Raw genomic sequence first — 576,716 nt, 5'->3', positions numbered from 1 at the left:
GAAAGAAACAAAAGAAGTACAGAAAAAAGTAACAGGTGCAGAAAGAGGCAAGAGGAATGCAGAAAGAGGGAAGAGGGGTGCAGAAACTGGTACGAGGGATGCAGAAAGAAGCAAGAGAGGTACATAAATAAGCAAGACAAGAGGAGAAAGGGGCAAGCAAAGTGCAGAAAGAAGCAACAGATGAAAAAAGGGGGAAGAGGGGTGGAGAAAGAGTCAAGAGGGGTGCCTAAAGAAACAAGAGAGGTGCAGAAAGAAATACAAGAAGTGCAGAAAGAAGCAACAGAGATGCAGAAAGGGGGAAGTTGGGTAGAGGAAAAGGCAAGAGGGATACAGAAAGAAACAAGAGAGGTGCAGAAAGAAATAAAAGAAGTGCAGAAAGATGGAACACAGGTGAAGAAAGAGGCAATAGGGGTGCAGAAAGAGGGAAGAGGGGTGTGAAAGGCATAAGGGGTGCAGAAAGAAGGGTACAGAAAGAAGCAAGAGAGTTGCAGAAAGAAACAAAAGAAGTGCAGAAAGAAGGACCAGAGGTACAGAAAGAGGCAAGAGGGGTACATAAAGAGGAAAGAGGGGTGCAGAAAGAGGCACAAGGGTTGCATAAAGAAGGGACAGAAGTGCAGAAAAAAGCAAAGCAAGTGCAGAAAGAAGCAACAGAGGTGCATAAAGAGGGATGAGGGGTAGAGAAAGAGGCAAGAGAAGTGTAGAAAGAAGCAACAGAGATGCAAAAAGGGGGAACAGGGGTGGAGAAAGTGGCAAGAGGGGTGCAGAAAGAAGCAAGAGAGATGCAGAAAGAAATAAAAGGAGAGCAGAAAGAAGCAAAGGAGGTGCAGAAAGACGGATAGGGCGGAGAAAGAGGCAAACGAAGTGCAGAAAGAAGCAGCAGAGATGAAAAAAGGGGGGAAGAGGGGTGGAGAAAGAGGCAAGTGGGGTATCTAAAGAAACAAGAGAGGTGCAGAAAGAAATAAAAGAAGTGCAGAAAGAAGCAACAGAGATGCAGAAAGGGGGAAGTTGGGTAGAGAAAAAGGCAAGAGGGATACAGAAAGAAACAAGAGAGGTGCAGAAAGAAACAAAAGAAGTGCAGAAAGATGGAACACAGGTACAGACAGAGGCAAGAAGAGTGCTGAAAGAGGGAAGAGGGGTGCAGATAGAAGAAAGAGAGGTGCAGAAAGAAGCAAGAGAAGTGCAGAAAGAAGCAACAGAGATGCAGAAAGGGGGAAGTTGGGTAGAGAAAAAGGCAAGAGGGATACAGAAAGAAACAAGAGAGGTGCAGAAAGAAACAAAAGAAGTGCAGAAAGATGGAACACAGGTGCAGAAAGAGGCAATGGGGTGCAGAAAGAGGGAAGAGGGGTATGAAAGAGGCACAAGGGGTGCAGAAAGAAGCAAGCGGGGTACAGAAAGAAGCAAGAGAGTTGCAAAAAGAAACAAAAGAAGTGTAGAAAGAAGGAACAGAGGTACAGAAAGAGCAAGAGGGGTACAGAAAGAGGAAAGAAGGGTGTAGAAAGAGGCACAAGGGTTGCAGAAAGAAGGGACAGAAGTGCAGAAAGAAGCAATAGAAGTGCAGAAAGAAGCAACAGAGGTGCATAAAGAGGGATGAGGGGTCGAGAAAGAGGCAAGAAAAGTGCAGAAAGAAGCAACAGAGATGCAAAAAGGGGGACCAGGGGTGAAGAAAGTGGCAAGAGGGGTGCAGAAAGAAGCAAGAGAGGCGCAGAAATAAATAAAAGGAGAGCAGAAAGAAGGAACAGAGGTGCAGAAAGAGGCAAGAGAGTGCAGAAAAAGGTAAGAGGGGTGCAGAAAGAAGCACGGGTGGTGCAGAAAGAAGCAAGAGAGGTGTAGAAAGAAGCGAAAGGAGTGCCGAAAGAAGCAACAGAGGTGCAGAAAGAGGGTGGATAGGTGGAGAAAGAGGCAAGAGAGCTGCAGAAAGAAACAGAAGAAGTGCAGAAAGAAGGAACCGAGGTGCAGGAAGAGGCAAGAGGAGTGCAGAAAGAGGGAAGAGGGGTGCAGAGAGAGGGAAGAGGGGTGAAGAAAGAGGCAAAAGGTGCTCAGAAGGAAACAAAAGAATTGTAGATAGAAAAAAAAGAAGTGCAGAAAGAGGAAAGAGGAGTGCAGGAAGAGGGGTGTGAAAGAGCACAAGGGGTGCAGAAAGAAGTCAAGCTTGTGATCGGAAGGGTTCGTGAAGCCTCCTCGGCACTAGATATCGATATTTTTTTATTTTTGAAATTCTCAGGAACTACTGAACGGATTTACACCTTTTAAAAAGAATGCTTTCTGAACCAAGAGGTTCCTTTTTGAGATATTTGGTGCAATTCCGTTCAGCAGTTCCGGATGTAGCTTTGTCTAAAGTTTCCTATGAAAATTAACATGGAGAAAACTAAATGTTTTTAATTTAACAGTATTCCTGGTGACATTTTATTTTTTACTTTAAGTCCTTGCCTCCACTATCTTCTATGTGAGAGTGTTGCAGTACCTGTGGGGGGCAATGTGTACTGCTAGAGGTACTGCAAGGCTGAGTTGGACTATATTCATGACTGTTAAAGTCTAAAATAATGTAAACAATTTAACATTATTGCTGATGGACTTTTTTTTTTTTTTAAAGTCACCACCTTCATTGTCTTCAATATCAGTGTGTTGCAGTACCTGCAAGTAGCAGTGGGTGATCTAGACACAATCCAGGGCTGGGTTGAAATATATTTATGACTGCTTTTTAGCCTTTTGAAGATTAGTAACTTTTGAAGTGTTGTTTGTCAATAGCAAGTGGCTTACTCTTTTGTGGGGTTGTGTTTGTATTAGGATGTCCCTCTCTAAACTTATCCTTGCCCGACATAAATACCCTTCTGAATTTGTATTAAGTGTTCCACATTTTCAAACAACTTCCCCAGGTCTTTTTTCCATTTACCACAAAAACATATGCTTAAGTCTGTAGCGATCTCTGCCACTTTTGCAGAAATCTATACATAGAAAAGATAGGTGAAGCAGAAGTCGCAACCCATAGTTTAGTGAACAGCATTTTGTTGATTCAAAAAGGCATGCAAGAGTACATAAAAGAGTACATTGAAGAAACATCTCAAATCTAATATTGTTATCTAATTTGGGAGAATTTGTGTGGGACATGCTAGTCATTTAAATCTTTTTGCCAGAAACTTACCTGACGATCGCCGTGAGGGGAACGGCCAGCAAGGGCAGCACCGGCAAATCAGACGGCAACAGCGGACCGCCGTGAGGGGAATGGCCACCAGGAAAGACTACAGCACCGAGCAGCCCACTGCCCACCCCTGGCGCTAGCCTTTGACGTCACCAGGCAGCGCCGGGGGAGCTTAAGACCGGCACACGCGCCCCGCAGCTCGTGGAAAAAGTTTGCAGATCGTTTCCTCTTACCCACAACTTCCAGAATGTACGGCAGGACTGATTGAGGTAACGTCCGGCAGAGGGACAGTTTGTGTTTGGGGTTGGGATTATTTATCTACATTACTGCATATATTGTATGCAGGGATACGCAAGTGGGGTGGCCCAAGCGAGTATCAGCGAGTGATAATAATCATCTAGCATGGGCAAAAGAAAAGCTTTGACAAGCGACCCACTGGAGGGGAAAGACCTCAAAAAGCCCAAAACACAGACGCTCCTAACTTACTTGACAGGGGCGATGGGAGCAATAGAAAAACAGATTACTTCAGTTGAACAGACACTAGCGGCCGGGACATTAAAAGTCGGAGAGACTGCTCAGCAAACTAACCTTGTACAAGACACTGTAAAAAATGTGGATCAATTATTTAGCAGACCCGTGAATGGTTGTATTCAAGAGGCATTAAGTGACGATATCATACATAGCATTCCAGAGGTAACTACCTCTTCTCCCACGAAAAGGAAGAAAAAGATAGTTAGGAAACCGACGGGCAAACATGGAAAGGGAGACCCAGGAAAAATAACAACTAATAGAGAAAGCACGGTGGGAAAACGCATTCATGTCAAGCAACAAGGTATAGTAAATCATGCTACACCACCAATATTTGATCCAATACAGAACAACTCAGAGCAAAGTAACAAGGGGGACGGACTAGAAAGTCTCGCTATAGTTATAAAAAACCTAGACTTATATGTAAGAGGAGCAATCGAGAACATTGGTGACAGATTAAATCAGGTAGAGTCACAGTTGGCAAAACTTTTGGACAATAAAGCTGACGAGGTCACTCCACACCTGAATGTTCAATACAACAACAGTGAAGTGAGTAACCATAAGGATACTGGAAGATTTCAGCAGCGAGTAGACAGGCCTGGAGGCTCTCAAAGCAACCAAAATATAGATTACCTTAGAATACCTATTGTAACAACAACGGTTCCATCAAAAAATGCTAATAACATAATTTCAAATCAACATAGATCAAAAACTCTGCCATCCGCTAATATATACTCGCTGACTCCCTCCCATCTGGATTTGCCACCAGCTTGTACCCCCTTTACAGTCATCCTAGCAAAGGTACCACAGCTAGGGCTGCATGACCAGGAGACGTGTGAATCACTTAGAAATAAGTCACTGCATTGGTTAAGGAAAAAAGTGGGACCCACGATGAGTCTGTTTGAAGAATTTAAGATGGCACGTAGGGTGGGTTGGGTTGGAAAAGCCAGGAAACCCTTTGCAGGCGACTGCGTGGTACTCACTTTCCGCTCGCCTTGGTTAGTGGAAAGGATTCTGGGGAATGCGGGCAGTAATAAGATGGAAGATGGGATTAATATTCTTCCCTTGGGCTATTTCTATCGTCCACTTTTCCAGATAGAGAATTTCTATAATAATATTGTCAAGGAAAAGGTGGAAGATAAAATGAACCAGTTAAGACATGCTCTGCATAATATCCAGATCCATAGCTCCGGAAATGCACAGATTGTATGGGGTGGAGATTTTAATGTTAACGTATGCCCATATAACAATGATCCGACATGTGGTCTGACGGACGAAGAAACATGCAATTTAACTCATTTTCCACATAACACTTATGGTAATGCCCTGAATGAGAACATATTTATGCTGGATATGGGCTTTGCAAATGAAATGGTATCGCCACCTATTCCTTTCTCACAAACGTTCAACGGGAGAGGTCTGAGTTCTATTATAGATTTTATTTTAGTCTCAAACCATCTCTCAAACAGTGTAACGGGATTTAAAGGGCATAATATAGCTATAAGTGACCACTTCCCACAAACAGTAACAATTTCAATCAAAAACTTTAAACAACACAATAAGAATAGGAATTAAAATCTGAATCATATTTGCATTAACCTGGATATTGACAGAATAAACGGATATTCACTGAAGTGGGAAATGATAGATCCCGATAAAATAACACCATTAGTGGTGGGTAAGGCCCTGGATCCAATTATGAAATGTCTAAACGCAAATACTCCTCATGAGTTGGTTCTAGAAAACTTCCTATATATCACTGCAACAATAAAAAACAGTTTGAAGGCAGAGATAAAAAGGGGGGATAATAAGAAAATTAGGTGGTTTGACACCAATTGCACAAAAGCCCACCGTGCACTTAAAAAAGCTATACATAACACTGAAATAGATAGATGCGAAATCCAACAAGCCAGGAAATCATATAACCAGGCCATAAAACTAAGAAAAAGGGCGATAAAAAATTCCCTGTGGGAAGATATGCACAGGGCTAGTATCCTAAAAGATAGTAGAGCATTTTGGAAAGTAGTTAGATCCCCTCTTCTCTGTCCCGAAGATAAACCATCATTGGAGGTGGCGATTGACGAACACCAGTGGGTGAGTCACTTTATTAAAATCTTTGGATATCCAGAGGCGACCATAATTAGAGAAGATTTAATATCCCCTCTCCCTAACGACAGGGTGATCTATCCGATTGAGGTGCTTTTCTCTTTAAAGGAAGTACAATTAGCACTAAAAGAAAGTAAAGGAAGCAAAGCCCCTGGACCCGATGGGGTCCCTGTCGATATTTATAAGCATAATAGTGACCTATGGGCTCCATTACTAACTCGTGTCCTCAACGCAGCCACCTCGAGGGGTTTAATTAAAAGTTGGACCGAGTCTATTATGGTTCCCATTTACAAAAAAGGTGATAGGCAGGATCCTTCCTGCTACAGACCAATCTCCCTATTAGAATCACTGGGAAAGGTAGCAGAAAGGATACTCCTATCTCGGTTACAAACATGGGCGAAAGAAAAGAACATACTCTCGGACCTACAATTTGGTTTTAGGGAAGGGTTGAGCACAATAGACCAAGGTCTCAACCTGGCCATTCTAATGGGTAAATACATGATGGCGGGGAGGGGGAAACTACATTTGGCATTTGTAGGCCTCTCTGCGGCCTTCGACTGTGTTTCCCACGATAAATTATGGAGCATATTAACAAAAATGGAGATAGAGGTATCCCTAATTGACTTTTTGAAAGCCCTCTATACCAACGCCACAGCATGTGTACGGTATGGGTCTAAAGGCGAATGTACTTCGCCATTTCAGGTGAGAAGAGGTGTAAGACAGGGGTGCGTGTTGGCTCCTTTTCTGTTTACTTTATACACAAACGGCCTTGAAAAGGCCTTGTTGGAGGGATGCCAGGATGTACCCCAACTGCATCGTGTTAGACCTGGCACCATTGGCGTGAGTCTCCCTTCCTTTTTTCGCTGTGTCTCCTCTGTAGCTCTGGGCGCTGTGCCACTGCCATTCAGTGCCACAGCGCGAATGCTCCCTTTGTAAAGATGACATATGAATTGGTACATCCATGATTGGCTTATTCAGTTTACCTGTTAGTCCCTAGTAGCGTGGCCGGTGTGTGCCCAGGGCTGGTAAACCGAATGCTGCTGGTGGGCCTGCAGCACTGGTTTGTGCCACCCACAGAAGCAGCTTGTAAAGTGTGTCTTAGACCTGCCACTGCAGTGTCTGCATGCAGTCCAGAACTGCCATCTTGGCTGTGAAGTGCACCCACTTCCCAGCCCTTAAACCTTCCCTTGGCATCATGTAAGCCCCCCTTATGATAGGGCGCATTGTATGTGTAAGGTAGGACATGCCCTGTTGTATGTAGCATGTCCTAGTAGTGAATTACACCCAATTTCGTTTTTCACTACTGTAAGGCTACCTGTTCTCCATAGGCCAGAATGGGAGGTCTGGGCTATTCCATCCTATAGTCTTAACTGACCCACAGAACATGGTAGAAAAACGAATCTAGTATGCCTGAGCTCAGAATATTAAAATACATCTTTTAGTGAAGGTTATTTTTATATTCTGTGTTTGAAACTACCACTTTTAGAGTATAGGTACTTTCTTGCCTAAGCCTTCCAGTTGCTCTGCTATTATGTGTATTGGCTGTCTGGTTTTGGAGGGACAGGGCAGGCTGAGTCAGACCTGGGTTGAATAGAGCGACCTGCATGGGTGTGAGGGGAGGGGTAGCTCCTGCACTTGAATAGGGCTGTGCCTGGCAAGGTGAATGCTGGCTCCACCTCCCACTGTGCGTCTGAGGCAGACCCCCTCTTTCTGAAAGGAAGGATGCAGCCTGATCAACAAAGTGCTCCAGGGCTGGGCAAAACTGGTTCTGGCTGGGTTCAGAGACTTGGGACCCCTAAGAACAAAGACTTTGGGGGTATAAATATTTGTGCACAAACCCCTACAATTTGTATTGCTCCTGGATAACAAGAAGAACCTCTGTCCGTGTGGCTACAGGAATCTGCAAGAGAAGGACTGTCCTTGTGCCTTGTGTGCTGTTTCTGGGACTGGCCTGCAGCTGCTACTACTGGACTTCAAGAAGAGGAAAAGAACTTTGATTGGACTTTTATTTTCTTTTGCTACAGCAATTACCCAAGGGCTAGAAGAGAGCTAGCCTCCTGCTGGAGTGTCAGGCACATCAGACTCCACCATCAGCCTCCTGTTTCCTCCCAGCGAGGATTACTATCTGCAGGTGAGGCCCCTGTGTGTTCCAGGGCCTCTATTTCTACTGCTGAGAAGAGAGCGCTGAAAATCGTCGCTAACCCCCGTTAGCGAGCCGCTGCAGCTGGTGAGCGTGAGGAAAATCGCCGCTCCGCTGTCGCCGAGTGCTCGCTATCCCCAAGAAGATCGCATCATTTGTCAGCGGGCCCGAAAACGCCCGCTATCTGAAAATCATCGTAACAGGATCATCGCAGCGCGGACGCAGAGCGTTCGCCATTTTCCCCGCATCGCATCCGGATCGTCGCTCCCTCGCGGAGCGTCATTTTCATCATCGCAGCACGATCGCACACGCAACAGGCCCGGTGCATCCTCCTCCCTTCGCGGCAAGGATTTCATCGCATCACCGGCTTAGCGTGAAGAAGTTTGTCACTTTGTCCTGCCCGCAACCCAGCGCATCATCCTCCCTTGCGGTAAGGATTCAACGCATCGCTGGTTAGCAGGAGGAAATCTATCGCTACAGCTCCTTAGCGACATTTTTGTTGCTTTGCTCCAGGAACCAGATACTTTGTGAGTAAAAGGGTCGCAGAGACCACTGCCTTGAACTAAACAACATTTTGTGCATCCTGAACTATTTTTCCTTGCAACATTTCTAAAGTAATTATATTTTTATAGTATTGTGGATTTTTACTGTTATTGGTCTTGTGATTAAGTCTATATAAAAATACCTATTTTTCATAACTACTTTAGTGGTGTCCATTTGTAGTGTTCCTCCTTATCTTACTGTGTATGGTCATAAATGCTTAACACACTGCCTCTGAGATAAGCCTAGCTGCTCGTGCTACGTTACCGCAGGGTTGAGCAGGGGTTGTCAAAGGGTGTAGGCTGCTTACTCTGACTTAGGAAGAAGGGTCCCTACTTGGACAGTGGCCAGCCATTGCCAACTAGAGACCCCCATTTCTAACACATCTGAATTTGGAAAATAGATGAATACCCGCATTGCTTTATGTGGATGATGCCGTAATCATGGCAAGGACCCCACTGGCATTGCAGAGGGCACTAGATTCTTACAATATTTTTATGGGAAACATTGATCTAAAGATAAATGCCACAAAAACATACGTGATGAATTGTGGAAGAGGCGGCAAGAAAAGGAAGGACTTATTTTTAAATGGGAGGAAGTTGACAAATACCTCTACCTATCCATATTTAGGGATATTAATAGTTGACAAGGGTACATGGGGTCAAGCGATTAACACCAGGAAACTCCTATTTATGAGATCCACATCAGCCCTTGTCAACTTCTCACAAAAACTAGGCAAGAGGCCTCCAACCGAATTAATAAAGATCTACAAGGCTAAGTGTACAAGTGTAGCACTGTATGGGGCAGGGGTATGGGGCCACCGCAACGTATCTGTGATACAGAAAGTGGAAAATGCATTTTTTAGATATTTATTAGCTGTGCCCTGTTCCACTTCTACCTATATTTGTCATGCTGAGCTAGGAGTTCCCTATATAACTGACATTATAAAAATCCAGCCAGTAATCCTATGGCACCGTATCTGGAAGTCACAAAATAACAAACTTAATCAGATGGTGTTGCAGGATGCTCTGAAGCTGGATCATTCTCTAGATATAGAATGGATAAGATATATAAGGGATTTCATGACAGATCTAGGAAAACCTGAATATTTTTACAACCCAGAGTCAATCTCCGGTATCCCAGGTAAAGAATTAAAAAAACAATGCATGCAACATATGGGGAAGTTAAGATTTGTGAACGAGGTGATAAAACCTACTGTCCTCTCAAACCTTATGATAACCTCCTGTTTTAGCATGCAACCATACCTTCAAAACACCATAAAGGGATACGACAGATTTGTCCTTACTCGTTTCAGGTTGAACATTTTTCACAGATTGGTTACCTTTCCAATGGTCAATGATTGGTCCAAAAACGTATCCACTTGCCCATGTGACAATATATCTTTACAATCAACGATGCATGTCACCTTGTTTTGTAAATTTTACAATGACCTGAGGAGAAAGTGGATAGTGCCAATCTTAAAAACATGGGGCCTTCGACAATGTCGCCCAGCCTATATTGCCCTTCAATTTCTAGATAATGAATGCTTAACTATAAATGTCGCCTCTTTTTTAAAGAAAATAATCAAACGTCGGAATCAACATGACTTGGCTCTTACTGTTGATAATGATAGAGCGTCCCTTTAAATACTATTTACATGTATTGAAAATCTGAAGACGAATATTAATGCTCTGTATTACAAATACAATTCATTGACTTAAGAGCTCCCAACAAAATAATGTATTGTATAACTGTTTTGTTTATTTTATTTTAAACATATTTTTAACCTTTTAATAACAGAAATGTTTTAAAATGTCCTTTTGTAATGGTGCCTGAAATATGGAAACCAAAAACTATGTGATATTTGTATAAATGAACATGTACGCTTTCATGATTTTTTATGCGACAAAAAATTGAATAAATCATATTCTTATCTTATCTACATAAGATTTCCGAGCTCAATAGGAAGATTTTAAGGGACTGTCTCTGCATGGACCACTGATTGCAGATACCATAGTTGAGGTAAACTAAGTCCATGTTAGGTGAGCTGAGTCAACCTCAACTGTAGAGTGACCCAAGGTTGATTTTCAATGCAGACATCCTCACGGGCAAGGGGGCCTTTTTGGCACACAATCAATGGGAAAGAGATAAAGGTGTACAGACTACAAGTAGCTGTATACACAACACAATGGTGTCCTCCCCAAATATTATAGAACCGTACCTCACGTTGGATATACTGGTTTCTCATAGAAGATTACTAAACTAAATATGTTCCCTCAACTTATAGGAGGATGGCGTAAGCACTATGACCCCCTGATCTGTACATTTGACATGATTACTGCACAAAACACTTTACATATTATTGCTATTTGTCCTGGATGGGTGAGTTTATGACACAAGTGCATCTATCCCCTTCTTTTGCCCTTGAATTTTAAGCAAGCTAAGCCAGCCTTACTGTACTTAGAGTTTTAAGAGAATTCCAATGTGTGCTGTTTTGTTTCGTGGTTTTTAGGGGGGTGCTTCATGCTCATTTACAATTCATGATTTTGAATGGCAATTATATTTAATGTTCTTATATTTTTCCCTTTTTTTATTGTACTTTTATAATTTGCTTTTTCAAATCGAATTAAGTTATCTGGCTGACTAACTGACTTAAGATTTTAAAATGTTATATTTAAAAAAAAAAAAAACAAGGTTCACATTTCTTACTTTGCTTTATTTTTTATTTTTGTTCTAATTAAGATTGCCTGTTGCTTTGGGGTTTAATTAACACTTAGAAAATGGTTTGTGTTGCGATTGGTGGCCTTCGAGAAGCAATATAATTTAAGATACAAAAAAAGGTCTAAAACATTTGTTTTTCCATCAAGGTAAGAATTGTTCACATAATACTATAATTCCAATGATAATTCATAAGTACTGCTCCTTTTTCGACAAGTTAAAACATGACTAGACTGTCGTTGAACTATTCAACATGGATAAGGTCAGAGGGTGAAACACTTTATTTGTAAGACCTTGCTGCTATGAGATGAACTAATTCCCCTCACATTGATTGCGGACGCTAACAAGGAAGCTCTTGGCCTCATAGCATCTTTGCATCCTTACTGAATTTTTTGTTTGATGGAAACCTATTGATGCCATCTGAAGAGGAGGCTCCTTAGATGCTGTCATTGAGTGTATTTTGTGGAGTGGATGAATAACAGTGATTGTCACTAGCTATGTTTTTAGAACAGTGAACATTTTCTAGATTCATGATTAACAATAATAGGCCTCTTTTTGCCTCTATCTGTTCTCTCCAGTGAAACTATACAGATACTACCTTATAATAGAAAGTTTTTGATTACACTTTGTGAACAATAGCAGAATGTTTATCCCGATTACATTGGAAGTTGTTATGAGGTGGAAGATGTCTCAGTAATAAATTGTAGGGTAAGCTGAGGTTATGTTGAGAATTAATTGGATTTGAGTGATTTTATAATCACTCTAGTTAAGGTCTTAAGTTGTTATTTTCTCATCTCATTGTCTCATCTTTGCAGTATACGGAGATGCAAAGTATTTCTGGATTGACAATGCTGAAATTAAATTAACTTTATAACCTTCGCCATTTTTATTCTAACTCACAATTCAACTGTTAATGTGCCCAATAACCATATCCTATACGTGTTTAAAAAAAACAAAATATAGTATGTCTGAGAAAACATTGTAAGAGTGAGCATTTACTTATTGATTAAGAAAGCCTAATGAATATTGTTATCTCTGCATAACAAATGTTTACACCACTATTATTTCTTTCAATAAACCTGCAGATTAGAAGTGGAATTTACATTGTTATTTTTATGGCTCTAGTGAAATGTTGACATTATTTATTGCCGCAAAATGCATAAATTGTTGTTTGAAAAACTGTTACATGGTAACAATGTTAACATGTAAATAAATGACAGAAGCATGGTGTTTTTATTTTTGTATTGAATAGAATCTCTTTTTTAATGGGTTTTTTTTCTGTGATTTTATCCTCATGTACAGCCTTGAGGAAGCTATGGACTTCCATGCAAAACACGTATTGGCTGTCTTTTGACAATTTTCTGTAAATCTAGTAGATATTGAATTGAATGCAATCGAAAAAGAAGTAACATTGTTTCATTATGTTGATTCTGTATAAAGAAAATGTTATGATTTTAATGCTTTTAAATGTCTTATCTGGAGAAATATAATTTTTTTCATATCTTTATGAATAATATTCAATGATCTGTTTTGTAGCATCTTTGTGGTGCATCTTTCCATATAATGAGACCAGACAAAATGTAAACTAATCCACATAATTTTGGGTTTGTTGCTTTACACTTTTTACAAGAAATTCCTGGAATTATGCCATTATGCCCCCTCTCATAATCATGCACTGGGTGTGAGTGTTTGATTGGTTCTGATGCTCCGTCCATCACCACCCACTTTTGTACCGCTTTGTTCGCCATAATTTGGCAGGGTATGCTCAGATGTGAGTCCCTTGCTCACTTTGCCACTGGATTCAAGCAAGCCTGGCTGAAGACGGCTGAAATGCCAGAAACCGGTCCTAGGAAGCTTGTTTCCGGTCCAGGGAAGGCATGGCTTGGCAGTTCGGGCTGGACTGTTCCCATGAGGCACAGGGTCAGACTGATTTGCATATGGCCATGTCTGAACTGGGGTGGCAGAGTGGGCTAAAAAACAGTGATGGATCAAACCCAGATCTGTTGACTGGGTGTGAGTGTTTGATTGGTTCTGATGCTCCGTCCATCACCACCCCCTTTTGTACCGCTTTGTTCGCCATAAGTTGGCAGGGTATGCTCAGACGTGAGTCCCTTGCTCACTTTGCCACTGGATTCAAGCAAGCCTGGCTGAAGACGGCTGAGATGCCAGAAACCGATCCTAGGAAGCTTGTTTCCGGTCCAGGGAAGGCATGGCTTGGCAGTTCGGGCTGGACTGTTCCCATGAGGCACAGGGTCAGACTGATTTGCATATGGCCATGTCTGAACTGGGGTGGCAGAGTGGGCTAAAGAACGGTGATGGATCAAACCCAGATCTGTTGACTGGGTGTGAGTGTTTGATTGGTTCTGATGCTCCGTCCATCACCACCCCCTTTTGTACCCTCTCATAATCATGCACCATTTGCCATAAAAAGTTACCACGAACCACAGTAACAGCACAACTCAAGCAGCTGCTGTTTGTGATGCTTTTGATTTTTACACAAATTGTTTAGTGTGAACCGCATCATTGTGTCAAAAGCTGACGCAGGGATACATTTCATACTAAAAAAAAGTATTCAAAGACAGATTTTGATTTCGCCTAGAAAGATTGCATTTGCCAGTTGTTTGGTCTGTCACAATCTGAGGGTTCATTTTTGTGTATTGTGCCCAAACTCTGCATTTGTGTACATTTTTGATACTGCTGTTCAATTCTAATTTATTGGGTAGTACAGCAAACTGTTTGTCATGATGTCTAGGTTTCACTACCAGACAGTGCAAGCTGTGAAAACACTATTGTAGGCTAAGTAAGAGCCTACAGCCTGCCTGTTGCTTACAATCGGTTGACTTTATTGTTGCTCTCATTTGCTTTAGTTCTTTTTATCTATACATAGATTGTTTTGGGAGGGCAAAGCATCAAATTGATGTCAAAGTATTTACTTTAAAAAAGCGATTTCTTTCTAATTACATTATTTCTGTTCCTATTTATTGATTCTTCTCGGACTAGTAAATAAAGAAAAAAGGGGGCGTGAATCATTTCATAGAAGTGCGCATGTGATGTGATGCATGCGATGCATGCTTGTGTGATAACACATGCGTACACAGATGTCATCATAAATGCGTGCTTATAAAATGTAGCAGCTAGTGGCTGCCTCATCACTCCTTTCTTTTTGTTTTTTAAAATCTTTTATTATCCTGCACAGCATCGAAAACAGCAATGGCAAAGCCAATAGACTCAAAAGGCAAGACCTATTGGCTTTGCCAGTGCTTGTTTCTTTTTTCTTTTTTTAAGCCTTTTATTGCTTTTCTCCCTTGGCAAACATCGTTTCACAGCCTTCAATTATCACGTTTCTCAGAACGAAATTCTACTCATGAATATTGCATCTCATCAGCACATTTTTTATTTGTCAGAGTTTTCATATTGTGCAGCCCATCACAATAATTTTCAATAAGCAAGCAACGCAAAAGCTGTCATTTTACTGCACATTAACTTTTTGAAAAAATACGATTTTATTTTTAAGGCTTCTCCTTGTCATCTGGTCCGGGCTGTATTCCAGAAGATGCTGTGAAGAGGATCTGCCGAGGGCTGAGGAAAGTCTACTTCAGATTGCAGCTGTGAACAACAGAATAGGAAATGTTGATTAAGGAGTGGAAACCCCAAGCGCACTTTATAGATAAGAGTTTTTCCCGCTGATTAGGTTCACCGTCATTTGACACGGTTGAACTCCCCACTCCACATTTGCATATCTTCTGATTAATATAAGACACAATATTGTATTCCCTGATTACTGTCCAGGCTAATTGGTTTTTGACTAATGGCATGTACTAATCAGAAGACAGGTTCCATCTCAGTCACTTTATGTGTCCAGGAATTGATGAACCTAGAGTCACTATGCCAACACCCTTGGTTACACACAATCTTAAGGCGCTCTTACATTTGTTTATTCACAATATGTCTCACAATTAAATAGAAGTGGGTTTATGCATTCAGAAATTCATATTATCGGATGTGACTCTTTGCTTTTCTTTTAAAATGCCTTCGAACTTGGAAATTTCAGTTGCAGGTGAGTTGTGCCTGATCTTTGTCATCTATTTTTATTTGAACTAACATTTACTCATATTTGATTAAATGTAGTCACAAACTGTCAGAAATGCATTGTTTCACGCCAAAGTTTGTTTTAAACATCTTGCCCTTTGGCAAACCATGATTCACGAACATGTCTATGCCACACACAGCGCTTAGTAATACATGTCTTTATTCTTCTGCATGTAATCATGAACTCAAGGTTCTAAACCAGCATTCAGTGCATTCTGCCCTAACACTTACGTGACAGTTCTGACGAGTCCATCTGGAGCCCAAAGGGTTCCATCATTTCTGATTTGCAAGATACTACACCCCGTTAAATAAAAACATTTTACAAATATTTATATAGACATGTACATTTAAACCTTTTGAATAAATCTTCTTGACACTTTAATTGTTAAACCTGATTTTGTTCTGTGTAACTGGGAGATCTCGTCACCGATGTCAAGGATTTGCTTCAATGGTGTAGAAGCAATAGTAGTAGCTGATGTTTCAGACCCAGTCTCTCTCTTAACCATTAGATCTGATGAACAATTGATTAAGTGCCTGAAATGAGAAGAGTCTCGGGTAATAGACTTCCCAGGGCGCAAGGCAGTCACCATGTGCCCCTTAGTAGACATCACTTGGATAAGTTCTGCATCAAAAGGAGTATCAGGTTTTTTTTTCTACATTTGTTGTACGAGCACTGGATCTCCTCTCCTAAAGATGAAGTTTTTTGCATGTCGTCTTTTGTCAGCATACACTTCCATTTGTTTGTTTGTTAACCAAGTCCTTCTCATGAGTTGTTGTCTCATTTTTCTTTCTCTGGTTGGTCCATTGTGTTAACTTGGTATTCATTGCTCTACCAAACATCATATTCACAGGACTTTCACCTGTGATCTAGTGGGGTGTTGAATGATAAGTTGTCAAGGTAGAATTCAATAGAGTTATCAAATTGAGCTGATCAAGAGTGGCATGATGCACTGTTTTCTTTAGCATATTCCTAAAACGCTCAAGAAGTCCGCTGGTTTGTGGCCACAACAGTGAGCTCTATTGTTGCTTTATTTTCAAATACTCCAAGAAAACGCTGAACTCCTGACTATTCAAAGACGGGCCATTGTCATGCTTCACTATCGATGGAACACCCCATGTTGCAAAGATGGTATCTAGTTTTTCAATAACTTATTCTTGAATTGTAGATGAAAGATCTTCAAATAGTGAAAATCATGGGTATTCATCCATAATCACCAATAGAATGTCCATTGTAATGTGGACTGAAAAAGACAATGGCTATTCTCTCCCTTGCATGCTGCAGGAGTTCTTACATGTTCAAGGGGTGGTGAGAGGTTTTTGTAGAAAGGCAATTGCATAAGTGAAAGGCCTTTAATTCCTATTCTACCCTGACATCAAGGTAAAGAAACCAAACTCGGTCTCAGAGAGTTCATTTTGTGTCAACAATTCCACAATATCCTTCATGGGGCACATCAATTATTTTTTGTCTCAGACTCTCCAGAATTATGATTTACAACCTTGGTAATATAACTATGGAGATTTCATCCTTGACATTTTTGTACTTTTGATATTCATCATCACTGGTGAGTGGTCGCATGTGCTGGTTCCATCACTGCCATGGCAATGATAATCAGGGCTAACGAAATGGCAGCTAGTGTGTTATATTTCACAATGAATTTGATATAGGCCTCAGTTGTTTTGGATGGAGTACCATGACCATGCATAGGCACTCTGGAAAAATAGTCACCCGTGTTTTGATTCTTTCCTGGATGATGCACAATGGCATAATCATACTCTTGCAACGGTAGTCCCCATCATTCAATGCAAAGAGGTACTTCGGCCTTTGGATTACCAAATATAGCAAAGCTTGATGATCAGTTACCATTACAAAAGGTTTTTCATACAGGAATACATGGAAATGTTCACAAGCTCATACCACAGCTAAGCTTTCTTTCTCAGGTTGTGAGTAAGCATGTTCTGTTTGGGACATACTTCTACTGGCATATACCACAATATGCCTTCGAGCATTTGGTTGTTCACTGTGCTATGCATGGATAACGCCTAACCGGACTGGGCTAGCATCAACAATAACCTTTGTATGAAGCTTCAAATTTAAATATACCATTTCAGTAGCATTCTCAATGGCTTTTTTAATTTGCTTGAAACTTTTCTCACATTAATGTGACCATTGGAATTAAGCATTTTTGTTGTCAAGTCTCTTAACGGAGCACTTACAGTGGCAAAGTCTTGTATGTATCTGGAACAGTAACTGGCCATACCAAGAAATGAACGCACTATGGAAACATCTTGCAGGGGATCAGCATTTGTCAGCGCTTGTACTTTACCAGGATCTGGTATCATACCCCCATCAGAAAAGATAAAACCAAAGAATTTTAGCTTTGGCTTATGGAACTCACACTTGTCTACATTCAAAGTCAATCCAGCTTTGGCAAGTAAACTACATACCTTTGGAATAGCTTTCTCGTGTTCTTTTGGTGTAACTCTGAAAAGCAATATGATATCCCTGTAATTGAATTAATTCATGGCAGGCTGTATGATAAACCAAATATTATCTCGAAACAGTTGTGCAGCAGATGACACATCAAAACTAAGGGGGTTGCTACAAGTTTGGCAGTCCAAGCGCCTTATTAAGACTAAGGCTGTTAGACCGCCTAAGGACTGCTGCAACTGCTGGAGATCCCTGTTCCCACAGTGGTGGCTTAGCAGTCTGAGGCTGCAATATGCTGGTGGTGCCACTCTGGCACCACCAAGCATATTATGAGTTTGCTTACCACCACGCCATGAAAAGTGTGGCATGGAGGAAACTAAGGGGGCCCTTACAGGGTCGCCTGTTGCCTCAGAGCCTGGGAATGCATGCGTTGGGACACGTGGTGTGCCCCCTGTCTTTATGCTCCCCATGTTCCTGCAAGGCATGGACTTCACAGTCCATGCCGTGATGGAACGTGCTTTGGCTCTCCCACGGCAGTGCCTTTCTAAGGCTCATTTAGGAGCCTTGAAAGGCACCACCATGGTACCACCAAAGCAGGACCACTCACCAGGATTGCAACTCATAACCGGGCTGGCGGTGAGCAGCCGGGTTTAGTGGTGTGGCATTGGGGCGCTGACATGACGGCCCACTGCCACACTGCCAAACTCGTAATTATGCCCTTAGTCTTTTGTATCGAAACTGACCGACATGTGTTGAAAAGTTTGTAGTATACCAGCAATCTTCTTCAAGTTCTAACTGATGATAACCTTGACTCAAATCAAGATGAGAGAAGACCTTTGCACCCTTTAATTTCATTATAATGTCAGTTATGTGTGGACCTGGAAGTGGTTCCAATTCCATTGTTTTGTTAGCTTGAATCATGTCAACGCATATGCACACAGCTCCTTCACTGTCCTTTTGGGCACTACTACTATGGGAGAAACCCACAATATCCTACTTAAGTAACGATTCAAGTTGTTTCTCAACCGCTTCTTGCAAATAAAAAGTGATTGATCTATGTCTTTGAGCACCAGGATGGACGTTCTCATTAATATGCAACTTCACTTTCATAGTCTTAAGTTTTACACAGTGAAATAACGATGGAAACTGACTTACTATTTTGTGGTGAGTATTCATGTTGTAATTCACAGGAATCAGTTCCACATCAGCGGCTATGCTTACACTGAGTAGACAGGCACTGGATTCTATGCATTAAAACACATGGGTGCTTGTACCTCCATTTTCTTGTGTTTCATTGTCACTACAAATGAACCTTGACTTTTTAAGGGCGTGAATGCAGCCCACCTATTCACTTTGGATTTCAAGGGCATAAGTTGCAGTGATGGAGCTAATTCCTTGTATTTCACCTCAGGTATAATTATCGATGCACCACTGTCGATAATGAAAGGTGTCAAATAACCATTTATTTTCAGTGTAATCTTTGGACAAAGTTTGAATGACTTTGGTCTTTTGGCATGTCAATCTTTCTTTGACTGACATATTTCCTCACAAGTGGCCAAACTAACATGCTCACACTTTAATGAGGGTAACATCAACATGGCACAATGATTTTCTTCACTTTCACTCAATACTGATATCGAAGAACTGTTTGATGATGATCTCGATGATGATCGACATCGCTCTGTGTCGATTTGTTTAACTGATGTTGTCACTTGTACTTGAGGGTGCACATCGAACGTTACTTCTGGAACATTCCAGTGGCCATTTTGTTTTCACTCCGTGGCACACTTGCATTTCTCGTGTCTTTGCAAACTGTCACAAAATGGTTCTGCTTCCCACAACCTCCACATAGCTGCCTTAGAGCGGGACATCCACCCTTGTGTGAAAACAAAAATCCACAGCTAAAAGACAACTACTTTTTATGAGCAGACATGACCTTGTGTCCTTCAGTTTTTGGCTTTAGCTTACTTTTTATACTCATGATTGAGTCATTTTGATCATCTCTGGCCTCCATGTCGACAGTTTGTCTATCAGCATGCTCTTCACCTCTGACAGCCATTAACACTTGCTCCAGACCAAGAGTTTCTGTCAGCATTTGTCATCAGAATGAATTTGACAAGCATCCATCAAACTCATTAATTCATTGAACCTACAATGTCTGATCAGTGTGTCGAGTCTCTCCACAAATTCATCCATGGTTTCACCAATGTTCTGTCATTCTTGGTTGAAGATGTATTGTTCATAATCAACATTTGCCACTGGAAGAAATTTAAGATTCAACACTTCGTTAATCTGACGATATCTAACCTCTTTTTTTTAAATATCATTTTATTGGCATTTAGTAACAATTCCAAGTCAACATTGCACACTCTTTATGTTGCTACGCACTTAGTATGTAAGTCTGTCTATTGATCCTGACTGTGAACTTCCATTACATGTATACTGGTAATGATCGTCGATTACTAGTTCTGTACTATTCTGAGATTACATTCACAGATATAGCCTCATAATGATACCTAAAGATTTCCGTCGATGAAACACAATAGTCAACCTCATTTTGAAAAAACATACAAAAAGGAAAGAAAGTACAAAGGAAACAGAACATAATAAAGTCATAATATACATGAAACCATGTGGGTTCCATTATATAGGCGTATAGTACAGTTGGGGGACGCACTGTAATCCTGAGACGATATGTAACCTCTTCATCAGTTTGCGACATTCTCTTTATGACTTCTTTTACACCAGCACCAGCAAAAGTTTTGAGAGACTTGATAATCTTTTTGTTATTAGTTTCTTCAAGTGCATCAATGAAATAATCAAATATTTCTATCCAAGCAGTATATCTATCACCAATATTTAGAGTGTTGGTGGTATCAAGTGGTGGTGGTGGTTTCAGGAAAGTGGCAGCACAGTAGCCATTTCTGGGAGTGGCTGACATTGAGGGTGGAGCTCCCTCTATCTCTCTCATCCGTTCATCTTGAACTTGTTCATGTGAGCCATCTCAAAGGCCTTGAGATGTGCTGGCCTATGCTACACAGAGCTTAGTAATACACTTTTTCTGCATGTAACGGCGATCTCAACATTCTAAACCAAACTTCAGTGCTTTTCACTCTAACACTTACGGCACTGTTCTACAGAGTCTATGTGAAGCAAAAGGCTTCCATCATTTATAATTTGCAAGACACTACAACCTGGACACATTAATAAATTAAAAGAGAGTTGTGGTGTCAATCAACTTACAGATGCAAAAGCTGTTTTATGACTGAAGTTAACCTTTTGTCATCCCGCTGATAATATATTGAAAAGGCATGTGTGCTCCATTCACAGTGATTTCAATGAAGAAGTCGTATAATGATTCTTCAGTAATGGACATATGGTTAGTGATAATATCAACCCTGATCACTTATTCAACCATAATATTAAATTACTACATTACCCCGTATTGCAATATATAATTTTATACACAATGCTGTCCTGTGGATGGAAAATTAATTTGGAATGTTTGCATAGTAGATGTAAGATTTTAAGATTACAAATAGAGAATGTTGACCAAGTAAGTAGTCACAGTGGCAGCGGAATGGTATGTTTACTGTGCACAAGCTATTTAAGCACTACATCTTCCATCTTTTGTATGAATTCACTCATTTCAGTCGACTCACTATTGCTTCAAGTTGGCAGATTTATTTTTCTTGCAAAAGCCCTTATGAAATCAGATCCTACATCTCATTCAGTCCTGAGTGCAAGATAATGTAGTGCCACAGAAATATTCATGAAAACACCCTAGATACAGTTAAAAAAACCTTGTGGAAAATGTAAAGAGGAAGACCAGCAGGGGGTATTTGTGAACCCCTGGTTATCTTATGCATGATAAATAAATAAACGAAGGTTGCTTAGAAAACCTTCGGAAAAAACTGGGAATCGAAATGATAGAAAGTGACCCATGAGACAATTAACGATTCTGTGACAGGGCAGTCTACATATTCCCATGATCAGTCTTTGTGATGGATGATTGATTAAAAGTAAAAGTTAGATGAGAGATGCATGAGAAGTGCTGAAAATGGAAAACATTTATTAAGCGTTGCGGCTAAATGTTTTCCTATCATCTTGCCAATGATATGTCATTGAATATTTAAGATATTATACTCACCATGAATGTTTCATTGATTAGCCTATAATGTAATCCTATTGCGTAAAATATGAGAATCATTTAAAATTCATAGTTGGTGGGAAATGTCATCAAAGTTGAAAAAGAGTGCTTTCTGCAGAAAATTGCAAAAGGCAAGAAATATAATGACCGAAATGTTGGTGTTGTACTATGACATTTTGAAGAGCCTTTGGGTCCAAACTAAAATTAGCACCCAGAAGCCTACTCCAGTCCTTCTTGGCAGCCTTGTCTATCCTGCCTCATTTGCATTACCTTGGCTAGATGATCTGGGGCACTCCCCCAATCTCTGTGGATAAAGCATGGACCTCAGGAATTTTCTTTATCCATTATTTACCCCCAAACATATTAAGGGGCATATTACAAGCCCCTTGAGCCGATGTTGTGTCACTTTCTGCTGGTTTAGTGGGTCAGTCCTCTTTAGAGGGAGTGACAGGTGATGGTGTTTGTGGTGTTATCCCTATTCATTGTAATATCTCAGCATACTCAAGTCATTCGAGGGCCGGTAGGAGTATGTTCTGTTATTACCTCAGCCCTTTGATGGTCAATAGATGGGGATTAAAATGATTCATCTTCCTTATGCAAGTGGCGCCAACCAAGGTATGAACCTTGCGCATGCACAGTAAGGCAGATAGGGTCCACGGATGTGCACTCTTTCATTTTAGGACAATGAGAAGCTCACATGCATTTCCTATTGAAATATGCATCCAGTTTGGCAGGTTAGGAATATTTGTGAACATGTATGATCCTAATGCTTTAATCTACCTTGCTATGTATTAACAACATTTTTTTGACTTCAGGTGCTTGTTGTGGTTATTTTTTGCTGCCAATATGAGGGAAACATTCAGAAAAAAGGAGACATGTCTCCCCAGCACCACCATATTATTCTTCCTCCTCACACTCTTCATTCTCAACCTCTCCCTCCCCAAAAAGGTATGAGAGGAGCAGAGAAAATGAGGACTTTGCGATCAGGAGAATAGTATTCGAAACTTTGTCAGTGTATAGAAAGGGCAGCTCCAAGCCAGAGGGAATCAGGAAGAGAATAGAAGAGAGTGTTTCTGACTGGCAGAGCTACATGTAGTTTGAGTATAGTCCTGGTATAGATCAAAAAGGAAGATATATTTCAAGGGATTTATTACTGGAATTTCTATCTCAGGCGAGGACAAACATGGGGTTTCCTGCCGATGAGAGGCCTGGCACTTCTTGTGAAGGCCTACCCATCAGTTTGTGCTGTAAATCATTAACAGGAATGGAACCTTACTGATAAGATTTCACTAACCGAAGTTTAGGCTGAAATTATATCTATTGAAGAATATGGAGTCATCCTTGCCTGACTCTTACTATGAGAGTTCTGTGGTCACTAACTTGGTGGGTTGGATGATTGGCCTACTTAATGACTGCAATAATAATTCGCCGAACAGGGCTGGGCAGAAAATACCCGCCTTTCTATTTGCAGATGATACCCTATAAATATCAAAGACACTCATGGGCTTGCAAATATTGCTCAGTACATTTCCCACCTTTTAGAAGCAATATGGGCTCGAACTCAATGCAATAAAACTAAATATATGGCCTTCAATCACCAGAGATCATGTAGGGTGGAGGTATATCTGAAGGACACTTCACTAGAGGGTGTGAAATAGTATGATTGATTTGGGGGTGAGGTTGTTGAATTTAGTGTCATGGGTTCCACAGATTACCAAAAGCCAGCTATGATTGCAGCATAGTGCATCTACGGTCATAATGGCCTAAAAACCTTCTACTTTCCATCCCATGTTACCAGTTCTAGAGGTATACCATGCAATAGCAGTGGGAGATGCTTTACATGGCTCAGAGGTCTGGGACACTTTTAATCTATCATAATAAGTCACAGTAGAAAATAGATCTATGAGATCTCGTCTTAGTTTGCCGCAAAGTGCTCTAGTGAGACCCCTGCACTTGGATTTGGCCCTAAAAAATATAGCATATGTTTCTAATCTTAAACCCTTAATGCATTGGGTAAGACTTTCATGTAGCTAGGTTCTACAACTTTACAAGAATGCCTTTTTGGAATTCAAAGGATGTGACCTGAGATGTAAATATCCTTGGCAGGTCTTGGTTTTACACACTTGACATGGGAGAGCCTGGTGACAAACCTAAATCTATCACTATGGGAACGATGGAACAGCTGAAATCAATTCATTGGCCATATGTCATTGAAAGGTGGCTCATGGAGCTCAAGAAGCTAGACGGTAAAATGTTTTGACTTTAGATAACATTGGACTTCAAACATTTTCTAGACAAGATAGAACCACAACAAGTTTGAATGTTTTTTTTAAATTCAGATAAGGGATTTTAGTGGTTAATTATTTTTGTAGGAAATTATGTCTAGTGAACAAAAGAGGAAATATTTGCCCAGCTTGTTAGGCGTGTTCAGAAACTTAGGCCCATTTGATGTTTTTCTATCCTGTATTCCAACTCATTAGAACATCTTGGATATTTCCTATTTACCACAAAATAGTGGTAAGGCAGTTTGAAGTAGCACTGAGGACTCTAATAACAAATAATAATGATTTGATTGTATTTGCTATGTCCAAAAACCTATATCATGCTTGGAGGATAATCCATAGATTTATTGTCAGGAACTAGACTTGTATGGTTACAATGGTGAATTGGCTGATTATTTTCTCAGGGGTGAATCTCATTTATTTGAATTTCTAAAGATGTATGCTTTTATGTTAAGAGGGTATTGTATTTTATTTATGTTTTATAGAAGATTCCCCTGAAATAAGCAATTATTAATAATATCATTGGCAAAAAAGATCCTAAGCGTAGTCTACTCAGACAAAAATAACTTTATGCCCAATCGAGGCATCAGGCACTGCCTTTGGTGACTTGGTGTAATCACAGACAGTTGTAAATAGATATTGAAAAGACCTTTGACATGGTTCACTGGCCCTTCTGTACCAAGTGTTGCATCGTATGAACTTTGGATCCTGTTTCCAGCGGTTCATGGGGACCCTGTATGAAACCTTTTATGCTCATCTTTGTTGCAATGGCTCCCTCTCAGACTCATTCCCAACTGAAAGAGGTATGTGCAAGGGTTGGCTGCTCTTGCCTTTGCAGCTTGCTTTAGTCATAGAATTTCTTGCTGAATGGTTGAGGACGAATGAAGAACCTCAAGGATTTCAATGGAGAGATGGTCCGCAAGATAGAGTGTCCATGTATGCAGATGACTTCTCCTCTTTGTCCAAAAAACAAATTCCTCCATTCAATGCATAATTGACATTCTACAAATTTATGGATACACTTCCGGTTTTGAGGTAAATTAAGAGAAAACCACCTACTCTAATGTTCCTTTCTAGCCCAACCCAATGAAAGTTGCAGACTATCACTTCATATACATGGGCATGGAAATGTAGAGCAATCATGCTCGTTGCTGGGGATTAATGTCACCCAAACATGCAACATTGAAGTCTGACTTTAAGATATGGGCCACTTTGCCATTTTCAATTCTGGGATAGGGAGCAATAGTTAAAATGATCTTGCTATCCTGCTTTTTTATGTTCCACAAAATTACTCATATATACTTCCTTTAACTTTTTGGGGTAGAACCTACACACTTAGATCAAGAGGTTTGTATGGGAAAACAAGAGCCCTTGTGTTTTGTTCACCATGGGATGGAAGAGTTTATGTGAGATTGGCCAAGGGTGGGCGGATATAAACTATATTATTGGGAATCACATTTGGTCCTGGTAAAGAACTGGATATTTCGTAACAGACAGGACGCAGCACTATGATTGGAGATCCACAAACTTAACCAATTGGATCCACTGGCATTGCTGTACTATGCACCACTTCCACACGCATTATCCCAGGTTTCTTGAGAATAACTTTTTATGCTGGCACTAAGCACTGCGCCATATCAAATTGTATGGAACTTTGACCGCAATTACCCCACTGGAGAAACGTAAATGGCTTACAGGGGTTTTACACTTGGGAATTAAAAGGTATAATGTGCTTGGAGAATGTGTGGTCCTAGATATATCAAATTCTAGGAGAAGTTGGTGACAAAGTTTGAGTTGCATAGAACCCACTTTTTCAGTACTTGCAGCACAAGCATGCTTTGGACTGCTACCGATCTCGGTTGGAAGGGCTCCCTTATTCTTTTCCCTTAGAAAGCAACTTAGTTGCAAAGCAATGCGGAATAAGGGAATATCTCTATTGTATTGTGAAAGCCAAATGAGCGGAGAATGTGGGCTCCCTAGACAAAGATGATTGGAATTAAGCCACGAGGGTGATTAAAACATTGGCTATGCTCTCTTGACTCCATTTAATACAGTTCAAGTATTTTCTCCTTAGGTTTTAATATTACCCAATGTGACTTTGGAAAATGGGTTGAGCACCAAACTGCCAATGTTCAGGATGCAAGATATCTCCAGGCACATACATTCATGTAATATGGGAATGTCTAGTAATAGTGCAGTATTTGCAAGTCATGGAAAAGATATTGGGAAAAGTGGTGGGTAGAAGTATATGCTGGGCCTCATGGATGAGTAGGGAGATCCATGTTGTATTTGGGTCCTTATCGGACTGGATTTGTTAATAGTTCAGAGGGACATCACTAGATATTGGCTACCAGAAAAGGCTCCCACGAATGAGGAATCGACCCAGGTCATGGACATCTGTGTTAAAACTGAAAAACTAGTCTACAGAGTCCTGACGGTCCTCAATAACATACTAAACTCTGGGACAGATGGTGAGATTATGTGCTTGATGCAGATGATCGAATTGAAGACTCCAAAATATTATGTTGTGCACAAATGTAGTTTATTTAACATATTTTGATTATAAGTTTACACAGGTGATTTTATTGATGATTTGTTAGAGAGTAATGGAAGTGGGGCACAGTGCTTGGACTGTGTTATTGGTGCTTTGTTATAATAACATTGTAAAACCAATGAAAATACAAAAATATATATATTTCAATAATAAATATGTTTTATTTTTAGATATTTGTTAGTATTACATTTTTATTTTTATTTTTTACTATTTTAAATAAATAAATGTAACATTATTTCCTATTGGTTTCTATTTTTAGTATCTGCCTCCATTATTTTCAGTACGAAGGTGTTGCAGTAGCAGTGGTTTGCCATGTATGGTTGTTTCTGTCAGTAGTAATTTGCACCGAAAAATTTGGCTCCACCCCCTTTTTCAGAATGTGGAGACTTTTAAGTTTACACTTTTGAGCAACTTTCCACTTGGTTTTGTGGAAAAACAAAAGTAGGAAAAATTAATTAAAAGTGAAATAGTAAACGTGCATGTGTAAGTTACTCACAAGTGTAAGTTACCTTTGTGAATAGCCCTCTTGTTGTCTTGCTCTTTCATTTGAAAGAGAGAATATGGTTGCAGATGTGAAGAATATAAGCAGAATCTGTAGTGAAAAATTAAACCCACCTAAAACAATGTAGTCATTTTTTGCAAAAAAAAGATGCTAGAATCAGCTTAATCTATATCAGATTTAATGCTGTAGCTCAGAATTTGCAGAAACATGTTGAGATCCTATGTTTCCTGTAATGACCTATAGCTTGCAGAAAATAAACATATTGGCGGTAATATCTCCTTTCTGCTGATCACGGTGCATTTTAAAAAACACAACAGAAAGAATTAAAAGCTCATTCTTGTTTTTATTGCTTAGGCTGATGTGTGACCTGCCTTCCTTCTTGGCTGCTGGCTCTCGCAGCAGTCGTTTTGGCAGCACAATTCAACTTAAGTAAGTTATTACATTTGAGAAGCTACTTCACTATGTTACTACAGGTGACTAAAGACACCTCATCTTGACTGTAATAAGGAAATTATATAAGGGCTTTTATGCAGTGATTGCAGACTCCCATATATTATATTATTAACGTATGCGGCTTTAGTAATACATACTGTCAAGCCCTAGGATTTTCAGTTCTAATGAGTACTTACTAAGGAATCAAAAACATCATAGGGGCCATGAAATTGGGTTTCCTTTGTTATTTCTCAAACATTTGTCTTTCCTTTACCTTAGACGTGTGGAGAGATGAAGTTCATTTTTTGCTATAATACTCTAACGCCATACAGTGCGCATGATCTGAACCACAGTGAGCTTCCAGGCTCTATTTTGGTAGTTCCAGGGTAGACAAGCCTTTTATTCCATCAGGTATTTCTCAGGTGGGCTAGAACCCTTGGAGGTTGATGTAGCATAAAATCAATGTTTTCACTGTAGGGAGGTATTACAATCACACATGTAGACTGCATCTGCATAAATCTTTTGTCATGTTAACTTAATGGTAGGATCTTGTAGTGTAATAAATGTGATGTGCTTAGGCCAAAATGTAGACTACGTGAAGAAGTAACATGGAAAATCAAATGTAACTAGCAGAAAACATTAACATAAACCACTTGTGTTTTGCAATTGACAACCATTTATTATTGAATGTGTTTATTAATTGTGTCATTTTATATGTAGGTTGGAATATTAAATAAATGTGCCTTATATTCTATGCAACGTCGTAAAGCTCATGTTCCATTTCTGTTAGGTTAGCTGAATTCGTAGGCCTGAAATGCATTTTCCCTGGAAGCTCTCTCAATGGAATTAATAGTTGAATTTTTTGTGCATGTTAGATTCTGTTCTTTCTCACGTTTGTGTTGCTGGTGGAAAAAGCGTCCTTGTTAGTTAGAATAATGTCTTTGTTTTAAGAGTTAGGCAAGGAGAGAAGAGGATACATTGGGAGCTACTGCTGATAAAGAGGACTGCTGTGTTTTCTCACTGGAGAGGGCCTAAGAATCAAGGTAATCGTGTTACTGTTTGGGAGTTATTGCCTTCCTGTGGAACATCACCTATGTGAACGCAGCTTGATCCGATGGCGTGACCTGAAAGGAATTATGGGAAGACACCTCTGATGTTGGAGTTTTGCAAGTAGGGAAGGAGCCCTACTTCTTCTCTGCCTTTGGAGAGAGAGCATCTTAGAACGAGCTTTGTCTCAGTAGCTTTATGTTACCCAACCCATTGAAGTGGTGAGACTTCTAAGTAAGACTCCACACACTGACACCTTAACCTATCCTGCCCCACAGGATGCCTAAATAGGGATACCACTACTGATTTTTAGCATTTTTGCCAGGGCTGCTTTTGGTTCCCCTGTCCAGCCCTGAGTAGGTCAACTGGTGATAATGCAGCTTCTTGGACCAAAGCATAAGGGACATCTTGTCACGACAAAGAAGTAATCACTCTAGTCCATCCACGTTAGTCTCACACAATTGGTAGGAGCCTGGTGCCCAAGGTTGTATATAAGGTTCTGTTTGGTATAGTTCATTGACATTTGCCACTAAACATTTTTCTCCACATGTACTTAAAAATGAACTTGGTTTGTGTCTTCCTTGGTGGTGATAATGCATAAGCAGGTACATAAGGTATCACTATGGGTGTGAAATCTTTTCATTACACAGGCTGGTTCTCGTACAGATCACAGTTATTGTGCTCCCCCTCTATCAACGAGTTACCCTCTTATCCTGCATTTTGGCATATGTGGAGAAGTTTGATAAACATGGGTGAAATAGGGGTGTGCAAAATTGCTGACGTTTTCACATATTTCACAAAATGTCATAAAAAGTGGACAAAATTATGGGAAATTATGCTTTTACACCACAAGTAATTTACTGGTATCTCCTATGATTTTTTTCATGTAAAACCCAGTGTATGAAAAAAAATCACAAAAAAACAGGAGACTCGTTTGAGCATAAAATGTCACTCGGAGAGGCTTTTTTTTTGCACAGGCAATTCTTTATGCAAAAATTATCAATTTCGCAGGCACATTTTAAAGTTTCGACCAAGCCTAGGAAATAGTCGCGTAATTTAAAAGAGTTAATAGAAGCATAAAGGAAACATAAATATCTAAATTTGCTCAACCCTAGGTATTACTTCAGTGAATGTACAGACTGGAATGAGGGGGGATTAGGGGGATACAATGCCTTATTTACTTACCATACACTGATTACCTTAAATCAGCTTCCTTTTATGAGTCTTTATTACTTTTCTTTCCTCCCGGTGGAGGCTTACTTCTCCAACAGATGACTTGATCAGTGCCCTCATTGGGTGATGAGTGAAGAGAAGACCTTTATATCTCACCGTCTTAGAAGCGGAGCTATGGTCCAGAGGATGAGATGTATTAGGGACCACAGGATGGTACCTGCTTCCTGTATGAGGATGCAATGACTGGGGCGAGGACGCTGAATCGATGTAATGAGATTACTGGTAAGTAAATGAGTCATTTCTTGATAGGAGGGTGAAAGGCTGAGATGCTCAGCTTGCTAAGTCTCTGGTAAGTCTGCAATCAAAGACTGCACCTCGTGCTATTTATCATGGTGCTTCCTTCAAGCTGAGTGGAGTACTGCCCATTAGGAATTGGACGATTAAACTATCTCCTTTCAATTTGGGGACTAAACAGGTCACAAGAAGGCAATAGATTTCATATATGATCATTGTAAATGTCCCTAACGAAAGAGGCGACTCGGATTATGAGAATGAAAGTTTATATAGAGTAATTTTTTTGCAGCTACATATATGGTGCGTTCTATTTAAAAGCATTAGACAAAGTTTCAAAACAATAAATTCTTATCTTTTGATGTAAAAAAAAACACAGACATATCAACCAAAAATGTAGCATGTCTGTGCAGAGCGTTTATGACTGCATGTCCTTATGCGTTTGAATAAATCATTTTTCCAACTTTGACAATTGTGCTTGTTCTTAGGAATCTTTGGACATTACACCGCCTCTAAGCCACTCTGATAAAGGTTATGTTTTATGCCTGTAGACAGACTGACACTTTCAGTGATGAATAACATGGCTGTATCATCCGTTTTATGCAAAGATTGCATAGCCTTGGTGGCATGCCAGCCCCGCGACTGATAACCGGCAGGTTCAGTGCATCACTGTCATATCTGCCGAGTTTGTAAGTTGAATTGCATTGCAAGTGAAAAATGTGTCAGCAGTCCCAAAAAATATCAGTTCAGCTTTCCTACAGCAGTATTTCAAGAGTTGTTTTTTGCTGGCTTCTGGCTTGAGCTTCCAGCCCATATAGTGTATGGGAGAAAAAATATAATGTCCAGTTTCTTTTAAGTTTTTAAATGGTATTTCTCTTTCCTCCAGCTCTTTTTCTGAAGATTATTGATATTTGCCCATCTGAAAGGTGCCCAGCTTTGTGGGGAGACTGTTGCCCTTTTTGATGTTTGAAGTAGCAGAGCATTTGCGCTAGTGAGGCAAAATGCTATATTAGGAGATGTTAGCCCAGATTCTCAAAGGTGTCACGGAACGTAGCGCAGGAGCCAAAAATGCTGCGTTGCGTGACAGGTAGCGAGCAGGAGGGCACTATATCAGTGCTTAATTTGAGCCGGTGGTTTCTGGTGCTCTGCACCGGTACTTAATTGGCAGCACTGGCACTGATGACACTCCGCCACATGGTGGGCTGTTTGTCTGATTTAGAGTGAGCATAATAACAGTTTGTTTACTAATTCAAGATATGTTAAAATTACTATTACCTGTCACCCATGCTGTTCTTATTGTGTTGGGGGCCTGCCTTTATAGCAGACAACACCTATGAATACCTATGAATGTACTGTTACATTAATCAGTTAGGAAAGCAAAAATAAAATACTTTTTTGTAATTATGAAGTGTAACGGAAACAAAGATTTTAAGGATCAGAACACATCAAGATACTTTACGTGGTGATGCACAAAAAATAAATATTCACTGAAACCCGATTTTCACAATTATAATTTATGAGCAATATAGTTTTATCAGTAAAACTACAAGCCTGTGTAAATTTAGGGGCCGTTAATCTACTGAATAAATTAATCCATTTATTCAGTATATTCAGTGAGCACAATAACAGTTTGTTTACTAATTCAAGATATGTTAAAATTACTATTACATGTCACCCATGCTATTCTTATAGTGTTGGGGGCCTGGAATAGTCTGAATTGGCACTCTTGTAGGAGTGTGATGGCTAGTAGCTGGTTTGGTACTGTCATAGGCAGCGCCGGCAGAGGCTATGGGTGGTGGAGGCTGCAGTGGCCTCCTGATACAAATTAAGCACTGCACTATATTCAAGAGATATGGCACTCTCCTCCCCTCTCCCTAGCTCCGGCACTGATTTCAACTGCCGTGGGCCAGGCACACACCTTGCATGCCTGAGTCTCCCATTTGTTTTGTACAGGAAGGGTACCCTTCTTTTTCAAAATACTATGGCTAGACAAGTTTAAAACCTTTTTATGCTTTGTATGTGTGCTGTACAGTGCAGCACACAAGCAAAGTCGGAAAACGAAAGGAAAAATGAAAATATTTTGCCTTTTAATGTCTGCTTTTCAGCTGTGGGTAATTGTAGGCACTAAATCCTGTCTACTAATGTTCATAACGCCCCATGACGCAAAGTAATGCAAAGCAGTGTTTCACACTCTTTCACGTTACTTTTCTGAACTTTCCAGTGCAAAACAAGTTTTGCACTAGAAAGTGAATCACGAAAAAACCTTTTGTGCTGTTTAGCTGCACTTTTATGACACTAACCCAGCGCAAAATGTTTGAGAATCTCCCCTTAGAGCAGTGTTTCCCAAACTATGAGATGCGACCTCGGTAGGTCACTAAAGTCCAAGCAATAAATAAAAATGCCTTTATTATCTGTATTCATCTTGTCAGTCAGTCAGTCAGTCATAAGCTTTTATTCGATATGCAAGATATCTTGTAAGCACATAAAAAATACAATAGACACATAAAAATCACAGTTACAAGAAGCCAGTATGAAATTCATAAGAATATAAAAAAGGACATAAATTTCCCATAATAAATTATCTAAAAAAAGAATTAAACAGCTACTGACAATCTCTTGCAGCGAATAAGCCAGGACCACTTTAAAAATTTCGCAATTCCACACACAAAGAGGGGGGAAGTGTCTGTAGTTAAAATACGCAGGGCTTCAAGGTGACTACGTGTGCCCATATTGCGACAGAGGGGTTTCAACCAGACACCCCTGGGCCTTGCATAGTCCGGGCAAACAAATAAGACATGTACAATAGTCTCAGCCTTGCTAGGGCAACACGCACAGTTGGGAGAAATGCGGGGCACAGGTGACCAACTCGATACCAATGCACCTAGGGGGAGGCATCCAACTCTAAATTTGAAAAAAAGGGCTCGGTCATAAGGGAGAGTTATCAAGTCCAGGTAGGGTTCAAAAGCCACAGTGTCTTTAATTTGCAAAAAGGCGACAGTCGACTTGCAGTGATTAGAGGTTGTATTTAACCGCTCCGCACACCAGTTCCAATAATGCGCCTTGACAACTTCTTTTGTAGGGGCTGAACGTGATGACCAGCAGCCTCCTAGACCGACATTCTCCAAAAGCTTTTTGGTATCTCTAAGCCACTTTATTTTAGCCCAGCCCCCCAAACTCATAATTTCTCCCAAGGCATCAGCATAAGATTTCAATTCTTCACCCCTCCAGATTCTTGTCCATAACAAAAGCGGGCGAAGCTGGGCCTGGTCTTTAATATTTTTGCAGCCCATGTCCAACCGGACAGGTACGGATGGAGTACTCAGGGGGACGGAGATAAGGGATTTCAATAACTTACTCTCTGCTGTCTCTAGGTCTTTCAAACAACAGTGGCCCCACAATTCTGCCCCATACAAGGCTGATGACACTACTTTAGCCTTGTAAATATCAACTACTGGGGTGAGTGATCTTCTTGGAGAGGCCCTGAACTCCCTCATAAGGGCACCTCCCACTCTCCTGTGACTGAGGACCATTTTATCAATATGACTAGCCCAGGACATCCTATCCGTAATCCGGATGCCAAGGTAGTCGAATTCGGCTACTTTCTCTAGGGGGATCGAATTTAAAGTCGGAGGGCGGCCCAGTTTCTTAGGAGGATTTAGGACTAGATATTTTGTTTTATCCACATTTATTGTTAATCCTCTTGCATCACAGAACTCCTGAAATCGTGTTAATAATTTCTGGAGACCTTGAGGGGTCTTCGAAATCAGGAGCGTGTCGTCCGCAAATAGCAGGGTGGGGATCCGGACTCCACCGAGACAGGGGGCGTCGGCTGGTTCTTGCTGGAGATGTTTTACCACCCCATTCACATAAAGTGAAAATAGGGTTGGTGCCAAGACGCAGCCCTGCCTTACGCCCCTAGAGACTGGAATCTTCTCAGTAAGTTCACCGTTTTTACCCCAACGGACCTGGGCAAAGGTATGGGCGTGAAGGCTGATAAGAAGTGACAAGATGTAAGGGGGTAAGCCCAGCTCGAGGAGTACCCTCCAAAGATCTTCTCGGGGACTAGGTCAAAGGCAGTCTTCAGGTCTATAAAGGCCAGATAAAGGCTGCCCTTGCCCAGTTCCACCACCTTCCACCCCAATAATACCAGCCTAAACACCTGCTCAATTGTCCCCATTCCAACCCGAAAACCTGCCTGAAAGTCTGAAAGAATTTTATTCTCCTCCACCCAATGGAGAATCCTTCCAAGGATAGCTTTACCTGCTATCTTTTGGGTGGAGTCGATCAGACTTATGGGTCGGTAATTACCTGGAGCTTCCCTGCACCCTTTTTTATAAATTGGGACCACCACCGCCCCTTTCCAGGATTCAGGTACTGCCCCTCCCATCATAATGTCATTAAGTAGCGCTGCTATGACCCGTGCCCATTCCGCTGGGTATGCCCTCATAAGGTCTCCCGGGAGGCCATCGGGACCCGCAGCCTTGCGTGGGGCTACCCACCCTATAACCCCCTCAAGTTCTAGCGGGGTAAAGAGATCGTAGGCATGAGGTTCAATTATATGCGTAAGAGCCATCCCCGCATTACAATCCCCATCTGGAGGGAGGTATAAAGACCCAAAGTGCTTTACCCAGCTTTGTGGCGAGATGTTACAGGGTCTCATAAGTGCATCAGGGTTTTTCCGTGCACTTATAAGTTTCCAAAATGCCCTTGGGTCTCTACTTTTGCTGGCCTGGAGCAGGTCATCCCAATATTTATCTTCCCACTCCCTCCTGGCTAGTTTAAGAGAGTTATTGTAGGCCCTCCTTGCTTCCTGTATCTCAAGACGGGACTTAGCTTTGATCGCCTCAACTAACTTAGCCTTTAGAACCCTACATGGTTGGGAATACCAACCGTCGGGGTTTTTTTTAGAGAGTTTATTACCCAATTTATTGTGGTGAAGAGTAAAGACATTAGTCAAGGCATCTGTCAGGGAGACAAAGAGCCCACTCGCTCTGCCCACACCTTCCGAGGATGTTCCAAGGTTTAGTACTGTATGGTTTAGGAGAGATTTTATTTCTTCTACCTTCCCCTCTGATAAAACCAGTTTGGCCCATTTAATTCGCCTACCACAAGGGGAGACTTCCGATACCTCAGGTGGTGCTGCTACCTGGTTTATAGAATCCTTACTTGAGTGACGCCACCACTGAGCCATACTTAAAGAAAGCAGGTTGTGGTCGCTTTCAACCGAGGGAACCACCTGCATGTCCTTTACATAGGGCCAAAGACACACGTCTACTAAAAGATAATCTAACCTAGAGGTATGTCCGGGCCTATTATACGTGTGTGCGCCCAGCCTATCCGAGGGTGTCCTCCCATTAGCAGCCCTTAGATTGAATTCAAGGCTCAGGGAGTATAACTGAAGCGCCACTTCTGACCACCTCTTGATCGGTGGGATTTCCAGAGCCGGAATCCCCCACCTAGTGTCCTCCTCCTCTTGGTCGAGGGAGACGTCCGAACCCAAAGGCTCGAACGTACAGTTCATATCACCTGCAACCAATGTACGAGACTTATATGGGGTGTTGTTTAACAAAGTCTCGAGTAAAGATATTACAGGAGACTTTCTCCCGCCCACGGTTCCCCGGGCATAAACATTATAAACGTTTAAAACAACTCTCCCCCTTTGGTCTATTAAGGTTATGTTTTGAATGTCAGGAGAACCTGTGGGGAAATCCATAATTCTGCAATCAAGAGATACCGCAGCCCAGATAAGGAGGCCACCGGCTGGGCGCCCCCTTCCTGAAGATGAGACATGCGCAGGGGAGAAATAGGAGGAAAAACCCACCCTGTGGACCGGCACACAACTCCATGTCTCTTGAAAGAGGCACAGAGAGTGCTCGTCAACCTGTGTAGTAAAGTCAGGCAGGGGCAGCTTTCCTGCAATCCCCGCGACATTCCAGCTGAAAACCTTAAAGGCAAGGTCCGTCACAGCCGGAGTGCTGCAGGGCACCGGAATGTCCCCGCCTGTAGAGCTCCTCGGGAAAACGTGAGGACAGCAAGGGTCATGCAAGGTGGGTATAAGGTCACCTATCCCACTTGTAGGATTACTTTTGCTAAGTGATAATATTTCCACTGAATCTACTCTCTGCCCAGCTTCCAGTCAAATCGGTCCCACTGACCACAAATGTTTCTCCCTGGTGTCCCCTGAAACCCCATTCCTATTCTGGTCAAATACAGGGGGACTTAAGCTTCGACCGGTAGAGTCAATGATATGCCTGGGGTAAAAGAAGGAAAGGTCTACCACTATTCATCTTGTCACATTTGTTGCGCTTCAAAGACAGAGGTGATATTTCAGGTTATGTATTCTGCTGCTTCCTGTTTTAATATGGGTACTGGTGTTTACAAACACCTCTCACTTTGCAAACTGGCAAAGAAATGTAAATTTAATTATGTGACAATCTTGTTGGGGTGCATACAGTGTGACTGGAAGGCTGTAGGATGTAATTTTCTTTATAGCAGACAACACCTATGAATACCTATGAATGTACTGTAAGATTAATCAGTTAGTAAAGCAAAAATTAAGTACTTTTTTGTAAGTATAGCTTAGGCCAGAATAGCTTGATTCCAGTGGCATGGAGATCACGGGACTCACGTCTGAGCATACCCGTCCCACTCGGGGTGACAAGTGCAAAAACAACAATTGATGGACAGAATGCAGAACAATGTCATACATTCACCCCAGTACAGAGATCTGGGCCTAAATCCATCGTTTTTTTGCTCACCATGCCATTCCAGTTTGAACCCAGCCATATGCAAATCAGTCTTGACCCTGTGCCTCATGGGAACAGTCCAGCCCGAACTGCCAAGCCAGGTCCTCCCTGGACTGGAAACAAGCATCCTAGGACCGGTTTCGGGGTTTCACCCCTCTTCAGCCAGGATAGCTTGATTACAGTGGCATAGAGAGCACGGGACTCACGTCTGAGCATACCCGTCCCACTCGGGGTGACAAATGCAAAAACAACAATTGATGGACAGAATGCAGAACAATGTCATACATTCACCCCAGTACAGAGATCTGGGCCTAAATCCATCGTCGGGAACACATGGCTTGGCAGTTCGGGCTGGACTGTTCCCATGAGGCACAGGGTCAGACAGATTTGCATATGGCCATGTCTGAACTGGGGTGGCAGAGTGGGCTAAAGAACGGTGATGGATCAAACCCAGATCTGTTGACTGGGTGTGAGTGTTTGATTGGTTCTGATGCTCCGTCCATCACCACCCCCTTTTGTACCGCTTTGTTCGCCATAAGTTGGCAGGGTATGCTCAGACGTGAGTCCCTTGCTCACTTTGACACTGGATTCAACCAAGCCTGGCTGAAGACAGCTGAAATGCCAGAAACCGGTCCTAGGAAGCTTGTTTCCGGTCCAGGGAAGACATGGCTTGGCAGTTCGGGCTGGACTGTTCCCATGAGGCACAGGGTTAAACTGATTTGCATATGGCCATGTCTGACCTGGGGTGGCAGAGTGGGCTAAAGAACGATGATGGATCAAACCCAGATCTGTTGACTGGGTGTGAGTGTTTGATTGGCTCTGATGCTCCGTCCATCACCACCCCCTTTTGTACTGCTTTGTTCACCATCATTTGGCAGGGTATGCTCAGACGTGAGTCCCTTGCTCACTTTGCCACTGGATTCAAGCAAGCCTGGCTGAAGACGGCTGAAATGCCAGAAACCGGTCCTAGGAAGCTTGTTTCCGGTCCAGGGAAAACATGGCTTGGCAGTTCGGGCTGGACTGTTCCCATGAGGCACAGGGTCAGACTGATTTGCATATGGCCATGTCTGAACTGGGGTGGCAGAGTGGGCTAAAGAACGGTGATGGATCAAACCCAGATCTGTTGACTGTGTGTGAGTGTTTGATTGGTTCTGATGCTCCGTCCAACACCACCCCCTTTTGTACCGCTTTGTTCGCCATAAGTTGGCAGGGTATGCTCAGACATGAGTCCCTTGCTCACTTTGCCACTGGACTCAAGCAAGCCTGGCTGAAGATGGCTGAAATGCCAGAAACCGGTCCTAGGAAGCTTGTTTCCGGTCCAGGGAAGACATGGTTTAGCAGTTCGGGCTGGACTGTTCCCATGAGGCACAGGGTCAGACTGATTTGCATATGGCCATGTCTGAACTGGGGTGGCAGAGTGGGCTAAAGAACGGTGATGGATCAAACCCAGATCTGTTGACTGGGTGTGAGTGTTTGATTGGTTCTGATGCTCCATCCATCACCACCCCCTTTTGTACCGAAAAATATCATATATAACATCAAACAATAGTAAGATCTTTTAATCTATCTTTCCGAAGATGAAGAGGAGTGGGTGTTTTTTTGTAGAGATCTTTGGACCTGATGTACAAAACATTATTTGGAAAATAAATGGTCACAAATTGTGACCTGCATTTTTGCAAACAGTGTGAAATTTAACAAACACATCTATGTACTAATAGGTCGGTTTCCAAATTTCTCATTTTTAGTTGGTCGTAATCCGACCTGCCTCATGAATATGAATAAGGAATGTTGCAAATTATGACTTACCTCCATTGGATGAACTCACGGGGATGGTGGCCTCAATGGAAATGGTGCTGTGATTAAAAAATAACTTTAAAAAAAGGGTTTTAGACAGATGGCTGTGGTCCCCTGGGCCACTCCTTGCTCCCCAATAAGCTTTTATTTCCACTCAGAAAACGATTTTGACAATTTCTTACCATTCTAGCTTTGCAATCGAATTCGGTTCAAAACCTTTGATACATCTCATAAAGAATCACTATTTGGAAGGAGCACCAACAAAATATTCCTTCCAAATAGCTATTCCTTATGGAGTTGCACACCTGTTTTAGGAGTCGGCAATTATTTACTACATGTAAAATAGGGCTTCTACATATAAAAACCTTTCTATGTTCACAAGCAGTCTGAATCCCTGTATCCAACTGTAAAAAAACGTTTTTTTGTACATCACACCCATTGACCTGTACAACATTATTTTCAGAAATGAGGAAATCTGACAATTCTTCATCATGCCATCATGGGTGAGCTTCAAATTGTCAAAGTTGGACAACATTTCCAAACTTTGCATCTCTTGCAGTTTTGAATTCCTGACTACATCTGCAGGAGAAGTGTAAGGCAAAAAATACTTTTTTACAAAATGATTATGCTTTAGAATTCTCCTGCTAAAAGTGGAATGTTTTCTGCCGAGTTTCTTTTATCTGCTACAGTCATTCTCTCAACAGAGGTGTTCTCTTGTTATTTACTTTATCCTAACCGTGCACTTTAGAAAGCAATGGAGGATTGTCATTTTTATACAAAAAGACTCACCAAATTGCAGAAGAAAAACTTTTCAACTTCATCCAACAATACTCCCAAAAGGCACGAACCACGGCATTTCTTCCCAAGGTGGAATAATGAATAACTACAGGCATGCTACCTCACTAGAGCACAGAGTAGTGGGACTTTGGAATGTCACCTGAGTTGGCAAATCCATATTTGAATTATGCTTGATTGTTTTGAAAGGGCCAGTGCTTTCCTTAGCCTGAAAAGGAACTATATTGTGGGCAATAGTTTATTGTGGGTTTAATTGCAATATTTTAGTTTGCAACTTACACTTCCTTACATTGTGAAAACAAAACTGCTGCAACGATTGTGAATATTTTAAATTCCCATTCTAACTAGATTAATTTTAGTAGTAGATAGAGATACAACCTGCATCCTAAATCAATAATCTCTATACCTCTTATGCTCCGTACCCCTGTTGGGTGTCTTTCATGTATTTGCAACTTGTGTGCTGTTGTAAAAGTCTGATATTTTGGCAAGGATAGACAAATGTTTATATTCTCCTTGTTTTTGCTGTTTCTATGTGTGCTGCATTGTGGAGCACACATAGAAACAGCAAATCACCATGAATGATTGTGTATGTGCAGGAAGATGTCCCTTCCTGCATATAAACAATCATTATAAAAAATGACGATTTGCAACTTCTGTGTATTCTGCACAATGCAGCACACATAGGAGTTTCAAATCGGCATTCTGCATTCTTTATGTGCAGGAAGAGACACCTTCCTGCACATACACTATAATTCCCTCCAATGCAGACACCTTTACACTATGGTGCAAGGGTGCCTGTGTTGGTGCTAGGTAGCTAGATTTAGCTAGGGGAAACGCAGGGTGCACCACATTCTTGCGATTACGGTTCATCCCTGCATTTTCAAAATGGCAAAGCGTGGCGTTAGCAATTTTTGTGTAACGCCACGCTTCGCCATTCTGTTGTAAATATCCTCCAAAGTGTTATCTAAACAATGTTTGACGTTTGAGTCAGACTTGCAGATATGTTTTGGACTGGGAGGTGATAAAAAGGTGGCATGGCAGATGCTACATTGTGACTTCTGGCAGACCGGCTCATTGGAACATACATTATAATGTAACAAGGGAGCAGTGAGTGTAAGTTATCTACTTAATAGAGAGTAGAACAGAAGAAGCCAGCATGGAGTCAGTGGAGGAGAACTTGTTTTGATAAATACGCCTTTCTCCTCGTTTTACTATGTTGAGACTCGGTTTTCTCAGGTCTAAATTTTGGTGCTTCTTCTATTTATGCCACCCTTGTAAATAGGGATCAGCGATAAATTCAATGGGTGTTGCGGTGGAACGCCCACTACAACACCCATTCCACGCCCTTTCATGCTTAGTGTAGCGTGAAGGGGGGCAGTGTTAAACCATGTTATGTGGCATAACACTGCCTTGTAAATAAGGCAAAGGGTTTATTGCCCCTGGAATGTCATGAAAAGCGACATTCCTGTGGCTATAGGTGCTTGTAAATATGCCCCTTTGACTCTCTATACAAATTTAGAAAGCTCCTTGAAATTGCTTTCTCTCTTGAAAATCACTCAGTTTCTCAGGAACCAGAACAAAACTAATGCAGCTACCAATTTCACTGTTTTCATCAGCATTTCTTTGTTTTGCACACCACTGTCATGTTACTGTTTAATTTGGTTGCAGTGCTAATGGCAGAGGCACATGTGTTTTAATTCCAAATGAAACTGAAATGTAAACACTTTAAATTACTAAGGGACCAGTTCGCAAAGGGACTCACGTGTAGTAAAGTTACGAGAGCGGAGTCTCTGATCTCGTGGCAGAATCTCCACACTTGGAGCAAAATCTCTACACAGCACACTCTCTGCAGCATGCCGTATTGAAGATTCTGCCCGGAGATGGAGATTCCACCACTATTTCGGAGACTCCACCATGAGTGCGGAGACTCCACTCTCGTAAGTTTACTACACATAATCCCCTTAATGAATCGGGCTCATCGTTCTTACTGCATTTCTTTTGCAAATGAGTTGTGCTGTGCATTTCTTTATCTCCCTCACCAAAATGGAAGATCTTCACTTAGTGTGATTCCAGTGTTTACAGCGGTATTCATTTACTATTCATTTACTATTAAAATATAGTATTTATTTAGTATGCATGAAGACTATGTAGTATGCCCACAAGCCGAAATATGCAAATGAGGGAATACTAGTTCTACTCAACTACCCTTCAAATACATGATGAACATTTCAATTGAATGCTAAAAGAAGACTAGTAGTATTCTAGAAGAATAGTATTTGAAGCTTAGTAGTATTCTGTTAGGGTTTATTTGCAGCTCCTTTGCTATTTCAAGAGCAAAATGAAGGCTAGTCTCATTGATTGTGACCACTGTGTGAAGACTAGTGGTATTCATTGTGAGCAATATCTGAATACTAACGGCAACACCATGTGAGGGGGTCTTAAGAAGGTTTGCAATTTAGACACACACGCCATGAAATGAATTGGTTACATATACATGTACCTGGGAAAGAATCCTACAGTTTCATCACAAAAGAAGGTAGATCAATTGTGCATAATTTACAATGAAAACAGCCAGTGTACCAATATTGTAGTCTGCACAGGGCGCACATTATTTATGCAACAGACAGACGTTCCACACGTGCACAACTTAATTAGCAATGCCAATCAAGTGAGCTATTTTTACAGGCTTCACATATGCATTCCAACCATCCATGTTTTACCTAGTCATCCGAAAAAAATGTTAAGGCACTGTAAATGTGCAACAAATTCATATGTTTTTCATATTTTATCTGAGTCAGCATTTCAAATTGCCTTCCTGCACAGAGCCTTCTTTAGCGCTGGTGGCGCCTGTTGCGACAATGTTTGTTGGCGACCTCCACCCCCCTCATCCGTGGTGGCAGTAGTGACCACCTCCACCACGGATTCCCTCACTACCACCCTTTAACAGTGCCCCTCCAATCTTCATACCACTCTCTTTCAGATGCATTTAATTTGTTATATAGCGCCACTCTTACCCGTGTAGTGTGTCAGAGCACTTTGCATCACACACACATTATACACAAAGCCAATCAATCATATGTGTGTAAATCAGTGTATAGGAAATGTTACATAAGCCAGAGATCTACAAGTGTAGGAGTGACATGTCATCCACACTGGTGGGCAGTATAGTTTGAGTGCTTGGTCTGGAGAAGCACAAACTCAGAATTGAAAATGGAACACCATATTTGGGGGTGGTCTTCAATAATAAGAATCGATTACTGCCCAAATGAACCCTTTTTGCAACATTCTATTCTCAAATTTATACTTTTCAGTGTGCATGCAGTTCTTTGATGTCAGTTAATAGCTCACTGTTATATTAGCATTTTATTTTATAAACTGCCAGTAACTAAAGGATGTCTCTTAGAAAAGCAGAAACCTACTGACCTATTCACATTATATGCACTTTGTGAACTGCAAGGTACACGTTCTTTGCAGCAGGGATATTAACATTCTGTGCTATATTTATGATCGGGCAAAGCATTAGCTAGACAATACTCCGATCTCTTTCCAGGAGAAACATTAATCACCAGAGTTATTTATAGTGTTGCCTGGAAATTGCTGGAGGCAAGGAGCACGGCATCTGATGCTTTCAAAACCAAAAAATAAACTTGCAAAAACTCCCTCAATACAAACTGAGATTTATTAATCTCTTGGAGGGCCGTTCATTGGCGAGAAACTTCCACAGCAAACCAACAGTTCACAAGCAAAGAGGCCCAATCGAGATGAGAGATAGAGATGAGATATTTGTGATCTTGAAAGCGAGATAACAGCACCATCTCAACGCATGACGCACGCTTTCATGATCACTAAATGCATTAAAAAGCCACACAAGCCCCCGTAGCCGTACTCCTATTACTGAAATAAATGCAACAAGTGGCATGTGCATGAAACACTTGCTACTTTCTGTGGAAGAGGAATCCTTCCTTTCGCTGCCACTCCCCCTCAACAAGCATATGACCTTTTTCAAGCCGCTCGCTTTTTAAAAGCACAGATGCGAAAACGGTCTATGATGTCCAGTGAAGTGTGTGCCTGCTTTACACAAACCACTGCGCGCTTGGTGTAGTGTGCGTGCGCACCTTACAGGAAATAATGCTTGGAAGTTAATATTACAGTCAAAGTGAAAAGCCCAGCTGTAGACTTGTTGTTCCAAAACAGCCTGTTCCTCAGCTGGACTGCCATTTGGCTCGCAGAGTGAAACTTGCCCTGCCATTGCGCGCATGCTTGGTAAAAAAAAAAACATGCATTTTGCGTTTCAAATGTCCTGCAGCGGCACACTTCCAAAGCCCATACATGACAGTAACCCGATTCAAGCAGGCCCCATTCTCCCGATTTTTTTTTTAACTTTGCACTTCTGAAATGCTGGCATGTATGCACTTAGGCCAGCAAGCTCACCACCCCAACCCTCCATGCCTGAACGTCCCCCTACTTTCGACTGGTGCCAGTGGATCAGGGGGAGTTTTAAGGGGCATTTCTGGTGATGGACACAGCAGTTCACGCGCCTCCACCAACTTCATTTTCAATTCAAAACACTGCGCAGGTGCAGCAGAGCAAAGGAAACTTTGCAGCCCAAGTTGGACAAAATAGAGCCCAAAAAGAGCCCAACTCAACTCTTCTCGACAGAACAAGCCCAACGCACATCAACAGAAGAACAAAAGAAGAAAGTCGAAAGCCTGAAAGAACTGGAGTTCCACATAATGATGAAAATAGGTTACAAAAGTGAACGAGCACATCGAGGAGAAACATTTATTATCCTTTGTAAAGCAAACAGCTTTATATGTAGTTCAATCAATAACGTATTGTAGCATGAAAATAAAAATATGAATGTAAAATATTTAAATTAAATTGTCTGAAAAACGCAGAAACAACTTTTAAAGCTCAAACCATTTACAGTAGTAATGTCAAAAGGCATGAGTTTCACAAGTTAGTTTGCATTTTTTTAGCTCCTAATTAAAATTGAAGTGCATTTGGGGGTTGTATAGTTCTAATTCACTTAACCAATTATTAAGCGTATTGTGATATATTATTAACCTAGCCACACCATTCAGTAAAGCTTTCAAAGTTTTGGACAAAAATGCTTTGCACATACATCTTTTAATATGTTAGTAGTAAACATATAATAGCTTATTCATACAGATCTCTGCATACACAATCATTCAATTCAGCAACACTTGAATAGAAGAATGTGATCAGTAGTCTGGTAATATTCATTACAGTCCTGTAGTATTCATATTCACTGATTTTTTTGCATGTAAAAGAAGACTATTTGATTAGCAAATAAGTATTTGAGAAGTATTCTGTTAGTGTTCAAGAAGTATCACTCACATTCCAGTAGTCTTCATACACTAGGCTTCACAAAAAGAATACTACTGAATACTAAAATTGACGTAAAATAGTCTTCGAATGCTATAAAAAGACAGGTTAACCACTAAATATAGTATTCAACTTCGGTAAGGGCTGACCCCTGGCTGCTTTGTAGAGCTTAAGACAACAAACCAAAAGTTTACAACTGCATACTGTATTTTAATTGACGTTGTAAGTAAACTTTGAGATAATTTGTGATTCATACTAAAATAGCACCGTATTCAACAGATTGCCTAAACTCGTTACCACGAAGACCATCGTCTAAAGAGACACAAACAGTAGATGTTAGAAAGCTCATCTTTATCAACACAAATGAGGTAGATGAAGGGTTGTATTAGTGGAAAGGCTGTGCATCAGCATGGTAGGGACGTCAATAAGATCTTACTGAATGTTGGCATTTCTTTATGGGTTTAGTAGTGGCCCACTATAGAGACACTCAAACATCTTTAAAAAAATGACATAATTAACCATCTCAGAAATAGTAGAACAAATGATGACAGCAGGTATCTTTTGGTAAATCTGCATTCGAAATTACTGATTTCATTTGATGTCACCTATGATTACTGCGCAAGCATGAGTTTCTAGTTTGGCTTGCGGAATAAGAGGTGTGTTCAGAATTAACCGCCCAGGTTTCTGCATGTTCCCCCCATAATCACATTATTTACTGGGCACATATTCCACCTAATTCTGGCCGGTGGTACTGTCTCTCTGTTTTATTGCACCTAGTAATTTCAGTGTCAGTAAAATCTATTTCTAGATCCATTCTAGTTGAAAACTGGAATTACCACCCAGCTCATGATTGGGCACATAGTATGACCGGAGAACACTTGCCACTTACCAAGAGGACTGTTTCATAAAACAACAAGCATTTGCAATGCTATAGGTCACGCATTTATGCGAGTTTGAGCTGTTCACATTGCAAATAACAATGCCTTTTATTTTTGTTTTTGTTTTTAAAACTTAAATAAAAGGCGCTCATTTACAATGCTTGTGCATTGTGAAGTGTGGCTCAATGATTAGAGCGGCAGACCCTGATGCAGAGGTCTAGCCCGGGACCAGGGTTCAATTCCCCGCCTCGGCGGGTCTTGGGCTCAAAAATTCCACGGACCTGATAATTCTCGCTTCGGTGCCATTCCAATCATGGAGTCCCACTCTGCAACTCTGGGCAATAGCTTGCTTAATCTCCACAACGGCCCCCACAACGCTAAGGATGCCTGGCCTCCACCTTGGGGGTGCCCAGGAGTGGATGCCTCACAGGGAAAGCCAGGATGGGTTCCACAGCGGTATTTGTACAAGCGCCTTGAGACCCTTGCGGGTGAGTAGTGCGCTATACAAGTATCAATTTACATTACATTACATTTACAATGCCAATAGCTTAAACTCGCGTAAATGCGAGACCTATTGCATTGCAAATGCTTGTTCTAGGTTGTGTGGAAGGATGTTTAATAAGCAGTGAATCTGTTTGGATTGTAACTAAAAGATAGCGCTTGTCTGCTTATACCACCCAATTTGATATTTTGCGTGCAATGCTGCGTAATTGAACATTATAATGTAATAAATTTGCACCTTTAAATTAGTATGTGTATAACTGTTTTTTTACCCAAATTTTTTTGTGTTTGAAGGTAGCATGTTATTTTTATTGGATTGTTGCGTTTAACCTTTGAAATGTTACCTACACACAATTCCTTTGTGACATATATGCCTCGTCAGGAGGCACTATATAATGCAATTACAATTACAATATGAAAAGAAAAACCCCGCCTTCTACACCTAAAAATAAAGCGTAATACTGATTGCAGTTCAAAACCCCAATCTGATAAAAGTGAAATATAGAGAAAACGTGTTTTAAAATCACTGTAGGGTTCCTTTCATCCTTTCCCCAACCATTAGCACTTTTGAAGAATGTGGCTGCCTCACACTTTTTTTATCAAAGGGGCACCAGGATGTGTTCACACGTGGCGTGGGAAAACAAAGTACTTGCTGCTATTATTTTGGGGCGTACTTGAAATATATGAGACACTACATTAGCATGCCAGTCACGATTGTTATCATGGTTACATGCTGCGTTTGTGTTGTGTTAAGGTACAGAGCCAGACCATAACTCACATGATGTTAAACCGCCAATAGATTCTCAAGAATGAAAGTCGGTCTCAATAGCAATAAATGGCAAGTCTGCTGTTTCTTTCTGTGATTTTTCTTTTCAAATAAGTCAAGTAAAAGTTCACAAAAGTGAACATTGGCAAGGCAGCATTTTGAGTAATTAAAGAGCGATTTCTTTATAAGGAATAAGCACAATGCTTTCTGCAAACAAAACCAAAACAGTTGTTTGTTTAAAATAAATATGTAAATCTTTCAGGGAGCAACCAATAATGACAACAGTAATCTCAGGCCAGTTGGTTAGGTGGGCTGATGGACAAGCGTTTGACCCCGAGGTACAAACCGGGGGATGTAGGGGAGAGAGAGAAGTGAGGGACAAAGGGGTAACCTGCCAGCACCTAAGAAGGGTTAGTGAAGATTAATATCTGGATGTTTATTAACTTGCCAGAAAATGAAGGACTGAGCCCGATAGAACAGAACTGAAGTGGTGCCCTTCGAGACTTATTTTTAAAGGGAAGAACGTGCCTCCATGGGAGGGGTAATGGGAAACAACCCACATGGCCTGTGATTACTGATAAATATCTTAGGCCAAGGAAATGAGAGGGCCCAGAAAGGGTAGAACCGCAAGCCCGTTCAATGCAGAACATGGGATTCCGCGTTGAATCTTCCTGAAAAGCAGTTAAAAAATATGCACCCAGCAGGAGAGATAACTGGTGCTGAAGTGCCGCGTCTGACCACCAATATGGGCGGCAAGGGCCAAGAGACCCGGGGCCACGGTGCTGACGTGAAATTGAAAGAAAATGAAGGTGAATAAAAAGACCCATCCTGAGTGTGGCGTGGGCCAGGGGACCTGGAGCTCGAATGCTGCCGGTCAAAAGGAGTCTTTAATAAGTGAGATGGAGCAGCTAGGACTGGAAATTTTGGCATGAGGCGAAGGAGAGCCCTGAGCAGGTAGCCAGACCCTGGAAGTCTCAGTAACGTGAGACGGCCACACTGGGACTGGGGGGTGGCATGAGGCGAAGGAGAGCCCCGAGCTGACAGCTGGAGCGTGGAAGTCTCAGTGACGTGTAACTGACACACTGGGACTGGGGGGTGGCATGAAGCAGAGGAGAGCCCCAAGCTGATAGCCGGAACGTGGGTACTCACGTGAGTAGGAGACCGTTGTCCCCGAGGCAGATGTCCGGACCGATAGATGCAAAGAAGCTCCCGGGTGCCGGTGTTTAAATTGTTTGGATGACCGGGAGGCCGCTGAGGATGTTGAGAAATGTGGTATCGTCCCAAAGAGTGCTGGGAGATGTAGTACCAATGCCCACAGCATGAAAAAGAGTTGGGCCACTGGGAAATGTAGTTAAATCCCAAGGTGTGCGAGGAAAGAAAGTTCCAACAGCTGCAGCATTGAAAAGAAACACAAGCATTGGCAAAGCCAATAGGTCTCGCCTACCTGATGTGAGCTATTACCCTTGCCAATGTTTAGCCATGTTGTACAACAGCATGGCTTAGAAATAAAGCATTGATAAAATCAGTAGATCTCGTCTGTAAGAGCTATTTGCTTTGTCGATATTTTTGACCATTTTCTACAACAGTGCAGTATTGCACAACCTGAGTAAACACTGACAAAACTAGTAGGTGTCATCTCGGAGTTGGGTGAAGGCAGTACTGTTCATCAGACCCTTGCTTTAAGAAATGTGTTCCACCTACTGTTGGGTGGCCTTCAGGCAGCAGGATAGGGTGGCTATAGAACCGTGACACAGATTAGCCTGTCGGACAGTGATGTGTGTGTTATTAGCGTAAGATAGAGCTTAGCATCCAAATGGCCTAGTGAGATTGGCTAATGACCGGATGTAGACATTGCAGAGCACGTACAGCAGAGGGGACCCCTGCAGCACCCCTAAGACACTTTCACATTCTTAGGTCCCCGTGTGTGGCTTTTGCTAGGGCTTGTTCTAAACTGTGTGCTCCGGAGGGTCTCTGCTTTCAGGGGGCTTGATAGGATTCCAGAAGACACTTGCGCCTACATGTTCAATCTACCCAACAGATGGATTGATTACCAGTGCAAACTGACGTTATCTCTTCAAAAAACGTGACTTTACATTCATAAATCCGTTTATTCACATGTAATATTAGACCACTCCGGTGTAATATTGTGTGGAAGCAAAGCCGCGCCCATGAGCGGTGAGTGGATTTTCCATGTCAGGGTGACCCGGAAAGATGGCGCACACCCGCACACCTCTTTTGTTCATATTGAACAACGTTTCCTCAGCCAATTCCCATCCTGGAAGTGGTTGTAGTTTTACTACCGTGAAGCGCAGGAGTAAATTATTGACTAGGGTTTGTAGTGGCCGAGTGCACACTCCACATTGGTGGGGGCGGGGTGTTAAGGACAGGGATTTCTCCGTGAGGATTAGTACATGCAAAGGCACTGTTGTTAAGCATTAACTCATTCATAACTGTGCACATTTAAGCATGTGAAACTGTTCAAAACAAAACTGTTGTAGACATTCAGTAATGCACCTGTAATGCTTTTAAAATTCCTGAACGAAAAAACTAAGGGTATAGAATAACTAGCAGCAATGAAGCCTTACTGAAAACGAGAAGGCAGAAGCAAGCGGCAGGGAAAGCAATTGCTTTCACTTTCGCGATCGCTTCAAAAACAAAGAAGCCAGCCAGTGGTGCGCGCGCGTGCGCCTCAGCGAGCCATATGGTTTCAATTATCACGCCCGTGTCTGGGCACGATAATTGAAACCCTATGGCAGGAATGCGCGTAATAGACACCAATTGGCCATGGGCGGAGCAATGCACCCACCTTTGGCCTATTGTATGCTATCTTTAAAACAAACACGCAGGCAAAGGCCAATAGCAGGCCACAAAAGTAAAAACACACGCACGAGCGTGTACAATTCCAGGGTCCGTTTCGGAACCCCGGACAAAAGGACTCTCGCTGCGCGAGCAATGCTACGCACTGCATCGCTAGGCGCGAGACCTAAAAAGGGAAGCCCATATAGGTAGGTGACTATTTTGTCTCATTCGCATAATATAAAAACCAATGCAAAACAATATCGTTATTCTCTAGTGCACGCGTGTTCGTTATATTGCAAGAAAACACAGATGTGTTCACTGTGTGGTTCTCCCCGTCTTCTTTTGAAGTAGGTCAGAAATGTGACATATGGGTCAGTTGCAAATATTTGAATATTTGCATATAGGATCAACTTGGAACTTGGACTTTTTACATTGGGATCTTTAGAATTATTTAGAAATAGTATAATTTGTTGCAATTAATGGAGGCTCGGAACATCAGGCTCAATAAAAAGGGTCAAAAGGCTGGGGATAATCGACAATCATGCATAGGTTTTTAAGCAATGGCTATGAAATTAGCAGTTTATTGATAGATATACCTTTTGGTAGAAAGAATATATATTAATGCTCCCCTGAAGACATTTCCCAGAATGAAATGGGACCTGATGAGCCTCTGACTTCATCCTAGAAGACATTGCTGCCCATTTCCAGTAATGAATTGGTAGTCCCATCACTGCCACAGGGTGATCAAATGCTGCAAAACATTGAAATACTAATTTCTAGGTCTTGTCCTGGGGACAAACAGCACTGATCAGTGTGTATAAATCGTACAGAATGAAGAATACAAAAGAGGTTATTTTTTAATTAGCAACATAAATGTTATAGATATATTTACAGCACAATCAAGGATTGCCAAAACATTCACTACAGACTTCTAGGTTTTGTCTTTTGGAAAAAACACAGTATTAAGGGAGTATTAATGGGACAGAAGAAAGAACACAAAAGAGGTTATTTCCTTTTATTAGAAAAAAAAACAGTTGATTCCTTCCGAACACTAAGGGTTAAGAAGAGGACACATTTTTAAATACTGTTGCAGTACTAGCATTATCTGTTGATGTTCTTTAAGCAATGGGATTAACTCTTTTCATGGAATGTTTGGCTAGGTACTTGATTTGTAACCGAAAGAATGCGGTCACATTTCTCTGCATACTCGTAAGTGTAAAGAATTGAGGTGAATGAAGATGTGTCCGGTTTAAGAAAATGTATCAGTGACTTTGAGTTTCTCTTTCTTTCTTTCTTGCTTTCTTGCTTTCTTTCTTTCTTACTTCATATAGTTTACAGAGTGCCACAAACACTAAAGTAATCTTCCTGGTTCTGACAACCTGCTAGACAACTGTAGATCTATAGCTTTGTAAGAAATCACATCTAATATGTATTTTTTTATAACTTAAAAAAGGCTGCTTCAAACGCATCTATTGTTTTCACTTTTTTCACTGAAGCTTTATCTTGTATCAAATTTTTTGACATTCCAGAGTTTGGACATGTGGGTGGCCCAATGATAAAATGGGAAACACCAAAAATACATGTTGATCTTTTCTACAAATTTCTCATCAAGAAGTTGATGTATCTCAGAGTCCACCTAGAGTTACCAGATGATATTTGTGTAACTAGTATCAGTAATTTTAAATTTGCTTTGAGTGGATAAATACAAACAGATTCTGAATTTGTGAGGCTGCATTAATATTCCATGTTATTCAAATTTATCAGTGAACATTCTGAGCTCCCAACTGCAGCAGTCTCTTTGTTTAACATGACTTGGTTACCCAGGAACCTCATTCCAACTCAGTGCAAATATTATTTGGATGCAAACTCACATTTGTGTCTGAATTGGTACTCATAATTCGTGCTAATTGAGCACTCCAACTGCTTGCATGTGTAATCCATCAATGAGACTTAAATGACATACCCCATTCTATGTGTATTTGCCTTGAGATGCATCCAAGTTGGAGATAGAGCCCAATATTTCAATAAATTAATCAAAACCTATTTTTTTTACAAATCCTAGCTTCATTTTACTGGAAGTGGAGTACAACATTAGTCTGGGTTTGATATTTCCTACCACTCCGTTCCAGATGCACTTACGGATTATATTAGCCTCTTCATATTCTCAAATCAGATCGTACATGTCTAGGAGAAAACTAAAATGCCTAGCAGTGTTCTCTGATATCACTTTCATCATTGTCATTAAAGAGTACAATTTCAAAGATAGTGGCGGCTCCTCCACTGCGGCGGTGTAAATGAAGAAAAAAGTAAAATGATAATAAATGGACATTATTAGCATTTTATTTGTTCCTGCGTCTTTGCAGGGCGGGCAGCTCTGCACTTAGAGATGGGGTAGGAGTGGTGGCACTCTGTAAAGTGCGCATGAATGCTTGATCAACCCTCTTGGGCTGGCCAAACTGTCATGCGCACTTTGCAAGTTCTCCATGCAGGCTGCGTTATAGCCTGCATGGAGAACATGCCCAGGCCCCCATTCCCCATCTGAGCGCTGAACCACAGTGCTCAGACCAATCACAACACTGCATTCCATGTCTAGAGAGCTCTGACAGGCAGGTTCTCTTTACTGCCTGATCTCTCAATATTCTACTGTGAGATGCCTGTAGTCCTCGAGTCGGATCTTTTGCCAGTTTCTGAGAGGTAAAGGAGCTAAGGTGAGTGGAAATTCTTTCATTTACTTGGCTACAAGTTTGTGAAATTCTCTCTCCCCCCTCCCACCAGGCTGCAGGCTGCCCTATGTACATGGGTTTTTCGCAGACTTCTGTTTTCATTATAAACGCTGCTTAGCGAGTGCTTTTGAGATAAGGCAGCACAGGTCTACTTTCCTGTAGTGCTGTGAAGCCCCGGTTAGTTAGTCAGGTGCTCTGTAAATTTTAAATTAATTCATTTATCCTCCACAATATTGCAAATCAACAAAATGTGCCTTTGTTTTGACGGGATTAGACACCTTAAAGTGAAAAGAAATGTCACTGAGGAAGGACAACAGCAAATATTTTGGAACTTACTAAATCTTGTAGAGACCCTGTGAAACACTTTTGCACAAAATGATATTGGACACAACACTTTAAACTGCTTCATTTAACATTTTTATCATACCCATCACACTAAATTTCTATCCAATGAGGGACATTTCCGTTGATTGTTATTCACACTCCTTCTTTACAAATTATCTAACTTGTCACTCCATTGTCATATGCATCAGTCATGTCGAGGAGCAAGGAAAAAAAAGTTTCTTTTAGTTTAAATATTTTTGATGCAACATTTGAAATGTACCTTTGTTTTTCCTATCTTTATTTGAAATGCGTATGCTTTGCGAGCAGCTTTTGTAAGATTACAGGAAAATTTGGATTAGCTAACTGCTGCTGTTGTCACGTGGAAGTATAGGCTTGTGACATTGGGTGCATTATTAATGCATATCACTTCTATAAAGTGGACAGGTTGTCCTTGGGAGGGGTCATTGCATGAGTCATCTGGTCTTTTTCATTTGGTTAGGGACCTCCTAACAAAGAGCTGACATGAACAGTTTGTGTTATAAGCATCAACTACCAAAGCATGGAATTTCTCTGTACCTTTTACATTGCTTTCATAAGCTTTTAATATCCCACCAAGAAAAACAATGAATTTTCATAATTCGAGATGCATAGCAGCTTGTGATTTCCTTACCGTGGCTATGTACCAAGATAGTAACATATGTAAACATTGTATGACTCATCAGTGATGGTCAATCGCTCCACCCTAATTGTCAATAAAGGGTGTCTCTTCTGTGTCTGACACATTTTCAGAAACATTGGGGCTCTCTGTGTTTATCTCATTGAGCACCGGTAATATCACCAGAGAGTCATCTGTGCCAGAGCTGGCTTTTGCTCAGATAGCCCTTGGGCAAAACACTATATGCCCCCCACCTGCCATTTGCCTTCTTTAATTGTCGGTGTGTTGAGAAAATTGGAGCCGTACTGGGAAGGTCAGGGGGACAAGAGAAAAAGTAAACACAGACTTCAGAGCAATGGTAAACACACTTTTCTTTAAAGCCAAGTTGAAGGGATACTGATCAGTGCTGGTGTGGGCCCAGTTTGGCCATGTATTTTTTTTTAAACTTACTTTATTGAGGATTTGGTGTAGTCATTGTACAATATATATTGTAATATTTTTGCACAGTTCAATAAGTATTAGCTTTTGCAATGAGTGTTACAACGTGTGTTACAATACATTTTATGTTTTGTCAATCAGTGCCGCAGTGTTGTTTGTGTAGCAGCAGCACCATCTGTAGGTGGTCATGTTGCATCCACTGTCCATAGCTGAAATCTAGCACACTGCATTCTCTCATAACATGTTTCACATGAAAGAAATGCAATCTTGCTAAATTATCCAGTCCAGTGGGTGTGCCATTATCTGACTGGTGTCCTAGTGACGGGCAAGCCTATCATGGACCATTAAATCTGTCCAGTGGGTGTGATTCTAGTGGTTGTCGCTTGTGGGCCATCAGGTCATCCTCCCCCTATTATTCTTCATTGTCCAGGAGGCTAGTCACCACCTCGGTCCACTGTTCCACAAGCGGTTGCTTACGGAGCCGTCGCCCTTCATCTTCCCTTAAGGCCACCCCATCAGCTTTCACACAGTTTTTGATGTCTGCCTTCCACTTACTGTATGGCAGGCCAGTTTAGGATTTCTAGTGGTGCGCAATATCTCTGTGGGCCAGTCCTAAAGCTAGGTCCAGAAATCTGTTGCCCGACATTCTCTCAGGATCCCTGCTTCATGGACAGAGAAGGCACATCTCCTCCCTGAACAGTTGATGTCTTCCCAGGGGCGCTCTAGGGCCGCCGCAAAACGCTGGCCGTGGTCTGTGGATTCACATCTCTTAGATGCGAGAGCTAATTACACGAAGTAGGGAGGATCCCTGGTAGCATAACGAGCTGGATAATGATTGGTAATCAGGCAGTTTGGAATTTGTGAGTCCCTGTGTTTGGCTGCAAACATGTATGGTGGCCAGCATGGGACCAAATGGGAAACTTTTTTTTAAGCAGCCATAGTTCCTTGAAGGAACTGGTGTTGCTTTTACAACAATACATGATTTGCAACTGGGAAAACGTTGGAAAGCGCACTACTTCCTGTAGGCTGCGAACCTGATACCAGAGGGGAATGAGTTCCCCAATGAACCCCTTCAACTTTGCAAATCAGTTACACCTAGGGTGACCAGGCGTCCCGGATTTACCAGGACGGTCCCCGTTTTTCACCAGCTGTCCGGGCAGATTTCGAGAAATTTAGCTCATGTCCCGGTTTTTGGAGAGGGTCGACTAATAACTGGGGGAGGGGTTTTTTAATGTTTACAAAGTAGGGATAGCTAGCAGTTGTTCCAAGAAAGTAATTTAATTCACAGGCAAGCTACTGGGTTTAAAAATTGCATCTTAAAAATGTTCTTACTGCCTGTTTTGTAATTCTCTGCTGAGGAGCGCTGTCATTCTGAGCGCTCGCTTGACGCAAAGTTATAGTCCTTCTTCTATTTTTGTGAAATGTCCAGGTTTTTTACTTTAAAATTCTGGTCATCCTAGTTACACCTCCTTTGAGGAGTTGGTAACTGGTCAATTTTGCCTACAAAATATTGACAGGTACCACCCCAAATCCCTTTCACTGTCCTTTACAATTTGGGGCTGCTGTGGAAAATGTTTTCTTACTCGTAAATTTGTGTTTTGCACATAACAAATATGGATTTTGCAGTCACAAACCCAGCTGAGTTTACCAATATTAGGATTTGCACCGAAGATTGTGTTTCCCTTTTAGCATCCTTCTTTTCTGTTTTTCGTACATTTCCTGACATATTTCTTCTATGATATTTGGAGAGTGAATAAATATATTTCTCCTTTGATAATGAATAACTTCACAAATTTGTTGGGCTCACAATTTACAGTAAGCTTCTGCTTAAATCAATCATGCTAAAGAGGGAGCATCATTTCAGGTACACCACCAATTCAAATTCAAATGAGAATTCTAAATCTAGGCGACCAACTTTTGAAGCAGTGTAAAGTAGCAGTGACTCACATGTTCTTAGCTTAAAATACGATGTACCTCCGTGTCATCTGCCCACGTTACGTTTTTTAAATTCTGACACTTCAGGAATGATCGGTTGTCACAGATAACCACACAACTGCCACCACAAAGGTTGATAAATTATTTAACGCTAAAATGCAGTACGCATATTTCCCTCCTTTTCTGTGCATAATTAACCACGATAACGCATTCAGCTATTAACCCTGACTCAAAGCCTGCCTGAGTCCGCTGTTAAAAGCCTTTTATGAAATGCAGAGAGATAATCTTTGCGCCTTTTAGAAATCAGCAAAATGCACATTTGAAAAGCCTTTTGTCAGCCATGTGCCATCAAGATTGTCAGAGAAAAGATTTGCTTAATCTCCTTATTGGTAGGCTAGGCACATTGAATGACTTGCCAAAATAGGTACACGCCTTGTCTAATTAAAAAATGAAAAACACGTAAGAGTGTTAGCAGGAGGGTGACATACTTTACAAAACAGTGACACTTTAGGAGACATGTAGGCATGATCAATGCTAATGAAATTAGTTCTTACGATTCATCACTCTCAGTAAACAGGTCCCACATAATGATACTGTCCCTAGCTGGTTCATTGTATAAAATTATTGATCACGAAGTTGACAAACTAATTGAGTGCTTTAAATTATTGAGCATCCTGGGCCCCATGACAAATCATGAGTTATTCTGGGTGGCAATACCACACCTGGTAAGTACAGATGCTGTGGAGTGCAGTATTTACCTTGTATAGTATTTGCACGATTCCAATTTCTTCACCCCATAAATGGGGAATAACGTGGTAATCCTGTTTGTTTTTCCCATTCCTATGTGAATAGATTCTTAATGCTGTGAATTTTGCTTGCACACATTCTAATAGGTTTTGATTGGCGACTTTTCTGTGTTCAAACACACAAAAGTGTAGCAATTATGCAAAACCGTGAAATTTGATTTCCGGACCAGTTCCTATTTCTACCTTGACTGAAATGGATGAGGGCCAGTATAATGCATTTATATTTAATAAATTCAATGGAACTGAACACCTTACAATGCGCTTTTCCTCCTGTCCAAAAACATAAGAAACAGGTTACCTGAACTAGCTTACTACTGTCAACTCTGATGAATGGCTTCAACCATTTAAATGATGTAATTGATTTCATCAGATGTTGCCAATGTCCAAAGTTATTGCTCTTAAATAGAGCAACCAGTTACTTGTTTGAAAAAGCAAATGGTACATACAATACATTCAACTAATAGTGTAGAATGTGTGTACAATGCGTAATGTAAATGTATTTGTAGAGTGCACAATTAGCTAGGAGCAAAGAAGTATCAGTGGCAAGAGACCAGAGTACTGTTCAAGATTGTTTACAAGATATAATTAGATTATATGCCTACATCATTTCCTGGTATCTGACAGCACATTTGGGCAATATATTAAAATCCAAGTCAGCTGTAGAAGGTTCTGCAAACCTTGTGGGATGTGCATTTAATGTATAACGATCATGCACCTATCCTGTCAATTCTGAACCTATATTTATCAAAGAGGAATTAGTGATTAGATTGAATTATAAACCAAGGTAGCGTTCATTACTGAACAAGGTACCCACGTCTGGGCATACCCATCAATTGCTAGCTGTACCACTGGATTCAAGCTAGCCTGGCTGATGAGGGGTGTTACCCCAAAACTGCTCCCAGGATGCTTGTTTCCGGTCCAGGGAGGACTTGGCTTGGCAGTTCGGGATGGACTGTTCCCATGAGGAGCAGGTTCTAGACTGATTTACATATAGCTGGGTCCAAACTGGGGTGGTGTAGTGAGCAGAAAAACAATGGATTTAACCCAGATCTTTTGACTGGAGGAGAATGGTTGAATCATTCAACATTCTGTCCATCCTTTGTTTCCACAGCACTTTACGCCCTAATTGGGCTGGGTATGCCTAGACGTAGGTCCCTTGCTCGCTGTGCCACTGGATATAAGCTAGCCTGGCTGATGATGGGTGCTCCCTGAAACTGGTCCCAGGATGCTTGTTTCGAGTCCAGAGAGTACCTAGCTTGGCAGTTTGGGTTGGACTGTTCCCATGAGAAGCAGGGTCAAGACTGATTTGCATATAGCTGATTCGGAACTGGGGCGGTGTAGTGAGCAAAAGAACAATGGATTTAACCCAGATCTCTTGACTGGGGGGGAATGTTTGATTCATTCAGCATTCCTTCCATCATTTGTTGCCACAGCGCTATTTTAATTTAAAGCACCTAAAGAATTAGCATAAAATGCATTTGAAAACTAGAAGTGCAGAAACTAGATTATCCTTCAGAAGGACAGAAGAAGAAAAAAATACTTTCTAACTGCTGCTTAGTAAGTTTTGCAGAAGTGGAATGTTTTTACACCCAATCTTTCTTTTAATATTAAACCTCATGGAAGGAAAAAGGCATGTGAAAATGAGCACACAAAATGAAACATTTTATTCTCCAAGCAAAGCAAAACTTGCTCTTAACACTCTTGTCAAGAACTAATAAGGGCGTATGTTCAAAACAAAACCATTGTTAAAGTCAAGTCAGGCTGCCATACAGTTGCATTGTGCAATTGCTTTTTGCAGGCAACATAACAGACAGCACAATCCTAAGTGCAGCACTGCTGACGGCTGGCCCAATATCCCCCAGTTATCATGCACCATCTTCTTTTGTCTCCCTGCCTTAGAACATCCAGTGGATCGAAGCGCAGAGACAGTGAACTCTTCCATGAGTTCATGAACCCTCAAAAGAGACATCCAAAAAGTAACATATGTATCCACCAATGCCCTAGATCATGGGTACTCACAAACTTTCTCTCGGGGGCCAAATTTACAGTGTGGTTTGTGGCCAAATTTACAGTGTGGTGGGGGCGGGGTCAGAGGGGGAGGGGTGGGGCTAAAGCAAAAAAAAAATTGGGACCATGAGGTTGAACACAGGTCCCTGCAGCAGAAGCCTTCGTCCACTGAGCCACTAGACCTGGCATACACACATCTCTCTCTCTCTCTCTCCCTCTCCCCCTTCCTCCCCCTTCCTCCCCCTCTCCCTCCCCCTCTCCCTCCCTCTCCCTCCCTCCCTCTCCTTCCCTCCTTCTCCCTCCCTCTCCCTCCCTGTCTCTCCCTCCCTGTCTCTCTCCCCCTGTCTCTCTCCCCCTGTCTCTCTCCCCCGTCGCCCTCCTCCCTCTGTCGCCCTCCTCCCTCTGTCGCCCTCCTCCCTCTGTCTCCCTCCTCCCTCTGTCTCTCTCCTCCCTCTCTGTCTCCCCCTCTGTCTCCCCCTCTGTCTCCCCTCTGTCTCCCCCTCTGTCGCCCTTCCTCTGTCGCCCTCCCTCTGTCTCCCTCCCTCTGTCGTCCTCCCTCTGTCGCCCTCCCTCCGTCTCTCTCCCTCCCTCTCTCCCTCCCTCTCTCCCTCCCTCTCTCCCTCCGTCTCCCTGTCTCCGTCTCCCTCCCTCCATCTCCCTCCGTCTCCCTCCCTCCGTCTCCCTCCCTCTGTCTCTCTCCCTCCCTGTCCCTCCCTCTCACTCTGTCTCTCTCCCTCTGTCTCTCTCCCTCTCACTCTGTCTCTAACTCTGTCTCCCTCCCTCCGGCTCTCTCTCTCCCTGTCTCTCTCCCTGTCTCCCTCCCTCCCTCTCCGTCTCCCTCCCTCTCCGTCTCCCTCCCTCTGTCTCCCTCCCTCTGTCTCCCTCCCTCTGTCTCCCTCCCTGTCTCTCTCCACTCCTTCTGTCGCCCTCCCTCTGTCGCCCTCCCTCTGTCTCCCTCCCTCTTTCGCCCTCCCTCTTTTACCCTCCCTCTGTCACCCTCCCTCCGTCTCCCTCCCTCCGTCTCCCTCCCTCCCCCTCCTTCCGTCTCCCTCCCTCCGTCTCCCTCCCTCCGTCTCCCTCCCTCCCCCTCCCTCCATCTCCTTACCTCCGTCTCCCTCCATCCGTCTCCCTCCGTCTTCCTCCGTCTCCCTCCCTCTGTCTCTCTCCCTCTGTCTCTCTTCCTCTGTCTCCCTCCCTGTCTCCGTCTCCCTGTCTCCGTCTCCCTCCCTCCATCTCCTTCCCTCCGTCTCCCTTTCTCCGTCTCCCTCCCTCTCCCTCCCTCCCTCTCCGTCTCCCTCCCTCTGTCTCCCTCCCTCTGTCTCTCTCCCTCTGTCTCCCTCCCTCTGTCTCTCTCCCTTTGTCTCTCTCTCCCTCTGTCTCTCTCTCCCTCTGTCTCCCTCCCTGTCTCCCTCTCTCCCTCCCTCTGTATCCCTCCCTCTGCCTCTCTCCCTCTGTCTCTCTCCCTCTGTCTCTCTTCCTCTGTCTCCCTCCCTGTCTCCCTCTCCCTCCCTCTGTCTCCCTCCCTCCGTCACCCTCCATCTCCCTCCCTGTCTCCCTCCCTCTCCCTCCCTCTGTCTCCCTCCGTCTCCCTCTGTCTCTCTCCGTATCTCTCCGTCTCCCTCCCCCCCTCCATCTCCCGCCGTCTCCCTCCCTCCGTCTCTCTCCCTCCGTCTCTCTCTCTGTCTCCCTCCCTCTATATCTCCGTCTCTCTCCCTGTCTCTCTCCCTGTCTCTCTCCCTGTCTCTCTCCCTCCTTCCGTCTCCCTCCCTCTCCCTCTCCCTCTCTATCTCTCTCCCTCTCTATCTCTCTCCCTCTCCCTCCTTCTGCCCCTCTCCCTCCGTCTCCCTCTCTGCCTCCCTCTCTGCCTCCCTCTCTCTGTCTCCCCTTATTCTCCCTCCCTCTGCCTCTCTCCCTCTGTCTCCCCCAGACTGCGCCTCTCTGTCTCCCTCTCTCTGTCACCCTCTGTCAACCTCTGTCTCCCTCCCTCTCCCTCTGTCTCCCTCTCCCTCCCTCCGTCACCCTCTGTCATCTCACCCCGTGTGTGTGTCAGCCCTCAGCCCGGGCTGAGACAGCTTCCTCGTGCGCACACACAGCCACACTGAGACAGCTTTCCAGCGCGCACACACAGCCACACCCCAGTACTTCACAGGTCTTTAAAAGACCATTTACATGTTAATAAAGCTTTGTTGTATTGCACCTCTTAGGCCCCTGCATCTCCACTTTGACAATCACTGGAATCCCCCGGCCCCCACAGAGCAGAGTCTCAGAGTCCGGGCTACTGCAACCGGCAGTGTTTGCAAACACTATTTTTTTTATTTTATGTTAAACACAGGTAGGATGTCTCCAAGGTCCGCGGGCCGCCAAGGAAGACTTGCCGGGCCGCTGGCGGCCCGTGGGCCGTACTATGAATAACCGTGTGCCTAGATAAAACGTTGTACTTGGCTAAATGTATGTTAAATTACTGTATATTAAATGTGGATTGAATTTGTTTATACTGCATGTAGGTTACATTTGTAAGTATTTTACAAGCCTGATTTCTCATTCAAATGCCCTTTGCTGCTATTTACTAAGACAAAGAAAAGAAAGCTGTATGACATAACATTTTCTAATGTTTCTGAACATGTTTGCTCAATAATAACAAAATACTGATTCCTTGTATATAAAAAAGACACTGCTTGAACAGTCTTTTTTTTCGATGTGCTACATTTGCCACCTCCCTAGACATCAATATCCACGAGTAAGCACTGGCTGTTCAATCCCTCTAAAATACCAAAAAAGATGGCCTTTCTAGGCAAAGAGTCATGCTTGCCACTGTCTACTCTTGAGCTGTGAAGGCATCGGAGAATGGGCCTGACAGCAGGCACAGATGAAACACTGAACTGAACTGTCCAACACACTAAAACCATTATCTCGTTGGTGATTCTGAAGGTCTACAGGATGCAGCTAAAAAACACACCAAAATAAAACTGAAAACCATGGCAGGGCCATCAGGAGCTCTTAAACATGAAATGAAATGTCTTAACGCCCAGCACACCTGCTAATATGATGTCAACAGCAGTCGCGGCTCCTCGTGGGAGTGCTGCAGGGTGGTGGGGTGGGCAGGGGGAGGGGCGGGGTGAGGGGTAGTAAACTCTGGCATAAGGCCAAACTGCAATGCAGCGCACGCAATTACATTCGTTTTATTTATTTATTTATTAACTGAACTCCGTTCGGCCTTATGCCTGATTTTACTACCTCCCACCCTGCCCCTCCCCCACCCCGCCGCCCCGCAGCACTCCCACAGGACCCGCGACTGGTCAACAGGTTCCAGGTACATCCTATTTTCAATGTCACACTAGATACATTATTTTTGCAACTCTCCCTTTCTCTTGTCATGCAGCAGCAGCAACATTATTTTTATAATAATTTCTGGTGTATAATAACAGAGGACTAACCCTTATGTCCGAAACAGAACCAAGGTGCGTTCAAATAACATTGCACAGCATTTCCGTGAGATTTCTTTTAACAGGAACAGTGTATATATAAAACATACAGGAATAAATAGGTCAGTTTAACACATACACTTAAATGTATACAAGAGCCTCTTTTTGTACTAAAAAAATATGATGTATTGTCATATCCCACTGAATCAACATTGAATAGACAATAGTGCAGACTGCACAGTGCTAAAAATAGTGTGTATGTGAATTTTTACAGAAAGAAAACAGGTGAATCATGGGGTATCAAACAATACCAAAATAAGAAATCCAACCTTATTTTTTAGATCTTCATTTAGAGTAATCGGCAGACAACTCAAGCTATGTTGCTGGTGTTTCCATCCAAGTGTGTCAAGGGTCTCACTAGGATATAAACCTTCTATCTGTCAGCCGAAGCCATGTGAGGAAATTTGATATTGGGACACTGTAGTCACAGATTCCAAATGATTGTTAGGTTTTTTCATAGGTTGTAAGGATGCTCTGTTTATTTCTTAGATTGATAGACAGATGAGGTCTTGATAAGACCCACAGTTCATACTTGGCTCAAGACAGATACAGAATACAGATGCACTGGGCTAAGGAAGACAAGAGTCTGCATCTGTGCATATATTACAGCACAACAATGCACTGGAGAAATGTGGAGAAGTGTTGTACAAAGGCTGCAAACTATAAGTGGAGATTTCTGCAATTAAATCGAAATTTACTGCAAGAGTCAAAAAACATCTCCAAAAATAACAAGACCTCATTAATAATTTTACATGAGCAAATTCAGTGTAAGGACAAAGGTCTGGCTGTTCAATCAAAGGCCTTTTATATTCTTCATGTGATGCTTTATAGTGCCCCAGAACCATCTTCATCTTCTCATCATGGACAGCCATAGGTGCCCTTCTCATTTACTCCGCCTAAGTCTACACTCACAGTTTATCCAACTATGAGTGCCACCTCTCTGTGGTGGGCTCTCATTCAGGATCACCACACCACCTTTCACTAATTTTGCCCTTCTGGCTGTGTGAATATTTCCTATCGCCATAAAGGGTAAAAATGCTGCAGCAGCCCCCATGCCCCTGTTGTGTTTTTTTACAGAAGACTCCTTCAAGCAATGTATTTGCACTACATATGAAGCATGCTTAGTTTAAGAAAATACTTGAAGCTGTAAGTCGCGAGACTTCGCGACCTTGCAAATATTTGTGCTCATGCCTCTAAATTACGTTTCGGAAAAGTATTTTGTTTTGCTCAAAATTTAAAATAATATTTCATGCTGCTGGTTTCATTTATTTCACATTCATTTTCGGTCCCCCATGACACCAAAAACATTTCCCCTGAAAAGTTCCAGCCAGGAACTGCTGTGACTTTACAACCTATTGTTTAGTAAATCTCCCACATATTTTACAAACCTAACCTCTTTTCAGCACAGCATATATTTTGAGGCAGTGTAGAATACCAGGGCCTCGTACAAGGCAGGACCTCAAAGGTTTTGATTGAGAGACTCGGTATTATACTTGTTTGTAGGACACGTCACAAACAGGTGTACATTGGTCTTTTAGGACAGGAGCCCGAACATCACATGTTCACATCGATAAAAAGGTACAAAAGTCCACAAATGCTGGAAAATCCATTTATACAGGACGACATTGTGGAGTACCAAGAAAATAGGGCAGGCAGGTAGCTGCAGCCTTTATTACAGGGATGTTCAGAATTAGTTCAAAAAGCTTGAAGAATACACATTCTTAGTTCTATCCAGTGACATGATTCACATTTAGGTTTTTTGTATGTTAATATATATTTCATGTGGATACCATAATGTATGAAAGGGCATGGCCACTGAGGACGAACACTCATTAATGATCACCGGCTACAGATGCTGCAGGTTAGTCACCTAAACTCCAAATCTGGGTGGGTTTTACTCTCCTACCACCCACCTCTGGTGTAACCCAGAGGGCGCACATTCACAATTTACACTTAGGCAAACAAATAATTCTGAAAGGAGAAATCAGAAGAAGAGAAAGAGTAGAAAGAGCATCAAACTTGTAACAAAATACATCATTATAAGTGGCCAGATAACTTACGTTATGTGCAGTAACTCCAGTTATGGCACATGTTGGAGTTATGAGTTTTGAAGTTTTATCGCACTCAGATATATACAAATGCTTTGAGTCTAGTTTATGTTATTATTCAAATGTTAATCTGACTTAAAGTGCTCAGGTGGTATTTACAATCCTGATTTTCGTTGGATAGTAACACAGTTGTGCAGCAGTATTGAATTGCCTTGCGTTACTTCGCCACTAGGAGGCATTCCATGGATGGTGCAAGGGCGTTTCCATGCAACCCCCCACAGTTATTGATGCAACGTCCTATCTGCAAGTGTGAGAAGCTGGCTTGATATATGGTGTACACCTATATAAGTGGGCAGCCTGCACCAATCCAGACAACCCTTATGGTAATTTTAGTGGTCTTAGACAACCTTAGAAAGCTCTCTAATTTTTTTTATTTTTTTATTTTACTGAGTTTTATATAGCGCAAACTTGACCCGAATCGGGTATCAGAGCGCTTTACATAGCACCAGTTGCATTACATGAGGACACATTAATTTCTTTTTTTTGTTAGGACCAGGGAGATTTAGTGATTTGCCCAGAATCACAGGATGTTCCCCCAAGGGAAGTAACAAGGAGACCCACGGAGGCTGTGTGCAGAGTGGGAACACGACAGCGGGATCAATGCAAGTCAATCAATAAGTCACGGTTGCAATTTTAAGGAAGTAGGACCCTTCCCAGTGGACCCTGAAGAAACCCCATGGAAGACAGAAGGTTGGAGAGCCACCCCACCCGTGGATACCTTAGGAACCAGGATACCTTCCCCAGGGCAGCCTGGTGCATAGTTGTGAAGTGGCGTTAGAAACCGCTGTCAAACCCAATGGCGGACTTCAGGAAGATGCTGCTGCTGGAGAAGGAGAAAGCGTCCGGTGGAACCCAAATGTGAATTCAAGTCAAGAAGTACCTGAAAACAGAGGGGACAGAGTCTTTGCCACTTGAAAGTGACCAGGAGGCACGTAAGACGAACGCCCACCAATGTCGGCTGCTTCAGCAGGGTTGACAGTGACCTTGGAGCTACAGCTGCAAGGACCAGGTGATGCTGTGGAAGACCAGGAGCCATTCTCAAGCTGTACCACGTCGGATGTCGCGAGTTGAGGGGTCGGTGTCTGTCGGGAGCACCAACAAGCCTTGGTAACTGCAACCAACGTGGAAAGTGAAGAAGGTACAGTGTCAGGACCAGCAAGGTCCAGGTGACTCACCAGAAGTAGGGGAGTCAGGGCAGGCCCAGAGCAATCAGGGGACCTCAAAGAACATGAAGATGACCCTCAAGAGGACCCACAGGCTGGAGGCACTGGAGTTGCAAGAGGACATCAAGCAGTTCACCAAAGAAGCAGGACCATGATGTAAGTGTTGTGGTGAGGACAAAGATCTTGGTCACTGGAGATGCGTGAAGTTGGGGCTACTTGTGGCCTGAAGATCTTGGTGGAAGGAAGCCAACAAGACTTTGCAACTGCAAGTCAATGATGTGCACAGTTGGTTCGGTTCCTGCGCCTTTGACGAGGGATACTGGCCTCAAAATTGGTCAGAGGACAGGTCAGGCCCTGAGGAATGTGAAGAACCACCACCTGTGTCGCTGAGCCTTTCGAAGGCCATGGGAGCCCAGGATCAGCAGATCGGTCTGCTTAGTTGCAGTGCCTGCAGATGCAGGGAAGTGGCTCCTTCACTTCAAGGGAGATTCCTTTAGATGTCTTGGATGTCCACAGGCCTTGGAAGGTTCCTGTATTGTGCACAGGCATGGAACTGCAGCAAAGGAGCAGGGCGAGGAGACCAGGAGCTGCAGAATTCTTCCCCGTTGCAGCCTTGATGCCCAGAGCAAAGTCCAGAGTGCCTAGACGGTCGAAGAAGAATGGCGTCTGAAATGAATCTTGTCCCACGACAAATCTAGGGACCCAACCACAGGTAAGCCCTTAAATACCCTAAGGAAAGGGTTGGGATGATTCAAGGGTCCCTCCCAAAGGAGGGGCTGGACAAGGAGGAGGATACTCCCCTGTTCTTTGTCCAGTTTCTCACCAGAGCGGGAGCCAATGGCTCCCTGAAGTACTTTGAGCTGGGCTATGCATGGAGGGCACCAAGTGTGCCCTGCACGCAGACTATGTGGCACTGGCAACCGCTCCCACCCTGCCCCAATACACTAAATTCTGTCTGTTAGGTGGTCACACCTCCCTGTGACAGGATACCTATTGTTCTGCCTTCATCTGCCCGAGCTTGGCTCAGCAGCAGGAGGGCAGAAATGAGTCTCTGGCCAGCAGCAGCCCTGGCTTGCTGTCCGGACCTGGAAGAATGGTACAGGGAGTACTGAGGGCCTAACGGAGGGCCTTTCCAGTGTGGGGGTATGATACCATCATGTTTGATACCAAACATGATAGGAATATTTGCAGCCAGTTTCGAGATGGACGCAACATGACGCGGTGCCCCTCTATATTTCCTTTGGTTGTCTCACTTACAACCCAGGAGAATGGACTCCATGGGCTGTAGGAGTGTCCTGCTCATGCAGGGGCACCCTCACACTTAGAACCAAGCACCTTGCCTTCAGGATTGTAAGGCCTGCTGTTAGGGGTGACTTATAGGTTTTAAGTGTAGTGACCTTAGATATAGGTAAACCTATATCTTTCGTAAGTGGTGCTAGCCCCAGCTTACACAGGCTGCAATTGCAGGCCTCTATTTAAGATTTGAGTGGTCTCTCACGGGTGACATAATACATGCTTCAGCCCCTGGGGACCCATGGTGTACTTATGCCCTGGGTACCTTAGTAAAATATACTAGGGATTGATAAGTGTACACCAGTATCCAATCTGGTATGTACCTAAGTACTTACCAAACCAATTTAGGGGAGAAAGCACAGAGACTGGAGGCCTGTTTAGCAGTATCCCAGTCAGACTAGTCTGAAACAGTATTACATCAAGCAAAAAGTGGGTGTAACCATAAAAGCAGATCCTACTTTTCTACAACAAGGAATTGAAGACACACCAAAAATATACTCCTCTTCGAGGCAGGTGCAAGGAGGAGAAATGTTTCCATTTCTCCTTGTTTTTCCCACATTCCATGTGTGCTGTATTGTACACCACACATACAAAGGGGAAAAAAACCTTAAATCCTAGGTTTCATACTGCAAAGGACCTCTGGATGCCAAAAGTGCACCAGCAAAGGGGGAGAGCATAACAGCTCCACATCTTTCATGCATTGCAAAGCAGCAATGTTACTTGCTGCCCTGTGCAACTTGATACATCTGGGCTTTAGCATATACTTAATCCAAATTCAACCATATCCCCTGGATACATTTTGGTGAGTCAGACTAACTGATATAATTTCTCAGGGGGAAAAAGCCTAATAAATATCAGAACTTGAGTATTTTGGTGCTTACAACACCAAAATCCCATTTTGTAGGGGAAAACTCCTAATAGGTAATACTTATAAATAAATACATTCTGTGCTCATAGTCGGTTTTTATCATGTCTGGTAATTATTGCACATAAACCAGGCCACTCATAATACAGACACACAGATATAAAGAAGACATTTAGCGTGATATGAGGCTACACCAGCACTTTTGAATCAACACCTTTTGTAGAGCACAGCATCAACTGTGAGTTTGGTGCACAGTACAACACATGGCTACGGTAATACTATTATTGTGATCCTAGTCAGTACAGATGATCTCCATACAAGTAGTGTAAAGAAACATGATGGGACCACCCCGTAGGGTGTGGTGATGGCCCACATAAATCTCCCATATCTCGCATATATTCATTCGCATTGGGCTTAATGTGGGTACCTTTTCTTAATTGTTCCTCTTTATGCAAAATAAAATATTTCAACACAGTTAACATGGTTATTCATTATCCACATGTTTTCAGGATGCTCAGCTTTAATCATTCCAAATGTTGAATGCTCAACACATTAAATCTCAGATCTCTGATTAAATACTGAGAGGCAATTTACAAGTATCATACCATAAGGTACAGTAAATACCATAAATTATACATTTCTGAAGGTTGTCTTGGATGCATAATGCATGGGATATAATTTCATGCGTTTTTGTGACTCGGGCCTTTTTTAGGTTTTTGGTTGAGGTGGCGAAATCCCTTCAATGTTTGCCGGTGTATTATCCGTCATTCTAATGAGGCTTATGTGTTGTACATGTATATATTGATAAGACAATGTATGCAGCTATTGCACACATCACAGTTCTGCTCAAGCTAGATTTATTCCAAGGGAGTTCACTATGAAATGTAAAATGGCTTTGGAATTATAAGCTTAAAACTCTTTGACTACTAAATTAATTTGTGATGGGCAAAAGATAACTGCTCTTGATTGCCCTTGACCAGACAACGATGAAATGTTTACATGCTGTAGAATATAGTAAAATTATTGTATTCTCATTTTTTATTTTAGATATGAGATACTTATAAATACCACATCAAATCTTAATATTGTGTATGTTTTATTAGAACAGAGGTACTTTGTATTGTCCTGAAAAAGCAGTTTATTTGCTTTTCACTAGGATAGGACCACCAAAATAACTGTGTTGTTGACAAAATACATATCTAATGTACATGATGGCATTTGTCTCTTGAAAACATACAACAAATTAGTGACTCTCTGATAATACTGAATGCTCTGGATACCCTATTCTAAAACCAATACTTACTAAATGAGGTGTCCCAGGCACCACGTGACACAACCTGAACCAATCAGAAAAACAAGAGCTTCAACTCTCCTTCTCTTTTCCTCCCAATTGCTCCTCTTTTACCAATAAATAGGTAAAGCACCCCTCATACTTCATATCCTGTTTTTTAAAAAAAATCAAGATGGTGAATGGGAATAGAAGGGATGGTCATAAGTATTGGAATTAGATTAGGGTATCATAGCAATGAGGACTACTGATAAGCAACCAATTCATTACCACCCTCAACCCCATTCTTGTACCAGTACTTACTATATGGTTATATATCAGAGCAACTCGATTCACAGAGCTGCATGACTCCTATATAGATGCAAACTATGGCCCACCTGTATGAATCTTTTTTGCATTCGCAAACAGTGGGATTCCGTAAAATCGTCTGTTTGCAAATGCAAAATAGCCTTTCATGATGTATGAAAGGCTTTGTATTCTCAATTTTAAATAAGTGCAATTACGATCGACTTCAAGTCGATGGTAACCATTTACAAGCTTTGAAAAATGCAAGAAACGACATGCTTCAAAGTGCCATGTAGCACACACATGCCCCTACATGCTTTACATATGCATATTTATTTATTGGGTTGTGCGTCAGGGGGACCATAGGCCCCGGGGACCCTTGGCTTTGCATTACCTAATTTGTGACTACCAATTAGGTAATAACAAATTAGCTGATGCAAAACAATTCACACCTATTGGCCTTTCATCCCATAGGAACGAATGGAGTAATTTTACCTAATAGTGATTTGCTATTTACTGAATTGCTATTAGGTAATATTAAGAAATCACCAAATCTTTGACGATTCCTTACATACATAGAATTTTGTGATTACCAAATAGTGAATCAAAACGGGAGTAGACAATCGTCTAGGACATAATATCCGCAAATAGTCTGGATCAAAACTACAAAGAGTCATTAGTGCCCACATTCAATTTATAGAAGGAAATAAAAGCAGATAAAGTCATCCAAGCAACTGCCCTACAAATATCCGCAGTTGAGGCTTCACATGATGTGAACAAGAGCTCATGTCCGGTGAATTGCATATTGCAGGAATCAAGTTCTTGATCCAACTGCTTAAGGTGGCCTTAGAGGTTTTTAGATCATGAAGAAACAAAAAAATTAACAAATTGTCACATTGCCTTAAGTTCTTAGTTGTTGAAAGATACATTTTGACTGCCTTTAAAACATCCAATGTATGTAATGATTCTTCATCAGAAAAGGGCGCAGGCAAGAAAGAAGACAACATTATTTCCTTTTCCCAATAAAAGGCAGACATAACTTTAGGGCGAAACCCAGATGCCAATTTAGGATTTTCCAATTAACTTATAACAAAACATTGTTAAATAAGGAGGAATATAGTTTACGGGCAGATATAATGACTGCCAGACAAAATACTTTGAAGCTTAGATGTTTCAAACCCACATCTGAAAGGGCTTCATATGGATGTGATTGAATAGCTCTTAGAATCAAAAGAAGGTCCTAAGAAGGAGTTGTTGATTTACCTAAAGGTCAAATCAATGAGAATCCTTTTAAAACCTACCGTTAAGTGCATCCATTTCAGGAACACCCCAGAGAGCTTTTACTGCCTTCATTGCTCACCATTCAACCTTAGGTAATGTGACTTGTCAAATCAGTCTTGTAGAGAATGAAGGCTCCACTTTGATACAGAACATGGATGGTCTAAAGCCTTTTTAGAAAACCAGGAAGAAAATAGAGCCCAGTGGTAAGCATGTGCTTTTCTAATGGATAATTGTTCTGCACTAATATAGCCACTAGAGAAGAAAGACCTAGGGCCTGATAAAGAGGTTGGCAGCAGAATAGTCTGGTACAAATTCGATTGATATTCCATCCACCATATTACAAGTGCATTATTTTCTATGACACTTGTAATAAGGCGGATGTCTTATTTGTGATGGAGTAACCTGTCCGCCAAACTCTACATCTGGCCCCTAGTCTCTTCAAAACCCACCTCTCAATAACCATGCCATTAATTTCATCTTGTTTACGGGAAGTGGGAGAAGAGGATATCAAAGAGGACATTGATCTAGAGGAAATGTCCACTGGAACAGTCTAATCATTATTCTGAGCAACGGGAATCAAACCATCATTGGCCCAAGGAGTGCCATCAGTATAAAATCTGCTTTCATCTTCTGAAGGTGTGCTAATAGCTTGTGTATTAACCCCTTCTGTGCCACGCCCTTTCCCCCTCCTGTGCCGGGCATTTCATTAGTGGGCGGGTTTCATAACGAGATAGTCTCGTCATGGGCACAGCGCGACTGTGCTCCATGACGAGACTATCTCGTCATGGGCACTGAAGAGGTTAAAGGAAAGGGTGGAAACACATACAGAAGAACTGCAGACCATGGGCAAACTAATACGTCTGTTCCTCCAAGATCCTTTCTCCTAAACCCTGGAGAGAAAACTTTGTAACAGGGTATTTTATGAGCTGGCAAAGGGATCTACCTATGAAGTACTGAGTATGTGATCGGCTAGACAAAAGGTGGAAATACTCTGCTTGGCCTGTCAGCCACAAAAATATCCTTCAAGCAAATATACATTGTAGAAAGAGAGACAAGGCGATCTTCTGGCCAGCCAACTGTTTATCTGGAAGGTCAGTAATGCTGGAGATAGAGAAGCCATCCCTGACTGCATGTTTATGTGAGAGTTTGTTAGACTTCTGTCTTTCCTGACTATAACATCTCAACTTTTAAGAAGAGGAGAGAAGTGAAGAAGAGTAAGAAACACTGCCCTCATCTCCCTCTAATTAAAGGAGTGTAGTTTCTCCTGTGGAAGCCATTTGCCTTGGACTGACATTTGATCCAATGTAGCAGTCAACCTCTTCTTGATGGCATCTGTAGTCACACTTGATCTGTAGTCCCATTGACCTCGGTTTCATCTGCTCCTGTCTCTGACACTAGGCCCAACCACAAAAGTGGTGCAGCATTTTTATTGTCACAAGACAGACAATGCTGGTTTGTAGGAATTTTGTAGATTGCTGCTGATTCTGGAAGTTTCCATCACAGAAATGTAGGGAAATGTGTGATTTTAGGTAAAGTTTGAGGTTTGAAGGGCATTGTGGGTAAGAAAACGTCATAGGATTCATATAAGGAACATCACCGTTCGATCCCCTGGTTGCCTGTGGCTGCTAGATTCCCCTAAGTGGTGCCTGAGCATGGCCCCAAAACCCACAGCTACTCCTATTGCTGATCTCTCCACATAGCACTTAGGGTCTTTTGTGTCAAGGTTTCTTGGTCCAGTCACACAAGTGAGGTACCATTTTTGGCAGAAGACTTGGTTGAATGCTGTGTGGTAGGAAATTCGTAGATCCCAGCAAATTCCAGAAGCTTTTCTCACAGAAATGTGGTGAAATTGTGTGCTTTTAGTCAACATTTGATGTTTGCAGAATATTGTAGGTAAGGAAATGGTGTGGGATGCATGCAAAGCACACCATCCTGGACGCAATAGATTGTGTGGCCCATGATAAGCATCTGAGCTTTAGGTTTCATGGTATTGAATCTGTATCCAGTGACATGAGGGGGCTATCGTGAATTGAGGTTGTGCCAGTGTGAAGTCCATTGGATTATGGAATTACATGCTGTGGAAAAGGGTCTAAACATTGACCATGAAATGCAATTTTTTCTGGGGACTTAGAATGCATGCGGTCAACTGAATTCAAGGTGGAGGGGGACAGAGTTTGGTTCTTCTCACATCTTCCCCTTACCTCTCATCATCTTCTTCTCCTATTTATGAGCGAAAAGGAAACATTAGAATCATTTTTTAATGATGGATTGGTGATGAGTAGAACGTGGTGGTTTATAAGTAATATGGATCCACAGTTCAACTGTGTCTGGAATGAGTTTTAATTATTTGGGATGTTCACATGATTTACTTTTAATTTTAATTTTTTATTTTTCTTGTAGAGGGTGTGTTTAGAACGTTCTCCTAATTACATATATCTGGGGGCGGAGGGATGTGTTCACTAAAATGGCTAAATAATCACATGTAATCTGTGGATTTCCTGAGTAAGCATGGATTGCCTACACTTATTGATCATCTATTTTGTGTAAGTTGTTATAATTGTTAAGAATACTAATGTTTATACGACCACTGTATTGACAGAGATATACACAGACTGATATTGTGGGCTGGAAAGTGAATAGGCACGTTATACAACAGGTTTAGCCTTTATTATTGCGATAGAATGGTGACTTTACCTTGCCATACTTTGTAAACATCACACCTTTAAGATGGCTGCCATACTGATGGGGATAACCTCAGATTGGGTTGGGCATCATTATTATAAGAAACATTACATAGCAAGATTAGGTGGCATCCAACCGCGGTCCGTGCAGGTAAGAGCGGTGGGGCTGTGGGGCCCGTGGAGGGTGGGGGGATTTCAACATACAACCACAAGGGAAAAATAATTATTTATTTAATTTTCCCTCACGGTCGTATGTTGAAATACCCCCCCACCCGGCACCATAGCTCTTACCTGCACGGACCGCGGCTGGTAGCATCGTTATCACCGGAGTACTTGTAATTTTTATGATAATATAATTGTTTATTACTGGTCTCAGAGTGGTTACACTGTACAGAATACACATGGTACATGGGGAGTTTTGTGAACTGGATATTTGCCGCCATGTTGGTAAAGTCACGTTATATACATATCTGACATAATGTGTTATTTACTTCGATGTTGCTATTAAGGTACAGGTACGGTTAGGATATATATTCCGTGAAATGAGTGTGTGATTCTTTGGTATTAGAGAGACTTGAATTTTACATGTAATACTGTTGTCCGTTTTGTATCCTGCATATTGAGGTATAAATACCGTAATCAAGATGACGCAGGAGTAATACACCAGGAGTTATACATGTCGTGGAGGACTCTCCTTTGATTAAGGTTAACTACAGGTAAGAGGCTATGAGACTGACCGGTTATTAATAGATAGTTTGGATATATGCACTTCAGAGTGTTTATGCCGCTCCTCAGTAATGTGTTTATGGGAATATGGAGGTAGGATTTAAATGTATTGCATACTGTGTCTACTTTGAATATATATAAACGTATTGCAAGTGCTGCGTTGTAGCACAGTTTTAGATATAAACTGAAACAAAATAGCGTATCAGTACTTGACGATAATATATGGGTGCATCGCCAAATAAATTATTGGATTACCTAAATATACGAGCGCTAGACGCCAAGGGCACGACTGTTGCTAGAGTATACATTTTTATATTGAAACACAGGATATGGTTTAGATGCAGACCGGTGAATCACTGTGATTTAGGGACACCATAAACTTGAAGTGGGTGATTTACTTATTCTTATACGCCACTAACTACATGATAGGATCTGGTGAGATATGGGTAGCGGCTCACTAGTTTTAAGAGAGTTGAGTTTTACGCTGGATTGTGGTTACATAATATGTTTAGGGCTCACAGTTTTATGGTATTTATATTTTTGTAATTTCAGTCTGTATTTATACATAATTATTTTTGCTAATTTTACCTGAATTTATCCATATATATTTTAGGTTTTGTGAAAAAATGAAGCTGAAATGTGTATATTTCTTCATTTATTTAACCGGTTAATTCACACTTGTGCCTGGACGCCTGACAGGTTTCAATAATATATACACACACTCAGATGATAAAATATGCACTTATAAGAAAACATGCACATTTTAGTATCATGGATGTGCAAATCTACTGCTGTTTAAGGCTCTTTACTAAAATTCCTTTATTTTTGTAATCCCCTTGCCTGTTAATCCGCACAGCTTTTGGCCTGGCAGTCATGATTGACAGCATTCAGAATCACTCAAAAACAACCCAATTTCTGTTCTTACTAACATTTAAAAATAAATACAGACAGGAAAATAAATAGTTTTCTGTCTGTATGTAGGTTCCTTTCATCTATTAGCAACCTCTATTAGATAACAAGTTTGGAACTTAGTGCCTTACTACAATGGAGTTCGGACTAGCATCGGACCGCTATCGTTGCGGGATGGTAACCGCCCGATTTGTAGTCAGCAGTTCCACTTGACATATTCCAATTAAACTGCCCTGTAGGTGGTCGAAAACATGCTTGCAAACATCCATGCACCGTGTGCCGTGAACAATGTGGTGCCTGGCACATGGTGCATGGATGTTGGGGGGGCACCACATGTGCCCCCACTGGCCAGATAGCTGAGACCCACAGGGGCCCTGATAGCGGCCCCCAAATTCCACTAACAGGCAGTCAGAAAGGGATATTGTAATCCCTACGGGGGCACCTGCACAGGCACCTCACCATTGTAGGGATTAGGAATCCGACCGTCATCCAGAAGGGCTCCTTGAACCTGTCAGAGGCGGCTGTCTTACCCCCTGCCTAACTCACTCCAGCAACCGGAATCATAATCCGGCAGTTGGACTGATGGAATAGATTGCTGCTAGTGAGTGGTGGTGTCACCGACATCGGAATGAGTCCCTTAGTGTTTAATTTTTGAGAAGTGAGTTGAATAGGTGTTACATCGAATTATCCTAACCCTTTGGGCATCTGGTGGCACTGTGGTGAGTTTTTTATAATAGAAAGCATGACTCATTATTATTACAAGATGGTGTTTCTCTTCTGGTTCTACTTTTACCAGCTACTAAATTATTATATTTTTTTACAATTTTTCTTCTGGCTCACATTTAACTGGGGTCATTGATATTAGAAATGAATGTACTCTGTACCAAAAGCAACGACTAGCTAACAAATATCTAAACATATATAGTTCTATGTTCTTTGCTTAATTATGTAGGTTTGGGAAACACCCTTTGGGGGTGTGTATGGACTCTGGTGAATCGTTCACCTTTACAGCTGAACTTGCCAATACTGGGATAATGTTTTGACAGTTTTATTGTGATTGAAATATGTGACTAAAGAGGGTCATAATTTGTTTTTGTAGCCCTGATGAAGTCAAAGGTTGACCAACCGTACGATGAAACACATGTTGACTACACGATCTGCTGGAGATGTATGAATTCTTATGAACAAGAAATGGGGGAGGGGGGACAAGGAGCTGAATCTAGGTCCAGTGACTCATGCTCCTGAAATGTAGTATTGTTGCTGAGGGGCTTCTCAGTTCCTAAGGAGGAGTAAAGGTTGTTGTTGAGGTGAGTCACAGTTCCTAAGGAGGAGTAAGGGAGAGAGAGATGTGAGTGCAGTTCTTTTAAGACAATGACAGGGGACAATGTTTCTTGATGCCCTCACACACCCCGAAGGATGTCATGCTTCATCATGGGGTGGTCCTCCTCTTTGGGCCGGCGCTGCAATGCCCTACGGGTCCCGCGAAGGGTAACTTTTTTGGAGATATTTTGAATGATCTAGCCGTATGGGTGTGTGCTGGTCTGAATTTTAAGTGGCGTAAAGTGCAGTATTAAAAGATGACTAGAGGGGAGTAAAGGTAGGTTTAATAGGAAAAAATCCCTCTGTCATCATTAAAAAACCAGAAGGTTGTGTGCTGTTCGAGGGTGGTAATGGCCCTCAGTAGCTAGACAAATGTGATGTTCGTTTAGGACAAGTAAGGGGTCGACATGTTTCACGCAGTGTTGTGGTCTCAGTAGGAGATCCTATGCGCTTCTTCAAGACCAGAAAGAGAGTAAATTGAGTGATAGTGCAGTGTAGTGGCCTAATAAAATGTTGTAGTGCCACGTATTGGAATTGTAAATGATTCTATCTAGAATTACAAAGAAATAAGGAGAAAAACATACAGTCAACGTTAAGAAACCCAATCATGGGGCATTAGCTCGCTGTGGAGCGGAGGTCCCCCAATGGTCAACCTTAAGCTCACAGTGCAGCCAACTACTCATCGCACCCAATCATTCTGTTACCGGGTGACAGGTAGGGCTTTTATGATAAAATTGTGAGGGAAGGACAAACTAACAGAAAGGAAAATCTCAATAAATATTGTAAATAGGTACTGGTATCATAGAAAGCATAATGCGGAATAATGAAGCACACTACTCCCAGAACATTGCATAGTAGGATAAGAAAGCGCGTCATAGTGCAGAAAAATGCAGTCTAGGGCTCTTAAAAGTATCGAGGGTGAAGTACGCATATGGTTAACCATTGATGGCAAGACCTCAGAACACACTGTGCTGACTAAGGTTGGTTGGATAGTTACTGCCTACCTAATCAATGTGAGCGTAATGTCCCATAAGGTTCAGCTGAGGATAAGCTGTCGCAATCTGTGCGAATAAGTCAGCATTAGTCAAGGCATACAAACCAAGATGTTACAGGAGCAAGCGGAGTAGGTACAAACACCTGCTAAAACTGACACAACTGTAAGTACCGCTTCCTTTTCTGTGCCCGCTTGCTCCTGTAACACCTCCAATAATGGGGTAACCCTATGTCCCTCAGAACCTAGGTATGTATCAGTTAAACAATAAGTGGTTCTGTCGGGTAGAAGGTACGTCACTTAATGGTGCTCACAATGCATTCATAAAATCCGGTAGCAACCTTTGTGTAGCGCCTGTGGGGTAAAACAATTCTCTTTGAAGAAATGGGAAACAGAAATCTAAATGCTTTGTACTGTTTCTTTTTATCAGAATTAATTCATTCATAGATAATCACAGTAAACAAAAGCTGTCAACATAAGATAATTAAATGGATATAGAGTGATATTGTGACATAAGTGCTCAGTGCTCTACAAGTGTACAATATATACAAGTTGGTTGCAGTTTTTATGTACAGGTGAGGGATAGGCAGATGATGCATTCACACCAAATACTCCTGTCTTTTGTTGTGTGGAGTCTTGGTTAGTCTGGGCCTTGAATAAGCGTCGATGTTTCAACCCTAAGTGTGCCCCAGTTGGTGGTCACGATGGGTCTTCATCAGGACAATGTGTCTGGAGGGGATGGGGACAGCCCTAGGTTGGCCGGATGTGTCTCAGCCAAGATTGGGGGATACTCGATGGAATTTCAAAGTCGGGTCCAAGCGGCTATTGCTCTCAGTGCTCACCTGCGTGTACGAAGAATTCTGTACAGGGGGTTGGGGAGACAGGCCGAAGTTCCGTCTGTCCGCTGCATACAGTCAGGACTGTAACCTTTTTGAGAACACTCATTGGGTGGCTTGTGTTATTCAAAATGGTCATCCTGTCTCGCTTACTATAATATACTCAAATCTTCCCATTGTTCTAATAAAGAAATTCTTTAACAAGGTGGATTAACTACTGCAAGATCTGATTTTACACACAGGTCAGCACATTTTGCCTGGGAGCTCCAATTTACAAACATTCTTTCTTAGCTGCCCAATTACAATGGCTGTGCTGCTGACTTTTGTGACTCTTGTTAGAGGAGATTTGCATGAGGTTGACCCCTGCGCCTTGAGAAACTGCATGGATTGCTGCTTCCATACACAAGCCTAAGTCCTGCTTAGTATTTATGGCTGTGAGCTGCTACATGCAAAGTTAATCAATTGCAAGGTCAGTTGGTCCCTATGCCCCACCCATTCTGCTACTCAGTATTCTGAAACACTGAGCACATGTTGGTACTGATGCCCTGAAGTTTTAGGGCTGATGCCAGAATAACCACCATAGGTGAACTGTTCCAAGATGGACATACAATTCAGCATCTTACGTAGAACATCCTTATCCCCAGACATAGAGAAGACCCCCCAAAAAAGAGTCGCTGGATTAGTAGACCTTGCGCTGCTCCTAGCCAATCATGCAATCACCCTACTCTGGAAAGCAACCCCCCTCACTTACATATCATGGAGATGTGGGATTTTTTAAAGCCTGTAGCCAAAGCAAGGCCCATCACAGAGAGGAAACAAGAGGCATGCGTAAACTCCCCATTGTTAAAGATAGGGACAGTCTGCTAGAAACCTTTAAGGAGGTGCTCAAAGGACATAATGTCTCCCGAGGTCCTCCTTATTCCTTCATCACTCTTCTACCATGATGATCATGGTCACACAGTGCAACTGACATCATTATTAATTATTTCCTATTGCGAATCCTAGCCGGATCCTACCGGCATAATAAATAGACTGGAATCTAATCCCCTTTATTCTCCCCCACACATCTGCACCTCTCTTCATTGCACTAACTCGCTGTGCAAATTTATCAAACATATAGACTCCTGCTGATTCAGAGGCCTACCTTACTCTTCAGTAGGTCAATAGGCACCCATCGGCAAACCATAGTTAGGTTTGCTGTTTGGAGTCTGAATCTATAACGGCAAAGACCTGGCCGTGACCACTGCACTAATTTTGGCGCACTACACTCCAATGCTGATCTACATTGTTTAATACAAGACATCATATAATTATTTTCTATTTAGGAAATTTGCATTACAAATAATGTACTTGGTGACTGTTGAACTGTTATGACACACCTTTAAAAGTATTGCAGTTGATTGCTGAAGTGTATTGTAAATGTAATTATCCTTTCTTATTTTCTTTTATTGTTTGGAACAAAACTTAAAAGAGAAAATCACATTAAAGAGGGTTAAAAAAAATGAAAAGGTCGTATTTCAGTCAGCATCAAAAAACACAATTTGCAAAGATTGGATTTCGTTTGGTTACTATTTTGCATTATAGAGTTTCGAACTTGTTTCATATTTTTTTCACCTTATCTTTATTTTGAAAACTACTTTCACCAAGCTGTAGAAGTATGAATGCTGGAACAACATAATGGGCTACTAAATTGCAATGACTGGAGAAATATGAAATAAGAGTACGTACTCTATGATCGCCCAGAATGTGTGCTCATTTCTCTGTTCAGGTAATATGGTTCCCTAAAATGTAATTAACTTTCTAATTTGCACTCTATCCAAGTTTACCGGAAGCAAACAAATACATTTTAGGAATACTACTTTTTTAAAGTTGTATCTTCAATAATATGGAGACTATGTAAAGTGCAAGCATAAAAGGTTTTTTCTCTTTATATTTTATTCCATTTATTTCCAATACTGTGTGATTAAGAATAGCAAACGTGACAGAACATTTGTTCGTGCTGAGTAGCAGTAACACACCCTGGGGCATATATACAAGAGTTTATCGCCACAGGAGCATCACTTTTAGTGACGTTCCTGTGGCGATAAACCCTTCGCCATATTTACAAGGCGACGTTAAGCCACTTAACCTGGCTTAACGCCACCTTGTAAATAAGGCACCATTTCACGCTACACTTAGCGTGAAATGGGTGAGCAATGGGTGTTTTGGTGGGCATTCAGCCACAACACCAATTGCATTTTGACGCTGCCCCCTATTTACAAAGGTGGCGTGAATATAGGGCAGCGCCAAACTTAGGACCAAACAAAACCCGGTCTTAACATGTTTGTACGTGTGCTGCATTGCGCAGCACACATAGAAATTGCAAAACGGAATGCATGATTGTTTATGTGCAGGGAGGTGTCCTTTCCTGCATATAAACAATCATAAAATTTTTTGATTTGCAACTTCTATGTGTGCTTCACAATGCAACATACGTAAGAGTTACAAATCACCATTAGTGATTGGTATGTGCAGGAAGGGACACCTTCCTGCACATAAATAATAATTCCCCTCAACACAGGCATCCTTGCACTATAGTGGAAGGGTGCCTGCGCTGGCGCTAGCCAGTTGAATTTAGCGCCAGCACTGGGGAAAACGCAGGGGTGCACCATATCACTGTAAATACGGTTTTCAGAATGGTGGATCGCATGTTAGCAACACTCCCCATTCTATTGCAAATATGCCCTCCTGTTATGCATGATGTAAAGATGAGCCTAGTGGATTCTGGGCCAGATGTATGACCATTGTGGCTTGCGACTTGCAAAATTGTGACAAATTGCGAGTCGCAAATCACAATGTACAACAGTTTCTCAGACACTGTTAGCGATTCCCCGTTCGGTCGCAAAATGCGAGGTTCATGAATATTAATGAGCCACTCGCAATTTGCGACCCCATTGGGAATGGCTGGCTCTCCCAGAGATGGTGGCCTGCTGGGCTCAAGGTTTTTTTAAAAAATGCATCCCGTTTTCCTTAAAGGAAAATAGGATGCATTTAAAAAAAAAAAAAAGAAACGTTTTTGTTTCATTTTTTAAGGGCAGGCAGGTGGTAATTTGCAAGTGTTTTGCGACTGCAATTGCGGTTGCAAAACATTCATGCATGGCTTTGGGGTCGCTATTAGGAAGGGAACGCCTCTTCCTAATAGAGACTCGCAATTCCTAAATAGTGAGTCACAATTAAATTCCGACTCGCTATTTAGGAGTTTGACATGGCCCTGTGAACATTTGCATGCGCAGACAGGTCACAAACCCGTTTGCTCATGAAATTTAGGGTCGTACATCTGGCCCTCTGCGCTTTGGAGGTTATTGACCATCTTTAGTGATGTCCACAATGATTTTGATGATGAAGTTGAATGGGATGTCACTACTGCAGATATCACTGTTCTCATTGCTGATGCTACCTGTGATATAACATATGCAGAGATGAGCGCTGCTTTGGGGTGTTAGACTTCCAGTGATCATCATAAACAGCAATTGTTTCAAATGTTTTCAGATTTTGCACGTGACTGTGGTGTCTCTTCAGTTTAATGAATCTATGTATATTTGTGCCATGTCTGTTCAAAGAAAAATGGTTCAATAAAGCATGATATTTGCAGAAGGGGGAACTAATAAACCCAGGAGCAGTCTTGTATTACTACAGTAAAGAAAGAATTTTCTGAGACTTTTCCGGATCCCACCTTCGTTATCTCGACACTGTGGACCTTTGCAATGGGATTTGTGTTCTGTATCTTTTTACAAACTTGTTTTCAACTGTTGTACATTAACCCGTTCCGTGCTCATGATGGAACCACTCTGTCATGAGCCACAAGTGCGCTGTGCTCATGACGGAGTGGTTGCGTCATGCTGCGGCCGTTGGCGGTCGCTTCGCCCACGCGGCGCTAATTCCCCGCCTGTGCGGGCGATTAGCGCAGTGGGCGGAGACGTGACGGAACCACTCCGTCATGAGCACAGCTCACCCATGACTCATGACGGAGTGGTTCCGTCACGAGCACCGCGGCACCGCAACTGCCCCCAAATCCCCCCAGCGCCGCGGCGGAATTCCTGCCGCGGCGAAGGGGTTAAAGAACATCATGGTATAAACCTATAAACCATATATACTTACATGGAGAGAGTAAAAAACGAATTATTAAAATTTCTAAGGAAGGGGACAGCAGCTTGACCCACTCAACCCTCACGAGAGTTATGGGCAAACCCCAGATATAGCAATGGAAATACATTTTTATATTACACACTGTCTATCTGAATATATTTTATCTTTACAGAAAGGAACCAAAAAGTATATCCCAGTATTTCACTTGCTTTCCGCCAGGCTTTGCACCAAACACTGCATAAAAAGATGACCTGCCACTTGGGGGGTTTGTGAACCTTGGGACTGGGTTCACCAACCCTAAGGGTTTTCCGGATTCCAAAGAATATCACTGGAGTTGGGTCTAAGGACCCAAACTTGGGCACGCATGATGACCGGAGGTTGGCAGATGCTGTCTTTGCTACCTTAAGTCTCATTCAATGTTTTTACCGAATGCAGGGTCTGACTCACACCTTCTTTTATGCTGGCCGAAAGAAATGTTTTCTTTTGCTGTCAGCCATTCAGAGCCTTTGCATCTGGGTATCCAACTTTAGGTTCATGAACCCAAAATATGAATATAAATATTTTCAAAAGCTAATATCTCAAAACACTGAATGGATTTATTCCAAACATTAAAAAGCACACTTTCTAAGTGAAGTTCTGATTTCATGCCAAGTTTGTTATAAATTTGTTAAACAGTTTCTCTGCAGTCAATAATCAAATTGGAACTAAATTGGAAATGCAATCTGCCTAACCCCAATTTAAATTATTTGATTACTTGCACAGATCTGCACAACACTTACCATGCAAAGCTATAGCCACTTTTAATGGGACGCGCAAAAGTTTGTGCAACGGTTGTGAAATGGCACCAATGTTACCATTGATATATAGATATATTGTAGATAGACAGTCAAAAGTCTGACAAAGGATGTCAAGCCAACACGTGTCATTAAATTAAATTGAGGTTAATTACATTATGGAGTGCTGGTGTGTTCTTTGGACCAAATTGTCTCTTGGAACTTTTGACTACATTACTGGATTCAGGTATCTGCTGCAAGGCACCAGCGCTGTGTGGGGCAGGCGGTAACGTGAGCTGCAGGTACCGCAGGAATAAAGTGGTACCTGAATTTCTTTTTTAATTTAAAAAAATAAAATATGGGTTGGGTGTTTGCGGGCAGTGATCAACACCCTAATGCGCTCGGTCTTGTTTTCAGGGTTGCAAGCATAGCTCTAATGTTGTATGCCACTGTGCCCATCTCAGGAATGTGTGTAGTGTATTTTACCAAACTACAGAGGGTTATCCACAGGGCCTGACAGAAAGTGCATTTTCAGTGGCAAATGCACACCTGTCACCTTCGTGACTAAAATTGCAGGACATCTGTAGTCTTTATAAATGTAATCCTGTTAAGGTGTGTTAGACCGGACAGCCTTAGAGTCGTCTTTCCCTAACTTTTAGCCTGCTTCCCTCCGTTTTTCTGACCTCATGTTTGCTGACTTTATCACTGCTAATCCGTGCTAAAGAGATTGCGCTTTCTCCCCTAAGCATTGTAACATTGGCTTAACCTCAATTGAAATATTTAATTTACTTATACATCCCTAGTAAACTGCACTACGTGTCCAGGGCCTGTAAATGAAATGCTCATAGTGGGCCTGCAGCACTCATTATGCTACCCACTTAAGTAGCCCTCTAATAATGGCTCAGGCCTGTCATTGCAGAGCCTGTATGGCCACTTCGACCTGGCAAGGTAAACCTCCTGTGTGAAGTGAATCAAGCAAGATAGCCTGAAGGTAACCATGTGCACAGCAATTAAAAGGTATACTGACTTTACAATATTTGTGTACAACCAGTTAACAATTTTCATGCGTGAAGCAAACAAAAACAACAGTATTCAAATGATTTTTCAATCGAATTTCATTAGAACCATGAAACATTGAAGTTAGTAATCAACTCATTCAATCATTGAAACAATAGTTGTATCATCATAGCTGATACTTCAATTGAATTATGCAACAGAAATAACAATACAATGGTTCGATTTAACATTGCGTTTGATGACTCCGTGCCCAATGCATTTTGGGACCTTAAGTCCCTTCTTCAGGGCCCACTGAAAATGTGAACATAAACACAATTTTAATTTTATGGTTGTTGAAACATAAGTTGAAATCACACAAAGCCATTAAATCCAGCAACACCCATAATCAGAGAGAGTGAAGGTAGCCATCCACGTATGAGAGGTACCTTATTAGATCTTTTGAGCGTAATTCCCAATTGTGAAGAACTGGACATTTTAAGCTTGGTGTCACTAGGCAATTTAAAATCACACCTTATGTGAAGTTGAATTTTAAATTACAGTTTGGCAAACAACATTTAGAGGTCTAAAGTTTGCTATCCGTTGTGGCCGGTAGGCAGAAGAATGTTCTCTGGGTGTCAGTGTGCAGCCCCGAATGAAGTATGGCTGGCAGAGGCTAGCCATAGGCAGCGCCTGTCCTGAAGTCCACGAGTTGTGACCCTATTCTGGGAGGAGGATCAAGAGCAGATGGTGGAAACATGTCACAGAGAGAAAAAAGAGGAGTCTGTCAGCCTAAATTATGAGATATGAAATTAAAAAATTAACCCCTTGTGCGCAATGAAGTCATCTTGAACACAAGCAACGATCTAATGAGCAACAGATAAACCAGGAACGGATCCAGTTTTTTTCCTGAGGAGAACCCCAATATTGCCTAGGGGGGTCTGAAACGCGTTGGCATGGGCTCTTTGGAAATATATCCGCAAGGACAAACCTTGGCAGTGGAAACATTGGTAGATTGTCTATTCCACAATACAGAATAGTTACAACCAGCGGCCCCCAATAGTTAATATCAGCAGGAGAGGACCTTTTAAAATGAGTGATTTATAATCTCCGCTGATTTAAATGTTTTGAACAAATGACTGGTCAAAAAAAAGCCTTATTTTGTATGTAGTGATTCTGTTTGTGCACTAAAAGGTATTGTTATTTGTTGTCTTTTTACTTTCAGTGAGCAAAAAATGTGGCCCTTTAATGACATGCCTAAAAATGGTGGTATATGTTGAAACAATTGAAGAAGAGTATGTGGACAAAACACAGGGCTAAGAAAATTAAATTACAGGTCCCTTTTGTTGAATTATCATAGTAATCAGACAGCTAAAGCCTTTGTTTGGTTTAAACAGTAGAGCGGCCCGCTCTAGTTGTCCAGAAGGGCCCAACCCCTTTAAATATGTAAAATGTTTAGAAAGATGGCATTTACTAACTTTAGTCATTTGGTGGCTGCTGCCTGTCTCTGTTTAGCCTGGGCTGGTTGACAGCCGGGCTTTGTGTATTCCCTTTAGACAGCCACACACAAAGGAAGCTGAGGTTTGTCTTGATGGGCCATCCTGGGTGATGGTAGGGAGGAGTTGGGTACAGCCTTACACTTACAAATGAACATTCTGTGTCATGTCCATACACAAAGGGCTGTCTATCCCCTGTAGTGAGTCTGGAGCCAGGGCAGGAAGGAAGGACCTCTGTGTACTTCAACTATTTCTTTGAAGTCCCCCCCACTTGAAAGGCACAACTGGGTAGACGAACTGAACCTCTGACAACAAAACTTCCGTACACTTCTGTATCTACTCTGTCAAGAAGAAGAGCGGCAATGCTGCTGAAAGGATGGCCATACTGCTGGTCTGCGGCTTTGCTGGACTTCTGCCTGGGTGAGAAGGACTGTACCTGCATCACATGAACCCAGAGTGACTCCAAGGGCTTGCTGGCTTACCTTCTGTTCTAGATCTCAGGGATATCAAAGATTCAACTACATGCATCTGCATCTGGAATCTACAAGCTGTGAGTCTGCCCTGCTAATTGGTGCTACCCCAGTCCTGGACCCTTGGAAGTGAGGTATAGGGTGCTACTACAGCCAGACCGCATGTATCCTCATCATCTTCTACTTTGTGTGGGTGGGAACCAGCCCATCTTTGCAATTGTGTGTATCAGAACCAGCGCGTCTTTGTCGAAGAGTGGAACAGAGCCGGTGCATCCCACTTTGAGCCAGCACATCACCTTTGGAATCGACATATCTGCTGCTGTGGGAGCAGTAGCCATGCATCACCTTTGGAAGTGGCACCCCGCAATCAGAACTGCCGCATCACTCTATTGTATGAAGAATCTCAATGCATCTCGCCCATTGAGTGGCTACACACTGACGCAATGCTTCAATTGCACCTCGCATCTTTTTGACATCGATGCAAGCCCGGATCAAGGTCCTTTGGTTCAGCCATCCCAAGACGATCCCTGCATCCGGTCCACGCTCCATCGTGGCTGTCCTGAACTTTTGACTTTGTCCTGGTCCAGTGCAACAAGATACCCCATGTAAACGCTTATTGCTCCTAAGTGCTATTTTACATGTATTTTTTAAAATTCATATTTTGACTTCTACTTGTTGGATTCTTCTTATTTTGGCTTATTTCCCTATCCTGGTGTGGAGTCTTTTTGTGGTGTTTTCATTGTGCTACTGTTTGAAGTGTTGCATAAATACTTTAAACATTGTGTTCTAAGTTAAGCCTGACTACTCTGTGCTAAGCTACCGGAGGGTGAGCACAGGATAATTTAGGGTGAGTTGTGACTTACCTTGACTATGACTGTAGTTCCTGCTTAGACAGAGTGCACCTCTGCCAACCAGAAACTCAATTTCTAACAAGGTGAATAGAGTACAAATTCTTTTTTGTTGGATGTTCAAGGTTTAAAGGTTTAAAAAGAGGTTGACACCATTAAAATGTATAGACATTTTATTTGTTAGGTGTGTGAGTACCAATAAAAAGAGAGTAACATCCACCAAATGTGGGTGACATGACAGACATGTTTTGTGTCCAGATTATCATCAAAGGTTATGTCCATGATCATGTGATAGAAAATTGGCTACAGGTGTAGCGTGTTAAAGTATATCAAGTGCATAACACCCAACAGGACACTGTCACAATTGCTGGATAAGGTTGTCAGTGATGTCATCAATTATGTCATTTCAGATGTTATCAGTGATTTCAGATGTTATCTGTGATGTCATCTATATTTGTAATTTAACATGTTATGAGGGATGTAATGTGTGAGGTTCTTATCAGTGCATGTCAAGTGTGCATGTTATAGTTAGCAGATTAAACTATTACTTGTGAATTTCAGTGGTTTATTGGTGTTTAAACATTAGCATTTATCTAATTTCAACAACTAGCTAAATCTGCCTTAGAGTAAACTATATTATAAACAATTTGCTTCAGAGCTCTGCTCCACAGACTGAACATACTTGCAGGCTGACTTTTAATGATCCTCTTTCTGAAGACAATTTCTTGAACACTGGAAGCAGGGCGGCAGGAGTGGTATTAAAAGTGGCCAATGGTAAAAGGAATAGTTAGATGGCGACATAAGGCGTCTCCATCTGTAGGAAGGATAGGGTCTTTTGGATGAGAGACTCTAAATTTGCATTCAATTTGAAAACTAAGTCAAGCAAAACAAGATGGGAATTCTATAAAAAAGGCTGCCAAAATGGGGTGTAGAGAAATCTTAATAGAACACTGTAAAAGATTGGTACATCACCACCACCACCTCAGAATACTCCTGGACCAGGGAGACTACACTTGAAGAAAGAAGACTTTGTCTGAAAGCTGGATTATAGCAAGATTATGTATTCCTGCAGGCACACAAAAACTGGAACTGCTCTTCAAGGGGCAAGTGATTGACCTCCTGGACACCAAATGTAGAAGGGCTTTTAAATTCAAGGACCTCAAGCTGGCCACTGTGGGCTGGACCCTGGATGGAGAGAGACCTGATACCTGGAAGCCTGCACTGAGGACCTAGGGCCTGTGAGAGTTTCTGGCAGTGCTTTTATCCAGCATCAAGAAAGAACTGTGTCATTTTGTCAACACAAGAGTTCCAGGGCAAGGTGTTGTTTCTTTACTAAATGAGTGAGTACCCACTGTTAGCTAGGTATCCAGGTTTATTCTGTTCAGAGCTTTTTACCGAGAAGGAGAAGATTTCAGCAGGAACTTGTGTGAAAGGCATCCAGCTTCAAGGAGTGTTGCCCAATCAAGGCTTCCTGCCATGCCACTCGGGAGAATTTTTAGAATAAAAAAATGACTAAATCCTAAGAGGGTGATTCTAAACCATCGGTGAAGCAACCTCATCATCTAGGAAATCCTGCTCCGTCTCACTTTGAGCTTTTTCCATAAATCTGAAGGCTTCATGGGAGAAGATGGCATATCTATTTTTAAGGGCGCCCTCCAGCATTAGCTTTTGCTGAAGGACTTGAAACGTCTGAAAAACCTCTAAGTCAGAAGGTAGAAATTTTGATTGGTGTGACCCACTTGGCTTCACCAACCTGAGCTCCATCTCAGTTGGCCTGAAATTGCACCAGGTCCTAGATGCCTATGACCTATGACTTTCAATTGCCACTTTCTGCATTCTTGTGTTTTTTCTCTTAAACATTTAAAACTCATACCTACTGTCCCCTTATGGACTTGACTGGTTTCCCAGCTTTTTGTTTATTCATTTTTTTACTTGGTTTGGAAATTTTATTTTGTTGTTTTCTTGACTTTAAAATTGTTTATTATTACTTGAAGTTACCACATTTATCCTGGGATTTTACTGCAGCTTGTGCCACAACTACTAAGGGTTGATCAGAGGGTATGCCCCCCCAATTTATTAACCCAATTTCTGACAAAAAGTAAACAGGATAAAATCCTTCTTAGGAATACAATATCAGTGGAAGATATATCCTAGGGCAGACTGAGAAGCAAGTCACTTTCACAGTGGAGGTTGGCTAAGGGGCTTTGACCAGAAACACTTTAGGCCAGATGAACTAATACACTGGTTGCAGTTTTTTTGTGACCAGTGTAGAATTTTGTTCACCAACTGATATACTAATAGGTCTGAGTTCCAATTTAAAATTTGTGTTAAATAGCATTGCGGCCTGTCTAATTAATATTTATTAGGTATGTCACAAATTGTGACATAATCTGTTGGCCACAAGAACAGAGGCCTAAAAGGGTCAGTAGAACATCATTGAAAGTGGGTAGGAATGCACTGCTTGCATGTAGCAGCGCCACTACCCCAATAGCGTCTTAGGAGGTGTAGTTCAGTTTTTCACGCAAAGTTCATATTCTTTTTCAGCTAATGCCGTCTTTCAAAATCGTATCTCTAGACACCAGTGTTTCGGGATTCCTTCCTTATCAGTAGAGGATATTTACGGGTTGCTGGACATACTGGCAATTCTCTCAGGTATAATCCCAATCATAGTGTGCAGGCGGTCCAAAGCTCGTAAAACATCATGTCTGTGAATACTTTAAAATAAAGTATTTTTTCCTTAAAAGTAGCCATTTTCCTTATAGGAACTAGGGACACATTTTTTTTTAAAACAAAAAGAAAGTTGTGATTTTAAAAACATTTATCTGAGAAACAATTTTTACAATTCACAAAGGGGAAAGGTGCTAAAGCAGACCACTCCATTTTTATAAATGTGTTACCACTCCACCTTGGGAGTCTGTAATGTTTTAATGGTTAGAGACTGCAATCTGCCCACAAACAATTCATAATTATATTGATTTCCAAATTCAGAAGGGACACCCACAACATTCTTCAATTTGCAAACCATGTTAACCATTCACAATCCCATTTCAGGAGTCTATAAGGATTTATATAAACGCCAAGGATCCCATACAGGCTGGTGAAATGTCAGGTTGTTAGTAAGCACAGAGATGTTCTAATACGTAGCGCAATCTGGTAGCTTTCTGATACACATCTTCTGAATTCATTGTGACTTGCCAACATGAGGCCTGGACAGAAATAATGGTGGAGCATGTTTCAAGAGTGTGCAAAAGTGCATTTAATTTGCTAGGAGATGTTTAACCAAAGTGTTTTTTACAGGCTACCCCTTTGTATGTTTTGTATGTGTATGTGGTGTGCTTTATGAATACTTCATTAAATAAACAAAATTAATGTGCCCTGTAAATGAAGCTTTCTATATGAGGAGACATTTTGGAAGCGCTATATTTTTAAGAACATCGGGCTAAGAATAAGCTAGTAATCCTGGCTCTTTGTAAGGAAAAATAAATGTATTATTATGAAATTAAAGTTACTAAATACATATAAATCATTTTTAAAACAATTTTATATTTCTGGCCTAGAGAGTTAATTTAACACAATATATTGCATACTCTTAATACATTGCGAGTTAGAGTCACTGACACTATTTTATTTTAATTAAGTTCCAGTTCATTCAGAAATGTAATTAAATACTTTCAGGCATCTCCTTTAAAATAACAATTTAATGAGATGGTACACAGCAATAAAACTGTGTCATCACACACTCAAACACCAAGCAAACCCATATTACTGAATTCCATGTTAAATTTGTTTTGCTATATAAATTACAATTTATTTTAATTGACGTTGAAAAATCTTGCAAACAATGCCAGTGTATTTCTATACCAATATCATCCACACATCCGCTGGCCAATGATTCATAATGGAGCAAAATTAATAAACTAAAGATAACACACTTTAAAAAAAATGATTTTATTGACCAAATTCATCAGTGCGTGCATCCTTATCAATATAGGAATGAAAACTGGATTTTTTACCCCTAAAGAATGCTCAGTAGTTTATGCGTGAACTACATTTGACTGGTTGCATTCTAGTTACAAGTATGTCTAGTAGAGGTATCAATGAAGTGGACCAACTTCCTATGATTCGAACACAATGGCTGAGGGAATTTTAATGAAGATTGCCTTTTATGTTGTTGTCATTCAGTGTGTCTTGGTTATCAATTATTGAACAGATCCAAAGGATTGCTGTGAATGTAGGTATTTGTAGGGTTGTGCCTATTACATCAACTGTATCTCAATTGAGAGGTCCATTGATGTAAAAACTGGCTAGAGCTGCTTATTGTCATTTGCCAATGGCATTTGGTCTTTCAAGTATAGGAAAGACATCTAAGGTTCCTCTGGGGGATGGATAAACTAATTGTATGTGAGTGTTCCACTTCTGAATTGGCAAGAGTGAGTAACTATTGACGGAAGTTTTAGCCGGAGGTATTCTCAGAGGGTTTTAACTTAGACGTTCTTGTCAGAGCATTACTGTCGGACACTGTGGAGTCTCTTTATATGAAATTGGGATGTCTAGACTTAAATCTCTTCCTCACCTTGCCTAGAGACTCAAAAATCATGTTCTTAAAGGGGTTGAAACAACACTACACATCTAGCACTCCTTGTTGCCACATGTAGATAGAATATGGCCAAGTATTGTGAGCCATTCTTTCCCTAGATAGTTAGATTAAGTTGATTATTGTTGCTGCTTCTATTAAAAGACAGAGACAAATTAACAAGAGAGAGAAAATCCTGTTAGTGCATTTAGTTGGCTTAATATATATTTTTGTGCCGTTAACATATCTTATGTATTTTAAGTCTCCTTATGTGCAGTGGTAATTGGAAGAAGGGCATACATTGCTTGCTGTTCCAACAATAGACTCAAATTACTTATAATTCATGTTGGTCATTGAGATCTAAATAATGAAGCGGCATCCAGCAAAGATGTCACTTAACAGGTTTGGCCTGACCCTCTCATCTGAAGTGAAGGTAGACTGATGTTTATATTGTTTAACCCCTTCAGTAGTGCCAGAGATGATGCAAAAATATACAATGCATTCTTCATTGGTATATCATTTTTTATTTGTTCTAGAATCTTTGTGGTTAATTAAGGATCGTTTTTTCAATGTTTGTTAAGATCCTGCTGCCCTGTCAATAGACTTTATTGATGGATCATTCTCTACCTGAGAAAGGGAAAAACCCAAACAGACCTATTACCCAAAATGCAGATTGCACTATATAATGTGTGTGTTTTAAAGAGTTACCCTTTCAACATGGTTTTAAAACAGTTATATTGGGCACAAAATACGCACCAAACTGCTCCAACTCTATAGTGTCTGGATTAAAATAGATAAACAAGTATTTAATGGTGGTAAGCAACTTTTCAACTGTATTGTTTGCTGTTCCACTTAAGGTGCTATTCATCTTTCCTCTCACTATACGAACTAAGGGCCTGATTCACAAAGGTGAGTTACACTTTTAAGTAACTTTACACTTCATAGTAAGTTTACTACTTTTGTTAATCACAAATTCTGAGTGTAAACATGTTTTTACCCCCAGAGTAAGGCAATTGGCTTACTCTTGTGCAGATGGGTGAGGATCATCCCTAAACCCCTCCCTGACCCTTCCTAAACACATCTTACTCTCCCAAATCCCATCCTGCATTTGTATGTTTGTACTTGTAGTGCACAGTATACCCAAAGGTGTCAAAGCGCTAGCTAATCAAAGAAGCACCTACATGAAAGAAAACAAGACCTATTCATCACAGCTGCAAAAGAGACAGGTATTCAAGTGGTTATGAAAGTCAGCATGAGAGGACAAACTAGCAATGTGAGTGGAAGGGAGGTCCACAGCCTGGCAGCGGCCATGCGAAAGGAGCACTTCTCCCACCTGGCTTTCCAAAATCACGGGACTTCTTCCTTCTTAAGAAAGGCATACCTAGGCTGTCTATTAGGCATGTAGCATTGTAAGGCTGTTCTCAAATGCTTCAGCCCCTGGCAGTGGAGAGTGGCGTGAACTATACAAAGAGCTTTAAACTTCACTTGTTTTACGACTGGCAGCCAGTGACGTTCAGGGACATTCAGGACCAGACGGGCAGCTGCATTCTGGATCATTTGGAGTCTGTTTAGAGTGCTTTTATTAATATTTATGTATGTATCAAATACCAATGTCTCAACAGGTAATGATAAAAGTCAATTTGGAAAACATGCACAATATTTGTAGGAAGGAAGAGGCAGGGAGGCAATATTGATTGTTTCAAGAAATGCACAAAGTGGTCTATATTTGAAATAGGTTCAACAAAATCAATGGTGCCACTATATTACAGTAGATGTACATGTAACCTGTACAAACTTGTGAACATGAGTGCTCCTGGAAAAACAAAGTGAGCAGCACAGGTGACAAGTGGGACAGTTAAAAATGGTGCAAAAGAATTAGAAAAGACAATATATACAAAGATTATGTATTAATATTGAGGTACAGGGCATTATAGTAGTCAATGCACAATGTAATGAGCACAATGACAACAGCAACTATAAGCTCAGTAGGGGTGAAAGGAAAAACCTACCTTAATATTTCAGTGGAGAGAAAACAGCCGCTGACAGGTCTAACAGCACCAAAATAGCGGATCCTCACTGGTCCACCTGATGACGAATAATGTCAGTGGCTGCCAGCAGAGTGGATTCAGTACTATGGATCCTCCAAAAGCCATTCTGAGAAGGAACCAAAGGATCCTGAGAATCTAAGAATGCTACTGACTCTTGATTCAAATATTTTTCTAATATCTTAGCTGGCACAGGAAGGAGAGATATAGGGCAGAGATTATTAACATCTTCAAGGTCTCCGGTAGGCTTCTTTTTAAGGGGGACCGCAATGGCCTCCTTCCAGGATTGTGCGAAGTTACCTGTGGAAAGGATTCGATCGTAAAAATTTTCAAGGAAACAGGAAATCTGATCAGAATTTATCTGCAAAATTCAGGGAGGGCAAGGGTCGTCCGGAGAACTGGAATTCAATTGAAGAAGAAACTGCTTCACTTGGGTACACGAAATCATGGGAAAGACAGGCATAGTGGAAGTAGGGGAGCTGCTGATGGCCTTCTCATCGATATCTCCAGGGGGCCAATCTTCCTCATAATTGAAGCAAGCAACCATCTACGGAATTTTGTCCCTAAGATAGGCAGCCATTTTGTTACATGGATTTTACAAAAATCCTGGGAATTTTTGGTGGCTTGCTGGACAGGGGGAGTGGAAAGATTTCTAATAACTTTGAAAAGTTCTCGAGGGGTGTCAGTGGCCAACTTCATTTTTGTGGTGAAGCAGGAGGACTTAGCTAGCTAGCTTAGCTAGTCTGATAGCAAATTTATAACAGAGCACATCATAAATGATTCCTTTGAAATGTACATTGAACCTGCTGAGGTCCATAAAATAGCAAAACTATTTGTGCAGCGGTAGATGGCTCTGAACTACAAATTACTCCAAGAACATGTTTTTGTGTTGCAGGCATACTGCACTCTATAAAATGTAAAAGCCACAAAGTAAGCCTCACATGCCACTTTAGCTTAAGATACAAGGATTCATCTCATTGCATGCCAATAAGTTAGGACTTTTGTGATTCTGGCACTGCTTGTTATGGGTATATGCAGTATTTTATATTACCGCCAAAAACTGAGATTGATGATATTTATTCGAGTTTGCATGATGATACAGTTTTGTTTCTATGAAAATTCTGCTTCCTGCTGGGTGGGGATTTTCTTTCTGTTAGTTTCAGAGGTTAGGGAAATAGAGCAGCAGGTGTATACTTTACTGTTAATCTGTGGTTGGGTTGCACGTGAACTTGGGCTGAAATGACTCAGTTATACACCTCTTCCTGTATTTTTTTGCACTGGCATTTTCCCAATGCTGAATGGTAAACATTGTACAATATGCTTTGCATAAGTCAGGGCATTCGTGCATTGGTTGAAATGTTTCTTTTTGATCTTTTCTCTTGTGAAAATAATTTTCCCCTATGAGAACCTGCTTCCTCTATACTCGCAAGAAATTTAGGGGTATTCCATTCGGTTCTCCTGCCCAACCCAGAAAGGGATTTACTCTCGCTCTTTACTTATAATGGAAATAATATTTCATGGAAAAAATTTGATTTATGAGTAAAGATCATAGGTAATGTTGCTGAAAAATTAGACTTATAAGCTAAATTAACTATGTGATTCGGGGCCTAAGATTATTGCAATTGTTTTGAGAAAATTAAGCTGCTATATCCTCCACTCCCCTATCTTGTTAGGATAACTAACCCTGCTATTTATTCCTTCACTGTGGTGCAGGGGGTACCAAACATTGCGTCTATTAATATTTGGACAAAGTTTAGTTGATTGCAGCTTTTCTACATTGTCACTACTCCAAATGTTGTAACTTGTGACAGAAATAGTAGAGTAAACCTATGATTCTTCTATTCCTAAATCGGCAAACAGCCATTTTATACATACTTTATACTGTTTCTTTTCTTCACAGGCAGTTTATGATATATTTACTGTCTCTATAAAATATAACCGATTAAATCATGTCCTTCGAAACGCCCCTTCGCCACATTCACTCAGACAATTTAAGTGAAACTTAACCTGTTTCAGTGCATACATGATTGTTCTTCACTTTTCAGTATGGAAGCTGATTTTGTGTCCAAACTCCTTTCCTTTATAGTCTGTTTTTATCTTTTCCAGGGTCCATGCATCCCATTAGAATAAGCTGATACCAGATTCCATCTCTGTTGGGGACAACATGCTTTTGGCAGCCGTTTATCTGTCTCAAAAGATCTTATTGAGCTGAGCTTTTTGTTTGAACAAAATATGTTTGGTAATTGTCAATGGCAATTTCCACATTACACAATATTGAAAGCAGTTTAATCCCTCCATATTGCTATTCTCTAGACAGCAATTTGGTTTCCATTTCATATCAGCACACCGCTGCATTTTAACAACACATTTGTAGTTCATTTTTTCTCCAAGAGATGTATTTGAAAGCATGCTAGCACTAGAATTTCATTTTATTTTTGTATATGCTTACAAATAAAATGATAGACTTTCAAGGTTTAAAAAAGAATCAGAAGCATTATAGTGAGCAATTGCATAAAATTCACTGTTTTTCATTTTAATTTCTCAGGGATACTGTTTTCTTGCTTGAAATCACTGCGATTGATTTCTAAAATACAAGGTATTAATGTTCACATAAAACAAATTGATTCATTTCATGGTATTCTTTTAAAACTTTCGTTAGGGATTATTTTAAAGAATTAAGTGCAGTTCCAAGGGATTAATGTTACATTTTTATTTAGGGATGTAGTAAATGATGAAATAGTTTCACAAAAAATGCAGCATGTGCTTCACATTCTCACAATTCATCAATGAAGTTGCTTAATCATCAAACAGGAAAGAATTAGATTAGAAAACGTTGACTACCATAGGCATCATGAAATGTGTGCCCAATGTAAATTTGTAAAAGCTCACAATGTGTACATTTAGCAAAACACATTTTTATTTGGGTTATTCGAATATTTTGCGCTCTACATGGACAAAAAAGAAATATTTATTTTATCAAATATTTCAGTGGCCGAGTCCATACCGCAGAGGGTACCAGAGTTCCTAACAATAAGACATCCCGATTATTGAAGGTACAACAAAAACAAACAGGGTACAACAGCTGCAGCAACAATGTCACAGCATGGAGAAGGAGGACAACAGCATATCTAAAGTGTTAAATCACTTCATACAGCATAAAAGAAGGCAAAATAGGATTGAAAATATCATCTTGAATGTGTGTCATTTCACAGAGAATTAGCTATATCAGAACTTTGTACATTTTCAATATGTTACAACCCTGTACAGTATTTACAACACTCTTCAGCAAACAACACCGATAGAGTGATCAAACCAGAGAGAATTCTGGAATATCATTTTCCAACACTGTTGTTCACACAATTAAAATATTTCACTTCAGACTTTCTATTCTAGGCTACACTATACGTTGTTCTAGTGTCAATGCATTTGTCTGTAAAGTTGACTTTTTTTGTTGGCCCAGGGAATCCATTGAGGTCTTCCTGTTCGGTCAGATCGTGATCAGGGCTGTCGTGAGAGCTGTCTTTCATAACACTGTAGTACACCGGGACATTGTACTTGGCCGCCTTGTCTGTTCTCTTCTGCTCACATTTACATAGCTTCTTGAAAGCAGCTCTGAACTTCTGAGACATCAGGTTGTAAATGATTGGATTAATTGCACTATTAAGATAGACACATAGTCTGCAGAATAAAAGGAACCAGACATTTAAGTAGGGCGGGTCCATGAAAGAATTTACCACCACCAAAGTTCGATAAGGCATCCAAAGTAGAGCAAACAGGATTACCACAACAGCCAACATTTTAGTGACCTATGGGAAATAAAAAAAAGACAATAATGTTTGAGGTGTTTAAAAAATAAGAACTAGAATTTGGAAATTTCAATACAACATTCTTTGTGACCAGAATTTCTAAAATTAAGTGTACATCAATGATGGTTTCTCGTGTTCAAATTTTAATACATCACTCAGAAAAAAAAGAAATCTTAATGAATATGTCTTTTTCCAGAAAACACACTTGTAGGTTTATTTAGATTCTGGTGTAAGCTGTAGAAGCAAGATCAGTACCAACTCAAAAACAGGCACATCATTGATTGCACCTATTTTTTGACCCACCTATACGATTTTAAATATCCCTGAATGTAATAGAAATTTGGGGTCATCTATCTTTCTGATCCCATACCTTAAATCAGCAAACATATTAATTGATTTCCATCAAACCTTCATTGAAGAATATGCCACGTTTCCTAACTAAGGGGGTCATTAGGATGGCACGCGGACTTGAGTCTGCCCGCCATCCTACCGGTGACGGGACCGCCCGCCTGTCATCAGGGGGTCCCGCATCCCTAATCATGATGCGACCACCACCACGGTGGTTGCATCTGGTAGTTTAACATTGCGGTGGGTGCTGCTGGCTGCAGCACCGGCCGCAATGTTGAATACCCATGTTGTGCATTTCCCTGCACAAGGTGGCAGGCACCGTGCTGTGCCTGCCACCTTGTGCATGGAAATGGAGGGGGGACCCATGGGTTCCCCCCAGTGCACCACTGCCCCTCCTGAGGGGGCGCGTAACGGGTCCCCCGAAGCCAGCCTCCACCAGCCTTTCCTTGGCGAAAGGCTGGCTGACACCAGCATCGTGATCAGGCGGGCACCGCCCCCATATCCACTGCCTTTTCCGTTACGATTGCCTGTGGTGGAAGCGTGGCGGAGGCTTTGCGCCCGCCACGCTTGCAGGTCTATTCCCCCCGCCATCCTGATCTGGCGGGGGAAATGGGCATGCAGATGACAAAGGGACCTCCAGGCCGGCGGTGGCAGTCCCTCCGCCACACTAATCACCCCCTAAGTTTCACATTGAGAAGGGTGTGAGATGTAATACTTTATCAAGGGATGGTTTGCATATGTTTCGAATTATGGGAATTTGTGATAGCCCTTGGATCATTCTTATCAAAGCAATGTATTTTTTTAAAGTTCTTCCTCTAGGCTAATCTGATTGATATAAAAGAAATTATAATTTTTGTGCAGAATTAAAGGACCAGATCTATGACCCGCCAATTTGAGAGTCACAAATTGTCTCGCATTTGCCACTCGCATTTTACTACTACCAAATTGAGATGCACAACAGTGTCTGAGACACTTTTTGTGATTCCCAATGGGGTCACAAATTGCATGCCTCATGCATATTGATGAGGCTGTCACAACTTGCGACCCCATTGGGAATGGCTAGCACTCCCAGGGATGGTGGCCTGCTGGGGTCAGCAGACCACCATGTCTGGGACTGCTTTTTAAATAAAGCAGTCTTTTTTTTTTTTTAAATACAGCCCGTTTTCCTTAAAGGAAAACGGAATGCATTTAAAAAAGAAAAATGAAACTTTTCAGATTCATTTTTTTAAGGACAGGCAGTAGTCCCTGGGACCACTTCCCATTTGCGAGTGGTTTACCACCTAGTTGAAATAGGTGGTAAACTGTGAATGTTTTCCAGCCGCAAATGCGGTCGCAAAACAATTGTAAATGGCATGGTGACTCGCTATTAGGAAAGGATGTCCCTTCCTAATAGCGGGATTTGCAAATGCTATTTTGTGAGTCAGACACTCGCAAAATAGTATTTGTACATGTCATCACCCTTTTTTGAGGTTGCAAACAGGGGGATCTCCCATTTGCGGCTGCAAAAAAGAGTCGTATATCTGGCCCAAAATCTCTAGGGTAAAGGCCTGTAAAATTAACACATTTTCCACTTTGAGATATTACAAAGTTTCTACTTCATGTAAAAACATGTTTCACAACAAAATATTTTCCTTCCATCCCATTTTTCTTTGGGGATTTCCACTAGCATTTTTTATGTTCATTGCCAACTTTGTGCTGAACGTGAAGTTACAGACATTAAAAAAAAGATTTCTAAAGTTAACAGAAACAAAGTTCACTAACTTTACACTTACCTAATGTTAATAGTATCACCTGGGACTGAAAGGCTAGGTCCTATAGCTATTTAAATACACGCAAATTGTGCATGGACAATTATTTTCCTCAAAACAAATCCATAATGAAATTATGGTATAAAAGTCTGTTTATATGGTTGGCATAAAAAAAACCTGCTTGGTGTGTTGTGCATCATTTAATGCTCATGTCAGCATGACAAGGGATCCTTTATATCATTTACCACGCAATGAATAAGGAACAGAAGTAATTATAATCTTCCTCCTAATGAGGGTACCAAGGTTCTGATTGAGTCAGATTGCACAAAGCTAATACATGTCTAATCTTGAGGTTCAGCAAAGCTGATATATCTATATTTATTATGGCAGACTATTTCCCTTCAACAAATTGAAATATTGTCATAGCAATATAATCTCCATGTAGAGTTTAGTACATAATACATTAAAATAAGAATAAAGGCAGTTGGATCTGCCTAGACGTTACATAATTAAAACAAACCTCTTTTAGTTGACTGCTAATACATTATCCACAGAAGCATTTCACTGAAACCGTAGGTCAATAACAGGCATGTTTAAATCAATGTGCTTCATTAGGATAGTCTTCCGTCTGCATAACAAGATAGGATACCATTAAATAATGGAGTAAGGTGCAGCATGATGATGCTGGGGAGAGGATATTAAACCTTTGCATATTGTCCACTTTCATCCTCTATGTTATTCTATGAAATAGTGCTGCTTTCCTTGATCATTACAGAAGGACACAATGAGTTAGTGCAAGATGGAGAGAGGGAGATAAAGAGAGCTGGAGAGGGAGAGAGAGTGAGAGTGAGTAAAGAGAGAGAGAAAGAGAGACAAAGAGACAGGGAGATGAATAAAGACAGAGAAAGTGAGAAAGAAAGTTGGGCAATTGTAAATATAATAGGACCCAATAGTTGAAAAACTAGATTTGGCACTAGAACTCACTACAGGTGTGTTTTTCTCAGTCATCAGAGAGACAAACAAGTTATATTATTGAGTTATTTCTTGGCATCAGTCCTGATGAAGCCTTGTGCATTTAGATTTTTATAGAAGTCAGATCTACTGCAGCAGACAAACCAGCAAGTTGAATCTGACTGGTGATTGAGTTAAACAGCTTTGGCTTGACAGCGTCCTCTGTCTCATGCAAGTTCTTTGGAAGAAATGTTAGCAAACAGCCTATACGTTTCAGATTTTGCAACAGCCAAGGGTCCAGGATCTGAAGTGCACCATTTGAGGGTTAGAACTCACTCCAGCAGTGGCCAGCAGTGAGGTCCCGGGCAGGTTTACTTAGGCCTGGTAAGCTTGGCAATTGTAGGGATATAGGACTCTGGAAGCTTGTTGTGTTCCTCTGGGTCAAACAGGAAGTCAGCCGCCTGACCCTTGAAGTCATCACTGGGATCCTGAGTTCAAAGCAATAGGCTAGGAGTTTTATGAGGTCTGCGGGGTCCACTCTTAGGCCCAGTGCAGTCTGCGGCTGGATAGAAAGCCTTTGTTGACCGGCTAAACCAATTCTGTTAATTTACTCTACCCCCACTGATTTTGATGCCAGCCTGATGTGAGAGACAAAGGGTAGTTTGGCCCAGGTATAAGCTGCATCCAACAGTGACAGGATAGGAACTATTTGAAGTCAAAATGAGGCTGAGTGCAGCCCCAGGGTATCCTTTGAAGTGCAGCCCCCGGGCCATCCTGCTCAGGACTGGAAGATCCCTCCCCACACCATAGGCCCTTTATCAACTTACTAGGAACAACACATATAACACTCCTGTGGAGCCATCAGGGAATAGGTGTCACTGGACATTGGCAGAAAGGCCACATTTTGTTAAGGCAGGAAAACAGCAATTTTCTAAATGTGTAATTTCCAAATTAGTAACTTAAAATCCAACTTTACCATTAAGCTGTTTTTTAAATTCCTTTTCAGATGTATCCTTGAATCATATTTCTAACTGCTCCCAAACTGATGTTACACATTATAAATTGTTTTAATATAACCTCGTGTTTTCTGTGGTAGAACCAGCCTTTCCACAGTGAAAAATTACTTTGGTTGATTTCTCACGGCCATCATATGTAACTTCGAAATATACATGTCCTAATTTTTAAGTACCATGTACCCTTCCCCTTGGACCTACCTTAGAGGTGACTGATAAGTAATAAAAAAAAAAGGTTTTGACCTGGTTTATTTTGCCTGGTCAAAGTGAGTACTGCAGCCCACTTGTTGCATTTCATTTACAGACCCTGGCTCATGTCGTACCATATACTAGGGACTTATAAATAACTTAAATGGGCCACTTAGTTGTAGGCCGTTTACCATGTTTAAAAGGAAGAACCCGAGCACTTTACCGCTGGTTAGTTGAAGTGTAGTGTGCAGAGTTCCCTTGCCAAAAAAAATGGGTTCAGCTAAAGAAGGTAAAATCTGGGTGAATGCCACAAAAAAAAATGGCAATTTTCAACACTAATGAAATTGTTCCTTCAACAATACCACTAGTAGTATCTTTATTCAACCAAACAATGACCATTCACAAAAATATACACAACAATCCTCCTTATAAAAATACATTATGGAGTAGTAAAAAATAGGTTTAGCATAAAAAGATCACAATTATATAATATAAATATGTTAAAAGGTATTTAAATATGTATAGTCATCAACCTTAAAAAAGACTGTGCCAGTGGAATCAAGATATCAATTGGCGTATAGACCCTTATCCTAATTAATCTGCTGTGTTTCCCTGTCTTAGGTAAATGCAACCCTAAGTTTAAGACCATATTACACAGATTTCAGCCTATCTAAAAAGTGCTGTGTATACTCAGGGTGAGAAAAAGTTAAATCTCTCCTGATAACATTCATATTGGGACCAAATTACTTAGTCTATTTAATGATTTCATCCTAGTGCGCCAGGCGTGAAGCAAATATCTTGTTAATGCGAACACTAGCCATTTTGTTGTGCCTGATCTTAGCACTCGCAGAGCTTCAGCTGGATGCATAAATGATAAGAGATGACAAACCGGTATTATCTACTTTTTCCTAATTTGTGCATAGGAGGGGCAAAAGAACATAAAATGGTCTACTGATTCAGGGCTAAGTAGGGTTACAATAGCCTGCTTCCATTTGCTTTTACTGTAATTCAGAGGCAATGTTCCGTACCTAAATTGTAGATAAAGTGCACGTGCATGAGGAGGTTCAATCTCATCCATAAGAGCTTCAAATAAAAAAATGCATTTACAATCTGGGAACCTTCCGGTTAAGGTGCCCAGTAATGCAGCATTAAAACAGGAATCCCGGGTGGACCCAAAACTTTGCCTTTAAAAAAGGGACTGCTTTTTTCCATCAGGGATTTGGGATCCTCCCACATATCCCTCAGCCCAATCTCAACAGCCATTGCCTAACCTCTCTGAACCACTTCACTCATCCGGCTGCTTGTTCAAGAGTTTGTTCTTTAGCTATGGTTTCTTTGACTGGGATCTGAGTTGTGTAAGTTCATAGTCTAACCCAGAACACTAAAGCCTTCAGTTCCGCTATGTGCTTAATGTTCTTTAGCCCATACTAAATACGTTCACACTATAAATTGCAGAGTCAGATATTATGGGCAAGAGCGACAGATATTCCACCCAAATAAAGGGAAAATAAAAAGGCAGAGAAGCGAATAATTGCAATAGTTACGATTCTGCATTAATAGCATCAATGAAATGTACCTCAGCACGTAACTGGACTCTGGGAACGTATGCATATATTGATGAAAGAATGGTTGTATCAATATATTCATTAAAATGTTTTAATTTCACTCGTTGTCATTAGCAACAGAAGAAGGCAAAGGGGCAAGGATATCTCCAGTGCAGGATCTGAGCTAGGAGATGAAGCTACAATCAAAAGAAATTGACATTTCATTTTCTTTGGTCCCACTTTATTGCAATTTCAGAAATAGAGATGCTTTAATTACAAATGTTTCAAGTCTTAGAAATATAAATATGTCTGTATTGAGTTGCATGAATCGCATGTGCCTGCGATCACTATTTTAGTTCCATTGCACGTCCCTGAGTAATAATCTGCTTTGGCTTAGACCTAATGAACATGAAAAATTACTCAATCTTAAAAAATAAATGACTGACACATAGAATTCTATTTAAGTACAGTACCCACAATGAGATAAGTATAGTAAATGAGTGAATGAACAAATTAATGAGAGTTTTTATATAGTGCACATTATAGAAACCATCCTTCAGTACAGTTTACAGAATACCTGGAGTATGCAGATGAATGCAAATTTTAAATAAATGCATTTTCACTGGAGTTCTGAGCTCTGCAATGGAAGAAACTCAGACTGATGTTTGCAGGAAGATCGTATCCCAGTTTCGCATAAGAAAGTGCCAGCCTCCTACAAAGATAGACCGGAAGGATTTGAGAGCATAGCTCTAGCCTTCACACTCTCATTGGAATTCTGCATTCACTTTGCTCCATAATTATACTTATTGATTATGCACAGGACTTTAAAATTAATGCATGCTTCTATGGCAAAACAGTATTTTTTTGTTTCCAAAGGCTCCGTAATATGGTCACTTCAAATAATGCCTCTCTTAACATCATGGCCCAGAATTAATAAGCCTTTGCATTGTCCTTGCATAGTGTAAGGTGACACAAGGTAACATAAAGTCTTAATTCAGATTTGCAAAGCCACAAATGGGGCCATGTGCACCACCTTGCTTGGTTTTGTAAAGTAATGTAACTCAATACAGCCGCTTGCTCTGTGTTGTGTTACATTTTGAGCTGAGAGGCTCCCTAGGGGTGAAGCATAGGCCTTCCCATACATCCGCCCTTGGATTTGATGCAATTCCAGATTTACAAAAGTTTGTAACCCTGGGATTGCATCAAATCTGTATGCCTCCCATATGATGATGTAACAAAGAGAATTATTTTTTCTTCCTGTATCAGTGGAGGTAGGGAAGCCAGCTAAAATGGTTTGCTCCCACCCGGTGGGAGTAGCCTTTTGCTCCCTGCCTGCAAGAGTGAGGGCAGAGAAACTTAAGTTCTCCCTGCCCGTGATCTTGCAGGCAGGGAACTGCAGTGTCCAGGCAGCTTTGGATCCCTGGGACACTGCTGTTATTAGTCCCAGGATAATGGGTTCAAAGGGCCACTGGATGGCTCGGGAGACAAATTGACTCCGGGAGCTGCGGTCCGTGTGGCCCTTAAGTGGCTCGTAGAGAGGCCTCAAGCACCCTCTCCAGAAAAGAAAAGAAATATCAGCCCAGTGGCTGTGACTCCAGGGGCCCTTAAGTGACTTGGGGAGAGGCCCCTTGCTGCCCTCCCCAAAAAGAAATATTAGCTCCAGGAGATTGAGTCCCCCGGGCCCTTAAGCTGCCCTGGGAGGGAGGCCTTAAGTCCCCTCCCTAAAAAATAAATGTCAGCGCCGGGTGATGGTGTTCTCGTTGCACTTTTGTAGCACTGGGATGGGACACGGGCACCCCTATAAAGAAAAGGAATCAGCCCCAGGGGATGGGGTTCCGGGGTCATGAAAAGGTTTAAAGGAGTACGCTTGCTACCATCCACAAATACATTTTTTTAATGAAAAGCAAAAGTGATTGTGAAATGACCTTAGTTTTCACATTGCTTCTGGGTAGAGCCCCATAATGTGCTGCAAGGATTTAAAAAAAAAAAAATCTTAGATCTTGATGGTGCCCAGAAAGGGGCAGGTGTACCATCAAGTTTGTCTTTTAGTATGACAGGGCTGTAGGGGCTGCAGCCCCCCAGCAACATAAAAAAAAACAGTAAGTCTCCTGTGTCATTGTATCCATGACCCCAAGAAAGCTTACCATATTTTTTAAAAGCACTCTGATCTGAAACTGTACGTTCTTTAGCTTGCATGCGGGGGCCTCTGGTGGTTGGTTCTATTGCTGCATTTTGTGGCCTGAAAAATGTATACAAAAAAACTCACAAATATGTAAAAGTTTTTTTTTTAAAGGCGATATTGAAAATAATTTCACAATCACTCTTAGTAAACATTCCTATATGTGAAGTTATAAAATATACATTAGGTTATGGTTATTGGTGACTATTTGACAAAGACCTGAAGTCTGCGCTATATTGATCCCTTAATATAGTCAACAGGCCCGCTTTTTATATTTCAGTGCTCTGATCCTTAGGCAAAGTCAGTAGATCTGTCTTACTTAAAATGACCCCTTGTATATTGTTATATCATATAGTCAGCCATGCGAGTCCAGCCCCATGCCACTCATGCCTGAAGGCCATGCATAGCAGGATAGGGCACCCTACCACAAGTAGCACATGTCCAAAGGCTGGGAGCAACAGAGGGTATGGTGCCTGAGGGGGAATGGGAACTGGGCCTGCCCACATACCAGGTTCTGCTGCATCCAACCCCAAGCCTCTGGCCATGTGAGGCAAGGTTTTGCTTAACCCCATACCACACATGGTGATGAACGTCTTACTTTATGTCAAAAAAGTCAATTGCTAAAAAAAAAAACAAAGGTTAAAGTGGAGGTGTAGATAGGAATTGTAAAAATATATCACTTTATTTAAAAAAACACACCTTAGAAAGTCTCTGAAAAATCCGAAAGTTAGAGGGACGTTATAGTTAGCTGAAAATGTCAGTCACATCATACCAATTTAAGCAAAGAAAATTATCAAATTTCAATAATTATAGTTATTTCAAGTAACTGTAATTCGTGCCCTAAAATAACTATAACTTGCTCTCTCCTTGCCATGGATGTGAGAAGTTGGCCTGGTATATGCTGTCCACTAGTTATAGTGGGCACCTTGCACCAGTCCAAACAACCCCTTATTAATGATAGGTTAAAGACAACCTTTATTGAAAGCTATCCTAGTGTTAGCTATGGAGAGCAGCCTTCAGGCTAAGTCTTGAAGGAATGTAAAGCAGCTTGTTTTACCAGTCTATAATTTCTTGAATGGCTAAATGAAAGGAAACCACACCAGGTATATATATAAAATATATGTATGTATTACTAAACACACCCTACTAGTCTCTTTATGAGGCTAGAGGTCAAAATACATGAGTTACACTTAACATATTACAGTAAAGTAGCACAAATACACGTTAGGCCCTAGGGGCGAGCCAAACCATATACTAAAATAGTGGTATAAGAACCACGACTTAACTAGACACAAGGCCTAGAGCCTGGAGAATCGCTGGGACCCCAAGGAACCACCCAAGGTAGTGACACAGGGGACCCACGGGGGCCGTGTGCAGTGTGAGAACACAGCCGCGAGCTCCCCTTAGCTTCTATGGGGAAGTCACGGTTAGATTTTTAAAGATTAGGGACACTTAGAGATGGACTAGGACCAAACCCTTTTGGACTTAGACAGTTCTAGGGTCAACACCCATGGGAGCACCAGAGTACTCGACTTACCCCACCCAGGGAAGCCGGGGGCATAGGTGTCAAATGGTGTCGGGTCGCATCGTCGTTTTCAATGGAAGCTGGCTGCTGCCGGGAAGATGCGAAGTGACCGAAGAGATCCAAGCCTGGATAGAAGATGTGAAGAACTTGAAAGCAGAGGGGGCAGAGTCTGGCTCACTTGCCAGTGACCAGGGTCACGATAGACAAATGCCCACCGATGTTGGGTGTTTCAGGTGAAGAAGGTGAAGCTTGACTCTTCAGCCACGAGGACCAGGAGGCGTTGAGGACAACCAGGAGCTGGATTCGAGCTGTACCATGAAGGATGCCGAGTGCTGCAGCATTGGTGCCTGGATTGGACACAACAAGCCTTGGCAACAGCAACCCACAGAGAAAGGAGAAAGATGCTTCGGTGTGGACCAGCAAGGTCCGAGGGACTCCCCCAGTGAGGAGGAGTGAGGGCACATCTGGAGCAAACAGGGAAGCCCAAAGGAAGTCAGAGTTACCTTCACAGGGACCCACCAGTTGACGGACCAGGGATCGCAAAGGGACCTCAAGAGGAATTACAACATGGCGGCCAACGGGTCACTTGTGGTGACTAGGCTGACAATCTTTGGTGGATTCCCTGCTCGGGGTCTGGGCTACAAGTAACCCAATGCACAGCCTCAAGAGATTTTGAGAAGCTGATGCACTTGCAAATGTGCATGGTGTCAAGGGGTTCCAGTTCCACGGTACCCACGAGGGCTACGGATCTCAGCTTTGCCGAGGACCTGCTTCGGCCTCTGGGAAGTCTGAAAATCTACCTCTGGTGTTGCAAAGTCTTCGGTGTCCGGCAGGAGCTTCGGAGATGCAGACCGGACAGATGCGTCTTTGGTGCCTGCCAAGCAGGGGAGTAACTCCTTTACTTCAAGTGAGATTCTTTGGTCATCTGGCATTGAACAGATTGTCGAAGCTCCAGGATTCAGTTTCAGGGCTTCGTCCAGGGATATCTAAAGTCCTGTTGCCAGGGGTTCCTCCTTATACCCAAGGAAGGGGCTGGACTAACTCAGGGGACCCAACTATGGGAGGGCTACACCCATTTCCATTGTCCAGTTTTGCGAAAAAGCAGGGTCTGGTAGCCCCAGAACCGGTTTGAGCTGGACTTTGCACAGGGACACCAAATATGCCCCCAGTGCAGGACTTCAAAGCACTCTCAGAGTGCACCCACCCAGCCGCAATACACTAAAGCCTGTCTGGGAAGTGGTGACACCTCCCTGTGACAGGAAAACTATTGGCCAGGCATCCCCAACCGGAGTTTTGGTCAGCAGCAGGAGGCCAGTCTCGTGTCTGTGGCTGCAGCATCCATTTTGTGATGTCAGGGCTCTTTTATTTTGGTGCCGGGTATACCAGTGCTGTCATGTCTCTCCCTCTAGAAGGGTGGGATCATACTCCCACACCAGTTACTGGTGTGGGGATAGGATGCCAAGGTGTTTGACAGCAAACACAACATGTTTCCGTGCAACCAGTCCAAAGTTAGCATTTACCATTGGGTTATGATGCACATAAGAATACATGGTCAGGCTGCATCACAGACAACCCCGGAGAAGAGATTACGAAGGCTGCAGAGGGGCTCTGCTCATACATGGGCACCCTCTCACACAAAACCAAGCACCCTGCCTTCAGGATTGATAAGGCCTGCCATAGGGGTGACTGATAGGTTTCTATGTGCAGTGATTAATGAGATATTGTGAACCTATATCTCTGTAAGGGGTGCATGCACCACCTTACCCAGGCTGCAGTAGCAGACCTGGGGTGTCATTTTGGAGGGCTTCCCAGGGGTGGCATAATACATGCTTCAGCCCCTGGTAGGACTCTGGCGTACCTATGCCCTGGGTACATAGTATACCATATACTAGGGACTTATAAATGCACCTCAGAATCCAATCTGTTATGTACCTAGGGTACATGGAATCAATTTAGAGAGGAAGCAGCTAGGTTGGGGTCCTGAATAGCAGGGCTCCAGCTAGACTAAAGTCAAAAAACAGTGTTACAGCAGCAAAAAGTGGGGGTAACCATAAGAAGCAGATCCTACTCTCCTACAATGGACTGCTAATTACCTTACATATTACATCAGTCAAGACATGTTCTATGACAACTTTAATAATAAAACTGCAACATCGAAATGACATTATTGATGTCAACACTGTGCATGGTGGGTACACAGTACTTTGGTACAACCTCCCCCTTGGCAACCAAGACCCCACAAGTAGCCATGTCCCTGCGAGCGACCAACCAGCTACAGAAACCCACATTTTCCTTCTTAAAGTTTTCAGTCCCATGGCACATTTATGGGAGCAGATGGGTCTGCGCTAGTACTGCGGGACTGTCATGGGCTCCCGCAAGAATACTGTAGGGCCATCAAGCCAAAAAGTAACTGCGGCGGAGCCAACTCCCTCCCCCCACTCGCCTCTGGTAGCCTCTGCTCCCGCCCTAAATGAGACCGACACCAGGGATACATCACCATGCGGATATCACACACCACACGAACGCTGCTGCCACGATTCGACGCTACACACACATCACCTGGCTGGGAACACAGACGAGAAGGCATAACCACCTCGCCCCACCTTGCCCTTCTCCCCCCAACGCAACAGAGCATCCTGCGCACCAAGAACATAAGTGAGGGCATCGACGCTTTGGGCTCCCAACCTGCCTGGGGGTTCCTCCCCCCCTCCCGTCCGCTGCTTCCGCGCACAGTGCACAGCCCCGCTGTGCCCCACTGGACAGCTGCTGACACCCCGCTACAGCACATGATGATCTCCCCCCCTCCCCCTTGCCCCACCTGAATTTACAACCCTAACCCCTACCCCCTCTATTGCCACACAAGCGTAGGGAACAGTTTGTTTACTGGTCACGTTCCCTGACCAGACTCCTATCTTATCTCGGATAACAGATGATGGACGCGTCGTCTGGACTCCCCGAAGCGATACCCTATTAAACACACACCGCTCTCTGGCAGCAGAGATGCGATGACATACGCGCCCTACCAGGGATGGGTACATCCAGAGCTCTCAGTGAGATCTTGACAAGGGTACATTGAGTTGAATACTGGACATAACCCCGATAACCAGCGGCTTCAGGGGCGTAGCGATGGGGGGACGGATGCGCGCCACGCAGCCCGCACATGGACCCTAATTATGAAGCTGTAGACTGGACTTGCCGAACTTAAGCGTTAGCTTTCATGCCTCAGTGAGCTATACCGAAACACTGCTGCCACGCTCCGGCCAGCATTGCGAACACGACGCTGACACTGTGCCGCCCGGGGACCCCCACGTTCATGATTACCCACGATGATTTGTGCAACTCTCAATAAGGGCCTGGGTGACGACCGCAATGGCCACAATGCGGGCTGGAATACTGCGTTATCTTTGTTACCGACACTAAGAATAAGGAAAAACATAGACCTGTCATTTATCAAGGTAATTACCTAATGATTGTAACAATACCACCATGTACAACGCCGCCGGACCCCCGGGTTACCGGCTGAATGGCTGTGTCATATTATCTGGAAGCATCTGCTTAATGTCTACTCGATTAGCCACCATGGCTGGAGAATGTATACTGTATGATGACACAGCTGTGAAAAATAAAGGTCTTACAAAAACAAAAAAAACAAAAAAAAATCAAGCCAAAATGTATTTTTTAAATTTAGCTTGACTGACTGTCCCTCTGCGACCATCCCCCCGAAAATGTCTTAGGTTCATGATACACATACCCTACCCCCTTATACATGTTTTAATTTGATTTTTGCAGAATACAAGTCTCCCTGTCCTGTAATAGTGGCCACAATTTTTTTTTCGTGTTGCAGCCAGCCAATCAAATTCCTTGGTACTGCAAGACCACTGGGTCCCATGGGACCGAGGAAACCTATGGGGGGAAAAACCTTTGCAACCATCAAATTGTTGTATATTTTGAATTTTTGGTCACATATGACTAGCTATATTTTTTGCCTAAATTTGCCAAAAAGGTCTGAATAGATTAACACCAAATCACAAAACACACCCTTTCTGGGTAAAGTTCTATGCCCATTTTTATCAAACCTTTGCGTTGCCCTTGTGCTGCACAATTCTATTCAAGGACATCACAAAGACTTAAGTAATATATTCAAAGTCCCACAAGGGGTTGTAGTACAGATTTTGTACAGTTACAGTTCATGAATGCTGATTGATTAGGGTTCAAAGTTCTATACCAAACTAGGTGACTCTGAAGTTAGCGCATGGCCACCTTTTTGAGGAGCTCGCTATCTTTTAATAACCAAGTGATGGGAACCCTAACTCTTAGCTTCATACAGATTCAAATTTTAGTAATGATGTGACAGATTCTGAAGTTATCACATGGGCATCTTTCTGGAAGCTCACTGGCAACTGATACCACATGATGTAACCATAACTACTGGGTTCATGCTGATTTGAATTTTAGTAAAGATGGGATACTAATGGTTTTTGAGAATCTGAGGGACTATTTCAATCATTCAAGCAGGATTAAAAAAGCACAGCTAATCAACCATTAGGGTATCCAAGCAAATGTATGCCCCATACTTCCATCTTGTCTGTGTTCATCTACTGGCGGGTGTTCTTTTTCTAGTTGGTGATGCTTGTCATGTATCTGTGGAAGTTGGTTCTGGTGGTGGGGTTGTCGGTGAGTGAGAGGATGAGCTAAGTGTCATTTGTGTAAGAAATTATGTTGAGATCATGGGATATGATGATGATGAGCAGCAGGGTCGTATATGTGCTGAAGAGCGTGGGGCTGAGTGATGAGCTTTGGGGGACACCGCAGGTGTTCTACATGGGTTCGGAGGTGAAAGGTGTGAGGTGGATCCTCTGGGTTTTTCCGGTGAGGAAGGAGGTAATCCATCTGAGCGAGTTACATGCTGATGTGGTTGAGTTGTTTGATCAGCACGTGGTGGGATAGGATGTTCAGGCTGCCGAGAGGTTGAGGAGGACCAGACCTGCTGTTTATCCTTGGTCGAGGAAGGGTCGGATGTCATCAGTGGCTCCAATCAGGGTGGTTTCGGTACTGTGAGTGCTGCTGAAGCTGGCCTGGAAAGTGTTGAGTGGCTGGTTCTTCTCCAGGTGTTTAATGGGTTTTATAGAATTTTAGAGATGCTTTCATGATTACTCCAATGTCTGGTACATAAAGACCAAGGGACGTACCTAGAAGCCGGTTTGAACTAGACCCTGTGGAGATTCCCATGTGTAAATTTTGTTAGCATAAGTAAGACATTTAAATTGAGGAGAAAATAAGTGGATGGGCTAGTCATGAAGGTTTTTCAGTCAGGTTTTCACTAGTAATGAAACATCCCTTTCCTGAAAAGTGTTCTAAACTTAAGCTACGCATATGAATTATCACTATGTGAAAAGTGGTTTTGGATTAAAAAAAATGAGTTGAAAATTTGAATTTAAGGTGGCACAAACTCGAAGTTAACGGCTTTATATTTTGCTACAACACAAGATTCTTAGAGGTTTTGCACACTGGAGATGACAGAGATGAGAAGGTGAGAGTACAGAAAGTGATAAATTAGATGATAGGTGTTGAACTACAGTGCAGGATCACCGTTATCCAGTGCCTGCCATGTTAGTGCTGGATGAGGATTATTTATTACATTCCATGTCTCCTCATACTCCTGGATCTCTCTGCAGCCTTCTATACTGTGAACCATGACACATCCTGCAGCATCAAGATGGGCATCAGTGGAACAGTCTTTGGTTCTCATCTTTCTATAAAATCCAAGTCAACAATCCTTTAGCTAGGTGCCCATCAACTATCAATTCTCTCACCATAACTTTTCAAGATATATTTGGAACCCTGCACTAACATCCTGAGATATTCAAACATCAACTATCCCTTTCACGTGGATGACATGCAACTCTACGTAAATTCCCTTTCCCAGAATACATAGAGATGATGGGCAAAATGAGATACAAACTTGGATGTCAGTGCATCATTTGAAGCTCAAGCAATCAGCAAGGGTATATCTCCACGTAACTGCATGCCATTTTTTGTTTTGATTTATATAGCACAAACTTAACTTGAAGGTATCAGAGCACTTTACATGAGCACGAGTTGTGTTAAAGACAGACACAATAATTTTGCTAGGCAAGAGGAGATTAAGTGATTTTCCCAGAATTACCGAACGTTGAGCATCCCTGCTGAGACTCGAACCCTGTTCCCCAGCTTCGAGGTCGACCACTGTAGCTGTTAGGTCACATCTTCTCCCACTGACCAAACATAGCTCAAAAAAGCTATTAAGTTCTGTCCTTTAACCGGCTTTACCCAAAACAAAAAAACTAATATACATTTATTAAAAAAAACTATTTCAACATTCAATTAAAAAAGACTGATCACAGAGCGTATGAAGCAAATCAGGAGGAAATTCAGTTTACTAAAGTTAGCAACGTTTTAATTATTGCAAGTGCAATCAAATCCCTAATTGTTCAATTCTACACAAATTCCAAAGTTATTTAGGAAGACACGTTTGAGGCAACACGTATGTTTATTTGAAACTGTACTTCTAAATGTTATATTGATATGCTAAAGATAAGCAGGTGGAATACAACTTCACCCTAGTCATTACCCATAATTAAATGTTGATTGCCATTTACTTAAGATTCAATTATCTTTTCTACCTTGTACGTGTGGTGCACTTAGTAAATTAATACCATAATCTAAATAAATTATGCGCCTTCTAGGCTTAAAATGAAAATGTTTCTAAATTGAAATAGATGTGTTATGAATGATAAGATTCAAAATTAAAGGAAGGCACCTTCTACAATATTCATGTAAATTGGTTTTTCTATGGCATGGTGAGTTTTCTCAGCATTTAAAAAAATATGGAGGAAACTTTCAAAAGTGTTTCCAATACTTCATTGTTTCTCGCTCTCACATCATATCGGAGCTTAAAGACAAAAGTAGCCAATGTCATTTGATAAAAAAGCAATAGATTGATTGGAGGGCTGTGAATATTTATTTTTCAATTGCAAAGTATCTCTTTGGAAGGATATACAGCAGGCAAAGAAGTAAAAATGTGTAGCTCTTTTCATTTTTTTATTTGTTCACTGAATGTATGCATAGGAAAGAAAACATTGATCTTTATAAAGAAATTAACCATAAAGTTGTGAAGCTTGTAATACTCAATTCATAATAATAGACCTTTGCTTTCCATGCTTTTGCAATGTGGTAGGCACCATCGGGTGCCCGCCACAGGGTACAAGGATTTTCCCAACCACCCCTTTTTTCAATGGGAACCTGTGTTCGCATTTAGAACACAGGCTCCAATTTAAGTCAATGCAAGTCAGACCGAACGTTGTTTGCAGGCTTCGTAATCAGTCATCCGGACTCACAGGACCTGATTCGTTTGGAAATTAGTCCAGAACCGATTTGTTCGGGACAATTTCCAAACAACATGGTAATCGCCCCTTTAGGTCAAACCTAATTGGAACGGCTGTCCGAATTGGTCCTCGTAATCGCTCGTTCGGAAACTGTGTCCATAGAGCTGTATAAATCGGCTATGAAAGACTTGGGCTGTCTGGATGCCTTTTGGAACCAATTTGGTCTGCTCGAAAGGGTTCAGGGAATCATAATCGGCGGTTCGAAAAACTTTATGATTCGGCAGGAATCAAGCGTTCTGAATCAGATTCAACAATACTGAATCTTATCGGGAGCCCTTACTAAGGACATTGTAATTGGCCCCTTAGTAGTAAATCTGGGAGAAAATAGAGAGAGTTGTGAGAAAATGGGGACTATCTACTACTAAATGGGAGCTGGTTGGAGCGGGATAAAGAGGCTTTTAGGTACGGGTATTGAAATGTTTAGGGAGGGAATACTAATACAATCACTGTGAGAAATAGAGGTATTAGTTGAGGGTGGCAGGTACACACCTCAAATATTAACCCTAATCACAGGTTTTATCTACATCTGCCTGTGATAGGGTAGGCTCCTTTGAAGTTATTTAAGTTCCTGTGTGCAGTCCAAATGGTCAGCCTACCAGAGAAACAGAACACCTCCCCACACCCGATGCCTTTGTCTCAGCTCTTGGAACAAGTTCACCTCTGATTAAATGGACTATTTAGCTTCTGGGTGACAGTTGGAAGCTCATTCAAATGGGCTTCTAGAGGCTTTAGGCAGGCAATAGGCCTTTTTTTAAAGTGCCTGTTCTAAAATATTTTTTATAATCTTTAACAATGAACTGGGTTTGTAATACGTATTTTCAAAAGTCCAATAATGAACTCTGCAGTAGTTTCCCAAGTGGAAATGGACATATTAAATTTAATATTTTATCCCTAAGCTTTCTTATTGAACAGTTAACCCTGCTACAGTGAAAATAGCCCTTTGGTCCTTTTCTCTGTAACAACATGTTTAACATTAAACGTTTACGTGCCCTGCTCTTAAATACCATGCATCCTGCCTTGGTGGGCAGTAAGACCTAATTGGGGGTGACTTATTTATATTAAAAAGGAAGGTTTAGGCCTGTCAAAAGGTATTATTTTGACAGGTTGAAATTGGAGTTAAAACCTGCACCACCGTGCTACACATAATAGGACTTCAGTCATTTTGTTCTGTCACTGGATTCAGCAGCACAACATGTTCTGCAGCACACTTGGGACATTTAACTTACATTCCCTGTGTACCTTTAGGTACCGTTTCCTAAGTCTTATAAGGAAGTTAAATATTCCAGTTAGGGATATGCCAGTCATGTTGAACATGGAGCACAGGCACTTTACCACTAGTGAGCAGAGTTTTGGGGTGCTATAGTGCCTAGCCCCAAGGTGGCTGCACTCAAGTGAGGATCCTTGAGCCAGGAACTCAATCTGCAACCATCTGTGGAAAACACTGCTACCTTAGAGCAGCAACAGTAGGAAGATCTGTCTGGGTGATATTGCATACTATCTGGGCTGCCACCGAGACTGGTTCATAGATGCTATGTCAAAAATATGCGGCCTGGGTTCTGCTGCCTGAGTCCTGTCAAGATGTCAGAAACCACAGTTTGATGGCATAGCGGAGGTTGCATGACTGTGCTGCTGAAGTTGCTGCTTGGACAGATTGACCCCAGAGGAGATGGGGTGAGTGGGGCCAACCAGGAGGCATTTGGGCTGTGACACAGCAGTGACTATCCAGGCAACTGGGGTTCCTGGCTCGGCACCTGTGTGAGCACTAGTGGTCTGGGTCTTCACTGCTGGTTCATGCTTCTGCCCGTCATGACTGCCCTGCAAGGTCCTCAACAGTCCAAAGGATAGAGGAGACCACAAATAGGCCAAACAACAGTTCTCAGCAAAGAAAAGTAAAGGTGATCCATTGGAATGCCTCGAAACCCCACAGTCAGCTGGGGGAGATGGGGAGGACCTGGATATCAAACTGCTACTGTTTCATATGCAAAAGAGCATCTCTTCTATTGATGGCAAACTCAATATGCAAACAACCAGGGTAGACAGGATTAAAGCCAAAATGGACAAGCAGGAGTGGTGAATATCAGCTGCTAAAGCAAGAATCTCGACCCAAGAGGACGACACAGCCAGAATAACAGTAAACTGCTTGACATGGTGACAGTACTGAAGGCAATTCAGGCCAAGAATGAAGTCTTTGAAGTCAGATCTCTCCAAAACAACTTCTGATTGGCCTACCGGAGTCCACCAATACTGCCAATCTGGTGCGCTACATAGAGACTCTTCTTATTATTGTTCGGTGCAGATTCTCTCTCCCCTCTCTTCCTGGGGGAGTGGGCACATCTATCTCTGGGACCGTGACCACCACCAGCTGCTCCCTCATGACCCATAATAGCAAGACTCCCCAATTTCAAGGATCATGACACTATCCAATGACTAACAAAGGAAAAAAGATACCTCATCCATGAGGGTATTACCATCTCCACCTACCCGGACCGCAGCCTGACCGTCTAGGTGGCGAGTCGGGAGTACTTGTCACTGAAGCGCAAACTGCAGCAAGCAGGCATCCCTTATGCAATACTATATCCTGCACAATAGAAGATTATGCACCGCAACTAGTCACACAAATCTCAGGGTCCAGCATCTCATGCACACGCAAGTAGATCAGACAATAACTTGAGTGATGTGGAATGAGACTTTCAAAAGAGATGGAAGATGTTCTCTTGTGGTCTATCCAACCAGCTGTTGATTAACATAGGACAAACTATAACACCCTCATTCCACAGACATTACTAAATACCCTTCCAAAATGTACTGAAAGATGCTGATGAGCCCCAGTTGAAGTTACATTTTGGAAACAGACTAGTAGGCGGACCACATAGCATATTTTGTTACCTCCTGCAAATGCCCGCACATGAGGCACTGGATCACCAGAGCTCTTGTTACCCCCTACTGCATTGTGCTAATTATTACTAGTGTGTTTGCTTAAGTTTGTGCTACATTGGTACAGGACAGGAGTGAGGTTGAGATGGGATTCACTGGCAGGTTTGCTTGCCTAGTGTGGAAGGAGGCTAATGGGGTTTACACTACACAACAGTTACATGCAGGGACTGCCACATTTCAGAGAGCACAGATATCATGACGGATTTGACGTCAAGAGGGCACATGATCAACTCATGCATCCACATGCCACAGCCAGGTTAACTCCGCTTTGAGTAAAGGTGAAGTGAAACAACCTGTAATGTCTGGGGACATAACACCGCCCAAAAGATTAAACAGGTACTTGCATTTTTAGACAGGCAGGTTATAGATATAGCCTTCCTTTAAGAGACACACATAGCAGCAGGGAGAAGGGCTGGTGAGTCTAAGTTCTAAACTGGACAAATTCCTGATGCTAGCCGATCAAGAACAGAAACAGGTTTACAAACATTTATAGGCCCGAGTATTTGGTGAAGGGGAACACCTGAGCAGAATGCTGGTGGCTCAATTGCGCAGTCACAGGCAACCTCAGTAGTCCCCCAACTACAAAGTGACATTGGGCAAACATTATATGATGTGGAGGAGATACTGTTAACTACTTCTCTGTATTGTATACCTCATGCACACAGAACACCCCTAACAATTACACTTAACCCCCTCGCTGCTAGTCCTTTCCCCCCCTGTGCTAAGCCTTTTTTTGGCTATTTGGGGAAGTACTAACTTAGACGCCTGCAACTTTTTGACCACATAAGGTATCCACGCTAAATTTGTGTCCTTTTCTTCCAAAATCATGTGGATTTTAAAGGTGGCCAGGACTTGTTGGTTCCCCTGGAGGGGACCCAGTAATGTGCCAAAATAGAGCAATTTGTTTAATGGGACAAAAGTGCTGCAGATGAAAGCGTCTGGTTTTTTCCCTGCAAATGGTATCAACAAAGAGTTTATGGTGATGAAATCACCATCTTCCCAGCTTTCAGGGACTGATAGAGTTTTGTCAGAAAACCAACTATTTTTACACAGTTTTGGCATTTTTCTGGGACATAGTTTATTTATGCTATTTTTTGTGCTTTCAACCTCCTACCAGTTAATGGTAGAAATGGGTACGAAAGCAAAAATGGATCCTGGAAAGCTATACATTTCAGAAAAGTAGACAAAATTCTGAATTCAGCAAAGGGTCATTTGTGTAGATCCTTCAAGGTTTTTCATACATAAACTAACAGTTGAAAATAGGAAACATTGAAAATGAGTTAAAAAAATAGCCATTTGTGCCAACGTTTTCACATGTAACTTCTTCTAAGTATGACAGATTTTTTAAAGCAAAATACCATTAAATCCGCTGTACCCTTTTGGATGTGGGGATATATAGGACTAGTAGGTTTACCAAGAACCCGACAAACCCAGAGCCAATAACTGAGCAGTGTCTTGCAATGGTTTTTTATTGTGTACAGGGTATATAGCAAGTTATTTGAGAAAATGTAAACAGTGATAAATTGGTATGAATGGCACCTATGAATTTCTGAAATGGGAACAAAATATAGAGTTTGGAAACAGTATCTATTTGCACACCTCCGAAATTGTGGTTACCCATACTAGCATGTGAATTATAGGACATTTTTCAAAGTGACTTTTTTATTACACATTGTCTTACATTTGGAAGGAAGCAACGCATCAAAAGTCAATAGGTAATAACAGTTCCTCTACAATTCTGTATTTCCATAAGTCTCCCAATAAAAATGGTACCTCACTTGTGTGGGTAGGCCTTGTGTCCGTGACAGGAAACGGCCCAAAACGCAACTTGGACACACCACATTTTTACAGTGAAAACTGGCCCTTTTTCTGCAAAGTGCATAGCTGTGGAATTTGAACCCCAGCTCTGACGGCACCTAGGGAAACCTAGCAAACCTATACATTTTTTTTTAAATATACACCCAGGGAAATCCAGGATGGGGTGACTTGTCTGGCTCTCACCAGCTTCTGTTACCCAGAATCCCTTGAAAACCTTAAACTTTGTAAAAAAAAACCATTTCCTCACATTTCTGGGATGGAAAGTTCTGGAATTTGCGTGGATCCACAAAATTCCACCCTCCCCGCATTTCCCAAAGTCTTCCACTAAAAATGATACCTCATTTGCGTGGGTAGGTCTAGGGCCTGTGACAGGAAATGGTCCAAAACACAACATGGCCACACCACATTTTTACAGTGAAAACTGACAATTTTTTTTGCAAAGTGCGTAGCTGTAGACCTTGAACCCTAGCTCTTCCGACACCAGGGAAAACCTAGCAAACCTTTACATTTTTGAAAACTATACACCCATGGGAATCTAGGATGGGGTGACTTATCTGGCTCTAACCAGGTTCTGTTGCCCAGAATCCCTTGCAAACCTCACACTTTGTAAAAAAAAGAATTCCTCACATTTCTGTGTTCAAAAATTTGGGAATCTGCGTAAATCCACAAATTTCCACACATGCCGCATTCCCCAAAGTCTTCCGATAAAAATTATACCTTACTTGTGTGCGTAGGCCTAGTACCCACAACAAAGTGCAATGTGAACACACCACATTTTTACTGTGAAAACTGACCCTCTTTTTACAAAGTGCCTAGCTGTACATTTTTAACCCTATCTCTGCCGGCACCTAGGGAAACCAAGCAAACCTATAATTTTTTTTAAACTAGACACACAGGGAATTCCAGGATGGGATGACTTGTCTGGATGTCACCAAGGTCTGTGACCTAGAAACCCTTGCAAACCTCAAACTTTGTTAAAGAAAACACATTTTCCTCACATTTCTGTGATGCAAAGTTCTGGAATCTGCATGGATCCACATAATTCCACCCACCCCATATTCCCCAAAGTCTCCCGATAAGAATGGTACCTCACTTGTGTGGGTAGGCCTTAGGCCTAGTGCCCGTGACAGGAAACGGCCCAAAACACAGTGTGGACACACCACATTTTACAGTGAAAACTGACCCTTTTTTGCAAAGTGCCTGGCCGTAGATTTTTATCCCTAGCTCTGCCGGCACCTAGAGAAACCTAGGAAACCTATGCATTTTTAAAAACTAGACACCCAGGGGAATCCAGGATGGGGTGACTTGTCTGGCTCTCACTAGGTTCTGCTGCCCAGAATCCCTTACAAACCTCATACTTTGTAAAAAAAAGAACACATTTTCCTCACATTTCTGTATTGGAAAGTTCTTGAATCTGTGTGGAGTTACAAAATTCCACCCACCCAGCATTCTCTAAAGACCCCTGATAAAAATGGTACCTCACGTGTGTGGATGAGCCAAGTGCCAGCGTCACGGAAGGGCCCAAAATGTATTGTGGAGACATCACAATTACCTATCACAAAATACGACCTGATTTTGCAAGGGGGGGTCACCTGTGTTTTTGGCCCCGGGCTTGGCGGCCATCTAGGGAAACCTACCAAAGCCACACATTTCTGAAAACTAGACACCCAGGGGAGTCCAGGGAGGTATGGTGTGAGTGGACCTCCCCAACATTTTCTACCAAGAATCCCCTGCAAATCTCAAATTTAGCTGAAAAATCACTTTTTTCTTAAATTTCTGTGTGGGAAAGTTGTGGGATCACTGGGCTGACACAAGTTTTCTACCACCCAGCATTCCCCCAGGTCTCCTGATAAAAATGGTACCTCACTCGTGTGGGTGGCCCAAGTACCCACGACAGGCAAGGGCCCAAAACGTTTTGAGGAGACATCAAAATTAACTAGCACAAAACAACCTGGTTTTGCAAAGGGGGTCGCCTGGGTTTTTGGCCCCGGGCTCGATGGCCATCTAGGGAAACATACCAAACCCATATATTTCTGAAAACTAGATACCCAGGGGAGTCCAGGGAGGTATGGTTTGCATTGACCCCCAATGTTTTCCTACCCGGAATCCCTTTCAAACCTCAAATTTAGCTAAAAAATCACTTTTTTCTCAAATTTCTGTGTGGTATAGTTGTGGGATCACCGGCCTGACACAAATTTCCTACCACCCAGCGTTCCCCCAGATCTCCCGATAAAAATGATACCTCACTCGTGTGGGTGGGCCAGGTATGGCTTGTGTGGACACCCCAATGTTTTCATACCCAGAATCCCCTGCAAACATCAAATTTAGCTGAAAAAAACAGATTTTCCACATAGTTTTGTGTGGGATCACCGTGCCGGCACAAATTTCCTACCACACAGTGTTCACTTCAGTCTTCAGTAAAATGATACCTCAGATAGCCCCACGAGCACCGAAACTGTGAAACTAAAACTAAGTTTCAGTTTTGTTTTCATTGTAATTACGACAGCGAGCCGTGCTATGATCGTGTTTGCAAGGAAAACCAAAACTATGCCTTGGGAGGTTGGGAAAGCTTGTCCCCACCTCCCAAGGCAAAATAGAAAAATGGGAAATCCCTCTGCTGTAAACAATGGTTCCGTCATGAGCACACTTGCACTTGTGCACGGAAGCGGTTAATACTTCCACCGCATTATGTTACCAAATCTAGAAGAAACCCTGACTTGCAAGTCTGCTGGTAGTGACTGATTTCCAGTGAAATTCTATAATTTCCCAAGCTCCCAAGCTTCTGAGGGTAAATAATGAGTCACTGGAGTAGGACCTTCTGCCTCCCTCCTTTTGGGAAGCCACTGTTATCATCCTAATGAAACTAGCCAAATCTACCAACAACTGTGACTACTATTGCCCCTTGTCCTCAATAGAATCTTGGTCAGTCGCCTGACACTTCAGCTCCCAGATGAGGTTGGATTTATCCCTGGCAGATCCACCTCTCACAACTTTGTACTTTTTGTTGCCATTATGCACCAGTTAAACCTGCAGCTAAATGCTATAGCAGTCTTCCTACATGCCACAAAGGTGTGTCACCCCTTGAATAGGTCATTTCTGTTTGTTGTCCACTGGGTAAACCTGCTATACACAGGCCTGAAGGCTAGGATGTGGCTAAACGGCCTCCTCTATGACCCCATACCACTGAGCAGTGGCTCTTGGCAGCGCTGCCTCCTCTCTCTACTGCTCTATGCCCTCGTTTCTAAAGCCCTGGTGTGTGCAGCAAGACAACTTCATGTACAGCAAGGATTACATTTTGCCCCTTGAAACCTTCTCATAACATTATACACCGATGTTATCACCCTATACCTGCGTGATCCATACAGGTGATCTGAGGCCAGTCATCAGTGAGTTCATGATATTCAGGACACTATCAGGTTTTGCGATGAATTGGAACAAACTTGTGATTTTCCCACCAACTCCTAATACCCCTATGGTGGCCCTGGATTATCCTTTTACCCCAGCGAACAACATTGGTGAAATACCTGGTTGTCTGGGTCAGCCTGGACAAAAACACCAATACATACAAAATTAGTTGAAAACGCCAATGTTCAAAATAGAGGACCAAATTCATAGATAGCTGCACTTACCTCTTTATTTGATTGGGCAACTGGCGTTCATTGAAAAGGGTCATACTACCTCGTTTATTATACATCTTTTAGAATGGTGTCATTCGCCTTGATAATAAATTCTTTAAAACATTACGTTCACATATAATATTCCCGGCCTGGGCAGCCAAACAGCAGCGAATTGGCTTGGAAATACTTACACTTCCCTACGACCTCAGCACCGGCTTTTGAACTCTACTACACCTGTGCCCAGGCCCTTTATGCTCAGTACTAAATATCACCCTATATATCATATGTAGCGATTGATTGCAATTCTGACAACCTCTTCCACTGAAGGCAATAGTTGGCCAGCGACCAGCAAACAGCAGTGCTGAGTTAGGCATGGTGGAATACACCCAAGCAGCCTAGGTCATTATTCAAAACAGATTCCAGCTCTCTATGCTCTCTACCCTGGCACATCAACTGATCCATCACCCGCTGATCCAGCTTACCCAGGAACCACAGGTCAGGCTCAGCAACCAGGGCCTACGTACGATGGGAGTTATTTACCTTGATGGGTGCTTTATTTTATATGATGCCATTGATGTCAGAGGAAAGTGCACTGTGCTTTACCAGCTTCTTTACCTCCAGTTTGAAGCACTCTGCAAAACTAACAACCCTACATTCCCGCAGGCTGCCCTAGCACGTACGGCTCTGGACGTACTTATCACCCGCCCATCCAAAAAGTGCCTAGGGACTGTTCTGTATTCTAACAAGCAGACTGAGACTCCTCTAATTGCTCACCATGCCAGACTGAACTGGGAGAAAGATATCAGAGGGACTCTAGCTGATAAGCAATAGAGACACTGCCATGAGTAAACCGGCAAATTATCTCCCAATGGCAGTTTATAACTATTATATTTTAAATTCCTACATTGGCTCTATCACTCTCTTCCATCTACGCGAGACACCAACTTCATCCAGACTCCCTCTTCCTGAAGTGCGGGCCCTAGATGCAGATTTCATGCATCTGACTTGGTTCTGCATATAACTAGGCATTGGACTGGCATTGTTGATACCCTCACTAGAATAACCAAACTCTTCCTGGAGCCCTCTTAAAAAGTAGCAGTCTTGGGATACATAGGTAATGTCCCCAGCAGTGTATGATGCTTTGCCACCATTGCTCTCCTGCTGGCTAAAAGGAGAGTGGCATGCACTTGGGGAAGGGATAAGCCAGGCTGCGGCTGTTAGACATGGGCCACTGTCAAGACATACTGGAGCTATATTACTGCACACTGCCCCACCTGGATAGACCGAAAGATGTCTGGGCCCCTTACAAACCTACCTACTAAACATTGATGTACCAGTGAAAGAAGGACAATTGGCGTCCTTGTAGGCCTGTAGGAGAATGGATAGATGGCCAGGAAAATCTCTCCCTTCCCCAAGCCTGGACTGTGCCTGTCTGATTGTGGACATTATGGAGGACTATGGCCGGACCAGATCTCAGTAGCACATATGCACTACCTGGATGTATACTGTTTATAGGTTGCTTATGGAATTATGTTGTTGAATGACTCCTGTACTTTAATGCTTGGACATTTAACATGTTATCTACTACCATGCATATGCCACATTGCTGAATATTATGTAATGGTGTGTTATTTGCTGTGTGATGTGCCACAAATCCTTAATAAATGGAATAAAAATGTAATTAAACAATTTACACAGAGTTCTACAGCCAACAAAAATAGGGTTCAGCAAAAAGTTGGCAAAATACACCTGCTGTGACGCTGCATAAAGGGCAGATCTCCAGTAACCATTCATCTACATAAGAGTAGGGCCATTGCTATTCACAAATTAAACTTCTACAGATACTACTACCCCAAATGTGACAAAACAGCACTGTCCATTCACCAGTACTGCAACACATTTCTAAAGAAAATAATGAACCTTGGCACTAATATAACACTCAATACGAAATAATGTTAAAAAAAAACAATTTGCATGTCAAAATTATGTGTGTTTACAAATAATTATTTGTCTTAAACAGTACGTAGAATTAACAACTAACCATTTCATTGCTTTAAAAATTAATAGTTATAACATTAAAAATGCAATTGTCAGGCTACTATAAAAAATTAAAACATAACTTACATTAATTAGACACATCTTTTAATTACATTTACTAAATATTCATTAAAAACTAAATTGCTAGGCAGGGTGATATTATTTTTTTTGTTTAAAATGTATATTTAGAAACTAAATTCATATATTAAACAGATTATTTTAACAGGAAATATGCTCCAACATATTATGAAATTAGCATTGGGGCAAAAATAATTATTTTATTTTACATTGATATTTTACTGTAAATTCTACTATTAATGAATAGTTCAATTATTTTCTCAATTTTTCCCATGTTGCGATATCCACCATGGTGGCAGAGAGCTCCATACCAGTGGTGGAGATCTCCGCCACAGTTGCATAGATCTCCAACAAGGTGTCTGACTTCTCTGCCTACATATGAAAAGTTACAAGTAGTAGCTTTATCCTTATAAATTTGGTTAGATCCCTGGTTTCAGCTGATGAAGATATTTAAGTCTACAGTTTGAAGTAAATTTACACTTGGAAATGGGGAATAGTCAAAAGTAGCACAGTTACTCCAAAATGTAAGAATACGTTTACATGCGTAGATCTACTCAAGTCTACATTTACCATTGTGAAGAGAACATTGGGCCTCATTACGATGCGGTTCAGACCACAACCGACGGCTTGTCGTTGCGGTCCGACTGACGCATTACGATGCATGGGGTCAGAGGCAGAGGTCAGAGGGACCAACTGACACAATCCGACGGGCTCATGGAGAACGTCTGTAGGTCGGAAAGGCCTCATAATCCCTTTAAAGACAGTGGTCAGATTAACAAGCCCCTTGCGACACTTTTGCGCTGCCATTGTAATTATTTTTTGTGACGCAGCGGCAACGTAAAGAATGTGCCACATTGTGGCCCATTTACAACGTGATGCCTCTAGAGAGATGCTTCACATTGTAAAGCCTTGTACCACATTATACCTGTGTCAGGTATAATGTGTGCAAGGTGGGTGTTCCCAGGAAAAGCCATGTAGAACTGACATGTGAAGTTTACAACATTTCACTGTGTCACTCAACGCCTTCACTATGTCAAAAACCCTACACCCGCTAAGAACAAGCATAAGGAATGATGCAGGGCTTTTTGAATGGGACTCACCTATCTGTTGTGGCGCAGTGCTGGAATTGTGTCACTTTCATGAGCAACTCCAGCAATGCGTCACTTTTGTGCCAACAGGTGCGTCAGATTTTCTGAGGCATCTGTTAATCCTTGTGCCATGGAGCACTGTATTGTAAATACAGCGCATCCATGGTGGTGCAAGGACAATTGGCACTGGCGCAAGGAAACTGACGTATCTATGCAGATGTGTCAGTTCCTTGTAAATGAAACCCAGCGTTTCTGCTGTTGGGCTTATTATGTCAGTTTACAACAGCCTTTCCATATCAGCCTTCCCAACATGGAAAGGCTGTCGGAAAGTGACTTTTGGGGGCCCTTGCAGGGCCCCCTGGCCCTACGCATCTGTACTTGGGGGGCACCTATGGTGCCCCTCTGAACATCCCTGCACCATGTGGCAGGCACCATGAGGTGCCTGCCACACGGTGCAGGGATGTTCACAAACTCCCATTTCTCAATGGAAGCTTGTGCTGCGGGCAGTTTCCGCCAGCCGCACAAGCTCCCATTGAGAAATGGAAGTTTGCGACCGCACCATGTGCAGTCACATCCAAATAATGTGGTCAGAACCGCCGACCTAAGGTCGGTCGGTTCCCAATCTGCAGCTGTGTCGGTCGGAGGCTACTCTGACCGAGATTGTAATAAGGGCCTTTGTGTTTTCCTTGCACATATTTCACAAGGTTTAGCCTGGTGAGATTTGTTTGGGGAAAGCTGCTGGGTCAGAGCGACACAAAATAAACCCAAGATTTGGACACAAATTCCCATATGAGTCAAATTGGAATTACTGATCTTATGAGCATGCAGGCTTAAATACTGACTAAAGAAAGTCAATGCTATGTTAAAGTCATGTTAGTTCAATAGATTTTCTACCTTGGTCTGCTTTAGATATGGTCAAATTTCTTTCTTTCAGGAATGTGCGTTGTTATATTCATTTTCATATGTCAATAATTAAAGTGACTAATATAACATAAGAATACATATATAAATTTTCATTGTAAAATACATTTTAATTAATTAATTGAGTCGATGCATTCATTGAATTCTGAGACTTGATGGCCAATCAACTTCCCTGGAATGCAACAAAAAGTACAGGCATTCGGCTACTGAACTAAAATCATGTAATTGATGTTGTTGAGTAGCCACAAAAGTGGTGGGGACAGTTAATGTGCTAACAGAAATCAGTTTACGTCTCCAATAAAAGATTTCTCCTTTAACCATGATGTGAATTTAAATATTGGTGAAATGTATATGCTTTAGTGAATTGATTAGCATATTACAATGTATCTAAATCATTTAACTGTGTGTTGTCATATGCATTGGATACGTCTTGATTTTGGCCCCAATAATATTTTCTTAGCCTGCCACAGTTTAATTTTATCTTTTGTCTTACCACCGCTGACAAGAGAGCTTACCTTGGTTTTCAACTGGGCTAGATGGCATTTAGTAGTCCTGTTCAGTTTCTTTGGCATGCAATAAAAAAATCCAAAATAGTGAATCCTCACCGAGCTGGCAGGGATCTCATCTGCTGCCCGGCTCCAGCACTTACCCCCTACCACACCATTGTTGGCTTCAAAGGAGATGTACTACTCTGGACCATCACTTAACATAGGCCTCTTCTAAAGTATGCATATGGCAATATCTCACATATCAAATGCATACCTTTGTGGGAATAGTGTGGCCAGTCCTGTGAAATGGCTGCTGCAGTGCTGACAAGGTCTAAGCAAGATGAAACTGGTGGGGGGCTTATTGTGTTCCCATCTAGAGTTCCAAGCCTGGCATGATAGTTCGGGCCGAATGTCTCTTTTTGAAGCAGGAAGCTGATATTTGTATGGAGGGGCATAGTAACTGAAAAATGGAGGACTGAAATGCAGCCCAAAGCCATTCCCAGTAGCTGAGACTAATTACAAGCATCCATTGATCATATTTTTCTTTTCGGTAATAGAACTGCAAAGTCAAGAAAGATGTGAATGATTGCATTTCCAGGCAGCAGTGTGTATGCCTTTGAAATGGACTGAGCTCACATGAACTTAGCTTCAACATTACTAATTTCAGCTTAGGCTACTTACTAATTGCAGATTTCGGTAGCACTTGCCAATGAATTCGAGATTCAGTACCACTTCCTAATCAAAAAGTACAAATTCAAGACTATGTGAAAATTTTGTTCAGCAGGAAATATCTGGGTGCATTCGTGGTTGCTAAGAAAGTGTGCAAACTCATGTGGACAAATATATCCTACTTACCATACCTGTACTCTGTTCAACTGTCTAGACTCCAGAACGGAAGGAAAATACCTCTTTTGGCATGATAGACCCTTTTGTCTTTCTGAACTGACTCTGCTGGTTTTTGAAATCTGCTAAAAAAGTCACTTTCCATTTGCTCTGATGCTAAAACATATTGAAATTGGCTACACTTCAAATTGGATTATTTAACTTACCTATCAGTACCTCCTATGTGGGCCTGTAAGGTAAATTTCACCAGTGGACTCTAGCACACATTGTACCACCACAAGAGTGACAGTGCAAAACGAGACTGCTGTTCTATCAGTATAGCATGTCTGTGCAGTTGTAAAACTACAAATTGACCTGCCAAAAGAAACCCTGTTAACAGGCCTAAACCCTCCTTTAAATAGTAACCTCACTCCTAAGTAGGCTTTCCTGCTCATTAAGGCCCAGTGCATGGTATTTAATAGTGGAACATGTAAAAGTTTAATGTTAATCATGACCTTACAGTGAAGAAACCTTTAAAGCAATTTTAAGTGTGGCAGGGTTAGGTGTGCCAGGTGCCATAGGAATTTATTAGGAGGCAATATTAAAATGAGATGCTGTTAACTCTACTTAGGAAACAGCTACAACCTCTTGTTTGCACTTTTTAAAATGTTTCGTAAAAGCACTTTTCACTGGTAAAGTCGGATTGCAATAAATATTTAACAAAAGGTACTTATGAAAAGTCATATTTTACCTCCCTAAAGCCTCTAGTAGTCCATATGCATGAACTTCAAACTGTCACCCGGGTGATGGCTTGCATCTTGATCACATGTGAACATAAGTGGAGACAAATATGTAGGGGATAGGGAGTTATTATGTACCTATGACAGGATGAGCATCTGGGTTGGGCACATCAATCTAAATTACCTTCAAAGAGGCCTATCTTGACACAGCCAAATGTTAGCTTCATCTGGGCATAGAACCTCTTTTTTCATTTTGTCAGCCAGGCACCAATCCCAGTGGGAGATGAGCAGCCCCCAGAACTGGTTTTGAGTGACCACATAGGATGAGTTGCTCATTTCCCTGGCCACACCTCTTGGGTACTCACAAGACCTCTGTACAAGAGAAGAAAGGCTCTGCCATGTTAGACTTAGGTAAACAAAGGCACTGTTGGATTGTTTTCAGTAGGGAAAAGAGATCCTGCAACAAGGGTGGCTAGGGTTACCCCTGGGAAACATTTTCCTTATCGGTTAGGGAGGTGTCAGGAGTTGCCCCCAATCACAGGCTAGTGTAGCACTCCTGGTCATCCTTTACAGATTACTACTGGGCCTGTGGAAGACAGAAGAAGGACTCCATCTGCTGTTGAAACCTGCAAGGAGAACCCTAAGGGCTGGGCCTGCTCCCACTCATCCACAGGTCAAATTTGTGAAATCCAAGAGTCAGTTGGCTGAGTTTATGTGAGGCTACACAGCCACAAAAGCTGACCCGTCTCCAATGGACCTGTCCTGGACCCTACTGGTGGCTTCTATTGGTGTGAGTCTTGATACCTAAGTGCTGTTTCTTAGCCCCTAGAGCTCTTAACTGATGTCAGGGTTTATTTCTTCTGCCTAACCCTAAAAGTTGGGACTTAGAATATTTCTACAAACTTTTTACCTCTAAAATCATTTGGAGACCACGACGAACCTGCCCAGGCGATCCAACTCGGGTGCATGGCCACATGGCCTGACTTTGCCATAGCTCACACTGTGTTCTTCTCTCTATCTTGGAATTTGTCGACATCAATAACTCTTCAGTTTCAGGCCTCAGCTTAATTGGCTCTAATGCTGAAGGAGTAATGTTTGGCATTGGTGACCTCCAGGGCATGAAAACTTGAATTTCTACCGCTGGAGCTTTTGCCCACCTAAAATCAATGGTTTCACTGAGGCTTCATCCTGATGCCAGAATTCATCACTGTTGAGTCCCAAGCTATCCTGGCTGATTAGAGCTAGAGCCCGAAACCAGTCCTAGGATGCTTGCTTCCTGTCCAGGGAGGACCTGGCCTGGCAGTTCGGGCTGGACTCTTCCCATTGGGCGCAGGGTCAAGACTGATTTGCATATTGCTGGGTCCAAACTGGAATGGCATGGTGAGCAAAAAACAATGGATTTAGGCCCAGATCTCTGTACTGGGGTGAATGTACGATAATGTTCTACATTCTTTCCATCAATTATTCTTTTTCCATTTCTTGAGCCAGCACACTGCCTGCTTCCATGAAGGCAGTTGACAATGAACCTGGTCCCTGTATTCATCCCACGATCCTTAACTTGTGCGTAGGTATAAGTAAAATGCAACCAGATGAACGTGGTTGGTGCTTAAAACTTTTTTGTGCTATTTTCATTTAAAGATTTAAATATTCATATCTCTGGTCCTCCTCATTGGTAATTGGATTTGTGACATTTTGGTGCTATTTTGTTCATTAAATTATTCTCTATTTTCATGAAATGGAGTGGAATTTTTATTGTGTTTGGCTTTCAGCTTTTTAACTGTTTAGGTATTTCTGAATGCTTTGCTGTTGTTATTGCTTTATTTCGCCAACTTTTGTCATAAAAGCTTCGTAAAATGTTTAACAAGAAGTTTACATAAGAGCAGAATTGACTTAAAATACATAGTGAGGCAGACAATGTAAACAGTCATTTTAAAAGGATGCTCAAATACCCCATTATGAATGGTACAGTTGTTGAAATTACAATTTAACATTGTTATAAAAAGATCATAATTAAAAAAAAATATGAATAGTTGCTTATAAAACATTTTAAAAACCATAAAAAATATGAACTCAACATTCTGCCTTGTGCGGTCGTCATAAGAAACATGATGTGATACCCCAAGAAACATGAACACTAATAACTATTTAAAGCCATATTTCTGATGTTGGGTAGTCTAATATAAAGTGTCAGTGCGTAAAATGGGATCTTATTGGTGGGTCAGACAATCATTGTTTGCTACGGAGATTACTTCACTGCATCGCTGTCTCATGCCCAGAGAAGTTAAGCCTCTCTTTTCAATGTTTTCTGCCTAATTAACCAGGCATGGCCAAAGAATTTGGCCACGCCACAAACAAAGAGTGCTCTGGAGTCCGACCTAAGAATACGCAGAGCTGCCCGATGGTCCAGTGTGCCCAATTAGTGGCAAATAGGTTTTAGCCATTTGGACCTTGGTGATTTGTATGCTGGACAAACAAACATGACACGGGCAACACACTCTATTGCGACTCTGCAACAAGGACAGTCTGTTGGTGTCTGTTTTGTGGGGAGCCACTTTGCAGTTACTGCTCAGACGGGAAGTGTGCCAAACCTAAAATGCATGTACAGCATCTTGTCCCTGGGTACCTGGATTAAATCTAGGTAAGGCTCAAGGCCTCTAGTCTGCTTGTGCTGAAGGAATTCTTCCGTCAGTCTGTCCACTTTGATCGTGCTAATTTCCTGGCTGGCAACCCTGTACCAGTACGACCGTTTAATTTCCTCTCTGTTTAGTGGGTCTTGTCTGTCCCAGTGTCCCTGAAAACACAGTACTGCCAAAGATTTCCTGATGTCCGAGATCCATTTAATTCTACAGTTGTTATCTAGTTGAATGACCTAAGTGAGTGCTTAGGCATATGTAGAACTTTCTGGGGTCAGCCTAATGCGAGCCCAAAAGAGCAATGGATGTAATTTTGCTATGTCTTTAAATGACTGTCTGCCCAAGTTGAGTTTTAAGGGTGTCAGGGGTGTGCTGCAAGGGAGCACACCAAATGGTCGTAACTCTCAGCCACAGTCAATGATCTATGGTTCAACCAGTCAAGATAAATGTTCTTTAGAAAATTTTTAAACAATTGTTGAATCAGGTCCCTTTGATTGATATATTCCATTTCGTTACAGATAGACAACAGCAGCAGCCAACGTATATCTCGTCCCCTTGGGCTTTCTCAAGGCTGCAAAAACATATATACACAAACTGTTTGTATGCTAAAATACATTATCCAATTCTTTATCCATCAAATTAGGCATACAAACACCAAATGCCCCTTCATTGTATTTAACCACAGATAGGTAAGGGAGAGAAAGAAGAGAGAAAAGATTGCTGAACACAGTCACCCATAACCAAGTGTCAGTGAAGAAATTCACACCTAATAGTGTCCTAAACCACTGCAGTGAAAAAACTAGATCCAAAGGGTTCCAACCTAAAAATCACAGATCATGTGTTTGCTAGTTTTGGAAAAAGAAAAGACACACCCTGCGTTAAAATATATAATCAAAGTGAATTGTGAGATGATGAGAAAAAGAAATGTATTTAAATGTAAAAGGTTTATTTAATTTTATCAAATATAAAACACCACCTATTGTGATACCAGGCCACTTGGCTATTGAGAAGAAAATAAATCCTCATGTGCCTGACCATTTAACTAAAAGTGGGCCAGATGAAGGAAACCTCACCTTAAATGTAATTTACTGAGTTTGAATCCTGTTTCTCGAATTTATGAAATGCAGTCAATTCCTAGGTGATCAATACAGAGTTTCAGTCAAATGCAATAGGTTGTAATTGGTCCTAAATAAGAACATGTAAAATAAGAAAAAAAAAATTAAAACCAAGATCGGGAGCTATGGGTGAATACCCCATAAAATCAACTATTGTTTGAAAACAAACCCAGAGCACAACCCTATATAGTTGGCCCCTGTCACAATAAGATAATGTTGCTTACCAGTATACCAGGTAAATTATAAGCCCGGTTAGCAGCCAAGTCAATGTTTATGGTATCCCTGTTACGCAGCTCTTGTCATGAACTTTGGAGGACTCTTATCGCCTCCCCTAAATTTGTAATTTACTGTATTAAGTGCATCTGTGAAAGAGTCTACATTGAGAGCACTACAAGACCGCTGAAAGAGAGAATTCAAGAGCACATTCGAGCGATACGGAATCGCAATGTACAGTATTCTCTGGCAGTCCTCTTTAACACAACACAGAAGTTAAATGAATTGATGAAATTGGGCTTTCATGGCATTGATGTGATTAATCCTGGTCGGAGGGGTGGAAACAGGATATCACATCTACGCTGAATGGAAAGTCAATGGATCATCAAATTGACGGCGGTGGAATGTGGTTTAAACATCCATAAAAAGAGATGTGTGAGTTTCTGAAAAAATGATGTGGGTATTCAGTGCTGACTTGAACTGAAATTCTGCTTCTTTCCTTTCCTTGATTACCATTTCCTGACTGATCGCTCTTTCTTCCTTTGGGCTCACAACCACCTACATAGTTAAAATAAATATGGGATTACTTCTCTGGATGATCTCCGCTCACCATGTGTAATTTCCAACCTCAATAGGTAAACCTTGAGAATATTTTTGACCAGTTTAATGTCAACTCTTTCCATATCAGATAATATTTTAAACCTCAATAGGTAAATCTTTGAGTATGTTTTTTGACTATTCGAATGTCAACTCTTTCCATAGTAGATAACATTTTAAAACTGGATTTAAGGTTAAACACAGACACTAACATTTGACCACATTAACATGGCCACGACCACTTAGCACTAGGCTTTTGTAAGCCTATAGCCAAAGGCCGTTATCAAGTTATCATTTTAAAATAGGAAGTAACATGGGTTCACTTCCTCACGCTTCACGTCAACGTCCTTCCTCACTGGACTAACCTGCGGTCTTTCTGTGATTTATTGTCTATCAGTGTTTTTAACTTCTGACAACTATTCAAAAAGTATTTAATGAACAATTTTGATTCCATTATCACACTATAGCAATATGGCTGCCATTATATACCATCACAACCAACCAAAGGCAGTTCGGGCTGGACTGTTCCCATGAGGCACAGGGTCAAGACTGATTTGCATATGGCCATGTCTAAACTGGGGTGGCGTAGTGGGCAAAAGAACGATGGATTTAACCCAGATCTCTTGACTGGGGGAGAATGTCTGCATTGTCAGCATTCCGTCCATCATTTGTTTGTTGTAACGCTTTTCGCCCTAAGTGGGATGGGTATTCCCAGACGTGGGACCCGTGCTCACTACGCCACTGGAGTCAAGCTATCCTGGCTGATGACGGCTGATAGCCAGAAACCGGTCCTAGGATGCTTGATTCCGGTCCAGGGAAGACATGGCTTGGCAGTTCGGGCTGGACTGTTCCCATGAGGCACAGGGTCAAGACTGATTTGCATATGGCCATGTCTAAACTGGGGTGGCGTAGTGGGCAAAAGAACGATAAATTTAACCCAGATCTCTTGACTGGGGGAGAATGTCTGCATTGTCAGCATTCCGTCCATCATTTGTTTGTTGTAACGCTTTTCGCCCTAAGTGGGATGGGTATTCCCAGACGTGGGACCCGTGCTCACTACGCCACTGGAGTCAAGCTATCCTGGCTGATGACGGCTGATAGCCAGAAACCGGTCCTAGGATGCTTGATTCCGGTCCAGGGAAGACATGGCTTGGCAGTTCGGGCTGGACTGTTCCCATGAGGCACAGGGTCAAGACTGATTTGCATATGGCCATGTCTAAACTGGGGTGGCATAGTGGGCAAAAGAACGATGGATTTAACCCAGATCTCTTGACTGGGGGAGAATGTCTGCATTGTCAGCATTCCGTCCATCATTTGTTTGTTGTAACGCTTTTCGCCCTAAGGGGGATGGGTATTCCCAGACGTGGGACCCGTGCTCACTACGCCACTGGAGTCAAGCTATCCTGGCTGATGACGGCTGATAGCCAGAAACCGGTCCTAGGATGCTTGATTCCGGTCCAGGGAAGACATGGCTTGGCAGTTCGGGCTGGACTGTTCCCATGAGGCACAGGGTCAAGACTGATTTGCATATGGCCATGTCCAAACTGGGGTGGCGTAGTGGGCAAAAGAACGATGGATTTAACCCAGATCTCTTGACTGGGGGAGAATGTCTGCATTGTCAGCATTCCGTCCATCATTTGTTTGTTGTAACGCATTATATACCATCAGGCATATGAGAGCCTGTAGACGAAGTCAGTTTTTTATCGCTATTACACTCTTTGACCCTTGGTTTTGAATCTACAGAAATTCACATCGGTATTTTTCTCACACTGTGAGACAGTTTTTTAGACGCGTATAAATATTGGAAGCTATAGGAGATAAGGAATGACTTGCAGAATAATTAGTTAAAACTCTGGCAATTCAGTATACAAATTATCATAAAGTAGTAGTATTATTTTTAGCACATAGAAAAAGCTCTTCACATCTCTCATGCTCTTAGAAATGTATAGGATTCATAATTAAACACCCGTAATCAGGAATAAGATTTTAACAATAAAGAACAGAATTCGGAATGGACGGGCCAAGAAACTTCAGTCCGCTCTCAACGTTCATTAACATTGGATGCCGAGACTTAAAAAGATGGCGTCCGCACGCCAAACGCTCGCGTTTGCCGATAAGAGGTTCACGGATTGCTTCTGAAATTAAGGTACTTGCTCTTGATAAAAAAGGCCGTATGTACATGGTTTGCATGTTGGCTACGTGCGGACCATTTGATGTGCTAAATACGATAAGGAGGACAATCAGTTAATAGATTTCCTGGGGTTTTCTCTTGTTTTATTTCATTTTTAGAGAGGACTTATCAGGGTCCCACACTCGTGGAGGAAATAAGAATCCTCCAGAGTTCATGACAAGAGCTGCGTAATGGGGATACCATAAACATTGACTTGGATGCTAACCGGGCTTATAGTTTACCCGGTATACTGGTAAGCAACATTATCTTATTGTGCAGGGGCCAACTACATAGGGTTGTGCTCTGGGTTTGTTTTCAAACAATAGTTGATTTTATGGGGTATTCAACCATAGCTCCTGATTTTGGTTTTAAATATTTTTTCTCGTTGTTTTACATATTCTTATTTAGGTCTAATTATAACCTATTGCATTTGACTGAAACTCTGTATTGATCACCTAAGAAGTGACTGCATTTCATAAATTCGAGAAACAGGATTCAAACTCACTAAATTAAATTTAAGGTGAGGTTTCCTTCATCTGGCCCACTTTTAATTAAATGGTAATGCACATGATGATTTATTTTCTCCTTAATAGCCATGTGGCCTGGTATCACAATAGGTGGTGTTTTATATTTGATAGAATTAAATAAACCTTTTAAATTTAAATACATTTATTTTTCTCGTCATCTCATAATTCACTGCAGTGGTTTAGGACACTATTAGGTGTGAATTTCTTCACTGACACTTGGTTATGGCTGACTGTGTTCAGCACTCTTTTCTCTCTTCTTTCTCTCCCTTACCTATCTGTGGTTAAATTCAATGAAGGGGCATTTTGTGTTTGAATGCCTAATTTGATGAATGAAAAATTGGATAATGTATTGCAGCATACAAACAGTTTGTATATATGTTTTTGCAGCCTTGATAAAGCCCAGGGGGTGAAACGTACGTCGGCTGCTGCTGTTCTCAAGCTGTAATTAAATGGAATAAATCAATCAGAGGGACCTGATTCAACAATTGTTTGAAATGTTTCTGAAGAACATTCATCTTGACTGGTTGAACCACAGATCATTGACTGTGGATGAGAGTTACGACCATTTGGTGTGCTTTAGTGTTTTGTTGGACATTGTTCTAGGTTGGTTTCCACCCTAGTGGATTTATACCCTGGTGGGTGGATATTGTGACACTATGAGAACACCATGAAGTATTGTGGTTTCATGGATATTGGTGAGATAAACTGAATACTGGTGTAAATAGATGTACAGGTCATGTAACATACCCACAGTTTTTGGAAGCAGTATGAAATTCCGCAGGAACTTATGTTCAGATCTGGAAATGTCCTCGACATTGTCAAACCCCCACAGCTCGGCTCCATAAAGAGCTGTGCTGACTGCCTTGGTATCGTAAACCTAGAGCGCCGGAGCAACTGGCCTACTTTGTGAGGAACGATGTTCTTTCCCTAGTGCTCGGGTCATACGTTTATGACCCAAAAGCATCTTGGCTAGGTGGGGCTTCCAAGACATTTTGTCAGAGAGTCTGACAACAAGATAATCAAAGGTTCTGACTCTCTCCAAATATGCCCCGCCGAGTGTAAATGCTTTGCACATTTTCTTAAGTTAAGCCTGTCTGCTCTCAACATAGCTACCAGGGGTTGAGCTCAGGTTTAAATTACTCAAACCTTTATTGGCTCTAACAAGAGCAGTGTCCATTATTATTAGTAGTGGGCTACTATCCACCTCAACTAATTATCCACTTTTACACTGGCACATAAATATTTGACTTAACAGTGTGATAGTTATAATAATATGAAAGTAAAAACTTCTATTCTTTCAAAAAGATCAATGCTTTTGGGATTGGAAGTCGTTTTAAAAAATGGGTACAAGCCCTACATGATAAGCCCAGTGCTAAATTAGCGTATTCAGGTTTACTATCATCTGTTTTCCCGGTGTCTTGTGGCACGCACCAGGGGTACCCTCTCTCACCCCTATTATTTGCTCTATATATAGAGCCATTCATCTGTGCTCCACAAAACAATCCCCAAATAAGTGCGTTTAGCAATGGAACAATTTCTTTAAAGGTCACCGCTTATGCGGATGACCTGGCAGTATTCTCCACAGACCCATTAGGGGAAATAACAGTGGCTGCTGCCAGGTTCGGGCAGATATCAGGGTATAAATTAAATATTAATAAGACCCAAATATTAATTAATCATAAACCGCCAGTTGTTATACAGGGGGTATGTCCAGTTGTCACTTATCTGGAGGTGCGGATATCTGCACAAATAGAGAAAATCAGTGTTCTGAATTATAAGGAGCTGCTGAAGGATACAATTAAATCATTTAAAAATTGACACAAGCTATCGATAGGCATTATAGGTCGTATAATTAAAATGAAAATCCTGCCCAAGTTTTTATATATTTTTCGCTCTATTCCACTACGGGTCCCCAACCCCTTTTTCAAATGATTAGAAGGGGCAATTGGTAGCTTTATATGGGGATACAAGAAATCTGGGCGAGCGATAGAAAGATTAAAACTACCATTTGGTCAAGGAGGCTTGGAGCTACCAGATTTTAAGATGTATTTCTGGTTAGCTTTCTTTGGCCGCTTCCGTAGTCTGATTAATCCTGCGAGTATTGTATTTTTTCATTCATTTATGTTGGGGAAGAAAGTATAATGTTTCTGTATAGAATAATGGACCCTAATTATTTTAAAAGGGTTAAATTCAAGACCGCTCGGTACAGCATATATATCTGGCGGGCGATCATGCATAAAGGCAATATATCTCCATATCATGATAAATTTCCTATGTATTCTAACCCTGCTTTGCCTAGTATATTTCACGATGCGGTGGGGAAAAATTGGATCAGATTGGGAGTAGGATGCTTGGGTGATCTTTTCGATTATAATGGTATTATTGCTTTCGAGAGACTACAACTCATGTATAAATTGCCAAATCATATGCTGTTAAAATATTATCAGATCCGAGACTACTTCTTAAAGCACCTGAAGTTGACTAATATAACTGGTTCTGAGGTTTGGAATTTCATATATGATGAAGTAAGGGAATCTATGATTAGCAAGGTTTATAAATGGCTGAGCAGCAACAGAGCAGATGATTGTGGAAGATTGGCTAATCAATGGAGTAAAATATTGGAGATTTCTGTAGGGGCTAGCGCTTTAATACAAGCATTGGGTACTATAAAAGAGGTGGTGCATTATACTAATATGAGATTGCATCAACATCAGACGATCTGTCTTCTCTCTTACACACAGCTGCGGTCGGTAGTGGGAGTAGCTGCTGGGGGGGGTGACTATGGATTACGGAGGTTTACAGGTAAGCAAACATATAAATATAAAAAACGAATTTTGTTGCACGCACTGCATCCCCAAATGCGATGCAGTGCACGCAACAAAAAATTAGTTTTTTTATTTATATGTTTACTTACCTGTAAACCTCCGCAATCCATAGTTTACTACCCCCCACCCTTCCCCTCCCCCTCCCCACATCACCGCCCGGCAGCTACGCCCACTACCGACTGTGGCTGATTACACACCTGAGAGGATAGCCAAGTGGGCGGTTAACAATATAATTACAGATAGGATGAAGTGCCCAAGGTGTTATATGTATAAGGCAGATATCAAACATATGTTTGTAATGTGCTTAGAGCTAAAAACATTGTGGCAGGATGTTCAGGATATAATCCATCAGAAATTAGAGTTAGAAATACCCCTGACAGTAGGGGAAATTATGCTGGGCAGTAGTAATATTGGATTTAAAAGTAGCGGTCTATTAACTATTTTGCTAGTCTCGGCAAGGCTGATCATTGCTCGAGAACGGGTATCGCCAAAGCCTCCAAATGTGATGGATTGGTGGCTTTTAGTCCGACAGACATATGATATGGAACAGGCATTGGCCAAGTCAAGAGGCATACGTTCAGTCGTTAAATGTAATAAAATATGGGGTCTTGGCTTTGGATAATCTCCTGGAAACTCTAGGATACTTAACGTGGTGTAAATAAGTGGGTGAGGTTCTAGAATGTATCTCGGTATTTATGTTTTTATGTGCTCCTTGTTTAATTACCTTATCTGTGATATAATGTTTTGATATTGGTGGTATGCGGCATTAATACTGCTTTGATGTATTTGACTGTACTATGCATTACCTAATCATTGACAAATAAAAATATATATATATATATTCTTTCAAAAAGAGGTCAGTAGGCTGAGCCTGTTTAACAGGGTACAGTCACTTAATAGGTCAAAACAACTAATAACCAGAGAAACAATTGGGCATAGCAATTTCTTTACGTTCACTAAAAAGGCTAAAAAGGTGAGATATAGCTGGCCACACTCAAAGAATTGTGCGTGCCCCATCATAAAAAATCTGACCTTTATAACTAACAAAATCAATGATAAGGTGTGGCAGATATGTCAGATAAAAATCACAATGTTGTGATCCACTGCATTGGGCACTGCAGATGGACCAGAGGTATCAATATTCATAGTTGTTTCTGTTTTAGCACGATAATTACACAAATAGTCCATTAGACAAATGTTTCAGACTGTCAGGGGTCTGTAATCAGATCTAAGTTTTTCAAGGCACTTCATCAACAGATGCTGCGACTGGCATTGGTTGACAGTAATATATTCCAAAGTTTTCGTTAGAAAAGAGAATTTTCATTAAACATTGCATGAACATGAAAAAGTGTGTTATTGCTAATAAAAAGAAAACAATATTGAACAAAACTATTTGGAGGAAACTCGCCAGCCATGTCATAACATTTAATCAATCAATCAATCACTGAATTTGTAAAGCGCACTACATACCTGTGAGGGTCTCAAGGCGCTAAGGGTGGGGCCGCTATTGCTTGAAAAGCCAGGTCTTGAGGTGTCTTCTGAAGGTGAGCAGGTCCTGGGTCTGCCGTAGGTGGGTGGGGAGTGTGTTCCAGGTCTTGGCGGCGAGGTAGGAGAATGATCTTCCGCCGGTGGTCTTTCGTTGGATGCGGGGGACAGCTGCGAGGGCGAGGTTTGCTGAGCGGAGCTGGCGTGTGGGGGTGTAGAAGTTGAGTCTGGTGTTCAGGTAGGCTGGTCTGGCGTTGTGGAGTGCTTTGTGTGCGTGGGTGAGGAGTTTGAAGGTGATCCTCTTTTCGACGGGGAGCCAGTGCAGGTCTTTCAGGTGGGGGGTGATGTGGCTGCGGTGGGGTACGTGGAGGATCAGTCATGCGGAGGCGTTTTGCATGCACTGAAGTCGACGCAGGTGCTTGGCTGGGATTCCTGCGTAGAGTGCGTTGCCGTAGTCCAGCCTTCTGTTGACGAGGGCCTGTGTAACAGTTCTCCCTGTTTCGGGAGGGATCCACTTGTAGATCCTTCGTAACATGCGGAGGTTGTTGAAGCAGGAGGAGGAGACGGCGTTGATCTGCTTCGACATGGAGAGGGAGGAGTTGAGGACGAATCCGAGGTTGCGTGTGTGGTCGGTGGGGGTGGGTGCCATTCCCAGCGTTGTCGGACACCATGAGTCGTCCCAGGCCGAGGGGGTGGGTCCAAGGATGAGGACCTCCGTCTTGTCTGAATTCAGTTTCAGACGGCTGCTCTGCATCCAGTCGGCGACAGCCTTCATTCCCTCGTGGAGATTCATTTTGGCGGTGTGTGGGTCCTTGGTGAGGGAAAGGATGAGCTGGGTGTCGTCGGCGTAGGAGATGATGTTGAGGTTGTGCAGACGGGCCACTTGTGCGAAGGAGGTCATGTAGATGTTGAACAGCGTCGGGCTGAGTGATGATCCCTGGGGGACGCCGCAGATGATGTCGGTGGCTTTGGATAGGAAGGGTGGGAGTCGGACTCTCTGGGTTCTGCCGGAGAGGAAGGATGTGGTCCAGCTGAGGGCTTTCCCGTGGATCCCGGCTTCTTGAAGGTGTGTTTTTAGGGCGCGATGGCAGACCGTGTCGAAGGCGGCTGAGAGGTCCAGGAGGATGAGGGCTGAGGTTTCGCCATTATCGAGTTGGCGCCTGATGTCATCTGTGGCGGCGATGAGGGCTATTTCAGTGCTGGGGTTTCGTCTGAACCCGGACTGGGAAGGGTCCAGGATGTTGTTGTCTTCGAGGTGGCGGGATAGTTGTGCGTTGACGATTTTCTCGATGACCTTCGTCGGGAAGGGGAGCAGGGAGATGGGTCGGAAGTTCTTGAGGTCGTTGGGGTCCGCCTTGGGCTTCTTGAGGAGGGCGTTGATTTCGGCATGCTTCCAGCTGTCCGGGAAAGTGGCTGTCTCGAAGGAGGCGTTGATGACCTTCCATAGTTGGGGTGCGATGGTTGCGTCGGCTTTGTTGAACACGTGGTGAGGTCATGGGTCTGACGGTGATCCCGAGTGGATGGAGTTCATGACCATGCGTGTTTCTTCGTTGTTGACGTTGGTCCAGGAGGTCACGTGGTTGATCCAGGTGGTGTTCGTGGGGGTGGATCTGGCGCGATCGGGTCGATCGGGGTGTTGAAGCTGTTGTGGATGTCTGTGATCTTCTGGTGGAAGAAGGTTGCCAGAGCGTTGCACAATTCTTGTGAAGGCGGGACGTCGTTGGCATTGGGGTTGTAGAGTTCCTTCACAATGCTGAAGAGCTCTTTGCTGTCGTGTGCGTTGTTGTCCAGTCGGTTTTTGAAGGAGGATCTTTTGGCCATTCTGATGAGGTGGTGGTGTCTACGAGTGGCGTCCTTGTGGGCTGCGTGACTGTCTGGTGTGCGTTTGTGGAGCCATTTTTTCTCCAGTTTACGGCAGGCGCGTTTGGAGGTCTGTAGCTCGTCGGTGAACCAGATGGCTTTCTTGCTGGCATGGTTGATGGGGGGTTTCCTGAGTGGAGCGAGGGTGTTGGTGCAGTCTTTGATCCACTGTCTGAGGTTGCAGGCTGCTGTGTTTGGGTTGGTGGAGGCCTCAGGTGGGTTCTGGGCGAGGGTGGAGGTCAGTTGGTCTTCGGTGACTTTGCTCCAGCAGCGACGGGGGAGTTGTTGGGTGCGGTGGTGCGTGGTTGGTTTCTTGAAGGTGAAGTGGATGCAGCGGTGGTCGGTCCAATGGTGTTCAGTGGTGTGGTCGAAGTTGACGTGGGTGCCTATGGAGAAGATGATGTCCAGCGTGTGGCCGGTGGCGTGGGTGGGTGTGGAGACGAGCTGTCTGAGGCCGAGGTTTGCGAGGTTGTCAATCAGGGTGGCGGAGTTGGCGTTGTTGTTGTTCTCGAGGTGGAAGTTCAGGTCCACGAGGAGGATGTAGTCCATGGAGGCGAGTGCGTGGGTGCTGGCGAAGTCGGCGATAGAGTCTCTGAACGGCGCCCTGGGTCCCGGGGGTCTGTAAATGAGCGTTCCTCTGAGGGTGGTGTTGGGTCAGTGTGGATTTGGAAGTGCAGGTGTTCGGCGGTCTTGAGGGTGTCGTCTGCGTGGGTGGAGATCTTGAGGGTGGATTTGTGGACGATGGCTATTCCTCCTCCGATACCGTTGGCGCGGTCTCTGCGGGTGATCTTGTAGCCGTCTGGGATGGCTATGGCGATGTCGGGCGCCGAGGAGTCGTTCCACCAGGTCTCGGTCAGGAAGGCCACGTCAGGGGCGGTGGTGTCGAGCAGGCCCCAGAGCTCGACGGCGTGTCTGTGTGCGGAGCGGGTATTGAGGAGTATGCAGCGGAGGTGGTTGGGCCTGGTCGTTGGAGGTTTGGTGCCTCTGTCGCAGGTGAAGCAGCAGGCGTGGCAGGAGAAGGGTCCGTGGGTGCGTTTCGGTGTGGCCTGGAAGGAGCTGTGTTTACGGCCGGTGTTGAGTGCGTGGAGGGCGGTGGCATCGTAGCATAGTTGCGTTCGCGGTGTCCAGGGGTTCTGGCGCAGGGCGCAAGCCAGGCGCGGACGGGCGCAGACGGGCTTGCCACTGGCGCGCCACCAGCGCGCAAGCGGCGCGGCCGTGCGGCGGCCTGCATTATGAGGGGGGACGAGGGAGGGAGGAGCAGCTGGGAGGGGGGAGCGGGACGAATCAGGAACGGGGGGGCGGGGCCGCAGGGGAGGCAGCAGCGGGAAACGCGGGTCGGCGGGAGGGGGGAACAGAAGAGAAACGGGGCACAGAGGGCAACAAACAGGCTAAACCGGGCAAAAGGGGACACAGGGGGCAGCAGAGGGGGTACAGACAGTAACGGTGACAGAAAAACGATTACAAAACGAAAACCAAGTACAAAAGAAAACACACGCAATAGAATCAGTAAAAAACAGTCAGGGGCAGATGAGAACACTTACAAGACCACCTGGCTTGAACTCGCGGCAGTAGCGAGGCTGGGAACACGGCGCTAGCAGGGTGAGCTAGCACGTTGGGGGGGGCGACCTGATCTGAAACCAGGGTCTTGGGTCGCTTTATAGGAAAAAAAAGGTCGAAACTGTAGAGAAAATTAACTCTCTACTCCATTGCTAATACGATTTATCAGTCAAGCAAAGTGAGATTATTGGAGAGTAATCATAATCATGATTTAAGACTTTGTCACAGCCAACGAGGAAGTTTCTTTTTTGGAGTGCATTTTCTGCCTAGAAAAGTCTAAGAAAAGCAAAGGCAGCATGGATTCATGAAGAAAAGGTCATGTCAAACTTGTTTGGTTGATTCATAAAATATGGATATACATGGAGATCGGTTTAAGTAACTAATATATCTCTATTGCTGTACAGATGTTGACAAGTTTCCACTCAAAACATTAAAAAGTGAAATTAAAAGCAATTGATAAATAGATGCTAAGTTTATCAAAATGGTTTTCGGCCTTTAGTGCAGTATTGTAAGGGGTATGTGATGTTCAAAGATTTCAAATATAACTCTGCAGCGATCCTGAGGCAGAAAAATGTCTGTTTCTACACAATACCATAATTAGACAAACAGAAAACACGAGAATGAGTGAAAAACAAATACAAGTGTGAATAACTGGGAGACAAAGACTGTAACTAGGCAGAACAAACTAAATGGAAGGAGAGGCACAATCACAAATAAAGTGATCTTGGTGATCTTCTTTACTTACCTTAAAATGGTTTGCATTAATGAAGAGCAGCAAGGGCAATGTATGGAAGGGAAGATATATGATCAGAAGAAGGAATTATCGATGCAGCATCATAAATCAATGGTAGAATGCCATTTAGATTGTTTATTTAACATTTTGAGATGATATCTACCTTGATTACTATTGACAGAAAAGAAATGTTCCAGGAGGGGATACATTTATTGGAACTGGATCCTAAAATTTACTTTTATATGGTAAATTGAAGAACCCAAACTCACCAATACTAGAAGAGTGCAAAAAGAGTGCATGCCATAGAACAAATTCACAGAGCAACCAAATAGTTTGTTGATGGCCACACCATAGTTTCTTAAGAAATGTAAGTCTTTTAAGCGAGGGAAAGAATTTAGGGCTAAAAAGATCAAACATGAGCGGAACACTTGTAAGTATTTCCTGCAACTAGGGAATAGAATAAATTAAACATATTCCCATCAGAAGTATGGGAAAAAAATAACACTTGGAATTCAGAGGGCATATACAGCAAACACATTGACATGGCAAAGTGAATCAAGTACAGAAACCTAATTAGGGTTTCTAATATCACAGAGATGAAGACAATGGATATCAGACTATGCAGACTTTTGCTATCTCCCATGCTGTTCTAGATTCCTCTTTCTCAGGTTCTGTGATTTCTTCTGTTCCCACTGTTCCTTTTTAGATCATTTCTGTTGTATTGTTCACTCATTCATTTTCCAACATTTTTAAATCATTTGGAAAGTACTCCACAGATTAAAGCATTTTTTCTTATCACTGTTTGCTTTACCACATTGGCCAAGTTACTTTTGGGATCTTGAGTTAATTCTTAAATATATTGCAACGAAAAAATACTGGTATTATTGTTATTTTTACTAAATGCTATGCAAACTCTGCTATGCCTCTTCACTACAATCTACTGCTTAATAAATAGCCTGTCCCCTTACATAAACTTCAAAGTCGAATAAGAATAGAAATGAAGAGCTTGTAGAGATGCAATTAATCTCCAGAAATGCTGTATAATGAGAAGCCTGATAGAGCAGACACGGAAATGCCCACCACTTGAAGAGCAATTTCGCTGGGTAAATGAATATTTACAACAATGACCGAGTGACCTAAAATAGCACACGCTTTTCGACAAGCACTAGAACCCCTTGTTTTAAAAAAAGAAACATCAGATATGTTTGATGTATATTAAAAAAGGTGTTTTTGATCTAGAAATTTCAGTGTAATGTAACGTGCTTATAAGGAGTGTAAGATTTACTTTTTTGTGATGCTAATAATGCTTAATGATGTAAAAAATGTATTTCAAGTGTCAGTGGAATTAATAATAAACAAAAGAGGTAATTGCACCAGACTATTTTTACTTCTTTTCACTGTTTTGTAATTATTGTCCAGCTTTTATATTATGTAATGTTGTGCTTGTTATGGCTTATTTATAGCTGAATACAGAGTTTTATGAATGAATGAATGAATGAATTTTAGACAATTCGGAGAGTAAGTAGTCGCACTTTGGATTTGAGAATGAAAACTGTTTTGTGAAACGTCTCCGACCTTGTTTTATTTGAAAATGTACTGGAATAGAAGAAACTCATATTCCATCAGGCTGTGACTGAATTACCAAACAGTTTTATCTTAAAAGAGATATAAGACCAAAGACTGTCTCTATTTTCAGTCAAAGAGTAATTAATGGAAAAACACGACCTTAATCTAATGCACAAACTGTAGAGATCAGGGATAGAAAATGTCAATTTCAAAAGGTTTTGGACCACTTTGACTAGCTGAACAGTGTAATTCTTTTTAAAAATCAACATATATTTTGCCGAGAGGATATCTTTGTTAATCTAACTGGTATTAAATTGCGAGCTTTCAAGACACGGGAAGCCTGCCTCTAGCCTGCGTGGTTTATATGAAGCAGCGTCGTTTGTTCTAGGAAAGTGCAGGCCAATTATATTCTATTGTGTGAAATGTAAATTCGAGCTCAAACAAGGAAACGAAATATTAATTTCTGTCTAATGCAGTTAATTTGTACTATAAATGTGTGGAAAGGAAATGCGCTCTTGGTAGAAATAGAACAGTGCCATTCCGTGTGTTGCTTTCTTTCTAATTGTGCTTAATAGCTAGGCAAGGAAGTAGTTTTAATTACACCAGTGAAATTCGTATAATATTTAGAAATAGGCATTACGCCATTTTGAGTATTTGTTTTTTACTCCTGCTAAACAATCTCACAAATAGCAATGGCAGACTGGTTCCCATAGAAAATGCCTCCCCAAGAGACATATACTATCAACACACCCTCTAGTTGGTATCTCGCTTAACTTTTTAATGCAAAGTACACATTTCGGTAAAAAAAGATGCTTGAGATACCAGCAAGTCACATTTCAATACAAAGTGGACTTTCGACAAATTTTCATGCAATTTCTCAAGAAAAATATTGCGCAATTCCGCCCGGCCTTAATGCGTGAAGAGATAATAGGCTTTTGAAAAAAGCCTCAAAGATCAGCAAATTAACCATTGTGTATTGCATTCGGCTTTTGCACAAACAGTTAACAAAAAAAGTGGACTAATGATGTGCAAATAGTCCTGTGTCCCTACAGCAGTATAATAAGAGAAAAGCTCATTTTGGCAAGAAAGGGAAGTAGTGACTGTATAGATCCCAGGAGTCTGAAACCTGTTTTTGTATTCACCTGGGCATAAGAGTCATGTGAGGGACTGCGGACCCCTTTTTCCTCTTTGCAGATTGTCTGAAGATGGGGGAGGGTATTGAGTTTGTCGTAATTGGTCAGTTTGAATACTGGGCCTGTCCTTAGTCAATCTACTTTGTAAAGCCCCACATGATTGTACCATGTTGAATTCTCTCCATTCTCTGTTTTGACATTCATTCACCTTTACATAAGGCACTCAGATTTTACCTGGAAGAATTTACACAGGAATAGTTCCAGATTCTGAGTTATGAAGGTCGGCAATGTACTAAATAAAACACGTGGTTTCACTGTGTGGTAAATCCGAAACCAATAATTAATTATCTCTTATTTCGACTTTGGAACATGAAGTTGAACAAAAACTATGATTTGCAGTTCTAGTATTTTCTCTTTGTGGTTTCTCATATTGGTATTATTTAACAATCTGAAATGGCTGTGGTATTTGTTTCTGTCGCCATATTGGGCCAATACCTGTTCATTTTAGATTTGCCAAAGCAACATTTTAATTATGCTGGTGTAATTTATGTAAAAGGGTAATTTTGTGTTACTCTTGTTATGTGAAAATTCATAGATTACGCAATTATGGTATGTCACATAATTACGTGCCAATCGCAGTAGCAATTCACAGCGACCACGCAGCAGTAATGAGGGCAGTCTGAATGCAAGTGGCTGTGGCTCGTGATGTTTTTAGTGCTTTTATTTTACTGTGAAATGCGCCCTCACATAAAAAATGAATGCAATGATGTGAGTCCCATGCACACTGTGCCCAGCTGTACCTGGCTGATGAGCCCATCACTAGAGTAAAACTGGTCGTGGGTTGCTTGTGTTCCAGTTTAGGGAGGACCTGGCTTGTCTGTTATGTCTGGGATTTTCCTATTGGAGCAGGTTCAAGACTGATTTGTATATAGCGGGGTGTAAGCTTAGGTGGCATGGTGTGCAAAATAACATTGGATTGGGATGCGGCCCCTGAGTGATTGCCAGTGGCTGAGATTAACTCAAGCATTACATCCATCACTGCATTGTATACTTATTGTGTCGCCGTAAGGGGGACAGAATTGCCCATTTGTTGGTCGCTTGTACGCTATGTCACTGGAACCAAGCTGTACCGGCTGATGAGCCCATCATCATAGGGAGATACCGGTCCTGGGTTGCTTGTGTTCTTGTTCAGGAAGGATCTGGCTTGGCAGTTTGGGCTGGACTGTGGTTATTGGAGTAGGGTAAAGACTGATTTGCATATAACTGGATCCAAATTGAGGGGGCTTTGTGTACAAAATAACGAGGAATTGGGATGCGGCCCAAGTGATTACCAGTGGTTGAGATTAATTCAAGCATTCCATCACTGTTTTGTATACTTATTGATCATGTTTGGCAGCAGATTCCTTTGGCCAAGCTGCTACCTCTCACAATCCCTGAGAAAGTGAGAACACCTAGTACTCTGGTAAGGAGCAAGATACAAAGTGCATTATTTGTGGAGGCATTTTGCTGCTGCTAATAGAAATGATGGAGAGGAGCAGAGTGCATGTAGTTTATGTATACATTTGAAAAAGAGATGCATGCAGCTTTTTAAAATATTTTGAGTGAGAAGCAAGATGCTTAGAGAGGTTTTAAAGGTTCTATATTATCATACAATATTTATAAGTATTTCAAGTGAGGGTGAAGGAAACCATGTGTGTTTGTTGTGGGGGCGCAGAGAGGGGTCACCAGGCAGGGTATTTTCTTTATAGCTGCCCATGGACTACTGTGCTCACTCACTTGATGATGATGTTGATGGGACATTTGGGGTACACATACAAAATATAATTGTACTTTAAATAGTATTAAAGGGCATTTCCATATGATACTGAACAAGTCATGTTATCGCCTATCCATTTTTGTGAAATCACAGTGGGTTGAAGCTTTGTCAATTAAAACTGTTCTTTCTATCTCCTCAAACTTTACAGTTCACATTTAAGTTTCCAGGTTTGTGAAATCATTTCTGAAAATGTCCTAAGAACTCTCAGTGACAGAATATTGTCAGACCAGCTGTGCAATAGCACATAGAATTTGAGATCAGTAACAGTGAATAATGGAGATGTTTTTACCAAGGAGTTCTAAGTATCATCAAATGAAAACAGGAGCAGAGCTTGAGTTGTCTATGAAGTCAGTCAGAACCCTGAGGAGGAAAAAAAATCCGTAGTTCACTATAACCAGTCTATCAATTTTATGTAATGTGTGGGCCACCCACATAATCTGTCACTGTTTTCAAAAGCTAAGTAGAAGTAAAAGAGTACTTGGAAAATCAAACACAATGGCCCAGAATTACTAACCTGTGATTTGAGCCTATCAAATGTCATGTGGCTGCATTAGCTGTAATGTCATCAGCATCGATGATCATGTGAGGACATCAAGCATGCCAGCAAGGGATCAAAATACCCCTGCGTTATGGGGCCTTGACATCAGTGTGAGTGTGGTCAAGTCCCCAAAGTGTGGGAATATGTGGTTAGGCAATTGCAGTGCCCAATGTAAGCTACCAAGTGCACTGGCTCTTCTACCAAGATGAAGAGCTTGAAGAATGTTAATTTTTACAACCATGTTTACTTACTTCTGATGAGTTAGCAAGTATCATTATATCACTGGGAGCTGAATGAGAGCAGCGGGGTCTATAAATGCTCATACACTTTGATCCAGTGGCTGTATGTAATGATTAGCTAAGAGAGGGGCTCCCTGAGGACTCCTGTGCATTGTGCATAGACAATAACAATGGTTACTTGTCAACAAGGAAATCAGGGCACTGCCATACTATTTTTGAGCCCCACTTACTGTCTCTTAATGAAACTAAAACATTTATGTTTTCATGAACACTGCCACTGCACAGGCAGCACTGCTGACCTCCCAAGGCTCGTGTTGACAGGCGGAGGACAAGGAGTGTGACGGAAGAGGTGGATGAACCCTGTAAGTGGATGCCTGGGCAGCAGATGTGTGAGCAGTGTAACGTAACTACAGAGACCTCACACACTTACAATTTACTTCATTTTCCAGACATACTGCACTTTCCTCAGGCAGCACAGTATATCTGGTAAAATGAGACTGTCAGGGTGCACATCAGTGCATCCTCGAGCCCAATGAGAATCCACACATAGTAGCTGGGGTATGATCACAAGTTCTGCCCCAGCTTCTGATAGGCCTGGGATCCAGCACTGTTAGAAGCTGGTTAAGGGCTTGAGTCAGGACTTCCTCGTGCCTCTACTGCCCTGTCTGGCTCCTCATTTGTACCATGCCTTGCTAGATCCTATGTCCAATGCCAAATCCTATTCTTGCCCTGCTTTTGAAAGTCACCAGCAGAGAGAAGGTAAATACAATATGTTTAAAAACGTGATGCTCAGTGCTTTTGTGAGTTAGAGTATGTGAGAGTGAATGTATGACAGCAAGTGTGTGTGAGTAAGCAGGCATGTTCGCACAAGGAGTGAAAATTCATGAGTTTAAAGTGTGTGTATTTGTGAGGGAGAGCAAGTGTGTGTGAATGAGAGTGAATGAGAATTAGTGAAAATGATTAGGAGTGAAAGAGGAAGAGGGAGTAAGCGACAGGATGAGTGTAAGAGTGAGAGTAAGTGAGAGAGAATGAGTGAGTTGTGGAATGAGATAGAGGAAGTGTGAAAGAGTGAGAGTATGTGTTTGAGTGTTATGTGAAGGTGTGTAAGTGAGAATCAGAGAGGGAATAAGAGAGAATGGAAGTGTGGGAGACAGCGAAGACAGTAAGTTCCGCAAAGGAGTGAAAACTTGGTTGTTCTCCTCGTAACTTCCTCTTTGTACCCTTGCCTGCTCTACATTGCTATGCTTCAGCGCCGGGAAACCTACGGGTAGCTGTGCGCTTAATAAATTTATATATAATAATAATAATGTGTGTGAGAGAGAAAGAATGACAATGAGTGAGTGATGGGCCATCAGGATATGCAGAGCAAACCTCAGTTCCCTTTTTTTGACACTCTAGAGTGAATGCACAAGCAGTCTCTGTCGGTCTAAACCAGACGTAGATTCCACTGGCAGGCAGAGACACAGAGGTGCCAATTCCGATCCGGTAAAAACCGGGTACAAACCGTCGGACGGAGCCCTATCTCCGTCCGACTCGTACCCGGTGCCAAATCCATCCGAAAATGCAAGTACGATTCGCACGGAAACACCATTTCCGTACGAATCGAACAAAACACCGACCGAACAGAAACTAAACACAATTCCGATCCTGAAAGGCGCCGACCTGACGTCGGTACGCATCCAGCCTACGTTTCACGAACCAGGAAGTACGATTCGAACCGACGTCATCCCGCACGGAAAATATTTACCGGCTGCCAAAAACTGCCGGGAAATCAGGACGACACATGCAAGGAGCAGCTGGACGCGACGAACAGACATGGACCCGAACCTACGTGCCATCCCTGCCCTCCTAGCAGTCCACCTGGCGTACAGGAACCGACGCAGACGCCGCAGAAGGTCAGCACAACAACCAGGGGCAAAGGGGGGGGCAGGGGCAGGACACACAACACCAACACATGGTACCAAATCACACATGGCCTGGACATACCTGACCATCAGGGCCTGGTCACTTCCAGGGGGTGGGGGCGAGGCCAGCAACGCAAGCGTCCGCCACAACGGAAGTGGATGGTCACGCGAACCGGTACGTACCCTACCCAGGCCGCAAGAGCGTGGGTACGGAACGTACCACGCGTCCCCCTACGTCACTCCAACAATGGCGGTACGGCCCGTACCCACGTCAGAAAGGCCTTGGTACGGCTCGTACCAGCATTGCTGGGGTCATGTAGGGGTACGCGTGGTACGACCCGTAGCCACGCCCCCAAGGCCTGTGTACGGTGCGGACCCCACGGCACCGCAACAATGGGGGGACGCACCGTACCCACCCACCAAAGGCATGGGTACGGCCCGTACCCAGGCACGCAGAGCGTGGGTAGGGGTATGTACGGACCGTACCCCCACCCGTGGAAGTATGGCCCATACCCCACCCGTGCATGTACGCCCCGAACCCCCACCCGTGTATGCATGCACCGAACCACCACCCGTGTATGTACGCCCCGAACCCCCACCCCAGCAGTGTATGTACGCCCCGAACCCCCACCCATGTATGTGCGCCCCGAACCCCCACCCCAGCAGTGTATGTACGCCCCGAACCCCCACCCGTGTATGTACGCCCCGAACCACCACCCGTGTATGTACGCACCGAACCCCCACCCGTGTATGTACGCCCCGAACCCCCACCCGTGTATGTACGCACCGAACCCCCACCCGTGTATGTACGCCCCGAACCCCCACCCCAGCAGTGTATGTACGCCCCGAACCCCCACCCGTGTATGTACGCACCGAACCCCCACCCCAGCAGTGTATGTACGCCCCGAACCACCACCCGTGTATGTACGCCCCGAACCCCCACCCGTGTATGTACGCACCGAACCCCCACCCGTGTATGTATGCCCCGAACCCCCACCCGTGTATGTACGCACCGAACCCCCACCCGTGTATGTACGCCCCGAACCCCCACCCCAGCAGTGTATGTACGCCCCGAACCCCCACCCGTGTATGTACGCACCGAACCCCCACCCCAGCAGTGTATGTACGCCCCGAACCACCACCCGTGTATGTACGCCCCGAACCCCCACCCGTGTATGTACGCCCCGAACCCCCACCCGTGTATGTACGCACCGAACCCCCCCAGCCGTGTATGTACGCACCAAACCCCCACCCGTGTATGTACGCCCCGAACCCCCACCCCAGCAGTGTATGTACGCCCCGAACCCCCACCCGTGTATGTACGCACCGAACCCCCACCCCAGCAGTGTATGTACGCCCCGAACCACCACCCGTGTATGTACGCCCCGAACCCCCACCCGTGTATGTACGCACCGAACCCCCACCCCAGCACTGTATGTACGCCCCGAACCACCACCCGTGTATGTACGCACCGAACCCCCACCCGTGTATGTATGCAACGAACCTGCAATAAGAATGGTGTGTGCCAAACACCCCCAGCAGTGCCCAGACATAGGAGGGGTGGGTGCAGAGTCCTCCCAGCAGTGCCCAGAGACAGGAGGGGTGGGTGCAGAGTCCTCCCAGCAGTGCCCAGACACAGGAGGGGTGGGTGCAGAGTCCTCCCAGCAGTGCCCAGACATAGGACAAGATACCCCATCAACAAGTTCAGTGACCAACAAGGGTGATACCCCAGATGCAGGCGGAGCCATCGCTGAGCCAGCATGGCTATATTGAACGGCAACCCTCACACATCCAGGAAATGTAGACACAGCACAGCACAGCATTTGGGAGACACCCTGCAGGGAAAATGGCCTGCTCCACAGAGGATGGAACACACCTTGGGACAATGTCACCATACAGTGAGAGCAAACATGACCAAATACCATTGGCAGAGACCTTTGTGATGGCACGCAGATGGCAGGGTACACCCCATGAGCAGCACACTCCAACATTTCACAGACCCCTAACACATTATCACCACCCCAACTCAGGGAGCACCAGCACCAACAGCAAGTCCAGGAAAGCATCAGTGTGCAAAACCAAAAGAAAATGCTTTATTCAGCAGGAAAATATCTCTGAGAAAATGTCCACTATGTACAAGGGCCATGGGCCAGGCCAGCAGCAAAGTCCGGGGGGGTACACATCGGGACGTGTGTCCCCTAGCTTGCCTGCACAGTTCACAAGTCCATTTCATCCACAGAAGAGGGGGCATAAGGGGGGAGGGTGGAAACAGGCACCGCAGGGACAGGAGGGGAAAGGGTAGGTGTTGTGGGTGCAGGGAGGGATGATTCTGCCACGGGGGGGTGCCAGCGACAAAGGTGGAGGACAGAATGGCGCTGCACACGTCGGCAAGTTCCCCCAGCGACTCCCCCGCACCCAATCCAACCACAGGCCCCAAGGAGGGGGGGGGGGCAAAGGGATGGGTCGCAGCGCCACTGGGGGAGGGTGTGGACAGGGTGGGGGACTCAACTCCCCTGGCCGGGTCCCGCCTCCACCGCTTGCGGGGTGGTGTCATCCTGGGGCTGGGGGGCACACTCGCAGTGGATGATGCTGTCACCGACTGTTGGCCAGGAGAGCTAAGGGGAGTGGATTTGGAGGGAGTGGGTTGTGTGGACTGCGGACTCCCACTGTGGCTGCGTGTTCTACGTTTCCCCCCAGACCCAGTGGGTGTGCCTTCCTCACCCTGTGTGTGCGTGACAGGAGGTGTGCGCTTCGACTTCCCTGGTGGTGTGGTGCCTGTGTCTGTTGGGGTGCGTGCACGCTGACGTCTGGATTTGCGTGGGACAGGCACGGGAGTGGGAATTGTGGATGGGGCAGGGGTAGGGGGGGTAGGCAGCGCTACAGGAGATCCAGTGCTGCAGTCAGTGTGGAGTCTATGGACCTCAGCAACTGCCGTTGGTCAGACTGCGCAGCCGACATGCCCTCCATGTATGCCTCCATCTGGGTCAGCACCTGGGTGTGGGCATGGAGGACATTTAGCATCGCAGTCTGACCAACCTGCAACTGCCTCAGGATGTCCACAGACTCCGCACTCACCGCAGCAGTGGTGACAGGGGCAGGGGGTGCGGTGCCTGGCAGGAAGGAGACATGTGGGGACCGAGCACGGAGGGAAGGGCCACGAGCATGTGGGAGGCCGGTGATGGAACCTGAGGTGGCGGGGGGATGTGGAGGGCTGCCATCAGCTGGGGGGGCAGACTCCGCCACCTCTTGGAGCTCAGCCTCGGACCCGTCTGCGTCATAGTCTGTGTTGGCAGTCGACAGGTCCTCTGCCTCACTCCCTTCGGCCTCCGTGCCACTCCATGTGCCAGACAGGACAGCACTGCTGGCACTGGTGCTCAATCCCTCCTCCCGGTCCGTGCTAGTGTCTCCTTCCGTGTCCCCCGGTGATGCTGTGGGCAAGGTGAAGAGACAGGAGATAATCAGACACCTGTACACATATGTCACATGAGTCAAATATACATAGGTCACATTGCATAGCCTGAAAAGCAACAGGAGTAACACCTACAAAACAATGTACACATGTAGGCCATGGAACACACAGTTTTTCGACCCACCATGCCACTGAGACACAATGGAGAGCATGACACAACAGCAAATCACTGCACCTGAAATTTTACAGAGGAGCCAGCCTCTGGGGACAAATGTGCACAGCACCTGCACCACACTGCGTCGTCAAAAAGGGATGAGCATGAATCATATCCATTTACTCTTGCCGCATGCTGCAAAGGCAATACATGAAACCAGGCCAAACATGACTGGGTCACTGCACCTTGAGCGTATGTCCAGTCAAACATCACACACAGGCTAAACCCAGCAAGGAGGATGAAGCTTCTGACATGTAGGCCTTGTACGCACAAACCACCCACACCTGAGACAATCTCATTGAGACGGAGAAAGTATGTACACCTCTTACTCTGGGATGAAAACACATGGCCTCCACTAATTAGTGACTGTACACACACAGCCCCTGGTGGGCATGTCCACACATCATTGACAGGCAAACATCATCAGATTGTCTCAACAACACACACAGGTAATGCCCACTGTGAGTATGCACAAGCAAAATGGGTCCCCCTGTACAGTGGACACATGTAGCAACCTGTAGGTCCTAACAGTTGAGCCCAGGGTACAATGCCACCCTACCCAACCCATGGCGAAGACACAGTGAATGGCCATATTGTTGGATGACGCACATGATACCTAGGAAGAGGTGCCCCAGGGCACAGTAGTGCCCACACTCCTCCATGGTCCAGGATGTACATGACTGCAAATTAAGCAACCGTCCCTGCACTTAGCAGGCCTCCCACTCAGGCACATCATGTCAGAGGGCACACAATTGGACATGCATGCTGGAAGGCTGTACATTTTGGAGACACACCCCTATGTCGTGATTCACAATCAGTGCCAAGTGACATGGACACCACAATGACTGAAATTGGCCATGGCACACACAAGGTCCCCATACCTGTGGCACATCACCCCCACACATGATGCTGATAGCATAGGGCACCTGCATGAACTGCCTGCCTAAATAACCTTGTGCAAGAGTGGCTACAGACAGACCAGGGAACACATGGCAAGGAGGGGAAGGGAGGGAGTGAGAACAGCACTGTGCTACTTTGTGGAGAAGTTGACGCACTGCACAATCAAACCCTGGCAGTGTATCCATGCAACTGCACACTTACATTGGCTGGGGACACACAACTGACACACATGTACCTACCCCCTTCCTGCTGCTGCTTCTCCTGTAGGCGCCTGTCCATATCGGGGAAGACCACCGCCAGCACACGCTTCTGGATGTGGGTCAGACGACGGCGCCCACGGTTCTTACGGCTCACAGGTGAGTCCCCCAGCAGGACCCGTGCAATCCTCCTCGTCCAGCACCGGATGTCCTGCCAGCGTTTCCTCACCTGAGACAGGCTCCGCCTCCGACCCTCTGTACCCCTCACGGCACTGACAGCTTCACTCCAGATCTCCCCCTTGGCAATGGCGCCTACCTGTGAGGATGCAAAAGTGAGAATACATTAATCCACATGAGCAGAGACACAGAGACACACATATAGAACAATCCTCATTATGAACAGGCCATGATATGCATGCAACTAATTGCACCTTTGTCATAGGGCCATTATCCACTGTGGAAGGCCAAATGCACTACGTGCCATTGAAAGTACACGGGTGGCATGAGGGGTACCACACACTCACTGACCAGGGATCACACTGTGCCTCACAGGCTACACCAGGATTATGTACAGCACCTCACAGCAGTCACCTGCCCCAGCACACTGATGCTACCTCAGCAGAGTACACAGACACACACAGGTACAGGACAATCACATGGCATTGCCAACTGCGGGTACACACCTCACTCTGCCCATGTGCCAGTAGACGGGGGTGTCACAGGTGTGGGGCTGGCTCAGCACGGCATGCACACAGCACTGCTCCCTGCTCACATCGGATGGCCAGGCTATATCCATCACTCATGCTGCTTGTGTGCAACACTCCCCATATGCACTCACCCACATGACAGGGGACTTACACACACACCAATGTGCAGGGGACGAACACGGCCTTTGGACACTCACAGCACAGGTACACTGACCAAACACACATCCATGGGTACTGACACCTGTCACACTGGGGGGAACACAGGATCACATCAGGACTGTGTAAACAACATCCCCAGGAGGAGTATGCAGGCAGAATGTGGCATGCACCTAGCATTCATTGTCACAGTAGGCACTATGCAAGTGAGGAGTGCACACAGGAAACACAGCATGCTCTGCATGGGTGACATGAGGCCTTCCACACCCTGGGACCCACTCCAAACAACAGTGCATGTCTGTCACACATGGATACAATGGCAGAAGTCACTGGCACACAAAAGGGGCACAGTCTAAGCTAGTGGAGTCTGCACTCACCTGAACCCCTGGTCGACCATACAGGCTCTGGAACTGTGGGAGGATCACATCTATCAGGGCAAGGTTCTCCTCCTGGGTGAATGGCTGTGACCTCTCCACAGTCCTGGACATGGTGCCAGAGGAATCACTATCAGCAGCAGTGGTCATGGATGAATGGATGTGCAGGCAAGTGCTCTCTCATGGGACCTGGCTGCCTTATATATGCCTGGCTGGCCTGTTCATGTACAGGAGTACAGATTGATTGGTCAGTCACATTTGCATCCTACATTTCATCCAATCCCTTCAAACCTACCCCAGTGTGTGCCTTTGCATGGTTTCAGTTTTGATGATGATGTCAAGTCAACATCCACATTGCAACAGTGTAGATTCTTTCAAACTGACTTCTGCTGGGCACCTGGTGCTCAAATTCAAAAATCTAACTCAGTCTCCATGGCAACCATCATGCATTTAGGCCCTTATACTTGTCCCTCATGTGTCCCCTATGTGTTTTCATACATATACACACAGGTACGGTGCGTTCCACGCCCTAGGGCACCCCACAAGCAGTGATACGGACCGTACACGCGCTTGTACGGTCCGGATCACAATATGGGCGCTGGCGTATGCGTACGCCACAGTAGTACGAACTGTACAAGCGCTTGTACGGTCCGGATCACAATATGGGCGCTGGCGTATGCGTACGCCACAGTAGTACGAACTGTACAAGCGCTTGTACGGTCCGGATCACAATATGGGCGCTGGCGTATGCGTACGCCACAGTAGTACGAACTGTACAAGCGCTTGTACGGTCCGGATCACAATATGGGCGCTGGCGTATGCGTACGCCACAGTAGTACGAACTGTACACGCGCTTGTACGGTCCAGATCACAATATGGGCGCTGGCGTATGCGTACGCCACAGTAGTACGAACTGTACACGCGCTTGTACGGTCCGGATCACAATATGGGCGCTGGCGTATGCGTACGCCACAGTAGTACGAACTGTACACGCGCTTGTACGGTCCGGATCACAATATGGGCGCTGGCGTATGCGTACGCCACAGTAGTACGAACTGTACAAGCGCTTGTACGGTCCGTACTACTGTGGCGTACGCATACGCCAGCGCCCATATTGTGATCCGGACCGTACAAGCGCGTGTACAGTTCGTACTACTGTGGCGTACGCATACGCCAGCGCCCATATTGTGATCCGGACCGTACAAGCGCGTGTACAGTTCGTACTACTGTGGCGTACGCATACGCCAGCGCCCATATTGTGATCCGGACCGTACAAGCGCGTGTACAGTTCGTACTACTGTGGCGTACGCATACGCCAGCGGCAATATTGGCCCAGGGACCCTATACACGCACTCAGAGCGTATGTACGGTGCGTTTCACACCTGTCAGTGGTGACAGGCGGCACACAGACAGGAATGGAGCGGTCAGATTTTGCCAAGGGTGGACACCAATGCATTGTCTGTGCAATACCACATGTGTGTGACACAGGTGTGTCAGGATGTGATGTGGCACTTTACCCCTGAGGTGTGGGCAAAGCACATGTACGATGAGCTGTGTACACATGTCGTGTGTGATGGTGCGCATTGTACCACACATCCCCTGCACTCCTTTGACATGTGTGCATGTCGTACACACTAGTGGAGCCATGAGTCACTTGCATGTCCCAGTCACGGACACCCGCACCTGTCCCCTGATGCCAGGTACACGGAATATTACACATGACATGTGTATGGCTGCGTTGCACGCTGCAACCATGTCATGTGTGTGGCATGTGTTTCCATGATTTTGCTGTAGGTGTGTGGTCCAATGCATCAGCAGTTGCTGCTGCCAACATGTGTCTGTGTGTAGATGGCCATGGCACACTGTTCCGCACACCAGCCCACATATGTGATTTGCCATGAGGTGTGTATGTATGCAACTACACGGAGTATCAACACAAGTACATATCCACATGCTCTCTATGTATGTTCTGTCTCGACATGTACTCCTCCAAGGCAATGTGTGTGGCCTGTCCTATTCCTATGACATGTGACCAGTGCATATCGCATCCAACAACCTGTCTGTACCATACGCATACTACTTCTGCACATGTGTGGATGTCTGTGAATCCTGTGATGCGTGTGCATGTTCACTTACACTGGCCCACAGCTAGTCTCATGCCATGTCATCGTGATCTTGCCCCACTCCGTTAGTGGCTGTCCCTTGGTAGGAGTGTCACCTGACTGGCGTACGTGTCCAGGAAATGTGGCACAGACCTGACTCAGAATGTGGCATATGTGTATTGGCTGTGTAACATGTGCTCAGTGCATTGACAATGTCGTTGTACAGTGCTCACTCTTCGGTGTTCCTTCCATTTCACTGCTGGGCTCCGCCTCTCCCTCGACGTATGCCAGACATGGCTGCCCTGCATGAACGGGACTGTATACGCCGCTACAGATTCAGCCAACGGTTGATTGATGAGTTGACTGGCCGGCTGGAAGCACAACTCCTCCCGCGCCACAGGTATCCCAGTGCACTGACACCCAAGTTGAAGGTGATGGCAGCCCTACATTTCCTTGCCACGGGTACGTTCCAACATACCATTGCTGATGTCGGGGGCATGTCCCAGACGATGTTCAGCCGTGTTCTGCATGATTTCTTAGAGGCCATGTTGGTTCACCTGGATGAGTACATTAAATTCCCAATTCATGAGCAGTTGGCAGATGTCAAGCGTGAGTTCTATGCCCTGGGAGGGATGCCCCATGTCATTGGGTCCATAGATGGGACACATGTTGCGTTGGTACCACCACAGGCACAGGAGGTGGTGTATAGGAATCGCAAACATTATCACTCCATTAATGCCCTTGTGGTGTGTCTGTCCAACATGGTGATTTCACATGTCTGTGTTCGCTTTCCAGGATCAGCACACGATGCCTTCATCATGAGGCGTAGCAGGCTGCCTGAAATGATGCTGCAGCTGCGGAACGAGCGAGCATGTATTGTTGGTGGGTAGACTCTGGCAGTTCAGTGTTTGGCGTCATCTTCCAATCTCACTGCCTGTGCTGACACACTTCTGTCCATGATGTTTCCTTGTAGGGGACGCTGGCTATCCCAACATGCCATGGCTGATGACGCCTGTCCGCAACCCCAGCACGGCTGCCGAGCACCGCTACAACAACGCACATGGGCGGACCAGGAGAGTCATTGAGAGGACGTTTGGACTTCTGAAGAGCCGATTCCGGTGCCTCCACAAGACCGGCGGAGCACTCCCATATGCCCCGGTGAAGGTGTGCAAGATCATCATCGTCTGCTGCATGCTGCACAACATGGCAGTGGAGGAAGCTGTTCCACTCATACTGGATCAAGATGACCAGGACCATCCACCCGTGGAGGATGAAGGCCTTGGTGACGGGGCAAGTGATGTGGAGGAGGAGGAGGCTGTGGAGGACATGCGGAGTCGGCTCATACGCAACTTCTTTGCTTAGTGGTGAGTTCCAGTGTCTGAGTGTGCACGCATTGGGCCGTGTGTGGCATGTGTTGCAATGTGTGTGTCCATCTGCATGTCCGCCAAGTGAGTCAGTGGTGTGTATTGAAGTGTCACTCGAGTGATGGCGCAATGGAAGGATGTTGTCTGAGGGTCATCATTGTCACCTGTCATGTTGACAACATGATACGTGTTGAGTACATGCTTGCGGATGTGCTCCTTTGGGCTGACTCCTTGTGTGTCTCTCTTCCACAGGTCCATGGGCATGCTGTCTGCTGGTGGCATTGTTGTGCTCCTGCTACTCCTCATGAACACAGCAACATGTGCTGATTCTGCGTCACATGCACGGGCAAGTTTTGAAATCTCCTTAGGGTAAGGGATGCCTCACGGCGTTTTGGGTGTGTGAATTGTTTGTAGTCTGTGTGCACTTCTCCGGTTCATGTGTGTTCCATTTGCATACATGTGGATCCTACATGGGGAACATGACATGGGGCAGGCTTCACCTGGAGCCATGGTCAGACTTGGTGACTGTCATGTGGCAGGGGATTGGGGATTGTGATGAGGCCATCAATGTGTGTAACACTGACCTCGGAAACATACAGGTTGCACCGGGTTGACATGGTGTGTGATTGCCCCATCAGGGCCTCAATGGTGTATAGCAGCCTCTCCGTGGCAGCAGGGGGTGTTTAGCTGTTATCCGTCACTTGTGTGCCAGTTCAATGGAATACCAGCATCTGTGTTGCAATGGGGGGTGCCAGTGTTGCTCCTACATGTTCATCCACATGACCTGTGTATGTGTTGACAGAGTATCATTGTCATTCCAACACACATGACTAATAAATTTGTCCCTCTGTCTCCAAGGTGCCTCTTCCCTGTCAATGGTGGCCTGTTGCCACTGTGCGTGCGGCATGTCCGGCATAGTTTTCAGAGGTGGTGCATATGTGTCTATGTGTAGAGTGACAAGATGCTAGCGGTTTGTCAGGGAGTGGGAACTGTATTATGCACAAGATGCACAGTTCCATCCACCTCAAGGCAAGAGAGACCATCCCCCAGGGCAACTACAACATCCGTGTCGAATCCTACCCTGCAGTCTACGGACATGTGCCTTACGACTCCCATGATACTTGTCCATATCCGGAGTGCATCTGCACAGCTCTGCTACTGCATCGGGCAACCAGGCCACATCAACGTCCAAACGGGATGGGGGGAATGTTTCACAGCCAGCTGCAGGACGACCTTCTCGATCCACGCCCACACTCATGATGCAGCCCACAACCCCAACACAACCATGTGGCACTGTGATCCAAAACTCCATTCTGGCATCTCCATGCATCCAACCTTGGGCTAGCCACCATTCTCAACATCCGCCTGACGCAAGCATGCAGGACATGGTAGGGACACATGTCTAGACATACCTGGGAGCGGCAAGCCAGGTCACTCCACATGATCCCTGACCTCTGCGCATGACTGTTGCTCCCCTGAATGTGCCTGTAGCCACAGTTGTGCGGGAACCACTCAGCTGGTTGGGCCCAGCACAGGTGAGTATGGTACTCCATGTCTGTATCAGATGATACATTGGGACCCATGTGTGTCTTGGGCAAGACTGCGACCCCACGGTTTGGATGGTTGGAGTTAATTCTGAGATCAGGCATGCTTTGACTTTACGACACACACATGTATTGTAATAATGCAGAATCACGGCATCATCTTGTAAGTGTGATTAATTTATTTGTGGTGGGGTACGGGTTTGTGGGGATGACAAGAGGTGCACAGCGGGAGTGTAGAATCCAAAGTTCACTGGGGGAGTTGGTATCCTTGCCGTAGCAAAATGTCAGAGTCCATGCCACAGTCTTCGTCAACATAGGTCAGACAGTGACCAGCAAGTCCATGTGGCAGAGAATGTCATGTGCTGCTATTGGGCCAGAGGGCCAGGTGCCAGGCCAGGTGACCTGGGAGATGGTGATGTTCTGCTGACTCTCACAGTCTTTTTCGTGGACGACCCACCTTCCTGCGGGGACCCTCGGAAGCAGTCCGTGACGATGTCTGTGACGCTCCTTCGGATGAATCCTCCTCCTCCTGATCCCTCCCTGTGTCTGGTAATGGCCTTCGCCTGGTGCCACAGGGAGGGTTGCCCATGTTGTCGGCAATCCGACGGAGTACACCGGTCATTTGGGTTTGCACCGCCACGAGCTCAGCCTGTCTATCCTCCATCCTTCCTTGGTGTTGCAGTTGACAGGCATGTTGCTGGGCCTGCAGGGTCTTCATCTCCTGGAGGGTCCCTTTGATGTCATTGAGGGTGGACGCAATCTGGTCCATGCCCCTGGTGTCACGCCGGTATGTATCCAGGATGTTGCTGACCTGGGACACTACCGGGTCATGAGCTGCCTGGTCAGGTTCGCGCCTCCGCCGTCCTCCACTCCCGCCACCCCTGCCCACGTGCACCTGGCCTGCCGTTGTGGGTGCATCGGGTCTCCGGGACCCCTGAGGGATGGCATCTGCGTTGCCGCCTGCCTCCTCCTGGGTGCCCGGAGGACCGTGTCCCTCCTGGGCAGACTGGCTGGGTGGTCGTGTGCGGGCAGGGCTCCTGGACGTCTCCTGGGATGTGGCAGGAATGGGGGTGGTGGTTGGCACAGTTGTACCTGACGCAGGTGCTGCAGGTGGTTGGACACCAGAGGGGCCAGGTTGGTCTGGGTCATCCACGGAGTGGTGAGAGTCATCGCTGGCGGTGGGTTCCTCATCCGGCGGAGCCTGGTCCTGTGAGACTTCCCCCCCCAGTGTTGGGGGGTGTTCGTCGACGTTGACCTGTGTGTGAGAGAGACAATGTTAACAGTGTCACATGTGGCATCCATGTTTCATGCATTTCTGATTTGGCACTCTTCCTCTGGGTAGTTGGATCTGTCTTGCATTCCTCTCACAGTGCACTTGTGCATGGGTATGTCCCTTGGCCACAGCTGTCAGGGCTTTACGCATATGTGAGACACAATCTTAGTTGATGCATCTATTTGGGTACACAGTCAGCAGTGTGGTGTGCGGGCGTAGCGAGCCATGCAGAGGCGCCTTACGTGTTGCACTGTACGTGGCCAAATGGTGTTTTGCCAAGGCAATTTGATGTTGCAGGTAGGGGACTGAAGCATTTGTGACAGGGTTCTTACCGACACAGTGGGTGGGTATACTGGGTGTGTGGTTAGGTCTGTGCCTGCAACACGGATGGACTCGTGCACAGATTGACACATGGACCGGTCTTCATCTACGGAAGGGGGGGTTTGAGGCACTGCCAGACCTGGTCTGCATGCACACAGTCCACCGGCTGACGAGTGGACATGGCCACACCACCCAAGGGTGATTTAGTCTCCCTGTGTCTCCCTTCCTCCCTCCCTCTGTCACCCTCCTCCCTCTGTCGGTCTCCCTCTGTCACCCTACTCCCTCCCTCTGTCTGTCTCCCTGTGTCCCCCTCTGTCTCCTTCCCTCTCATTGCCCCTCTCCCTCCCTCTCTTTGTCACTCTCTGTCACCTCAGGCCAGCTTCCTGGGCACACACAGTTAGCCGGTCTTTGAATGGCCATTGGCTTGTTCATGTGAGTTAGTCCCTGTTCTCCGGGCACCCATTGGGCAGTGTGTCTGAGTGTAGGCTGCTGCTGTGGCGGTGTGTGCTGAGACTCTATCAGAGCGATGCATCTTCATTGTCTGCTGTAATGTGCAAATTGTGCCTTCAGACCCATGTCATCCTGCATGGCAGCCACCATTTGCAGGCAAGACAGTACTGTGTGGGTACACACAGTTTGTATGGCTGTGCCCTGGGCCATATGGGCTGAGGGCATTGTTGTGTGCTTGTGAGTTGCTCAATGTTAGTTTTGATGCCCCCACTCCCAGCATCGACCACATCCTGTGTTGTGTTGGTGTTTTGTGTGGCCTGTGACTTGGCATGGCCCTGATTGATGCATGGGGCATGGAGGCGCTAGTGGCATGTGTGTGTTTGTGGAGTGTTGTTGTGTCCGGTGGTGGCTTGGGGGTGTGGCATGCATGATTGATTGTGTATGGCATCCCCCCATGTGAGGTGAGTTGTTTGTGTACTCACCAGGGTCTGGGAGTCCTGGCAGTCCGTGTAGTCCCTCCACCGCCAGCGTGGACATCACCTTCTCCTCCAGGGATGGTATTGTACCGGTCTGGGGGGCGGCCCTCCTCCAGTGATGTTCCCCTGGTTGTGATTGTCAGTCATCTTCCTCTTGACCGTCCTCCGCAGATCGTACCACCTGGATTGGCACTCGTGCCTGGTCCTTCTGGTGGTCCCAACAGCATTCACAGAATCGACAATCCTCTGCCACATGGCCGTTTTTTCGGATATGCTGGTCTGTCTGACCAATGTCCCAAAGAGCTGTGGCTCGACTCTGAGGATTTCGTCGACAAGGATCTCCAGCTCCTCCTTTGTGAACTTTGGATTCTTGGTATTGGACATGGCGTGGGGTGTGGGTGTGGATGGTTGTGGGGGTGTGGGTGTGGATGGTTGTGGGGGTGTGGGTGTGGATGGTTGTGGGTGTGTGGGTGTGGTAGTGGAGGTGTGTGTGTGAATGTGATGAGGGGGTGTTTGTGTAGGTGGTTGTGTGAAGGTATGCAAGTGTGAGGTTCAAGTATGGTGGTGTGGGTCGTCTGTGGGCTCTGGCAGCAGTGGGTCTGTTGCAAAGGCTCATGGTTTGTGTGTGTGGTCCATTTTTATTGGTCCATTTGTGGGTGTGGCTGTGTTTGAAATTTGTGTGGGTGTGTTATGAGGAGTGATTGAGTTTTGGGCCTCTGTTTGGCAGTTTGGCAGTTGCAGGTCAGTGTATGTGATGTTTGTGGGGTTGTTGGGCATGTTTGGTGGTGTGGGGAAACTCTAATTGACTTGTTTGTCCTGGTTCAGTACGTGTGTTTTTGGCGTCAGTACGGTCCGTACATGCACTGGTGGGGGTACGGTCCGTACATTCCCTGGTGGGGTGTGGGTACGGCCGTACATACACGGGTGGTGGTTTGGTGCGTACATACAGTGCTGGGGTGGGGGTTTGGTGCGTACATACACGGGTGGGGGTTCGGTGCGTACATACACGGGTGGTGGTTTGGTGCGTACATACAGTGCTGGGGTGGGGGTTTGGTGCGTACATACACGGGTGGGGGTTCGGTGCGTACATACACGGGTGGTGGTTTGGTGCGTACATACAGTGCTGGGGTGGGGGTTCGGTGCGTACATACACGGGTGGGGGTTCGGTGCGTACATACAGTGCTGGGGTGGGGGTTCGGTGCGTACATACACGGGTGGGGGTTCGGTGCGTACATACACGGCTGGGGGGGTGTTCGGTGCGTACATACACTGCTGGGGTGGGGGTTCGGTGCGTAGATACACTGCTGGGGTGGGGGTTCATTGCGTACATACACTGCTGGGGTGGGGGTTCGGTGCGTAGATACACTGCTGGGGTGGGGGTTCGGTGCGTAGATACACTGCTGGGGTGGGGGTTCGGTGCGTACATACACGGGTGGGGGGGGTTCGGTGCGTACATGCACGGCTGGGGGGGGTTCGGTGCGTACATACACGGGTGGGGGTTCGGGGGCGTACATACACGGGTGGGGGTTCGGGGGCGTACATACACGGGTGGGGGTTTGGTGCGTACATACACGGGTGGGGGTTTGGTCCGTACATACAGTGCTGGGGTGGTGGTTTGGTGCGTACATACACGGCTGGGGGGGGTTCGGTGCGTACATACACGGGTGGGGGTTTGGTGCGTACATACACGGGTGGGGGTTCGGGGCGTACATACACGGGTGGGGGTTTGGTGCGTACATACACGGGTGGTGGTTCGGGGCGTACATACACGGGTGGGGGTTTGGGGCGTACATACACTGCTGGGGTGGGGGTTCGGTGCGTACATACACGGGTGGGGGTTCGGTGCGTACATACACAGCTGGGGGGGGTTCGGTGCGTACATACACGGGTGGGGGGGTTCGGTCCTTTCATACACGGGTGGGGGTTTGGTGCGTACATACACGGGTGGGGGTACGGTCCGTACATTCCCTGGTGGGGTGTGGGTACGGCCGTACATACACGGGTGGTGGTTTGGTGCGTACATACAGTGCTGGGGTGGGGGTTTGGTGCGTACATACACGGGTGGGGGTTCGGTGCGAACATACACGGGTGGGGGTTTGGGGCGTACATACACGGGTGGGGGTTCGGTGCGTACATACACGGCTGGGGGGGGTTCGGTGCGTACATACACGGCTGGGGGGGGTTCGGTCCGTTCATACACGGGTGGGGGTTCGGTGCGTACATACACGGGTGGGGGTTCGGTGCATACATACATGGCTGGGGAGGGGGTTCGGTGCGTACATACACGGCTGGGGGGGGGTTCGGTCCGTTCATACATGGGTGGGGGTTCGGTGCGTACATACACGGGTGGGGGTTCGGGGGCGTACATACACGGGTGGGGGTTCGGGGCGTACATGCACTGCTGGGGTGGGGATTCGGTGCGTACATACATGGGTGGGGGTTCGGGGGCATACATACACGGGTGGGGGTTCGGTGCGTACATACACGGCTGGGGGGGTTCGGTGCGTACATACACGGCTGGGGGGGGTTCGGTCCGTTCATACACGGGTGGGGGTTTGGTGCGTACATACACGGGTGGGGGTTCGGGGGCGTACATACACGGGTGGGGGTTTGGTGCGTACATACACGGGTGGGGGTTCGGGGCGTACATACGCGGGCGGGGGGGTGGTGGGGTGTTCGGCGCGTATGCGGGCACATGTCTCCATGGTTGCTATGGGAGTTCGGTTCGGACGGTGTTTTTTGCGTACGGTTGTGAAATGGGAAGGACGGGAGGGATCGTACTTGCGCTGTCGGACTTTATTTTTCCGCACGGTGGGTTTTTCGACCGGGGACATGTCGGTGACTTTTCCCGACCCGAGGACGTGTGGGGAAATCTTCCCAATGCGATTCGTATGGACTTTTTTCCGTTCGAATCGTACTTGGCAGTTTGTACGCTACTTTGACGATTCGGACGGAAAAAAATCCGGATACGAGTCGGACGGGGAATTTTTTTACCGGATCGGAATTGGAACCAGAATGTTAATGCAAGAAAATGCCCACTTTCTAAAAGTGGCATTTTCAAACATACAATTGAAAAACCAATTTCACGGAAAGATGTATTTTTTCAATTGTGAGTTCAGGGAGCCCAAACTCTAAATCTCTATCTCTTCCCAATTGGATGTTACACAAGGCTACAAGACATTTCCAATAAAAACCTTTGGGAGAGATAGTCCTTGCAATAACAAAAAACTAAATTAGTGGTATTTCACTATCAGGACAAGTAAAACACACTAGTATACGTCCTATCTTTCAAATACACTACACCCTGTCCATGGGCATACCTCGGGCCTACTTTGGGGGTGGCTTACATGTAGGAAAAGGGAAGGTTTTGGCCCGGCAAGTGGGTGCACTTGCTAGGTCTAGATGGCAGTTCAGAACTGCACACACATACACTGCAGTGGCAGGTGTGAGACATGTTTGCAGGGCTACAATGCAGGTGGCACAATCAGTGCTACAGGCTCATTAGTAGCATTTGAATTACAGGCCCTGGGCACACACAGTGCACTTTACAAGGGACCTATTAGTAAATCAAATATGACAATCATGGACATCCAATCATAATAACAATTCACAAAGGGAGCACTTGCACTTGCACTTTAGCACTCATCAGCAGCAGTAAAGTGCCCAGAGTACAAAAACCAGCAAAAACGAAATGCAGCACACAGTCAAAAACAGGAGGTCAGGAGCAAAAAGGACAAAGGAACACACACCAAAGATGACTGTCTGACAGGGAGTATGTGAAAGTGAGTGTGTGAGCATGTGCGAGTAAATGAGATTGAGTAGTGAAAATCAGTGAGAGTGAAGTCAAATTAGTCAGATTTAGTGAGTAAGAGGAAGTATATGTGTGTTTTTTGTGAGTATATCTCAGTGAGAGTAATTAAGTTAGTGCGTATACCTGAGAATGAGTGAAATAATGAGTGAAAGTGAGACTAACTTACATAACACAGGCCTTCGTGGTGTGAGGGGCCCCAGGCTGAAGGGGGGGGGCCCTCAGCACTGGACTCTGAGCTAGGAGCTCCAGATTAAATTTGGAGCGGGCCCCTCAAGTTTTGTTACACCACTGGTGAGAATGAGTACATAGGAATGGGAGGAAGGGGGAGGAAATGATAAGGGTGAGTGAGGAAGTGAGACTGGATGAGAGAGTGTGAGCGAGTATGAGAGAGTTAGAATGAGTGTGTTATGGGGAGTGTGACAGACGTGCGAAAGGGGAGAGTGAGTGTAAATGAGTCTGTGAGATTGATAATCAATAAGTGAAAGAGAGGGTGTGAGAGACATAGTGAATGAGTATATATGTATATTTGTGGGAGTGAATATGAGTTAGAATCAGAGAGTGAGAGTGAGGCAGTGTGAATGTGAGTCAGTTAGAATGAGTAAGTGAGGCAGAGCATGAGTGTGAAAGATTGAGAGTGTCTGTGAGTGTGTGTTTTGTTTGTCAGTCAGTCACGGCATACTTGAGATAATACTTTCTGAGGAGGGTACCATATGTTCACCTGCTGGTACTAGCCTGTTGAAAGTAATTATAGGGGAGGGCATCCTTCACAAAATGCAGCCCCTGGAAAACTGGCAGAAACTCTTGCAATATGGTGGCACCCTTGCCAAAATGATGGTACTGATATATTGGAGTAGCAGGAAATTCTTGGCCTAAGGGAACTCAAAAATAGCATAAGGGACTGGTTGAGACACCGGTGAGAAAATGCTGTCTCTGACATACTAGAGGCAATTGTGGATTTATGGAGCACCCATAAGGTATGGCTGGCATGAATGGCAAAATTCAGTACTAGCATATTATATTTAATTCTAAGAGTAAAGTGAATACCCATCACAAAATGCTGACAATGGCACACTGGGGTAATTATTACATACAGAGGGCCCCAGAGAACATTTTTGAAATAATGGGTCGGCTCCTGTGAAGAGGTATGCTTCACTGGCACACCATGAAAGTACTGGAATATTTTATGAATGCCTTTTCAGCAAATTTTTGAAAGCTAGAATATTTTATAACCAAAATGGTCTTGGTGGGAGAATCTCCCACCCCCTTAAACCCTTCACAGACAAGTTTGGTTAGCTTGTTATGCTTGCTTGTTGGAATTTGGGACAAGTATTATATCCCACAATTTCCAAAGATCACCAATCACTACTGGACAATAGGTTTGAGAATCACCTGCCATTATTATTTGATTTATGCAATGGGTTCTGGAACATCAAAACATGAGAGAGAATGTTTGCTTGCCTTGTTGAAGCACACTTCTTGAAATGCTGATTTCTTGGTATGCAATTAGTTCAATAATTGAAATCAATGTATTGTATTATATTGTATTATATTGATGTTTGTCAGTACTTCATTTGTAAAAAGTAGGTGCAGGGATCCAAAGTTTTTCTACGTAGCCCCCCACCAGTACTTCTGAGTGCCAGTGTTCCTTAATGCCAACATTGCCTAGTTTTGATTCAACTTCATGTATTTTTCCTACTCTTTCTAAATAAATGAAATGAGTTTTGTAGTGTGTACAAATACCCAAGGGTTTCCTGGCACTATATAAACACCAAAAAGTAACAAATCATGAATTTCAGGATGCGAGATGGGCGCTCATTATGAAAGATCCAAGTCATGATTTTGTTCCTGATTTAAGTGTGAGCAGGAATATATTTTGTCAGAGAATGTAAGGAGATTCCATTCTCTGCCAGGTAAGTAGGGGAAAGACCTGCCACCTGATCTACTAAGGCAAATTTTAGACACAGGTGCTATGTATATTGTAGATACATTTAGGAAGCAAGAAGGTCTACACCAGTAGAATTTCCATCTCATGTAGCATTGACATTTGAGGTTCAGTGTTCAATGAGGAAGGTAGGGATCTTTGAAGAGTGAGTGTTTCTGTATAGGGGTCCTTTGAAGTGATTGCAGACGAAGGTTTATGAGCTCAGACAAAAATCCTTAGCAAAACCCTATCTGCTGCATTCTGAACAAACTAAAGATATGGACCAAGTATTCAGGAAGGCCAAGACACAGAGAGTTGGTAAAATCAAGGTGGGAGGGGACAAGAGCCTGTAGCACTTTTTTCCAGGAGGAAATAAGTAACAAGCAAAGAACTTGTCATAGTAAACAAAGTATGTACCAATATGTAGCTGTGGGTTTGCTGATGTGAGTGGCAAAGGTCAATTGTTTATTGAAGGTACCACCAAGGTTCCGAGCAATACTTACTGGGACAGATACTTGGACCAAGTTCAGAAGGCCAATTGGGCCCCCTGTCTCTTTATCTCCTGCTTGAAGTCCTTTTTCATCCCTTTTCCTTCATTTAAAAGTGTTTCCCTATCTTTCTCTACCAACTTATTTCTCTCTTTTTACCTTAACGTCTTTTTCCCAGTCTGATGCTAAAAATTAGTCACGCTCCCCATAATTAGTGCTGGCACCCACCAACTGCACCTGCCTCTACATATTATGCAGTGCTACTACCACAGGGCTTTCGTACCTCTTGCAAGACCCAAAGCTTTTTCTGGATAATCCGTTTTTTATTATTTATATATTTGTTCATACCTCTGGTGAAGTTATCAACCACTCTAATTTGCATGGGGTCCTGAGCGACCTTATGAGTGCATGGTAATATAACAATATTGGCACAACCCTAAACATCGCTCCCAAGCTGCTGCTGCTGAAAAAAAGTTTTGTAGCCCTAGCAATATATTGATGCTGGTTGAGGCCCTTTGGGAGTATCAGTCACAATTCATATTGCTTTTGTTTCCTACATGTATGGGCTATTGTAGAGTGTATTAAACCACCTTCAAAACAAGCACACTTGGTTAACTGACTGTCTCTCAGCACTAGGCCTGTGCAGAATTATAATTCTACTCATGGAATTAGTGGAATTTGGGTAACTTTGCATTATGTTTGTAACCCAGTGTTCCTGCCAAATCTCGTGTGGCAAAATTATTCTGCCATTCGTGCCTCAGAGGAGCAACGTGAGGCTCCACAACATGTGAGATATGCCGGCCACTGGCGTGATTTCCAGTCACCACAGAGCCTTCCAGCACCTTTATATAATGTAGGCAGACTTGGGGAGCCATCATCAGACAGAGATGCCATTTGAGTAGGTTTGCTGCAGCCCGAGGAGGTTTCCTACTCGAGCGGCAGCAAAATCAACTCGAATAGTAGCTCCCTCAGGCGCAACGCATGGTGCGGTGTGCACTGATTTTCAGCGTTGCTTGCTCTACCAACGCTAAATCGCAGTGCGAGCAGCATATTTTCTGCCATTATGCCAGAACTTTGTGGAGTTTTCTTTAATTGACGAGTTCTGCCCACTTCTACCCAGCACCCATTCAACAGCTAGTCTCTGTTGTGGGACTCTAAGCTCAAAGATTTTATTCTTTTCACACATAAAACAAACGCGTTCCAAATATGTCTATCTTGCTGTTTACGTTTCTGAATGGCAGATAATGGGACAACACTTCATTCTGAATAGACCTTTTAATGTAACCAGGGAGCGCATCCTCTTTCACGTTTATTTTGTCTGCGTGTTCCTTTTCTATCTTTTGTGACGAAGAAAGAGGTGCACGTCTGAGTCAGTTGTACCCAGTGACAGTAGGTAGGAGTTTGCTAATTAAAATCATCAAGACTTGCTAAGGTAAAAGTCATTTATTGAAGTGCTCTCTCAGCCCTTGCATCGCGTGTAAGCCCACTACCTTCTTTAAAAAAGATTCTCCATTCAAGTTTAACAACAAAGCACTTCAGGTCCTTTTCGTCCATCACTTCAAAAATTCCAATTACTGTATTTTCCGGCACATCTTCAGCATTAATGCTGAGTATCATCAGCCCAGTTAGCAGATCTTGCTCTCTTCTCCTTCAGTGGCACTGGTAAATCATCATAGAGACATAAAAAATATAAAAAGGGGACAGCGAAAAAGGTGATCGAATGTAATCATGCTAAGGTGGCAAAGTGCAAAGGCTGATCTAAATCAGATTTGTTTAAGTTTTCCTACATGTAGATTTAAATAAATATTTTTTTAAAATGCTCTGAGTATTTCATGCCACCTCTTAGCAAAGACTGCTTGACCTACATTGTTGCACTTCAATGAGGCCACATGCAAAGCTACCAATACTGAAATAAGCGTTGGGTCAGCTGGCTGAGTCTTTGATAAATACACCATGATAATCTAAGTTATTCCCAGCCAGTACAGAACTAATACTGGAGATGTAGCAAACATACAGAGTTGTATTGCTGCATCAAATCAGTAGATGCAATCACAAGAGTAGAGGTTCTCATAGTCTTTCTGGCAGAAATCCATTAGGAATCTTCTAGCAAGCCCAGCCATTTATGTAGCGCCTTGGCTTCCAACATGTATATAGAAGGATTTATTTATTTATGCATTTTTATATAGCATGAACTTTACCCGAAGGTGTCAGAGCGCTTTACAACAGAACCAGTTACAATACATAAGGACTTCAGAGAACATGAATTACGTAAAACATACGAAACAGATAAACTCTAAACTCAGATTAGAATGGCAGTAAGTACATACGTCTACTACAGATAGTTAGAGTTATATATATACAAGACGTATATTCACTCAAGATTGCATTTTAAGAAAAGTTAAAGCCATTATGGTTGGACAAATATACATTGCATATTTACAGAGAAAGATCTTCTCGCCATTGCTGGGGTTTTAGCGCTGCTCGTTCAGCCAGGTCTTCAGGGTGCTGTTGCACTCACGGGCAGTGATCTAGGGCCTGGAGGGATCCTGAGCTGGTGATGGCTGTAGACGTAGAAGTCTGGGCGGTGGTGGGGGAAGGCGGCGTGCTGGAGCCTGGGGGTGTTCTTGAGCTTGTGCTGGGTGCCAACTATTGGAAGGGTATAGCTCGGCGCTGTAGGGCATGATGGTTCAATAGCCAGTGTAGGGGAGTTTGTAAATCTAAGAAAGGTAATCATTGGTTGGGTGCTGGCGGAGTGATACTGGAGTAATGGGAGATGGACAGTCTGCGGTGCATCCCGAAGTGACACCTGAGTGAGGGTGTTTCTCTGAAAGAAACTCAACCCCTGTGGCTGCGGGTTTAATCATGGTGGCCCCCGCGATCAAAGGGAGGACGCCATCTTAGTCCTGGTGCTAGGGTTGTAGCCAGGTGGTATTGAGGGTGATGGAGTAGGGAGTGGGGCCGGCCGACCAATCCACAGGTCACCTACAGCAGCAGCAAAAGAAGAGGGCACCAGCCCCTTGAAACTCACTGCTACAGCCGCTGGTAGAAGAGGACAGTCCAAGTGCTCTGGGCAGGGCCAAATGACTGTGCTCCAGCTGCTTCCACTGTATATGTGGGGAGCCGTGGAGGGGTCTCTCAGGTCCATGGGCCGCCGAAGTAGTCTGCTGGGAAGGGCGCACCCCCCCATAAAAATGTACCACTGCGGCCACCTGTACAATCAGGACAGCCTTTGCAGTCGGAATTGGGCTGCCATCTTAGCTCCGTCTTGAGTGTAAGAGCTAGGATAATTCAGCAGTCCCCTGGCTCTGCATCGCACACCCGGGGTTCTTTAAGTGCACTGCCAGTGTCTCGGATATATTGGCAAGCCTCTCCCGTGGAAGCGGGGAGGAGATGGTTGCTGGGTGAGGTCAGGTAGATCGCTGGCGGTGAAGAGCTCCGCCGCTGCCTGCGATCCATCCTTGCTTCAGGCTTGTGAACAAGGAGTTTTTTTATGCATGGGTAAATGTGGTGAAAAAAGACTTATTAAAGAGTGAGATGTGTGTTGGTAATTGGCCATTGGAATGTGCATAAAGTCCAAAATTTAAGATACATAAAAATTATTCTTTAAAAGTTAAGGAAATATGATAATGCCCACATAAAAGCAGAGATGTGTAGTTTCATTAAATATTGGCCTACTGCCCAGATAATAAGGTAAAAGCATGTGAAAGACTTATGCCCAGGCACTACACAACAAAGGACATCAGGAGGTCATGATCTTGTTTAACTGTACGCAGGAGGCAGGTTATTACAGCCAGTAGTGTATCCTGGACTATGTCAGGACCTGAAGATCCTTCAGTAATTTAATATTTAACAAAATAAGGGTCTAATAACATTGAGTCCACACAGATTATAATGATGTTTCGAGTATGACAACTGTGAACAATAACACAAGAATTCAAAGCAGCTTTACGGGTGAAACTGGACTGTACAGTATCTGAACTGTTCTAGAGCTACTAGAAGTATTCTACTACTATAATATTGATTAGTGGTGTTCAGTTTTGGATGCATGATGCAGTTTAAGATCTCACACATATAAGTGCCATTTGCTTGCTCTAAATTCCTTCAAAAGGATGATACTTTGATTTCAATCTTAATTGCTCTGCAGGAGAACTTCCACATAAACTTCCAAATAAGTTGTGCGAATCCTACTATTGTTCAAAAATGAATATACCTTTCAAAAACAAAAGACAAGAGGGGATGGGCAAAACAGAAACAGGTGGTTTAAGGAAACCCTTTGGCCGAGAGTACAGCTTACAGAAACAGGTCTGAGGACTGCCTAAAAGTACAATCAATCTGAGCAATTTCTTTACAATTTTGGGGGCAGTAAAAGTACATCCAGAGATCCTTGTTTGGTAAAAGAATGCAGGGCTTGTCTGTGGAGTCATAAATTAAAGGTATCTGATAACAAATGCAGGTGGGCCCTGACCTTGCGTGGACACAATGTAGGCCAGTAGGTACTATGTCCAGATGTACAGCATGAGGGGCATGTGATCACAGTGTTTACTGTGTTTTGTTGTGTCCTGATTGGCTGTGTCTTCCTAACTCCATGTGGCATCTGACTTTATGGTGTTTTGGGAATGCGTGCACCCCTCAGGCCATGTGTGCTTTACTGGGGCCAATTTCCCTGGACCACTGTAGTGTACCTACGCTTGTCTGGGGGATGGACCTGAGTTTAATGCTCCCACGTATGTCTGCCGGCTGGGACCTGTCAATCAGTTACTGCGGGCCTGGGTTGCAGAGCCTGCCTGATCACTTATTTTCGAGTCAGGTGATGGAGGGTTCATGACGGGCAAATTTGACAATAGCGATGCGATTTTCGTCATGTATGCGAGTGTACCATCATAAGCCGTACCATCATTTTTAGGAACATTCCCCCCTCTAGTTGAATTTTCAATAACATTACCTAACCCATACTTCATGACAGTCACATTGTTGGAGATATTCTTTTCTTCAGTTTTGACTACTACTACTTTGCTAGTTATTTGTATTTTACCTAATTTGAGGACTGCGTTTTTACAGCAGGAATCCCCCAAATGTAGCAAACCACACAGAACAAGAAAAAGATGAGAAGGGGCAAAAGTGACATGCACAGCCTGACAGGCAAACCAGTTTAGATACCGTGCCTGCTCAGGGGCACCTCCCTCCTCATGCATTTTTCTTTGCAAACCCTGCAGTGCCTAAGTGGCAAGAGTCAAAGTTACATTATCCAGTTCATTACCTGAGAAAAAATGTGCAGCAGGACGCATCGATCTTGGAGCACACCCCTCCCTTTATTGCAGTCATTAAATCCAACACATATCGATGCTGCATCACCATTAGGTGGATGGCTCTCAGTTTTTTTTTTGATTGCATTAAGGCGAAGCTCAGTGCTGTTCATCAGCTTGAGCAGCTTCCATCTGGTCATCGTTAGCCAGCAGGTGTTTGCTTTCATGTGCACTGTGAAGAAGGGTATCGGCTCGCCCGCATTGATTTGCTTGTCAGAAAACAGTATGAAATTATTCAGACTGTCCTTCTAGTGAGCCAAGCCAAAGTATTCAGCAGTTCTTTTCTCTCGAGCCTGATGCAACAGAATTGTCTTCTTCTTTAGTGGGTGTTGGTGCAACTCTGACAGATGTTCTCTGGGATTGACCAGAGTCGGGTGTGTATGGTGATGAGGGAGCAGAGGGCACACCATCTGGGGATGAACTGAGTGTAAGCAAACTCTCTACCCTGCCAGTAGGTATCTGTCAGCGTGGAGGTGCCCCATTTCATGTCCGGGATGTGCAGCACTGCACTGCAGTTTTCATTCGTTCACAGTGGGATGGTTCCTTTTCCTCTGAAACACAAATAATACAGTGTAAGTACCCATTCAATTGAGGGTTGTTCCTTCCCTTCTAACCACGTGTATCGATTCACCTCAGTGTCTGTCACAGATTTCCTGGCATGCGGTATCTATGCTCTTGTTTAACCCTCCCCAACGAAACTAATTTCCCTTTGTATCATCGAGGTGGATGGCCCTACACAGAAATTCTATGTCTGGGGCCCAATTTTCATTAAAGAAGACCACCCAAGAAATGCTAAGGGCCACCCTGGGACCACAGATGGAGCCAGGACTGGATGTGTTTGTGCATAGGTGTGTCAGTTTACATACCTCCAAGAACGTCCTTTCTGAAAGGTTCTGGGCCAAACAGTATCCTCACCTATCGTGCCCCTCATGTGCATCCTATCTAGCTCCATTTAAATGTAGCTCAGTGAAAAGATACAATGCAGAGGGATTGGTCTTATATTGGGTCAGATTCACCACTACTCTTTGGGGTTCTACTCTATTGAATTGTATCTTGGCCCTAATCCTACATAGATATAGGTGGAGTAGACATTTTGGTTTTTCGGGGGCTACCTCTTGGGTAAAGAAAAGCCTTTCTGTGCCTACTTTGTGCAATATCAGCAAACAAAGTAGTTGTTGTCTGAGAGCCCACGATGGTCATGTGGTGAAGCCACATGTTGTGTAAGAGGGCACTTTGTATCGTGTGGAATGCTAGTGTTGGTTTTGGTGTAATTATAAGTGATGTGGAAGTGGTCCTTATGCAAGCCTGGTGATAGCTTCGGGGTAGACTGCATCAGACTAGGCACTGCATTGATGACGAATGGATGCGGATCCACCCATAGCAAACAGAGGGTACATAGAAGTGCAACAATACATAAATTATGGAACATTGCAGATGTTGGGATGGCTTCCTGGGGAGACGTCTGCAGTCCTCTGGTGATCGGGGGTATCTTTACTTTTGGGAAAGTTCAAAAAAGTTTGTGGTCCGTGATACGCACACTTGGGTCTTGTTGGAGTTATGGTAATGGTCGCTGTACAGGTGATGAACTTTGGTGACTCAATTGCAGCGCTGTTGGATAAGAACTGTTGTTCATTGGTTTCATTCATTCTTAGGGATTCCTGTGCGTATCCTTTTTAGAGGTGTACTTTTATAGTCACATGTGCTATATTAGTGGGCCAAAGGAAGCTGGTACCAATCGGGGATCACATTTTTTGTTTTCTCTAAAAACAATGGGTGTTTATTCATAGGTTGCCTTGATTCTTACTTATGCGTCTTCGGTTTCCCCCCTCACCATGACAGAAATTGATATTTTCAAGGGTGGTCTTTGTGAGCATATTATTGATTTTTGGCTATTTTAACAATGATTTTTAGGGGTGTCACCAGTCTTCCAATTTCTTACCTTCCCTAGTGTGTGCATGGGGGTGCCTTTTGACATACATGTGCCCGGGCGAAGTAGAAAGTACAATCGCAACGTGCCCGAGGTCACATGTATACCCACCCAGTCCCTGCACGCAGCATGCAGTGGGACCCTCCCTAATGGCGCCAGGTGTCCTGACTATGCCCTTTTTCTAGAGTGTTCTTTTTACTGGTCTTTTGGTCATTTCCCTTGGCTTCCATGTGATTTGCTCTGTTGTCATGTACTGGAGGGGTCTGAGAGCTGTCCTGTGGCCCCTATGTGTTTCTGATGCAGCTGTGTTTGAGATTGGGCTTATTGCCTCCACAGACTGTGTGAATAAGGCCTTGTGGGTGTTAGCTGATTGCTAGCCCGGATATGGCAGTGAGCATATTCCAGTGTATCTCCCACAGAACTGTGATGGATTTTTGTGGCTCTCTTTCTGACTGTCCCAGGCTCATCGATCTTTGTTGATGATAGGCTTTTAGCCAGCATCGATTGGCCATATGGCCCATCCAGAGGAAATAATAATATTCTCTGAGGTCTGGCTGCTGCCAACCTCCCTGATCTCTGCCGCTGTAACTGGGTTGAAGCCACCTTCAAGACTGGCACCATTTGAACGCTTGCAAAAGTTCCCCCCTCTTGCCAGGGGAACACGTGTTCCCTAGTGTGTGTGAACCAATCGCGTCAATACTTGTTAAGTTTTTCGACCTGTGTGGGGAACTTAGTTTGCATGTGAGTTAGCGGCAACTCCATGATAAGTTGGGAATCTTTTAAGGAAGTGAGGCATCATAGCTTCTTGGGATTAGGTAATCTCAAATTCTATTGCGGTCATGAAAAAATAAATACACGGGTATTACTGACTGCAACTACTTTACTACAAGCTCAACGATATGTACAGATGCATCAGAAAAAATATTTCACAAACAAACATAACAATGCATATGAAGTGTCACAACTTGAAAGAAAGTGCATTTGTTAAGTCAAATGGGTTAAGTTAGAAGCAAAATAGCAGACTCTACTTAGATATTGAATAACGATTGCGAGAAATAGCAATGCCTTCATAAGCACATTGATTCATTGACAAAACATGACATCAAAGACAAAAGTACAGTTGCAAAAATGTACCAGCACCACAACATTAAGACTTCATCAATAGAAAACCACATTGAAGATAAAACTGACAGAGAACAAATGATGACTGTGTTAAAAAATACCTTAGCCCGCTCCAAGCGCATGCTACCCGATGATGAGGGAAGGCACTCTGAGCTGTATTCAGGACTAAATGAGCCTGATAGTCTGTCAGTATTGGCTCTGGGATAAAGATAATAATTTATACAGAAAGAATGAACAACTTGACAACCACTGGTCCTCCTTGACCAAACGCAAGCTACCCCAAATCTCGATGATCCACATTTTTCCCTAATGTCCGAAATACACCCAGGGGTCAGACACACCATCTGTGCCATTCCCAGTGGTCCAGGCAAACAACACCTCTCACGTCTTTCAGATGCCAACAGTGTTCAGGTACCGGAAGCACTGAGAAAACCTTTTTGACTAAACAATAAGATTGAGCTGCTGGCCCTTTATCACACACAGGGTCAATGTGTACTATCAGTGTCACACCCAGCGGTACACGTGGTGAGGCCTTAACCCTGTAGCACACCCAGGGACAAGTATACCATCTGTGCAATGCCCAGCCATTTAATCGACGACTAATTCACCCTTCCTAGTGTTTTGACTATCGAAAAATGTTACCTCCACAGGAACACCTCCAAGGCCACATTTGAACTATTCAGTTCGGGCACATAAAATAAGTAACATGCCAGATTTCTGTCTCAGCCTTGCATTGAGACAATGTGAGCCAGTGGGTAGTGTCCAGATGTCCGGCATGAGGGGTGTAAGAAAAGCAGTGGCCTTTGCACTGATTACATCCAGATTGGACTATTGTAATAGTATAAATGCAGGGACCACTAAACAAACTCTTCACAAACTGCAAGTAGTACAACGCACAGCCCCTAGACTAGTGCACAAATTGCCACCTTGTTTATCAGCCTCAGCAGTCCTTAAAACACTCCATTGGTTGCCAATCCACAAGAAAGTTCTTTTTAAAATCATTTTGCTTACTTTTAGAGCCTACAGAGCAATAGGACCAGAGTATCTTACGGCCAGATTCACTCATCAAACAAACTCACGGTCCCTGAGGTCTTCATCTGCTAACCTGCTTAAACCTCCCACTTTTAGGCTCAAGACTAAAGGAGGCAGATCTTTTGCACTTTTAGGGACTAAGGTATGGAATCAGCTTACCATGAAGTTGAGGCACGCTGATTCGGAGCCCCTCTTCAGGAAACTATTGAAGATGTGGTGTTTTACAACCTCTAATTCCACAAGTCATTCATTAATTAGATGAATCCGCTGTAGGTCTATCTCACTGATACTGAGTTGTAGCTTTTTTTCGCCAACTGCTACAACTTTTTAATTGTTCTGTACTGCATAGCACAAGGATGCTCCCTTGGGAGTGACAGTAGCGCTCTACAAATGCCAGATTAATTAATTACTTCAGTCATTCATTCATGATCACTGTGTGTAATGTGTGTGTTGTGTTCTGATTGGCTGTGTTTTCCTAACACCATGTGGCATCTGACTTTATGGTGTTTTGGGAATGCGAGCACCCCTCCAGCCATGTGTGCTTTACTGGGGACAATTTCCCTGACCATTGTGGTGTCGTTGAGCTTATCTGGGAAATGAACCTGAGATTCCTGTTTGCGCGTTTTGTCTGCCGGCTATGTGCCACCCCACCTGTGACCTAAAATCACTGAGGGGCCTGGGTTGCAGAGTTTGCCTGATCACATATTTTAGAGTCGGGGTTGATGGAGAGTTCATGATGGGTGAATTTGACAATAGCAATTTCATTAGTGTATGCGAGTGTGCCATCATAAACATTAGCATTGTTTTTATCAAATATCAGCACTATATATCACCAAAACTTTGCGTATATTCGATTGCCCAGATTTAGATAGAAACAACCCAATTATAATATTCCTTTGACATGTGTAAACAACTATTGAATTCTCACTTCACACCTCTGATCGTTGTCAGGGGTGCATATAGTTGCAAAGACTGCTGTCTCCCATCTCCAGGTATTTTTTGAAATCTTCTCTGAGCTCTGAAAAGTGTGGAGCTGGCTATTTTTGTTAAAGGGAATAGCTTTTGAAAGAGTGGAGCTTTCGTGCCCCTGTGCTGTGGTGGAAAAATATTTGTTCTGCTGCTCATGGTTGCTCAGGGGGGCGGACCACCACTGTTCAGGAGCCATCACTGCCATGCCCTGTTGACAAAATCCCTGTCATCGCAGGAGCACCAGCCATAGCAGCAGATATTCCACGATGTAGGACTGCCTTTTACCTGCTGTCAAGGATAAGTACAGTCCTGCAATTGCCCCTGCTTGGCAGTTAGTGAAACTCTTTCATTGCATGGTCATGGCACACTGAACCATTTGCAACAGCTGGACTTCCCTCCATTCCAGCCACATGAAACCGAAACCTGCATGGGCTTAGCAGCAGAAACTGTGCATTGACTGAAGTAAGGAAATATTGCTTGTTTACACAAAGGTGGACATTTTTCATATTGCTTGACGAAGTAGAACGCTTCACCTGTAAAAAGTTTGAAATTTCCCCAACTTCACCAACTTTATGGCCAAAGCATAACAATGTCCACAGCAACTTGAGAAAAGTCCAGGCCATTATGAAATTAAATGAAGTGGAAAAAGACTTATGTAGCACTCTAAACCCAGATATACCAAAGTGATGGGACAGAGGAACTTCTGAACCCCATCAGGATAAAACCCACCCCAAAAACATTAGAAAATAAAAGGTGGGATCACCGCCAAGAGAGCGAAAGACAGAACAGGCCTAATCTAAAAGGCAAGGAGAATATAAACAACCTACGAGGTAAAAAAAGGCAGGTCTTTAAGTTTCTTCTAAAAGAAGCGAAGGGGTTGATCTCTGCAATGTGGGTTGGCAGTGTGTTCCATAGCATAGTGGTGGCAACGGAAAAGAAGCGTGCTCCCCATCTAGACTTCCAGGATTTCGTAACAGTTACTTTCCAACATGAGGGCGATCTTAAAGATCTAGTTAGTCTGTACCAGTATAAGGATGATCTAGTTGCTAAGGGCCCTTTTTGGTGTAGGGCTGAATGGACTGGTTTCAATGATTTAAACATGACAGGTTTCCTTACAGAAAGCCAGTTCAGACTATGAAGACCTTCCCCCACTGAGAGAAAATTTGGTATGTTCAGTACTAGGCGAACTCCCACATTTTGAACCATCCAGAGCTTGTTCAATGAGATGCTGTTTATATTGAGGTATAGTGCATTACAGCAGTAGCGGCTCATGGAGGGAGTGCTGCGGGGCGTTGAGGTGGGGTGGGGCAGGGCGGGGCTGGGGAGGGGCAGGGTGGGGGGTAGTAAACTACATCATACGGCCGAACAGAGTCAAGTAACGAAATAAATAAATTAAATGAATTTCGCTGCACGCGCTGCATCACGTTGGGCAATGCAGCGGACGCAATGTAATTCAATTTATTTCTTTATTTAGTTACTTAACTCTGTGCGGCCGTATGCCATAGTTTACTACCCCCCACCCTGCCCCTCCCCCGCCCCACCTCACCGCCCCGCAGCACTCCGTCCACGAGCTGCTACTGCATTACAGTAATCTATTCTTGAGCCAATCAGTGCAATATATAAATATATATATATATATAATATGTGATCAAGGCCGACGCTTCCGCCGAAACGCCTCTTGACTGGCAGTTGAGAGATCAATACATTCAATTTATTTTGCCACCAAGATGAGTTCGCTTTTGTTCCTTTTCGCCATACCAGGAAGTTCAGGAATGATTGTTTGCAGAATATCTGAAAGAAAGGTTGTGGCATGCTGGTGTGCTGCCACATCGCTAGTGGTGCACGGCATAACAGCGCCACTGCTAGCGTTTGAAATTTCCAAATATCCTCCCCAAACTCCATAATGAGAAAGGTAGCCAGCACTCAAAGTCAGGGGATTACATCCTGTTTATTCAGTCAGACCACCTCGGGCACAGGACCATCAGAGAGACATGTTTCGGCAGTAACACTCCCTCTTTCAATCTTAAGTGCTCCATACTGGGGCTCTATTTAAACATTAAAATCAATTGACATAGAAGATGCACTATTTTTGAACAACAAACCTGTGCAAATACTGCAAAGGACAACTCAACTTCAAAGCAATAAAACACAATTTGGCTCTCAGTATTTAGTGACAACAAAATTAATGCTCATCATGAGTTTGCCTAAGAAAATATTTAACTTGCAGCCAGTGCTACTGGGCACTATTCATGTGGTTAGAACAATTCAAAGTGCTTCCAAGTCCCATCATGCACCTTATTAGCACATGTCACAGACCTGACTGGAATATAGTTCGAGTCCTCGGCTGCATAAAAGGCATTTAAGTGCCTTTAAATTAATCAAACAACACGCACTAATATTGACTTTTCAAACAATATTAATCACAATAATGCCGTCTTTCAATCCCACTCAAGAACTTCTATCATGTGGATCATTCCTTCATCCTCGAGGGACATCCAGCCCTCACAATCTAAATAAAACCCTCCTCTCAGAGTTTATGTTTTGCACACAAAGGCAGCAGTGAAAAATATAACTTCAAATTTTGTGTCGTGTGTGGCTCAGTCCAGCACTCAGTATTTTAGTCCCATGACCCCACCTCTAAGCCAGTGCCATCCACAGTGCCCAGCTCCAAAACAAGGGAGGTATTCCTAGGATGAGGTTGAGCCAAATCATGGAAGAACTCTAGTCCCCACCAAGGGAGCCTCTGCTCCCAGTAATGAACCTTCCCTCCACTTATATCATTTCCTCGACTCCATCACCACTCTCCTTGCATGGGGGCACGCTTGACTGTTACATCTGAAAAAAAGTTGCCGCATGCTGCCAGATTGCTAGTGGTGCACTGCAAAACAATGCTACCACAACGATTTGCTAAGAAGAAAACTTATAACCGGGCCTTCTCGGGTATGGCACCCAGGATTTGGAATGCACTGCCACAGAAACCAGACTTAATCCGTCTTTTGACTCTTTCAAATAATAAGTGAAATCTATTTTCTTATCTAAACTCACATGAACTCTATACATAACTTGTATTGCGATTGTGTGCATTCACTGAACTGTTCATTCCCTACATATGCCCATAAAGCGCTCTGATACCTGCAAGGGTCTTGTTCGCGCTATACAAAACCTTCAAATAAACAGCACTAGACATTTCAAAAAATCCTTCCCAAACTCTAAGGTGAGAAAGGTAGCCAGCAATCAAAGTCAAGGGATTACATCCTGTTTATTCAGTCAGGCCATTTCAGGCCCAGCACCACCTGAGAGGCGCTTTTCAATCTAAAGTGCACCATATTGGTGTTCTATTTAAACATTAAAATCAATTGACATAGATAATGCACTATTTTTAGAAGCTGAACAACAAACATGGGCAAATACTGCAAAGGACAACTCAACTTCAAAGCAATAAAACACCATTTTGCCTCCCAGTATTTAGTGACAACAAAATGAATACCCATCATGAGGTTGTCTAAAAAATATTTAACATATATATGTGTACATATTTTACCCTTTAGTTTACCCTATATTTTACCCTATAGTTACAGTTAGTGTCACCAGAGAGTGGGATTTTTTAAAAATGTTTGTTCCTTAATAACTTTGTAACTGTTTGACAAATGTATGTGAAACTTTGCAGACCTGTTACACCCGTTTCATTGTCAGAGGACTGAAAGTTTCACAGCGTTTGGTCAAGGGGTGCAAAGAAAATAGTGGGTGTCACACAATGGGCTTGAAATCCAATGCATTTTACATAGACTTATGTATTTGCACGTAGCACAAAAATGACCATTTGGATTTTACTGAAATTTGACAGCGTTAGATATTACGGTTTGCAGATGATTCTTTTGGGAACTGAAGGTAGGTAGAGCAAGTGTTTTTCAAGTTGTAAGTGATATCTTGTAGCACTATATAACTAAAAGTAGCAAGGAAACCCAAAAAAAAAAAAAACTAGATTGGATATGTAATGTTTCAGATTAACTACATGAACGACTGAAAGACCCATTTATGGTCACATGCTAATGGAAACCTATAAATAAATAGATAACGAGTAGAATTCATCTTAATCTACATACGTTTTCTTCCCATGCTCTTACGCCCACAAAATAAAACTGGCCCAACAAGCCTGTGCTCAAAAATGAAAAATTGACCTAGCAGCAAGCCACACAAATTGCTATTTGGAGGACATAATAATTGATTACTAGGGAAAAAATAACAATCTCAATTTTCATAACAATAACAATTGCCTTTCATTCACTTTGACCTTTTTGTGTAGCACAGTCCTACTAAAAGTAGCAAGGAAGCCCCTAAAGAAACTAGACTGCATATATAAAGTTTCAGATTTACTTCATGAACAATTGAAAGACCCATTTATGGTCACATGCTAATGGACACCTATAAATAAATACATAATGAATAGAATACATCTTAATCTACATACGTTTTATTTGCATGCTCCGTACTCCTGTGCAACAAAATGAAAAATTGCCCTAGAAGTGAGCCACACAAACTACTATTTGAAGTACATGATAATTGGTCACAGGAAAAACAAATAATCTCAATTTTTATAACAATAACAGTGATTGCCTTTTATTATCTTTGTCCTTCATGTGTAGCGCAATCCTACTAGAAGTGGCAAGAAAAGTTTCAGATTTACTACACAGACAACTACAATACTTAATGCTCACATGGTAATGGAAAACTATAAACAAATACATAACAAATAATATACAACTTAATCTACATACATTTTCAATAAAGAAAGACACTGTACTAGAACTACGTATGCATTCTCCACTAAAAACTGTTTACTTCAATTCACTAATCTTTTTTTTCTGGTTTTGTATCCTCATGCACAATACCATTTTGTCCAGTCTTCATTCTATTTGTAATCAAAATGAAAATCTTCACTTTCAAAGCAAAGGGCTTATCAACTACTCTCTCAATTTGTTCTTTCTGTTTCAGTGCCTCTCTCCTTTTTCTATACTTTTTCATAGTTCTCAGTAGATCTATAACTACTCTACTATGAAACATCCTGGCACTGATTTCTTTAAACTGTTTCTGTGCCCATCTTTGTTACATTCTTTCCTGTTCTTGTTATATAGATTTTGTCCACTGTTATTCTTTCTCATAGTCTGAATTTTATTTTCATTATTTTGTAATCTTTGTAAATGTCCACATATATTTTTAAGAAATGACATTGACCAGTAGCCAACGTACCAACTACTTTACTACAGGCTTACACATAATACAAACTGTTTTTATGCTATGTTGCAATTTAAAATCTACAGATACTTTTAGCTACATAACTACAAGCACTTACTATCAAACCAAAACCAAAACACAAAACTTAATTTATTAGTTAACTTTTAATATTATAGCATTCTCTCCTACAACACTGCTGCACCATATCTTAGTTCTCACTTATACATAGTAAAAGACCACTTATGCCTTTTGTAGTACATTTTAAAATAAACATCAACCAAAGTGTAAAACTACACACAGTGTCTCAATACTCTAAATCCAAAAACACCACATAAGAGCTAGTTCTGTGCTTCTCTACTATCACAGGTAGCTTTAGTGTTTCAGTATTTTCCTACTTAGATGTATCAGATTTATATTTTGAGAAACACCGTATATACAAATTTGCACATTAATCTGTATCACAGCATGTAGCTCTCTAATTCTTCCAAGTACATGCATACAGTTAGAGACACGTTACACATATAATTCGGATGTATGACGTTACAACGCACACTTTTACAACGCATGCACTTACAACGCATTTTTTACAACGCATAATCCATTACAACGCATGACATTACAACGCATGACACTACAACGCATTTTTAAAAAATACCTTTACAACGCATTTCCATTACAACGCATACTACCTTTACAACGCATACCATTACAACGCATAATATTTAATTGCATTTAAGGTAAGTATTAGATAGTATAGGGGTTAAAATTACTTTTCTAACTCCAGGGGGTGCAACAGTAGGGTAAGTGTTGGATAGTATAGGGGTAAAAATTACTATTCTAACTCCAGGGGGTGCAACAGTAGGGTAAGTGTTGGATAGTATAGGGGTAAAAATTACTATTCTAACTCCAGGGGGTGCAACAGTAGGGTAAGTGTTGGATAGTATAGGGGTAAAAATTACTATTCTAACTCCAGGGGGTGCAACAGTAGGGTAAGTGTTGGATAGTATAGGGGTAAAAATTACTATTCTAACTCCAGGGGGTGCAACAGTAGGGTAAGTGTTGGATAGTGTAGGGGTAAAAATTACTATTCTAACTCCAGGGGGTGCAACAGTAGGGTAAGTGTTGGATAGTATAGGGGTAAAAATTACTATTCTAAGTCCAGGGGGTGCAACAGTAGGGTAAGTGTTGGATAGTGTAGGGGTAAAAATTACTATTCTAACTCCAGGGGGTGCAACAGTAGGGTAAGTGTTGGATAGTATAGGGGTAAAAATTACTATTCTAACTCCAGGGGGTGCAACAGTAGGGTAAGTGTTGGATAGTATAGGGGTAAAAATTACTATTCTAACTCCAGGGGGTGCAACAGTAGGGTAAGTGTTGGATAGTGTAGGGGTAAAAATTACTATTCTAACTCCAGGGGGTGCAACAGTAGGGTAAGTGTTGGATAGTATAGGGGTAAAAATTACTATTCTAACTCCAGGGGGTGCAACAGTAGGGTAAGTGTTGGATAGTATAGGGGTAAAAATTACTATTCTAACTCCAGGGGGTGCAACAGTAGGGTAAGTGTTGGATAGTATAGGGGTAAAAATTACTATTCTAACTCCAGGGGGTGCAACAGTAGGGTAAGTGTTGGATAGTATAGGGGTAAAAATTACTATTCTAACTCCAGGGGGTGCAACAGTAGAGTAAGTGTTGGATAGTATAGGGGTAAAAATTACTATTCTAACTCCAGGGGGTGCAACAGTAGGGTAAGTGTTGGATAGTATAGGGGTAAAAATTACTATTCTAACTCCAGGGGGTGCAACAGTAGGGTAAGTGTTGGATAGTGTAGTGTAATATTATGCGTTGTAATGGTATGCGTTGTAATGGTAGTATGCGTTGTAATGGAATGCGTTGTAAAGGTAGTTTTTAAAAATGCGTTGTAGTGTCATGCGTTGTAATGTCATGCGTTGTAAAGGATTATGCGTTGTAAAAAATGCGTTGTAAAGGTAGTGCGTTGTAAAAGTTGCGTTGTAAAGGTTGTTCCCCATATAATTCACCAGATGGTTCTTAAAGAGTACATATTGCTCACTAAAACTCCCTGGATGATTGAATGAGTGCATAGATAGTGCCTACATAATTCTCTCATAATATAGGCAGTGTCTGCATGATTCCCTGAGTATGTACAAACTACATTGGTGGTTTCACATCGCTACTATCTTGGTGATGTGATGAATGTATGGGTGTTGCCTGCGTAGTTCAATGAGTACATAATTAATGTTTGTGTGATTGGGTGATTGAATAAGTCAAGATATCACACTTGATATATTATTGCATACATGGTTCTTTAAGAGTATACATTGCTCTGTTACTCAGCGTCCACATGCATCAATATGTTTCTAAAACTGAAAACAACAATACAACAATTCACACCTTTTGAAGCACAAAACCTATTCCTAATGGCATACCTACATCAGTTAGAAAATATTTCTTCTGTTTTTAAAACATATATTCGGGAATTCTCAAAGAAAAGTTACATGCCAAGTGAAGCTAGCATGCAAACTCTCAAAAGACATTCTTCGCTATTACCACGCCCTAATTTTAAACAGAGCATGTTGAAAGAAATGTACCACCCTCTCTATATACATGACATGTTCAACAGCCTTGAAGAACATAAATCACCATGTAAACATATATGTGATTTCATAAAAGGATATAAACACCTTCAGGCCATCTTTCCAAAAATATATAGTTCTCTGCATCTTTAATTAAACTCAACAGTCTCATCATAAATATACCTATCTGCAACCAGAAACACATATCTCACCATCTAAACATATGCAAACTGATCATATAAGTTGAAAACCACATTGACAAGCACTTCCTAATTCATACCTAAAAAGTATTACTTCTTTATAATTTAGATACAGGCACAGCAGATTTTCTTATGTTTTATTCATGACTATAGTTCAATAATGTGACTAAAACTGCCACAACTCCCAGAATGTAAATAACTTAGATGTATCTATTCTGCGCATAATGCTTAGACATTTAAAACATGCTCATTGTTAAAGTTATTGCTGATGGTAATTTTAACGAGTACAAACATCCTAAACACATACCCTCTGCTAGATACAGTTCCACTCGATACATTCTTTTTTCACATCACTGTGATACTCTTTATAATCAAACGTCCATATACATCTTCATTTCTAATGTACATTTTTTATATAATTAAAAAGTTATATACATACCAGTGAATTGAGTTTGTAGATATTATTGTTGTTTTAGCTCTTTCTGGATAGTTCTGACACTGTTAAGATTTGCAAAAACTAAGCACAAGGACAGTACACCACTCTCATAGAACACAGCTGTAAAATGGCAACCTCTTCAACTTTCCACTCTATCATCATGAGAAAGGCAGCAAATGAAAACATGTCTTTTATTTTAGACTACTGCGTCTCCACTTGTGAATGGTTAGCACCTGTCAACCCCTTCCCTCTCTTTCAAAACGAGGTTCCTGTCGGCGCTTTTTCGTGATGTTTTCACAATTATCATGGAGACATTGCGAAAACAAATTGGAGTTCAAATCTGTAGCTAGCTTCCTTTATTTCAAATTTAAGAATTGAACAACAGTTTATTACACAGTCCTGAGTTAGAGATTAAAGCTTGCCATTACTTAAATTGTGTCATCAATTCTCAATTTTTTAAAACATATTCTGTCTCTTTAACACCCTTCCCCTAATACACTCTTAGGTCAGTGTACCTAGCAACCCAGTGGAATCAGTAGGTCACAAGTTCACAGCACATTCTAGAAGGAACATTCTATTTCCAGATAAGATACAGCAGGTGTGCTTTACTACACAGATTGAAAAGCATATCCATATCTGTATTACATTTCCTATTTTAAACAACAGCCAACAATAAGACTTCTTGCTAAGGCATCCAACACACTACCCACTTTTATTCACTTTATTGCTGACAGCATCCAATGATATATATCTTTAAAAAATAAATAAAAAATAAATCCTTCATTCTCACTGCTTTTCCTTTGGAAAACTAAATCATTGAGCTCCAGCCTTCTCCTGGCTATTATGGCTCCTTTACTTCAAAATGCTGAGAGTTGGGTTTGTGGGCCACAGTATATATCTATTGGGCTAAAGAGGCTGCAAAAAGAGAGGTATTGACAGGGACTTGGGTTTGCCAAATGTGCACATTACTTAGTTTGGCAAGAGAGAGTTAAAGTTTCATCAGTTGCTGGCTTTGGTTGAATCCATTGTGGATTCCCAAGCTCCTCACCTCTAGATTGTGCACTATGGTGACAATGACCTAGGCACATTGACTTTGGTAGGGCTGGAGACCCTAATAAAGAAACCCTCACACTTTATTGGTGTACTCTAATAGATACCAAAGACAGAAATGAAAGTGGTCAAATCAATTCCGTCCACAGATTGACAAATCCAGAAAACATCTTAATAAAATTAAACCCTTAGCAACAAAGGAGCATGTAAATATCAATCCATCATTTATACAATAGTTCAAAGAATCATAATCTTGATCCGCTCGCTCATTACGATCCAATCACAAATGGTCTTTTGGGAGTCTTTTGGTTGCTTTTTTAATTCCACATTTTATTCAATCCATGATACATCAATAGAAGCAGTCAAATCAATCCAGCCAACGCGTTTTGTCCTATATGGACATCATCAGGGCTAATCCGTAATAACCTTACTCTTTCATGACTCCTGCTCCTCTGGTGTTCATACTGCCACCAAGAGTCAGCCTAACTGGGCATACCACTGACCTTGCCTGAGCCGCAAGGGACATCCAAGCACTATTAGCCAACTGATCTATTTTGACTAAGGAATTTTGACTAATACCATGACTGTCTGTGAATAAGAATGCAAGCGCTCATCTTTCTCCTAGGCACTGCCACCGCATTGATCCTCAATGCTGCAAAAAATGTTATGCTGATTGGACTCTGGAAAAATGATGCCTTGTAATGGGACTCAGAAAGTCTTTGCCAACCAATATTCACAATATGGCTTCCAACACTGTGAACATTATGCCTTTTCTTCTCCTTGGGGTAGCCTTCTTCACATGCTCAAAATGACACTTGTTTTTTCACATGGGTACCTCTGGGTACTAAAAGATCCTTATCACCTGTGGAGTACCCCTGGGGTCCTTTCAGCCCCCAGTCATCTTTACACTGTACATGGAGCCACTTAGTGCTCTACTTGTAGACAACAGCATTTATTATTCAGCAATATGCCAATGATACACTTCTCTTCTTGAATGTTTGCTCTGCTTCAGACATCCAATGCCTCAAACACTGCCTGTACATCATCCAGACCTGATGTGAAACATCTACCTGAAGCTCAATCCAACCAAAATATAATTATTTTTATTTGCTAAGAACAAGAAACAAGAAACAGTACACATCTGGCTCAGTGACATACACCTTGATGGCTTTAAACTCCAACTTTCATTGAATGCCAAATCACTTGGATAAAACACACCCACAAGTATCACATTGCCAAAAAACCAAAGTTGAGACTGTACCAATTATCTCTTCTAAAGAAAGTCAAACCCTTGGTTGCAGAAAGTGACTTCAGAACTTCTGTTCATGCTGACGTACTATGAATGGTGGTAAAGCCCTGCTCCATGCCTTTCCAGACTCCACACTGGAACTCCTTTTGGGTATCCTACATAGCACAGAACATCTCCTCTTGTGACTGGCCTAGGCCCATCCCGATGGAAAGCCATTGACTCCTGTAGCCAGCCCTCAACATCTTCAAAACCAGCTGCATCATTTACAAAAAATTGATAATGAGCAGCTCAGCTTATCTTGCAGACAAGTTCACCATTTCTGGTGGTTCTCAGCACACTCATAGCCAGGACAGCATCAGACTTTAGACTACGAAGTGTGAAAAAAAAGGCAAAACAAGGCAGCAGAACTTTTTTCATCCATGCACCTAGCATCTGGAACAGCATCCCCATATCTTCCAGGACTGCCCCAATGCTGTTCCAATTCAGGAAGGACTTGAAGAAGCACTTCTTTAAAAAAACACCATAACACACTGAATTAACCATCCACAAACCAGGTACCACTCCTATCACTCTTTGACTTTGTGCTTGTCATTAACCCTGTACACCTCTGATGCTTTTTGGAGGTATGTGCTGTAGAAATACCACATAGATAAATAAATATATTCCACAGTTTACCATCATCTTCCTGGTTAAGAAACCAGTGGGTAAGTAACCAGGATTCAGTGCACTAGCTATGAAAACCAATGCTGTTAACCTCACTGCAACTCAAGACATGCTCCTAGCTTATATATCTTTGGTACATGTAATTAATTTCACAGTGGCATCCTCTGTCAATCACTTCTGCAGGACCTGCCAGACCTTCTGTATCAAATCATATAGTCCTCCATATTGACCTCAAACCTTTGCAAAGTCTACTTCCTAATCAAGTTGAGTGCCAGCTGATTTAACCAATGTGCCTAAAACTCCAAAGGCCTGTCCTCAGCATCTAGAACCCTCCTCCTCAACTTGTACAATTTGCATTGAGACAAAGAGTCAGTGATGTGTTGCACTTTTCAACAAAGCATTCAGCAGAAGAAATGTTCAGCTTCACAAATTGTAGTGTTAACACCCTAAACAACATCTTTGGGTGGGTGCAGGTGGCCAAATGCCTGTTCAAGACGTGAAGGACAGACACGTTTTCAGACCAAAAGATAATATTCTTGTTCTTCAAAGGATCATCCCAGATTGACACCACCACTAAGATCCATAATAGCTCGAAAATGTTTATGCTAGTTTCATGCCTCAACTCTTGGCCTCTCCATTGCACATGCATTATTGCCCTTGTTGGCCCAAAACCCACCACTCTCTGACACATTAGTGTAGAGATCCACATGCATATCACAAGCCCCTATCGCCACTGCAACATCACTTTTTTGGATGTTGTGGTCGCGATAAGGGCTTCGCCTTATTAACAAGGCAGCGTTAAGCCACTTAACATGGCTTAACACTGCCTTGTAGATAAGGTACCCTTTTATGCTATACTTAGCGTGAAAGCGGAGGGCAATGGGTGTTGTGGTGCACGTTTCACCACACCAGTCATTGATTTTGACGCTGCTCCAAATTTCAAAAGGGTGGCGTAAATATGGGGCAGCGCCAAAATTAAGACCAGGGAAAACCCTGTCTTACCCTGGAGAAACAAGGAGAAATGTTCAATTTCTCCTTGTTTTTGCAGTTTCCATGTGTCCTTCGTTGTGCAGCACACATGGAAACAGCAAAACGCCAGTGATTGTTTATATGAAGGAAAGTGTCCCTTCCTGCACCTAAACAATCATTAAAAAATGACGTTTTGCAACTTCTATGTGTGCTGCATTAAGCAGCACACATAGAAGTTACAAAACCCCATTTAAAGATTGTCTATGTGCAGGAAGTGACACCTTCCTGCACATAAGCAATCTTCCCCTGCAACGCAGACACCCTTGCACTGTGGTGCAAGGGTGCCTGCATTAGCCATAGGCAGCTAAATTTAGTGCCAGTGCAGGGGGAAAGGCAGGGCTGCACCATATTGTTGTAAATATGGTGCAGCCCTGCGTTTCAGAAGTGGCGGATGCGGCATTAAGCCAAGAAGGCTTACAGCACGCTTCCATTTTTAATATGCCCCACAGTGCTTTACTGGAAGCTCTCTTCCCTTTCAACAGTTAAATCTTGTTGAAGGTTGCCAAGAAGTCACTCCACACTCTTACATTTTCTTTTATTCCCTTAGACTAACTACTAATGAAGGACTTGTGAATCAGTCCTCCCATGGCTCTTTCCAACCTCCAACAAAATGGCCTCTCAGGTGAAGTCACTCTTCAAAATTCAACAGGCCAATCAACATTAAAGTTAACATCCGTGTGTTTCTTTCAAAGCCATCCTAAGTAAATAATTAATATGGTTGTACATGGATTCAACACACCATTAACAAACATAAACAACAGCCAACAATAAGACTTCTTGCTAAGGCATCCAACACACTACCCACTTTTATTCACTTTATTGCTGACAGCATCCAATGATATATATCTTTAAAAAATAAATAAAAAATAAATCCTTCATTCTCACTGCTTTTCCTTTGGAAAACTAAATCATTGAGCTCCAGCATTCTACTGGCTATTATGGCTCCTTTACTTCAAAATGCTGAGAGTTGGGTTTGTGGGCCACAGTATATATCTAATGGGCTAAAGAGGCTGCAAAAAGAGAGGTATTGACAGGGACTTGGGTTTGCCAAATGTGCACATTACTTAGTTTGGCAAGAGAGAGTTAAAGTTTCATCAGTTGCTGGCTTTGGTTGAATCCATTGTGGATTCCCAAGCTCCTCACCTCTAGATTGTGCACTATGGTGACAATGACCTAGGCACATTGACTTTGGTAGGGCTGGAGACCCTAATAAAGAAACCCTCACACTGTATTGGTGTACTCTAATAGATACCAAAGACAGAAATGAAAGTGGTCAAATCAATTCCGTCCACAGATTGACAAATCCAGAAAACATCTTAATAAAATTAAACCCTTAGCAACAAAGGAGCATGTAAATATCAATCCATCATTTATACAATAGTTCAAAGAATCAAAATCTTGATCCGCTCGCTCATTACGATCCAATCACAAATGGTCTTTTGGGAGTCTTTTGGTTGCTTTTTTAATTCCACATTTTATTCAATCCATGATACATCAATAGAAGCAGTCAAATCAATCCAGCCAACGCGTTTTGTCCTATATGGACATCATCAGGGCTAATCCGTAATAACCTTACTCTTTCATGACTCCTGCTCCTCTGGTGTTCATACTGCCACCAAGAGTCAGCCTAACTGGGCATACCACTGACCTTGCCTGAGCCGCAAGGGACATCCAAGCACTATTAGCCAACTGATCTATTTTGACTAAGGAATTTTGACTAATACCATGACTGTCTGTGAATAAGAATGCAAGCGCTCATCTTTCTCCTAGGCACTGCCACCGCATTGATCCTCAATGCTGCAAAAAATGTTATGCTGATTGGACTCTGGAAAAATGATGCCTTGTAATGGGACTCAGAAAGTCTTTGCCAACCAATATTCACAATATGGCTTCCAACACTGTGAACATTATGCCTTTTCTTCTCCTTGGGGTAGCCTTCTTCACATGCTCAAAATGACACTTGTTTTTTCACATGGGTACCTCTGGGTACTAAAAGATCCTTATCACCTGTGGAGTACCCCTGGGGTCCTTTCAGCCCCCAGTCATCTTTACACTGTACATGGAGCCACTTAGTGCTCTACTTGTAGACAACAGCATTTATTATTCACCAATATACCAATGATACACTTCTCTTCTTGAATGTTTGCTCTGCTTCAGACATCCAATGCCTCAAACACTGCCTGTACATCATCCAGACCTGATGTGAAACATCTACCTGAAGCCCAATCCAACCAAAATATAATTATTTTTATTTGCTAAGAACAAGAAACAAGAAACAGTACACATCTGGCTCAGTGACATACACCTTGATGGCTTTAAACTCCAACTTTCATTGAATGCCAAATCACTTGGATAAAACACACCCACAAGTATCACATTGCCAAAAAACCAAAGTTGAGACTGTACCAATTATCTCTTCTAAAGAAAGTCAAACCCTTGGTTGCAGAAAGTGACTTCAGAACTTCTGTTCATGCTGACGTACTATGAATGGTGGTAAAGCCCTGCTCCATGCCTTTCCAGACTCCACACTGGAACTCCTTTTGGGTATCCTACATAGCACAGAACATCTCCTCTTGTGACTGGCCTAGGCCCATCCCGATGGAAAGCCATTGACTCCTGTAGCCAGCCCTCAACATCTTCAAAACCAGCTGCATCATTTACAAAAAATTGATAATGAGCAGCTCAGCTTATCTTGCAGACAAGTTCACCATTTCTGGTGGTTCTCAGCACACTCATAGCCAGGACAGCATCAGACTTTAGACTACGAAGTGTGAAAAAAAAGGCAAAACAAGGCAGCAGAACTTTTTTCATCCATGCACCTAGCATCTGGAACAGCATCCCCATATCTTCCAGGACTGCCCCAATGCTGTTCCAATTCAGGAAGGACTTGAAGAAGCACTTCTTTAAAAAAAAAAAACATAACACACTGAATTAACCATCCACAAACCAGGTACCACTCCTATCACTCTTTGACTTTGTGCTTGTCATTAACCCTGTACACCTCTGATGCTTTTTGGAGGTATGTGCTGTAGAAATACCACATAGATAAATAAATATATTCCACAGTTTACCATCATCTTCCTGGTTAAGAAACCAGTGGGTAGGGGGCGTGGCTAGGCGCCCGTAGGAGATGGCGGTGTCCGGGTGACGGCTCCGTCCGAACCGGAGGATACCGGCGGTTCGCGTACCCGTTTCCAGTAACGGAGGGAAGCCCCTTGCACCGGAAGATGCCAGGCTCACTTTCATCCCCCTTCCGTTCCTAAGGCACAGCTATTTTGGACTTTACAGCCCATTTTACCTCCGGTCGCGGCTTATCATCGGCCGCGACCGCCATTTTGTTTATTTTTGCCCGCGAACGCTTCAGTAGCGCGTCCTAGCGCGCATGGGATTCCTGGATGCCTCGTTCGCACTTAAATGACCCCAGCAGCCTCTGAGGCACAAATGTGGCGGATCAATATTCTAAGGTGACTTTTCTTTATTTTTCTTTTGTAAGGGTGGCCTTTTTCATGGTTTTGACTGGAATTTTTTGGCTCTCCTCATGCACGGCGGCCATTTTATGACCTTAGTCTTTGATACCTACGTCTACAGTTTTTTGTCTGGCACACCTCTACATTAATCTGTCCTTTGGAGCTTTTTTTTAGTTGAACGCTGAGACCTTCTTGCATGTTCTGACTGGAACTTTCACCTCTCCTCATGAAGGGCGGCCATTTTTAGGCCTCTTGTCTCCAACACCTCTGAGTCCAATTTTTCGGCCTGGCATGTTTCTGTATTAATCTGCTTTCTGGTCCTTTTTGAGCCGAGCAATAGGTTATCTTAAGACCTCACGCTACATAGGCGTGCTAATGGCGGATTGCTCCAGTAGAGTTCAAAAGCGTAATTTCATTAAAAATTCCAAGTTATTCACTGCATTAGCCCATTTGGAAGCTTCAACTGAGATGTCGTCGACTGCGGACACCCCCTCACAATCTTCAGCAAAAGCGAACTCTAAGAGGTTAAAAAAGGACCCTCCTTCGCCTCCTAAGTCCTCCTCGCCCATTTCTATGGAATTACTTCTCGAAGAGATACGGGCCTTGCGCCCTTACATGGAAGAGACTAACGCTAAGTTGCAGATTCTCACTGACAACTGGGCTTCGATGGATGAAAGAGTATCGTCGGTGGAGCGTGACGTCTCCTCTCTTCAGGACTCTGCGACCAAGGTCTCCCATATGCACACGCAGATTTCCTCTCTTCAGAAGCAGGTGGAGGACCTTGAAAATCGCAACAGACGCAACAATCTCCGTATTTACGGCTTGGTGGAGGGTTGTGAGGGAAATGATCCCATCAGTTTCTTCAAATCCTTTCTCCCGAAGCTTCTTCACCTACCTGAAGACACCTCACTAAATATCCAACGTGCCCACAGGCTTGGTCGAGCTTCCTCCTCTCCTTCCACGTCAACGAAGCCTAGAGGTGTAATAATGTACTTTCTAGAGTACACAGACTTGCTGAAAGTCCTCTTAGCTGCCAAAGCCTCTCATCGCCTCACATGGTCAGGCTCCACTTTATTCTTTGCACAGGATTATGCCAGGACCACTGCAAACCGCCGTAAGGCCTTCCTTGATATGAGACCTGACCTTCGCTCCATTGGTGCCAGATATGGACTTTTTCATCCTTGTCTATTTAAGGTCACTCATAACAACAAGACTACGACATATGAGGATCCAGCGCGACTTCGAAGCTTCCTGAACTCCTGTGGTCAACATGGCATGGAGATAGCTGGTCCCTCTTCCCACCCACCATGACTTGTTTTTGTAGTTGCAATTTGATCCTCTAATTTGTTCTGCTTTATTGCCTTCATTTTTGCAGGTTCTTCAGATTGTATGACTTCTAGTTAAGATTATATTTCTCATTTTATCGTCTGATAGTGTTGTTCTAGTTCCTCAGTTGGTCATATGTTTTCTTTTTTATCTTCGTTGTGTTCGAGTTTCTAACCATGTTCTTTTTCTCCCTTCACAGATCATTGTTTTTGCGTTCCGTTGTGTTATCTCTGGTTGGACGTCTCCCTCATCCCGACTGCCCTGCCTCTCCCAGTTGGCCCTACCTCCCTCCCCTCATCTCCACATGTATTTCCGTTTGTTCCCAGTTCCTGATTGTATTTTTCCCATGCTACCCCTCGTAAGTACTCTTCATTCCTTATTTATCATGTTTTTTTACGTTCTATGTTTTCTTACCTCTCCTTTCCCCTCGTTGATTTCAGATTTATTGGTGTCATTATCTTTTCCACGGTTCTTCTCCACTTCTCTTTCGTCATTCTTTCTTCTCCCCATTGTTTATTGGCTCTCTTGCTTGTATTCATCTCCCTCTACCTATTTGATTCTCCCTCTGACCTTACTCATCATTATCTTTAAGAATTACTGTATCTTCTTATCATTCTTTTTATTTTCTCGGCTCTTTCCCATTTTTATGGCTTCACTGGTTCCTCTCTCTCTTTTTCTTCTACCCCTGTTCCATCACGTTAATTCTCACCTCACTCTCTTTTTCTCTTGTGCCCTTGCTCGCTGCGAGGTATTTCCTTGCTGTCCTACCTTCCAATTGATCCACTTTCTGATTAATCCTTAATGTCAGTTCGAATTGTTTCCTGGAATGTTAAAGGTCTGCATTCTCCTATCAAGAGACAAAAAATCCTCTCTCATTTAGCCAAATTGAATGTTGACATTGCCTTTTTACAAGAAACCCATTTGTCTGACGCTGAGGCTGCTAAACTCAAGAGAGGTTGGGTGGGTGCTGTATTCTCATCTCCGGGTGATGGTAAGAGGAACGGTGTGGTTGTATTAGTTCGTAAATCTTTTGCTCATTTGCTCTTGACTTCTGAATCAGACCCTGAAGGTAGATGGTTATACGTCAAACTCTCCTCAAAGGGTGCCCCTCTCTCCCTCCTTAATATTTATGCCCCTACTGGTGGTGATCAGATTTTTTGGCGTGCAATGGCCTCCCGTATCACTGAATATATTGATGATAATTTTATTTTAGCAGGTGATTGTAACCTTCCCTTTGACCCTTTTTTAGACAGGAACTCCAAGGTACCTTTTGTCCCTAATAAATCTCACAAGCTTTTTGCTCAAGCGATATCCCAACATAAACTCATTGATGCTTGGCGTCTCTGCAATCCTACCTCTAAAGAATTCACCTTCTACTCCCCGACCCACCATTCCCAGTCGCGGATTGACTATATTTTCCTTTCCCACCATATGTCCCAATCCCTAGCCCACGCTGATATAGGCCCCATCTTATTCTCTGACCATGCCCCCGTTTTGGTAAACATTGACATCCTACCCAAGTCCACCGGACCAAAGAGATGGCGCTTTAACAACACTTTACTCCTCGACCCCAAATTCTCCGCCTCCTTTGTAGATTTCACCACAGAATTTTTCACCATTAATGACACACCCACTGTGCCTAACCACGTTGTTTGGGACGCCTATAAAGCAGCAGCTAGAGGTTTTATCATCAGCTTTGTGGCTACCAAACGCAAGAATGCTCGTAAACGCACCAGTGAACTCCTTTGTACGATTAAAAAGCTAGAGCATTCTTTCTATACATCCCATTCGCAAGAAAGTCTGACCGCCCTCATTGCTGCTAAGATGCAATTTAACAAACAATCCACTGAGGATGCTTCATTGTATTTGTTGAAATCCAGTTCAAAATTCTATGGTGGTAAAAACAAGGCGGGGAAGGTCTTAGCCAACTATTTAAAAGTCAAACAAAACAAACTGAATATTGAATCTGTTTATGATGCTAATTCTGTTTTAAAACATACAGATGTTGACATTTTAGAGCAATTCTCCCAGTTTTATTCCAAACTCTATTCTTCTGAGACGCACCCCACTGCTCAATCTCTTGCTACTTTCTTTGCCACCATCCAACCGCCTTCCAATTTCCCTGTTGATTTATCTGCCCTTGAATCACCAATCTCCGGTGATGAATTACTCACAGCGCTTCAGTCACTCAAGAAGGATAAGGCCCCTGGACCAGACGGATTCACAGTTGAATTTTATCTGCATTTCTCCAAATTGTTGTTGCCCAGACTCCACTCCCTTATTGATTCCTTCATATTAAACGGTTCTTCCTCAGGTACATTCTCAGACGCCCACATTTGTATTATACCCAAAGAAGGCAAAGACACCCAGCATTGTAAGAACTACAGACCAATTTCTTTGGTCAACATTGATTATAAACTGTATGCCAAATCTCTCGCCATTCGATTAGACCCTTATCTTCCTGAATTGCTAGGCCCTGAACAATCTGGCTTCGTTAAAGGTCGCTACATTACAGATAACACCAGACTTTTGTTTAATGTTCTCTCCAAATCTCCACAATTCCAACATTCACTAGCAGCTATTGCCCTAGACGCAGAAAAAGCGTTCGACAGGGTGGAGTGGACTTTCCTCTTCTCCGCCCTTAAATGGTTTGGATTTGGCCCACATTTCATCTCCTTTATCTCCTTCCTTTATTCCAGTCCTAGAGCGGCGGTTTGTGCCAATGGTCTAGTTTCCTCTTTTTTCAATCTAGGTAGGGGTGTTCGTCAGGGATGCCCTCTTTCCCCTTTTCTTTTTAATTTGGCCCTGGAACCTTTTCTTTCAAAGCTTCATCAGAATCCCAACTTACACGGTTTCCAAATCTCCCACACTAATATTAAACTTGCTGCCTACGCAGACGATATTCTATTATTCATGTCTAATCCCGCAACTTCTATTCCCGCATTCCTAGCTGAAGTTCATGACTACTCCCAGATCTCAGGTTATAAGCTAAACAATGACAAGTGTGAGATTTTACCCCTTACTAAGTTCACTTTTAAACCGGACTTTATGGCATCCAATTTTACTTGGAGCCCCTCACACATCAAATATCTAGGTCTACACATTACTCCCTGCCTCTCCGACACTGTCTCGCTGTGCCTCAATAAATGCACCCAGAAATTATCCGACCTCACTTCCAGATGGCACCCATTATACCTTTCCTGGTGGGGTCGTCTTGATACGATTAAAATGATGCTCTCCCCGTTAGTCCTTTACACCATTTCCAACATCCCAATTCCTATCCCTGCTAAGTTCTTTAAGAAAATTAACACTATTCTCTCTTCCTTTCTTTGGTCCGGCAAAAAAGCACGTATGTCCCTGCTTAGATTGCAACTCCCCAAATCCGAGGGTGGAGTTAATTTCCCGAATTTTCCCGCTTACCACAAAGCATTCCTTTTGCGGCAAGCTTCCCATTGGCTGCAAGACCCTGCTGGGCCGGCCCCCTTATGGGTTATCATTGAGCGGCTTTCTTTATCCCCTTTCACTTTTGCTGAATATCTCTCATTCTCTCGTAAGCCTCACTTTTCCTCCATTCCTATCCACAAGTTCACAGCCAAGTTGCTTCTTTCCACCTCTCCAGGCCCCCCTTCCTCTATAGCAGAGTTTCTCAATTCCACTATCTGGCACAACAATAGTATAACCATCAATCGCAAGCCCTTTTATTGGAAAACCTGGAGACAGAGGGGTCTAATCTGGGTATCTCAACTCTTCTCCAATTCTGATTTCTTATCCTTCTCCGCTCTCAGCCAACACTTCCATCTCCCTCGCTCTTTTGCCTGCAAGTATCTTACGCTTAAAAAGCAGTCATGTCCACTTATGCTCTTCTCTCCAACCCCCTCACGCATGCCCATCCTCCAAATCATACCTCACAGCTTCATTCCTTCTTGCGCACTCACTCTACAGCCTCTTCAATATACCACTCATTTCATACGATTCTCACACCTAGGCCAAAGTCCAAAGTTGAGGAACAGTGGGAATCTGACCTTGCCATCTCTTGGCCCACCTCCCTTTGGGATAAATTATGGACCAAACTTCGCAAGACATCTAGAGCTGCTTCTCTTACACAAACTCTCTTTTTCATATACAACAGGCTTCTCTTTTCTCCCCAGGTGTTGAATAAGAGATTCTCTTCTACACCGGATCTTTGTTGGTCCTGCTCTGCTCCTAAGGCCACTCTTTTTCACATGCTTTTCTCTTGCACTTTCACGCAAAACTTCTGGACACTAGTTTGGGCCCAAATCAATGCCATATTCCACACCACATCCCCCTTCTCTTTTGTCAATATCTTTTTAGGAAGCCTTTCTCCTTGTTGGGATGACATTGATCTTAACACGCAAATTGTTGACTTGTTGTTAGCTGTTGCTTTCCAGCAAATCACCGTCAACTGGAAAAACTTTACGAATATTTCTTTTAAAGCATGGTGGTACAATGTTTGTTACAATCACAGGCTAGATACTGCTTTTGTGCACCCCCTTAGTCTAGCTGCTAAACGACATGATTTATGGCTTCCTGTAACCTTGTATCTAGATACCTGTGCTAAACGCTCCTCTCATGTTTCACCTATTCAGCAAGAGGTCTCTAAGCCTCCCTGAGTGACATTGCTTTTCATTTGTACTACTCTTTTCATATAAGCTACTTTATTGCTCATTAGTACCAGCGCTGCTTTTTGTTACTTAGCCTTAAACTTCTGGTATCCTCTGATTAATTGTATATTTTCATTACCATGTTTTACTTTTCTCCTCTAATTGAAGATATGTTTGTATTCTTTCTCATGTATTGACACCTTTACTTATCCAATAAAAACCTTTTGAACTTAAAAAAAGAAACCAGTGGGTAAGTAACCAGGATTCAGTGCACTAGCTATGAAAACCAATGCTGTTAACCTCACTGCAACTCAAGACATGCTCCTAGCTTATATATCTTTGGTACATGTAATGAATTTCACAGTGGCATCCTCTGTCAATCACTTCTGCAGGACCTGCCAGACCTTCTGTATCAAATCATATAGTCCTCCATATTGACCTCAAACCTTTGCAAAGTCTACTTCCTAATCAAGTTGAGTGCCAGCTGATTTAACCAATGTGCCTAAAACTCCAAAGGCCTGTCCTCAGCATCTAGAATCCTCCTCCTCAACTTGTACAATTTGCATTGAGACAAAGAGTCAGTGATGTGTTGCACTTTTCAACAAAGCATTCAGCAGAAGAAATGTTCAGCTTCACAAATTGTAGTGTTAACACCCTAAACAACATCTTTGGGTGGGTGCAGGTGGCCAAATGCCTGTTCAAGACGTGAATGACAGACACGTTTTCAGACCAAAAGATAATATTCTTGTTCTTCAAAGGATCATCCCAGATTGACACCACCACTAAGATCCATAATAGCTCAAAAATGTTTATGCTAGTTTCATGCCTCAACTCTTGGCCTCTCCATTGCACATGCATTATTGCCCTTGTTGGCCCAAAACCCACCACTCTCTGACACATTAGTGTAGAGATCCACATGCATATCACAAGCCCCTATCGCCACTGCAACATCACTTTTTTGGATGTTGTGGTCGCGATAAGGGCTTCGCCTTATTAACAAGGCAGCGTTAAGCCACTTAACATGGCTTAACACTGCCTTGTAGATAAGGTACCCTTTTATGCTATACTTAGCGTGAAAGCGGAGGGCAATGGGTGTTGTGGTGCACGTTTCACCACACCAGTCATTGATTTTGACGCTGCTCCAAATTTCAAAAGGGTGGCGTAAATATGGGGCAGCGCCAAAATTAAGACCAGGGAAAACCCTGTCTTACCCTGGAGAAACAAGGAGAAATGTTCAATTTCTCCTTGTTTTTGCAGTTTCCATGTGTCCTTCGTTGTGCAGCACACATGGAAACAGCAAAACGCCAGTGATTGTTTATATGAAGGAAAGTGTCCCTTCCTGCACCTAAACAATCATTAAAAAATGACGTTTTGCAACTTCTATGTGTGCTGCATTAAGCAGCACACATAGAAGTTACAAAACCCCATTTAAAGATTGTCTATGTGCAGGAAGTGACACCTTCCTGCACATAAGCAATCTTCCCCTGCAACGCAGACACCCTTGCACTGTGGTGCAAGGGTGCCTGCATTAGCCATAGGCAGCTAAATTTAGTGCCAGTGCAGGGGGAAAGGCAGGGCTGCACCATATTGTTGTAAATATGGTGCAGCCCTGCGTTTCAGAAGTGGCGGATGCGGCATTAAGCCAAGAAGGCTTACAGCACGCTTCCATTTTTAAGATGCCCCACAGTGCTTTACTGGAAGCTCTCTTCCCTTTCAACAGTTAAATCTTGTTGAAGGTTGCCAAGAAGTCACTCCACACTCTTACATTTTCTTTTATTCCCTTAGACTAACTACTAATGAAGGACTTGTGAATCAGTCCTCCCATGGCTCTTTCCAACCTCCAACAAAATGGCCTCTCAGGTGAAGTCACTCTTCAAAATTCAACAGGCCAATCAACATTAACGTTAACATCCGTGTGTTTCTTTCAAAGCCATCCTAAGTAAATAATTAATATGGTTGTACATGGATTCAACACACCAATAACAAACATAGACTTACAGGAACATGCATCATCATAGGGTTTTGCGATTCCTTAATAGCGATTATTAAGGAATCGCAATTAAGGAATAGCAAAACCCTATGCATGTAGGAATCGCTAAAGAAATAGCGATTCCCACAAATTCCTTAATTGCGACTAGCAAATTGCGAGTCGCAATTAAGGAATGTCTTCCCATTCATACCTATGGGCCTCCGGGCCCATAGGAATGAATTGGAGATTGCGGGAGCAATTTGCGAGTACCAGTAGGTACTCGCAAATTGCTCCCGCAATTTCGATGGTGCAAGGGTGTCAAAATGACACCCTATTGCACCCATGTACGTTCACTCTGCACAAATGTTGCACACACACATGCTCTAAGGGCATGTGTGTGGGCAACATGAAACTTAGAAAAATGCAAATAAGTGAATTTTTCTAAGTTATCGCAAATTACCATGAGGTCCAGCCTCATGGTAATTTGCTCACGCTAATAGCGAAATCGCTATTTTTTAAACTGTAATGCATTGCATTTAAGGAATCTCAATTAGGGATTCCTTAAATGCAATCGCTATTTCAGGAATCGCTATTTTGAGATTCCTTAAATAGCGATTTTTGCATTTGGGATGATGCATCCCAAATGAAAAAATACCGGTCGCAAAGGGGCAGATTCTGAGAATCTGCCCGTTTGCGACCGGTTTTGTGCTTGATGCATGTGCCTGTAAGAGTGCACACAATTCAAAATTATTATGTACAGGACACACAGTCACAGAAGAAATTAAAGCCCACTCGAGGCTGAGGAATGAAAGTTTGCTGTTACATCCTAGAGGGAAGCGTAATTGCAAATAGATTATGTTTTTTATTGTTCAAATTTTTACATAGAATTTATCTGGCTCCTAAAGGTTGTGGCACTTCCAAAGCGGCCCAGGGCCTGAGTGTTTGGGATGTCAGACTGCAGTTGGCGATTTCATCCTCAAAGTTTGGGCATGTCCTGGGCTCAGACTCTTATGGGAGTTGATATTAAAGACTTTAGTATTGTACTAAAGTGATCAATAAACTCTAACCCGAAAGTGACATGCTATTAAATGTACTGGAGGATGATGGCTTAATAAACATTGAGAAGTCTTTTTTGCAATTCTGGTTCACATTGAGGAAAAAGTACATTAGGCAAAATTGAGTTATGTATTGCCAAAAGGTGGCTTCATAAGGACAATTGTCATATCCTTGAGATCACAATATATGTGGCAAGAGGCTGTCCACACAAGCGCTACAAGACATGGGACAGCCAAGACAATCACATTGACGAGCAACTGATGATTGACACTGATCCGATGCTCACAAGATTTGAAGGCAATTACACTGTGGGTAAAATGTATATAAACAATTATAAAATATATTCTTTTTTTTAAGTTTAAAAGAACTTTATTAGGCAGAGGAAAATGAGTATGCAATACAAAATATCGGGTAGGAAGGAGAGAGGGGAAGGGAAGGGGGTGGAAGGGTAAGGAGGGGGATTACAGAATACAACATGTCAAAGAAAGTTTACAACAAAGTAGAATTGGTAAGAGAGAGTTTACAATAAAATAGTAATCATGGGCATATTAAAAGAAGTAAATAAATTGCATCAATCCTATCTAGATAATTAGGTACAAAAAGGAACAAAAAAGTAAAAACAAAATGGTATAATGAAAAATTATGGATTTTAGAAGGGTATCATGGGGGTTTAGGAACCTCTTGTTGAGCAGGCGATGGTCGAGAGGAACGAGAAACACAGTTATCTAAATATAACGTAATAGGATGCCATAAGTCTGCACGTTTGGTTGCTGAGTGAACAGAAGAAATAAAAGCATTATCAAGTCTATGATTATGGCAAACATTATACCACCATGCTTTGAAAGAAATTTTGGATGTATTTTTCCAATTAACAGTGATCTGCTGAAAGGCAATGGCAAGTAGTAAATCAACAATACGAACATACATATCTACGTTGTCCCAACTAGGGGATAGACTGCCCAAGAAAAGTTGAGTAAGAGAAAAGGGGATACAAGTGTGAAAGATAACATTAACTTGAGCCCACACCTGTAGCCAAAAATCATGAACATGCTTACAAAGAAATAGCATATGAGGTAATGTAGCACTGGGCGAACCACATGACCAGCAATTGTCTGAGGTATTGGAAAATCGATTGTGTAGTGTAGAAGGCGTGTGAAGTAGTCTGTTGTAAATAAAAAATAGGGATTGTGTCAAGGAAGCTGCTCTAGATGTTTTACGGATTTTTGTCCATATTTTGTCCCATAGAGATATCGCCCAGTTTATTCCGAGATCAGTTTCCCACTGGGATTCAACCTTGGACTTAGGTATGAGTAGCTCATGCGCATGAAGGTGTTTATAAATGAGGGATGCTTTGGGAGTAGCACGCAAGATAGAGTGAAGTTGAGAGATGGGGTCGAGCGGAGCAGGAGTGAGCGGAGAAACCGAGAGTCGCTCATAAACCTCCAAAACCGCAGCCTTGAGTACAAGATACTTAGAAAGAAAGGAAAAAGGCAAATCAAAGGAAGAACGGAGATCAGGAAAAGAGAAGAAGGTGGAGCCAGAGAAGAGCTGCGAGATCCAAATCAATCCTCAGCATCTCCAAGATTTTCCAATAAAAGGGATGGTGGAAGAAAGGAAATCAGCGACCGTTTTAGGGGGGCCGGGGGTAGCAGACAGTAAAAGCTTAAGGGTGTATTTATGGATAGAAGAAGGGAGCAGTGAGGGTTTGCGGGAAAAAGCAAGATATTCCGCAAAAGAAAACGGAGAAAGGAGAGCGCGCTCAACCTTAACCCATAGGGGACAAGGAGACGTGGGATCTTGCAGCCAGAGGGAGGCTTGACGTAACAAAAAGGCCTTCTGATAAGCAGGGAAGTCAGGGAAATTGACACCACCCTCAGAGGCGGGACGGATAAGTCTGGCAAGAGACATTCTGGGTTTTTTAGAGTTCCATAAAAATGAAGATAACGTTGAGTTGACCTTTTTAAAGAATTTCATTGGGATGGGGACAGGAATATTAGAAAGCGTATAAAGAATAATAGGGGAAATCATCATTTTAATAGTGTCAAGAAGACCCCACCAGGATATAAAATATATTCTTAAGTGCTAAGTAGATAGCTATTTTGATTAAATATGGCGACTATATTGTTATGTGAGTCTGCATACTCAATCCCTGTGCCATATGATCTTAGGTTTATGTAAAACTCAAGGTAAAAAGTATTTTTTTAAAACAGTGGCTCATACCCTGTGTAACAAACAGGACTAAACAAGTCGCTTGAGGTGCTTAGGGTGTTCAGCACTGTTTGCTCACACAGTAAACAGCATACAGTGGTGTAGTAGGCTTGCTCCATGCTCTGAGACATATAGGGGTGTATAGTGGTATGTTAGATATGTGTAATATTTTGAGGGATAAAGGGTATAAAGAAGTATAGATTCAGCAGTATGATGAAATGAAGGTAACATATAATCTGAATTTCTAACTAGTGGGCAGTTGTAGTACTGCTCTCTATTAAGAGGAGTCTTTTCGGATGATCAGAGCTATTTGCTCTGTATTTACTGTCATTTGGATAGGATGAGGCAAAGATCTCTATGTATCTTAAGGAGGCCAAAATATGTGATAGTGTGAGTGGTCATGTGAGAGGTTTAGAGTTTACTTTAGTGATACAATGTTCTGGTAGGATTAGATTTGTGGGTATGTTGCTTTGTTTTGCTGTCTTCACTTAAGGCTATTAATATTGCTTTCCTTGTGTTGGGGTGCCTTGACATACATTGAAATGTTGAGAGACTCTCTTGCAGTTAGTGACCAGGTTTTAGAAAATGTAGGGAGGATGCATGTGGATTCTTATTCTCCTGAGGTTTTTCCTTGGGTTTCAGTATGCCTGACTCTGTGTAAGTATATAAGTGAGTGGCATTTTGGTGTTTGTCTGATTTTTTGAAAGAGCAAGCTGATGCATGGGGCATGTACTGCTAATGTTCGCAATGTTTCCCTTCACCTGCTCCTACCGGCGACTTTCAGGTAAACAGCTGGTAACTATGGAATGTATCATTAACCTGATTGCTTAAAGTTAAGCCCGTCAAGAAACATGATATCTAAAGGTCATTCAGGACCCATCTGGTGGCTTGCATCATATTGAAGGTGTTTTTTTTATAACTTAGATCATATTTATTTCCACCTTGTTTGTACGTACTTATGTGGTAATTGTATAGTGTGAACCTAGCCAAAAGGCAGCACTGTACCAGGTCAAAGGCAGAGACACCCCCTCAACTAGTGGTTTTCGCTGTAACTTGGTTCTTGGATCAGAAGTGAACTTTTACTGTATTTGAAGTTGTGTTCTTTAAAGAAGTGTATCTTCAGCTCTTTCCTAAATTGGAGCTGTGTTTGGGCAGGCTTTACGCATATAGGAATTACGTTTTCTTTCTGTTCTTCACCCCAGATAATGCAGAATGCTAGATATATCCATACTATCCTCATCTCTATTCCGTAATTCTTCCAGGAGCTCAGTGCAGCAGCTAATATTGAAAATCAACCTCAAATTAATTTGCAAGGTGGCTGAAGAACTCTTTTCATCACTATCATGTGCATGTGATATTCTTTAAACATTTAACTTTTCCTTGATTTCTTAGGAAGTAGGAGAGGTACTTGAGCAATTCCTTCAATTAGTCTTCCAGTGGAATTCTCTTCTAAAACATTTTATTCTCTTACTATCGTTCTCAAACCAAATAACTAACTAACACTCGGGGGAAAAGCACTTTAACACCCCATCAGCGGAAGAAAGCGCTATAAAAATGCAAACGCTTTTCCCTTCTTTATCCCTCCACTATCCTTCTCAATCCAAATAACTGACTAACATATCCACCACTCAAATTACTTTCATATTTTCACTACACTAATTCACCACTAATCCTTTTTGGGTTCTGAAGTAGCGTGCTACTCACTGAAAAAGCGCTTCAACGCCCCATCAAGGGTAGCGAACTCTATATAAATGCAAACCTTCTTCCCTCATCTATCCCTCCACTATCTTTCTCAATCCCTGACAAACATATCAACCACTCTAATTACTTTCATATTTTACTATACTAATTCACCTCTAATCCTTTATGGGTACTGGAGTAGCGTGCTACTCGCCGAAAAAGCACTTTGATGCCTCGACGGGGGTAGTAAGCACTATATAAATGCAATTTCAATACAATTCATTTTATTAATGAAACTGGGAAAATGTGGAGAGGAACAGAATCATGATGACCTTATTCTGAATACTGCAGTACCTCTGAAATCTGGTGCACGTAACATTTCAAATCATGGCTTCCATACAAGTTGCACGTGGCTAGAGGTTTTATCCTTGCAATTTCCTTTCTTAATACCTGAAGTATTTTAAGCAGGCAAACAGCACACATGGAAATATCATGCAGTAATCCTTCAATGCATTGGGAAAAAGCTAAACAAAGTGCAAACTATGATTTGAAGCGTAAACGGTTTATCCCTTGGGGCAGTTTTTGCACCCTGTTTTTCTGAGTGACTCGGAATTAGGCTGTGATGTATTAACCTCTTCTGATGTTTTTGAAATCCCTGGTGTCATTAAGTTGAATTCTGATAATTAACAGCATGAAGAGGAGTTCAAGAAACGAAACTCCATTCAATTACACCTTCTTAAGACGGTCTCCAGGAATAAAAACAAAACTCTCGACGCCATTTTTCTAGCAGAACTTCAGAGTAGCCAATTATTTCCAAGCACCATCTCTAGGCAACTTCATCAGCACTAATGCGACGCCCTTTAACCCATTTTATATGATCAGCTATGTTTCCGTCCACGTAAAGGTTCAAATCTACTTAATGCATGGAGGCAAGCCATAATTCCGTAATTCAACCCCCACACACATTATCTTTCATGAGAGCACTGACGTACCCGAGATAAGCAGGGACGTTTACTCACACCTGAACTAAAATATTAAAGTAGAAATTCGCCTTCATGCTTTGATCAACTGAATGGAGTAAAACATTTTTGGGGAAAGTAAGCATACATTCCAAATGCATTTTTTAAATTAATTGCATTTAAGCTTATAAACAGTACTTTGCATGTTTAACCATCCTTTCATTCACACATTAAAGAGCACAAACACATACATATTAAAGGCGCACACATGCATTATAGGGCAAAGTGCAAATATCATTGATAGTTTTTTCTATAGATGAACTAACGCCTTTAAATCTCAAGATACTGCCACATGGTACTACACTTTACCGGTTCCCTGCACGCCATCCCACTACAAGCGGCTCCTGAATTGCGTACTGGTGCCTGAAAAGTTTTAATCTGTACTTTTGTGTTATACAGTAACAATACAATTATTAATGCTAAATCAGAATCATTGGGATGCATGTCATAAAGAATTTAGAGCTTGTGTAGATTTTTGCTCCAATGAAACAAAAGCCACAGGTCTAGAACTTAATTTAAAATTCAGTTAAGGCAACCAAAATTACTTTCTCAAAATAAGCAAACGCGCAGGAAAAGGTCTCCTTAGGATGGGTAAGAGAAACTGTTGCTACTAGTGTTTCTAGAAAGGTAAATACTGCTGGCAGCAGTTATCCTTGTTTGTTATCCTACCTCTTAGAAGATTGCTCACATGGTTGAGCAAGGGTAGCCAACATCCACAAAAAACCTTCAGGTCCATCGAAGAGTCCTCAATGGGATCAGTCACACTTTCGTGCTTATATTGATGTTGAAATGTGGCTTATTAGTAGGTGTAGGTAGGTACCTACCACAAGTAATAAGGCCAAAATCACAATATAAAGTCCAGTCTCAAGGTCTCAATAATGTATTCCCTTGTTAAACCCTTGGTAGCTGGGAGTGAGCACGCAGGCTTAACTGAGGTGACTGGTGTGTAAACCATTTAAAAACACTAATACATGAAACAGTGGCGGCTGGCACAGGTAAGAGCGTTGCGGCGGTGCGGTGGGCGGGGCGAGGCATGGTGGTTGGAAGTCGACAGATGACGGGATATGTAATATTACATGAAAAATAAATAAAACCACTTACCTTGAGCTCGCCGCGATTGATTTTAAAATGACAGCAGGCAACACATCAGTGCACACTTAAGTGCATTCAATCTACTGGGCTTCTAAACCTACATGCACTACCATATACTAGGGTCTTACAGGTAGGCTGTCAGTACCAACTGTAAATATACCTAATTACTATGTACTTTTAAACAGAGCACAGGCCCTGAGTCTGGTTAGCAGAGCCCAGGGAACAATCAGAGTCAGAAAACCAGTAGCTAGTAGTCAAAATAGGGGCAAAAAGTAGGGGACACTGCAAAAAGCCCGGATTTCTCCCCCCCCCCAGCTAACAGCCAGGAGACTCAGCCCAATTATGGGAGGGTTTTCAAATTCAAATGGCAAATTACATTTATTGGTGCAGCTACAAAAGCAATACAATAAAAACACACAATATAAGAACTAATAAAAACAAATTTGTTAGATCACGCTGGTTCATTCCGCCAAACATACTCCCAAACACAAGAGAACTGAAATACAGAGCTCACACTAAGATGGAATTATTTAAAAGGGGCTTCTGAAACCTTGTAACAGACAAGAGAACAGCGGCGTAGCAAGGCGGGGTTTTTTCGATCTGCCCTGGGCGGCATGAGTTTTGGGGCCGGCAGCATCCACCCTGCTCTTATCTGTAGCCGTCAAGGCAACGCAGCTAACGCCCCCGCTCTTAGATGTGGCCTTCTCGCAAAGGATCGCCATGGTTGGCCAACGGGCTAGCTATGCTGCTGAAAATGAAAATGCTATGTGCAGTGCAAATATTGTTTTAAATAAAATAGCCTAATAATGAATACTTCAGGAATTAGTATAAAAGCCATATCGCATGCTAGAAAGGACATTACCCTGAATTATACAAAATGCACTGTGTAGGATGCAAGTAATTGATGAAACTTACGTAGCTGTACAATAAATAAAATAATGTTTAAGAGTTATAGGTGATCCAGTGTCCCACTCCTATTCCAAAAAATGGCAATACACTTTGCTCAGAATTTTTTAAGAAGTGACGCTCTTGATTGCTTGTATTATGTCCAGATGTCTTCTTTTCCAGGCAATGTATATATATGAAGTTACGGCCTGGTAGTTCTCCGGGTGGTCTGTTTTACAACACAGTAAGAGGACATCCTTACATCTCCTTGTACTGTATTTTTAAAACAAGGGGTGAAGATAGATTCTATGGAGAGATAAATTATTACAGAGTAACAAAATGTGCGTCAGAGTTTCTTGGCCACCTAAGGAACAGTCACACATTCAGTCTCTCTGCCCATAGCCCTTGGCACATGAAGGCCAGAACCCAGCACCCAGCTCGGGCTACTGACAGCTGTCAGAATCCTGGACCACACTCTAAGCTCCCCATTGAAAGGGGGCTGAGCTGCTTTAGGGGCAACTGTGGGTTCCTAGAACCTCTCTTGTTGTTTAGAGTGGGAAGGGAGGCTATCGCATCCTGTTGCAAACACCCTTCTTCCACTCTCCCTTTTGTCAGCGTAGTGGCTGCACCCTGCGGCTTGACAACTGTCTGACTGCTCAGGACTTTCTTGCGATCAATTGAAGCCCACCAGTGCCAACTGTGGGTTTCTCACTTACTGGGACAGAAAGCCCTGTTCTCACTGGAACTCTCTTTTAGAATGTCTTACATTTCCTCTTTCTTTTCCCTTTCTTTTGGGACCCCAGTCTCATAACTGTAGGGACTGGTTCCCCAGGATCTTTGGTTTGGGGGGGCGCTCTGGGCGACCACCCAAATTGGGATCAGACCAACCTCTGGGAGGTCATTGCCAAGGATACAATCTAAGGTGAGAGCAGAACACACTACCACCTTATACCAGCCAAGTGTACTCTCCCTCTCTAGGAGGACTAGGGCTATAGGTTTGGTTGTGACCTCACCTGTGACTACCCTGACTCTTTTTGTTTCTTCTCTGAACAAACAGGTCTGTGGACAGCAACCTGTCACACACTAGGGTGTGACTGGCATATGTGTCTCTAAGGCCAATGGCAGGGATACCATTCACCTGATTCGAGTGGAAGTGCCTGCTTCTACCCCCAGGATCACCAGCTTGCCATCTGGACCTGTCTCACAGCACAATGCATATGAAGAGTCCTCCTTTATAGCTACACTCGACAGTCCAGTGCTAACCACCTTCTTGGAAAAGGTGGGATCACTCCTGAAGAGACCTGACTGTCAAAACACACCCTGTTATCCAAGTATATTTTCATCCGGGTGTCCCCCTGTCTCTGCTAATCATATTGGGGGTGGGATCTACTCTCCTCCCTTTTAGAGTTCTGGGGTAATGAGAGAGTCTAAGTGGTGGGCTTACCATCTCCCTCCCTTGGATTTTGTGGGCTTAACTACTGCTCTGGGGTGAGACCAAATTTCCTATCAGACATTTATTTCTTCATGTGGGTGTAGGATTTCACTCCCCCCCCCCCTTAGGGTCAGGAGCCTATCCCTCCAAGCTACTGGGATAAACTTCCACAGGAGTGAACCCCCGGTATTTGGAGTGCACCCTTCTCATCTTAAGGGCCCTCTCAAATGCTACAAGCCATTTTGCTATATCATCACTCTTTTGGTACTTAGGGACCACTCCCTTGGTAGACAGGAATCAAACCCACCGCCCCTTGGCATCTCAACATCTTCCTCTGTTTCACTGCCACCATTCCTCTTTCCTTCCTCCCTTGCCTACTTCTCCTTAGCTAGGTCCTGCTTTTCCTTCTCTACAGCTATGTATCCCACTGAGCCTCAAGCTCTTGTATTCTGAGGGTCCCCTCTGGGTCCACTTTGAGGGAGGGAGCCTCCTCTTCCTCCAATAGCTGAGTGCCTGGACCTAGTACTAGAAGCAACGAACAAGTGGTCATCCTCCACCTAGAGGGTGTTGGAAGGGCCATCTTGCACCTCCCTTTCATTCCCTGGAGCTGTTACTGCCCAGGCCTTAAGGGACCTAATCATCTCTGCGCTTCTAATTCTATTAGCAGCAGGTAGCCCCTTGGCCCTACACTGCACCCCAAGCTCAGCTACTGTGAGTTTAGTCAGATTAGCCAGATCAACCACTATGGTATCCCTAGTTTTGGTTCACTTAAAAAACTTTGGCAACACAGAGGTAGAACATTTTAGAAAAATCAAATGAATTGATTACAATCTAACAGTGGCAAGTTATTGCATTTATTCTATCATCTTGATACTTTGAAGTATATTTTTAGCTCTCTTCTTTTAATAGCTATACTTTAATAAAGTATTCTCATGTTACTCTATGGAGACATTGGGCTAATATGGGAAAAAGCAAATTGGCAGTTTTTTCCTCTCCAGGGCATATAAAACATATTTTATAATGTCCCTGTGTATGGTTACGAGGCACCCTACCCCTGGGGCACCTAGGGGCGACCCTAGGGGTGACATAACTAAAAAATAAGGTAGTTTGAGATGTCAGAAGTACCTTTAATTCCAAAGTTACAATTATATATAATTGCAGTTTAAAAGCTAACTGCAAGGCAGGGCTGGCTTTTAAAATGAAAGCAGGCACCACAGTTGTGCACACTTAATTGCATTAAATCCACTGGGCCTCTAAACTGACACGCCATACCATATACTCGGAACTTACAGGTAGATTGTCAGTACCAAATGTACCAAATTACCATGTACCTTTTATACAGAGCACAGGGTCTGCATCTGGTTAGCAAAGACCAGGGTGCAACCAGAGTCAGACAACCAGCATCTAGTAGTCAAAATGGAGGCGGAAAGTGGAAGGACACTGCAAAGAGGCCTGGGTTCTCACAGCAAAGACTTGTTTTTTAATTCAAATGAGGCCAGTTAGAGGGTGCTTCGCAGTTAATAGGGAGTTGATGATGTTTGAGATAAAGCAATTGGAGAATAAGATTACCACACATTGCCCATGTCTTGTGGAGAGAAGTTACAGGAAGCTTAAAGTGAAAATAATATATAAAAAGGAAGGTTTGAGCATCACCAGATGACTATTGGCTGCTTTTATGGTCCTAACTCAGATCACCCTTCTAGTTTTAGGGCAATGCATACACAGTTAGCACAGGACAAATTATATATTTAGATGGGAGAAGAAAATTAACCCATTGCAGAATCTAATACAGAGATGGAGCAATGAGTTTCGGCCCTTTAAAAACAACTGATTTGCTATTATGGCTTGACAAATGTTTAGTGACTCAAGCACGATCGAGCCAACCAGCTACTTTCTACTTCATATCAACACAATACAAGTGAATCCCTCTATCTACTACAACTCTCACATCACTGTTTAAATTAGAAGGCCAGTCTGGACTGTCTTTTGTCCAAAACTGACATTTGACAGGATGCTGCTACCCTACATACAGTTCATTGATTTTTTTTTTACACAATGCCCCTCAGGTTCTGTAATGATATGCATATTCTGAATGGCATTGGTGTTGTAAATGCATGCAATGCAAATATGTAAATATAGACTGTACAGTGTGCTACCTAGTACTGTGCCAGCAAAACACTGCATAGTTTCTGTCTTACAGTCTCAATTGTATATAGTGCACCAAAATATATATAACTTAATTTTTTTAATGCTCCTGCTACAATAAAATTACACTTCGTAAATTGCTCTGCTGCTTCTTGTATATAGTTTCATTTGCAAATGAGTGAAATAAAAGTAATTGAAATAAAACGAGGTTGATTGTAGATGTGTTCTTGATTCGTGAAGCATGTGAAGTTGAGTTGTGCTGGGTGAAGTAGCAAAATAGCAGGGCAAAACATATGTTTTTGTCGGGTCTGTAAGACTTTCTTACCATTGCGAGCAATTCTCTAGTGAGAGATATTTTTCCCACAATTGTGCCATATCATGATATCTATCTGTTGTAAATGAATACACACACTTTTAGGAAAGTAGTCAAGTCTCTTATATTGTAGGATGTAGTTTTATTGAAGTAGAACTTGCTTAGTTACAGGTTACAGGTTTAAGATAATGCCCCACCAAGTGCAGCATCCTTGCTGCTCAGAACATCCACTCCAACTGACACTCATCCCGCACAAACACTCTCAACATTCCAATGACCTCACACACTGGCTGAGCAGCAGAGAACATAGACACTATGGAGAGGATTCACAGCAACAATCACAAGTCACAAAACATCTCCTCCCCATAGATAAACAATTGAAAATATAAATAAACAATCAACCAGTGCCATAAATATTCAACCTCATTAAACATCAAAATAAAAGGATAAAGGATGGAAGAAAATGATCAATCTCCTATGAATATTGGACTCATAAATCTTCACCAGGTAACTCCAAATTACCCCTACTGTACACAGTATATCCTTAACACCTTAGGAAGGGCACACAACATTAGGGCGTAACACACATGCCACCTATAGAAACAATTGAAAAAATAAATAAACAATCAACCAGTCCCATAAATATATGAACTCGTTAAACATCAAAATAAAAGGACAAAAGATGGAAGAAAAGGATCAATCTCCTATGAATATTAGACTCATAAATATGCAGCAAGTAACTCTAATTTACTCCTACCGCACACAGTACTTCCTTAACCCCTTAGGAAGGACACACAGCATTAGGGCGTAATGGATATGCTCCTTACATCCTCAACCTCCCTAGGAGGACATTTGCTACATGTAGGCGTAATAAACATGCCCCTATATCCTTAACCCCTTAGTCAGGGCACAAAACATTAAGGTACAACACACATGCCCCTACATCCTTAACACCTTAGGAAGGACCTTCACAACATCATCAGAAGCAGAGAACATCTAATTCCCTCTACTGCATACACTTAAAAACACAAGCAGGACTAGAGACTTCTCATACCCTCTACTGCATCCACTTAAAAACACATGGCAAAACCAGGGACTTCTCATACCCTCTACTTCATCCACTACTAATCCTTACAAACATCTTCACAAAGAGACTAAACCTTAACATCCCCTTCCGAATACACAAAAGGACAAGAGGCACTATACGCTAATTCAGCAATATTCCAGCCACAGACGTTGGCCAACATTGCACCCCAAATATTTAAATAGAATAACATGACAATATTCACTATACCGGTGAGTAGCTTTGCACACAAAGACATCTCAAAACTCCAGTATGAACTCAATGTATAAGTCCTATCTCTATTCTAAAGATTCCCCAATCAATCATGGCTGCCGAATGATCCTCCTCTCCTTCTGTATGACTGTCTTTTGTCCGAAACTGACATTTGACAGGATGCTGCTAGCCTACATACAGTTCATTGATTTTTTTTATACACAATGCCCCTCAGGTTCTGTAATGATATGCATATTCTGAATGGCATTGGTGTTGTAAATGCATGCAATGCAAATATGTAAATATAGACTGTACAGTGTGCTACCTAGTACTGTGCCAGCAAAACACTGCATAGTTTCTGTCTTACAGTCTCAATTGTATATAGTGCACCAAAATATATATAACTTAATTTTTGTAATGCTCCTGCTACAATAAAATTGCACTTCGTAAATTGCTCTGCTGCTTCTTGTATATAGTTTCATTTGCAAATGAGTGAAATAAAAGTAATTGAAATAAAACGAGGTTGATTGTAGATGTGTTCTTGATTCATGTAGCATGTGAAGTTGAGTTGTCCTGGGTGAAGTAGCAAAATAGCAGGGCAAAACATATGTTTTTGTCGGGTCTGTAAGACTTTCTTACCATTGCGAGCAATTCTCTAGTGAGAGATATTTTTCCCACAATTGTGCCATATCATGATATCTATCTGTTGTAAATGAATACACACACTTTTAGGAAAGTAGTCAAGTCTCTTATATTGTAGGATGTAGTTTTATTGAAGTAGAACTTGCTTAGTTACAGGTTACAGGTTTAAGATAATGCCCCACCAAGTGCAGCATCCTTGCTGCTCAGAACATCCACTCCAACTGACACTCATCCCGCACAAACACTCTCAACATTCCAATGACCTCACACACTGGCTGAGCAGCAGAGAACATAGACACTATGGAGAGGATTCACAGCAACAATCACAAGTCACAAAACATCTCCTCCCCATAGATAAACAATTGAAAATATAAATAAACAATCAACCAGTGCCTTAAATATTCAACCTCATTAAACATCAAAATACAAGGACAAAGGATGGAAGAAAATGATCAATCTCCTATGAATATTGGACTCATAAATCTTCACCAGGTAACTCCAAATTACCCCTACTGTACACAGTATATCCTTAACACCTTAGGAAGGGCACACAACATTAGGGCGTAACACACATGCCACCTATAGAAACAATTGAAAAAATAAATAAACAATCAACCAGTCCCATAAATATATGAACTCGTTAAACATCAAAATAAAAGGACAAAAGATGGAAGAAAAGGATCAATCTCCTATGAATATTAGACTCATAAATATGCAGCAAGTAACTCTAATTTACTCCTACCGCACACAGTACTTCCTTAACCCCTTAGGAAGGACACACAGCATTAGGGCGTAATGGATATGCTCCTTACATCCTCAACCTCCCTAGGAGGACATTTGCTACATGTAGGCGTAATAAACATGCCCCTACATCCTTAACCCCTTAGTCAGGGCACAAAACATTAAGGTACAACACACATGCCCCTACATCCTTAACACCTTAGGAAGGACCTTTGCAACATCATCAGAAGCAGAGAACATCTAATTCCCTCTACTGCATACACTTAAAAACACAAGCAGGACTAGGGACTTCTCATACCCTCTACTGCATCCACTTAAAAACACATGGCAGAACCAGGGACTTCTCATACCCTCTACTTCATCCACTACTAATCCTTACAAACATCTTCACAAAGAGACTCAACCTTAACATCCCCTTCCGAATACACAAAAGGACAAGAGGCACTATACGCTAATTCAGCAATATTCCAGCCACAGACGTTGGCCAACATTGCACCCCAAATATTTAAATAGAATAACATGACAATATTCACTATACCGGTGAGTGGCTTTGCACACAAAGACATCTCAAAAACTCCAGTATGAACTCAATGTATAAGTCCTATCTCTATTCTAAAGATTCCCCAATCAATCATGGCTGCCGAATGATCCTCCTGTCCTTCTGTATACAGCCACTAAGAGGATAGTCCCTTCTCTATTTCGACCTGGGAGATGGCAAGCACAATCTTCACTTGTCTCCAAGACGAGCCACTCAATAGGGATTCAACAGTTTTCCTTTCCTAATCAGCGCTACTCAGGAGTTGTGCTACTGTTTAATGCTCCGAGGCAGACATAGGGGATTAATTAATTGTGCGTGTTTTTCCTCATATGTGCTACAGTGCACGCAGAAGCTTGGCACATGCCTTCAGACTAGTACTGGCATAACAGTGCACATGCGTGCATGCCTCCTCCATGCACTGGCCCAGTATGTCATCCGATTCCACGGAAAAACTTAGACTTGCACTGTAAACACAAGCACACCCTGCATCAATTAATGTGCTGGTTGCTCTCTCCTCATGTACGGGATACCGTCCCATGGCAACGCTGATGAGTCCTGGCACTCACAGCACATGTTATTCTAACAGATGGCATGCGCTCAAGAACGTATACTGGCTTCATTTCACATGCTGGTTAAGCATATTTTTTTAATATTAAAAACAGCCACAGCCAGAGACACGCACCTAAGTGTGCTCTTCTACCAACACTTGATGGGGCTAAAACACAGTTAGTGGATGCATGTGGCCCTGCTCAAATTTTAACCACAATGGTTCCAAAGTGCCTGTTGCAAACAGGTACAGCACAACACTTTAAGCTCTTCCAGGTACTCCACAATCCTGCCACTATACAACGCTAGTGAGTTGCACGAACAAAAACTTCTTGACATCCACAAACTCTTGCTGCCAAACATAATTGCTACTCATAGTGCACCATAAAGTTACACTTCAGTGCTTCAAATGGCAGATGCCATTCACTGCCGGTTGATTGATCACCATTAATGTTGCATACTCTGTTCTTCTGTGAACAGTTAAGTAGACAGTCCTCACAGTTTGCAGGCTGTGCTGAGGCTTAGGGTGTCCACTTTTCCTATTTTTTTCTTAGGTTTTCAATCTCTCTTCTCCTTGTTTTTCTCTGTAATTTCACCTCATTTTCAAACTCCTTCCACACGTAGGTACGTTCACCAGTCATTGCCAGTGTTGTAAATGAAAATACATTCTTTTAGGCAAATTGTAAAATCTCCTAGATTGCACGATGTAATTTTATTTAAGTAAAACTTGCTTAGTTACAGGTTACGGGTTTAAGGTAACGCCCCACCAGGAGCAGCATCCTTGTTGCTCAGCCAATCCAACTGACACACATCCAAGCACAAAGACTCTCAACAGTCCAATGACCTCACATGCTGTCTGAGCAGTAGGGAGCATAAAGACTATGGGGAGGATGCATAATACAGCAACAGGTTCTCATGGTGTCAGTCCAACAATGTGCCAGTGCTTGATTAAGGTAGGAAGTGGGCAACTATACTCTCCCTCAGACAAAGAATTTAACATGTACCCAATAAAGTTGTGTACCAGGCAGTTTGCAGAAGACTAAGAAGTGTCAGGCAAGGCAATCCAGGAGTTGATGCAGCCTGCACCTCGATAAATGCAAATCTGTCCACCCCCTTATCACAATGACTTGATGCCCTAATTCTAGTTCAGTTTGCTAACTGATTATTCCAGCAGGAATATGGACAGAGCACTCAAGTAGATAGAGGGAGTATATGCAGCATACAAGTTTACATAAAAACAATGCTCACTTTGATATAGGATTTAAATTTAGTGGTAGGGAGCCCTCTCAGTCACATTCTTCCATGACAAACACCGGGGCCGATTCACAGAACTAACTTAAGACAAAATCCTAAACTTACTACTTTTGGTATTCACAGAAGTCTGTCTTAAGACTGTCTTAAGTCTGTCTTAAGACTGTCTTAAGTCTGTCTTAAGTTTGTCTTAAGACAAACTTAAGACAAAATCCTAACTTCTGTGAATACCAAAAGTAGTAAGTTTAGGATTTTGTCTTAAGTTAGTTCTGTGAATCGGGCCCTTAGAGTTTTTCATAGAAAAAAACAGAGACTTTGTCGAGAGAGTTTATTAAGCATAGAGCCTGCTCTGCAGAGAATCAGCACCTTCATTGGAGCCGAGATGGCTTCATTGAAGGCACAGATATCCACAACTAATGTGGAGCTCTAAATATGGTGGGAGTACTTCCTCGACAGGAGCTGAAGCTGTAGCCCCTACTGACTTGGCCGGCTTGTGGCATCTGCCCTTAGATCCCACACAACCCAGATGTTAAGAGACACAAGAAGGTCCTATAAAAAAAAGCACAAGTAACAGCCAAATTGGAGTGGGACGACAATAGGTGGAGGCTTATTGATGAGGCATGTCCCCTCAAAGATTCTAAACTGTTTTCGCAGTTAGTATCCCATGGGGATGTCCAGAGGCCCCCACATGCAGCCAGCAACATAGCAATCTCTGCCTGGCACTGTCATTTTAAACTCTTGTACGCAGATCCCTGATCCATAGACCAGGATCTACCTCAGCCTGCTCTGGTCCTGACTTACCCTGAGGAGTTTTATACTAGTATCAAAATGCAGTCTGCCAATAACACAATTTTTCAAGCAAAGGCTCCTGGACCCAATGGCATTCCCAGTGACTTATTTTTATATGATAATGAAAACTGGCCAGCCTTTATTCTGATCTTGTCTAATGCTATCGCAGAGTTGTGGGGTTTCGACAGGATGGATGACCTCTCCAGGGCTGAGAATAAATTCCTGAGGAGCTTAGTACAACTTCCCCAGAGTACCCCTCTTCACCCCCTAAGGCTAAATCTTGGTCAGAAATCGATTGTTGACAAGGTGAAGCTCCGCTCAGTGTTATTTGGGCGGAGAATATGGTCAACTCCTGAGCTAAGCTCATATGACAAAGCCCTTGAAGAAGTAATTTCTTTAGATACGCAGAACAAATTAGTGTGGCTAAAACATTTAATGCACTCCCTAGCCAACATAGGGCTTGAGGATCTATGGGAGAACAGGGTCCCGGCATCATTCCCCACCAAAAAGCAAATAAAACTGCAGTACTAGGGCTGGGTTTCCCTGCAAGCTGCTGTCAACCCTAACGTGGGTCGGTTAAGTAATGAATTTATAGATTTTAAATCCATTCCTCTTTTAGAACCCTTTGTAGCGAATAGTAAAACCCCTTTGCACAGGAAACTGTATATGCAGATTAGGTTTGGCACGCTTCCTCTCAGCAATTACACTGGTTCATGGCACAACACCAGTGTAGTACCATGGTCTTGCCCTCTATTACCTGAATCACCAGTGCATGTCCTATTTGCCTGCCCTGCCTATTCTTGACCAAGAGCAAAATGGAGCACACCCTTAGTTCCTGGGCCACATGTGGGGCATAAGTGGGAAATTGATGCAAAGAGGAGGAGGCTGACAACTATGCACTTTGTCTCTTAAAAATGACGGTATGAAACTGTTGTAAAGTACTTTTTTCCAGAAAAGCACATGCGTGTGTGGCTGGTTGTCCTAAGTATTGAGATGTTAGCGTGGCTATGGCCAGATGATCCGTAATATTGTAGTTCACGTGATCCGAAGTGAACTCGACATAGGGCCCTCAGTATGTAAACATTGAATTAGTTTTAACCTTGGGCTTATGTTCATGCCCTGTTTTTAACATTTTCATCTTTTAAATTCTTAACTCTTGGGGGTACGCAATTGAATAATGTAGCTAATGAACTTGTTATGCACTTTATGTTTTATTCAATCTTGGAACTTGTAACGTATGAGCAAATGTGTACATTGTACTTTTATGGTCAAATGACCGAATAAAGTTGATTGATTGATTTATGTTCATTATATGTTGTTTGCGACCAGTTAGGTTTATAGGGTTATAGAGTGGAAAGTTAATTAAGCAATAATTAATTAAAAATTAGATACTAATTGTTAATTTATTATGTAATTTATTTTAATGGTGTAATTTATGGAATACTTATTTATTTCTCTTCAAGGCTGCTAGGTTTGTAGGGGTCTAGGATGGAACAATAATTATTTATTTAATTCATTTTTAATTCTGTTGGATGGGGAATACAGACTTATTTTTTAGTTGCGGGTGCTAGGTTTTTAAGGGTTGGGCCAATAAGATACCGCACTTAACAAAGGTTCTGGGAACAGATTAGTAAATTACTTTGTGGTGCACTGAACCTGAAGTACACCCCTTTCTACTTCAAACGCGTTGGCTACTGTGACTACTATGTAATGGTGTGGTTTTATAACGAAAACAAATAAAGAGTGAAATGAGTGCAGACATCTTCGCTACCTGTATTGATTTCATGTCATATATTATGTTCTCAAGGACACTACTGGTGCAAATGGAATTATATTTATGTCAAACTCATACTTAATAGATCAATTGTTATTAATATTGTGAGTGCTGAACCACCAATAACCACCGTTATTAAATAATAATGATTTATTGTTTGTAAATTAATTATGTGAATGCATTTAAAATATTTAAATTATGGAATAATTATTTATTTTAGTTATATTATATGTGCAGGCTGCTATGTTTGTAACGGTATAAGTTAATTAAGCAACAATTTATTAACAAATACTTATTAATTGTTAATTAATTATTTAATGGATTTTTAATATGTAAATTATGGTATTCTTATTTTTTAAGTTATATTTGAGATGGGGGCTGCTAGATTTTTTGGGTCATATGGTGGGAAGTTAGTTAATAATTGAATACAAATTATTTATTAATTGATAATTAATTATTTTATTAAGTAGCAATTATGTAAATTTAGTAATTCGTTTTCATTTTGTATTGCATATATATCTGTATATATTATGTTAATAATTTTTATATTGAGTTTATTGTTTTTCCTACATTCATAATGTTATTAATATATGTGATGTATTTGAAGTGAAGTACTTTTCCTGCACTTGTTTATACTGCAATAGGAATAGTAAAATAAATCTCTTAGCAGTCCACCACTCTCCCTACATTTGCACTGTTTGAAGTGGGAATAGTACATTTCACACCTCCAAAATCCAACGCTTTCTCTACTGTTTCACAGACTAGCAGGGGAATCTTACATTTTCCTAGGGGTGGGCGGAATTTGCGAAATTCACTTTCGCAAATTATCGTGAAAATGTTAAAAATATCCGCAAACACGTGGAAATATCGCGAAGATGCGGAAGTTTTTTTCCCGCCCGTTCGTGGTATTTTCTGTGTGGTCGCGGCTCGCCAACTTACCCATGCGGTTGCTCGCGGGCGCGGCCATCTTGTTTTCACTAGTCTCGCGGTGCATGATCGCGAGAAGAAAGACGTGATCGCGCGATGCATGACGTTACTGCGGGCGCGAACTGTCGCGAGACAGCGCAAATGGCTACCAACAATCCAACATCTCGTGGAGAACGCGACCGGATCGGGAAAACTTGTCGGCGAACGCGGGGATTCAGGTAAGGCGATCGCGCGCACGCGAGAATGCATTATTTTACAGCGGGAGCAAGAAACAAATTATCGCTAAGCTGCGGAATGCGGAAATGTTGACATTTTTGCACTTTCCGCGATACGCGAAAATGCCAAATTATCGCAATTTCCGCGAACGGAACGGAATTTTGGCCCAGGCCTACATTTTACCCCTCCAAAGTCCAACACTTTCCCTACTGTTGCTCGGTTTGGTGTGGGAATAGTACATTTTTCCCCTCTGAAATCCAATGCTTTCCCTAATTTTGTCCTGTTGGAGTGGGAATAGTAAGTTTTACCACTCCCAAAATCCAATGCTTTCCCTACTGTTGCCCTGTTTGGAATGAGAATAGTAAATGTGCTCCCTCTAAAGTTCAACATTTTCCCTACTGCTGTGTTGTTTGGAGTGGTAATAGTAAATGTCACCCATCCGAAATCCAACACTTACCATACTGTTGCACAGATTGGAGAGGTAATAATACATGTTCCCCTCCTTAGCCCAACGTTTTTCCTACAGTTGTGCTCTTTGGAGGGGGAATAGTAAATGTTATCTTTTCAAACTCCAACACTACTACAATTGTCAGAGGTCAAAGTCAAAAATTTGCTTTATTCGGTTAATATTTAAAACCATCAAAGCACGGTACAATAATTCATGGTACGGGCAGGTACAAAAGAATTTCACAAAAAATACAAAACATTGGCGCAATACACATTAAAAGTATGTCCAATAAATAAATCTAATTAATTACAGTTCACTAAAAACATTTTTACATCACATTCCAAGTATCATAAGTAAAAAACGGTACTCCGAAGGCCTGGGGATCATTACTAGTAGGATCAAACTCTGTTTCTGCGCCTGATGGCACCTGTAAGGAAGCTTGCTACCCCAAAACATACCACAGGGGAGTCAAGCATTTGCATTCTAGTTGTGCTGTAGGCGATGTGCATTTAACCTGCAGCCTCACGCAGTCGCGCTGTGGAGAAGAGTCTTGCCGGTGGCAGTGGCAGGCTCTATCCGCTCGTGCTGTGTTTATTTCATGTGTCACACTGTTAGCGCTGATCCATAGCGTGGTATTTTAATTTTAGCGAGTAAGGCTAAATTTTAAAAGTTTTTGTGTGCTCACTTAATTTCCTGTCACTCACTTCCTTGCCGACTCCCGCCCCGGTCCGTCGCGTCCATTTCTGGGCGTTTGTTTGCGGAGGGTGAGGAGGAGCCAGCACTTCTGGGCTCGGGCGGCCAGGTCAGCGTTCTAGTTGCCCCTACTGCCTATAAATGTGTGTTGGCCAGCGACCGCGCAGCGGACGCGTGCAGCGGGCGCGCCGGAAGCGCGCCGAAGTCGAGCCAAAGTCAAGCCCGTCTGCGCCCGTCTGCGGCCGGACGGGGCGCGGGGCCATACACCCTGGCCTACCAAATCCCCTCCACATACGGTATGATAAACAAACCTTGTTGAATCTCCGTCCTGCTATAACACTACCATGTTTACACTCTATGAAGGCTCTATCATTAAACAACTGTTCTATGTGCCCTTTTACTCCTGAAACTGGCTCCATAATAGACCCCCCTAAAAAACTGATAAAAGCCGTACTGCTTAATTGTAGATCTTTCAGTAAACACTGCATCCAAGTTTATAATCTACTCGAGGATGAAGCACTTGATATTTTGCTGTTAACTGAAACCTGGCTTGGCGAACACTCTGACCCTGACATCATAGAGGCGTTGCCTCCTGGATATTCTCTCGCTAGGCTTGACAGGCAAGACGGTAGGGGTGGAGGAATAGTTATCGCTGTTAAAGCCCCACTGGAATGCTCCCTATCCCCCCTGACAATTGACCACTGCGAAGCTGCTTCATTCACTATCACACTGGGGCCCCAACACTCCCTATCAGGTATTCTATTCTTATATACAGACCCCCAGGCAGACTGTTTGATTTTATAGCTAGCCTAGTAGAGGCGACAGCACATCTCGCCTTGAGGAAATCCAGACTCCTGGTGCTTGGCGACATGAACATTCATTTTGATGATGTCCAAGACAAGGATGCCTCCTGTATAAAAGCTGAATTACTTTCCCTGCAGATAGCTCTTAAAAACCAGGACCCTACTCACAGACAAGGTCACCTGCTCGACCCCATATTTGGCAACTGGAATGGAGTAGAAGCGCTTCCTCCAATACCCGTTCCCTGGTCTGACCACTTTGTCATTCCCTTACAAATATGGGTGTCCGAGTCTGAAACAAGGAACGATAGCACGCAGATTTACCAATGTCGAAAGTGGAAAAACTTTAACTTAGACACTTTCATCGACAATCTTGAAGCGGCAGGACCTCCTGGAGGGTCCGACTGTGAGACCGCCTATACATGCCTTAAGAACTGTGTCCTAACTGCCCTAGACAATACGGCTCCCATCCGTAGGTCAGTAATTAACAAGAAGATGAGGAAACCCTCCCCGTGGTTTACCTCAGAACTTCAGGTTGCAAAATCTGCATGCAAAAAACTGGAACGTGAATGGCGCATGAAATTTTGCCCCACAGCCAAAAACCAATATAAAAAAGCGCAAGCGAGCTACTATAAACTTATCCGTTCCGCTAAAGCACTTCATTATAAGACCCGCATTGGAGAGGCTGAGAACTCCTCAAAGGAGCTTTTCAAAATTTTCAAAGAAATTTCGGTGGTAACTAATGAGAGCAATGCCCTGAATGACTCTGTTGAAACGTGCAATAATATTGCTAAATACTTTGCCAGCAAAATCACCAACATCTACGCAAACTTCTCTAAAGATTTGCCCTTGGGCTCTGACTTTACTGAGAATTTGGAGATCACTCATGCTAAGACATGCCTCAACTGCTTCTCTGTCCCTCCTACCACAACCTTAAATAGTATCTGTAAAAGCATCAAATCAGGCTCCCCTCGGGATCCTGCCCCTCCCAAGATACTAGCAGCTAGCCTTAAAGTCTTAGAACAACACTTTAGATACATTCTCCAACTCTCCTTTTCTACGGCCACCCTCCCTGCGGAGTGGAAGAAAGCCATTGTACTTCCGATAAAGAAAAAACCGAACATAAGTCAGGATATCCTAGAAAACCTGCGGCCCATCTCGTTGCTATCTTATCTGGCGAAGGTGGCCGAAAAAATAGCTAACAGCCAACTCATGGCCCATCTAGAGTCTAATAATGCCTTCCACAGTTCTCAATCAGGGTTTAGGGCAGGATACTCCACTGAAACCGCCCTTCTGAGAGCGACCGAAACCTTACGGGCAGGCGCTGATGAGGGCCAGACTATGGCACTGATTATGCTTGACCTTAGTGCCGCGTTCGACACTGTGGCACATTCCATCTTGCTGCAGTGTCTGAACAAAGCCGGGGTCACCCAGGAAGCACTGGGCTGGCTAAAAGCCTTTCTCACCAACCGCTGCTTCCAGGTTCAGAGAGGCATGTACCTCTCTGATAGCATAGCTTTAGAACAGGGGGTACCTCAGGGCTCTGCCCTGAGCCCCACCCTGTTCAATCTTTACATGGCCCCCTTGGCTGAAGTGGTTGAATCGTTCGGCATTGAATTAGTCTCATATGCCGACGATACCCAACTCCTCATCTCCCTGTCCCAAGCACCCTCCATTGCTGCCGACAACTTTAAAACCTGCATGCAGGCTCTGGCAGGCTGGATGACCCAGCACTGCCTGAAGCTAAATGGTTCAAAAACGGAGGTTCTGGTAATTGGAGGCAGGGATACGAGCTGGACCAAGGAGTGGTGGCCATCATGTCTGGGGCCGTTACCCACTCCCTGCAAAGCAGCTAAGAACTTGGGGATCTGGGTTGATCCCAGACTCTCCTATGACGACCATGTGCACAAAGTGGTAGGGAAATGCTTCGGGGTGATGAAGACCTTGAACCGTACCCTAGACCTCCTCCCTCTTGAAGCCAGGCGCACTATGACCCAAGCTCTAGTGACCTCGAGGATAGACTATGGAAATGTGCTTCTGCTCGGAACAACACAAAAAAACATCAGGAGACTTCAAGTACTCCAAAACACGGCAGCACGCCTAGTCCTTAGACTCCCAAAAAGATCAGCCTCTAAACCAGCCCTAGCCACTCTGCACTGGCTCCCCATAAAAAAGAGAGTCCTATTTAAAGCACTTCTAATGTGCTACAGGATCATCTCACACAAAGCTCCCCCCTACATGACTGATCTGGCTATCCCCTATGAGCCTAACAGAACTCTCCGCTCTGGGGGAACTGGATTGCTTAAAATTCCCCGCGTCAAGAAAGCCAGAATGGGTGGTTGTTCTTTCCGTGTAATGGCTGCCAAAGAATGGAACTCTCTCCCCATGAGTATCAGACTAGCGGATTCAGAGACCTTGTTCAGAAAACTTCTGAAAACCCATCTGTTTTCCCTTTAATTTCCCTCTCCTGGCCCTGACTTTTCTCCACAGCGCGGGGACACGCCGGGATGGCGTCACCATGCGCTTTACAAGCCCCTTTATTATTATTATTATTATTATTAAGTATACCAAAGCAGGCCTCGCCTGCACAAAGTTTTGCTTCTTCAAGATAGGCACAATATATTTTTTACGAAGTACAGAGTAAAATTCACAAAAGAAAACCATGTGCAACAAATTTTGTTCGGAAGTATTATCACAGGGGCAGGGCCCCAGGGTTCCTTCTTTGAAGAAACCCTTAGGGTGGGCCAAAAGCCAGGGAAGCATGGCATCTTTAAACCTTATTTACAGAAACAAATGAAAAGGTTTGTTTATAAAGGTAAGGTAAAATTGAATCCCTCTGACTGTACTTAACATGACAAACCTCCTAACTGTCGGCTTTCCCAATTGTTCTTCTTCCCTAAATGACATGGCTTTACTCAAGAATTGATTCTTCACGGTTTTTATTTTCATTTTACTCAATGCGCATGGCCTATCAAACAATTCAGGGCACCCAAGTGATTTCAGATTATTTCTAACGTACCTTAACCAAGGGATAGACATAGCCCCATCAAGGGACAGGCAATCTTGTACAATAAGTTGACCTAAATTTGGGGGTTGCTGGGCCCACACTCTAAGCCAACCTAGTAATGGGGCAACATAAATCTCCTCACTAAGATAACCCATCCAGAGATCTTCGTGAATATTAAAAATTGAAGTAGAAGGAGGAAGGGACAGCAGTTTACGGAAAAAAAATATTTTCCAATATTTGCATTTCTGCTGACCAGACTGGAGTGAAAATAGAAAATGTTATCCCTACGAAGTCCAACACTTTCCCTACTATTGCATAAACTTGAATGGAAATAGTATATTTAATATTATTGGTATCCAATAGTTTTCCTAATGTTGGCTAAATGAAGTGTATAGTATTAATTTTCTTTAAATATTTTATATTATTCATTTTCATCTTTAAATTATTTTAGTGTTTATAGCATATTTTGTTAATGTGTTTTGGGGATTTTTCCATTGTTAATTTTTTTAATGTATTGGCTACATTCATTAATATATTCATTTGTATTCATTTGTTTATATTTTCTTATATTCTCTTTGTCTATATATGTTAAATATATAGTGTAACATGATTCATAAAAAATATATAAATATTGCAGGATATTAGTTTTATACAGATTCATATTAATACATTTCAAATATAAAACAATATGGTGTAAAATATATATATTTTTAATTCTAGACATCATTTCATGGTAATAGATGTAAAATATAATAGAATGCAAAATAAATATTTGCATTAATTATGTTATCAAACATATATATATGTATATATATATATATTTCAACAACATGGTAGCCCCATGAGCTGCACTCGAACCAGAGAGAAGGTTACCAGCCTTTAATCACGGTATGGACAAGAAGGTTCGCCAGTGTGATGAACAGCCCTTCCTTCGCCTGGCGCGTTTCGATGGACTTTCACCATCTCTTCAGAGGCGTTTAGGAAAGGTACGCGCTTGGCGGGCAACTACTTCCTTTCGTGATGTCACGACGAGTGTCTTATGGGAGTCGTAGTGCCGCAATTATTTCCAACCTTAATAACGGTGCGCTGATTCCTGTAAAAAATACAGCCCAAACGTGAGCCCCAGCTTGCCTGCCAGTCCTTAATCCAGGCTCTCTGTTCCACTTTGAGAGTGGTGTATCCTCTCCCGTGGCCCCCTAGGAATCATGGGGTGGTGCAGACTCGGCAGATGGGCGTCCGCCTCAAAATTTCAACAACATGGTAGCCCCATGAGCTGCACTCGAACCAGAGAGAAGGTTACCAGCCTTTAATCACGGTATGGACAAGAAGGTTCGCCAGTGTGATGAACAGCCCTTCCTTCGCCTGACGCGTTTCGATGGACTTTCACCATCTCTTCAGAGGCGTTTAGGAAAGGTACGCGCTTGGCGGGCAACTACTTCCTTTCGTGATGTCACGACGAGTGTCTTATGGGAGTCGTAGTGCCGCAATTATTTCCAACCTTAATAACGGTGCGCTGATTCCTGTAAAAAATACAGCCCAAACGTGAGCCCCAGCTTGCCTGCCAGTCCTTAATCCAGGCTCTCTGTTCCACTTTGAGAGTGGTGTATCCTCTCCCGTGGCCCCCTAGGAATCATGGGGTGGTGCAGACTCGGCAGATGGGCGTCCGCCTCAAAATTTCAACAACATGGTAGCCCCATGAGCTGCACTCGAACCAGAGAGAAGGTTACCAGCCTTTAATCACGGTATGGACAAGAAGGTTCGCCAGTGTGATGAACAGCCCTTCCTTCGCCTGACGCGTTTCGATGGACTTTCACCATCTCTTCAGAGGCGTTTAGGAAAGGTACGCGCTTGGCGGGCAACTACTTCCTTTCGTGATGTCACGACGAGTGTCTTATGGGAGTCGTAGTGCCGCAATTATTTCCAACCTTAATAACGGTGCGCTGATTCCTGTAAAAAATACAGCCCAAACGTGAGCCCCAGCTTGCCTGCCAGTCCTTAATCCAGGCTCTCTGTTCCACTTTGAGAGTGGTGTATCCTCTCCCGTGGCCCCCTAGGAATCATGGGGTGGTGCAGACTCGGCAGATGGGCGTCCGCCTCAAAATTTCAACAACATGGTAGCCCCATGAGCTGCACTCGAACCAGAGAGAAGGTTACCAGCCTTTAATCACGGTATGGACAAGAAGGTTCGCCAGTGTGATGAACAGCCCTTCCTTCGCCTGACGCGTTTCGATGGACTTTCACCATCTCTTCAGAGGCGTTTAGGAAAGGTACGCGCTTGGCGGGCAACTACTTCCTTTCGTGATGTCACGACGAGTGTCTTATGGGAGTCGTAGTGCCGCAATTATTTCCAACCTTAATAACGGTGCGCTGATTCCTGTAAAAAATACAGCCCAAACGTGAGCCCCAGCTTGCCTGCCAGTCCTTAATCCAGGCTCTCTGTTCCACTTTGAGAGTGGTGTATCCTCTCCCGTGGCCCCCTAGGAATCATGGGGTGGTGCAGACTCGGCAGATGGGCGTCCGCCTCAAAATTTCAACAACATGGTAGCCCCATGAGCTGCACTCGAACCAGAGAGAAGGTTACCAGCCTTTAATCACGGTATGGACAAGAAGGTTCGCCAGTGTGATGAACAGCCCTTCCTTCACCTGACGCGTTTCGATGGACTTTCACCATCTCTTCAGAGGCGTTTAGGAAAGGTACGCGCTTGGCGGGCAACTACTTCCTTTCGTGATGTCACGACGAGTGTCTTATGGGAGTCGTAGTGCCGCAATTATTTCCAACCTTAATAACGGTGCGCTGATTCCTGTAAAAAATACAGCCCAAACGTGAGCCCCAGCTTGCCTGCCAGTCCTTAATCCAGGCTCTCTGTTCCACTTTGAGAGTGGTGTATCCTCTCCCGTGGCCCCCTAGGAATCATGGGGTGGTGCAGACTCGGCAGATGGGCGTCCGCCTCAAAATTTCAACAACATGGTAGCCCCATGAGCTGCACTCGAACCAGAGAGAAGGTTACCAGCCTTTAATCACGGTATGGACAAGAAGGTTCGCCAGTGTGATGAACAGCCCTTCCTTCGCCTGACGCGTTTCGATGGACTTTCACCATCTCTTCAGAGGCGTTTAGGAAAGGTACGCGCTTGGCGGGCAACTACTTCCTTTCGTGATGTCACGACGAGTGTCTTATGGGAGTCGTAGTGCCGCAATTATTTCCAACCTTAATAACGGTGCGCTGATTCCTGTAAAAAATACAGCCCAAACGTGAGCCCCAGCTTGCCTGCCAGTCCTTAATCCAGGCTCTCTGTTCCACTTTGAGAGTGGTGTATCCTCTCCCATGGCCCCCTAGGAATCATGGGGTGGTGCAGACTCGGCAGATGGGCGTCCGCCTCAAAATTTCAACAACATGGTAGCCCCATGAGCTGCACTCGAACCAGAGAGAAGGTTACCAGCCTTTAATCACGGTATGGACAAGAAGGTTCGCCAGTGTGATGAACAGCCCTTCCTTCGCCTGACGCGTTTCGATGGACTTTCACCATCTCTTCAGAGGCGTTTAGGAAAGGTACGCGCTTGGCGGGCAACTACTTCCTTTCGTGATGTCACGACGAGTGTCTTATGGGAGTCGTAGTGCCGCAATTATTTCCAACCTTAATAACGGTGCGCTGATTCCTGTAAAAAATACAGCCCAAACGTGAGCCCCAGCTTGCCTGCCAGTCCTTAATCCAGGCTCTCTGTTCCACTTTGAGAGTGGTGTATCCTCTCCCGTGGCCCCCTAGGAATCATGGGGTGGTGCAGACTCGGCAGATGGGCGTCCGCCTCAAAATTTCAACAACATGGTAGCCCCATGAGCTGCACTCGAACCAGAGAGAAGGTTACCAGCCTTTAATCACGGTATGGACAAGAAGGTTCGCCAGTGTGATGAACAGCCCTTCCTTCGCCTGACGCGTTTCGATGGACTTTCACCATCTCTTCAGAGGCGTTTAGGAAAGGTACGCGCTTGGCGGGCAACTACTTCCTTTCGTGATGTCACGACGAGTGTCTTATGGGAGTCGTAGTGCCGCAATTATTTCCAACCTTAATAACGGTGCGCTGATTCCTGTAAAAAATACAGCCCAAACGTGAGCCCCAGCTTGCCTGCCAGTCCTTAATCCAGGCTCTCTGTTCCACTTTGAGAGTGGTGTATCCTCTCCCGTGGCCCCCTAGGAATCATGGGGTGGTGCAGACTCGGCAGATGGGCGTCCGCCTCAAAATTTCAACAACATGGTAGCCCCATGAGCTGCACTCGAACCAGAGAGAAGGTTACCAGCCTTTAATCACGGTATGGACAAGAAGGTTCGCCAGTGTGATGAACAGCCCTTCCTTCGCCTGACGCGTTTCGATGGACTTTCACCATCTCTTCAGAGGCGTTTAGGAAAGGTACGCGCTTGGCGGGCAACTACTTCCTTTCGTGATGTCACGACGAGTGTCTTATGGGAGTCGTAGTGCCGCAATTATTTCCAACCTTAATAACGGTGCGCTGATTCCTGTAAAAAATACAGCCCAAACGTGAGCCCCAGCTTGCCTGCCAGTCCTTAATCCAGGCTCTCTGTTCCACTTTGAGAGTGGTGTATCCTCTCCCGTGGCCCCCTAGGAATCATGGGGTGGTGCAGACTCGGCAGATGGGCGTCCGCCTCAAAATTTCAACAACATGGTAGCCCCATGAGCTGCACTCGAACCAGAGAGAAGGTTACCAGCCTTTAATCACGGTATGGACAAGAAGGTTCGCCAGTGTGATGAACAGCCCTTCCTTCGCCTGACGCGTTTCGATGGACTTTCACCATCTCTTCAGAGGCGTTTAGGAAAGGTACGCGCTTGGCGGGCAACTACTTCCTTTCGTGATGTCACGACGAGGAAGTAGCTGCCTACCAAGCGCGTACCTTTCCTAAACGCCTCTGAAGAGATGGTGAAAGTCCATCGAAACGCGTCAGGCGAAGGAAGGGCTGTTCATTACACTGGCGAACCTTCCTGTCCATACCGAGATTAAAGGCTGGTAACCTTCTCTCTGATTCGAGTGCAACTCATGGGGCTACCATGTTTTTGAAATGTTAAGGCGGACGCCCATCTGCCGAGTTTGCACCACCCCATGATTCCCAGGGGGCCACGGGAGAGGATACACCTCGCTCAATGTGGAACAGAGAGCCTGGATTAAGGACTGGCAGGCAAGCTGGGGCTCACGTTTGGGCTGAATTTTTACAGGAATCAGCGCACCGTTATTAAGGTTGGAAATAATCATGGCACTACAATTCCCAGAAGACATTTGTCGTGACATCATAAAAGGAAGTAGCTGCCTACCAAGCGCGTACCTTTCCTAAACGCCTCTGAAGAGATGGTGAAAGTCCATCGAAACGCGTCAGGCGAAGGAAGGGCTGTTCATTACACTGGCGAACCTTCCTGTCCATACCGAGATTAAAGGCTGGTAACCTTCTCTCTGATTCGAGTGCAACTCATGGGGCTACCATGTTTTTGAAATGTTAAGGCGGACGCCCATCTGCCGAGTTTGCACCACCCCATGATTCCCAGGGGGCCACGGGAGAGGATACACCTCGCTCAATGTGGAACAGAGAGCCTGGATTAAGGACTGGCAGGCAAGCTGGGGCTCACGTTTGGGCTGAATTTTTACAGGAATCAGCGCACCGTTATTAAGGTTGGAAATAATCATGGCACTACAATTCCCAGAAGACATTTGTCGTGACATCATAAAAGGAAGTAGCTGCCTACCAAGCGCGTACCTTTCCTAAACGCCTCTGAAGAGATGGTGAAAGTCCATCGAAACGCGTCAGGCGAAGGAAGGGCTGTTCATTACACTGGCGAACCTTCCTGTCCATACCGAGATTAAAGGCTGGTAACCTTCTCTCTGATTCGAGTGCAACTCATGGGGCTACCATGTTTTTGAAATGTTAAGGCGGACGCCCATCTGCCGAGTTTGCACCACCCCATGATTCCCAGGGGGCCACGGGAGAGGATACACCTCGCTCAATGTGGAACAGAGAGCCTGGATTAAGGACTGGCAGGCAAGCTGGGGCTCACGTTTGGGCTGAATTTTTACAGGAATCAGCGCACCGTTATTAAGGTTGGAAATAATCATGGCACTACAATTCCCAGAAGACATTTGTCGTGACATCATAAAAGGAAGTAGCTGCCTACCAAGCGCGAACCTTTCCTAAACGCCTCTGAAGAGATGGTGAAAGTCCATCGAAACGCGTCAGGCGAAGGAAGGGCTGTTCATTACACTGGCGAACCTTCCTGTCCATACCGAGATTAAAGGCTGGTAACCTTCTCTCTGATTCGAGTGCAACTCATGGGGCTACCATGTTTTTGAAATGTTAAGGCGGACGCCCATCTGCCGAGTTTGCACCACCCCATGATTCCCAGGGGGCCACGGGAGAGGATACACCTCGCTCAATGTGGAACAGAGAGCCTGGATTAAGGACTGGCAGGCAAGCTGGGGCTCACGTTTGGGCTGAATTTTTACAGGAATCAGCGCACCGTTATTAAGGTTGGAAATAATCATGGCACTACAATTCCCAGAAGACATTTGTCGTGACATCATAAAAGGAAGTAGCTGCCTACCAAGCGCGTACCTTTCCTAAACGCCTCTGAAGAGATGGTGAAAGTCCATCGAAACGCGTCAGGCGAAGGAAGGGCTGTTCATTACACTGGCGAACCTTCCTGTCCATACCGAGATTAAAGGCTGGTAACCTTCTCTCTGATTCGAGTGCAACTCATGGGGCTACCATGTTTTTGAAATGTTAAGGCGGACGCCCATCTGCCGAGTTTGCACCACCCCATGATTCCCAGGGGGCCACGGGAGAGGATACACCTCGCTCAATGTGGAACAGAGAGCCTGGATTAAGGACTGGCAGGCAAGCTGGGGCTCACGTTTGGGCTGAATTTTTACAGGAATCAGCGCACCGTTATTAAGGTTGGAAATAATCATGGCACTACAATTCCCAGAAGACATTTGTCGTGACATCATAAAAGGAAGTAGCTGCCTACCAAGCGCGTACCTTTCCTAAACGCCTCTGAAGAGATGGTGAAAGTCCATCGAAACGCGTCAGGCGAAGGAAGGGCTGTTCATTACACTGGCGAACCTTCCTGTCCATACCGAGATTAAAGGCTGGTAACCTTCTCTCTGATTCGAGTGCAACTCATGGGGCTACCATGTTTTTGAAATGTTAAGGCGGACGCCCATCTGCCGAGTTTGCACCACCCCATGATTCCCAGGGGGCCACGGGAGAGGATACACCTCGCTCAATGTGGAACAGAGAGCCTGGATTAAGGACTGGCAGGCAAGCTGGGGCTCACGTTTGGGCTGAATTTTTACAGGAATCAGCGCACCGTTATTAAGGTTGGAAATAATCATGGCACTACAATTCCCAGAAGACATTTGTCGTGACATCATAAAAGGAAGTAGCTGCCTACCAAGCGCGTACCTTTCCTAAACGCCTCTGAAGAGATGGTGAAAGTCCATCGAAACGCGTCAGGCGAAGGAAGGGCTGTTCATTACACTGGCGAACCTTCCTGTCCATACCGAGATTAAAGGCTGGTAACCTTCTCTCTGATTCGAGTGCAACTCATGGGGCTACCATGTTTTTGAAATGTTAAGGCGGACGCCCATCTGCCGAGTTTGCACCACCCCATGATTCCCAGGGGGCCACGGGAGAGGATACACCTCGCTCAATGTGGAACAGAGAGCCTGGATTAAGGACTGGCAGGCAAGCTGGGGCTCACGTTTGGGCTGAATTTTTACAGGAATCAGCGCAACGTTATTAAGGTTGGAAATAATCATGGCACTACAATTCCCAGAAGACATTTGTCGTGACATCATAAAAGGAAGTAGCTGCCTACCAAGCGCGTACCTTTCCTAAACGCCTCTGAAGAGATGGTGAAAGTCCATCGAAACGCGTCAGGCGAAGGAAGGGCTGTTCATTACACTGGCGAACCTTCCTGTCCATACCGAGATTAAAGGCTGGTAACCTTCTCTCTGATTCGAGTGCAACTCATGGGACTACCATGTTTTTGAAATGTTAAGGCGGACGCCCATCTGCCGAGTTTGCACCACCCCATGATTCCCAGGGGGCCACGGGAGAGGATACACCTCGCTCAATGTGGAACAGAGAGCCTGGATTAAGGACTGGCAGGCAAGCTGGGGCTCACGTTTGGGCTGAATTTTTACAGGAATCAGCGCACCGTTATTAAGGTTGGAAATAATCATGGCACTACAATTCCCAGAAGACATTTGTCGTGACATCATAAAAGGAAGTAGCTGCCTACCAAGCGCGTACCTTTCCTAAACGCCTCTGAAGAGATGGTGAAAGTCCATCGAAACGCGTCAGGCGAAGGAAGGGCTGTTCATTACACTGGCGAACCTTCCTGTCCATACCGAGATTAATGGCTGGTAACCTTCTCTCTGATTCGAGTGCAACTCATGGGGCTACCATGTTTTTGAAATGTTAAGGCGGACGCCCATCTGCCGAGTTTGCACCACCCCATGATTCCCAGGGGGCCACGGGAGAGGATACACCTCGCTCAATGTGGAACAGAGAGCCTGGATTAAGGACTGGCAGGCAAGCTGGGGCTCACGTTTGGGCTGAATTTTTACAGGAATCAGCGCACCGTTATTAAGGTTGGAAATAATCATGGCACTACAATTCCCAGAAGACATTTGTCGTGACATCATAAAAGGAAGTAGCTGCCTACCAAGCGCGTACCTTTCCTAAACGCCTCTGAAGAGATGGTGAAAGTCCATCGAAACGCGTCAGGCGAAGGAAGGGCTGTTCATTACACTGGCGAACCTTCCTGTCCATACCGAGATTAAAGGCTGGTAACCTTCTCTCTGATTCGAGTGCAACTCATGGGGCTACCATGTTTTTGAAATGTTAAGGCGGACGCCCATCTGCCGAGTTTGCACCACCCCATGATTCCCAGGGGGCCATGGGAGAGGATACACCTCGCTCAATGTGGAACAGAGAACCTGGATTAAGGACTGGCAGGCAAGCTGGGGCTCACGTTTGGGCTGAATTTTTACAGGAATCAGCGCACCGTTATTAAGGTTGGAAATAATCATGGCACTACAATTCCCAGAAGACATTTGTCGTGACATCATAAAAGGAAGTAGCTGCCTACCAAGCGCGTACCTTTCCTAAACGCCTCTGAAGAGATGGTGAAAGTCCATCGAAACGCGTCAGGCGAAGGAAGGGCTGTTCATTACTAGGCCTGGGCGGTAAATTCCATTCCGTTCGCGGAATTTGCGGAATTTGCGAAATTTTGCGTTCCGCGGAGAATGCGAAATTGCCCAAAAATCTGCGTTCCGCGACTTCGCGAAATTTTTTGCTTGTTCGCGTTCTCAATATGCATGTTCGCGAGATATTTCACCCCGAGCACGCAAACAGCGATCGCGAACAGGAAAAAAGTATCGCGAACAAGCAATTCCGCGTGTTCGCGGGAATTGTGCGTGTTCGCGGAGATTTTTTACCGTTTCGCGGAGATTAGCGTAACGCAATTACGCAAATTCCGCCCACCCCTATTCATTACACTGGCGAACCTTCCTGTCCATACCGAGATTAAAGGCTGGTAACCTTCTCTCTGATTCGAGTGCAACTCATGGGGCTACCATGTTTTTGAAATGTTAAGGCGGACGCCCATCTGCCGAGTTTGCACCACCCCATGATTCCCAGGGGGCCACGGGAGAGGATACACCTCGCTCAATGTGGAACAGAGAGCCTGGATTAAGGACTGGCAGGCAAGCTGGGGCTCACGTTTGGGCTGAATTTTTACAGGAATCAGCGCACCGTTATTAAGGTTGGAAATAATCATGGCACTACAATTCCCAGAAGACATTTGTCGTGACATCATAAAAGGAAGTAGCTGCCTACCAAGCGCGTACCTTTCCTAAACGCCTCTGAAGAGATGGTGAAAGTCCATCGAAACGCGTCAGGCGAAGGAAGGGCTGTTCATTACACTGGCGAACCTTCCTGTCCATACCGAGATTAAAGGCTGGTAACCTTCTCTCTGATTCGAGTGCAACTCATGGGGCTACCATGTTTTTGAAATGTTAAGGCGGACGCCCATCTGCCGAGTTTGCACCACCCCATGATTCCCAGGGGGCCACGGGAGAGGATACACCTCGCTCAATGTGGAACAGAGAGCCTGGATTAAGGACTGGCAGGCAAGCTGGGGCTCACGTTTGGGCTGAATTTTTACAGGAATCAGCGCACCGTTATTAAGGTTGGAAATAATCATGGCACTACAATTCCCAGAAGACATTTGTCGTGACATCATAAAAGGAAGTAGCTGCCTACCAAGCGCGTACCTTTCCTAAACGCCTCTGAAGAGATGGTGAAAGTCCATCGAAACGCGTCAGGCGAAGGAAGGGCTGTTCATTACACTGGCGAACCTTCCTGTCCATACCAAGATTAAAGGCTGGTAACCTTCTCTCTGATTCGAGTGCAACTCATGGGGCTACCATGTTTTTGAAATGTTAAGGCGGACGCCCATCTGCCGAGTTTGCACCACCCCATGATTCCCAGGGGGCCACGGGAGAGGATACACCTCGCTCAATGTGGAACAGAGAGCCTGGATTAAGGACTGGCAGGCAAGCTGGGGCTCACGTTTGGGCTGAATTTTTACAGGAATCAGCGCACCGTTATTAAGGTTGGAAATAATCATGGCACTACAATTCCCAGAAGACATTTGTCGTGACATCATAAAAGGAAGTAGCTGCCTACCAAGCGCGTACCTTTCCTAAACGCCTCTGAAGAGATGGTGAAAGTCCATCGAAACGCGTCAGGCGAAGGAAGGGCTGTTCATTACACTGGCGAACCTTCCTGTCCATACCGAGATTAAAGGCTGGTAACCTTCTCTCTGATTCGAGTGCAACTCATGGGGCTACCATGTTTTTGAAATGTTAAGGCGGACGCCCATCTGCCGAGTTTGCACCACCCCATGATTCCCAGGGGGCCACGGGAGAGGATACACCTCGCTCAATGTGGAACAGAGAGCCTGGATTAAGGACTGGCAGGCAAGCTGGGGCTCACGTTTGGGATGAATTTTTACAGGAATCAGCGCACCGTTATTAAGGTTGGAAATAATCATGGCACTACAATTCCCAGAAGACATTTGTCGTGACATCATAAAAGGAAGTAGCTGCCTACCAAGCGCGTACCTTTCCTAAACGCCTCTGAAGAGATGGTGAAAGTCCATCGAAATGCGTCAGGCGAAGGAAGGGCTGTTCATTACACTGGCGAACCTTCCTGTCCATACCGAGATTAAAGTTGGTAACCTTCTCTCTGATTCGAGTGCAACTCATGGGGCTACCATGTTTTTGAAATGTTAAGGCGGACGCCCATCTGCCGAGTTTGCACCACCCCATGATTCCCAGGGGGCCACGGGAGAGGATACACCTCGCTCAATGTGGAACAGAGAGCCTGGATTAAGGACTGGCAGGCAAGCTGGGGCTCACGTTTGGGCTGAATTTTTACAGGAATCAGCGCACCGTTATTAAGGTTGGAAATAATCATGGCACTACAATTCCCAGAAGACATTTGTCGTGACATCATAAAAGGAAGTAGCTGCCTACCAAGCGCGTACCTTTCCTAAACGCCTCTGAAGAGATGGTGAAAGTCCATCGAAACGCGTCAGGCGAAGGAAGGGCTGTTCATTACACTGGCGAACCTTCCTGTCCATACCGAGATTAAAGGCTGGTAACCTTCTCTCTGATTCGAGTGCAACTCATGGGGCTACCATGTTTTTGAAATGTTAAGGCGGACGCCCATCTGCCGAGTTTGCACCACCCCATGATTCCCAGGGGGCCACGGGAGAGGATACACCTCGCTCAATGTGGAACAGAGAGCCTGGATTAAGGACTGGCAGGCAAGCTGGGGCTCACGTTTGGGCTGAATTTTTACAGGAATCAGCGCACCGTTATTAAGGTTGGAAATAATCATGGCACTACAATTCCCAGAAGACATTTGTCGTGACATCATAAAAGGAAGTAGCTGCCTACCAAGCGCGTACCTTTCCTAAACGCCTCTGAAGAGATGGTGAAAGTCCATCGAAACGCGTCAGGCGAAGGAAGGGCTGTTCATTACACTGGCGAACCTTCCTGTCCATACCGAGATTAAAGGCTGGTAACCTTCTCTCTGATTCGAGTGCAACTCATGGGGCTACCATGTTTTTGAAATGTTAAGGCGGACGCCCATCTGCCGAGTTTGCACCACCCCATGATTCCCAGGGGGCCACGGGAGAGGATACACCTCGCTCAATGTGGAACAGAGAGCCTGGATTAAGGACTGGCAGGCAAGCTGGGGCTCACGTTTGGGCTGAATTTTTACAGGAATCAGCGCAACGTTATTAAGGTTGGAAATAATCATGGCACTACAATTCCCAGAAGACATTTGTCGTGACATCATAAAAGGAAGTAGCTGCCTACCAAGCGCGTACCTTTCCTAAACGCCTCTGAAGAGATGGTGAAAGTCCATTGAAACGCGTCAGGCGAAGGAAGGGCTGTTCATTACACTGGCGAACCTTCCTGTCCATACCGAGATTAAAGGTTGGTAACCTTCTCTCTGATTCGAGTGCAACTCATGGGGCTACCATGTTTTTGAAATGTTAAGGCGGACGCCCATCTGCCGAGTTTGCACCACCCCATGATTCCCAGGGGGCCACGGGAGAGGATACACCTCGCTCAATGTGGAACAGAGAGCCTGGATTAAGGACTGGCAGGCAAGCTGGGGCTCACGTTTGGGCTGAATTTTTACAGGAATCAGCGCACCGTTATTAAGGTTGGAAATAATCATGGCACTACAATTCCCAGAAGACATTTGTCGTGACATCATAAAAGGAAGTAGCTGCCTACCAAGCGCGTACCTTTCCTAAACGCCTCTGAAGAGATGGTGAAAGTCCATCGAAACGCGTCAGGCGAAGGAAGGGCTGTTCATTACACTGGCGAACCTTCCTGTCCATACCGAGATTAAAGGCTGGTAACCTTCTCTCTGATTCGAGTGCAACTCATGGGGCTACCATGTTTTTGAAATGTTAAGGCGGACGCCCATCTGCCGAGTTTGCACCACCCCATGATTCCCAGGGGGCCACGGGAGAGGATACACCTCGCTCAATGTGGAACAGAGAGCCTGGATTAAGGACTGGCAGGCAAGCTGGGGCTCACGTTTGGGCTGAATTTTTACAGGAATCAGCGCACCGTTATTAAGGTTGGAAATATTCATGGCACTACAATTCCCAGAAGACATTTGTCGTGACATCATAAAAGGAAGTAGCTGCCTACCAAGCGTGTACCTTTCCTAAACGCCTCTGAAGAGATGGTGAAAGTCCATCGAAACGCGTCAGGCGAAGGAAGGGCTGTTCATTACACTGGCGAACCTTCCTGTCCATACCGAGATTAAAGGCTGGTAACCTTCTCTCTGATTCGAGTGCAACTCATGGGGCTACCATGTTTTTGAAATGTTAAGGCGGACGCCCATCTGCCGAGTTTGCACCACCCCATGATTCCCAGGGGGCCACGGGAGAGGATACACCTCGCTCAATGTGGAACAGAGAGCCTGGATTAAGGACTGGCAGGCAAGCTGGGGCTCACGTTTGGGCTGAATTTTTACAGGAATCAGTGCACCGTTATTAAGGTTGGAAATAATCATGGCACTACAATTCCCAGAAGACATTTGTCGTGACATCATAAAAGGAAGTAGCTGCCTACCAAGCGCGTACCTTTCCTAAACGCCTCTGAAGAGATGGTGAAAGTCCATCGAAACGCGTCAGGCGAAGGAAGGGCTGTTCATTACACTGGCGAACCTTCCTGTCCATACCGAGATTAAAGGCTGGTAACCTTCTCTCTGATTCGAGTGCAACTCATGGGGCTACCATGTTTTTGAAATGTTAAGGCGGACGCCCATCTGCCGAGTTTGCACCACCCCATGATTCCCAGGGGGCCACGGGAGAGGATACACCTCGCTCAATGTGGAACAGAGAGCCTGGATTAAGGACTGGCAGGCAAGCTGGGCCTCACGTTTGGGCTGAATTTTTACAGGAATCAGCGCACCGTTATTAAGGTTGGAAATAATCATGGCACTACAATTCCCAGAAGACATTTGTCGTGACATCATAAAAGGAAGTAGCTGCCTACCAAGCGCGTACCTTTCCTAAACGCCTCTGAAGAGATGGTGAAAGTCCATCGAAACGCGTCAGGCGAAGGAAGGGCTGTTCATTACACTGGCGAACCTTCCTGTCCATACCGAGATTAAAGGCTGGTAACCTTCTCTCTGATTCGAGTGCAACTCATGGGGCTACCATGTTTTTGAAATGTTAAGGCGGACGCCCATCTGCCGAGTTTGCACCACCCCATGATTCCCAGGGGGCCACGGGAGAGGATACACCTCGCTCAATGTGGAACAGAGAGCCTGGATTAAGGACTGGCAGGCAAGCTGGGGCTCACGTTTGGGCTGAATTTTTACAGGAATCAGCGCACCGTTATTAAGGTTGGAAATAATCATGGCACTACAATTCCCAGAAGACATTTGTCGTGACATCATAAAAGGAAGTAGCTGCCTACCAAGCGCGTACCTTTCCTAAACGCCTCTGAAGAGATGGTGAAAGTCCATCGAAACGCGTCAGGCGAAGGAAGGGCTGTTCATTACACTGGCGAACCTTCCTGTCCATACCGAGATTAAAGGCTGGTAACCTTCTCTCTGATTCGAGTGCAACTCATGGGGCTACCATGTTTTTGAAATGTTAAGGCGGACGCCCATCTGCCGAGTTTGCACCACCCCATGATTCCCAGGGGGCCACGGGAGAGGATACACCTCGCTCAATGTGGAACAGAGAGCCTGGATTAAGGACTGGCAGGCAAGCTGGGGCTCACGTTTGGGCTGAATTTTTACAGGAATCAGCGCACCGTTATTAAGGTTGGAAATAATCATGGCACTACAATTCCCAGAAGACATTTGTCGTGACATCATAAAAGGAAGTAGCTGCCTACCAAGCGCGTACCTTTCCTAAACGCCTCTGAAGAGATGGTGAAAGTCCATCGAAACGCGTCAGGCGAAGGAAGGGCTGTTCATTACACTGGCGAACCTTCCTGTCCATACCGAGATTAAAGGCTGGTAACCTTCTCTCTGATTCGAGTGCAACTCATGGGGCTACCATGTTTTTGAAATGTTAAGGCGGACGCCCATCTGCCGAGTTTGCACCACCCCATGATTCCCAGGGGGCCACGGGAGAGGATACACCTCGCTCAATGTGGAACAGAGAGCCTGGATTAAGGACTCGCAGGCAAGCTGGGGCTCACGTTTGGGCTGAATTTTTACAGGAATCAGCGCACCGTTATTAAGGTTGGAAATAATCATGGCACTACAATTCCCAGAAGACATTTGTCGTGACATCATAAAAGGAAGTAGCTGCCTACCAAGCGCGTACCTTTCCTAAACGCCTCTGAAGAGATGGTGAAAGTCCATCGAAACGCGTCAGGCGAAGGAAGGGCTGTTCATTACACTGGCGAACCTTCCTGTCCATACCGAGATTAAAGGCTGGTAACCTTCTCTCTGATTCGAGTGCAACTCATGGGGCTACCATGTTTTTGAAATGTTAAGGCGGACGCCCATCTGCCGAGTTTGCACCACCCCATGATTCCCAGGGGGCCACGGGAGAGGATACACCTCGCTCAATGTGGAACAGAGAGCCTGGATTAAGGACTGGCAGGCAAGCTGGGGCTCACGTTTGGGCTGAATTTTTACAGGAATCAGCGCACCGTTATTAAGGTTGGAAATAATCATGGCACTACAATTCCCAGAAGACATTTGTCGTGACATCATAAAAGGAAGTAGCTGCCTACCAAGCACGTACCTTTCCTAAACGCCTCTGAAGAGATGGTGAAAGTCCATCGAAACGCGTCAGGCGAAGGAAGGGCTGTTCATTACACTGGCGAACCTTCCTGTCCATACCGAGATTAAAGGCTGGTAACCTTCTCTCTGATTCGAGTGCAACTCATGGGGCTACCATGTTTTTGAAATGTTAAGGCGGACGCCCATCTGCCGAGTTTGCACCACCCCATGATTCCCAGGGGGCCACGGGAGAGGATACACCTCGCTCAATGTGGAACAGAGAGCCTGGATTAAGGACTGGCAGGCAAGCTGGGGCTCACGTTTGGGCTGAATTTTTACAGGAATCAGCGCACCGTTATTAAGGTTGGAAATAATCATGGCACTACAATTCCCAGAAGACATTTGTCGTGACATCATAAAAGGAAGTAGCTGCCTACCAAGCGCGTACCTTTCCTAAACGCCTCTGAAGAGATGGTGAAAGTCCATCGAAACGCGTCAGGCGAAGGAAGGGCTGTTCATTACACTGGCGAACCTTCCTGTCCATACCGAGATTAAAGGCTGGTAACCTTCTCTCTGATTCGAGTGCAACTCATGGGGCTACCATGTTTTTGAAATGTTAAGGCGGACGCCCATCTGCCGAGTTTGCACCACCCCATGATTCCCAGGGGGCCACGGGAGAGGATACACCTCGCTCAATGTGGAACAGAGAGCCTGGATTAAGGACTGGCAGGCAAGCTGGGGCTCACGTTTGGGCTGAATTTCTACAGGAATCAGCGCACCGTTATTAAGGTTGGAAATAATCATGGCACTACAATTCCCAGAAGACATTTGTCGTGACATCATAAAAGGAAGTAGCTGCCTACCAAGCGCGTACCTTTCCTAAACGCCTCTGAAGAGATGGTGAAAGTCCATCGAAACGCGTCAGGCGAAGGAAGGGCTGTTCATTACACTGGCGAACCTTCCTGTCCATACCGAGATTAAAGGCTGGTAACCTTCTCTCTGATTCGAGTGCAACTCATGGGGCTACCATGTTTTTGAAATGTTAAGGCGGACGCCCATCTGCCGAGTTTGCACCACCCCATGATTCCCAGGGGGCCACGGGAGAGGATACACCTCGCTCAATGTGGAACAGAGAGCCTGGATTAAGGACTGGCAGGCAAGCTGGGGCTCACGTTTGGGCTGAATTTTTACAGGAATCAGCGCACCGTTATTAAGGTTGGAAATAATCATGGCACTACAATTCCCAGAAGACATTTGTCGTGACATCATAAAAGGAAGTAGCTGCCTACCAAGCGCGTACCTTTCCTAAACGCCTCTGAAGAGATGGTGAAAGTCCATCGAAATGCGTCAGGCGAAGGAAGGGCTGTTCATTACACTGGCGAACCTTCCTGTCCATACCGAGATTAAAGTTGGTAACCTTCTCTCTGATTCGAGTGCAACTCATGGGGCTACCATGTTTTTGAAATGTTAAGGCGGACGCCCATCTGCCGAGTTTGCACCACCCCATGATTCCCAGGGGGCCACGGGAGAGGATACACCTCGCTCAATGTGGAACAGAGAGCCTGGATTAAGGACTGGCAGGCAAGCTGGGGCTCACGTTTGGGCTGAATTTTTACAGGAATCAGCGCACCGTTATTAAGGTTGGAAATAATCATGGCACTACAATTCCCAGAAGACATTTGTCGTGACATCATAAAAGGAAGTAGCTGCCTACCAAGCGCGTACCTTTCCTAAACGCCTCTGAAGAGATGGTGAAAGTCCATCGAAACGCGTCAGGCGAAGGAAGGGCTGTTCATTACACTGGCGAACCTTCCTGTCCATACCGAGATTAAAGGCTGGTAACCTTCTCTCTGATTCGAGTGCAACTCATGGGGCTACCATGTTTTTGAAATGTTAAGGCGGACGCCCATCTGCCGAGTTTGCACCACCCCATGATTCCCAGGGGGCCACGGGAGAGGATACACCTCGCTCAATGTGGAACAGAGAGCCTGGATTAAGGACTGGCAGGCAAGCTGGGGCTCACGTTTGGGCTGAATTTTTACAGGAATCAGCGCACCGTTATTAAGGTTGGAAATAATCATGGCACTACAATTCCCAGAAGACATTTGTCGTGACATCATAAAAGGAAGTAGCTGCCTACCAAGCGCGTACCTTTCCTAAACGCCTCTGAAGAGATGGTGAAAGTCCATCGAAACGCGTCAGGCGAAGGAAGGGCTGTTCATTACACTGGCGAACCTTCCTGTCCATACCGACATTAAAGGCTGGTAACCTTCTCTCTGATTCGAGTGCAACTCATGGGGCTACCATGTTTTTGAAATGTTAAGGCGGACGCCCATCTGCCGAGTTTGCACCACCCCATGATTCCCAGGGGGCCACGGGAGAGGATACACCTCGCTCAATGTGGAACAGAGAGCCTGGATTAAGGACTGGCAGGCAAGCTGGGGCTCACGTTTGGGCTGAATTTTTACAGGAATCAGCGCAACGTTATTAAGGTTGGAAATAATCATGGCACTACAATTCCCAGAAGACATTTGTCGTGACATCATAAAAGGAAGTAGCTGCCTACCAAGCGCGTACCTTTCCTAAACGCCTCTGAAGAGATGGTGAAAGTCCATTGAAACGCGTCAGGCGAAGGAAGGGCTGTTCATTACACTGGCGAACCTTCCTGTCCATACCGAGATTAAAGGCTGGTAACCTTCTCTCTGATTCGAGTGCAACTCATGGGGCTACCATGTTTTTGAAATGTTAAGGCGGACGCCCATCTGCCGAGTTTGCACCACCCCATGATTCCCAGGGGGCCACGGGAGAGGATACACCTCGCTCAATGTGGAACAGAGAGCCTGGATTAAGGACTGGCAGGCAAGCTGGGGCTCACGTTTGGGCTGAATTTTTACAGGAATCAGCGCACCGTTATTAAGGTTGGAAATAATCATGGCACTACAATTCCCAGAAGACATTTGTCGTGACATCATAAAAGGAAGTAGCTGCCTACCAAGCGCGTACCTTTCCTAAACGCCTCTGAAGAGATGGTGAAAGTCCATCGAAACGCGTCAGGCGAAGGAAGGGCTGTTCATTACACTGGCGAACCTTCCTGTCCATACCGAGATTAAAGGCTGGTAACCTTCTCTCTGATTCGAGTGCAACTCATGGGGCTACCATGTTTTTGAAATGTTAAGGCGGACGCCCATCTGCCGAGTTTGCACCACCCCATGATTCCCAGGGGGCCACGGGAGAGGATACACCTCGCTCAATGTGGAACAGAGAGCCTGGATTAAGGACTGGCAGGCAAGCTGGGGCTCACGTTTGGGCTGAATTTTTACAGGAATCAGCGCACCGTTATTAAGGTTGGAAATATTCATGGCACTACAATTCCCAGAAGACATTTGTCGTGACATCATAAAAGGAAGTAGCTGCCTACCAAGCGTGTACCTTTCCTAAACGCCTCTGAAGAGATGGTGAAAGTCCATCGAAACGCGTCAGGCGAAGGAAGGGCTGTTCATTACACTGGCGAACCTTCCTGTCCATACCGAGATTAAAGGCTGGTAACCTTCTCTCTGATTCGAGTGCAACTCATGGGGCTACCATGTTTTTGAAATGTTAAGGCGGACGCCCATCTGCCGAGTTTGCACCACCCCATGATTCCCAGGGGGCCACGGGAGAGGATACACCTCGCTCAATGTGGAACAGAGAGCCTGGATTAAGGACTGGCAGGCAAGCTGGGGCTCACGTTTGGGCTGAATTTTTACAGGAATCAGCGCACCGTTATTAAGGTTGGAAATAATCATGGCACTACAATTCCCAGAAGACATTTGTCGTGACATCATAAAAGGAAGTAGCTGCCTACCAAGCGCGTACCTTTCCTAAACGCCTCTGAAGAGATGGTGAAAGTCCATCGAAACGCGTCAGGCGAAGGAAGGGCTGTTCATTACACTGGCGAACCTTCCTGTCCATACCGAGATTAAAGGCTGGTAACCTTCTCTCTGATTCGAGTGCAACTCATGGGGCTACCATGTTTTTGAAATGTTAAGGCGGACGCCCATCTGCCGAGTTTGCACCACCCCATGATTCCCAGGGGGCCACGGGAGAGGATACACCTCGCTCAATGTGGAACAGAGAGCCTGGATTAAGGACTGGCAGGCAAGCTGGGGCTCACGTTTGGGCTGAATTTTTACAGGAATCAGCGCACCGTTATTAAGGTTGGAAATAATCATGGCACTACAATTCCCAGAAGACATTTGTCGTGACATCATAAAAGGAAGTAGCTGCCTACCAAGCGCGTACCTTTCCTAAACGCCTCTGAAGAGATGGTGAAAGTCCATCGAAACGCGTCAGGCGAAGGAAGGGCTGTTCATTACACTGGCGAACCTTCCTGTCCATACCGAGATTAAAGGCTGGTAACCTTCTCTCTGATTCGAGTGCAACTCATGGGGCTACCATGTTTTTGAAATGTTAAGGCGGACGCCCATCTGCCGAGTTTGCACCACCCCATGATTCCCAGGGGGCCACGGGAGAGGATACACCTCGCTCAATGTGGAACAGAGAGCCTGGATTAAGGACTGGCAGGCAAGCTGGGGCTCACGTTTGGGCTGAATTTTTACAGGAATCAGCGCACCGTTATTAAGGTTGGAAATAATCATGGCACTACAATTCCCAGAAGACATTTGTCGTGACATCATAAAAGGAAGTAGCTGCCTACCAAGCGCGTACCTTTCCTAAACGCCTCTGAAGAGATGGTGAAAGTCCATCGAAACGCGTCAGGCGAAGGAAGGGCTGTTCATTACACTGGCGAACCTTCCTGTCCATACCGAGATTAAAGGCTGGTAACCTTCTCTCTGATTCGAGTGCAACTCATGGGGCTACCATGTTTTTGAAATGTTAAGGCGGACGCCCATCTGCCGAGTTTGCACCACCCCATGATTCCCAGGGGGCCACGGGAGAGGATACACCTCGCTCAATGTGGAACAGAGAGCCTGGATTAAGGACTGGCAGGCAAGCTGGGGCTCACGTTTGGGCTGAATTTTTACAGGAATCAGCGCACCGTTATTAAGGTTGGAAATAATCATGGCACTACAATTCCCAGAAGACATTTGTCGTGACATCATAAAAGGAAGTAGCTGCCTACCAAGCACGTACCTTTCCTAAACGCCTCTGAAGAGATGGTGAAAGTCCATCGAAACGCGTCAGGCGAAGGAAGGGCTGTTCATTACACTGGCGAACCTTCCTGTCCATACCGAGATTAAAGGCTGGTAACCTTCTCTCTGATTCGAGTGCAACTCATGGGGCTACCATGTTTTTGAAATGTTAAGGCGGACGCCCATCTGCCGAGTTTGCACCACCCCATGATTCCCAGGGGGCCACGGGAGAGGATACACCTCGCTCAATGTGGAACAGAGAGCCTGGATTAAGGACTGGCAGGCAAGCTGGGGCTCACGTTTGGGCTGAATTTTTACAGGAATCAGCGCACCGTTATTAAGGTTGGAAATAATCATGGCACTACAATTCCCAGAAGACATTTGTCGTGACATCATAAAAGGAAGTAGCTGCCTACCAAGCGCGTACCTTTCCTAAACGCCTCTGAAGAGATGGTGAAAGTCCATCGAAACGCGTCAGGCGAAGGAAGGGCTGTTCATTACACTGGCGAACCTTCCTGTCCATACCGAGATTAAAGGCTGGTAACCTTCTCTCTGATTCGAGTGCAACTCATGGGGCTACCATGTTTTTGAAATGTTAAGGCGGACGCCCATCTGCCGAGTTTGCACCACCCCATGATTCCCAGGGGGCCACGGGAGAGGATACACCTCGCTCAATGTGGAACAGAGAGCCTGGATTAAGGACTGGCAGGCAAGCTGGGGCTCACGTTTGGGCTGAATTTCTACAGGAATCAGCGCACCGTTATTAAGGTTGGAAATAATCATGGCACTACAATTCCCAGAAGACATTTGTCGTGACATCATAAAAGGAAGTAGCTGCCTACCAAGCGCGTACCTTTCCTAAACGCCTCTGAAGAGATGGTGAAAGTCCATCGAAACGCGTCAGGCGAAGGAAGGGCTGTTCATTACACTGGCGAACCTTCCTGTCCATACCGAGATTAAAGGCTGGTAACCTTCTCTCTGATTCGAGTGCAACTCATGGGGCTACCATGTTTTTGAAATGTTAAGGCGGACGCCCATCTGCCGAGTTTGCACCACCCCATGATTCCCAGGGGGCCACGGGAGAGGATACACCTCGCTCAATGTGGAACAGAGAGCCTGGATTAAGGACTGGCAGGCAAGCTGGGGCTCACGTTTGGGCTGAATTTTTACAGGAATCAGCGCACCGTTATTAAGGTTGGAAATAATCATGGCACTACAATTCCCAGAAGACATTTGTCGTGACATCATAAAAGGAAGTAGCTGCCTACCAAGCGCGTACCTTTCCTAAACGCCTCTGAAGAGATGGTGAAAGTCCATCGAAACGCGTCAGGCGAAGGAAGGGCTGTTCATTACACTGGCGAACCTTCCTGTCCATACCGAGATTAAAGGCTGGTAACCTTCTCTCTGATTCGAGTGCAACTCATGGGGCTACCATGTTTTTGAAATGTTATGGCGGACGCCCATCTGCCGAGTTTGCACCACCCCATGATTCCCAGGGGGCCACGTGAGAGGATACACCTCGCTCAATGTGGAACAGAGAGCCTGGATTAAGGACTGGCAGGCAAGCTGGGCCTCACGTTTGGGCTGAATTTTTACAGGAATCAGCGCACCGTTATTAAGGTTGGAAATAATCATGGCACTACAATTCCCAGAAGACATTTGTCGTGACATCATAAAAGGAAGTAGCTGCCTACCAAGCGCGTACCTTTCCTAAACGCCTCTGAAGAGATGGTGAAAGTCCATCGAAACGCGTCAGGCGAAGGAAGGGCTGTTCATTACACTGGCGAACCTTCCTGTCCATACCGAGATTAAAGGCTGGTAACCTTCTCTCTGATTCGAGTGCAACTCATGGGGCTACCATGTTTTTGAAATGTTAAGGCGGACGCCCATCTGCCGAGTTTGCACCACCCCATGATTCCCAGGGGGCCACGGGAGAGGATACACCTCGCTCAATGTGGAACAGAGAGCCTGGATTAAGGACTGGCAGGCAAGCTGGGGCTCACGTTTGGGCTGAATTTTTACAGGAATCAGCGCACCGTTATTAAGGTTGGAAATAATCATGGCACTACAATTCCCAGAAGACATTTGTCGTGACATCATAAAAGGAAGTAGCTGCCTACCAAGCGCGTACCTTTCCTAAACGCCTCTGAAGAGATGGTGAAAGTCCATCGAAACGCGTCAGGCGAAGGAAGGGCTGTTCATTACACTGGCGAACCTTCCTGTCCATACCGAGATTAAAGGCTGGTAACCTTCTCTCTGATTCGAGTGCAACTCATGGGGCTACCATGTTTTTGAAATGTTAAGGCGGACGCCCATCTGCCGAGTTTGCACCACCCCATGATTCCCAGGGGGCCACGGGAGAGGATACACCTCGCTCAATGTGGAACAGAGAGCCTGGATTAAGGACTGGCAGGCAAGCTGGGGCTCACGTTTGGGCTGAATTTTTACAGGAATCAGCGCACCGTTATTAAGGTTGGAAATAATCATGGCACTACAATTCCCAGAAGACATTTGTCGTGACATCATAAAAGGAAGTAGCTGCCTACCAAGCGCGTACCTTTCCTAAACGCCTCTGAAGAGATGGTGAAAGTCCATCGAAACGCGTCAGGCGAAGGAAGGGCTGTTCATTACACTGGCGAACCTTCCTGTCCATACCGAGATTAAAGGCTGGTAACCTTCTCTCTGATTCGAGTGCAACTCATGGGGCTACCATGTTTTTGAAATGTTAAGGCGGACGCCCATCTGCCGAGTTTGCACCACCCCATGATTCCCAGGGGGCCACGGGAGAGGATACACCTCGCTCAATGTGGAACAGAGAGCCTGGATTAAGGACTGGCAGGCAAGCTGGGGCTCACGTTTGGGCTGAATTTTTACAGGAATCAGCGCACCGTTATTAAGGTTGGAAATAATCATGGCACTACAATTCCCAGAAGACATTTGTCGTGACATCATAAAAGGAAGTAGCTGCCTACCAAGCGCGTACCTTTCCTAAACGCCTCTGAAGAGATGGTGAAAGTCCATCGAAACGCGTCAGGCGAAGGAAGGGCTGTTCATTACACTGGCGAACCTTCCTGTCCATACCGAGATTAAAGGCGGGTAACCTTCTCTCTGATTCGAGTGCAACTCATGGGGCTACCATGTTTTTGAAATGTTAAGGCGGACGCCCATCTGCCGAGTTTGCACCACCCCATGATTCCCAGGGGGCCACGGGAGAGGATACACCTCGCTCAATGTGGAACAGAGAGCCTGGATTAAGGACTGGCAGGCAAGCTGGGGCTCACGTTTGGGCTGAATTTTTACAGGAATCAGCGCACCGTTATTAAGGTTGGAAATAATCATGGCACTACAATTCCCAGAAGACATTTGTCGTGACATCATAAAAGGAAGTAGCTGCCTACCAAGCGCGTACCTTTCCTAAACGCCTCTGAAGAGATGGTGAAAGTCCATCGAAACGCGTCAGGCGAAGGAAGGGCTGTTCATTACACTGGCGAACCTTCCTGTCCATACCGAGATTAAAGGCTGGTAACCTTCTCTCTGATTCGAGTGCAACTCATGGGGCTACCATGTTTTTGAAATGTTAAGGCGGACGCCCATCTGCCGAGTTTGCACCACCCCATGATTCCCAGGGGGCCACGGGAGAGGATACACCTCGCTCAATGTGGAACAGAGAGCCTGGATTAAGGACTGGCAGGCAAGCTGGGGCTCACGTTTGGGCTGAATTTTTACAGGAATCAGCGCACCGTTATTAAGGTTGGAAATAATCATGGCACTACAATTCCCAGAAGACATTTGTCGTGACATCATAAAAGGAAGTAGCTGCCTACCAAGCGCGTACCTTTCCTAAACGCCTCTGAAGAGATGGTGAAAGTCCATCGAAACGCGTCAGGCGAAGGAAGGGCTGTTCATTACACTGGCGAACCTTCCTGTCCATACCGAGATTAAAGGCTGGTAACCTTCTCTCTGATTCGAGTGCAACTCATGGGGCTACCATGTTTTTGAAATGTTAAGGCGGACGCCCATCTGCCGAGTTTGCACCACCCCATGATTCCCAGGGGGCCACGGGAGAGGATACACCTCGCTCAATGTGGAACAGAGAGCCTGGATTAAGGACTGGCAGGCAAGCTGGGGCTCACGTTTGGGCTGAATTTTTACAGGAATCAGCGCACCGTTATTAAGGTTGGAAATAATCATGGCACTACAATTCCCAGAAGACATTTGTCGTGACATCATAAAAGGAAGTAGCTGCCTACCAAGCGCGTACCTTTCCTAAACGCCTCTGAAGAGATGGTGAAAGTCCATCGAAACGCGTCAGGCGAAGGAAGGGCTGTTCATTACACTGGCGAACCTTCCTGTCCATACCGAGATTAAAGGCTGGTAACCTTCTCTCTGATTCGAGTGCAACTCATGGGGCTACCATGTTTTTGAAATGTTAAGGCGGACGCCCATCTGCCGAGTTTGCACCACCCCATGATTCCCAGGGGGCCACGGGAGAGGATACACCTCGCTCAATGTGGAACAGAGAGCCTGGATTAAGGACTGGCAGGCAAGCTGGGGCTCACGTTTGGGCTGAATTTTTACAGGAATCAGCGCACCGTTATTAAGGTTGGAAATAATCATGGCACTACAATTCCCAGAAGACATTTGTCGTGACATCATAAAAGGAAGTAGCTGCCTACCAAGCGCGTACCTTTCCTAAACGCCTCTGAAGAGATGGTGAAAGTCCATCGAAACGCGTCAGGCGAAGGAAGGGCTGTTCATTACACTGGCGAACCTTCCTGTCCATACCGAGATTAAAGGCTGGTAACCTTCTCTCTGATTCGAGTGCAACTCATGGGGCTACCATGTTTTTGAAATGTTAAGGCGGACGCCCATCTGCCGAGTTTGCACCACCCCATGATTCCCAAGGGGCCACGGGAGAGGATACACCTCGCTCAATGTGGAACAGAGAGCCTGGATTAAGGACTGGCAGGCAAGCTGGGGCTCACGTTTGGGCTGAATTTTTACAGGAATCAGCGCACCGTTATTAAGGTTGGAAATAATCATGGCACTACAATTCCCAGAAGACATTTGTCGTGACATCATAAAAGGAAGTAGCTGCCTACCAAGCGCGTACCTTTCCTAAACGCCTCTGAAGAGATGGTGAAAGTCCATCGAAACGCGTCAGGCGAAGGAAGGGCTGTTCATTACACTGGCGAACCTTCCTGTCCATACCGAGATTAAAGGCTGGTAACCTTCTCTCTGATTCGAGTGCAACTCATGGGGCTACCATGTTTTTGAAATGTTAAGGCGGACGCCCATCTGCCGAGTTTGCACCACCCCATGATTCCCAGGGGGCCACGGGAGAGGATACACCTCGCTCAATGTGGAACAGAGAGCCTGGATTAAGGACTGGCAGGCAAGCTGGGGCTCACGTTTGGGCTGAATTTTTACAGGAATCAGCGCACCGTTATTAAGGTTGGAAATAATCATGGCACTACAATTCCCAGAAGACATTTGTCGTGACATCATAAAAGGAAGTAGCTGCCTACCAAGCGCGTACCTTTCCTAAACGCCTCTGAAGAGATGGTGAAAGTCCATCGAAACGCGTCAGGCGAAGGAAGGGCTGTTCATTACACTGGCGAACCTTCCTGTCCATACCGAGATTAAAGGCTGGTAACCTTCTCTCTGATTCGAGTGCAACTCATGGGGCTACCATGTTTTTGAAATGTTAAGGCGGACGCCCATCTGCCGAGTTTGCACCACCCCATGATTCCCAGGGGGCCACGGGAGAGGATACACCTCGCTCAATGTGGAACAGAGAGCCTGGATTAAGGACTGGCAGGCAAGCTGGGGCTCACGTTTGGGCTGAATTTTTACAGGAATCAGCGCACCGTTATTAAGGTTGGAAATAATCATGGCACTACAATTCCCAGAAGACATTTGTCGTGACATCATAAAAGGAAGTAGCTGCCTACCAAGCGCGTACCTTTCCTAAACGCCTCTGAAGAGATGGTGAAAGTCCATCGAAACGCGTCAGGCGAAGGAAGGGCTGTTCATTACACTGGCGAACCTTCCTGTCCATACCGAGATTAAAGGCTGGTAACCTTCTCTCTGATTCGAGTGCAACTCATGGGGCTACCATGTTTTTGAAATGTTAAGGCGGACGCCCATCTGCCGAGTTTGCACCACCCCATGATTCCCAGGGGGCCACGGGAGAGGATACACCTCGCTCAATGTGGAACAGAGAGCCAGGATTAAGGACTGGCAGGCAAGCTGGGGCTCACGTTTGGGCTGAATTTTTACAGGAATCAGCGCACCGTTATTAAGGTTGGAAATAATCATGGCACTACAATTCCCAGAAGACATTTGTCGTGACATCATAAAAGGAAGTAGCTGCCTACCAAGCGCGTACCTTTCCTAAACGCCTCTGAAGAGATGGTGAAAGTCCATCGAAACGCGTCAGGCGAAGGAAGGGCTGTTCATTACACTGGCGAACCTTCCTGTCCATACCGAGATTAAAGGCTGGTAACCTTCTCTCTGATTCGAGTGCAACTCATGGGGCTACCATGTTTTTGAAATGTTAAGGCGGACGCCCATCTGCCGAGTTTGCACCACCCCATGATTCCCAGGGGGCCACGGGAGAGGATACACCTCGCTCAATGTGGAACAGAGAGCCTGGATTAAGGACTGGCAGGCAAGCTGGGGCTCACGTTTGGGCTGAATTTTTACAGGAATCAGCGCACCGTTATTAAGGTTGGAAATAATCATGGCACTACAATTCCCAGAAGACATTTGTCGTGACATCATAAAAGGAAGTAGCTGCCTACCAAGCGCGTACCTTTCCTAAACGCCTCTGAAGAGATGGTGAAAGTCCATCGAAACGCGTCAGGCGAAGGAAGGGCTGTTCATTACACTGGCGAACCTTCCTGTCCATACCGAGATTAAAGGCTGGTAACCTTCTCTCTGATTCGAGTGCAACTCATGGGGCTACCATGTTTTTGAATATATATATATATATATATATATATATATATATATATATATATATATATATATATATATATAGTCCAACAGCTTCACAAAGTGCCAGAGGCCCATGAGGGGCGGAGTGTAAAGCCGGACAAGCTTGCCAGCAATATTTTCAAGAACAAAGTCCAACACAGGGAAGGAACAATGCTCACTCAGTCTTGCATAGATGCCAAACCTTTACTTAAAATATCAGGATGTTTGGAAGTAAAGTTTTGGCATCCACGCAAGTCTAAGCCAGCATTGTTGCTTCCTTGTGTTGGACTTTGTTCTTGAGGTGCGTGTATATATAGGAATCTGATAAAGAGCATCCCTTATGGTGAATTCCTACGGGCTTGTGGGAATCGCAGCTCTGATTCTGACTTTACAGAAGAATGTGAACTTATGTTGGCCAGATTCAGAGAATGAGGATATAAAGAGGCGGTCATTGTGAAGGCCTGCAAGAAAGTGATGATTACGAACCGAGAAATTACACTTGTCCCAAAAGTAAGGGTAGATAAACCAGATGACACTGTTATGAGATTTATCACAACATACAATGCCATTTCACAAGAGGTTAGGAAATGTATTTTAAAACATTGGGACATTTTGAAAACAGAGACCACTCAGGTTGATGTATTGCCAGATTATCCAAGTATCTCTTATAGGAAAGGGAACTCACTAAGGGACAGAGTATGTATAAATGAAATAACAGTTACTAAACCCAAAAATAGTATCATACAAGCTTTTTTCACCTGTATGACATGCAAGGCATGTAAGTTTTGTGTAAATGCTAAGAAAATCTTTTCTCGGGTCACGAATAAACATAAAATGATTGAAAAAAACGTAACATGTCTATCAGACTTTTGTGTTTATGTCTTGACCTGTCCATGCCAGAAAGTGTATATGGGCAGTACTACGTTTCCAGGGAAACAACACATTCTGGAGCACATGCATGCAATCCAGAATAAGGACAAACAGTATGCGGCAGCTTGTCATTTCGAGGAATTTCATAAGAGCAATAGAAATTTACTTCGCTTTTATATAGTTGATCATGTCCAGCAGACCATCAGGGGAGGGGACAGAATCCAGAAACTGTGTCAATTAAAATTGAAATATATACTTGAACTTGACACAAAAGTACCACCTGGTTTGAATTCCGATGAGGAATTGGTTTGCTATTTGGGGGAATAGATCCATATTGAAAATGGTGTGTTTTTTCTGGTAGATATTGCATTGCTGTATTGAAGTTCCCCATGTATATAGTATGCACAGCAATTTATGCGCCTGGACTTTTGAGAATTGTGTTTTAATCTTTTTACTTTTACAGCATTGTTAGTTTTTTTAATCATGATTTTCCTGTATTTCTTCCTTTTTCTTTTCTTTCTTCTGTATTAGATAGGATCAGCTGAGGGGGAGTATATATAGAGAGTAAAGTATGCAATTGTGAATTATGCCCGATGAGTCCCATAGAATACGATGATTAAAGGAATAGCAGAGCTCCTGAAATTTGATTTGAAAATTGGTTGAGGTACACACATTATGAATTAAGTGGAACTATTTAAGTCAAGGACATTATTAAATGGCTGATATGCTTGTATGATAATTTGTCCACTGGGGCTGAATTGTATGTAGTACTTTTAATTAGAGAGGAAGTTTAAATATTGAATTTCGAATTTGCATGATTTGTTAAGGCATACAGGTTCATTTAGTACTATATAATTATGTAATCATAATTAGATTTGATCCTGTTACAAGGCTAAATTGCCTCTACTATCATGTTATTATCAGTAATCTTTGTGTAACTGTCAATATTTGCAAACTATAAAATTGATGACATGGAATTTGAGCCTTGGATATCGATTTGTCCAATGGGGCTGAATTGTAGAACAGAATCCAAGATTTGACAGGGTACTTAAATATGAATTTAAAATGTCACGTTTTGCTTAAAAATTTACAATTTCATGTTTTGTTTCTGATTTCGGGACTGTATGATATATACTTATGATTTTAAGGAGATTCTGTTATTATTTGCAAACCCAAACAATGGCCGACATGGAAGCCAGACTTGAATAACAATCGGCCCACTAGGGTCGAATGGAAGAACAGAAATATTATTTCTATGGAAAGTTAAATATGTATCAAAAAGGTCCTGTCGCCTATACTGGTCAGTGGCATCTGGGACACTTTACCTGAAGGGCAGGCGCCCAATTCTCTGCCTGTGAAGTCATGAATCACGCTCACCCCGGGAGTGGTGTTGATCTGTCTGAGGGAGCACATGGCAGCTCTTATATCATTGTGGAACCAGAGAGATAGGGGCTGGGGGCCTATTTGGAACACTGGGGCTGGACTGCTGATGATGTTTGTTTTTTGGCTGTGCCCTTTGCTCTCCCCACTAGCTCAGCCCCGTTGCATGAATTGCTGTTCCCTATCTGCTTTGCCTCGCCTTTGCTAGGGAGACACCGGACAAATCCCAGCGTTCACTATAGTGACATTGGGGTCGCAGGCGCAGAATACTTTCGGGGTATCAGGCACCCCTTCTGTAAGGCTGACAGGTGCTTTGGTGGGCATGGAATTATGCTCAATTGCTTATCTGACCATTCTCAATGCACAGTTGCTCCATACCTGTACTACTATTGCTGCATGCTGGTATAGACAATACAAGCCTGAACTGACATTGGTGGTTGGCTGACTTCATTACAGGCTTGGGCGAGGTGCACACAAAATCCTAAGCCTGTTTGCTTACCCTTGGCTAGCTGGCACATTGGACTGCAGTGAGCACTACTGAGTACAGTCAATATCTCTTCAGGAACACAAGGGGTGGGCCTTGTTGTCAGAGACTGCAGAAACGTGCCCTGCTGTGTCTACTACCCCTGTGGGAACTAGGGTCGCAATCCCAGCAATAAGGGGCCACAATATCGTTGTGCAGTGACTCACAAGTGTACAGCCTTCTATCCTGCCACTGTTCTGCTCGCTACACAATATGGGGAAGATAGATAAGTCCCATCCTCGCCTCACGTTTGAGGTAGGTAAATCAGGGAAAATGCAGCAGAAAGCAGCCTCAGACTCAGAGGCGGACGCCCCAGGAGAGGGCCCCTCCATACTAGAGACTACATTGTTAGCTATGCAAAAAAGCCTCCAATCCATAGAGTCTACCATGTCCACCCTGAATAATAGACTGGACCACATGTCAGCACAATTAGAGAAGCAAAGCACAAGAATGGGGGAGGTTGAGAAGAGGGTCTCCAATACGGAAGATGGCCTCAGTGAGGTCTCTAGCAAAGCACTCAATATGGAAAAAGTCCTCACACTCATTCAAGCGAAAAATGAGGACTTAGAGGCCCAGACTCGACACAACAACATTAGAATTACAGGCCTGCCGGAGTTCACCAATACCGGCAGGATGGAGACCTTCATCGAGAATCTAATTAGCGACATTTTTGGCCCTGAGAATCCGTACAGTATGTTCATCATTGAGCGGGCTCATCACTCGCTGGGTGCACGGCCAGTGCCTGGCGCTCCATCTCGCCCTATAATCGCCCGGCTCTTAAATTACAGGGACCGCGACACTATTTTAAAACTTGCAAAAGAAAAGAGCACCATTAATCATCAGGGCAACACGTTGTCGTTTTTCCTTGATTTTACTGTTGCAGTCCAGTCGGCGCGCAGGGAGTTTGGAACTGTAAAGAGGTTGCTACAATCTGAGGGCATCCCCTATGCCATGCTGTATCCCACGTGCCTGCGGATTGGACAGGATGGAGACTCTAAAATCTCCCTACACCAAAGGCGCCAATGGACCTTGCTAAGACATTGAAGCAGCAACGCCGGGAGGTCCCGGTTGCTCCTGATGAGGAGGAACAATAGGCCGACTAGTGGATACCAAATTGTGTATTTAATTACTGTTTACCTGCTGGTCCCACTATGGGAACACATAGTGTGGCCCTCTGTTGTTATTGTGTGTCTGACTGGGCAGGGCCTCGGACTGTACGATAGCCTGCATTGATGCACCATGTTCATTTACATGTTTATTGTATTCTGGCACAGGTGATAGACCTGTTCAGCCACCTCCCACCTCATGGGACGCAAGTAGCTCTCTAAGGTACCCCACATGGGAGATCCCCACATGTTACGAGTTGTTTGTGTTCTGTGTTGGGGTTTGTTCACTCAGGGATAGGATGGCTTTGGCACGTTGGGCTTGCTGAAGTGCTTGGGGGGTTGGTGGGAGGTTGTGGGGGGAAATGGAAGGCACTTTGTTATTGCACTGATTTTGAGTCCTGGCAGCACACTACTACACTTGGTCATCACACTGTTATACATATCCTTACCACTGCAAGGTACCGGTAGTAATATAAAGTTCCTTACATGGAACGTACGTGGCTTAAATAGTCCCAAGAAAATCCGCTCTGTAATGGCTTATCTGGACAGGATGGACGTTGAGGTAGCATTCCTGCAAGAGACACCTCTTACATAGCTATCGGAAAAAAACGTCAGCACCAGATGGGCTGGGGTTAGGATTGCCTGCTCCTACTCCTCCTATTCCGGTGGGGTGCTAATTCTCGTCAAGAAGGGGGTTCTTAGCACAGAAATGGATGACCAGAGCAGGTTGGCTCTAGTACATGGCAAGCTTGGTGGTGTGGGAGTGCTGTTGGTTAAAGTGTATGGTCCGAATGTGGATGACCACTCCTTCTTTGCTGACGTGTGGCGTCGTATATCCAAGTTTCCTCCTGCCGAAATCCTGTGGGGAAGTGACTTCAATACCTGCCTAGATGTAACTCTCGATCGATTGGGTAGCGGGGCCCCATGACACAGGCTGGTGACGGATGCCTTACTCGGATTGTTACAGGCTGGGAACATCCGTGACGTCTGGCGGCTGCAACATCCTGAGGCACGAGAAAATACCTTTATATCTACTGTGCATGGTACCTGGTCCCACTTGGACTACTGTCTTGTTTCTGAGGTTGCCTGTACCTGGGTGGTTGATGTTAGCCACTTGACGAAGACGCTGTCTGATCACTCTCCAATGCTGCTTGTAATGGGCGTGCCTGAGTGTGAAAGTCCCCCGTTTATGTGGAGATTGCAGCAGTCTTCCCTGACTGATCAAGTCTTTAGGTGTACTGTGCGTGAGGTTATTCATAACTTTTTTAAAGAAAATGAGGGCACAGTAGACAGTGCGGGTGTCCTGTGGGAAGCGTTCACTGTCACGATTCGGGGTGTGTGTATTAGTGCGCAAGCTGGGGTCTTGAAAGATTTACGCCGCAGAATCAGTAACTTGCTGCTGAAATATCCACTCTGGAGCATGACTATGAGCGGAATGCTGTCCTAGAAAAGCTGGCTGCGATACGTGACCTGGTCTCAGAGCACAACAAAACCGTAGACCATATGATGGCACATAGACCACGTCGAAGTACGACACGTTATTATGGGGAGGGGGGTAGACCCAGCCGCTCCCTTGCGCAGAAGTTAGCGGTGTCCCGGAGTCAGGAATATATCACTGAAATGCTAGATGAGGAAGGTGAGGCACACTACACCACACCTGAGATCAGAAAGGTGGTGCTGGACTTCTACTCTGGTCTTCATGGGGAGCGGACTCATGAACCGGCAGCTGACGTTAATTCTTATCTGGCTGGCATAGCGCTGGGTTGGTTGTCGGCAGGACAGCGAGAATACCTCACGCAGCCGTTTGATGTCGAGGACGTCAAGCTTGCTATCACGTCTCTCCTGACATGTAAGGCAACAGGCCTTGACGGGCTTCCGAGCGAGTTCTACAAGGCCTATGCCGAAAATCTGGCCCCCAGATTATTGGAAGTCTTTGTGGAGGCATATGAAACTGATACCCTCCCTCCCACGCTCAGGGAGGCACTCGTCATGCTCTTGTAACCAGACAAAGCAGTGAATGCATGCTACTCCTACAGGCCTCTTTCTATGATCAATATTGACGCCAAAATCCTGGCAAAAATGATTGCCAGCAGACTCCAGCCCTTAGTTCCAAACCTGATACTCCCAGACCAGTCGGGATTTTTGCCTACATGAACGACCATGTACAACTTGCACACCGTCTTTGCCACTTTACATTACTTTGAGTCTGATTTTCAGGCGGTAGCTGTGCTACTTGACGCCTCAAAGGTGTTCGACTCTCTGCAGTGGGAGTATATGTTGCTGCGCATGGCAGTGCCGCCTTTCTTCCTCAAATCGATCCACCTGCTATATGCTGCACCAGTGGCGCGAATATGCGTAAACGATTGGGTGTCTGAGACTTTCCCGATACACAGAGGCATGCAGCAGGGCTGCCCCCTGTCGCCAACACTTTTTACGCTCGGATTAGAGCCTTTGGCATGTAAACTGCGCCAGCGACATTCTCGGGCGGCATTGAACTTCGGTCAGTGACTGCTGGTGGTCTCGCTATATGTGGATGACATGTTGCTCTATGTTTGTGAGCCGGCTACGTATCTAACGGAATTACTCTCTGAGTACGTGAAGTTTGAGCGGTATTCAGGCCTTCGCATGAATTGGCCAAAATCAACGGTATTTCAGCTGAGAGTGGGTACCCGGGAGGTGGAGCTGGACTTCCCCCTGACGTGGTCCACTGACCTGGTCCGGTACTTAGGCATGTGGTTGCATAGGGATCCTGAGGTGGTGATTTCTACGAACTATGGCCATCTCATTACCAAGGTTACTGACCAGGCAGCAAGATGGGCCAAGTTGCCCCTCTCCCTAGAGGATCGAGTAGCAGTCGTCAAAATTACAATTCTGCCAAAACTCCTCTATCTGTTCATCAACATCCCAATTCGACTAAATATTGCATTGTTTAATATGCTTCAATCAGCTGTCCTGTCTTTCGTATGGGGAGGTAAAAAGCCCCGATGCAGCTGGGGCGTGCTGGTGCAGGTTTTGAAGCCTGTGATATGAGGCTCTACTACCTGTGCGCTCAGGCACAGTTTGCGCATTTCTGGTATTTCCCGCAGTGGTTTCAACTGCTCATTGCAGTTGAGGCAGATTCAGTGCTCCCTGTGCCACTGGTGGCAGCTGTGTTGTTGAGCGGACTGGGTGGGCCGTGTGCTGAGATCAGCCCTGTCCACTGCACTGCGTGGGCTTGGAAAGCTCTGGCTAAAAGCAATTAGATTACATCTATGCCCCAACGCTCCCACTTGCTGCACATCCAGACATTTCTGCTGCCGGCTGCGTTGTATACACTGGGAAATGCGGGGATTACACAGCTGGGTGACCTCTATACGCAGGACCAGTTTTGACCACAGATATACAGGAAGGGCGAGACCACGATATGATGCTGGGGTTCACCTATGTGGCGTAAGGCAGGCCATCCGAGCTATATATCCCAACTATCCTGCTGAGACAAAAACGCTACTGGTGCTGCAGGCAGTGCTAGCCAGCGAATCCAGTAGGGGACTGATAATAAAACTGTGAAATGCTTCCCTGAGTGAGCGGGACCTGCTTGACAACCCCTCCTATAATAAATTGAAGGCCGCACTGGGGGCCTCTCTGACGCTGGATGCCTGGAAGTTTTGCTGCGCATTGAAGGGGCACCTGGCGGTGAATTGTAACCGCCACATCATACATTTCAAATACTTGCATCAGCTATACTACACACCTCTTCAACTGCTCAGATTTTGACTGCAAGAGAATGCTTGCTGCGTGCGGTGTGGGCAGAGGGATGCGGATTTTATGCACCTCGCATGGTACTGTGCTGGTATAAATTTCTTCTGGACTAGGGTCACGAGTGTGCTCACGGAGGTGGTGCTGGAGACTGTGGGGTGTGTGCCTGATGTCTGCCTACTGGGATGGGTGAAGAGCCTCAAGCCCTGCAATCGGAGGCTGGTGGCTATCTCTACTCTGTTTGCTAAGCGGGCAGTGGTGCAATGCTGGGGGGAAAAACCTCTCCCTCTCCTGGGGAATTATGTGGAGGAACTGCCTGAGGCCTCTTGGCCCAAGGACTTCTGGGCCCCACTCACAGGGTACCTATTTAGTAATCCTAACTTGCAGTAAACAGTTATACTGATGTACTGATTGTTCGAGGTGATAGGACAGGGGTCGCCATTGAGGACTGTTTTTTGTGTCTAAGATTATCCATAACACCGGGGCCAAATAACTCATTCAGTGCTGGTTAAGGGGTGTGGAGGGCAGAGGGTCTGTTCTGTTTAGGAATTGTTTTTTTATTTTTTATTTTTCTCTTTTTTAACTGCAAAATGCTTGTATTGCCTTTTCGCTCCAACTGACTTGCTTGGTCCCGCATGGGGACTCTGTATCTTCCTGCTACAAGCTGAAGAATAAAGATATCAAAGAAGTTCAATTTTTTACCCCCCCCAAAAAAAATAATGCGAGTTTTGGTTCAAGGCAAGTTTCACATGTTTTCAAATCTCGATGAAGTCCAGGAACTATTGCAGAAAATCACCATGAAAAAGTAAAGAGTTTGAACTGACCGGCATGATTGACGTATCTGATATGAATTTCTTTTTTCCACTTTCCTTGTAAGGGCGAAGAAAAAGAGAAAAAGAAAGAAGAGGAGTGCCTGGGGCAGGGTGGTGTAGTAGGTCACACTAAGGTGCAATAATATGGCACCTGACTTAGGAGATTCTCAGGGAGGGGAGGCAGAGGGTATGGTGGGCTATTCCCCATCTGCCAGGGGTGGGAAGGGTCACTGGAAGTTGGTGAGGGCTGAGGGGGGAGGTAGGGCACAGGGAAGGGTATGTAGGGAGGTAATTGCATAAAAATAGATCAGAATTATAGGAGAAAGCTTAGCTTAGCTACGGGAGTAGAGCAATGTGTAGGGGAGAAACAAAGGGGCACAAATGGTAAGGCTTTGGTTTTTATAATGCCATATGGATTCTAATTTAAGGATAGTATCCATAAATGATAATGGAAATCTAATAAGAAAAAATATGATGGGCTGATTAAATGGCTTACTTCTTTTTCTCCTCAAATGCTGTATCTTCAGGAGACCCATATAAAAAAAATACACCTAACCTCTTTATACCTAAATACTATTCTAGGGCCTTCTTTGCCTCGGCAGGGCTAGCAGTTAGGGGGTAGCTATTTATTTTGGGCAAGAAACTAACTGTGAGACATATCAAGTAACAAGAGACCCTCAAGGGAGGTGGATCTGGGTTACTGCTAGGGTAAATGGGGCACTGTTCAATTTTGTAAACTATTATGCACCAATTACCGATGATCCAACAGCTCTTATAAAGATTAATGAGCTGGTTAGAGGCAAAGAAGGCCCAATAGCGTTAGGAGGAGATTATAACTTCATTCAAGATTTGAAAAAGGATACCTCTAATAAAAGGAAAAGCTATTAAAACCAAGGACAAAAAGGATATTATGCTCCATGAAACAGAATTATCTTCTTATAGATCCATGGCGTGAGGTACATCCAGGTGATATAAAGTTTACTTGCTACTCCCAGCGGTTTAAGACAGCTTCTCATATTGATTTTTTTTAATCCCTCGTTATATTAATTTTGTTAATGCTGAAATTAGAGCCAACTCTTTTTCAGATCACTCATTGGTTATTATTGAGATGAGAATAGATGTGGACAGGGGGGAGAGATCCAGGTGGCAGATGGATCAGCTCCTCCTTTCGAACCCCAAATGGGTAGAAGATATGAAAGAATGGATCAATACATTCTTTCGGGAAAATAAGGGCATATCAATTCTTTTTTCGGTTTGGGGCGCTTTCAAGGCTACAGTAAGGGGCCAGATGTTGGCCTTCTCCGCATCACAATCTAAGATGGGGAGTCAGCAAATACTTAAGTTGCAACAAGCTGTTGATCTAGCCTTACTGCAGAGGGATAGCAGTAGGGGGGGGTGCTTTGCACTAGAGCAACATCTAATCAAAACTAAATAGGAGTTAAGGGAATGTTTTACTCTTGAATAAATAACCAGCTCCCGGACGTATCAGCAGCACGTATAGGAGGAGAGTCAGTTAGTGGGGAAACTACTCGCCTGGTCAAGCAAAGTCAAGCAGGAGTCTATGTTAATTTCAGAATTGGTAGAACCAGAGTCAGGGGCACTGATTTTTTAAAAGGAAACACTTGCAAAAATATTTCTGAATCATCATCGCAAGCTTGAGGCAACTAAGTATATGGTATCAAACGAGGCGATAGCCCAATATCTGGGAGACATCAATCTTCCGCTTATGACAATTTATCAGGGAGATGAAATAAGTGCAGAAATCACCCCAATCAAAATCAAGAGTGCCCTTGCCTCAATACCGGGTAGCAAGGCCTCAGGAAATGATGGCTTACCAACAGAGTTTTATAAGGTATTTTCAGAAGATTCAACACCTTTTTTGTAGGAGGTATTTAATTTCGTAAGAGTGGGAGGGGAAGTTCCCTCTATTTTTAAGGAGTCAATGATAGTAATGTTTGTTAAAAAAGATAAGAGTCCTAAAAAAGTCAACTCATACAGACCAATCAGTTTGTTGAATGCTGACTATAAAATTTTAATGAAAAGTTGGGCAAATTGTTTCTCCCAATAGCTCAGAAGGTTATCCATAAAGGTCAGACTGGGTTTGTTTCAGGCAGATACATGTCATCAAATACTGGGTTTCTATTCCAAGCGCTTGATTTTTTTAACTCGAACAAGCTACCTGTCTTAATAATGACAGTCAATGCTGAAAAAGCATTTGATCTAGTTAATTGGGACGCTGTTTTTGCGGTCCTTACAAAGGTCGGATTCCCAATGCAAATAACACAAATGTTGGCAAATTTATATCAAGGGGCTCAGGCCCAAGTTATTATTAACTCGCATTTAGCAGGAAGAGTGGATATAGGGCGAGGCACTCACCAGGGAGGTCCCCTATCCCCAGCTTTGTTTGCATTTTTTATAGAACCTCTTACTGCAAAAATTAGGGCCAATCAGCAGATACAAGCACCTTTGGAAGGAATGCCCAAATTAAAATTGTCCGCAGATGGCATTATTCTTTACCTTAGGCCAGAGGAACAGAACATCAGGACAACTTTGATTGAATTTATGCAGGTCGAAGCTATTGGAGAGTATAAAATTTATCATAATAAACAGGAAATGTTGTTACTCAGTGCAAGTAGTCAAATTCTGCCTGAGTTTTTGCAACGGCAAGTCCAATCTCCAGATCCTATCCACTATCTAGGGGTCTATGTTACAAATAGTTATGAGGAACTTTTTTAATTAAACTATCTAGCAATGGCCACCAAGATTAGAAATCTATTAGATAGATCAACTCTTCAACGACTCACAATAATCGGCAGGGTAGCCCTTATAAAAATGTCCATCCTACCATTATTAATATTTCTATTCTCGAATGTTCCTATAAAAATTAATATCTCATATTTTAAACAGTTGGAAGTTATGATTCAACAATTTATTTGGAAGAAAAAAACATCACAAGTGAGACTTTCAGTGTTTCAACTCGATATTAGAAAAGGGGGGTTGGCACTTCCAGAGATACAAACTTTCTATGAAGCAACATTTGTGGATTTAATGGCTTGAATGCTAGATGGTAAGGAACCGTTGGATAGCTTATTTGTGGATAAGATGGTGCAGGAAGCAGAACCGCAGACTCCAGTCTTTATTAACACGGCCAATCTTCCGAAAAAGACTCGTTATGAGACACTGCAGGGGTTTGGGAAAGAATACGTTCATTTTATTATAAGAAGGCAAATACAGCGGGGTATGATTTTTTTAAACTCATGGAGTGTAAAATATTGGGCCTTTATATCAGAACTAATCAGATAAGATTTTGGGAAAGTAAAGGCTTTAAGGTAGTAGGTCATTTTGTGGTCGGAGGGAGATGTTTAAAATGGCAGGAGATCCAGGCTAGATGTGGAACTAGCTGCAATTCGTATTTTTGGGGCTTTCTCCAGATTACTCAATTTGTAAAGAAATTTTGCTTTTCTTTGAGCGTAGCATCAGACTCCCTATTACCAGCCCTCAACAGAGCTAAATTAAGGGGTGTTGGAAACTGGTATAGATTATTTCAAGATCAAAGGGAAAGCCCTTTAGTAACAATGTTTTTAGATAAAATCTCCCAAGAAACTCAGTGTACTTTTTCAGAATCAGAGTGGCAGGACATTTCGCTGCATGGTAACAAAACATTAAGAGCTGCTAATTTTAAAAGAATGGCATTTTTATCCCGCTGAATTTTTTTATTATACACCTAGGGCCTTACACAAGATGTATCCAGAAGTAGAGGACAAGTGCTTTTGCTGTCAGCAAATGGGTCAGGGGTCTGGATATATATTTTCTTTACATTCCCGCTTTTAACCCAGTTATGGGAGGAAGTGTTTTCCGCTTTTAATGAAGGTTTACAGAAAAAATTAAAACTGGAACCAGAGATTGCAGTGCTTGGGTTCATAAGGCAAAGTTTAAATAATCCAATCTCCAAAGGAGAGAAAGCATTTATAGCGTTTTCTGCTTTAGTGGCTCGCTCCTTGATTCTTCAGAACTGGAGGACAGCGAAAATTCCAACCTACCGAGACTGGAATAGAAAAATACAACGTACTAAAATTTTTGAGGAAGCATATGCAAAAAGGGTAGGGACTACTAGGAAATTCTTGGAAGTTTGGGAATTTATGGATAAGATAGAAAGTAAAAGGCTCAGTATTTTAGATTGAGGCGGGATGAGTAACGTTCATTAATGGATTAATTATGTTTTATTATGTAAAAGCTGCTATGCACTGCACTTTAGTCTATGTACCTAGGACGGATGAGGGACTAGTCCCCTTAGCAAGCCTGAATATAACAACTTGATTATGGTAAAATGGTTTTGCACAGCTCTTTATTATTTGTTATTTACACCTTGCACTTTTTGAGAGGTGTAGGATTTGTATCTGTATGCGATTAGGAGTGAGTGAAATTGATTCCATCTATAAGTTAAGACGATATATTGAATTTTAATTGTATAAGGTAATAAAACTGCTTGTATTGTTAAAGTTGCTCTTTGATAGTTTTAATTCTGCTCACAATAAAAAAAGAATTAAAAAAAATAAGTATGCGATGACAATATTGTGCTACACAATGTTTTGACACACTATTTTTGCCAACAGTATTGTTTACCATGATTTGTGTCAGTGATCCTCTGTTTTATGATGTGTGGTGGTCTGTTTTTATTGGTAATTTCCCCAATATTAAACAAACATTGCCTGAAGCAAGTTCAAATCCATGCAGTCTTCCATACTTCACAAAACATACAATGTGTCGTCACAAGTTCAAAATGTACAAATATAGGCCAAATTTTTTACTATCTAATTCACTAATGGGGCCACATTTATTTTTGTGCCCAGCAGTAGCGGCTGGTAGGGGAAGGTGGCAGGGGGTGGGGGAAGGTGAGGAGTAGGATATAAATAAATAAAAACATTGATCTGCTAATCGCCGTTGCCCTCACTGTCACCAGCCACTGCCTCTCCTCACAAGGAACAGGAAGCACCCAGGCTTCCAGACACTTCCAGTCAATCACAACGATGCTGATTGCAGCGTTGTGATTGGTCTGAGCGCCATGGTTCGGTGCTCAGAGAGGAAGTGGAAGCCTGGGCATGTTCTCCATGCAGGCTGAAATGCAGCCTGGGAGGAGAACATGCAAACTGCTAATGACTGTTGGTCAGCCAAACAGTCATGGCACCTCAGGTGCAGCGTCAGCCACTCCTCCTTCCTGTGATGCAGAGAGCCCGGCCCCGCCCCACTCTAACCTGATAGCGACTCCAATACAGAAAATAAAATGATAATAAAGCTCCGTTATTATAATGTTATTTTTTCCCTTGCACTGGTGGGGTGACGCTCCTTCATCTTCGCTGGTGTCCAGGCCAATTTTCTGTCCCAGTTCGACCCTGTTGGAATGGAACATGCAGCAGTCTCTTGGGCGCTATGCGTTCTCCCATTCCACAATGCTACAGTGGAAGCTGTCCTGCATGAAGCTGCGACTTCCCAGTTCGTGAATTAAAGTAGTACTGAGCACAGCTCTAAATGCCACTGCGGACTGTTTTCCGAGCTGTGCGATATGCAGCGCATGCACTATTTCAAAAAAACTTTTAAAAGTATGGACTCTAGAAAGTGCAATTGCATAAAAGCAGGAGCACGCCTATATCTTGCATGGACACACAGAATCATGATGCAGCCCCAGGCTCAAAATGTATTACTACTATTTCCAGATTCCCTGAAGGTGGAATCCAGGTGACCTACATCCAACCAGACAAAAAAAACTGACATGCAGAGCAAAAAAACTAACCATGAACAGCCTGAAATGATGTTTACAGTTTTTAAAAAATGCATGAATATCTAAATATGTATCACCCAAATTATATTACTATTTTCCTTGATGTCATGTCACTGAGGATGTTGGTAGCCTTCATTGGCCACTGAGTTCTTGCTCTCGGGATATAGAGCCTTCAACTTCAGGTTCATCTTTTTATAAATGAAAAAAAAAGAAAATTAGCAGAACAGACCACTGTCTCTCTCGCGCAAATCACCGCGAAGCCTCCCATTGATCCGAGCGTTTCTATCTCATTTACAGTAATGACGACCGAAGCTGAGGACAGCGGTTGTGGGATATTGGCGGCGGGTGATCTGTCATGCAAAGTGTGCTGACTGTTGGCAGTGCCGCCTCTGGGATTTATTTATCTGTGCAGTCGTTCCTCTCTGCTCCGTGCCAGATAACGCGAGGCGAGGTGTTGAGTGGCGGATTAGTTTGACGGTAAACCTACACCTCAGACGGAGCCATCTGTCTATTCTGGTTGGCTGCTTATGTTGAAACAAAAACATCTTCTTACTTGCCCGGCTTAGGCGTTAAACGCGAGGAAGACGGGTGATATGTTCTTCGGAAATTGATTTGTATCATAGCTCAGTGTAAAGCCAGCAGGTTGCAGTTTAAACGGATTGGACAGCTTCAATTGCCGGTATTTGATTTGCTCCCCCTAGAACAGATAAGGAAACTTATCTCTGATCCCTTCTGTTTTATATTTATGTAAGAGACACTCATCAACGTTAAAAAAAATAAAAAAAAGACTGCCATTATAGTCAAAGGCACAATTCCTAGACACAGACAAAATACGGAAACAAACTTTTTTTTAATTTTTATACACGTTTCCTGCTTCGAGACATACTTAAGTTATAATTAAGCTGAACTGTAAATATGTAAAGGTTGTTTTCTGTTTTTTTGTCTGTTTCTTGGAATGCCTTGGTCTGCCATTATAGAGTTTCGCTTAATGTGCATATATTTACGTTCTGTTGGGTGTTTGCATTGAATTTAGTGGACTCTAGTGATTGATATTCTTTCGGTAAATTTTGAAATTATGCAAACATTCACCAATAAATAAAGCATAAGTGAATGAGCTAAACGGAATTCACTACTTGGATATTAAGCATTCAGTCAAAAAATCTTCAGTCGTGCCAAAATTTATGTTTATTGATTTTCCTACATCAATATATTTTTGAAGTTCCACCCTGGTCAAAGGTTCTGAGCGCACTATAAAACAGACAAAATACAACACATGGTAAAAGAAAATACCTTATCAACAAAGCATAATTCAAGAAATTATAGTTGCTTTTTAGCGAGGTTTGTAGCATATAATGCAAAACCAGTACTACATACATACATATACACATGCAAAAAAACTCAGACAAAAACAACATACCTAGACATAGAAACACATATCATCACATATTTGACACAAACAGATGTGCCTTCAAATCCATTAGATCTGATATTCATGAAAGAGAATTCTCAAAGGAGGTTGTCATCCTTGAGAAAGTCTGAGAGTGGGTTTCTGCTCAAGAAATTTCAGGACCTTAATTGAATTAGCATGCATAGAGCCTCTTCCTACTCCTTGTAGGTGGACGTGTACCTACCCTGGTTCTTATGCATGGTTGAAAAGATAGTTGATTGAAGTTTAGTTCTGTTTTACATTTGTATTGGTGTTTTCGGTGAGAATCGTAAGACTGCGCTAGTCACGTGGCTGTGGGCAAGTCGTAAGGCAGTATTGTAGTAGGTATAAAGATAAGGAGTATCAGAGATAGAATGGCAGTTTGAATTGATTGAGTAGTAGTTCTTGTGGACTGCATCCATTTGTAATTACGTTTTAGGAAACCACCAAGTCTTTATTGACTTTATGAATTCTAGGTGATTGATGACTATCCTCATTCTCTTTGAGATCAGGTTCCAGAACAAGTATGTACAGATGGGCCTGGGAGATCCTTCCTGGTACAAACCAAAAATGATGTCCTACCCATTAGAGTTTTTTAAAAGGAGAGATGATTAATAGAGGGGCATTCTAGACAGGAGGTTAATCCTTCAGGGGCATGTGTTTAAAGTCTTGAAAGATAGGTCCTGTCCTGTCGATCATCAAGTGGGACATGCAGAGATCCTGGAATTAGATTCTTGAAGCAACAGGAAGCTAGTGCAGGGCCCTGAAGACAGTGGTGTCATGGTCATGTTGGCAGAGTTTTACCTTGTGTCTAGCACTGGCATTGCAGATTAGTTTGCTGATTACATTTATTAGGAACCCTGTACAAAGCCAATTAGAGTAGTCTAGGTGTGAATAAAAAGGGGCTCATGAGACCATGATCCCATGAGAGTCTCATGTGAGTGAAAATACAGGATACAATTCTCATAGTGAAAGACACTTTTTTGATCACTTGGTTAAGCTAGGTTGGAGTCTATAATCACTCTCAAGTTCTTCACTTTTACAGATATGTTTCATGAAGGTCAAGTTTCCTTATTCCAAACAGCCAGGGATTGTTACTTTTCCACACTGTACCCATCATACACTAAATAAGGCCCTTAGAGTCTGATTAGGTGTTTGGCTATCATGGTACTGCCATCAAAACAGCGTCAGTTTCACTGCTGCCCAGTTGGTGATCCGCCCACCCTATTAAGATGCATGCGGTTTCATGGACGAAATACTGCCACAGCACCACAGCAACCAGGAACATTTCAGCGCCGCGGTTGCAGGATTGGCCAAAGCGCCTGTCGGAAGGCTGACCAATAGTGTTACCTCTGGCCAAATCACAATGGTGCCAATTACGATCCTGTAAAAACCGGGTACGAACCGTCGGACGGAGCATATTCTCCATCCGACGCGTACCCGGTCGTCAAAATCTACCAACATGGAATTACGATTCGCACGGAAACACCATTTCCGTACGAATCGTACAAAACCCCGACCAACGAAAATAAACATACAAATGTGATCCGGGAAAGCGCCGAGCTGACGTCGGGACGCTCGCAGCCTGCCATTCACGAACCAGGAATTACGGTTCGCACCGACGTCATCCCGCACGGTGAATATTTTCCGGCAGCCAAAAACTGCCGGGAAATCAGGACGACGCGAACAAGGAGTACCAGTACGCGATGGACAGACAGGACGACGCGAACAAGGAGTACCCGTACGCGACGGCCAGACATGGACCCGAACCTACGTGTCATCCCGGCCCTCATAGCAGTCCACCTCCTCTACAGGTTACGACGCAGACGCCGCAGAAGGTCAGAACAACAAAGGGAGGGGGGAAAGGGGGGGGCAGGACCAGGGGCAGGCCACAAAACCCCCACCATAGTCACACAGCACACATGCCCTGGACATACCTGACCCGCAGGCCCTGGTCACTACGAGGGGGCGTGTCCAGCTAAGCCAGCGACCGCCACAACGGAAGTTCATGACGACGCGAACCGGCAACACAACCAGACAGGTACGTCCCGTACCCACGCCTTAAGAGCGTGGGTACGAGTCGTACCACGCCCACACCTACGTCACCCCAACAATGGCGGGACGGCTCGTACCCACGTGGCAAAGGCCTGGGTACGGGCCGCACAAGCATCACATAGCGTGGGGACAGATATGTACGGACCGTACCCCCACCCCGTATGCATGGAGCGTACCCCCAACCCCAATAGTGTGAGTACGACATGTACCCCCACCGGCGTATGCAAGGAGCGTACCCCCATGCCAACAGTGTAAGTACGACACGTACCTCCACCCGCGTATGCATGGAGCGTACCCCCCATGCCAACAGTGTAACTACGACCCGTACCCCACCCGCGTACGTATGGAGCCGACTCCCACCCCAACAGTGTGAGTATGACACGTACCTCCACCCGCGTATGCATGGAGCGTACCCCCCATGCCAACAGTGTAACTACGACCCGTACCCCACCCGCGTACGTATGGAGCCGACTCCCACCCCAACAGTGTGAGTACGACACGTACCCCCACCCGCGTATGCTTGGAGCGTACCCCCATGCCAACAGTGTAACTACGACCCGTACCCCACCCGCGTACGTATGGAGCCGACTCCCACCCCAACAGTGTGAGTACGACACGTACCCCCACCCGCGTATGCAAGGAGCGTACCCCCCATGCCAACAGTGTAACTACGACCCGTACCCCACCCGCGTACGTATGGAGCTGACTCCCACCCCAACAGTGTGAGTACGACACATACAGGGGTGGGGGTATGACTCGAACGTACAGGGGTGTACATACACGGTGGTACGACACGTACAGGGGTGTGGGTACGACTCGAACGTACAGGGGTGTACATACACGGGTGGGGGTTCGACACGTACACGGGTGTACATACAGGGGGGGTGTACATTCACGGGGAGTACGACTCGAATGTATGGGTGCTGGGGGGAGTGTTGGGCGCGTATGCGGGCACATGTCTCCATGGTTGCAATGGGAGTTCGGTGCGGACGGTGTTTTTACCATACGGTTGTGAGATCGGACGCACGGGTTGGATTGTGATTCCTCGGTCGGACTTCACTATTCACATTTGTACGGTAAATCGTCCGAGGACGTGTCGGACACATTTTCCGACCCAAGGACGTGTGGGGAATGATTCCCAATGCGGTTCGTATGGACTTTTTACCATGCGAATCGTGATTGCCAGTTTGTACGGCACTTGTACGATTCGTACGGTAAAAAGACCGGATACGAGTCGTACAGGGAAATTTTTTACCGGATCGTAATTGGCACCAATGTGTCTTCCCGCCAACGTCAAACTGCCACAGGTGACCTGGCGGAATGGGATTGATATAAGGCTGAAACTACCCTGTACTCAGCCACACACATCCTATGCCACCATGGAGCCAATTTTACCCGTCCTGCTGCTGCTTGATGATGTCCAAAACCCACACTGTTGTGGATGCAACTGACGATATGTCACAATCTACCCCATTTCCATTGATTTCCCAGTTAACAGATGCACATACAGGGACATCTTGAGGTGTTTGGATGCCCTGGTCCAAACCTAATGTTTTGGTTCTCTCTTCTGAACAGCTTTGAATGTATGATCTAAATGCAACTCTTTGGTGCCCTCTTTGGCCAAGTCACTGACACTGCACAGGCACACCCTTCTAAATTCCAAATGATTTTTACATCCAATATTCATGGATAGTGGTGTGTTTTTAATATTTCAACACAACAGCAACTCCTCACTAACATGACATCAAATAACCTTTGTGACATCCTCCCATTTCCTACATGCTAGGTTCTGTGTTGATATGAAATACACTTAAGTATGGATGTTTTGTGTAAAAGAAACACACCTTCTCTGCAAAATTTCTGTAATAGACTCACACATCACCCACATTAAAAAGTAGTTTTGGAGAAATGTTAATTAAAGCAATCTGTTAAAGAAGTATTTCAAGGTCATCATGACATGATTCTCTGTAGAACAGGGTTAGCTCAATCAGGGGGCACCCCAAAAGTCTGGATTCCTGGGCGAGAGCCCTCTTTTCCCGTGCCTCTAATTGTCTATACGCATAGGCCACTGGCTTCAAGTATATCAGGGATAACCAATGGCATCACCAAATGCCATGCACATGTGTGTAGTGTGTATGTGCAAGATATAAAAACAAACTCATCAGTAATAGCATTCTTCTCATATAACTAAAGTAGGGGCAAGATACCCACAAAATAATGGACACATTTCCAGAAACATAACAAAACGGTATGACAACTAACCAGTCTCCTGGTGTCGATAAATAAAGAACTAACTTGCACACATCAAACATATATCCAACATTCATCAAGGGGAAAAATACAAGCAAAATGATGTGGACATTGCTCAAGACAAGGTGAAACCTTGCCATGTGAAATAACACCCCAATCAATGTCTGGCTCAATTTGGATTCATCCCATTTATCCATCCATTTAACATTTCCCCTTGTCCTGTGTTACTCCTGCACTGGTTCCAAGCTCTTAATTTACAAAACTGCTCACATTGGTCACCAATCAGGGTGAAACAAACATACCTGTAGGCACACATTCCAATGTATCAAATCACTTCAATTAGGTGGTGCAAATGGTCAACACTATGATGAATGCCTGCCCACAAAAACTAATCACCATCACATGCCATATCAAATTGTGCACATGTACATAGCAAAGTACACCCTAAAAACGTTTGTAGCATAACCTGCCATAATGTGCAAACAAAATACCATTGAGTCACAATTTAACCTCTGTAACATTGCTAGGTTTACAAAAATAGCTATGGAATAGTAATGCCAAGACTAATGTTTTCACAAACAAAGCAGATTTTATTTAGCCCAAATAAACACAGGGACTAAACATAACCAAAGGCCAATGGCCAGTCCATAGGAAAATGGTGTGACATATAACACTATAGTGACACAAAAGTTGCCCTGACTGACTATGCTATAGAAACCTCTGCATAAAAGGGCATTCATTGGGCAGTTTAGGAACCTCAGCATGTTATTTGGGATGGGGACATTGTGTTTTGGGATAAGTGTCCTTGGGTTGGGAAGTGGTGGTTTTGGAAGAGGAAAGGGTAGGCGTACGTTTAGGTGGGGGACTCTGGGAACGGCAAGTTGAGGAATGTTTGGCAGGGATGGCTTGGGATGCAGAAGGGGTGGATGGGTGGTCAGAGGGGTGGATTTCGAGGTAGAAGGGGGGGGGGTCCTGGGTGCAGGACAGGTACTAAGGTCCTTGGAAGTGGTGGTTGAAGGTTTGGGATGGGAGATGGCACGGGAAAATGAGGTTTCTTTGATAGGGTACTTGGTAGTGGGAATGGTAAGGTGTGGGGTCTTGGAAGTAGAGGGAGTGACTGCGTGTGAGGTGCTTGGGTCTGTTGCAGGTGCATGTGAGTCAGGTGTATGTGATACAAGTAGGGGGCATATCTTGTTTCTGTGGTGTCTGTTGGGTGCTTGATTGTGTGCATTTGTATTTCTTGGGAGTGTAGAATGTGACTGGTGCATCTGTGGGTGTTGCAGGAGTGGAAGTTCTGGGTGTATGTGTTGTGGATGCTGATGTGGTAGTGACAGAGGGTGTGGTTGTGTGTGATGTGTGTATTGAGTGATGAGGAATGGAGGTGGGTATGATGACATCTGTGCTGGCTGTGGATGTGATGGTAGGGGTGTTGTGTGTACATATGTGTGTGCTGTCATGGGTGCTGTGTGGGGACATGATGGGGAGTGGTGTCAGCATGTGGATGTGGTGTTGTCAGTAGTGGTTGTGGATTTGATGGTGGTGGTGATGGGGGTGCCTGTGATTGTGGTGGTGGGTGTGGTGTCTGTTTGACTGCATGCCTGCTGTTTTGTGAGGTTTTGCTTATGTGCGGATGTGCTGCTTGGGTCTGTATGAGTGGGTGTGAACAAATGTTTATGTGTGCACTATTGGTATCGGTAAGGAGCGGGGGGAGGGACACAAGGTTGTGGGGATGGGAGGCTGTTCTGAGGGAGAAGGCCAGAGCCTGAAAAGATTTCTGTAGGTGAGACATTGCAATGTGATTTCACTGCCTTGCCCCTGGATGGCATTCAGTGGTGCAGACTGACCCACGGAGATGTTTCTCAGGAGATCAATAGCCTCCTCACTCTACGCAGCAGGGGCTGTGGATCTTGGAGCAGAGGAGATGCCTCCCCTCTTGGGAGAAAAGGCCCGGCCAACTGGTTGGGGAGGAATAGGGAGTGTGGTGATGGAACTGGGGGTGGCGGACAAGGATGAAGGTGACACAAATCCTGTGGGGTCTGCCACTACTCAGCAGTGTCCACTGGAGAATGACTCTGTAGTTGAAGAAGTCAAGCTTGTATACTCCGTGGCACTCCCCACACCCTCTCGGTTACCGGATCCCTCTGTGTCTGTACTGTCACGACCGGAACCACTGTGACCAGCTGTGTCCTCAACAATGTTGTCCCCTTCTCCTTCAATTGCTCGGGATGAATCTGAAACTATCTATAATATTAGTTTATTGCAACTGCATTACCACACATGACTATCAGATTTTAACACAAAACATTTATAAAGCGCACATATCACACCAGCTTCATGATTCACTATATAGGCTTCAGCATTAGTATGAGCACATGCATGCATGCTACATTACCTGGAAACAGTTGGTCACAGAGATGTCATAACCCCAGACAGCACCAAATGCATTAATGGACTTGTCTACACTTCATCCTTAGTTGATCACCTTGCATACTTTGGTCCTTGTAGTATGCCATAGTAAATTGATGTCATCAGATAGGATGGCTACTAAATATACTTTTCTACACTGTTCACATAAGGCCCAGAATTCACCAAATGTTCAATTACCTTAACCCACATCATGATGTCATGAAGGTCAAGTTAAAGAGAAATGTAGCAGCAATATGTGCTGTTGTAGAAATCATGTCACATGTAAATACACATTGAACCCTAATGACATTTTTAACCTGAAACTTCATCATATGGCCACATCCAAAAAAGTCTTTTGAAAGCTATACTGGAGTAGTTTAGCAACGTATCACATGTAACATAGAAAAATTTAGCCTGGAGACATTGATGGAAAAAGTTATGGGCGATAGATACTCCAAATGCTCACAGCATAGTTCTTCTAATAGCCCTATGAACATCCCCAGTCCTGCTTGGTAATGATGATAACACCATTTTTAGACAGTATTCCTACAAGCCAATACACCCTTGAAGTTTGTTGTGTGTCAGTGATTATCTATGCCATGAAGGGATGGGATCCCTTTAGTCCTAATAGGACGGCACATCACAGCACCATCTATTAGAGCAAAAACCAATGTCCTAGTAAGACTGAGTATAGGCACTCAAAAATGAGATCTGCATATCTACATCTCACTCCCTGATGCATGTCACCAGTCAGGTAATTAATCTTGAAACAGTATTGCAGATGAAACAACAACAGGGAAAGCTACACTGGGCAACATGTAGATACTAATGCTGATTGCACCAGTGATGTTTGCACACTCATATTACTGTAAAATCCCATCTTATCAATAGGAAGTCTTGTCGAGTCACTGCATATAAAGTGCACTGTATGTCATGTCACATTTAATAGGGCTACCATTACATGAGCACAGTAGTGAGGGAGTATCCCTCCTGACACAATGAAGAAAATTGGCTTGTTTAGTACAACTGTCACTTCGAACATCAAAGAACAAGAGGTGATTAAGGACTTTACTAAGCTATGTGTCTGCTCAAGGCAGTAAATTGGCAGTGGATTGGACTCTGCTGTGTTCGTGGCCATAAGAAAAATAGGAAAAGCACATCATCATGCACCTACTACCAGACCTACAAAGAAGAACTCTTCTTGTCCGTTGGTCATGGGTCACCCCAAATGATGATTGGGATATGGCTGCCTGTAACAAAAAAAGTTGGTAATGTAACATGTACAACTCTGACTAGGACTCACTCTCTTGTAGCTGCTGTTGATCCCTCAACTATCCATCAAACTCAAGGTAGGCCACAACCAGCATGTGAGCCATTAATAGGGTCAGGGTTCGGCGTGCGGCCAGCCCATGTTGGGAGGACTTCCCCAGCTGGACCTGTGCGATCTTCTCGGTCCAGCATCTCAGGTCCTCCCACCGTTTCCTACAATGGACGCTGCCATAGACCACCAGAGTCCGTTCCCTCCGGTTGATGGTCTTCCAAATGGCCACCTTTTGATGGGCATTGGCCTGTATGGATGCAAGAGAGGAAAAAACAGAATATCACTGCACATTTTTGGATATCTGTTTTGTTATAATCTAGCACAAGCATAAATCACAAGTTAACATACAACATGTGTAGTTGGATCACTGACAAAATATCGACGGACAGAATATCGAGGTACCAAAATATCGATGCAAAAATATCTAATTCAAAAATATAGACATCCTATCTACATCATGGTAAGTACAAAAATATCGGGAAAAAATATCGGTCAAAAATATTGTCTTTTTTAAATGTTAAAAAAATAATGTAAAATAAAGTAAAAAATACATATAATTAAAAGAAACATAGTTAAAAAAATTAAAACATGTTTAAAAATTAATAACTAATACATGTAATGTTAGAATAAATTAAACATATACATATATAAAATATTATATATACTTACTCTACAGAGTGCAACAGTAGGGAAAGTGTTGGATAGCGTAGTGGTAAAATTTACTATTCCCACTCCAGAGAGTGCAACAGTAGGGAAAGTGTTGGATAGCGTACGGGTAAAAATTACTATTCCCACTCCAGTGAGTGCAACAGTAGGGAAAGTGTTGGGTAGCGTAGAGGTAAAAATTACTATTCCGACTCTGAAGAGTGCAACAGTAGGGAAAGTGTTGGATAGCATACGGGTAAAAATTACTATTCCCACTCCAGTGAGTGCAACAGTAGGGAAAGTGTTGGGTAGCGTAGAGGTAAAAATTACTATTCCGACTCTGAAGAGTGCAACAGTAGGGAAAGTGTTGGATAGCGTAGGGGGTAAAAATTACTATTCCCACTCCAAAGAGTGCAAGAGAAGGGAAAGTGTTGGATAGCGTAGGGGTAAAAATTACTATTCCCTCTCCAGTGAGTGCAACAGTAGGGAAAGTGTTGGATAGCATAGGGGTAAAAATTACTATTCCCACTCCAGTGAGTGCAACAGTAAAGTGTTGGATAGCGTAAGGGTAAAAATTACTATTCTCAGTCCAAGGAGTGCAACAGTAGGGAAAGAGTTGGATAGCATAGGGGTTAAAAATAACATACTTATACATTAATATTTTTTGTAATTAAATAATGATGTATTAATAAATTAACAATAAATTAATTAAAAATACCAATGAATTAAAATTGATAATTACTTTAATAACCTTAAATTATTTCCCACCCTATTCCCCAATAAACACACAACCCACTCCAATAATAAATTAATGCAATTAATATAATTAATTACCAATTAATAATTAATTAACAATACATTAATTATCAATACCAATAAATAAAAAATAATAATTACTTAATTACAATTAAATTACTTCCCACCCTATTCCCCTATAAACCCACATCCTGCTATGGTACTAAAACGCATAATTTACTTTTTAAAAAATGATTAACTTCTCAAAATTTTATACATATATTTAAAAAAATAGTACAATACTTAACACAAAATATAGAACACATACATATAAAATACATACTAAAATACATAACACTAATATAAACATTGATATTATTAACATCGATATTTTTGCTATCGATATTACTAACTTCGATAATAACAAAAACAATGTTTCTTACCTTCAGGTCGATATTCTGGTCGTCGATATTCTTGATGTCGATATTCTGTCCCTACCATATTTAAAACTCGATATTAATGTAGGTCGATATTAAAAACTCGATATTAAGTCTGTGCACCGTGTAGTTCTCACATGCTGAGCACTACAAAGACATGGAGACACACTTTTATAGTCATCTGCTCACTATCCTCATCCCTGATCTTGTCCAACACTGAATAAGCCAGCCCACTAACATTATGTACCCCATGGCCATCCTATATGTCCTGTGATATGAGCTAATATGAAACACGACACACCATTGTGACCTTCTGATGGGTAAACTACTTGTGCAGTAGTGTATAGACACCCTTACAGCCAGGCCCATTAACTTGATGCATACACTTCATAGAGCCTGGTCCCATAGTTTAGACTACACCCTAAGACTTAGGTCACTATGAAAGGCCTGCCATGTGTGTCACTGAGAGCTTCTTCTCTGGGGATGTGTGGACATGTGGACTACTTGAGGGGATATCATACTACGTCTGATTTCCCATATTTGGCACTGTTACAGGGATGACTTCACGTACCACTGTATTTCTTGTTTGATTGGTTGAATATAAAAAATTTGGTGATTCACATAGCAAAACCTCTTTTGAAGTAACCAACTGTCTGCACTGTTAATGTGTCACATGTGAAATAGGGCTGTACAGTGCAAGCATGATGTATGTAAAAGTGAAAACAGACCTGTGGGAGTAAGGGACCTGTCACTAGAATTGACACACATTGACAATGTGGGTCAATGAAAAGAAGTATCAGGTATGGGGTTACCTCAGTCACTATTCCAAATGAAGTCCATGTAAATGCAATCAGGGCTCCTTTTGGTTCTGAAAACTCATTTTGGGATAATCCAAGGATCTGCAGGGGTACAGTGAGATTACTCTGTGCATCAGTTGTATTGCCACAGTAACTCTGCCCCAGCCTGACCCGTGGTCCAGACTGGGCACATCTCATTGTCAGGCCTTGCTCCCTACTGCTGAGCATACTGATCCCATGTGAACATCACATTTCCTCCACTTCAAAATATAAAAGTACATCTTGTGGCCATCCAATACATGACCTCAAGGTTTTGTGGCACTCTGAAAGGGTCTGTGAGGTTTTGCTAGCTCCCAGACAACCGTTTGGCAAGCCCTGATCTAGGGTAATTGATATATGGGACCGTACACATAGCAAACATCATCCTCAGCTGCTTTTTACAGACTACATACACAGCTCATGCTATAAAGGCTATATATTTGTTTGCACATTTAGCTTGATCTGATTTGTAAATATATCATATATACCATGAAATGTATACATGCATAGATATGTGCATGCACCACAAGTAGAATCCAGGGATTACCACACATCACACATCCCAATGATGATGTTAAGTTCACAATGTACAGTGCTCAACAATCCCTGACATGATTGTCCTATGTAGGAACCACAACATGTTACAACAGTAACCAGATAAACTCTGGAACTCAGAGGCATATTGTACTGTGGACTTGGAAATTATGGAGTCAAACAGAGTAAACTACGTATGTAAGCTAGTTACCTGTTCCTCTGGTAAGCCATAGAGCTGGACATACAGGGAAAGGACCTCATCAGCCAGCAGCTCCAGCTCCTCTGCAGAGAAGGCACGGGCCCTCTCACTTGTTTGGCCAGGCATGATTGGTCCCAGTGGTGGGGGTCTTAATAGCAGCAGTGTCAGGAGGCAAGTGAGTTATTTTTCAAACTGTGTCGTACATGTACACCACGTATGCGGTCATAAGCATAGACAGCCATAGCCATTGGCCCTCTATTGTCACCCTCAGCAACGTTAGCCTATGGCTGTGTCCATTGTGGATGAAAATGCCCACCGTGGGGTTGACTTCTGCCGGCAGTGGCAAGTTCTGAAAGTACAATATTCAAGGTCATACATCCACCATTTTAGCAGTTGGAAGAACAGCATTGGTGACTGTTAAGTGGGTCACCACCACTCCAAATGAGGTGTTACATGTTTACTACTCCATTGCCATGCAATATCCATTACACATGCATTTGTGTAGTGCATTATTGTGCATAAACGATATATGAGCATGGTGCAATGTACACTGCCGGTGACGGTATTTTGACAGAAAATTAAAACAATTACAATATTTAAGTGCTCATAATACATTTTTGGATGTATAATGTGCACAGTCATGTTACAGACACATGTGAAGATCACAATGTGGATTATAGATTTCTGATCTTGATTGTGTACTCCTTATGGGGCAACTGTGTTGACTTCTATTGTATAGAGTTTATTCATGTACTCGCCATGTGTACAGTGCTCTGATACCCGCAAGGGTCATGTTCGCGCTTTCTAATACTTTATAAATTAAAAAATTAAAAAACTATAGGTGGATGTTGGACGGTAGATAATTATGAAGTGAATAATGTGTAATGCATTCATAACCGGTTATGTTGTCACGCATGACTTTTAGCTTACTCTTCATATATGTTACTCTGGACACTGTGACCAATGTTCAACATTGATACATAGGTACCATGGGAGGGGGAGGGGACTACAGCCTCCGGTGTATCGCCCATTTCCAGACCTTCAGACCATGGAAGAAGTTTCATTTGAATAGGCAAACCATAATGGATTTATGTAATCAGTTGGAGCCTGATCTCCTTCCTCAAAACACTAATCTCACATGTATTCCACCAATTGAGAAATATATGGCATTATTGCATATTCTGGCCACAGGTTCCTTTAATACATTGTGGCCATATCTGGTGCTATTTCAGAACTAAACGTCAGTGGTGCACGACCAGACGTGCTTTCAGCAATGAGGAAACACATTAACAGCTACATCCAGTTCTCCAGACATGAGGATTTAACCACTTTGAAGGTTGACTTCTATGGATTTGGTCGCCTCACACATGTGGCTGGAGCCATTGATGGCACCCAAATTGCCTTAGTACCACCGCCAGCCTTGGAACAAGTTTACCGTAACAGGAAGCACTTCCATTCTATCAACATGTAAGTTGTCTGTTTATCGGATTTGTATATCTCAAACATCTGTGTCCAGTTCCCAAGATCAGCCCATGATTCCTTTGTACTGCTGAACAGCACCATGCCCCAGCTGCTGATGCCCCAACTTCTACTGGAGATGGCCTGGATTGTTGGCAAGTAGAATCTGTCCTAACTTTGTGTGGGTTATGTCAGGTGGTATAATCAGAAAGTGTGTAACTTATTGTTGTGCCTATGTTTGCCTTCCATCTAGGAGACTCAGCGTATCCCAACTGTCCATGGTTGTTGACACCGCTGAGGAATCTAACAACACCAGGGGAAGTCTGCTTCAATGAGGCCCATGTAAGGACATGGCAGCCAGTGGAGCAGGCTCTTGGACAGATTTCAATGTCTGGACAAGACAGAGGGAGCTCTCCTCTACTCACCCAGGAAGGTGTGTTAAATCACCATGGCCTGCTGCATGCTCCAGAACATCACCTACGATGGAACATCCTTTATATCGCAAAGGATGGAGACCATGAAGCGCCAAAGGGTGAGGATCCTGAAAAGCCGAATGATGATGATAGTGGTGAAGAGGAAGGAGCTGACATGCGTCAAGATCTCATTGATAACTTCTCATGAGTGTAAGTATTTTGTGAAATGTCATGACATTGACTGTATAGCAACTATTGTTGTGATGATTTGAGAAGTATGTTGAGGTAAAATATTAAGAAGGTCAAGCTCTGGAAAATCCACCGTAAAGCTGTTTGTTGAGGAAGGTTTTGACACATGGTCATTTTGTTTGTGTTGCTTTGTGTAGCTTTCACTTTTTTTTATACACTCTGTTCTCCAGAAGCTGGCTATGTGAATTGTCTTATATGTATGGTTTGATAGCTAATGTCTTTGTGTTGGTCTATTTTAGGTACTTTCGCCATTGCCTCTTCAGTTGGAGATTTCAGAGCTGTGACATTTGCGGGTATATGATGCTGTTTGGCAGCAAAAAGGGGGCATGGGTTGTTCCTGGGAATGACTATCACAGACTTCAGGTGTACAAATCCTGACAGCTTCTACAGTGATTGGAAGATGTGAGGAATACATTGGCGTGTACCTTGTGGTGTGGTGGCCCTAGTGCAATATGTGTTCCAATGTGTGCTCTAACAAAATGTTGTTGTAGGGCCAAATCATGATTGTCTCCATTCACATTGGCAAAATCCTCATTGTGTGCAAAGTGTATGTAGCTGTTGATGTGTCTCCTCATTTTAGAATAAAGTACTTGTGTCACACCAGTGACGTTTGGTTGTGACAGTTCACCAGATGCGGCAATAATGTATTGGAATTATCCTGTGATCAGAAAATGTAGTGCTGCCATGTGTCTGTCCATTGGTGTTATTTATGTGGGATTTCTTTTATGCGCTAGACAATATAACTCCAGCTGATGACATTGACCAATTTTATTTGACCTATTCAATAGGAAATTATCTAATGCATCTCCTCCTTCCAGCCTTATGATGTGAGAGAGACATCAACTCCCCGATAACATGTAAAATAGTGTTAATTCTGAAATCTGAGATTCCACAGTCATTTTTATGCTAAGCATATCTGTTTTTGCAGTTTGATAAATGTTTTAGCAATAAATCACATTTTAAACAAAGGTTGCCCTCCATAGTGAACCGATGAGCCAATGTAAAATGGTCTGTCTGTCCAACCACCAGTTGGACAGCAAAGATCAGCAGAGTTGTAAATGGATCTATTGAGAATTTCAGATCGCTAGCTAAGGCCATTTTCCCTCCATCATTCCTTGGTCGAAAATGCTCCTGCATCAGAATTCTGGGATTAATTAATGAAGATAACACCTTCATGAATAAAAGAGGAAAATTGTAAGACCTATAGGGATGTTTTATTAATTCATGCATGCATGGAGAGAAATCAAACCAAACTCTCAAAGGCTTGACATAGATAAGACACATTAAGAGATGCCAAATGTGGACTTCTCAGTATGTTACTGTTTTACAAGACGTGTAGGGCTGAGATAAGAATGAAAGAGCTGATAATCTGGGTTTCAAATTCAGGTGTTTAGGCATCCATTCCATGGATCCGTGATATCTGCCCAATCACCTGATGTCTTCACAAATTACATTACAATTCCGTAAAATGAAAAAAAAGTGTGAGGCTAGATATTCCTTTCACAATTACAGCACCATTTGCAATAATTTTTGTATGTTCAGAGAAACTGCTGATGCAGACCACACTCATAGGAAAATATTGGCCAATATTGTCCCATGAAGGTGCATCAGATGTTTCAGTGGAATTTGCCAGACCTCCACAAAGTCCTGAAATAATTACTGTATGGACTTGCCTCTGGCATTGCTTGTGAATATATTACATTTTGGAGTCCTCCTTTGTTATGGACTACTGTTACTCTTGAAAAACTTCTTCTATGTACATTTATGGACAACATTACTGAAGTCATAAAATCATGTGGGATTAAATTAAAAAAAAAAATCAGAATAAAAGTCTTTATACCTTAGCGCCTGATGTTTTCCGGTATGCTTTTATGGTGCCCTCGGCATACCTTTGATTTCACTACCAACATCTCATTATTTAGGGGTTGGGACAGAAAACTTCACACTTGTCCAAGTTGGAAACCTATTCAGTTTTAGTAGCAGTGATGGTTCCTCAGCTAAGGCGGAGGATTGTCGCCCCACTGCTTTTAAACAGTGTAACTAAAGGAAAAATAAAATGATACTAACTTACTGTTATTATAATTTTATTTGGTCCTGCTGCATGGCAGCAGGGGCAGGCAGGGCTGCTTTGCTCTTAGAGCAGGATAGGGGAGGATTGGTTTGCCCACTCCAAGTGCGTCTCTCGGGCCGGCCAACAGTCATGAGCACTGTACATGACGCCACGCAGGCTGCATTACAGCATGAGTGGAGAACACTCCCAGGAACCCAGTCTCCGTCTGAGTGCCGAACCACGGTGCTCAGTCCAATCACAACACTGCATTACTGCGTTGTGGTTAGTCAGGGGAGCCTGGGTGATTCCTGCTTCCTGTTCCGGCCTTAGTCCAATGCGGAGGAGAGACAGAAAGATGCGGCAATAAGGTAAGCTTTTTTAATTTTTTTTTACATTCCACCCCTCATTTTTAAAATCCATATAATCCTTGAACTGCTGGTTTGGAAATCTCAATAGTAGATTGCACAGGAAAACCAGCTGTGTTTCTCACTTCCAGGGTAAAAAGTTGTTGTGTGGATCATGTATGAAAATGCCTCTTTTTGGATGTTCACTCCCACATTTTTGGACTGATGCTGCTACTTTTTGACCGCTGCACTGGGACTCTGCTAACCAGGACTAAGTGTATGTGCTCTGATTGCTAAAACATCTTGAGATTGATTATATTCCTAATTGACATATTTAACTTATCTATAAGTCCCTGGTATATGGTACATGGTCCACCAAGGGCCTATAAGGTAAATGACACTGATGGACTGCAACACCCATTGGACGACCCTCTACAGTGACAATGTAAACATGACTAGGTATACTACTCCAGCCTGTATATGCAGTTATACAATTTCAAATTTGACCTGTTACAATAATACCTTTTGACAAGCCTAAACCCCCTTTTTTCAATATTAGTACATGATCAAAAGCTATTTTCACGGTTCCATGGTTAGCATTCATATTGGAAAGCATTGGGATACATTAAAACATTTAAGAATTTTGTCTCTGCATCAGAAACAGCTAAAAAGTTCATTGTTTGGAATGTTTTAAATATTTATAACAAATCCAGTCCACTGGTAAAGTTGGATTTGTAAAACTTATTTTGGGAAAGTCACCTTTACCCTGCCTAATGCTACAGGAAATAAATTTACATGAGCTTCCAAATGTCGCCCAGTTGCTGAATAACCCACTGAAGCGGTATACATTTGCCTCCAGTGCTGAGACTAAGGCTTTTGTTGTACTCTCCAGATGATGAACAGTATGTGACCCAACCTGTCTGTTGTGACAGCATAAGGGCTGAGGGAATGTACCTTTACCAGGAAGAGCATAGTGGGTGCAGTGTTGCTTGACCAAGTGCATGGGTGGGACTGAACCTTCACAGGCAATGTAGGCAGTTAGGTGTCTATTATGATGTCAGGCGGACTTGGTCCACCCGCCATCGCCCCGGGAAATGGGACTGCCCGCTATGTGTGCGGCGGTCCTGCATGTGCAATTAGGATGCGCCCGCCACAGTGGCGGGCGCATTCCACATTTTTTGCATTGCGGCAGGCGGTGGTGTCGGCAGCACCCGCTGCAATACAAAAAAGGCATTTGTGCATTTGCATGCACAACGTGGCAGGCACCGCGCGGTGCCTGCCATGTCGTCCATGCAAATGCAGTACCCCCCATGTGCCTCCCCTACCCCCCAATCTCCTGAGGAATCCGCATGGCGGCAACGCCGCCACGGAAAGGCTGCTTCCCGCTGACATCGTAATATGGATGGCGGTGTCTAGCAGACACTGCCACCATATTCAACCCTTGAAAAGCGTTGGATGGTCTTCCCATCCGCCGCGGTACCCCCGCCATCATAATATGGTGGAGGGGAAATGGGAGGCGGGGGGCGTATGATGTCGGGTGGATTGCCACCGCCATGCGGGCGGTGGCGATACGCCCAACATCATAATAGACCCCATAGTGTCCTTGATGCATCTGACATAGAACCAGGGGGATTCTTCGTGTAGTCTGAGATTCCCTATCGAAAGAGGTGTCCTTATGGTTGAGCTAGGTGAGTCATCTTGGTGTAGGAAAGCCAGCACAAGGTATCTGTGGTGACAACAATCAGTGAATGATGTGCCTGGTCTAGCCAGTTGTTATCGCTGACTAGACAAGAGTACTCATGCGCAATGGCTAGCTCTTTCCATAGTTTCAGCTAGCTTTGACATATGAAGTGATTGGCTACAATGTCATTATAAAATGTTATCTATTGTATATTTTTATTTATAGCACTTAAGCAGCCTATGAGTTAGTGGCTCACTTAGAAATTCAAATAAGGAAATTATCATTAACAGGGACTTAAGAGTGATTAAGCATAGCCATATTAATGAGTTCTCTTATATGTGGAATGTAAAGGGACATACTTAAGTTTAAATTTAAATTTCAAATCCTTTATTCGATCTTCCATATAAGATCATAAAAGTATTTACAGTCACGATTTAAGAAAAGACATAGATAAAAATAGTATAAGTCCTGATACTTAAAAATGTGCTAACATCCCATTTGATTTAAAATCCATTTAATCTATATACATAAACAAAATACAATGAAAGTTTGTAAACCATTCCTAAATCGTCTTATGAGCCAACCTGCTTCCTCTTTTTCAAACATGCCCATAAAATGATGCTAGCGAAAAACACACAAAAGAATTCTGCAAGGCTTTGAAAAATACAATGCTACACGACAGAATTTAAAATTGTAACGCTTACAGATCGGTACAATAAAATTATGTCTTTCCTGGCGGTAAAAACCACAAAAGAATAAAACATGAAGATCATTTTGTGGGGATAGCTTGTCACACGGATGTATGATGTTACAACGCATGCTTTTACAACGCATGCTGTTACAACAAAATTTTTACAACGCAAATGCAGTGACAACGCAAGTCTTTACAACGCAAGTCTTTACATCGACTTGCACTAGATGGCGTGCTAACATTAAAAAAGTGTAATTTACTATTCTAACTCCAGTCCACGTAACAGTAGGGAAGGTGTTTGGATAGTAAACTACACTATTTTTAATGTTAGCACGCCATCTAGTGCAAGTCGATGTAAAGACTTGCGTTGTAATGGCATGCGTTGTCAATGCATTTGCGTTGTAACAGTTTCGTTGTAATGGTAGTGCGTTGTAAAAGTTGCGTTGTAAAGGTTGTTCCCCTTGTCACACGGACACAGGGAAAGATCGTAATGTTTATATTTCTTCCCTGGATATACTACCATCAGTGGAATCAAATTTAGGCGGAATCTTATTAAAATATATTTGTGGTGTGGCAATGTAAGATCAGCCAAATAAAAGTAGCTTCCCTCCTCCAGCACTGGGGTTAATTCATACAGACGAGCTGACTGAGTGTGGACATACTTTAGTTTTTTAAGAGGGTGAGAAAGTTAGTGGATATAGTGGAACTAATGGGGTCCCACTTGTGATCCCCCTTAACTCCACCCCCAGAGATACTGGTGCTGTCTAAATTGGTAATGGGATTTTGCAGTGAAGCCCCCAAAGTTGTGCACTTTTATCAAAAACATGATATGGAGATATTGAGGCCTTTATATTGTGGTTGCAGTTTTAAATTGAAATGCACACTGGAACAAAACCTTGTTTCTAAACAGTAGGGGTATATAATGCCCCCTGATATGCCTCCATAAAAGAAATTGTTGTCCAGAGATTTTCATTTTTGATTTGTGTTTTTGGATCATAGAAGTAATTTAGCTTGGGCAGACATTGCTGATCAGGGCAGAATTTTTCGGGATGTCATTTTTTTTTAAAATGACGGATGTGTTCCAGTGATTATGTAATATTTCGGAAACCATGAGACCTATCTATTTTGGTGTGACTATAATGGGGGAAGAAGAGACATATACAGAAATGAAACAAATAACAATGCTTTTTAATCCTTTTATGTATACACCAAACAATGCTTTTGATCTGAAAATGAAAAACAAAATGTTTATCACTCTTGTTTTAGACACAAGTTTATTGTTCACTTTATTTATTTGTTTTGGTAATCGCTGGTGCTACATTTGCAGAATGTTGAACATTTGGTAAGAGAATATCGACAGGGACATCTTTTTGTAGCACAGGTTTTTCAAGTACATGTACGAGTAAATTCTGTGGATAGATGCTTTAGAAATTTCATAGGATTTAGCACCTCATCAATATCTTTCCAATCAAATTCACATTGTTCTTTCTCCACATACGCATGATCAAAAACATTTACACATCTGATCAAGTAGAACGCTCTTTTAATGTGTCCATGCACAGAATATGATGTTGGTGGAAGGTCACTTGAACTCACTGTACCGAAGAACGTCAAATGTGTGACAGCCAGAACTCATATTCCACACACGTGCAAGGTATTCTCAGCAAATCCTTTTAGAAACTTCACATTCCAGCTGTTAAAGCACCAGGCTTTGTTCTGTTGCGGGGATTCTGCTCATGCACAGAACTATGCACAGGAAACCAGGACCTTAGTGATTTGTGGTGTACCAAAAAACTCACCTCAGTACCCAGAACCCCAATCTGACTAGCATCAGCGTCTCATTCATTCTCCGTATCATCTCAAAGCTACCAATGATTAGACAACCCAGAACAAGTGACTTAGAGTACTCTCAGGAATGGTGGGAATCAGAAACACCTTTTCGTTATTATTCTCATATCAGTCCACAACAAAAGTAATCAGAGACACAGAAAAGTTTAAAATGTTTATTTTTAATTAGGTGCTCTAAGACGCAGTACTTTGACTAATACAAGCAGGCAAATGATTAAAAACAAAACCATCAGCATTGTTACAATACCATAAAAAATAAAGGGAGAAATCATAATAAGAATGATGTGGAAAACAAGTCCTATAATACATTGTGAACCACCCTCCCTTGGCTAGTAAACTAGTTTTATAAACTAGTAGAAGGTCTCTAGGTTTGAATGGGGAACCCCATACCTCAAAGATCAGTTTAGGTGAATCACATCACAGGATCAGCTAAGCTCTCTGTGTCTGGAAATGTTTTCTCCAAGTCTGAATCATGCATGCAAATGCAATATTAAAGACACCCGTGTTTCAGATATTTGCAGCTGTGTGCGTGTTGTGCCTAGAGCGTGGGCCGATCAACCTGAATTCAACAGCATACATTGTTATTTGACCTTGCCGGCTTCTGCAAACAGTGTTCAGACTAAGATCACGGTGCACGTCTAGGGATGTGAACAACAGAACGTTCTCATGTGAATAATAAGCAAGCAAGCAGTTTTACTTGTAATAACAGCTACCTGTAGTGTCGTGTGCAAAAGCAGCAAAGTGGCAAGATGGCGTTTAGCTTCTAAAAAGCTTATACTAACATAGCAATGTGTGCACATAAAACCCTGTCTCCACTACACCTTCCTTTGATCGGACCACGAACAAAATATGGAATCAATGTAGGAACGTAGAGTTCAAGTTCGTGTGAGACAGAACCAAGTTCATATATTGCCAATCCATATTATTGGTAGTGAAAGTTCGAAAAATTTGTTGTGAAAAAGAAAAATTAAAACATCTTTCAGGGGAGGCATACATCCCAATGTGGAGTAAAAAAGTTAAATCAAAAATCTGGATTAGGACGTGCGGAAGATGGACAATTGCCAATTCAATCCATCAACGTGTAGGCACAATAAGTTGCAACTGCCTCCAAGAGGAAGTCATTATAATGTTCAGTAAAAGAGTCAGCCAAACAGTCAAGTAAAGTAAAAGAACATACATGTTCTTCGATAAACGGAGCCTCTTGCACAATCAGAGGACAACTTGCGTGTTCTTCAAGATAACTTCTCGCCAAGAAGTCATATGCTGCCGCATATATATATCCCAATTCCCTAGGACTCCATGCGCCGCTCCACCGGCCATAATCCCGATTTTCGATTTTTCTTTTTTACTCCACATTGGGATGTATGCCTCCCCTTCCAATTTTGCTCAAAGTGTCAAACCCCTGTCTCCACTACAGTTCCAATTTTGAAAAAGTGTCATCACCCATAAGAATATGTGCCATGATAAGAACACTTCCGGTACGAACGCGAACATTAGTAAGGTGAGGACTTGGGTGTAGCCTTAGCTACTGCTACACATTGCATGATTGACCGCTTTGGAGTATTTTGTTGAGCTGCTACGCAATTCTTTTGCGAAAGTCTCGCTCCGGTGTCCTGGAGTCACCACAGTACACGAGAGCCTAGATCCCGGCAGAATTAGTTCAATAGAGTCTGTGCCTGGAGCTACAAGAACGTAGAAATGTATCATCTCTAAGACACGTTTGTGATATCTTCAGTCCTCCGCACAACACTTGTCCACCCTGATGAAGACCTTCGACAATAAGTGCCACACAGAAGGTCGAAACGCGTTGGTGTTTTGATGAGGCAAGCCTTAAAGAATCATAAGGAACAAAAACGACGTCAAGTCCCCAACACTATTTGTTAAACATCAAAAATAGTGTCGCAAATCTGGTTTCCTAAACTCTGTAGGTTACCTCCCTCTGGCACTCTAAAATACTATTACTCTGTGAGAATAGAAGAACAGAAGTCCCTGTAACTCTATGTGAACAGTGTAGGACTTTCCTTATATGTATAACACTCTATATTCCTTTGTCTGAAAAAAGTACAATTCAGGATTGTTTCTGTTTTTTATGTGGGTACTGTCAATGTATATGATTGTGTATTTGTCTATTTGATTTTCTTTTAAGTCTTCCTAAGTAATTTTGTTTTTGTTTGAGTCACAGACGTATAGCATCAACAGGTCTTGATGAAAAATATGAAATGTAGCATCTGTATATTACATGTACTTAGTGGAAAATAAAAATCCACTTCAAAAAAGTTGATAAGTTTATCTATGGTGACAGAGGTATCATGTTTTGTTATTGATAAGAACACTGGGCATCTCTGGGTCAAGTACTTTGTACAGAATATGAAGTGGGATTAAGTGTCTTTTCTATCCTGTTCCATAAGGTATCCATAACTCTGACAATCCTTGACTTATGAACATTGCAACAAATCTAAGTAGCACAATAATAACTTCTGTGTCATTTGACAGTACAGGGACTCGACTGGGACCATTATGAACAGCCCGCTCAACATGTTGCACAACACGAAGAGCAGCTTCCTCCAATTTGCTGTCAAGTTCTTGAACAATATGGCCTGTGCCTTTTGAATATCTCTGCAGGCACCAATTCATCATTGACAATCATTCCACTGGCAATAATTGGAAATTTAGGTGCCGATTAGGATGGCCACCCTAGTGGTGCTGGGACCGGCCGCCAGTGGTGCGGCGGTCCCGCACCTGCTATTAGGATGCCACCGCGATGGTGGCATCCTCCATTCCCAGCATTGTGGTGGGCGGTGCTCACAGCACTGCCCGCCAAAATGTTGGGAATGCACTGTGTGCACTGTCATGTACAGGGTGACAGGCACAGCGCGGTCCCTGACACCTTGTCCATGACAATGTAGGGGGGTACCATAGGTCTTTCCGTCCAGCGGGGTCCCCCCACCATACTAATATGGCAGGGGAGAAATGGGTGGCGGGCGGGACAGGATGTATAGCGGTTCGTCACAGCCATGGGGGCGGTGGTGATCCACCCTACATCCTAATAGACCCCTTAGTGTTCACTGAAGTATCAACAATGTTTTGGCGAGTTAACATCTCCAAGTTCATCTTGTTCGATGTTGATGACCAGAATTTATTAAGATGCACAGGTATAGGTGTTTAATTGTTGATGCAGGCATGGTCGATTATTTCACTTGTTGACATTCCCCCATTCTTTAACAGTTCAAGATAACTGTCAAATACAATATGCGGTTCTTGCAAGGTGCACACTGACTTTTATATCCATAGAACAGTCTGAACGACCTCTCCGAAGTTTTGCATGGATGAAATCTTGACCATTCGCAATTTTGTCATATAGTCTACAACAAAAACTATTTTCAATGAGGACACCTTTTCGAATTGAAATTCTTCAGGTGAATTTATTTTCAAGCACTTGTACGAGTTTGTGCTTCACTAGTTTGGTTGCAGCATCTCCATCAAATAACACGTTTGTTGGAAGAAGATCATGAGGCAGAATGCCCTTGATAAATTTACCACCATCTTTTGCTACACCCTTCTCTCTATGTGCTTGTGAAGGTTGATTTTTTGTAACCTGTTTTGTAGTGGCTGGTTGGACGAAACTCTTACTATGGCAATTGAAGCATGGAAGTTTAGCTTCTCACCAAACAAATCTCAATTTCATTATAATCGATCAATACGATTCATCAATGTTGACCATTACTTCTCTGATCTCACTGAGTGTGAACCTGTAGCTAGCACTCAAGAGTGGCTTTAAATCTTCATTTGCTTTTTCAAAGAGTACAGACTTAACTGAAGGCTGGAGGTTACATTGCTGCTGGGAGCTCATTGTAGATTCATATTTTCTAATGTATGCATGCATGCAGTTTGGATGTGCATACAAATCCACTGCAAATACATTCACCAAGCCATTAAGATCAGCTATTCAGCTGAAAATTTAATCTTGGAAGACACTATGTGCAGATAAAAAAAACAATTGCCATGTGAGCCACACATATTCTGTACTTTGATCTTTCATCAATTCCTTTGGCCCTTTGACGATCCTCTGCTTTCTGATCAGTTGTTGGAGGTGGACGAGGAGTGGCCATCGATCTTCTAAGTGGATGGGCATAGGATTTGGTTGTCATTTATTTCTCAGAAGACTCAGATTATGGTTATAATTCACTGGTTTATGCTACTTTTTGACAAATTCTTTCCAGGCTTTTTTCCATTTATACAACTTGTAGCACTTGTTGTTACAATGATAAAATATTTGATCCTCTTCACCCATCAGTTTCAATTTATTGTGAACTTTTTGTTGCCGAATCTCAAACACTCTTCTGTCCAGCTGCAGTAGATGTTAGCTTTTCTTTCGAATTAGTTTGGTATATGACACATTTTGCTTTGCTGAAGGAGTCCTCAGATTTTGTAGTTAGCAGCGCTCTGTCAGGAGGTAAAGATCCTCTGCTACCACCTGCTTTGCTCATATTTACGAATTTGAATCAAAAGAAAACCTGAAACAAAAACAAAATTAAAAGAATTTACCAATATGATGGCTTAACACATCGTTATAGAGCTGCCATTTTGTAAAATGGCAGGAAAGTTGCTCTGAGGAGTGATTTTCTGTCTCCATAAGATGACTTGTACCCCAAAACCTGTTTTGACACCGAAATGAAGTATATAGGTCTCATGGTTCCGGATATATTACATCATCACTGCAACACATTCACCATTTTTAAAAATGTTGTTCAGAAAAGTTTGGCCTGGATTAGCAATGTCTACCCAAGCTAAATTACTCCTCTAAACAAAACCACACATCAAAAATGAAAATCTCTGGACAACAATTTTTTTCCAGAGGTATATCAAGGGGCCAGGACTATATATTTTATCAAACAGTCAATTGTGGAAACCTCGTTCCTAGGCCATAGGAGATTCCTTTCCCAAAACAGTAATTTGTGATGTGAGTAGTTGTTGGTAAACCTGCGATTAGTTTTTAAAACGAAAGTTGAAAGATGAGTATGGAAAACTAATGGCGAATTCCTCCAACAAATGTCTGTAGATAACAAGTTCCATGACATCTGTCAATTACAGCATCGCAAAGAAGAAAATGCCCTGTTTAAGTCTAAAGAAACATTCTCCTTGTGACAATGAAGGCTACAGGAGGCCTTGAAAAATTATCTGTCAACCAAGCATTGCATATCGCAAAAGCTTATGAAAAACACCCTTTCTCCCAGTGCAATTGTCAAATACCGTAATATTTAGAAATGCAAATTGTGCTGATTTTCGCAAATTCCTGTTGAGGGATAATGCACTGGCTAACATAAATCTACCATACAACCCTGTTTAATTTGATTTTGAGAAAGGAACTTAATAGCACAGGTCCATAGACGTCATTTAGGGGTTTTGAGAGGTTGTAGCTGTCAACCCTGACTTGCCCCTTGCAAACCCTGGAGGTGCCTTGAGAGTGTTTTTAAGTGAGAGAGAGTGCATCTGAATGTGTAAGCATGTGTGTGTGAGTGAAAGTGAGTGAGAGCCAAATGACAGGGAGTGAGATTGTAGCGCAGATTTTCTATTCTTTGACACAAGGCAATGCTGCAAAAAAGTAGAAGAAACAGAGAGAGAAAAAATGCCCAATCTAATAAGATTGTTTCTCTCCCAATGTCCTGGTGCACTTTTGGGAGCCATGCACCAATGCACACACCCAGGGGCCATAGTGCATGCGTGTGTGTGTTCTCTGAAGCATAGGTTTTATACTGGAAGGGGTACCATCAGTACAAAATTATGCTTAAGGCTCTTCCTACTTTGAATATGTCTGTACTATGTAGCACACATGCAAAGATGGAAAAATTAGGAGAATTTTTTAAAAATACTCCTCGGTATGCCTGCTTCAAGGAGGTGTAAGATTTTAGCTCAATTACCTGTCTACAAGTGTTTGTAGATTGGGATTTGCATCAAAACCAACAATTTGTTGTGTGGAATGCCCATTCTCCAGGGTATGCCCAGATGTGGGTCTCCTGCTCACTTTGCCACTGGATTCAAGATAGCCTGGCTGATGAGGGGTGTTACCCCGAAACCGGTCCCAGGATGCCTGTTTCTGGTCCAGGGAAGACACGGGTGGCAGTTCGGGCTGGACTGTTCCCATGAGGCATAGGGTCAAGACTGATTTGCATATAGCTGTGTCTGAACTGGGATGGCGAAGTGAGCTAAAGAACGATGATGGATTCAACCCAGATCTGTGACTGGGGGTGAGTGTCTGAAATGTTTTAGCACTCCGTCCATTATCTCGCTGTGTTTGCTACCCATGCTCCACCGATGGAACACCAATTGTTACAAACAAACAAAAACAAACACAAAACAAAATAACAAAAAACAAAGTAGCGCATAGCGAAACTTTGTGTTACTTTGAGATACTATCCAGTGCTAATGCTAAATTGTAGTGATATTAGGGTTATGTGTCATGCCTCCCTGGAAAAAATCATGGTCAGAAGTCATATGATGTCACTTCCTGTGATGTCATAAAGATCAAAGGGTACATGATGTCACTTCTGCTTCTCCCGGCATTTTGGTGAATCAACACCTATGCAGAGATCTCCATTACCCCCCGCTTTCATGGAAGATTTTCTTCACAAGAGATGATTACTGCATAAGAGCACTTGAGCGGCCTTGCGTGAAGTGAAGCCATGTAAAACACTGTGCTATCACAGAAAACTCATAAAGTTCAGCGGAGAGGAGATTTAAATGCAAGATAAACTCAGGGTTTAATAAACATTGACATATGCCAACAAATTAAGTGTTGATAAAGAGAAATATTAAGGAATGAAATAGCGATTTAGAAGATTGTCAATCAAGAATTCTTTGTTTATTTCGGAGGTTTAGTGGGGTTTATTGATCCAGAAACTTGGCACACAAAAGATACATATTTAGTTGATAACTATTCTAACGCCAGGTAGATACAAGGAAGAATGTTCCTTCATATGTAGATTTCGGCTACAAAGACTAAAAAGGACCTAAATGTCTTGCTCTCTCTACCCCAATCACAAACACCAACTGCAAACAACTGCTAGCACTTCACATTATGCAACATGAAAGCACACTGCACCAACATTCGCTTACACAACGAGGTGCAAAATACCAAGAGCATCACATCACTGATAACACACAACAACAAAAACAGAAAGCAACACTCATAACCCACTCTTCAACATCTTGCACATATATCCATGTAAACAAAGAGCAACAAAGGTAGAAGAATGCGAACTCATAAACACAATCTAAGCATATACAGAGACCACTCACTGGTTACTCTAGTAAACACAGGACATCCGGAGCAAACACTCAGTCCTATGACACAATTACAGTCCTCTGGCACAGCGGGAAACATCATGCCATAATTGAGGCTGACACACAGGTCAAGCACTCTTCTATTACCGGCATTCGTCTGACAAAATGAATAACTTACATGTTTTATAATGAACTTATTCCCATGGTTCTGCATTCACATGCATGCCATTCATCAGCATCTAAAGAACTAAGCCCTTGTGCCATTCACCAATGTCAGAGACATTAACGCGTGGTTCTATCTAAGACAGCACTTTATAAACTGCTAACTAAAATCAGAAAGTTCAAATAAAGAAAAATGTCACCCAATATGTCCATCAACTTAAAATTGAGTTACTGAGACTCAGTTACAGGATTATTATTTTGGACATTCATTCTTATTTCTTAGACCCTTTAGCTTGGTTTTACTGCACTTCGAGATTCATTTGTGCAAAAAACAATATGATATTTCAGCTTCAGCATCTAAAATGTTTCAATGCATTGAAGCGAACCAATTCAACTGATTATAGATGTATAAGTGTTCAGTATTTTGTTTTCACAGGTATCCACAGATTTGGGTTGTAATTCAGCTGTTTAATAAATTGCATTCACAACAAAACATACAATTAAGCTTATTAACCACTTCAATCAGTGTTTTTGTACAAGCCATTAGTATAGGCAGCCATCTTTAAGCCCATTCACTTTCTTAAAAATAAAATTACACAGAGTCCTATAAGAAGCTTATTTTTTTATTCATTGGCCCTTATTTATTAAAGCTTCCTTTAATTTCTGAATGAGGTAGATAAATAAGGTCGCTTCTAGGTGGGAGTGTTCCTATGATGCTTCTTATGGTCATCAGGGCAAAACTTGTCCTAGGTTGCTTGTATTCTGGTTCAGGGAGGGCCAGGCTTGGCAGTTCGGGTCTGATTTAGAGTTTGACTGAGGGTTGCTCCATCACAAACGTGAGAGATATAGCTTCTGAATTATCACACTTGCCATAGGAAAAAATGGCAGACAGGATATCTGCCATGTTGGTGATGGAACTCCACAAAATTCTAAATCAGGCCTGCAAACTTTTCAGCATTCTGGCAGCAGCTACACAATAATTGAATTACTTCCCATGTTTTATTGATACTTTACTAGTCATGCTTTGACAAACTTCAGTGGTTCCAGATAATATTTCAGAAAACTCTGTTGTATTGTATCATCCAGATGAGAGCTCTTGTTCAAGTGAACACTTGTGGGAAAACAAGCCTCACTATTGTTATCTAAAAGTATTTTACGTTTATTAAGTTTAAAAATATTAAAACCCAAAATATAGATAACAATTACTTTTCTAAAATAATATTAAAGATAGGCAAAGTATTGAAAACCAAAATATAGTGTTTAAAACAATATATTTTAAAGAGATTAAGTATATTTTGTTATAATTAATGTTAAACTTCAAAACTTAAAAACATAATAATAAAATTAATTATTATAAAATGAAAATAAAAATGCGTTTATATTCAAGTACACAACAAAATATAGATTTTAAGAAAAAGTACAAAAATGTAAAATATCCTATATGTCTATATATCTTTATCTATTTATATCTTCCCGGGGCTTTATTTAAAGAAATATGCATGGGGAGGGGCTCCCCCCGCAGCTCCGGGGACAGCCACCTCCCTGGGGCTATGTCTAAAAAATGTCACTGCCCCGGGGAGCACCACCGCCCTGGGGCACACTTTAATTAAATGCGGGGGTCCATTGAGGACCCCCGGGGACCACCACGTTTCCAGGGTTACATAGATGCCTTAAGGGGGGCCTGCTGTGTGTGACTTACTGGAGGTAATAGGAGGGGTAGTTGGCCCCCAAGGATGGCCTTGGGGGCCATTTACCCCTCCTGTAACCTCCAGTAAGGCCCACACCATGGGATTGCTAAGAGGTTTTTGGAGGCCACGCCGCCCTTTCTCCATTACTCTGCAAATGGACCTCGTGGCGCACTACTGGTTGGGGGTTGAAGTCCACTTTACTCCCGAGGGACCTTGGGGGCCAAGAAGCACTCCTGGTACCGCCTGTAACACAGCAGAATTCCTGAGCGCTGGTTCTGGGGACTGTGAGTGTTTTTTGTAAGTTTATGAGTGTTAAATATAAATACCAAGGTGTATTGGTGAATCAGTGGGTTTATGAGTGACTGCATAGATGACTCAGTGAGTGTGTGACTGACTGTATGAAAGTGAGTGATTAGGTGTCTAAGTGAATGTATAGGTGAGTGACTGTTAATAGGTATGTGAATGGCTGTGTGGGAGCAGCCGTGGGTGTATAAAAGATTCTAAAGTGGAGTGAGTGGGTGCATCTTCGGACTGCTCTGAATGTTGGGCCTAGCCGAATATAAAAGAACAACTCTTCCCATGTCACTGTTGTAAGCCTCACCATGATTCTGCACCTCTCTTGCTTCTTTCGGCACCTCTCTTTCTATTTCTGCACCTCATTTGTTTCTTTCTGCACCTCTCTTGTTTCATTCTGCACCTCTTTTTGCCTCTTTGTTCATCTCTCTTGCTTCTTTCTGCGCCTCTCTTACATTTTTCTGTACCTCATTAGCTTCTTTCTGCATCTCTCTTGCTTCTTTCTTGCTTCTTTCTGCTCCTTTCTTGCTTCTTTCTGTACCTCTCTTGCTTCTTTCTGTATCCCTCTTGCCTCTTTCTGCACCTCTCTTGCCTTTCTGCACCGCTCTTGCCTCTTTCTGTACTTCACACTCCTCCTCTTTTTGCACCTTTATTCTTCTTTCTGTAGTTCTTTTGCCTCTTTCTGTACCTCCATTGCTTCTTTCTGCACCTCTCTAGCCTCTTTCTACACCTCTCTTGTCTCTGTCTGCATTTCTCTTGCCTCTTCATGTACCTCTCTTGCTTCTTTCTGAACTTCCGTTGTTTCTTTCTGTACCTTTTTGGCCTCTTTCATCACTTCTCTTGCTTTTTTATGCACCTCCCATGCTTCTTTCTGCACCTCACTATTTTTTTCTGCACTTCTCGCTTCTTTCTACACTTCTTTCTGTATTTCTCTTGCTTCTTTCTGCACCTTTCTTCCTCCTTCTACATTTCCCTTTTCTCTGTATGCACCTCTCTAGCTTCTTTCTGTACCTCTCTTGCTTCTTTCTGTACTTCTCTTTCCTCTTTCTGCACATTTCTTCCTCTTTCTACTCCTCTCTTTCTGTGCTTCTGTTGCTTCTTTATGCACCTCTCTTTCTTCTTTCTGTACCCCTCTTGCCTCTTTCTGCACATCTCTAGCCTCTTTATACTCCTCTCTTGCCTCTTTTAGCATTTCTCTTGCCTCTTTAAGTGCCTCTCTTGCTTCTTTCTGAAACTCTGTTGTTTCTTTCTCTACCTCTCTGGCCTCTTTCATCACTTCTCTTGCTTCTTTATGCACCTCCCATGCTTCTTTCTGCACCTCACTATATTTTTTCAGCACTTCTCTTGCTTTTTTCTGCACCTCTCTTGCCTCTTTCTGCATTTCACTTGCTTCTTTCTGCATCTTTCTTCCTCCTTCTGCACGTTCATTTTCTCTTTATGCACTTCTCTTGCTCCTTTCTGCACCTTTCTTCCTCTTTCTTTACTTCTCTTGCCTCCTACTGTACCTTTCTTCCTTTTTTTGCACATCAGTCTCTTCTTTCTGCACCTCTATAGCTTCTTTCTGTACCTCTCTTGCTTCTTTCTGCACATCTCTTTCCTCTTTCTGCACATTTCATCCTCTTTTTACACATCTCTTGCTTCTTTATGCACTTCTCTTGTCTCTTTCTGTACCTCTCTTGCCTCTTTCTGTGCCTCTCTTGTCTCTTTCTGTACCTTTCTTTCTTCTGTCTGTACCCCTCTTGCCTCTTTCTGCACCTCATTTGTTTCTTTCTGCACCTCTCTTGTTTCATTCTGCACCTCTTTTTGCCTCTTTGTTCATCTCTCTTGCTTCTTTCTGCGCCTCTCTTACCTTTTTCTGTACCTCATTAGCTTCTTTCTGCATCTCTCTTGCTTCTTTCTGCTCCTTTCTTGCTTCTTTCTGTACCTCTCTTGCTTCTTTCTGTATCCCTCTTGCCTCTTTCTGCACCTATCTTGCCTTTCTGCACCTCTCTTGCCTCTTTCTGTACTTCACACTCTTCTTTCTGCATCTCTCTTGCTTCTTTCTGTACTTTTCTTGTTTCTTTCTGCACTTCTCATGCTGCTTTCTGTACCTTTCTTCCTCTTTTTGCACCCTTATTCCTCTTCCTGCAGTTCTCTTGCTTCGTTCTGCAGTTCTCTTGCCTCTTACTGCACCTTTCTTCCTCTTTTTGCACCTTTATTCTTTTTTCTGTAGTTCTTTTGCCTCTTTCTGTACCTCCCTTGCTTCTTTCTGCACCTCTCTAGCCTCTTTCTACACCTCTCTTGTCTCTGTCTGTATTTCTCTTGCCTCTTCATGTACCTCTCTTGCTTGTTTCTGAACTTCCGTTGTTTCTTTCTGTACCTTTTTTGGCCTCTTTCATCACTTCTCTTGCTTTTTTATGCACCTCCCATCCTTCTTTCTGCACCTCACTATTTTTTTTCTGCACTTCTCGCTTCTTTCTACACTTCTTTCTGTATTTATCTTGCTTCTTTCTGCACCTTTCTTCCTCCTTCTACATTTCCCTTTTCTCTTTATGCACTTCTCTTGCTCCTTTCTGCACCTTACTTCTTCTTTCTGTACTTCTATTGCCTCTTACAGTACCTTTTTTCCTCTTGCTGCACCTCACTCTCTTCTTTCTGTACCTCTCTAGCTTCTTTCTGTACCTCTCTTGCTTCTTTCTGTACTTCTCTTTCCTCTTTCTACACATTTCTCCCTCTTTTTGCGCCTCTCTTGCTTCTTTATGCACTTCTCATGCCTCTTTCTGCACCTCTCTTGCCTCTTTCTGTGCTTCTGTTGCCTCTTTATGCACCTTTCTTTCTTCTTTCTGTACCCCTCTTGCCTCTTTCTGCACATCTCTAGCCTCTTATACTCCGCTCTTGCCTCTTTTAGCATTTCTCTTGCCTCTTTATGTGCCTCTCTTGCTTCTTTCTGAAACTCTGTTGTTTCTTTCTCTACCTCTCTGGCCTCTTTCATCACTTCTCTTGCTTCTTTATGCACCTCCCATGCTTCTTTCTGCACCTCACTATATTTTTTCAGCACTTCTCTTGCTTTTTTCTGCACCTCTCTTGCCTCTTTCTGCATTTCACTTGCTTCTTTCTGCATCTTTCTTCCTCCTTCTGCACGTTCATTTTCTCTTTATGCACTTCTCTTGCTCCTTTCTGCACCTTTCTTCCTCTTTCTTTACTTCTCTTGCCTCCTACTGTACCTTTCTTCCTTTTGTTGCACATCAGTCTCTTCTTTCTGCACCTCTCTAGCTTCTTTCTGTACCTCTCTTGCTTCTTTCTGCACATCTCTTTCCTCTTTCTGCACATTTCATCCACTTTTTACACATCTCTTGCTTCTTTATGCACTTCTCTTGTCTCTTTCTGTACCTCTCTTGCCTCTTTCTGTGCCTCTCTTGTCTCTTTCTGTACCTTTCTTTCTTCTGTCTGTACCCCTCTTGCCTCTTTCTGCACCTCATTTGTTTCTTTCTGCACCTCTCTTGTTTCATTCTGCACCTCTTTTTGCCTCTTTGTTCATCTCTCTTGCTTCTTTCTGCGCCTCTCTTACCTTTTTCTGTACCTCATTAGCTTCTTTCTGCATCTCTCTTGCTTCTTTCTGCTCCTTTCTTGCTTCTTTCTGTACCTCTCTTGCTTCTTTCTGTATCCCTCTTGCTTCTTTCTGCACCTATCTTGCCTTTCTGCACCTCTCTTGCCTCTTTCTGTACTTCACACTCTTCTTTCTGCATCTCTCTTGCTTCTTTCTGTACTTTTCTTGTTTCTTTCTGAACTTCTCATGCTGCTTTCTGTACCTTTCTTCCTCTTTTTGCACCCTTATTCCTCTTCCTGCAGTTCTCTTGCTTCGTTCTGCAGTTCTCTTGCCTCTTACTCCACCTTTCTTCCTCTTTTTGCACCTTTATTCTTTTTTCTGTAGTTCTTTTGCCTCTTTCTGTACCTCCCTTGCTTCTTTCTGCACCTCTCTAGCCTCTTTCTACACCTCTCTTGTCTCTGTCTGCATTTCTCTTGCCTCTTCATGTACCTCTCTTGCTTGTTTCTGAACTTCCGTTGTTTCTTTCTATACCTTTTTGGCTTCTTTCATCACTTCTCTTGCTTTTTTATGCACCTCCCATCCTTCTTTCTGCACCTCACTATTTTTTTTCTGCACTTCTCGCTTCTTTCTACACTTCTTTCTGTATTTATCTTGCTTCTTTCTGCACCTTTCTTCCTCCTTCTACATTTCCCTTTTCTCTTTATGCACTTCTCTTGCTCCTTTCTGCACCTTACTTCTTCTTTCTGTACTTCTCTTGCCTCTTACAGTACCTTTTTTCCTCTTGCTGCACCTCACTCTCTTCTTTCTGTACCTCTCTAGCTTCTTTCTGTACCTCTCTTGCTTCTTTCTGTACTTCTCTGTCCTCTTTCTACACATTTCTCCCTCTTTTTGTGCCTCTCTTGCTTCTTTATGCACTTCTCATGCCTCTTTCTGCACCTCTCTTGCCTCTTTCTGTGCTTCTGTTGCCTCTTTATGCACCTTTCTTTCTTCTTTCTGTACCCCTCTTGCCTCTTTCAGCACATCTCTAGCCTCTTTCTATTCCTCTCTTGCCTCTTTTTGCATTTCTCTTGCCTCTTTATGTGCCTCTCTTGCTTCTTTTGAAACTCTGTTGTTTCTTTCTGCACCTCTCCGGCCTCTTTCATCACTTCTTTTGCTTCTTTATGCACCTCCCATGCTTCTTTCTGCACCTCAATATATTTTTTCTGCACTTCTCTTGCTTCTTTCTGCACCTCTCTTGCCTCTTTCTGCATTTCACTTGCTTCTTTCTGCACCTTTCTTCCTCCTTCTGCACGTTCCTTTTCTCTTTATGCACTTCTCTTGCTCCTTTCTGCACCTTTCTTCCTCTTTCTTTACTTCTCTTGCCTCCTACTGTACCTTTCTTCCTTTTGTTGCACATCAGTCTCTTCTTTCTGCACCTCTCTAGCTTCTTTCTGTACCTCTCTTGCTTCTTTCTGCACATCTCTTTCCTCTTTCTGCACATTTCATCCTCTTTTTACACATCTCTTGCTTCTTTATGCACTTCTCTTGTCTCTTTCTGTACCTCTCTTGCCTCTTTCTGTGCCTCTCTTGTCTCTTTCTGTACCTTTCTTTCTTCTGTCTGTACCCCTCTTGCCTCTTTCTGCACCTCATTTGTTTCTTTCTGCACCTCTCTTGTTTCATTCTGCACCTCTTTTTGTCTCTTTGTTCATCTCTCTTGCTTCTTTCTGCGCCTCTCTTACCTTTTTCTGTACCTCATTAGCTTCTTTCTGCATCTCTCTTGCTTCTTTCTGCTCCTTTCTTGCTTCTTTCTGTACCTCTCTTGCTTCTTTCTGTATCCCTCTTGCCTCTTTCTGCACCTATCTTGCCTTTCTGCACCTCTCTTGCCTCTTTCTGTACTTCACACTCTTCTTTCTGCATCTCTCTTGCTTCTTTCTGTACTTTTCTTGTTTCTTTCTGAACTTCTCATGCTGCTTTCTGTACCTTTCTTCCTCTTTTTGCACCCTTATTCCTCTTCCTGCAGTTCTCTTGCTTCGTTCTGCAGTTCTCTTGCCTCTTACTGCACCTTTCTTCCTCTTTTTGCACCTTTATTCTTTTTTCTGTAGTTCTTTTGCCTCTTTCTGTACCTCCCTTGCTTCTTTCTGCACCTCTCTAGCCTCTTTCTACACCTCTCTTGTCTCTGTCTGCATTTCTCTTGCCTCTTCATGTACCTCTCTTGCTTGTTTCTGAACTTCCGTTGTTTCTTTCTATACCTTTTTTGGCCTCTTTCATCACTTCTCTTGCTTTTTTATGCACCTCCCATCCTTCTTTCTGCACCTCACTATTTTTTTTCTGCACTTCTCGCTTCTTTCTACACTTCTTTCTGTATTTATCTTGCTTCTTTCTGCACCTTTCTTCCTCCTTCTACATTTCCCTTTTCTCTTTATGCACTTCTCTTGCTCCTTTCTGCACCTTACTTCTTCTTTCTGTACTTCTCTTGCCTCTTACAGTACCTTTTTTCCTCTTGCTGCACCTCACTCTCTTCTTTCTGTACCTCTCTAGCTTCTTTCTGTACCTCTCTTGCTTCTTTCTGTACTTCTCTTTCCTCTTTCTACACATTTCTCCCTCTTTTTGCGCCTCTCTTGCTTCTTTATGCACTTCTCATGCCTCTTTCTGCACCTCTCTTGCCTCTTTCTGTGCTTCTGTTGCCTCTTTATGCACCTTTCTTTCTTCTTTCTGTACCCCTCTTGCCTCTTTCAGCACATCTCTAGCCTCTTTCTACTCCTCTCTTGCCTCTTTTTGCATTTCCCTTGCCTCTTTATGTGCCTCTCTTGCTTCTTTTGAAACTCTGTTGTTTCTTTCTGCACCTCTCCGGCCTCTTTCATCACTTCTTTTGCTTCTTTATGCACCTCCCATGCTTCTTTCTGCACCTCAATATATTTTTTCTGCACTTCTCTTGCTTCTTTCTGCACCTCTCTTGCCTCTTTCTGCATTTCACTTGCTTCTTTCTGCACCTTTCTTCCTCCTTCTGCACGTTCCTTTTCTCTTTATGCACTTCTCTTGCTCCTTTCTGCACCTTTCTTCCTCTTTCTTTACTTCTCTTGCCTCCTACTGTACCTTTCTTCCTTTTGTTGCACATCAGTCTCTTCTTTCTGCACCTCTCTAGCTTCTTTCTGTACTTCTCTTGCTTCTTTCTGCACATCTCTTTCCTCTTTCTGCACATTTCGTCCTCTTTTTACACATCTCTTGCTTCTTTATGCACTTCTCTTGTCTCTTTCTGTACCTCTCTTGCCTCTTTCTGTGCTTCTCTTGTCTCTTTCTGTACCTTTCTTTCTTTCTTCTTTCTGTACCCCTCTTGCCTCTTTCTGCACCTCATTTGTTTCTTTCTGCACCTCTCTTGTTTCATTCTGCATCTCTTTTTGCCTCTTTGTTCATCTCTCTTGCTTCTTTCTGCGCCTCTCTTACCTTTTTCTGTACCTCATTAGCTTCTTTCTGCATCTCTCTTGCTTCTTTCTGCTCCTTTGTTGCTTCTTTCTGTACCTCTCTTGCTTCTTTCTGTACCTCTCCTGCCTTTCTGCACCTCTCTTGCCTCTTTATGTACTTCACACTCTTCTTTCTGCACCTCTCTTGCTTCTTTCTGTACTTTTCTTGTTTCTTTCTGCACTTCTCATGCTGCTTCCTGTACCTTTCTTCCTCTTTTTGCACCCTTATTCCTCTTCCTGCAGTTCTCTTGCTTCGTTCTGCAGTTCTCTTGCCTCTTACTGCACCTTTCTTCCTCTTTCTGTAGTTCGTTTGCCTCTTTCTGTACCTCCCGTGCTTCTTTCTGCACCTCTCTAGCCTCTTTCTACACCTCTCTTGTCTCTGTCTGCATTTCTCTTGCCTCTTCATGTACCTCTCTTGCTTCTTTCTGAACTTCCATTGTTTCTTTCTGTACCTTTTTGGCCTCTTTCATCACTTCTATTGCTTTTTTATGCACCTCCCATGCTTCTTTCTGCACCTCACTATTTTTTTATGCACTTCTCGCTTCTTTCTACACTTCTTTCTGTATTTCTCTTGCTGCTTTCTGCACCTTTCTTCCTCCTTCTACATTTCCCTTTTCTCTTTATGTACTTCTCTTGCTCCTTTCTGCACCTTACTTCTTCTTTCTGTACTTCTCTTGCCTCTTACAGTACCTTTTTTCCTCTTGCTGCACCCCACTCTCTTTTTTCTGTACCTCTCTAGCTTCTTTCTGTACCTCTCTTGCTTCTTTCTGTACTTCTCTTTCCTCTTTCTGCACATTTCTCCCTCTTTTTGCACCTCTCTTGCTTCTTAATGCACTTCTCATGCCTCTTTATGCACCGCTCTTGCCTCTTTCTGTGCTTCTGTTGCCTCTTTATGCACCTCTCTTTCTTCTTTCTGTGCCCCTCTTGCCTCTTTTTGCACATCTCTAGCCTCTTTCTACTCCTCTCTTGCCTCTTTATGCATTTCTCTTGCCTCTTTATGTGCCTCTCTTGCTTCTTTCTGAAACTCCATTGTTTCTTTCTGCACCTCTCCGGCCTCTTTCATCACTTCTCTTGCTTCTTTCTGCACCTCCCATGGTTCTTTCTGCACCTCAATATATTTTTTCTGCGCTTCTCTTGCTTCTTTCTGCACCTCTCTTGCCTCTTTCTGCATTTCACTTGCTTCTTTCTGCACCTTTCTTTCTCCTTCTGCACGCTCCTTTTCTCTTTATGCACTTCTCTTGCTCCTTTCTGCACCTTTCTTCCTCTTTCTTTACTTCTCTTGCCTCCTACTGTACCTTTCTTCCTTTTGATGCACATCAGTCTCTTCTTTCTGCACCTCTCTAGCTTCTTTCTGTACCTCTCTTGCTTCTTTCTGCACATCTCTTTCCTCTTTCTGCACATGTCGTCCTCTTTTTACACATCTCTTGCTTCTTTCTGTACCTCTCTTGCTTCTTTCTGTACTTCTCTTTCCTCTTTCTGCACATTTCTCCCTCTTTTTGAACCTCTCTTGCTTCTTAATGCACTTCTCATGCCTCTTTATGCACCTCTCTTGCCTCTTTCTGTGCTTCTGTTGCCTCTTTATGCACCTCTCTTTCTTCTTTCTGTGCCCCTCTTGCCTCTTTTTGCACATCTCTAGCCTCTTTCTACTCCTCTCTTGCCTCTTTTTGCATTTCTCTTGCCTCTTTATGTGCCTCTCTTGCTTCTTTCTGAAACTCCATTGTTTCTTTCTGCACCTCTCCGGCCTCTTTCATCACTTCTCTTGCTTCTTTCTGCACCTCCCATGGTTCTTTCTGCACCTCAATATATTTTTTCTGCGCTTCTCTTGCTTCTTTCTGCACCTCTCTTGCCTCTTTCTGCATTTCACTTGCTTCTTTCTGCACCTTTCTTTCTCCTTCTGCACGTTCCTTTTCTCTTTATGCACTTCTCTTGCTCCTTTCTGCACCTTTCTTCCTCTTTCTTTACTTCTCTTGCCTCCTACTGTACCTTTCTTCCTTTTGTTGCACATCAGTCTCTTATTTCTGCACCTCTCTAGCTTCTTTCTGTACCTCTCTTGCTTCTTTCTGCACATCTCTTTCCTCTTTCTGCACATTTCGTCCTCTTTTTACACATCTCTTGCTTCTTTATGCACTTCTCTTGTCTCTTTCTGTACCTCTCTTGCCTCTTTCTGTGCTTCTCTTGTCTCTTTCTGTACCTTTCTTTCTTCTTTCTGTACCCCTCTTGCCTTTTTCTGCACCTCTCTTGCTTCTTTCTGTATTTCTCTTGCTTCTTTCTGCACCTCTCTTGCTTCTTTCTGCATCCCTCTTGCCTCTTTCTGCACATCTCTTGCCCCTTTCTGCACTTTTCTTGCTACTTCCTAGACTCTTTCTGTACTTCTCTTGCTCTTATCTGTACCTTTCTTCCTCTTTCTGTACTTCTCTTGCCTCCTACCATACCTTTTTTCCTCTTGCTGCACCTCACTCTCTTCTTTCTGCACCTCTCTAGCTTCTTTCTGTACCTCTCTTGCTTCTTTCTGCACTTCTCTTTCCTCTTTCTGCACATGTCTTCCTCTTTTAGCACCTCTCTTGATTCTTTATGCACTTCTCATGCCTCTTTCTGCACCTCTCTTGGCTCTTTCTGTGCTTCTGTTGCCTCTTTCTGCACCCCTCTTTCTTCTTTCTGCATCCCTCTTGCCTTTTTCTGCACATCTCTAGCCTCTTCCTACTCATCTCTTGCCTCTTTTTTGCATTTCTCTTGCCTCTTTATGTACCTCTTTTGCTTCTTTCTGAACCTCTGTTGTTTCTTTCTGCACCTCTCCGGACTCTTTCACCACTTCTCTTGTTTCTTTATGCACCTCCTATGCTTCTTTCTGCACCTCACCATATTTTTTCTGCACTTCTCTTGCTTCTTTCTGGAACTCTCTTGCCTCTTTCTGCATTTCTCTTGCTTCTTTCTGCACCCTTCTTCCTCCTTCTGCACGTTCCTTTTCTCTTTATGCACTTCTCTTGCTCCTTTCTGCACCCTTCTTCCTCTTTCTGTACTCCTCTTGACTCCTACTGTACCTTTCTTCCTCTTGCTGCACCTCAGTCTCTTCTTTCTGCACCTCTTTAGCTTCTTTCTGTACCTCTCTTGCTTCTTTCTGCACATCTCTTGCCTCTTTCTGCACTTCTCTTGCTTTTTTCTGTTCCTTTCTTGCCTCTTTCTGTACATTTCTTCCTCTTTCTGTAACTCTCTTGCCTCTTTCTGCATTTCCCTTGGTTCTTTCTGTACCGCTCTTTCCTCTTTCTGCACATTTCTATCTCTTTCTGTACATTGATTGCTTCTTTGTGTACTTCCCTTGCTTCTTCTGCACCCCTCTTGCTTCTTTCTGTACCTCTGTTGGTTCTTTTTGTACTTTTCTTGCTTCTTTCTGCAGCTCTCTTGCAAATTTCTGCACCCCTTTTGTCTCTTTCTGCACCTGTCTTGCCTCTTTTTGCAACTCTCTTACCTCTTTTTGTACCTCTTTTCCCTCTTTCAGCACTTCTCTTGCTTCTTTCTGTACCTTTCTTCTACTTTCTGCACTTCTCTTGCCTCCTTCTGCACCTTGCTTTTCCTTCCTGCACCCCACTCTCTTCTTTCTGTACCTCACTTACTGCTTTCTGCACCTTTCTTGCTTTTTCTGCACTTCTCTTGCTTCTTTCTGTACTTCTCTTGCTTCTTTCTGCACCTCTCTTGCTGCTTTCTGCACCACTCTTGCTGCATTCTGCTTTTCTCTGGCCTCTTTCTGAACCTAACTTGTATCTTTCTGCACCTTTCTTCCTGTTACTGCAGCTCTCTTGCTTCTTTCTGCACCTCTCTTGCTTCTTTCTGCACCTCACTTGCCTCTTTCTGCAGCTCACTCTCTTCTTTCTGTACCTCGCTTTCTTCTTTCTGCACCTCTCTTGCTTCTTTCTGCACTTCTCTTGCTTCTTTTTGTGCCCTTTTCCTCTCCTCTTTCTGCACCTTCTTTGCTTCTTTCTGTACCTCTCTTACCTATTTCTGCACATCTCTTGCTTTTTTCCGCACCTCTGTTGCCTCTTTCTGCATTTCACTTGCTTCTTTCTGCACCTTTCTATCTGTTTCTGAACTTTTCTTGCCACTTACTGTACCTCTCTTGTCTCTTTCTGCACCTCTCTTGCTTCTTTCTGCACCTCTCTTGCTTCTTTCTGCACCTCTCTTACCTCTTTCTGTACCTTTCTTGCTTTGTTCTGCACCTCCCTTTCTTCTTTCTGGACCTCTCGTGCCTCTTTCTGCATTCTCCTTGCTTCTTTCTGCACCTTTCTACATCTTTCTGCACCTCCCTTGCCTCTTTCTGCACCTCTCTTGCTTCTTTCTGCACTTCTCTTTCTTCTTTCTACACTTCTCTTGCCTCTTTCTCCACCTCTCTTGCTTCTTTCTACTCCTCTCTTGCTTCTTTCTGCACCTCTCCTGTAGCTTTCTGCACCTCTCTTGCTTTGTTCTGCATCTCTCTTGCCTCTTTCTTCACATCTCTTGCTTCTTTCTGCACCTCTTGTTTCTTTCTGTCCTTCACTTGCTTCTTTCTGCACCTCTCTTGCTTCTTTCTGCACCTCTCTTACCTCTTTCTGTACCTTTCTTGCTTTGTTCTGCACCTCCCTTTCTTCTTTCTGGACCTCTCGTGCCTCTTTCTGCATTCTCCTTGCTTCTTTCTGCACCTTTCGACATCTTTCTGCACCTACCTTGCCTCTTTCTGCACCTCTCTTGCTTCTTTCTGCACTCCTCTTTCTTCTTTCTACACTTCTCTTGCCTCTTTCTCCACCTCTCTTGCTTCTTTCTACTCCTCTCTTGCTTCTTTCTGCACCTCTCCTGTAGCTTTCTGCACCTCTCTTGCTTTGTTCTGCATCTCTCTTGCCTCTTTCTTCACATCTCTTGCTTCTTTCTGCACCTCTTGTTTCTTTCTGTCCTTCACTTGCTTCTTTCTGCACCTTTCTTTCTCTTTCTGCACTTCACTTGCCTCTTTCTGCACCTCTCTTGCTTCTTTCTGTACCTCACTTGCCTCTTTCTGCAGCTCACTCTCTTCTTTCTGTACCTCGCTTTCTTCTTTCTGCACCTCTCTTGCTTCTTTCTGCACTTCTCTTGCTTCTTTCTGTGCCCTTTTCCTCTTTCTGCACCTTCTTTGCTTCTTTCTGTACCTCTCTTACCTATTTCTGCACATCTCTTGCTTCTTTCTGCACCTCTATTGCCTCTTTCTGCATTTCACTTGCTTCTTTCTGCACCTTTCTATCTATTTCTGAACTTTTCTTGCCACTTACTGTACCTCTCTTGTCTCTTTCTGCACCTCTCTTGCTTCTTTCTGCACCTCTCTTGCTTCTTTCTGCACCTCTCTTACCTCTTTCTGTACCTTTCTTGCTTTGTTCTATACCTCCCTTTCTTCTTTCTGGACCTCTTGTGCCTCTTTCTGCATTCTCCTTGCTTCTTTCTGCACCTTTCTACATCTTTCTGCACCTCCCTTGCCTCTTTCTGCACCTCTCTTGCTTCTTTCTGCAGTTCTCTTTCTTCTTTCTACACTTCTCTTGCCTCTTTCTCCACCTCTCTAGCTTCTTTCTACTCCTCTCTTGCTTCTTTCTGCACCTCTCCTGTAGCTTTCTGCACCTCTCTTGCTTTGTTCTGCATCTCTCTTGCCTCTTTCTTCACATCTCTTGCTTCTTTCTGTACCTCTTGTTTATTTCTGTCCTTCACTTGCTTCTTTCTGCACCTTTCTTTCTCTTTCTGCACTTCACTTGCCTCTTTCTGCACCTCTCTAGCTTCTTTCTGTACTTCTCTTGCTTCTTTCTGCACCTCTCTTGCTGCTTTCTGCACCACTCTTGCTGCTTTCTGCTTTTCTCTGGCCTCTTTCTGAACCTAACTTGTATCTTTCTGCACCTTTCTTCCTGTTACTGCAGCTCTCTTGCTTCTTTCTGCACCTCTCTTGCTTCTTTCTGCACCTCACTTGCCTCTGCAGCTCACTCTCTTCTTTCTGTACCTCGATTTCTTCCTTCTGCACCTCTCTTGCTTCTTTCTGCACTTCTCTTGCTTCTTTCTGTGCCCTTTTCCTCTTTCTGCACCATCTTTGCTTCTTTCTGTACCTCTCTTACCTATTTCTGCACATCTCTTGCTTCTTTCTGCACCTCTGTTGCCTCTTTCTGCATTTCACTTGCTTCTTTCTGCACCTTTCTATCTATTTCTGAACTTTTCTTGCCACTTACTGTACCTCTCTTGTCTCTTTCTGCACCTCTCTTGCTTCTTTCTGCACCTCTCTTGCTTCTTTCTGCACCTCTCTTACCTCTTTCTGTACCTTTCTTGCTTTGTTCTGCACCTCCCTTTCTTCTTTCTGGACCTCTCGTGCCTCTTTCTGCATTCTCCTTGCTTCTTTCTGCACCTTTCTACATCTTTCTGCACCTCCCTTGCCTCTTTCTGCACCTCTCTTGCTTCTTTCTGCACTTCTCTTGCCTCTTTCTCCACCTCTCTTGCTTCTTTCTACTCCTCTCTTGCTTCTTTCTGCACCTCTCCTGTGGCTTTCTGCACCTCTCTTCCTTTGTTCTGCATCTCTCTTGCCTCTTTCTTCACATCTCTTGCTTCTTTCTGCACCTCTTGTTTCTTTCTGTCCTTCACTTGCTTCTTTCTGCACCTTTCTTTCTCTTTCTGCACTTCACTTGCCTCTTTCTGCATTTCTCTTGCTTCTTTCTGTACCTTTCTTCCTCTTTCTGCACTGCTCTTGCCTCTTTCTGCAATCCTCTTGCTTCTTTCTGCACCTTTTCCTCTTTCTGCACCATCTTTGCTTCTTTCTGTACCTTTCTTACCTATTTCTGCACATCTCTTGCTTCTTTCTGCACCTCTGATGCCTCTTTCTGCATTTCACTTGCTTCTTTCTGCACCTTTCTATCTATTTCTGAACTTTTCTTGCCACTTACTGTACCTCTCTTGTCTCTTTCTGCACCTCTCTTGCTTCTTTCTGCACCTCTCTTGCTTCTTTCTGCACCTCTCTTACCTCTTTCTGTACCTTTCTTGCTTTGTTCTGCACCTCCCTTTCTTCTTTCTGGACCTCTCGTGCCTCTTTCTGCATTCTCCTTGCTTCTTTCTGCACCTTTCTACATCTTTCTGCACCTCCCTTGCCTCTTTCTGCACCTCTCTTGCTTCTTTCTGCACTTCTCTTGCCTCTTTCTCCACCTCTCTTGCTTCTTTCTACTCCTCTCTTGCTTCTTTCTGCACCTCTCCTGTGGCTTTCTGCACCTCTCTTCCTTTGTTCTGCATCTCTCTTGCCTCTTTCTTCACATCTCTTGCTTCTTTCTGCACCTCTTGTTTCTTTCTGTCCTTCACTTGCTTCTTTCTGCACCTTTCTTTCTCTTTCTGCACTTCACTTGCCTCTTTCTGCATTTCTCTTGCTTCTTTCTGTACCTTTCTTCCTCTTTCTGCACTGCTCTTGCCTCTTTCTGCAATCCTCTTGCTTCTTTCTGCACCTTTCGTCCTCTGTCTGTACTTCTTTTACCTCTTTCTGTACCTTTCTTCTTCTTTCTGCACTTCTCTTGCACATGAAATCACCCAAGCCCTAGCTTTGCACACATCCATTCACTCAGGCACTACGCTTGCACTAATCCATTCACTCAGGCACTACCGATGCACTCATTTAATCACCCACGCACTACCTCTCCACTCATGCATTCACTGAGGCACTACCCATGCACTCATCCAATCAACCAGGCACTATGCATGCACTCATGCAATCAGACACGCACTAGACGTGCAGTCCTCCAATCTCCCAGGCACTACTATTACAGTAAACTATTCACTCAGGAACTACCCATGCACTCATCTATTCACCCAGGCACTAGCCTTGAACTCATCCATATACTCAGGCACTACCCATGCATTTATCCAGTCACCCAGGCAATACCGATGCACTCATGCAATGAGCCAGGCATTAGCCTTTCACTCATCCATTCACTCAGGTACTACCCATGCACTCATCCAATTACCCAAGCACTACCCATGTACACATCCAATCCCCCAGGCACTAGCCTTGAACTCATCCATGTACTCAGGCACTACCCATGCAGTCATCCAGTCACCCAGGCAGTACCCATGCACTCATCGAATGAGCCAGGCACTAGCCTTCCACTCATCCATTCACTCAGGCACTACCCTTGCACTGATCCAAGCACCCAGGCATTACTGATGCACTCATCCAATCACTCAGACAGTATCCTAGCACTCATGCATTCACTCAGGTACCACCCATGAAATGAAATGAAATGAAATGAAAAAAGGTATTTGATAAAGCGCACTGTGGCCAAGCGGCTTCCTGGCGCTGGGGACCTGAGTCAGAACTCCCTGAATCAACTCGAAGGACTAGGAGGGGAACGCCTGGGAGAAAAGAAAAGTTTTGAGGGCCTTACGGAAGTGAGAATAGATGGGAATAGAACGAATAGAAAGGGGAAGACTATTCCAGAACTGAGGGGCAAGGACTGAGAACCGAGTGCCACCCGATCTGGATTTGCGAAAGCGGGGGATGTGCAAAAGAGACATAGAGGAAGAGCGAAGAGTGCGACAAGGGGCATAAGGGGAGATAAGAGAAGTGATGAAAAGCGGAGCAGAACGGGAGTGAGCTTGAAAGGCTAGGCAGGCCAATTTGAAAAAAGATCTAAAGCGGACAGGGAGCCAGTGAAGAGACTTGAGCGCAGGAGTGATGTGAGAGGATTTAGGGAGGGAAAGAATAAGTCGGGCAGCTTGATTTTGGATGGCCTGAAGTCTGCGGGATTCAGAGGCAGGAATACCCACATATAGGCCATTTCCATAGTCGAGGCGAGAGGTGACAAGGGCCACGACTATGGTTTTAAGAGCGTCAGTAGAGAAGAACCGTGAGATCTTCCGAATGAGGCGGAGGGACAAGAAACAAGAGGAAACAACGGAGCTGATCTGGTTGTGCATTGAAAGGTCATGACTGACTTTGATGCCAAGAGTACGGACGGAGGCAACGGGAAGGGGGGGGGACCGAAGGAAGGGGGCCAATAAGCAGGGGACCAGGGGTTGGAGGGACCACCAGTGAGGACAAGCTCCGTCTTGTCCGGATTGAGTTTCAGGTGATTAGCACTCATCCACTCAGAAATGAAAACTAAAGTAGAACAGAACTTAGAAAGAGAATCAGGAGAAGAAGACAGATCGAAGATGAGTTGAAGGTCATCTGCGTAGTTGTACACAGAGACCCCCAGCTGAAGGAGAGATGTGATAAGGGGTTGAATATAGAGGTTGAAAAGAAGGGGAGAAAGAGAAGAGCCCTGAGGAACCCCACAAGTGACCGGGCGGGAGGGGGAGGAAAAGCCGGAAAGATGAACCGCCTGGGATCTCTCATGGAGAAAGGACGCAAGCCAGGAAAAGGCTGCGCCCTGAATACCCGCTGATCTGACACGGTCGAGAAGGATGGAATGGTCGACCGTGTCAAATGCAGCGGATAGGTCAAGGAGAACCAGAGCTTGGGGAAGGTTAAGGTCGGCTTTTCCCTTTAGTTCGTCCAGAACCGCAAGAACCACCGACTCCGTAGAGTGGCCCGGGCGGAAGCCCGCCTGATGGGAAGCCAATAGGCCGTTCTCCTCAACGTAAGTGGAGAGGCAGGAGGTGACGTGGGCTTCCAGGATTTTACCAAGGTAGGGAAGAAGGGAAATAGGACGGAAATTAGAAGGAAGAGAAGGATCCAGACCAGTTTTTTTTAGGATGGGAAGGACTATGGCGGATTTGAAAGAAGAAGGAACTAAACCAGAGACCAAAGAAGAGTTGAGAAAGGCAAGAGGAGGGGCGGGGCAGTTGGTGAAGAGAACTTTGAGGATGCGAGCTGGCGCGCAGTCCGCAGGGGAACCAGACCGGACTTTAGCTAGGAGTTTAAAAAATAATTCAAGAGAAATGGCAGGAAAGGAGGCAAAGGAAGAGCGAGGGGGGGAGAAAAGACAGGTAGAACTAGGTTGGGCCACCACGGGAATATTGGCTTTGATCTTCAGGATCTTGTCTATGAAGAAATCGTTAAGTGATGAGCAGAGGGACTGTGAGGGAAGAAGACTGGGGGTGGAGCGGTCAGAAGTGGCAAGGTTGTGGACCAGGGAAAAAATTTCCCGAGATTTATTGGCGGCAAGAGCCACTCTCTCCGTAAAGTAAGGGGTTTTTGCCGCTAAGATCGCCTTTTTGTATACGTTAAGGAGTGATTTGTATTTGACACGCAGAGAGGAGTTGTAATTCCGTCTCCAATGGCGTTCCGCCCTCCTGAGGTCGAGTTTGAGTGCTTTTAACTCTGGGGAAAACCATTTATGCGCGTCATACGGACGAACCGCTTTGATTTTGTTAAGCGGAGCAGCTAGGTCACAGGAGGAAGAAAGCCAGGAGTTAACAAGCTCGGCCTGTGATTCTAAAGGGAGATCATTAAGGGCCGGGGCAGAAGACGCCAAAGTGAGAGAGAGGGAATCAAGATCAACCTGATTCCAGTTCCGGGCCACACGGTTTTTGGGAAAAGAAAGCTTGTCAACCACACCCAGGTGAATAGAAAAAGAAATGATGGAATGGTCCGACCAGACACAGGGAAGAATAGAAGGGGATGAGATAACCGGGCGTGTAGACCAAATTTGGTCCAAAATGTGTCCTTGAACATGGGTGGGGGCTGTGACATGAGATGTGAAGTTCAAACAGTGAAGAGTGGCGGAGAAATCTTTGGAGTGAGAGTCTTCCCTAGCGTCTCCCGGCCAAAAATTGAAATCGCCGAGCAGGAGTACAGAGGAGTTATTGACCACCAAAGTGGCCAATAAGTCCTGAAGGGAAGCAACAAAAGAGGGCATGGGTTGAGGGGGACGATATACAAGAACAACAGTAAGAGGGGCAGAAAGATTGAGTGAGCGGGCCACCAAGAGGTCAACGTTGGGTATAGGAGGGTAGGTAAGGAGTAGAAATTTAATAGATGACCTGAAGATCATCGCCACGCCGCCCCCAACCTTGCCAACCGGGCGGTCAGCTCGAAGCGCATAGTAGGAATCGGGGAGGATAGCCAAAAGATCAGGTAGGGAATCAGAGGAAAACCAGGTTTCAGTCAGAAACAGAAAGTCGGGGGAATCTGAGGACAGAAGGTTGAAAAGTGCTGATTGGTGTTTGACTGCCGAACGGGTGTTGAGAAGGTAGGCAGAGGCGAAAGAGGGAACGGGAAGGGAACGGGGGGTGGGTGGGGAGTCAGAGGAGCGGGAAGTGGGCCAAAGAGTGATGGGTACAGAGTGGGAGGGGGGAGAGGAGGCAATGCCATGGGAATCCAAATGTTGGAGTAACGACAGAGGAGGAGGGAGGGGGGACGACAGAGCAGTGAGTTGAGCTGCAGTGTAGACCAGGTGAGGGGCAGGTTGAGTGGCCCCTGGTCCCGGCCCGTCGCGGACGGGCGCAGACGGGCTTAACTTAGGCGCAACTTCGGCGCGCCTTTGTCGCGCCCGCTGCGCTCGTCCGCTGCGCTGCCGAGGGTGGGAGGCCATGTTATAGGGACACATAGGTGGGATGGGCAATGGGCGTGGCGGGGAGGGAGGAGCCAGAGAGCTGCACCGCGGCACCCAGACCCGCCCAAGATGGAGAAACCAGCCCGTCTCGCACCGGGAACCAGGTGAGGAGGGGGCGGTCAGCAGCGGCGGTCTGGGGCGCGGGCGAGGGACGAGGCTGCAATCCGGGGGCGCTGAGGTAGAAGCACGGAAGGCACCAGTGCAGGCAAAGGAATAAAGTTAAAAGAGACAGGCAGTCTCGTAAAAACAAGGCGTCGCTCCCGGAGGTGCTTCGGGAGAATCAGGAAGTCAATGCAGGGCATGCACTCATCCAATTCCTCAGGCACTACTCTTACACTCAATCATTCACTTAGGTACTACTCATGCACTCATCCAAGCCCTCACGTGCAGTGAAAGCACCTGGGAATGGACCACTGCAGCTGACACCACATTCCATGCCATCAAGACAGCTTTAATTGACAAGACGGTCATGGCCTACTTTCACAAAGGAAGGCATACTGAACTGGTAGTAGACGCCAGCCTCGTTGGCCTTGGGGCTGTCCTTCTCCGAGAAAGCAACCGAGATACCTGGGCACTGGTCGCATTCGCCAGTTGAGCACTGTCAAACACAGAAACGAGGTACACTCAGATTGAAAGAAAGACCCTTGCTATTAAGTGGGTGTGCCAGCACTTTCACCTGTACCTCTATGGTCAAGAGTTCCAAGTGGTGACAGACTATAACCCGTTAATTCCGCTATTCGCAGGAACTGCAAGGCTGGCACCCCTTAGAATAGAAAGATTGGCGGTACAGCTGCAAACTTACAGATTCAAAGTCATATTTTGCCACAGAGCGGACTATCTCTGAGGCACCCAGAAGTGTCAGATGTATGACCCATGCCCCCAGATGTAGAACCACTGAAGATTTTGTCAGCATGATCACTCAGGAAGCCTGTCCCAAAGCTGTGACACTTGAGGAGATCGGGCTAGCCACAACCAAGGATGAAATGCTGACAAGGGTTAAGAAAGCCCTGCAGACCATTGGCTGGGTCCATTTCTTGGATGGTGCACAAGCACTGATTGACGAGGACAATCATGCACAACAGTAACTGTGGAGATTCTGCAGTGAACTGAGAGAAGGAGAGCATGGGGTCGTGCTCAGCGGCCAGGTCATCGTAAATCGGAGAGTTGGAAGATCGAATAGTGGGACTAGTACACATCGGGCATCTAGGGATGGAGAAAACTAAGCCACCCCTCCGTGGCAAGGGGTGGTTTCCCGGCATGGATACCATGGTAGAACAGAAGATCAGGCACTGCTGCTTATGCACCATAACAGGAGGTGGACCTGCACCTGCACCAGTCATCACGAGGAGCCCAGTGAAGTACCCTGGTCCAAAATCAGCATTGACGTTTGGCAGTTTCCCCGATGGCCTGCAGCTCCCTGGTACTCATGGACTCGTTCTCAAAATTCCTGATAGTGGAGGTGGTTGCGTCCACGGCATTCACACACGTACAAGAGGTTCTGGACAAAATCTTCGCATTCATGGGCCTCCCTGAAGAAATCAGATCTGACAACAGATCCCCCTTTCAGGGATGAGAGTTTCAAGAATACCTAGAGAAGAAAGCCATTCGACACCGAAAAATCACCCCATAGTGGCCGCAAGCAAAGGTTGAGAGCTATTTGAGAACACTCAAACGGGTGCTGCACATCGTGTTGGAGCAGGGAGTAGACTTGGAAAGAGCCCTAAATCAATTCTTAGATGCCTACAGACAGGCTCCTTACAGCATCACTCTCATCTACTCTTCAAGCGAGCCCCACGAGATAGTATCCCAACCGATCCAGCCTGGAGGCCTCCCGAAAGAGATGATACAGCAATGCAAGCCCAAAGGGAGGTGACATATCAGAAGACAAGTCTCACCAGGGGCACCAGATACCATCAGTAGAAGTGGGAGACTACGTTGTGATCAAAGACAGACACCCTGGCTGGAAGTTTCGGACCCCATATGTGCCGGAAGTATGGAAAATAGTTTGTGTTCAGGGGACAATGGTCTCCGCACAAAAGGGTCAGCAAGTAGTCACCAGAAATGTGGCATAGTTCAAGAAAACGCACGAACACTGCACAGACCCTGAACAACTCGCTGAGTCAGAAGGGGCAGGAAGCTACCTTCGCAACGGCCCACCGGAATCACTAACCTCAGATTGAGACTCTGACAGGTCCCAGGTTAGCCCCAACCCCTGAGGCTTTCAACCAAGACACTCGGCCTACGCCTACACCAAGCATCCAGACCAAAGCAGGGATCAGTTCCAGCTCCCAGTCAGAAGCATGGTCTCCGGCTGAACCCTGCACCAAATCAAAGGCTCAGAGACTTTGTGTGCACATCGCCCTGACCATGCGGTGTATGATAGACATGTGCTAAAGAAAAGTAGCCACCCGGGCTCTTCCATACATTGTTGCCTGCACACACCCCTTGGGGTGTGCTTGTCCCAAGGTGTTAAGTAAACGATGGAAGACCACTCGGGGTCTTCCCACTACGAGGGTACAACACACTGGTGTGTCTTCTTTAGTGCTGCGCTAGGCCCTAGCCACCCCAGGCCGCGCCACGCTGCACACTTGAGGGTGCACTAGGCACTTGATATCTTGGCACATGATGGTCATACCTGATTATATCACGTCTGTGCCAGTGTATATGAGGGTTCTACATAAGCATTTGATTGTGGTACCTGGGCATGTACAGTAGTGCATGGGTGTTTAAGGTTGTTGTTGGGCATCAGATGTCAAAGTGGTTCTATAACTGAGTCTTACATAATATATGGCTGTATCTGGATTTATGATGGCTGTATAAGGCATATGGTGATGTGTTCTAGTTGATACATTATTGACCTTTACACCCAAAGACCTAGGTTCTGACCCGACTTTGGAACTTGAACAGTTGCTGTTTGTCTGTGTCATAAACTCTAATATTATGTAAAGCAAACTTGCACTGTGTATTATTATACATAATACACTGTCGGTATATTGTCTCCCTTCTAACCAATTGCCTTCCCCAAGTTTTATGCACTCGTTTTAGCTGCCAATGATTTACTGTACTGCAATGGTACTAAGTACACCATTTCAGGTAGGGATACCTTATTCATAAATGATTAACCAGGTGACTGTCTTCTAACCCCCTAGGAATTACCTGGGCTTGGTTCACCATCGGACCCATCTCCTCCACCTCAAGGCCCTGCCTCACTCCTCTCCTTCCTGTCATTCTCTCTCTCTCTCCCTCTTTCTCCCTCTCTTCTATCTCTTTCTCTCTTTCCCTATCATTCACGCAGGCTTGTTTTCTTCTGTCATTTCATTGCTTGCTTGAGCCACTGTTTGTCTTTTGTTTGTTCTGTCATTGTCTGTTCTGCCACTTAATTGTCTATCTTTGCCACCATTTTGAGCCGCTGTTCAGTTTGCTATTGTCTATCTTGTCACTTAATTATCTGTCTATGACACTGTCTGTTTCTGCCACTGTTCCTCCTACCATTGTCTGTTCTGCCATTTTATTTCCATCTGTTTTGTGTCCTTCTCTGTCATCTCCCTCTCCTGTTTGTTCCTTTCTCTTTACCTGATTTTTCTCACCTAAGTTTTGTTATAATCTTTCACTTGGTGTGCAGTTCCCTGATCTCTCTTCTCCAACTCCACCCCGCCACGCCTACCCTCCTCCACGTGCTCCTCCTGGTCCTCACCTGTTTCTCACTCTCCCACTTCCTGCACAACTCCCAACCCAGCCACCACCCCTAAGATCTTCCTTGCCCCCAGGACCTATGTAGTGGCGGCTGCAATGCGCCTGTCTGTGCCAGTACCACACCTAGCACTAGGATGACTGGTCTCCCACCTACCCATCTCTAATCCAACACATCCCTCTAAGCCCGCAATCTTGCCTGCCACTTGCTGCACTGATTCCGCACCACATAACACAAAAGGAGCCTTCGCCTGCACCTCCTGCAGGTTCTGTTGCAATCTACCTCCCCCTACACTTACCATTCCTGCACTGACACACCTAGTGCCTCCCTTTCTCCTTTCTCACACGCACACAACAATCCTCCACCAGTACACTACTCTACATACACATGTATGCTCCTCAACATTCGCTCACTCAGCAAGCACCATGGGGATATAGGACATGCTGCACAAACACGTCCCTGACCTGCTATTCCCCACAGAAACCTAGCTGAACCCAGCCTTCCCACCAGACATCATCACTGTCATCCCTGCTGATGACCATAAGCACACGTCTTCCAGTGGAGTCACCATTATATTCAAGTAGATCTTCTGTTGTATCAACAGCATGGATACAGTGACTAGCTACATGGAACAGCTCACTTTCAAGCAACAGATCACAGTCAACTTCTAATTGTGCAGAACCCCTGTTTAAAGACCATCAGGACCCCTCACTAGTTTCACCAATGAGATACCAGACTTCATTGTGCCACTCATCATCGACTCCAGGACCTTCATCCTCCTAGTTGACCTCAAGCATCACATAGAAGAGCACACTGACTCCAATTCGATCATCCTTATGGAAAATCTTAGGCACATCATCACACCCAGCACATCACTGGACACACTTATGCCTTCGGTCACCGACTGGACTCACTTTTTTCCTCCTTCAACAATATCATAGTCAACAGACGATCACCTAAGACCTTGCCTTAATTAACATCAGCAGTTCAGTCCCAAACCATAGGTGATCCACCGCCCCGGACTTCTTGCTGCTGCTGGAATAACATCATAGAAATAGACTGGACTTCCACCCTCTTCCAACACTGACCCAAAACCACCAGCAACCTAGTGGAAAACATCAAGAATATCAACAACTGGATCACCATGTGTGTGACTCACTGGCCCCCTCAAGCATGGCAAAACAGCAAGAATACAAACACAAGCCAGCTAGTACATAAAAGAACTCAAGCTGATGAAACACCACTGTAAGAACAAGAGAAGAACAAGCCACGACTCTGCAGACAAAGACGCTTCCACAGGCAGTCTGGAAGACCAGGCACACAGCCCTCACAGATAAAATCAATGACGGAACCATCATCAAAGAGTTCATGAAACAAGCAGCCAACACCAACAACCTTACTCCCCTGTCACAACCTCAATTGGACTTCTTCTGCATCAAGATCCCAGCCATGTATAGTTACTACAAACCTCATGTGGACCCCTCAGATCTCGCAGCAAGTTTCCCTGTCTCAGACAAGGAATGCACCCTGACCTTGTGGCCCACTATCACCATAGATAAAACTGCCAAACCATGAAGCCCATCCACTCCAGAATCCTGTCAGACCTCTGCCCACCACATCTTCAACACCTCCATTGACTCAGCCACTTTCCCAGAAGATTGGAAAGTCGCTGCAGATAGAGCCCTGCTCAAGAAACACTCAGCATACCCTAGCAAGCTCACTAACTACAGAGCGATCTTCCTCCTAACATACCTGGTCATGGTCACAAGTGTATGAGAGGCAACACAAGGCTGGATTCACTGTGTCAGTACAGTTAGAAGCTGATTGTAGAGTCCACACAAAACTTGTAAGATTCAAGTATTCTTTATTCCATAATTCGGTACAACCACATTCACAGCCAACGCGTTTCGCCCAAGCATGAGCTTCTTCAGGGCTGTTAGGAATCATACAAGGATAATGGTTGTAACATTGATTTGTACAAATAAAACTTTATTTACAGAGAAAGAGACAAAGACACGAAATAGGAGGAAGAATCAGCAAAGTGTTAGGGGAACTGGTGACGTGAAAGAAGCAAAACGTACCGTTGTCTAGTGTCAGACAAACAAAAAACCTTTTAATAGTCGTGAAAAGAGGGAAAGGGTGAAGTGAAGTGAAGGGAACCTCAGAATCATCACTGAAAAAAAACTGCACAAGTCAATAACATCACAGCTTCCTGCTTCCACAGTCAGAGGATGCTAAGGAACATCTTCAAATGGCTCCCAAGCGACACCAGGAAAGATGTCACAAGTGCCCTCCTCAATAGCAGGCTGGACTATTGGAACCCCCTATATGCCAGAATAACCAAGCAACTCACCAGATGACTACAAATCATGTATGCAACAGCCAGACACATCCTCAATGGTCCATGCAGGAGACACATCATGCCACACCTCAAGGGGCTCCACTGGCTTCCAATACACAAATGTGCTTCATTCAAGCTCCTCACCCCAGCAATCAAAGCACTACACAACACAGGGCTGCATTAACTAAACACTCCCACCTACTTCCACCAACCAGCAAGACGCACACATCTCACTCAGGTGCAGAAACAGAGACAAAGGACAACCCTTGTCATACATCACTCCGAAAGCGTGAAACAATCTCATATTTCACATCAGAGCTCCCTTGTCTGTTCTTGAGTTGTGCATGAAGCTGATAACTGAGCTCTTTGGGAAACCTCACACAACCTCGGGAGAGGCCAATACACCTGCTCTCACTGGAGATAGTGCGCTCTACAAATATGCATAGCATACCAATACATTTAAAGAAAATAATTGCTTTTGCTCCATAATTGCGTCAGCTCTGATGTGTCATCACAGAACTCCAGGTATTTTAAGGTTCATAATATATCTGCCATTTACTCTGCTGCATCAACTCTATTAATATTTTGTGATCTAACATTTTACTTCAGAGGTCTCTCTTCATGAAATGACATCACAGTCCAAGGTTTTGTGGGATGACGTCCTGTGGTTTCATCTTGATCAAACGTATTGCTTGTGATAGCTGAAGGAGGGATAAATAGATTTGTATGCTACTTTGCATTTTTGTTCAATGACACCAGCTGCATCAGCGTTTGACCTATGTCTGCTTTACCAGCAACATTATTTTATTTTATGAAGGATTCTGGGACTCCTTCTACTGGCAAATTGTATTTATATATGCTGCAAAAATATGCAGTCCATCAGGTAATTCAGAGAACTAAACTACATTAAAGAAAATAATGCAACTGATGCCAATTGCGATTTGTCCCAACCAGATTGTAAGAATGTATATAGAATTATGTCTATACTAATTGTTGCCACATTACAAGGGGGTAACCATGTTTTGGCTGTGTCTGCTAGTCATATTGCATTGTAGCTTGTTTTAGACAAGTGTATATCAAATTAAAACCAAAATGTGCAAAATGATATGATGTGGGTTGAGATCCTCAAAAACATATGTCTGAGAATGATTTACTTATGTTGAGTGTGATATAGACAGACACAATTAAAAGACTGAAATGAAGTTCTGATAATTGCTTCTTATTGGTCATCATTGATATGTACAATTGCATGCATAAGTACCACTCTGTAGGTCTGGCTTTCGTAAGCCCTTATGTTATCAACAAAATAAAAGAGCTTTCAAAGTACTAGTAAAAGAGGGGCATAGGCTCCTCCCACATGTAGATTTCCCCTGTTGGCTTCCTGAGCAGAAGTTTTGATTGGGATGATGTGTATTCCTTTGAAAAGACTGCCGGAATGTCACTTTTCGTCTTGCAGCACAACTTAAACTCAGTACAGCATGACTGAGTTGGTTATAGTGGAAAGCCAATGTTCATTGCTATTATCCTGATCTGTTTATTATGAAATGTTATTTATTTATTTACTTATGTATCAAGTTTTGTGTAGCGCAAACTTGACCCAAGGGCATCAGAGTGCTTTACCAAATTAGCACAGCAGCAATTACATGATGTGCACATGAAGAACATAAAAAAATGCAAAGTACGTAATGACAACATACAAAAGAAAATTACAATAGTTAGTAGGATATGAGGACAATATAGTTAGTTATGGTAACAGGTTTGTTATGGTAGTAGGGCAGCATTTACATGAGGTGCATTTGGAGTAAATAAAAAATAAAGAAGGCTCGATTGCGTCCATGGACCATAGGGGCACGGCGATTACACACCAGTTCTTGCACAGCATAGATTTTCCAGGCCATGCCGTGCAGGCACTGTATTTTGAGGAGTTCTTCTTCAGGGATAATGTGGAATTCCATCCAGGCTGCCTCATTTTTCAGTTGCAAGAATTTGAGATTCGTGTTCTGGATTGTTGAGGGACCTGTTTGGTAGGGCCGTTGGTATTTAGTGGTGTGGCATTGGATGGACCCTCTTTGTTAGAGGGGAATCTTTGGAATAGGGTTGGAAGGGGCAGGTCCAGCAAGAGTGGGATGTTTGTTATTTTTTCAGAGAAGAATGTGGTGAACTCTTCACAGAGCTTAGTAGAGCCCGTAATTGAGTGAGGTGGGAAGAAGGTTTGCTGTTTGATGATGTTAAAGAGGTCATTAGGTATGTTCCTAGAGTGGTAAGTTGAGCTCGGAAGAAGGATGATTGTTTTGTGAACATGTGTTTTTTGTATTTTAGGCATTCAGCTCGGAGGAGCGAGAGGTGGGTTAGCGAGGGTTGATGTCTCCAGGATCTTTCAGTCAGTCTAAATTGTCACCTCTCTTTGGTAAGGTCTTTGTTAAGCCAGGATCTGGAAGGGATACATCTTGTTCTCTTGAGTTTCTAAGGGACAATTGTGTCAAAGGTTTTGCCATTTTTGTGCTGTAGTGGGAGGTAAGATTGTCAGTGGAGGCGAGGTCAGGTAGAGGAAGAATTTGTGAACTGACTAATGTTCTAACTCTGCTTGGGAGATTCTGCATGTGTTACTCGCCCATTGCTTGAGAAGGATGGTTTGGGAGTGGACCTTAAGTTGGTTAACATTGAGATCGAAAAGAATTAGGTGATGTTTACTCCAATCCGAGGGTAGGATGAAGTGGAGGGATATGGTGTTATGTTTAGAAAAGATTGCATCAAGGGTAGAGCCTTTATTGTGAGTTTGCTCATTGCTGTGTATGGTGAGATCATTTGCATCAAGATGGGAGGACATACATGCCGTAGACCTGACCTATTTATTGGGAAAAGCATATGTTAACATCAATCCATTTAAGGGTGGACTGTTAGTACTCTATATACACACCTGCAATAGAAGAATTTTGTTACATCTATAACTGACAAATGACTGTGGTAGGCATGGGTTTTGCTGTTGGCTGCCGCCTGTGACACACCATTTATATAGAAGATTGTCTCTGTGAAAATTCTTGTAAAGCCCCTGATGGCCCTCTTAGGTGTGCTAATATTTTACTTTAGCTAACTTAATTTTGTATTTCTTTGTAATTTTATGACTGAGTGCCTGATGTTTGCCTTGCGACAAAGCTTATGCTCAAAACAATAGGCCTGAATTTGCTATGGTAACGAGCTATAATCATGATTGGTGATCTGGGGAAAGTTATGTCAGATTCCTTAGGCCTGATCTGTTCATTTTGAAAATGTACTACAAAGACAGCAAGTCCGATTTATTTACTATGTACATCATAAGTTAATGCCAATGGGCCTTTAAGGGTGGAATGTTCCTGTAATGTATTAAAGCCTTCATTTAGGTATTTTGCTACATGAAATCAAACATGCTATTTTTGTAGGGAAGGAATTTGGTGTTGGTTAACCACTTTGTCAAACCATAGGGGTAGATGTATGCAGACAGAATATCGAGTTGGAAAGGTCGACCTACACAAATATCGAGTTGGAAATATCGTGAATATCAACAGCAGGAATATCATGATCATGAATATCGAATTTAAAGTAACAAATATTGTTTTAAAAATATAGAAGTCATTAATATCGTTTGCAAAAATATAGAGGCCGATTCTGGAAAAACCGGGTACGAACCGTCGGTCGGAGCGTTTTCTCCGTCCGACTCGTACCCGGGAAAAAAACATTACAAACATGCAAGTACGATTCGCACAGAAACACCATTTCTGTACGAATCGTAAAAAACACCGACCGACGAAAAAATACATACCAATGTGATCCGGGACAGCGCCGACGTGACGTCGGGACGCATTCAGGCTGCGTTTCACGAACCAGGAAGTACGATTCAAACCGGCAGCAGTCCGGACGGCAATATTTTTACAGCACCCAAAAAGTGCCGGGAAAGCGAAGTACGCCGCGATGCGAGCGGAATTGGGGGCCCGGTACGTGCCGGACCCCCCCCAGCCCCCCGTATGTATGCGCCGAACACCCCCCAGCCCCCCAGTATGTACGCGCCAGACACCCCCCAGCCCCCGAATGTATGCGCCGAACAACCCCCCAGCCCCCCGTATGTACGCGTCGAACAACCCCCCAGCCCCCGTATGTACGCGCCGAACAACCCCCCAGCCCCCCGTATGTACGCGTCGAACAACCCCCCAGGCCGCGGATGGACGCGCCGTACCCCCACCCCACCCCCGTATGTACGGTGCGGACCCCCACCCCACCCCCGTATGTACGGTGCGGACCCCCACCCCACCCCCGTATGTACGGTGCGGACCCCCACCCCACCCCCCCGTATGTACGGTGCGGACCCCCACCCCACCCCCCGTATGTACGGTGCGGACCCCCACCCCACCCCGGTATGTATGGTGCAGACCCCCACCCCCCCCATATGTACGGTGCGGACCCCCATCCCACCCCCGTATGTACGGTGCAGACCCCTACCCCCCCGGTATGTATGGTGTGGACCCCCACCCCACCCCGTATGTACGATGCGGACCCCCACCCCACCCCCCGTATGTACGATGCAGACCCCCACCCCACCCCCCGTATATACGGTGCGGACCCCCACCCCACCCCCGTATGTACGGTGCGGAACCCCACCCCCGTATGCTGGGGGTCCGCACCATACATACGGGGGTGGGGTGGGGGTCCGCACCATACATACGGGGGTGGGAGTCCGCACCGTACATACAGGGGGGGTGGGGTGGGGGCCCGCACCGTACATACGGGGGTGGGGTGGAGGTCCACACCATACATACACGGGGGGCTGGGGGTACGCTCCATACATACACGGGGGGCTGGGGCTACGGCGCGTCCATCCACGGGGGGGCTGGGGGTACGGTGCGTCCATCCACAGGGGCAGGCTAGGGTGACGGAGCGTACATACAGGGGGCTGGGGGGACGACGGCGCGTACATACAGGGGGGCTAGGGGGACGGCGCATACATACGGGGGGCTGGGGGGATGACGGCGCGTACATACGGGGGGCTGGGGGGGACGGTGCGTACATACAGGGGGCTGGGGGGGACAGCGCGTATGCGGGCACATGTCTCAATGGTTGCTATTGAAGTTCGCTCCGTGCGGTGTTTTTTCATACGGTTGTACAATCGGACGGACGGGATGGATCGTACTTGCACGCTTGGACTTCAGTTTTCCGATTCGTACGTAAAATCTTCCGGGGACGTGTCGGAGACTTTTTCCGACCCGAGGACGTGTGGGGGAATTTTCCCAATGCGATTCGTATGTATTTTTTCCCATGCGAATCGTACTTGCCAGTTTGTACGGTACTTGTACGATTCGGACGGAAAAAAATCCGGATACGATTCGTACGGGGAAAATTTTTCCAGGATCGGAATCGGCCCCATAGTTGTTCAAAATATCGATTTTTAAATTAGTGTTATGTATTGTTGTTTATATTTTAAATGTATGTAATGTATATTTTTTGGTATTAGTATTGTTTGTTTTTTAATATATGTGCTAAATTTTTAATAGTTATTAATTTTATTTTAATTAAGTTTTGCATGTTTTACTCCCGTAGCGGGATATGGGTTTATATAGGAATAGGGTGGGAAGTAATTTAATTATAATAAATGTATGAATATTTTTATTTATGAATATTTATTTATTTGAGATTTTATAGTGTTTATTGTGGGAAGTAATTTATTTGCAATTAATAATTAATTGGCTGTTAATTATTATTAATTAATCAATCGGTAATTAATTATGGTAATTGTGTAATTTGTTTTAGGTGCGGGTCGTGGGGTTTATTTTGGTAAAGGGTGGGAAGTAATTTATTTGTAATTAATTATTAATTAGTTGTTGATTAATATTAATTAATTAATTGAAAATTACATATGGAAATTGTGTATTTAATTTTAGGTGTGGGTTGTGGGGTTTATAGGGGTAAACTGTAGGAACTAATTTATGTTTAATAAATTAATAATTAGTTGATCATTATTTTTAATTAATTAATTGATATTCCATACAATTAGTTTTTTCAATTGAAAATCAGTTTTCATTTTGTAATTAGAATTTTTATAGTTTAATATTAGCTGTGCATTATGGGTATTATAGGGGTAAAGTGTGGGAAGTTAATACATTTTTATGAGTTCCGATTAGTTTATTAATTAAAAATATTTCTTTAATTGTTATTAATTATTTTAATTATTTAATTATTGAAGTACATTTTTTTGAAATTTAGATGTGGTTTGTGAATTGTGTGGTGTTACAGGGTAGTAAATAAAAAAAGTAAATTTATGTAATAATTTATGTTTTTGTTTCTTAATAATTTGCAATTAAAATTATTTCTTTGTTTTAAAATCATTTTTAATTTTATTTAATATAATATTTGTAGGTATTTGTCATATGTATTTAACATTATTATATGTTGTTTTTTAATATATTTGTATTTTAATGTTTAACATATTTATGACTTTTTTAATCGTTTTAAAAAAAATATTTTGTTGTTGGTAATATTTTGTTTGTTTTTATTTTTGAACTGACTGGAGTGAGCATATTAATTATTACCTGTCTGCAGTCCAACACTTTTCCTACTGTTGCACTCACTGGAGTGGGAATAGTAATTTTTACCTCCCAGCTATCCAATACTTTCCCTACTGTTGCACTGACTGGAGTGGGAATAGTAATTGTTACCCCTCCGCTATCCAACACTTTCCCTACTGTTGCACTCATTTGAGTGGGAATAGTAATGTTTACCCCTCCGCTATTCAACACTTTCCCTACTGTTGCATTTATTGGAGTGAGAATAGTAGTTTTTACATGTCCGCTAGCCATCACTTTCCCTACTGTTGCTCACTGGTGTGGGAATAGTAAATTTTACCCTTTCGCTATCTAACACTTTCCCTATTGTTGCTCTCCCTCGAATGGGAATATACATTTTTACCCCTCCGCTATCCAACACTTTCCCTACTGTTGCATTTATTGGAGTGAGAATAGTAATTTTTACCCGTCCGCTAGCCATCACTTTCCCTACTGTTGCTCACTGGTGTGGGATTAGTAATTTTTACCCTTTCGCTATCTAACACTTTCCCTACTGTTGCACTCACCGGAGTGGGAAATGTAAGTTTAAATATTGTTAAATAGTTTGTTTTAATTCATAATATAATGTTTTATAGATATATATATATAAACACACACACATATACATATTTGTTTGAGTGTGTACATTTTTACATAATTTAAAAATTATACAATATATTAAAATGATTAGTTTATTCATTGATTTAAAGTATATATATATATATATAATTATGTGTGTGTTTAACTTTTTCTTATTACGTTAGATTTGTTAAAATGGGTATTAAATCTATTTCAATTTTTTATGTTAATTTTATAATTTAACATATTTAGGGGTCGATTTCGATCGGTTAAAAACTATTTCCGTACGACTCGAATCCGTATTTTTTTCCGTACGAATCGTACAAGTCACGTCCGACCCGTGAAGTACGATTCGTACGGGAAAAAGTACGTACGGATTGGCCCGCTCCGTACAAATCGTAGCGGGAAAAGTTGTACGAGACGTACCCGGACACTTTTCCATACGATTCATAAAATGACAGTCCGAGCGTGCAAGTACGATCCGGACCGCCTGCGCTGGGGGTACGGTGCGTACATACGGGGGTGGGAGTACGGTGCGTACATACGGGGGTGGGGGTACGGTACGTACATACGGGGGTGGGAGTACGGTGCGTACATACGGGGGTGGGAGTATGGTGCATACAGACGGCCAGCCCATTTCGTGAGAGGCACCGCAGTGTGTGTGGTTCCGCTGCTGTTGGAGACGATAGCGGCATATGGAGCAGGAGGAGAGGGAAGATACCATGTGCGGGAACCGTGTTTTTAAGAACTGTGTTTGAACGAGTCACCAGCAGCCAACATGGGTTATATGCAAGGACTTCCAGTCCCATAATGCTTGGAGTTACTCACCTAAGTGTGGAAATAAAAGAAGGGGAAATACTGGAAATCGAGTGTTTGGTGATAAGTGCACAACATACCTTTGAGGAAGGGCGTAGCCCGAAACGCGTCAGGTGGTGCGGTGACCGCAAGATCTTCCCAGTGCCGTGTGTGCCTCCTGCGACTGTTTCTCAATGCGGGGGCAACTCTTTCTTCTCATAATTGACGGCCAGCCCAGGTCGTGAGAGGCACCGCCGTTTGTGTGGTTCCGCTGCTGTTGGAGACGATAGTGGCATATGGAGCACGAGGAGAGGGAAGATTCCATGTGCGGGAACCGTGTTTTTAAGAACTGTGTTTGAACGAGTCACCGTCAGCCCACATGGGTTATATGCAAGGACTTCCAGTCCCATAATGCTTGGAGTTACTCACCTGAGTGTGGAAATAAAAGAAGGGTAAATACTGGAAATCGAGTGTTTGGTGATAAGTGCACAACATACCTTTGAGGAAGGGCGTAGTCCGAAACGTGTCAGGTGGTGCGGTGACCGCAAGATCTTCCCTGTGCCATGTGTGCCTCCTGCAAGTGCTTCTCAATGCAGGGGCAACTCTTTCTTCTCATAATTGACGGCCAGCCCAGGTCGTGAGAGGCACCGCCGTGTGTGTGGTTCCGCTGCTGTTGGAGACGATAGCGGCATATGGAGCAGGAGGAGAGGGAAGATTCCATGTGCGGGAACCGTGTTTTTAAGAACTGTGTTTGAACGAGTCACCAGCAGCCCACATGGGTTATATGCAAGGACTTCCAGTCCCATAATGCTTGGAGTTACTCACCTGAGTGTGGAAATAAAAGAAGGGGAAATACTGGAAATCGAGTGTTTGGTGATAAGTGCACAACATACCTTTGAGGAAGGGCGGAGCCCGAAACGCGTCAGGTGGTGCAGTGACCGCAAGATCTTCCCTGTGCCGTGTGTGCCTCCTGCGAGTGCTTCTCAATGCGGGGGCAACTCTTTCTTCTCATAATTGACGGCCAGCCCAGGTCGTGAGAGGCACCACCGTGTGTGTGGTTCCGCTGCTGTTGGAGACGATAGCGGCATATGGGGCAGGAGGAGAGGGAAGATTCCATGTCCGGGAACCGTGTTTTTAAGAACTGTGTTTGAACGAGTCACCAGCAGCCTACATGGGTTATATGCAAGGACTTCCAGTCCCATAATGCTTGGAGTTACTCACCTGAGTGTGGAAATAAAAGAAGGGGAAATACTGGAAATCGAGTGTTTGGTGATAAGTGCTCAACATACCTTTGAGGAAGGGCGTAGCCCGAAACGCGTCAGGTGGTGCGGTGACCGCAAGATCTTCCCTGTGATGTGTGTGCCTCCTGCGAGTGCTTCTCAATGCGGGGGCAACTCTTTCTTCTCATATATATATATATATATATATGTATGTGTGTGTTTAACTTTTTTTTATTACGTTAGATTTGTTAAAATGGGTATTAAAGCTACTTCAATTTTTTATGTTAATTTTATAATTTAACATATTTAGGGGTCGATTCCAATCCGTTAAAAATGATTTCCGTACGACTCGAATCCGTATTTTTTTCCATACGAATCGTACAAGTCTCGTCCGACCCGTGAAGTACGATTCGTACGGGAAAAAGTACGTATGGACAGCCCGCTCCGTACGAATCGTAGCGGGAAAAGTTGTACGAGACGTACCCGGACACTTTTCCGTACGATTCGTAAAATGACAGTCCGAGCGTGCAAGTACGATCCGGACCGCCTGCACTGGGGGTACGGTGCGTACATACGGGGGTGGGAGTAAGGTGCGTACATACGGGGGGTGGGGGTACGGTGCGTACATATGGGGTGGGAGTACGGTGCGTACATACAGGGGGTGGGGGTACGGTGCATACATACGGGGGTGGAAGTACGGTGCGTACATACAGGGGTGGAAGTACGGTGCGTACATATGGGGGTGGGAGTATGGTGCGTACATACGGGGAGGTGGGAGTACGGTGCGTGCATACAGGGTGGGAGTACGGTGCGTACATATGGGGGGTGGGGGTACGGTGCATACATACGGGGGTGGGAGTACGGTGCGTACATACAGGGGTGGGAGTACGGTGCGTACATATGGGGTGGGAGTACGGTGCGTACATACGGGGGGTGGGAGTACGGTGAGTACATACAGGGTGGGAGTACGGTGCGTACATACGGGGGTGGGAGTACGGTGCGTACATAGGGGGGGTGGGAGGGGCCTGTATGACTCGTACCCCTGGGGAATCTGCTTCTATGGCTGTTTTTGGCTCCCGTAAATAAAGAGCCGTAAGGAGTGCCGTAGGGACAGATCGTACTAGCTGGGCCTTAAAACGCTGCTTACATCCGTATGGACGGCGCGTACAGGCTGTTCCTGAGATGATTCGTACGTTTTTTTTACCCGTACGGTCTTTTGTATGATTCGTACGGAAATCGGCTTTCTGTACGAATCGTACTTCCTGGGTTGTACAGACAGTTTACCGGGTACGAGTCGTACGGAGAAAACGCTCCGTACGACGATTCGTAGGGCCTTTTTACCGGATCGGTATCGGCCCCTTAATATGTATTATGTTATTTGATATATGTATAAAAATCAATATTTTGTAGAACTATATTTTTTACATCGAAATTCTTTTTTGATATTTTTGTACTTAACTGTTGAAGTATATGGAGTCGATATTTTTGCATTTTATATTTTTTCATCAATGTTTTTGACAACTATGGGGACGCTTCTGATCCGGGTCAGAAAGCACTCCGACCGAGTCAGATCCGGAGTGTTTTCTGACCGAGCCGGACCCCTACAGTCCGACTGGGTGAGTACAATGCGCACGTATGCTGTCGGACTCGGTTCGGTCGGACTCCCATAGAAGTCAATGGGAGCCAGTTGTACGACGCGTTCATGTGCTCCCATTGACTGAATGGGTACGTCTCGAACAAGTGCGCCCCCTACAGTGGGTACGTGTCAGTGCCATCTGCACCGTACATGCCTGTGTTGGGGCCCATAGGTCTCCCCCTGTGTGCTAGTCGTACAGCTGCAGGTATCGGGGGTCCGACGCGGACCCCCGAAGTCCGACTCCGGGAGCTTTTGCGAGCCGGACACTCCGGCTCACACAGGCTGTCCGACACGTGCATCTTACGGGCTCGGTCGTGAATAGCATCCATTGCACGCCACGGTTAGCTTCCGACCGAGACGTACAGAGCGGTTCGGACCCGGAAACGACTCGTTCGGTGAATTTCATGTAGCTAGCATCATACATGCTCGCTCGTACAGCTGTACGAGTTGGCCGGAAAATGCGCGTACGGCTCGTAGTTTTTCCGGCCGGAACGCGTTTGGTGCCCTTTCGACCTTGATCGGAATCAGCCCCTATATGTTGTCCATCGATATTTTGTCAGTGAAGCAGGGCTAGATTTGCACTGTAATAATTCTTGCTAAAATATCAGGCTTAGCTGCTTGCCAGGAATTTGTCGAGAAAAAAACACATTAAATTATACAAACATCGATATAAAAATATATATTCATATAGATACATAGAGGGCCTTTTGGTCAGCTCTCTACTGCCACTGGTCTGTTTGTAATTTGCACTCTGCTTCCATCCTGGACAGTGTACTACATGGGGTAATGGGTTAGTCCACATCATTCACTGGCCCTCTTGCCTTGTAAATTATGGCATTTTCCGAGCACACATGCACAACCACCCGAAAATGTGCATTCTTCAGTGTTAGGGCTCATCGTCCAATCTTTTAATTATTCTTAGGAGGATACTCCAGCTCCTCAGGCACTGCTAATGTGCTTCTCATAAACCAAGTGCCCATTATGGGATGCTGTTGTCCATATTGTTTCATTGCTTTGCTTTTCTGAGAAGGAAAACACTTTAATACTGAATGTGACTGCCATGCAGAAACTTACAAATTATATTAGAATATGTTTTCATTCAATTAATCTTTTGTCTGTTGTGGAGTTTGTTTGTGTTTTATTGTGGTTAATTCAGAGGGTGAATGCAAAAATTAGTCAGGAGATGGATGAGTGGCAGAGTGTATGTCTGACAACCTATTGAGTGCTCAAACCCATCAATGACACAAAAGGCACTTTCATTCATAAGCCAGACCAACTGACATCACCTGTGCATGTCATGAAAGTGGCAGACCTAGCAACATTTAATAGAAAGTCATGTGCCATGTGTTAGAAATGGGGGTCTGTAATTGGTAGAGGTTTGTACCTTTGTCCATGTAGGAATACTTGCTTCTACTCAGGGTAAGGGAGTTATACACTTTAGATAACCCCTGCTCACCCTCTTGGTACTTGGCACGAGCAGACAGGCTTGTCCCAAAGGCAATTTATAAAGTATTTGTACTCAAAACACACAGTAACACAGTGGAAACACCACAAATGAACATCACACCAGTTTAGAAAAATAAAGTATTTTTATCTAAACCAAACAAGACCAAAACGGAATAAATCCAACATATAGGTATTAATGCATCACTTTTAAAATGGTTACTTCAAACATAGAACTGTAGAAACAAAATAGCTCCACCTGGAGCTATTACAATGTCATAACAGGCATAAATCCAAAGTACAGCGCCGACCGCGAAGTGTTGTGTGTCGTGCACAGAGTCGCAAGGACCCACAAACAACAGTACCTTGAAAACAAAGTCTATGGAAGATGCCTGGCATCGTGGAGGTGAGGCGTCAGTGCCGAGCTGAAGCCGGTTCCCTGGCTGCTATGGGGGAGGCGAGTCATCGAGTCCGTGAGGACATGATGCATCAAATCCAGGACAAGAGAAGTTAGGAGGCGTTGGCCACAAGGCGTCAGTTCCAGGGAGGTGATGCAAAGTCAAAGAGTTTTTTAAGTCACCCTCTTCGGTTATCGGCTCTGCAATAACATGATACGGGCGCTATCATTGACGGTGCAAGTGCTGGTGTTGGGAAGGCCGATAACTACAGGCGTTGAATGGCATTGGCGCTGCCCTGCAAACAGGGCAGTGCATCATGCAGTTCACGAGCAGTGCCCCCTGCCTCGGTTCAGGTCGCAGGGTCAATGGTGGTGTTGCTGATGGTGTCGGTGTTGTTTTTCTTACTTTGTGTCACCAACCACACAATTCTCAGGGCCCAGAAACTGGAACTGACACCCTTTAGAATGTAGGAGTCCACAGAGGAGTCCAGGTGATGGTAAGTGGGTTGTAGGCAAAGTCTTTGTGGCCATGAGTGTGAGAGGATGGCCTGATGTGTGATTTGTTTACTAATTTAAGTGGGCACCTTGCACCAGTCCAGACAACCTCTATGGTAATTTAAGAGGTCTCAGACAACCTTAGAAAGCTATCCAAGTAGTAGCTGTGGAGAGCAGCCTTCAGGCTTAGTCTTGAAGGAGTGTAAAGCTGCTTCTTTTAATAGAATGCAATCGGATAGTATTGATTAAATGAATAAGAACTACACAAAGTATGTATAAAAATATGTATTTATTATAGAACACTCTTTAGTACGTTACAGTCTCACCTACATGGAGATAGACACAAAGCACAAAATAGTTAAGCAAAGAAATCATAGTAAATAGCACTAATACACAGTGTGCCCCAGGTGGGGACCAAGCCATATACTAAGAAAGTGATATATGAACCACGACTTGAGTTAAGACATTGTTGAAAGGACATAGAATTACTGGGGACCCACACAGCCACCCATGGTAAGTAGATAGGGACAGAGAGCATGTGCAGTGCAGTGTGTGAACACGACCGCGTACTCTGTACAAGTCTATGTGCAAGTCTCGGTTAGATTTTTAAAGATTAGGGACCTTTCCTAGAGGACCCTTAAGAAACCCCTTGGAAGGCAGAGGGTTGGAGAGCCACCCCACCCGTGGATACTGTGGTACCCAAGTTACCTATCACAGGAAAGCCAGGTGCATAGGTGTGAAGTGCCGTCGGAAACCACCGTCAAACCCAATGGAGGACTTCAGGAAAGTGCCGCTGCTGGAAGAGGAGAATGTGTCCAGTGGAAGGCAAACGTGGATTCTTGAAGAGGAGTACCTGAAAGCAGAGGGGACAGTCTCTATGTCACTCGGTAGTGACCAGGAGACTTGGAAGATGGATGCCTTTCAATGTCGGGTGCTTCAGGGAGGATGATGGTGACCTTGACTCTGCAGCTGAGAGGACCAGGTGATTTTGAGGACAACCAGGACCTGGATATGAGCTCCCACAAAGGATGTCGAGTGCTTAGGGGTTGTTGTCCGGTGGGAGCACCAAAAAGCCTTGGCAAAGGCAACCCATGCAGGAAATCAAGAAGGTGCACGGTCAGGACCAGCAAGGTCCAGGAGACTCACCACCAGCAGGGGAGTCAGGGCATGCCCAGAGCAATCAACGTAGCCCAAAGAAAACAAAGATGACCCTCAATTGGACCCAGAGACCGGAGGCACAGGGATAGCGAGAGTACCTTGAGCAGCTCACCAAAAGGTGCAGGCCACGGTGTCCAGGAAGTGGTGTGGCTAAAGATCTTGGTGCAAGAAGTTGCCGGAAGTTGGGGCTACTTGGAACCCAATACAGTTGTCGCCGATTTTCCAACAAGCATATGCACTGGCAAAAGTACGCAGTGCACAGGGGTTTGGTTAATGCAGCCCCCACAAGGGATTCTGACCTCAGACTTGGTGAGAGGGCAGCTCGGGCCTTGGGAGATGTAGATAACCACTACCTGTGTTGTTGAACCCTTTGGAGTCTACAGGAGCTCAGGATCAGCAGACCATTCAGCAGTGCTGCGGTGCCTACGAATTTAGGGGAGTGAATTACTCACTCCAAGGGAGATTATCTTCAAGTGTCTTGGATGCACCACATGTCCTGCATAGATCTTGTATGGTACAGACAATGCAGCAGACTGAAAGAGAGACAAAGTCTGGCCCAAACGAAGACCAGAGTGCCTAGACGGTAGAAGTGCAGTGGTTTCAGTTCTGAATCTTGTCCTCGATGAATCTAGAGACCCACACCCAGGTAAGCCCTTAAGGACCCTAGGGAAAGAGTTGCGAAGATTCTGGGGACCCTCCCAGGGAGGGTCTCGACAGGGAGAGGTTACTCCCATGTCCTTTGTTCAGTTTCGCACCAGAGTGGGAGCCAACAGCTCCCAGGACTGGTTTGAACTGGACTATGCACAGGAACACCAAATGTGCCCCTCATGCAGACTTTCAGGCACTGCAAGTGCACCCACCCAGCCCTAATACACGGACTCCTGTCTGGGAGGTGGTCACACCTCCCTGTGACAGGAGGCCTATTGTTCTGCCTTCCCCTGCTTGAGCTTGGCTCCGCAGCAGGAGGGCAGAAATGTGTCTCTGGTCAGCAGCAATCATTTTGCGCTGTCCAAGTCAAGAAGGCTGGTGCCGGGAACACTGAGAGCCTAATGGAGGGCTCTCCTGGTGGGTGGAATCATTTCTCCCACAGCGATAACAGTGTGGAGGTATGATTCCAACATGTTTGACACCAAACACAATAGGGTTCGTTGCAGCCGTTTTCGAGATGGTAATCGCGCGGTCACGTCATGCCCCTCTATATTAGTACATGGCTGCTTTACTGGCAGCCTTGGAGAATGGACTGCAGGGGTGTCCTGCTCAGGCAGGGGCACCCTCTCACTTAGAACCAAGCACCCTGCCCTCAGGATTGTAAAGCACTGCTAGAGTGGTGACTTATAGGTTTAAGTGCAGTGAACCTATATCTTTCGTAAGTGGTGCAGGCACTAACTTACACAAGCTGCAATGGCAGTCCTGTTGATCCATTTTGAATGGTCTCTCATGGGTGGCATAATACATGCTGCAGACCTTGGGAGACCTCTGCGGTACCTATGCCCTGGGTACCTGGGTACCATATGCTAGGGACTGTCAGTATCCAATCTGGGATGTACCTAGGTACTGAACACAACAGTTTAGGGAGAAAGCAGATGGACGGGGGTCCTGATTAGCAGGATCCCAGTCACACTAGTCAAGAACAGTATCATATCAAGCAAAAAAGTGGGGGTAACCATAAGAAGCAGATCCCACTTTCCTACACCGATACTTCAGAACAGGAGGCCAGCACACACAAGTCCTTGGAGTTTCCTCTTTAAGCAGGCTCACAGCACATTTCTAGCCTTTGTCCGCTCCTTTGCAGAAGCAGTAACTGGGGGCCAACTCACCAGAGCACACACAGCAAAGGGAAATTACTCCTTTGTACAGCTCTCCAGCTCTTCTCCTTGGCAGAGGTTACCCTTGAGTCCAGAAGTGATCTAATTCTCTTGGTTTTAAGGTTCAATACTTATACCCCATTTTCTCTTTGTTCTCTTTGTGGCAAGGGTCTCCGAGCCCAGTCCAAACCAGTTTTGCCCTCTCTGGCCCAGCTTCACTACAGGAGGTGGAGACAGCATTGTTCAGCGGAGACACTGTTTATTCAGGTGCAAGTGAAATGCCTTCCACCACTCTAAATGCATTCAAGGTCTATTCAGCCCAGCTATGAGTCATCTGGAAAGGCAGGACACACCTCAACCCCCTTGTGGCCATCTACAGTGAATGCACCTCCCCAGATCCTGTCAGTCCAAAATCAGACAGTCAACAATGAAACCAGCAGAGGCACATAGAATGGTCAAACAAGAAAATTCCTACTTTCTAAAAGTGGCATTTTCAAACATACCATTTAAAAAACATCTCCTTAAAAAGATGTGTTATTAAATTTTGAGTTCAGAGAGCCTAAACTTAATTTCTCTATCTTGTCCCAATGGAAAGTTATACTGTAAGATGTTACAAAGCAACTCCCATGTTAGCCTATGGGAAAGATAGCCTTTCAATAGTGGAAAACGAAATTGGAAGTATTTCATTATCAGGACATATAAAACACCCTAGCATATGTCTTACCTTTTACATTCATTGCACCCTGCCTACGGTGGTACCTTGGGCTGCCTGAGGGGTGCCTTTTATATAAGAAAAGGGAAGGTGGGGGCCTGGCAAGTGGGTGTACTTGCCAAATCAACATGGCAGTTACAAACTGCGTGCGTAGACACTACAGTGGTAGGTCTGGGGCAGATTTACAGGGCTACTCATGTGGGTGGCACAACCAGTGCTGCAAGTCCACTAGTGGCATTTGATGTACAGGTCCTGGCATACTCAGTGTACTTTACTATTGACCTACCAGTAAATCAAATATGCCAGTCATGGATAACTAAATAGAATAACAATTTCCCTGGGAAGCACTTGCACTTTGACACTGATCAACAGTGGCAAAGTGCCCAAAGCATAAAAGCTAGCAAAAACAAAATCCTTAATACCATCAAAAATACAGGAGGTATAGTCAAAATGTTAGGGGAACCACGCCAAGGATGCCAAGTCTAACACCATGCAGGATAGAATTGCATTCCAAATGAATTGAAATTAGCCCAAGGTGAGGCTTTACAGACATAGTTCAAAGTCAAGCTCCAAATGTTCCAGGTCATGAGGAAGATTGCAGGTGTGACACTGCACTCAACACAGTCATACTCAAAGATACAGGGACTTTAATATGGAGACATCAACAAAAATTTATCATAACAACCGCTAAACTGAGCCAGCACAGGTATCATCACAGCATTATAAATCCCTGGTGATTCAAATTAGAGTGATATGATTGTTAAGTTAAAATATGATTTACTTCAAGCAAAAAAACAACTAAGATGTTGTAAACAGAATTGATGAAATTGAGTGTAAGAAACTGGGTTGTTGATTGACTGAGGTATGAGCCCTGTCCAAGCAGCAACCAAAATCCATGACATGGTGAGGCAAAAGCCAACCCCCAAATTTACCTGTGCTCAGTCCTCTGTTAGATAGGCACAGAGCAGTCAGGCTTAACTTAGAGTAAATGAGTAAAGTATTTGTGCAATAAATAAAGTAAGAAAGTGAAAACACCACACAAAAAGAATCCCACACAAAGTTAGAAAAATAGAGCTTTCTTTAATAACCAAACCACGTCCAAAATGACAAAAATAGAACTGTAGATATTAAATGTAACAGATTTGATTGAAAATAGTACCAAAAAGCACTGTGTCTACATGGTTGTGCTGGACCTGGACAAAGTCACAAGTTCAGGCCGACTATGACGGAGTGTGGGCTGGCTACAGAGGCCGAGTTAGACCCGCTGAGCAGAGTACCTTAAAACTGGTTTGTGGAGGTTGAGAGAATCCACGTCGAAGATGTGTTGCACAGCTGAGGCAATGGGTTGGTTCAGAGATGTGACAAGGCTACGATGCATGGGTCTGTGTCGTCATTGAGGATCCTACTGGCAGGGCTTGCTCTGTGTAGTCTGGCTTCGAGAATGCAGTGCTCTATCAGGTGATGCGTCTGTTCTGAAGAGCTACAAAGCTGCTATACTGACTCTGGCTTCGTCGTTGAGGCTGCTGTTGACAAGAGATGCATTGGCCTTCGCCTAGAGCATGTTGCGTAGGGGCAGTTCCCATGGGGCTGAGGAGGCGATGTGAGTCCAAGCCATGAGCACGCAGAGGCGATGTGTCAGTTCTGCGCAGGTTTGCGCCGCACAGCAAAAGAGATGTGCTAGTGCTGCTGGATCCATAATATTAAATAAATCCGGTATTTGTAGAGCGCAAACTAATCACCTCTAGGGGTCTCATGGTGCTAGGGGCTGTCTGGAATAATAAGTGAGCTATTCCCAAGAGTCACATGATGCTGAGCTGAGCTGCGCCAGGGATCTAACCGTGAGCCCCAAGCTCTGGCCTCTGCGCAACACCTCTCTCCACCTCCCCTAATACAGACTGGCAGAGCACCTTAAGCCCACTTCCAAGAGTCCAGGAATGGGGTAGCACCACTTGGTAGGTTAGACTCACAGAGAGCAGAGTCCAGGTGCAGGGTTGTTGGAAGCCTCCAATGTTCCTGAGTCTTAAGATCGGGAAGCCAGCCAACTGGCCCTTGGAGTCACTTTGGCTTCTGGATTCAAGAGATGCAGGTCCAGTGCTTCTCACTCATGCAAGAGGGAAGCAGGCAAAATATCAGCATAGCAGGGCAGCAGCTCCTTCATACCAGGTAACCCGTAGAGTGGCAGTCCTTGCTGTGGCACAGCAGGCCTTCTTCCTGGAGTATCCACAGGTCCAGAAGTGCACTGAAGTGGTGGAGTGTAAGGTCCAGTATATATATACCCAGTGGCGCCTCTGAAGTGGGGAGAAGCTGCTAGAGCCAGGCCTTTGAAGTGTACTGATGCCATGCCTTCCTGCTTCTGGCTCCAGACTAACCATATGAGTATGCAGCCCTTTGTGTGGAGACAGGACACAGCCTATTCAAGTGTAAGTAGAGCTGGGCCTAGCTCCTCTCTCTAATCCTGCCCCTAATGGCCCATACAGGCACATATAAGCCCCCCACTGTGTGTGGCTGTTTGTGATGAATACACAAAGCCCAACTGCCAACTACACCTAGTCATGTGAGCCAGAGGCAGGCTGCAGGCACCAAATAGCCAAGGCAGGAAAATGCCAACCTTCCAAAAGTATATTATAGTAATTGGGCAACCCGATAGAGCCTTGAGGGCTTGTGTAACAACATATTTTGTCAGGTAAAAGTGCCTACAATGGATTTTATTTCAATATAGTGTAACACAATTTAACAATATAATTTATGAGTGCCAAAACTAATGGCCTCAAGCATACACATTTTCTAAGTCAATTCATATAATCAAAAGTGAATAAATCAACAATGGGTGTATTCTTTTTTGTAGAAATTTATAATCAAGTAATTTAATTTGAAGGGTACAAAACAATATTCCCATATACATAAGTGACAGAGATTGACAATCTTCAAAATACAGTATCTACTAGTCACTTATGCGGGTAACCCATTTCAACAGCCTGTTTACAAATAGAGATATTTCTTTAACAATCAGTAAAAATTCCTATATAACAATATTAATTTGTTCATAAAAATGGGTTACACTGGTCGACGTTTCGTTCTTGTCATGTGTTACATCAAGTAGGCAATCTTAAGGACAGATAAATTCTTATGTGGACTAAAGACCCCTCTGTAAAATGTATAATCACAAAAGTTGTATTTGTCAACCAAAGACGTAATAAAAATGAAGATATACAAAAAATCTTTTTAAAAGGGCCATTTTCAAAAGCACAATTCACAATCTAACTCCACAATAAGTTAAAAATGTTTCTAACAATTCCAAAGTCACCAAACATAAACAGGTTACCTGTTCACATTTGGAAATTATAACTTATTAAATGTAATAAGGTAACTCCAATGTTATCCTATGGGAGAGGTAGACTGTGCAGAGGAAAACAATGAATCTAAGAGTGTTTTACTCCCAGGGCATGTAAAACTTGAAAGTATATGCCCAACTTTAGAAATACACTGCCTCCTGCCCTCTGGGCTGTCCAGGGCTTACCCTAGGGGTGACTTTTATGTATTAAAAGGAAGGTTTGGGCCTGGCAAATGGTTTATTTGCCAGGCTGAAGTGACAGTTTACAACTGCACCCACACAAACTACAAGGGCAGGTCTGAGGCATGTTTAAAGTGCTACTTGAATGGTAGGCACAATCTGTGCTGCTGACCCATAAGTAGCATTTTGTTTACAGGTCTTGGGAACAAGTATTGTCACTTTACTAGAGACTGACAAGTAAATTAAAAAAGTCAATTCAGTATAAGCCATTAGATCAACCATGTTTTAAGGAGAGAGCACAAGAACCTTAGCACTGGTTAGCAGTGGAAAACTGCACAGAGTCCTAAAGCCAGCAAAAATGAAGCCAGCAAACAAGAGGTTTGAAGGCAAAAAGTTAGAGGGTGAACCACACCAAGGATGCCAGGTCTAACAAGGATGTTCAAACCATCTAGAAGAGCTGCGTACATTTAGCTAAGTTAGATTATTAATGTGTGTCACAGGAGTCCTTCTATTAATAGAAAATGTTAACATAGTCAAGGTATTCTTACCTATAGCACCAAAGACCAAAATAATTTAAATATTCATGGAATCTAGTCAGCTTTGATGTTTTTCTTACATTAAATTAACATAAAACATAGAGAATCAGGAATCCATCATTAGAAGCAAAATTTATAAAATATATTTTTCTATAGAGTTCTTAATTATATAAATATGCAGTTATAAAGATTGTTTTCATTTACTGCACTGTGGGCTGCTGGATTCATAAATACATATGTTGGGCAGTAATTAGGTTATAATTAATAACAATTAATTATTAATTGTTAATTATTTAATTGATTATCAATTATGTACATTTTGATATACTTATTTATTTGAGCTACATTTTAGTTGTTGGATGGTGGGTTAGTAGGATTCTAGAGTGGTAAGTTAATTAAGTAATAATTAATTAACAATATATTATTATTTGGTAACGAATTATTTATTTTAAATATGTAAGTTATGGAACAGTCATTTTGCTAGTTATAGGTGCAAACTGCTAGTTTTGAAGGGGTACAGGTTGGGAAGTGAATTAATAATCATTTAGTAACAACTATTCATTAATTGATCATTTTTTAAATAAAAATCAAGTAAATTGATTCATTGTTTTTGTATACATATATTCACTGAAAAAAACATAGGTTTCAGGGGTGTTATAGTTAGCTGGACTTTTCACTTGTACAAAACCATTGAAATTCCCCCGTTATAGTTAATTCAGCTAACTATAACTCGCGCGCCCGCAATGCACTGCTGATGACGTCACATATTACATCACTCATGACATGGTCAGTGACATCACTCATGACATCACTGATGACATCTCAAATGACATCACTGATGACATCACTGATGACATCACTGATGACATCATCCAGTGAATGTGTGTTTTTCTGAAAATTAAATATGTTTTATATATGTATATCTCAAGGTCGATGGAAGAATAAATGGGTATATAAGTGTCTAAATGGATGATTTGTTTTTGAAAAATTGATTGTGTAACTGACTGATTAAGTGTATCATAGTGAATACATGGCTTAGTGAGTAATGTTTAAATATGTAAATATCTGTATCAGTCTCTCACTTTGTGTATAAGTGGCTGCATGGGTTGGTGAGTAGCTACATGGGTGTCTATATAGGTTATTAGTTGGTTTTTTGAGTATCAGTCTGAGTGTCTGCATGGTTCGGTGGGGGGTATTACGTAGTGCATAGGTGCATGAATGAGTGATTCACTGTTTGTATGTGTTGAACACAGCATGTGTGCAGGACTGTATGGGTTGATGAGTGTGTGTATGGGTGTGTTAGTGAGTGAATGACTGTCTCAATAGTGTCTTTATGAGTAACTACATATGTTTTAAACTAGTATATGTGACTATTGGTGTATATATGTGAGTATATGTGAGAGTGAGAGATTGAAAGAGTTCCTGTATGAATAAGTATGTGTTTCTATAAGTGATTGTTTAAAAGACTAAGTATGTGTAAGTTTCCGTAGAAGTAAGTGTGGTGGTGTGTGTATAACTGTATAGGCAAGTAAATGTATGTTTGATTCTTTATTAGCATGAGTGACTGTGTGTGTGAGTAACTCTATGGATGAGTGGCATTGTGTAACAGGATGTATAGGTGTATGAGTACATATGATGAGTGAGTACATGTATGAGTGACTGTATAGGACTGTTGGTGAATGAGTGGATGTGTATGTGGATCTTAGAATTACTGAAGAGGTTGTTGTAACTGGTATTGGTATGTTCATTGTTATGAAAATTTTAGTCTCTATTTTTGAATGTGTGTATCAAAGGTTATATTAGGGTGAGAGGAGGTCTGCCACTCTATCACAAGGATGATGTCATGAGTGATGTCATCAGTGATGTCATTTGAGATGTCATCAGTGATGTCATGAGTGATGTCACTGACCATGTCATGAGTGATGTAATATGTGAAGTCATCAGCAGTGCATTGCGGGCGCGTGAGTTATAGTTAGCTGAACTAACTATAACGGGGGAATATCAATGGTTTTGTACAAGTGAAAAGTCCAGCTAACCATAACACCCCTGAAACCTATGTTTTTTTCAGTGAATTTCTGAGGTTTTTTAAATGCTAATTCCTAACTATAACGTGCCTGAAACCTATGGTTTTTTCTGTGAATTTCAAAGGTTTTTTAAATGCTAATTTCTAACTATGCCTATAGAGATAGGACATGTGAAGAAAGAAGAAAAAATGCACAGAAAGAAACAAAAGAAGTGCAGAAAGAAGCAACAGAAGTCCTCAAATACGAAGATAAGTGCAGGAAGAAGGATAACGTGCAGAAAGAACAAAAAGAAGAGCAGAAAGAAGCCTTGTTGCAAAATCATCCTGTACCCTCAACTTTTTCAGACGGATACTGGTGGTAACTGAGTCTGACTAACCAGTCCTAGAGCCAGTGCTATGTTAAAAGACACTTAGAATACAGTGAAAACACCTACATACACTAGGGAACATTATGTGTTGGGGTCCCCCTGTGATTAGCATGACCTCCTCTGTAAACCCCTAGTAGATAATAGGGCATGGGGATTAAAACTACCTCTTAAAACAGGCCACAGGGCGTTTTTGCACACGTTAACTCAGGCCCCGTCCCCTCCCTTCACCACTGTGTAAACACGCCCTGTGTCCATTTTTAGTTGGGAGATTAAGTTCAATTGAATCCTGAGGGTCCCTAGGGTCCAACTAGCCCACTAGGTACCTCCAGTAAGTGCCACAGAGCTGCGTTGCAGAGAGGTGTAAAAAGTGGCACGGCCTGGACTACCTCTCTGCAGTGCAGCTCAGTGACGCTTACTGGAAGCACTTGGTGGGCTAGTTAGCCCCCAGGGGCTCTCAGTATTGACGGGAAATTAAATCCCCAATTTAAAACGTGCCATAGTGCGTGTTTGCACACGTCACCTCAGGCCCCGTCCCCTCCCTTCACCACTGTGTAAATGCGCCCTGTGGCTGTTCTAAGTTGAGAGATTAAGTCCCCTTGAATCCTAAGGGTCCCTAGGGTCAAACTAAACCACTAGGTACCTCCAGTAAGCGCCACAGAGCTGCGTTGCAGAGAGGTGTAAAAAGGGGCTTGGCCTCAGAACACCTGTCTGCAGCGCAGCTCCCTGGCGCATACTGGAGATGCCTGTTGGGGGCGCGTTTGCAGAGTGCTGCACGGAGGGGGCATGGCCTCCGGCACGATGCCCGTCTTTTATTTATTTTAATTTTTTAAGAAGGGGGGCTGTGTGGTTCCCCTTCTTATTCTAATTTATTGGCCCTGATGACCCCATCCCCCAGGGCCTGTCTCCTAATTATATTTTTTTGACCCCAATCCCCAGGGCCGGCCACTGTTTTTTATTATTTTTTAAAAATATATATTTATAGACACACCTAGGACATGCTGGACAAACCGTACGTACCTATCACCATGACGATTTGCGTGATATTCATTAAAAGGCGACTATGCATGCAATGAATCCACGTGGAATGTATTAACACCACTAGTGAAGCTCTGACATGTCTGATGCCCTACCGTGCCTAATCCCGGTAGACACCCTTGTCGTTTATTTATACAAACATGGGTAGCTATTGACGGGCACATTTAATACACATGCACACCAAGCCATTCAAAGGGGATTCGACAAAAATTCGACCAAAACTATGCAAGAACCCCCCTCACGGTTAATAAAACACACATCCACTGCCGTATGTGTAATACTTTTTATTTTACTCTCTGGAAAGGGGACGAACATCACTTGAGAGTCACAGCGCGCTCCTGACAGAGTCCAATGCTGTGTTACACCCACCATTGCCTGCTGAGTGCCACACACCTCTGTTGTATTCCACTAGCTAGTGCATATGCTATGACACTCTCTAGCCCATGTGCACTGTAACACCACCCCGTGAATATGTCATGCCACACTTGTCTTCGCACGGGTTATATTGCCCCATCTAACGTGCCTTCCTCGATGCCTATGTTATAACGCACAGTGCTATGCCATACATATTACAATCTGGGATCCATATCTTTGTCACAGTGCATATGCAACGTTACACTCCCCAGCACATATTTTATATTACAACTTTAGAGACTAGTTAGGTTACACAACACTGCCCTGTGCATATTACACTCCAAGGCGCATATCGCATAGCACGCGCTAGTGCCTGTGCTCTCTCGCGCTCTCCAATGAATCTGTCATTGCGCACAATGTATTGCATATTATATTTCACGCCCGGTTCATCTTATATCACACTTTTTGGTGCATAGTTTATACCATACACTATATCTAGTTTTCATTTTCAATCATGCTCTCAGGACTATGTTCTATATAACACTGTGCTCACCTACCCTTTTCACGGGCATTACATTTTGCGATAGGGGGTGGAGGGTCAGGGGGTGTTTCTGCCAAGTGAGCCCGGAGTCACAGTCACAAACGTCCTCTTCTTCCTGAATAAAAGTGAGATTATGCTGCATACTTGTTCATATTTTAAGTAGTTTGCACAGACACAATGTTTTAAAAACAATAAAGTTCCTAATACCCGCCTTCTCTGAACAGTTAGCTTGCTGCCCCATCCCCCTCCTCCCTATCCTCTGTTGTGTGAATCCATGGACTATCCTCCTCCCTCCTGCCATGCATGGTCTGATGTGCTGCCACTGCCCTCAATTTAGTATGATGTACCAGTCCACTCCTCCTGCCCTCCATTGCCCAATTCTATGCCCCATCATTGACCTCCTGCTTAAACTCCGTGCTTAGCTTGCTGCCCCTATTCTCCTTCCCCCTGCCCTCCGATGTCTTTGTGCATGCCCCTGCTCCATCCTTTTTGCCCACCATGTCCCTTGGACCTGCCACTCCTATCTACTCTGAGTGTTCTGTTGAGCTGCCACTCCCCTCCCACCTGCCTAGCATTGTCAGATGACTGTAACCTGTCCCTGCCACCTCCACCCTGCCTGTCCACATGCCATGCCCCTATCCTCTTCCTCCTGTCCAACATGGTCCATTGTACTGCCACACCCTTCTGCCCTCCCTGGTCTGTTGTGCTGCAACTGCTCCTCCTGCCTGCCCCGTGTGGTCTGTTGTGAGGTCCTTTCCCCTGAACTTTCTTGTCTGTGCACAGGTCCTGACCCTCCCTTCTATCCTCCATCGTCCTTTGTGCATGCCCCTGCACCCTCCTTCTTGCCCATCATAGCCATTGTGCTGCCACTAACCCTCCCACTTGCCATGCATGGTCTTCTGTGCTGCCATGGCCCCTCCCACCTTCCCTGTGTGGTCAGTCAGCTGCCCCTGACCCCCTCCCACCTTCCCTCTATGGTCTTTGTGTATGCCATCACAGTCTCACTGTTGCTCTTCATGTTGTGTCTTGCTTCTAGTGCCCATCCTGCTTGACCTCCATGGCTATCTTGCTGCTCCTGCCCTGCCCCCTTGCCCCCAGCCCTCTGTTTACATGTGCAGACCCCTACTCCCTCCCTCCTGGCTTGTCTGTTCCATTGTAATGCCCCTGATCCGTCCCTCCTGCCCTTTATGGTCTGTTATGCTGCAGCTTTCTCTCCTGTCTGTCCATTATGGTCAGCTAGCTACCATTGCCTCTTGCCCCTCTGTTCTCTGTTGTCCATGTGCATGGTCCTGTCCCCTCCCTCTTGCTTTCTATGGATTGTGTTGCTGCACTCCCATCCTGCATGCCCTGTGTGGTGTATTGTGTTGCTGCAAACCCTGATGCCTTCCCTGCAGGGTCAGTTTGGTGCACCTCTCCATGTCCCTCCTGTCCTCTGTTATCCAAGTCCATGTCCCTATCCCATTTCCTTCCATGATCCAATGTACCATACTTGCGAACATTTTGAACTTGGTAAGAGGGAGATTTTGAAAAAAAACTGGGGTATTGATTTTCCCCTTTGAGTTACATTGAAAAAGAGGATATTGTAGACAGGAGACAGATCAAATAAAGCCCATTTGAGCTTAAAAACATTGGACGTTTCCTGGCTGAATCGGGTGTGTTGGCATGTATGGTTGTACTACCATTGCCTCTTCCTTCTGCCCACAATGGTCTATTACATTGCCACAGCCTTGAAGGAGGGTAGATTTTGTATCACAGGTGGCCCCTGGCCCGTTCTGTCCACACCTGAAGTATGAGACCCTTGTCCTTGCCCTGCCAGCCGCATTTGTAGGCCGTATCAAATTGACCAGCGGGTCCTGTGTTGCTATATAATTATCCTTAGACATCCTTACCACTCAGCCAGCATAAAACCCCTGTGTAGGCCCTTCTGTTCAATATGTAGGCCTCTTTGTTAAATTGACCATAGCTCTGCAATTTTAGTGTATAGCAGTCTGAAGGCAGGTCTGCGAGGCCTTCTGCTCCAAACTAGTAGCCCCCACCCTACCCGAGTGCTCCGTGCTCGGTATCAAAGTTCAACATCCCCCTGAAGCTGTCGACATACAGTAGGCTGCATCCTGGACTGGTACTTGCTTCCTGGGCAGGTTTCCCGCTTTTAAGGAAGTGGCAACCGCAGAGCGTCAAGTTAGGAGAACTGAGGAGATTTTATACATGAATATATTGAATTCCCGTACAATACTCATTATTTTCTGCTTGCTCTATGGAACTTACGATAAGCGATTGGCCTGAGAGACTGACCTTTTCACCCAGTCCATTGTCAGCATTAAGTGGGTAAATGACGAAATGTCTGGTAAAATCTGCAGACAAAGCTTTTGGGTAGCATACGTAGGTAGATGTAGCGTGCAAAGGAGCCCACAAAATGATATAAAAAGGGAGCACCCACAGATATCGATGGACTACCTCGCCGTCTGTATGTAGGTTAACAGGCTGTGCAGGTTTTCCCCAAGAGCTGGGAGCTCTTGTCTTCCTTTGCTTAAAATGTCTTGCTCTGCTTTGCTTGAAGTATCTTATTCTATTTTACCTATATGAAATGTCATGTTATGTTTAACCATTGTTCTCTTTACTTTTGCATTTAAAAGATTTTGTATTGTAATTGCAGGAATGCTTGCTCTAAGAGTAAACATGAGTGTTCCTAGGTGACATTTTCCTTGGTGTAACTTGTTTCTCATGATGCATTTATAGATGTGTTTTCTCTCTCTCTCTGTGAGTACATTAATTGAGATACAGAGAATATCATGACAGTTGTATGATTATCTGGATTCTTTATTTTGTACTTTATGTCTCTATTCTGCGGTTTCTTTGAAGTTGCATCTTCTCATTAAACTGCCAATGTATTCTGCCTCCAATTCCATGTCTCATATGTCTGTTTTCTTCACTTTTGGAGCAAGCGTTCCTAGGCACCCCGGCTCAAATTAAGGTGCCCCTTTTGTCCCTGACTCACTCTCCTGCTCAGTTCTGTGGTGGCTCCCGGGGCTCTGGGGACCGCCCCTAGCTTCCTTGACCCGTAATAGATCTTCCCTCCAACAGCCTCTCTTGCAAGTCCTGTATTGTTGGTTTGTTGCCCCTGCCCCCCTTACCACTGCCCTCCATAGTCTGTTGTGCTTCCACGGCCCTTCCTGCCTGCTCAGTGTGGTTAAATTGTTGCCTTTGCACCCTCCTACCTGCCTTCAATTTTCAGAGTCCGTGCCCCTGGCCTCTGCCTCTCAACAGTATCCTAATGAACAACTAGATTGCTAACATTCTATATTTATTACAAAAGTGTGGAACGCCTGACATCATCTTGATGTAATCAAAACTGTAATACCTAGAGCATTTCCTTTAGAAATTACATATATGAGAGGGTCTTATTGGCATCAAAATTATGGTTAGTGCTCTAAAAGACTAAAATAAGGACATATTTTCTGAGTTTTCAAATAGCGACAAAGCACTTTTAAATTATTTGTTATCTTTATGTTTTTTTATCCAGTTGACCACTTGATTAAATATTGCACTTAGGGGAGAGGATGTGGTGTTACTTCCAGAACTGCAGACTTTGCATTTGGGGAACCAGGTTGAAGTTTCTGCTTCAGCTAGACATTCTGTGATTCTGGTCAAATCACTTAGTCTCCCCATGTCTACAACCAAAATGAATTTGTTCTTGTGTGATGTAACCAATGCTCATGTAAAGCACTCCAATACCTGACAAGTCTGCACTATATAACACTGCAAAAACACAAAATAATAAGTGTTTTGCACACTTCTGTCATTGGGCTATATTTGGGCTACATCTGGGTGATTTTGGGCTACATTTGGGCTCTTTTGTCTCCGGTGGCCATCTTGGGAGATTTATTTGTTATGAAGTTTCCTAATTTCCTCATGTACTGCAGTCTCCTCAGTAGGAAATGCTTTCAGTTTTTTACATTGGTTCCATCATGAAGGTATTCAGATATGTCACACATTTGCCATAAATTCTGAATGTTAGCACTCTAGTTGCTCATTAGATCACTGTAGTAAAACTACTGTTCACCATGGAAGTCTGCTCCTGGTATTAAAAGTGCATGTTTCAGTCTGCATGTCAGAATTTTTTAATGAAATAGAAGAGGATTTGAGAAGTCACTCAAAATGTGCCCTCATTTTCTTTCTTCAGCATTATTCATAATTTCTATGGCAAAATGAACCCCCTCATTGTGTTCCTTTTTAAATTAAATGTTTTAAGTGTTACCAGTTTATTCCAATCAAGATGGCTTCAGGTGTGCTATACTTTTGTCATAATGAAGACAGTAAGCGCTCTAGTTGTTTTTAAGAACATTCTGGGACATTCTGTCATTGGGCTATACTTGGGCTACATCTGGGTGATATTTGGGCTACATTTGGGCTCTTTTGTCTCTGGTGGCCATCTTGGGAGACTTATTTGTTATGAAGTTTCCTAATTTCCTCATTTACTGCAGTCTCCTCAGTAGGAAATACTTTCAGTTTTTTACTTTGATTCCATCAAGAAGGCATTCAGATGTGTCACACATTTGCCATAAATTCAGAATGTTAGCACTCTTTTTGCTCATTAGATCACTGTAGTAAAGCTACTGCTCACCAGGGAAAACTGCTGCTGGTATTGAAAGTGCATGTTTCAGTCTGCATGTCAGAATTTTTTAATGAAATAGAAGAGGATTTGAGAAGTCACTCAAAATGTGCCCTAATTTTTCTTTCTGCAGCACTAATCATACTTTTTATGGAAAAATGAACCCCCTCATTTTGTTCCTTTTTAAATTAAATGTTTTAAGAGTTACCACTTTAATCCAAGCAAGATGGCTTCAGGTGTGCCATAAGTTTATCATAAGTAGGACTGTTAGCGCTCTAGTAGTTCTTTGGAACACTCTGGTTAGCTGCAGTAGAACACAAAGGAATCAACTGACAGTCTCTGCCCTTGTTGGATGTACATGTTTTACTGAGAATGTCAGACTTCATTCTCACATGACTGAGAAAGATAATGTGAATTTACAGAAAATAAGCTCTCAGTTTAGCTTATAGATCACCTTCCAAACCTCTGTGGTAAAAGCATGAGAAAATATTTTTCTCTCAATCATGATATCCCAGCAGAAGGCTTTTTCACATGGTGAAATCACCTTAGAACATACCACAATTCCTAAAATGAGTATGGTACCATCAACAAATGATTTATAATGTAACTAAAGTCTTAAAACCTTCTATTAACTGCAATGCTTTTTAATGAGGTGCTATCATGTATATTGGTCCCAAGATGGCTGCCAACACTTCTTGGATGAAGTGCTGACAGCCAATCAGATCTCAGGATGAGGTGTGTGGTTAGGCTCCGCCCACATATATATATGCTTTTAGATGCTATTTTCTCAGGAAATACTGAACAGATTTACACCAGACCTGCAAAAGGCACTTCCTTGACCTTATGGCTACCTCTCTGCCGAATTTCAAGTAATTCTGTTCAGCCGTTCGGGCTGTAGCTGTGTCTAAAGGTCCTATGGAAAAATGCATGGGGAAAACGCGTTTTGGGACCCCCCTTTTTTCTCGGCCCCTGCTTGACGAATCACCCCGAGACTTTCAGGGTAGGAGCTGAACGGAGCGCACCATTAGTTTTGAAAATTTTGCGAGGATTCGTCAACCGGCGCCAAAGTTATTCAAAATAGAATTTTGAGATTTCCTATGGAAACTAGGTTGTAACTATAACTATCTACTGGCGACCGCCAGTAGATAATATATATAAAAAAATATACATATATATTATAAGAAAAATCATGCCATCTTCACAGCATGGTACACAAGCCCATCTATTCAAAAGGTACGTAAATAGCAGTTTTTCTTTACAGCAGGTAATCCAGCATAGCGCGTTTCAACCCTCCTTGGGTCTTAATCATATGCCTAACTCGACGGTCTAAACTATAAGTATAAAATGTTAAATATTTTTTTATTGAGTTTATTCTTTTTTCTACATTCATGGAGTTAATCATATGTGTAATGTGTTTGAAGTCACCACTTTTTCTTAGACTGCAGTAGGGATAGTAAAAGTATCGTCTTCATAGTTCAATACTTTCCCTATTGCTGTGCTACTTTGGAGCTGATTCCGATCCGGGTCAGAAGGGCACCGAACCCGATCTGGCCAGAAAAACTACGCGCCGTACGCGATTTTTCTGCCTGACTCGTACAGCTGTACGAGCGAGCAAGTACGATGCGAGCTACATGAAATTCACCGACCGACTCGTTTCCGGGTCGGAACAGCTCCGTATGTCTTGGTCGTTAGCTAACCGTGGAGTGCAATGGATGTGATTCACGACCGAGCCAGTACGATGCACGCGTCGGACAGCCTGTGCGAGCCGGGGTGTCCGGCTTGCAAATTGTCAGGGTGGTTGCCTTCGGGGGGCCACGTCGGACCCCTTGTCACCCACAGCTCTACGACTTGGACACAGGGGGAGACCCAAGGGTCCCCCCTAACACAGGCATGTACGGTGCGGATGGCACCGACGCATACTCACTGTAGGGGGCACACTTGTCCGCAACGCACCCATTCAGTCAATGGGAGCCCATGTACGCGTCGTACGACTGGCTCCCATTGACTTCTATGGGAGTCCGACCGAACCAAGTCCGACAGCATACGTCCGCATCGTACTCGCTCGGTCAGACTGCACACTCCGGATCTGGCTCGGTCAGAGTGTTTTCCCACCCAGATTGGAATCGGCACCTTAGAGTGGAAATAATAATTGTCACCCCTCCGATATCCAATGCTTTCCCTATTGTCGCACAAACTCGAATAGGAATTGTGAATGTTACCCTTCCAAAGTCCAACACTTTCCCTACCTTTGCACTGTTTGAAATAGACACAGTAAACTTCACCCCTCTGAAATCCAACGCTTTCCCTACTGTTGCAGAGGCTTGCGTGGGTATAGAAAAGTTTAACTCTCCAAAATTCCAGCACTGGAGTGGGAAAAGTAAATTTAATCTCTCTGAAATCCAACACTTTCCCTATTCTTGCACAAACTGGAGTGGGAATAGCACATTTTACCCCTCCAAAATCCCAAACTTTCTCTACTATTACGTTGTTTGGAGTGGGAACATTAAATGTAACCCTTACAAAGTCCAATGCTTTTCCTACAATAGTGCAGACAGGAGTAGAAATAGTAAATTTCACCCCTCCGAAGTCCAACGCTTTTCCTACTGTTGCACAGATATGAATGGGAATAGTAAATCTAACCCCTGAGAAGTACAATACTTTGCCTACTGTTGCATAAACAAGAGTGGAAACAGTATATTTAATACTTGTAGACTCCAGTGGTTTTCCTAATATTGGTTGAATAGATTTTATAGCATTAGTTGCTTATTTTTTTTAAAATATCTTATATAATTTGTTTTTACTCATAAATCTTTTTTAATGCTTATAGGTTTATGTTATATTAATTTTATTAATAATTTAAAATGTCTTACTATGAACATATTTATGTATATGTACATACATATATATTCATAATTATGAATGTAAAATATTCAAATTTAATAATGAAAAATTCACATTTTAATTAATTATATACATACAAATATATTTATCTCAATATGTTTAAAATATAAAAATGTATATAATAGAAAATACGGTCTTTTGATTAAGTATGTGGCACTATGGCCCTCAGTATGATGTCAGGTGAATCACTCCTGCTCGACACCGCATCAGCCATGGGACCGTGCGACACCCGTTCGGCAGTCCTGACTGCCTCATTAAGATGCGACCGAACACAGTTCGGTCGCATTCCTACATTTTACTATGGGAGCATGCATTCCAGCCATACACTGGCTGTAATGCATGCTCTCATAGTAAAATGGGAGGTATGGTTCATCCCTGCACCTCTTAGCAGGCACCTCAAGGTGCTTGCCACAAGGTGCAGGTTTCAACAAGAGGGCACCATAGGTGCCCCTCGTCTTCCAACCAAAGGCCTTGCACCAAACAGGGCCCTGTTGGGGCCCTCCAAAGACACTTTCTGACATGGTTTCCATATCGGACAGACCGGCATGGAAACCATGTTGGAAACCGTCATCGTATTCTCAAGGGCGGAAAGGCCTTGAGAGTCTCCGAGCAGCATCAGAACCCAGCTGGAATGACCGGCAGATTTCCTTTCCGACTGCCTCCATTGTAATGAAGCAGTCAGAAAGGAATCCAACTGGCCCATTACGATGTGGCTTGGAAGGCTCCAACTGTTGGTCAGAGCCAATAAAGTCCTTGCGTCATTACTACTTTCCATCGCCCCTGTCCTGCGCTTCATTTTAATTTTTTTTATTTTACAGAGGTTTATATAGCGCGAATTTGACCCGAATCGAGTATCAGAGTGCTTTACATAGCACCAGTTGCATTACACGAGGACATATTTTTTTTTTTTTAGGCACGGGGAGATTAAGTGATTTGCCCAGAATCACAGGATGTTCAGCGTCATTGCCGAGACTCTTACCCAGTTCCCCAGATTCGAGGTTGACCGCCCTAGCTCTTAGGCCAACTCCTCTCCCCAATTTTAATGAGCCCCCGGATCAGCCAGGTCCCGGGGGCAATCTTGTTAATATATGTAGTGGCTGCGCAGGCCCCATAGCCCTGGGGTTTATTTGTAAAATGTGTGGGGGCGCTCCTGCTCCCCCATGCTGCCCGGGGACCACCATTTCCCCAGGGCATTCCTGTTTCTGGGCGGGGAGCCTCGCAGGACCCCCCAAGCCCCGGGGACCACTACCTCCCCGGGGCTATTTTCACATTGGGAGGGGGTCAGCGGGGCCCCCCTCCAGGAGCTCTCCATGGCCCTGGGGACCACCAGCTCCCAGGGCCAGCTCCAGCAATGTCCCTGGGTGCATACACCCGGGACATTGCAGTTTGCAATGACAGGGTGGGAGCACAGCTTCCGCCCAGTCATTGCAAACACTGAGTGATGTAATATGTGATGTCATCAGCAGTGCATTGCGGGGGCATGAGTTATAGTTAGCTCAACTAACTATAACGTCCCTGAAACCTGTGTTTTTTTCAGTGAAAAAAAAAGTAAAAATAAAATACATATATATATATATATATATATATATATATTAATGCCTCTGATGAAAGAGCACGATGCTCTGAAACGCGTAAGGCAGGAGGACAGCAATTATCGGAGTAGCAGTTCCTGCTCCTTTTGAAAATAAAGGTTTGAAAAATCACTGGCTGGAGGAGTGCGTTCCTAAATGCAGGGGCATTTATTTTTGGAACATTTAAACACGGCAGGTCCAGCCGTAGGGAAGACGCACCGCCCTTCGAAATTCAAATGGGATCGTCTTTCCTGAATTAATTGGGGATGTCATGACGGCGCAGCCAGTTTGTAATTTTGGAACAGGGAATGCCACTCTGAGGCCCACTGGAGGGCACTTGGTATAGATTGAACTACACACAGCCCACTGGAGGGTAGAAAATGGCGTGAGTTAAACCACAAGTTCCAGTGTGCACCACAATGACATCTAACAAGAAAGGCACACCGGAGGCCTATAAAATGCAGAAGCACGCAGGGAACTGTGGGAGCCTGGACAATGTGTGTTTTCAAATGCCTCTGATGAAAGAGCACGATGCTCTGAAACGCGTAAGGCAGGAGGACAGCAATTATCGGAGTAGGAGTTCCTGCTCCTTTTGAAAATAAAGGTTTGAAAAATCACTGGCTGGAGGAGTGCGTTCCTAAATACAGGGGCATTTTTTTTGGAACATTTAAACACGGCAGGTCCAGCCGTAGGGAAGATGCACCACCCTTCGAAATTCAAATGGGATCGTCTTTCCTGAATTAATTGGGGATGTCATGATGGCGCAGCCAGTTTGTAATTTTGGAACAGGGAATGCCACTCTGAGGCCCACTGGAGGGCAGAGATCGGTCCTTGGTATAGATTGAACTACACACAGCCCACTGGAGGGTAGAAAATGGCGTGAGTTAAACCACAAGTTCCAGTGTGCACCACAATAACATCTAACAAGAAAGGCACACCGGAGGCCTATAAAATGCAGAAGCACGCAGGGAACTGTGGGAGCCTGGACAATGTGTGTTTTCAAATGCCTCTGATGAAAGAGCACGATGCTCTGAAACACGTAAGGCAGGAGGACAGCAATTATTGGAGTAGCAGTTCCTGCTCCTTTTGAAAATAAAGGTTTGAAAAATCACTGGCTGGAGGAGTGCATTCCTAAATGCAGGGGCATTTTTTTTGGAACATATATATGTATATATATATATATATATATATATATATATATATATATATATATATATATATATATATATATATATATATATATATATATATATATATATATTCAGTGAAAAAACCATAGGTTTCACACATGTTATAGTTAGCTGGACATTTTACTGATAAAAAACCAATGAAATTCCCCCGTTATAGTTAGTGCAGGCAACTATAACTCACGCGACCGCAATCCTCTGCTGATGCTAATACTGTATTTAGACACTTATTTGCCCATGTCTTCTTCCATTAAATTTTAGCTATACATATATTACAAATATTTTTTTTTCATAAAGACACATATGTCATCAGCAGAGGATTGCGGTCGCGTGAGTTATAGTTGCCTGCACTAACTATAACGGGGGAATTTCATTGGTTTTTTATCAGTAAAATGTCCAGCTAACTATAACATGTGTGAAACCTATGGTTTTTTCACTGAATTTGCAAGGTTTTTTAAATGCTAATTCCTAACTATAACGTGTGTGAAACCTATGGTTTTTTCAGTGAATTTGTACGGTTTTTTAAATGCTAAGTTACTGTACGCCATTCGTGGCGTGCGCGCCAACTTAACGCAGTTCGTTCCGTGTGCGCACGGTGTGCTTCGCGCACCGTGCGCGCAGAGTGAGAACGCGGTGCGCTTTGCGCACCGCGCGCCCACTTTACACAGTTAGTGCCGTGGATGGGCCATGTACGCACGATGCGCTTCGCGCACCGTGCGCACATGGAGGACACATTATGCGCTTCGTTGTGAAAGGTAAGCTTTTAACTTACCATCAAACATATATATCATCTACTGGCGGTCGCCAGTAGATAGTTATAGTTAGGACCGTGTTTCCATAGGAAATCTCAAAATTCTATTTTGAATAACTTTGGCGCCGGTTGACGAATCTTCGCGAAATTTTCAAAACTAATGGGGCGCTCAGCTCAGCTCCCACCCTGAAAGTCTTGGGGGGATTCGTCAAGCGGGGGCCGAGAAAAAAGGGGGGTCCCAAAACGCGTTTTCCCCATGCATTTTCCCATAGGACCTTTAGTCGAAGGTACAGCCCGAACGGCTGAACAGGATTACTTGAAATTTGGCAGAGAGGTAGTCCTCAGGTCAGGGATGTGCCTTTTGCACATATGGAGTCAATCTGTTCAGTCGTTCCTGAGAAAATTGCAGTTAAAAGCATATACATATCTATACCCGCGCACTGTGCGCGCACCGTGCGCGCACCCTAACGTGCACGAGCGTAATTCTGATTGGTTGTTACATGTCAGTCAACGTTCGAATCGGTCGAAATCAGGAAGTGTTGCCCGCCATTTTGTTTGTTTTCAATGCGAGAGTGAAAAAGGAAGGTGGTGAACGTGAAAAGGGGGCAGGTTAGAGAGTTCCTGACCCCCTAGCCTTTGTCAGGGGGTCCCTGAAGGACCCCGAAGGCAGAAAAAAAATGTACATTTTTTTTTTTAAATCGCAGGGGTGCGCACACCGTGCGCACACGGTGAAAAGCCATAAAAAATTTTACAAAATTTAATACGTAGTTTATTGAAAAATATATATATAAAAAAAATATTAATACATACATAACTTAGCATTTAAAAAAACGTACAAATTCACTGAAAAAACCATAGGTTTCACACACGTTACAGTTAGGAATTAGCATTTAAAAAACCTTGCAAATTCACTTAAAAAACCATAGGTTTCACACATGTTATAGTTAGGTGGATATTTCAGATAACTATAACTCACGCGACCGCCACTCTATCACAAGGATGATGTCATCAGTGTTGTCAAGAGTGATGCCACTGACCATGTCGTGAGTGATGTAATATGTGACGTCATGAGCAGAGGATTGCGGGCGCGCGAGTTACAGTTATCTGAACTAACTATAACGGTGGAATTTCATTGGTTTTTTACGAGTGAAATATCTACCTAACTATAACATATGTGAAACTTATGATTTTTTAAGTGAATTTGCAAGGTTTTTTAAATGCTAATTCCTAACTATAACGTGTGTGAAACCTATGGTTTTTTCAGTGAATATATATATATATATATATATATATATATATATATATATATATATATATATATATATATATATATATATATATATATATATATATATATATATATATTCACTTAAAAAACTATAGGTTTCACACATGCTATAGTTAGGTGGACATTTCACTCATAAAAAAACAATGAAATTCCCCCGTTATAGTTAGTTGAGATAACTATAACTCGCGCGACCGCCACTCTATCACAAGGATGATGTCATCAGTGATGTCATGAGTGATGCCACTGACCATGTCATGAGTGATGTAATATGTGACGTCATGAGCAGAGGATTGCGGGCGCGCAAATTACAGTTATCTCAACTAACTATAACGGGGCAATTTCATTGGTTTTTTACGAGTGAAATGTCCACCTAACTATACCATGTGTGAAACCTATGGTTTTTTAAGTGAATTTGCAAGGTTTTTTAAATGCTAATTCCTAACTATAACATGTGTGAAACCTATGGTTTTTTAAGTGAATATATACATATATAAACATATAAATATAATCTGCATATCTATATAAATATAAATTCATGCAAACATATACATATACATATATGCATACATATGCATGGTATGTACATGAAAGTTTGAAAAACTCTAATACAAGCAAAGCTAAAAAGCCACCTAATTACAAACATAATTGCTTTAACTTAAACGAGGGCAAGACCTATTGCATTTTCAATGCTTGTTTACTTTGATTCCATCAAGAAGGCATTCAGATGTGTCACACATTTTCCATAAATTCTGAATGGTAGCACTCTAGTTGCTCATTAGATCACTGTAGTAAAGCTACTGCTCACCAGGGAAGTCTGCTGCTGGTATTGAAAGTGCATGTTTCAGTCTGCATGTCAGAATTTTTTAATGAAATAGAAGAGGATTTGAGAAGTCACTCAAAATGTGCCCTAATTTTTCTTTTTTCCTCACTAATCATAATTTCTATGGCAAAATGAACCTCCTCATTGTGTTCCTTTTAAATTAGACTACTCACTCTCTACTACTCACTCGCTACTACTTTCTACTACTCACTCTCTACTACTCACTTTCTACTACTCTCTACTACTCTACTACTCTCTACTACTACTCTCTACTACTACCTCTCTACTACTCACTCTCTACTACTCTCTACTACTCTCTACCACCCTCTACTACTCTACTACTCACTCTCTACTACTCTCTCTCTACTACTCTCTCTCTACTACTCCCTCTCTACTACTCACTCTACTACTCTCTACTACTCACTCTCTACTACTCACTCTCTACTACTATACTACTCTCTACTACTCTCTACTACTCACTTTCTACTACTCACTCTCAACTGCTCACTCTACTACTCTGTCTACTACTCACTCTCTATTACTCTCTACTACTCACTCTACTACTCTCTACCACTCACTCTCTACTACTCTCTCTCTCTCTGCTACTCACTCTCTACTACTCACTCTACTACTCTCTACTACTCTCTCTGCTACTCACTCTCTACTACTCACTCTCTACTACTCACTCTCTACTACTTTACTACTCTCTACTACTGTCTCTACTACTCACTCTCTACTACTCACTCTCTACTACTCTCTACTACTCTCTCTCTACTACACACTCTCTACTACTTGCTCTCTACTACTCACTCTACTACTCACTCTACTACTCACTCTCTACTACTCTCTACTACTCACTGTCTACTACTCCACTACTCTCTACTACTCACTCTCTACTACTCTCTACTACTCACTCTCTACTACTCTCTCTCTACTACTCACTCTCTACTACTCACTCTCTACTACTCACTCTCTACTACTCTCTCTCTACTACTATTTACTACTCTATACTACTCACTCTACTACTTTCTACTACTCACTCTCTACTACTCTCTCTACTACTCTCTACTACTCACTCTACTACTCATTCTCTACTACTCATTCTCTACTACTCTCTCTCTGCTACTCAGTCTCCACTACTCACTCTCTACTACTCTCTACTACTCACTCCCAAATACTCACTCTCTACTACTCTCTACTACTCACTCTCTACTACTCTCTACTACTCCCTCTACTACTCACTCTCTACTACTCTCTACTACTCTCTACTTCTCACTCTCTACTACTCTCTACTACTCACTCTCTACTACTCACTCTCCTACTCTCTCCTACTCACTCTCTGCTACTCTCTCTACTACTCTCTACTACTCTCTCTCTACTCTCTACTCTCTATTACTCATCCTCTACTCTCTACCTCTCTACCTTTCTCTACCTCTCTCTCTACTACTCTCTACCTCTCTACCTCTACCTCTCTACCTCTACCTCTCTACCTCTACGTCTCTACCTCTACACCTCTACCTCTCTACCTCTCTCTACCTCTCTCTACACGCACACATATGCACATATATGCATATCCATTTAATATATGTATGTGTATATATATATATACATACATATATAAACATATATATAATCTGCATATCTATATAAATACAATATAAATGCATGCATACATATACATATATGCATATTATGTACATGAAATTTTGAAAAACACTAATAAAAGCAAAGCTAAAAAGCCACCTACTTACAAACAGAATTGCTTTAACTTAAACGAGGGCGAGACCTATTGCATTTTCAATGCTTGTTTACTTTGGTTCCATCAAGAAGGCATTCAGATGTGACACATTTGCCATAAATTAGGAATGGTAGCACTCTAGTTCCTCATTAGATCACTGTAGTAAAGCTACTTCTCACCAGGGAAGTCTGCTGCTGGTATTCAAAGTGCATGTTTCAGTCTGCATGTCAGAACTTTTTAATGACATAGAAGAGGATTTGAGAAGTCAAAATGTGCCCTAATTTTTCTTTCTGCAGCACTAGTCATAATTTCTATGGCAAAATGAACCCCCTCATTTTGTTCCTTTGCAAATTAAATGTTTTAAGTGTTACCACTTTATTCCAATCAAGATGGCTTCAGGTGTGCCATACTTTTGTCATAAGTAAGACTGTTAGCGCTCTAGTTGTTCTTTAAAACACTCTGGGATTTCTGTCATTGGGCTTTACTTGGGCTACATCTCGGTGATATTTGTGCTACATTTGGGCTCTTTTGTCTCAGGTGGCCATCTTGGGAGACTTGTTATGAAGTTTCCTAATTTCCTCATTTACTACAGTCTCCTCAGTAGGCATACTGTCAGTTTTTTACTTTGATTCAATGAAGAAGGCATTCAGATGTGTCACACATTTGCCATAAATTCAGAATGTTAGCACTCTAGTTGCTCATTAGATCACTGTAGTAAAGCTACTGCTCACCAGGGAAGTCTGCTGCTGGTATTGAAAGTGCATGTTTCAGTCTGCATGTCAGAATTCTTTAATGAAATAGAAGAGGATTTGAGAAGTCACTCAATATGTGCCCTAATTTTTCTTTCTGCAGCACTAATCATACATTCTATGGCAAAATGAACCCTCTCATTTTGTTCCTTTTTAAATTAAATGTTTTAAGAGTTACCACTTTATTCCAATCAAGATGGCTTCAGGTGTTTCATACGTTTATCATAAGTAGGAGTGGTAGCGCTCTAGTTGTTCTTTGGAAAACTCTGGGAAGCTGCAGTAGAAAAACAAAGGAATCAACTGACAGTCTCTGCCCTTGTTGGATGTACATGTTTTACTGAGAATGTCAGACTTCATTCTCACATGACTGAGAAAGATAATGTGAATTTACTGAAAATATGCTCTCAGTTTAGCTTATAGATCACCTTCCAAACCTCTGTGGGAAAAGCATGTGAAAATAGTTTTCTCTCAAACATGATTCATGATATCCCAGCAGAAGGCTTTTTCACATGGTAAAATCACCTTAGAACATACCACAATTCCTAAAATGAGTATGGTACCATCAACAAATGATTTATAATGTAACCAAAGTCTTAAAACCTTCTATTAACTGCAATGCTTTTTAATGAGGTGCTATCATGTATATTGGTCCCAAGATGGCTGCCAACACTTCTTGGATGAATTGCTGACAGCCAATCAGATCTCACAATGAGATGTGTGGTTAGGCTCCGCCCAGATATATATATGATTTTACTTTTGATTTTCTCAGGAACTACTGAACGGATTTACACCATATATTCAAAAGGCACATGCCTGACCTGAGGACTACCTCTTTGCCAAATTTCAAGTAATTCTGTTCAGCCGTTCGGGCTGTACCTTCGACTAAAGGTCCTATGGGAAAATGCATGGGGAAAACACGTTTTGGGACCCCCCTTTTTTCTCAGCCCCCGCTTGACAAATCACCCCGAGACTTTCAGGGTAGGAGCTGAGCGGAGCGCCCCATTAGTTTTGAAAATTTCACGAAGATAATTCAACCGGCGCCAAAGTTATTCAAAATAGAATTTTCAGATTTCCTATGGGAACTCAGTCTTAACTATAACTATCTACTGGCGACCGCCAGTAGATAATATATATATATATATATATATATATATATATATATATTCACTGAAAAAAAACATAGGTTTCAGAGACGTTATAGTTAGAAATTAGCATTTAAAAAACCTTAGAAATTCACAGAAAAAATCATAGGTTTCAGGGGTGTTATAGTTAGCTGCCCATTTCACTCGTACAAAACCATAGAAATTCCTCCGTTATAGTTAGTTCTGCTAACTATAACTCACGCGCCCGCAATGCACTGCTGATGATGTCACATATTGCATCATTCATGACATGGTCAGTGACATTACTGATGACATCACTGATGACATCTCAAATGACATCACTGATGACATCATCCACTGAATGTGGTTTAGTTTGAAATTTAAATATGTATTATATATATACCAATCTGTATTGAAGATTGAGTGGATATATAACTGTCTGGATGGAGGATTTAGTAGCTGTCTGACTGTCTTTTTAAGTGAGTAATTAAAAGTGTCTCACTTAATACATGGATTAGTAACTAAACTATGTGAATGTGTGCAGCACTGTCTCTGTTGTTGTATAACATGCATGTGGAAACAGTTGTTTGGGTGACTGAGTGTATTTATTTGTGTGTTGGTGAGCGAATATATGTTTTAGTTGTACATCTTCAACAAAGTAAAAAAATAAAAGGCATTGTATGTGAGAGTTGGTGTATATAAATAAGTTTGTGTAAGAGTCAGTGATTGTGAGAGTAAATATATGAATGAGTGTATAATTGTAATGGTGCTTTTCTAACATATTAACGATGAGTTACTATGTGTTTGAATAAATGAGGTGTTGTTGGATAATTGTGTAAGTGAGTAAATTTAAGTGCGATACATTTTTTTCATGAGTGAGTAGGATGACTGCATAACTGACTAAGATGACTGCTGATGTGTCAATGTCTATATATGTGTATAAGTGCATTTGATAGTGTTCTATTAATTAATGACTGCATGTATAGATGATTCTGTTGTTTAATGGGTAGTTGTGTGGGTAGACTTAGGAATCAGTGAGTGGGTATGTAGTAAATGGTATTGGTGTGTCAATGGTTTCAAATATGGTACTCTGTATTTTACAGTGAGTGATGAAAGGTTATACTAGTGTATGATGTGGTGTATCGGATTGTCAAGTGGATGATGTCATCAGTGATGTCATTTGAGATGTCATCAGTTATGTCATCAATGATGTCACTGACCATGTCATGAATGATGCAATATGTGACATCATCAGCAGTGCATTGCGGGCGCGTGAGTTATAGTTAGCAGAACTAACTATAACGAAGGAATTTCTATGGTTTTGTACGAGTGAAATGGGCAGCTAACTATAACACCCCTGAAACCTATGTTTTTTTCTGTGAATTTCAAAGGTTTTTTAAATGCTAATTTCTAACTATAACGTCTCTGAAACCTATGGTTTTTTGTCAGTGAATTTCAAAGGTTTTTTAAATGCTAACTTTTAAGTGTGATAGTAGTTATATCTATTTTTTTGTACTGATTTTCTACAGTTTTTTAACTGTTTATTTATAAATATTTTATTCATTAAATAACATTATATATTTTTCTGAAAATTGCAAAAAAACATTTTTTAATTAAAACTGAAATATTGATGAATTTTCTTGTTTTCATTTTTTATTTTAATTTATTTATACTATTTTCTTTTTTAAAAAAAATCCAATTTTTTTCGCAGTCGCGCACTTAAAGTGTACACATCACGGTGGGTGCGCGCATTCTAGCCGCCATTTTAGAAAAGTCATGAAGGATCCGAGTATGGTGTGCGACGGCTGCGTGTTTTTCAGTTACATCATATACGTTTAATATCACGTGATATGTGCGATTGGTATGCGACCAGTTTGCGACTCCTGCTCCCGCGCATTCGCGACACATGCGCATTACGGTACGAGATGTTTGTGCGCTTGCAGGTCCCGCGTGACATCATATACGTGCTGGGGCGCGCTGGGTGCGCGACTCCCGCAAAAAAAATGTATGTTCCAAAATGATATGTATGTGTCTTTAATATACATATTAAGGCAAGAGATTATGTAAGATATTCATCAAAATAATATATTTGTACTTATAAGAAACTTATATTATTTTTAAATATATTTTCGCGAAGTCGGGTGCGTGCATCATGAGTGCAGAAAACCAGGTCAGCAGAGCTGCTGTAGAGCCAGAGAACCAAATCAGCAGAGCTGCTTTAGAGCCATAGAACCAGGTCAGCAGAGCTGCTTTAGAGCCAGAGAACCAGGTCAGTAGAGCTGCTCTAGAGCCTAAGAACCAGGTCAACAGAGCTGCTCTAGAGCCAGAGAACCAGGTCAGCAGAGCTGCTGCAGAGCCAGAGAAACCAGGTCAGTAGAGCTGCTTTAGAGGGAGAGAACCAGGTCAGCAGAGCTTCTATAGAGCCAGAGAACCATGTCAGAAGAACTGCTTCAGAGCCATAGAATTGGGTCAACGGAGCTGCTTTAGAGCCAGAGAACCAGGTCTGCAGAGCTGTTGTAGAGCCAGAGAACTAGATCAGCAGAGCTGCTCTTTAGCATAAGGAACTAGGTCAGAAGAGCTACTCTAGAGCCAGAGGACCAGGTCAGCAGACCTGCTGTAGAGCCAGAGAAACCAGGTCAGCAGAGCTGCTTTAGAGAGAGCGAACCAGGTCAGCAGAGCTGCTTTAGAGCCAGAGAACCAGGTCAGCAGAGCTGCTCTAGCTGACACTGACTGACTGACACTGACTGACTGACACTGACTGACTGACACTGACTGACACTGATTGACACTGACTGACACTGATTGACTGACACTGACTGACTGATTGACTGACACTGACTGACTGACACTGATTGACTGACACTGACTGACACTGATTGACTGACACTGACAGACTGACTGACACTGACTGACTGACATTGACTGACACTGACTGACTACTCTCTACTACTCTACTACTGACTCTCTACTACTCTCTACTACTCTCTCTCTACTACTCACTCTCTACTACTCACTCTCTACTACTCTCTACTACTCACTCTCTACTACTCACTCTCTACTACTCTCTACTACTCACTCTCTACTACTCACTCTCAACTACTCACTCTCTACTACTCTCTCTCTACTACTCACTCTCTACTACTCTCTCTCTACTTCTCTCTACTACTCACTCTCTACTACTCACTCTACTACTCTCTACTACTCACTCTCTACTACACTCTCTCTACTACTCACTCTCTACTATTCACTCTCTACTACTCACTCTCTACTACTCGCTCTCTACTACTCAGTCTCTACTACTCGCTCTCTACTACTCTACTACTCTCTACTACTCTCTCTACTACTCACTCTCTACTACTCACTCGCTACTACTCTCTACTTCTCTCTCTCTACTACACACTCTCTACTTCTTGCTCTCTACTACTCACTCTACTACTCACTCTCTCCTACTCCCTACTACTCACTCTACTACTCACTCTCTACTACTCTCTACTACTCACTCTCTACTACTCCACTACTCTCTACTAATCACTCTCTACTACTCACTCTGTACTACTCTCTACTACTCACTCTCTACTACTCTCTACTACTCACTCTCTACTATTCTCTCTCTCCTACTCACTCTCTACTACTCACTCTCTACTACTCTCTCTCTACTACTCTCTACTACTCTATACTACTCACTCTCCACTACTCACTCTCTACTACTCTCTACTACTCACTCTCTAATACTCACTCTCTACTACTCTCTACTACTCACTCTCTACTACTCTCTACTACTCCCTCTACTACTCACTCTCTACTACTCTCTACTACTATCTACTTCTCACTCTCTACTACTCTCTACTACTCACTCTCTACTACTCACTCTACTACTCTCTCCTATTCACTCTCTGCTACTCTCTCTACTACTCTCTACTACTCTCTCTCTACTCTCTATTAATCATCCTCTACTCTCTACCTCTCTACCTTTCTCTACCTCTCTCTCTACTACTCTCTACCTCTCTACCTCTACCTCTACCTCTCTACCTCTACGTCTCCACCTCTACACCTCTACCTCTCTACCTCTCACTACCTCTCTCTACACGCACACATATGCACATATATGCATATGCATTTATATATATGTATGTGTATATATTACCTACTGGCGGTCGCCAGTAGGTAGTTATAGTTAGGAACCCTTTTCCATAGGAAAACCTCAACATTCTATTTTGAATAACTTTGGCGCCGGTCGATGAATCCTCGCGAATTTCTCAAAATAGGTGGGGCGCTACGCTCCGCTCCTACCCTGAAAGTCTCGGGGGGATTCGTCAAGCGGGGGCTGAGATAAAAGGGGGGTCCCAAAACACGTTTTTCCCATGCATTTTTCCATAGGACCTTTAGAACGAGCTACAGCCCGAACGGCTGAACAGAATTACTAGAAATTTGGCAGAGAGGTAGTCCCTAGGTCAAGGAAGTGCCTTTTGTAGGTTTGGTGTAAATCTGTTCAGTAGATTCTGAGAAAATAGCCTTTAAATCAATATATATATCTGAGCCCGCTTACGGTACGCTTACCGTACGCTTACCGTAAGCGTACGGTGGCGTGCGCGAGCGCGATTCTGATTGGCTCTTAGATCTTAGTAACCATTCGAATCGGCCGAAACCAGGAAGCGGCGTCCGCCATTTTGTCTCTCGCATTGAGAGTTATTTCTCAAACTTGATGCCCAAAAACATGTTACGGGGCATTTTTGACAACTCCCTCCCACACAGTCATGTTGAGGGAGTCCCCAAACATCCCCCAAGAGCAAAAACGGTTTTATTTTTTTTTCGGCAATTTCGCCGAGTACGCTTACCGTACGCTTACCGTAAGCGTACGGTAAAAAAAAAAAAAAAAAAAACACTATCCACACTTACCCCACCCCCTGTGCTTTTGGTGGCCGGAGGCCACCAAATGTACAAGGCTTATTAATAGGTAAAAAAAAAAATTTTTGGCAACATGAAATTATAAAATCGAAATAAAAAAAACACTATCCACATTGACCCCACCCCCTGTGCTTTTGGTGGCCGAAGGCCACCAAATGTACAGGGCTTATTAAAGTTGATAAAAACCATGCACGGAACGAACTGCGTTAAGTGGGCGCGCACGCCTCGAATGGCGTAAAGTAACTTAGCATTTAAAAAACCGTACAAATTCACTGAAAAAACCATAGGTTTCACACACGTTATAGTTAGGAATTAGCATTTAAAAAACCTTGCAAATTCACTGAAAAAACCATAGGTTTCACACATGTTATAGTTAGCGGAAATTTTACTGATAAAAAACCAGTGAAATTGCTCCGTTATAGTTAGTGCTGGCAACTATAACTCACGCGACCGCAATCTTCTGCTGATGACATATGTGTCTTTATGAAAAAAAAATATTTGTAATATATGTATAGCTAAAAATGTATGGAAGAAGACATGGGCAAATAAGTGTCTAAATACAGTATTAGCATCAGCAGAGGATTGCGGTCGCGTGAGTTATAGTTGCCAGCACTAACTATAACGGGGCAATTTCACTGGTTTTTTATCAGTAAAATTTCCGCTAACTATAACATGTGTGAAACCTATGGTTTTTTCAGTGAATATATATATATACATACATATATAAACATATATATAATCTGCATATCTATATAAATACAAATATAAATGCACGCATACAAATACAAATATGCATGTTATGTACATGAAATTTTGAAAAACACTAATAAAAGCAAAGCTAAAAAGCCACCTAATTACAAACAGAATTGCTTTAACTTAAACGAGGGCTAGACCTATTGCACTTTCAATGCTTGTTTACTTTGGTTCCATCAAGAAGGCATTCAGATGTGACACATTTGCCATAAATTCTGAATGGTAGCACTCTAGTTCCTCATTAGATCACTGTAGTAAAGCTACTGCTCACCAGGGAATTCTGCTGCTGGTATTCAAAGTGCATGTTTCAGTCTGCATGTCAGAACTTTTTAATGAAATAGAAGAGGATTTGAGAAGTCAAAATGTGCCCTAATTTTTCTTTCTGCAGCACTAGTCATAATTTCTATGGCAAAATGAACCCCCTCATTTTGTTCCTTTCTAAATTAAATGTTTTAAGTGTTACCACTTGATTCCAATCAAGATGGCTTCAGGTGTGCCATACTTTTGTCATAAGTAAGACTGTTAGCGCTCTAGTTGTTCTTTAAAACACTCTGGGATTTCTGTCATTGGGCTATACTTGGGCTACATCCCGGTGATATTTGTGCTACATTTGGGCTCTTTTGTCTCAGGTGGCCATCTTGGGAGACTTGTTATGAAGTTTCCTAATTTCCTCATTTACTACAGTCTCCTCAGTAGGCATACTGTCAGTTTTTTACTTTAATTCAATGAAGAAGGCATTCAGATCTGTCACACATTTGCCATAAATTCAGAATGTTAGCACTCTAGTTGCTCATTAGATCACTGTAGTAAAGCTACTGCTCACCAGGGAAGTCTGCTGCTGGTATTGAAAGTGCATGTTTCAGTCTGCATGTCAGAATTCTTTAATGAAATAGAAGAGGATTTGAGAAGTCACTCAAAATGTGCCCTAATTTTTCTTTCTGCAGCAGTAATCATACATTCTATGGCAAAATTAACCCTCTCATTTTGTTCCTTTTTAAATTAAATGTTTTAAGAGTTACCACTTTATTCCAATCAAGATGGCTTCAGGTGTGCCATACGTTTATCATAAGTAGGAGTGGTAGCGCTCTAGTTGTTCTTTGGAACACTCTGGGAAGCTGCAGTAGAACACAAAGGAATCAACTGACAGTCTCTGCCCTTGTTGGATGTAGATGTTTTACTGAGAATGTCAGACTTCATTCTCACATGACTGAGAAAGATAATGTGAATTTACAGAAAATATGCTCTCAGTTTAGCTTATAGATCACCTTCCAAACCTCTGTGGGAAAAGCATGTGAAAATAGTTTTCTCTCAAACATGATTCATGATATCCCAGCAGAAGGCTTTTTCACATGGTAAAATCACCTTAGAACATACCACAATTCCTAAAATGAGTATGGTACCATCAACAAATGATTAAAACCTTCTATTAACTGCAATGCTTTTTAATGAGGTGCTATCATGTATATTGGTCCCAAGATGGCTGCCAACACTTCTTGGATGAAGTGCTGACAGCCAATCAGATCTCACAATGAGATGTGTGGTTAGGCTCCGCCCAGATATATATGTGATTTTACTTTTGATTTTCTCAGGAACTACTGAACGGATTTACACCATATATGCAAAAGGCACATGCCTGACCTGAGGACTACCTCTTTGCCAAATTTCAAGTAATTCTGTTAAGCCGTTCGGGCTGTACCTTCGACTAAAGGTCCTATGGGAAAATGCATGGGGAAAACGTGTTTTGGGACCCCCCTTTTTTCTCAGCCCCCGCTTGACGAATCACCCCGAGACTTTCAGGGTAGGAGCTGAGCAGAGCGCCCCATTAGTTTTGAAAATTTCATGAATATAAGTCAACCGGCGCCAAAGTTATTCAAAATAGAATTTTCAGATTTCCTATGGGAACTCGGTCCTAACTATAACTATCTACTGGCGACCGCCCGAAAGCTCACACCATCCGGTCTACAATGCGACTCGCCTTGTGCTCTATCAATTACTGTTTATGCCGCCGACGCGTTTCGAGGAAACACTCCTCTTCTTCCTGGGCAGTTGCACAAAATGAGACATTGCAAGCTCACAATTGAATCATTTCCAGCATTTTTTATTTTTACTATTGCCCCCCACGGGCTTTGCTTAGTGCATACTTTATAATGCTTCTTGGGATAGGAAGTCCCAATTGTGAGCCAAAAATTGTTCCTTAAGTAGGTGGAATGCACATTTTAAATAAAAGCTTGATTAACCTTTGTAGGATGAAGAGCTCAAATTGGGCAGTGGGTAGTGTGGGAGATGGATGCAAATATTAACGTATCTATCAGGGGGGGCTGGCTACTTGCAAGTTCCTTCTCAGAGCAGCAGATGTGTTAGCGCAAGATAGCTCAGACAAAGAACCTTTCATCCTTACAGAAACGTCTCCTGGTGCATTCATACAGGATGTGTACAAAGGCCAGTCGTGGGTGTTGTGGGATGTCTGCGACCCTGGTCATCATGGATGAGATGCCCAGCCCATGGCACATGGGCGGGTTCACTGTGTGTTATGTTGCAAAACAGCTGCCCCTCCCTCCAACGAGCCCCCACACTTTTGTGCGCTGCACTGTTGTATCCCGTGCACTCCTACGGCACACCTTTGCAATGTCTATTGGCGCATGTCCTGCAGCATTTCAATCACACCGTGACACTGCCGTTTGGAGGTGGTGCATGCCACTTTACAACATCGACTGCTTGTGGCAGCCACAGCAGAACACAGAGACATACTTACCGAACTTCTTGCACACGGACATATGTGAGACCCCCCGTTCCCTTTGCTGCTTGTGCATGCAGGAGGATGCGTGCGTAGCTACATCTCCAGGCTCACTGCCTACACTGAGTTGACATGGTAACGTCTGCTGAAGACAGCACACTGTGATGTTGCAGGGCTGGTGCCTATCATGCTAACACAATGACCACACGGACATACTTGCTCAGATGAGGGTTCGGGGGCGTTGGCGGTCCTGGGGTTGTTACGAGGAGTGTTATGGCCCTCATGGGTATCCGTGTATCATGCTCATTGACTCTATTGCACCTGTGGGTGTTCAGGTGTGGCTCTTGCCTGTGTTCCTTTTCATGCTGCAGGTAGTCATCCTGCTTAACACCAGCAGAAAGCATGTGTAAAATCTCTGGTGCTAATGCGGCTTAGCGCTGGAATTTGTTTCGCTTCGTACTTTTTGGCTTTCGTTGTGAAAGTTGTGATGTGGTTTTTTCGTGTACAGAAAAATAAACAAACTGGGCAGTGTATCCCGTCAAGATCCAGCACCTGACCCACTATTCCCAATCAATATAAATACAATGAGATTTCTTTATTGATTTTGTGTGTACACTGTAAATGCACCCACTACCACAGTGGAATTCAATACAGGATTTTAGTAATTAGAATAGATCGCAAAGGTGCACCTCGTGTGTTTTTGCACGGGAACGCCTACTCTGCATCTCATTATCAGCACTTTAATGCAACTAAAGTTGAGATAAATCTAACACACTATTCAGAAGCTGGTGCAAACTGCAGACATCACCAGTATTTCCGCGATAACTGCCCCAAAATTTAACGCCATGGTGGACACCACAAATAACAGTAATAAGAATGAGTAAGTGTGACACAGCACTTAAGTAACAACCAAAAACGTTATTGAAATTTAACAAACTCAACATAAAACAACAAGGCGGAAGACTCCTGTCGGGTCCATCAATGTTGATGACACAGCCTGGAAAATAAAGCACAAAATAAGGACGTGTGTAATGCACATATCAGAGGAGTGAAACACAGAGAAAGAGAGAAGAGAAAAAAGCCAGAGAGAAAAAGAGAGGGAAGGAAAGAAAGGGAGTGAGAAAGGGAGAAGGGAGAGAGAGAGAGATAGAAGGAAAGGAAAGAAGAGAGTGAGAGAGAGAGTGAAGAGAGGGAAGTGAGAGAGAGAGAGAGAGAGAGAGAGAGAGAGAGAGAGAGAGAGAGAGAGAGACACTGCCACCCCTGCGCAGCCATGACCAAATAATTACCTGCTGCCACCGGAGTGTCTACCAGTGGGCACTCCACGTGCCCGTCAAAGCTCCGTGGCCCAGCACATCTCACAGATGTCGCTGAGTCCTGAGTCATCAATGGCGGAGACCACATCAGCTTTTGGGGCTGCTAACCCTTTGCAACGCAAGTCAGCGCCATGTGGTGGTAGGCCGCTGACGGCCATACAACTTAGGGTGCGACTAACCCTGTGCAACTTAAGTCAGCGCCACGTGGTGGTAAGCCCCTGATGGCCACATCACTTCAGGTGGCACTAACCCTGTGCAAGTCAAGTCCGCGCCAAGTGGCAGTAGGCCCCTGATGGCCATGCAGCTCAGGGTACGACTAACCCTCTGCGCAACTCTTCATGGACTCTTTATGATTCAGACCCGAGGAGCGTCCGCCATCCAGTCACCACTGGCAATAAAGGATGTGACGTTGTCGATCCATTATATTTGTGTGGTCACATGGCCTGTGGCGTATGTGCCGGATGGGTGTGGTGTGTGTCCAAACCTGCCCTCAGTGAGTGGCCGTGAGATGTTGACAACTAGAGCACTGACCTGCACACCAACAGTGAGTACGCCTGCATCAGGTAGCTATGTGGGGGTATGAAAACGTGTTTTCTCAATGGATTTTCCATCTGAAACTTTAGACAAGGCTACAGGTCAAACTGCTGAACGGAATTACGCCACATTTGGCAGGGAGCAAGGTCTTGGTCCAGAAAGCGGGCTTTCTCGCATCGAATGAAAATATAAAAGAAAGGTCTTGGGGGCAGTTTAATATACCGGACCTCTGTTTCTGCAAGATAACTCTTTCACGCTGCCTCTGCCCAACCTCACCACTTCACAGCTATGCTGTTAGAAGCCAGTCCGTCGGGTCGTAGCTCTCTACCTTTGCGAGCTAGTACGATACAGTGCCTGCAAACTACTACGGTGCTGTTCCTTTGGGAGCGGGCGGCTCGTAGTACTGCGTCTGTGAGTTGATCGGACGGGCCGCAGTTGTCCCTCTGCGAGCCTGGGTGCGAACTGTTCATAAGTCACACTACATAGGCATTGAAAAGCCATTTTGTGATTCAGTCGTCAGCTGGCATCAGTCCGAGGCATTTCATATCGGAGTTCTTTCTGTGAGAGATACCCCTTTCATGCTGCCTCTCCCCACATCAGCAGGTAACGCACCCTCTTCCCACATTACCAACATACCCCCAACACCCTTCTTGGGCCCAGAATTTTCCCTGTGCGGTTGGACAAACAAGAGTCTTAGTAATGTATAGATTTACATATAAAACATTTTATTTAAACAAAACAACAACTAAAACTGAAGGGAGTCTGGTGCTGTGGTCGCTGCCACGAAGATGGGGTTACTGTCATTCAGGACTCAGGACACAGTTCCACATGTGGGATCGACTTGTATTGAGCAGGGTTAGTGGCACCACGCGTTGCGCCTTGTGTTGTACAGGGTTAGTGGCACCACGTGGCACCGGCCTTGCATATGGAAATATGCCTGACTGATAAAAGGGAGTATGCTGCTGTGGTCGCTGCCATCGACTTGGGGTCACTTTCTCAGGACACAGTTCCACATGTGAGATTGTTTGGCTTGTGTTGAACAGGATTAGTGGCCGTAGTGTAGGCCAGAGGTAGTGGTGAGCAAGGTCCCACAGCCACATGCATAGGTTGGTGGTCGCTGCCACGGACTTGGGGTCACTGCCATTCAGGATTCAGGACACAGTTCCACATGTGGGATCGGCTTGTGTTGAACAGGGTTAGTAGCACCATGTGTAACCGGCCTTGCATATGGAAATATGCCTAACTGATCAAAGGGAGTATGCTGCTGTGGTCGCTGCCACGGACATGGGGTCACTGCCATTCAGGACTCAGTACACAGTTCCACCTGTGGGATCGGCTTGTGTTGAACAGAGTTAGTGGCACCACATTTCACGACTTTTGTTGAACAGGGTTAGTGGCACCATGTATCAAAAATTCGAATTGCGAGCTCTGTTGCCCGCAGTGTACAGTGTTATTGAGTGTTTGTTGGCACTTGAAGATGAATTTGTTGATTGTACTAAAGCTATAACTGATATAAAAAGTTCTTGAAGCAAGGATATTGAAAGGATATTATGTAGGTTTTAGGCATGTGATAGTTACTTGCCTAGTGGACTCTGCAATTAATGAATGAAGATTTAATTTTGATTGTGAGCCCTACTGACCGCAGTGTAGGCTTATCATGAAAAGATGAAATATGTATATAATACACTGTCGACGTGTATGAGCCTGTGATGCTGCTTGGTACGGATGGACCGCAGTGGGAGCTATGTCTTTTGCCTACTGCTTCATCTGCAATCGTGACTATATCTGAATTGTGAGTTCTGCTGACCGTAGTGTAGGCCAGAGGTAGCGGTGAGCAAGGGCCCACAGCCACATGCATAGGTTGGTGGTCACTGCCACGGACTTGGGGTCACTGCCATTCAGGATTCAGGACACAGTTCCACATGTGGGATCGGCTTGTGTTGAACAGGGTTAGTGGCACCATGTGTCAAAAATTCGAATTGCGAGCTCTGTAGCCCGCAGTGTAGAGTGTTATTGAGTGTTTGTTGGCACTTGAAGATGAATTTGTTGATTGTACTAAAGCTATAACTGATATAAAAAAAAGTTCTTGAAGCAAGGATACTAAAAGGATATTATGTAGGTTTTAGGCATGTGATAGTTACTTACCTAGTGGACTCTGTAATTAATGAATGAAGATTTAATTTAAATTGTGAGCCCCACTGACCGCAGTGTAGGCTTATCATGAAAAGATGAAATATGTATATAATACACTGTCGAAGTGTATGAGCCTGTGATGCTGCTTGGTGCGGATGGACCGCAGTGGGAGCTATGTCTCTTGCCTACTGCTTCATCTGCAATCGTGACTGTATCTGAATTGTGAGTTCTGCTGACTGTAGTGTAGGCCAGAGGTAGCGGTGAGCATAGGTTGGTGGTCGCTGCCACGGACTTGTTGTCACTGCCATTCAGGATTCAGGACACAGTTCCACATGTGGAATCGGCTTGTGTTGAACAGGGTTAGTAGCACCACGTGTCACCGGCCTTGCATATGGAAATATGCCTAAATGATCAAAGGGAGTATGCTGCTGTGGTCGCTGTCACGGACTTGGGGTCACTGCCATTCAGGACTCAGGACACAATTACACATGTGGGATCGGCTTGTGTTGAACAGGGTTAGTGGCACCACGTGTCGCCGGCCTTGCATATGGAAATATGCCTAAATGATCAAAGGGAGTATGCTGCTGTGGTCGCTGTCACGGACTTGGGGTCACTGCCATTCAGGACTCAGGACACAATTACACATGTGGGATCGGCTTGTGTTGAACAGGGTTAGTGGCACCACGTGTTGCTGGCCTTGTATATGGAAATATGCCTAACTAATCAGAGGGAGTCTGGTGCTGTGGTCACTGCCATGAACTTGGGGTTACTGCCATTTAGGACTCAGGACACAGTTACACATGTGGGATCGTTTGGCTTGTGTTGAACAGGGTTAGTGGCACCACGTGTCACCAGCGTGTGTTGAACAGGGTTAGTGGCACCATGTGTTACGGCTTGCGTTGAATTTTGCCTGAATAAGTCCACATGGTGATGACTTGTGGCACCTGAAGCACTCAGCGTGTGCGCACCCTGTGATGATGTGTGGTCCAGGCTGGCCTCACTGGTAGCAATGTCTTTACATGCTTTGAAAGAATCTTCATAGCAGTCAAAATCTCCAAGTAATTCCATTTCAGTCCTCCAAGGTTTGAAAAGTTGGAGAAGAGTAAATAGAAAAACTCTCTCTTATCTGGAGTATCACAACTTAATTTCCTGTGATTAGTCACATTTCCTTTGGCATTCTTTAAGAAACATCCATCAGATCCAATTACAGCATATTTCCCTTTATTTATTTTCACTGTAACCTTTTTTCTAAAACTATAATGTTGCACTATTTCATATAGACATATGTTTTCCAGGTATGGACTTCTATTTGGATAGTATGCTAGGAACAGGAATTAAGTTATCTGCAACATATTGTATGTCCATATTTGCATTCCACATCTTCAAAATTACTGGATTGTAATCATTAATGTTTTTGATTCTTCTGTACTTTTTATATTATAACTTTTTTTGGGTGATTTTTGAGTGATAGTATGCCTCACTGCTGACATAAAACTGTTCACTCTTCCTTGCGATGACTTATGGTGCAGTGACTTAGTAGTACCTTTGGCGCTCAGCTTGTACGTATACTGCGATGATGCGTTGTCCGGGAGGGCTGCATTCGGAGCAATGTCTTTTGTCTATTGAATTCTGCCTCAGTAAGGCGATGTGTCGATGTCGTGTGGGGCACTGGGTTAGTAGTACCTTTAGCGCTCAGCGTGTACGTACTCTGCAATGATGCGTTATCCGGGAGGGCCGATTCGGACCAATGTCTTTTGTCTATTGAATTCTGCCTCAGTAAGGCGATGTGGCGATGTCTTGTGGTGCACTGATTTAGCAGTACCTTTGGTGCTCAGCGTGTACGCACCCTGCGATGATGCGTTGTCCAGGGGGCCGCTCTCTGACCAATGTGTTTTGTCTATTGAATTCTGCCCCAGTAAGGTCATGTGGCGATGACTTGTGGTACACTGAGTTAGTGGCAAATGAAGTACTCAGCGTGGGTGCACCCTGGTATGATGCGTGTTCCGAAAGGGCCGCACTGGGAGCAATGTATCTTGCGTACTGCACTGCGTCATCTGCAATCGCTACTCCATCTCAATTGTGAGGTCTGCTGTCCGCAGTGTAGATTGAAGACAGTAGTCTGTACAGACATAAGTCTGCTGTGCAGCTGGGTTCGCAGGGGGCCTGTGTCGAGGAGAGCCGCGGTCACGGCGGCAGCCTCGTGGCAGGGTGAGGCCCGCTGCTCTGGCACAGTCGTTTGTCTTCACAGTTCACAAGTGAACCACAGCCCCGGCCTATTTATTCAGACTCCTACACTGAAGTGGCATACGTCGGACCAGCCCACTCCGGTTACCTTTATGCTTACAGGGGGGGACAATACAGCTACATGACTGAGATCGTCCCTAGTGTTTGACGTAACATGGTTGGGTCCACTGTCCACAACACTACAAGCACCAGTAGTATTTGTGCACATGGAGAGGTGTGTGTTCTGCATACTGAGATGTGTCCAGCACATCACCGCTACACTTTGCATTGTGTGCATTGTTATTCATGGGTGAATTGCTTCCTTCACATATAGTTTGTTCACACCTGTCCCAATAATCAGCTATTGTGTGGCTGAGGGGCCATGCCGTTTTTGAAACGTTCGCTGTCTTGTTCTGCGCTGCCTCAGTGGTAGGGGGGGTCCTGGGGGTGGTGGTGGTTGTTGTGGCGTTCTTGGGTGTCGGAGCTGCTTCATCAGTAGGTCTATGACATGTGTTGGTCTTCAGATGTGGCTCTGGGCTAGGCTCCCTTTCATACTGTATGTAGTTGTTTAATATTTAAAAAACAAGAAGACATTAAATAATAAATAAAGAAAATACAAAAACAATTTTTAGGATATTAAAGTTACAAAATATCACTTTTTTTTTTCAAAATTACTGAGAAAAACATAGGTTTTATGAACATTATAATTAGAAATTAGCATTTAAAAAACCTTTGAAATTCACTGAAAAAAACATAGGTTTCAGGCACGTTATAGTTAGAAATTAGCATTTATAAAACCTTAGAAATTCACTGAAAAAACCATCGGTTTCAGGCACGTTATAGTTAGAAATTAGCATTTAAAAAACCTTAGAATGTCACTGAAAATACCATAGGTTTCAGGGACGTTATAGTTAGTTGGACATCCGAATCATATAAAACCATGGAAATTCGCCCCATTTGAGTTGAGCTAACTATAACTTGCGTGTCCGCAATGCACTGGTGATGACGTCACATGTTACATCACTCATGACGTGGTTAGTGACATCACTGATGACATCACTGATGACATCTCAAATGACATCACAGTTTGTCTTACGTCTGTCTTAAGATTGTCTTAAGTCTGTCTTAAGTCAAACTTAAGTCAAACTTAAGACAAAATCCTAACTTTGCTACTACTAAATGCCTTCTGTGAATACCAAAAGTAGTAGGACAGACTTAAGACAGACTTAAGACAGACTTAAGACAAACTTAGGACAGACTTAAGACAGACTTAAGACAGACTTAAGACAAACTCAAGACAGACTTAAGACAGACTTAAGACAAACTTAAGACAAAATCCTAACTTTAGTACTACTAAATGCCTTCTGTGAATACCAAAAGTAGTAAGTTTAGGATTTTGTCTTAAGTTAGTTCTGTGAATCGGACCCAATATTTTTGTCTATTGTTTGATGATATTAGTGTCAAAGATATTTTTATCATTATAAGTAGCGAAGCACAATATTATGGTAGACAATATTTTATGCACAATATTTTTGTCAACAGTATTGTTTATCATGATATTGTATCAATGATCTTTTCTTTCTTTCAACCCATTGTGAAAACAAGAGTGAATGATGCTTCTTCCCAGACCTTCTATCGTAGCTATGCTTGAAACACTTCAGTGTGCACATAAGTATGGTAAATGTACTTGCAAATGTTGTGAACTGAAGCTAATTCATACCTGAGTCGAAGTGATTCATAATTCTTATTGACACTTCACTGATACAGCTCGGGACATCTAGAAGTGGCACTTATAGATATCATAAGAGTATACTAGTTCTTCACATAGACGTATATTGCACAGCTATTTTACTGCAGCTATTTCATGATCTTTTCTATATGAATAAGGCATTGCTTGCAAAAGTTGCTTCCATGTACAGGCATAACTATGATTGAATTCTCAAAAATCCCCTTTGAGAGTCAACCTTTATGTGGGCATATTGTATTCAAGCATACTTGCGCTGCATGCACCTAGGCCCCAGTGGTCATTCCCAGATCTCTCTAAGCACTGACCAGGAAAAGCCAAGGCAAATAAGATGAACACTCACCTAGTCTTATCCTAATCACAAATAGTTTCCAACAAATTTGCCACACTCACGTTCATTGATAATGTGGAACTGACAGTTTCTGGGGTGAATGTTGTACCATGAGCCCAATTCACAAAAGTATATTTGGTTGTGAATGTGAGTTTACGTGAAAATTCATAATTCTTGCATATGTGTTGAGTTCTCTGCACCCATAAATCACAATAAAGAGGTGGGGAAATGGATGTTTCAAGGTGTAGCTAACCTTGAAATTTTGTGAATGTCCACAACCAGAGAAGGAGTTTAACTCCAGCCAAGTACTTTCCCATGTTCGGAAGGGGAATAGAGAAAAATGGAATGGATCAAACCCTGTTTCGGTCGAGGTGCATGGGAAGAACTTTCTCAATGGGAGAAATATTTTCCCTGTGGAGGATAAAATGTGTGCATATTAATATTGGATCCGAGTCCTCCTTAACAGAGTTCTCTGCGACAGTGAACTCTTCACAACGGGAAATACAATCCTGTTGTAAATGTCACATGGCCTTCCTTAAGTATGCCTGGAAGAAAGTACCAGCTATGCAGAAGTACTTCTGCCAGTGGTGGGTGGAATTTGAAGGCGTTGGGGGGGCGGGTGACGGGGAAAGGTGAGGAGGGAAAGAAATTAAAAAAATACACACTTACCTGTCTGCCGCTGTGTACCACCATTGCTGCCGTCTACTCTCTGTCCTCTTCCCCAGTTCCAGGGCAGGAAGCAGGATGCACCCGGCTCCCTGCCTCCCGATAGCTAATCACAATGCTGCAATGAATAGTTGTGATTGGTCTGAGCACCGTGGATCAGCACTCAACCAGAGAATGGGAGGCTGGGCATGTTCTCCGTGCAGGTTGTAATGGAGCTTGCATGGAGAACACGCAAAGTGCACATGAATGTTTGGCCGGCCCCAGAGGACCAGCCAAACATTCAGGCGCACTTTAGGGAGTGCAAACCACTCCTCCCCTAGCAGCTCTGCCCCATCCTGCCCGCAAAGCTGCGGCAACAAGGAAAAAATAAAATGATAATAACTTATTATTATTTTAGCAGCTTAAAAGCAGTGGGGCGACCCTCCTCCAAGTCAGTAGAGGAGCCGCCATTGACTTCTGCAAATTTTAGTGTCTTCCAGAAAAACATAAAATCACATCTAGGTGAAGGTGGAGATCTGTACTCGTAATCTTCCAACTTTCTTTAAAAATCGGTTTCTATGCTCGGGAAAGAGCCCAAAATTCATAACTACATCATGACTGCGTGACAAGCACACAAATATAAGCCTTGTATGAATTTTTAGCAAACACGGCAAGCATGACCTAGTATTGTGGGGCTTTCAGTTTAACTTTTACCAGTGTAAGTATGGTTTCAAAAACCTGGCAAAGAAAAGGTTGTTTGCTAAAAAGCAAGTAGCTGATGGTGTCACAAATGGCAGGGGCCACTTGATAGCTATTCTGAATCTGAACAGTTGATAGGGTTGATTTAGAAAAGGGAGATTTCCCACCTCATTACAGATTAACCGCATTTTACACATACTCGATAATTTGCTGATTTTAGAAAAATATTGTTTATAGCTCAAACAGATCAAAAGCTACTGACACTGACAAGTGCTGCTGCACAATGGAAGGTAATTTGCAATGATAGACTTACCACTTGTAGTTGCTTATAGCTGTATTTAGGTATCAAGTTAGTAACAATAAGGTGAAACCGTAGCTCAAATATATTTTAAAATGACAAAAGAATAAAGTAATACTAACACAAGATGTGCCATACGACGCCAGATAGTTTGGCATTTCTTGTTGCATTATTTAGTCAATCATGCCACATAATTTGGCCCTCCACTGCCACATAATTCGAGCTGCCCTGGATAAAAGTTGTTAAACATGCTTTTAATAAAAGGTTAAACTCAATCAAAAGAAAGCATTGTAACGGCAAATGGCATAAAGCTCCTACCATGCACAAGTCACTCAGGCCTAGGGTAGGTACACACTGGGTTAGGACTAAGAAAGCACTCATTGCGAATTTCATATTCTTAGTCAGCTAATAAATCAGCTAACTATGAATGCTTAAAACATAGATTACGCAAACACCAGTATTTTCTAACCATGCATAGGAGTAAACTAACTCCTGCTAACTACTGCTGTTTTAATGACCAAGGACATAAACCTTTATTCCTTTTGCAATATTTCCCATCTAATGTCTGGTTTCACACTCTGACCCTCATTACTAATTGGCTGATAAGTTCCGATATGTTCAGTAGCTCCTGTTACCACACATATCCAAATTATAAATTTTGCATTTTCTAATCACACCTGGTATATGCCGGGGGTGATAACTATGCATTGCCTGTTAAATCACCGTCGGTTAAACCTTCAAGAATATAATGGGAGAAAATGTCTAGCAATTCCTGGGATGTGTGAATTTTAATGTGGTAAGAACCAAAATCTGAATGTTATGCCACATTTTAGGGGAAAAACTCATATTAGGAGCTATGGGGCACATGCATAAAGGGATTTTGCGATCACAAACAGAGCGATTCGCAAAAATCGGCCGTTTGTGATCGCAAAATGGCCTTTTGTGATGCATGAAACTTTTTGGGGGGCACAATTTTGGTAATCGCAATTTTTTTACGATTTCCCAAATTGTGATCGCATTTAAAGAATCGCAATTTGCAGTTCTTTAAATGCAATGCTTGAAGCACTTTCAAATAGCGATTTCGCTATTTGAGGCCGCAAATTACCGGAAAATAAAACGGGTCGGTAATTTGCATAAACTTTGAAAAATGCACTAAAGTGCATTTTTCAAAGTTTCATGTTACACACACACATGCCGTTGGGGCATGTGTGTGCGCAACATGGGTGCACAGTACAATTTCAGGGGTGCAACAGGGTGTCCTTTTGACACCCTTGCACCCTTGAAATTGCATGTGCAATTTGCGAGTACTAATTGCTACTCCCAAATTGTGCATGCAATTTCTCATTCATTTCTATGGGCCTGTAGGCCCATAGGTAAAAATCGTAAGCCATTCCTTAAATGCGACTCGTAATTTGTGAGTCGTGATTAAGGAATGTAGAGGAATCGCTATTTTGATAGCGATTCCTACATGCATATGCTTTTGAGAGTCCTTAATTGCGATTCCTTAATAATCGCAATTAAGGACTCGCAAAATCCTACCTTGATGCATGTGCCCCTAAATTTCATAACTACCAAATAGCATTCCCATGGTATTGTTATTTACCAGGTACAATAAATACTGCTTTTAACACCTTTCTACTCATTAGTAGGACATTAAATAAACAGGAGCGGTCACTGGTACTATGAAGTGGTGAATTGGGGGGTTCACAAAAAAAGACAAATAAAAAGTAAATAAAACTGGACTTACCTGTTTCGACAGCCGCCTTCCTACCGATCCTCGCACCCATGTAAGGAAGCTGGTGCACACTGCGCAGGCTCCCAGCTCTCAATCCCAAATGCTATTCTCAGCATGTGAGCACCTCTGGGATTGGTCTGAGCGCCTCGGTTCGGCACTCAGACATAGAGTGGGAGCCTGTGTTGGTTTCTCCACCCAACTGTACAACACAGATAGGTGGAGAAAGGCAATGGGCCTGATTCACAGAATTAATTTAAGACAAAATCCTAAACTTACTACTTTTGGTATTCACAGAAGTTAGGATTTTGTCTTAAGTTTGTCTTAAAACAAACTTAAGACAGACTTAAGACAGTCTTAAGACAGACTTAAGACAGACTTAAGACAGACTTAAGTTAGGATTGTGTCTTAAGTTTGTCTTAAGTCTGTCTTAAGTCTGTCTTAAGTCTGTCTTAAGTTTGTCTTAAGTTTGTCTTAAGATTGTCTTAAGTCTGTCTTAAGACTGTCTTAAGTCTGTCTTAAGTTTGTCTTAAGACAAACTTAAGACAAAATCCTAACTTCTGTGAATACCAAAAGTAGTAAGTTTAGGATTTTGTCTTAAATTAGTTCTGTGAATCGGCCCCTATAAGTGCGCATGACGGTTTGGCCGGCCCACTGGGGCAGGTCAAACTAACATGCGCATTTAGCAGTGCTCACCACTTTCCCCTCTTTCCTGGTGCTGCAGCTGCAGCATCACTGTGGCTGTCCCTGCCCCTCCCTCAGCTGGCAGGATGCAAAATAAATTGATAATAAAAATGTTTTATTATCATTTTATTTGTCGCTGGCTCTGCTGGCTTTCAGCAGGGGGGGTGACACTCCTCCGCCATAACGGAGGAGCCGCCACTGTAAATAAAGTGCTTTTGAAAAAGATTTATGAGACAATACACGGTTTCTGTAGCTCGTGAAATGACTTGCAAGCCAGCACAAAAGCATGTCCAGGGAGAAATTTTTATTACGCTGGAGTAATCAAAGTAATTTCAGTAATTATGCATTACTGTTGCTCGTGTTTTGTAGCATTGGTGATATTTTCGTAGTGCGAACTACATCCCCTGGCCCATTTTGGACTGAGGGTGCATTTTGCTCTAAGAAAATAGCCCTAAACGCAGGATTAGGCTTTTCACATAATTGCCCACAATTATTTCGTAGTAATTACGCAGAGAGAATTACGCCAGTTAAGCCCATGCCTACACAAAAGGGCTCAAATGGCAAATGATTGGGTACTCAGAAAAGGAACACAGTGATAGCTATAACAACGTTCTGTCCTTTCAAAAGGCAAGCAAAAAACCATTAAAACAGTCTTTTAACAAGCATTTCACAAAAAGAAGTAAAGCTTTTCGAGCTCCATGACAAAACTAAAGCATCTCATTTTCTCTACGTGCAAATTACCACAGTGAAAAGAAAGACATTCCCTAAAATGTTCTGATTAGACACTTTCATATTCCTAGAAACAACTTTTTTATGCTATGTAAAAGTGGTACTAGATTAAAAGAGAATTTACCAGGTGACTACGTGTTTTCTGTGATAAACACATGCTGTTAGTCTCAGTTCCACTTGCAATCTCACCATCACGGTATACTGGCTATAAAAAGCCACTGATTGAAATAAACGGTTTTGCTTCCTATGATTACTATTGTACAGTCTTTGTGGTCATTGTAGGTCTGCGGCTTTAGCAAAATGCAAAGAGGAAGCAAACAGGTATTCGGTCCATGAAACAGCCATGGGCTTGAGCTGAAAACATCTAGAGCCTCTGATCCATATGACGCTTCACAGGCACTACTGAAAATCCATTCAAGATGGCGGGCTGCGTAGTTGACCCTGCTATTCAAGAAAGATCGATGTGTTCGTTTTTTTCGAACTGGTAGTACACCTTTTACCGAAAAATGGTTCTCACTGGAAGCAGCACTATACAATTCATAGGGTGCATTGATTTTCCATTTGAAAGATCACGTGATCACTGATAAATTACGTTGTGTTGCACGAGCACCCACATAACCTCTAGTAAGAGTGCCTACGGTCTTTATCTACTCTCTGTGCAAATGGGGGGTGAGTTGGTACTGTGTCATACATACCCTTTGATACTAAATAAAAACAGTGTGATGCACTACTAAGGGAATACAGTTATCTATATAAATGTCAAACCAGAAATATGATGTAGTTTCCTGGATATTAGTGATAAAGTGCATATTTGTTTGCTTATGTGGAATTAAGAATCCCTTGCCTGATGAGCAAGCTGGGTTAACAGATACTACACTCCTAATGATGGTTTTGGGAGGGTGGGCAAAGCCCTACCCTCCCGGATTTTTCGGGTGGGTGGGAGAGTCCAGGGGCGTAGGAGCTAGAGATTGGCCATGGGGCAGGAGGCAGGGCTTAGACTAGGTTTTGGGCGACCGATACCGGGGTTTGGGTGCCATTTTAGAGTAGCACGCCCCGGTTGGCAGGGACAGGTTGCTTTTTTGGGCTATTTTAGAGTAGCACGCCCTTGTTGGCAGGGACAGGTTACTTTTTCCCTGGAAGTTTTCCTCGGTTGTCTGGCGGCATGGCGGTTCCTGGGGATGTGCAGCAAGCGCTGCTAGTACTTCAGCAAGTGGGCAGATCCAAACTGCTGGTGGGTGGGGCGCTCGTTCTGGTGGGCATTGCCCCGGATGAGCGCCCGAAGCAGTTATCGGCGCGCGGCGTTGCGGCAGCCTGCCCGTAAGGTGCCAAGAAATGGGCTGAGTGTGCGTGTTGCGCGGTGGGGGCAGGGAGGCCGTCCTTTGGGGTTGGTCTTGGTCGTGCCCACGTCTGTAGTGGAGGGAGGGGTGGGGTCCGTGGCCGGTGGCCCAAGTGTCCACCCCTACCTTTGGTTATCCGGTAGAGGGAGGCGGTTCAGGCTGGCTCCACGTGTGTGCCAGGTCACGGCACGCCTGCAGGGCTCAAGCATGCCTGCAGTATTGTTGCCCAAGGGTGCAGTGACACAGTCCGGCTGTGAGGAGGCTGGGCTGAGTGACCTGGCGGGGGTAGGGGTTGGCTCTGAGCTGGGACTGTCACTGGACCTTTCTAGTCTGCGACGGTGAGCCCTGTCGGTATCCAGTGTGGAGGAGGTGGGATTGAGGAGCGGGGCGGAGCGGGACAGCAGGTGCAGCTGGTACCCGCCCCCCCTCCCCACCAGGTTTTACCGGTGTGGGTAGTGTGGCCTCTGAGGTGGACACTTTGGTGACTGGGGGGGGTCGAGGGATGTTGTGGAGTTGGGGGGTGGTGGTTCGTCTCAGGCGTTGGTGATCGGGCAGGGAGAGGGAGTGACCCTTGACCCTGTTCTCAGGCAGGTCGCTCCCCATGCCGCACAGCACCACCTGTGTGTCGCTGCCCCTGAGCCCGCTGCTGCCGCTTGCTGTAGGTTCGAGGCCGTAAGCTCTTGCGCTCGTTCTGCCCTTTTTTCCCTGTTAACCCTGCCGTGATTGTGCTGTCTGCTCTTGCATTGTTATTGTTGTATTTCGCCTTTATCCCTTTTTTGTACTATTGTTCTGTAATTGTGCCCTTTTTGCCTTGTGTATCCTCCGCACGCTCTACCCTCTTGTTTTTTCCCGCCGCTGCCCCCCCTGCAGCCCCGGCCCCCTGCTCGCCCATTCGCTGCCCGCTCCCGCCTCCCAGCTGCTCCTCCCTCCCACCTCCCCTTATATGGCGGCCGCTGTTGTGAGGAGAGCAGCCATTGAGCCTGTTCTCAGGCAGGATGCTCCCCACGCCGCACAGCACCACCTGTTTCGCTGCCCCTGAGCCTGCTGCTGCCGCTTGCTGTAGGTTCGAGGCTGGAAGCTCTTGCGCTCGTTCTGCCCTTTTTTTCCCTGTTAGCCCTGCCGTGATTGTGCTGTCTGCTCTTGCATTGTTATTGTTGTATTTCGCCTTTATCCCTTTTATGTACTGTTGGTCTGTTATTGTGCCCTTTTTGCCTTCTGTATCCCCCGCCCGCTCTACTGTCTCATTTTTTCCCGCCGCTGTGCCCCCTGTGGCCCCGCCTCCCTGCTCGCCTATTTGCCACCCCGCTCTCGCCTCCCAGCTGCTCCTCCCTCCCACCTCCCCTTATATGGCAGCAGCTGCGCGGTGAGGAGAGTGACCCCTAACCCTGTTCTTAGGCAGGTCGCTCCCCACGCCGCACAGCACCACCTGTGTGTCGCTGCCCCTGAGCCCGCTGCTGCCGCTTGCTGTAGGTTCGAGGCCGTAAGCTCTTGCGCTCGTTCTGCCCTTTTTTCCCTATTAGACCTGCCGTGATTGTGCTGTCTGCTCTTGCATTGTTATTGTTGTATTTCGCCTTTATCCCTTTTTTTTACTGTTGTTAAGTTATTGTGCCCTTTTTGCCTTCTGTATCCCCTGCCCGCTCTACCTTCTCGTTTTTTCCCGCCACAGCACCCCCTGCGTCCCCGCCCCCTTGCTCGCCCATTCGCCACCCCGCCTCCCAGCTGCTCCTCCTTCCCACCTCCCCTTATATGGCGGCCGCTCGCAGCGGGCGCACTGCTGGTGCACCGAAGGCATGCCTAAGGCAAGCCCGTGCGTGCCCGTCCACGCCTAGACCGCGCCCAGCGCCAGACCCCCTGGCCCCCACAAACGCCACGACACCCAACGCCGCTACAACGCCAACACCCTCCACGCACTCAACACCAGACGACTGCACACCTGCTTCCTGGCCGCTCCAAAGCACACCCTTCTCCTGCCGGAGCTGCAGCTTCACCAGCATACGAGCTGCCAAACCACCCACCGTGACAGGACACAACCACCTCAGTTGCATACTACTGAACACCCGCTCCGCACGCAAACACGCCGTCGAACTCTGGGACCTGTTCGACACATCCTCCCTGGACGTCGCCTTCCTGACAGAGACCTGGATCAACGCATCCTCGGCACCTGACATCGCCATAGCCATCCTGGACGGCTACAAGATCACACGCAGGGACCGTACCAACGGAGTAGGAGGGGGCATCGCCATCATCCACAAGAACACCCTCAGGGTCTCGACCAGCACCGACGACACCCTCAGCACCGCCGAACACCTACACTTCCAGATCGACACCGATCCCAACACCACCCTCAGAGGAACTCTCGTTTACAGACCCCCTGGACCCCGACCTCAGTTCAGCGACTCTATTGCCGACTTCGTCAGCACACACGCCCTTGCCTCTACCGACTACATCCTCCTCGGAGACCTGAACTTCCACCTTTAGAATAACAACGACACCAACTCCACCATCCTGATTGACAACCTCGCCAACCTCGGACTCAGACAGCTTGTCAGAACGCCCACCCACTCCGCCAGCCACACGCTTGATCCCATCTTCTCCGAAAGCCCCCACGTCACCTTCAGCCACACCACCTCACTCCACTGGACCGACCATCGCTGCATCCACTTCACCTTCCGGAAACCCACCGCGCACCACCTCACTCAACAAATCCCCCGCTGCAGCTGGAGCAAAATCACCGAAGACCAGCTAAACACCACCCTCGCCCGAAGTCCACCCACCGACCCCATCGCCGCCGACACCGCCGCCTGCAACCCCAGATGTTGGATTGACAAATGCGCCAACACTCTTGCCCCAATCAAGAAACCCCCAACAGACACACCAACAAGAAAGCCAGCTGGTTCACCGTAGACCTCCAGGCCTCCAAGCAAACCTGCCGTACACTTGAGAAGAAACGGCACAGCGAACAGACACCAGACAGCTATGCAGCCCACAAGAATGCCATCCAAAGACACCATCACCTCATCAGATCCACCAAAAGGGTCTCCTTCAAGGACTGACTCAACAACAATGCGCACAACAGCAAAGAGCTCTTCAACATCGTGAAGGAACTTCCCAACCCTAGCTCCAACACCAACGACATCCTACCATCGCAAGACGTGTGCGACTCCCTTGCCACCTTCTTCCATCGCAAGATCGCAGACATCCACGACAGCTTCAACAACCTGATCACCCCAACAACCACCGACACCTCAGACCCCGCGGCCACCACCCACATCGTTCCCCTGATCACCTAGACCAACATAAACGACGACAACACCATCAAAATCATGAACTCCATCCACTCCGGCTCTCCATCAGATCCATGCCCACACCACATCTTCAAAAAAGCTAGCGCTACAATCGCTCCCCATCTCCGCAAGACCATCAACATCTCCTTCAAGAGCGCAACCTTCCCGGAGAGCTGGAAGCACGCCGAGATCAACGCCTTACTGAAGAAACCCAAGGCAGATCCGAGGGACCTCAAGAACTTCCAGCCCATCTCCCTGCTCCCGTTCCCGGTGAAGGTCGTCGAGAAGACCGTCAACAGACAGCTGACCCACTACCTCGAGGAGAACAACATCCTGGACCCGTCCCAGTCCTGGTTCCGCAGCAACCACAGTACTAAGACTGCCCTCATCACCGCCACCGATGACATCAGGGCCCTACGGGACAACGGCAAAACAGCGGCCCTCATCCTCCTGGACATGTCAGCCACCTTTGACACTGTCTGCCACCGCACCTTATGCACACGCCTCCACAATGCAGGGATACGAGACAAGGCTCTGGAATGGACCACCTCCTTCCTCTCCGGCAGAACCCAGAGCGTCCGCCTCCCCCTTTCTGTTCTGAAGCCTCCGAGGTCACCTGCAGCATTCCCAAGGATCATCCCTCAGCCCGACATTGTTCAACATCTACATGGCACCGCTCGCCCACGTCGCCCGACAGCACGACCTCAACATCATCTCCTATGCCGATGACACCCAACTGATCCTCTCCCTCACCAAGGACCCCCTCACCGCCAAAACCAACCTCCACGAGGGAATGAAAGACGTCGCTGAGTGGATGAAGAACAGCCGTCTGAAGCTGAACCCGGAAAGGACAGAGGTCCTCAACCTCGGCTCCACCCCCACAGCCTGGGACAACTCCTGGTGGCCGTCCGCACTGGGAGCAGCACCAACACCTACCAACCATGCATGCAACCTGGGGTTTATCCTCGACTCAACACTCTCCATGATCAAGCAAGTCAACGCCGTCTCGTCCTCCTGCTTCAGCACCCTCCGCATGCTCTGCAAAATCTACAGGTGGATCCCCACCGAATCAAGAAGAATGGTCACCCAGGCCCTCGTCAGCAGCAGGCTGGACTACAGAAATGCCCTCTATACAGGAGCCTCGGCCAAACTCCTGAAACGACTACAACGCATACAGAACGCCTCTGCACCCCTGATCCTCGACATCCCGTGCCACAACCACATGACACCACACCTGAGAGACCTGCATTGGTTTCCGGTCAACAAGAGGATCACCTTCAAGCTCCTCACCCACGCACACAAAGCTCTCCACAACACCGGACCAGCATAGCTCAACAGATGACTCTTCTACACCCTGAACAGACAGCTCTGCTCCGCCGACCTCACCACCGTCCCCCGCATCCGAAGAGTGACCACCGGCAAGAGATCATTCTCCCACCTCGTCACCAAGACCTGGAACACCCTCCCCATCTACTAACCTTCAGGAGGCTCCTCAAGACCTGACTATTTGAGCAGTAGCAGCACCCATTCCCCCCAGCACCTTGAGACCCTCACAGGTGAGTAGTGCGCTTTAAAAGTGTACTGATTGATTGATTGATTATCTCAAGTGTCTCTGCAGCAGGTGGGGAAGTGGGTGCTGCCATGGTGGTCAGAGGGCAGATGTGTGGGGCCCCTGGGGTGGTATGCGTGCCCTCTACCTCTTCTTCTCGCTCCATGGTTTGGTTGGGGGCGGAGGCTTTCCAGGATGGGGGTCCTGGGTGGTGGGTGTGGCGCCATTTTCCCACTTCTGTTTTGGTGGTGCAGTCAGGGCAGGGACAGCTTAATATCAACCAGGGGTCAAGGGTAGGAGTGGGAAATTGGTCGCGGGTGGGTCAGTCGGGAGGGTCTAGTGCGGCCTGTCCATCCCGGCATGAAGACAGGGCGTGCGTCGTTACGGCCGGCCCTAGGACGGTGGGGGACATGAGTCAAGCAGGCCAAGGCCAGGAGGGTGCGTCTGCCTGGCGAGAATACATCCCTTCAGTGGATTTGTTCCAGGAGCAATTTGATGACGGGGGTTAGGCGATGGGGAAGTGCTGGGTACCAGTGTACAGTGTGAGGTTGGGGTAGTCGGAGACTGGGCTCTGGATTATGATGAAGAGGAGTTAGAAGAAGGAGAGATTGTGGATGGGGGGAGATGCTAGATGGTGAATGCGAGGATGAGTGGTGGGCAGAACCCCCGACAAGTGGGGGAAAGGGGACGCCTAACCAGAGGAGTAGCTTTGGTGTCTTGCAGGAAGCGAACGCAGCATTGAACCAGAAGGAGAGGGCGGCGGCAGCAGGACGGATGACTTCAGGGTGGGCCCCGGTCTTTAAGCCAGGTACAGTAGCGGCGAATAAAGGTAGAGCATGCAGTTTTACAGAGGTGGGGGTTCAAGCCTTGGGAAGTGATGGGGGAGTTCAAAGGGAGAGGGTCCTCGGTTGAGGAACGGTAAGTATGTACAGGATCAAGGTACAGATATGGAAGCGGGGTCGAGGCAGTGCAAGCCAACGGTAGCACAGTTGCAGGAGTTGGGGAGGAAGATTGCGGGAAGAAAGAGAGCAAAGATGTGAGGAAGAAGAAGATGCCTTATTTGGGAATTACTAAACCTTTGGGGGCGCATTTAATGGCTGCAACAAAAGAGCGGATTTGGAAAGGGGAGTTTGTGGAGTTGTTTAAGTTGCTGCATCAAGATATCAGTGCGAAAGAAGGGTCAAAGGAGGAGGAATACGAACTATTGTGTAGGCCCAGGGTGCCCGTTAACATTGAAAATTGGACAGTGGCTTTTCTCATATTTGCCAGTGTATATTGTGAGAAATATCCAGAGCGGTGTGTTGCTCTGTTCAAATATTTGGATTTGTGGGAAAGGCACAGCTGACTTTTGGAGGGTGGGCGTGGGTGCGTTATGACGAGGAGTTTCGGGCATGCCTGGCAGACAAGGAGGATGGGGTGTGGGGGCAATTGGACTATGAGAGGCCAGCCCCATCTACTTATATGGCAAGTGGCTGGCCAGTTATTAATCGGTCCTTTTGAGGACGTACCATCCATGCAGGGGAGGGTACGGTGGGTCGAGGACAGTCAGCGCCGGGTAGTGCATGTTGGGCATTTGATAGGGGTCAGTGTTAGCGGGACTATTGTAAATACCACCACGAATGTTCAAAATGTGGCGGAGAGCATATGCTTACCCAATGTGGCGTCCAAGGAAGTTTTGGGGGGTCAACAGGGGGTGTTGGGGGACAATGGACTGGTTTCAGTGACGGGGCGGGTCAGAGGTGGGCAGAACTCCATGGGAAAAGGCACTTATACCGGTTAAGCTGGTATATTTGGACAGATGGTTGGTCTTGCTGGGGTCAGAACGGGAAAGGGAATTGTTGCGGTCTTGTTTTCAGCATGGTGTTCATTTCTGTTATGAGGGTCCCAGGGTGCAACAGTGGGTGGAGAACTTGTGATCGGTCAAGGGCCATAAGGTATTGATCTGGAGAAAGTTAACAAAAGAGGTGTCAGAGGGCAGAATGGAAGTGCCGTTTTCTGACTGGCCACTTATCAATTTGAGGATTTTGCCTATCGGGGTGGTGTCCAAAAAGGAGGCAGGGGAGTCCCGCCTCATTCATCACCTTTCCTGGCCTGCGGATCATCGGTTAAAGATTTCATTCCTGAAGGGTGCAGTAAGGTGCAGTACTCCTCGGTTGACACAGCAGTTCAGTTGGTCAACAAGTTCGGTAGGGGCGCCCTTGTGGCAAAATGTGACATCAAATCGGCTTTCCGTTTGCTGCCGGTTCACCTTGCGGACCATGAGTTGTTGGGCATTCAGTTAGGGTGGCAGTTTTTTGTGGACAAGGCTTTGCCAATGGGTTGTACTGTTTCCTGTTCTCTCTTTGAGGCTTTCAGTTCGTTTTTGTAAAAACTAAGTTGTCCATGTGGCGGGAAAGGAAGTGATGATTCATTATTTGGATGATTTTATCATGGTGGAGGCTCCATTTTCTGGGGATTGTCAGGAGAGTTTGCGGCTGTTCCAGGGGCTGATGCAGGATTTGGGTGTCCCTTTAGCGCCAGAAAAGACGGTGGGCCCTGTTCCGGTAATTACCTTTTTGGGCATGGAGCTGGATTCGGACAAGATGAAACTTTGCCTGCCTGAAGAGAAGAAGAGGCATTGTTTGGAGCTCTAGGATGCTGTGTTGCCAAGTCGAAAGTGCAAGTCAGGGATGTGCAGATCTTGTTAGGGCACCAGAAATTCGCATGTAAGGCAGTCAGGGCTGGAAGGACATTCTGTAGGAGGTTGGGCTGGGCTCTGTGTGGGTCTTCCATGCCACATCACAGAGTGAGGATCACAGCAGGTCTTCGTGAGGATCTGAAGGTTTGGCGTGAGTTTCTGTTCAAGTGCAATGGCGTTCCAATGTCTGGCCTTGGGGACCGGATGGAGTGGTCAGTAGAGTTGGTTTCAGACACTGCTGGAGGCCTTGGTTTTGGCATTTTCTGGCAGGGGAGGTGGTGTGCTGAGGAGTGGCCGGAGGCATGGAAGCTGGGAGGGCGTAGCATCGCGTTCCTGGAATTTTTTCCACTTGCGGTGGCTGTGTGCTTGTGGGGGCGACACCTGGCGAACAAGACTGTCCTGTTCAACGGGAATAATATGGCTGTGGTGGACATGGTCAACCGGCAGTCTGCGAAGGAGCCAAAAGTGTGGCAGTTTTTTAGAGTGTTTGTGTTACAATGTTTGAGGCACAACGTGACTTTTAATTAAGGCGCAACACATTTCTGGTGTGCACAATGAAATTGCTGATGCTCTCTCTCGATTTCAGTGGACGAGGTTCCATGGGTTGGCGCTCGGGGCGGACGAGAGGAAGACTCTGATGCCGGACTGCTTGTGGGACATAGGCGAAGGCGTGTGATGCAACTGATCCTGGGTTCACTCTCGGACTTGACACGTAAAGCTTATGGGCTGGCTTGGGAGGAGTTTCTGCGGTTGGGTGCGGACCCCCGTGGGAGTATCGGATGGAGGTCAAGCACGCCGGGATGACGTGGTAAATTTTATCATGTCTTTGATTGACAAGGGTTTGTCAGCGGTCACGATCACGGACAAGTTGACAGACGTAGACTTTTTTGGGAAGCTGCTTTGGGGTTACGAGCCTTCGGCGGGGGACATGGGGACGCGCATTTTGGAGGGGTGGTCGAGGGAGAGGGGGATAGGGGACCGCTTGAGACAGCCCATTACTCTGCACATTTTAAAACAGTTGATTGCTGCACCCCTAGGGTGTGTCGGAGTGCTTGGGAGAAGCTGTGTTATTCGGCGATCATGGTGTGGCTGTTTTTTGGCGCTTTTTGGGTTACGGAGGTGGTTGGTTCTGCGACACGTGGGGGAATGCTTTGGCGAGAGGTCCGTATGCGTGATGGGGCTGTGCAGATTTGGGTGCCCAAGTCCAAGACAGATCATTCGGGCAAGGGTCTGTGTGTGACGTTGCGGGCTTACCCTGATCCGCTGATTTGCCCATGTATATGGTAGACTTGGTTGCGGGAGTGGAGGGAATGCAGGAGGAGATTTTTGCGCATGAGAATGGGGAGCGTTTTTCAGCTTCGCAGGTGTTGGGGGTTCTGAGGAAAACCTTGGATTTGTTGGCTTACGTGGCTAAGGAGTTCGGGACGCATTCATTCCGAATTGAGATGGCAATGGAGGCTGAGGGCAGGGGTTAGTCTGCAGGCGAGATTCAGAAGGTGGGGTGTTAGCTATCTAACAGCTATCAGTGCTATGTGCATTTGGGGCGGCGCTTACAAGATGAACAATAACATGATTTTGTTTTCTCCTAGGTTGCATTGCTGGCCCTCTTAGGGGCCATATAGAGGTATGGATCTGCGGGCATTCTTTTGTGAAGTGGGCAGCGAGCCATGCTGAGTCTTGGCGAAGAGGAAGACAGATGGGCCTGCCTGCTTTGGTGGTGCAGTTGAAATGGTTTGGGAAAGGAGGCATGCGATGGCACGAGCTATTGCCCAAATTGAGGGACTTGGTAAAAGGAGCCCATTGCCCGGATATTCTATTAGTGCACCTGGAAGAAAATGACCTTGTCAAACTGAAGGGCTTGGCTTTGGTAAAATTGGTGAAGCAGGACTTGGTGGAAATAAAAGCTGCATGGGCAGGCACAACAGTGGTTTTCAATGAGTTGATGCCAAGGAGAGTATGGAGAGGGGCAATCAGACCAGGGGCCATTAATATGGCACGGCGTAAAGGGAACAGGGAGTTGCGGAAGTTTTGCAAGGCATAGGGAGTTTTCTTTCTGGAGCACAGCAATATAACCTATGAGGCATCTGAGTTTTTTCGAGATGATGGGGTGCATCTGTCTGTTTTCGGGATGGAATTGTATTTGATGCAGATCAGGGCCATGTTGGCGGGGATGCTGCATTTGACAACAGCAATGTAAGAGTTTTCTAAGCGAGGGGGGGGACAGAAAAACTCTCTGGTTTTTCTGGTGGCAGATTTTTTCCTGCAGTTTAAAGGTTTGGAAATTGAAAATGGGGGTCAATTTTCAGACCCAGTCAATTTTGGGGGAGGGGTTTTATTGGAATGAGATTACAGCAGAGGTGGATGAAAGACGGATGGATGCGGGGAGTTTTGAGTGATGGGTGTGAGTGGAGTTTGATTCGTTTAGTTTTAAAAAGGGGGTTTGATTAGGAGAGAGGGAGGGGGTTTTGGTTAGTTAATGAACTGTTTAGTGAGGCCAAGGCAATGAATAGTCTGTATGGCGTAGAGCCAGGTTATGGGTTTTTTACTGTAGTTTTGTGCACCTGTTTCATTAAAGCGGCCTTTTCCACATGATAATAGTTCCGCAGTCATTTGGAGCGCCCTCCCGCCCGATGATGGTTTTGGGAGGGTGGGCGAAGCCCTACCCTCCTGAAACTTTCAGGCGTGTGGTAGGGTCCAGGGGTGTAGGAGCTAGAGATTGGACATGGGGCAGGGGGCGGGGCTTAGACTAGGTTTTGGGCGACTGTTACCGGGGTTCGGGTGCCATTTTAGAGGAGCACGCCCCGTTTTGCAGGGGCAGGTTGCTTTTTCCTCTCCCACCCATCCCCACATTTTGTTTTATTCTTTTGTAGTCATTGATGAGGTTGGTGCACGAGACAGGGAGGCAGGTTGGGGTTTGGTTGTCGCTTTATGAGGAGGTGTGTGGCGGGTTTTTTCCAGCAGCTTAAAGGTTTGGAAATTGAAAACACAGGTCAATTTTCAGACCCAGTCAATTTTGGGGGAGGGGATTTTGTGGAATGAGATTACAGCAGAGGTGGATGTAAGACAGATGGATGTGGGGAGTTATGAGTGATGGGTGTGGGTGGAGTTTGATTGGTTTGGTTTTAAAAAGGGGGTTTGATTAGGGGAGGGGGTTGTGGTTAGTTAATGAACTGTTTAGTGAGGCGAAGGCAATGAATAGTCTGTATGGCGTAGAGCCAGGTTATGGGGTTTTTACTGTAGTTTTGTGCACCTGTTTCATTAAAGCGGCCTTTTCCTCAACATGATAATAGTTCCGTAGTTCATTTGGAGCGCCATCTCGCCAAATAATCAATGTATGCTATTGGCCCAACTAGCCAAAGAAACCATAGGAGTTTGTGGTCATTTTCTCTATTAAGTTTAGTGAACTTTCCATCAGCTTTTAACCAGGCGTATAGAGGAATATTAAGAATTAGGGTAAAAACAAATGTTTTGATATACCATCCAAAACAGTTAAGGTAAATAATGGTTGCTAACAGGGGTGACTATTGACTCTTGATTTGATTCATAAATGAGGGATTTGCATGCAATTGCATTGTGTAAATTTCTCTATCTCGTTTTCAAATTACACATCAGAACCTCACAGTTTTGTGGCATGCCAACAGTGGAACGGCAGCACTCAGTTAGCTTGTGAGAGGGTTGAGAAGTGAGATGAATATATAAAAATGAATATAATCCAGTTTTCTTTGCAACGATGTTCTCGCTTACAGAAGCCAGCCAAGCCCACTGTCACGCACCCACTGCGATGCGATTCATCCTTTTACAAAAGTACATCATAATTCCAAGCCAGAAAATGTTTGCAAAATTATACCTTTGCAACTTAAATTTTGCTGTGATTTTCTATGCACACTAGCATTGTGCAGGAGAAGAACAGTAACTGCTTTTTACAAAGGATATGTTCTGTTAATTGAGGAGATTCACAAAGCAAGTGGAGTCAAAAGTATGTGTACAACAAAGAAGAACTTTCCAGACTAGTGCAGTTACCACGTTTTTGATAGATCTTCATTTTGCAAAAAACATTGATCTTTATACCGTCCTAGTCTAGGAGTGAGGAAGCGACTTTGCTGTTTACTTGCATATTATGAAATGAGTTATACTTTTGTTACTGAGATTATTAAATACACATTTGTCAAAAGTGAATTATAATTTGGCTACAAATAATCCAATATGGCTATGACTATGTCAGAATGATTGATGTTGTTCTCTGAGAGTTTAAATATAATAATACAGACATTGAGTGAGCAACAGGTTGTGGCCCTTAAAAGTTAAAATGACAACATGGTCCTTTGTGAAATAGCTCCAGATACATGAGTTTGTATGGAAAATGAAGGTTTTAATGCTTTTTGAATGATATAACTATGTCATGCAATTTTCAAGTCGAGGTTAGTCAAGTGATCTCTATTCGACTATAGAATATAATCATAAAAAAGAAAAATATGTGAAACAACAGACATTAGTTAAAAAAAGCAGAACCATGATTATTATAAAAACTACTGTTATACTATATAAGAAAACATTACACTTCAAAATAAATCTGACAAATCAAAACATTTGAAGGCAGTTAAAGAAAAAAAAAGGAATTCATAATTTTGTTCCAATACAAGGCACCTTTTAAAAAGAAGAGACCACCACCATTACAGTTTGATCTGGTAGCAGCTGTAAATGTGAATAAGCCGGTCGAAACTGTCAAAAGCCCCTGGATTTTAAAAGTGGTAATAGGTGCCTTTGCTGTAAAAAAACAAAAAATCCTCAAAACAATACCAAATGTTCCAAGGTTTGAGTGGAGCAGTCATCACAGAGATATACCAGTATCAAGTTAGAGCCAAACTGGCGTGGAGGAAAAAAAAATAATTAACGTATTGAGTCTGAGCGGCAATTTCATAAAATCAATCTTTCCCAAGGGTGTCTACCAACAGAAAGATATGGCTCAGGGCCAACAGTGGTTTTCAGAAGCAAAAGAGATCTTGTGGTAGATTTCTCGAGTGCCTTGCATCCCCTACTTTTCTTTAGTTGGTTCAAAAAATATTCCCGACTAATCTCTTATCCTCCTTTTTGAGGAAGTGGGGCTTATAAAACAGTTCAGGGCAGCCTAGGGATCAGGCAACAGACTTAATATAATTTACCCATGGTATCTTGTGGCCAAGCACACACCCAAGGCAACCTTCCATCACATCCCTATTGAAAGCTGTATGCTCTACACACCATACTGAGATCCACAATAATATTGGGGAAGGTTTCACAAATTATCTATCTAATCAAGGCCCAACTCTTCATTGGTAAAAAAACTATGAACTGTTTAGACCCGAGCCCAAAGGGTTCCTACAGAAACAGCTCTATACTTGCTGAATGGCCTTACAATTACAGTGCCCCAATATTGCATTATACAACAGTTCAGGAAGTCATTTCATTGTAGATATTTGCAAAAAGGTCAAAATAGGTTTACTTCCTACTAACATTGAGAACCTAAACAAAGCGGCGCAGGCTTGGCTGAAGTTAGATAGGCAGGTAAGCCAATTGTTCTGCTGGGCAAAAGTGGCACCCAGGTAAGGAAATGTATGCTACCTGGAAACCGTCTTACCCTTAATGGCAATAGGTCTGGTTTTGGATGATTTCCTCCTGCAAACCATATAATGTGCTTTGGTGGTATTCCTATCTAACTCCAACTCTTCCATAGAAGTAACAAAGTAATTTAAGTCCATTAGCCAATCGAGACATCAGTACTGCATCATCAGCATAGAGCAGGTAAGGCACTAAAGCCGGCTTTACCTTGGGCAGATCTTTTCCATTGGCTACCAGATAGGTATTAAGACCGTCAATATACAACAAAAAAGAATAGGTGCCAACACACAGCCTTGCCGAACCCCATGCAAGATGCCAAAAGGTTTCATACGTTCCCATTCACGCCTTATTTTTCACAAGCATTGATGTTCGTATGTAAGGCTCTTAAGAAGCTGACCAATGGAAGAGGTAAGCCTAAGTCTTGTTAATGTTTCATAATTTTGACCTATTCACCTGGTCAAAAGTGCTACTCAAGTCCATAAATGAAAGATAAATGGACCCTTGTTTGTAACCACATATTTCTCAATCAGTAGGTTTAGGGGCAGACACTGCTCCACAGTGTCTTTGCCTCCCCTAAAACCATACTGTACTGGACAGATTATGTTGTTAGTTTGGGCCCAATCTGCCACATGATGTAAAATAATGCACCCCATTACCTTCACAACCGAGTTTAAAAGGGAAACAGCTCTGTAACTCGTGGGGTCTTGCATATTCCCCTTTTTAAAGACAGGCTCTATAATTGCAGATTTCCATGAGGGGAGAATGCTAACCTTTATAACTGCATTAAGTTCATTAGTTAGAATCAGGCTCCATACAAGGGTCTCTACCTTATACAGGTCTACCTTACAGAAGTATCCCATCGGGCACGGACTTTACTGGAAGAACTATCCAAGATTGCCATGCGTACCTTTTCAGGGTCAAACCTGACCTCTAATGGGGACAAGATGCTTCCCTCTTCCATTTCTGGGGGCACACCCTCCTCAAGTGCATATACCCTCTGAAAATGGGACCTCCAGTGTGTGGGGTAATAGAAGAGCCTATGTTGTCAGGTGCAGCCCCACAAGGCTGCATTCCATTTGTTATAGCCCAAAAGCCACTAGAGTTCCTGACCTCACAAGTGGACACCAGCCACTCCAATGAAGCCTCTTTGATTTCTTCTTTACACTCCTAGAAGACATGTCAATAATCAATTCTTGCCACTATAATTTCATGCTGATCTTGGGGCTTAGTGTCAAGGGCTGCACTTAGGGGCCCCATTATGATGTGGGGTAGACTGCTCATCAGTGGCGTTCTTCCCGACATCTGAGGCATTGATCTGACTGTCCTATTACGATATGGGCGGCCCAACCGATGCCTACGGGGGAATCTGCTCACCATCTGACAGGCTCAATGAGCCCGTTGGGGCGGAGGGCGGATCAGAATCCTCAATACAGAGGCATTGCCTGCTCATGCTCCTCTGTTTGGATTGCATTGCACGTTTCCCACAGCCTTTCTATTGTGGTCTGATGGCTATAGAAAGGCTGTCAGAACCGGACTGTGGTGGTCCCTAGCAGGGCCTCATTCCCCCGCAGCAGCCGCTATAAGGCCTGGGGAACACCTGTGGTGTCCCCCTAAACATGAATGCATTGTGCACCAGGCACTAGATGGTGCCTGCCACAACGAGCATGGATGTTTATAAAGTGGATCTTTCCTTTAGTGGTGTGTGCTGCAGCCAGCAGCACAAGCCACAATAGGAAGGATCCACTTTCCGACTGCCGTGAAGATGGTAGCATCCTAATATGGGAAGTGGGACCACTAACTCCTTGTTGGGCGGTCCCGTTTCCGACAAGATGCAGGTAATGGGTCCCTTAGTTCCTTGTTGCCCACCCTACAAGCTTTATCAAACCAGCTAGTTTGGACAGCTCTACGATGCCCTGACATTTTCCTCATGATGACATTTGTAGAATTATTTAGCCAAAAAAAGGCATCCAGGACCAGGTCTGGAGGGGAGTCAAGGGATAATAAAGGCTCCATAATAAGATCTAAGTTGGTCCTGACTACAGTTTTAAATAGAGAAGGGATGGGAAGACTAGGCGACATCACCCTTTGCCCCTTATCTTTAGCCTTATCTTAAGAAGATAGGCCAATCAGGGCCGGGCGGGGATCCGGGTCCCTACCGGCATTGACTACCTCCGTGATTTCTATGGGGTTGTGATTGCTGAAGCAAGTTTCATGCACCACTGCCGGACTAATACAGTTCGCCAAGAACCTTGAAACAAATATAGAATTGAGAGTGGACCCTTTACCCTGTCCAACATAAGTAGGTTGTTCAGCGAGTGAACCTAACCCCCAGTGCATCATATTGCATAAACCAACATGCCCAAGGGCACCGAGTAACCTCGGGCCCCTTTGGTCTGCGATAGATACACTGAAGAAAGGGTCCTTGACCAAGAAGGGATTTATATCGGTTTGATTTACACTCAACATAGCGCTGAAAGCTCCACCCAATATTATATTAAGATATGCAAGCGATCTAGCCTCAAGGGTGGCTATCTCTTGGAAAAGGGCCTCAATCTGGCACCCAGATCTCTAACTGAATTATAAAAATGTACTAAAAAGAAATGAAACTCACAGGAAACACCCATAAAATCTGTATCCCAGTATATCTAACGGGGACTGTTACAACCATCAACTGCTAAGAGATACAGACCAGGGTGGCTAAATCACCTCATGCTTTGCGGCCAGGAGAGGGGGTTGCTGCAACTGCCTCCTCACTCAGATGGAGTTCCTAAAGCCCCCTCAGTTTTCAAGCCTCAAGACCCTCCAATTTTTGATGCCAATTTGAGACACCCACAACAATTTACACCAAACAAAAGAGGAATTTACCCGGGCGGAGACTACCTAACAGCTCAGCTGGGACATCAATCCATGAACTCCACTATTATTGTTTTTACTCCAGAATACGAATCAAAGGGTTCATATGACATCCTGAACAGGGGGAACTTACTTCGACTCTTCAGCACTATGCCAACCTTAAACGACATATGTTCAGCTGACCTACTTTCAGTAGAATTTATAAAAGTCGACAAAACACAGAACTCGGAAGCTACAAAAACAACTTGGAGGTCGCCCGAAATAGCAACTAAAATTCTGGAGGTGCAAACAATTCTTAAAGCATGGGGGATTCAATCTGCCCCACACTACAACACAGGATATCCGTTTCCCCTGCTAGAGAGACCATGCGAAGGATTTTTTCCTAAAATTATAAAGACCACGTCAGTACTAAGGGGTGCCAAGGGTCGTTCACCGTTAAAAAAGCAGGTGCTGAACCATCAAGAGAGCATTACGGCTCCCCACTTAGACACCTCAGAAAACTTCCGGATTTTTAGGACGATCAATGCCATGAACCACTCACAATGACAAGGCAATCCTACAAGGACCGATCCTAACCTAGACACCACTTTACTGAAACTGTGTTCGTGGAATATAACTGGGCAAAACAACAAGGCTGCAGACGCCGAATTCCTCCAATATGTAAAAGCATTTGACGTTATCCTATTACAGGAAACATGGTTGGAAAACCCAGTGCAAATAGAGGGCTACACCTGCTTTCATTCTTCAGCAACAAGGAAAAGCAAATATGGTCGGCGAGCGGGCGGTTTAGCTTCTTACATTAAAATCACAAAAATCCACAGTGCCCTGGAACTGACTTCTCAATCCCCAGCTATAAACACCGTCAAGATAAAATTAAACCTCAAAGGGAAAAAAGAAGAGGTGCTGGTGATTAACACTTATATAAATCCGAAAAAGAAAAAACAGGAGTCAAAATCTCTACTGGAATATTTGCATCAATTAATGTCTACGCAAACTGCCTCCAAATTCATTTTGTCGGGGGATTTTAACCAATATATCCTAGGCTCGTCCACAAATAATGACATTCAAGCTCAGTCTTTCTATTGGAATATTCCAACTCAATCCGTCAATGGTCAGGGAAAATTTACTACACTGAGAAAGGAGCTGTTAGAAGAGATGGAGCATTTAGGGCTGAGAGTCTCAAATGGAAGATTTGCAGGCGACTTACCATCCGCCGCTTCATTTCACTCAGGCAACGTGACCTCTTCAATAGACTACACATTAGTATCTCTTCCATTCTTTCATTACATACTAAACTTCAGCCTAGGAGACAAAGGGGATAGCGACCATCGACCCCAGGAAGTCTCCATTCTCGCTTCTCCAGACCTAACCTTGCCCAACCCAATAGGATTCCAAGCTTGCCATAAAATAAACCTTAAAAGAATTAAGTCCTCGGTTGCAAATACAAAGGAGGTACTCTCAGCAGCAAAATGTCAATGAAACAGTCTGAATTACCCCCTTGGCAACCCAATAGCCCTATGGGAAACCTTCACGGCCGTTTTTGCGAGCCTTTATTCAACCACAGTTCGGCATTATTCGCCTTACGGCCCAACGGGTACAGGAAAGATCTCTAGTGCTCAGAAATCAGCCGTGAAACATCGTAAAAACGCAATAATTAGACTGCTAAGTCTGCTGAGGATGAATCCGGGGGATACTGGCCATCTTAAACAACTTTGTAGACAAAAGGCCGACTTCAAAAAACTTAAATGGGAGATTAAAAAATCCAAAGAAGATGACTTGTGGGCCAAACTCCACTATGACATCAAAGTAAACAACAGCGCACGTTTCTGGTCCACCCTGAATAAATTTCGAAATGCCAAACATGGAGGTACAACATCACATGTAACAGATAACTCCTGGGAACTCTTTTTAGTAACCCACTTTAACCAACAGGCGGAAGGAACAATCAGACGCCAGGACGCTCAGGAGGTCAACTTACAGCAAACAATAAAATCACATGAAGACGCATCACCACTTGAAATCAGTACCGTAACGATCAGGGAATTAATATCTAAAGTGAGGAAAGACGGAGCGCCAGGGCCAAACGGAATTCCACCAGCTCTTTTCAAACATGACCCGGAATACTGGTCAGAATCTCTTACCCCACTGTTCATCTCGGCCAGTTTCTCCGGGGGCCATCCAGCCTCATGGAAGGGCTCTGTCATCTCACCAATATACAAAGCAGGTGACTGAACTCTTCCCAAAAACTATCGCCTGATCGCTCTATTGGATATTGAGGCGAAATATTTTGCAGGGCTCCTATTGATACAGCTGCGCGAATGGGCTACTAAGAACAACATAATTCCGCCCAGCCAAACAGGATTCTGCAGAGACGCTGGAACCACTACAAACCTTTTAGCCATATCACTACTCATAGATAAAGCAAAACAGACCAAACAAAGGTGCCGATTATGATCCGGCAAAAACCGGGTACGAACCGTCGGACGGAGGCTTTTTTCCGTCCAACTCGTACCCGGTCGTAAAACTTTACAAACATGCAAGTACGATTCGCACGGAAACACCATTTCCGTACGAGTCGTACAAAACACCGACCGACGAAAAGATACATACAAATGGGATCCGGGGAAAGAGCCGACGTGACGTCGGGACGCTCTCAGGCCGCGTTTCACGACCCAGGAATTACGATTCGAACCGACAGCAGTCCGGACGGCAATATTTTTACGGCACCCAAAAAGTGCCGGAAAAGCGAAGTACGGCGCGAAACGACCAGAGCAGGTGGCCCGGTAAGCGCCGTACCCCCCCCAGCCCCCGCATGTATGCGCCGTACACCTCCAGCCCCCGCATGTACGCGCCGTACCCCCCCAGCCACCGCATGTACGCGCCGTACCCCCCCCAGCCCCCGCATGTACGCGCCGTACCCCCCCCAGCCCCCGCATGTACGCGCCGTACCCCCCCCAGCCCCCGCATGTACGCGCCGTACCCCCCGTGTATGTACACCCGAGTAGGTGTCGAACCCCCCCGTGTATGTACACCCGAGTACGTGTCGAACCCCCCGTGTATGTACACCCGAGTACGTGTCGAACGTGTCGAACCCCCCGTGTATGTACACCCGAGTACGTGTCGAACCCCCCGTGTATGTACACCCGTGTACGTTCGAGTCATACCCCCACCCGTGTATGTACGGTGCGTACCCCCAGCGTGTAGCGCTGGGGGTACGCACCGTACATACATGGGTTGGGGTACGACTCGAACGTACACGGGTGTACATACACGGGGGGGTTCGACACATACTCGGGTGTACATACATGGGGGTTCGACACGTACTCGGGTGTACATACACGGGGGTACGGCGCGTACATGCGGGGGCTGGGGGGGTATGGCGCATACATGCGGGGGCTGGGGGAGTACGGCGCGTACATGCGGGGGCTGGGGGGGTACGCGCGTACATGCGGGGGCTGGGGGGGGTACGGCGCGTACATGCGGGGGCTGGGGGGGGTACGGCACGTACATGCGGGGGCTGGGGGGGTACGGCGCGTACATGTGGGGCTGGGGGGGTACGGCGCGTACATGCGGGGGCTGGGGGGGTACGGCACGTACATGCGGGGGCTGGGGGGGTACGGCGCGTACATGCGGGGGCTGGGGGGGTACGGCGCGTACATGCGGGGCTGGGGGGGTACGGCGCGTACATGCGGGGGCTGGGGGGGTACGGCGCGTACATGCGGGGGCTGGGGGGTGTACGGCGCGTACATGCAGGGGCTGGGGGGGGGCGGCGCGTACCGGGCATCTGTTTGGACGTCTCCATGGTTGCTATTGGAGTTCGGTGCGGACGGTCTTTTAACCATACGGTTGTACAATCGGACGCCCGGGACGGATCGTGATTCCCCGTTCGGACTTCGCTTTTCACGTTTGTATGGTAAATTGTCCATGTACGTGTCGGACACTTTTTCCGACCCGAGGACGTGTGGGGAATTATTCCCAATGTGACTCGTATGGGCTTTTTACCATGCGAATCGTGATTGCCAGTTTGTACGGCACTTGTACGATTCGTACGGTAAAAAGACCGGATACGAGTCGTACGGGAATTTTTTTTACCGGATCGTAATTGGCACCAAAGTCTCCACTTTTGCTTTGTGGACTTCAAAGCGGCCTTCGATAATGTCAATCGAGCAAATCTTTGGAGGAAACTTGCCCTTTGGGGGATTCCTGCACCCCTTTTAAAACTCTTGATTGAATTGCATTCCAACATATGGGTCCAAGTGAAGCTCGGGAACGGCACTCACCGATCGAGGTGCATATCAACAACAAAAGGCCTCAAGCAGGGGTGCGTTTTAGCACCAACACTTTTTAACCTATACACAGCTGATTTGCCACCAGCTCTGGATGCCTGTAACGCACACGCCCCTCGTCTGGGGGGTCGAACCCTGCCCAGCATTTCCTATGCAGATGACGTGGTTTTGATTAGTCATACTAAAGTAGGCCTACAACATCTCATCAACACACTGTACCGGATATGCTGAGGACAATCTGCTTGAAGTCAATATCGAAAAAACCAAAACATTGACAATAACGGGGAAAAAAAGGTCCTTCATGTGGTTTCTTGGGACAAGGGCAATTGCAAACTGTTCCGAATATAAGTATCTTGGCATCATTATCGATAGGGGGGTCATTTTTCAAATCACCTTGAGGCCATCAAAAGGAAAGGTATGTTGATTGCAACAACACTCAGACAACTTAAATCTAAACTATCTGGGCCTACTCTCCTGCCACTATTGCGTGTTGCCCAAGCCAAAATTCAGTCATCAATCACCTATGGTAGCGAAGCATTAAGAGGTACAGATGCAAATCTGCTGGACACTACTATCTCAAAAGCTTACAGAGTCCTCCTAAATTTACCATCATATGCCTCCCAGGCTCAAATCCGGCTAGAATTCGGATTAACCAAGCAACTGTTCGCAAGACAAGGATCATACATCAAATGCTGGTATAAAATAAAGAACTCACCTGAAAATACACTGAATCACCAGCTTTGGGAAAACCTGTGTGGCAGTTCCACTGAACTTGCAAAAAAATACTTAGAGGAGTCGCTAGTAACTACAGGCCTAAAAGATCTATGGGAAACCTCACTTCCGAATGCACAATTTAAACGTGTTGTAAATAAGAACATGAAGCGACTCTCCTTCATAGAGGATAAAGCTACCTTTGCCAACAGACGCCATGCATGGATGATACTGAGCACTTACAAATCGCCTGGGTTACAGGCCTATTTCGGACTGGGATACTGTAGGAAATCAAAAGAAGCTTTTTTAAAACACAGGTTTGGAATCCTACCAGCCACACCCCACATACAACCCTGGCTGAGAAAGAAGTGTGGCTCCATATGTAGGCTGTGTGGCTCAGGGAAAGAAGACATGGAACATCTGATATGCTCCTGCAAAAAGTTAAAAGAGGAAAGAGTAGTCCTCCTGAAAACCACATTCAATCAACTTAACATACGCACACGGAGACAAGCAGTCATTGCATGCTTTGACCCAAGACTGTTACATCTGAATGGACTGCTGGTTAAATTCCTGAAATTAGTCAAATGTAAACAATCCAAAATAGATGATGGTGTTTCCGAGAGACAAGGAATTATGAACATTCGCTAAATTTTTACTCTAAAACTTTCATTTTATTGTTCTTAAATCTAGAAACTCTTGAAACATGTACTCATATGAATTGTTGTAATGGTTTTAATTAATCAGAAACAATATATTTTTACTTACTTACTTACTGCAACAGTATGGCTTTCATAGCCCTCTAAGACAACTGACTCTTGAGCCCAGGTATCCTGCAACATGATCACATCTAACTGAGTTGCAAAATTAAGCCATTCAGGGTCCTGGAGCTTGTCCCTAATACCTGCGACATTCCAACTGAGAACTTGAAGTGCTGCTCCTTAATTATAATTAGGAATGGTCTCAGCAGGAGGTAAAGGGGGTAAGCAAGGAACTAACCGTAAGGCATTTAGTAAAGGAGTGATGACCTGGAGTTAGTCATTTTTATCTAGATTCGCTAAGGGGAGGAATCCATTTGATGTGGGTACAATAGGTTACATCACATGATGAGACCTCATATTATCTGGCAGTATAGGTTTAGATTGCAGATGCTTATAAAAATAATTGAGTGAGACAATGTTAATTCCCATGTCCCTTGAAGGCAGCGCACCAAAACTGTGGATCAGACGCCTGTCCAGGATAGGTGACCTACAGTTAATTACTGTGCAGTCCCCTATTAACATTTTGACCACAGAACCCACCCATCACACCCTCCTCAGAAATAAGATATCCTTATATTCAGTGAATTTAAAATTAGTATTTTTGCACAATCAGTGACAAACTTTATTTTTCAATTGAGGGGTGGATTTTCATATATTTGGGATGATATGAGGGACCCCTTCCAGTATTGCCACATAAGGACTACAGTCAGAAGTTAAGTTTAGCCTACATAACTTCTTATCAGACTAAGGCCCTCCTCCACTTCCTCTAATCCTATTTCAAGGGCATCCCCCTGACACCTGTTTGACCTCCCCCCTCCCAATGTAGATGTTAAGGCATTGCCCACCAATGAATGATGGGGCTGTTGAGCGGGATTGGTGGTTAGTGAAGGGTTTGGCCCGGGCATTTAGTGGCAGGGCAATGAGGGTTAACCACTCTACTACTTTTGTTGGAAATAACAAAGTGCCCAGTGCCTATAGAGAGAAGAGGATTAAAAGTCACATTAACAGTCCCAATTATCTTGAAGAGGTCCTGCACAGCATACTATAAACAATGCAACGGTGTCCTTGAGTTTGCCAAATATATGGACCCAATCCAAATTTGTAGCAACCAAAGTCTCCGTATGAACAGGTGAGTCCTGTTTCCTTGGAGAATGAATTGGGCATTTGGTAGTACCAGTACGTTTCTGTTGGTGCTGCCTTTTAGCTAAAAGTGGACAACTACTGTTATTGGGAGCTTCAGATGAAGCACTCTTGTTCGATCATTACTGTCTCGCCGAGAATACATTGGAGGGCGTGAATTACATCCGCGCAGGGTTGGGGTTAGAGGAAGGTATGTAGGCATTGAGCAGATTGAACACCTGGCTGAGTACTTTGCCCCTCATCTGTGTCCAAAGATGGCCTACGTTCCGCCAGGTCTATGTCTTTAGAGATTACTACCACTGACCAGGCCAAAAAGGAGTCCAAAGGGGTGCTGCTAGAAAATCCCGGGACAGAGTCCTTAGATCCCAGTAGCTTCTGCTTTCCCATTCCACATCCAAGTCACCCCAGACCAAAAGTCAAAAGTGCTCAAGGACAAAGTTTCTGTCGGGTTATTAAGTGGGGAATAAAGGGTCATAATAAACATCAACAAAAAGACTCACCCAGTTAGGAAAGCCCTGAAGGGTTTTAGTTCACGGAGGGGGGTGGCAGCCTCCTCCATGCTAAGACAGGCCCGTACTTGGCCAGCGTGCGTCCCATGCTGTGGGACTTCAGCGCACCATATGAAGCCTTAATGAGCCTCATCTGATGGTGCAGAGGGGGTTTTGTGGAACATTGAGTCCCTAGCAACATCAGATACGTCCGTTGCGGGTCATTCCCGGAGTTGGCTTGGGACCTTGGTCCTTGCTGACATCAGATTAAAAAAAAGCAGTCAGTGGGTCTCAGCCCAAGAACGGGAGATACAAAGCAGAATGCAGCCACCAAACAGCAGGACTGCAGCACACCTTACAAAGCCCTAATGAGCCTCAGCTGGTGGTAAGAGGCGGTTGTGGGATATTGAGTTTCAGCGGTGCCAGAAAGGTCTACAGCAGCACACCCCTGGCATTGGCTCGTGATCTTAATCCTTGCCAAGTTCTGGTTCACAAAAGGCAATGAGTGGGACTCAGCCAAAGAACAAGAGATGGCCCACAAAAGGATACAAAGCAGAATGCAGCCCCCCCATGCAAACTATGTTTCTGATGTTATGAAATTAATTTTGTATGTTTTTAAGATAAGCAAACATGATTACTAGAGCAAGAAGTTAACAGATGTTATCCAGCACATGAAGCTATACAATAGTTGCATTAAAATACAGGACTGCAATTTTAAAGAGACACTGTATTACACATTGTCACAACAAAGTATTCTAGCAAACATTACTTCCAATATTAGTAGACATAATGCTAATATTTAAAAACATAGGTGTACAGAGCTTTGCGGGCCTCTAGAATAATTAACACAGAGCATCCAGTAGTCTATTTGGTATGACGTTTCAAATACATTGGCAGAATGCTCTGCACATCTCTGTAAAACAGGACATGGCATCTTCAAAGATCAGTTCTGCATCTTCTTCTGACACATCTTCATAAAAGGTTGTTTGGTTCAAATATTGCTCAAATGTATTTTTAAATTTGCTTAAAGTTCTCAGACAGAAACCTAGTTTAAGTTTTAAATTGCTTCAATTCAACCTGTTTACTTACCAAATTTATTTTATATACAGAAGGCACATCTTTTAGATTTAATGGATGCAGGGAATTTCATCTTTCTACTTTAAGCTTTTTTTGGTTTTTCAATTCCACCTTTAGAAGGGACAGTGGCCCAGATACATGAAGCCATTTAGCATTTCATAACGGGCCAAATCACTATTTTGGCCCCTTAAGAAATGCTAAATGGCTTTTTCAGATGTACAAAGGGCTAAAACCAGTCACACTTTACAATTTCTACATGGTAGAAATCGCGACAATGATTTCGGAATCGCAAATAGGGATTACCTGTTTGCGATTCCTAAAGCAAATGTACAAAGCATTTCCTAAATCCGAAATGGGTATTTAGGAAATGCAATTACCATTGACATCTATTCAATGATAACCATTTGCAACACACAATAAAAGATTTTTTTTATTGTGATATGAAGCGTCCATATGCCTCTAGGGCATTTGTGCACTTACATGTGCACTAGGAAATTTGGGTGCCTCCATCGGGGGGCCTTAAACCCATAGACACCTTTGGTTTTGCATTTCTTAAATTGTGATTTCCTATTAGAAAATCGCAATGTAGGAAATGCAAACCATTTCCTATTTTGCCCATTGGCGGGAATGCGATGGCATTTCCTATTTGCGATTTCCTAATAGCGATTCGTAACCTGTAGGAATCGCTATTAGGGAATTGCAAATTTTGTACATATCCTTTTGCATTTCTTAAATAGCGATTCCTACAAAGTTGCAATTTGAGTAATGCAAATGAGAACCATAATACATTTGGCCCTAAGAGCTTTATTTCGTTTGGAGAGGTCAGTCTGTCACAAACGTGGTGGAGGAGCTTGTACGACATGAATCTCTGCCCACTAAAATTAGAGTCAGACAACTGTCATGTAACAATTATTTCTCTGGCTCTGCCACCTGAAATCTTACATGGATGGCTCAACAGACTGGAAGCAGTCAGTTTAAGGTATCAAAAACAAAGTGACATATGGAATATTTTAAGTAATCTCAGCTACTGCCAATTGCATGGGCCACATCTCTGTCCATCTTTTTTCATCCACCACGCCACCTGAGTTTCGACCCCACCTTATGCAAATCAGTCTTGACCCTGCGCAGTTGGGAATTTCTTGTCAAATTCTTTGTCCTGGGTACAAGAAGGAGAGCAGGTCAAGTCCTTTAGGGCTATTCTCAAGTCCCAGACAGCAGGTTCAATCCTCTTCTGGTATTCTACAGATTCAGGAGTGTTCTGAAGTGGGTGCCTGGGGATGCCAGGATGCCACATTTATACTAATCACAAACTAGTGGAAATGGTCCCTGGGCACATGCAAACCAATGGGAAAAAGGTTCCCAGGGGTATCCTACCCACAATGAGCATTTTCAAGATGGTGAAAGTCTTCAGCCACACTAAAACAGGGCTCTGAGGATGAGGGTGGGTGTGTGTGGGTAGTCTAGTAGATTAATCCTTGTGTCCTCCCACATCTAATACTAACATCCAGTTTGAAGCAGGTCCTGTGCCCACAGTAAATGCAGAGACAGAAGCCTGGTAGAGGTTTTCCAGCAACCAGACAGTAGATGCCCAGGACTTGTTTTGGCATCCTGGTCTCACCCTTTGAAGTGTACCACTAGTGTTATATGTGAAAAAACAACAGCAGATCTGTCAAATAAGGTTTGATATTCCAGAAGGAGTTGACACTGTAAGATCAATCAATTAATAACTCTATTAGACTATTAAAAAATAATCTAAAACACATGCAGTTCTTAAAAAAAACATGATGACAATAAAAACAAACCTATTGATAATACAACAATAGATTCAACACAGATAAAAATGCACTTTAAAAATTCCTAACACAGTACCCTCATCAAGGTTTAAAAGAGCAGCAATTTCCTCCATTTCAGGTAGGGGTGGGCGGAATTTGCGGAATTAACCTTCGCAAATTATCGCGAGAATGTTTAAAATTATCGCAAACAAGCAGAAATATCGCGAAGATGCGGAAGGTTTTTTCCGGCATGTTCGCGCGATTTTCTGCATGGTTGCGGGTCGCCAACTTACCCATGTGGCTGCTTGCGGGCGCGGCCATCTTGTTTTGAGTTGTTCTCGCGGTGCATGATCGCGAGAAGAAAGACGTGATCGCGCGACGCATGACGTCACTGCGGGCGCGAACTGTCGCGAGACAGCGCAAATGGCTAAAAACAATACAACATCTCATGGAGAACGCGACCGGATCAAGAAAACTTGTCGGCGAACGCAGGGAATCAGGTAAGGCGATCGCGCGCGCGCGAGAATGTATCATTTTACAGCGCGAGCAAGAAACAAATTATCGCCAAGCTGCGGAAACCGGAATTTTTGACATCTTCGCGCTCTCCGCGGAACGCAAAAATGTCAAAATATCGCAATTTCCGCGAACGGAACGAAATTTTTGCCCAGGCCTAATTTCAGGACAAGTTTGAAAAAATAACTAACACCAAAACAAACATGTAAATGTAAATGTAAATGTGCTTGTACTTATATAGCGCACAGCTACCCCGGCTCGGGGTTTCCTGGCGCTGTACTCATACCGCTAGGGAACCCTTCCTGGCTTTTTCTCTGTGAAATGTCCACTCCTGGGCATCCCCAGGGTGAAGCCAGGCATCCCAGCGCTGTTGGGGCCGTTGGGGAGATTAAGCAAGCTATTGCCCAGAGTTGCAGCGTGGGACCCATGATTAGAATAGGCACTGAGGCGAGAATATCCGGTCCGCGGAATTTATAGCCCGAGACCCTGGGGAGTTACGCAATTGTAAGAATAATGCAGGTCTGTACCTTGTGAGTCCTAAACCCCTAATAACAGGAATGAAAAATGTCATGGTGTGGGCTATAACAATTACAGAAAAAAGTAAAATGAAGCAGACTCTGTGGGGAGATCTCATCAGAGGCAGACGGGGATGGTAATGGGATCATTTTGTCCTGGGGGAAGCATAGATGGGCTCTAATCATCCCCATTCGGAATCTGGTCAGAAGAGTCCTATCCTAAGTGTTTGGCACCAAATTGAGATATGGCCCCTGGTCATCTGTAGTCTGGATCATGATATATTCTGTAACTTTTGGTTTGATAATCTCCGCCTCCTCCCTTTCATGCTGCCTAAAATCCATAAAAAAGTTCCTGACCCAGGATCTATCTGATTTAGTTAGCTTATGCAGATTAGAAAAAAGGGTACGTCTACCCAGGGTTGCACACACCATCTTAATATATTGAAGCCATATAACCTGGTGGCCCAAGTCACAGGATTAATAGTCATCAATGATGTATTTTTTTAAACACACCATGAGAGATTGTCCAAACAGAGCACCACGACAGCAAAGGACCTAAGTTGATCAAATGTTCCACACTCTCAAAATCAAGTTACTGATAAATCTCATCGATGGAACAGCTAGGCGGAGGACCAAGGGGGCACCTGCAAAATCTATTCTCCTCTGTAAGTATAAAAGGACGCACACTGTGATTGGAGTCTGACTGGCTTGGGGGGCAGAAAAAGGGGGCAGACCTGTGTGTTAACTATATTTACATATGACAGGTTAGGCATCTGAATTTAATCCTGATCATGGGCCAGGCCAATAGGCCATCCTGTTAAGAGCACAACAAATCCTTCCCACACCAAAGGACTTTGTCTCAACTCTGGAAGCAAGTTCACACCTCCTCATGCAGTTATTCAAATGGTAATTATTTGCTGGCAGAAGCAGGAGATCATACTGCATATTGGCCTCTAGGAACTTTCTAAATGTTAATTTTCACTTAATACTTAGTGAAAATTCGACTTCCCCATTGAATTGAATTTTTAGTAACTATTAAAAATAGTTGCTTCATTATTTTTCTAGCTTTTCTCATTCCTGAGAAATAGTATAAGAATGTAATATCTCATCCTAGTGGTTTCCTATGGAACAGCCAACCTTGCTGCAATGAAAACAGCTTTTGGGACTTTTTCACTGTAAGGACATGTATAATGTTAAACTTTTTTTTTTTTTTTTGCTCACTTAAATTACTCTAACGGATCAACCGTAGTTGATATGGGTGCACTTTAGTGGGGAGAGATGTGAAGGATCTAAATAGAGTAAATACCTACGTCTTCACCAACAGGTGAGCAAGGAAAAGTCTTCCTTTTTGTTTATTTACCCTCACACACCCTAGTGGTGTCATGCTTCATCATCGGGTCACCCCGACGCCTAAAAGTCGGGGTGGGCTCAACCACAGTATTGGGAGCTCTTGATAGAAGTTGGTGACCTGGGGGGCTGAATAATGATGATTGATAATTTACCAATCATGAATTGTACTCCATCTGTAAAGAAAAGACAGACATTCTTTACAGATGGAGTACAATTCATGATTGGTAAATTATCAATCATCATTACAAGGAGCAGCTACTCTGCCCTTGCATCGCATACAGGATAGGGAAACCCCTTTTATCCTGGTTCCTAGGGAGGCCAAAACCTAGCCCTGATGAAAGTCCAGGACCCATAAGGCCATTACAGGACTGAAACATGTTGGCACTAGGGTCTTAGGACCATAAGATTCCTTATAAGACCCAACATTTGTTTTTTTAGTTACCCAAACAGACCCAAGAATAAAGGGAAACCGGGGATCTGTTTGAGGTATTTTAATTTATTCAGCCCCCCAGGTCACCAACTTCTATCAAGAGCTCCCAATACTGTGGTTGAGCCCACCCCGACTTTTAGGCGTCGGGGTGACCCGATGATGAAGCATGACACCACTAGGGTGTGTGAGGGTAAATAAACAAAAAGGAAGACTTTTCCTTGCTCACCTGTTGGTGAAGACGTAGGTATTTACTCTATTTAGATCCTTCACATCTCTCCCCACTAAAGTGCACCCATATCAACTACGGTTGATCCGTTAGAGTAATTTAAGTGAGCAAGTGATTATATCATAGGAGGAGTTACTCTAACTTGATATCCTCTCTACCCCTCCAGGTAATGAAAAAAAGTGTTTTTCTAGTTTACCTTTAAAGTGAATATATAATGTTAAACTTTTACATGTCCTACTTTTCATTACATGACCACTGTCTTATGTGCTATAAGGTCTACTTAGGGGTCTCTTGTAAAAATTTTAAATTAAGGATGAGGTCCGTTAAATGGGGTTAGTTTGACAGGTCTAATTTGCAGTTTAAAACTGCAAGAGCCAGGCTACAAATTGGAGGCCGGCAGTCTTGTTTGTACTGGCATTATAGTAGGTGGCACAATGGGTGCTATAATCCACTAGTGACATTTACATTTCAGGCCCTTTATAAATTTTGTACTATATACTAGGGACTTATAGGTAAGTTAAATATGCCAATTAGGAGTATCCCAAGTTAACCATATTGAAAGGAGCACAAGCACTTTATCACTGGTTAGGAGGGGTAAAGGGCACAGAGTTATACAGATAGCAAAAATATAGGGTCAAGTGAAAGCTAAAAAATCGGGGGTGACAAAGCAGAAAAGGTGGATTTCTCACAGGACGCAAGGAGAATAAACTGGAACTGATAAGCCAGGAACTAATCATGCTACAAGACCATAACTTAGATCTCCAAGTGCAACTCCAAGACCTAGAGAATCGCTTGAGGCACCACAATATTAGAAATAGAGGGGCCAGAGTAATGTGGAAGGAGGTTACATTGAGGCATTTATTAAGAGACTCTTTAAGCAAGTGCAACTTGAGCTAGAGGACGAGGGCATCATCATGGAACATACTTACAATGTGGGCCCACCAGTGTGCGAAAAAATAGTAACCCAGACATTCTAACCTGTTTTGAATCTTTTCACCAGAAATATGCTATTATTTAATCAATGAAAGGCACCATCACGTTCATCAGGAATTGTCTGCTATCACAGTTCAGAAGAGATGAAAGTTTAGGCCAGTGACTGCATTCCTGACAGACAAAGTGATTGGTGGAGCAAACCCTGCAGGATTGCATGTGAGTGGGACAGAGTTTGGCATTGGGTACTTTCCCTAACAAAGGCCAAGTGGATTTTAGACTCAGAGGACCCCAGAGAAGGACCTGGGTCTTCACCACAGAGGTCACAGAACTCAAAGCACGAAAACTCAAGACCCGTTTGATGGAGAACGAGTCAATGCAAGAAAAGCAAATCTAAGCCGACAACACAGATGATGGTGTCAGAAAGAAGAGCACTCCTGTCTCTGTGCTAGCATCGCACACAGACTACTAGTGTGGATATGAATATCCTGAAAGGCCTGATTGCTCCTCAGTGGGGGACCTGGGGTTCTATCTGAACTGGAGTTAGTATTCAATGAAATAGAGGTGGGGGCTTGTGTGGGGTAATGGGGAGAATGAGATGGAACTCAAGATACAAATGGCAGGTAAAGCTTTCCATTTATGGTTTGGGGCAATATGTGTCTCTGTTGTCCATGTAATCCTACTAGGCGGAGTTGCTACATATTAATTGTTGTTACTTGTCTGTGGTGTTTGAATGAGAAAAATGTTACTTCATGTGAACTGGGAGGGTGTATGGGGAAACCACTGCCAGTAGAAGGTTTAGGTATGCCACCTCTGGTTCTCTGGAAAATCTTATCCTTACTGATGTATATGTCCACAAACAAACCTGATATGTCCAAATAGATCCAAAATGGGAATATGGGAAACCTGCTTAAAATTGTGGGTCTAAATGTCAGAGGCCCTCATGTTCTGGCCAAAAGCTTGCAGTACTATTGTCTCTGTATTACACCAATAGTGATATTTGCTTAAGAGGTATTGGCCTATATTAGGTTGAAAATGTATTCCACTTCAGTATCTTTCATTTGGTTGAAAGAAAAACGTTGAGGTGGCTGTTTTGTTGTCCTGTGCTTTTAGATGAGTGGTCAGGGACACTGTGGTGAATCTCAATAGAAGGGCTTTGATACTTAGAATTGAATTCTGGGCTGCAGCTTTACAGTGTCATCTGTATATACCCACAATGAGGGGGCAAGAAAGGTTTATGAGGTTTGTGTTGCCAAAGGTCCTCCAGTCCCCCGATAGGGAGGTAATCATTGGGGGTGATCTTATCCTGGTCATAGGCAATGCATTAAATCACTCTGCTTTGGGGGGGCAGACGGATGAATTCTCTCGGAGCTGCAAGACATGACTATGGGACCTTGGCTTGATCAATGCTGGAGACCGATGCATCTGAAAAGGCAAGACTTAACTGCCACATAGAACTTATACTAAACTGTATCACATTTTAGGTACTTCCCAAAGTGATGAAAGTGATGGTGGACCTTGGGGCTTGAACACTCTTGGATCATGCACCAGGAGCAACAATGGGAAGGTGAAGGCTGAGAGAAAATGTGTTACTTGAGAATCAGATAAGAGTGCAAAAAGGGGGTGCATAAGTGGAATGAGGCACAGAGGATATGGTGCCAATTGGAAGGGATAAAGAGTCAGCTATGGGACCTGACCACAGACAGGCCTAAAACAGATGAACTACAGTGGAGGGCATAAGGCAGGGGGGCTGCTAATTTATAAGTTGAGGGCTAATGTTATGAACTGCAGGGTCATGCCTTTTAAAACTGGCCTGCAGGTCTGTGACTCACAGTGATGCAGAGATCAGACATTTTTGAGACTTTTATTAAAAGCTGTACTCCACAGATAAGGGAGCAATGAGGAGTAGAGGAGTATCTTCAACATGCTTTTGTATCAAGGCTCTCAGAGATGCAAGCTGCCACCTTAAACAAACCCTTTACATTGAAGGAGGTGCCAACAGGCATCTCCAAACTGCAGTCAAACAAGACTCTGGGCCCTGATGGGTTCACAGCCATGTTTTATTACTCATTTTGCCATCTGTTAGCACCTGTCCTCATATGTTTATACAGTACTTTGAGAGATGCCATACCACTAAAAGAGTCCATAAGAGAGGCCGCGATGACAATTCTGCCTAAGTCTGTGAAGGAAATGGCTTTGTGCTCCTCCTTCCATTCAATATCTTCATTAAGTACGGATGATATTCTTTTCACTGGGATTCTGGCTTTTAAATTTGGCTCACAAATGCAGAGCCTTACTGATCCAGATCAAATGGGATTTCTCCCTGGGAGAAACCAATCTGACAATACTTAATATTTTGGACACTGTCAGGAGAATGAAAAAAGCTGTTTTACTTCTAGCAGTCGATAAGGAGAAATAATTTGAGAGATTACATTGGCAGTTCCTTCAGAAAACATTTCAGGCATTTAGACATGGCCGTAGGATTTGGAGCATGGAATTTAGCAGATACAGATCTCTAGTAGCTATAGTATCATTTAAAAGTGTGTTCTCCACTTTGCTTCATATACAGAGAGGTACCAGCCGGGGCTGCCGAATGTCATGACTCCTGTGTGCACTATGTATGAAGCCACTGGCAAACAGGGTAAGATGAGTGAGGAAAATTAAGGAAATTCGTACAAGAGTAGATGATCATAAGATCTGTACATATGCAGATGATGTGCTGCTATCATTTTTCGGACATGATTACATTTATACTACCCCTATTGAATGAAATAAAACAACTCCATCAAGTTTCAGGTTATTTTGCAAAAATCCCAGATCCTGAATATATCCACCTTTTTGGATCAGAAAGTATACAAACAATCGAAGTTGTCTTTGATGTGGGCAGACAACAGCATCCCCTACCTTGAGATAAGGATTTTCTCCACACCAGAGAAAACGACTGGTGCAAACGATAGAGATCTGACACTCTCTCTAAAGATGGGCCAGCAACCATTTGTTTAAAGACTATATTTATCATTTTATCATGACTGAAACAAATCAAGCAACAACCCCAGGACGAGGAGTAGCACAACATGTACAGTACAACCATATATCATAGAGGACACATACATAGCAGGTGGTATGGAACACAATAGCAATCATGGTATATAGAGGAAAGGGGCAGGTGACAGGGAATCCGATGATGTTTGGATTGGAGGCAGAGGGACACGCCCTCAGCCAGGGAACTTCAAGGCCTATACGAGGTGAGATGTGACAGCATCCATCTTCAGGAATCCAAGTACCTGGATTGTAACTTATGGAGATAGTACCGTACGGGTTGCCAAATGTTGTTCGGCCTGGAGGTAGGGGCTGAAGTGATGCATACAGTTCACTGTTAGTGTCAGTACATTAGGTTGCTCAACCAGGCCCTGGCAGGGGACAAATGCCTGACCCCCCAATGAAGAGCAATATCTTGCTTGGCTAAAAATAAGGCAATATTTGACAAACACCCCTTAGGATCTCCTGTGCATAGCCCAACTCAAAGTACACCATCAGGGTGAGGCGGGTGCCAAAAGGAGACACAATGTGGCAGCAGGTCCATGTAATATATCTGAAGTCAGCCCCATCAACATGGCACTTAGGACATTTGGAGGATCTCATGGGGTCTAGCTGTGCCAGGGTGTAAGGTATAATGTAGGCCCTACATAGGAATTTATAGTGTAGGAGCTTGTGGCAGTGGTTGGGTGAAACTAGGAGTGGTGTCGGGGCAGAGCAAGCAAACCACATGTTTTCAGTCAGAGGGTGACTCAGGTCAGCTTCCCAGATGCAGGTGCAGTACAACTTGAAGACCAACCACCCCATCACTCTCAGTGATCACGAGTGTCAATGGAGCAAACTCGTCAGGAGCCAATGGATATGAAAGGATCCAGGCACGCATTGTGCTGTCGAGGCAGCACAGAGCAAAGTGGTCCATGTGAGTGGCATTAGCAAAGTGAGCGCCGTTGACTTGGGAAAAAACATGACCGTCTGGAAGAGATCGCCAAAAGTGCGCAGTGGCATGTTGCATTAGCGTGTGGTAGACCAGCTGCTCCTATGTTATGGGTAGCCACTGGTTGTCCGCTAGGGGTAGTGCAGGGGAGAACAGAAGCTCTCCCCCAATAAACAAAAATGGTTGCTCAAAGCCCAGGTGGTGGTGGAAAGAGTTTGAATGTCTGTGGGGTCCAAGGAGAGCCCTGCTGGGAGTATGGATCTCAGGGGCATAGGCGCAGCCTGGTCAATTTCAGGTTTAGAGAATGGGATGCGAGCATCCGCATGGTACTAACAGTGAGCGAATTGGAACTGCGTGGCTAAATAGTACAATTTAAAGTGCAGAACACTAAATCTCCCACGATCATACAGGAGCACCAGCGTATCCGAATCAATCTGAGGGTGCTGACCAGCCCAGGTGACTCTCAAGATAAACCTCTCAGTGATGCAAAAAAGAATTAGTAATTTCGATGGATATGGTCAAAAAAAGATAAAAAAAAGAACAGGGAAGGACCACCATTTTTTAAATTGTGATATGACCCGCCATTGAAAGGGGAAGCCAGAGCCACCAGTCCACCTGGGAAGTCAGTTTATATATGGCCGGTCAGTAATTTAGTCATATTACTTGCTTCTTGTCACAGTGCAGGAACACGCTTAGATACTTGACCGGACAGTCACACCAGGCCAAGGGGAAATCACCCTGCACAGGCACAGTGGTCTTTGTAAGGGGGAACGGTTCAGACTTTGTCCAATTGATATGCAGGCCAGAAATGCCCCTGAATCGAATAATCTCATGGAGGATCAGACGCTGGTTAACAGTGAGGTGACGTACAAATATAGGAAAATTAGTAGGAGGTCGGCATAAACTGTAAACCACGATGTAGATATTTCTCTTGGAGATGCCGAACCAGGCCATCCATTCCAATAATGAAAAGCAATGGGGATGGAGGCAGTCTTGCTAGGTCCTCCTAGTAACGGCACATGGTGCTGTGACTGAGAGGTTGGCCCGGATCCTGGCTTCCGGTTGGAGATACAAGAACATGATCAGTGAGATAAAACCGCACGCCATACCCAGTTTGCGAAGTGTAGCATGAGAAAAAGGTACTCCAAAGTGTCAAAGGCCTTTTCAGCTGGACTAGAGGGCCACAGCAGCTGGGACATTTGGGAAGATTCTATGAAGCACTGAGAAGATTGTGCATAGGTTTAAGGATGTGGAGCAATGCAGGACAAACCGAGACTGAATGGGGATATAATCTGGTCAATCAAATGAGAGAGGTGAGTGGAAAGGACCTTAGCTAGGATCTTGCCTCAAAATTGAGCAGCGACAAAGGCTGGGAGGAATTGCAGATGAGTGGTCCCTTGCTGTGCTTCAGTAGCAAGGCGATTACCGCCTCTCGCAACGTTGGCGGGAGCATCCTGGCTGTGGACCTGCAATCATGGCATATGGAAAGTCTCTGGCTGGGGAGAACTGCAGCTATCTAATTGACAGATTTGCCAAGGGTTTTTTAGGAGGGACAGACACTGGAACTTTGGCCACCACAAAGAGTCTTGGAAAGGATTCAGTGGGCATTAGATCATTTTGTCTGGGGTGGGCAGAAACCCAGACTGGCTATGTAGACCATGTATCGTGCTTTCCAATAGGGCAGAGACTGGGAATCCCTTATATTCTAAATTACTCCCATGCTGCACAGATGTGGTATATGATTGAATGGAATGGTGAAAATAACCAGAAATATTGGTGCTTTAGGGACTAAACAACAGCTGGTGATCATATGTGGCTGACCACTTACCTTCGCAAAAAACATAGATCTTTGGCCCCATGCTGCTTACTGGTAACAAGGGCTACCCCGGCCGAATGGGACACAGTGATGTCCCAGAACGCTCAGTCCACCTTACCCTCTCCTCTCACCGTAGACATAAGTAACCCAGACTTTACTCCAGCCATGTTTCAGGGCAATACTCTGTGTGATAGAAAGCAGACTGTAAGAGAGTAGGGGGGTTTCTATGAAAGTAACAGCCACAAACCGTTCAAACGGATCAAAAATTATTTTAGGGGACCAGAGACTGAAAGCTGCATTATTTCCAAACTAGGCAATGGTTTTCTCACTGAGACATTGCAGGGAGGCAGTTGACACTATAGGAGCGATGGCTTATTTTTAAGACTAACTATTGGACCTGGCTCCTCTGCAGGGTCACCCCCAAACGTTTTGCATTTGCCCTCCATTTATTTACTTAATTCATTTTGGTTGGCCTTGGGACTCTGTGCACTTTACCACTGCTAACCAGTGCTAAGCCACTAGTGCTCTTGCCCCGAAAACATAGTTAAATTGGTTTATACCCAATTTACACTTAAATCTCTGATAAATAATTTGACATCCTAGTGACCTCTTTTTTAAAATTCTTCCTCAGTTTTCCATTGGATGTACTCTCCCTTTTCTAAATTGAAGTGCCATACCTTCCTTTTTTAGGTCTCGCCTAGGCAGCGTGCATGCGCTGCTCTAGGAGGGCCTTTAGCCATCGGTCTTCACTTTTCAAGCACTGCACTCATGCTTGTGGCGGCATCCACCTCGCCGGAGCGAGCAGTGGCGCGCCATAAGCACGAGTGCAGTGCCTAAAAAGTGAAGACTGCGCGTGCACGCACGCACCACTCCCGGGCTTGTGTTTCTGAGTCAGCGCATTTCCCGGTGATAAGTATTCTCTAATTCTGGGCATGCTTAGTAGGTTGTTAAAGCTGATGTCGATTCCTTCATTCACACTTCCGGGACTACGTCCCTCCAACCTCTGGTTGCAGGGGAACAGCTCCTTACCTGCAGTTTGTAGCTCCCTCACAGATCCCTGCCAGCTAACACATCCGTTGTCTGTTAAGACTGCGCGCATACACCCACCACTCCCATGTAGTGTAGTTCCTATTTCCCTTATAGGCTCTGCGCATTGGAATAATATACACTATAGTTTTTGCATAGGACTAAGATCAGTATGCTCCTATCGAGTACATTAAACTTAATTACTTGTGTGTGTCAGCTAACTCAGAGGTCACTAGAAACTTCTCGAATAAACAAGAAGGGATTAGTTTCTGACAACCGCATAAACATGACAACTTTGTTTCCCTTAGAATCGAAACGCGTCTCAGAATTGTGGAAACAATAGATAACAGTTTCACTTAGTCAATCGTGCATGCTTAGTTTCTTCAGAGTTACACAGAAATAGATAGACAGGCGTTTCAATAAAAGAGTCTGGTTTCTAAGAACTCGTGACGTGGGATGGACGGATGTAGGTGACCATGCATGTATTTGGATAGCATGGCAAATGCCTAATTAAGGACGGGAATTCTATGTCCAAATAGGGGCTATGCGAATTGTGCCTATATAATGACTTGATTTAGGGAAACCTATGTACAGGCATCTAAATCGAAATACAACACCCGGGCTTGTGTTTCTGTGTCAGCACATTTCCCGGTGATAAGTATTCTCTAATTCTGGCCATGCACAGTAGGTTGTTAAATCTGATGTCGAATCCTTCATTCACTCTTCCGAGACTACGTCCTTCCAACTTCTGTTTTTTTTTTTGCTTTTTGCCATGCTGCACAGCATCTTGCCAATGCTGTGCATTATGGCTTATAGGCATTCTTAAACCCAATAGTTGCAAAAGGCATGACATGGTGGCCTTGCCAGTGCTTGTTTGTTTATGATGTATACACATTGGCTACTCCTCCGTGGAACAGCGTGCTTACTGTCGCCCAGGGTAAGTGTCCTATTTCCCCCCTGTTCTGCTTGGGTTTTCGGATCAGATAGAACCCGCTCATCAGAGCCTCTCTAACCCAGCCAGAACGTTACCCTCTCCCTAGGGCCTATTCACAACAAGTAACCACAGATATATACCACCTAAGGACAGGGAATTCCTACTATATATATATATATATATATATATATATATATATATATATATATATATATATATCTAGACCTCTTATAATACAAGTGGCGGCCTCGCGATCCCAGACGGACCCAGGACTTCCTACCCAGATGGCAGCCTCAGCCTCGCGGTCCCAGACGGACCCAGGACTTCCTACCCAAACGGCAGCCTCAGCCTCGCGGTCCCAGACGGACCCAGGGCTTCCTACCCAGACGGCAGCCTCAGCCTCGCGGTCCCAGACGGACCCAGGACTTCCTACCCAGACGGCAGCCTCAGCCTCGCGGTCCCAGACGGACCCAGGACTTCCTACCCAGACGGCAGCCTCAGCCTCGCGGTCCCAGACGGACCCAGGACTTCCTACCCAGACGGCAGCCTCAGCCTCGCGGTCCCAGACGGACCCAGGACTTCCTACCCAGACGGCAGCCTCAGCCTCGCGGTCCCAGACGGACCCAGGACTTCCTACCCAGACGGCAGCCTCAGCCTCGCGGTCCCAGACGGACCCAGGACTTCCTACCCAGACGGCAGCCTCAGCCTCGCGGTCCCAGACGGACCCAGGACTTCCTACCCAGACGGCAGCCTCAGCCTCGCGGTCCCAGACGGACCCAGGACTTCCTACCCAGACGGCAGCCTCAGTACAAGTTCATCCTATGATTACCATAACATACAACAAGGGAATCAGTTTTACTATTTATCAGATCACACAAGAACTGCCAGTTTGAGCACAACCTGTTCTCTGGTTCGAGGGGCTCCTCTCTCCCTTATTCAGTTACCACTTACCTGATCAGGGTTAACATCTGTTCATGTCAAGTCACAGCTGACTAGAAGAATAGGCTACCCTCTTATACAAGAACACGCAGCACATGTTGATTCACTACAAACTGGGTACTTTATTACTCATTACATACGCAATCACATAACATTACTATGTAACACATAACCTGCAAAGAAAAGTGAAAGATTAGGTTGTACACTCTAATAAGAAAGGGGTCGACATCACCTTAGTCGTGTGTAGCCTGCACTCAATGGTCATCTAGGTTCCCTTCTCGTCTGTGCCTCGGCTCGCCTGGAAGTCACACCTCCGCAGTCACGGATCTGTTCCCTTCTCCCTTCTCCGAGTCACTGGGACCTCTTCCTCATCGGCTACTCTCTCCTCTCTGGCTATTCTGCTAGAAGATTATCTGTCTCTCGGTTTTTCTCCGCCTTCAAGTTTGTCATCTGTCTTCCCTGGAATAAGTAGTAGCTTTACTGCTAACGGCTAGATGCCGCCTACGGACTGAAGTAAGTGCACCGTATCTGCCTCAGACTTTCACTAATATAGAGGTGCATTTCCTCATGGAAAATTCCGGCCCGTAACCTGCCGCCCACCAAATTCTTGTACCTCCCCGTACCAAGGACACGTTCCCAGCCGGCCGGCCTGATGTAGTGTCTTCAGCATGAAGAAAAATACAATCCTTCGATAAGGGCTGGCCTGAACCGGTTCTCTCCAAGCGAATAACACCTCATAACTAAAACATCACCCTTAACCTAGAAGCATCTCAAGCTGCCGGAGCAGAAAGAAAGATGGAGTCTCTCCCGTTTGAGGCCTACCAGGCCTGAATTCAGCACGGCTCCATGAAATACCCTCACTACAGGACAGGTTATCCCTAAAACTAACGAATCTATCCCCTAGGATATGTGTGCAAGCCCTGATCTATGGGGAAGAACACAGGATCATGTCGAAGTGCCTAGTAAATAGGCTCCATTCACTACTCTAACCCTTAGACTTGGATGGTAAGAGACTGAAGTCACACTAATCACCCGTCAACACAATAGGGCCGGGAAAATCGAGCAGAACATTTCACCCTTGACTTCAGTCTATTATACATTCATTAAACAGAACTAACATCTGTGGAAGAATAATATGAAACAAAGCTAACTGATCTATGTCTAGTACCAAATGTGCAGAATTGAAGTAGTGAAGGAATACACTGAATAAAGCAACAGATAGAAATCAAAACAGCGATGGTAATCAGAATACCTCCTAATATTTGACGTAACAGATACAAATCAGGTAACCAATTAAAGAGCCAGTCAAACCAGCCCTGGTCAATGTGTTTTCTAACTTCTTCTGTCAAGTCATGTAGCTTATCAATGTGAGCGCGAATGGATTGTGTATGATCAGACAAGTTAAAACAACAAAGACCCTCAAAATCAGAACAATCGTGTCCATGTTTAAGCAAAAGATAATCAATGGCCGCCCGATTTTGCAAGATGGCTCTGCGTTCACCCTGGGCGTCTAACAGCATGTCAGACAGGACTGTAGAAGTATGATTAATGGATTTTACCATCCAGCAGGCCATTTTCCCAATAGATTTGGCATTATAAACCGCCAAAGCAGGAACACCAATAATTGAAATAGCCAGGCTAAGGTATTCAGACTTGGAATATAAATGCAAAGACGAGTCACAATCCTCCTGTAACATCACTGTATCTCGAATCACACGAGAATTGGCATTCGGATGTGACGAGAACATCAGTAAACTGAGTCTCGTAATGGCACAAGGGCCTCCAGAAATATTTGCGGGGACATATGGCCAGGAAGTATTACCACATGAGAAAAGCCATCCGGCAGGTAGTAACATCGTGCGATAATGACTGGGGGTAACTACCAAACTCTTGCAAGTCATATTGTTCTGGACAGAAGCACATGTTTTCGGTGTCCTTTGAAAGCACAAAGTTCGCTCATGAAGGGTAAAGGAAGTAGCACCTTTCAATTTTAGACGCAGACATTCAGAAATTGCACTAGGATTACACGTAAGGAAAAAACACAAATCTCCTTGTGTGATATTATAGGTAACTATTTGGGACTGGATGGGGGGTATCTGGTCTGGTAGTTCAGTACATAAGGGGCAATACGCATGGGTGGCAAAATCGCCCAGAAGAACATTGGGGCGAGCCTTTGAAATGTTGAAAATATGAGTCAAAGTTTCTAGCGAAGCAGGGACAGCAACCAGACAGGTCGCCAAGATGTCGTGTACAGATCTCATCGGCGTCAAACAGAAGTGAGGGGCATCAGTCACCCTTTTCGCCAGTAGGGTCCAAAAGTTCGATGACGAATCCCACGCAGCGAGGGAACGCGACACTCGGGTGCGTAACTCATCCCGGGTTGACGGGATCCCTCCTCTCTCGTCGAACCAACCCGAAAATAGTCCGACGACGACACATCCTGCAGCAACAGTCCAAAGAATGATCTGAAAGAGGATCAAATACAGGCATTATTCATTCTCGTAAGTAACATTTGTCAGCCGGGACTGCTTCCCAGCTATCTTTCCCTGGTCTCATAACTAAAATGGTATTGTCATGACCGGTGGCGATGACCTCTGCTTGTTCAGGGGGATTCTTAGGCGACTGCACCCAAACCCTGGCCCCAGGGTTATCTGTGGAGCCAAAACCTTTCTGGCCTCGTACAGTTAGCAAAGTTGGGGCAGTGCCTTTTACCATCTCACCACTGAAGACAGGCATTATGAGTAATTGAGCCACTCGGTCAGTTTGATGTATCAGTAAGTCAGCCTCACTGCTATTCAGCAGGAGCACCTTAATCTCTCCCTGATAATCACTGTCAATGATCCCTCCAAGCACCTGAATGCCTTTTACAGCCAGCCCCGATCTAGGGGCGATTAATCCAAAATTCCCGGGTGGTATATGAACACCAACACCGGTCGCGATGATGACCCGATCTTTACCTTTTATAACGGTGTCATCCATGGCATGCAAGTCTAAACCTGCCGACCCTGGGGTCGCTCTACATGGAGCCAAAGCTCCGGGAGTAATTTCCCAGTACATCACAGTCTCTCTGATTTCATTTGGCTGAGCATTAACATTCGGAGGAAACAAACGCATAAGTGGAGATTCAGCATTTAGAAAAGGACGATTATTCAAAATTAATAGCGCTTGGGGCAAAAAGTCTCGCCAATTCTTATACTTGTCATCTGTCAATTTACGCAGTTGCTCCTTCAGCAGATCATTCAATCTCTCCACAAGACCCGAGGCCTGCGGATAATATGGGATATGAAATACCCAGTCAATATTGTTTTCCACACAGAATTCCTGTACCAATCTTCCACGAAAATGGGATGCATTATCAGATTGAATTTGGAATGGCACACCATAATACATCATAATCAATTCCAATGTTTTAATGGTATTCAATTGGGTAGCTTGCTTACAGGGAAGGGCTACCAACAGGCCACTGTATGTATCAACAATAGTGCAAACATATTGACAATTCCTACTCATGGGAAGTGGACCGATGTAATCAATCTGCCAAATTTGAGCGGGCAGTTTCCCGCGATGTAAATGACCTTTAACAATTTGGGGCACTTTGCGCTGTCTGATATGCTGACAAATGGGACAATGTAAAATAACATTTTTGATTAAATCTAGGGGAATATACATTCCTCTATCAGCAGCCCACCTGCTAGTGGCTTTCTCTCCAAAATATCCTGCCTTCTGGTGGGCCCATTTCGCCAATCCCGCAATATCAGAATCTTGCCTGTCCACCACTGCCTCAGCAATTTTAGATTTCTCATCTGCAATGTTATGAAAAAATTTGTCAAGAGAATCTATCGGGGTGTGAGCATCCACATGGAAGATTGTAACAGTACTCTGTGGGAGCATCTCCCAAATCTCCTGCCATAATTCTTTTCCCCACAATTCTTTTGAATGCAATTTCCAATTATGGGAATGCCAAGTCGGTAACCAAACTGCCAGTCCATTGGCAGTAGACCAAGAATCGGTGAAAATATGACATGTGCAAGGTAACTCTTGTTTCAGAACTTGATAAACAGCATAAAGTTCAGCAAATTGACTGCTCTTACCTTCACCAGTTGTGCTCAGCAGTTTTTGTGTGATCGGATTATAGGACACCGCTTTCCAGTGCCGTTTCGTCCCTATGAACCTTGCTGAACCATCCGTAAACCAGACATGGTTTCTGTCCTCTGCGGACAAATCATCAAAAGGTCTACCCCACTTAACAGGAGACTCCTGTACTAAAGGTACGGAACATTCACTCTCAGTCTCAGTCGATGGCGCTCGCGCCACCTGCTCATGTAAAGATGCAACTCCTTTTTGTCCCACACGTGCCCTGTCTTGTATATACCATTTCCATTTAATCACACTCGCCTCTTGAGCATGTCCAGTTCGGTGAGTTTTCGGCGAACTCATAACCCACTGCATGATAGGAATTTCAGGTCGCAAAACTATATCATGTCCCAAAGTCAGTTGCTCGGTATCCACCAGAGCCCAATAACATGCAAGTAACTGTTTCTCAAAAGGTGTATAACGCTCACCAGCATCAGGTAACTTTTTGGTCCAGAAACCCAACGGCACTCTACTCCTGCCTTGCTTCTGCCACAAACTCCAATTCGCATAAAGGCCCTGTACAGACACATTCAAATCCACCTCACCATCACGTACGGGCCATAAATCCAAAGCATGCTGAATTGCCTCTTTTGCTAGGTTGAACGCATCTTGCTGTGGTTTATCCCATTCAAATGCATTCTTTTTACGAGTGACACGGTACAAGGGGGCCAATATTTGACTCAAATGAGGAATATGCTGACGCCAAAAACCAAACAAACCAATGAAGCTTTGGGCTTCTTTCCTATTCCTCGGAACTGCAAAATCAAGGATTTTCTGTTTAACCTGAGGGATCACATCACGGTGCCCTTCATGCCAATTAATACCCAAAAATTTTACAGCCTGGGACGGGCCTTGTAATTTATCCGGATTGATTTCCCAACCTTTCTCACGCAGGCACTCAATGACTCTGTCCAATTGGGTCTGAACTTCCTCTTGTGTTTTGCCTTGGATCAAAACATCATCAATATAATGACACATCTGAATTTGTGGATGAACCGGTACCTCAGCCAAATGCTCTGCCACCAGCCGGTGACATATCGTAGGACTATGCACATAGCCCTGAGGAAGACTTCTAAACGTCATCTGACGCCCATTCCACGTAAAACTGAACTGTTCCTGACACTCAGGGGCAATCGGAATCGAAAAGAAAGCATTAGCAATATCAATGGACGCATACCATGTACCTGGATGTTTTTGGATTCTTTCAATTAGAGTAATGACATCCGGTACTGCAACGGTCAAAGAGGGTGTGTGTTTGTTCAATTCTCGATAATCAACAGTCATACGCCAAGAATTATCACTCTTACGTACAGGCCAAACAGGATTATTCCAAGCAGAAGTAACTGGGGTTATAACACCTGCATCCACCAACTCCTGAATAGTGGTACTAATCTCCTCATGACCATCTGGAATACGATACTGCTTCTGACAAACCACTTTTGTCGCCTGAGGAACTTTTATGGGGGGCATTCTTAAACGACCAACCCGTATAGGCCTGGACGATATATAATGCGTAGTTCCAAATTGGTAACATCCATCATCTAAATGCAAAGTCATTCCTTTCAAAATATCAATTCCAATTATGAATTCTAAGAGTGGCACCACTAGTACAGAGTATTCTTTTCTAGGGATTCTACCTATTCTCATTTCAAGTAAAGTTTGAACTGCAGGAGTTTCCTTTCCACCTAATCCGGTAATTGTAAAAGGCTGACCTGTAAACTTCTTTGATTTTCCATGAATAAGAGTGGCCTCCGCTCCTGTATCTACCAATGCTCGGGCCCTTTGGATATTACGATGTCTCCAATAAATATCAATATCTACATAGGGTCTATTATCTCTGTGAGCCCATCTGTGTACTGGAGCTTGACCTATTTCCTAGTCATGCTTACTGCATTCTGTGTACCAGGATAAATCAGGATAAAGACTTTCACGTTTCTTAGGTATCGGTACCTCCTGTTCATATCCATTCCCAGTACGAAATGGATTCGTGTCTTCTGCATTGTACTACGGGTTTCGATCGGCCAAACTATGACGATCCTCTCTCCTCCTCAACTCAGGGGATTGATCCCTATCATCTCTACGTCTGCTGTAAACATAATCATTTCTCCCCCTTTCTCTTACCTCCTCTCTCTCTCCGTCTCTCTCACGACGGGGGGACATATCACGTACATAACGTCGATCATCACGACGAACAGAGCGCCCACGGCGGTCGTCATCACCGCTACTGTCAGAACCACCACGATCACACTCAGTCGTCCGAACACGCCGGGCACCCTCCTTCCGATCCAAGCCACGTTTGCGAAACAACTCCCACAAACGAGCAGTAGTCTTACCGTCAATGTCCTCCCTCCGCACACCATCGGCCAGAAGACCAGAAAAGATATCACGTCTAGTAAGTTTATTGTCACCAGGAGTACGAGTGTCAGGCCGGGACTGACGTTCAGGTTTAAACCACTCACCCAACTCACCGAGTTGGCGTACCGATTCCAGTACCGTAGATAACACGTTACCAGTCTGATTAATCAATAAAGTCATCATGACCTGCTTATAGGCAACAGGGGAAGAACGAATGATACAATTCCGCACAGAAGATGTCAACAAACCATCAAGCAACCTGTCAGCAGTACCCAGAAAAATTGCCGTTTTCATCACCTCCTCTTTGAGACGTTGTGCAGCGTCGCGCAAAGTATACCACGGTTTGTCATTCACAGGCCAATCAGACTCAGTAGGATACTTTTGATTACAACCCTCAGTCGCCAATTGAAGTAAAGAAATTTGACCACCACCATTATAGTTACGGAAATGATCCTGTACAGTAGAATCCGAACTCAAGGAACAAAACTTCAAACAATCGCCATTATCTAACATAATGCCAGCAGCGCCCAGTTCATAAAGGCGCACCATCCATGTGAGCAAGGTCTCACCAGCTCGCTGCCGAAATCGCTGCAAAATATCACTAATTTCTTGTTGAGTAAAGTCCTCTAAAGAGTCTAAAGAAACACCCTGCGGAGCAGCGGGAGACTGCTGCAACTTCCGACGAAAAACTGGATGCACTGAGACCGCGGGACGAGCATCACAAGGAGCTCGACCAGTACACGTAGAGGAACAATCAGTGGAAGAAGCATCGACCCCGCTCGAAGGACGAGCGCAATCACGGGGTGCACCATCAGAGGCGCAAGAAGCAGACCTACAATCACGGCCGGAGCGAGAGGACTCGCGCTTGGCAGACTCCTCACCCGAGGAAGGAGAATCACTCGAGTTCCAGATATTACCATCCCATTCATCAGGATTCCAATCTAGTCCGGCTTTCGCCACGACCAGACGCACCTTTCGCGTCGAAACCCGACCACGCCGATTCTTGTATTTATAACGAGCAATTCGCACAGCCGCTCTCTCGGCAATAGTTTGGTACGTCTCAAGTTTGTCAGCAAGCAACTTATTTTGACACCGTAACAAAGTATGAGCATTCTGAATCTCAACAAAGTTCGCTTCCAAATCCTTATGCAAGTTCTGCAACTTCAACAACCTCTCATGGAGAAGCCTGTACGCAGACAGAACAATCCAACCTCTGCGCCCCAAAACGGGAAGCTCATCACCCTTAGATACCGGCGCCTTCTGTAAGCAAGTAATCACATTAGCCGGCTCCGCCAGCTCCAAAAAAGAATTCCAATTCTCACTCAAACCAGTAGAATCAGCCCACTCACGGGCTAAGGCTTCATAAGGCGTTGAATCCCATCCGGGAATATCAACGGGCAACTTAAAAGTAGATTTTGACTTTCTAGAAAACATCGTGAAAAAGAAAGAAGAAAAGAAAGAAAAAGAAAAGAAAGAAGAAGAAAAACTATACACACAATTATACCACAAATAATATACAAACAAAACCACGCACACGCCGAAAGCAAACACGAGACAACACGAGACAACACGACGCACACAGGTTTCGAAAACGGTTCGTGACGCCAAATGTTCTGCTTGGGTTTTCGGATCAGATAGAACCCGCTCATCAGAGCCTCTCTAACCCAGCCAGAACGTTACCCTCTCCCTAGGGCCTATTCACAACAAGTAACCACAGATATATACCACCTAAGGACAGGGAATTCCTACTATATATATATATATATATATATATATATATATATATATATATATATATATATATATATATATATCTAGACCTCTTATAATACAAGTGGCGGCCTCGCGGTCCCAGACGGACCCAGGACTTCCTACCCAAACGGCAGCCTCAGCCTCGCGGTCCCAGACGGACCTAGGGCTTCCTACCCAGACGGCTGCCTCAGCCTCGCGGTCCCAGACGGACCCAGGACTTCCTACCCAGACGGCAGCCTCAGCCTCGCGGTCCCAGATGGACCCAGGACTTCCTACCCAGACGGCAGCCTCAGCCTCGCGGTCCCAGACGGACCCAGGACTTCCTACCCAGACGGCAGCCTCAGCCTCGTGGTCCCAGACGGACCCAGGACTTCCTACCCAGACGGCAGCCTCAGCCTCGCGGTCCCAGACGGACCCAGGACTTCCTACCCAGACGGCAGCCTCAGCCTCGCGGTCCCAGACGGACCCAGGACTTCCTACCCAGACGGCAGCCTCAGCCTCGCGGTCCCAGACGGACCCAGGACTTCCTACCCAGACGGCAGCCTCAGCCTCGCGGTCCCAGACAGACCCAGGACTTCCTACCCAGACGGCAGCCTCAGCCTCGCGGTCCCAGACGGACCCAGGACTTCCTACCCAGACGGCAGCCTCAGCCTCGCGGTCCCAGACGGACCCAGGACTTCCTACCCAGACGGCAGCCTCAGTACAAGTTCATCCTATGATTACCATAACATACAACAAGGGAATCAGTTTTACTATTTATCAGATCACACAAGAACTGCCAGTTTGAGCACAACCTGTTCTCTGGTTCGAGGGGCTCCTCTCTCCCTTATTCAGTTACCACTTACCTGATCAGGGTTAACATCTGTTCATGTCAAGTCACAGCTGACTAGAAGAATAAGCTACCCTCTTATACAAGATCACGCAGCACATGTTGATTCACTACAAACTGGGTACTTTATTACTCATTACATACGCAATCACATAACATTACTATGTAACACATAACCTGCAAAGAAAAGGGAAAGATTAGGTTGTACACTCTAATAAGAAAGGGGTCGACATCACCTTAGTCGTGTGTAGCCTGCACTCAATGGTCATCTAGGTTCCCTTCTCGTCTGTGCCTCGGCTCGCCTGGAAGTCACACCTCCGCAGTCACGGATCTGTTCCCTTCTCCCTTCTCCGAGTCACTGGGACCTCTTCCTCATCGGCTACTCTCTCCTCTCTGGCTATTCTGCTAGAAGAGTATCTGTCTCTCGGTTTTTCTCCGCCTTCAAGTTTGTCATCTGTCTTCCCTGGAATAAGTAGTAGCTTTACTGCTAACGGCTAGATGCCGCCTACGGACTGAAGTAAGTGCACCGTATCTGCCTCAGACTTTCACTAATATAGAGGTGCATTTCCTCATGGAAAATTCCGGCCCGTAACCTGCCGCCCACCAAATTCTTGTACCTCCCCGTACCAAGGACACGTTCCCAGCCGGCCGGCCTGATGTAGTGTCTTCGGCATGAAGAAAAATACAATCCTTCGATAAGGGCTGGCCTGAACCGGTTCTCTCCAAGCGAATAACACCTCATAACTAAAACATCACCCTTAACCTAGAAGCATCTCAAGCTGCCGGAGCAGAAAGAAAGATGGAGTCTCTCCCGTTTGAGGCCTACCAGGCCTGAATTCAGCACGGCTCCATGAAATACCCTCACTACAGGACAGGTTATCCCTAATACTAACGAATCTATCCCCTAGGATATGTGTGCAAGCCCTGATCTATGGGGAAGAACACAGGATCATGTCGAAGTGCCTAGTAAATAGGCTCCATTCACTACTCTAACCCTTAGACTTGGATGGTAAGAGACTGAAGTCACACTAATCACCCGTCAACACAATAGGGCCGGGAAAATCGAGCAGAACACCCCCCCATGCCTGTCACCATCCATACAATTGCAGATGCTGCTTCCAGGACCTTCTTGATGTATGGAGGATGGGATGTATATGTCTGTCCACTTAATGATATTGTATTCTGTACAACTGGTGGTGCAATTTGACTAAATGCCAATTAAGAAATGTAAACAAAAAAGTACGTGCTTTGTGCTTTACAAGGCATGGGAGACGGCATCGTGCAGGCAATGTGTTTTGTAAGATTCTGGTAATCAACAGTAAAACCTGGCCCACTAGACCATAAAAAAAGCCCACAAACAGACAGACAAAAAACCGGGCCCCCTGACCTGTCAGACCAGCTCTCCTGGCACCGCCAGATTGCCCTAGGCCAGTCCCACCCTGTCTCTCACTAGTATCTACTATCTAATCATAACACGAAGCCACCACGATCACGTTTACATTTTATTAACTACATGCAGCACGCTTCATTTTCTCAGTGGGGAAGGTGCACTTTAAGTGTGCCAATCAAGCCGGTTACCGCCTGTTATTTGTGAAACATGTTGACTGATGTTTCTAAGTTTAGCGCCCGCTTTCCACAAGGAAGAGATAGCACGTGTTTCACAATATAACTTATTTTCAAGGCTGTGTGTAACTATTGGATTTGTGGTTTGGTACAGTCTATATTTAATCAGTAAATTGGCGCCTCGGTGTGCTAATAAAAAAAAGGTGGAGAACAATCACTGAACCACCCACCATGGTGCACTCTTTTTAAACATATCACAATTATTGTTGGACAAATGGAGCTTTTAAATGTATCTCCCCTCCAGCACTTTCCAGCATGGGATTTTGTTAGGGTTAACGAGTCGGCGGGCCGTTTTTTTTTCCTTGTTACTTAATCTACAAGTTAAGAATAAGTGAGAGGTCCCCCTCCAAACTGGCAAATTTTGTCACGAAAGCAGGAGGTTGTGAGCAGGGACGGCCCTTCTCTTTTCACGCCAGACCATATCCTCCAAAATGTAAAGTTTGTGCTCCTGTTATTAACTTAGAATCTCAGGGCTGGGAGCTTTCCAGTCCCGCTTCTGTAAAGGTAGGGGTACAAGACAGCCCCGTTCCACTCTTTGACTAACTGCTGTTGAGGGGTGGACAGAGAAAATGCGGTCAGATGAATTTTCTTCATGGTTTTTCATGGTTTTTAGCTGCTGAACAGTCGGCCATGGTGGAAAAGGATATGGGCCCTGCAATGGTTTGAAGAAGCACTGAAGTCACATGTTGTCTGGAGAGGCGTCTTTCATTCATCTTTCATTCAGCCAATCACTAATGTCTTTATGATGGCCAAGCAAGGTTCACTGCTGGGTGCTATTTAATGTATACAAGTCTTCTTTATATGATCTCTAGAAGGGCTTCCTGTGTAAATGGACTCATGCTGATAGCACAAAATTCCAAATGAAAGTGTTTCTAGGTCCATTCTCCTTTGCACCCCTAGAAGACTGCTTGGTTAGAATCCAGAATTTAATGGCAGACGTCGGAGAAATAATGTGAAAAAAACATTTGATCTTCATACGGCATAAGGAACCCCCTTACCAAATTTTTCCGCCTAGAACCCTATTTTTGATATTTCCCAGAAGCCCCAGGCTACTGCTGTCTGCGGAAACTGTCTCACTTATTGTTCATGTTGAATAGATGAGATTTTCCTTCTGCTGTTCCCACAGAATTGGTCAAATGTCATCAGTGCCAACTCTATGTAGAATGACTGCAAGCATTGGCATAGCCAAAAGGTCTCGCCTTTGGGACCTTATAAGTGTTTAGTTATCCAGCACAATATCCTTGGTGCAACAACATCAAGTGTTGCATGGCTAAACACTTATAAGGTCCCAAAGGCGAGACCTATTGGCTATGCCAATGCTTGTTGTTCCATGGAGAAGGAGCTGTATAACTTTGACACCCTCAGCAGGGCTGAGCTGCTGAAACTCTGCAAGCAGAGGGGGCTGAAAGCAGACAAGAGGCCTAGCGAACTGGATCCACAATTAGCTCTCAGAGTTTTTCAGGAGGTGCAGAGGTGGCAGTACACATCGTGAGAGAATGGTGGTGACGGTAATGAGGAAGATAGGAGCACAAACAGAGGAGGTGGAAAGAGGGGATGCAGCCCTGGGCCCTGAGCTGCCAGGAGAGCCCAACTCGACCCCAGCAGGTAACCAAAATGCCCAGAATGCCTAGGGTGGGGCAAGCTTCAGTGGTCTGCCAGGGGCCTGACCCAGAAGACCTGGAGGACAGGAGAGAGGAAAGGAAACTCAAACTGGAGATGGCTGAGCTATGGATGAAAGAGAAGAGGCTGGCTCATGAGCTCAGTCTCAATGAGCTGGACATTTAGGCCAGGCAAGTGGAGTCCAGTAATATTGGTGGCAGCTTAACAGCAGTGCCCACTGAAGAGGTGAGCGTCCACATGCCCAAGACCTGATGCTCAGTTATGTGATGGGGATGATGTATTTTAATGGTTCTCAGCATATGATGTTGGTCTAAGGGTACACAAGGCCCAGAGGAGTACTAGGTTGGGGGAGTAGCTTGTAAATGTACATGCTGACAGTGGAGAGGGACTAACTCATTCTACTTGAGGTAGAGGACCAGACCAAGTATGCCCCCATAAAGGGCATTCTGAACAAATTTAGGCTGACCCCTGAGAAATACCAACAGAGTTTCAGGGACAGCCACAAACTCCCAAACCTGTATTGGGTGAACTTCTTATATTATTACAGCAAGACACTGAGGAGTTTGTTCAGGGGCAGAAAAGTGGATGATATTATTGGGCTATACAACCTAATTCTGAGGTAGCACATGCTAAATACCTGTTTTACAGAGATGCACCAACACACCTGATAAATAGAAAGCTTGCTGATCCAAGGAAGCTTGCTGAGGAGGTGGATCTCCGGGTCAGCATTAGAATGCAAAAAAGTAACCTGGGTTAGGGTCTCCCCAACAGAGTAAGGGGGGGATCAAAAGAGACACAGTTCAGGGGGAAAAAGGGTTCTCATATCCTTTCTGAGAAGGAAGGATTTTCTTGTGGGCAGTGGGCTGGGTGCCCCATTACCAACCCCGCTGCTTTGATTGTTCTCAGCTAGGACACAAGCAGGGGGACTCTGTCCAGAGAACCTACCCACGGTTGGGACCTTTACAGGGGTGTCCAATATGGGCCTATAGGGTAGGTAGCCCCCAGAGTCAGGAGGTAGATCATGCCCTAATCTACCTTAATTGGATGCTGGACTGTGAGGGCAAACTGGTGATCCATGAGGCTGTGAGTCATCACTTCCAGCAGGTCATGATAAATGGAGTCCCTGTCACAGTTCTTCGAGACATCGGACCAGTGAGACCTCAGTCATCCGAAGGCTGTTTTTTCTAGAGCAGTACATCAGTCAGGTGTGCAGAGTAACCCAGGCCCTGGGGCAGGACTTTCTCTATCTCATAGCCCAGGTATCCCTGGAGTGGCGAGGGATGGAGAGATGACCCAGAGAAGGGTCATAGTTAGTCCCTATATTCTGGGGAATGAGTTGCCACAGGTGATGGAAGAGCTGGGAGGGGTGGCCACCGAGGATGCCCTGAATGCTCAGACACCTGGGTGTACCACTCCTAAATGGAGGGACAGAGGCCTAGATGGAGGGTCAGTGGGAGCAAGGACTCACCCCTGACTGCTGTTCAGCTTCTGACTACAGATCCTGGGCTGAGTGGCCAGTCTCAGGCTACCACCCTTGGACTGATGGGAAGGAGAGTGAGAAAGGGTGCTTAACACCTGGAGCTGTTGTCATCAACCCAGAGAAACCACAGAGGGCAGAGTCACTTGGATTGCTTGGGGCCTGGCTGTTGACACTGACAGCTATCATGGCCTCTGTTGGTTGTTGTCCTTATGGGCAGAGTTTTCCTTGGGTTGGATACAGAAGTCTGATCCCAGGAGTGGAATGGGTCGTGTCACTTTGTTGGCCATGGTGGTAATGTCCGTCTATTAGGATGAATCTGTGAGCAAATTAAGGCTAGGTGCTGTACAGATTGTGTCCACAGATGAGGAAAAGGGTTCCCCATGGGTCAGTTCAGTGGCTCAGGGGAGTATAGACAATGGGATCCAACTGAATTCAGAGAGGCATAACTAGCACAGGCCACTGCAGTAGAGGGCAAGTGTCCATGTTCCATCGCCTAAACAGGGAAGTCAGTCAAGGTCTTGGTTAGCCTCCCCTGGCTTTACGGTGGAAGGGGTCATGTTGGACCTGGTCCTCTGTGCAATGTGACCCTCTTACTTATTGCCTTTACCTACCTCTTTTTTGCTGAATTCCTTTTTTTTGGCCTGGACACTCTATGCACTTTCCCACTGCTAACCAGTGCAAAAGTGCTTGTGCTCTCTTCTTTAAACATAAAACAAAACCGGGTTTTGGCTCAAATAGCTCAGCTGAACTGAGCCCAAAATACTAGAAAAACAGAACAAAAAGTTCAAGCTGAGGCTTACTCAACCAGATACCTTAATAGCTCCTAATAAGAAATAAAACAAAAGAGGAGGGTTTTTTTGAATTTCCTGATTATTTGACGGAAATAATTTTAATTAGTTTCACATAACCAAATTGATTTAGCGCTGAGACCAATGCTTCATTGCGCTCAGATAAGATCATGAATACAAACTCTACAAAACTAGTGATACACCAACACATAAATAATGCTCCCCTCGGTGAATCAAACAATCATACCAACACTCTTCAAGCACTCATGGCCATTATCCTCATGCATACACCAAAACAAACAAACCCTGTAAAAAACTAGGTCCTTGTAGCGACCTTTCTTTGACTTTATAGATTGATTACATCTCAATTTTCAATCTCAAAAAACATTTTGCTTTTCACTCATGGTTTGACACGCAGAGAGACAGACGGACGAAAGGTGCACTCCCGATACCGGCGCGGGAATATCATCCGTAATTTACAGATTTACTTATCCAAAAAAGCCAACATCTAACTAGTGGTAGCCGGAAAAGAGGACACGTTCCCCTGATCCAGTGCCTTTTCATTGGAAACAACTTGGATCGATTTCAGGCAGATAGTTTCTGATATTCCAAGAAATTGGTTGGTCCTGAGGAGAACCCTATATTCAGTGGTTCGAAACGCGTCGACCAGTCTGGTCCTTGTTTTGTACCGCTTCTCAAGATATTTTTGTTTGCCTTGTGTTTCTCAAAAGAATTTGATCAATTCATGGTGTTTAACGAAAAAACAAAATGTTTTTTGAGATTGAAAATTGAGATGTAATCAATCTATAAAGTCAAAGAAAGGTCGCTACAAGGACCTAGTTTTTTACAGGGTTTGTTTGTTTTGGTGTATGCATGAGGATAATGGCCATGAGTGCTTGAAGAGTGTTGGTATGATTGTTTGATTCACCGAGGGGAGCATTATTTATGTGTTGGTGTATCACTAGTTTTGTAGAGTTTGTATTCATGATCTTATCTGAGCGCAATGAAGCATTGGTCTCAGCGCTAAATCAATTTGGTTATGTGAAACTAATTAAAATTATTTCCGTCAAATAATCAGGAAATTCAAAAAAACCCTCCTCTTTTGTTTTATTTCTTATTAGGAGCTATTAAGGTATCTGGTTGAGTAAGCCTCAGCTTGAACTTTTTGTTCTGTTTTTCTACTCTTCTTTAAACATGGTAGAATTGGTTTGCACCTGTTTGGCATATTTGTTTTACTTGTAAAACCCTTTTAGAGTAGTATACCATATACCCAGGGCCTGTAAAATAAATGTGACTAGTGGGCCTGCAGCACTTATTGTGCCACCCACTTAAGTAGCACCTTAAAAATGACCCAGGCATGCCACTTCAGCCTGAATGCAGTTTTAAACTCAATGTCAACTTGGCTTTTAAACTCCCTTCCCAAGCCTTAAACTCCCTTTTTATTACATATATGTCACCCCTAAGGTAGGCCCTAGGTAGCTCATAGGGCGAGGTCCATTGAGTTTAAAAGGTTGGACATGCACTTTTAAGTTTTACATGTGCTGGCAGTGAAAAACTCCTAAATTCATTTTTCACTATTGTGAGGCCTACCACTCTCATAGGTTAACATTGGGGATTCCTTATTACATTTAATACGCTGTAATTCCCAATTGGTAGGAGGTACCAGGACATGTTTGGTATCAATGAAATTGGAATGATAAATCCTCTTTATAGTAAAGTTTGATTTTTCATTACAATTTTGAAAAATTTGCGCATGTAGCCTGGCCTGGGTCACATGACTAGGTGTAAATGACAGTTAGACTTTGTGAATTCCTCTGACTGATTGAGCAGGGGAAGACATTGAAATGCTGGGCTGGGGGAAATATTGCAAAAGTGAAAATAAATAACCAGACACATAAAGGACAAGCCTAGAATCTGGCCTGGGGAAAATAGAAAAAGTCCCACCAGTGGCTATTTTGACATTTTCCAAGCCAAAGTTACATTTTAAGCAATTTTCGAATGAAGTATAAATATATTTAAAACACTATAAAATTGCCCTTTAGCCAGAAAAAGGGGACATAACTTTTTGGAACACCTATTAAATTATAAGGTCTACACAGCCTATAACCAATGTATTCTAGATTCCATCAGTAAAATACAAACCTGTCCGCAAATACCTGATTGAGTCATCCAAAACTCTTCACTCAGCCTGCATGCATGTGCACATATGTGTGTACGAATTCACATGCTGCCAGCAAACAGCATATTAACCAATCTGTGCAATAGTATTCTTTTTTTTAAAGTTGGGTACTTGTGGCTAATGTTCAAGCCAGTTTTACCAGACGTACAAAACAGGAGGTCCAAAATAAAAATAAGTGGGGGAAAGGGTTTCCTGATTGGAATCCACTTTCTCCCAAATCTTTTTCTGTAATTTTGTGAGGACTTTCTCATATAATTTTGCGAAGTGATAAAATACAAAATTCATACACGTTTGAGTTTCTCCGTTCCTTTACAAAGCATCAAGTCTTCCCGATGCCCAGGATCCGCATTTGCGCGGATCCAGGGCATCGTAATGGAACGGAGAAACTCAAACGTGTATGACTACAGTAATAGCAGTACACTCGACATCCATTTCATCAAACCCACTGGGGATTTTATTGCAATTTACATAGAACATGCAGCAACACCCATTGTTGATTTATTTTAAGTACAGACTACAAATACTAGAAGGCAATAAAGCCTACGCCCACTGGGGCTGGAGCACACGCCCACAAGGGCTGGACTCAGTTAATAAATCACAGGTGTTCTCTACACTAGTTTGCTGTCATTTCTTGCTGGGTGGCTTGTGAACAAGGATGCAAATCGCGTAAAGCCTGAAACCTGCTATTTGGTGATGAAATGGTATGCGGCTATTCCAACTCCAGTCCACTTAACAGTAGGGAAGGTGTTGGGATAGTAAACTACACTATTTTTAATGTTAGCACGCCATCTAGCGCAAGTCGATGTAAAGACTTGTGTTGTAAAAGCATGCGTTGTAAATCCACTTGCGTTGTAAAATTTCCGTTGTAATGGTAGTGCGTTGTAAAAGTTGCGTTGTAAAGGTTGTTTACCATTTACTCCATGTGTTCTTCTGCGAGAGAGTTACAGTTGGCTAATATTTACTGATGACACGGGTATCGAGTCACAAAATCTTTCAATACTTAACTGCAACTTAGGTTTAGTAGTATAGGGGCTGATTAGGATGGCGGTCGGACAATGTATTGCAGCGGGTGCTGCGTGCTGCAGCACACGCTGCAGTGCAAAACATAGACATAAAACATATCCTTGCACTACATGGCAGACACCATGCGGTGCCTGCCACATGGTGCAGAGATATGTAGGGGTGGTGCCCTCCAACACCCAAAATCAAGGGTCAGAGGGGAAAAAGGGCCCGCTACAGACCTCCAATGTCCATTTCTTCCAGCCTTTCCATGGCAGGTTAACCGCCATGAAACGGATGGTGGGGATGGACATCATAATCCCTTTGGCGGCGCCTGGCGGGCACCGCCACTATTGTAGTGATTATGGCAGCCTTTGATGCACCAGAGGGCTCAAGGAGCCTGTTGGATGCATGGTGGTTCGTCTTTTCGACCGCCATCACACCGCCCACCATTGCAATATGTCGGGTGGGAAACTTGACTACGATGACGCTTAGACTGCCGCCGCCGATGGGCTGTCGGGGGCGGTCTCATCGACATCGTAATCGGCCTCAAAGCTTACTACTTAGACCCTCCAAATGCCTGTTTCAAAACTGGTGGTAACCACGTCTGGTTAATACTGTGTCCTGTATCAAAACACTCATAAAGAGGGTCTAAGTAGTAAGCTTACATATGTGGAAATATCCCCATTGAAAAGACAGAAGAGGCAGGTGTGGAGAGCTCCACTTTTGCATTTGTGAATTACATTTTTTATAAACAGTCCTACTGTAGGACTACTTTACATACTACAAAATTCAGTTTGTGACGTGGGCCATATGTGTTACCCAGGAGAGTGTAGTCTGGGAAATGCAACGCATACACTGTGAAGTTCAACACTGTTGTAATTTGTATGCATTCAATCATTTACCAATGCATTTTTTACTCCTGTCTGCATATCAAACTTACACCTGAATAATCCTGCTTTTAGTCAGTATACGTGGTGCATAAAGTGTGAAAAGGATAACTTGTTGTGACAAGTTTTTAATTGTGTGAGAGAAGGAGTGCCATTAACTTCAAATGAGGTACATTGAGGATAGTGTACATATGAAGTAAAAAAAGATAACCCACATGTTTGCACACCTTTTGCAAGCGTAATTTCTGCAGTGCGTACATCATACACAAGTAAGTTTTTGAAAAACGCTGTCTTGAAAATGCATATAAATACCATATATATTCTCATATATGCAAATCTCTTTTAATCTTTGTCGTAGTTTACATGTTTTTACCCTTGTGAATCAGCCCAATCGAGATGCAGCAGCAATGCATACTTAAAATGTTAAACTTATAAACAACATACGTAAGCAATATCTTTCAATGATCATGTACAATGTTAAGCATGTTTTCTCATAAGGTTCCCATTGCATCACGTGTTTGTCTGAACAGTAGGCAGCCCTCACTCTGTCTCAAAGTATGTGAGTACAGTAGGTTGTCAAAGCGAGGATGTAGTTACCTTTCACCTCACGTTCTCATTAGTTTTGAACTGGGTCATAGCATCACCTGGACAACAGATAGTTTAAATTAAGAAAATTCAAGACAGAATATAGTAGACAAAGTTTTTCTCAGTAGCTACAATATCATACCAATGGGGAACTAGTGTGTAAAATTGGTGTGTAAAATTGGCAAGCTGATAATTTAATTTGAAAAAGCACAAATCAACTTTTTGATCAAGGCACAGACTGTAACGAAACCTCATCCGTTGTCAGCAGTCATTGGGTACCCCAGGAAGAAAACAGGAACCCAAGTTCTACACCATCAATCCATAAAGGCGGTCATTACAAATTTTGGGTCAAGATCAGAATTATGAGTTGTTTGATAATTATCCCCTGCAGTTTTCCCTTGATAAATTATAGCAGGTCAATCCTGCCAACATTTATCAGGGTAAAAGGCCCAGAAAAAAAGGTAAAACATGCAAAATTTGGAGTGCTAAAAAGCAATGTGCATGATATGCGCAAATTTCCTTTGAGAAAAAATCGAAATGGGAGATGTTTACCACATGTGGTAGTACTTACCTCAACCTCAGCCAATAGTATTTACCACATGTGGTAAATACCTAACCCTATTCCAAGAAATTGGTAATAAGGGCCTAAGTCTTCTTACTGTTTTGCACTCCTATTCCAAAAAAATGTGCTAATTCACTATTGATCAAGGAAGAGACATCCACCCAATAGCCACCATCTTGTGTTTTGATTCTTCAGTTCGATGAGAGTATTTTAAATATTCAGCATTGTACCTCGATGTGTGGAGAAGGAAATTAGAAGACTGTTAATTTAGGCCACCTTAAAAGCGAGATGTTTTCAGAGTATGTTGAAGCCCAGCATGTTCCCCTTAGCCTGCCTGTCCTTGGAACAGAACTACGGTCCGTAGTAGGAGAGATCAGATTAGGTCAGTACATTTATCCGCCGCTGTTATTGTAGAAACACAAACAATGCAGCCAATGCACAAAGAGGCTAATGTACCCATTATTGTCAAACACAGCCAGGAGTACAGAAATGGATTCTGAATTCCACGAATTCACAAAACAGGATGTTGTGGCATTATTCAGCGGTATGGATGCGATCCATGGTCGTACATGAAAACTAATAATTGGGAGGCCAGTGGTAAAAATGGAACTGCACATGTTTTCAGGTAATTTAAAGATCTGCAAGGTAAAATGAAAAAAAGGCACGAGGTAGTGCCTGCCACTGTTGTTTGTCAAAGGTCTCTGAACACTTTAAGGCCATTAACCGCATTTGTTAGAGAGCGTCTGCTAAATGGTTCGTGAGTTTCCTAAAGTTCAAAGCTTTCACTCCAACGCATTGTGTTCTTTATGACCAGCACAATAGGCTATGCGGGCGGACATAGATTCACCTCGAAAGAAAATGAACGAATAGAAATACTCCTCAACTCCTAGAAGAGCACAAAAATGTTGAAGGTCAGCTCAAGGTCAATCTTGCTGCATCTTCCGTGAGTTATCACGTGCTGCAGATTTTAGGAATTGTTCGTGCTAAGGTCCTTCTTATGAGGGGCCCAGGAGGGGACGTGATAATTGTTGTTCCTCTGAATTGCACACCCAACCTGTTCGGGTTTCATCCGGTGTAATAACTTTCGCCTATTCGACGTTTTGCCCTTGAAAAGGGGGCTTAACATAAAGATTTTGGTGCTGAACACAACAAAATCCGCAAGTTTTGCTACTTACTGTGATTTTTCCCCTATTAAATTTCGACAGGTTTGACCAGCCGTAATATATTATGAGGGGTGTGTGAACTTTACTACATCTCGTAATTACAAGGTGTAACAAAAAAGTTACATGCACAGTAAATGCAATTCACCAAGGCGCTCGTAATAAGGGCCTTACAAGCCGTTTAGCTATCTTGTAAAATAGGTTCAGAATGACCTGCTGCTGATATATGTGTCTAGACGACCAGAGCCACAGTCAGAAATCCAGCCAAGTGTGTCTCCTCAGCTTTTACATTTTTCTGGTGTTATTAACATTGAGTAATGGGTTGGTCTGGATTATAAAACACCTGTCGTATAGAATGCAACCTTGGTGCAAGCATACAGCAGGGTTTATTACATTTTTTTAAGTAAAGCTCATTGTACAGCAAACACAGCAATGCAAGTCTCAACTTCAATAATGAGAATAGACACACAATTCAGCACTTCAATCAATGCTCAGGAACTACAAGTCAGTTTTTAACATAAGAGAATAACCTTCTAAAGACTGGAGTTGTTTTCTGAAATATAAACCAGGCTTTAATGAGAATGGAAATGATAACTGTAATTCAAAGTACTGTTGCTAACCAACATAGCAAAGGCTGCTCAAAACTCTAAAAAATACCATATTAATCTGTTGAATATTATATAGATGTTCCTTTTCTGCGGAGGAGATTGTCAGTGTTTCATTAGGTACTGAGTTTGAAATCTATAGGGGTTTTGCCATCTTGATGCAAGATTTATTGTATGTCCCTAACGTTGAACTACCTTTGCATATTATAGCGCCAAAATGTGTGAAGGCAATGCCAGTGGCATTACTTTTATCCAGTTCAACAAAACAATCGTTAATTTTTTTAAGGAGGTTGAAAATAAATGTAAGATCCACAAAGAAATGTGCACGCATTTAGTATCATAATATCAACTTTTAACCTCTTCAGTGCCCCACCCTTTCCACGCCCTGTGCCGGGCGTTTCATTAGCGGGCGGGGTTCATGACGAGATAGTCTCGTCATGGGCACAGCGCAACCGCGCTCCACGACGAGACTATCTCGTCATGGGCACGGAAGGGGTTAAAGGTCGCGCTAAAAAAATATCGTAACCTGAATATCAACTATGTCACTTATAGTTTGAATTACATCGTTGATGACATAATTCACTAATTTATCAAACAAAATTATTTAAATTACCCAGTACCGCAAACCCCTGAAAAAAAGTTTAAGAAAAAACATGACCGGGTGGGGAATGAGCGCACACTGAGGGACATGCAATATGTGAGGTCATAAGCAGTGCATAACAGGGTCGCAAGTTATAATTAGCTTACTAAAAAATAACTGCCATATTTCAGTTTTTTATAACATTTGTTTTTATTTTATTTCAAAACCTAACGATAACATCACTTTAACATTTGTTTTTTTCAATAAATATATGGTATGTATGCATTTGCACAGAGTGTAATATTCTATGTACTACCATTGTCAAGTCTGTGGAAGGCCCATGGCTCACCAGAAGGAAACTCATTCAAACAGAAAATGTCTTGCCGAGAGACATGTTCTGCTCCAAACAGCCTCCTGCTGAGATCTCACAAGGATATTTACTCACAGTGCATGCTTGTGTGAAAAACGTCACACCCGATACTGACAAAACACATTTTGCTCTAAAAGCATATCTTTGTAACATGTGTTTTGAAATTTGCAAAATGTATTTAAAAACAATTACATGGAGGAGGAGCCTAGCGCGCATCCAAGATGGTCGCGTGAGCACAGGGCTCCCCGGACCCTCGCTGCTCCTCGGAATTTATCCTGAATCTATCCTGACCCGGTTGATGGAATCTGGGAGACGAATGCTGGCTGAACACTAAACTCCTTTCGGAAATCAAATCGGACCTGGCAATCCGGAGTTATGGTGGTTTGAACTTTTGAGGCCCACCCTATGGCAGTGCCCGATGCAAGGGTGATCTGTGGAGCCGGGGCGTAGTTGAACAACAACGGCAGCGGAGCGGTGCCAGTGGCCGTCACATCACTTTCGGTTTCACTTTTGGTCTTTGAGGGGCTGGACTGTGGACTTGCCTGGTGCGACTGGGCTTCCATTTTGCCTTCGCTTGACGCCGGTGGCTTCGTCTGCTGCCAGTGTGCTCATTGACGGTGGTCCCTTCGCTCCGCCATATTGCGGCCTGTGGTGCGACACACGTCTGCCTGGTCTTTGCCACCTCGACGCTTCCTCGGTGGTCCCCTTCGGCGATCGAGGTTCTCATGGGAGGCAGGGGAGACCCCGAGAGGCGTAAGACCAAGACATCCCTACGTGGGGGACCGGTCCAGACGAACAACATGGACCGCTACACTCAGGGTAAAGGATCCCCCGGGACAGCCAATGTCCCCCCGGATGACACCAGTGGTGGCCCGTCCGTTTCTCCGGATCTGTCCCTGCAGGACATCATGGGCGCCATTACAGGCATCAGAGAGACCATCGCTACACAGTATGAGGCCTTGGCCCGTAAAATCGACACGGTGGCCATTGACATTACCCTAATCCGGGCGGATCTCTCTAAGACCAACGAGAGGGTTCAATCGCTGGATGTGCGGACGTCCTCCCTTGGGACGGACGTGTCGGACCTGAAGGCCACTCTCGGCGATCTCAAGTCGGCCAATGATCTGATGGCCCGGCGGCTGGAAGACTTCGAGGGACGGGCCCGCCGCAATAACATCCGCGTCATAGGCGTTCCGGAGACCTCCGATAACCGCCCGGTTGATCTTCTGGTCGAGGAGCTCATCCTCGAACATCTTGCTCCCGCTGGCCTGAGTAAGTTTTTCGCTGTGGAGCGGGCCCATCGAGTCCCAGGTGGCCGGCCGTGACCGGGTGCCCCCCCGAGGCCTATCGTTGCGAGACTTTTCCACTACAGAGACCGAGACGCGATTCTGCAGGCCTCACGGGTTCATGGCCCGGTCCGACATGAGAACTCGTCCATTAACTTTTTCCCGGACTTCACCCAACTTGTCCAGAAACAGCGGATGGGCTTCCAGGGGGTGAAGCGGCGTCTCCGGGACCTCGGTCTCAAGTACTCTATGCTTTATCCTGCAAGGCTCCGAGTGGAACATGAAGATCGGACTACCTTTTTTGACTCTCCTGTGACTGTGAGTGACTGGCTGGATTCGCTGCCAGACTGGGGTGACCGGACTGGGCCCTCTGCCGGTACCGAGGTTGGTGGGTCTCCTTTGGAGTGACTTATGGTCCCGGACTCTGCCAGGTTGTACTGTTCGGCTGGGTTCTACTTCTTTTGTGCATTTTGTTTCACTATGTTGTGTGTGGGGAGCGGGCGGGGACGGGTCCCCTTCCTCCTCCGGGGTCTTTTCGTAGAATGGGGTTTGTAGGGCGACAGGCACACTGCAAGTTGGGGTGGTTTGAACCGCAGGGGTGCAGGGTGGGGGGTGTTGGAGTTGGGGGGGGTTGGTGGGTGGGTGGGGTTGTTTGCATTTGTGTTTTTTGTTTTCAAGGCGAAGTATTGGCTATGGTTCATCCTTGGGTGTTGAGCTCTTTGCTAGGGGGCCCTTGATCTACTGGATGGGATGGGGGGGGACGGGTTGAGACTGATGTCTTGGAACGTCAATGGATTGGGGGACCGTATCAAACGGGGTGTTGTGCTGCAATATCTGCGTCGTTTGACTCCTGATGTGGTGTTCTTACAGGAGACGCATCTGGTTGGCAACGTTTGTCGGGCTATGAACAGGGGGGGATATCGACTTGTGGCCCACTCTGGTTTCACCACTGGTTCGAGAGGGGTGGGCATTCTCTTGCGAGCTTCACTTCCGTTGGAGATCACCAGGGTGGTCCCAGACGATAGAGGGCGCTATGTGGCTCTGACTGGGAGGTGGGAGGGGCAGTCCCTTTCCTTGATCTCAGTCTATGTTCCCCCGGGCCTCCAGAACTCCACCTTCTCAGACTTGGGTTGTATGTTGCTTGGGCTTCCTGACAGTCTTCTGCTTATGGGTGGGGACTTTAATTCGGTTGTCTCGGGTGACCTGGACCGTCATCCGCCCAGGGCCCTCCCTGCTGCCCAGGCGTGGCTGGGCGGGCTCCTGGAGACCTTCGGTCTGGTGGACTGTTGGAGGTTAATGCATCCGGCACAGTGTCAGTACACCTTTCACTCTGGGGCCCATGGGAGTCTCTCCAGACTGGATTATTTCCTTATGCCCGCGGCCCAGGCTACTCGGATTCGAGAGGTCAAACACCTGGCCAGGGGTATTTCTGATCATTCCCCACTGTGGTTGCTTTTTGACACCGGGTCGCGGTCCGCGGGGCGGATCGCTCCTATTAACCCTTGGTACCTGCGAGACCCCAAGATCCGTGATAGCCTGATTAAGTCGATTGATCAATATTTTTCTGAGAATGAGGGGTCGGTATTGTCCTCGGTGTCCCTGTGGGAAGCTTTCAAACAGTGCTCCGCGGGCATGCCCTGTCCCAGATAGTGGAGGCCAAGAGGGTCAAGAGAGAGGCGGTTGTGACGCTGGAGACTGAAATATCGGGGCTGGGGGCAGCCTTGGAGGCGGGTGTCACCCCGGATGGGCTGCATGCCCTCAGCCTGAAGCAGTTTGAATATAAGTCTCTCGTCACTGATGCTGCCAAGACTATATATAGGGAGCAGCAGGGCAGGTTGTATGACGCCGGAGACAAGGCGGGTAGGCTGATTGCCTGGTTGGATAAGAAGGAGAGAGTGAATCGTGTGGTCCCGGAGCTTCGGGTGTCGGATGGAGTGTGTGTGACTGAGCCTGGTGAGATTGTTGAGTGTTTTGCTGACCACCTCCGTGCAGTGTACTCCCCGGTGTCCGAGAGAGATGAGGACGACTCTCGTCTTCTGCTTCGGGATATTGCCCTGCCCGGCTTATCCGTCGATGACCGCGAGCTGATGGATGCCCCTTTGTCTGTCGAAGAGATTGCTACTGCGATTCGCTCCCTCCGCTCGGGCAAGGCTATGGGCCCCAACGGCCTGCCGATTGAACTATATAAGTTGCGCCCGGATAAAATCGCGCCTTTCCTCCGTCATATGTTTCAGGAATCGCTCGAGAGGGGTTCCCTTCCTGACGACCAGCGTCTGGCTACTATAGTAGTGATTCCCAAGGAGGGTAAGCCACGTGACCGCTGTGCCTCCTATAGGCCTATTTCCCTGCTGAATGCCGAACCCAAAATCCTTGCTAAGGTCCTCGCTAATCGCTTGCTGAGCGTTATATGTGACTTGATACATCCGGATCAATGTGGCTTCATCCCACATCGTAATACCGCTCTTAACTTACGGCGTCTGCACGGAGTCCTTGCTAGGGCTGAGTACTTGGCTGAACCGGCCATATTGGTTTCCCTAGACGCCACGATGGCCTTTGATACCATTGAATGGCCATTTCTTTGGGCCGTCTTGGCGAAGTTTGGGTTTGGGGAGGGGTTCCTTGGCTGGGTGAAGCTCCTTTATGCTGGACCAATGGCTCAGGTGGTTGTCAATGGGCGGGTTTCTCGGCCTTTCGCTCTCGGGAGGGAAACTAGGCAGGGGTGCCCGTTGTCCCCGCTGCTCTTTGCTCTCGCCCTGGAGCCGCTCGCTGCCTGGCTCCGTTGGGAGCCCTCGATTAGAGGGCTCCAGTGGGCCCCGGGCTTCGAGGATCGGGTTTCGTTGTACGCGGATGATATTCTCTTGTATCTCACCTCACCGCGGAAGTCGCTCAATGTTCTCTTTGATGTCCTTACTTCCTTCGGGAAAAACTCTGGTCTGATAATCAACTGGTCCAAATCTTGTGTGTATCCTATCTCTGGTGGTTCTCCTCTCTTGCCGCCTCGGCTTCCGCTCCAAATATCTCAGTCCGGCTTTAAATACCTGGGGGTGTACGTTTCGTTGGATCCGGCGGTCCGCTATGAGCAGAATCTCCTGTCTCCACTTCGGCGTTTGAGGGCAGATACGGCTCGGTGGTGTAAGCTGCCCTTGTCTCCGCTTGGTCGCGCGGCGCTGTTTAAAATTATGTCCCTTCCCAGATTCCTTTATGCACTCCAGAACTTCTTCGATGTCATTCCTGCGGCCTACTTTAGGGAGGTGGAGAGTTTGCAGAGGAGACTGGTTTGGGACGGGCGATCGCGTATCGCGTTGGCCAAGCTGACTCTTTCCTGGTATGACGGGGGCATCGCGCTTCCTGATATTAGACGGTACTATTGGGCCTCCCAGCTGTCTGCCATTAACCATGCTACGTACGCTCCTGGTTCGAACCCGGCATATGAGATGGATAAATTCCTGCTCCCCGGCGGTAACTATAACAGAGCGCTTTACTCGCGGTCTGCTGGTAGGGCCCTTACGGGCCCTACCAGGATTGCGGTCCGTGTATGGAAGGCGGCTAACGTGGCGATGGGCTGGAGTGAGCGTTTAACGTGCGCCACTCCTCTATTCGACTCAGACCGCTTGGGAAACCTCTGGACAACGAAAGGCTTCGAGCGCTGGGATACAATCGGCATCAGCAGAGTGGGGGACCTGTGGGTTAAAGGTGCGGTTAAATCCTTCGCGGCGCTTCAGCGCGAGTATGAGCTTAGTGACAGAGAGTTCTTCCGTTATGCACAGGTTCGGCACGCCCTGCTTTCGGTCTTTGGGGAGGGGACCACGGTCCCTTCTTCTTCGCCTCTCGAGGACCGCATACTCGACGGTCACGTCCCCGAAAGTACTATTTCCCTGATTTACAAAAAACTGATCAACAATCGGGCTGACCTCTTGGTGCGTCTTCGGGAGGCATGGACGGGAGATGGGGTGGAGCTGGACGATGAGGACTGGCAGACTGCACTGTCATCCCCTAAGGAGGTGGCCATCCCGGCCCGTCTCCGCCTGGTCCAGCTTAAGATTCTCCATCGTGTATATGTGACGGGCCCCCGCCTGGTCTCGATGGGGTTCTCAGACGACGGACTCTGTAAGCGTGGCTGCGGGCTCAGTGCTACTTTTCTCCATATCCTATGGGAATGCCGCGAGGTGGCGGAATACTGGCGCCGGGTGCATGATATTATGAGACGAGTCACCGGGGTCGCTCTGCTGCCGGAGGTGCGTCGTTGTGTGCTGAATGTATGGGAGCCCAATGACTGCAATGCGGCTCAGGCTCGGTGGGCGGCCTTGGGGAACATGATTGCAAAGAGAGATATTGCGCAGCTTTGGGGTTCCCAGCGGCCTCCCACCGTGTCCGTTTGGAAGGAAAACATGGACTGGTGCATGTTCAGGGAAAAAACGGTGTATGTGGCCCGTGGTAAACCGGGGGCTTGGGGTAAAATTTGGGGGCAGTGGAACGCGTATCGTGGGTCTATCTGTGCTCCCCCTTTGGTAGATACGTCCGGGGTTGCCTCGTCCCCCTGATCCTTGAGGGTTCCTTGTGCATCTCGTACTTCGGAGTACAGATTTGGTTCTCTCGTTGCCCCCCCCTCCCTCTCAGGTCTTCTTTTCTTGACCGCCCTCGGGTGGTTGGGTGTTGACTCCCCCGGCTGGTGTTCGCCGCCCTTCATAAGTCGTTTCGCCTTGTTTGTTGTATTTTTCTTTTTTGTTGTTATTTATACTAAAAGTGTGTATTCTGATTTCCTTTATGTGCAGTCTGATTTACTGTGATAGTGCGGAGCCCCTGTGGGCTAGCCATTGTTTTCTGATATGCTGGAACACTTTGACTACTAGCGGCCGGCCCTGGTGGTTGTAGGCCCGTGTTTGTAACCCTTTTATGCACAATAAAATCTTTTTAAAAAAAAAAAAAAAAAAACAATTACATGATTTTGCTCACCTCTAGTCTTCATGTCCCTGGAGGTTTTTTCAATGTTCAGATTTGTCCATTGAGGTCGCAGGCTCATGCCAATAAGGCTCAACAGTATAGTATCCTTCTTTTCCCCGGACCCATGGTATCCTTGAAATTACATGAAAGTGGCTAATTGTGACAAATTGCCAATTCATAGCTGGCTATAATGTATTTTCTGGGACTGCTTTCATGCCTTGTCAGAGTTTTTATGAATCCCCTTTTGACAAGACTGTAAAAGAGACTCCTAAAGTCCAGCCGCGGCCCGTGGAAGGAGTTCCGTGGGGCGGTAAGTCGGGGCGGGGGGTTCTAAAAACCGTAATATGGATAATTGCAGGTAAGCAAACAATTAAATAAATAAAACAAATTTCGTAGCGCACACTGCATCGCAAAATGCGATGCAGAGCGCGCTACGCTACGCCTTACTGCCCCACGGAACTCCCTCCACGGGCCGCAGCTGCTAAAGTCTCTCATAGCTCTGTAGCCTCCATGTCTTTTTCCAGCCAAGACTCCCACAGGGTCCACTGTAGTCCAACCCGAACTGAGCAGTTGGTTCAGCGACCCAAGATGAAGACTCTCATCTGCCCCCTGTGTGGTAGAGGCAGGGTAGTAAACTGACGACTAAAGAGCCCTTCACGCATCTATATTTAGGTGGAGAGCAGTAGACACCTTGGGCATCTTAACAGGCAAGTCCGGCCTGGTCCATTCTTCCTCATAGTTCTTTCCGACAGTTCCCAGAGTGTTCTAGTGAGCTGCTGTAGAGTTACTATTTTCAAGTACATTATTTTGTGATTGGTGACATTTTCTGGTCAGTTTGTCCAATATTCACACCATCAGCTAGCCCACTTTTGGACATCCTGCCTTACTTGACTGCAAACTGTCCCAGAAGTAAATTTGTTCAAATGGCAGAAGTCAAAATTTAATAGGTCCAGCCTTTCTGGAAATGAGGAACAATTCCCACTTCCTGTTCTGGAAAGCGGTTTTGTTCCTACTGGGAGCAGAAATAGATACCTGAGAGTGCCACCTGAAGAACATTCTTCTGTCACCCAAGCCTCCTCTTGGGATCATCATTAGACCTAGGAGGAATTTCAATTATGCCTCAGTAATCAGAGTAATCTCAATAATTCCACTTAACTCTTTGATGTGGAATAACTGATAATAATGTGATTATGCCCGTTTGCATAATTAAGAGTAATTGGGGGGGGGGGATTCCTACAGCAAGAGCACATTTAGCAAGCATGAGCTGTTTTTTGTTGCATTTAGCTCTATTTCGTGGTGCAGAATATATCCTCACATCCATTTTGGAAGTGAGGGTGCATTTTGAGCTAAGAAAATAGCGCTAAATGCTGTGAGTACGTTCGGGGGGATTCTTACCCCCAAGTGGACATTTAGTGCATGGCTACTCCTGCTCACTATTCATTTTCTCTTGCATTTGGTGCTATTTCTTAGAGCAAAATGCATTCATGCATTCATTTTGGATATGAGTGGGCATTTGTGCACTGAGGAAATTGTGCTACATGTAAAATTAACTCTCAGTGCGTAATTCGATGTAATCTCTTGTAATTTTTGGGTAAGTCTGCATGATTCCGGTACACAGCTATAATTATTCAACTTATGCCCGGCGATCATTTTTATACTAAAGCTAGGCTTCAGCCACAGCCCTCTGTTTGATTTTATTAGGGGATGTGCCACAGCCAGTACCTAGTAATGCATGCCTAATATGTGTTCTGCAAAAAAAACTTCCCCAGCCTTCCTGCTTAAAAATGCTTACTAGTGTTCAACTGGCAACGTAGGTTTTCAAGCCCCTGCAAGGCTTACCACTGTCAGTTGAACAACCAAGCAGTACAAAATGAATTAATTCTGGGGCTACCAGGTAACACAAAGAATGTTTTTATGAAAACACACTTTTTACAATATAGTCATCAAACATCTACCTTTCCCACTGAACTAGATTTCTGACAATCATAATAAATGAGCCACAAAAGCAAGTATTTTTAGGATTTTCTAGTCAAAGTATAAAATTTGACTTTCAGTCAAAACCTGGCTTCTTCAAAGAAAAAATACCACTTTTTCTACAATGTGAAAATAGAATTAAGCAGTTGTACAACAAGCTCCTACTTTTCTTTTATATTTAGCATTCTCTACATTTTCACATTACACCCCAAACCTGCTTGGGGTGATTTAGCTTACACATCAAGCGAGGTTTTTATATGTTTTTGAGCCTTTTCTGAGACATGCTACTGCAGTGGCTTAGGCTGTAGTCAGCCAGGCTTAGAGACACTATGTTTCTGTCATACATCTGAATGGTATAACTGTGCAGTGTAACATATGTCAGTGGGCCATTTCCTGCACCAAGTTACTTTGGCCTTATTGAAAAGCTAAATAAGCAAATTGATTGCCAACAATTTTATCTCGGATTAATAGGGACATTGAAACCCTTTCCAGGTCAATACTTTGTTACTGGGTAGAAGTTTCAACATCAATGGGAGCCATGCCAAGAGTTCGTTTTCATCCACTATCATAGCTTTCTCTCTAGTACCAGTTAACTAGAAGTCAGACTACCTTCTGAAGTTTACAGAATTGTTAAGTTATATCTAGGTTAAGCAATTTTGAGCACTGCTTCTATTTAGGAACGATACCTGGTACATGTTCAAGACAAACTAAGGATTAGCATAAATGACTTAACAAAACCTATATACTTTTTTGTTTCAATTAGTTATGTAAAGACTTGGGAAATTCATGAATTGTATATATGTACATTACATAGGAAGTGACATGGCCTGTGTAGTTATGATTAGATCACAGTTTCAATTGAAAAGACTTGTTATGTTTTAGTAATACCTTTAAAAACCAATCGATGAATCTGCACAACACTTTCCAAAAAAAAGTAAATCTAATTTGGGTTCCTTGTGGCAGGTTTCATGCAGATTCATCAATGGGGCCCAAGGCACCAAAAGTGACATTTCCCATTTTAACTTCCTTAGGATTCTTTGCTCCTCAATACACAAAAAAGGCTCAAGTATTTATAAAGAACATGGCATTTCAGTAGAACTGTGCTCAAGGATCTGGCTTTTTCTTGCTTTGGTGTAAATCCATTTTGTAGTTTTCGATACATTATTGTTTAAAAACTGTTCCTGCCTGGACATGAAGTGGTTACATTTTAGAGATATCTTGACAGTTAGAAAAGTTTATTTTTGATTTGCCTATAACTTTAGTACTGCTTGACCAATTTGCACAAAATTAGTCTGATGCTTAGCCTTTTGGCTTAGGCTTGGTATTTTTAAATTTGTGCAGAATCATTGAAGAGGGCACATTTAAAATTGGGGTCAAAGAATTATTCATTTGCTATGAACTATGACATCATTTTACAAACCCACATTAAGTTTAGCAGGCATTTATCTCCTGTAGATAGGGCACGTTTTTTATAGATACATCAAGGGGTGGGGGTGTCAAAGTTACATGAGGGTGCAAACAAAATATTTAATTTTCTAATGACTTTGGTGTTTTTTTAGAAATATCTGACAGGCTGTTGGCATGCACCTGAATTGCAGGTTTGTTGAAAATCTGAGAAGTGTGGGTGCAAAGTTAAATAGGGGTAAAACAAATAAAGTATTTATTTTCTAATAACACCTGGCAGACACTTACCATGTTTAACTTACCCTAGATATTTTGAGTGGCATGTAAATCTGTCAATCAGACAAACACTTAATGAGGTGGCCAAAAAAGCAGCATTTCCAATTTTAACTTTAATTCTGAACAGAATAATAGCAACCTTGTCGTGAAATTAAAACTTTACTTAGGGAAATTTCATTGTTTAGGTTGATGTAAATATGTTAAAAAATGATGAACAAGGTAGCATCACAATAGTGTGTTAGTGGACCCTAAATGGTGCAATAGGAATTGTCTGGGGCCCAGGGGCACCCCATAAGCCCACTGGCCTGTGACAAAATGTGTATATTGGCTTTTGTGGTTCTTCTTGAAGGACAGGGGCACCCAACATTTAATGAAGTGTGTTTGAGGGGGGCGGGGGATGTAGGAAGTGCGACAATCCCTGCAAGAAATGTTTTCTGTAAACATGCCTTTTGTCTTCCAGGGAAATTAATCCCTGGCCCTGAGAGAGGATACCCATGTTATTAAGCCCTTCTGGAACTTTGGGTCATAAGCTCTGGAATGTGGCAGATTCCTGTTGCTTGATCTTAAAGCTGAGGTAGCAGAACAATAAAAGTAGAAATAAGACTTTAGAACACTTTTAAAAAAAGATATATAATCCTTTCCTGACCCTGCAAAGCTTGGCATTATTGTAAATAGCATTGAATGTGATTACTGTCCCTATTAATTGCAATGCTGCTATAATATGATAGTGCATCTAGTATAGGTGGTGTGTATTGTGGATATAGATTTCAGGATCCACTAGGAGTGTAACATATTCTGTAGGTATCCCTGAAGGTATTTCCATCTACCTGATTGGCTACATTTGTAATTAATACACAGCAGTGTGAGTGTTAAGGTGATTTTTATTTTTCTAATAAAAGGCAGTGACTGGTCAATGATTTATTGAAGGTCGTATTTGTATACCAATGAGCTGGGGGGGGGGGTGCTAGCCCAAACCACTTACCCTTAGTAGCCCTTGACCTGCACTGATTCGCTAGCCTGACGGAGTCAAATGCTACAGTGGTCTACTTGATTCCCAGTAAAGATAAACCTGCTGACTTATTCAGACCCTCCAGGATTTCGCGATTTCGCGATTTGCAAAAAAATCGCGAAATCGGCACTTTTGTAAAAATGCCGCGATTTTTACAAAAGTGCCCGCGAAATCCTGGCATCCTGGCGGCATCCCACCCCCATCCAGCAGCAGACAGCAGACCACCCGCCCCTCTTCCTCTTCTATTGTTCTATTGGGCCAGTGGCTCTTGCCACGGGTCCAATAGACCAATAGAAGGGGGGTAGGGGGGTCCTCACAGCAGGCAGTGCTGACGACTCGACTCACCTGGTCTGGAGCGGCGGTCTGGATCGTCATCGTATCGTTGTGGCTGGTGCTGGTGGTGGATCGTCGTCTCAGGAGGCCCAGAGGCCCAGGTAAGCTGCTGTGAGCTGGCTGGATTTAGTTTGGATTTGTGTTTGTGTGGTTTGGTGTTGGGAAGGTTTTCCAGTGGTTTGGCAAAAATCGATCCAGATTTGGCTGATTTTGGGGCGATTTTGCGTGTTTGCGGGGGGCGCGTGTTTGACGCAAAAGTCGTACCCCTTCCACTGAATGCATTTGTGTAATTTTTGCTGAGATTCTTCGTAATCGCAGGAACTACTGTCCCAGTGAGTTTCAAGAGGATCGAAGTAGGGGAAGTGCAAAAAAACCGCTCTTTTTGAAAGGGTCGAAATGCCATGTTATCCAATGGGCGTTTTTGGGATGGTGGAGAAGTGGTTTTAAGGGTGTTCCACTTGCTCGAGAGGAACGGGGCTGCTGTGGATGGTAGAGAGGGGGAATTCATGGGTGTGCAGGAAGATTGGGAGGAACCGATCGATGGGAAGGGTGTTTTTCGTCAAAGTCGAGGAAGGAAGGAGCTGCCGTAGGAGCCCATGTTAAATGTGAGTGTTTACATGTTTTTGGGGTTCGATTGCAGGGTGTTCCAGGTGGTTCCGAGTGGATGTACTTAGCTTGGATCAGAGGTGGGAATGTCTAATTTTGTTTGCAAGTGTTTTGAAGGAAATCTATGGAGGGGAAGGGGTGTTTTGGGCCTAGTTTCAAAGTACATTTTTGACGCGACTTTAGGACTTGTGCGAGGTCGCGATAACGCACGTTTTTGGTATGGTAATTTGGGGTGTTCTAGGGTTTTGGGAATGGGTTTAGGGGTTTGGGAGCAATGATGGGAATGTCTAGTTTATGGGGAAAATAGCAGTTTGGTTGTGGGTGGAGGGGATAGTGTAATTTGGGCCGCAGGTGAGATGAGATGCAACCTCTTTTTAGAACATTTCAAATGATGAATAGTTTTGCTCTTTCCTATATTCATAATAAAACATGTTTATATATTTATGTGCTTATGCAGTTATGTATATAGATGTCAGTAAGAAGTCGCCGGTGGTCACGGTCGGTGGCGGCTGGTGACATTTGAAAGTGGTGTGGCGTAAAACAATTGTTGTATTTTATTGCGGCCAGCGAGAATAGCGAGCGAGCCTGAACCACCTACGGAGGGCTGGGGGGGGAGGGGGTTTCCCCCATGAAAACGTTGAAATAATAGTGGGCACACAGGGCACGCGGCGGGCCCTCAAGGGGGCATTTGTTATTAAAAATTGACTGTGTTGGGGGCCCGCCACGTGCCCCGGCTGCACAGAAGTGGGCATTTTTGTCGTTGGGGGTCGTTGGGGGCCCGCCGCGCCCAAAATGTGCAGCAGGTCCAGGTGCCATTCTTTTGAGGCCAGCTGGTTATGCGGGCTCATGGGCACAAGGGAGTGCTGTGGTTTTTAGAGCAGCGTAGTGGGGGGTGTGCCATGGGAAGGGCTAGCAAAGCCAGCTGTAACTCCTTTTTCTTCTTTTTTCTTCTTTTGTAGAGTCCCGGAGGCAAGGAGCTGCTGGTTCAAGAGTCATTGGGCAGTCTGGCAACTAACATCTGCTTTCTGCTGCACAGAACTGGTAAGACTAAGTTTTGGTTTCTGTATACTTCCGGGGAGATGCTCCTGCAACTAAACTTGTACAAATTTGTTTCGCGCGGTTAGGTTTCACTTTCTTTGCAGGTGGCTCCTTCCCCTTCTTCCCATTTTTGCCCAAAAGTGATGCTTATGTTTTTTATGTTTACCTCGCACCCTCACTGCCCTCCACAGACTAAAAGTTGCCGAGCGGGACCACACAAGTGTGCCATTTCCCTTCGAAGGACCTCTGCCTACCTATATGTTAACGCGCCATGTATGCAACTTTGCTTCAGAGTCACATGCATTTCTAACCACGTTTACCCTATGCTTGCTTAACTTTCCACCCAACAACTGCAATGTCCTTTTCCCCTTTGGAACACATCTAGTAACAACAAATATATTTGTAGGTGAGTAACGCGAGTGTGCCACAAGCCAGAGATCTTTTGCATTCCAAGCGGCCAGCAAGCCACCACAACAAAAGCCCGATGGAGAAGTTTATGCAGCCTTTGAAGACTGTGAAGCACCGATCACATCTACCCACCCATATAACTGCAGCAGATCGGGCCAAAGAGTACAGCGCTGTGATGCATGCGGATGGTGGTGTGCTGTTTTGCAGTGTGTGCAATGTGGCGGTGGATCACATCCGGAAACACACTGTTGATATGAATGTGAAGTCCCAAAAACACTTGAAGCGCTGTTCAGATGATCCAGACCCTCACTCTTCGCCAAAATGTGCCCGTCAGATGACTGTCAACTCACTTTTCACAAAGAGTACAGCTGCCGGTGCCTCAAACCAGGAAATTATAAGTGAGTGGGTCAATGTCTGCACAGCGCTGAACATTCCGCTGAGCAAAACTGACCACCCTGTGTTACGCAAGTTTCTCCATGAGCGAGTGCGAAATGGTGGAGCAATACCTGGAAGTCATCAGCTTCAAGAACGTTATCTCCCAGAGAGATATATAGTAGCAAAGAACGAGCTGAAAGAACACTTGCAAGATCAGAAGATCAGTGTTATATTTGATGAAACACTTGATGTTGAAGGGCGGTGTGTATTGAATGTGTTATTTGCGGTTGTCTCTGCGCAGGGTGGCCGTAAGATCCACACCCATCTAGCGGACACAGTGTTCCTCTCACAGTGCAACCATGGGACTGAGCAGTTGTGAAGGTGCTCACAGAGTACAACATAGCCTTTCAGGACGTTATTTCCTTTAACACTGACAATGCGGCATACATGCTCAAGGCATACAACACTGTTTTGAGAAATCTGTACACAAACTCCATACATATCACCTGCTTGGCACACATAATGAACCTTATTGGAGAGTCATTTAGGAAGCCTTTTGTGGAGCTAAATGCTTTCTTCCTGTACTTCTCACGCATCTTTTACATGGCCGGGAGCAGAAAGAGAAGGTACCTGCACCATCTTGCTGAGAACCATGGGATGAAACCACGGATGGCACCTGATCCTTGCAGTGCCCGGTGGAATTCTTGGTTTGCTGCTGTCCAGTACCATTGCAAGCATTTTGAGGCCTATGCTGGGTTTGTTGAGTCTGAGATGCAACTCAGCAAGTCTCCCCCAGATTCCCTTGAAAATCTGCAAAGGATTTTGAACAGCGACGAAAGAAACTGCATAAAAGTGCAATTGGACATTGTGGCCGAAAAATGGCGAAACATTTTGCATCTGATGGACTTATTCCAGAGTCAGACACCAGTGACAATGAAGGTGTATGATTATTTGGAGGACCTTCACATAGACCTAACAAACAATTCAGTCCTCACTCTTGAGTCACTACAACCATTTCTGCAGATGACTGCAGGGGCTAAATTAACTCTGACATAGAAAAAAAAGATAACAGCCCAGCTCAATGAAGCTTTTGAAAGTTCTCTGGAAAAGGCGGGCAAATACATGGGGGAGGCCCAACCGGGCATTGGGTTCTTGAAGCAAGTGCGCCTTTTCAATCCTGCACGACTCTGCATCCTGCCTAAGGACAAGAGTGCATATTCTGCCATCCCTGGTTTCAGCGAAGTCCCCGATCAGGAGCTTTGCCTCTACTTTGAACATGTAGGCCCAGAAGCGGTACAGGCATCTGTTTCTGGGGTGATTGACACCGACCTTTTTTGGTGTGGGATGGCTGACCGCATTCCAGTCCTTTCACAGCTTGCAGCTGTGTACAAGGACTGTGTGACCAGTTCTGCAGATGCTGAAAGGAGCAACAGCATCTACAAAATTATTTTGTCAGCCAGACGACGGTCCCTCTCAGAGCAATCCATCCGGGCATTATTGTTCCTGCATTATAATCAGCAGCACAATATTGGGCTACATTTGGACTGCTCAGAAGAACTGCAAGATTAACACGACAAGCATACAGGTACCCTGGGCATTTATTCAGTAACAGGTTTATGTCCTATTTGTAGTCTTGAAGACAAACAAAGTCTCTACATTGTAAATAAACCAAATATACATAGCTTCATGGTGTTAAATAACTCAAAAAACAAAGAGATCTGTGTTTGATGTAGGATAAACTGCAAATAAAATGCCGCAAAATTGCCGCTAAATTTCCATATTTGTGCCGCTAAATTTCCATATTTGTGCCGCTAAATTTGCTAATCTATGCCGCTATATCCTGGGGGGTCTGCTTATTACTTGAGAAGGACTCACTTTGTTTACAACTAATAACCCCATTTATTGCAGGGTTCATGGAGAAGGTAAATCCCCATCTGTTTGGGACGTACATTAAACATAGTCCATTTTGCTGCATAGCACTTACCATGCCAATGCAGAAGGATGGTGGTGACTTGGCTTTTTTTCTCGTGTCTTGATACACTATAGCCAATGTTCCCACATAGGTCACACAACAACCATGCATTGTAACAAACATGCATGGAAGGAACAGCTTGCAGCAATTTGCACAAGCATTGCATAGAGTTTCTAAGCCACTTTGGAAGCAATATGGGAATAGATAGTATAATATAGTAAAAAACAAAAAATAAACAGCGGAGACCCATTCATAAGAATCTGCACTAATGCCTAGTTTATAGTTATGGGGGGGGCGTAGCTTAGATCCCTGAAAAGTGGATGTGTAGTCTGACATTATGACATTATGACAGAACCTTCCTCACCTCCCCACCCCCAACGCGATGTCAACTACTAGCCTTCCGGACACTTCAGTTCTATAAGGTATTATGTATGACACATATATACATTTTGAGTCACTTATGTATACAACCCTTTACCAGACGTGTTTCTGAAACAAAGCATTTGTTTTGCATTTCCTTCAAAGGGTACTTAACTCGTGCACTTGGTTCAGATCTTTTATTGTTGTATCCCACAAGTCAGTTCACTTTAACCGCCGAGCAGTATTAGCAGCTGAAAGCCCTTAGCAGCACGATTCACAAAAAAGGTACGTTTCCTCCTGATGGCAGATTCATAGGTTTCCGGGGGAATATATATATTTTGCGCTTTTTTTTTATTCATAAAAAAATCGGGCTGCACCTATCGGACCATGTGATTGACGGTACATTCAATGAGTACTCACATTCATAATGTATACATTTGCATAGGGTACATATTTCGTATGTAAATATCTGAATATCTGGTAAAAGTGCATCTATATTAGTCAACATTTGTTCCATCATGGGGCAAATATTTCTCCAAGTGTAAGCCTCTGCCCCTACACCCAAAGTGAACCAAGGTCGTTTTCCTCACCCAGCACACAGTACACCGAGGCACACTTTAGTTCTAACACATTTCCCATGAGTTAACTGCAGTGCTTCCACGGACACCCATGTACTCCTGCGCGCGCCCCCGAGCAAGAACACTAAATCCATCAATAATTGCTGAACCCAAAGTGCACTCTCGGCTATTAACTGTACAAGGCTCATGAATTTAGGGCGAACTGTGGCTCTTTTCTGGATGCATGAGGATGAAGGAAGTGTCAGTCAAATCTAAACGAAGATGAAACATTATGTATTTATTCATAGGATCCCAGATTTATGCGATCGGCTCATCTGACTCTTAAGAGTCGCTCTTAGTTACCTTCTGGAGACGGATGCTACATTTTTTCATCTCCTCCAAGTTATCAAAAATGAGTTTTATGAAAGGAAATAGAGCAATTGAGCCCGTGGGTACTGGGGTTCAATATTAACTATCTGCTAAACTTATGAACCTTTCTGGAACAGTGAAACTAATTCTGTGAAAGAACAACAACAGTACAAAAGAAAACCAGGAGGCCTGGGTCTGTGTGTGTGGACATGTGCATGGGTGCTCTGGGTGAGTCTGTGTGCATGTGTGCTTTAACGTGGAAGAAGAAAGGTTACTAAACTGTGAAAAGGAATTCTGTACCCTATACAGATTTTAATTGTGTTTCTGTAAGGATATCTCATCTAACTGGAGGTATTTCACCCCTGTAAATTAGAGATTTAGGGTTGACTCATGCTTTGAGCAATGTCCCCTAGGAGTATTTACTGCCTAAATGTGATGATGACAGGTATTTCATATTCTGTGGACCAGCCTTTGATCAATGAATTCAATTGTTGTATTGTTTATGTATATGGTTGTGAAAGTTAGTAAATGTGTGTGTTTGTGTGTGTCTCTGTGTGTGTGTCTGTGCATGTCTGCATTGTCTGTATGTTTGCGCATTGTCAGGGTGTCTGTGTGTAAGTGTGTGGGTGCTTAAGCAGGACAGTAATACTACAGTGCTCATCTCTTATACCACTTCCAACTACTCGGAAATGAGGGTAGGCTGGACATATAGAATTTCTCATTGGAACTCCAACCCTTTTCCTGGTTTTCTTGTTGCAGGTTATGTTGAGAAGCTCGAGAATGGGGTGAGGTCATCTTCCTCAGAAGGGGTGTGAGGAATTTCAATATTTCAGTGCGAATATAATTTTGTCCACTACAGAACAGTTTATACATGGATAAAAAAATCATTTTTTCAACATTTTTTTTTCATTTGTTGAAACTTATAGATGATCACTTGCAGAATAGTCTTCTGCATGTGCCAACCCTAATCTTGACGACCTTGTTAAAGGTGAATTCCTGAGAGAAAGTCACCTTTCACTACACAGTGGAAAAGTCCTACAGAAGGCCTAAAGTTACCTTTGTCAGAGCCCTGCAAGGAGGCCCAGACCTTTCTCTGGTCGGATCCTAAACCTGCATCTGAAATCAACTTATAGGACCCTCGAATACAAGGATTACGCTTCCCCCGGTTGCCAGAGCTCTCCAGTTTATAAACAGTTGTGGACACCTTCCTTAGTACTCGGTAAGCCAAGGCGACACTTTAGAAAGCCAAGCTCATTGTTTCTTCCCACTTTCCTCTTAATGAAACTAAAAAACTAAACTTCCATTAGTGAATTGAATATTTAGGTCAAACATTTAGCAAAGTCGTGTGGATGCCCATGTCGTCTCATGTGTAGATAGCCATCCTTCAAGATAGCTAAACATCTGGCTTTAAATGTTGGAGAATCAATTTATGAAGGTAGATTTAGCTACTGAGTAAAATATAACTTGTACACAGTGCCAGACTGGTATCCAAAATTAGCTCTGGCTAAAATGTTTAAACCCCTCCACTCTACAGGAGGAAATTACTAGAATGGGCCATGGAAGCCATCATGGTCCGGTCATGGCAGTCCACCCATGTCTAAAAACAGCCTTCAGCCAGAGTGCAGGAAAGGGCAGTCGAGTTTTATTTTCTGATTTGAACAAGTTGTGGAAAGATTAGAATTAGACAAGCCTCAGGGAATTATTTTAAATGTTTTGTCTTTATATAGAAAGGCATGTTTTAAAAATAACAGAACTCATGAATTTGTAGGGATCTTTTTTAGATCCAAATTCCTGGAATACTTGAGCAATGCTTGATCCCACCTCGCTTTAGCTTTACCACAATTCCTAGGGTTACCATTGGTAAAATAGCTGCACAAGAGTGAGCTCATGAAAGCCAAGCAGGCACGCCGCCAAACCGAATGGTATATCTTAGATGCTGCTATGAATGCTAACAACTTGCTTGTTTTTTTTTGGTATTGTGGATTTAGTATCTAGAGTTACTAGCAAGCTATGCGAATGCTTAATCTCAGGTGGAGCATCGTGGTTACATTTTGCTAAATTATGAAATCCAAAAAATGTACATGCTCTATTACGGGAAGAGGTGTGGCGCAGCGGCCAGGGCGACTAACGCCGGACTCTGGGGGTCATGGTTCGATCCCAGCACCGGCGGCAGGGGTTGGCCCAGCACCATGTGACTCTGGGCAATAGCTTGCTTAATCTTTCCGACTGCCCCCAGCGCCGGGAAACCTACGGGTAGCTGTGCGCTTTACATATACAGGATTATTATGATGCGCTACCCTGATTGTTAGGACTTTGAACTCTGAGACACACTCATCACAACCTAAGGTCTCTGAGGAATTCGCCTTTTGAGAGAGGGAAAGACACCTTGCTGTGAACATGTCCTCCCTGACCTTTGTCTATTGGGCCTCTTACTGGCCTCACCTTTTGTGCTTCATACAGCCAAAATTGTTCTCTTGACAAATATAAAACAAAGGCGGATCATGATGGAGAACGCGATGAACGGCTGACGTGGACCCACCCACGCCGCCGCTGTGCTTCCTGCTTCCTGCTCCTCTGGTCTCTCTGGTCTCTGAGGCCACGCCCATGTGAGTGGAATGCTGCTGCTGCCGTTCCTCCGTTGGATGCTTAGCCTCTCCTGGGGGCTCTGTTGAGCGGGGGAAATTGTTCTGTGTGACTGAAAGGAAACCTCTTCTGCTGGTTTTCTCCTCTCCTCGGAGCTAGGGGACTCTGCGCCGAGCGACGAGCGCTGTGGGAGTTTCGCTCTGCCCTGCCTTGTGTCTTGCTGACGGGCGGTGTTGGCAGCGTGTCTGGCGTGCCGGGGAAAAAATTTCAGAAAGTGTCTGCGTTACAATACGCTGCTGTTTCGTCATTTTACCCGGAGCGACTGAATACTCAAATCACTGCTGGTGCTTACAAAAAGACGAACTACCGGGGAACCGGAGACACTGCTGCCAGACGTTGGTCCACTGCGAGGTAAGGCGCACTGGGTTGTCATCCAGTTCGCGCTCGCTCTGTCATACCACATTCTTGCGATTCCCCACTGGCGTATTCTCTGTAATTTCGTTGATAATTGCAAAAGTGTATTTAAAAGCTACGTTTCAGATGGCGGCCAGAGCGAGGGGCACACAGTCCAAGCTAGAGCTGGGAAAGGAGGTTAAGCTCCCAATTTCGGTGAGACCTACATCGACCTCTAAAGGGGAGAGAAAAAATAAAAGGAAAAATCAACAAAAAGAAGCCCTTAAACAGAGGGCGCTGGAGTCCACTGACTTATTCAGAAAAAATAAGTATAATGTGTTAAAAAAGCAGGCTGAGGACGACGACAACGAGGAAAATGATCAAGAGGAGGGCGAAGAAGATGAGGAGGTAGAGAGCCTGACCCTGTCTGAACTATCTGCAGAGTTGAGCTTGCTTGCTGTTGGCGACAAAAAAGAGGGAGGTGTGAAAGACAAGGGAACAAGAATGGACCAGCGGGGTAAAAGTATGGAAAAAACGGACAAATCGGCCATGGCTGTTAACACGTCCCCTACTACTTGCTGCGAGAGTTGCTCTACCCCGAAACAATACCCTCTTTTTTCAAAAAACCCTCTTCAGCAGGGACAGTTTTCAAGTACTTCTTCACACGGAGGGTTAAACCAGGGGAGTACAAGTGCCACTTTTGAGCATGATGTCCTCAATACTGGAGGTCAAGTAAGCAGCCCCACACCGCAGAAGACACCGACAAGGCGAGAAGATGTTCCATTACCCTCACCAACGGTTCCAACTGCAATCTCTTCCAATACTTCCCTTTCCCTCCATCCCCTGCTGCCACCAGCTATAAGCCCAAGCTTAGGCTCAAGCAGCAAGCAAACCACGATAGTTCCAAGCCAAGCACTAAGTCTAGAAGCCTCTCCGATCTCCCAAGATGACAGCTTGCTTGCTCTTCCGAGTGCTACAAAATCAATCACGATGGAAGATATCCCAGTTACTATCCTCCAGGAACTAAGAGATTTTAAATCTTCTCAGGCTCAGGAAATTTCACTCTTACATAGCAGGCTTACGAAGATGGAGGAGTGCCTTGGCAACATCCCTCTGAGGGTCTCAGAAGCCGAAGTTCGGATATCTTCTCTCGAGGACTCTTTATCTACAATTCAGCAAAATCTTGTGGAGGCTAACAGAGAGAAATCCCACTTAGAGGAAAAGCTCCAGGACCTCGAGAATTACAATAGGAGATCTAATCTTCGCCTTGTAGGCATACCAGAGGGCCTTGAGGATAAGGATGTAGTCAGGTGGACAGAATCTTTATTGAAAAAAGCTATCCCTGAGCTACAAGGCGACCTGACTATCACAAGGGCGCACAGAGTCCCCGCACATAAACCAAATAACTTGAAATACCCCCGAACAATTCTGCCTAATTTTTCAGATTTCAGGGTAAAAGAAAAAATTCGAAACACCGCATTTTCTAAAAGAACTTTTAACGTGGAGGGGGTGAATAATTTTCGAATTTTTGGTGAAATGTCGGCTGCATCTGCTCACAGGCACAGGGACTTTGTGAAGCTCATTGACTCCTTTAAGAGCAAGGGAGCCCAAGCTATGATAGTGCAGCAATCGAAACTCAAAGTCTTGGCTAAAGGAAAAAAAATTATATTCTCGGTTCTGCATGAATCCAGACATTCCTCGATGGCCTCAAGGGGTAATTAATTAAATAAGTTGCTGAATCTTGCTGAACTCACTATTATTTCAGGGTGGAAACAGGAAGCACACAAGGATGCAATGAGATGGCATTCAAAAAGAAGACACAACAGAGAAGGACGGAAGTGGGACACTGGGGTCTCCCTCCACTCAAGGGGGGAGGGGAGGGGGGTGAAGGGGAGTGTTGCAAGGGGGGAAAAAAGAGAGTTCAAAGGCAATATGTTTTTCCACACTTTAATGATTACGGTATGAGCAAGGTTATTCTTTCAAATTTTTTCTTTTTTCATCTTGCACAAATAATATCTCGTACTCGACACTTTTTTCCAGATCGATCATGTCAAGATGACAAGACCCTATAATTATATCTGCCTATTTTGCACTAGGGGGGGCTCAAAACCTTCAAACCCGCGCTGCTATTTGCACTATTTTTCTGCTTATCTGCATATTTGCACAGACTTCGGTACTCTATTTTATCCGATGATATTATATATTTTTATGGTCTATTTTTTAACATCTTATAATGCGTTGTCCATCTCCATGTCTTGCATAATGAATGGTATGTTTTTTTATATAACATTATTTTACACTCTTGTTGCTCATTTGCATATTTGCACATTGAAATTTAGATTCTATATGTATTGTTTTTTACTGTTATATACATATATATTATTTATTAGTTATATATGCTGCTGCCGCTGCCTGTATATTTGCACACTTGCTCATTTGCACACTTGCATACTAGCTGAGGGTTATGTCCAACATTTTGAACATCAAATAACATGGTGAAATGTATTTCCCTAAATGTTAATGGCCTGAACAACGTTCGTAAAAGGAACGCTATTGAGTGCTGGTTGAAAAACCTTGCACCAGACGTCATTTATTTCCAAGAAACCCATCACAAAGATCAGACAGAGTCAGCTAAACTCTTCAAAAGCTGGGTGGGCTATAACATATCTGCTCCTGCCGGGATGGCAAAGAGAGGGGTTTCTATATTAATAGGGAGACTTGTAGGTTTTAACCTCGAAGGGATGCGTACAGACCCCAGAGGCAGATGGGCAGTTGTACACGGTAAATTAAACAATGTTAATGTTATCCTTGCCACAATCGACGCACCAATTTTGGACGACCCTCAAGCTATTCTACAGGTTAAGCATGCATTAACCGGCCTTCCTGGGCCAATAATTTGGGGGGGGGGGGTGATTTTAATCTATTACAAAATCCTCGATTGGATTCTTCTAAGAAAGACCGCCGACAGAATAAACCCCAAGTTGCCTTAGCTGTTCAAAGTTGTAAAATTAACTTAGATGTTACTGACCATTGGCGTAACTTAAAGTAAGGATTCAAGAACATCTTAGCACGCTACGTGCAGGTAAACTGAGTACAAAACTTGTTCAACACTTTCAACATCACAAACATGATCCTAAAGATGTACGTTGGGTAGTATTAGAAAGAGTGATGGGGGACCAGTTTAACATGGAATCCAGACTGAGCAGTATGGAAGCCCGTTGGATTTACCAGGAGGGTGCAGACCAAACTGGATTGAATGATTCCATTGAGTGGAATAAGGTCTATACATAATCCATTCACCATTCATTTTCTTTTCCCCCCCTTCTAGTTGATATAAGTCCAGCTGTAGGGGTTATTGTATGAAATTGCGAGAGAAGGTGCAGCACGGAAGTGCTTTAATATCTACTGTCGCACGATTTTGATAAATATGGACCATACAGCGTAATACTTGGGGGCACCCGGAACCATTGGCACCGTTTATGGTAACATTGTCGGACACAAGTATTTATCACATCACACACGATTTAAGCCATCTGTCGCAAGCAGAATACCTAGGTGTTGGTACGCTCGCACATGCTGATATGTAGATTGCCCTGCATATGAAAGAAATCTAACACAGCACATTCACCATTCCAAGATGGCGTGTTCCGGCGGCAAAGCTAATACGTGAATGACCTGAGATGGGTGGGATCATTACAGCGTGGTCACGTGATCTGCGTGATCACGCTTTTATTCTCGGTAGACAGCATCTCCGTTGTTGCAGTGAATGCCGGACACGGACGCAATATCGGTGAGTCCTGATACACGTTTCCTTTAAAGTAGGGTAATTTTGTGAGCAGTGTACGCCACAGACAGAGGGGTACCTGTATTAGATAACTCAGTTTCCTCTGAACCACAAGCTCGGCCGGGGGATCTCAAAATGGGTACGTCTTGACCTGATATGAGAAGTAATTTTTGGTATGAGACCGGCTCCCCCAACCACCAGTAGGCACACTTTGTATGAGCCACTCAACAGGGACTAAGTGACGTATCATGATCGGGACATATGAGGGACAATACCACATGCGGGGGGCAGGACTCGACATGAGCAGTCCCTTTGATACAAGACCGGCCCCCGTAAAGCAGTAGTTATACATGAGGAGCTACACAACAGCGAAATAGAGATGTACCACGACTGAGATACAAGAGAGATAGCAGTCCATGTTACAGGGAGCGGCAGGAACTTGATACCCATCTCCCCCAAAACCTTTTAATTCATGTCTTCCATTGTGTATTACAGACTCACGATAGGAGTCGATGGGATGAGCCTTGAACAAGTGACCGCCGCCACATACACAAAAGCTCGAGGGTAAAGGTATGCCCACGATGGGCAATATCCCGGTAAACATTATGGGGGATATTCAGTTGGGAACGTTGTATATACAGCAATAGGTCCTTATGAACCGGACGCCAAATATTTTTGATATGTGTTGTTTGTCTGTCTTTTTCTCCAACAGAACTGCTTTTAATTGATCAAGCAAGGCTAAAGGGTGAAATGATAATACCCCACGCCCTGAAGAAGTTGCCGTGAGTTTTTCCAAATGGCAATGAAACATGTCGGCATTTTTTATATATGAGTGGTCACACAGCATAGAATAAAAAGTAGAAAGCCAGTGTGAACCAACTCAAATTGGTGTACATACACTGTGGGGTCTATTACGGTGCACGGTTCTCTGCACAGCTTTTTTCTTCTTCCTGTTACACACCCTAGCATTTTGCGTTTTGGGTCATTACCCAGTCTCTTGTTTATACTCTCTTATACACATTTTCTTCCTGCGGAGTGGTGGCAGCTGATGATGAGATCTTGAGGTAGCAGGCGAGTACCTTCCTGCTTTATCCTCTGTGGTGTTGCTACCGTGAGGCGCCATCACTTCTTTCTTACACTTTTTACCACATGTGGGTGTTTGTAGATATTATTGTTGGATAAAAAGACAGCCTTTTTCTTATCTCGTTTGAATAACCTTTGTCTTTCCTTTGATTAGTGAGCCATACCTAAAAGTAGCATAGCTGACATTATCACTTGCTCTACAGTTTGTCTAAAATTAGATGACAACTGCAATGGATACATGAACTAAATGCTCACTGTGTGAACAGGTCCTTTATTGTATACAGTAACTTAAATCCTACCAAACGCGAGTATACATGCCATTCAGCAAAATATAATTCTGCGTCAAGACTAGATTTTTTCATATCATCCCACGACCTAGAAGTATATAATCACGTTTATCTACCTAACGCTTTTTCAGATCATTTAGCTCTCACCATGGAGATTAACTTGGGGAATTACGAAACAAGACCTACAAGTAGATGTTTTTTTAATAAACGTAACCTTCTCGACCAACAGTGGTGCACAGATATTAATGAAAAGATAGAACAATTTTTTATACAGAATAGAGGTACAGCCCCATTAAACATTATCTGGGATGCATTTAAAGCTACTTTACGTGGAATAATTACATCTAAAGAAATTCCCAAGCTTAAGGCAAGAAGGGAGGAGAAAACTAAACTCCAAACTGAACTCTCGCAGGCAACCCAAGAGCATTATAGGGTCAGATCTATGATCTCCCAACACAAACTCCACGAGGCGAAGTGCAGGATGAAGGATTTTTATTATGATTTAGGTGAGATAAATAGTAACTCACAAGCACAAAAGATTTATGAGGAGAGTGAATACACAGGAAAGCTGCTGGCCTGGCAATCTAAAGAAAAGCAGGTGCGTAATAGAATAGATCAGCTAATTGATCCCACTACTAAAGTACAAGTTAAGACCACCATTTCCATCGGCGAGTTGTTTTTAAAACACTATGAGGGGATATATCAAGCGTCTGAGGGGACTTCATCCGACTCTATCACGGAATTTCTACAGCCACTTGAAATACCTAAAATAGATGCTGAGGGTAAGAATTACCTCACACAGGATTTTACACTATTAGAATTAGATCAAGTGATAGAGTCTTTCCCCAATGGCAAAGCCAATGGTGAGGACGGCCTTCCCATTGAATTCTTTAAAAAATTTGGGGGAACATTACGTAAGGAACTTTTGAAATTAATTAATAACTTACTTCAAGGAAGTCCCCCACCGGACTCCTTCCACACAGCGGTGGTGTTCAGCATTTTAAAAAAAGGAAAGGACAAGGAAAATATAAATTCATATAGACCGATTAGCCTTCTGAATACAGATTATAAAATCTTCACAAAACTTTAGCAAATCGATTAAATAAAATAGTAGGATCCCTGGTAGCCCACGATCAGTGTGGTTTTATCGCAGGCAGGCATCTCCATTCCAACACTACATTTTTATTGGAGGCACTAGATTATTTTAAAACTAATAAGGTGAAGGCGCAAATTTGGTTTTTAGATGCGGAGAAAGCCTTCAATCTAGTGTCTTGGGATTGCCTGTTTGCAATTTTACGTAGTTTTAATTTCCCGAATGTTTTTATTTCTCTTTTACAACAATTGTATATGAATTCTAGGGCACAAATTATCGTCAATAACACTAATATTGGGTCATGTGAGGTTACTAGAGGCACACGACAAGGAGGCCCACTGTCGCCAATCTTATTTGCATTATTTATTGAACCTCTAGCAATCGCCATTAGGAATATTAAGGCTGACACTGCCCCAATATTAGGAATGACAAACATAAAATTATACGCGGACGATATTGCCCTTTTCATAGACTCTAAACCCTCAAGTCAACTGAAGATTCTAAAAATCTTCTCTGACTTCCAAAAGCTAGGGGGCTATAAAATTAATGTAAGCAAAACGGAAATTATTTTACTTAACTGCACTATAGATACTTTAATTCCAGAATTTAGGCGGATATATAACATGGATCCAAAGAGATATCTTGGAATACTTATATTGGATAGCCCAGATGATCTCTTTTCACTTAATTTTTTACCTTTATTAAAAAAGGTGGGCTCACTTTTAGACCGCTGGAACCTACTACCCCTGTCTCTCATGGGGCGGGCATCGCTAATTCGAATGTTGGTCTTACCCCTTTTCAATTTCCTTTTTAGCGCAATTCCCTGCGCAATCCAGGCCTCTTACTTCAAAAAAATAGAAGCTTTGATCTCCTCTTTCCTATGGGCAAAAAAATCTCCTAGATTAGCACTGAGCACTTTATATTTACCATTTGCACAAGGAGTGCTTTCCCTCCCAAATATTAAAGAATATTATTTTGCATCTTTTGCACATTATAGCCACAAGTTTTTTTTTTTTTTTAGATTCACATGAGACAGATAATTTTTTTATGAAAAGGATGTTGTTGGAATTGAAAATTTATGATCCGGTCAGAACCACGAAAGATCCAAAATAAGTACGTTATAAATCCCTTCAGTGGATTTTTAAGGTGAAAAGTCAGTTTTTTAAATTTTTTGACTTATCCACGCTAAGCAGTAAGACGAATTTAATAAATTTTAGCTTGGGAGATGCTTTTTGTATGGAAAAAAATATATTAACTTTTTGGAAGGAGAATGGATTTGAGAAAATTGAAGACTTCCTCCTGGGAAATAGGTGGAAATCTTGGGATGAAATTCATACCCAGCTAATCCACTCACATCTAATGCTGAACTGGTCCTTTATTAGGATATATCCAAACCTCAGAGAACTCAATATAGGAAATGTATTCAATAAAGAAAATATCTCCACCATCTTTAATAATAAAATACAAAAGAAAATGAGTATTTGGATTAAAATATTAAAAGAAAGTAAGGACCAGGACCTCTACAGCAAGATTGCTGAAAGATGGAAAAAGAGGGAAGACATTACAATTGGTCAACAGCTTTGGGATAAAATATATAAATTCAATAAAACCATTTTTCGAGGAGCAAGCTTTAAACGTATGCAATTTTACATCAAATGGTTAATATATAGAACCCCGTCCTTTTTACATAATATCTTCCCCCAAGTAGCCGACAAATGCTTGCGATTTGATGAAAAAGGTACTTGGAAACACATTGTTTGGGAGTGTCCAAAAATCCAGGTTTTTTGGAAGGAAATAGAAAAATATCTTTCAATTGTTCTCAAAACTAATTTTGTATTTGATGGACTAATTCCCCTCCTAGGTTGCTCTCCTATTCACACCCAACACGATGAGTTCCTTTTTATAGCTTCTTTAATAGCTAAATCCCTCATATTACAGTCATGGAAAATAGATCTTGTTCCATCTTTCCAGACATGGAAGACAAAACTACTTCAAATCCAGGGTAGGGAAAGAAAATACGCTTCTAGATCAGGGGCTCTCAAAAAATATGATAATTATTGGAGTGTATTTGATTTTTAAATCTGCCCTGTTATTACTTAACTGGACCTATACTTTTGCGAGAACATCTATTAGTCTATCAGTCTATCTCGACCATGTACGTTACACTTTATAATTCAGCTCTGAAATATTAACTGATAAGACGTTCACTACATTTAATTACTACGTACTGTTTCTATTCTAACAAAATCTTTTGAGTATCAATGACAGTCGATTGATTGTTTGTATAACTTTGCACTTTATAACTTAAATGTTAAAATGATATTTTGTATGAATGTTTTTTAGTACTTTCCTTCTCATACCGCATTAATTAATTGGATTTCAACTGTATCCCGTTTTTTTGTATTGCTATATTTGCACTCTCAATAAAAAAAAAAAATTTAAAAAAAATATATATAAAACAAAGGCGTATTTCTTTGGGTCACTGAAACGGTAGTGAACACCGTCCACTAGAATTAGGTAGTTATCTTTCTCATAGTTTCCATTTGCTAACTACTTGGAAAGTGAATCCTTGATGAAAAGCAGGCATGATCCAAGGAACTGAATTCCAAAAATTCTGCATGAAAAGGTCAGCAAAAAAGGAGCCAGTAGAACAGATCAAGCATTCTATCCCTATGCAAGCAAGACTTTATTTTCCTTTTCTTGTCCCGAAAACACAAAGAAACTGACATAATTTGTTTCAATGTTTACATCAAGCAGTCCTGCATCACAGCATGGCTGAAATTATTCATCTATTGCTATATATAGTATTGCAATATTGCTTTATTATAGTGCAATGTGAGGTTACTAATGAAATCTGGGATTGCAAAATGTGCAGTCTTGCTAAAGAGTGTTTTACATGTTAAAAACAGCTTAATTGATTAAAGGTACTTGAACATACATACCCTTGTTTAGTCGCCTTGCTTCTAAGATGCAACCTAACCCGCACTGCACTGGGACCGAAAACAGTTTAAAAAATACTCAATGGACTTCAGTGTTTCAGTACTGAATACCAAACAGTCCCAAACATGCTTAGATGTAAAGAGATAATGTTTTTATTGTCGGTCAATTGCAACCAACACAGTAAGCAGTAGCAGTCCGTGGAGGGAGTTCGGTGGGGCAGAGAGACGGGGTGGGGGAGGGGCAGGGGGGGAAATGTAATGCGATGCAGCGCACGCAAAGGAATTTGTTTTATTTATTTAAATGTGTACTTACCTCCGTTCATTCATATTCCGGTGTTTACATTTCCCCACCCTGCCCTTCCCCCGCCCCACCGAACTCCCTCCACGGACCGCTACTGGTACAAAGTATACAATAGTTAACAAGTACATTGTTACATATATACCATTAGCATAAGGAATCTTATTCTGAAAAATATGTCCCTGATCATAGGTGGAAGACAAAGGGTCATGTGCCCAAAGAAGCATGTTAGGTAATGGGTTTGGCTTTTCAATTGGAGTTAAAGACTGACAATCAGAAATTTGCGAAGAATGACTGACAAGAAACTTAACTTCAGACTTATGCTGAGTTCCACTGTAGTATCACTGAAAGTTCTTTAAAAGAGTCAAACAAAACACTGGGGATTATTATAACAGCCCTTCCTTATAACTCTTGCAAAACTACACATGTAAGACTCTGGATTATTAGATGGGGTTGATGTCAGTCCACCACAAGTAATAATGCCGCTCTTCCTGTTAGGTCCAGTAAATGTTTTAATAATGTATACCCTAGCTCAGGGGTCTCAAACCTATTCTGTAAAAAGTGTTGCTTTTGTTCAGTGAAAATCATTGTGAGCGACCAGTACTAGCATTGGAATAGTGACCACATTAGACAAGACTACCTTAGTGGCATGATTGCCAGCACTGGTCACTTTATTGCATCAGGAGAGTTGCCAGCAATAATGTAAAATAACGTTGTCAATTTAGAATGCCTTTACACGGGCAATACAGTGCAGCCATAGCTGTAATGACCCGAGTGTCACAGTAATATGGTTAGCAATGAGTCTCCCCAAAGCCACATGATTTATCAGCTTTAAATACATTTTGGAAAATCAATCAAATTTCGACAAATATCTTATGAGCTCTGAAAACACACATATTCTCATCTCAAATAAACAGTTTTATGATACATTTACTAAAGCAGTTAAAAAGTAAAAAACACAACACAATACGAATCCCACTCCAATATAAAAAATAGAGAATACTTTACTGAACAAAATTCTGTTTCTGAAATGAAAGTCAAAAATCCTCAGTGGTGCAAAGCAGCAAGCTGTGGGCAAGTAGGGCTCCACAGGGCCGGAGAGCAGTCGGATGAGGCCCCAGGGAAGCCATTGACATTTTGCAGGGAAGCTCAAAGTGGTAGAAATTCAAAATGTGCACCCAAGGAAGGTCCCTAACTGGCTGGATACTTTAGGTGCCTTCTTCCGGTAAAGATTTCCACTTTCAGGCTTAGTCACTTTTTTGGAGCTTGAATTCCTCCAGTGGGACAAGGCTGCAAGCTGTAGCCGAGCAGGGCTCTTTGAGGCTTGATACCTTTTCTGTGACGTCCTTCTGAAACAGATCTGCTGCTGCAAAAAAGCTCAGAGATGGAGCAACATGAATCCTTGCCACAAAGGAAAAACACCTTCATCTGATTGACTTGGCAGGTGTGTCCCAGTTTTCTGTAGGTCCTTGGAGCCAAAAAGTTTCTAAGTCTCAGGTTTTTCAGGATGTTGGGAGGAGTACACTTCAATACAGCCTAGAGTCCCAGCTCTTCTGGAACAGAACTTGGGGTCAAGATGCCCTCCTTCAGAAGTTACCTGCAGGGTCAACTGACTCTTGCAGTCCACTTCTATGTCCTGTGTACAAGTTGGAGCAAGTTTAGTCTTTCAGGTCTTCTCACTGGTCGCAATACCTTCTGAAGTCCTTGTTTTGCTTTCTACAGGTCCAGTAGTGTTCAGAAGAGGGGGCCAGGGGTGCCACATTTGTGTTTGGCACTAGTCTGTGGTTGTGAATGACTACTGACCCCTCCCTCACCAATAAGGGAACGTTCTCAGGAGTAGCCCTATACAATGTAGCAGTCGGTACTGTGCCTTGCTGTAACCAATCCCGCAGTGCTCCTCTGTATCTAAATCCAAGATGGCAGAACCTTTCTTCCCCTGTGCAGAGCTCCTGCAGAGGGGAAGACTGGGGTGATCATGCAAATAAGGGTATTTTCCTACAGCAGATTAAAAAACAGTCTGAAGCGTGAAGATCACCACGGCTGATAACTGTGCCTAAATGTAAGATCCTAGAAGTTGGGAGGCAAAGACTTTCAATATTGAAATATACCCTCATTAAACGTGATCTGCACACAGCTTTGATTGCATGGAAATACATATTAATTAAACAAGAACCTGGGCACTACAGATGAAGAGGAGCACAAATGTTCAAGCCATTCAACTAGTGCATTGAACTGATTTAGCAAGAGGCCTGGTGATTAGATTCTAATGGCTGCCTAAGAATTATACAATGCTAAATATTTAATGAGAACTGCATGTGGCTCATCATTATGGTATAATTGGAGCATTTAGACTCTGGCCAGGCAATAAACTGAAGAATTGTGTACTTTGCTAGGCTTACCTACATTTGGTCCTACTATGAGCATAAGAGCATAATCGGATAGAGTACTAGTTCAACAGACAACTGCATTGTGGCCCCTTGAGCTCCTGAGTAAGAGACGGGACTAACCCTAAGAGGGGAAAGAGTATATTAGATAGTCATAATATATTTGTTTGCAAGCTTAGGCATTGACATACTGCCTTGGCTGTACACGTTAAGTTACAGACTCTGTTATTGGTATAAAAAGTCTGATTGCACAAAAGAAGAGGTTTGAATCCATTACAGTTCAGTACGGCAAATGGCCGAATACAAGTCTCTGGATAAACCCAGGTGCTTATTTCAAAATAAATGTTCAGTTAACAGACAACAGTTTGTAGACATTATAATATGTATATAACTAAATGACTTATATGCTATATGTAGACAAGGGAGAACGAACCCTGAGAAGCCCTTGACACAATCAAATTCTACGTAATTTTTCATTCTTCAGTCTGTACAATAACAATCAAAGAAAGCAATGGTTGCCTCCCTTTCTGAAAGAAACAGAATGCCCACTAAGCTTTTTAAAGCTAGTACTAAAGTTGATACTCAGTTTGCCGTGGCTCAATAGAGGGATCTCAGTTGGGACACATGCTAGAGGATTTTGCCAAGGATACCCCAGAGAGACTTGTCAAAATATTGGTTTGACTGCAATCCTTTGAATTAAATTAAAACGTTGAGAATTAATCTAGTCCATGGCCAAGAAATTAAATGTGAAATATGCAATATTTTCTTCCTTTCTGACATTCAATCGCTGGCCTCAAGGGCATGTTCTATATTACTTGACTTTGCTGACCCTCTGCTAGCTTCATTGATGGCTTTTCAATATTTATTTGCTTTGATTTATGTTATGCATCTGAAATGTAGTTTGGTTTAGTTTAGTTTGATTTCAAGTTGACTTGCCTTGCTTTTGCATCTAGAAGCTTGGTTTTTGGGTATTGCTGTCCATTAAAAATAACCTAAGCTAAATTATTAAGAGTTGCAGGAAAGTAATAATTCGGTATCTCTGTTCTTTTGCACATTATATTGGGTTTGCTGTGAATATATTTTAAAATATAAAGCTATATTTATTTAGTAATATGTTAGCATTTAGTATTAAATTATTTAAATAGTAATCTATACATTAAATAATATTTTTCATGTGTACTAATAATACCATCTTTTTCTATTTTTTTATATATCTTTACTGGCATTTATAATGAACATGACAAACAGTCAGCATATATTAATTACTCACCTATTATAAAACAACAGCTCAACACGTACAGCAGTCCGTAGTCTATGCACCATATAGCTGTACTCAGTTACATCCATTATTTCCAAGGCTTTTCTCCCATGCATGTGCCTCTTCCTTATTAATCCCACGTACATTGACTGTGGTCCCTGTCTCCGAATTTATGAACTACCCTTTATCTGCCCACCTCTCCACCATCCCCCCACCCTTCCCCCATCTAAACTCCCCCCAACCCCCCTCCATGTCTGTTGTATGGTCACAGGTTACATGACTCTGTCACTTAACCTCCTGTCCCTTATCTAACCACTGCCCGGCCAGACCCCGCTACTCCCTTCCTTCCGCCTCCTGATTGCCCTTCGGTTCATCACCAAAAATGACGCCTTCCTCAGCCTCCTCTCCATCTTCACAGGTCGTCTCCCCAACTGTCAGCTCTGTCACCATTGCCCTCCAGACCTGCACGTCCTCTTCTAACTTTGCGTCCCGTCTAGTCTGCTGCATTCAAATCACTTCAGCAGTCACCCATTCTTGAATGTCCCGCCTCCACTGCGCTACTTTGGGTGGTCTGTGGCCCAACCACGAAATGGCAATCTACCTTTTCGCAAGCATCACTCCCAAAAAGACACATTTCCTGCTAAGATACTTATTCTTAGGTCGGACAGTAAACCCAACAACATCACCCGGATCTCCCTCACTATCTCCCATCCTGTTGCTCCTTGCAACGTGGTCAGCGCCCCCATCCAATATTCCTGTAGTTCAGGACTAGTCTAGATCATGTGGATAAATGCTGCCTTCCCCTCGCCACATCTAGGACACTGCCCTGAACGCTCCGTGTAAATCTTATGTAGCACCCTAGGAGTCAGATACGTTTGATGGATATAGTTAAATTGGATTAATTCGAACCTTGTATTTGCACTCACTTGTTTAACCCCCTCGTGAATTTTGGTCCAGTCCCTTTCCGTAATCAGGCCCCCCATCAGAACTTCCCATTTCACTTGGATTAGTAGTGCCCCACCACCTTGTCGTCCCGTATCGCCCGGTAGAGATGAGAAATCACTCTTCGGCCTTTGCCCATTTCTATCATAGTCTGCAGCACTTTAGAGACCAGAGGTTTTGTCTGGGAACATAGGCCATAGTTCTCTCGCCACCTGTGCTATATTTTCATATTGCAAAAACTGTCCTGGACCCAGCTCAAAAGTCGCCGTTGCCTGCTCATGCATGATGTATCATGCGTTATCGTAGAGGTCGCCCATGTTCAAACACCCACTCTCCTGCCACCTCCTCACTGACATGGATGCAGAAATGTGTTGGAAAGGTCAGAAGACCCACATGGGCATGTCTGGTGCATATGGGGCTCTTTTCAGTACTCTCCTAACCACCAGTTCCCACATTTCCGCCACATGATGAACAATATATGGGTACAATGTGGGTACCCTTGTTCCCATCATAAGCAACTACGATAACTTTTCGTCCACAAAGGTCCCCGCCAGCAGGGCCTTCTCCCAATTGTCGTCCCCATCCAACTAGTGTGTTACATGTGGTAATTGCAAGGCCACATAGTAATATTCCAAATATGGAACCTCTAACCCTCCATTTCCCACCGTTCCCTGTAAAGTGACCAGACTGACCCGCTTGCGTTTGGGTCCCCATAATAGGTTTGTTAGTAGCTTATCCAGGTCGTCAAAGAAATGTCGGAGGATTCTAAAAAAAGGATGTTGCATTACATACAGACATCTAGGCAGGACCATCATTTTTATCAGAGCTATCCTCCCCATAAGTGACATAGGCAACTTCTGCCAAAATTGCACCGAGCCTCTCAGACCCACCAACACTCTACTAATGTTGAGAGACAGATATTGGTCGGTTGCCTCTGCTAATCTAACTCCCAGGTATCGGGGAGCCGTCCTCACCCATTGGGAGCCCTACCTCCGGTAATCCTTCATCAGGATGCATGGCCAGTTTCCGCAGCAGGACCAACTTGGATTTTCCCGGGTTAATCCGCAGGCCTGACACGTGGCCAAACCCCTCAAGGATACCCAGCAGGGTCGGAATTGCAGCTACCGGATCCCGGACATACACTAAAGTGTCGTCCGCATACATGGACACCACATGATTAGTCTCCCCAGCCTGATCCTGAATGTCTCCATCCCCACTCGCAAGTTAGCCGCAAGGGGCTCCATTGCACCCGTAAAGAGTAATTGTGATAACAGACATCTCTGTCTGGTGCCCCATTGTAGGCAAAAGGCCCGCGAGACCAGCCGCCCCACTCTGATCCTGGCAAAGGGTGCTGAGAATAAAAGCTGCACCCATTTCAAAAATTGAGGCCCGACTCCTATGGCCCGCAAGACTTCCCAAAGATACACCCACTCCACTGAGTCGAACGCTTGCTCAATATCTAAGAGTGCCAGGGTGCACACTTCTTGGTGAAGCACAGGTGAATGCCAAACGTGGGACAATCGTCGTCAGTTAAGTGTCGTACTACGATTAGGGATAAAGAACGCCTGATCAGAGTGGACTAGGCTCTGCATGTACGGTTGCAGTCGTTCTGCCATGATTCCGCTAAGGACCTTTAGGTCGATATTTAGTAGGGATATGGGTCTGTATGACACTGGAAGCTGTGCATCTCTATCCGCCTTGTGAAGCATAACTACCAATGCCTCATTCATGGAGGGGGGAAGGCTTTGACGCTGAAATGCATCATTGTACACCTCCAAAAGGCGGTCTACTAAAATGTACGCATATTTGCTTATAAAATCTGGCCGGTAGGCTATAATTTCCCGGGCTCTTTGCCACCTTCTAAGATTTGATACCCCCTAGTATTTCTTCCCACGAAATCGGTGCCTCCAGCATCTGGCTGTCTCCATCATCCAAGCGAGGGAGATTCATAGTAGTGAGGAAGTTCTCTACTTCTTCCAACACCAAGGTGGGGCACTCTGCGTAGACCCCGGCCAAGTGATCTGCAAGAGTATCCAGAATTCCCTGCTGACTATATATAGTGCGGCCGTCCGTGGTCTTCAGTTGAACTATAGGTGACATTAGCATCTCATTATGGATCAATCTCGCTAATAATAATTTCCTTGAGCGATCCCCTTCTGCGTGCAGGCACCGCCGATACGCTGTGTAATGGAACTTCTCAAGGTGGCATAATGCCGGCCTCAGTTCCTCCCGTGCTTCCCTCCACTCGTTTAGGCAGTCAGGTGCCCCTGGCAACACCCCTTCCAGCTCAGCTAGCCTCTTTTCAGTGAGCTGAATGTCCCGTTCAAGTTGTTTCTGAACCCCATATATTGTGCTAAGGCAGGACCCACATACTACCACTTTCATTGCCTCCCACTCCATACCTCTTGTCGATGTTGAACCCTAATTATTCCTAAAGAAGTCAGAGAGTTCCTCCTCTAGATTCCCGGCAAAGTGCAGATCAGTCAGTGACTCTGTCTGAAGGCGCCATATGGGAATTGTCGTTCTGGGCCGGTTCATACTGAAGGTCAAGAGCAACGGAGAGTGAGCCGAGATATACCTTGGAAGGTATGCTATCTCCTCTACCCTTAGCATCAGAGTCTGAGAAACCAAAAACTGGTCTAACCTGCTGAAGGTATCAGTCGCGGGGGGTGTGACAGGAGAACACCAGTATATCTGGGTGCCGAACCCTCCATGCGCCTAGCAGGCCCAATTCCCTCATCACATCTAGCAGTGCCCCAGCCATGCTGGGCTTAGTGTTTGCCCAAGGAAGTTCACGGTCTAGCTCCCCATCCAGGACGCAATTAACATCCCCCATAAGGATAACATCCCCACCCAAATAGGGGTTTGCCGCCTTCAGTACCTCATAAAAAAAGGAGTGGGTGCCCAAGTTAGGGGCATACACATTTATCAGGCACATCTCCTGACAGGCTGGCCACAACACTCCTGCATCAAAAGAAGTGAAATTGCCTAGAAGCGTCAGCTCCATCTTTTCTCCATTTAATGTCAGGTATGAGTGCTCCATCCAGACAGCCACCTTCTCCAGGCATGGATGCAAGCCAGTTGAATAGTTATCAGAATGGTTTAGGGCCACTACCAGTTGTGTATCGTCAACATAAGTGACGATCTGGACCCCAAAGGGAAGCACTCTCTCCGCCAGCGGGCTCATGTACACATTAAACAGGATGGGACTCAGGGACGATCCCTGCGGAACACCGCAGCAGAGAGACATTCGTTTTGACACAGCATTGCCTTCAAAAACCTGGAATAACCTGTCTTCCAAGAAGGATTTCAGCCATAGTATGGCCCCCCGTCACCCCTAAATTCCTAAGTCTTCGGACCAAGATTTGGTGGTTAACAGTGTTGAATGCTGCAATGAGGTCAAAAAGGATGATAGCAGTGGAACCCCCAGAGTCCAAGATCTTCTTGGGCTCCTCGACTACTGCTAAGAGGGCTGTTTCTGTGCCCTGTTGGGGTCGGAAGCCAGTCTGTGAGGGGTGGAGAAGATTGTGGTACTCCAGAAATATGGAGAGGACTTAGTAAACATGTTTTTCCGCAATCTTACTGATCCCTGGAAGAAGCGAGATGGGGCAATAGTTTTCCAGGAGATCGGTATTGAGACTCAGCTTTTTTAGCAGCGCCTTCACCACGGCACTTTTCCATGGGGAGGGACTACTCCAGAGAAAATAGAGGTGTTAATTAGCTTCAGTATCACCGGAGAGACTGTTCCCGCAACTCCATGCAAAATAGTAGGAGGAGCTGAGTCTCTGGGTGAGCCACATTTTACCATAGCTGACGTATTTCCTAATGACTTAAGGTCCATCAAAGGAATTTCCTCCAACCGGTGCTCACTGGTCTGAGACATAAAGTCCAGCAGTGGCACACTGCGATGGCCACCAGCATCGGGGAAAGAGGTATAAATGGTTTGAATTTTATTATAGAAAAATTCTGCCAAATTGTTACAGCGGGAGCTAGCGCCATCATAGGTAACTGGAGCTGATGGAGGTCTAAGGAGATTTTTAGCAATGCGAAAAGTTTTGCGAGGGGAATTAGCTGCCATGGTGATTCTTTCTTCCTAGTGCAATGCTTGTCCAGATTTTATTTTTGCGTTTATAGATTTTTACGGCTTCCCTGTATTAAACTTTATTTACTAAGGAAAAATCCTTTCCCCATATTCTCTCACATTTCTTACAAATCTGTTTGAGCTCATGGAGCTTCGGGGAGTACCATGCCGTTCTATTTATCCCAGCAAAAACCAAAGGAAATGATGGACGGAGTGTTGAACATTGCAAGCACTCACCCCCAGTCAACTGATCTGGGTTTAATCCATCACCGTTCTTTAGCCCACTCTGCCACCCCAGTTCAGACATGGCCATAATCAAATCAGTCTGACCCTGTGCCTCATGGGAACAGTCCAGCCCGAACTGCCAAGCCATGTCTTCCCTGGACCGGAAACAAGCTTCCTAGGACCGGTTTCTGGCATTTCAGCCGTCTTCAGCCAGGCTTGCTTGAATCCAGTGGCAAAGTGAGCAAGGGACTCACGTCTGAGCATACCCTGCCAACTTATGGCGAACAAAGCAAAAACCAAAGGAAATGATGGACGGAGTGTTGAACATTGCAAGCACTCACCCCAGTCAACTGATCTGGGTTTAATCCATCACCGTTCTTTAGCCCACTCTGCCACCCCAGTTCAGACATGGCCATAATCAAATCAGTCTGACCCTGTGCCTCATGGGAACAGTCCAGCCCGAACTGCCAAACCATGTCTTCCCTGGACCGGAAACAAGCTTCCTAGGACCGGTTTCTGGCATTTCAGCCGTCTTCAGCCAGGCTTGCTTGAATCCAGTGGCAAAGTGAGCAAGGAACTCACGTCTGAGCATACCCTGCCAACTTATGGCGAACAAAGCAAAAACCAAAGGAAATGATGGACGTAGTGTTGAACATTGCAAGCACTCACCCCCAGTCAACTGATCTGGGTTTAATCCATCACCGTTCTTTAGCCCACTCTGACACCCCAGTTCAGACATGGCCATAATCAAATCAGTCTGACCCTGTGCCTCATGGGAACAGTCCAGCCCGAACTGCCAAGCCATGTCTTCCCTGGACCGGAAACAAGCTTCCTAGGACCGGTTTCTGGCATTTCAGCCGTCTTCAGCCAGGCTTGCTTGAATCCAGTGGCAAAGTGAGCAAGGGACTCACGTCTGAGCATACGCTGCCAACTTATGGCGAACAAAGCAAAAACCAAAGGAAATGATGGACGGAGTGTTGAACATTGCAAGCACTCACCCCCAGTCAACTGATCTGGGTTTAATCCATCACCGTTCTTTAGCCCACTTTGCCACCCCAGTTCAGACATGGCCATAATCAAATCAGTCTGAACCTGTGCCTCATGGGAACAGTCCAGCCCGAACTGCCAAGCCATGTCTTCCCTGGACCGGAAACAAGCTTCCTAGGACCGGTTTCTGGCATTTCAGCCGTCTTCAGCCAGGCTTGCTTGAATCCAGTGGCAAAGTGAGCAAGGGACTCACGTCTGAGCATACCCTGCCAACTTATGGCGAACAAAGCAAAACCAAAGGAAATGATGGACGGAGTGTTGAACATTGCAAGCACTCACCCCCAGTCAACTGATCTGGGTTTAATCCATCACCGTTCTTTAGCCCACTCTGCCACCCCAGTTCAGACATGGCCATAATCAAATCAGTCTGACCCTGTGCCTCATGGGAACAGTCCAGCCCGAACTGCCAAGCCATGTCTTCCCTGGACGGGAAACAAGCTTCCTAGGACCGGTTTCTGGCATTTCAGCCGTCTTCAGCCAGGCTTGCTTGAATCCAGTGGCAAAGTGAGCAAGGGACTCACGTCTGAGCATACCCTGCCTACTTATGGCGAACAAAGCAAAAACCAAAGGAAATGATGGACGGAGTGTTGAACATTGCAAGCACTCACCCCCAGTCAACTGATCTGGGTTTAATCCATCACCGTTCTTTAGCCCACTCTGCCACCCCAGTTCAGACATGGCCATAATCAAATCAGTCTGACCGTGTGCCTCATGGGAACAGTCCAGCCTGAACTGCCAAGCCATGTCTTCCCTGGACCGGAAACAAGCTTCCTAGGACCGGTTTCTGGCATTTCAGCCGTCTTCAGCCAGGCTTGCTTGCATCCAGTGGCAAAGTGAGCAAAGGACTCACGTCTGAGCATAACCTGCCAACTTATGGTGAACAAAGCAAAAACCAAAGGAAATGATGGACGGAGTGTTGAACATTGCAAGCACTCACCCCCAGTCAACTGATCTGGGTTTAATCCATCACCGTTCTTTAGCCCACTCTGCCACCCCAGTTCAGACATGGCCATAATCAAATCAGTCTGACCCTGTGCCTCATGGGAACAGTCCAGCCCGAACTGCCAAGCCATGTTCTCCCTGGACCGGAAACAAGCTTCCTAGGACCGGTTTCTGGCATTTCAGCCGTCTTCAGCCAGGCTTGCTTGAATCCAGTGGCAAAGTGAGCAAGGGACTCACGTCTGAGCATACCCTGCCAACTTATGGCGAACAAAGCAAAAACCAAAGGAAATGATGGATGGAGTGTTGAACATTGCAAGCACTCACCCCCAGTCAACTGATCTGGGTTTAATCCATCACCGTTCTTTAGCCCACTCTGCCACCCCAGTTCAGACATGGTTCTATTTATCCCAGCTGAATTTTTAATCCACTTGTTGGGGAGAACCTGATCTAGGGAAGACGCGATCCACTTATTAAAATTATAATTGGCCGTGATAGGATTAAGATCATGGGTCGGCTTGGTATTTTCCAGGACCGTAATCCACTGTTCTATTGGAAGTTTGGACCACGACGTGTCAAACTTCTAGCTGTCTTGGCAGACAATGTGGGACACTTGAGAGCCCAATAGAAAGGAATCAAAAAATGGTCAGACCATGGCACCGGAATCGGGTTCCTTCCTGATAGTTCCTCCATATTGGAGAAAATGGGATTGAGTAAGTGGCCTTTCACATGAGTGGGACCATTAACCCTTTGTCTGAATTGATAAGCTGCCAAGTCATTAGCCAACTTGGGAGGTATCATCAAAATGGAGATCAAGATCCCCTAGCAGCGTTAAGTTAGAGGGGGTGCTAGCTAGATTAGCTGCCATATCAGGTAGAAATTTACAGAATTGCCCAAGTGCACCAGGGGGAAGGTAAATTAAAATACCCGAAAAGGTAAGAGTGGGTGGGTGAAAATCCTATAGCAAATGAGAGGTTCACACAGTCTAGGGAGGGCTTGAACAAGGTCGGCGTCAGAACTATGATTTAGCCAAGTTTCAGTCAGAAACAGTGCTTCCGGGTGTTCCTCCTCTAACAAAGTAAAGATTTCCACTGAATGTTTAGAGATTGACCTACAATTAAGCTGAAGCATTTTATAGGTTTCCTGCTGAACCAAAGCAGCTTGTGGTTTAGAAAGTGGGAAGAGTTTAAAAGAACAGTGGGTGCAATGGAAGTCCTTGCAACCCGGAAAAATAGAGTGTAAGCAAGTACCTTTAGTAACCACTCTGGGAAATCGTGTAGGGGTTGTGGCCCCTGGCCCCGCCCGGATGCAGACGGGCGCAGATGGCCTTGCCTTTGGAGCGCCCTCCATGCGCCAGTGGTGCGTCCGCTGGGCGGCTGCGTCATCAGCCCCTTTACCATTGTTTATGGTCTCTACACATTTCAACTTACTTTAACCCTCCAGTATTGTAGGCCCTATGGAGTCCACACCTTGTGTGAGCGCACTGATCTTGGTGTCGAACTCAGAGCTCAGTTCCCATGGGACTCTGCTAATATCTCACCTGAGCTCTTCACTCAGATCGCGTTTAAATACCTGTACACTCTTCATCAGGTCTAGCTTTGTCAAAGATATGGTAGGGCTTGGAAGGGATGCTATTTGTGTGCCCTCTGTCACATTTTAACTTACTTCTGAGGCAGTAGGCCTTTGAAGGAATTCACCAACAATAACAATGTGCTGCCACCACACAGGGTTATTTAGATACTGGGCATGCATTCCAGAAATGACAAGCCTGGTGCACCACTTCTGCACCAGAGGAGCCTTACCCAGCAACAAGATCAATTGTCATCAAATAGAAGCAGATTAGCCCCCTTCTAGACATCTGTAACACAGCTCAGCACCATATCAGTATGCATATGGTTGGTCTTCCACTGTCCATTTCCCCCTTACAGCTACCTCACCCTTCTATTTCTGTTACCATATACAATATGCTGATCAGCTCCTTTCAAACACTGGCAGTTTAAGGTTTCTCTGGGAAAGCATCCACCAGTCTTTTCTATATTCCTACAGGCAGAGTGGAAGGAAAGCGCACTGATTTAAAAGTAGATTGGGAATGCAAGGCTTGGACTATATGGTCATTGGAGACTATGGGTCTGATCGACGAATGTACTTCTGGCCAAAAATGTGTTTGATAGGTGACCACAGAACCATTTACACCTCCCAGAAATTTACAAAGGGACTCACGGAAGGAATAAATAGATTTAATATAGCAGATTTCTCTGGCAGGAGTACTGAAAAACCCACAGAATTCAGTATAGGCTGTGAATAATGAAGACATTATCGCCGAGTCACAATAGCGTGACCAAAGTATTGAGGCGCAAAATAGTGAAAGGTAAAGTTGTATATATTTTCTACACTTAACTCCATGTATACATGCCTTGACGAGATATATATATTCAAGGTACGTAGATGTGGAGTTAAGAATAGCAAATTCATACATCTCTCTGTGCACCTACTTTTTCGATATTTTGAGTCCTGATATTCTAGTCACGATATTGTGACCCTTCGATATTTTAGCTTCAATATTTCCAACCACAATCATAAATCCCACTCAAGGGGTGGGTGCGCAGTAGTCTTGTAAGTGTGAGTTTCCCACAAACGTTTACGTTTGTGGGCATTACCAAACTCTGAAATGCTTAGAATGTTCAAGTAGCCAAGGGCTGAAGTAACTCCTTTTCGAGGGTGGTGATTTTTTTTTTTACTTTTGCTTTTATACAGATAAACTGACTCCATCTGTGCTATCTAGATTTCTGCACCGGGGATTAAGAGACTGTAGCAGCGCTTAATTTATAAATAAATAAGTGCCAAAGCCCTTGTCACAAGGCCACTGCATCTTGCACCACCCATTGCCCCCACAAGCCCTGCCAATGACAGATCGATCACAACTAACCATCTCACTCATGCAGGTATGACAATTCAGATTTTAAATATACATTGAAAATAACTACAGCATGCTGCCCAAATTATTCTTATAGCTTTGGATGGCGGGTATTATTGACTTTAATGTATATTTCATTGTTAAACAACTGTTGTTGTGTCCCACAAAAAATTAGATAAACAGCGCCACCATGTGGCAGGCTGTTATAAGTGCCAGTATTTACAATAAAGTGCTGGTGCAGAGCACCGGAAACCACTGGCTCAAATCAAACACTGGACTGTAGGCAGTATTATATAATATTACCAGCAATATTCCTGGAAATCTCCAACCAGTGTAACAGAGGGAGTATTTGTGTAATGAAAAAACAGGTAAAAGTACATTCCGGCAGAGATGTAAAGCTCCACTTGTACTTTTTTTTATGTGTCATGAATCATTACTACATGATTGGATTTTCTGAATACCTGAACATCCTCATTCCACTGTGCTAATATAATGAGAACATTACAATGTTTAAGGAAGCGCGGTGATGGTTGTGATTACGGTTATTCATTTTCCTGCAGTCTTTCTCTGAAGAGAAGTGTTATTCTTCTGAGCAGCTCTCATCTCATTACCTCAGTTCAGTCAGTATCTATGCACCTCGCTACACAGATGCTTAAGATAAATTAAACTCTGCTGAGTTGCCAAATGAAAACATCCAAGGAACATTGGCCAACGCACTTAATGCATCCAATAAAATTCAATTGGTGCCATGTTGTTAATATCTACAATGAAAGCAGCACCTAACTTTCCTTTTGATGACTTGGAAAAATGCCAAAAGACTGTTGAGTGGTTGCTGGAGTTTGCATTTGCATTCACTGGGCCATTTGCTAAAGCTCAAATCGATTGAAGACTATTCTATCATCAAATAAGCTTTATTGTTATTCAAGTGATGATAAAGAAAAATGTATATACATTTGCAAAGCCACCGATCCCATTAGCAATTTTCATTCTTCAAACAAGTACTATCTGCTGAATGGAGCACCTGCATGTAGCTGAGCACTCCCATAGTCTGTCTTCGCTCTTTATTAAATGGTAAAGATTGCCTTTGGAAGCAGTGGTTCCATTTTAAATGGCATATGTGTGTGTGGGTCTGCGTTTTTGTTGACATATTAAGAAAGAAAATGCATTATTTATGAACTTCAGAAAGTATGAGGAGTCTGCAAATTGTGGCAAAATATGTATTTATGTTTAACTATTTATATTTTACTATCGTATATAATGACTATTTTCTTGGGATTGATAAACGTCCATGAGCTACATTGATATATTGGAAAATCATTTCGTCCCTTATTCCTAAACAAAACACAGTACACTTCTCATTGTCGAGAAATCCACCAGTTTCAAATTAGGGTACAAAAGTACCATAAATATTTACTTTATTTCACGACCTGGAAGGTTTTCCCACATGGACACCCTTATCCCAGTGTTTTGGGATCTAGAGCTAAATGTGAACAAAAGTTGTAAAATACATGCAGCAGGTTAAAAAAATGTCCATGGAGATAGAACTTTATGCATGTTTATCACTTTTGCACACGGTAAGCCACTGCACCCTCCCTGAGTTCATCCATCTTCTCAAATCTAACCCTAACCTGGAAACTGCCAAAAATCTGCCATCGTGGTGGATATTTCCCATCTTCCTTATGTCCTGGCATATTTTTTTTTGTGCCACAAAATTAAGTTTAAATGCACAAACATTTTTGTGAAGCAGTCTATGTACTCGACGTTGACTACTGTTTTCAGCATCTCAGGTAATCAGTAATGTTTATTTCACCTATTATCATAAGCCCCTAACGTGCCAGGTAAGAAAGCTTGTGCCCAACTAGACTGAAAAAAATCCTATTTTTGAGTAGAATTAAACAAGCCAAGTTTGCTTGGAGTTTCCTGGTTTCTATTACATGGTTGTGCTGGCCGTAGATTTTCCGTGTAGGGTAAAATTCTGCAGAACACAATGTAAAAAGAAGCTGCAACACTGGATAGTTGGAGGTAAGTGGCGAGTTTATTCCATGTGAAGGACTCCACATGTGACCACCAGCACCTTGCCCTTCAACTGACACTTGAAGCTCGTGGGACAGCAGCCTTCCACATTTAGCAGTCCGACTGCCCGCCATCATAATTGGGCCCTTAGTGCTTATGCAAAGTAACAAAGCAGGTCACTAATAATTTACTTTTCTTTTTACAATATTTCTTTATTGAAAGAAGGGAAGATTCTTACAGTATCATAACCAGCAGGTAATCATTAAATGTAAGTATAAAACTCACATCCGTGATAAGTAACAGGGCAAGGACCAACGCAACATGGCCAAATTAAGGTACCAGATTATTCTACACAATACAATTACAGCAGGTGGTACACCAGGAATGGAAAGATAAAACCTTGTGTTGCATCAATCTAACAGAACAAGTGTATTTCCTATATTCTATTATATCTTGAAATGTAATGAAATAAGGATGAAGAGGAGGATACAACAAATTTCTTTCATACATCATAAATGATGGAAGTCATTAAAAGTTAAGGCAAATTGGTAAAACTGAAGTACAACCTATTCGTTTCTTCGAATATTTGTAAGGAGTGTTGGGCTTCATGACATTTAAGTCTCTTCTAAAGATTATGTGTTGAAAACCAAAGAGAGGAATCCATAACACAAAACATTTTAATATCCCATGTCAGGTGGTTCTATCATTTGACTAAGAGTCTATTTAGAGTTTGATGGATGGGATACTTCATCAAAATGTGACGTATTTTCCGCCATATTACAAGTGCCGTAGGCTACAATGCACTTGTAAGATGAACTGGACATCCACCATGTTTGTGATAATATATTCCATTGGCCAAACTTTTCATTTGGTGGACAGAATTTACTCTGACGGGATGGTGGAGGAAAATAGCCACCATCGCAAGGGTCCTTCACTCCCCAAATTTGAGTGGTTCACCAGCCTTTTGGACAACTCTCAACATTGACAGGAGCCACCTCTCATGGCAGTTCCTGTCAATGCAGGTAAGGTTTGACAGATGGTACAGTCAGCCCTGACTGCCTGCCATCAAACTTTTAAAAAGTTTTTTGTTTTCTAGAAGCAAACTTCCAAAAGCAGGAATTTGTTTTGAAAAATAAAAAATGAATGACCTCCATACTCTGGAAGTTTTCTCCTAGAGTGTGGGGGTCACTATTCTTTTTGTCGTGCCCCTTCTTGGCAGCGATAGACAAGCAAAAATACTTTACACAGTGTAACCTAAACAGGGTAGATGGTGTAAATTCCTCACTGCAACAGCCCCTACTTCATCTGGCCATTGGCAGAAGTATTCCGTCGACGGAACCAGCAGGTCCGTCTGACTCTAAATGAGGCAGGCGGACCCTGGGCTTAGTGAACAGGGTACTTCGGCATGTTTGTGATGGACTACCCTGTCCGCCAAAGTCTACATCCGGCACTTATTATGTATTCCTGTCTGCACGTTAGTCGCATTGCTGGACTGCGCATGGATAACATAGCAATTGAAGGGCCAAGAGATCATTTAAACAGATCCAGGGTGTATATTGTGGTGTCCTGTCAGTTCAATATTGCTCACATGTATTAGGACTCAACACTAAAATGTACAGTACCAATAGAACCTGTAAACCTCAGATTTACAACAGGTAGAATTCATCAGGACGTTATTGTGGTGTCTATAGTCACATCAGACATGCATTTGACTCATAAACTAGAGTCAGTTTTCTATAATATCCTCTTCGAAGAGACCCCATATTTGATTAATTAATGTCTAATTTCTTGTTGACTTTATATATCATTCGTTCAAGGTCTGCAATTGATCTTATTCCTTTTTCTAGCAGGATCGTCCTGTAAACAATTGCAAGACCATCATAAATAACATGCAAGTCGGTATTTAAGTTTATTAAATATATATGTGACTCTCCACAGTCGTTGGGCATGAAATTGTTAACGCGGATAGAATGCTGTTCCCCCATACTCAAATAGAAAGAATTTAAAATATTGCAAGTTGTTCCACTACATTTTCAGAAAATGTATGGCTCACAAACATTAATCTATGGTACCTCTCCAGTCAAACATTGCACGATGCAAGGGAGCCAGATAAGATCCGCTTGCTCTGCAGGAAGTTTAACCTCTTTTACAGTAGTCAAGATAATATTGTCAAACTGCTGCTTTGAATAATTGCCAAGTGCCCTTGTGTCATCAGTGACATTTTTAGTATGCAAAGGCTTTTTGATGAATAGCACGTTGCATTCTGGGACTTTTGCTTTTAAAATTGAACGTATGGCCAAAAAAATCTCATGCAAAACATTTCGATATAGGAAAAAAAGGCAAGACTCGACGAAGGACGGTGAATTGTGAAATAAATGCATGTTAAGGATAGTGCACAGCTGGGGTGAAAAACAGTTAATTTGCTGTATTTGTATCTAGCCGGGAAGTAAAACTCAACATTTTCCAGCATTTTAACAAAATGGCTTCTCTGTAGACTCTGCGGTTGACTCTTGTGGCCACAAGCACTAGGGAAAATCATCGTGTCCGTAATTAGCAATTACAAGTCTTTTCTCAGCCACGTGGGATTCTGTTCAAGCAGAGGATGCAGGAAATGTGCATACCGAAGGAAAATAAACTCTTTAGGTGCTAAGGTGGTATTAATTTCCGCATCAGAAGAGGGTAAATAATTACGAGATGAAAGATCAAGCTCTAGCCACTAGGCTAGGCTCCTGCCTAGAGCCATCCCAGCCATAGGCAGTGCTCCCACTCCATCTATGCTCCTGGGGCATTACTAACCCCAGATGCCCCCTCAGCCACTGCTTAATGTGAGCCGGTGTGTGCAGGTGGGGTCCGCAACATGTTTTCTTCCAAAGCAGTTCAGGGAAAGGAAACAAAAAGGGACAAAGGAGAAAGAGAAAGATGGAAAAACAATGCCAAAAGGAGAAAGCAGGGGTAAAAAGAACTTGCATGAGTGAGGTAAAGAAGCAGTGAGTGGCTGGCGGTATTTTAAAAAACAGAATGCGTCTCAAACAAGACTCTGCAGCTTTGGTGTTCCGCACCATCCTGCTATAAGTGTGGTGCTACTCATGCAAATCGGTGTTTCATGTGCAGTTCTGGTGTTAATGTAGTCGCTTCAATTGAATGCTGATACACAGGGTCCGCTTTAGGGCAGTGCGATCGGGCAGCCGCACTAAGCACTGACCTGTGGAGGGGACGCTGACCTCGGGGAGGGAGCTATTTTTAGCAATAACTTATGATTGGAGATATGAGGGACACTTTTGCCTGGTGGTAGTGAGAGAATTCGAGGAGGCAGTCATGGGGTGTGGGGGCATCAAAAATTATTGCCACCCTGAGCATCACCAGCGCTAAAGCCGGCGCTTCTGATACACTTTCAGCTCTGAGAAGCTTAGCAGCAAGAGTATATGAGAGTCTGTTTGAATGGCAGCTTGGGCTCATCTATTCAATGTCAGCCAACCATGAGAGAGCCCACAGTGTACTCCATCAATGCTAGTTCTAGGCGCTGAGCAACTATTGTGGCCAGGACAGGCGCGCAGCTCAATATGGCCGCTCCATAAGTGTGTCTCGGACTTGCTGCAAGGAAAAGTGGGTCTAGAAAAATAGAGGCACCGAGAATGGATTTAAAAAACACACCGTCAAATCAGCTGATTCTCGTGTTGATGCAAGGAATTTTCCAATCTGTGTTCGTCATCCCCGAAATGCGTGACACTTGACAGGCCTGCAAGGCATCTCTGACTGCCCACTATAGTTGCTGCCTAATGCAAGATCACTGAAGCATGTTGTTGAAGTTAAGTAGACAGTAGGAGACAGAGACCAAATCAACTGGGAGAGGAGTTGGCCTAACGGCTAGGGCGGTCGACTTCGAATCTGGGGAACGAGTCGAATCGAGTCTTGGCAATGACGCTGAACATACTGTGATTCTGGGCAAATCACTTATTCTCCCTGTGCCTAACAAAATTGAATGTGTGTCCTCATGTAACGTAACTGGTGCTATGTAAAGCGCTCTGATACCCGATTCAGGTCAAGTTCATGCTATATAAAACTCTGCATATAAAAACTGGTGATTGTGACAGGGATAGAAAATGACATTTTTGGAATGGGTCACTTGGGATAGCTGTCTTATCCTTATTATTATCTACTTAACAATTAATCATCAATGCGCCTTGATTTTTTTTAACACAATTTTTTTAAAATGTTGTGATACTAATAAACTTATTAGATATTTTTCCACCACATTTTAGATCAATTTTTTTAACTTCTTTTTTTGCTGCTACATTTTTACCACTATACTTTACCATCACACAAAGATCCCTTTTTCTTTTGTATTGTTTGATCTTTGTTAATGTCCTCAATTCCTCACTATAAACTGCTCAAGGATTGTTCTAAAATAAAAACTCAATGTGTGTAAACTGTGAACGGTTACATTGTTTTAGATACAACCCCAGTGCAATCCTCTGCTGGATAAATTGGCCTACCACAATCAACAACAACATAAAAAAGTAAATTAACTCTTAGGAACATAAACATGCTTTTTGTGAATTACCTAAATGTATCTAGATATTCCTCTTCAGACATAATATACTCGTTTGAATCTTTTTATCCCGTTTTATGTGGTCTATGTGGGAGATTAACCACTAATGTTGCTTTTGTGGGAAATTATTTTATAATATTAAGCCTAACAATGCTCCTACTGCAGTTGTTTTGAGATTCACTTTTAAGTAATTTTATTTTTTGATAACCTACTGCAGTTGTTTCAGATTCACTTTCAAGCAATTGTATTTTTTTTATAAAAAGCCCAACTATAGAAAAACATCAAAATAATACTAGGGAAGCAAAATAAGTGAAAATGTAAATCTAAGCAGGTTCTTTTAAATCTCTGTTCAGAAGAACAACACCAATTCCTGAATGCAGGCCTACTAAGAAAATGCATTCTATCCCATCTGAGGAGCATCCGCAAACACATATTTCACTGCAGGCAACAGCAATTAAAATAATAGTCTGGATACTGCCTGCTAATATATTTTTTGTTCCTATTGATATTTCACAGCAAGTTATTTGGTGCGTGGTCTTTCGAGGCTCCACAGAGAAAGAATCATTGAAATGGCCACATGTTGTTCCCCTGATAACTAGAGGAGAAAGCGTGCCCTGGGCTACGAAGGATATGTGGAAATGTATGAACGCCCTGGGCGAGGCATGCTGCTGCATGAAATGAGATGCTTTTTTCTCTAATAACTTATACAAAGTGGCACATATGTTTTTCGAAAAATGAGTATGCACACAGCAACCGAATTAAACGTTCTTATTCATAAGGGCATTGGTAGTGATATTGCAAAAAAATTAAATTGGACAGTTGCTTTCGGGAACTGCACCTTATCATTCTGTTAAGATCTTAATCAGATGTGTTTCATAGTTGCTTTGAATTGGTAGGTGTTTTAAAAGATATGGTAATAAAAAGTGAAAAAGTATGCGAATGCACGTGAATTAACATTGGGTGTAATATGACATTCCAAAACGTGTGCATTTATTAAATTAGCTAAAGTGATGAAGCGAAGCAGATTTCCAAATCTTTAATTAGGAGTGACAAATGTGATGAGAACTGAAAGATTAAAAGTTGAACTTTCGAAAAAATGTGTCCTTTGATTGATAGAAATGTGAAGGTGGTTTTAGTCCCTGGAGCTTGTTTCACCTTCCCACAAGATCAGTGCAAACTCTGGAATCTGCTCACCTGGCAGGGAACATCCACCCTAGTAAGAGATGCCCACTTGCTGGGCAGGGATCTCTAAAGAATTTATCGCATCACTGGATACACTGAAGGCTGTGACTTTGCCCTATGTGCACCACGTTTGTTGCTCTTGCTTGGCAAAGTATTTTCTTTTCAAGAAACACACTTCAAGTAGTCGATTTTGTGCTGCTAAAAAGTACAAATGGCCCTGATGCACACGTTTTCTGTCTGCACATCTGGGCGATTGGTTGATTTCCTGACAAGAACTGCCATGCCTTGTTGGCAAATCTGCTGATGGTCCCTCGGCCAGTTGTCCAGTGGCATAGCCTCAGCCGGGTCGCAGGCCCAAACCTGGTGCCGCCGACACCTCTAAATGGGGCTTGGGGAACAACAGATTCGAAGGGCGGGAGAACCAAAGGTTCACGGCTGTTGTCCCTTTCCCCAATCCTTTCATGCCCCTATTTGTGCCTTCACTTCAAAGGTATTGCACATTATCCAAGTGCCACATACCAAAGAAGTGTTAGCACATGTTAATCTCATACTTCTTGTTAGTAGGGTCTAGAGATGAATCATTCTTAAAAGCTTTGCTAGATTTTTTCAATTATATTTCTATTTAGATTGCCTCTACCTTTTCAGTTTTCTTCAGTTTAATTTGTTCAGCATACACTTCTTTTATCAGTTTAATGTGTGAAATTAATCTTTTGGTAATTAGACAAAGCTATTTTGCTTCCTATAGAGTTCAATCTATTGGTTCATGTATTCTAGAGCTGAAGCATTTTTGTAAGCGTTCAGTACAGAGCAAACAAAGTAATGTGGCAGGTGTAACTGATCATGAAATGGGTGTTACATCAATCACACAAAAGGTGATGGAAGGAATGCTTGCAAATAGTCTAACAACTGGCAATCACTCCGGGGAGTTCTAACCCATGACTTCTCACTCACAATGTCACTCTAGAAAAAGGCCCACCTTTTTCAAATCAGTACTGACCCCGCTTTTCATGGGAACAGTCCATCCCAAACTGCCAGGCGAGCAATTTGAGGTGACATGGCGGGTAAAAAACAATGGTTTGGAAGAATATCCGAGCCATTGCCAGTGCTTGGACTTTTTACAAGCATTCCACACATCACTTTTTAAGGGGTTGATATTATGCCCTAAGTAGCAAAGGGTATGCACAGACGTTGGTCCCTTTCGCATTGTGCAATAGAATCCAATTCTCACTGACAAGGCCTAAAAAGATTAAAATTGGTCTATGGTTGCTTGTGTTTACTTCGAGAGGAGGTCTTATCTGGCAGTTTGTGAGGGATTGGTCCCATGAGCAGTCAGGTCATACTGAGTTGCATAAGCTAGGCCTTTGTTTAGAGTGACACAGTTAGGGAAAACCAATGGCATTGAGTGCTACCCCACGTGATTGGCAGTGGTTACATTTTTTGCATGAATTCCCCCCATCACCTTTTATATGATTGATGAACAGCAAAGGGAACATCTTTTATTCATGTGGTTAGCCATGCCACTTTAGCTAACTATTTCCATTGTTTGTTAAAGAACAAAACCTTGACTATTTAAATCATTTATTACAATGGCCAGTGCACACATGCTGCCGCGCTAGGTTTCCTAAGAAACCTTTAGTGTAAACATTTGATTTAATAAAGGTTTAGATCTAAATATAAAAAAATGCATCCCAAGGCTCATCAAATGATTATTAATTAGCAAAATGGATCCATCTAGAGTCATAAGAGAACATGCTTTAAGAGTACCCCAGAGACTGGCATGTGTAAATACTTGATCATGGAGTTAGATTGAAAATCAGCCCACTTCAGTCATTCCCTCCCAGTGATCCCATATCAGGAAAACACATGTATTGCCTGAAGAATCCCTATCCGACAAAGGCAAAGTGATGAATCTATTTCAGCCAAATATTATCTAGCCTGGCTTTCTCAAGAATTGAAAAAAATCTGTCTGATGAATGACAATTTAAATAAAATGGCTTCGCAGAGATTTGGTATGTGATGGAGGCGCAGCACAGGCTGCGCTCTCTCCTTCTTAAGACCAACCTGCTGTTCTCCATCATCTACACCTGCCTCCTCTAGATGAACTTATTTTTGGGGGGACACTAACAGTTTGCTCAAGCTGACTTTAACTCAACCACAGCCCATATCTCCTGGTTGGGCCCCTCCACAACCATCACTTCTCTCTACTGTATGCTTTGCCCTCCTTCTTCTGCTGTGTCCTCTGTTGCCTCCCCATCTGACCTTTGCCACTAATTCTCCGTCCCTTTTTACTATTCCTTTCTACACGTTTGGCCCATTCCTAGCACTCTGCCTAATTTTAAGATGCATTTACCATTTTTTATACTCCTTTTTTCAATCAAGACTCTGAATTCATCACCTGGGAGATTGTGTTTTTATTTAATGAAAATCATCATATGTCCATGAAATTGGTTTTTTGGTGAGTTTGACAATTCTTTAAATTAGAATTTTCTATGTCTGGATTCAGCAAACATTCAATTAAAAAACTTAAACATTAAACACACTCACTCTGCAGCTTAATTAATTAATTATCTGTCTGAGGCAATTAGTACTTAGTTTATGCATCTCTTTCGTTTAAATTAGTGTAAATAGATTTTGCCTCATTTCTAATTTCTATGCCAACCTCTAAATGTGTCTCAAGATAAGGGAAAGACTTACCAAGACATCAAAGAGGCAACTTTACCTTTCCCACATAACCACCCTACTGAGAAACAAAACTCCATGTTACCATCAAGGACCCTAACACAACACTGATGAACCTACCACTGCCAAATTGATGAGCCATTCAGAGCTTCGTGCTGGTGGACATTTCGCTGACTGCACTGCACCAACTAGTTAAAGAATGCGGCAGACACGGGTGCCGAAATGTCATGGCTGGAAACTGGAGGAACCAGGGGGACACAGGACAGTCTCCATAAATAAATAACGAAGGGACCCAAAGGGAAGTGCATCCCCATAAAGAAAAAACATGCAGGGAACACACTCACACCTAGAAGTCATCAGTGTTTGCCCTGTGGTGAAATAGTTGCAAATCATTACTCAGTTGTCTATGTAGTCATTTTATAAATGAGCGTCTGTTTATTGTGAATAGCGGTGTGTGGAGTTACATTGTTTTTGATTCGGACTCATAATTCTCTCAAAAAGAACATCATGCAGAGGAGGACCCATAGTTAGGTGCAAATAGCTCATCGGAGTGAAAAATCACAATGTTCAGAAGAATTTATTATACATGTTATTGGTTTTGAGTCACTCAGGGGGGAAGCTAATCAAGATATCAGAGTGCTCATGATCAGGCCTAAAGGCCTGTGAATTAATTTAATTTTTCATTATAAAAGTAAGTGTGTACATTTGTGGTGCACAGTCAGGACATAACATAATTATGTTCATGTATGTCCCTCAATTATTTGGTTCTGAAAAGACTTATCAGCGAGGAGCAGAAATATACATACTACCAAAACGTTTCTTTCTAAATATTGTGCAACAAAAAAACCCTAACCAGAATATTGAACTCAAAAGTATATGTATATAGGAAGTTAAACATAGTAAACCTATACCTTCAACATATTTTTATACTTTATATTTTGGATAAGACATTTCTTGTAGCATCGGGGCATATGTATGAAAGGAAAAATTAGTCGCAAACGCTGCGAATCGCAAAAAACAGCGTTTGCGACTGATTTTTCGCTATTTCATATGTATGACACACTTCCAAATTGAAAAATAAGAAATCGCTAAATTAGAGATTTCTTAGGCTGCGAAACAAGAAAACAGCGAATTTCCTAGCGAATACTCAATTTGTGATTCCTTAGCGTTGCGAATATCGCTAACAAGAAATCGCTAGCTAAGAAATCGTAAACACATGTATGAAATTGTCGCAAATTGCGATTTCACAAAATTCGCAATTTAAGAAATCGCTATTAACACCAATTGCTTGCAGGTGGTAAACTGGTGCAAGGTACAAAAACCAGCCCACAATGCAACAAACACACCCACAATGGCTGCAATGTACGTGATAGCCAGGAGGCTGCGTATTCGGGCCCTTGCACACAGGAGAATGAGACAGGAACGTATCTTCAGGCTGCGCATCACCCTGTTCCAGAACACTGAAGAGGAGATCTATGACAAGTACAGACTGCACCCACAGACCATAATGGACCTGATTGAGGAGCTGAAACCCCACTTGGAGCACCCTACTCGCAGGACACAAACAATTCCCACACATGTGCAGGTCCTGTGCTCCCTGCACCTCCTGGCGTCAGGGAGTTTTCAACGGGTCATAGCGGAGGTTGGTGGGGTGTCACAGAGTGCACTTTCGCGCTTCTTCCATGCCTTCCTAGATGCAATGCTACTGAGGCTCTCACATCACATTTACTTCCCCACCACCCAACAGGCATTACAGCAAACGATACTGGACTTCTACCAGATTGCACGTTTCCACCACGTCATTGGCTGCATTGACGGGACCCATGTGGCCATCACACCCCCAGCAGAAACTGAATATGTCTACAGGAATCGGAAATGCTACCATTCACTCAACATACAGATTGTGTGCAACGCTAAGTATCACATCACAGACATCGTAGCCAAATACCCCGGCAGTACACATGACTCCTTCATCTTCCGACACAGTGGAATACACAGACGTGTGAGGCTGGAGAGTTTGGGGAGGGGTACCTGCTCGGTAAATACATTGCACACATCAATACATCCACTACATCATTTGAGGGGGGGGACATTGACTCACCTATTGTGTTTTTTTCCATGCAGGTGACAGTGCCTATGCAGTGCACGACTTCATCCTGACCCCATACCTGGATCCTGCAAATGCAAGTGAGAGGAGCTACAACAGGGCACACAGATCTACACGCTGTGTCATTGAGCGAACCTTCGGAATCCTGAAGAGCCGCTTCAGGTGCCTGCATAAAAGTGGAGGCGCACTGCAATACAGCCCTGAGACCTGCTGTAAAATCGTGGCAAGCTGTGCAATGCTACATAACATGGCAATGAGGAAAGGCACCACAATTGATGTGACCGATACAGACACATCGGATGACGAGCGCCCTGCTCCCCCTGCCAGACCAGCACCAGGAGTTGGGGCAGCTGCTGGACGCCAGAGACGGACTGAGATCACACGAAACTACTTTTAGGTGAGTATTGAGGAAATGAGACTACAAAGCCTGATGATGTGTCAAGTGTTTAATCACACTTCACATGAAAGAAATTGTAATTGTCCCCAGCACATGTTGTACACACAGTGCAGAGAAGGCACAAGTAATAGGGCAAACAGCCTTTTCGGGTAAATGCACCCGTGTTGCAGTCAGTGTCCCCGCAGATGATCACCTCCGTCGGTGCCGTCCAGGGTGAGTGCCCCCCATGGTGCGCCCTTGGCCTGCTACCTGTCTGCCACTGCGGCGTCTTTCACCTGGCAGGGTTGGAGTAATGCTGCTGCTGCGACTCGATGTGTCCTCACTCTCAGCAGAGGCTATTAGTGCGCTGCCACCAGCATTGGCTGTCTGCAGCTGTTCCACAGCAGTGGTTACCTGCTCTAGCCCTCGTGCAATGTCCTGGCAGCAATGTGCCATGTCCACCTGCATGGTTACGCTTCTGCGTGTGAGTGCGCTGGTGGTGGTGCAGAGGCGGTTGACTGCCTTTGTATAATTGTGTAGCCGTGCATTGGCACGTCGTCCAGCCCTGTCATTGGCAGCTTGGGTGTCCCTCAAAGTGGCACAGAGCTCATGTATTGCCGCTACCATGTTGCGATTGTCCTGATGTATGCGGCCTAGCTGGCGATTTATTGACTGCATTGCCTTGCTTTGCAGGCGCTGTTCCTGCAGCATGCACTGTTCCAAGCCGGAGAACACGGTGCCTTCTCCTTCTGTTGCAGTGCTGCTCCTGGGCCTTGACCTGGATATGGCTTGTTCCCTTTGCCTTGGTATTGGTGCGTCGTGACGGGGCATGTCTGTCACACCCTGACTCCCCTCTTTCCTGTCGGTGTCATCGCCTGTTGCTGGGACTTCGTCCTCAAATGGAGGCAGTGGGGGGACATGTGCGCGCTTCCTGCGCTGAATTGGCTGCTGCTCTGTCTCATCGCTGGAGTCCGAAGGGTCTGCAGGCTCCTCTCCCTCTGCGCTGTCTTCTTGTGGCATGCCGTGTGCTGTGGATGTAAAGGGGACTACATGAGTTTGTGTTACTGTCTGCATGTGGCACTCAATAAAGTTATAATTCTTTGACGGCTAACCTCTGACACATTTCCATTCAATGATCCCCAAAACACATATGTTGCATTTAATTGTGATGGTGTCATGGACACACAGTCAGACACAGTACTACGAGTCCCATGATGGATTGCTGGGTGTGCTGTAAGACCTGGGGTGGATTGGCATGTTGGGAGTTTACTATGCGCATTTGGGGGAGTGTGCAAGGGATGGGGAGGAGTGCAGGGTGATTTGGCATGCATCTTACCTTGTCTGCTGGATGAGGGGTCAGAGCTGTCTATTGCCGCCAAACCACCAACGCTTTCAGGCAGGAGGGTAGACTCCACGAGCTCCTCATGGGGGGTTGGCTGCTCTGCAGTGGATGGTCCTCCTCCAGTCTAATTGGCATCCTTGAGTCTGGCTGCCACCCTCTCCTTGGACCTCTGGCGCATATCATACCACCGCTTGCGCAGCTCCTCGATGGTGCGTGTGGTGACTCCAACAGCATTGACCTTGCTCTGTATTTCCAGCCAGATTTTCCTCTTCCTGGCCTCTGGGACTTTGAGTGCCTTCTTCCCAAAGAGGAGCTCATGGCTGCAGACCATCTCCTCAATGAGGACCTCCTGCTCCTTTTCTGAAAACTTGTGTTTTCTCTTTCTTTTTTCTGCATCTTTGCCCTGCTGGTTTTGTTTGGGATCCATTGCTGGTTGCTGTCTCCAGGAAAGCCTCCTCACACTCCACAAGCAGCCTCTGGGTGTGGCTCAGGTGAGCAGGTGCAGGCAATCACTACTGTTTCCTGTTTGTGATGTCATCAGCCTGCACCAGGCTTGTAGATTCCCGTTTTTGCGATTTCTTAATTAGCGAATTTTCGCTATTAAGAAATCGCAATACAGGATTCTGCGAATTATTTGCGATTTTTAAGGAATCGCAAATGATTAGCGATTTATTTTATACATCCCGTTTAGCGAATCTGAATTTGCGAATCGCAAAATCTCGCAAATTAGGATTCGCTAAAGGGGAGTTTGATACATATGCCCCATCATGCCTTATTCTGGCAGCAACCTCTTGAGAACTCATTGCAACGTTAGTACAGATTTCTGACACTTTTGATGGGTCTCTAACCTATTCAATAAACTCCTTGATGAAAACCAAGGGTACTGTGCTGATGAAAAGGGCAGCTCAGAATTCCTGTCCTATAATCATGCTCATTATACTGTGAACGGCAAGGTGTGGTTTATTGATTGAATGATGGAGAAGCATGGAGGTGATCATCATCAGAAGTCTATCATCCAATGCAAGTGGTACTTATTTTGAAGAGGAAGAAGAAAGACAATATTTTACAGGTGCCTATATTCATGTCTACAAGGCAGAGGTTAGCATGCTGAGAAAAATGCATTTGGCCAAGCTGTTCTAAGAAAAAAAGATTGACTGCGTTATATTTTGTTGGCCTCATCTCATTACCTTTGTCACCATTTTTGCAGTCCATCCATTTATGACATCCTGTTCGCTTTTAAAATCATGTGGGTCCAACTGACTGTTAATGTGGATCTAATGTAGAATCCTGGGTTACTGAGGAATTGTTTTCTGGATCCTACACCCAACAGCTGATTGGCTGGGGAAACAACGTTTACAACGCTGCTATTACCACGCAGGTAGGTAACAACGTGGTTGTTACAACAACCGCGTTGTTACCATGCGTGGCTTTATATTGTAAGTCATTTCTGTGACTTGCGCTAGGTGGCGTGCAACACCAGGGAATGTGCTGGATTTTAAATCCAACACCTTCCCTGCTGTTGCGCTAACTGGAGTAGGAATAGTAATTTATACTATTCCGAAGTCCAGTGCGCCACCTAGCAGGGCAGTCCTCTGAGGTACACTGCAAACCTCAGGCTGGGCAGCAGTCCTCTGAGAGTCCATCGCAGGTCCAGAAGTGAATCGAAGAGTGGGTTTGAGGGTCCTATTTCAATATCTGGTGCCAGCTTTGAAGTCAAAGAAACTTCTGAAGTGCCCCCCTCACATCTGATTCTAGAATTTCCTTCCATCCCCAGCCCTGGTCCGAGGATGTCTGGGGTCACAAAAGGCTAGTGCAAAATTCTTTGTGTGTGCTGAGGCAGCTCCTTTGAATTGCAAGTATGTGATAAGGGACACTTTTGCCCTTCCCATCAGGTCAGGATTGCCTATCCTGCCAACACCCAGTTCGTCTTTGTGATACTCTCTGGGTGGAATACACAAAGGCCGACAAACAATTACGCCTAGTCATGTGACAGACACCAAGTGGACGAGAAAATGCCAACTTCTAAGAGTGTAATTTTCAGAATTGTGACTTAAAGTCTGACTTCATGTTAGACCTGGCATCTTTGGCGTGGTTACCCCTGACTTTTTGCCTCTACCTCCTGTATTTTTGATGCTATGCTGGATTTCGTTTTTGCTGGTTTAGATGCTTTGGGCACTTTGCCACTGCTGATCAGTGTCAAAGTGCAAGTGCTCCCTTGGTAAATTGTTATATTGATTGGTTATCCATGATTGGTATATTTGTTTCACCTGTTAGCCCCTAGTAAAGTGCACTGCGTGTGCCAGGGCTGGTGATTCAAATGCTACTAGTGGGCTGCAGCACTGATTGTGCCACCCACAGGAGTAGCGCTAAAATGATGTCTTAGGCCTGCTTGCAGTGCCTATGTGCAGTCTAGGACTGCCATGTCGACCTGGCCAGTGCACCCACTGACCAGGCCTTATCCTTCCTTTTCTGTACATGTCAGGCATCCCTATGGTGGCCCTAGGTACCCCCCTGGGCTGGGTGCAGTGTATCTGAAAGGTAGGGCATGTACTGAGGTGTGTAACATTCCCTGGTAGTGAATTACAGCCATTTTCGTTTTTCACTGCTGAGAGGCTATCTTGCCCATAGGATAGAATGGGGAAGGCTGTTTACATGCCTATTTTCCCATAAGGGCAAGATAGAAAATCCAAGTTTGGTATCTCTGTGTTCAGAATTTAATTATACATCTTTTTAGCAAGATGGTTTTTAAATTCACTGTGTGAGAATAGCACTTTTTAGAAAGTAGCTATTCTCCAGTTTAACCTTCCTGTGTGCCTGTGTGCTGGTTGGCTGACTGGTGTCATGTGATGGGCCAGGTGGCTCCAGGAGCCTGGATGAGTCAGCAGCAGGATGAATAGGGAGATCTGCTTTAGATGGGTGGGAGGAGTAGTCCCTGGGTTTGAATAGGGCTGCCCCTGCCAGCACAAAGCTGGCTCCACCCCCTGCTGGCCAGGCTGAGGACTCTGCCTCTGCTGGCACAAAGAAGGCTCCACCTCCTGCTGAGCGTCTAACGACCCTGCCCCTCACTCTGAAAGGAACCAGGTGCTTCAGAGCAGAGCTCACCCAGGAACCGGTTTGAGCAGGGGAATCCCCCCACTGGAACAAAGAGAGACAAAGACTTGGAGGGGTATAAGAAGAGGACCCCAGACACCTAAACTTTAGATCACTTTGGAACTAAGAAGAAACCTCTGCCAAGGAGAAAGCTGAAAAGAACTGAAGAGGAGAAGACTGCCTGCTTGCTGTTTTGCTTTGCTGCCAAGGAGAGGGGAAGGACTTTGCTGTGTCCCCTTCTTTTGATTCTGATCTCCAAGGGCCTGAGAAGAGCTGGCTCCCTGTTAAGAAGTCCCAGGAACAAAAGGACTTCACCACCAGCTCCCCTGGAACTCTGCTGAGAGAGTTCTGACCTGCCTTGGAGTGTTTGCCCAGTCTTGGGGCCTCAGGAGGTCGTTTTGCTGTGTTTGGGAGCTGGGAAGCAGAAGCGTGAAAAAGAGTAATTGGTACCCAACGCATCATCCGATTGCGTGTCGCAAGAACGAGAGTGCGAGGAAAATTTCATCGCGGCACCATCGCAACACGCAGGGTCCCCGCATCGCCGAGTGCGTCGAGCATCGTCCCGAAGCGTGAAGATTCCTGACATTGCGAGGGTCATCGCAGAACCAGTTTGCGAGCCGCACCACTGCCGGTGCGTGAAAGTCTCCAGTCATCATGTGCGTCGACGCAGAGTCCCGTTCCGTGGTGCATCGAGAGTTGCGGCGCCGGAAGCCAACGCTGCACCACGCATCGCACCACATCGAAGAGTGTCGCATCGAACCTCTGCGTGAAGCTTCCCCCTAAGAAACCTACGCAACGAAAGCCAAAGTCATTGCATCCTCCCCCTACAGATGGGAGCTGGCGCATCCACCTCTGCTGCGTGAAGCAGGGCTGCTGCAAAGCCTCCCCAGGATCTCAGGAGTATCGCATCGCCTTTGCCATCTTCCTTGTTATAGCTTTTGGGAACCTTATCGCAACTACAGGTACTGTTGGGCACGGGAGTGTCGCATTTTGTGCATTGAGAGTCGCATTGTGCAGGACACTGACTTTTACATCCTGGAGTACTTCCTGCAAACTCTTGAACTATCTTTAAAGTAACCTTTTTAATTGTATGTTGGTTTGTCTGTAGTATTTGGTCTTGTGAAGTTTTTAGTAAAGATACCTCATTTTTCTAAAACTGGTGTGGAGTAAATCTGTGGTGTTTCACTGTGTTACTGTGAGTGTTGGTACAAATACTTTACACATTGCCTTTGATAGCCTAGACTGCTCAGGCCAAGCTACCTAGAGGGTGAGCAGGGGTTATCTTAACAGTGTATCCCCCTTTCCCTGACTAGAAGCAAGGGTCCCTACTTGGACAGTGGTACCTACCCTGCCAACTAGAGACCCCCAGATCTAACACTTCACCATTGAGAGGGACTTTAAATTGTAATTTTTTATTGTGTATTCAGGACATTTCTAAATGTTCCGACTCAAAAGTTATCACTCTATTAAAACTAATAAGGTAATGCAATTTTACCCTCTAAGAGGTAGGCCTTGCAGCAGTAAAAAATGAATTTAAGAGTTTTTTACTACAGGACGTGTAAAACTTAAAAGTACATAGACAACATTTTAAATACACTGCACCCTGAGCTGTTTAGATCCCAACCTAGGGGTGTCTTATATGTATTCAAAAGAAAAGGTTAGGCCTGGCAAAAGGTGTATTTTGCTATGTCGAAATGTTCAAAACTGCACCCAGTCTGCAATGCCTGACCTGAGACATATTTAACAAGGCTACTTAAGTGGGTGCCACAATTAGTGCTGCAGGTAGCATGAAGTTTACAGGTCCCAGGTACATGCAGTACCCACTTATAAATAAATTAAATGTGCCAATAGGGTGTAAGCCAATATTACCATCTTTAGAGGAGAGAGTGCATGCACTTTAGTGCTGGTTAGCAGTGGTAAAGTGCATAGAAGGCCAGCAAAAATGGATTCAGAAAACAGGAGGTGTGAAGGAAAAAAGTTTGGGGTGACTCTCTAAAAAGGGCCACGTTCAAAAAAATTTATGTAGAAACTATGAAAGGACCTAATCTTCCAGTTAATCCTCCATGTGGTGTAAATTCTGCCCCACCCTAAGGATGAATGGTGACTTCCCCATGCCCACAACTGATGTGTCTGACGTAACCACCTTCCATCTTAAATAGCACTTCTGGGAAGGTTCAGGGCCTATTGATGTCACCCTTATTGGTAAATTTATTTTTGGCCCATTCCCCAGGTGAGTCTAGATCCTCCACCCCTGTCCCCATTTTTTAAGAACAGTGACAGGGGAAACCCTGCATGTAACCGCCTAATCTCCTTGCTGGGTTCCTCTGTTAAGATTCTGGGTAGGGTGGCTCTACAGGAGCTGGAAGATTGGGCGGAGGATAAGGGGTTCCTGTCAGAGGTGCAATATGGTGTTCATCAGGGGGTGGGCAAGGCCGAGCAGTCTCCTGATCCCGAGGAAGTACGTAGGGGCCTGCACCTGCCCTTTATGGACCTGTCTAGTGTGATCTCATTGACCGGGGCAGTTTGTGGACTCTGATGTCTGATGCTGGGGTTGACAGAGGCATAATGGAAGTATTCAAATATTTACACTGGGACACCTCAGCACAGTTTCGATACAGTCCTTCTGAGGAGTGTACTTCTACTTTCAAGGTCACTAAGGGATTGAGAAAGGGTGCATTTTGGCCCCTTTTTTATTTATTCTTTACATTAATTCCCTGGAAGGGTTTTTACAGTACAAGATAAGGACCCACTTAAAATAGGCGATAGTCTAGTGCCAGTAATATTGTACATGGACAACGTGGTATTGTTGTCCCGTACTGCAAATGGGTTGCAATCTCTACTTGATGCCTTTAATGCCTTTATGATTAATTTAGGTTTGAAGTTTAATCATGCTAAATCCTTCATCATGACCTGTGGCAGTAGGAATACTTGATCAGGTATATTTCAAACTAATGGCATTCCAATTGTAAAAGTCTCAAATTTTAATTACCTAGGGTTCCTAATGGATGCACACTTTACAAGGGATAAGTTATTGACCCAATAATAGCTCTATATGGGAACATGTCTGATGCAAACCGATAAAGGGATTTAATTACCTGATATAAAGCTAGGTGTATTTCTGTGGGCACCTATGGGGCGAGCGTGTGGGGGTATGCCAATTCTACTCATCTGCAAATGGTAGAAAATAAATAGATTTCTTTGTAGGTTATTACCACTCCCCACAAGCTCCTAGAAATTCATTATGCACGCTGACGTTCATTTGCTGTATATTGAGGACATAATCAGATTTGTCCCACTTTTACTCTTGGTGAAAATCTGGAGCTCATCTTTTACCAATTTCTCTCATCTTATCCTCTCTGATTGTATTGCCCTAGATTACGGCCACGCCACAATATTCTTTGGCTTCAATATATCAGGAAATGTTTTACATATGTTTTTTTACTCTCCTGACAAGATGAATAGTAATATGTGGGCTCTCTCTCATTGTGTAGCTTGTCTTCTGTTCCTGAAAAAAAGATCTGTCCTATTTTATGCTCTTTTGGCTGTCCATCTGTGAAACAGAGTCTTAAATCCCTACAATGTTTATCATCTCAATTTGTTTGCCACTAGGGGTGGGCGGAATTTGCGTAATCACGTTACGCAAATCTCCGCGAAATGGTAAAAAATCTTCGCGAACATGCAGAAATTCTGCGAACACGCGGAATTGCATGCTCGCGATGCTTTTTTCCTGTTCACAGTTGCTGTTTGCATGCTCGGGGAGAAATATCTCGCGAACACGCATTTTGAGAACACGAACAAGAAAAAATTTCGCGAAGTCGCGGAAAGCAGAATTTTGGGCAATTTCGCGTTCTCCGCGGAACGCGAAATTACCGAAATTCCGCGAGCGGAACGGAATTTACCGCCCAGGCCTATTTGCCACATGGTCATTCGATTTATTCATGCTTCCATTAATATCAAGAAAGATATGTGCTAATTGATCCATGACTGATGGGAATTGTTACATTTATTTTAATATACCTTGAAAGAGTTATGCGCTCTGCATGTATTAGTTTTTATTTCTTAGCAGTTTTAAGCCTTTTAAATTTGGGATTTTGTAATGTATTGTGATTTTTGTCCCCCTGGAAATTGCTTTAGTATTGAGATGCTTTGTGTTTTCTTTTGTTCTAAAGTACCCTGATGAAATCTGGTATTAGTCACTTTAATTAGTTTGTATTGTACTATAATGTGTTATTTATGGACTTGTGCACATTATTTTTATTTTACTTTTGAAGTCTTGTTATTGTGTACATTTTATGGGTTTTTTTAAAACCAAGATATAGTTGTACTGCTCTCAAAAGGAAGAAGGAAAAATGAAAAAAGATCAAGGAAAATTTTGGCTCTGGGGACTCCTGCTGAGATAGAGCATGTTGGATATTCAAAGTCATTCCTGCAAATTGCTACAAATGTTAAGCACCAATCTAAGACTCTGTAATATTTGCAGACATTTAGCTGGAACACATCATCCCACTCCACAGAAAAAATCTAGCCCTATAATGAGTGTGCCTACCAATAAAATCAAAGAAGGAGGTACTGCACCAATTAGATGAACCACTAGGGCTGAATTATATTCCTGCAGATGTATTCAAATATGAACCAGACACATGTTCCCTGCCACTGACTAAGGTCTCTAATATCTTACATGAGGATTTCATTATCCCAGACTCCTGAAAATAAGCATCCGTAATCCAAATATATTTAAAAGGTGCACAGGAAGATGGATGTTAACTTACCAATATTGTTATGTGACTCCCATGATAAACTATATGGATGAATGAGTCATAAAATGGATTGCAGAAGGAAGAAACTACTATAAACTGGGCCATGATCCTTGATTCACTACATTGATAGTGGTTTATCTCCCCAAGACAAATTTGCTATTGAAATTTATTGATCACCGGGTCATCTTTGGCACGATGAAGAGATGAGTCCTGTTATCAGAATTTGTATGACTTCAGTGCCCACTGAGATTGTTGCAGTCTGTTAGGGACTTTATGAGGAACAATACCACCTGTAATAGGTATGGCAATACAGTGCAATAAAATAATACAAACTACGAAATTTAGGGGGTGGAGAGAGAGAGAGGTTTGCTGTAGGATTTCCATTGCCCTCTAATGTATCATTTCTTCAATGTTGTGAATAAAGATCTAGAAACAAGGTACTCTAACATTTTAAGGATTAAGGACTGTAGACTATCAATCTCCATCATTGCAGATGAAAGAGTTTTGGTAAAGAAAACCAGAATGTTCTAAATTGAGAGGGTTAGACATGGGTGATCTTTTCAATAAAATGTGTTCCACCAATAATAGTAACAGATTTAAAATCTTCGTGGCTGGCAAATAAGAGACATTAAATTAAATGTATAATGCTAAAGGCTGACCTGATGTTAAAGATGAAATGCTAATGATAATAATGTATTAAGTGATGCACAAATATAGTCCAAGTATATTAAGTAGCCTAAGTATATATTAAGTATATGAAAACCTATCATCGCATTAGCCCCATCAAACAGGGCCCTATCTGACTGTTTTGTAGAAACAGCATTTGTAGTGTACCAAGCTAAATTGCTCCTAAATGTCACCTATCAAACACAGTTATAGGCTACTTATGCATGTAAAACGCTGTAACACATCAGGTAACATGATTCCAGAAACTGCTAGGAAAAGTGATGAGGGACATTAGGTATTTAACATATACTAAATTTAATAAAATTGCAGTCTAAGCAATTCAGATGCACTCAGGCTTTTTACAGTCCTATCCAAAGCAGGGCACTGTTAAAGAGCTCCATGTATAAAATATATCTGACGTGAAGAAAAATTAGAGCATTGTTTATTGTTGGTATAAGTAGTCGTCTAGACTCGTCTGGCCACAAATGACAGCTAGGAATCAAATGTAGACATTATCTAAAATTCAAGAGCTAGAAAACTGATCATCAGGCAAAAACAACACATTTCTGTCATCAGCAGACTATTTGAGCCTGTCAATATCAGTGCCATGGTCTGTAACTTACAATGTTATTATATTTTGGAATGTTTTGCAAGATAATCAAGGAAGCCTATTTTGATATTCCAAAACACCTCACTTTCTTAAATATCTCACTGGCTAATTATTAAAACACAAACAAATGTGAGGGGGCGTGGCCAGCTAAGATAGCTGACTTGATGTGCCTCGAAGTTGCTTCTGACTGCAAGGGCAAAACTCTTCAGCATCCTGTGAATTGCGACACATAAGATCTCCATTGGCAAGCATGCTCACACCCATGTGCCTTTGGGGGGCTAATGGGGCTACCAGCGCCTTCTATTTTACTTGTGTGCCATAAAACCTCCACAGAGTGGCCTGGGGAGTGATGGCCTGAAGTGACATAGCAGCCCCGGGAGATGATGTGAAACTGGGCACCATGACAGTACAGTCGCCGACCTGGGGTTATCTTGCTGTGGGTGCAGGAGTCGGATACTATCTGGGGTTGGATTAGAGTGCTCCCCCTGCTCCTACCCAGGGCACCGCAAACAGTAAGCAGCGAAGTCAGTGCGTGCAGCAGCTACTTTTTTAAATACTAGCAAGGTGGTGGCAATGGCTACTGCAGCCCCTGGAGGATGCCCGCTGTAGTGATCCTACAACAACGCGACCTGATTACGGAAAGCAACTGTGGAGGCAAAGATACTGGGGGACAGGTGGCTCTGCTTGTTGGGACCCGGGGCCCTGAGCACAGTGAGCAGTGTACAATACCCGATGTGAACCTGAGCAGGGCGTAGAGTTCAGAAGCAGGGTTGCGGTGGTGAACATTTTGGGCCCCAAATAACATCATGTGCTTACATCGCTCGCTGCATGCCTGAGCGGCTGTGCTTTTTTTCAACCTCTTCCCATACATGCAGCAATAGTGGAGAGTGTGCCCCCATCCTGGGCTCATATGTGCACAGTGGCCTAAGACTGGTTTGAGGCTGGGACCTAGGTGGCTCTGAGATGCTGTGGGATCGTCCTTGAATGCAGAGATGACCTGAGTGTTGGAGGGACTGCTGATGAAGGGCTCTCCTGAGGCTGATCAGACAGAGTGACTCTGGAGAATGCCCTGACACTACCTGAGGACAGTGGGAGACCTCGGGGACAACAAATATCGTGGGGCTTGGCACCCAGCGCTACTATGAGGTGCACTGCACTGTTGGACATTGGAGGCTTTCCCCCCTTTCCACCCTTGAGTGACCCCATTTTGGTGTGATGAGTGGAGCAGCCCTGTGGGTGATCATTGAACCCAGGTCAGGGGAGGCAGTGTAGTGTATGGATCCTTGAGTGCTTGGTGCTCTGAACATACTTCTGATTGGCCTCTGGAAATGGCAGTATACTGTATCTGGGCCTGGCCTTGAGGTACATGCAGTTGGGTAGAGGTCCAGTCAAGAATCCCACGCACAGACAAAGGCCACAACTTTTGGCTGTGATACAAGGATCTAGAGCTGCATTGGAAAGCAAGATGGACACCATGGCCATAGAGATAAATCACTTCTGCATGGACCTCCACAAAGTCACGAATACCGAGGAAGATGTGGACACCCTCAAAAATGAGATTAAGACACTGCAGCCACATTGGTGGGTCTCAAATGTAGTTCAATGCACATGAAGGACCATATAGAAGATGCCGATGGGAGCTCTAGAAGGAATAATTCATGCATCATTAATTTTCCAGCCAGAGGGCCTCTCAGCGGAACTCTTTTTGGAAGATTGGATTGTTAACAAACTTAAACCTAAGCAACTGTCCAAGTTCTTCTCAATTTAACATGCACATTAGGCACTGGTGGCGCTGCCACGCCCATGCACAACACATAGAGTGCTAATAGCTAAGCTGTTTAATTATAGGAACCCTGATGTAATATTTCAGCACATGAGCACTCGTAAACCATCAGGTTATGAGGACAAACAAATAGGCATTTTTCCTGATTCCACATGGAGGGTACAAGATCTAAGGAAGAACTTTGTGCAAATTAAAAAAACACCTGCAAGAACATAATATAAAATACAGTTTGATGTTCCCTGCTAAAGTCCAGATCAAATATGGTGGTTGGTTCCAATTTTATGAATCGATGCAGGCGGCCTCAGTCTGGTTGAAATCCCTGGGATTGAGCTGCAAGCAACGAAACTCCGAATGGAGAGTGCCGAAGAGACATGTGGTCCGCAACTTGAACAGGAACAAGGCAGCGCTGACGATGCTGTCTTGGGACTCAGACACTGCAGCTAGAGGCTGTATTTTGGTCAGCCCAGACGGGACTCTGCAGGTTGCTTCAATGGGGCCTGGAGGACTGGGACTCCTTTTCACAGATTTGTAAGATCCCGGATACTCTGGGTGATAGAACCGATGCTGGGTAGCCAGTGATGTCGAATGGTTTGTAAAAAAAAGCCAGATATAGCTAGTAACCCAAACTGCCTATAAGGGGGGGCAGAATTTTCACAGTATAATGTTGGGGCCCACAGTTCCTAGTTACTATTTTATTTCATGAACCTGTTTCCTCTTCATGATTGGGAGAGGCTTAGAACCTGATCTCTTCTGGATTGCTGAGTTCCACTTTAAGTCTCGTGATTCAGGGAGATCTTGGTGACTCTGGCAGTGCATACAACAGGGGCTTAACAGTTTCAGATACTTAAAGGGGGTGCGGTGGGAGGTTGGGGCGGCGTCTGGTGCCCTTTTGGCCAAGACCTGAGCCAGGGGGGGCCCATACATTCTGCCTGTGGGAGGGACTGGGTGGGCACAATGTGGGTAATTTCATGTGGCGCTTTGATGTTCTGTTTTGTTGGGGAGATTCCAGGGCCTTCTAGAGTAGAAAGTAGAACAGTAGCTCCCGATAGATGGGCCTGGACACTTCCACAAGACCTTTATGGCTACTGCAGGGACTAAATGCAAAACTCCTAACATGGAATGTATGTGGTCTGAATAGACCTGAGAAAAGAAGCAGGATACATGCCTATGTGCTCACCATAGCCTTACTCCAGCAGACACATCTGTGGGGGGACTGCATTAAATGCCTGCAGAAATATTGGAGAGGTCAGGTGTAGGCCACTTCCTACTCTGGTAATGCACGGGGCCTTGAACTGGGTTGCCCCGGGGGGTCCCTTCAAGATGAGGCATGTTCCGGTTGGCCCCTAAGAGAGGTATGTTGTCCTTGTGGGTACCCTAGATGCACACAAATTATGTTTATATTGATGTCTATGCGCCAAATGTAGATAATGGTGCTTACTTTGGTACAGGATTGGTGGGTGACTTTAATTATGTGCTATTTGGCATGCTAGATATGTCCCCATCTAGGCAAAGCACTGAACCCAGTATGACGACGGCACTTGCGCAGGCAATACCGAGTGGAATTATGGCGAGTGCTTTACCAGCAGACATTAAACTACTCCTGTTGCACTCCAGTGGCTGGCACCCATAGCAGACTGAATTACTTTTAAACACAAACTACTGCAACCATGACTCAAGCTAGCTGGCCTGCTACATATTGGACCAGGTGCCCTTATTAACCACCTAATCCCTAATTTGACTGCTCCCTAGGGTGCCGTTGTGGCACCTCACGGTCAAGATGCTGATGGGCCAGCCTTCCTGGGAACACTGACTGACGCCACAGAATCTTAATTTGACACAAACCGGGGCAGAGTGGGGGGCAGAGCGATAGAGTGGGAGGCCAAAAAGGTGGTTGTGAGGGGAGTCTGTTTGGCAACGTCTGTGGGAATATGGCAGATGCTGGAGAGGGTTTAGCACAAAAGGAGGCTGATTTGACTGCCCTGGGGAGGATGTTGTCCTCCCGCCCAGAGACGTTGTGACTAGGATAGGGTTCAGCATCATGTATGTACACTGTGGCCCACTTGGAGAAGCATGTTTGATCATTGGTTGGAGAACGCTGTACATGGTGGGTGACATATCGGGACATCTCCTTACAACTGAGACCAGAGGGCAGCCCATTCTGGTGGTGATGGGATCAATTGGGTCATGTGGGTTACAGCCAGCAAGCAATCAATGAGGATTTCACTGCCTATTTATGGGGAGTGTATATGGCACCCTGTCCACTTGCCAAACTAACTTCCTGAATATCTGGAAGATCTGCTGCTGGCATGCGTCACAGCGGAGGACCGTGAGGAACTTGGGGATCAACCGACTGAACAGAAATTGCTTAGGGCAGTAGACTTCTTGAAGACTGCTAAGACGTACTCCAGGATTCGATGTGCGAGATCCCCCATTGAGTGTTTCAGGATAATATATTGGTGGAGATATTGTGGGCTGGAAAGTGATGTAGGGTCAGACTTGACACACTTAAAGGGAGAATGGGACAGGGGCGAGATGGAGGAACCTGACCTGGAGCTCTATTATTTGGGGGCACACCTGCAGCATGCAGTGCATTGGTTGGATGAGGAAGGGAACTGGGAAGAGTCGGCAAATGTGATAGCTACCAACTTGGGACCCTGCTGATGAGGAGTAAGAGAGCCCTGGACTCACTTCCACATGTAGGTTGTTTGATTTGCAGACTCTGGGAAAAAGCGGTTCAACGGGTGATACAAAGGGCACCATACACACCGGTTCTGGATTTGTGGGTAGTGCGGCTCTTTGCGCAGATAGCTTAGGCAATGGCAGTCGACTGATGGTGAAACGGAGAGTGTATCATGCTGTTGGATCTCTATCCTGTGGGCCGTTTTATCACTACGCCTGATGCATTTAAGACATTTGGCCTTAGCCGAGGCCAATTCCTCCAGTATGCAAAAATACTGGCTATGGCCGAGATGTGTGGCCCTCATTCCCTGAGGCCCCAGATTCCTCACAGATGCTGATTGCCATGCTTTCCTTAACAGGATGACGTAAATTGTTGGCACAGTTATATTGCACTCTACGATCTGATAGACGGTTGGTGCCCTTTCGAGTACAAGAGACCTAGCAGCGTGTTAGTGACAACCCCATAAGTCCTTAAGACTGGCTCAATATTCCTGACAGTGTCTACAGGGTGTTAATTAATGCATGTTTTAAATGTGTGCAATATCATTTTGTTCACATAACCTACCTCTCACCTAAGAGATTGCACACAATCGATTCAACAGGGGACCAGGGTTGTGAACGATGTGGTAATGTGGGAATGTGGGGCTGATTTTTGCATGTTATTTGACAATGTCCAGTAATTACAAACTACAGGGTGGAGATCTTGGCCCAAATTAAGAGAATAATGGGGAGGGATGTCCCTCATTTGGTTAACCAGTGTTTCTTGGGATTACTCCCTGAAGGTGCTAAGAAGAAACTTAGTAGGAAATTTACGATGCCGGGTATCATATTAGGTAAGAGACGTATTGCTATTACCTAGTTGTGCCCGAGACCCCCTTTATAACGAATTAGAGGCAAGATTTACTGGAATGGGTGGGGGCAGAAGAGGCACACATGAGAAGGACATGTAGAAATTAGAGGGTGGTGGAGGATCTGCTCTCTTGGAGAGTCATGATGCATATTTAACAGAACCCCCTGAGGCTGGATCCCAATGAAGTTACAGCTGGTCCCTAAGAGCTGATTGTCAGAGACTGGGATGGTTGGCATCTGGGTTGGTAGGTTTGAGGACCCGGTTGTGGTAGGCGGTACTCTAGTCTCGCTAACCTGTGTTAGGCCTGCAGGTGTATTTATACATAGTCCTACACTGTTTAGATCAGACGGCTTGGTGGCAGCTAGGTAAGAGGGAGCGGGAGGGCTGAGTTCAGTTTCTTGATTTTGTACTTATTCATGAATGTGATCTTGCTATGTGATGCATACCACTGCATTGGTTCCTTTGTCATGTTCTGAAATATTGAATCTGGAGTCGGTGGGATTGCAGCCGGACGTATTGTAACTGCACTATGCTTTAGTATGCTATACAGGTTATTTTGTTTGAAGAAAAACCAATAAAAAAATAATTTCAAAAACACAAATAAATGCAGAGTGTGTGGATATTTCACATAAAAAATAAATCCTCTTCAAAGTACTCCAAAATTAAAAAAATAGGGAAGCACATATTGGAATTAAGCACACTCATTAATCAAATAAAGGAGCTGTGCATCCTAAAGTATGTGCAGGTAGTTTAGCATTTTGCTTGGGATCAGATGAGTTGAAAAATGATGATTTTTTTATCAGTTTAAGAACAGATGTTTACAATGCTAAAGTATACATTAAATAGAGATGCTTTAAAACATTTTTTATCTGCAACTGAAAGACCTCTGTTTCTAAGTACTGATTTCTTCGAATGACAAGCTTTAGTAAAACAGATGTAAAACCAGTGCTTAAATGCAAATATAGAAGTGTGGGTACTCACTATCCAGATTATCTGTCTACTCCTGAGAAGTGCTGGTACTCTCCCTTTAAAATGTAAAAAGTGCAGGTACTCAGTACCGGACAGTACTGGATCATTTAAATCGCTGTGTAAAACTAATGCAGACTGACAGAAGACCTGATAACAATATGAGTAACTAATGTCAATATTGGCCTTCTTGTTAATCACATCACTCATTTTTATTAATGTACTTGTTGCTGTCAGGATCCTTTTGCTCTATGAGTAGCAGGAGCTAAAGCGAGGCATACCATGACTGGTACACCTATTAGTTTTCATTAGGTTTGACAAACATTACAAAATCCTCAGGCACTATGTCACTGCTCTTAGGGACTCATTCTGATTGACCAGGTAATGTCAACTTGTTAGCAGCTGCAGCGAGGGTGGGGTTTTCGATGGCTCTCTTCTGTCTGAAACTTGGCAGACAAAGGCTCATAATTAAGGTGAAAGGATCCCCCCTCTTGCATTCCTCATTCCTATTCCTCTGCAGGTTGATAGTGGGCCTCGCAGAGGGGGCATGGTACCACAGAGATTTGCAATCTGGCTCCCTTTCCCCAATTTATTTATCCTTAAAGTGACATTCAGAGAGACACCTAAAGAGTCATTTTCATTGTCGTCACAATGAGATCTTGCAAGATTAGAGCAGTGGCCAAAATGACAAACAAGCGTGGCTTAAAGGATAAAGTCAATGTGACAGACTCATTAGAAAATGATAACCATATTTTACTTCCGCATGTAGACCCTGCAGCTTCACCAGTACAACCAACAAAAAGGAATTCATGTAGTAAGGTGAAAATCACAAACTTCCTAATATCCCTAAGGCCTCAAGGCATAAAACTATCAAGACGATGACCGCCCCTCCCTTTGACCAACAAACCTCTCAATAACTCTAATTACCTATTAGTTGTCAAAGCGCAAGTTCACGCAGTAGAAACTGATCAGCAAATCAGGGAGCTCCCGATCTGTCTCCTTTCGGATAACATCACAGGAGGATTTCGGCCTAATCCCAAAAATGTGGCTTTTTATCTTGCCCTTAGCAGCAACAGTACTCAGTTTCCAAAAAGATAATTGGGAACATCAATAGAGCGGCAAGAATCATTACTAAGCCCCTTCAAAGAAAACCAGAACGAAGTAAAGGCTCCACCTAATACAACCATCAAATCTGGACCTATTTATGATCACAACGCCTTGCTCTCCCGATTAAGCTCCAGCATGACAACTGTATTATTTCATCAGACAATAATTCCAAGGACGAGTCAATCGCCGAGGAAAAATCTAAACCTCTTGATGATCATAATGCCTTGCTCCCTCCGATTATGCTCCAGCACAACAACTATATTATTTCATCAGACAAGAGTTCTTAGGACAAGTAAATCCCTGAGAATGAACTAAATTACTTAATGGACAATTTCTTCCTAAAGCAAAGCAACCCTTTGTCTCACTCATCAGAAGACTGTCATTCCACAGATAATAATTCTTCATCTTCAGCGACTTTGTGGGCCCCACTAATGAATACAATGGAGGTGATTTCCTCAGCCTTAACATTTCATTTAGAAAATTTAAAGATCCAAGTCGACTTACTAAATGTCCTAGCTACTAATGTCTTGGATATCTAGCAGAATCTCCAGGAATTAAACGGCTTGTCAAACGAGTGCAAAAGGACCCAAACATCGCCTGCCATTTATGTCAATGCTCCTGCATTTGAAAATCATTCCCACCATCTTGACGGATATTCTAGCAGAAGTAAATCCCTTGAACCTCCCGCCATCTTCCAACACATTGCCCACAGCAAGTTCGGGCAGGTCGGCCTCATCTTCCCCAAAACAGAGCCCATCACACAAGTCAGGGCACCCAGGGCAGCGAGGTGAACACAAATCCGCCTTTTGAAGATTTGCAATCAGCAATTACTGCACTTAAATAATCAAGTGGGGGCCCTCTCCCCCCATCAAATGGACTCATCCAAGTGGTACATCAGCAGCGACCCTCCTTAACTAAAAGGGATCACAAATGGCTTAGGAAAATGCGAAACAGCAAGCCAACAAGACAAACAGCACACGTACAAACTTCATCCCAAATTCTGCCCACGGTCGAAGATACCATCCAAAACCCAAGAAAAGAGCATGTCAGAAGGGGGCAGAGGTCTATCCCATATTTATAAGAAATAGAACATCCCTCACTGAGTCAAAACATAAGGAAAACAAACCTTCTGACCACTGAAAAAGGGGTTTTGAAATTTCAACCAAAATAATATACTCACTACCTCCAACTAGATCGTTAACTGAGCAGTGTTGCACGCTTGTCCGCTTTGACTCACACATCTTACACAAACCTGTTCTCCGGAACACGGACAATGCGGAAAAGGATATAACTCACGCACAATTAATTATCAGAACGGGTCAGGTCAAGTCACACCGAAAGATGCCCGTCCTGAGTCAAATCTTGCTAACCTCAAAACAGTGTCAGGACATCCAGCGTATCCGCAACAGTGAGAGCAATCAACTGATACCCAAGGTCTTCCAGAACAATCAAAGTTGCTTTACAGCAAAGAGATGGGTCATCCGCGGACACAAGAGCAATCCTTCCCATGACAATTGAATTATTTGGTCTCGTCAAGACCAACTACTACATTAATTCTGACTTGCCCAAATCAAGCAGTAATAGCAATGCAACAAACGTACATGGTTACCGATGAAATAAGTGCTGCATTTTCATTTACCGCTGATAAACACTAACCTCAGCCTCATTCTGAGGCAATAAAATGGGCAGAGGCTCAAATTAGCCAAGAGGCTTATCTACACCAGTAAGTCTCTACCTGGCAAGAACAAGTAAAACTTGAAATGATCCCTTGCTACTGGTCCAGAGGTCGACATGATATATTAAACAAGAAGTGCCATATTAAAATTGGTCAGCGCACTAGACACATTAAGACATCTGAGAAACCATAATTTTGATGGTATTGAGTTCAAACCAAAACCTGAAGCGATGGGAGGAGAAATTACGGTGGTTTCCTGGACTGACACAAAGATAGCCATGGAGGTATGGCAAAATAGGGATTGTTTCTTGAAATGGGCTTAAAGTGAACTAAAAAGAACAGAGGCAGGGCGATACCCCGGTCCCTTATGCCCAAACCCGAAGTCTCCACAAAACAAGATAGATGTCACAGGCGGCGTACTTAGGGGAGTGATAGGCCCCGTATAAAAATCCCTCAACAGCCTCCAAAATCTAAGCATTCACCATATTGCAGCCCCCAGGAGCCCCTAGCTACATGAGACAGCCATCTATGTGGAGTCCTTCCCAACTCAAGAGAGATGAATGATCACAACAACACAGTGACAAAATATCGACTCAAAAATATCTACATCCACACCTATAATGGTAAGTACAAAAAATTGGAAAAAATATAAATATAGTTGTACAAAATATTGTTTTATATATATGTGTGTATATATATATATATATATATGTCGATAAACAAATGATTCCATGAGGCTTGAGGATATATATAACCCATTCTCATGAATCACCTAACCCGCATTTGCTAGATGAGTGGGTCGAAAATTCAGCCGCTAGCTCAAGGAAAATGTTGAGCATATTAATCAAATATGCCTGGGAAGATAGGGACAGAATATTAAAAGAAATATCAGAGCTCGAAAATGATTTGAAGAAAAATGAAGACCAACAAAGCATCATCAAATTCAAAGAGGATCTTAAAGGAAGATTACAAAAACATGAAGATGAAAAAAAACTTTGTAAGCAAAGGAAGTTACATGGAGAGTGCATAGATTATGAGACCGGCCACATTTTGACATATATAGCCATAAGTACGACCACCTATACAATCACACATCTATGCAAGTAGAACCAACAATTGCTAATGAAACAACAACAGTACAGAATGAAACTAGTGATTCAGATACAGATGCTTCTATACAGACGGCGAGTTCATCATCTGAAGTGGAAGTAATAACTCGTCAGGAAGAGGCAGGGGTGCAGTAAACAAAGATGACTTAAGCGTAAACATAGATCAAAAAAATATCGAGCTGGTGAGAACAAGAAGAAGAGGCTCCATGAAAATTCAGGAATGATGGATTTGAGAACGGTAAATCAAACCATTGTTAATCTTTCTTCACGTACTTTGTCTCATTTCGACAAAACAACCCTATGTTTGGGTTTATCCTTCTGCCCCATGGAACTTTTCAACTATACATATACTCGTATAGATATTTTTTAAATTGTAAGGAAAATAAAACTAAAAAAATAGCATATGCTCAGGAACAGTATATCTCATTCTGAAATCACATCTGCATCAGATAATCCGAGCAATGTGAGCCTTACAGTTGGTGATGCTAGTATTCTACATACAATATTAGACCTGGGGATTAATACAGAGGAATCAGTCACTCAACAATGTCAGACATTGTTACTGACAGAGCAGCTTGTACTTTATTTAAACCGTGCTCTGTCTTTTATCCTAACTTACCTCATGACTCTATTGATACCTTTCATGATGTGGTGGTCAAGGAATTGAAGAAACAAAAACACAGTTTGAGTAACAACCATTGCATTAACTATAATTTATCACTCAAACAACGCAATGTGATTGTGTCTCTGGCCAAGGATGACAGTATGGTTATACGTCCCTCCGATAAGGGAGACAATATAGTTTTGTGAGACAAGCAATTATATATAGAAGAGGCCAAAAAACAACTGAATGATGCTAGATTTTATTGCATTTGTGATACAATCACCTACAATGCTGGTATAACCACTACATGGGAAAAACCTTCAGAATGGCAAGAACTGGGCATTATTACCTGGCATGAATATTGTTTTCTTAAAAGAGATTATTCTAAGTTACCTATGTTATATCTTTTACCTAAGATTCACAAACACCCCACTATTCCTCCAGGGAGGCTGATAGTATCGTCAGTAGGAAATGTATTGGAGAATATTTCCAAATATGTTGACCAATTTCTGAAAGAATATGTTACTGAACTTCCATCGTATGTTAAAGATACTAAGGATTATTTTCTTAACAAAATCGAAGGCTTTGTTTGGGTAGAGGAATATTCTCTTATTACCCTGGACGTGAATACACTTCACACCATCATTGATCACGCCCAGGGAATTGAAGCATGTTTACACTTCATAAATTCGAGAAATATCATGTATTTGGAACATACACATATGTTAGAGGACATGATGTCACTATGCCTCAAAAAGAACATATTTCTCTTTGATGGGGTACTGTACAAGCAGGTGCGAGGCACGGCGATGGGTACATGCTTCACGCCGAACTTTGCTAACCTCTTCCCAGGAAAGTGGGAAGAGGAAATCCATTCTGACATAAACATGGCTGATGACTTTAAGTCGGTAGTCAAATGGCTCAGATATATCATTATTGACAATTTACTGATGGTATGGAAAGGAAGTGAATCAGAAGCCTTAAAGTTTATCGACAAACTTAATAACAATAAGTACAACATTGTTTTAACCCATAAAATCAGCAGAAATTGTGTAGAATTCCTTGACACTAAGATTGAAGTCGTGGAAGGCAAAATAGTCACCAGCCTATACCGAAAGGAAACAGCCTGAAACAGCCTCCTCCATGCCCTCAGTGAACACCCAGAGGCCCTTAAATGGAGCATTACATACAGGGAATTACTGAGGGCAAGGAAAAGTTGCAGTAACATTGACAAATACATGCAGGAACAGGAAATAATGCTTAAAAGATTTAGAGAACGTGGCTACTCTGAATGGGTGTTGAAGAAAGCATTGGAAAAGGTTGCTAATGTTAGCAGAGAATAATCACTATATCAGACAGAGAAATTAGATACAACTAAATCAGTCACTAGAGTGATAACAACCTACAATAATCACTATAAGAAAATACAAAAAATGTTGTCGGACAACTGGAATATTCTCCAGACTGACAAAATTGTAGGTTCAGAGGTAGGGGAGAGGCCTCTGATTACTTAAAGAAAAGGGAGAAGTCTTAGAGATATCCTTGTCAAAGGTGATATTACAGAAACGAAGAAAAATACTTTTCATGATCTAAAAGGCTTTTTCCCATGTGGACACTGTAGATCATGTAAATTCAGTCAGTCAGTTAAAGAATTTAGTATTCTGGGACGGGTACAAAAATGGAGAATACATCAGTTTCTCACCTGCAGTAGCACCTTCATAGTGTATGTTCTAGAATGTCCCTGCAAACGTAGGTATGTAGGGAGTACCACATGTATGGTCAAAAAAAGAATTATGGAACATCTTAGAGCAATCACTAATGTTGATATACATTATCCCATTGCCAGACATTTTGAAAGATGCCATCAATCTAATAGCTCTCTACTTCGCTTTTATGTGATTGAGCAAGTCAATCTTGGCAATAGAGGAGGCAACAGGGAATTAGCTCTTAGAAATAAAGAATCCAAATGCATACTTGATTTTCAAAATAAATTTCCTGGGGGCCACAACATTGATGATGAACTAGCAACACACCTTCATGAGGAATAAAATTCGAATTGTGATTCTGTTATGTAAACTGGACTATATGTACTTTACTGTTTTTATGCTTTGATTATGAACTGAAAAATATTTTCTTATGAAAAGTGAACTTATTCTCTTTTATCTTCTTTACTCTCACAGGAAGAAAGGAAGGGACCCACCGTATAGTATGGTCACTTCACGGGTAACCTACCCTTTTCTTCCCCGGGCTCGGGAACACATTGAAACAAGATAAGAGACTTTTTAACCTTTTTCTTATGTCAAATAATTGTGGATTTTGATCACTTTTCACCTTATTTCTCTTTAGTTTGGATGAGGACTTTTATGATTAGGCACTTGTTGAATTTAGGAACCCTGTCGCCAGTACTTGTACTTATGTAGGCCTTTTATTTCCGAATTTTAAGTGTAGTAGGTTTTCTTTGAGATTTATCTCAAATACTGGGGACCATATAATCCTATTTGAATTTATATGGAAGTAATTCTAAATATAGGTATACAATTATGAATATACTATAGTATCTCGGACAAGAATCTGTATACTATAAATGAAATTATCTGTAACCTGGTATGAATTTAATAAGTTTAAATTTTAATTTTGGATGAATTATTATGTGTATTTCAAATGCTGCGACTAAGCTACTAGTGCGATGGAAAGCAGTTTTGTTATAAATAACAGATATGTAAAAATGGATAACATAATTACTTGTTCTTGTGCAAATCTGATTGAACATTTCGTTAAAAAATTGCATAAGAAGAAATTTATTAATTGGCCAACTGCACTTTAAATGTTGATGTTTTAGCCACTAGTGCGATATAAATACAAATTATTTATGTTACATATTTAATGTAATGTGAATAAGTCTGCATTTGATATAATTTCATTGGTTAAATGCAAAACGACTATAATGTGCTTATATTTACAAGCTTTATTCGAATGTTACAAGAGGGCCGAAATTTTGGGACAGGTATTCAAATGTAATTAATGCAGTCCTTTGTAGCTTTCTCTGTTTACATATACATGCTTAGGTTGCCATTCCGTTCGTGTGATCAAGACATTAAGTTGTCGAAACACGTAGCGAGCAATAAAGAGTTTTCTTTGTAGCACTATTACTTTGAGAGTGCGTGTATCTGGAGAATAATTGGGACTTTAATAGCAAGGCATACTGGCTTTATGCACCACCTGACTATGGGCTCACTCCTGGAATGACCCAGCTTGTGGATTTAATATATATCTATCTATATATATATATATATCTATCTATATATATATATATATATATATTACCTACTGGCGGTCGCCAGTAGGTAGTTATAGTTAGGACCCCTTTTCCATAGGAAATCCGCAACATTCTATTTTGAATAACTTTGGCGCCGGTTGACGAATCCTCGCAAATTTCTCAAAATAGGTGGGGCGCTACGCTCCGCTCCTACCCTGAAAGTCTCGGGGGGATTCGTCAAGCGGGGGCTGAGATAAAAGGGGGGTCCCAAAACGCGTTTTTCACATGCATTTTTCCATAGGACCTTTAGACAGGGCTACAGCCCGAACGGCTGAACAGAATTACTAGAAATTTGGCAGAGAGGTAGTCCCTAGGTCAAGGAAGTGCCTTTTGTAGGTTTGGTGTAAATCTGTTCAGTAGATTCTGAGAAAATAGCCTTTAAATCAATATATATATCTGAGCCAGCTTACGGTACGCTTACCGTAAGCTTACCGTACGCGTACGGTGGCGTGCGCGAGCGCGATTCTGATTGGCTGTTACATCTAAGTAAACATTCGAATCGGTCGAAACCAGGAAGCGGCGGCCGCCATTTTCTCTCTCGCACTCTGAGGGGGGGCTGTAAACAAAGGCAAAAAACATATAAAGGGGCTGTTTAGACAGCGCCCATGCACATAGCCATGTTAGTTGAGTCCTCAAAGATCCCCTAAGGCCAAAAACGGTAAATTTTTATTTTTTGAAAATTTCGGCGATTACGCTTACCGTACGCGTACGGTGCGCTTACGCTAAAAATTTTAATAAAAAAAAAAAAACACTCTCTGTGCATGGCGTATTATTGTCATCACTTACTAATTAAATTTAACAGATTATCTATCACAAGGAAGCGCATAATATGTCCTCCATGTGCGCACGGTGCGCTACCTTGCGTGTACGGCACTAACTGCGTAAAGTGGGCGCGCAGTGCGCGAAGCGCACCGCGCGCGCACGGAACGAACTGCGTTAAGTGGGCGTGCACGCCACGAATGGCGTAAAGTAACTTAGCATTTAAAAAACCGTACAAATTCACTGAAAAAACCATAGGTTTCACACACGTTATAGTTAGGAATTAGCATTTAAAAAACCTTGCAAATTCACTGAAAAAACCATAGGTTTCACACATGTTATAGTTAGCGGAAATTTTACTGATAAAAAACCAATGAAATTCCCCCGTTATAGTTAGTGCAGGCAACTATAACTCACGCGACCGCAATCTTCTGCTGATGACATATGTGTCTTTATGAAAAAAAAATATTTGTAATATATGTATAGCTAAAAATGTATGGAAGAAGACATGGGCAAATAAGTGTCTAAATACAGTATTAGCATCAGCAGAAGATTGCGGTCGCGTGAGTTATAGTTGCCTGCACTAACTATAACGGGGGAATTTCATTGGTTTTTTATCAGTAAAATTTCCGCTAACTATAACATGTGTGAAACCTATGGTTTTTTCAGTGAATATATATATATATGTATCCTATGGTCGTCATGTGAGCAAGGCCGCAAGCACGGTCGAAACGCGTTATGGCAGAGGACTAGAAGGATAAATAAAATCATTTGGCACAATTGTCGGTCTGCACTCGTTCTTCATACGCAAGCAATCACAAAGGGATACGAGTTGGAGTGATATAAATATACATACTGTAAACTTTTTGGATGTAGAAGTTTACATACAGAACGGGAAAATTGAGACCAGGCTGCACAGGAAGCCGACGGCTGGCAATACTACGTTGCATGCTGGCAGTTCTCACCCTAGGCATCTCATCAATAGTATTCCTTACGGTGAGATGCTTAGGCTGAGACGCATTTGCAGCAACGATATTGATCTTACTAAGGAACAACAAAACAGCAAAATAAGATTCCAGAAAAGGGGCTACACTACTAATTGTTTAGACAAAGCTATTTCCAAAAGTAGAAGTAAGTCCAGGGAATCGCTGCTTGAATCTTACGCTAAACATAGGATTACTGAACAAGAAGATACATTTAGATTAATCATCCAATTCAGTAAGCATGAGAAAGAAATCAGAAAACTGATTACTAAAAACTGGCCACTGGTTTTAAGTGACCCTATCATTGGTCAAACTTTGACAAAAAAACAGCTATCACATACAGCAGGGCTTCTTCTATGAAGGATGTTTTAGTCCAAAATGACCCTGCTAGTACCAACTCAAATACTTGGCTAGCTCAAAGAAAGGGTTTTTATAAATGTAAGGTTTGCAAGGCTTGCAAACATGGCCAAAACCGCACATTTTACACAACACCTTTCTGTGAAGATGAAAAACCAATCGCGAAAGCCCTGAACTGTAAATCTGAATTTGTGATCTATGTGTTGCAGTGCCCTTGTGGTCTCAAATACATCGGCAGTACCATCTTGCAAGCCCACAAGCGGATACTGCAGCACATAAGAGCAATTAAAAACAGGGACCAGCTATATCCAGTGGCCAGACACTTCAACGAGTCACACAGCGCTGATCCAACTGGCCTCACTTACTTTTTAATTGACTCAATCCCGTACAACAGAAGAGGGGGAAACAGACAAAGAGAATTGAGACTCTTGGAAACTAAATACATTCTGAATTTAGATACAAAACATCCCAAGGGTCTCAATGCAACTGAGAAGCTCCATACATGCCTTTAATCAGCATAATATTTGCCATGTTATCTTAACAGATATTAATCTATAGGATACTAGATGAATGGCATTATTGCACAACAATAATCATTACACGGTATCCGCCGCCCACACCGTTGAAAGTCTATCATGTACTATTTTGCACATAGGGGTGATTTTATAGGTTGTTTTTAGGTTTTTTATAGGTATTTTAGATGTTTTTACCATCTTCAATTAAATTAGATTGGGCGACTCTTTATAGGAATTGGCACTTGCACTTTATTAATGTATTTTAAGACAGGAAAACTTCATTGGCAAATTAACATGTAACATTTTTCTGAATAGATGTACTTTGCAATGTCATTGAAAGGGCTTTCGAATTGTTGGTTTGAAGTTTTAGTATTTATACTGTAATTTTACTTCGCCATGTACAAAACAAACAGCCAGTCACTTTTGCATTTGTGCATAAAACATTCTAATTGCAATTTACATTTATGTTATTTGACTAGAGAAAAAAACGTCATTTTAACAAAGTTGAAATATTTATTTGTCTAATTTGCCCGAATTATTAACGATTTTAGAAAATTACAATGTGTTTTAACATTTGTTTTAGACCCAAAATTGTTTTTCCTGCCAATATCAATTATTTACTCAGGCACTAGCACTTTATTGTTAAGCACTTTATAAAGTATTGTTGAAAGCACAGCATAAAAAAACGAGTAAAAAAAGCTATAAAAAAACCAATCACCTGACAGAGCGTGTCATGTGATCAAGGCCCTCCCGGGCTGAAACCCGTCATGGCTGTAAAGGTCGAGGGGACCAAAGAATAATACCTTTGCTGGTATACCATGTGGTCTGTGCTTCGTTGTTGGTTAAAGTCTGCGCAAGCCTACGGAGTTCGAGTGAATATATAAATATATATATATTATCTACTGGCGGTCGCCAGTAGATAGTTATAGTTACAACCTAGTTTCCATAGGAAATCTCAAAATTCTATTTTGAATAACTTTAGCGCCGGTTGACGAATCCTTGCGAAATTTTCAAAACTAATGGGGCGCTCCGTTCAGCTCCTACCCTGAAAGTCTCGGGGTGATTCGTCAAGCGGGGGCCGAGAAAAAGGGGGGGTCCCAAAACGCGTTTTCCCCATGCATTTTTCCATAGGACCTTTAGACACAGCTACAGCCCGAACGGCTGAACAGAATTACTTGAAATTTGGCAGAGAGGTAGCCATAAGGTCAAGGAAGTGCCTTTTGCAGGTCTGGTGTAAATCTGTTCAGTATTTCCTGAGAAAATAGCATTTAAAAGCATATCAATATCTATACGAGCTCACTGTGCGCGCACTGTGCGCGCACCCTGCCGTGCGTGAGCGCAATTCTGATTGGTTGTTAGATGTCGGTAAACATTCGAATCGGTCGAAACCAGGAAGTGTCGGCCGCCATTTTGTCTCTCGCAGTCGGAAGGGGTGAAAAAAAAAGGTGGAGAACGTGAAAAGGGGGCAGAGTGGACAGTTCCTGACCTCCTAGCCTTGGTCACGGGGTCACAGAAGGACCCCCAAGGGTGAAAAAAACAATTTTTTTTTTTTTTAAATCGCGAGGTGCGAGCACGGAGCGCGCACGCCAAACCGCGGGTGCTCGGTGCGCGAAGCGCACTGAGTGCCCACAGAGCGCGCACGGTGGGCGAAGTGCACCGTGCGCGCACGGTGAAAAACCTGAAAATAAAAAATTTATAAATACATAACTTAGCAATTAAAAAACCGTACAAATTCACTGAAAAAACCATAGGTTTCACACACGTTATAGTTACGAATTAGCATTTAAAAAACCTTGCAAATTCAATTAAAAAACCATAGGTTTCACACATGTTATAGTTAGCTGGACATTTCACTCGTAAAAAACAATGAAATTCCCCCGTTATAGTTAGTGCAGGCAACTATAACTCACGCGACCGCAATCCTCTGCTGATGACGTCAGATATTACATTCTGAGGCAGTGAAAAACAAAGGTGGAGAACGTGAAAAGGGGGCAGGGTGGACAGTTCCTGACCCCCTAGCCTTTGTCAGGGGGTCACTGAAGGACCCCCCAGGGTAAAAAAAACTTTTTTTTTTTCGAAAAAGCGTGAGGTGCACGCACCGTACGCGCACGGCACACACAACGCATCGTAGGTGTTCGGTGCGCGAAGCGCACCGAACGTCCCCAGCGCGCGCTCGGTGCGCGCACGGTGAAAAACCTGAAAAAAAAAAAAAATTAATAAATACATAACTTAGCATTTAAAAAACCGTACAAATTCACTTAAAAAACCATAGGTTTCACACACGTTATAGTTAGGAATTAGCATTTAAAAAACCTTGCAAATTCACTTAAAAAAACCATAGGTTTCACACATGTTATAGTTAGCTGGACATTTCCCTCGTAAAAAACCAATGAAATTCCCCCGTTATAGTTAGTGCAGGCAACTATAACTCACGCGACCGCAATCCTCTGCTGATGACGTCAGATATTACATCACTGATTACATATGTGTCTTTCTTAAAAATAAATATTTGTAATATTTGTATAGCTAAAGATTAATGGAAGAAGACATGGGTAAATAAGTGTCTAAATACAGTGATGTAATATCTGACGTCATCAGCAGAGGATTGCGGTCGCGTGAGTTATAGTTGCCTGCACTAACTATAACGGGGGAATTTCATTGGTTTTTTACAAGGGAAATGTCCAGCTAACTATAACATGTGTGAAACCTATGGTTTTTTAAGTGAATATATATATATGTATATATATATATATATATATATATGTATATATAAAAAATAATAAATATTAAGTATATGAAAGAATAAAATTAATTGTAAAAGAAATTAGATGTAATATACCTTTTAACAAAAGTAACAAATAAACTTAATTTAAAAAAGTTAAGCATACAAATATGATAATACATATATATATATTTACTTTAAAATAATTATTAAACTAATAATTCTAATGTATTTTATAATTTTAAAATTATATAAAAAATGTATATTTTTGACGAACTTGGAGCATAAATTGATACACGACGGCCCTGCCGTGAAGCGTGTACCACCCCGTGATCCTAGGGGCCGTGCGGCTTGGTATTCAACCGAGACATGTCTGCGGTACAGCGGCATAGGATTAAGGATGACTATTGGGGTTCTATTCAATGACTTTCTCCAGCAGTAAATTTTATGTGCACCCATCTGTGGGTTGATTAGTGGTACCACAGTTGCCAAAATGCATCTGGGCGCAACATATCTATATCTGAACTGTGATTGGGTCACGTTGCACTTTCTTCCGTCATTGCCTCTGAGGAAGAAGACTACGGACTTCGAAACGCGTCAGGCTATTTTTGACGAAAGACTGCTAATGGCGGCACATTATCCATACCTAATAAAGGTCAATACCTTACCTGCTGCTGTATGAGTGCTGCTTGTCTTTGGGCAAACTTGGAGCATATATATATATATATATACATATATATGTATATTACCTACTGGAGGTCGCCAGTAGGTAGTTATAGTTAGGACCTATTTTCCATAGGAAATCCGTAACATTCCATTCCCAATAAGTCTGGCACCGGTGGACGAATCTTCGCAAAATTTCCAAACTTTTGGCCAGCTCCGGTCCGCTCCTATCCTGAAAGTTTCGTGGTGATTCGTCAAGCGGGGGCTAAGAAAAAAGGGGGGTCCCAAAACACGTTTTCCCCATGCAATTTCCCATAGGACCTGTTGACGCGGGGAACAACCTTTACAAAGCAACGTAATGGTATGCATTGTAAAGGTAGTATGCGATGTAATGGAATGCGTTGTAAAGGTAGTTTTTAAAAATGCGTTGTAGTGTCATGCGATGTAATGGAATGCGTTGTAGTGGATGTTGCGTTGTAAAAATTGCGTTGTAAGTGCATGCGTTGTAAAAGTATGCGTTGTAACATCATACATCCGTTGACGCAGCTACAGCCCGAACTGCTGAACGAAATTACACCAAATTTGACAGAAAGGTAGACCTTGGTTCAGAGTCGTGCCTTTTGCTTAAATGGTGTAAATCCGTTCAGTAGTTCCTGAGAAAATCAAAAGTAAAATCACATATATATCTGGGCGGAGCCTAAACCACACATCTCATCGTGAGATGTGATTGGCTGTCAGCACTTCATCCAAGAAGTGTTGGCAGCCATCTTGGGACCAATCTACATGATAGCACCTCATTAAAAAGCATTGCAGTTAATAGAAGGTTTTAAGACTTTAGTTACATTGTAAATCATTTGTTGATGGTACCATACTCACTATAGGAATTGTGGCATGTTCTAAGGTGATTTTACTAGGGGTGGGCGGAATTCGCGTAATCGCGTTACGCAAATCTCCGCGAAACGGTAAAAAATCTCTGCGAACACGCAGAAATTCCGCGAACACGCGGAATTGCTTGTTTGCGATACTTTTCTCCTGTTCCCGATCGCCGTTGGCGTGCTCGGGGTGAAATATCTCGCGAACACGCATATTGAGAGCGCGAACAAGCAAAAAATTTCGCGAAGTCGCGGAACGCAGATTTTTGGGCAATTTCTCGTTCTCCGAGGAACGCGAAATTACCCAAATTCCGCAAATTCCGCGAACGGAACGGAATTTACCGCCCAGGCCTAGATTTTACCATGTGAAAAAGCCTTCTGCTGGGATATCATGAATCATGTTTGAGAGAAAACTATTTTCACATGCTTTTCCCACAGAGGTTTGGAAGGTGATCTATAAGCTAAACTGAGAGCACATTTTCTGTAAATTCACATTATCTTTCTTAGCCATGTGAGAATGAAGTCTGACATTCTCAGTAAAACATGTACATCCAACAAGGGCAGAGACTGTCAGTTGATTCCTTTGTGTTCTACTGCAGCTTCCCAGAGTGTTCCAAAGAGCAACTAGAGCGCTAACACTCCTACTTATGATAAACGTATGGCACACCTGAAGCCATCTTGATTGGAATAAAGTGGTAACTCTTAAAACATTTAATTTAAAAAGGAACAAAATGAGGGGGTTCATTTTGCCATAGAATGTATGATTAGTGCTGCAGAAAGAAAAATCAGGGCACATTTTGAGTGACTTCTCAAATCCTCTTCTATTTCATTAAAGAATTCTGACATGCAGACTGAAACATGCACTTGCAATACCAGCAGCAGACTTCCCTGATGAGCAGTAGCTTTACTACAGTGATCTAATGAGCAACTAGAGTGCTAACATTCTGAATTTATGGCAAATGTGTGACAAATCTGAATGCCTTCTTCATTGAATCAAAGTAAAAAACTGACAGTATGCCTACTGAGGAGACTGTAGTAAATGAGGAAATTAGGAAACTTCATAACAAGTCTCCCAAGATGGCCACCAGAGACAAAAGAGCCCAAATGTAGCACACATATCACCGAGATGTAGCCCAAGTATAGCCCAATGACAGAAATCCCAGAGTGTTTTAAAGAACAACTAGAGCGCTAACAGTCTTACTTATGACAAAAGTATGGCACACCTGAAGCCATCTTGATTGGAATAAAGTGGTAACACTTAAAACATTTAATTTGCAAAGGAACAAAATGAGGGGGTTCATTTTGCCATAGAAATTATGATTAGTGCTGCAGAAAGAAAAATTAGGGCACATTTTGACTTCTCAAATCCTCTTCTATTTCATTAAAAAGTTCTGACATGCAGACTGAAACACGCACTTTGAATACCAGCAGCAGACTTCCCTGATGAGCAGTAGCTTTACTACAGTGATCTAATGAGGAACTAGAGTGCTACCATTCAGAATGTATGGCAAATGTGTCACATCTGAATGCCTTCTTGATGGAACCAAAGTAAACAAGCATTGAAAATGCAGTAGGGCTCGCTCTCGTTTAAGTTAAAGCAATTCTGTTTGTAATTAGGTGGCTTTTTAGCTTTGCTTTTATTAGTGTTTTTCAAAATTTCATGTACATGACATGCATATATGTATATGTATGCATGCATTTATATTTGTATTTATATAGATATGCAGATTATATATGTGTTTATATATGTATGTATATATATACACACATACATATATATAAATGCATATGCATATATGTGCATATGTGTGCGTGTAGAAAGAGGTAGAGAGAGGTAAAGAGAGGTAGAGGTGTAGAGGTAGAGACGTAGAGGTAGAGAGGTAGAGGTAGATAGGTAGAGAGTAGTAGAGAGAGAGGTAGAGAGGTAGAGAGTAGAGGATGAGTAATAGAGACTAGAGAGTAAAGAGAGAGTAGTAGAGAGAGTAGCAGAGAGTGAGTAGGAGAGAGTAGTAGAGTGAGTAGTAGAGAGTGAGTAGTAGAGAGTAGTAGAGAATGAGAAGTAGAGATTAGTAGAGAGTAGTAAATGTAAAATGTAAATTGATACTTGTATAGCGCACTACTCACCCGCAAGGGTCTCAAGGCGCTTGTACGAATACCGCTGTGGAACCCATCCTGGCTTTCCCTGTGAGGCGTCCACTCCTGGGCACCCCCAAGGTGGAGGCCAGGCATCCTTAGCGTTGTGGGGGCCGTTGTGGAGATTACGCAAGCTATTGCCCAGAGTTGCAGAGTGGGACTCCATGATTGGAATGGTACCGAGGCGAGAATTATCAGGTCCGTGGAATTTTTTAGCCCAAGACCCGCCGAGGCAGGGAATTGAACCCTGGTCCAGGGCTAGACCTCTGCATCAGGGTCTGCCGCTCTAATCATTGAGCCACACTTCTTCACTTCTCTAGTAGAGAGTGAGTAGTAGAGTGAGTAGTAGAGAGTAGTGGAGAGTGAGTAGTAGAGAGTAGTAGAGAGTGAGTATTAGAGAGTGAGTAGTAAAGAGTGGTAGAGAGTGAGTAGTGGAGACTGAGTAGCAGAGAGAGAGTAGTAGAGAATGAGTAGTAGAGAATGAGTGTTAGAGTGAGTAGTAGAGAGTAGTAGAGAGAGAGTAGTAGAGAGTGAGTAGTAGAGAGTAGTATAGAGTGAGTAGTAGAGAGTAGTAGAGAGAGAGTAGTAGAGTGTGAGTAGTGGAGAGTGAGTAGAAGAAAGAGTGAGTAGTAGAGAGAGAATAGTAGAGAGTGAGTAGTAGAGAGTAGTAGAGAGTGAGTAGTAGAGAGTGATTAGTAGAGAATAGTGGAGTAGTAGAGAGTGAGTAGTAGAGAGTAGTAGAGAGTGAGGAGTAGAGTGAGTAGTAGGGAGTAGTAGAGAGTGAGTAGCAGAGTGAGTAGTAGAGTGAGTAGTAAAGAGCAAGTAGTAGAGAGTGTGTAGTAGAGAGAGAGTAGTAGAGAGTAGTAGAGAATGAGTAGTAGAGAGTGAGTAGTAGAGAGAGTAGTAGAGAGTAGTAGAGTAGTAGAGAGTGAGTAGTAGAGAGTGAGTAGTAGAGAGTAGTAGAGAGTGAGTAGCAGAGAGAGTAGTAGAGAGTAGTAGAGTAGTAGAGAGTGAGTAGTAGAGTGAGTAGTAGAGAGTAGTAGAGAGCGAGTAGTAGAGAGTGAGTGGTGGAGAGTGAGTAGTAGAGTAGTAGAGAGTGAGTAGTAGAGAGAGAGTAGTAGAGAGTAGTAGAGTGAGTAGTAGAGAGTGAGTAGTAGAGCGAGAGTAGTAGAGAGTAGTAGAGAGTGAGTAGTAGAGAAGTAGAGAGTGAGTGGTAGAGAGTAGTAGAGAGTAGTAGAGTGAGTAGTAGAGAGAAGTAGAGAGTGAGTAGTAGAGAGAGTAGTAGAGAGTGAGTAGTTGAGAGTGAGTAGTAGAGAGTGAGTAGTAGAGAGTAGTAGAGAGTAGTAGAGTAGTAGAGAGTGAGTAGTAGAGAGTGAGTAGTAGAGAGTAGTAAAGTGAGTAGTAGAGAGGGAGTAGTAGAGAGAGAGTAGTAGAGAGTAGTAGAGAGTGAGTAGTAGAGTAGTAGAGAGTGAGTGGTAGAGAGTAGTAGAGAGCAGTAGAGTGAGGTGGGCGGAATTTGCGGAATTAACCTTCGCAAATTATCGCGAGAATGTTTAAAATTATCGCAAACAAGCAGAAATATCGCAAAGATGCGGAAGTTTTTTTCCGGCATGTTCGCGAGATTTTCTGCATGGTTGCGGGTCGCCAACTTACCCATGTGGTTGCTTGCGGGCGCAGCCATCTTGTTTTGAGTTGTTCTCGCGGTGCATGATCGCGAGAAGAAAGACGTGATCGCGCGACGCATGACGTCACTGCGGGCGCGAACTGTCGCGAGACAGCGCAAATGGCTAAAAACAATACAACATCTCATGGAGAACGTGACCGGATCAAGAAAACTTGTCGGCGAACGCAGGGATTCAGGTAAGGCGATCGCGCGTGCGCGAGAATGTATCATTTTACAGCGCGAGCAAGAAACAAATTATCGCCAAGCTGCGGAAACCGGAATTTTTGACATTTTCGCGCTCTCCGCGGAACGCAAAAATGTCAAATTATCGCAATTTCCGCGAACGGAACGAAATTTTTGCCCAGGCCTAGTAGAGAGTAGTAGAGAGTGAGTAGTAGAGAGTGAGTAGTAGAGAGTAGTAGTAAAGAGTAGTAGAGAGAGAGTAGTAGAGAGTGAGTAGTAGAAAGTAGTAGCAAGTGAGTAGTAGAGAGTGAGTAGTTTAATTTAAAAGGAACACAATGAGGAGGTTCATTTTGCCATAGAAATTATGATTAGTGCGGAAAAAAGAAAATTAGGGCACATTTTGAGTGACTTCTCAAACCCTCTTCTATTTCATTAAAAAATTCTGACATGCAGACTGAAACATGCACTTTCAATACCAGCAGCAGACTTCCCTGGTGAGCAGTAGGTTTACTACAGTGATCTAATAAGCAACTAGAGTACTAACATTCCGAATTTATGGCAAATGTGTGACACATCTGAATGCCTTCTTGATGGAATGAAAGTAAAAAACCTGAAAGTATTTCCTACTGAGGAGACTGTCGTAAATGAGGAAATTAGGAAACTTCAAAACAAATAAGTCTCCCAAGATGGCCACCAGAGACAAAAGAGCCCAAATGTAGCACAAATATCACCGAGATGTAGCCCAAGTATAGCCCAATGACAGAATGTCCCAGAGTGTTTTAAAGAACAACTAGAGCGCTAACAGTCTTACTTATGACAGAAGTATGGTACACCTGATGCCATCTTGATTGGAATAAAGTGGTAACACTTAAAACATTTAATTTGCAAAGGAGCAAAATGAGGGGGTTCATTTTGCCATAGAAATTATGATTAATGCTGCAGAAAGAAAGATTAGGGCACATTTTGACTTCTCAAATCCTTTTCCATTTCATTAAAAAATTCTGACATGCAGACTGAAACATGCACTTTGAATACCAGCAGCAGACTTCCCTGGTGAGCAGTAGCTTTACTACAGTGATCTAATGAGCAATTAGAGTGCTACCATTCAGAATTTATGGAAAATGTGTGACACATCTGAATATCTTCTTGATGGAATCATAGTAAACAAGCATTGAAAATGCAATAGGTCTCGCCCTCGTTTAAGTTAAAGCAATTCTGTTTGTAATTAGGTGGCTTTTTAGCTTTGCTTGCATTAGAGTTTTTCAAACTTTCATGTACATACCATGCATATGTATGCATATATGTATATGTATATGTTTGCATGCATTTATATTTATATAGATATGCAGATTATATTTATATGTTAATATATGTATATATATATACACATACATATATATAAATGCATATGCATATATATATGCATATACATATGTGCATATGTGTGCATGTACAGAGAGGTAGAGAGGTAGAGGTGTATAGGTAGAGGTTTTGAGGTAGAGGGGTAGAGGTAGAGAGGTAGAGAGTAGTAGAGAGAGAGGTAGAGAGAAGTAGAGAGGTAGAGAGTAGAGAGCGAGTAATGGAGAGTAGAGAGTGAGTAGTAGAGAGTTGTAGAGAAAGTATCAGAGAGTGAGTAGTAGAGAGTGAGTAGTAGAGAGTGTGTATTAGAGACTGAGTAGTAGAGAGTAGTAGAGAGTGAGTAGTAGAGTGAGTAGTAGAGAGTAGTAGAGAGTAATAGAGAGTGAGTAGTAGAGAGTAGTAGAGAGTGAGTAATAGAGAGTGAGTAGTAGAGAGTAGCAGCGAGTGAGTAGTAGAGAGTGAGTAGTAGAGTAGTAGAGAGCGAGTAGTAGAGTAGTGGAGAGTGTCAGTCAGTGTCAGTCAGTGTCAGTCAGTCAGTCTCAGTCAATCAGTGTCAGTCAGTGTCAGTCAATCAGTGTCAGTCAGTGTCAGTGTCAGTCAATCTCTGTCAGTCAGTGTCAGTCAGTCAGTGTCAGTCAGTCAGTGTCAGCTAGACCTCTGCAGACCTGGTTCTCTGGCTCTAGAGCAGCTCTACTGACCTGGTTCTCTGGCTCTAAAGCAGCTCTGCTGACCTGGTTCTATGGCTCTAAAGCAGCTCTGCTGATTTGGTTCACTGGCTCTAGAGTAGCTCTGCTGACCTGGTTCTCTGGCTCTAAAGCAGCTCTGCTAACCTGGTTCTCTGGCTCTAAAGCAGCTCCGCTGACCTGGTTTCTCTGGCTCTACAGCAGCTCTGCTAACCTGGTTCTCTGGCTCTAAAGCAGCTCCGCTGACCTGGTTTCCCTGGCTCTACAGCAGCTCTGCTGACCTGGTTCTCTGGCTCTAGAGCAGCTCTGCTGACCTAGTTCTTAGGCTCTAGAGCAGCTCTGCTGACCTGGTTCTCTGGCTCTACAGCAGCTCTGCTGACCTGGTTTTCTGCACTCACGATCCACGCACCCGACTTCGCGAAAATATATTTAAAAATAATATAAGTTCATTATAAGTACAAATATATTATTTTGATGAATATCTTACATAATCTCTTGCCTTAATATGTATATTAAAGACACATAGATATCATTTTGGAACATACAATTTTTTTGCGGGAGTCACGCACCCAGCGCCCCAGCACGTATATGATGTCACGCGGGACCCGCAAATGCGCAAACATCTCGTACCGTAATGCGCATGTGTCGCGAATGCGCGGGAGCAGGAGTCGCAGATTGGTCGCATACCAATCGCGCATATCACGTGATATTAAATGTATATGATGTAACTAAAAAACACTCAGCCGTCGCACACCATTCGCGGATCCTTCATGACTTTTCTAAAATGGCGGCTAGAATGCGCGCACCCACCGTGATGTGTACACTTTGAGTGCGCGACTCCGAATTTTTTTTTTTTTTTTTTTAATGAAAATAATAGAAATATATTAAAATAAAAAATGAAAACAAGAAAATTAATCAATATTTCAGTTTTAATTTAAAAACATTTTTTTTGCAATTTTCAGAAAAATATATAATGTTATTTAATGAATAAAATATTTATAAATAAACAGTTAAGAAACTGTAGAAAATCAGTACAAAAAAATAGATATAACTACTATCACACTTAAGAGTTAGCATTTAAAAAACCTTTGAAATTCACTGAAAAAAACATAGGTTTCAGAGACGTTATAGTTAAAAATTAGCTTTTAAAAATCCTTAGAAATTCACAGAAAAAACCATAGGTTTCAGGGGTGTTATAGTTAGCTGTCCATTTCACTCATACAAAACCATAGAAATTCCTCAGTTATAGTTAGTTCTGCTAACTATAAATCACGCGCCCGCAACGCACTGCTGATGATGTCACATATTGCATCATTCATGACATGGTCAGTAACATCACTGATGACATCACTGATGACTTCTCAAATGATATCACTGAGGACATCACTGATGTCATCATTCACTGAATGTGGTTTAGTTTGAAATTTAAATATGTATTATATATATACCAATCTGTTTTGAAGATTGAGTGGATGTATAACTGTCTGGATGGAGGATTTAGTAGCTGTCTGACTGTCTTTTTAAGTGAGTAATTAAAAGTGTCTCACTTAATACATGGATCAGTGATGTCATCAGTAATGTCACTGACCATGTCATGAGTGATGTAATATGTGACGTCATCAGCAGTGCATTGCGGGGGCACGAGTTATAGTTAGCTGAACTAACTATAACAGGGGAATTTCTAGGGTTTTGTACGAGGGAAATGTCCAGCTAACTATAACACCCCTGAAACCTATGTTTTTTTCAGTGAATTTCTAAGGTTTTTTAAATGCCAATTCCTAACTATAACGCCCCTGAAACCTTTGTTTTTTTCAGTGAATATATATATATATATGTATATATATTCATATATATACACACATATACCAATAACATAAATTTAATTTAAAATTATTAATCAAAACATTAAACTATTTAAGAATCTTCAAACTAAAATTTCCCACTCCAGGCACTACAACAGTAGAGAAAGTGTTGGATAGCGGAGGGTTAAAAATCACGATTTCCACTCCAGTCAGTGCAACAGAAGGGAAAGTGTTGGATAGCTGAGGGGTAAAATGTACTATTCCCACTCCAGTCAGTGCAACAGTAGGGAAAGTGTTGGATAGCTGAGGGGTAAAACATACTATTCCCACTCCAATGGGTGCAACAGCAGTGAAAGAGTTGGATAGCAGAGGGATAACATGTATTGTTCACACTCATAGCAACAGTAGGGAGAGTGTTGAAGAGCTGAGGGGTAAAAAATACTATTCTTACTCCAAAGAGTGCAACAGTAGGAAAAGTGTTGGACAGCAGTGGGGTAACATTACTATTCCCAATTCAGTAAGTGCAACAGTAGGGAAAGTGTTGGATAGTGGAGGAGAAAAATTACTATTCCCACTCCAATGAGTGCAACAGTAGGGAAATAGTTGGATAGCAGAGGGGTAAAATTACTATTCCCACTCCAGTGAGTGCAACAGTAGGAAAAGTGTTGGAAAGCAGGGTATAAAATGTACTGTTACTGGAAAGTGTTGGATAACGGAAAGTGAAAAACTACTTTTTCCACTCAAATCAGTGCATCAATAAGGAAAGTTTTGAATTGCGGAGGGGTAAAATGTACTATTCTCACTTCAGTCAGTTCAAAATTCAAAACAAACAAAATCTCATCAACAGTATTTAAAAAAATATTTGTAAAGGAATTAAAAAAATATAAATATGTTAAAAATTCAAAATAAAAATATATTTATTATTGAAAATAAAAAAATAAAAACATATTATAATGTTCAATACATATCAGAAATACCTACAAATATGATATTAAATAAAATAAAACAAACATTTTCAAACAAATATTTTTTTTAGAAATGATTTATTTAAACAAAACATTTAAATATTACACACATTTAGTCTATTTACTTCCTAGCCTATAACACCACACAACTCACAGCCCACATCGAATATAAAAAACGTTTTTGCATCATTTACATAATTAATTATCAATTAAACATATATTATTAAAAAATTCTAATTAAGCTGTAAGAAATGAATTACACTATTAAAAACAAAATTCAATTAAATAACTAATAGTATTTAACAACTAATTATAAATTAAGTAAAATTAATTTACTCCCCATCCTTCACCTCTATAAACCCAAAACCGAAACACAAAAGAATAAACAATTACCCTAATTAATTATCAATTAATTAATTAACATTAGTTATCAACTAATTAATAATTAATTAAAAATAAATTACTTCCCACCTTATACCACCCTAAAAACCCAACAAGTAAAATTAATTACAAAATTTCCATATGTAATTATCAATTAATTAATATTAATTAATAACTAATTATTCATTCATTAAAAATAAATAACTCCCCACCCTTTACCCCTATAAACCCGACAACCCACACCTAAAATTAATTACATGATTACCATAACTAATTGTCACAAGTAATTATTAATTACACATAATTGAAGGCAAAGCCTCAGGAGGACTCTCAATATTTATCGCAACCCACCTAAGTTGGGAACAAGTACAGGTTGATCTGGGCCAAACATGGGTACAATGAATCAAAGTATCAGCATGGCAGGAACCAATAATACAAAGCAACATCTGTAAAGACAGTCTTTTAATCTGCAATGTGCATATTCTCCAAAGCCAGAAGAGTAAAGCAGGGAAAATGGAGTCATCAACATCATTACTAAAATCGCTGCAATACACTTTTCCCCAAGCTGAAATTATTCTGTCAGGAGACTTTAACATACACCTAATTCAAACCAACAACTATGGTCCACAGTCAAGCTTTCCAAGGTATTGCTCTAGTAAGAGCTAATTACTCTATAACAGACCACCATGAGAAAATATGCCTTGCAGCCCTTGAGAATATTGACATGTTCACTCTTAACGGCCGTCTCCCCCAAGATCAACCACCAGCCACTACTAGAACCTCAAATAAAATTAACTCCATCTTGGATTACACACTCATAAATGTAGAGCTGTTCCAATCGATGTGTAGTTAGCAAATAAAACCTAGAGTAGAGAGCGACCACTTTCCCCAGCTTGTTCAGCTCTGAATACGTCCATGAAGAGCACCTAGAACCAATGATTTGATTGCTCTACTCAGTGTCTACAATTTGAAATGTCTTTCCTGGAATGGAATGGTGATATCAACGATAATGGACTTTACAATCATCTTTATAACTCATTCGCTGGACAATCAATCAATCAATGGTGGCCACTGTGGCAATGTGGGGTGTCCTTAACTTATTACCAACTTCTCACCCAACCATTCACAAAACACCAATACTTCGAGCAAAGGAGCAACTTGGCTCACCAAATCCCTCTTATGAAAAAAAAAAGAACTCAACAAGGTTATCAGGAAACTTCTGAAAAGGGACCCAACTTACAGTCTCTCTGCCAAGCGGCAAATCATTACCCCAAGGCAAACATACAAAAAAGCTATTTGGTTGGCTAACAAAATGCACCAAACAAACATTTGGATACAGCTTCTGCACACAAGCAAAACAAAAAATAACAATCAGTTCTGGGCTGAAATTAATACTCTCGCCAACAGCAACTTTCACCATCACACCGCTGATATATCAGAAGCCGACAGGATAACCCACATTGAAAAGGCCAACACACAAGCGGTAAATAGCAGAACCCAGCCAGCCTCAAATACTCTGATAAGCATGCCAGCAGACAATCCTTCAGAGGGTCAATGGTTGAAAGAAATCCAAGTCCAGAAATCCCTAAAGAGACTGAGATCAGATGGGGCCCCAGGCCAAAATAGTCTTCTAAATGCTTTATTTAAGCACAACCAAACCTTTTGGGTCTCGTACCTCAATCCACTGTTTAACTATGCTTTTACTACCAATACCATTCCTGTATCTTGGAGAGGCAGCGTACTCTACCCCATTTTTAAAGCAAGTAGTAGGTCCAATCCACTGAACTACAGACTGATCATGCTCATCAATGTCGAAGCCAAACTGCATGCCTTCAACCTACTAACAGACCTTGAGGCCTGGGCTACAGCTAGCAACATAACTCTGATTACTCAAATGGGATTTAGAGCCAGTATGAACACCATGACCAACGTCCTTGCCCTTAGCTTCGTCATTGAAAAAGCAATGTTAAAAAACTCTAAATAATACACCTAAATTGTCGACCTAAAAGCAGCATTCAACATGGTCCAGAGAGAGCGTCTGGGGGTGGGGTGCACCTCCAGAGCTATTGGAGGCCATAGTCAACTTATACTCAAGACTTGGGTTCAAGTTAAAATTGGCATGGGTGATAGAACAACTAGTAAGATCCCCACACATACTGGCTTAAAGCTTATTTAAAATTTACATGGCAGACTTTGATGCAAGATTATCTGAAATACAAAGGTCCGATTGGAATTTGGGTTATTTTGCCAATACCGGGTAAGGATGGCCACACTTATCAAACTGTGTTGGAAAATGAGATGTGCTCCACCTGATTCACTGGCTGTCATGTGCTGGTCAGAAATGAAGAACCAGCACACACATAAAAGCGACTGGCCAACCCTTAATCCGTCTAAAGTCTGGGGCCTAAACATCAGTTTCACTGCATTAAAAACATTGTTAGCAAAGCAGCTAAACTAGAAGCCTGGACAAGTGACAAAGCTGAGATGGCTCCCAAAAAGCATTGATGGTCGGTTCTAAAAACCTACACAAATTGGGGCCCACAACCCTACCTCACAAGTTTTATATCTTCATCTGTCCAACACATCCTGCTCCTAATCCATCTGGGTGCCTTTCCATCAAAAGACCAGGTCTCAGCCTGGAAACAAATCTGGTTGGACCTTTACTGTCAACTATGCAGGCACTTTGAAGAGAGCATATTACACTTCTTGTGCATCTGTCTCCCCGTCAGCCAGCTCAGGCAGAAATTGCTATGGCCAGCTCTCTGGTCCCTGCAGATAAGATCCTGCCACCACACTGTGATGACACTATTGAACAGTCAGTCCCTCCAGCTCTCTTGCAGGCCACCCAAGTTTCTATTACAAGTTCACAGACTGTCATTAGCGCAGTTGGGGCACTGTGTGGGGTCCTTGAGTTATAGTTTAGCCTACGACATGCCACCTTATCCATCTGCTATATGGCATCTTGCTAAAAAAAAACTTGCATTGCATCTTCGTAACTGTCGGTATTCTCAGTCTCTTCATGGTTTAATCTGCTTTTTAATATATTTATATCTTATTTTTGTCTTTTTTAAACAAAAGGCCAACTGTGACAACTTTGTGGTTTATCCGTCACATTATATACAGATTGTAATATTGTATTGGACCGTTTCCTGTTGCAATAATTTTAATTCATCTATTTTACTACTACTACTACCACTACTACTACTAAAAAAACTTTTTTTTTAAAGAATGAGCAGACAGATGGATGAAATGGTGATAGACTGAATGTTGAATGAAAGGCCGACTGGATGACAGATTGTAAAGGTGAAATGGTGGTTATCAGTGGGTAGTTGGAGGATGAAAAGATGAATGGATAGATGCTTGGATGAAAGAGACAAGAGAGCTCTTTAGGGGAGGGTCACAATGATTTGCTAAATCTGCTTGGCGCCATAAGAGTTTTGGTTCAAAGTGGGTGGTATGTTCATTTTCTGGTTACTCCCTTGCCAGGCCCCCTGCGTTATCGATATTTCCCCCAGGCAAAATTGCTGTCCGGTAAATCAGAAATCCCAGGCTGGGCTCCTCAGCATTAAGAGTAATTGGGTGTTCGTACTGAGGGGTAAAGGCGACCCATCGAGGTCATTCGTATTAAAGTGCTAAAACAGCAAGATCAGAAAAGTGGTGATCAAATCAATTAAACCTTCTAAGTAGTAAAGCTGGGCAACTGAATGATTATTTGTACTCTTTGATGTTCTGTACGATGATACTCTAGTATTTTTTATAAAGTGTAAAAAAACGCTAAATCATTCTTGGATGACACAAAACTTGCGTAGACTTGTAAGACCAGTTGTTTTTAAGTATGATTTTGCCCTACAGTACATAGTGTCATTCAGACTGGTGCTGAAATTCGTTAAAGGAAAAATAATGGAAGAATTATTTTAGAAAAACGGAAGCAAGCTAACCTTGTTTCATCGTTGTTTTAATTCAAATCGGTGCAATTAACATACTTTATGATGTTTCATTGTGACTGCATCACCTGTAAAATAATGACCTTAAATAAGAATAATGTTAAAAAGGGCAGTTCTATGGTAACCCTCCGTGTAGCTTTCTTTTTAACATCATTTTAATTTAACAACCTATAATGAAGTGGATAACCTTTAAGTTAAAATATATTTTTGGAAGAGCCGCTAAAGAAGAACATTTAGGCTAAAAAGCTATGTGAAGAAAAGGTTCTAAATTTATTTCCAGTTAGTGAGAAGTAATTATTTCTAGAAATAAAGAGCCTTCTTTCACAGAGCTCTGGCATCGTTAGAGCCATTTCTATTTTAGTGTTAGCTTTAAGTTATGCCACTCGGATACACGAAATTCTTCCACAGTACGCCTGGGTCAGTTTATCTGACTAGTACTGCAGCACAAATGAGGGCCGACCATTTCTATTCTCCATTTGTCCTTGTTTTTACTTCTTTCTCTTACTACATCTTTCTGCCTTGTGTGTTTTCCCTCTCTTGTTCAGGGCCTAAGCCTGATTAGGAACAAAATAAGCACATGTCCCCAAAAATGAGTTTCAGGGGACCCTCAGCTGCAAAACCGCCTCTTTTTGCGCACAAGTACTGGAGATGGGGCAGTAGCCACCAAAAACAAAAGGCGGGTGTAGGGAACACATGATAGGGGTCTCAGGAGGGGGACGCCCAGGGGGGTGTTAGAATATTTTAAAAAAATTAAATAACTTATAGTAATTTGCCGGCCGCCTCCAGCGTCGCACTTCCTTGTCCCAGCAGACACTGGGACAACCACGTCACAGACTTCCATTCAATCCCGCGCTGCTCTCCTGCTAGGAGAGCAGCGCGGGGATTGGCCTGAGGAGGCAGAAAAGATGCTCTGCTCAGGTCAGGAAGTCTCTGGGGTTTCTCCATCTGGACTGTACAATGCAGCCGGGCTGGAGAAACCTAAGTCTGCATGAGTGTTTTGGTTGGCCTGAGACGGCCGGCCAAACACATATGCACATTTAGGGAGTGCACATAGGACTCCTCTTGCCGCGCCCAGGCCTCCCTGCACAAGTTGGCTCCAAATGAAAAATAAAATGATGCCAGAACATCGATGTATTTTTCATTTACTTGCTCTGAGTCAGGCAGATGGGGGGACGCTCCTCCGCCATTTCGGAGGAGCTGCGGCTGGGCAGCACTCACAGACTGTGGTAGAAAATAGAGGGGACAAAATATGGAAAGATCACAATATCTTAACCATAATATCATGAGACAAAATATCGAACAGGTAAATGTACAGAGGGAGGTAAGTATTTACTCTTCGTAATTCCACATCTACAGGTCTTGAAAATTATGTATCACCAAATTAAGTTTATGTGGAGTTAAAAATAGATAATGTATACAAAAGTACCTTTTGATATTTTGTCCCACTATATTCTGGTCACAATTTTTTGACAATTCAATATTTTATATTCGATATTTCCAACCTACACCGCGCTCTTGCATACTGGAGCCTCTAATATTATCATGGGCTACGTACTATGACAGCATTTTGGTGATTAAAGTTAATGTTATCACAGCATTATGTTTATTTTTCAGTCTTTTGAGAAGACCCAGATGCAATTTTAAGTACGCTAAAGTCATTGGAGTGATATTGATAATTTCACAGAGGCTACTCCATTACTCCACATTTTCTAATTTTGGGACGAAATTTTAACATGAGATGTATTGTTGGGCAATTTGTGAATGTCGTACCACACCATCTTATTCTTAACTTTTATAGAGGTGAATAATACAGGAGAGATGTACAGGAAGACTCGTACATTCTCAGACTGCATAATTGACCCTAGACTTCAATTGAACCCAGGCAATGATTGAACAAACATATCAGCATATAACCATTAATGAGATAGAATGTCTTACTTCCCAAACTTGTCAGTAGTAAATAGAAATAGAAATAGCTTTATTCGATTTAAAAGTAAATCATAAAAGCACAGAAGTAAAATACAAATTTACATTAAAAAGCAATTTTAACATATACTGCTGATCTAAAATACATCAATTCTGCATGCTCCTACCTCAAAATTTCAGTTACACATAGCTTTCCAACATGTAATAAACTTTTTTTTAAAAGGGCTACATACATTACAATCAATTCATTTTCCAATTGTTGTAGCATTAAAAATGCTACACAGCATTGTCTTAAACCTGAAGTTTTTAAAATAGGTAAAATAAACCTTTTTCTGGGGATGGAGTAAAACTTGCAGAATAAAAGAATATGAAGCGTTGATTGTCTTGACACATCGACGCAGGGGCAGGTGTCCAAATTTCTAGACCAGTCATTTATGGTAGGAAAGCTACCGAGCCTATGAAAAATGCCCAAGTGGAACCGTGTCAATAACATACGATCAAAAACTTCCTATCACCTGGACCAAATATGGTTGGATGTCCAAACATGATAGCCTCAACTGATTTCCCATAACAGTGGGTTTCGCACTAAACCATCTTTTTGATTGGAAAAATGCAAAACATTCGGCTTTCAATACCTTTCTAGAATTGGATACATTAGTGTCAGGTCTCTCAAAATATTCAGAATGGCCCATTTCACTCGTTATTTGCTTAATATACCTAAACCAGGGGATAGAAGAAACTTTGTCCATTCTTAAACAATCTTTGAAAATGTCACGATTAAAACTGGTCTCATCTGTCGCTCAGACCTTATGCCATAACATAATAGGCTCAACCTTAACCAGATCTGTTACAAATGGTAGGCCAAGCTCCAAGTGGCAAATGTAATTAGCAGTAGAACCTGGAAACGCTAGCAGATATCGTAAGAAAGCATTTCAGTCATTTGCAATTGCTGCACATCCGTGAAGGCCCATATTCCTCCACCATACAACGCTGTCGTCAGACACTTTGATTTATAAATAGGTAACAATTCAGGCACTGGTCTACTCCCTAATTATCTGGCAACATTTATCACAACACCCGCAGCTCTAGAGAGCGACAAGTTCCTAGCAAGAACTGCAGGGGACCAGGACCCCTTGCTATCAAAGTTAATCCCTAAATACGACAACCTTTTACTGCTTTCAATTTTTATATTATCTATAAAAATGTTGCAGCCCTTAACATTCTTCTTCCCATACTTCATAGAATGGGGTTTGTAGCATTCACTTTCAAACCTCTAGATTGCATAAAAGAGGCAAAACTATTAACTCTTTGCAGACCTAATGAGGTTCTTGTCATTAAAACCGCATCATCTGCGTATAATAAAACCGGTACTGGGCCATTATTAATACAAGGAAGGTCCTGACACTGTTCTGTTAAAAACTGTCCAAGGCCATTAATTTATGAAGTAAAAAGAAAAGGAGCGAGCACACAACCCTGTCTCATTCCTTTTCTAATTGGAAACTTGGCAGTGCACTCACCTACTTTTCCGAACCGAACTCTCCCCCCTGCATCTTTATATCATTCTCTCATGAAATGTATGAGTGGGAGGTCAATTCCCATCTCTTCAAGAATGTCCCACAACCTATTATGCTTCAAACAGTCAAAAGCTGAGCTAAGGTCAACAAATACCATATAAAGCTGTTCCTCCTTAGCCTGTGTGTATTTACTTATTATAAGACTTAGGTTTAACCCCTGTTCGATGGTTCCAAGACCTGTTCGAAACCCATACTGAAATTTTGATAGGACGGCAGCATCATCTGTCCAGTTTTGTAACTTGTTTAAGACAACCCGTCCTACCACCCTGAGGATAGAATCCAGCAGGGATATTGGACGATAACATGCTGGGTCATTTTGATCCCCTTTTTTAAAAATTGGGATCAATATTGACTCGGACCATGAGGGGATCAGACCTTGCTGACAACAAGTGTCAAGAACGTTGGTTAATAAAGGGACCCATATGGAAAGATTAGATTTATACACGTCTACAGGGACTCCGTCTGGTCCTGGAGCTTATCCCGATGCACTAGCATTAATGGCACATACTACCTCTATCTAGCGGGAGCAAGGTGAGCTGTGCGTTTCTGGTAACATCAGATATATATCCGAATCTATATCACCTTCTCTCTGGATCTTATTATTGTCACTATATAGGGTAGTAAAATGTTGCACCAAACTATCCTCGCTTATTGCATTTACTACTGAGGGAGTATCGTTTGGACCCAGAAAGGGAACAATAACTGTTTTCCAGAAACCAATGTTATCTCTCCTTAGACAAGCGTCATGCAATGCCTGCCAAGCATCCTCCCTTAATTTTTCCTTTCATGCTTTAAGGGCACGCCTGTACGTACTTCTAGCCTGTTTAATTTCAGTGGGACTTCTGTCCTTCGTATGTAATACTTTCTTCAGATTTGAATAGGCCTTTGTACATGACTGATCTTCCGCTCTTTCTGTGCTGATTCCACTCTTAATACATTTTTAATCCCACTCGTCATATGGCAAAAGGCATTTATAAGAGCGTCCTACCTCTCCACCTCACTTAGACACGCCGCAAAATCCTCTTTACATAAAACAAAAAGTTGTTCCATAAAAGCAGTTGAATCAACCTTATTCCAGCTCAAAGAGTATCCTTTCATACTGGTAAGATTGATGTCAAAATCATATTGGGCTGTGACCTCCCTCTTTCCTTTGGTGGGTCTTACCAGATCAAAATCAAGTAGCATATCTATTTGAAACCAAAATAAAGTCTATTATGGAGTTACAGCCTCTATCGTTATATGAAGGTTTAAAGGGTATTTGAGGTATACACACATCATTAGCGAAACCCATATCGAACTGGGAGGCAATTAGATTCAGCAGGTCCCCTGCCACGGAATGTATAAAATGTACCTGTTCATCTTTCCCATCATACGATAAACCACATATACCCCGTCCCGTCTTTTGACACAGAACATGATTAAAGTCCCCACCCCATAGCATACAAACATCATGCAGCACACAACCTGAATTTTGCTAAGCTCCTTTTGCAGGTTCTTTAAAACAATAACTATCTTCTCTTTAGGGATGTTGTTATAAAAATGTATCATAGCCACACCAAACGTTTTTCCCACTTGGATTAGTAAAATCTGATAATAGGGTGTCGAAATTTTAAGACTTATCTTATTCGCACCAATGCAGTTGGAAACAAATATACAAAGGCCACCCTTATTTCTTCCATGGTCCACTATGACTGCTGGCAAATGAAATGTTCGAAACCCATTAATATGCTTTTCCTCCACCATCCAGGTCTCTTAGAGGCACAATATATTAGCCGTCTTAACAAATCTTAACCATTGGGGATCATCAATTTTCGACGATAACCCTGCAACATTCCAGAATAATATTTTACACGCAAACAGGGCTTTAGATAATTCACCAGGTGCTGTTCTAGCAATGACAACACTATTTACATCAATTGGCCAATTATCATGCCCCACCGAAACAGGTAATGCTTCCACAGAAACTATGTGTGCCTCTCAACCAATACCCGGATTCACAGGATCTAAAAAAGGGCACCTTGGGACACTTCTTACATCTGTTATGCCTTAATCTGCCTCCCTTTTTGTATACATCGTTCGTTAGCCACAATCGGTCAATCTATATCCTCAAGTGAGGGAAGAATATCAAAGCGATTGCGAACCGGGACATTATAATAACACAAAGCATTTATCATTGTTTCCCCCCTCTGAATCATGGATTGGCTGACATTGTGTGGTTGATAAAAGAAACCTAGAGGCAGAACATTAATGCCCATATGTGGGTTCCCTGCCCTTGATAAAACAGCCTGGACTTAACATGGGTCACTAAAAGTCAGAACAACACAGTCTGCCTGTAGGAATTTAAAGTCTCGCCCTACCCAAGCCACTCGTCTGACCATTTTACATTTTAAGAAAAGGGCATCTGTCAGTCCAGTTTTGCCACCTAGCCAGTATAGAGATTTATTACGTAATGACTCCCATGTTTCAGCCACTTGAGGGGATAAACTTGGGACATTAGCCAGTATTATTATATAAGGTGTTTCTGCAGGAGGCAACTCCAATACATTTTTACTCATGATTTACTTGGTCAGAAAGGGTCGTACTGAGCACTCTCCTGTAATATCGGCTTTTCCGACGATGTCCCTCTAATAATTCTCTGTCTCGTATCTTGATTGCTCCTTCATTAGTGGTGGAGGGGCCACCAAAATTCCAGAGGGCGCCCCATGAATCCCATGTATTGTATCGATACTCTGTGGTATGTTCCTGGTATGAGATGATTTAAACTCATGTAAAATATCTGCTACTTTAAGGCCAATCTTGTTGTTTTGATTTTCATTATACGTAGTTTTATTTTTCGGACTACCTTCTATGACCCCTAATCTAGCCGTTATTCTGGTCAATGCGTCATCCATAAAACTATGTAAATCATCTAATTTCTTCAAGATTTTTTCAAGATCAACCGTCTGACCAAGAAGCAATGTATTAGCTGAATGTGTCATAAAAACAGTTTCCCTTTTTCCTTGATCCCCTTTAGCCTGTTTACTAGTACTCTTCTTTTTCCTCATTACGCCTTTCTTACTTATTTGTGGTGTCACTTCACAAGACCCCTCATGAGGCTCAGGATTAACAGAAGTAACTTCATCTGGTTAAGAAGATTTATAATGTGGCATTCAGTTTTCTTTAAATATGCATGTGTCCTGGGGAAATGCTAATTCAAGTAGAAAAAGATCCATTACTACACTCTTACGGTTATTTCAAAGACTGATTGGAGCCACTGGAAGGAATGTCGCTCACCACATATTAAATAGTACTGGCTATTGAGCTTAACATATCAAATAGAAATACTGCACAAAAGTAAAACCAAACCCATACAGACGCAATACTCACAATGGTTGATGCAGAATGTAGACCAGGTTGACCTATCACAATTGTTGCTAGAATTAAAGGAGGATTTAGAGGTGTCTCTCAACAGGAAGGAACTATGGAATAAACTTGAGGGTATTCGGCGGTGAAAACCTCAAGATACCTATGGGCTCTCAATGGAATTTTATCAAAGTGTCCTAATGGTCTCTTGGCCCGGCTCCTGGAATGCTGGGTAAAGGTCTTTGAGGCCGATCACCTAATTGACTTGATGAGAGAGGCCATCAAAAGTCCCTAATCCTGACTCCAATGATTTCAAGTTGAAAAGACCACTGTTAATGAAAAGTATAGATATAATATTTGTCATTAAACCAATTGTGGAGAGTGTCATGAGTGAGGTTGTTATGATGGTTTGCCATGACCAATCTGATTTTTTCACCACAGAAGCTCAATAATGAACCTGCACAATTTGGCTCCTGAGAAATTCTTCAGTGGGATGAGCGAGGGAGACTATTGTGGTTGCATTACTAGACATTAAAACTGCTTTATATACTATCTATTGGTAGTTCTTACTTCGGTTGCTGGAAGTATTTAATTTTGATCCACATTGCAAGGGCACTATAATATGACACTATTTGCAGACAAAAGTAGGCATGAGTATTGGGAGATTGATATCTGAAGATCAGAATTGGTTCGGGGCACCCAATAAGTTTGCCTTCCATCATCATTTCTACTTGCCTTGGCCAGGAAGCCAATGGCCAACACAATACATTGGAAGATGTCTTTTTAGTGCATGAAGATATTATTCACATGGTGCAGATAACAAACTTGTATGCTTAAAGATCCCTGATACGGCTGCCCCACATATGCCTGAGTAATTGGACAAATATGGAGACTTTTTGGGCATCCAAACAAAGTAGGCTAAACTACTTATGAAGATACTTTATTGTTTGATTATTTAAATCATAACAATCCTTATAAAAGAGACAAAGCTTAAAAAATTATTCAAACATTTTTCACTGGACTGCTCGCATCATTCTCAATAAAAGTAAGACACAAAAATTATTTAATGAAGGGTGACCTTCGCTTAAGTGCAAACACAAGGTGGAAAAGTATCAATAAATAGAGTTAACAAAAGTAAAGGTCCCTTCTAAAAACAACAGGTAGACCAACAAACTGGAAAAAGTGCAGCGTAGCACCATCGGAAGTACATGTTCGTGGGCCAGTGAGAAATCAAAGAGTGTTAAACAACTGGTGGGCTTTGGAATGTGTTATCCGACAATTCAGCCGTGGTTTGCTGAATGGGTTCTCAAAGTCATATTTAACTTGATCTGTTTTATGGCCTCCCAAATTTAGTATAAAATTCAGAGTTCCAATAGTCAAAAGCAAATCGTTGTTGTCACATCTTTTCCTCAGCCACACAACTCAAAATTTCATGGGCCCATTGACAAGATTCTGCTGTTATCGGGGGGCACAGACTTCAAGTATAAAGGATAGATTCAAGTTCGATTTTGTGAGGCTAGGCCAGGGTACACCAGTTTTCCTGGAAAGCAGCTTAAATAATGTACCATTGTTATGTCCGCCTGTGTTTGTTTCCTAGTTTTGACACAGTACCGAAGATTTCTGATTGAACTAACAATATACAAGATGGACGAAGAGTGTGAAGCTGATGTTTAGAGGCATGTTCCCTGGGTTCAATGCCACAATAATACCCTGCCTGCAAGAACAGACTCCCAATATATTCTACTCAGGCCCCGGTTTTGATCTACGCAGGGTCATCAGGGCTGGGCAGAGACATATAACATGCTCCAAAGACTCGATGATTTCCCGCAACACCTGCACACAAACTCGTCTGATGGACGCCGCCAAAAGGGAAGATGTTTCAAAAAATGCCACTAACCAAGTCTAAGTGCCAGGAATCTCTGTATTAAATACACGGGGTATGTACAAGCAGATATGATGGAAGATAGGCCAACTGATAAGAGTTGATTACTGCCCATGCCTGCTTGCATTTGGTAAGGGTCACCTTGTCAGAAGAGTAGGAACACAATTGGGTGCGTTTCTTAATACTTATTTTGAAACTTCCGTTACTTGGGTTAAGGTTCCACAGGTCACATGCTGATAATTCCTGCACACATTCATAAAAGAACTGACTGTGTGACCCACCAGGATTGCTGGAGCTGATGTCTAACCATAGCAGGGACTCGAGAGAACCAGCTCTGGCCTGCATTAAATTGTGGCATAATTTTAATTGAGCACCCAGGCTTAGCATTTCGGATTTTAGGAGGCCTAGCTCTAATTGGATCTGAGCTGCAGACGCAGTTTTTGGCAGTTGAAGAACCTTTTCATAGATCCTACTCACATATTGGTTTAGTGTAGAGCTGAGTTTATCTAGGGAAATTTCAAAGCCATACGACAAAGTGGGTCCTATTTTAGCTCACATAACTTCCAACATTGAAGCTAGGCTTGGACCTGTCAACTTTTTGAAAAGTTTATAAAGGTTAATTTGATGGTGATGTCACTACGATGCTTAACAGAAGTGTCCCTAGAGTCACTGTTAATCCCCAGGTTTTTATATTATTTTCCTACTGAGAGTTCAGAGTTGTTGTATGACGAATAACCACCTCTGGAGCACTTCCTGTCAAATATGACCACTTGGGTTTTCTTTAAATTTACCTCCAGGGTGTTTATGGCGGTATAACTGTATAAATTATTTAGCAGTCATTGCAGCTCAACTCTCTTAAGGCTGAGGAGGGCAAGATGGTTTGCATACAAAGGATTGCTGAACTGAACACCCCTAATCTTGAACACCTACATTCTCTCTTGAAGCTAAGACTAACAACGATGCAAGCAAGTTTCCAGATCTAGCCCAGAGTTGACAGCCTAAGGAATTGAAACACCTGTGCTGATGATCATAAGGATAATGTAGTCCTGAACATCAGTAAATTCCTGGATGTTATAAATCGCTCAATCTCCTTCAGGACAATTTTGCAATTTTCAATTTTCATTCATGTAGCATGTATCACTAAGAAAAATTGTAGTACTTTTCTGGTGTCCTTATGCTTTTCAAAGTGTTATGTGCTTGTTGGCAAGGTTGATATTAAGCAGTGCTAACAATGGTGCTACTACTTAGACTTTCAACAGCAACATGCTGCCTGTGATGCGGCCAGCTGTCTCACCCAAACAACAGAAACATTTATTGGCTGGTTGTCATGACAACACTACTTTAAGGTACCTATTCATTGCCACCAGGCAAGCATGACCACATACTGTCTTATTTAATTTAGTTGCAGAGTTTGATCTGGATTTGGTTGTGAAAAGGGTGATGAATAGAGTCAATTTTCAGATGGGACCTATTAAGTTTCCTCAGGCTGTGGGCAGAGTATAAGGCTTCGTGATGGATTGGCGGTGTATGTCAGATGATGGGAGGTTTTTTAATATGGTAATAACTAGATATCAGTTTGGAGTACAGACAAGTAAGTTCCCAGTGTAAGCTACACTGTTGAAGTCAATTCAAATTACCTAGGAGGGCTTCCCTCCCAAAACTGGATCTGCTGACAGGAGATGGCAGACTGATATGCTTTATGTCCTGCATTGTGAAGGTATGTTGCCTTACAAGTGGGAGAGGGATATGGGGCCATCTTACTGATTCCGAGTGAAATATGGCTCTTGCTAATAATAAAAGGGAAATAAACTATGCCCAATTCCAGTTCATTGAAATTATTTTTTACATAGTCTATCTTGTACCTTCAGTTATACTCACAGGACCTGATTCACAGAGGTAAAGTTATACTTTTGAGTAAGTTTACACTTTTGAGAGAATGTACTACATTTGCAGTTAGTTCCTCGCTACAAATTGCCAACCACTGGTACTGCAGCACTCTCCCATAGAAAATAGTGGAGGTAGGGACTTTAAATAAAACTCAAATTGTTACATTATTTTTTAAACTCTAAATCACTCATTAAATATTGGATAGTTAATTAATCCAATCATTTTTATTTATTTTATTTTTAACAATTTTAAATAATTTGATTTAATGTTACATTATTTTCCATGGAGTTTTATGTCCCTACCTCTGTTATTATTAAGCGTTGGTGGAGAGCTTTGCTCCTCCCACAGAGTGTGCGGAGTGTTGCCTACTCCGCCAGCCGTGGTTGGTAGTAGGAGTAACTGCAGGGCGGTGACGTGGGGAGGGGGGTAGTAAACTATGGACTCCGGAGGTTTACAGGTAAGTTAACATATAAATTAATAAAACGAATTTAGTTGCGTGCACAGCATCGCATTTGGGGATGCAGTGCACGCAACAAAATTTGTTTTAATAATTTATATGTTAACTTACCTGTAAACCTCTGGAATCCATAGTTTACTACCCCCCACCCTGCCCCTCCCCCTCCCCACGTCACCGCCCTGCAGTTACTCCTACTACTGACGGCGGCTGTACTCCGCGCTTCGCGAATAGGCGGAGTAGGCAGCACCCCACACACTCCGCGGCGCAGCAGAGTTGACACCAGCCCCCGCCTCCCACCCGCCCTATTAACAATAGTTATAGAAGCAATTGTCATCAAGACGTGGCGATGGAGGATGAGGGCAGCCCGGGGACGACGCAGCTCAGGTAAGGCGTTTTTAATACTTTATATTGATTTTTAAGCTGCTATAACTATTGTTAATAGGGCGGGTGGGAGGCAGATGGCGCGTAGCAGAGCTACGCGGAGTGTGCAGAGATTGTTTAAACCTCCGTGGTGCTCCACGTAGCCTCGCTATGCCCACTACGCCCAGGTTAGTTATTATCTATGGGAGATGTTGCCTTATCAGTGGTTGGTCATGCCTTACTACAAAAGTGTAAGTTTCTACAAAATTGTAAGTAACTGCAAAAGTGTAGTTTGTGAATAGCAAAAATTAGTAAACCTACTCAAATGTACAGTTTGTGAATCAGGACCTGAGTTTATTTGAGTAATAAAGAAAATTGCCCAAGATTTCCAGCTAGAGTACCTGAATTTCTACTTATGATTTGGCCATGCTTAACTGTGACAGCATATTGGAAACAAATGTTGGTGTATTTACTGACAGCTGGAGGCAATTTAATTACAACCTCCATGTTCCTTACACCCATTTCCCAAAGGGGGAAACATACAATATAGACATTTCGTTTTATGCTTTCTTCTCACCAGAAGACACTTATACAATAGCTATAGAGCTCTGGCCCATCTATAATCTGTGAGGTCAAGACTTTCAAATGAAGTTGAGTATGGAGGAGATTAACAATGCCAGTGTTAGGACAGGTAATAATCTGGTAGATAATTTACAAGACTGGGGCAAGAAGGCTGCCATGATGAAGGCCAAAGGGGACTTTTCATATCATCATCCTAATGATGCTGTCTTTATATGCAGAAGTGTGCCGGGGGTTGCCTTGCCACATGTTAATCAACCGTGTTGTCTCTCTCTGCAGTTGTTATGATTGTGGAATGTACTACTTCAATTCTGAATTGCTCTGCTCTTACTTGTTGTGAATGTATTGTTTATCCTGTTTTTTCTTTGTATATAGCCAATAAAGATGTTTTTACATATCAACTAGGAGCAAGAATAAAGTTAATTCGCCCACTAGTTAGATGTTTTTCCTCACTAAAGTGCTCCTACGTAACACGCAAGTCATAGCACGCCTCAACCCGCAGCGGGTTGAGATGGCCCCAATGATGAAGCATGTCACTGTGGGGAAACCCCGGTGAGTGACGGGACTCAGGAAAGGACAGCTTTCCTTTTGTACCAGATTTTCTAGCTCTAACCGAGCAAAAATCTACCCCTACTACTAGGTCCTCTATCCAAGATTTCGGATTTTTTGTATGTTTATAACTTGAACAGGAGGGTGGACCTAGCTTATTCCTCTACCTCTCCCCCTTCTTTTGATTTTAAAAAGTCTTAAACAGGTTCTTAGCATACTGTGGTCACCAAAACAATTGTTTGAGTCATAATTCAGAACTATACATTGCCAACGCATGGGTTTATTGCTTCCCAGTTTAGAGTGACCAGCCCTAAAAAGTAGTATATGTCCTGACAATCAAAGATGAAAAGAGACTAATTCTAATGTTCATTTCAGTGTCTCAGTGTGAAAAATGGCTGATGAAAGTGAAAGAGGAGTTATGCAAGGTTCGGGCTATACTTAGTGATTCAACTGGGTCATTTATAAAAACAGAATGAGAGGGCAGGATTAACAACAGTCCTGTGGAATTTCAAGCACATCTTCAACTCCTCTGTGGATATATCCTTGAACAATTTGTATACTTTAAAATCCATTGTTTTCATTGCCTACACCAAATAAATAAATCACTGTAGAGAAAAACCCAATTTCCCATGTTAATACCTGTCAAATATACCTTCCAACCAGAGGTTAGTCGTGGCATCCTACTTCAGAGGTAAACTGTAAGGATGTTCAGGTCTGCCTTCAAATCTATGAAAAAATAAGCTTAGGAAGAGAGCAACAACTCTTAAAAGTTGCCTATTAATTAGACAGCATTTAGCTTGATGAGCAAATTTGATTCACTGTATGTTTTATGTTTATCATCAAAATATGCATATTAAAACTTGAAAACTCACACAAAATATATAACACAGATGCATTGTTTAAAATCTCCTCAAAGTATATAATAGGAAGGTGCTAGAAATTTTAACACCCTTAATAGCTGCAAAAATCCACAAGTGAGACGGAAAATCCCATAAGTGTTAATTGCAACCTTATCCCTCAGTGGGGCTACTGTTAGTCACATATCCCTCGCATCATTAGAGTAAGCAGAATCATAATCAGTAAGATGTTACGAAAGACTGTAACTGGAATGAAGCCAAAAACACTTTCTGCTGCCTCCATTATAAAGGGTAGTTCAAGTGTGTCAGATCCTAGCCCAATTTGCTTCTCCAGAAATCTCAACATCAGAATATCGTCCTTGGCCTTTGAGGTACTTGACAGAATAATAGTACATGAAATACTGTCTTAGGCATAGTCAAACAACAATTGCACATCATCCTACCAAATTTCATTGTATTCACTTGCCTGCATTTCATGAAAAACAACCCTGAATGGTTGTCTCAGTTGGACATATTTGACCACCCATAGCTACACCCAAATAGGAAGGCATGTCAGTTCTTTTTTCTATATGTAGAGATGAGCTAGTTTTAACCCTTATGAGCTTTTCTTTTCTTTAAAAGAGGCCAAGTGGATACACCTTTTCAAATCAGCTTTACCTCAAGAGATGGAGACCCTACTATCAGTAAGCTGATTTCATATTTACAACCTTGGGTCTCAAAGGCCAGAAGCAACTCTATTCCCTCTCTAACATCACACTTAAAATGTTTCTTGTTGCCAATTGCAAAACTTCCTCATCAAGACTTTCCAAAAATATAATTGTGGCTGCCTTAGCTTCAGCTCAAAAACTGCAAAGGTTATGTCCAGATGCAAAGCTTGGATTGGCATCTTCCTTCAAGGCAGTCCCAGGCTTTTGTCTGACTGTAGATTCCATGCCAGAGTTTTATAAAAAACTGTGGAATACCAGTTGTCTCTAAGCTCACAATATGTAGATCAGTGACAGCCCTCTGTGTACCTCACTAAAACATTTCAAACCATACCTTGTAGTGACAGTCATGTTCTCAACATAATCAAAGTGTAAGTTCAACCAGAGTAAGGAATACAAAATGACATACACACGGATATCCATCACTGAAAACTTGGTTTGTTCTCTCATTACTGATGAGATTGTTGGTGAAAAGTGTCTTTCAAACTGGACAACTGCGGCAGCAGACCAATTGCAGCCTGGCCTTGAAGCACCACACCATCTGCTTGAAACAGAGTATTAATCTGTTTTCCAGGATACGGGGGGGGGGGGGGAATATTACCTCTGTACACCAAGGGCAAATCAGATAGAAAATGCAGCGACAACAAAGGGGTGAAAACTCTTCCTGATCAGTATTCTGCATGTGCCATTGACCCCTCACCAAGATATATTTGGGCTGAATTCATTGAATGGCAAATTTTCACAACTGAAAAAAACACTTGGATTATTTACAGGCAGTCAATGTCATCCAAAGGACATTGGAGGTGAACAGCTGAAGTGATGTTTCCTTGAGGATTCGAGAGACCAGCAGGCAAAAAGATCATAACATAAAGGAATTAAGAACAGTACACTTAATACTGATTCAAAGCCAGCTTTTTTCCATGGGGTAATCTGAACTTCCTGAACCCACTGTTGTACCTGCTCAAGTGCTATTGTTAAAAATAGTTTAGCTGCTCAATATACTAACATGATTAACTAGAGATGGTTGGCTCCTGTTTAAGGTCAGGAAAATGCTTGAAAAATCATCTACTTACATCAGATTGAGCAGTTTCTCCTCACATTTCTGTATTGTTTCATTGTTTCTTTCAACCATGCCAATGCAATCTAAAGAGGGGAGATGTTTAGACCAGACCCTTTCAGTCAAGAAGAGGCTTGAGTTTGGGTGAATCACTAGCAATGATCAAACTCGCCTTCGCTCACCAATGGCAATAGCCTTCTGCATATGCTGCTGAGCCAAACATTATCCTCAACTTCTTAGATCTGTTTATCACACTACATATTCTCCAGTGTGTTATTCTTTCTAGAATGTTTTTTGCAGCTGTCTCTAGCACAACCATGAGAGCCTTTCACAAGGTGACCAAGGAAGACTGCAAAAGGACTAAAGACAAAATAGTTCTGTAGGACACCACTTATGGTTCCTTCCATAGCATCAATAACACATATCAGGTCTTGTTGAATCTCTTAACAACTCATTTTGACTGGGGATGGAAATCTATGGACAACCTTTACTTATCACACATACCTTGTGTGTAGCCTGACTGAACTTGGTCCCACTTAGACTGATTGTTTTTGGGAGGAACACCACCCAACAGAAGAGTCTATAAAGACATTTGCCACCACTTGTACACCAATACTTCTGTGGCTCACAACCTTAGAGTACTAGGTGGCATAGTCTGTGTCCTACATAATTTTCCTATTCTTCTTGGTGATCTAAAGATCTGGAGCACCAACAATGTCCATCTCATTCTCTCAAAAGACATCTCTAGCACTGTCAGTGGTATTAATGTTGTCTCAGGTAAGCATTATTACTTCCAATTGTCTCGTCAGATCAATCAAGAACAACGGCTTTTACACTCTTTTTGTCTAGTAATATTCCTGGGCAGCCTTTTGTAGGCACCAGCTTACCAAAACACCCTGGCAATTCAATGTCAGAAGACAGGTTCTACAAAAAGCTTCTGTAAGTCTGTGGCATCATTAGTGGTCTTGTGATTTCCTGCTCACAATACAGATTTTACTCACAGGTCATAAATACCAAACATGGATGCTTAGCTCTTGCCTGTGTTCTAGCCTTATTCAAATATCACTCTTCAAGAGAGAGTCAGCAACCTATCCGCACCTCACAGTGAACTGCCTAGGTGCCTGCTTGTCGACCTCCTCCATGTTGGATAAGGGTTAGCCAGGCATCTCCTATTCCTCTTCAGCAAAAAAAAGGTAACTCCTAGCTCAATACTTTTTCAACTGCACTTTTCCATGCACTTTGAGTATTCTTGCCGTCGTCAGTGCTTGATTTGCTTTCTCATACTAACTGCTCATTGATTTTTTTGTGAACAGTACCCATCAATTGGGGTGGGGGAGTGAAGGGACAGAGGTTTGTTGGTTCATGGAAGGGTGCATGTATTTTTACATTTGGGATAAGTTGCAGAGGCCATGCTATGTATGGCTCCCCCATTACCCCTCTTCTCATGCAGAGCAGTTGAAAGCACAGGCATATTATTTTAAATGGCATACATATCATGAAATTATAGATGGGTAAAGAGTTGTACTCTCTTTGTCTATTTAACCCTCTGAATCCTTCTGTAAAAAATATCAGTTATTGACCTCCATATTTATATGTACAACCTATGTGCATTCAGACCCAAGAGATTATTTATTTTTGTGAATTATTAACTGTTCAACACATATGAACCTTAAGTGGTGTACTAGAGCATTCCTTAGTCTTAACATTACTTCTCTGAATTATGTTTTAAATCGGAGGATAAAAGAATACTTCCTTTGGTGAAATAACTATGCCAGCCAAGCAGCCAGTGTCTTCTGTTTAATGTAAGTATACACGCACATTCTGAACTCTATAAACCCATGCTACATCACTATGTCAATGTACTTGTAGGCAATTTTAGGAGCAGTACCATGTATTCTGTACATTTTACCAAAGTTTCAGCTGGCCACTAAAACTACCTAATAATAACTTTGCCCTTTATAACAAAGACAATCACGTCATACTTCTCATCCGTTCCTGTTTGTGGAATTTCCACTTCTAGCTTGAGAGCAGTGTCATTGTACTGAATAGTTTAGCATCAGGGTCGGATTGGTAAGACAGGCACTCAGGCAATGAGCAATGGGCCGGTATCGGAGTTGCAGCTGTGGGCCACTTTTTTAGTGTGGTGGGTGGCCCATTTGGGCTGTGTCTGTGCTGTTCAGATGCCACCAGTGGGGGCCTGAGCGGCCTTTCGGGAGGCAGATGGGCCTCTATGACATCCCTTTCACCAAGCAAAGGTGTCATTCCCAGTCTCTAGCTGGGCCGGCCCATTAATTGAATACAGATTGAGCAGGGGGAGCCTGAGCAGAATAGGACTTACATATATTCAGGTGTGGTTCTCCATTGTAAACTAATCTGTGCATAATTAGTCCTGGCAACGTTGGCATTTGTTAAGCTCAGCAAAGTTAAGAACACATGATTCTTTTAGAGGGACTCCCCCCTTTTTTTCATTATATTTAAAACACTGAATCAGTGTTTTGCCAAAAAGGCGCAATCCGCAAATGTGGGTCACTTTCTTTTTAGGGTGCCTGGGCCTATTTTAGATCCCAATCCAAACCTGTTTAGCATATGATTGTAGTGCTAGGATGCCAATATTTTAAGTAATGTAACTGGAAGCAACGATGGGGTCCAAAAAGATATTTAAAGATCAGTTAATAGAAAAATGATTTTCAGAACAAAATGCCCTAGTAAGGTTTTCACTTATTACCTTATTTCTTTATTCATTATGCCCATGTACTCCTCCAAAAGTGGCATTGTCTAGCTTGATAAAACGTGTTGGGCCATTTCCAGAGGATCTCAATAAAATGTTTTCATTAATTCTCACTCAGGAGGCTTTTACAACTAGTAATAATGATGATCCCCCAAATGAAAGATGGTCCTATTTAATATCGGTAATATTTAGTTAGATTTTACATTATAAACATACAAAAATATTACTGAGAGCAATGCAACCAGGTCCAAGGCCCAGAGAGATGAGATGTCCAAGCTAATGGACATTGCTATATGTTAAAGTACTGAACACGTACATCAATGTATAGACAGAGGTGTTAATGCTCTTTTCAGATGTGATCAAAAAGGAAGTGGCACTTACTTGTTTTCTGGAGCTAGTTGTGCTCTTGCTTCCCTTAGAAGGGAGCTTAATTGAGCTGTAGGGCTTGCCCTGGTGCTTGTAGCTCATCCTGTCAGGGTCCTGTGGTGTTGAGGGCAAAGGATTCATGAAGAGTATCCGTGCTATTAAGCCATACAAAACAGTGGCCAAGACCAGGGGTATGACATAAAAGATGGTAAAGTCCAGAAAGTAGATGGGCGTGTATAGATTTCGTGAAACCCGGTAACCACAGTTGACTTGAACACCATCTGAGAATGTCACCTCTTTGGTGTCCACCAGAAAGAACCACATCACGCAGTACATAGAGGTGAACATCCACACGAAGGCAATGATCTTCTTGGCCCTGGAGACGGTGCATATAAACTGAGCTTTGATTGAGTGGCAAATGGCAATGTACCTTTCCACAGTGAATGCTGTGATGGAGCACGCTGAGATATTGATGCCAAGGTACTGCAGGTAGGTGATGCACAGACAGCCGGCATACCCATATACCCATGAAGCAACTACCTCAGAGATGTTTGGAAGTCCAGCGGCAAGAAGGACAATGAGGTCCGCAATGGCCAAACTGACCAAGTAGCAGTTAGTTGGGGTCATCATATGTTTGGTTCTTAACACAACCATCACCACCATTATGTTCCCTGCAATGCCTATTCCACAAATGAGAAGCACTAGAAAAATGGTTATGACTTGCACTTCGAGTGCGTTTTGTGGCATTTTTTCAGAGGTTTCGTTTCCTGAGGTCATGTTCATAAATGAGAACCCTGACGCGAGTGTCTCGTTGTCCATGGTGTCTTCAGGTTCTTCTGCCTAGGGTTTCTGATGCTGGTGACAGTTGACACTGGGCGGATGTACTCCTTTTTTGACAACTTCAAGAATCCTGTGAAAGAGAAAGGCAGAGAAATACACTTATTGGGTGAATAAGATTAAAATTCCAAATACATATAACTTAATACCAGTGTGGAATCTCTACAGCTGAAGATTGTTAGTGATTATTGCTTATGTAATAGTTAATATAATTATATAGCAGACTCTACCATTTCTTTGTGTCTAGCCTTTGACAACTGGTGTTAATAATGTATATAGCTGATTGGTACTTACTTGATTGCCCTCATAAGGCCAAAAGGCTTAAAAGCGAAGTGACCCCTCGAAATTGAAACCTGCCACATTCAGGAAGTCTCCACAATAGAGTCATTAGTCCACTGAAATATCTTTCCACCTTACATAGAACTCGCCAAACTCTGCGGGATCTGTTCTACTTAATGATGGATCCCTTTTAAAAATAAGCTCACTGCACGGAGAGCAGGTTTACTTTTCTAACACATGGACCAATGTCAATTCTGCCACTCTGCTTTTAAATCCTTCTGCAATTAATGCAAAGGAATTTTAAAAAAATGATTTTAGTTCTTTTTGATGCTAAACACTGTTGACTTTAATGTATCAGTCACGGCTCAGACCTTTCAAACAATGTGCCCTTCTGCAAAAAAAATATGTACTGTGTTCCTATGCCATCTCCTAAACGGTTGTATTTCGCCATTAACCATATGTCCAGAAACAAAAGTGAGCTCTAAATGTGGTAATTCATGTAACGGTTGCAATGCATGTTCGGGGTAGAAAATACAATTTCATAAATGCACTGTTACTTTTCTTATATTCATATAAAATGATAATAAACACAAGTTTTGGACTACAATGAGCTCAAGTTCGGTGTTTGAATGACCGCTCCAAATCACAGTTTAGAAAATATGCAGTTTAATAGTAAAGCTAATCTTAATAAGTGGCCGGATTCCTCAAGCGTTTAGGGGCTTACAAATGGTAGAAATGCGCTATACAGGTTTACTTGGCAAGAGTTAAGGACTGTTCAGCTACGAGATATAATTAATTACGTCAAAATTACGTGGTTATGTTTTGTTAGTTTTCACAACTTCCGTTATAGCCTCAAATGTAAGTCGATTGAAAACAGGTTGCGACACAAAACAAGAAGAAGTAGCAATTAACTCGGAAAGTAAGGGAGTATACACAAACACAACATTCAGAGAGCAAGCTCTCATAAGCATACCAATCAATTAGGGAAAACAACCGTCGGTCCAGTGACTACCCAATAAGTAATTTAAAAATGCCGCTGGTTGCCCATTTTACTTTACCATTTCTTGAGCTGCTTGCTGTTCTTAAGGGGGCTTGTAGGCTGTTCAGAGGAAACGCTTAAGTACTGGATGGCTGGATCTCCCCTCTGGCTGCCGCCTGTGCTTCTTCTGAGCGATGTGCGCTGCTATTCAGGCAGAGGTTGTTCAGCACCACAGACAGCGACACCAAGGCGGCGGCTCCGCGCCGGTCCTAGCGCATACTGATTAAATACCCACGTTCGCTTCACAAATTCAATAAGAAATCATCTAACTACATTCGCTTGGTATCCGTAGCAAGTGTAAGCACAGACAGGGAAAGCAGCCAAATTACAATGGGATGGCACATTTAAAGGAAGAGTAGGGGAACGGGACGCCACCAATCTCAACCCTCAAAAGACATACACAATTGATTTTTTTTTAAATAAATCTGGCGCTGTGCAGTTATATCAGGGAAGGTTGTATGCTAGCCCATCACAATGTGTGCAAAATAAATGAATGGTCCCCTCCATAAAACTGAAGACTTGTAACAGGCGTGTGTTGTCTTTAATTCTGTGTTCTAATTAAGTTCAAATGAAGTAGCTGTAAGACGTTTTAGCACAGTTTTGAGAGGTCCTGTAGAATGACGCTGCCTGGAGGGTCAAAGGTTATCCTTCTGAATAACTCCATATTACGATTGTGCGTGAAAAAAAGGAACGACTACTGCATGATCGTGTTTATGGCTTTTTTTAATGGATGTCCGAGGGCTATCGTCCACGGTTAATTAACCCCGCGGGAGAGCCAAACGACTCAAGATCGTTGGGTTGCTGGACATTTATATGGACGGAGGGGCAGTTTGATGCAAAGAACAACACACTTTAAACATCACACACTGAATAGCATACACCACAGGGGAGACGTTTCAGAAAGACCAATTCCTCAGACCTACTGATGGATACACAGTAGAAGGTGGAATTGATTGTTGTAAATTCTCACTTTAATTTCAGTGTCTTCATATCTTTCTTCTTTTCCTTTACCTCTATCTCTTTCTCTATTTCATTCTTTCGCTCTACCACTTTCTCTGTTTCTCACTCTCTGTCTCTCTCTTTCGTGCACATGTGCTTGCGCAAACACACACAAACACTAATTCCGCTTGGTCATGTAGAAAGTAGGGGTGGGCGGAATTTGCAAAAGTGACTTTCGCAAATTATCGCGAAAATGTTAAAAATCTCCGCAAACACGCGGAAATATTGCGAAGATGCGGAAGTTTTTTTCCCGCCCGT

General features: G+C 43.7%; 1 protein-coding gene across 1 annotated transcript; it reads right to left on the bottom strand.

Annotated features, from left to right (window-relative positions):
• Positions 1-95,804: 95,804 nt before the first annotated feature.
• On the bottom strand, positions 95,805-575,581 carry LOC146812325 (thyrotropin-releasing hormone receptor-like). The gene is made up of 3 exons (XM_085614581.1): positions 575,479-575,581; positions 573,320-574,214; positions 95,805-96,989 (listed from the first exon to the last, which is right to left on the bottom strand). Exons 2-3 carry the CDS (start codon positions 574,121-574,123, stop codon positions 96,573-96,575), a joined length of 1,221 nt encoding a protein of 406 aa, XP_085470707.1. The 5' UTR covers positions 574,124-574,214; positions 575,479-575,581; the 3' UTR covers positions 95,805-96,572.
• Positions 575,582-576,716: the final 1,135 nt, after the last annotated feature.

Source organism: Triturus cristatus, chromosome 7, assembly GCF_964204655.1.
Source record: "Triturus cristatus chromosome 7, aTriCri1.1, whole genome shotgun sequence".
Taxonomy (NCBI): Eukaryota; Metazoa; Chordata; class Amphibia; order Caudata; family Salamandridae; genus Triturus; species Triturus cristatus.
Note: the sequence above shows the minus strand (reverse complement) of the source record. Positions and strands in the feature narration are given on the sequence as shown.

Bases quoted from the DNA above. Each gene is read 5' to 3' on its own strand.
- LOC146812325 (XM_085614581.1), bottom strand. From the start codon at position 574,123: ATGGACAACGAGACACTCGCGTCAGGGTTCTCATTTATGAACATGACC. The intron at 96,990-573,319 runs GTAAGTGCCACT...TATTTCCCATAG, and splicing joins CAACTAGCTCCAGAAAACAA to GTCACTAAAATGTTGGCTGT.